General features: G+C 39.4%; 1 protein-coding gene, 2 long non-coding RNA genes and 1 other non-coding gene across 7 annotated transcripts; 1 reads left to right on the forward strand and 3 right to left on the reverse strand.

Annotated features, from left to right (window-relative positions):
- Window positions 1-12346: 12346 nt before the first annotated feature.
- LOC117312058 (U6 spliceosomal RNA) lies at window positions 12347-12453 on the reverse strand. The gene has a single exon (XR_004526226.1). It is a non-coding gene; the product is annotated as a U6 spliceosomal RNA (small nuclear RNA).
- A 15161-nt stretch (window positions 12454-27614) lies between these two features.
- ELL2 (elongation factor for RNA polymerase II 2) lies at window positions 27615-121769 on the reverse strand. The gene is made up of 15 exons (XM_033853046.2): window positions 121489-121769; window positions 102150-102197; window positions 76130-76251; window positions 71005-71168; window positions 63620-63879; window positions 60778-60902; window positions 60528-60615; window positions 58199-58766; window positions 55559-55625; window positions 52069-52240; window positions 50063-50107; window positions 45124-49971; window positions 44812-44947; window positions 33492-33588; window positions 27615-32586 (listed from the first exon to the last, which is right to left on the reverse strand). The coding sequence occupies exons 1-12, from the start codon at window positions 121633-121635 to the stop codon at window positions 49855-49857; spliced, it is 1923 nt and encodes a 640-aa protein (XP_033708937.1). The 5' UTR covers window positions 121636-121769; the 3' UTR covers window positions 27615-32586; window positions 33492-33588; window positions 44812-44947; window positions 45124-49854.
- On the forward strand, window positions 121243-469111 carry LOC109549085 (uncharacterized). 3 transcript variants are annotated; one of them, XR_012330786.1, is made up of 6 exons: window positions 121243-121500; window positions 139113-139177; window positions 184151-184193; window positions 201166-201230; window positions 356023-356109; window positions 467379-469111. It is a non-coding gene; the product is annotated as an uncharacterized lncRNA (long non-coding RNA). The 3 variants fall into 3 exon arrangements; XR_002175265.3 differs by lacking the exons at window positions 121243-121500; window positions 184151-184193 and adding an exon at window positions 121803-121950; XR_012330785.1 differs by lacking the exons at window positions 121243-121500; window positions 184151-184193 and adding an exon at window positions 121963-122214.
- On the reverse strand, window positions 372973-382945 carry LOC141278301 (uncharacterized). 2 transcript variants are annotated; one of them, XR_012330783.1, is made up of 4 exons: window positions 382517-382945; window positions 380341-380480; window positions 375074-375240; window positions 372973-373349 (listed from the first exon to the last, which is right to left on the reverse strand). It is a non-coding gene; the product is annotated as an uncharacterized lncRNA (long non-coding RNA). The 2 variants fall into 2 exon arrangements; XR_012330784.1 differs by lacking the exons at window positions 372973-373349; window positions 375074-375240 and adding an exon at window positions 377031-379618.
- Window positions 469112-532787: the final 63676 nt, after the last annotated feature.

A 532787-nucleotide genomic window follows, 5' to 3' on the forward strand; every position in this document is an offset into this window, starting at 1 on the left:
AATAAAATACCTAGGAATAAACTGACCTAAGGAGGTAAAATACCTGTACTCAGAAAACTATAAGACACTGATGAAAGAAATCAAAGATGACACAAACAGATGGAGAGATATACCATGTTCTTGGATTGGAAGAATCAATATTGTGAAAATGACTATGCTACCCAAAGCAAGCTACAGATTCAATGCAATCCCTATCAATTACCAATGGCATTTTGCACAGAACTAGAAGAAAAAAATCTTAAAATTTGTATGGAGACACAAAAGACCCTGAATAGCCAAAGCAACGTTGAGAAAAAGAAACAACAAACAGAGCTTGAGGAATCAGACTCCCTGACTTCAGACTATACTACAAAGCTACAGTAATCAAGACAATATGGTACTGGCAGAAAAACAGAAATATAGATCAATGGAACAGGATAGAAAGCCCAGAGATAAACCCATGCACCTATGGTCAACTAATCTATGACAAAGGAGGCAACAATATACAATGGAGAAAAGACAGCCTCTTCAATAAGTGGTGTTGGGAAAACTGGACAGCTACATGTAAAAGAATGAAATCAGAACACTCCCTAACACCATACACAAAAATAAACTCAAAATAGATTAGAGACCTAAATGTAAGGCCAGACACTATAAAACTCGTAGAGGAGAATATACAGAGAACACTCTTTGACATAAATCACAGCAAGATCTTTTTTGACCCACCTCCTAGAGTAATGGAAATAAAAACAAAAATAAACAAATGGGACCTGGTGAAACTTAAAAGTTTTTGCACAGCAAAGGAAACTATAAACAAGATGAAAGAACAACCCTCAGAATGAGAGAAAATATTTGCAAACGAATACAAGGAAACAAAACAAAAGGAAATATGCGTTCCACACTTTTTAGCTTATTTTGTAACCCACTTTTCCTTCACATTTTGCTTCAGAGAAACCAAACCAAATAAAATATAATTATAATATCAAGGTCCTTAAAAAGAAAACCCAAAGATTTATTGAGAGGAGAATATAATAGAGTAGCAGGTTGATAATTCCTATGTGGATTTTTCTCTGGTGCAGGTAACTTCCCCTCCCCTCAACAGGAAAAATGCTCAGGGCTTTGTGTTCTGAGTTCCCAGATTCCCTTGTCTTGGATGGGGAAGGGGCCAGTGTCAGCTCTTTTGTGTTTTAGAATGCAAAAATTAGTTTTGAAATGTAAGGAGGAGCTGGAGGGAGTGAGGGTATGGGACTGAGCTTTGAGGGGAGGAAGGGGACGGCCTGGCTCCAATGGTAGAAAGCGGGTGGCGGGTCTTGAGTAGCAGGCACCTGTGTGCCTCTCGCCATCCAGCATCCCAAGCTGTGATACACCCAGTCTGAATCAAGCGAATGAGGCTGTGGACACGTGTCAGTGAGCACTGAGTGTCAGGACTTGGGGGCCTGGCCTGGAGGGGGTGGAGGCCACCAGAGGATCCTGCAGGTGGAGCCAGGGGCTGGACATTGGGCAGCTTGCTGGCTACCATAAGGCACCCAAGGCCCCTGTCCAGTGTTCCTGGATCCTGGAAACTTTAGAACCCTAGAGTTATTTGCCGATCCCAAAGGAGGGGCAGGGCCAGCGTGGCTAGGGCTGAGTTAGATTTCATTAGAGGAATGAAGAAATATGGCAATTTTTATGCTCTAGGGCAGTGGAGTGATTCCCACCACACACAGATTTGTTGGTAGATCATTGATGAAGGGAGTTTCATCCAGTGCTTTAAAGAAGCGGGTAGAATTGAAGTTTGGTGTGTGGAGAAAGAACAACAATGCATGAGCAAGTCCAGCAGAGCCAAAGGTGTGATGGGGGAGGCCTGCAGAGGAGCTCCTGGCAGCAGGTGTTAAAAAGGGACATGGGGACCAGAAATTCCTACAGTTTTCTGTGGGTGTGGCTACAAAAACCTCCCCTGACTCCTCCAGGACACCTACAGTGAAGTTGAAACTTGTTCGGATGCTTTTGGGTGGCTGGCTTCTCCTCCCCCTACTTCCTCTTAGAAATGTTTTAAAGTAACTCTGGGTCACTGTTACAAAAAATCATATGAAGAGACACTTCCTCTTATTCCTGGCCTCAAATTCCTCTCTCCAAATGCAACCACAGTTCCCTGGTTCCTGGTTCCCTGTTTCTTGTTTATGGGGATGGTTGTTTATATATTTTTTCTTAAGCAGTAACATACCTGCTCACTGTTCTGCCTTTGTTTTGGTCACATGACAGTTTATCTAGAGTATTTGGAGCTCCAAAGCATCTTTATAATGCTACTTAGTATCCCATTTTATGAATGGACTCTAATACATTTAACCAGTTTCCTGTGGTTGGAGTTTGGGGTTGGTTCAGTCTAGTAGGACGGCTACAATGACTCTCCTTGTCCTGTGAGTGTATTCTCTCAGAGAACTCAGGGCACTCAGAGGGGAATCCAGAGTCCACCGTGTTGCAGAGACACCCAGAGGGGACTCAGAAACCTGAAGTCAGAGGACCAAGAGAGATTAAATGCCAGCGAATGGGGCTTTCTTGGTGGCGCAGTGGTTAAGAATCCACCTGCCAATGCAGGGGACACGGGTTCGAGCCCTGGTCCGGGAAGATCCCACATGCCGCGGAGCAACTAAGCCCGTGCGCCACAACTACCGAGCCTGCGCTCTAGAGCCTGCGAGCCACGACTACTGAAGCCCGCGTGCCTACAGCCCGTGCTCCGCAACAAGAGAAGCCACTGCAATGAGAAGACCGCGCACCGCAACGAAGAGTAGCCCCCGCTCGCCGCAACTAGAGAAAGCCCACGTGCAGCAATGAAGACCGAACGTGGCCAAAAATAATAAATAAAACAAATAAATTAAAAAAAGAATGCCAGGGAATGTTAATATTGGGAAACTTTGGGGCTTCTCTAGCCTGAGAATTAGAGATTTGAGGGATCCTAAAGAGATCTCAAGGACTGTTCATTCATTTTCTCCCTCCTCTGAATCCCAGGAGTCCCTTGACTAACCTTCCCCAATGTGCCTGCAGTAGGGTCTTGAGAAGGTAGACTCACCTTTACCGTCCCTGCATCACTTACAGGCCCCCCAGAAAATATGATTGAATTGAATCTAATTTTCTTGTGAACAGAAGTATAGCATCTGCTTCACTGTTGATGTTTTCTTCCTCTGAATCTTCCAATGGAGAACTGCAGTCCTTGCAAAGACCTTCCATTTATTTCTGGGGAGCAGCAGAGGGTGTTTCACATGCCCTTAGTAATAAGCCCTTTCAGTGGCTGCTTGACGTCCCTGATAATTTTTACCTTCCTCCTGACTCTGGCTCCATCTCTTTTGGGCCCTGCTGCTGTTTTGCTGGGCTGAGCAGAAAGTTCCATACTTTCGACATCATGCTGACAGCTCTGCGCTGTGAGCCTTGCTTGCACAGATCCTGTAAGTCCCTGACATGCCACCATGCTCCTAACATAGGCAAACGTAGGAATGTTCAAATTTGGGTGTGGTTCCATCTTCCAGGACTGGCTCAATGTTCAAGGATTATGAAACCCAGTACTTCACTCTCTCATGACCTAAAACGCAAACAGAAACTCCCTTGGGAGGAATAACTGGGTGGTTGTGTAGACAGATGCTGAGTCTCCTAGTAGTTGAACATTGAGACCAGCAGTAGGGTGGTGCCACCTTAATGGACTTAATGGATGATGCAACTTAATGGCCCTCGTTCTGACACAGTAACACACCTGGCTATTGTTACTCATCTTTGACAATTCCACCACTTGTGCAAGAAGAAATTGGTTAGGAAGAAAGATTTACATAAAAGAAAGGTGAAAGAGAATTATGCAATCTCCATTTTTGTTTTCTTCTCACCTAGTGGAGTTCTGTGGCAAGCTAGCAGAAACAGCAGGACCTGCTTCAGTTATGTTCTGCCAGAATTTGCCAGCGTGCTGTAAGGACCAGCAGTGGTTCTGATTGGTTGGAGCCCATGCCATCTGAGATGTTAAACATGCCTGGGTGTATTCTGAAAATCATATTCAATATTGCACAATAATTTTATATATGGAAAATTTTAAAAGGGGATTTCTTTTGCAATTCAATCTATAGGAAGCGACGTTTGGCAAATTCTTTGGTTGGTGACATAGGAAAATGCAAAAGATAGAATGGGAGGGGAGAGACCACTGGGGACCAAACCAGAATTTGGGGTAGCGGTAGTAAGAATTTTTCACCTCTCTGATGGGCACATGGATGAAATAAATTTGAGAAACACTCAACTACTAAAAATATAGGTGATAGAGGTGATTCTGGCTATGTACCAGTTGGGGTAATGCATGAAGAAAACCCCTATTATAGCTTCCCCTCTGTATGTTGGCTGGAGAGCATGCGTTGTCAGACATCAAGATTGAAATCACTCAGCCCTGTGGTCATTGGAGGTGCCAATGGCCTTCCTGTGTCTCTCTGGGGTACAGAGTATTCTTCCAGGACACCCTTGTTTGTTCTTGTCATTCTGTGCCTTTGGGCTTCCGTGCTGGGAGAGGACTTTCTGAAGCAGAGGTCCACGGGGGGACAGCGTGTAGAAGTTGAGAGCAGGGTTTCAGGATCAGGAAGACCTACTTCCAGTCCCTCGGCTGCCACTGACTGGCCATGTGAATTAAGGCAAGTGACTTTATCTCTCCAGCCCCAGGTTTCCTCTTTGGTGGACGGTGTTAGATTGGATGGTGTTGGAACCTCTCTCAGAGGAGAGACGAGGATTACATGAGATGCTCTCCTGAAGTGTTCCCCACGGTGCCTGGCCCAGAGTACGAGCTCTGCTGCTAAGTGGCAGCTGGTACTGCTGACCCACAGGGGTGGGAGAGGGATACTGGGAGTTTGATTTCATGCTAGAAAGAGAAGGCAGAAATGTCAGGAAGGCTCAGGGAATCCCTGTTTGGGAACCTGAAAAGGGTGATGACCAGGAATAAAGACCATAAGAAAACTGTAAGACTTCTGAATCTTTGAAGTTTTCCCAGTCCTCAGTATACCTCTAGTTCTAGTGAAGAAGAAAATCTTTTTCCTGGTTTTCAAGAATGTCAAAGGTAGCTGGAAAGACAAGTCTGTCCTCTGTCCTAGGCCAAAGTTGGGAGCAGAGAAACTCTCAGGAAACAGAGTAGACAAAAAAACAAAAAAGGCAGGTATCCTGGGGCCCACAGGAAGGCAGAAAAAGTAGCTGACAACCAGACAAGGCTCAAAATATGGCCCTGGGGGCCCAGCCAGCTGCAAGCCTGCGGTGCTTCCTGACATAGTGGCTCCTGGAAGCCCGTTTACCCAGGAACACTCCCTACCTGTGCTGGGTCTAAGTTTGTGGCTTACTACAAATAAATATTTACTTAATGAACATATAAGTGAATGGGCAAGCTCGCTTAGCCAATAGTTTCTGTTATTTAACTGCTCTCCAGCCCACCAAAGGCATCAGGTGTGCATTATCTGATAAACACAGAGAGCAGCAGAGCCGGGCCGTTGAAGAGACTACACTGCTGTGGTTTCTGCCAGGGCAACATCCCTTCTTCCAGCAAAGAATCTATCTTTTCCTTTTGGGGAATCACCCCTCCCCTATTCTTGATTTGGGTTCCATCCTTTAAGACTCAGTTCTAGCAGGAGGTGACTTCTGGTAAGTTCTTAAATCCCAATGCCAGGGGTGGTCACGTGACACAAGCTAACCAATCAGAACCAAGCCAGTATGTTCAAGGAGGGGCACATGATACAATCCAAGACGATGAGATGCAACTCCTGATACCTGGCACATTAGGACACAGGGGCTCTCTTCCTAGAGGGCTTTAAGTTTGTCTGCTTGCAACTCTTGGAGTTTTGCCTTCCCTCCAGGAGAGCCTGAGTGAGGATGGAGGCCATCAGAATAAAGTGGAGACAAGAGAGGGAGAGAGAAATGCCTGATGACACCATTTGAGCACCTGTCTCTGATTGTGTGGATCCGGCCCTGCACTTTTCCATTGCCGGGGCTGGTAATTTCTCTTTTTTGCTTAAGTTGGTTTGAGATGGGTTTTCTTTCACTGAAATACAGCAGGAAACTGAGGGGGCACCTTCTGTTTTCGCCAGTGGAGTAGAAAAGCAACATCGACCTTTTCCTTTAGACCTGCATTATAGACTTCTCTTAACTTTTTAAGATTTAGTCTCTTCATGCTGACCCTTGGTTTTCCCAACTCATGTCTTGACTCAAGCTCTTGAAGCTAGTCTGAAATTAATTCCACATCTTGTAAAATAAGGGGAAACAGAAGTTGGTGAGAGAGTATTTTACGAGATAGTTTTTTTTTTTTTTTTTGGTCAAACGTTTACCAGTGTGTCCCCTGCCAAGGCTGGTTCAGAGCCAGAGATTTAAGCCCTGGAGGAAGTGCTGCCTTCTTCACGGCATCTTTTTTTTTTTTAATTAATTAATTAATTAATTTTTGGCTGCATCGGGTCTTCGTTGCTGTGTGTGGGCTTTCTCTAGTTGCAGTGAGCGGGAGCTACTCTTCGTTGCGGTGCGCGGGCTTCTCATTGCAGTGGCTTCTCTCATTGCGGAGCACAGGCTCTAGGCACACAGGCTTCAGTAGTTGTGGCTCGTGGACTCTAGAGCACAGGCTCAGTAGTTGTGGTGCACGGGCTTAGTTGCTCCACAGCATGTGGGATCTTCCCGACCCATGTCCCCTGCATTGGCAGGCGGACTCCCAACCACTGCGCCACCAGGGAAGTCCCTCACTGCATCCTGACAAAGAGTAACTAATAGCTTTAAGACAGTAAGTAAAAAGATGGAAAAGAAAAAAAAAAAAAACATCTGGACAATGGAAATGATGATTCAATTACTTTTCAGGTTCTAAGGATGTGGTTTGGGGTTTAGTAGGTATTAAATGTGTTTTGCATCTGAGCCTCCATGTGTGTCTCTGGTAAGAGAAAATGTCTCTTAATTGAACCTGAGAGGCAAATACAAACTGTCTTTAGTTTTACATGGTTTGACAAACGTGCTTTTCTAAACTGTGGGTCAGGTGAGATGTGGTTCTTTCTTGTCTACGTGGACACCCTGTTCTCCCCTCTTCGGCATGTCCAAAATGTTCCCCACTGTGTGTGTGACTTTGGGATGGCCCCCAGTGTGCTTTTTGGACTGGATCAGTGATTCCAACTTAAAGAAAAGAAAAAAGCAGTGGGGGGCTTGGTTTGACATGGCTTGTACAGAAGCCCACCAAACTGGAGCTGCTTGGGCTGAGGTGGGAGTGCGGGGCTGGGAGCCCGCCTTGTTTGGCCTCCTGCGGTGCCTCCCCAAGCCTCTAGGACTCTGAGGGGCCTTGTGGAGTGCCCACATGTTCACCAAGGGCCTAGCCCCCTGCACACATTGCAGCTCTCTCATTCTAAGTGTCCCCTCTGCCATGAAACCTTTCTAGTACCCCGGCCCACACAGATTTCTTCTTTTTCTGCGGCACTTTCACATTTGTGAGTACATCACACACTCTGGCCTATGTTTTTAAACTGACCTCGGTGTGGCGATTTGTCTTCCTTTGAAGCTGACATGTCCATGTCTTTCTTTTGGGAAGTGACTCAAAACTCACTTGGGAAGCCGAATGTAACCGAAAGAACTCCAGGAAATGGGGACACAAGCTTTGTTCACAGACTGTGGAAGTCTGGCCTCATCACACCAGGGCAGAGCACGGCCAGTGCAGACCTAAGGCCCCCACATCGGTCATCCTTCTCCCAGACCTTCTCACCCTAGTGCACACATTGGCCAGGCTGTGGTAGTTGGAAGGTCCTGGAAGATACCTGTGTGAGCTGGGTCGTGGCCTCGCCTTTCAGCATCACTGGGCCAACCAGTGATGACGGCATCCCCAGGAGGAAAAAAAGGCTGGGCCTATCACTAGTACCCCACCTGCCTTAGTCATTTCCTTACCACTGCTTTCCTAAATAGAGGGCTTTACAATCGTCATCCTCACTCTGGGGTTCTGTGTAAACTTCACTGGGCTTACAAAACAAACTTCACGCAATGTGATTTCATTCAACACGGCATTGTCTAACGTGGGGCCTGACCTAGGACTGTGTAGGAAGGTTTTCTGAGGCTCATAGAGACATTGTGGTTGGAGCGTCACCTAGTGGCGGCAAAGAGTAGTGCTGGTCAGGAATGAATATAAGGAATATTTCCAAAGGGTGGATAGTAAGATAAAGAGCATTCAGGGGTCTTTGGTCTCCACAATTTCATTGAAAATATGCTTTAAAGCAAAATTATCCTGAACATAAGTTTTAGTCTTTTAAAAATGATTCCAAAGACAAGTCTGTGTCACCATAATGAATACTAGCTATTGTTATAGAGTTCTCTAAATGTAGGAGATTGGGAAAAATCTATAAGTTTTCCATCCCATTTAAGTTTCTATTTTTTTTAAAATTGGTACATCCACATTCTCTGGGTTTCCCATGCATGTTTTAGCTGTAGGAAGATTTCCCTGAACCTGGAGATTTGGGACCCATGGAATGGGTACCACGCAGTATTACTTCAAAGGGTCTGCATTTGCTCACCCAACCTCACCAAACCTCTCAGCCCCAAGAGTGTCCAGCCTTACGTCTCATCCAGCTGTGGGTCTAGATGTGGTCTATCCAGGTTGCATCTCAGCCCCTGAACGAATTTGGTAAGAATTTCTCTCTCTTTCACTGTCTTTGTTTTGTTTTGTAATTTATTTTTATAATGGGGTTTAGCTGATTTCCAATGCTTTACACCCACTTGATTCACTTACAGAGAGATATCAATAAATACTTTTTAAGATTAAAAAAGAAAGTTGGTACATCCAGAAATAATATACCATGTAACCATTAAAGAGAAATAGGTTTATATATAGAACTGGCTAAGAGATATTAAAAGAAGGATGTAGGATGTAGAAAGTATCAAGAGAATGCTACAATTTATATGAGAAACACATTAGAAAAAATTATGTAAATTTGGTCTGAACAAAACTTTTGTTAGTATAGTGAGAGACTGAATTATTCAGCTCCAAAGAACAAGGGACATTTGCTGCTTCGAGCCACAAGGTGTTCTCAGGTGACTTAGAACCTAACTAGTGCCTGAGGATCAATCCTTGTGATGTGTAGTGGTCCTACAGCGGCACCCCACTAAAACCATTAAGTAAATACTGCTCTTCCAGGGACACACAATATAAGGACTGATCATTTAGTGCTGTAAGCGCCCATGGCGTTTTTAAACTGTCACAGGGAGAAACTGAGACATTAGAAGAGTCTAACTGGCCCAAGGGTAACTCCCTGGGGAGCTAGACTCAGAAGCAGCTCATATCCTCTCCACCACACTGTCCTCAGAAAGCTGTTCAGATCACATCTCATATCCGAATTAGACTACTGAATTGATAATGGGAAATTGTGCCTCAAAGGCCAACAGACAGCCAACTCTGGGGATACCAGCTGGTTTTATGTATGCTTTCAAGTACTTAATTGAGAATTGAAAGAAATCCTGCCCTGAAATGGCCAAGATGGGGTTTTGGCCCTCCAAAACTGAATTTTGTGCACACAGAGAAAGCCAGCAGAAAGCAATTTCTTATCATGTCAGTCAGTCTCCTGGATTCCCTTCCTGCAGGGTCTGCTGGAAGCAAGAGTGGTAAGAATTTTTCTCTTTTCTAAAATTAGATTAGCCAGAGAAAATATTTGCAGAGCTAGCTCCTTGGGCCCTTTGAGTTGGAGTCTTCTAAATTGTTAAAATTTTAGACAGCGCTCATCTTAAAATACTTTACCTATTTTAATTGGTATGCAGAAGCCCCCAAAGGCTTCAAAATTCCAAAATAGCCACATTGAAAGATTTGTTGTAGAAGGCTAATGAAAGATTAATGATATAAAAGGTACCTAAAACAGACAAAGTTTAAGGATGACATAACTCCTGCTTCCCTCTGTCCTCCTTTATTTGAGTACTCATCCTAGTAATCCTCTGTCTGGGTTGCCTTTCTACTCCGAAGAGACTATTAAATGGTTACTTTAGAAATGGGACCACCTGAGGCTGTAGGCGAGAGGCTGTAGGTGAAACTATTCAGATCAAAGGCCAAACTGAGGGCCATAATTAAAGAATTTCTTAAACCCAGGGAGCATCCTCAAAAGTTTTTGTAAATGGATTACCAAGATGAGGGGCCACCAGTCTGACTAAACTCCTAAATTTAGCTGATATTCAGAGCCTGATGATAGAAAAAAAAAAAAATTTTTTTTTGACCTCCTCTGAGCTAAAATGAGGGAAAGAAAAGCATTCCAACGTAGGTGAATTGGTATGTCATTCCTTTGATAACATTAAGGGGGTCACCCAATTCTTTGAGGAATTAAAAACAGCTATCCTTGCTTTACAAATCTAGTCTTTACAGGACTAGAAATGTGAATCGAGAAACAATCCACAGCCTACCAATCCTTTTACCACTCCCCAAACCTCCCCTACTTATTTTAAAAGGCCTTTAAGTATTAAGAAAGGTCAATAGAGTCATCATCATTTAAGTGTAATACTTGTACCTAGGTTTACTAGAAATCAAATAAGATCTTATTACTCCTGTTATTAAAATTTGTCAGCAAGAAATATAACTTGATGAGATGAAACTTTTAAGTAAATTAAATGTCAATGAGATAAGAGTTTTTAGGTGAACTCTTTAGGAATAATTATGTTTTAGGACTCTCTACTTAAAATATTTTCTCTAGATTTTTGGTAACTTGAAACTGCTAAATGAAGTTAAATGATGGGAATTCATTGAATATTCAGATCATTTCCAAATAAGATACTGGAAAATTAATTGCTAAACAAGTCTAAGTTTACCTACTTTTGTCTTATTAGAGAAAAACTGAGATGTTTGGGTTCCTTGGACATGTCTTATACCCCACTGAGGAAAGAAATTAGGTTATAGAAATGTTATAAGTTTGCCAACCAGAATGTGCTGATAAGACAAACAGTTCATAATTGCTTACTTAGTTTTTGCTAGAAACTAAGGTCTTTTAAGGTTAAGAATTCTAATTAAAATATGCAATTAAAACTACTAAAAATTAGTAAGTAAAATATCTTTGTATCCAAGGAAAAAGAAGGTGTAAGGAATGGAAATGTTTTTTTGTTAAGGGGAAAAGAAAGTAATTTTGTCCTAAAGCTGGTTATTTCTAAATGGGGAAGAAAATAAGGGACAAATTAATATGGATATAGAAAGTTGTAGGAGGTTTGTGAGAAATAAAAGAATCTTTAGAAAGGAATACTATGTGTAGTCAGGGCTAAGGTTAGAATAAATTAAAGTAAGTAAATTTTAATGTTAATGTGGTACAAAACCTGACTTTGGTTTTCTCTCTGTTAAGAGGACAAAGTTTTCTTAAAATATTGATCAACTTTTTTTTTGGGGGGGGGAGGATTTTATTTATTAAAATTTTTATTGGAGTATAGTTGATTTACAATGTTGTGTTAGTTTCTGCTATACAGCAAAGTGAATCAGTTGTACATATACATATATCCACTCTTTTTTAGATTCTTTTCCCATATAGGCCATTACAGAGTATTGAGAAGAGTTCCCTGGGCTATACAGTAGGTCCTTATTAGTTATCTGTTTTATATATAGTAGTGTGTATATGTTAAACCCAATCTCCCAATTTATCCCCCCCCTTCCCCCCAGTAACCATAAGTTCTTTAACTGGTAATCTGTTATCATTTTCTTTTGAAATCTTTTATTGTCACTTTGATTAAGTGAATAAGTACTATTCTACAGTGACCCGTGATACTATTTGACCAGGTGTTTTGAAACCTTTTTGATATTTTGACAAAATTTCCAAATATCAAATTCTAATTGACGTTCTTTTGACCTCTAGCTAATTTTGGGATGCTTCAGAGAGGACCCCTGAAGCATCTCAGAGAGAGGAATAATAAACTAATTAGGCTTATTTGCTATGTTAAATTACATAGAGAGCATTGTCAAATGAGTGGCGATAGGGCTTCCCTGGTGGCGCAGTGGTTGAGCGTCCACCTGCCGATGCAAGGGACACGGGTTCGTGCCCCGGTCTGGGAAGATCCCACGTGCTGCAGAGCGGCTAGACCCGTGAGCCATGGCCGCTGAGCCTGCGCGTCCGGAGCCTGTGCTCCACAACGGGAGAGGCCACAACGGTGAGAGGCCCGCGTACCACAAAAATAAAAAAATAATTAAAAAAAAAAAATGAGTGGCGATAAACCTTTTTAGGTAATATTGTATGGGTAAATATTAAAAAGATATTCTAGAAATTATATGGAATTTCTAAAAATCTGATATGTCCTGGTAAAATGTTATCAGTTATAATTCTAGTTATTATCTTTTTTTTAACATCTTTACTGGAGTATAATTGCTTTACAATGTTGTGTTAGTTTCTGCTATATAACAAAGTGAATCAGCTATATGTATACATATATCAAAAATATGGAATGCTTCATGAATTTGCGTGTCATCCTTGCACAGGGGCCATGCTAATCTTCTCTGTATCGTTCCAATTTTAGTATATATGCTGCTGAAGCAAGCACTCTAGTTATTATCTTAAATGTTGTATTCATAGCATTAATCAAGTTTCTTTGTTAATTGCATTGTAATCAGATCTTTAACTGTGCCTTTTAAAGTGTTTTGTCATTTATGGACCATTATTGTTTTATTTTGATGCTTTTGCAAAAAATGCTTCATCTTCAAGAAGAGTCAGAGAAATGACTTTTTGACAAGTACAGGTTTCTGATAACTTTCAGATCATACTGCTGAACTGGGTAAGAAATTAAAGAATTCTAATGGAAAACCTGATAGCTTCACAAAACTGTTAACAGAAGATTAAGATCAAGGATTAGTCACGTAGGACTGAGTGAACTGATGAATATGGTATAATTTTTGGGTTTTGTCTGAAATATTACTGGTTTTAATCTGTGTTTTCCAGATATAAAGAAACCTTTCTCCTCAAGCTAATTATGACTTACAGCAGTTTGGTAAATTATACCTTTGTAAGTAGAATTGAAACATTTATCTTTTCTCTCTACCTGATTCCTCCAGAAATTGGAAACTCTTATGTTCCCAGCAGGCTTGTCATCAGGTGACTAAGAAAGGCTGCCTCCTGGCAGGTGCAGGAATCTCGATATTTTGGGGAACTCAAGAGAGGAATCCACCCAGATCTATAGATATCACAAGCAGAATCTGATGGCAAACCAGATTGGTGTGGTTTTCCTGGACTTGAGAGGCCTTTTAAAAGTTCAGTTTGAGATTTCTTGTAAAAAGTTCCAGCAGAGCCAACTTAAAAGAGCCTGTATGATCAATTACATTTATGTAAATGATCAGGCCAACTTTATTGAAACCAGACTTATTTTGCAAATAAGTCAGTCTTAATTTGGCTATATTTGGTAGAAATTAGGGCAGTTTTAGAGGGGGAGAATTATAGTTCAGTGGACATTAAGTAGTAGTGTTACTGTTTTTGAGGGTTTTTTGCTGTGTGTGTTTATTGCCTAAGACTCACTGCTCAGATGGCTCCTTGTTGCTCTGTTACATTATTATAAAGTTTGTTCCTGAAGCTTAGCACAGTAATTCATCTTTGGATGAAGATCAGATGCCCCATGACCTGCAACCAGGAGATTATGCATTGTCGCAGCTTTTTCAGTATGCCACTCTTTCTCCCTAACTGCAGGATACAGTTCACTTTTAAAGGGGTTAAGGTGACAGCCTTCTAAGGGTCTGAAGATGCAAGGAAAGGGCTAGATGGCAAACAGGTACACTTAATTTCCAATTATAAAATATTCCTGGTGTGAAATTTTAAAGTGATGGAGTTGGTAAGGCGAGGCTATGGTGAGGAATGTGAGGAAAGTTTTCTGGTACAGCAGCACTTGCCTAGGAGAGATAACAACTGAAGATGTGTTTCTTACAGCTGGCTCTGACCAGCTGAAGCTGATAAAGGACCATGAAATTGGAGAGACCCTGGCACACCAGGCCTTCAATGGTCCTAACTGAAGACTCTTCCTAAACAGTAAGCAGTGAGGTTTGGTTTAGCCAACTGTGTTTATTTCTTTTATTGAAGTATAGTTGATTTACAATGTTGTGTTAATTACTGCTGTATGGCAAAGTGATTCAGTTATACATATATATATATATATACATTCTTTTTTATATATATATTCTTTTATATTATGGTTTATCATAGGATATTGAACATAGTTCTCTGTGCTCTACAGTAGGACCTTGTTGTTTATCCATTCTATATATAAAAGCTCACATCTGCTCACCCCAACCTCCCACTCCATCTTGCCCCCAACCCTGTCCCCTTTGGCAACCACCAGTCTGTTCTCTATGTCCGTGATTCTGTTTCTGTTTCATACATAGGTTCATTTGTGTCATATTTTATATAGATTCCACATATAAGTGCTATCATGGTATTTGTCTTTCTCTGTCTGACTTACTTCATTTAGTATGATACTCTCTAGTTGCATCCGTGTTGCTACAAATGGCATTATTTCATTCTCTTTTATGGCTGAGTAATACTCCATTGTATATATGTGCCACATCTTTATCCATTCATCTGTCACTGAACATTTAGGTTGTTTCCATGTCTTTAGCCAACTGTGTTTAGACCTGTGGATCCATTCTGTCCTCTCCAGAGAGATCCAGAGTACTGGAACTCAATCCTTAGTTAGCAATAACCACATGAAACCTGCTTCTGGCTAGCACTTTAAAAACTCTTTTTCCCTCTCAGTGAACTTCTACTTCATCACTAGCTTGTGTTCCTTCATCTAGCAAGTCAGTAGACTTAGCTTTTTCTTTTTACCTATTCATCTATCCATTCCTTCATCCATTGTCCATCCATCTCTTCACTTATTATTTATTAGCTCTGGTGGTCTTTGTTTTATTTGTTGACAGGCATAAATAAATTAGTATATGTAAAGCACTGATAAGTGATAGCTACTATTATCTTCTTCACTCACTGGTATCTTGCGTATATATTATAAGAACATGTCCCTGAAATATTTTAATTCTGTCTCTATTGGAAGCATACATGAATGAGTCATTGAGTTCAGCTGATAGAACATTTCTAACCCAAGTTTGTAAGTGACGGTATGGTGTTCAGGAAAGCCTCATTTGGCATCTAGAAAGATGGCTGGGAAGATTTTAAGCCTCTTCAGTGGGAAAGAGGCTGACACATTCAGGTCTAAGTTCAGGGTCAGACACTGACGTTTGAAAGACTCTTCATTGTGATTCTAACTTATGGACTTTTGAAAATTATAACTGAACTCTTTAAGAAAACAGGGTTAAAAGGTAGTTTGTTGGTATATGAGCATCTGTAAGGCCTGTTTCCAAAGCTCAGCATGTGCCCACACGTGCCCACAGGTACACAGCCTTGGCCTTGCCCTGTAAACTCCCAGCACAGCACACAAGTGTGGGCCCTTGTTACAAAGGAAATGGCTCTATTTCTCAGAGCAAAGAGATATTGAGGACACTTCCCAGTAAGTGGTACAGAACAAGGCCCTGTTGTTTCCTAGACCTGCTGTTCTGTGTAACGGGAAGCTCCGGGTCCTGTCCCTGCCCACCCGGTCCGTTACTGCTGCAGTGGAAGCAGCCAGTCCAGGCTCTCCTGGTGAAGGCCAGCCCAGAGCCGACACCACCCTCCTTTCCTACTTGCCTGGGCTGTTGTGGCACATGTTTGAACTGGCCAATGAGGAAAGGTCGTGGGCAATCTTGAATCAGCTGCGAAGTGCTGCAGAAACTTTAAGCACAGAAATGGACGGCGACCCTGAGGTCAAGACTCTAGATTCCACTGCCCTGCAGTCAGAGCACCTGCTTCTGCAGGTCAGGTCAAAGACCACTGGGGACTGCATGACAAAGATGGTAGTAGGGTCACTCAGATAGAGCCAGCAGTCCAGGCCATCACAAGCTGGGAACCAGCTCTGCTTCACGTGTGAGTTACTCCTCTTCTCATTGTCCTTTTAGTTGAAGTGAATTATTCACTTGGAATCTCTACTTTTGCCAGTTCTCCAACTGGCATGGCTGCGGCTCCTTTCCCCAAACCAACACTGAAGGACCTGTAGAAGCAGGAAGGAAACATGGATTCTAAACATTAGCAACAAACCACCCTCCCGCATTGTGCTTCTCCCTAAGGTTAATGGCTTGAGCTCTCATAGTACTGTCAAGAGAATGTCCTTTCCTCCCCTCGAAGTTCTCCGTCTTGCAATGAGTCCAAGGAACCCCAAAGCCCACTTGGTTCAGTTGATTTCCACTGAGCCCCATCAGTGCTGATCTGGGGCCCTGTGGGTCATGCCAGAAGTTGAACCCAGGCCCTGCTCTGTGCTGCGTGGTTAAGGCTCAGGGATACAAACTGTCCTGCCTGCGGCCCGTGACCGGTCCAGCAGTGGCTGTTAGTGATGCGCGGGTGGGGGAGAAGGTCCTCCTCCCCAGCCTTTTACTGATGTCACAGCTTTTTGTCAACATCTCTTTGGCGTACACACACACATTCACACACACAGCCATTACCCCCAAGGCATCCCCGTAGTTCAGGAAGACTGGCTCTAACCCCGACACACAGGCCCTCCCCGAGAAGGCCCTGTCCTGGAGCCTGGTCCAGTCCAGACTCCATTGTCCCTCACGGGCTTGTCTGCTGGCCTCCTAGGCAGCTGCTCTGACCCACTGATGTGTTCAAATAACAATGAACCTCAGAAGGGAAGGGGTCAGGGGCTCGATCTGTACACCTTCCACATAACCAGATCTGGATGAATGCTGATGGCAGCCTCTGTGACCCCCTCCGCCATGTCCTGTTTCACACTTCTTTACCAGGAGGTAAAGGCCTGGAGACATCTGCTCTGGAACAAAGATCTGTTTCAAGGGCTCACTGAGACATTCAAATGATCATTCCTTTTGTTAATTTTTCTTCACCAAACAATCCATTGCATGCATTGTCATTTTATATGTGTCTGTGGTCATTTTCAGACTTACTTTGTAGGAACAGAACAATTTTTCCAAAGAAAATTTAAAGAGGATCACAGTATTAAAAACACCAAAGTAGTTCTGTTCTGGCTGAAGCAGGGGGGTGACGCTGAGGGCTCTGCGCTCTGCTCTCTCGCCCTCCTGCTTTCCCCCTGCAAACCCCCTGTGCTCTGAGGACACCAGCTGAACAGTATTCACATCAAGCTTAGGATCTAGAATGAGAAACCCTGAGTGTGTGGCCATCAGTCAGGGCTCCTGGCTGTAAGCAGAAAAGGAGTTTATTACAGAAACAGTGAGTAGGTCGCCACCCCCCTGGGAGGGACAGAGGACAGGTTTGCAGGGAGCAGCCCCACATAACAACACCGTGAAGACAGTGCTGTGACTGGGCACAGGGACCACGGTTCACCCCACTGCCACCACTGAGCCTGCACACAGGGCCCTGCTGCTGGAGCTGCAGCCATGGGGCCCCTGGAGGGTCCATCTACCTAGGATGGAGCCTGCAAAGTCCTTGCTTCTTCACTCTTCCAGCTTCTGAGTCATGGTCTGGGGCGAGAGTGTCCCGTTGGAGGACGTTGTACCACGTGCCTGCACTTTAGCTTTGAGGAAGACTGAGAAAGTGGGTATTTGGCATTTTCAGCCTCTATTAATGCGAGATGGATCTATTTTAGGAGGTTGGAAATTCTCCAAAAGGAGAAGGAGGTTCAGATGCTGGGGGAGAAGAGGGATGACAAATGTCCACTGCAGTAGCTCTGGCAAGTTGCTTTACTTCTGAGCATCATTCCTCTAGGAAAGACAATGGCCCTTCTAGGTCATCCATCCATCCATCAGCAAATGTTTCTTGAGAGCTGTTTATTTTTCTATTGTTTCATAACAAAGTACCCCAAAGCTCACTGGCTGAAACAACCATTTTAATATATCTCATGATTTTGTGAGTTGGGAATTTAGGAAGGGCTTAGATTATCTGAGAGATTCTTTGCTCCATGTGGAGTCAATCGGGGTCCTTTGGGACATTCACAGGGTAGCCAGTCAGACCTGGAGCCTTCACAATAGCTTCATCCATTTGTCTGACTCTTTGGGATGGATGGCTGGGAGGCTGGGCTCAGCTGGCCTCATCTCCCTCCCCACGTGGACTCTCTGCATGGACTCCCCAGCAAGAGAGCTGGACTTCTTACGTGAACGCTCAGGGCTCCGAGAGACCAAGTCCTCCTTAAGAACCTGGAGCTGTCATAATGTCACTTACACTGTATTCAATTGGTCAAAGCAGTCTCAGGCTAGCCCAGATTCAAAAGGAGGAGAAATAGACTCTGTTTTTTTTTTAATTTTTATTTTTTTAAAATCTATTTCTTTTTTGCGGTACGTCGGCCTCTTACTGTTGTGGCCTCTCACTGTTATGGCCTCTCCCGTTGCGGAGCACAGGCTCCGGACGCGCAGGCTCAGCGGCCATGGCCCATGGGCCCAGCCGCTCCGCGGCATGTGGGATCTTCCCGGACCGGGGCACGGACCCGTGTCCCCTGCATCGGCAGGCGGACTCTCAACCACTGCGCCACCAGGGAAGCCCTAGACTCTGTCTCTTGATCGGAAGTGTCAAAGAATTTGCAGCCATCTTTAATCCACAATAAGAACCAACTATGGGGCAGGCATATATAGGAGCAGGGCATACAAAAATAAATAAGACGTGGTCCTGCCTTCAAGATGCTCAGTCATAGAAGGTTACATGAAAAGCAAACAAATGAAAGCAGTAAATGAGATCAATGCGAGGATGCATTGTAGATTGCAAAACAACGCTAATATGAAGGATTAGCTCTAAAACCAGGATATAACAAACTCTTCTAATGCTCTCAAATATCAGAAATCATTTATTGACCAGTTTGCCAAGAATCAGGAACTCAGCTAAGAGTTTTCCTGGCATAACTGTCCCCAATTCTCAGGGCAACTCTACTGCTGCAACTTCTACACGGTAGAATCAATGCTTCTTGTTTAATTACACAACATCTTTGGATCTTGCTTTATATCAGCACCCATCACTCTCTGCTCATGGAAGCTATTTAATAGATGCTTCTCAAGATAGCCACACAGGCTACTTAAGAAGAGATTTTCAGTTTACAGTCACCCACCCAGTTATTCCTTGAAGGCTTGGATTTCTCCCTCTCGTAATTATTTTTTTTGTTTTTTTTTTTTTTGTTTTTTTTTTTTGCGTTATGTGGGCCTCTCACTGTCGTGGCCTCTCTCGTTGCGGAGCACAGGCTCCGGACATGCTGGCTCAGCGGCCATGGCTTATGGGCCTAGCCGCTCTGCGGCATGTGGGATCTTCCTGGACCAGGGCACGAACCCGTGTCCCCTGCATCGGCAGGTGGACTCTCAACCACTGCGCCACCAGGGAAGCCCCTCCCTCTCGTAATTATTGCTTTAATCTCCTGAGCCACGCAACAGCAAGTTTTCAGGCTACAAGGCTGAAAGAGTTGAAGACATATCTAATGGTACAAAATTTAATTTCCTACTGTGTAAAGAGAACTAGACAACAGACCACTTTGTGCAAATACAGTTTCTGCCTCAGAGAACACTCAGACAAGATTTTAAAACTGTACATTTACCTGATTGATAAAGTGACATGTAAAGATAGACAAAATTAGATTGTAGGAAATTTGAAAAGTAAAAACACAAAAGAAGTTACTCATAATCTCATCATCCAAAAATAGTACTAGTGGGCTTCCCTGGTGGCGCAGTGGTTACGAATCCGCCTGCCAGTGCAGGGGACACGGGTTCGAGCCCTGGTTCGGGAATATCCCACATGCCACGGAGCAACTAAGCCCGTGCGCCACAACTACTGAGCCTGTGTTCTAGAGCCCGTGAGCCACAACTACTGAAGCCTGCGCTTTAGAGCCCGTGAGCCACAACTACTGAAGCCCGCGTGCCTAGAGCCCGTGCTCCGCAACAAGAGAAGCCACCACAATGAGAAGCCCACGCACCTGAAGGAATAGTAGCCCCCGCTTGCCGCAGCTAGAGAAAAGCTCACACGCAGCAACAAAGACCCAATGCAACCAAAAATAAATAAATAGAATTTATTTAAAAAAAATTCTAAAAAAAATAGTACTGTTAACATTTTGATTGATTTCCTTCTGGGTATTTATTTATTTACTTATTCATTTTCACTTACTGAAAGTAACAAATTTCATTTTTTAAAGGGCAGTTTTAGGTTTACAGAAAAATTGAGCAGATAGTAAAAGTATTTCCCTTCTATCCTCCTTTCCTGTCCTATTCCTAACATTCTGCATTAGTCGGCACAGTTGTTACCATTGATGAAGCAATTTTGAAACACTTATTAACTAAAGTGCATCATTTACACTAGGGTTCACTCCCTGTGCCGTGCGGTTCCATGGGTTTTGACCCATGCATAAGATCGTGCATCCACCGTGACTGAGTCACACCGATTAGTTTCCCCATTTTCTTTTGTATTGTCAGATCCAACCAGAATACACTTTAGCACGCAGCTGTTCTCTGTTTTTCACGTCAGAGCCTAACAAGCCTTCCTTTACCGTATTGCCTTCTGCCTCTGCACGCCGATAAACTCAAACACCATAGGAGGCACCAGCCTACAGGTAACCATTCCCCTGCATTAATACTGTGGACGGGTTCTTCCCTCATCATATGGGATCTCTAAAAATCGGTTCGTGGAAATAGCTTTCCACGATCTAGATAAATTCAAGGAAGAACAAACACAACAACAACAAAAAGGTTTAGGAAGAAACAGCGCTGTGTGGCGTCCCCCAGCACCTCCCAGACAAAAGGCTTCCGTCTGAGGCTCGTGCTGAGCGCCAGTTTCCTCGTGGCTGCCCGGAACCCGGAGCGGGGGATGGGCCTTCCCTGGAAGCCAGGGAAGAGGGGGTTGGCCGGCTCTCCGCTTCCTTGCTTCTCCGGGAGGGACTGCGCCTCAGCACCACTCCCCCTTCATTGCCATCCATCTGCGCCCCTCGGAGCCTTTAGATGTAAACCCGGCACTATTTTCTTTCGCCTTCAGGACTGGTTGGCTTCGTGGGGAGATGAGCAGTGGCGTTGGTGGAAGTGAACTCGGGCCGTGTGGGACGGCTGTAAGGGACATGCCCGTCGGATTACCCGACCAGGTCAAGCTGCTTTCCGGGAAACTTCAAACTGTGGAACGCTGTCCGGAAAGTTTTCACCGGAGGGCGAAAGCCTGGCAAGGTCCCTCTGCCAGCTGGCATGTAAAAGTGTGCGCCAGGGTTAATGAGCATAATAGTACTTTGTTGTGGTGGTGGTGGTGGTGGAAGTGATATAACCCTGACGCTCTGCATCTGAAGACCCCGGAGCCCGTCCGCACGGCCTCCTTCACCGCTCACGTTAGCCCACAGCTCAGCGCCGCGTTCCTACAACGCGGTGGCAAGCGCGGAATCCCTGAAGTCCTCAGAGATGGCGCCGCCGTCCGTGGTTCCTTGCGTCTGTCACGTGTTCCACAGCTGGTATGTGCCAGAACTGGGCGCTGTCTCCGGGACAGCGCTTTCCTCATCCCTCACCCCCGCCCCGCACTTAAGAATGGGCCAGGCCCGCCCCTCACACCCGGGTGCATCCCATCCAGAGATGCCTGTGCAGGCTCCACCCGTGGGGCCCCTCCTGGCACCAAGAGTCCCCCTGAGAGGCCTTGTTTGTTTTCGCCGCCAGAGTCCAGTCTGTCCCCTGACCTCTGACCCAGAACTATTTGTTCCAACCATTCCCAGCCTGTTGCCCTGGCTCAAAACAAAGTGGATGAAAGGTCTTTCCTCAAGCCCTGCTTTCATGCTCAGGGGGTCAGTGAAAATGAGTGGTGTGGTCATGTGGTTGATGAATCATTTTGGCCTTGAAACGAACAGTAAAATACACTCTAGTTCAGGGCCTAGTAGGGCGTTGACAGCTGAGAGGCGGTAGAGTAAACGATAGGAGCACAGTCTTTGGGCCAGAGGGACCTGGGCTTGAGCCCGGCTTTGACTCCTCTGTGTTGTGTAATGTTAGGCAGACCTCTTAACCTCCCTGGGCCTCAGTTTCCTCATCTGTAAAACAGGGCTGATCATAGTGCATCTCTTATACAGCGTTTGTGAGGATCCCATGAAAACAACAACAAACCCCACCAAGGTAAAGCACTTAGCCTGCTGCCTGGCCTAAGTCAGCTCTCAAGACACTGTAGTTCTTTTTATTCAATCGCCAGGAAAATGCCGAAGAATCCACGTGTTGTGTCACTGGTGTCCCTAGCACTGTCAGCAAACACTTCCACGTTGCCAAAGGAGCAGCACCGTTCATCCAACACACCTTTGCTTTGTCTTTCAGGCCTCCTGCTTCCACAGATGCTCACGGGTTTAGGTCATTAACCTCTTAGGCCGGGAAAGTTTTCCTCATGATTGTGACATAAGTGAGTACAGCTCTGAAGAGCCAAAGAGGTTCTGGCAAAGACCTGCACAGGCCATGAGTTTCCTGTGAGTTTCCCACTACCAGCCACTTGGAAGCCGCTGAGGTTTGATTGCAGACTTCTCCTTCCCACAGCTGGCTGCAGTTTACTTTACCTCGGAGTCCGCCCTTGATCTCTTGCACGCTGACAGCCAGTTCTGTCTGGCTGGGGGATTGTGACAGCCTTCGTTTCCATGCGGGCAAAGTCTTTTGAAAAGGGGAAAAGCTCGTTAGTTAGCTGTCATCCTCAAACGTGGTTAAGTTATGAGTAATTCTAGGAGGGCCAGGGAGCTGGCAGCCCATTAGGTTGAGACTTTTATCTCCTTGTACAGAGTAGTGGGAGATTAACTGGGATATTGTATGTAAACGTTTCTGTCAGCTGTGGAGTTGCTTAGAAATCCAGCAAGGAGGGTGACCACGATATCACTTTCCCTACCTCTGGGAGGTCGGTAGAGATACTCCTGGAATATGCAATCTCGCTATACCTCCACACGTGTGCACACACACCACCCGCATTCTGTGGTGAGGAAGGGATGGCATGTGGCCTTAAGGGTTGCTTTGGATAAAGGGTGCATATTTCTGCTAGTGTTTTTTTTTTCTTTTTCCAGTCAGGCCTGGCCGTGGCCGTTGCCTCAAAGCCAATGGCACCGACAGGACTTTTCGGTCTCCTCCATCAACTCCAGTCCGCTGCTCCGTCACTCAGCTTCCAGCAGGTGGCGCTGCTTCCCGCGTGGGCCTGGCCCGCCTGCCTTCGCTCCGAGGAAGCCAAAGAGATGCCGGGAAGTTGGGAAGTGGGTCCTCGCGCAGGTCGAGCTGCCGCCGTGGCAGACGCAAATGATGACACACCGGCTTGACGAGGGCCTTTGTCAGAAACCATGGGGATCTGGCGTTTCCGCACAACGGAAAACAAAGTGCTTCTGCCAGAGTTGACATTTGCTCACCATTGATTCCGGCGCATTTACAGGCAGAATGAGTTTGTGTGAGATTGCAGGACCTTGCCATGAGTCAGATTCACTTTCTGTAAATCAGAATCAACATTACATTTCCCCTCACTTTGGCCCATTACTTGAACTTTTAGGTCACCGTCTGTATTTGTATTAACTGAAGAAATTCGGGTATTTCATAAGAACTTTTTTTTTTTTTAAGGGCAAAACCAGCTTAGGGCAGATTGTAGTTTTGAGATTTTTGTTGCTCTTAGCTCCAAAAATAGGTTGGCTTTGTATATTATTTACATGTTCAGAAGTATGCCATGTACAAATTCAAGTGAAATTTGCAAAATATTTTCTGGCAGGAAGCCCAGGAGGGGTTGTTCGGGGGGACAATGGTGCCTGGACCAGGCATGGGAGCAAGACACGTAGGTGAGGAGACACAGGTGCAGAGCTTGTTTTCAACACCTAGGAGAAAATGTAGACAGCTGGAGTTGATCTGTTCTTAGGGTTATGGCCGAATTTTGATACTGGGGCAAAGAGACAAGATGGAGTTAAAAGTGGAGAGAAACAACAGACCTGGGAGGGTTCGAAAGGGTTTGAGCAGGTGAACAAGAAGGAGCCTGAATAATACCCTGGATTTACATCAGGTGAAGCACCTGAAGAGGTTTAACTTGGGAGGAGCTGGGGGCACGGGAAAGCTTTTCATCGGCAGGAGAGGGCTGGGAACAGCCGCTGGCCTGGACTTGAAGGTACATCAGGGAGCGTCCCTGGGCCTTGCAAAGGTGGTTCCCTTACCCGCCTCTCCAACAGGCTACTCCTGACTCTTCTCTGCCATATTTAGAGGGAGATACATCCCCAAGAAATTCCCTGTATCCTCGTTCCTAGTTTTAGCTAATCGTTCCCCCCAGGATTTTTTTCTATTGATATCCAATCCCCTTATTCACCTTGTGAAACCTCAAATCTCATTGTCTCCTAAAAGTTCTCCTACAGATATCTCTATGCCTGGTTGAATTTTTTGTGCTCTTCTTGGTATATACTATTATTATTATTTTGGGGCCTTTTATGTTTTTACTGAGAAAAAGGATCTTTGGAGACCAGAGAAGGTAGGAAACAGTCTGTGGCCTTTCTTGAGCTCCCTTTTCCTTCCAGACCTCTCGGGCGGGTGGGTGGGTGGGAGGCGGTGGTGTCTCCAGCTGCCCTGCTCACCTCTTGCTTTAGTAGGATTGGGTGGGAGCCGATGGGAGGGATATGAGTACACACACAGAGCACCTTTCAGACACAAGGATATGGACGTCTCAGGTGAGTGAGCAAGCAAAGAAATAACCCCAAATACTTGGAAAACCAAGTCCAGCAGAGTTTAGCTTTACCCAACTAAACTCACCCCCAAGCCCAGCCCTCAGGGCACACAGGAAGAGTGATGCTCCTATGGGTAATATATCTCATGAATGTATGCAACCTTAGGAGCAATTCTTGGCTTGTAACAGGAATTCTACCCTTTTCTTCTTCACTCAGAGAAACATATTGGGCTTGAAGAAAATGAAAGAATTCTCATTCTTTATGAGTGTGTTTGTACATATGTACTTTATGTGAGAGGGGAAAAATGCAGACTGACACTTGGCTAAGTAGTAGATTATGATTGACCCCAATGCATCAGGGCAGCAGAGAACAGTCAGGCCACACACACACACACACACACACACACACACACACACACACACACACGGTGTCTATTCTACATCGTTTTGGAAATGGGGAAACTGAAACTCCTAGAGGGCTCAAATAAACCTCCCGAGACCATGGTATGTCAGAGGTGCAACTATGTCTTCCAATTCATGCCTTTAAACTTTTGTCTCTTATCCTTTGCAAGGTGGCTGGGACGACCAGGCGCTGGCCTAAGTGCCTCATTCCATTCTCAGAGGAGCTGAGGTCAGGTGCCCCCCTACAATTCGAGAAGGCTTGCCGAGCCCACGCCGCATTCCCCAGCGCTCAGGTGAGTGTTCTTTTCTGGGTGATGGCGCCTGATGCATCTGGCATTTGTGAAACGCATAGGCCGAGAGGCTGGTTGGACTCTTGCTCAATATTCTCAGGTTGACAGCATTGATTTTCCGTAATTTGAGAGGAGTGTGGCATGTCAGCCAGGCTTTTATCATGCACCTGTCTTCTCTTCCTGAGGATTGTTTGCATTGTGGAGATTTCCTGGTGATATTTTTAGTGTCCGATTCTCCATGGTTTCTCATTTCCAAGTAACTGTGGCCATGTTTTAGTGACTCGTACAGATGTCCCTGATAGAACTGATGACTGTTGACTGGGAAGCCCAGGGATTGTCCCACAGCTCACGTTATTGGTTTCAGCTGATTTTTCACAAGTTTTCAGATAGCTTACCTTCCAGAATTACAGATTTTCATTAGCTACCGTTCTTCATGCTGAATCAGAAAAAGGATATATTCTGGGGTAAAGCAAAGGTGATGGGTGCAGCGAGTACTGACACAGCATTTTTTCAGTGGTCTCCTCTCCCTGCTGCTGCTTTCATGCCAGCTGTAGTTCCCCAAGCCCTGCATCTTTGGTCAAGACCGCGTGGGGAAATAGCTGAGTCACATGTTTCTGCTTCTCTATAATTACAACTTTTATCACCTCATCTGACATAGAAAGGGTGTTGGTTGGAAATGATATACACATTAGGAATAAGCTCTTTAGAAACAGCAAAAAAAAAAAAAAAAAAAAGAGAGACAAAAACAGAAAAAGAGCTTTCATGGCATTCATAATGTGAAGGGTTTTTTTGAGTCTGGAGCTAAGGTTATGAAGAGACAGAGGAGTCATCATCCCTTCTTACCCCTACAATCATGGGAACAAAAACATCTAGATCCACAACACTATACATTTTCCATTCTCTCAACACATCTTGTAGTGATTTTGTTTCATCTCCTCAGCACATGTGCCTGGCTCACATACCATGGCAGCTACCCTCCCCGTCTCTTCTCCCACCTTCTTTGCTGTCCTCACTGTCACTCGAGACTATTCAAAATCACCTTCACTATGAAATCTTCTTGTCCCCCCAGTAGATACCCCTTTATACTATATTATTTTGCTCTTGAAACTTAAAAAGCAATGTTCTCAGGTCATTCTCCACATCCATCACATCTCCAACAGATTGGAAGTTCTTGCAGAGCGGAGGCAGTGTCTGCTAACTCCTTTTTATTCTTCTTGTGCTTCTTCGTTCCACAGGGTAGTCTTCTGTATGAGGAGCATCTGATCTCAAATCTCTCTCATTTCCAACTTAGACCAAAGTCAAGTGCCCTCCCAGCCAAGCTAAGAACAGAGCCCCCTTTCCAAGTGCACATGTGAACCGTCCGTCCGAATAGCCAGGGCCTGCAAACTAATTAGGTTTCCTCTCCTTCCTCTACCCAAATATGACCTTGCCGATACCATCTCCTATTAGATGACAGATGTGGGTGTTTTTATTGCATGGTTGCTATTTGCCACATGTTTCCTGGACAGGTTTCCAGGTAACCTTAATGGCTGTGCTTCTGGGGAAGGAGGAGGAGAAAATAACTCACCTCTTCAGTAAGTGGTTTTAAAAATATAACAGCATTTACAAGCTTTTAAAGAGCAGCTCTCTCTCTCCTTCCAGCCGCTCAGGCCTTGTTTGCTTTGTGATAGGAGCCCCCCGTAATGCTTGGCAACCTCTGACTAGGACAGGGGGCAGATTGAAAGACCAGAAGATTGATTTTTCTGTGGAGGGCTTTCCATGAGGGGCATGGGAGAGCGATCTCTTGGGGAAGCAGTGGTCAGTGAGGCTTACTTCTTCATTTGCTCTTCATTCGTGTGTGAGGCTGAACACACTCTTTGTCTCAACAAGCGAATCCCAAACCACAGAGGGGAGCAGTCTATCCTGGAGGTCCTGAGACGACCGGGACCTGAAGGGTAAGAGGCTGGGGCTGTCACAGCCTCTCCTCCCATTCGCATTTCCATCCAAAACTTGCAGGGGAAATATCCCCAAATTGCTTGGTGTTCTGCTTTGATGTGGCCACAGTGTGGCCACCCAGGCTTACTTTGGTGCAGCTGGATCCCGTGGATCAAACTAGGCCTGACTGTCCAGTTTTGGAAACCGGGAGGCATTTTCCCCTCTGCCAGAGCTTGGGTTTACCTTCCCCAGAGCACTGAGCAAAAACCTCATGTTTACCAAATCCCAGCCTCATGATTTCTTCCTGTCAGGGCAGGAGGAGAAGAAGTAGGCACGTAATATCAAGTAGACCTTGCAACTTCTGTCCCTTCATTTCTGCCCAGCATAAAGTTACAAGGGAAAGAATAGGTAGAGGTGGGGTGTTGGGGGTCAGGGGATGGATCGGTTGTGTGAAAATGTAATTTTAAAATTCTCACTGCAAATCAAATCATTAGGTCTTCTGCATATAGTTTTATTTTTTCAAAACGATTCTTAAATTAAAATTTTAAATCTACACTATACTTTAAATGCTCTGGACAATGTACTGAGGTTTTTGGTTTGCTTTTTAAGAAATGCTGTTGTGAGTCCTCTGAAAGATGTACATTCTCCACCTGGTTTACTTTTTGTGCAGATTTATACATCAACATATCAAAGCTTTTTAAAAATCAAACACTCACACAATATTTTACAATATCCAATAGTTGCTAAATCAACCCCGAATCTTTTTTTTTTTTTTTTTTTTGCGGTACGCGGGCCTCTCACTGTTGTGGCCTCTCCCGTTGCGGAGCACAGACTCCAGACGCGCAGGCTCAGTGGCCATGGCTCACGGGCCCAGCTGCTCCGCGGCATGTAGGATCTTCCCGGACCGGGGCATGAACCCGTGTCCCCTGCATTGGCAGGCGGACTCTCAATCACTGCGCCCCCAGGGAAGCCCAACCCCGGATCTTCTCTAGATTGTTTTCACCCTTTGGCGTTGCGTCGAGCAGAAAACCACTTAAGAACAGCATCTGCTGCCCATCCGAGTTCACTCTCATGGACATAGAGGTGGTGGGCTTTTCCACCTTGGTGTGCAGACTGGTTTTCAAGGTTTAGGGAGAGCTTGGTTACATAGCACCTCCTAGGTCTTAAAATAAAAAATATCATTTCTCCAAAGAAGGTATACAGATTGCCAACAGACACATGAAAGGATGCTCAACATCACTAATCATTAGAGAAATGCAAATCAAAACTACAGTGAGGTATCACTTCACACTGGTCAGAATGGCCATCATCAAAAAATCTACAAACAATAAATGCTGGAGAGGGTGTGGAGAAAAGGGTACCCTCTTGCACTGTTGGTGGGAATGCAAATTGATACAGCCACTATGGAGAACAGTATGGAGGTTCCTTAAAAAACTAAAAATAGAACTACCATACGACCCAGCAATCCCACTACTGGGTATATACCCTGAGAAAACCATAATTCAAAAAGAGTCATGTACCACAATGTTCACTGCAGCTCTATTTACAATAGCCAGGACATGGAAGCAACCTAAGTGTCCATCGACAGATGAATGGATAAAGAAGATGTGGCACATATATACAATGGAATGTTACTCAGCCATAGAAAGAAATAAAATTGAGTTATTTGTAGTGAGGTGGATGGACCTAGAGTCTGTCATACAGAGTGAAGTAAGTCAGAAAGAGAAAAACAAACACCGTATGTGAACACATATATATGGAATCTAAAAAAAAGTGGTTCTGAAGAACCTAGGGGCAGGACAGGAACAAAGACGCAGACATAAAGAATGGACTTGAGGACACAGGGAGGGGGAAGGGTAAGCTGGGACGAAGTGAGAGAGTGGCATGGACATATATACACTACCAGATGTAAAATAGATAGCTAGTGGGAAGCAGCTGCATAGCACAGGGAGATCAGCTCAGTGCTTTGTGACCACCTAGAGGGGTGGGATAGGGAAGGTGGGATGGTGATGCAAGAGGGAGGGGATATGCAGATATATGTATACGTATAGCTGATTCACTTTGTTATACAGCAGAAACTAATACAACATTGTAAAGCAATTATACTCCAATAAAGATATTAAAAAAAAAGTCAATCTCCATTTCATGTAGTGGGTCTTATGGGACCTAATTAAAATATGCACATAAGTCTTTCAGGAGACATGAGAGGTAAGAGTCATGCACTGTTTTACATATGTGAAGAGATAACCTTGTATATTGTGGTGTTCATCAACTCCATGAAAATAGATCGTGAACCACCACCAAAAATATCATTTGGCTTTGAAGACTGAATGTACTGGGTTTCTACAATTTCCTTAGGTTTTTGGGGTGGAAAGGTGGAACCAGAGGAGGTAAACAGTTCATATTAAGGCAGATTGAGGCTCAGCAAGTCCCAGATTTCCAGCAGGACTGAACTCCCTGAGTCACATCAACTTTGGGTGGAAATTCACTGCGGGGTGGGGGAAGCAAAAACCAATCTGTCAGACATGAGAAAGCAGGGCCTGATGATGGCTATAGGGTCCCTACAAATCAAAAATATTGAGATTCATTCTCCCTCAGCACACATAATTCAAAATAAAGACTACTCCAAGCCACAACATAAGTGTAAAAGAGTCTCCTATGGTAACTACCTGATTGATTAAAATATTTTTAAGCTTTACTTTCTCTCTCTGTTGCTGCACGTCCTTGGTCTGCCTGTTAGCTACCTTAGCACTCCTAGTGAGGTGGGGAAGGTCGGCTATGGGGACGGGCATTTGAGAGGAGGAAGGTGCGAGGCTGGGGACAGCTCGAGAGCAGTGTTCTTGTCCAGTCACAGGGCAAACAGAATAAAGAGACACACCCAGCATGAACTCTAGAGTGGGTGGGTTTCAAAATGTATACAACGGTTCCTTGTAGGTCCCAAGCACTGGGTACTTAGTGTATGATTTACACACATTTTCTGGCTGGAAGGCTGGAGGCAAACAGACAGCTCATTAGGAAAATAACTGAAGAGCTAAATATAATGGAGGAAGGAGGCAGCAGATCCCAGGCAGATGAGCACGGCTCACAGTCCTTCATGGGAGAGCAGAGGCCAGGCCAAACCAATGCATCTGTCCCTCAAAGGTCAGTCATTCTAGGGCTTTGTCAGACTAGGAAGGGAAAGGAATGTTTTCAAAGGGACTTTTGTGGAACACACACAACTCTGGCCCCTGAGATTCAAATCAGGATCTGGAAACCTGTGTAGGCTTGTATGCAAAATGCTTAGAAACCAGCCAGGGCCCACCATCCTTTTTTTTTTTCCCCCTTTTCTCTTTATGAGCATTAAGGTTTCCCTGTAGTTGGGGAAGAGATCACTAAAAAACAAGATACAAATAACCAAAACCTGAAGTTATTCCCTTATTTTTGTATAAAATCAAAGAATGCCACATAATATTTTTTGTTAGATGTTATTCAGAAAACTATATAGGAAATATATTTTAAAAATTCAAGACAGTATTATTTGTATCATAGATCATACTGCTTAGTGGGTAATGCAGTTATAATCATAAACCAAACCTATGAATATATCAGCAATAAACTTGTTAAAAATTGAAATATAACTTAAAGTAGATTCTCAATTGTTTTTGACCTCTAGTTTCTTTTGCTGGATCCTATCTTCCATGTACATTATCATTTCTTTCTTTTGCTTAGAATGGCCCATAATGCTTCTCAGTCCTTTTCCATCTTCAACGAGTACTATAAACATTAGGAACTCTCTCAAGAAAACGTGGGATTTGTGCCTATGTTTACAATTTTGCACCCCCCAGTGTCATTTAGTTTTCAATCAGCACACAGTTCTTGTTTGTCTTATTTACTTGGTTTTCCTAGATCTGCACCCTCAAGGGCTCTGGGCTCTTCAGATTTTGTGTTGTGAGGAGAAGCCCATGCCCCAAGGGTAGAAAGCTTAGCCCCCTTCCCTGGCTGGTGCCCCACTTTTTAGTCTGGGGCCTATGGGTTTTCTGAGATTCAGTTTTTGTAACTGTTTACAGAGTTGTTTTGGACATTGAACAAAATAATGACTATAAAAGCTCTACTCAAATGCAAATTATGTGTTATTATTAGTAAAGTTTTTATTTTATTCCAAGACAGAGGAACAGTGGTAGTCATTCATTTGGTATTTCTTTTATTCCTGTCACTTGTTTTACATGTTTTCCCCATCTATTTCTGTCCACTGTTCTCTTCAAATTTCGTCAGTTTAGAATGCTATTGTCATTATTGAGTCATGACGCTGAGTCAGCCATTGAGAATATGAATCAGCTGAAATTAAGGGAAGAAATATCTCAAGTCCAGTAGGACCTGACTATATGGAGTCAACTTCTGTTGAAGACAAAGAACCGTCTTGCGTTGTAAAATTCTAAGTAAAACTGTAAGTCAGAGTAATAAGCCAGAACTTCTAGGGCAAAGGACTAGGGAACTCAACAGACAATGAATAAAGAGTCAGAGGAATTTACAAATAGCTGCAGAGGGCAGTTTTGAACCTGCAGGCCTAGTACCCTATAATCACCCTTGAAGACAGGAATATTGTAATCTCAGCGAGCTGAATAAAGGAGGCTAACCAGTGAATCAAGCCTATAGTTACGCAATGGCTTGCCTTGCAGTTCTGAAAGCTTGCTGACAATAGGTTCTGTTTCTCTTCACCCTTTCATTGAAATTTCTTGACCCAGGAGGGTTGAACACCTGGTAGAAGCCCATGCCTAAATCAAATTCCGTAAACATTGGTCATTATCGTCCACCATGTTTCAATTGTGATTGATGTATTCATAAATCAACAATTCAAATTTGTCTGTGAAACCCTAGTGCAGAGAGTCTCAATCTTTGGTTTTAAGCCATAGCCCCTTTGGAAGTCTGGTAGGGCCTATGGACCACTTCTTAGAATGATGTTCTTAAAAGTATAAAACAGAATTCATAGGATACTAAGGAAACCAATTATACTGAAGAATAGTTATCAAACATATAAAAAATGAGTGATAAAGTAACATAGATGCTTCTTAATACATGAAATAAGATGTATTGGTGGGTTTAGTAAGTACTGTACCTTCAAAGCAGTGATGAATGTTAATGATATTTCAAGGTATTGACAACAATGGTTGGTGACAAAGTCACAGGTAACTATTATGCTTTGTTGCCTATCTTCATAATTGAAAGAAATACTAAATTTCAGTTACAGGTTAGTGAAAATAAATGAGTGAGTCTTTCTCCCATCCAAATATATAGATCCCCGGAATACCATCTAAGAGCCCCCTGGGTGTCTGTGGACCCAAGGTAAGCACTCCCACCAGGGTGGCTTCTTTGCTTCTGGTCCAAAGGACAGGCACATGGATTATGATGAACAGCATTACTTGTATCTTCTTGGTGTATCTACATATAAACCCAACTTTCACAGCTTCGCTCCAAATGGCATTCTTCTGTTGAATGGCAAGAAATAAAGGTAACATTCATTTGGGAACTAGAGGCAATGTATACTTGTTTTGTGCTTTTGCTAAGGTGACCAGATATCCCCACAACAGCTGGTCAAGGTTTTAGAGTACGTGTCCAAATAAATTTTTAGAGTCATCTTGACTTTATGTGAGGGTTTCCAGGGCCCTTAGGGAAGCCAAGAAGGCTAGTAAAAAAGTGGGCTAACAGCAAGATAAAGGTAAGCTAAGGCCCACATTAAGATGTGACAGAGAACAGGAACAGAAAGAGGCAAGGAATGTTTGGGCTCAGGCGTCAAAATAAGCCCAGGTGGGGCTGTTCTGTACAATTTCAGCCCCAGGTCCCAGGCCTGGGGCAGCTACACGGTGTGGGCCAAACAAGGTGTTTTTACTAATTTCACAGTGAACACTTTTTCAGTCACTCCCCCACATGAGTAGAAACAAAAACAAAACCTACTATTTTAGTTTGGGGGAGCTAGTTTTATTTTAGGGGCTTAAAGGAAGCAAAGAAGGTACTGATGTCCACAATGAAGCAATACTGATATAGAATGTATGCTTCAGGAAGCAAAAGGATTTAACAGATCTTAGAAGTAATATACTGTAACCTTTCAGTGACATAGGTTTTAATTTTGGCATCTTTTTTTTTTAGGAGATGTTGCTACAATGTTTTTCTTTTAGTGTGTACAACTTTTGCAGTAAATTGTATTGGCATCAGCCAAATTACATGTGTACATACATGTACACATGCATGTATTATATGTGTATGTGTCTGTAGATACATATAGTTTTGTTTTTGTATGTCTTATTGGCTAATACCTGGAGAAAGAAGCATCCCTTTTAGAAAATAAAGGATAGTAAATCAAAGGGATGATACCTGTGTGCTCATGTTTACTTACTCATTTGTTCCTGAGTCACACAGTATTTCCAAACAAATGTCTGAGGTTGCGGCACATCCTTTGATAAACGTTGAGTCAAAACTGGATGAGGGAACTGCTATGAATAGAAAAAAGGGAATTCAAGTTGTATGGTAGGTTTAGGAAATGTGGAAATGAGATCATATTCAGAGAACAAAAAATTTACTTCTGAAAATAACTGCGTTTCTGAATACCGTATCCTCTAACTGGGGGACAGTACTCTGGGTGATGGAGGAACTGCCAGTGTCTCTGGGAGATGGACTTGGTTGGCTGAAGGCAGAGGTCTGGGAGCAGCTGCTGCTCTTCTTGAGAAGTGGGAATGCCAAGGGGGCAAGGGGGCAGCTTTCCAGGTTGGCCTCGCGGCTGTCTGTGCCCTTTGTTCAGTGCATGTCTTTCATAGCAGTCTGAGTGTGCCCTGTGGCATTCTCAGACTTCCTTTTGGTTTCTATGTTTCTGAGAAGTGGCGTAGTCTCAGTTTGGTCCCAGCTCAGAAACTCTCCAGCCACGCTAATACCATTCTCTGCATGTGGGTGTGGTGACACTGGCCCTTGGAATTCTCTCATTTTCCATCCCCTTTCACAGAAGGATATGGTTAAAGTCCCAGCCATGGTTCTATCCAGGGATGTGGTCTCAAAATTTAACTATAGGAAAAATATCACCATGAAGTTTCCCTAGAACTCATCTTTGCAGTGTCTTAAATGGAACTGTGAAACATTTGGGGTCCTTTGCTCCCAATAAAAATGTGTTCCCTGCTTTTCTTTCAAGAAGCCATTTCCTTCCTGGAATATTTTTAAAAAACACAGTGCACACTGTTCTGGGAGCTGCAGGAGGATTAAGAATGACCTTTAGCCGAGGAACCAGGCAGCACAACTACAGGAGAGTTTGACCTATTTTCTTTTTTATGTGTATAATATTGCACCTCTATGGAAAACACTGGCGAGGTTCTAAACCAGCCTCAAGCAGATGCTAAATATTCTCAGAGAGATGGCCTTGAATTGGTAGAGAAATTGTCTAAATACACACCAGGGTAAGCCCAGTTCCAATCTGTTACAGGCACGTCCCATTCAAAGGAGGGGTTGGAATTTCTTTTAAAAGGACAGAATATAAGATAAAGTGTACATTATGATAATACCATTTCCTTACACCAGCTATTACTTGACAGTTTGAGGAACACTTTCATGATTGTCTCATTTGATCTTTTTAGAGATAAGGTTAACAGAGCAATGATATAGTTGCGTTATACAATTATATAGCAGATGGAATTAACAAGGGCATAAAAACACTCAGCTTTAAAAAAAAAAATCTTCCTCTGTGTTAAGTAGTTAATATGACAGAACAGATATGGCAATGAAAGGATGAAGTATGATAAACAGAGTTAATTCAGAAAGAAAATAAACATTTATGGAACACTTACTATGAGCCAGGCACTGTGCAGGGACCTTGGCATGCATTATTCCATTTGACTCTGACAACAGTTTGGAAGCATTGAGTATTTTAACAAAGACAAAACTGACGATCAGAGAGGAGTGATTTCACTGAGGGTGTAAAGTAATTGTACAATCTGAGAGGTGAGCCCATGTCTGTATTGTAAAGCCCATTGTCTTGTCATCATAACACCCTACCTCAAGTTCCTTAGGATGAATGTTGCCCACCAGTTCTTCTCTTTCCTTTTAACTTTTATCATCCCTTCAGAGGGTGTGATCATACTCTCCATAGGGCCTTTCATCATCATTATCACCATCATAATGTGACCATTCACTGACCCCATTTAATGCATCTTACTATTGTTGCTTATAGATTTCTCATCTTACCCACATTATACTATATGTTCTTTGAAAGTAGGTCTTGGAGTCTTACTCATTTTTATACCTTAAGCAGCATCTTACATACTGTTTTGCATCTAATATCTACTCAATAAAAATTTTTGAATGAAACTAAGTGAAGCAAAATGCTTGTAATCCAGGGAGCCTATTAACTAAAGAGTTTGAAGAAAAAAATGATGTTCTAGCTAAAGGATGGTAGTGTAAAGTTATATATTCTTTACCTCTTTCCATGAAACCTACAAAAGGGATGAAATTTAAAACGGTGAAATTTTGATAGAAAATGTCCATGTGCAATGAAACTAGGAAATAGCTAAAATCTCAAATCACATTATCTGCCCAAAATAGTGAATCAGGACCGAATCAAGGGAGGGTATAGAAAGCTGAGACACACCTTCTGGGTTCCAATTAGCATTCAGATTTCTCTCAAAGTGAGTGCTATAAGGGGCCCAGGTGCTACTCTTTTACTCAGAGCAAGGACTGAAGGTGTGGTTGGGACACAAGAGAAATGCACCCTCTGGGGGATTGTTCTACATAGTAGAGCAGAGAGGATGGTAGACAGATGGAAGGACGTTATTGAGCAAGACATATTTATTTTTCCCCCAAATAGAATTCCTATTTAGGAGGCAAGGCAGAGAGGAGGAAAAAGTGGTAATGGCAACCAGATTTGCAGTGGTTGATCAGATTCAAACAAGGAACTACAAATAAACAGAAATAACCAAACAAAGATAGAGCCAGAGTCTCTCATGATCCTTACTGACATTGTGCTTGGGTGATCTACTCACTCAAGAGAATATGATGAATATGGCTAAAAACTGAGGAATCAGACCCAATCTGAAACCTGTAGCTGCCCTAGCTTACCCACTGACTCCCCTCCATAACTCCCCTCCTCTCCAAGCCAGGAGAGAAGTGCATTCCCTTCAGAGCAGAGTCTATGTTTTCATGTAGCCTTAGGCATACTAATAACACCAAAAGCAAATTTAAAAAACAAAAAACGAAAAGGAGGCAAGAAACTCAACAATCAGAATGCAGATGAAGATTAATGTTAAAAAGAATTATTCCAGGGCTTCCCTGGTGGCGCAGTGGTTGAGAGTCCGCCTGCCGATGCAGGGGACACGGGTTCGTGCCTCGGTCTGGGAAGATCCCACATGCCGCGCAGCGACTAGGCCCGTGAGCCGTGGTCACTGAGCCTGCGCGTCCGGAGCCTGTGCGCCGCAACGGGAGAGGCTGCAACAGTGAGAGGCCCACGTACCGCAAAAAAAAAAAAAAAAAGAATTCTTCCAGCAAACCAAATCATCTCAGATGCGTATCTATCTCCACTCCCAAAGAAATAAAAGAAAAATACATCTTTTTAAAGACAATTTGAAAATGAAATATAAGAGATCAAAGAAGAATAAGCAAAAGAAGTTAAAGTAAGCTGAGAGTTATGAAAGAAATTGAAGATAATAAAAATATCCTAGAAATGAGAATCACATTAGAACAGATGTTGAAAACGTATTCAGCAAAGCAGAGGTCAGACTAGAGAGAATAAAATAGCATTTGCAGGATGAAGAAAACTCAAATAAATGAAATTAAGTAGAAAGAAGATGACAGTTATTAAAGACAGCCAGCATCCAGTCAGCATATGAGATAATGGTATCCCTGAAGTAGAGAACAGAACAAATGCAGCAGGAAATAAAAACGTCAAAAATAAAATTAAACTCCACTGATAAAAAGTATGATCTGACTCTGCAGATGAAGAGATTTCAGGGGAAAAAACTGATCACAGAATAACACAATGCCATGTACGTCAAGTTACTGAAATTTAAGGACAATGTAAGAATTCCTAGGCATCTACGCAGAAAAAGCAAATTCCCTATAAGGGGGAAAAGAGCAGGCTGACCTCAGATTTCTCAACAGAGGTATTCAGTTAGAGAAAAAAGTGGACAACAAAGTCTAGTCAACCACAAGATGAATCAAAATTAAGTCTGAGGAAAGGGGAAGGCATAGTGTTAAAGGATGAGGTAGAGCCTAGAATTTGTTTACTATAGAGCTAAACCAAATGCACGTAAAATTATGGTTAAAGAACAATGTAACTATTGTAAATCCTAAACATATAAACATATAAAATAAACATACAATATAATATATAATATGATGTAATAGTCCAAAATTTTCAGTAGGGAAATTAACCTTTTTTCTTCTCTCCTCATTCATAGCATCAAAGGATGCTGAATTCAAGAAACAAAATATCCTTGATCACTTTTAGAAACTGATGCACAATATTTAAAATTTTTACATTTGTAAATTATTTCTGAACATCCTGTAAACAGGCTTTGTATTTTGTGTTTTTCTCATGCTTTAAAAGGATTTAGTGAGTGAGGCAAGGTAGGGATTGTCAGCAGGGATAGTGACTAAAATGTTAAACCATTCAGTTGAAAAAACAGCATTTATTTGGCTTTGTTGGTGATGATTTCAGTTTTCCCTTACTAGGAATAATCTGACTCTCAATCAGGAGTGATTAAATTATAAAATTATGATATAAACAGTGGAATACCATGCCGTTGTTAAAAAGAATGAAAGAAGTCAACAGGGGCTCATGTGGAATGTTCAAGCAATGTTGTTAAGTAAAAAAATTAAGTTGCAGACCTATAGTTTGATATCCTATTTGAACAGAAGAAAAAACTGTGCATGCATATGTACCGTTAGTGGCTCCCTCTGGAGCCTAAGGTAGGTGGGTGAGAACAGGGGTCTTCTACTTTTTACTTTATTTACTAGGTACTGTTTGAAATTTTTGCAAGAGTAGATATAATTTTTTTTTAACAAAAGAGAAGTCAAAGGACAAATTTTCATTTTTTCATCGAATGACCGTAACAGTCATGGTCAGTGACTTAGAAAGATAATCTGGTGAAACTGATTTGCTTAGAAGTGTCCTTTAAGATTCTGTTCCCACTCAGGTGGACACTTGGTCCGGCTCTGATGCAGTGCACCCCATCTCTGGGCAGAATACAGACGGAGAGGATGGTTGCAATAGTGGAGGAAGCCTGGGAGCACCATCAGAGATCTGTGGAATGGCCTGAGCTCAAGGGTGGTGTTAGCAGAGAAGAAGGCATTTTCAGAGCAGACTGAGGTATTTACCTCGTTGAAGGAGCCCAGGCAACGAGGAGTAGCTGGCGCAGAGCACAGCTAAGGAAATGGATATCTTACCTTCTGTAAAAAGAGGTTCGTTCACTTCAGTACTCTTAGAGGAAAAACAGTTTCAAGAAGGCAGAACACGAGTGGGCTGTGAGGAGGCCTTACTGGGGCTCCTCTGTCACCAGGTAAATCTTGGGGATCAGCGCCAAGTCTGGGAGGGCAAAGGCACACTGACAGGAAGTGGGGTGCAGTAGGGCAACAAGATTTGTACTCTTGTTCTAGAGCTGATACCACGTCATCCTCTGGCCTGTTCTCGGTGGGATGTCCCACTCCACGCTATAAAGGGTTTAAAGGGAGGATCAATTGCGAACAGCTGAGAAAGTGCTCAGACAAGGCACAAAGCACTGTACATCGTAAAGTGGTCTTTAAGGAGGTGTCCACCTCGCCTCCCTGCTTTACCTCATTTTATTCCCGGAAGCACTTTTTCAGCTTCCCCGTCCTTTGGGCATCTTTCTCTCACCACTCTTGTTTTGGTTTCCTGCTTGCCCACCGAGTCCCTTGTTAGAGCCACACCACACGGATGGTTCCCCTGGCTGCTGACAACAGAGGTGACGGGTTGGCAGTTCTGATAGTACAGATGTTGTTTCTTTCTTCCTCAGAGAACCTGCCTCTAGCTGATAGGGCTCTATCAACGTGGCCAAGGCTCCTTACCAGAGCCCCAAATGCCTCCAGCGCTGGAGGGCACCTGCCAGTCATGGCGCCCCGTGTGCACACTCTGCACCAGCCTCCGGCCTCCGGGGAGACGGTGGGCTCACCGACCCCTGGGAGAGCAGCCACTGTTCCTCCCCAGTCCAGACCTTCCCACGGGAAAACTCACGGACCGCTTTGGGAGCCACTGGCTACTAAACTGAGGTCTATTTTGGAAACTTTCCTCAGAACTTAGTAGCCACATGAAAAGGCCACCAGGAAAGAACCTCAAGTACTCAAATGCATCTGATAGGCAGTAACCTCCAGTGGTTCTCAGGAGGGAACCATGTCAGGGCGTCTCTGGGCCTCATCTCCCCAGAATTGCTTAGCAAGGACAAAGCAGCACCTGAGGGAACAAGTTCAACACCAAAAAAGCCAGACCTTAAATGGCTCTTGTGAATGAGAAGTGATTTGCATAAACATGCATTCAGTGAGTGCTAAAGGCCTTCCTCTGGGGCCTTTCCGACATGTTCTCTCTTCCTGGTATGTTTTCCTCTCTTCTGACTCCTCTCATCCTTCAAGTATTAGTTTCCATGCCAGTTCCCCGGGGAGGCCTTGCCCCATTCCCTCACTGCCCTATGTCCCCTTATTATTTATTCTCAGAGATTTATTTTGCAGCATTTACCACAATTGGAATCAAATAATTTGTGTAATTCGCATTTGTCCTGTTCACTGGTACATTCCCACCACCTAGCACCATGCCTAGTGCACGTAACTATTGGATGAATGCACGAATGCTGTGACTGAGGAACTCAAGAGCATATGTGACAGGGTTTAACACAGGACTCTTTCTGACAGCTTTGGATGGAGTCACAAGACAATAGATGGCATCTACCCCCATAACATAAAGCGAGATGCTGGGCTTGTATAGGTTTCGTTCTCCTTAGCGTCTGGCTCCACAGTGGCGTAAGGGCTTGATGTTGAGCAGTCAGCTCATGTGGGAAATCAGAGGGTTTCTATGGAGCGCTGAGAGTGTGCTTCCCCTCACCACAGGCTAATGAGAGCGGCTTCGTGGAGACCACTTAGATGTTGGCAAGGATGCAGAGAAAAGGGAACCTGGTGCACTGTTGGCAGGAATGCAAATTGGTGCAGCCGCTGTGGAAAACAGTGTGGAAATTCCATAAAAAATTAAAAATAGAAATGCCATATGATCCAGCAATCCCACTTCTGGATGTTTATCCAAAGGAATTGAAATTGAGTTCACAAAGAGACACCTGTACTCCCATGTTCATTGCAACACTATTCACAATCACTGAGATATGGAAACAACCTAAATGTTTACAGACGAATGAATGGGTAGAGACAATGTGGTAAATACATACAGTGGAATATTATTCAGCCTTAAAAAAGAAATCCTTCCATTTGTGAGAACATGAATGGACCTGGAGGACATTATGCTAAATGAAATCAACCAGACAGAGAAAGACAGATACTATGTTTTCTCAATTATGTGTAGAATCTAAAATAGTCAAACTCATAGGAGCAGAGTAGAACGGTGATTACCAGGGCCTGAGGTGGGGGTCAGGTGGAGATGGGGAGGTGATGGTCGAAGGGAACACAGTTTCAGTTATGCAAGAGAAATAAGTTCTGAGATCCACTATACAGCACAGTGCCTATAGCTAACAATACTGTACTGTATACTTAAAATTTGCTAAGAGGATAGATCTTCTGTTAAATATTTTTATCCCGTGCGTGTACACACACACAAATAATGATAATAACGGGGGCAAGAGGAAACTTTGGGAGGTGATGGGTACGTTTGTGGCCTTGCTGCGTTCACGGTATACACTTATCCTCAGACTCATTGAATTGTGCACGTTAAATATGTACAGCTTTTTACATGTAATCATTCTTCTATACAGTCAAAAAGAAAAAGAAAACCTGCTTTGTGACTCTGCAAGCTTAGGGGTCACAGAGGGGGCTGGAAACTGATTTATGTCTGAGAAACCTCCAGTCCTCTACCAGAGTGGAGGATGCATTTGGAGGTCACTACACCTGCATAGGTAGCAGGCCTGAAGTGCTTACTTTTGTTTGCGGCTGGGGTGGGAGGGTGATGAGAGACCAAACACCTCTAGTTGGCATATGCTGGCCTGGTTCTTCAGAAAAGGGCTCTAAGCTGCTAGTTTCCTGCCTGAAGAGGTCGGGGGTGTGCTGTTGGAGATGCCCTGAAAACACCCTGAGAGGCTGGAGAGCTCAGCAGGGTGCTGTCCCAGGCAAGGGGGACGGGCTCTGACAATGCCTAGAAAGCAGCCAAGGGCAGATTTCAGAGGCGCCGTCAAATAGGCCTTTTCCTTCCCCTTATGCCTCCCCCCTGCCCTCTGTTCCTTCAGCCCTGGGAGGTGCCAAGAGGTGGGAGGAGGGGGGAGGGTGGCAAGAAGCACTTGGCTTCCAGCCTAAATCAGGCCGAAGCTGGAAGAAGGGAGAAGATTTAATTTTAAATGCATTTCAGAGTTTTGGCTATTACACCAGACTGGACTTACTAGTTCCTGAAATGAGACCTATGCTAAAAGTGACCACAGGACTTGACCATCTAAGAGTAGCTGTCCTAGAGGAATTGTGAGCCTTGCCAGAGATCTCATCTCTGGGGACAGAGAAACAGCCACGAAAGTGGGTTTGTGAGATTGCCCTACCCAGTCCCTCTAGTTGGATGCAACAATCTCTGTTTCATTCTAATATAACCATGGTGTGTAGATATTATCCCAACCTACCAGTGGTGATGGAAGGAAGATTCAGGAGTTTGGGCAAATTGCCCTGGGTCTCAGGTTGGTAAATCTCAGAACCAGGTCTCAGCCCCGGGGTGTAGGACTCCATGTTCCATTTTTGGCTCTCTACGCTGCAAGGCATTTTCAACTTTACTTCCAGACTTTGCATGTCTTGCTTGTAGGTCCCTGGTTCTGAACTGGCCTTCTCACTATTGATAAGCCAAGTCATCGTTAACCAAAAACAGAGAAGAAATGGTAATACGTGCAGGTTAACAGAAGGGAGGGGCCATAATAGATCATTCAGGTGAGAACAGTGAGTTAAGAGAAGGGAAGTGCAGGTGGGGATGTGATAACTGGCTACCGCAGCAACAAAGGCTTGTCAACAGGGGCCGAGAGGGGAAGGGAGCAGAACGGGGACAGGAGGAGCTTTGCCCACTGTCCCTAGTGCCCCCTCACGCTTGTTCTTAACTGCAGAGTCTGTAGCTCAGGTGGCCATGAGAGCCCTGGAGACCCTCTTGGCACCCCTTTGACAAGGCTGCCTTAAATGAACTCTATTCCTTGGGAGGGGAAGGGAAAGCTTACGGGTGTAAGAGGGAGAGTCATTTTCACAGGAGACTTTTCCCCAAAGCATCGTAACTGAAATGAAGCTTGTCAACCCCCTCTGGTAACTAGATGGCAAGAAGCACTTACAGACAAGGCTCTTTTAAAAACTCTCCCCTATGAAGACACGTGGAAAAGAGAATTAATAGAGAGACTATTAAAAGTTAAGCTTTAGTCTGGAACAAATGCATCAGCACTGTAAGTTACTGGTAGCGGTGATGTTAAGAGAAGCTATAATGTGGTGCTTGAAAAGTTCACAGAGAAAACATTCTGCAGAGCAATCAGGAGCAGAGACTTTGAAATGCTCGAGGTTGTGTTTATCTACCACAGGGACTCAATCACGGTTATGCGAAAATCTAATAGGGTTTTCATTTCTGGCTGGCTGTTTGTTTGTCAGGTATATTGCTATAAAACTCTCCAAGTCGAAATAAAAGATGGAAAGAAATAATTAGAAAATAAACAGCAAAAAAATACATATAGAAAACTTACTAGGTGTCAAGCACCACTCCACATATATGTGATCGCAACAACCGTCTGAGGCAGGTTACTACCCCACTCAGGGTGGGAAGCTGAGGCTGGAGGGCTTTGCAGGCTCGTCCATGCTCTGCAGCCTGACCGTGCTCTGAACGGCTGGTGGTGTGACGCCTCTAGTTTGGCACTTTCCCCCTCCTCCCTGTCTTCGTATCACTTGCCAGCAGTGGCTGCTGGGCTGTTCTCAGCTCCTCCCTAGGAAGAGTGTAAGATCCTGAGGTCTCCTCCTGCTCTGGTGGCTGTCATTTAAACATCTTCATTTCATCATCTACGAAATGAAGACAGTTGTTTGTTCTAGGTGCTGTTGACGGGCCCTGCTAGCTCTATCACTGCAGGAATCCCAAAGTCCTTTGATTATCTTCAAAATGTCAACTGCTTGGAAGGTTATGGAAGTGCTAGGCATTAAAAAAAAGGTCAGGAAAAGCACATGTCAAATTTAAAGGAACATCAGGCTAGAGACGCTTAGACTGCCATCCTCTACCATGTCCCTAAGCAGTGGGGAAATGAAACCAGAACCTATCTGTCAGTTATGATAAACAATAAGTTTTTAAACCATTTCATTTTATGTTCCAAACCATTATAGACCACGTAGATGCTCATATTCCAGAGGTGACTAGAGGTATGAATGCCAGTGCTGGAAAGAGCTGTACCTTTTGAAGGTGTCCAGTTAGTTATTCAGGGCAGAGGGATTCCCAAAGTCAATCTGCCATCAGTAACTCATTCCTTAATCATGACTTCGGGAAGATAAAGTGGCAAGGCACACAAACCTGAATGATACAGCAGTCTTTCGCAGTAATCCAAATCCTCTGGCCACATGAATTTTAAATGACATATATGGATAGCCTGCCTCATTCATTCTTTCAGTAAATTACTATTGAGCACCTTCTCCATGCCAGGCACCAGGCTAGGAGCTGGGGACACACCAGTGAACAGGGCAGTCTCTACTCTCATGGAACTTATTTAATTAATAATACAATTAGTATTTAATTATAATTGTGATAAGTGCCGCAAAGGAGAAGCATAAGATGAAAGAGAACATATACTAGGGTGACCCAAGTTAGTCTGAAAGGTTAGAGAATGCTTCCTGGAGAAAGTGATGTTTAAGGGGGAGATCTTAAGGGTGAGGAGGCCTTAGCTAAGTGAGAGAGGGATGGAGGGTAGAGCCGGTGGTGCAGAAGGACTGCAAGCGCTAAGTAAGGCCTGGGGGTGGGCGGAGCAAGGGTACTGGAAACCCTGAAGGCAGGCCCTTGTGACTGGCATGGAGTGGGAGTGGCAGGAGATGAGACTGCCTATGTGCACCACAGTGAAACTCTGTAAGCCCCCTGGAGTCCACGAAGCATAGAAAGGCAGTCCGTCATTTCTCAAACATGGTGGCCGATAATGTGGGCTCAGGCTTCAGGAAGCACTCTCCCGTATTTCACAGACCAGATAAGGAATTCTTATCATCCTTCTCCAGATGCCCAGATTGTCCCAAGTATCTAATTACAGCAAGACAAACCAGCCTGGCCACCACACTGAATTAAACAGGCAGGAGTTGTAAATAATAACACATCTCCACCATCATACAGCAGAATCATCTGACCCCAACTGGAGAATTAAGCAATCATAAAATATCAGAGCCACCTATTGCCACAGCCAGCCTCCGGCCCCAATCTCAGAAAGGTAAAACGAGTGGGGCAGGTACGTGTAGGTCTACATCAATAAAACCCCAAACGCTCCACCTCGAAGACTTAAGCTTCTCTCAACCTTTGTCCCCTTTGTAATCAATCAAAACAGACTCATCCTCACCTAGAAAAATAGTGCTCCAACAAACTGTCCCTGTTGCATTCAGCAGATTGCTGGTCTTCAGAACTCCCAAGTGCTTTACAAACAATAATTGAGCCTCTTCCATACCCCAGTTAGAAGGCATATTTTCACCCTGTAGCTGAGGAAAGAAGTTGAGTTAAAAGACAAGTACAATGTCAAATGTCCAGTGGGGGAGGGAGGGCTGCTGAAGTAATTGCAACATTGGGAACCTCATTCACTCCTGGGGCTCCTCATAAACCCAACCAGAATCATGGCTGGCACTGAGCATTCTGGGTTTTTAATACTAGCGCTTACTTGAGGCTCGCTTCCTTTCCTCCTCCATTAGTCATTCGGAAAACTTGTAGAGACTGCATGCTAAGGATCCAACTAGAATGTTCTTATGTCTGATTCACACTGGATACCCCTTAGAGCTGGAGTCTTTTACTGAGACAGCCTTTTAATATGAAGAGACAATGATGTGATTCCAAGACTGTAACCCTGCTTCTTCTCTCTACCCGCACTGCGCCGATCTCCTTCCAATAGCCCACTGTTAAGATAGCACACATTTGAAAATAAAGGACACACACGTTTTCTCAAAAAGTATTTTGGCATTCCTTCAAATTTATCATTTCTGACAAAATCAACTCACTGAGAATGATCCATTAGGTATCACTCCAACACCCACATTCTAGTCTCTGTTGAATCAAGAGTCTAGCCCTGTGTGGTGTTACTGGACTTGTCACTTTGTGATGGTTACCCTAACCCTAAATAGGTACCAATATATGAGTGGCAGTATGGAAAAGTGGTTAAGAACAGATACTGGAGTCAGGCTTCCCAGTCTCCACTGTTTACTAGCTGTGTGATGGGCAAGTGTCTTAACTTCTCTAAGCCTCAGTTTACTTGCGTATAAAATGAGGATAGCAGGGTTGTGCTGAGGAGAAATGGGACAATACATACAAAGCGTGTAACCCACAGAAAACCCTCAATAAATGGTAACTGTGATTATTGTTCCCCTAGGAGATACTGCCTTTGGAGGGGATGTCCTCCACTTGTAAAACAGGCAGCAGGGGGTCCTGGAGCAAATACCCTGTGTTCCCACTTCCTAGAGTCACCAACAAGTAATAGCTCTGTCCCAGGAAGATCATTTACATTCGGGCATCAGAGAGAACTTTGTTGTGGCATGTTTTTTTCTAAGACAAAATTAAGAGCCTTGAAATGAGACAAAGGAAAAACGAGTACCAGAATTGCAAAGTTAACATTTTTATTGAACTGAAATTGGTGTAGAACAATAGGGGCCACCACAGCTGCTGAGCTCAGTTAACTGAAAAGTCTCTGTGACATTTTACCTTGCTAACATGGTTTGGGTAGAACAACTGAGAAGCAGCATAGATATATACGTATATATTTTTAACACTTCAAAATATTTTGAAATGAGTCTCATAGCCTTGTTCAGTTGTCAGGTTACAAAGAACATTGATAACATCTTCTGTTGCCTTCATTTAGTCGTGTCAGTTAATATCTTTTCCCAAAAGATTCCTCTCAAAGCTGGCTATAATTTTTCCCCATCTGGTATAGAATAAAAGGATTTAGTAACACTTAGGAAGTAATAAACAGTAAGAACTTTAAAAGTAGTAAAGGCAAAAACCACTCATATGTGACTCAACACTCACACGGCTGGAAAGACAAGGAACTGGCTGAAGAGTTTCAGCCAAGTTCCAGAAACAAAGGACGCACTAGTGGAAGGGGTAAGGCAACCAAGCAGAGTGTCGGAACTGATGGACCATTTGTGTCTAAACCTCATCTCAACACCTTGCTTCAAACATGAAAATATGCATTTGTTTTACAGAATAAGGTGAAATATTTTAAGGGAAAAGAAAACTATTAAGGTTAAAAGATCAATCAGAGATGAAGGAAAATTAATACTGGATTTTTATAATCAATGCATGGAGCTATGATATCAACTGACCACACCAATTACTTTTGTGAGAGCAAGTACTGAACATCTATCACTACTTACAGTTGAAAGTTAACCCCTCTAAAGTATTCCAGGGGAAATAAATAACCAACGAGATAGGAAGTGAAGTCCTCACATAAAACAAAACCACATCTAGTTAATGTTATTTTGGGTTTGTATTAAATCAGCTGCTCGCTCATTCTGGAGTTAATTTATGGTTGTTGGTAAAAATCATCAAGAGTGCTTCAAATTACTTAAGATGAAATGTGATGAGCAAATAATAACACAACTCATTGTCTCATCTTGACAATGCTATTTTACACTTACTACTTCTCTCAAAAAAACCCCCAAAAAACAAAAAACTAAATAAATTCTACCAGAGTAACTGATACTAAGTGGCCACCCATTCCTGCAGCAATTATTGGAGAGAATCTAAAAATCTTGCAGTAGGAGATGAAGAATGATTATAAATATCTTAATAGGCTCACGCCCATCTTTAAAAGAGATGCAGCCTTAGGTAATAGCAGAGGCAGAGATTCACAACTCTCAAATTTGCAACTGATGATAGATACACATTTTGCAAGGATCTGCCCAATGTACACGACAAACATCTAAATTAAGGCTTTTATAGGTAGGTGGTCGAGTCTACGGGTGTGCAATGCTGGATTTTCATGAAGCATCTCCAGCTTCCATTATTACCCAATTTGTAAACCAGAAGATGTGCTGATGTAGATGGGTAGGAGCTCCAAGGGCTAACAATTAGCCAACTGGAAGGTTTGCCTTGTTTGTAAACAAGTTCTAAAATAAGCGTTAGCAGTGAAACAACTGAGAGGGTGCCACAAATGATGTAGAGAGGAAAAGTGAGTTGCACCTGCTGACAGGGAGGGGCTTAAAAACCAAAGCCAATAGCCGAACCTCTTCAGTTCAAGACTCTGAGATTTAGAGACCTAAAGGTTTATTGTTACTTCCAAGCCAATTGTTCTCACACTTTAGCTTGCAAAATCACTTGGAGGATACTTATGAAAATGGGGCTATGTGGGCCCTATCCCCAGAGATTCTAATTTGGGTGATGCAAGTGGTCCAAGCACCTTGCTTTTGAGAACCACCACTCATAGCAAGTAGCAGCACACTATCTTTGATTAAAAGGCCATGATGTCTAAGAAATGACACCGATGAGGTCATTACCTACAGACAAATCCCTCAGGAGACTCTACCATATGATATGAGGACCAAATTTATCCCCAATTAAGTTTCCTTTACTGCTTTTTTTTTTTCCAACGGAAAGTTTGATATCAGTGAACGCTTAGTAATGATTGTACCAATTCTGAGGTAAAAGGAAGAGCACCAGGGATCTCAATGCTAAAAGAAAATCGAATTCCCCAGGAGGTCCATGCTACGTAGAAATCAAATTGCTGTGGTAATGTTAGAGTTATAGTGCACAGGGTCTTGTTTCAGTCTTTGTAAAGTATACTTTTGTATACTTTTACTATATTACCTACTCTTTCCTGTTAATGTTTTAGAAGAACTCCGAAGAGTAAGTTTCATCTACACGCTCTCTCAGGTTTTCTGGACACCAACATTTTCTGGTTTACAGTGATACACAACAAAGTTATTTATTTTTTTATTGTTTTGGATGCTGGAGACAAACATCTTTATTAAAGATACCACCAAAATTTTGGCAAACATTTCAAAACATATTTGTAAACATAATGCTTCCCTTTTAAACTGGCAGCACTTTGAAAAACAATACGATAAGACAACACAACTTGAATCAACATTAGTTCAAAATCCTTATATTTTTGACCACATAACTTATGTTCCCACATGATAAAACAAATGATAGTTTAAATCAACGTCAACAGATAAACTCCATGAAATGAAAGTTTATGCTGTTTGATGAATCACAGTATGTTATGGTTAAATATATCCACTCTTTTTTATATTCCTGGCACCCAGGATGAAAAAAAAAATCTTTAAATATATATTTCATGTAGGTAATAGCTTCTTTGCATATCTCTCTTCAAAAAATACTTTATGGCAGTATATAAATAGGTTACCTACACGTTTAATTTTATAATTTTGCCCCAAACTATAGATCTGTTTCATTTTCATAACATATCAATTTTGCCCAACATTAATAAAGTTGACAAACTGTTGAAATGGAAATGCTTTTGTCTTCCACGATAGAAGTAGCAATTTGATAGGAAAAAAAAACCTACAGTAACACTCATCAGTTGTTTCACCTGAGCGTTTGGCCTACTGAGAGTAGCAGCTTTTTTCCTTCACGCACGCTCACATCCACACCACCTCTGCACACATACAGGTCGAGCACACGCTTTCAGACGCTGGTAGGCCACAATGTGCTTCCCATTGCTCGAATCAAGTGGGAAGCAGTGTAGCTAATGATTAACCACACTAGGTACACAACTAGCAAACACCTTAAGGCAACCATTGCAATGGGGGGTTAATTTGCAGGGCAGATTTACTGTTCTAGATCAAGTCAGACTATATATACACATGTGTATATAGATCTATACACATACACACCTTTCTATTTCTTAACCCTCCAAAACAATGTTTTAAGTTTTTTTGTATTTTGTGCAAATTTCTAAATGTTCTACCATTTAAGGCAAAGAGTTCATATTAAGAAAGGTCAGAAAATAGGCTTATGTTTATCCAAAAGCATTTCACCTTGTACATTACTGTTTTTTTTAAACACACATAACTTTGAAGTGTGGACACTAGATCCCCAATATCTAAAAAAAATCATTTCTAATGACAAACACAGTTTTTTAAGGAAAAAAATTGATTTGAAGTACAGACACTGGATCCCCAATATCTACAAAAAAAATTATTTCTATTGACAAACACAAGTCTTAAGTAGGAAAAAAGGACCAGAAAAAAGCAGCTTCAAAAATGCAAGGAAACAAAGTAAAATGCGGCGGGGGGCGGGGGGGGAAGGTAACTCAAGTTTACTAATACTGAAACTTCCAACAGGCAAAGTTTCATTTTTTAGAATTTGAGAGCAATTCATTTGGAATTTTAAATAAATAAGCTTAAGTTTATTCACATCTTCTGGTCCAAGCAGAGCTCTAGTGCCATGACTCTGCTTGCTGTTGGTCAAATTCACCTATTAGTCTTTTGATGTGAGCCAGCTTGTTATGAAGATACTCGCATCTGTATTTTTCTTCATGGTAATTGGGACTAGACTGTGGATGAAAAAAAGAGTGAGGAGTAAGACTGTGGAATTCATAACACTTCTCAACTAAAGGTCAGAAAACTAACAGTGATAATACCTACCTGTTTTATCTTCTGATATTCTTGTAAGACTTCTTCATGAACACTCTAGAAAATTAATAATTAGAAATCAGAAGGGAACTTTTTTCTTTGCAATGTAAACAGATAACACACAATTGGCAAGGGTGTGGGAAATATTAATGATGGAACTGTAGATTGGTACAGTCTTTAAGGAGGGCAATTTGGCAACTGCCGTTAAAGTGGCAAATGCAAAACTGACTCAGCACTTATACTTTTCTTTCAGATTTAATTGTGAAATGACACATGTACAGGGTTACTCACTGTAGCACTGTTTGTAAAGCAAAAGAAAGTAAACAAAATCTAAATGTCCATTAATCCATACAAAGGAGTACTAAGAGGCCATTAAAAAAGGGGAAAGTGCTTTATGTGCTTAAATAAAAAAATTCTCTAAGATATACATTGTCTAGTGAAAAAAGCAAAGTACAGAACAATGTATAAGTTTGGTATCATTTGTGTATAAGGGAGAAATAGAATATTATATCCTAGGAATTTTTAATGAAATCTGATAAATAATGTATCATACCTTAACTTACTGGAACGTAAGACAATGGTGGATCTTATAAATGATGACATCTTAGATTCAATTACATATGGTATATTTGTGAATTTGCTTGTGTATATATATCTTATAGTCAAACAGACCTCTGAAAGAATACGATGGAAACCAGTAATACTGATTGCCTCTCGGGAGGAAAATTGGGTGGTAGGGGAAGAGAGCTAACCCTTATGTACTACATAACCTGTACTATGGATCTAAGCAGTTTCCAAATGCTAACAGTTATTCTGCACAACTCTATAATCACCTCACTTTATGGATGGGGATTTTGAGAATTTTCAGTCAAGTTAAGTAGCCTGCCCAAGGTCACACAAGTAGAGCTGGGAATCAAATCCAAGCAGTCTGGCTTCGGAGCCTGCTCCCAACCACTAAGCAATTCTCAGAATTACATTTTAGTTTAAATATAATCATGGTATACAGGTAAATAACTATATAGAAAAAAATAAACCCAAAACCATATCACTGACCTCTTGCACTGCCAACCACTCACTCCTCTGGCAAAGTTTTCTATAACTCTAGGCAGCTTGTTTAAAAGATTAAGGCCCACTAATAGAAGACATAATGAATCTCTAGGGCACGGATGCTCCCAGGCTGTTTCCCCATTGTGGGAAAACCCACCCCATTTTCTCATGTAGGTTCCTGTCAGAACAACAGTGGGCTAGGAAGGAGGCACCATTTGCGGCTGTGAAGTGTGACAAAGTTATCTGTCATACACAAGGAGGGAAACATCCAATTATATCAATCCTTTGGCTAAGAACTCTAAGAACAATCAGTAGGCAGGTCAGGCTTCTACTGCTCTTTGTCAGCTGTAGTAATATTACCACTTAATGTAGGCAAGTGAAAAGAGATTAATACCTGTTAACAAATGGCAGTCTCGGGAAGCTGGAAGCACCATGCTTTTCTTCACTTAAACCCCAAGCCTGAGTGGTATTAAGCCCCCTTTATATTCTATGCCAGACTGAGGTTTAAAAAAATTTTTTTAAAAAATTTACTCGAAATAGTAATTTTGGGAAGTAGCACCAGATGTAAGAGCTATAGTCTAAGTTGAGTTGGCAATGCGGTCAAATATTTTGATGCCAAACCTTGCTTTTTGTTTTTCCTATTTTGTTGTCTGTATTTTTCTCAATACACTATATATTATATTACAGTAAGTATGTAAGTATATATTATACATTTTATACATATCATATTGTATGAAAATATCGTTTTTTCACTGGAGGACATATAGGCTCATCATGTTTACTTATTTTCAGGAACTATTTCCAGTATTTATTTTCCTAGCTCATTTTAAATGAAGGCCAGAAGCTGCAGAGAGGCTGGTCTGAGAGAGGACTTGCTCTGAAGGCTAGGAGGGTGGCTCAGGATGGGAAGGGCAGAGAAAGAAAGAAGGTAAAATACAGAAGTCAGTCCATCTAGGAACAAATGTGTTTACCTGATACTCTTTTGAGCCTGGAGAAAGGCGCTTTCGCTGTGCATCCAGTTTGATAAATCTTCTAGCCACCATCTCCATCCTGGCATGCAAGGCCCTATACTCATCGTACTCAGCATTGAAGTCATCCTTGTAATTCTGGCGTTGCTCATAGGAGACAATAGCAATATATTTTCTAATAAAAAAGACAAACGATAAATGGAGAGGAGCTACAGAATAAACATGATGCAGAAGCCTGAGATTTAAACCAAATATTTAGAAACTATATCTATGCGTGTTTCCCTAGACTGAATGCCGCTCTGCCACTGCTTGCTGCCTTGTCACTCCTTCAAAGACCTTCCTGGTAAAATTATCCCACAGGAGAGTTTAAGAACTTCAGTGAAGAAGAATAAATGTGAAAAAAACCATGGTGGAAATGGAATTAAAGTGCAACTAGAAGACAACACTTACACACATGTAGCTTCCTAAACCTTTCTCTACCCCAAATAATTTACTACCATGCTAGCGGCAGAGGCCAACCCATCTGTTACGAGTCACATGGGGACAGAAGGATTGGAGGGGTAATGTGAAACCGGGAGAATGTCACAGTCACTAAGTGCTGAAGTCAAAGCTCTTTGTAGACCTGCTGCTTTGTTTTATCATTTTTTAAAAATGAGAGACCAGAAAAAATAAAAAAGGGGAAAAAAAGGTATATTTCTCTAGTTCTTTTCAAACACTTAATGTCATACTCTGTGTAACAGAAAGCCAGTTTTATAGTATTAGTTTATTTTCTTAATAAAAAGGCCACAAATGTTTTACTTCAGGGTGTGAGTATCTCTCGGGACCTAGTGAATGAAGGCCACCTTCCCAGAGTGTCAGTTTATTCAGTGGTGGTAAGTCAAAACAGCATTTTAATATCAAAGTTAATATTATTTGTTTGTGGCTCTGGGCCTGGGTCTTTTTGTACTCTGTGCTCCTGTCATGGAATGCAAAATTCCCTTCACTTTTTGAGATAAAAATGGAGATTTCAAAGCAATTTCAGGCAGGTGGCAGGAGCTTCAGGGTGCTCCAGTGGGTATACACATACTCTTCATTGTGGAAAACTTTGGGAGTTCAGTCCTCTCCAAAATGGTTTTAGACATTCTTACCAGTTTTATTTAAAATGCAGTAGCACAGATGCCTAGTTGGAAATGTGAGAAAAGTGATGCAGTGAGCAACCTTAATGTCCTCATTAATATTTTTATTCATGCTGAGTTAGACAGTGTGGAGGTTTAATTTTCTAAGTGTAACTGAGACAGTGGTAGTATGCTGATTTAAAGCTGCCCTGCTAGTGTCCTTGCTATAAAAGGAAAACCACCAGCCAAGCAGTGAAACAGGCCTCTCTAGACACGGGCTGTCCTGACTGCAGACCAGAGAGAGCCCGGGGTGGGGGGTGGGGGGGGCGGAGAAAGAGGTTCCTGGGGATAAGCATACATAGCAAAATGGCTAAACTGATCGTGAAACTCAGGTTCAATTTGTTATATAAAATATTTATCCCACTTTCTCAAAATCACACCTGAGGCCATACCCTCCATATTTTATTTAATAATTCTCTCAGGGAAAAGTACCAAACTGGCCAACAGTTGTGTTGCTGTTATAGAAGATTATTTGGTTATACTGGCATTTGAATGAAAAGCATGTCACTATTTTTAATAAAAATTGTTATGGTTCTACAGCTGGCTCTTAATGTAGTGATAGAATAAAATGTTAAATACTTTGGATAATTCACAACCACAAGTAACAGAAGTATTCTTATTATATAAAAATTAGGAATACTGTGGTTAAGTATGAATTATTCAGAGGTTGATCATTAAAGGTTTTATAGTATGTCCTTTTGGTTTTCTTAAGAAACAAGTTTAAGTTCTGTATTTTTAGTGATTTTTCTGAAAATTCATGCTTTCTCATCATTTTAAGAAAATTTGCAATGTTTATATAAGATAGCTTTTGTTAAAATAAATTGCTCTTAAGCAAACAATCACATAGGTTATGTACTTTCATGATTTTAAAAGAGCTAGAAAATGACAAACATACAGAAATGCACTGAGGCAGATGCAGCAACCATCCGTAGATCAGTACGTTAAAAACAAGTTATTAAATAAAGAATTAACTGCTTAAGTTGACAAAACACGGCAACACTGAATCCGTGGGGGGAAGGTTAGAATCATTTTTCAGTCTCCCCACATGATTTTGTCCTATGTAACAAGTATACAGCACTATTACAAAAAAGAGAAATTCAAATTCCGTCATAAGAGAATGAGAGCACAGTACTGCAGCTGTTATTTGAGGGGGCCAACTTTCACAAGACTTTTAAGGAAACGCATTTGGAGAGGTGAATGCCCACGTCAGTGGAGCCAGGCACTGTCCCCCATCCAGCCCTTCCGGGGCCAACGTAGTGGCAGCAGCTTTTCCAAGCTCCCCGACAGAACTCTAAAACCATACACCACCTCAGATGAGAGCGTACTCAGCATGGTTTCTTGGGTTCCTTTTAGTTAAGAGATGATAACCAGCATTACGGTTTCATGCTATATCATTCCCCAATAAGTATAGCTTTCACCACTACTGTTAAGCAAAAGTAACACACTTTTAGTATAAAATGTTCTCTACTCTGGAAATGAACGAAATGAACATTTCATGGGACATGGAGTGCTAAACTTCATAGTTTAACTTTGTCCACCATGAGATGCTACTGATAGAGAAAAAAATGTTCATACAGCCCAGATTCCATTTCCAGTCTACATTTAAGCTATTTGTATATTTGTTCATTTTCAAAGCTATTGGTAGGCAAATCTGTTTGCTCTTTCACTCTCCATTTTTCCAGGCTTTTGCAACTTAATTATTTTCTTCTTACAGAAGCCTCTGAGTCTGTAAAAAAGCTAGAATTATGTGTCCAAGTTATAATTTCTGTGATAACCAGTTACAAAAAAGTCCCCAGCTTAGCACTGAGCAACTTGTTGTCATAACAAGAAAAATACTATAACCGGTATTAAAGTGAAATGATCAAATTTTACTGCTCCTCTTAAAGTTAATTCGATGGCAAAGCTTTATTTAAATAAAAATCCATCTGTCTCTACTTGTGTTAACTGCAGAGGTTTAAGTACTTTATCACTAATAAACTGTCCCTTTGGGGGGCCCAAGTGAATGACTGTGCATTGATAAACTGTTTGACTTTGAAGAGTCAGATCCCTGAAATCTTCCATAATCAAACGCTTGGCCTGGCCCCGGAACAAAGGACAGGCTTCTCTATACTTAAAGACCACCGAGCGGAGCTCACAGCAGGGAAAGGCACAACCTGCTCAAGCCAACACGGGTGGACTGGGGACGAGCAGGCTTAATGGCAGCCTTTCAGTTGCAGGGGTGGCTCCAGGACTCTATTTCTGGAACTTCCTACTTTTCTGATTTGCAAATTATGAGAAAAGAATTTGCAAACTTTCTAAAATTAAATAGTTCTCTCCCATCAGCAGACATCTGAACTTACATCAAATAATCTGGGAGTTCAACTGTTGAAGAAGCTTCCGTGGAGGCAGTGCAATCCTCTTTAACTCCTACAGAGAAAAAAAATTCAAGCGTTCACCAAAGGGTATGGTTACAAAATGCCTATAATTCTAAAATAGATCAGAAACATCTGGAACACTTTTCCTCAAATTCTATTCTTCCATCTCAATAAGCAATAGTGAGCAAGGAATACAATTGAACAAGAACAATAGAGGCCCTATGACCAGCGCCAGCAGAACCGACGCCAGGCATTGAAAGCACCCTGGCTACTGCAGTGTCTGCACAATAAAGGAATTCCATCTTAACCCAAGGTCAATCTTCTATTCTTTCAACAACAGTTGTGGCATCTGCCCAGCAATTCAAAGATTGTGGTGGCAGATGCAGCCAGACAACGGGAGATACAAACTTTACATCAACATCTACTTTTCATAGGATTCAAACAAGGCAGATAAGATAGTGAAGTCAGGTAGCAGACTATTTCGATGGCTGTATTTTTACTGCTATTCTTTTTGTATGAAGACAGTGGAATTGGGCAGGAAGTTTTCCTATCAGTTTAAAGTAATTTAAAATAAGTTATTAGTGAACACCAATTTTTACTCCTCTAATCTCTAACCCTCATAATACTGCACAGATTTGTTTTTAAGAGGACAAAATAAAGTGCCAGTTGCTCAGGACTGCACTGTGATAGTGTATAAAACCCCTCAGTATTCCATTTGTTCGAAGGTACCATTTTCCAGAGGGTATGTTTAGACTTTTTTATGAGGTTAATTTTTTATCATTCAAAGTAGAATTAAATTAATAACTCGAACCCAAACCCTGCCTGCTAGCAAAACATACATGTTCAATATAAAACAAGTGAGAATTTAATAATTTCTTGGTTTAATATTTTAAAGGACAAAGCGCACTAAACAAATTATGCAGACTCTGTGGGCTTATTTTGTGTGCGTGCGTGTGCGTGCGTGCGTGTGTGTGCGTGTGTGTGTGTATTTGATTCAGGCTTAGGTAAAAGCTTGTTTTTACAACAGCCTGAGCCTTAAAGGAAAAGGCATCAAGTGCACATCACCTGGCTTCTCCTTTGCCACAGACACCAGATAAATTGCAGTAGAGCAGAGGATGTAGGTCTGAATCTATCCTCAGTTTGTGATAATCTCGATTGGCTTTGAAAGGTACTACATCCTCAGCGAAGGATTCAGAGACTAGGCCTGCTTCTCTCGGTTTCCAGCTCTGAGAAAACTCGAACTCTGCTATAGTGCTCAACATTCTGGGATCCAGTCTCTGACTCAGGATTACCATCTGATGGTGGGAAGTGTGGAGAGTGGGGCATACCCAGGAATCTGGCTTACTAACTCTGAACATGAAGTTTTAGTATCTCTTTTTCTCTTCCTGATCTGGCAAATTCAAGTACGATAGTGTTTGAGGGAAAAAGCTTACACCTACCTCTTGGGCCACTATATACTACCATTCTGATCTACATATTTCAACAGATATGCTTTGACAAGCAATATCCTCAATCCAGGTCAATAAAGGTACTGCATCATACTATTCCATAATCAAAGCTTCTCTCCTATGGTAAAAATGGTCAGTTAAATCTAAGGATTACAGACTTTCAGTACTGTGGGCAAATTACAGAAAGATAAAATTCCTTAAAGTCTAATCATTAAGGTACTTTTTCTGAAGTTGTATTTTCCTGGGAAATTTTACCTTAGTTATGCTGGGTTTAAAATGGGCAGCAGTCCTAAATGATGGTTTTGAATCTTCTGTATGTTGGTATGCAAGACATTAAGTTCTATATATATAAAATAAGAGAAATCTAATTGTGTCATTAGGTTTTAAAGATCACTACCCTCAGGTAAGCAGTCTTTCTACTGATTAGCTTTTCTTTAGAGGTAAAGCATTATTTTAGGCTTCTTTGGGTCTCTAGATATTTGGCTTTGAAAGCTTCCAAAAGCTTGAAATGGTTAAATTTATTAATAATGGTTGATGTTTGCTAACTAAAACAGTGTTCTCAAAATTGAAAAAAAAAAAAAAAACCCAAGATCGATCAAGCTAATCACCAACAGCCTTGCAGAAGACAAATTGCTTTCACTCTGAATGAAGATGATGTTATGGATCTGCATATATAATTTTACCTCGCCTGTTTTATAAAGAATTTGACATTTCCCCTGTGCTATTATTAATTAAAGCAGGGTTGACCCTGCTTCTTGGTAAAGAAGGACCTGAGTACTTTTATTGCTAATTGTGTGTCTGGTTAAATCAGTTCAAGAATGGCATATAATAGGTCATGTTGAGGTTGCACAATACTGTGACAGCTCTGGAAAAGCACAACAAAGTTCACCTTCTAAAAGGGGGTCTTTGGAGGATGACAGGGTCATTTTCAAATGTCACCATCTTAAGAAACATAGAAACTATGTTTAATAGTTGGCTAAAAAGAGACAGAAAATGACTGCTGTAAAATGTAAGAAAAAAATTTGCTCAAAAGGACAATACTAAGATTAATAACTAAACGGAAGGTCATTTGATAAAAAAGCATTACTAATTATAAGCAGCATAATCTCATACTCAGGATAGTCTGCTCTTCCCATTCATTTAACCCATGTAGTTGGTTTTTACAAATGCAAAATACCTTCATTGGAATCCGGACTGGAGTTGTTCAGCTTGGCAATTTCCTCTTCTCTTTTAAGGTCCTCTTCCTTTTCCTCAATCATCTCAATGTCGTGCTTTTTTATTTGGTCCTTTTCCTTGTGTCTTTTAGACTTCTTCTTGGACTTTTTGTGAGACGAATGGTTTTCTTCCATAAGCTTTGGACATTTTAGTAGAACTGAACCAGGTGGTAAGGTTTCCAGAGAAGTCCTAGAGGTATATTTGTCTTGCTGGTCCTCATAGATACTACCGTTTTGACTAAAACTGTCAACAGGTAGGTCTTGAGTCCCCCGGCCTTCTGGAGTGCTAGGGGAATTGGAGTGAGAATTTACAGTCTGAGGAGGATTGGAGACAGGCAGGTGGGTTGAAGGCAGCGGTGGAGGCGTGGGGATGGCAGCGGCTGCAGGGGGCAGCGGGGGGCCTGCAGCAGATTTTTCACTGGTGGGATTCAAATGACCATTTAATGTTGGCGGCACTCTATTTGTCAGGTGAGATATTCGAGCTTTTTTATTCATTAAAGGATCAATGAAATCTGAATCTAAAAGCCGTTTCTGGGGTGGGGGGGGAACAGGGAAAACAGATGAGCCAGTTTGCACTAAAATTCAATACATGTGTCACTCGTTACTAGAAGAACAACTGAGTAATTTTATTCATACTTAAATTTATAACCAGTTTAAATTCATTACCAGCACTGTGTTAACCATCCTCCAAGCTTAAGCACAAACAATCTACAATAAATTTTCATGTCTAATGTAAAAAAGCAGAATCTGGCAAATATGTTTCTTGAAGTACTTATACTTTCTGATCATACAGCTCCACCCTAAGTTCCTTGAGACACTAGGCCAATTTATGTGGATTATACCACTCAGGAGTATATTAAATAGAGGTGGCCTCCTTCCTCTGCTGGCCACAGCTGACCTAGTTATATTCAGTGAGAGGAAGAAGCAATTTTTAACATTATTGGTTGTCAGAACCAACAAGGGTTAAGTACAGGGCAATAAGCCTACACTTACTTGATCTCTTTGAACGTGCTAACATGCTCCAGTTATACATATTTTGGCTGTCTTAAGATGGCAACAACCAGCACATTCAGAATAATTTCTCTACATATCTCTATCATTGCTGAAATGCCATCCAATTTTTTCTCCCTTAAATATATCTTTTCACTGAATTGGAAGATAAGTCTGAATAACTAGTCCATAAAAATTATATGGAGTTACTATTTCAAAAAATTTCAAAAATCATGCTAATATTAGCCCAATCCAGCAACAACAATAACAGTATTTAAAATAAAAAGGAAAGTCAGATATTTGAAAAGTACAAAGCATACATCCAATGTAATACTGTGGCTAAAACTTCAGCTTGAAAGAAAATAATAGTTAATCATCACATTAATTTATTCTGTGTTGAATTTAGGGCCACTGATCTCACACCTAGTACATAATTAGATCAGAGTATAAGTAGCTTTATAGTAGTTGGCATTTGAGGCTTCTGTAGACAACATACATGCAAGGAAAGAATTGCTTTTATTTTGTTCCTCCTCTGTTCCTCACAACAGGTTTCTAACATTTTCTGACACGTGAACAGCCTTTTGCCCAGGGCACGCTTACTGTTCTCAACACATCTGTCCTGTCTCCCTAAGCCTTGGGAGGGGGGTCCAGAGAAAGGAGCACTCTGTCAACAGCACTGGGGTAGAGCGGTTTGTCTCACTGCCAGTCTCAAAGACCTGAGAGAGTTCAAGGCTGTCTGAGAACCAGGTGGGCTTGACCTCTTATGTCGCCCAGGATCTCCCCATCTTTTTCCAACTGAATCTTTGGGGGGAAACTCTAAGCTGGAATGGAGTCGCACTGGAATATTCTGATTGGGATCTAATCAAAAAGTACTTTAAGAAAACATATGGAAATAGCAGAGTTTTTATTTGCTTATTTTAAAAACATTTTTCCCCAAGAACGTGCTTCAGATAAATTTAAATATCTTCTATTTTCTATATAATCTAAGACTGGATATGGGACTGGATAAGTTAGTGATCAAATGGAAAAGTAGATTATCTTACAACAAAACGTGAACTTCAAGGATTGAAAATCAGAGTAGACATTAAGTACCTTGACTTAATGTAGTGTTATATGGTGAAAAAGAGTTCTGGGCTGGGAGCTGGGACCTGAATTCTAGAGTAAGCTCTGCCGTGAACTTTGGGTAGGGAAGCTGTGCGGCTTTTCTGGGTCTCATTTCTCTCACGTATAAATCAGAAAACCTGAACAAGGTGTCCCCTAAAGTCCATTTCAGGGCTATGATTATATAATTTTATGCAATACCTGAGGAGAAGATGCAGCGTCTCTACTAGAACATATAGGAGATTCTGAACGGCTGGTGCTGGCAGCATTCTGAGATGGATTTAGTTTTCTGGAAAGGACACACATGTTCCAGTTAGGGGGACAATTTTCAAATGTTCATGATAGAAAGCCTACCCTTGCTTCGTTTTTCCCATCTCAATACTAAAATAACAATGACTATAATAATTACTTATTTGCATAATTTTTAAAGGAAAAAAAAATAAGAACGTACCTTGAGAGCACTGACTCTAATGACCGTCTGTCTATTTCATTATATCCAGGCCAATCTCTTTGGAGCTCTTTAAAAACATAATCCTTTAAGGTGTATGAGAGGTCCTTAGGATTCAGATTGGCTACCTGGTACATGGTGTGAAAAGAGAGCATTAGTTCTTTTTGCTATTTCTTAACCTAAAACAGGCAACCTTTTGGATTTATACTGAAAATAACTATATCAAATGGCTCCAAGGGACTGCTAGCTTTGCATATGCCAGATCTCAATAAATGCTTTTTGACTTCATTTGGGGAATTAAATAAAACTTTATATACATAGTTAAATATTTTTTTCCTGGATGGCCACTGCATTTGTTAAATAGTAATCCTACATTATGCAAAAAGTGGAGGAAGATTTTTTCTTTTAATCATTTTTTTTTCTAGTCAAAGGAATCCAAAACAGTTTTCTTAACATCTTCATTATTTATTTCTGGCTATTAATTCCATTACTTTTGAGTTACAAGTCCTTGATCACTTGTATTAAGTAGAAACCAAACAGTGCCCATATGTTGGTTTACAAACTTTCCTATCCAGTAATCAACAGAAATTATCTCCATAAACAGTATCAATTCTGATAATCTTGTCTGTCATCTTCTTGGCTTGCTAAGCTTGCTCGTTATAGCTGCCAGTTCTCCTGAAGAACCACTCTTTCAAAGTCCTTGAAATTCCCCCAAACCAATAAACGGAAACAGAAACGAAAATAACCCCCACATTACTGTTATTATTTGCAAGTGTAATCTTTTCTTATCCCTTAACTACGGTTCTTTGTGTATCCAGGCTCAGGCTCCATTAACAACATGAATGTATGGATTCAGGGGCCGAACCACGAGTCATTTTCAATGCTGGCAGAAAGATATTCTTTTCATTCCCTACTGGAATGGTCTTTTTTAATAACTTCAGTTCTTTCTGTGTCTTCTAAAAGTACTGTAAAATATAATATGATAGTTTATGCTTTTCCCACAGCTCAGCTGAATACTAACATTAATGTTGATATACAGTAGAAAATGATAGGTTTATCTTAAAATTCAAATTTGCAAATAAATTAACATGAGATACAACCAGATTTCTCGAAGTGGAATAAATACAACCAGCTTACGATCTATATTCTGCTAGCTCCTAAGTTATAACTCTAGCTTCAACTGTCCTCTGGACACCAGACTCTTATATATATATAACTACCTACTGAATATCCATCTTCATTTGGATATGTCTAATAGACATCGTCCAAATAGTATGTATGTAAGACAGGATTCCTGATTCCTCTGCGTACTCTTGTTCCTTTTCCATCCCTCCCCATCTCAGTCAATGGCTCAATATCCATTCAGTTGCTCCATTTAGTTGGTCTGGGGCGAAATCCAGGAACTGGCATTTTAAAAAAGTTCTCTAAGGGATTCTAATATGGAGCTAGGATGAGACTATGCTCTAGATTCTATCAAATAAACAATAGTAATGATACTCATATCCCACTTGCTCAGGAATTAAGTATACCTACATTTAAAAATTATTTCTATACACATATTCATGATCACATGACTACTGACATACATCAGTAGCAGCCTCTGGGTGAACTGCCTCTGCCATCATTTTGCCCTCTCATCCTCTAACCTAGGAGGTAATTTACAACCTTTCTGGAGATTCAGTCACCAAATATTTTGACTTATAACCTGAACCTCCCCCCTTCCCCAAATAAAAAACTGAACACACACACACACACCTATACCCTCCTCCTCATTCATTCTTTCATCCTGTCTCTTGAGCTCTTAAAACTGCTATGTGACACATGGGTTTAAATTAAGTGTTTCCAAATAGTGCTCAAATGACTTAATAAGATCCCTGAAATTGCCAAAGATACCTTGGGGATTGGTTAACCCAGAACTGGAGATTATGGTTTTACTCTTTCATGACATTTGGTATCATGTCTTGAATATAAGAGAAAACAGATGAAAAGGACTTAAAAATGTTATTCTTTGAATAATACATGAAAACCTGCAGGTTTATTTTATTTTATTTTTTAATGACAAAATTTAAGAACAACTTTGGAAATGTTACTGCTTTAGAAAAAAATAAAGAAAGCAGACTTCCATTTCTGGTGGACTTGAATACTAATCAACATTTATGACACAAAGTCGTTCTAAAAAATACAGGAAGCTACAGTCTGATGAACTGTTGATTTTAACAAAATTACTTACTTTTATACTTAAGCTTGTGATTATACGGTAACTGATCAGTGCTAATACTTTACATATTCATATCCTTTAATGAAGACAGGTGACTGATTTCAGCATACCCAATGGTTGAAAAAGGCAGAGTATTACAGGCGAAAACAGCATGCAGGGCAAGACACATCCAAAACTATTTAGCAGGTAAAAATAGTCTAGCTTATACCGACCAAAGACTGATAAAAACACATTGTATAATTTCACCTACATAAACCAATAAAAATTATGGCAATAGTTTAGCGGATTCAAGACTAAAAGCAGATAACCAAAACTTCATTTACTTTTTTTTAATGGAATTTCAGGGCAAAGTTTGTTTAACCCAAATGAAGATAATGACTCGAAACTTGATAATTCAGAAGGCTCTAACTTATAAAACCTAGTATAAATGTCTACATTTCAATTAGTTTTTAATTAAATGTTTAAGTCAGGATGATTTAACTTAATATTCATATACCATTGATCAAAACGATCCTGAAATTTCTCTACCTCAGTAATAATGATAACAACAATAACGGCAACAAGCCTTCTTAAATGAACTCCCCAACAAGAAGGTAAGCAGAAGGAACTCTCTCCAGCCGTCCTCACCTGTTGCAGAATTGCTCCGAGGGAGTTCTTGTCTTTCTGATTGACACCGTCTTTCTGCAGTCGAGCTAGCAGCTCAGGTTTCTTATAGGCCTTCAGTGCCAGTAAGTGAATCACCCTGTCCCGATATGGCCGCTGGGAAACACTGCTGCTGCTATGTGTCTTTCGAATGGTATTTGCAGGGTTCATGGGCGTTGATCTTTTCCTCTCAGGCACTGCATCTGAAACAGCTTGAGGTGCTTTCCGAATTTGCACTCTTTTCCCTAAAGTCCAGTAGAAATGACATTGTTACACATTTGCGGGTGATAATATAGTGAGCATCTCAATTTCCACAACTCTGATTTAGGTACCTCTTCATTCTGGAAGGAATAAAGACTTCATATTTCAGTTTTCACTTTAAAAAGATATGCAAACAGAAAGCATTCTGAATAAATGGCCTAAAATGTAGATTCAGAACTTTCTGACAGAAGCACTTATTGGAATAAATATGTATTATAAAACTATTTTGGCCACTTAGCTATACACATGGATAATAATTAGCGACACACACCATAGCAACACACTGGAAATTTTAAGGTTGTAGGCATTTGATGTTAAGTGGAAATAAAGTAATCTCCATACTCACCTGTGCTACTTACAGAACTTAAACCTACATATTGTATGTCATTTCGTTGGCAGATAGGGATACAACGAATATGTGAAATGTGAAAAATACCTGTCTATCTCACTAAGGACACACTGTTGGCTGAGCTCAGTCATTAGCTTAATTTCACAGATTCAGAAGCCACAAAGAGGAGAGTCAGGCATAATTTGGGGTCAACATTCACCAGGGCATTCATGAGTGATATTCCTTTTCAACAGATATAACATACTCTAGGAGTCAAAAAGCAAAAACAAAACCAATCAACCAACCAACCAACCACACAGTCTAAGAGGGCCAGACAAGCAGATCTCTCCTCTGTGGTGCTGAGACTACAAGGTGAGTTAGAGGAATGGAAAGTGCTAAAAGCAGGCATTCACACCATTTCTGCACAGGCCAGTGCCATTCACATAATTAACACACTTTCTGCTCAAACTTAACAATGACAAGTGTTTGGCAAGTGGCTATTTCTAGAAAATACTGTGGGCTGTAGTGACCTGAATACTATATGGATGTGTGAAGCCAACAGTACATGGCTGGTCACTGACAATACCTGGTAACCATTCCTTGCTGAAGAAAGAGAGATTAGAATGAAACTGTATTAGACCCTCGCTTTATGATTTCTGAGGTGAAATCTCATACATCACTACTAAAGCTTCCAACTCTATGCCCATTGGTTAAAGAGGGGGAAGAATTGGTAATGACATACAAGGTGGAACAACTGCATTAGGGACAATACTAGCAATTAGAAACAATGGATAAGTAAAAGCAGTCTCTAAAGCGCTGTTGGCTTGGGTGAAAACAGCTTAATGGGGCAGGAGCTTTACTGAATAGTAGTTCTGTCCATGCTGGGTTCCCAAGGCCTGGCCAGAGGGGCTGTTTGTTTGATACAATCCTACCTAAAGGAGAGAGAAAGGTCTCACTGGCTCTTATATTTCTTTACTATCTGGACGTAACCAATTGTAAATATCAGATCAAAATACTGCACAACAAAGGAACTCAACATTAAAGGGTCACTGCCCAGTGGTAAGAAAAGCTATTAAATTAAGGTACAATTAGAGATTTGGAGATAGATTTAGATCTGTTTTCTGTATTTTTCTTAATTCAGAGATAGTTAGATCAATGTCAGATGTGCAGGGAACTAATATCTACCTTGCACCAATTATGGGATGGGGGAGGGACACCGTGCTAAGAGCTTTACACATATAAAGTCTCATAAAGTAACCTGATGAGGTAGGCCTTGGTCCTATTTCACAGATGAGAAAACTGAGGATTTCAATGGGATAAGCTCAAATAGTAGAGTGCTGACTTAGCATTTGGAAGGTTCTGCGATTAATACCCAAGTTTTCCTACTTGTACTTCTTTGTTGGAAAGGTTTTATGAACAAATGCCTAATGTCTGCCCTTGCTTCATGTTAGGCTGCAAGCTTCCTGTAGGCAGTGCTATGGCTGCTTTGTCTATCAGCAGACCTAGATTTTGATGACTTGCAAAGTGAAATGACCAGCAAAGTGTCAAAGTGAATGACAGCAAGTGAACAAGCAGACAGCAGAGGAGCAGAATCAAGGTGGCCTGTGCTGTATTTTTGCACATTACCAGGCTGCCAGAGCCTGAAGACACAATGAAATTTCTAAAGTGGCAATTGCAAACCTTCCAACCCACCACTTCTCAGTTGCAATAGTGTTAGCAAACAGTACTACTTCCTTGAAATTTCAATAGGAATTTTTGGAAAGAAAGAATAGAGTTAGGTCAGACAAGTTTAGGAAACGCTATCAATTCCACACTCCCCTCCCTCTTGAAACCTGTTTAACTTCTACTTCCCCAAACCAAGCTGACTATGGATCCCTCTCCCACACTCGTCTCTAGGGAGCGGGATGAGCAGAGAATGGTTTTTAACTAAACTCACATACACCATGACTGGTCATTTAGAATGAATTCAGGCCAGCAAGGAAGGCAAATACAAATAAAAACAAAACCAGGACTATCACTGTGTTGCAGGCTGCCCTACCTCTTCTGTAGGTCTCACCAACCTCTGGTCCACAGTCTCAGGAAAGCCCCTAGGTCTCCTGAGTTTACCCCACCCTCCCAAAGTAGACATAGGGCTACCAAATAAGGGAGGTTCACTTTGCCCTTAAAAGGGGTCAAAGTATGATGGCTAACAAGAAATTAGAATCTGGACAGGGATGTGACAGCATTGGAGTCTCACCTGGGGCCTAATGCTAGGCTATCATTGGTCCATGAATCTCCTACCCACAAAACACTCGCTTCACCTTTACCTCATTTTAAACAGCAAGTTGTAGGGTAACCCATTTCTTTCAAATGATGAAAGAAGAATCCAGCCACACTGGGCCACAGAGTTTTGCACAAAGATCACTTGCTCCCTGCCTCCCCATCAATTTGTGCCTATTCAACCAGGAAGGAGTCCTCTGATTTAAGGTAAGAAAGGCTATAAATGAAGAAAACATTAGTACTCTAAGCAGTTACAGAATTGAGATGCTAAAGCAAAAAAAAGAGCAGGAAAATGTGGTTCAAAGTGGGCAGAAGAAAGGTTTTATTTTTATTTTTTACATTTGCCTCAGAAAAGTCCTTTTAATAAAGCCTGTGGGAGAACCTAATTCTCTTCCCAGACCCAACTGCTAATCAATTCCCTGGGCTCCTTATATAAACAGCAGCAGCGGGTGGGACAGAGTTGGGTAATCTGGGACTACATCTGAACCGTTTTGTTTCATAACAAGGAGTCCACTGCTAGCTTCTCCATTTAATATGAGATGGTAAAAGTACTTAGCCCTCCGTCTAATGACTCTGAGTAAACAATCTGAAAGGAAGTTGTTAAAACAGACAATCAGAAAGAGAGCAGGGACGGCAACCGTCTTCTGCAGTTGTTTTTCTGTTCTGTGGAACCTAACTAAAAACCCTGGCAACACTGACCCAAGGTTTTAAAAACACTGGCAGGACCTTGACAGTGGTGTGACTCTGTCATGGTTAAATACATAATCCACTGCAATGAAATCCATCTCCACTACTTAGCATTTGAGATCACTTCTTCAAAAGGTTTACTATCAAAACATATATAAACAAGTCATAGACTGCTAGAACTACAAAGGACCTTAGATGTTATCTAAGTGCAAAACCCCTTATTTATTTTTTATTTTTTTATAAGTTTATTTATTTATTTATTTATGGCTGCGTTGGGGCTTCGTTGTTGCAGGCAGGCTTTCTCTAGTTGTGGTGACCGGGGGCTACTCTTCGTTGTGGTGCCGGCTTCTCATTGCGGTGACTTCTCTTGTTGCGGAGCAAGGACTCTAGGTGCACGGGCTTTAGTAGTTGTGGCGCACGGGCTTAGTTGCTCCGCGGCATGTGGGATCTTCCCGGACCAGGGCTCGAACCTGTATCCCCTGCATTGGCAGGTGGATTCTTAACCACTGTGCCACCGGGGAAGCCCCAAACCCCTTATTTTAATATTTGAGAAAATTAAGGTCTCCAGATGTTAATTGATTTGTCCAAGGTCACTCAAACATGTACTAACATCAAAAATAAGGAGGATGGGGGGAAAAGTTGGGAAAACTGGAAAAAGGATCCTAGAAATCAGGTTGTTTGGGTTATTTTATATACCTAAATAGATATTAGGTATATAAAATAACCAAAATTTACAATTCAATAAATTTCCAGAATTTAGATAGGAGTCAGTGAGCAGACTTAAGATACTGGTAAACTAGAAGTGATAAGTTTCTTTTTTCTTTTTTTTAAACAATGGGGAAGGATTATAACAACACAACAATGCTCATCATTGATATCAATGGCATAACTAGAACTGGAAATATTACTGAAGAAATAATAACAATGTTTTCTAGGTTAAAGCTTCTCCTGTGCTCCTCTCCAGGCAAAACAGGCCTTCCCCCATTCCCCACCCCAAGCCCACTAGAAGGTCACAGAAGCTCACATTCCTGGTTGCCTAGGCAAGCTGACCCCTAAGAGCACAGCCTTCCCTTCCTTAAACTGGGCTTGTGCCCTAATTCAACTATCAGAGGACTGGATGATGCCACCATACCCCCCACAGTGAGACCAACATTATTCCTATTTGTCCTCTACTCGGGCTGACACTATTAAAAGAAACCTTGCTCTGCAAAGGCTTCTAAGCTGGCAGAGGTCAGCTTTTGGTATCATTTTATATGATAATATTCAATTAAGAACTAAAGAGGTATCTCCTGTTGTCTTATGAAAGAAACATAACTTGTTAATGAGGCCAAACTCTTATCATTTGCTATTTGCTGATACCAACAACTTGATATGTAAAATGGAGAGGCAGTCATAACCCAGCTCATGCGGTGATTGTGAGATTTAGATGAATAACTACATGTGAAGTGCTAACCAGTGCCTTGTGCATCGCAAGCACTCAGGAAGTGCTGAGTAATATTAGTATTGAAGGGTGACTGACTAGCGTTTTAAAGAACTAAATGGGTCAGTTTTGAGATACTGAAAAAAGCAGGAGGATACAAACTGCCTGGAAGGAAAGAAACATGGTAAAGGCCTGGCAATGGATACAGTTAGAAGAAAAAGATCAAAACATGCCATAACAAGGAAGAGTAAAAAAATCAAAAAGAAACACCAGAAAAGCCAATCCAGATACTAGTCTTTTGCTCTACTGTATTCAGATTTGATTAGTCTTTTCTTAGGAGTAGTGTGTGCAGTTTGGAATTCTGAGGTGAAGAACTGGAGGCAGTCCAGAGGAGAGCAATAAAAATAATTAAAGGCTTGGGATACAGGCCATATTAAGGAAAGTTAAAAGGAGCTGGGGTTACTTGACCTAGAGAATAAAGGGCTGAGGAGGTTAATGACAAGATTTAAGACCAGAGAAGAACACTGCTGTGATGGTGAGTAGCCCAGGGCACAGAGGACACAGCACAGAGGAGAAGGTTAAACAGAGCACTTGTCTGGCAGAGGTCACTGTGGGGCTCTGCAGGGGGGGAACATATGTGTGCTCTTCTTAAAATGGCATAGATGTAATCTGGTTCAGATTTAAATTTAGATAACCTCAAATTCTATGTGGTCACTCTAAAAAATGTATATAAATTATCTGTAGTGCCTATACGAAACCCTGCAAGTTCCAAAATTCCCATACCATCAGGGCATGTATGGCCTGTGTAATTCTGGGTGTTGAAAAGTCTCTTGTGTAAGCTGGGAATGAACTGTACCGACCCTATCAAAACAAACAAAAACACATGGACATAGGGGACGCCCAAGGATCTTTCAATGGAAAAGTACGGTGATCATTGCTAATTTTCAAGCTTTGGAGTAAATCAAGGTGAAGGTTTTCAGATAGTTATATTGGGAAGAAAAAAGAATCATTTTGATTGCTGGAGTCTTCTATTCCTTTGTCAAACATACCAATTTGTCTTACTGTTTATAAATTTATTGGTAGTATTGGACTTAAAAAACACTCTCAAAGCAACAGGGACGGCAAATTCATAGCGTGCACTTAAATTTAAGAGCAGCAGATCTTGTACATTTTTAAAACAATTTGAGATTTAGCCTATTAAAGTTAATTAAGTTACCTATGAGAATAAAGAAAGAAAGAAAGAAAGGAGGTTGGAAGTTGTTACCTCATTCAGCAGGAAAGAGAAGATGAAAAATCTCACTGCTAGTAAGTTACTGGGCAGAAACTGGGCCCCGTGGGTACAGATACCTGGGGAAGCCATGAATTGTTGTTAAACCAAACTAAATGTATCTAAGCTAAGCACCAAGTCCCAGGAGCACTGGCTCTGTTCCAAAGAAATACTTATTAAAGATACTAGTGGAGCTTCTCAAAGCTGAATGTATTGTAGCTGGGTCAGCAATGGGAAAATACAGAAGTAGAATTATACCAAACCATGGAAAGATGTTGATTAAGGGATCTGGTTATTCAAGAGACTTTTTGTTAGCATTTACATTTTCAAATTAATATCCTTTCATCATTTACTATCCAGTGACTTGTGTTATTAAACTGACCGAGGCCTCATAGAGCTCATCCTCACTCTGCGTGACTCTATTACTGTTAATAGTCACTGTGAATTAACTCTTTAAAACTGTCAGGGTCACTGCTCGTAAAGGAGAGACTCAACTTGCGGGTCTGGTCTTAATTCCCCTCGATTTGATGGATATTTGAGTGAGCTGATGATAAAGGTGATGGGGGTAGGGCAGGTTCTTAATTAATGGAGAGATGAGGATGAGGATCCATAATTGAGATGACATCACAATTGAGGTACCAAAGAGGCATCACCCTAATGCTTTGCTATAAGCACGTTTTAATACTTTTGCAATAAAAACTCCTTGTTGTGCAAAGATCCTTTGAAATTCTGCTAATAGAAAACTCATAAGTTCTACTAATAGATTTTACTATAAAAATAACTCTCCAGAAGTACAAAATAAGAACTATACTGTCCACCACTGAAATTACATCATCCAGTGACAAAGAAAACACAACAGTACCACTATCACAATCTCACATAATAAAGTAACTTGAGCAGATCCCAGGATTGTAAAGTAATAACAAATGGCCAGTAGAGGATCTGGGATTTATGAAAGAAATAAAACTTTTCAATCTCTTCAATTTATCAGCAGTATGAAGAGAATAAATGACTTTTGACCATGTTTTTCAAAGTGTTCTGAAAACTAATTTCTGTGTTTTCATTAAGTAATATTACCAATATTTACCTAGAGTGATCTTGAATGATTCCAATCAATCAGCAAGAAGGAGAAAGGTATCTATACAAACCTACATATGGTCCACCAGGTTTGATAACTTTTGTGCTTCGGTTGCGGGATTCCTCCTCTGCCTGGGTCATTCTTTCTCGTGTCATCTGATACGAGTCATTTGTTGCACACACTGTAATTTTATCTTGTATAAATCCCAGGCAATTGAGCTGGGATGCTCCAGAGCTGTCAGGTAAGATGGTGCCTTGTTAGATATGTCCCACATTTTGCATAATAAAGGCAAGCAGAAATTGTATAATCCTAAAACCAGCAGCTTTAATAATAACTTTGCAATTCAAAATAACTAATATTAGTCATTTTAAAATGTAAAGCTTACTTAAAAATTTTTAAGTTTCTCCTCTTCATTTGATATCACATTTTTTTTTTCCATATTCTGGATAGAATGGGTGAAATGAGATCTCAGAGACCAAATCCATGAAATGTTGAAAAAAAAAAAAAAAAAAAAGAATCAGTACTTGGAATGAAGACCAGAGTCTTGATGGGCACTGTAGTTCTACTGTCATTTTTAAAAGAATTATCTACCACTGATGTGAGAAACGTTAAAAGTTTACTTTTAATGGAACCATAATATGTATGCTTTAGAACTGACTAGATGAAACAGACCCACCATAATAATGCCTTTTATTTTTAATAAGATATTAAGTTTAAGGCTAAAGTACTGCCAAATATCATAGTTTAATTTATTACTATTCACCCAAATACCCTAAAAAATTGTAACTTTATATTTACCATTGTTAAATCTCTATAAGATGATCTTTTGATATAGCAAATACTGAAAAATACTGGACAGGAGATTTTTGCAGAAATATTAAAAAAAGAAACCTTTTATTTACACAATCACGAATATTAACACTGGCCAGGGAGACGGCTCTGTATTCAAAGTATTATGCTAATATTAGGGGATTATGGTAACAGTTATGCTAGTATTTTAAAAAGAAATTATTATGGCCTTAAAACAGACTAGAATGTAGAAGTAATGAAAATGTCACTACAGCTCTGATATTCTATTTCTTAACTTAATTGGAAGTAGCTTTGTTATGATGCTAAGAAATAAGGGTTGATAAAATTTTTGTAAGTTGCTAATAACTGTCTGTACAAATGCTATTTTAAAAAAATCAGTTCGTTCTTCTCATAAATATTTATTGGGCAGAGAGACTGTGTGCCTGGCAATGTGTGAGGTACCTGGGCTGTGACAAGGACTGACAGATGCGGTCCCTCCTTCAAGGAGCTCTCTGTCTAATGGGCGACAAGGATGAGCACACTGGAAATTATGATGCAGTGTGACAAGTGACAGGGAACAGGGAACCCCCAGGAAGGTACTTCACCTGGACTTGTGGGCAAGGCAAAGGCTTCCTAGAGGAAGTGGTGATTGAGCTGATCTAGAGGGATAACTAGACAAGGGGGAAGGACAAAAGTGTTCTAAAGGGATAACCAATGTGTGCAGGCCCAGAGGAACAAGGAGGAGGTTTTCAGCTTGACCAAAGGGAGCTGGCAAGAACAATTAGAGGTGAGGATGAAAAGAGGGTATAAGAAGTGCATCACACAGGGCTTTGGAGGTCATAGTATAAATTTTGGACTTTTCCCCAAGAATAACAGAGACTGAAAATAGTCTTATTTATTCCGTAGAAAAATCAATCTGGATGAAGAACAGATTGGAAGGAAGGGGGCACTGTTGTGAAAGCAGACCAGTTAAGAGGCTACTGAACGATTACAGACAAGAAGCAATGGCTTGAACCAGGGTAGGGCAGTGTGAATGCAGAACAGTAAACAGATTCCAGAGATAGTGAGGAGGCAGCATTGACAGGATTTGGTCAGAGATTAGCCATGGCCAGGGGTCGGGGGTGGGGGTTGGGTGGGTGGTCGTTAAAGACTGTGCCCAAGTTACTAGGTGTGTGGAGCTGCCATGTGAGACACCGGGGTACGGATGGGAGAGAGAAAATGAATTCAGTGTTGGACCTGGTTGGTGACTTTGAAGAAGTAAGGAGCAGTCTCAGGAGGGAATGGACTGTGAATAACACTAATATTTAAAATAATCAATAGGAAGATAAAAAGACCACAGGAGACCAAAGAGGTAGAGGGAAATTAGAAGAGCAGTGTGTCATGGAAGCCATGGGAATAGAATACTTCAAGAATCAGAGAGTGGTCCACAGTGTGAAATGTTGGCAACAAGTCCAGAATAATAAGGAACCAATAAGCATCCCCTGGGTTCATGGGCAAGGAGGTAAAGGCTCTCTTCGAGAAGCATATTTCAGTGGAATGGCGGGGACTGAAGCCAGACTTCGGGTCCAGAAGTGAGTATAAGGGAGGCGGGTTTGGGTTTTTTTTGGGTTTTGTTTTTGTGGTATGCGGGCCTCTCACTGTTGTGGCCTCTCCTGTTGCGGAGCACAGGCTCTGGACGCACAGGCTCAGGGGCCATGGCTCATGGGCCCAGCCGCTCCGTGGCACGTGGGATCTTCCCGGACCGGGGCACGAACCCGTGTCCCCTGCATCGGCAGGTGGACCCTCAACCACTGCGCCACCAGGGAAGCCCAGTTTTTGTTTTTATTGTCTTTTTTAATGAGGCCTACTTGAGCTGAAAATCCAGTGAAAGGAGAGAAAGGAAGGGCTAGGGAGGGAGGATGAGTAGGAAGAAAAGACTGCAGTAGAGAAAAGTCTGCAGTGTGAAGGTCTGGTGGCAGGAAGTTTGAATTTCAACATCTCCCCTTATGATTTACTAAGTAATTTACATAGTGAGAATAAGCTGAACCTATTGCCAATCACAATGAAGATACAGTTTTCACCATCCAAGGTCAAGAAACAGATCTTTACATGAAAACAAAATACAGCTATAAACCCTGTGGGCAAGAAGGTACTCTCCAGAATTCTCCACTCATCCCTTTTGAACTTAGTTACCTTAAAAGTTTAAATACTTTGACATATGTGCATAAATGTTCCTACAGTCCTTCTCTAGCCTAGCTCACTGTTTCCTATACTTGAGTATGCATTATTTACAGAGCTGTATTATGTATTTTCACTAGGCCTGTGAATGGGCAGATTCAAGGAATTTTTGAGTGTGGGATTTCCACCATCTTACATATGAGAAAAGCGAGGCCCAAGGAGATTTAAAAAGAAAGATAAGAAAGGAGACTAGTTGATATATATTTTTTGAACATCTATTTATGGAGCTCAGCCAACACTGTAAGACTGGAAAATGAGTGTAAGAAAGCCCCTGCCCTTAAGGAGCTTGCACAACTGTAGGAGAGACAAGATATATGGAAAATAAAAAATCAAACTGAATAGAAAAGGTGGAGCCAGATTATAAAAAGGTTTTCTTGCCAGGATAAAAACTGGAACTCTGAGTGCTTTTGTTTTTATGATGGCAAATTTCAATTTATATTCATACCACACTTGGATCATACGAATGTATTTATGACAATGTTCTCACAATAATTTTCTTTTCTGTTGGCACATCATGTATAGTTTTATAAAGTGACCTTAAATCTTTCTCCAAACAAGGTAGAAATAAACACACAGGGTATCTGTGATGTAACGGAGAAACCATATTACCTATGATAGGCCTGGTTTTGAAGAGGGAATTAAGTTCCTTAATGAAATTCCTAATGGGACACAGTTCAGTTTGATGTCAAAATGTTCTCACTGTACTAAAATAATTCTCTTAAGACAAGTGTTACAGGTAATGGCACTATTAGAAATCGATGTGCCCTGTGGTATGTAAAGAACACTGAAGTAGGAGTTAGAACTCAGTTCTCATTCAGCCCAGTCACTAACCAACCAGCTATGCAACCTGTGAAGTGAAGGGGTGGAACCACACAATCACCGAGGACCCTTGTACTTGGTGATTCTATGATCTATTACAATGCTGTCCCACAGAAATTTCTGCAATTTAAAATGTTCTGTGTTTGTGCTGTCCACTATGAGAACCACTAGCCATGTGGTTATTTAGCCTATAATATGTAGTTAGTATGAGTGAAGAACTAAATTTTATTTCATTTTTATCAACTGAAATGTAAATAGCCCCATGTGGCCAGTGGCTATCACTGTGGACAGTGCAGAAAAGTCTACAGAGTCTAAAACTCATGCAATTTATACCAAAAAATGTAAGTTTGGGGGAAGGCAATTTTTAGAAAGCAAAATTAACATATACTCAGGGAAAATGGCAGATTAAGATAAAGCAAAAAGTTATTTAGTCGCCTTAAATGGGAGAAGAAATTTAGACCTCTCTCAGTGAAGTGTCTTATTTTGTATCTCTGCCTTCCCTGCTTACTTGGAACACAACTTTCCCTTCCTTTCTCCCACACACAGCAAACACTTAAAGTTTCAAGTACGACACAGAGGAGAGATAGGGATGGATGGCCCTGGGGGCCTTGGGGAACTTTCGGCCAATGTCAGTGTTTCTCGGGAGGTTGGGGGCTCTAAGGCCTTGTCTTTATCCACAGGCAGAACAAACTCCCATGAGGGGCCGTTCTTTAATCAGAAACAACCACAGCAAAGAAGAGTGTAACAAGTAGCTTAGTGTTTACAGAGGACCTAAGTAGATAAGGGTTCCAGTGGGTACCCTGGGCTATGGGTGTGTATTTTTGTCTTCCTCCCTCCTTTTTTCCCCTGAAAATCAGAAATGACTGCTATACTGGGGTTAATTTCTAGTTTCCATTCTGCTGCAGAATAAAGATTTTTAAAAACCTATCTTAAAACAAGCCTTGCACAGCGAAGGAGGAAGGGGATATATAAGACACACGTATATTTTCCTCCTTTATCTATGAGTGTGAGTCCTGAGGATACTATAAACACTCTTATTTATATTCAGTGAATAAAAATTTAAAAACCCCTCAAACTTGTCTTTAATTAAAATAAACAAAATAAACCATGTTTTATAGGTATAAAATCTATACCTTAAAAATTCCTCAAGGGCAAAAATCTTAAAATTTTTGTGATTGTATCCTACAGTGACAAATATAATTTCTAGCACATAGTATGTGCTCAATATTTCTCAAATAAATAAATAAGCCCTACCATTCAAGTCAGTAAATATTTACGGAATGACTACCATGTATTTTATTGTAGAATTAAAAAAGAAAACCCTCAAAGAAAAATCATTTTCCCTTCAGCATACCTTGGAACGCACTTACCTGGAGAAGGTTTGCTGGATGCAGTCAAAGCTGCCTTGAGGGTTGTCTTTACCCACATTTGACAAATAGAAGTTAAAGGTATGCACTTCGTTGGGGGGATCATTTTTAGGGATTTTGACAAGCTAAAAGGGGGACAAAGAGAGAAACACTTCAAATTATAAATTTGCTATAGAATGATCTGATGACTGACTTAACTGTTTTTCAAGCGACATTCATTTTTTACCGAAGCCCTCTTGAGCATCTAAATTTATAGCATTTATATTACCAAATCATTCAAGGAATCTGACAAGCATGCTTTAACTCACCACGTTCTTATTTCCATTTTCTATCCTAAAGTGTCAGTAATCATATCGGCTCAGTAATTAGTTTATAAGAGGAACCCCCTTCTTTTCAAACTAGAAAATGGTTACAGTTCACATGAAGAGTTATTAGTCAACTCGCTAAAAAGCTCTTCCTCTTTTGAGATACACAGGTTCTGCCTTTGGCTACATGACCCGCTGCTAAATAGCTTCTAGATATTTAGATGGTCTCGAGATAGAGTCCATATCCCAATCTTTTGCTGTCTTATTACATACGCATTTCATTTTAATTCTTACTTCTTGGAGCAATATTTTTGAAGAATAACTAGCAGCATAAGGTGACTACTATAATTACATTCACACCAAAACGCAGCTGGGTGCTTCTCCCTGCCCTATGATTCTTGTACTCATCCTCATGTTTACAGAACAAGGTCAGCAGCCTACAGAGATTATTCTGCAGGGCACTCCAAGGCTGAGCCCCAGGCAACACTGTGGAACAGGCAGATGTTTCCTATGCTCTTGCTCAAGGTCTGGTTTCTCTGCTAGATGGGAAGCCCCAGAAGTGAAGGGACAGGGTTGCTCTCGATTACTGAACCCCTGTACTGGGTACATTTTCCTGGCACATAGGAGGAGCTTAATAAACATTTGTGAATAAATGAGCTGGAAACTTCTGTCTTTCAACTGCTCCACTCTTCCCAGCTCCCAAGACCTTTCTTCCCTTGGGTCTACAGGGGCCACCATGGTGTTAGATGATAATTATGAATAGGATGCATTGGAAAGAAAGTAAAATATGACTTCCTGCTCTCCAGCCTCCAAATACATGGTCTTGGCAATTCAGTAGACAAGCAAGGAGGGAGAAAGTGTTTTCTAATTCTCTTTTGTCTCCTCCAAATCTGCCCTTTACATCAATGGAAGATTAAGACTCAGAGCTAACTGGCTGCCAGATATATATACACACACACACACACACACATATATATCACTCATGAATATGCTAGTAAGCATAAGCGTGTATGAACTCTACTTGGCCCTGAGGACATCCTGCAACTCTGATTTGCTCACTCTAAAAAGACTCCTAATGTTTTATCTACAGAAAATAATTTAAAGCCACCAACTCCATCCCACACCCCTCCCCCTAAAAGAGTGAAGAAAGCTAAGAAGGGAGACAATTTGCAGTGTCTGGTACATAGCAGACATGCAAAAAATGTTTGTTGAAGGAATGAACGAACAAGGAGAAGAAAAAAGAAAGAAGTCAAAGGTAAACATCTTTTCAAAGGAGATTCATTCAGAAGACCCATGTAGAGTTCGAGAGCCTAAATTTCACCAAAAATGTTGAATATTAGATAATACTCCATAGATCCTCCATCACTCATGAATTTAAACTATCTTTGACCCCTTTTTAAATTAGTTCTAATTGCTAGAGTAACAAGCTTCTACATTAATTATCCACTCTATAAATTATATCTCTGGGGGGCCCTAAAGTTACTCTTTTATTTCCCCAAATTTCCCCTAGTTCTAAAATGCTGGAACTTTGTGAACAAGTCTTAATTTACTCTGTAAGTATTCATCAGGCTGTCTTATTGGGCATGCAAACTGAACACCTAGTCAGCAAACACACACTGGTGAAATGAAATGGAACGTTTTACTTCTTAATCCTATAGAGAGGGAGCAGAGCAGGAGCCAAAGGAATGCTTGTGTGAGATGCAAGGGAACAGCAAGTCTGTCCACAGGCTGGTGTAACAGCATTCACTGACGTCTGCTTTTGTTTTCCTAATAAAAGCAGGGCTCTGCTGTCAGAGAAGGGATGTGCCCGGTAGCCCAAAGCTTCCTTAAGGTCTAGGACAGGAGGTAGACAGGTAATGTAGGTGTGAACACTTGAATGACATCCCTTCCTCAGCCATGACTGACTTAACTTCCATTCACCTTCCCCCTCAACTGTCCCTGTAGATCTGCAGAACCTGGTTGGGGAGATTTTCCACAGTGGTTGTAGGCTCATCTCCAGGCCAGGCTCTGGCTTCAGTTTAGGCCTAAGGTCTTCCTTCCTGTGCGGCTCAGGTCTGGGAATGCAGGAGCACTTTACGTATCAGAGTATGAAAGACTGTCCGTTTTGGGAGATTCTAAGTTGTATTTTAAAAGAGTAGAAGCATATAGTTTTTTTGTATTTTGCAGGAGTGACTCGAGTCTGTACTCAAATTCTACAAATGTTCGGTATTCTTTCACTGAAAACTTTTAACTTAATTACTGGAGTCCTTAAGCTCAGACATCTACTAAACAGAGCATTTTATTCAGGAAAGTTCTTAACAAACCTTTATAATATTTAAATGTAGATTTTTCCTTTCTTATCATCTAAATTGTGATTCCTCTTAAGTAATATTTATACTTCTAAAGGTGAAAAATTATCTTCCTATACATTTTTTTCATTTTTAAACACACACACACAGAATGTCTTTGTGTAAATTTGGAGGATTTAATAACAAAAATACCTTGTATGAATTAATTACTGTGCACACCACTCAAAGCATTAGGGTCTGGCCTGATGGTGGGCATAGAATACTTTCATATTCTTATTCTTTAAAAGAATCTTGAATAGAAAAAAGCTATAGTCATTTAAAAAATATCATAATGAACAGAACAGGAAAGAATCAGATCATACAGAAACAAAATTAAAAAAAATACACAACCCATGCTATATACCCACTGAAGTGTTTGAAAGTTTGTATCCCACATAGATTAGAACAGCAGTTTTCAACAAGGGGCAGTTTTGCCCCCCGGGGACATGTGGTGTGGGAGGGTGCTACTGGCGTCTACTGGAGGCCAGAGACAGTGCCCAACACTTTACAGTACACAGGACAGTCCCACAACAAAGAGTTACCCAGTCTAAGATGTCAGTAAGGCCCAAGTTAAGAAACTATGGATTAGAGCTAGAGGTAGAAAAGAAGTCAGGGAATTCTGACTTTATTGACTTCTGAAAATTAATGAAGAAGTGGAGGGGGAAATGGTATCTTTAAAGAAATAAAAGTACCCGTTTAAGAAAAAAAGAGGTAATAGCATGGAGAATGACAGCAGGACTTCTCAGAAGTCTCTCCAACCCACTGTCCCACTCTGTGGTGTGTACGTGAGCAGTGAGCAGATAGGGGCAGGAGCAGGCATCAGGGAAAATTATGTTCATCATGGAACCCAAAGGTGAATCTTGATGCATATCATGGTATTTTTCTCCAGCTGAGGAGCTGGGGTGGGGTTGGAGGTTAAGGAATGATGAGAACATGAAGTTCTGAGTTGCCACAACTAAGTTTCTACATCTCCTTTCCTCTGTGGTTTTCAGATCAACAGCAATGCAGATGGTACGGCCTGACCTAATCTCAGGTTTTTCCTGTAAAAGATCTGAGAGCAAGATGTTGCCTAGCAATCTTCATATCTTTAAAATTTCAAAAGCTTAAATTATACGGTCTATAGATTTAGTATATCTAATTTCCTGAAGGAGATGGTATAAATTAGATACAAATTTTATTTGCATTAATATCTGAATATACTCTTCAGAATGAAATGTATGTACAAAAAGTACTCATGTTTATAGCTGGCCTAACAGTTTGGCTCCTTGGGCAAAGCCTTAATGGAAAGAGCAGGTTGTGTATGACAATTAGGGCAGGCAGGAGGGGTGAAGGAGTGGGGGCTTCAGAACTAAACTATGGGGACCTCTGAGTGGACCAAAGCCTGTAGGACTGCTGAGGGTCAGAGCTAAAGTGGGATCAGAGTCCCCACTTCAGAGACTAGACTTTCAGAGGAACTTGTGGATACTTATTGCTCCTCTCTCTAATATACAGGAACCTATTCCACAGCTTGTCTAGATAGTGAAATAGGAGTCAATCGTTTCTTCCAGAATGGTTACGAAGCATTTTCTTATAAACTGGCCTTTGAATATGGAATATGAAGAGAGGGAGTTAAAATGAAATGACTGTTATTGGCGGGCACAGGATCAGCTTCTGGAGACAGGACTAATCACCATGGGAAAAGAAATTCTGAGGTCTGATTTAGAAACAATCGTGGAGGAGCATCCCTTTGTACGATAGGAACTTCTCAATTTTAATTATAATATTTTGAGCTTTTCCTATAAGTCAGTGGGAATACCTTTATATTTAGCAACCCATGGTCTACTGGAAATTCTTTTAGCTAAATATCTTAAGAATGAAATATTATTTTAAAAGTATCAAAGACTATGATTCTAAACAGTTTCCTATTCACAATGAAAAATATAAAAATATACTACCATGTTCTGGGCAACTCGAAATGTAGATTTTAATTTTCATTCCAAATATGAGAGCCTGAAAATCAAAGGCTTAGGACCATAATCCACAACCCTCCTCCCAAACTCCAGTCTGTCTTTGATAAAAAGCTACGAAGACAAAGTTTCAGGAAACTTTCAGACATTTATAATTAACATAAACACTGTATACCAAGATGTGTAAGTCAAAGCTTCTAATTATTCTGAGACACAAGTTCAGGCATGTGGCACTGGGATCCTGCCTGAAAGGTCATTTCAATATCAAGTCACAGACCTCCTATTTACGTAAGGATATAGGACAAAAGTGCAGTGTGCACACTGCTGCAAATTTCTCACAGAGGCATGCTAACATCTGCTTAAAAGCCACTGGTACTTTTACTGCAGAGGTTGCTCCACTGGACTGAGGTACACACTAGATTAAAAATAGAACCATCAAGCAGAGAAAGCTTTCGACAAAATTCAACACCCATTTATGATAAAAACCCTGCAGAAAGTAGGCATAGAGGGAACTTTCCTCAACATAATAAAGGCCATATATGACAAACCCACAGCCAACATCGTCCTCAATGGTGAAAAACTGAAAGCATTTCCACTAAGATCAGGAACAAGACAAGGTTGCCCACTCTCACCACTCTTATTCAACATAGTTTTGGAAGTTTTAGCCACAGCAATCAGAGAAGAAAAGGAATCCAAATCGGAAAAGAAGAAGTAAAGCTGTCACTGTTTGCAGACGACATGATCCTATGCACAGAGAATCCTAAAGATGCTACCAGAAAACTACTAGAGCTAATCAATGAATTTGGTAAAGTAGCAGGATACAAAATTAATGCACAGAAATCTCTGGCATTCCTATACACTAATGATGAAAAATCTGAAAGTGAAATCAAGAAAACACTCCCATTTACCACTGCAACAAAAGAATAAAATATCTAGGAATAAACCTACTGAAGGAGACAAAAGACCTGTATGCAGAAAATTATAAGAAACTGATGAAAGAAATTAAAGATGATACAAATAGATGGAGAGATACACCATGTTCTTGGATTGGAAGAATCAACATTGTGAAAATGACTCTACTACCCAAAGCAATCTACAGATTCAATGCAATCCCTATCAAACTACCACTGGCATTTTTCACAGAACTAGAACAAAAAATTTCACAATTTGTATGGAGACACAAAAGACCCCAAATAGCCAAAGCAATCTTGAGAATGAAAAACGGAGCTGGAGGAATCAGGCTCCCTGACTTCAGACTATACTACAAAGCTACAGTAATCAAGACAGTATGGTACTGGCACAAAAACAGAAAGATAGATCAATGGAACAGGATAGAAAGCCCAGAGATAAACCCACGCACATATGGTCACCTTATCTTTGATAAAGGAGGCAGGAATGTACAGTGGAGAAAGGACAGCCTCTTCAATAAGTGGTGCTGGGAAAACTGGACAGGTACATGTAAAAGTATGAGATTAGATCACGCCCTAACACCATACACAAAAATAAGCTCAAAATGGATTAAAGACCTAAATGTAAGGCCAGAAACTATCAAACTCTTAGAGGAAAACATAGGCAGAACACTCTATGACATAAATCACAGCAAGATCCTTTTTGACCCACCTCCTAGAGAAACGGAAATAAAAACAAAAATAAACAAATGGGACCAAATGAAACTTCAAAGCTTTTGCACAGCAAAGGAATCCATAAACAAGACCAAAAGATAACCCTCAGAATGGGAGAAAATATTTGCAACTGACAAAGGATTAATCTCCAAAATTTACAAGCAGCTCATGCAGCTCAATAACAAAAAAACAAACAACCCAATCCAAAAATGGGCAGAAGACCTAAATAGACATTTCTCCAAAGAAAATATACAGACTGCCAACAAACACATGAAAGAATGCTCAACATCATTAATCATTAGAGAAATGCAAATCAAAACTACAATGAGATATCATCTCACACCGGTCAGAATGGCCATCATCAAAAAATCTAGAAACAACAAATGCTGGAGAGGGTGTGGAGAAAAGGGAACACTCTTGCACTGCTAGTGGGAATGTGAATTGGTACAGCCACTATGGAGAACAGTATGGAGTTTCCTTAAAAAACTAAAAATAGAACTACCATATGACCCAGCAATCCCACTACTGGGCATATACCCTGAGAAAACCATAATTCAAAAAGAGTCATGTACCAAAATGTTCATTGCAGCTCTATTTACAATAGCCAGGAGATGGAAACAACCTAAATGTCCATCATCGGATGAATGGATAAAGAAGATGTGGCACATATATACAATGGAATATTACTCAGCCATAAAAAGAAACGAAATTGAGCTATTTGTAGTGAGGTGGATAGACCTAGAGTCTGTCATACAGAGTGAAGTAAGTCAGAAAGAGGAAGACAAATACCGTATGCTAACACATACATATGGAATTTAAGGAAAAAAAAATGTCATGAGGAACCTAGGGGTAAGACAGGAATAAAGACACAGACCTACTAGAGAATGGACTTGAGGATATGGGGAGGGGGAAGGGTGAGCTGTGACAAAGCGAGAGAGAGGCATGGACATATATACACTACCAAATGTAAGGTAGATAGCTAGTGGGAAGCAGCCGCATAGCACAGGGAGATCAGCTCGGTGCTTTGTGACCGCCTGGAGGGGTAGGATAGAGGGTGGGAGGGAGGGAGGGAGACGCAAGAGGGAAGAGATATGGGAACATATGTATATGTATAACTGATTCATTTTGTTATAAAGCAGAAACTAACACACCATTGTAAAGCAATTATACTCCAATAAAGATGTAAAAAAAATAGGACCATCAAGGTTTTTTTTCCCTCATTTAATATAAACACTTTGTTCTTTTGTGGGTATTACAAATGATTTAAACTTCCATAAGCTTTTATTTGACAGCAATTCTATAAGTTCTAACATCCAGCCTTTTCTACTAAGGTGACTGCAAATGCTCAGTGGATGTTCATGACCCAGCAATACCACAGAGTTTGACATGACAACTCTCGGTCCTTAAAGCAGACCTGCTGGCAGGGCCTTTGAGATCATCTAGCTGAATGTCTTCATTTTACAGATTTGAAACAGAGAGACGTTAAGTGACTTGCTCAAGGTTACGTCTCTATATAAAATTGTAACCCCTGTACTCCTGACCTCCTGACCCTGGCTCCATGTTTGTCTAAAACACTTAGTACCTGCACTACTTACAGATTTTGTTTGTTGTCTTTCTCTTCTGGCTAGAATATAATCCTTAGAAGGACAGAGGCTTTTGTCTGGTTTGTTCCCTGTATTGCCAGCATCTTGAATAGTGTGTGGCATAGTCACTCCATATGTACTTGCTGAATGAGTAAAAATGGTGATTAAAGCCTCAGACAGGACTAGAACTGAAGTGTCTGCTTTTTTTCCACCAATATAAAGCATGTTGAAAAGTTTCCTTATATTAAAAAGGGGTTCTATCCTCAAATAAGTTTGGGAAATGCCAGCTTAAACAAAAGCATTTACTTTGCTGTAGGTTCTTTCATACTGAATAGCGGTTTCCCAATTTTTATGACCTCAAAACCCACTTCTTCCATTCCTATAGTATCTTAGGAGGCCAGCCTGTCTCTTAATATTATTTGACTAAAATATCTATTATTTTACTATAGATAAACTATATATCTTAGTTTGGATACAAAAAGTGCTACAAACACTTAAACATTAGAATTCTCCATTGTTCTCAAATCCTTTCCTGACTTTTAATCTGTAATTTCTGAAAAAAAAAATCCTGTAATTTCTTAATAATCTAGAAAATTCGGCTTAGCTAGAGAAATGTATTGATATTTGCATGCACTGTTCAGGTTCCAGAGTTTAGGGACAGAATAAACCTAGAATCAGAACAGAAAATAGAAATCTCAACCTGAAAGCCACAAGTCCTATTTTTCAAACTAGAGCTGTGGTTATGAGTTTAGGCCTAACATTATGGGTTTAGGGAAGGAAAAAAAACCCTCTCGGATCAGTCCAGATGTAGAAACCAATGCTGTGGTGGAGGTGGGGGACTAGGGAGGGGAGGGGAGGGTATCTTTCACTGGCAATTGATCAAGTTTAAGTATTAGAGAAATCAGTAAGAGATAAATATTCCTATTGACAAGGAATGACAGGGAGTGGAGAAGATCCCACATATATCATAAACATCTGAAATTTCCACATGATAGAGGCTTTACTGAGAGTAGTGCAAAATGCTAAATTTATCTGCACAAAGGGAACTATCGGCAGTTATCCAAAAAATGCAGGCCATGTACCAATTAATATGAATAATTCAGGACAAAATAAGTCCATTTATCTCCTTGCATTCTTCCTCTTTGGCAAGATGTATAGTATTAAGGAAAAAAGTAAAGTAGCATAGCTTTTCCTATTAAGCTTCATGTAGCTCCTTAAATCCAGTAATAGAACTTATTAAAAAATTCTCGATGAAAGGGTACAGTATAGGCCAGTAACGAGACTTCTTGGTTCTGTTACTTCCATAGGATATAGTCTTATCAGAAAACTCATTCCTTTGAACTGCATTCTCATCCAAAATGTATTCTTTTATATTTATGGCTGTTTTGGGGATAACATCATTGATGGCAACATTTCAAAACTAATTTTAATTGGTTACAAGTAAGCAATACCACCTTACAGGAGTAAAGTGCTAATTTTTAAAAGTCAAATACACCCAAGCTGCTATATAACTGAAACTGAAAAAAACTGCCTTGAGTAATTTTTGGCTTTCTTAATATGGTTCTCTTTAATATGAAACCAACCTTCTAAATGTTGGTATATCCAACATATGTCAATGTCATCCAAGGTGACATTGATTGATTAATTTGTTCATTTAATTCATTTATTCCACAAATATTAACTGACTGCCTGCTGTGTCAGGCACTATTCTAGGTTTCTGTGACACATTAATGAATAAAACCACAAAGATCCCTGCCATTGTGGCATATATGTACAGAAATTCAGGAGCGAGATGATGAGGGCTTCGAACAGGAGATGGGGAGAAGTGGAGGAATCGGGATATATTTTGCACACAGACATACTGACTGTGTATGAGGAATGAAAGAAAGAGAGAAATCAAGGATGATACCAAGGCATTTTCCCCTGGAAGAATGGAGTTGTTTGTGTGTGTGCATACACATATACATATATACATGTATGTGTATATATACTCATGTGTGTATGTATGTGTGTGTATATTTATTCTTGGATATGATGATGAGTACCTTAATGTAACTGAATCCATACTAGCTAAGTGCACTAAAATACAATTGACCAATGCTGGTTTCACCAGCTAAAAAGGGGCTTCAAAATGAGTTTTGTTATGACTCATTTTGTAACTTCACAGCCAAAAATTATTTAAAAGGGCCCAGGTGGCTGGGTGTAGTTGGCTGGTAGCTCGGTATTTCCAGGAAAAAGGGGGGGATGACAGTTAGTGGCAGGGGAAAGATGCAAATAGCAGATACTAGAGAACAGGGAAAAGGTATACAGACTATGGAGTGTGAGAGAACAGAAAATTTGTATTTAAAAATGACTGCAAAATTGAGCTAAATGCCAAAGTACCTTTTAGAAGAAAAGTGAGAGAGCCACCAAGAGAATCTGAGAAGTTTGTTAAGATTTCATAGGACACATGTGGTTCCTTCCCAATAGACTTGGGCCTCACTCTCCACCTTGTATTTGATGTCTCCACTTCTTGTCTTGGCTTGCATTAGCTTATCCCTTGTTTAATACTCAGCTCAGGAGCCTTTCCCTTCCCCAGTGAGATGGGTTCCCTTTTCTGTCCCCAAAGCACCTTGGGCTCACTTCTACTGCATGCTAAGTACTTGTTTGTGTCTTCCTCCCCACTAGACTATGAGTTCTTTGGAGGCAAGGACCATGGTCTTACTTTCATACATATCTGGAACATGACAGATACCTAATAAATATTTGTTGGATTAATCTGAAGAAACTTGGGACTTAGATTAAATTCACTCTGAAGTGAATACACCAGGACTACTAAAAAATTAGAGATATAACTGAAGTAGATCAGAGGAAAACCAGGGCTCTGCAGAGCAGGCAAAATAAATAGCAAAATGAAAGGAAGAAAAAAAAAAATCCCAAACAGCATGCACTGTGTGGTACAAACATCAGAATGAAAAAGTTTTTTTACCTCCTTGTGCTACGTTTAGCCCACAAACCTAGGTCAAGTGGTTGCCTGGTTTGTGGAACTTAAATTTATTATATATTATACATTTTTCTTTTTTTAAAAGTATCTTCATCTTTATAAAAATACTCACAGAATACTCTGGCCTTACCAAATTCCATTGAAAATATGATCCAGCGTCTTTAAAACCACTTTGCATTTTAAAGGACTTAGGGAAACCACACTAAATAACTCTAAACTTAGCAATTCTCCTGGTCAAGTAGGAAGCAGAATTTTGTTTAAAAAAATGGTTTGTTTCTCAGAAACAAAGTCCAAACCTGAATTCTGCAAGGAAAAAAAAAAATCTTAAGTATGAATGTCAATTTCCAAATTCATTGCTAATCTCTCCTTGTTCTACTGGAGTCTTGAGAAAAGCTTTCTGTAATATGCCAGGAGGAAGTGCTGGTGAAACATGGGTGGAATAGAAGTCATGTATGGCAGTCAGCAATGACTGTTTAAACCTAGGAAGGAATACTGGTACTTGACAGATGTGAACACTCAAGATTAACATAAATTCGTAAAAGTGGCCCAGGCCTTAGAGTTTGCAAAACACATGGTTTCATTCCAACTCAATCAATGTTGCCATGAAAACTTATAAGTTCAATAACATAAATTGTATTTAAGTCTGAAGAATATTTCCATATAGATTTGGAAATAAATTCAATTCTTAATTTTCTGTTTTCAACATCAACATATTACAAAAAAGTTTTTAAGCTACAGAATGCTTTTTTCAAAGTAAATCTTATGGGGAAACCCACCATGTATTACAAATAGAGTCAGAGCCGCTCTGGTTGAGCGGACTGGGACTGGGACTGCTGAGGCAGCCACTGTGGTAACATCACAGAACCCAGGCTCTGGGGACCAAAGACACAAAACCATGGCTGCATGTTAAGGAAAGAGAAAGAGCAACAAGATGTATGATAGTCAGGGGATATCATTTTATTAATTACATTTTAGTCACATCTTAAATGACAATTACAAAAGAATGTGTATAAATATGAGGTCTTATGTGCCATTTCTTGATGGGAATTAGTGCCAAATATTTGAAGGATACCAAAGATAGGAAATGGTGTCCTTCTGCCTTATTCCCTTTCCTTTGTATTTTATTTTATTTTTTAAAAAAAAAATTATTTGTTTTATTTATTTATTTTTGGCCATGTTAGATCTTCATTGAGGTGCGCGGGCTTCTCATTGCGGTGGCTTCTCTTGTTGTAGAGCACGGGCTGCAGGCACGCAGGCTTCAGTAGTCGTGGCTCATGGGCTCTAGAGAGCAGGCTTGGTAGTTGTGGTGCACGGGCTTAGCTGCTCTGCGGCATGTGGGATCTTCCGGGACCAGGGATTGAACCCGTGTCACCTGCATTGGCAGGCGGATTCTTAAACACTGCACCACCAGAGAAGTCCTCCCTTTCCTTTTTAAAATGCTTTCTTTACAATTGGATCCCTTTGTATTTCCAGTTCTAAGTTGGGTATACCTCAATGGTTTGAGAAGAAAAAAGTGAGAACTTCTCTTTTACACACAGATGACAAGGGAACAGGGCAATCAGACTACATCTAGTATTCTAGATTACAGGCTCTGGAGCAATCCTGCCCAGTTTCCAATGCTGGCTCTGGAATCTACCATCTGTTACCTTGGGCAAACAACTTAACCTCATTAATTCTCAGTTTCCTTATCAGTAAAATGTGGAAAATGATATTATTCACCCTATATGATTGTTGGAGTTTAAAGAGATAACTCATCTAAAGTGCTTGCAAATAATGATGCAAATAATGATGTATTCCTCAGCAAATAATGATGTATTTGATTTTTAAAGTAATTTTAAAATGGTAATGGACTGATAAGCGCCCTGTGGATAATCAAAAAAGTTGATAATATACTTATTCTGAATTCTTGGTATTTACAAAAGTAAGGGGCTAGAAACCTTCAAGGTCAAAACTTACGTGTTAGCTTAAATAAAAGCCAAAGAAGCTATCTGAGAAAACAAACAATCCAAAAGACTAGCAATATTTCTAATTGTTCCAAACTCAACATACACAGAGATAAGGTACAAGAATGAATCAGCCACAACAGGTGTCCATGGAAGGCTGAAAAATTACAGATGCCTGCTGCTACTCTAGAAGGGTAGCAAATACTCCTTGCTTCCCAAGTGCCCTATCCTTTAAAAATATGCTGCCTTCAGTAGCTATAGCACAACAAAGAAACAAAATAGAATTAAGAGTTCTTATGGAGCCATTCACTCTTCATAAATGCAAACAATATTTTAAAGTTTGTGGGGTTTTTTTTTTGTGTGTCAAAGCTATAGATAGTCTTGAAAAATGAATAAAACCTATAGTATTCTAATTTTTATAGATTTCTTTCCAAGCATCTACCCTGAAAATACGTTCCTAAGGTAGGATCCATTTCAATAGAAAATTTATTTCTTTTCAGTTTTCATACATCAAATTCACTTGCTGATTTCCTTCAAGCCTTCAAGAAGTTTAACTGTTTCTGATTTTACATTGATATGCACAGTAGATCAAAAACTAAATTAGAAACTGCAATTCTCATTTCTAAGAGACTTAGTTCTGATGTAAATAAGAGGGCCTGTGAAGTCTCTTAGATCAATTGATTTATTATTGTGAGAAATACAGGACAAAAATGATTCATTTTTAAGGATGGTATGCCTGGGCCATTAGCAAAGCCAGAAAACCCATCCCTTCAAACAGAGAAAGAGACATGTTGGTAAAGAAAGGGTGAAGATATTTTACATATGAACAACTAAGGTAATTACTGTATTTTAATAATTTATATCATAAAACTGTTGATTGATTATCTTCTAGATAGTTATTTGATTCTGCTAGGAGGCAGACAACATGGGTCCCTCTAGAACAATGAAATTATACAAGGTAGCAAAACATTTTATCCTCTTGGCAATAATTCATTGCATTGCCCCTTTAAAAAGATAACCATATCACTAGGTTTCATGAGACATTTGGCTCCTCATGACTCAATCGCCTTAAATATTTTTGAAAAAAGTTATATATATATATATATATATATATATATATATATATGTATGTTACAGATTCTGAAATTGTAAAGTTTAAGACTTTATCCAAAATTAATCCTGGATTCACAATTATCTTATTTTTCAAGTTCTCTCAGGAAGGAACAGAACACTATCTTCCTGAAAAAGTAAAACAAAACACCAAGCATCCCTAGTAGAAAGTTTTCCTTTACAGCCAAATACAAAACGTTTAAACAGCTGTGGAAATATGTCAGCATCATCTTACTGTTCAGTGGAAATGGAACACCTCAAGTTCCTGTCCCTCCTTCCTAATCTGTGAAAACTGACTTTAATGAATTACTAATACAATGAGATTAAGAGAAAACTAAAATGCATTCAGATTAGTATTAAGAAAGAATTTCTTAGTATTGATTAGTAGAATATTACTATATTCATAAATACGGCTATGCCTTACATTCTCACTCTAAAATAAGATATCCCCAATATAACTTACTGAGTGATTACTAGACACTCTCAACTTTTTAAGTTCTATAAAAGATTGCCCTCTTCCTATGGCTGCTTAATTAAGTACCAACCCTCTAACACTGTGAGCCCAATTTAGCTATCTTTAATCATTCTCTATTGCATTCTGAGTTTTATTGCCTGAAGCTCCCTAGGAATCTTATCTTTTTAAATTCAACTGACTACTACTATTCATTCCCATAATCTATTCTTTCTAGACTGGACCCATTCCCAGGACACTTCACAAGACCACTGTTCCAAAATGTCAACTGTTAACTCAGAAAGGAAAGTGGCCTCTTCTCCCATGTTCTTGATAATACCAGGAACTCTGCCTTTACCTTCCTTCCGCTGGGGAGACAGATCACAGAGGGGAGAAAACTTTTTTTCTCCACTGATAGATGACAAAGCAACTCATTAAGTAGTTGACTAGAAAGATATTTAGCTGGTGTCTAGGTACAGATAACTTTGAGACCTGCTTTCTCTTTTTGTCAACCTGTTTTGAAACCTTGAATATTCAGCCTTTCTCCTAGATTCTTGACATATTTAAACTTGGCATCTCAAAACATTTCTTTTATGTTTATAGAACAATTAGGAAATATAGATAAACAAATCTATCTCATTAGTAGGGTAATTAGTAAAGCAATGACATTCTGGTGTATAGCATTTCATTTTCTTTTGCAGATTTCTATTTGTGTTTGTGTATTTATTTTTAAAATTATTATAATGGTATATATAATATCTTATTATTAATTAGGAAGAAGAAATGACAACTGCAAAAGTTTCCAACCTAAATCCATGGACAGTCTTGCCATTTACCACTTATATATTCTCTTATACCCATCAGGAAAGTATTACAGCTCTTTAGACAGAATAACTTGACTACACTTAATATTTGGTATTTTATAATTTTTTGTTGCTACCATAGATGAGATCATTTTTACACTGAAACTCCTAATTGCTAGTGCTTAGGGAGGCCAGTGATTTTTAAAAATTATATATATCACTTATTGGGCACTTTCTGTGTGCCACTTTGCTAACCTCTAAGATAAGACTTTGGCCTAGGTGTTTTGACTTTAGGTTTGAGATACGGCTAAAGAAATGGTTTAACAAACAATAAGAATTTCAAAATCTGCACCCATATACATACCTTCCCACTAGCTACCATACAAGAACTTCCTTTGCTCGTATCTAAAGCCAATCTCTCCTCTGAGCAATTAGACCCCATCTCTCCAACCTACTCGAGGACATTGCTCCAGCAAGTCTTGCTCTTTCTCATATCAACTTTTGCTTTCTACTGGATGACTCCCATCAGTTTATAAATATTCTGCTATTTCTCCCATTTTAAAAGAAACTCCTCTTCACTCCACCCTACCACTATTAAGCCAGTGGTTTTTAAACAGTTATTTCTGAACTGACCACCTTACTGAAGGAAATACTGTAAGTTTTTATAGTTCTTCACTTGGTTTATCTGCACATACTGGCAAATTTGCCCCCACTTATCTATTATCCATAGCTTTTAGTTAATTTTCTTTTTCATTACATTAATGAGCATTCTCCAAACAATATTAAACTACAGAGATGAGAGTGGCCATGTGTATTTTATTGCTAACATTAAAAAGGATATTTCTGGGCTTCCCTGGTGGCACAGTGGTTAAGAATCCACCTGCCAATGCAGGGGACACAGGTTCGATCCCTGGCCCAGGAAGATCCCACGTGCCGCGGAGCAGCTAAGCCCACGTGCCACAACTACTGAGCCTACACTCTAGGGCCCGCGCTCTGCAACAAGAGAAGCCACGACAATGAGAAGTCTGCGCACTGCAAAAAAGAGTAGCCCCCGCTTGCCTCAACTAGAAAAAGCCCATGCGCAGCAACGAAGACCCAACACAGCCAAAAATAAAAACAAACAAACAAACAAGCAAATAAATAAATAAAAGGATATTTATATTTCTGTTGTCTAATTATTAAGTATGCTAACTGGCTATTAGATAAAGATAATTTTCATCATGTTAAGAAAGAATTCTTTCTATTCCCTACTTAACTAAAGTTTTAATCCAGATTTAATATTGAATTTTTATCAAATGCCATTTTGGCATCTATTGAAATATGTTCTGGTTTTTCTCATTTAATCCATGAAGATGACAGATTATAAATATACAAGTATATATATTTATATTATTATATTTAAAGTTAATGATAACGAGCACTTTATGTAACATTTATTTCTTCAAAATCAATATAGCCTGTTATGAAGCTTGACGACATAGTGAACACCTGTGAATTCACTGTCCAACTTAACATTAGCAATAATATATCTACCCATTGCTCCTCTCCTATCTCTTCTACCTGCCTTTCTCTACCAGAGATAACAACTATTCTAATTTTTGTGATTATCATTCCTTTATTGTTTTTAATAATTTTATCACGTGTGTACCCACACAATATATTGTTTGACTTCGCCTGTTGTTAAATTTTATAAAAAACGGTGTCATACCATACATATGTAGTCTTCTACCCAGAGTTTTCACTGCCATATTGCACAGAGCTCTAAGTCACTGCTTTTCACTGTTGTGTACTCTTCCACTAAATCAATATGCCACTGTTTATCTCTATTAGCCTGCTATTGTTCTTAACTAGTGTGAACAAAATTTGGCAAAAAGGGCTTCAAATCTCCTAAATGTTAAGAAGTAAAAAGTATCAACACTCATAAGTATTCACAACTAAACCAGTATTCTTAGAAGTCTTTAAATAGAGCTTTATAACAGAATTCCACTATAAATACACTTTTTTTCTTCTCACTACTGGACTGCCAAGTATAATTAAATACTATAAAATGTCCTTTGGAGCAGTTTCTTGAAACTCCTTTTGTTCCAAATCCCCCAATACCAATGTCTCCTGGACAGCTCCATCTTGATAGAACAAGGTATGGAGTTATTATCTGAACACCTCATGGACATCATGTCCCAAACTAAACACCCCATGAGTTCTGCCTCAGTCTGTTCTTTCATCTATTTTAGATCTTGAATAATGGCCTCACCATCCAACCAAATGCTCATCATAAATATGGTGCCATCCTCAACTCCTCTATTTCCTTTCTCCCCATACAGAAGGAATAACTAAGTTAAGGTAGCTACTGGATAAACACGTTAAAATGCAAATCTGATCACATGACTCCCTGGCTAAAATTTCTAAAATTAAAAAAAAAAAAGATGGTCATCTCCCGTAGTGTTTTTTAAAGCACAGACTGTGACCCATTGGAAGGTTATGACGTTATTTTAGTGGATTGTGATCAGGATTCTTTTAAATTGAAATAGAAAATGTCAGAGTATACTGGCAAAGGATAAATACTGTGCTGTGAAACTTTTATTTTAGCTGTGTGATGTGTACACTGATATCTGTAAAGGGTCCCAATGTAAAATGTTTTTTCTTACTCTGACTTGTTACTAAATGTGTTTGAAAGAATCTACTGTAGTCAGTGGTCCCCTTCAGAAAATGATGAAAATTATGAACCTTCTCCTGAGAAGAGAATGTGTACATACCTACATAAGTGCATATTCTTATCATATTCTTAATTATAGTGAACCTAGCTATTATAATGAAATCTAGGGGGAAAAATTTTAAAAGCCAGACTTCCAGACCTCATCATAGACCCCCAGGGAGACTTTATAGATAAGAAGCACTGATCTCCAAGGTGAAATTCAAGCTCCTTAAGAAGGTGGCAACTTTTGCCACACTTGCTTACCACCTCTCTGAGACCTCCCTGACTGTCCTGCTTCCTCTTGCTAGCTGGGGAGATACTCAACAAATGTTCGTACGAATGTCAGAATAAAATGCCCATTGAACATTTATTATAGGCAGGTAAATCAGTGTAGTGATGAAAACAGGCTCTGGAACTAGATGCCCAGGTTTGTGTGCTGGCTCCTTTACTCACTAATTGTGTGAGCTTTTACAAGTGGTTTAACTTCAGAGCCATAGTTAACACACTAGCAGAACAGGAATATCTGCTTCATGACATCCCTGTGAGGATTAAATGAGAATAATATATATAAAGTGCTTAGTATAGGATTCTTAGCACATAATAAATATTCAATAAATTTTAGTTATACTTATTGAAAAAAGTTGGAATCTATAAGCAAAATAATAGATGACTGTGCATTTCTGGTAAATACAGTACAAAGTATAAGACCAATTAGAGAGATTTGAAAATTCCTAGCCTGATAAGGGCAAATTCATTAGCCTCAAAGCATGTCTATGAGCTTTTTAAGTCTTTTAAGTCAGTAAAACTCTTTTCTTCTAAACTTGTTTTCAAAACAAATTACTTTTGTAAGGTTTTTAGCCTAAAAACAAATTTGAGAACATTTTAATTTCATACTCTTGTTCCTTCCAGTTTTAATCACAAAAATAGTTATAAAAATTTACCTTCCCTATAAATTCTCCAGATTATCTAACATATGGAGTTAAAAAGCAAACCAGTCAAGGGTGGGGTCAGGAAAGAAAACTTTTGAAAAGATTCTAGTTAGATAAAATCTTATTGCAGGATATAGAAACTCTCTAAATACTTCCACTGCATTGCTGTAGTTAAGCTGCCAGCAACTGTATGACTATGTACCATTGCATAATATAAAATGCTGACAAACTATGACACAGTACTAAGATGCTGTTGATAATGAGATATATTCTAATTCCAAAGACGTTAAATGTTAAAAAGAAAACAAGCCTTGGAATCAACAACATATAGTAATTTTGTTGTGTTAAATATTGTTTAAAGTAAGATCTGCGGCTTGGACATATTCTGCTAAATTGTTTTTCCTGCTTTAAATTTTGAATTTTCTTTTTAATAGAGCTCTTATAACCTCTTTAATAAAGCTCTTATAAGGATAAGGCCTTGCACATAGTAAGAAGTCAAAAGATATTTACATACTGCTTGTGGCTCAAATTTAGGGGTGGGTTAGTTATAAGAACCATAAGTGTTATAAAATGGTTAAAGATTATTATTTTCCAAGCTTAAATAAGTGAGTGCTGTTAAGTGACAATGTCTGTAACATAAACAACTGAATTTCACAAGTTTCAGTTTTTGGTGGGAAACAAAAAGGCAAAACCATCAGATTCAGATTTTATTGACAAACAGATGGTGTCAGGAACAAGAGCTGGAATTTCAAGGTCCTATTTACCTTTGTCCAAACACTGTCTACCGTGGTGCTTGGTACAGTGCAAATATTCACAAACACTTGTTGAATGAAGATATTAAGCTTAACTGACCGCTAAGAAGGCAGTTAATGGTATTTGTAGCAAATTCAGATTTCAATCATAGTTCCAATGGCTGCTTTCCAAAGTGACTGCAGTTTGGTGAAGGACAGAGCAGGATGATTTAGTCTTCAACTCCTTTATGATCGTGCTTTGGGACGCTTGTCCTGCTGTGGCCCACACTGGAGCCTGTGTGGTATACACTGAGATAGCTTCCTCAGGCAACACAACCATACAGTCAAAGTCACCCTCCCACCCTCACCATTCTGCACGTCTCCTTTATGTCACTGGTGTCTGTAGTGGTACCTGGCCATGATTTGTGAACTTAGCTCTCTACTCTTTTTTATTTAGAAACCCCACAGGTAATTCTTATCCAGAAAGAAAAGGAGAGCAGAGGTGGGTGGTAACATAAAATAGAGAAGTTGGTCAATAGCTTCAAACTATTATTCAGTTATTGTTTGAGATAATAGGAGTTTCCAGAATGTCAGTCCATACCACTGGCCAAATATGATATTTTACATATATATATATATATGTATACACACACACACACACACACACACACACTGTATATTATACTATATACATAAAAAATTATATAAACTTTGATACATATCAAAGTTAAATATTTCTTTCAAATTGGGTAATTTACCATTGTATTAATACCTTAATAAATTAACATGTGGTTAATGGGTTATAATTCAATGCAAATATGTTATCTACACATGTTAACCACTGTAATATTAAAAGAATTAAAACAGAACTGCCATAAAAGGATTTAATTTTAACACCTTTGTAGTATTAACTACTTTCAGAGCTGAGTGTATAAAGGTAGCTGTTAGTCAGCAACCTTTGAGCAGACTGACTAAACACAACCGTTGGCAAAACCAGTGGACTAGCCAAACCAAAAACAGCAGGGGAAAGCAGAGTGCAGGCATATCATCTAAGAAGGAATGACAGTGCTGGGGATTTATTTTTATCTCTGCTGCTGTTTCAAGCAGATAGTTATCTTTGCTTCCTGAGTATCAAGTAGATTAGAGAAGGGTAGTCTGTGGGAAGTATTTTCAGGTGGGTTGAAATTGGCTACTAATTTCAAATACTGTATAATTTAGTTTTTCAAACCCAATCTTCTCTCCAGCCCCCCAAAAGGAAAATAAATAATTAACAAAATATTTCTGAATGCTTTGCTAAGTTTGGAAGTTAAGAAAAAAAAAAGAAAATCCAACTCTGTTCTTTAGAGTTAATGGCTCTACTGCAAAAATTTTAACACTATTCAAGCCTTTAAAGTTAGCAGTTAAATGCTGATTTCATCTTCAGAAGGTCAGTGTGCCTTTTTGGAAGGCGTACATTTAAAAGCTGCTTGACTGGCTGTTCCTTGCTCATTCTTAGAAAAATGTGTGTTACTCAGTATTTCACAGGAGACATAACATGGTACTTATAGACAATATTTTCTGTCCTCATCTTAAGGTTAATTTCTAAATTACATATGCAAAGCAAACTTCTATTTTTTAAAGCCTCTGAGATTGCTGAGTCTGAAGTGAGCAATTAAATTAGAGAGAATTGTGGAACAACATTCTCATAACAAATACTGAGTTAATACTGAGGTCTGGAATCCTATTTACTGTGACAAAGTTAACATTATTTCTCACTGCCCTGGGACAATCATTCCCTGCATGAGTCGCTGATGCCACAGGCAAGTCCACTCTGCAAGGCTGACACAGGCCAACAGATGTGGCCATTATTTGCTGTTGAAAACTTTGCCATTTCAGATTTTATCTGAATTATAAACATATCACAGATCTACCTTTTTGTGTATGAGTGTGTCCATAAATTTTAACAGACCTTCTGGAATTTTACATACCTATTTCCAGGATATAATATTTTGCATCTACCGAAACCTTTGTTTAAAACCCTGATTCATACCAATCAGAAATACATAAGCCTTGTTTCTGAGAGTCTCCTGTATCTATAGAAGTTCTGAAAGGAGGGTTCTGGATAAGCCCTACATTATTAATTCTTTCCTGAGTATTAGTCTATATATGTTTGTCAGATTCTGAGTTCCCTGAGGGCACAGCCCATGTCTTACCCATCCCTGTATCTTTGCACACAAAGCACTCAGCAAAGTACTTGGCACCAGTAAGGGCTAAAAGAATGTTTGTGCAATAAATAAGAAACAAACAGAACAATAAACCTATTAGCACACTCACTGATTAGGCACCTGTTTATAGTTTATTGAGTAATTATGTTAGTAGATAACTGCATCAGTAACAACTGCCATTACTTGAAAATACTGAGTTAACTTACTTCCAATACTTCTCCTTTTACAGCTGTGTGGTATAGTGGGGAGAATTTTCCCTGGCAGAGTGAAGACCTAGACAGTAGTTACAGCTGAGTCTGCAGCAGCTGTGTGTCTTTAGATAAGAAACTTTCAACAAACATAAAAATAAAGAGTAATTAGTTTTTTGTTTTTTTTTGTTTTTTTTTTTTTTTCGGTACGCGGGCCTCTCACTGTTGTGGCCTCTCCCGTTGTGGAGCACAGCCTCCGGACGCGCAGGCTCAGCGGCCATGGCTCACGGGCCCAGCCGCTCCGCGGCATGTGGGATCTTCCCGGACCAGGGCACGAACCCGTGTCCCCTGCATCGGCAGGCGGACTCTCAACCACTGCGCCACCAGGGAAGCTCAAGAGTAATTAGTTTTTAAAATTTTACTGAAACACACACTTTTGGAAAATTTTCACCTGCCACATTTTCGGTATCCAGTGAAATATGAGACAGAACTACCGTGATTTGGATAAAGCTTGCTCAACAATAAAGATGCAGCTTTTGTAAACCATGTGCATTATACCATTACACCCCTCTGAATGTTATAACTTGAACACCTCAATACTGTAGCCATGTGACTCTTACCAGCTACCTTTTCTATTCAATTAGAATGGTCTATAAAAATGTACAATCCTAGTACACCTTTAGTTATGAGTATCCTAGGTACGGATTAGAACTGCAAGGATAATTGGTTGAGCCATACTCTTAAAAATCAACAAGGTATTTTTGGCTGATGTATTCAGCTCCTGATATTTATCAGTTTTGAAAACACAATTAACTGTTCCTATAGATACTTCCTCATCTTTTCAGAATCCATAAAATGCCTTCAATGACCATTCAATTTCCTGACTATGCTTTTCCAGTAAGGTAAAAGGGTGAGATGAAGTGTGAAAGACAAATTTTCATTTTTTATGCTATAGAAGCTGCTGCCCAACTGTGATGATAAAAATCCAGGTAATCAATGATTCTCAGAATTTTCACTCTTTAAGAGCATATTGCTATACTTTAATGGTCCAGTCTGCATTTTTTTTTAGAAGAAAACTTCAATTTAAGAGAACGTGTTCAGGGCTTCCCTGGTAGTGCAGTGGTTAAGAATCCGCCTGCCAATGCAGGGGACAAGGGTTCGAGCCCTGTCCGGGAAGATCCCACATGCCGCGGAGCAACTAAGCCTATGCGCCACAACTACTGAGCCTGCACTCTAGAGCCCGCGTGCCACAACTACTGAGCCCACGTGCCACAACTACTGAAGCCCGCGCACCCAGAGCCCATGCTCCACAACAAGAGAAGCCACTGCAATGAGAAGCCCGCACACCGCAACGAAGAGTAGGCCCCGCTCGCCGCAACTAGAGAAAGTCCGCACACAGCAACGAAGACCCAACGCAGCCAAAAATAATAAATAAATAAAATAAATGAATTTATAAAAAAAAGAAAAAGAGAACGTGTTCAGGCACAAAAGTAAATATGCTTAAAAGTTGACCAGCCAAGACCCAAATTCTGACCTTCTAAAGACATTATAGAGGGGGGAAAAATCCTATAATTAGTAACAAGGAACAGCATAAACATGCAGTGCTTAGCATCAGGGAAAGAGGAAATAATCTTAACACTAAATGTTCACTTTTGAAATGATATTTTAACAATATTTCAGTTGTATTTCAAATATGTCTATATAGGACACTATCATGATAGTTAATGTATATTTTCAATCACATTTGATGTAAAACCTGTACATTTGTTAGACTTGCCACATTCTTTCTAGAGAAACTTTCAAAGTATCTGAAACACTATATTAAAAGACAACTAAAATTTCTCATTGAGAAAAACTCTTTTGTGGGAAATCTAAATTAAAACCTTCCAATTTAAAGTCCTAAACATTTTCCACGTAGGAAAACTCTGTAAGTATACTTCTTCAGATAGTTTTTAAAGCAATCAGCACCGGCAATGTTAAATTATCGTGGCTCTCAAGAAAAACAGAGGAACACTGTACAGTAGACCCTCACATTTGTGGCTCTGTGTATTCCCTGTGGGCTGTGCCAACCCACTCTCTCCCCAGTAATGACTCTTTGTTTTTACTAAGTCCCAAAGGGCTGGTGAGAGCGCTGCAAAGAGAAGGGGGGGAGGGGTGGATGGAATGCAGCTGCAGGCTCTGAAACAATGCTGAGTCCATATATTTTGTTCCCAGTTAGAATAATAAAAAGGGGACTGTGGTGGGGGGTGAGGGGATGGAGAAGACAGAATGCAGAATAAGCAAGGTAGGGCCAAGTATCCTATAGCTCTCATCCTGCAGCACTCCCTCCTCTCTCTGCATTCATACTCTCCCAACTCCAATAACCATTCATTTGGTTAAAAAGCTTATCTGTTAAAATTCAAACACCCATTAAGATTTACACCTATCAGTCATTTATATCTAAATTACTTTTATCAGTGAACTATATTCAAACAAAGAATAGAGTAGGAAGAGAGAATGGAGCTTGCAAAGATAAACTGGGGAAGCTTGGACACAGAGATAGGAAAGTTTGGGGGAGGTACGTAGGAGATTTCAGAAAGGGAGGTCCAAGGTTTCAAACAGAAACTGCCTGCTTTGTAAAGGTACCTAGGGCCTGGGGGGTAACTGGTATGCTACAGAAAATCATATTCCTTCTAAGACTGCTAAAAGCTACATGTTTCTGCATCAAGAGCTTGGAAGCCTGCACATACTGGTTCCTCATTATTCAGTCTAGCCTACTGCCTCCTAAGAAAATGTCCTTCACTTGCATTTCCCTGGCCTCCACGTCCCAACTGGGAGAATGAAAGAATTAAGGGAAGAGGGAAGAAGCAGACACCAAACAAGGTGTCAGCTGCTAGTGAGGGAAAAGCAGCTCAAACCCCACTCTTCTCCTCTGGGTACTGCCCTCTCTTCCCAGATAACCCTTTACTGAAATGGGTAGCCCTGCTGAGCTGAAGAAGTCAGGCCTGCCTCTGGAACATCCCTTCAGATATTGTTGATGCCATTAAAATTTGTAAGAAAATTCAAGAAGCCTCACGTAAACAACTGACACTAATACCTCAAAAATAGTATCAGCATGCGCTAGAGACTATCTAAAAAGCTATGAAACAAAATTCAGAAGAATGCTTGTTCCATTTAGGATCCCATTCATGAACACTCAGTTACTGGGGAGAGAAAAAAAAGGACTTCATTGTAAAGCTATCATGTAGAAGCAAACCTCTGACATCCACACACAAACATCTCCTTCAAGTTAACATTCCACAAGATTTAGAAGTACTCTTAGTTGGTGTTGAATGATACAATTAATCTCCTGACTCTTGAAATGTTTTCAAGTTATAAAGTTTAGAAAGACTGTATTTATTCACATTGAATTTTTACATTTTGTGACATAAACAAAAATTCACAAGTGTATAGATTTATAATAAATAGGAATATGATCTTCCCCCCTCAGGCTGCCTTTTCTCTAGAGCTCTAAAATCCATTTACAGATATTCCAAATCTCCATACTGTAGACAGTATATAGAGACAAATTCAGAAATGCATATTAATTTAAATGAAGGAATGACTGAGTCTATTTAATTAATATTAAATAGTAATAGTAATAATTATGAAATAATATTGACGCTACTCCTGAAAAGTTTATCATCTATTACAAATACAAAATTCATAGGTGCATTTTATTAGGAGTTATCATTTATTATACTTTTAAATCCAGCAATAAAATAGACAATACTTTGTTTATTCTGTGTACTAGAAAAATTCAATTTTCTATATATACATTTCATTTCCTAGTATTAAAGTCCATAGACAGCAGAAGTTTGTTAATATTAACAACAATCACATAATCATAACTTGCCTGAAATTAATAATTCTTTATGGTTACTTAATTGTGGTAAACAAAATATAATCTCATAATACTATGATGTATGTTACACTTCAATAAAAAGGTTAAAAAATCAATTATCTATGACTTGGAAAAAACTACTCTCAATATCTATACCTGAATTACTTAACTAAATCAAGAAGATAATTCAAGTCTTAAAGGTGTCATAAATTTACATTTAGTTACAAAGTTCACAAAATATGAGTGACATTATATTAAGAGGCACAGGTGAAAACAAATTTTAAGACGTAAATATAATAATGTGTAAGATTAGATTTTCTTGCTAAAACAATAAGAGTACTCACCCCTTGGAGCCCTTGGAACTGAATTGAAGGTCGAAAAGGAATTAAATTCTATTAAAAGAAACATAAGAAACAAACACGTCAACCTTGGTTACTGGGACATGGAACTAAATGATTAAACTCTAAACCTATGCACTTGGTCAGTGCTATAGTCTGTGAAAACCTTTTCATTACATACTTAGGTTTATATATCATCATATTAAGATGCCTTGATAAATGATACTGCACTGCTGACATTTCTCTGAATACACAACCGAAGGTATCTTTTGGCAGTGTAGCTAATCACGTTTTTGAAAATGACTGACATGATTTGGCAAAAAATGATCAGTGTACTAATTCAATTTTACATGAAAAAGTATTATGGCTTAGTTTCTTGATATGTTTTTTAAAAAGGTAGGGGAAAGCAAGAGATAGTCAAAGAAACTTTGCAAAACTCTTAAGAGGACGCTAGAAATATAAAATTAAAATATTTGAGAATGAACTGTGGTTTCCATTTTCTCACATTTTACCAGAGATTAGTTTTTAGTTGAGGGTCAAACAGGTTACCAATCTTCTCACAAGCTTCTCACCAGGAGAATATAATTTCTAGAACAATGTTTTGTTTCATTATGAGCTTTGTCCTGTTCATAATTTTTATATTTTCTCATAGAGCTGTGTATTTAGAACAAAAGCTGAAACTGTAAATATCTACCAGAGTCTCAGGCATGATTTCCTGTACCTAAAGTCACCAGTATGGGACCGGTTCACCACTACTGGAACGCTTTTCCAAACTGCTAACAGAAATTCATGGGGAAATCAGATTTGGGTAACATTTTAATAGTAACACATCAGCCTGTAAACTATTCTTCATACCCTCATATCCAAACCCAATGCACAAAAACAAAAGCAGTGGTTTCTGGTCTCAACTCTACCTTAAAGAAAAATACAGAGGCACCCATATGCCCCTCCCTCAGCCACTGCACATTAACTACTACTTACCAGGTACTTCCCAAAACTTCTCTACAGATTTAAAAGTTTACTAATCAGGATTACAATAAACTGAGAAATAAGGAAAGGATAAGTACTTTATTTTTTTTTTTTTTTTTTTTTTTTAGGATAAGTACTTTAAAAGACAGATCATCTGAATATAAAATCAAGTGGTAGCATTAACCATTCTATTATTATTTATAAAAATGGATAAACATCTTCTTGAAGAAAACATAATAGATACTATTATCATTGTTCTACCACCATAAAAAGATTATTTAACTTTAGACTTATCAGCAGAATCAAAGCACTACTGGGTGACAAAATTTATTTCTTGGTGTGGGAGAAGTAGGTAACAATTTTTCATAGTGATTCATTCTAATTCACAGTGTTTTATGAAAATATAAAATATAGATTAACGCTAACTTGAATTTCCTTAGAGGGAGAAAACCTCACCCAAACCTACCTTCCATAGCTAAACCTCTACCTGAAGTAATGGTAGCTTGCGTGCAGAAGCCCTGGGGAGGCCCGCTTTGTGTGTAAGTAGGTGGCACTACAATTTAGGTTAAGACAGGTGGAGGTTCTAGCTTTCAGAATATTTCAATCAGCCCTGCCTCCTGCTCTCTCTTCAAATCACAAACACTGAACATCTCCTCTGAGGCTGGTTACACTTTCCTCTCTGACTCCTTGCAGGAAGGTTATCTTCAGCTCACCACTGGAATTTGAACTTCTCTATCAAGTTCATCAATTCTTCTTGGCCAAACAAATGCTAACTTTCCTCAATTTTCAAATTGCTCACTTCTTCACTGGATGTCATCTGGAGAAACCACTCCTCCTAGCTCTTTGATCATGCCTTTCACTTTCCTCTTTCTAGATCCAGTCTCCCCTGGAGGCTCACCTTGCCTATTTGGTGATGACTCTGAATCTCTTCCCTATTCCTCAACTTGGCATCTCTCTGCAACTTGCAACTTATCACAGCCTAGGACATTCTGCATTAGAAACTCTCAATGACAGTAAAATTGGCAAACACTAAACCACCTCCGCCCCTCGCCAAACTGGCACCTCTTTCCTACTTTCTGGCAAGGGTGCTTCTATCTTGTTGGTTCTCCAGGCTCACAACCTTAAGTTTAACGCACAGCCTCTTCTCCCTCTCCCCTCACCGCATTCTATTAGGCAATCGCACACTGCTAGAATCACAGAATACCAGGTCCAGAGGTACTCCAGTTGGTGCCCAGCCCCACCCTTAACCACAATGGGCCATGCGTCCCATTAATAACTAAGCTAGGACCAGAATCTAGGACTCAATCTTCCTGTTTTGCCATACTGTTTTTCTTCTACCATCTTGGGCTCCACACACATCTGTTATGGTAGATCCATGGGCACTTGCTCCTTTATGCCAGAGTTCGCATTTTAGTTGGAGAACATTTGAAAACGATTAAATATTGTACTAGGCTAAGTACTGCTGGGAGGTGCAGTAAGGATTCTCACAAAGAAGAAAAGTATGGGTTAGAAGAGATACTAGAAAAGAGAAAAGGCTCATGGAAAAGATGGCTCTTGAGTAGCAATTTTGAAAAGACAAACTCCAGGGAGATGGAGTGTCCTAAGCAAAAAAGCAAGGAGACAGGAATGGGTACTGTGCAGGCAGACGGCAGGTCTTTTCACACGTGAAACATAACATAAAGGATGAGAATTGGACCTGGTGATCCCTGGCTAATCTATCCTTGACCTCAAAATTTGTCTTCAGTTTTAGCTTCTATCCACTACAGAATAAATAGGACAGTAATTTAAATTTCAGACCTCATAATTTCTAAAGGTTCATCACCCTGTGAAATAACCCTATCCTAATCCCTTCCATTACCCCTTTAGGGATGGCCTTTAAGTCTTGTCTTTGACATGATAAACAACTGGAGGCTCTTCTGATTTTTGGAATAAGAAAGTGAGCTGCTGAAAGAATGAAGTGTTTCACGGAAAGCAGCTCTTTCAGTCATGTGTAAGAAAGACAGAGATCAATTGGGGCTAGGGAAAAGGATTAGACACCAGCTCCAGGGAATGTTTTATTTAGGAAAACTCTAGTGATAAAGGCCTAAATTAGTATGGCTTCGTCTGGAGCAAACAGGAGATGGTGGAATGAGCAGACCTTCCCAAGAAAGAATGATAAAATGTGATGAAAGCTTGAATATCAGGTGTACATGCGCACATATGCACTAAAGAAGCAAAGGTGGCTCAGGGCTCTCAATCATCATCTGGGGCCTGTCTGCCCCAGACTCCCTCATATTAAGCTTAGTCTTTACTTTGAAAGCTCCTAGCCTGTTTCAGGTCCCTATCACCAAGCACCTAGACAAAGGCCTTCCTCCCTTCCTTCAATTCCTTCCAAATGGCTACTCATTCAAATAGCTAGCAGAAGCTTTCTCAGATACCACCCTCAGCATGTAACATAGCCTGCAGTGGGTTCTATCAAAGCAAAACAAACTCCTCCACGTAGAAAGCAGACAGTCCAACTATAGGACCAACCAATTTCATCTTCCACTTCCCAACTGTGGCTAAGCAGTGTTAACCTTTTTCAGTCTGTTTGGTTTGTAAACAATTTCCTCTCTATTTCTACCTCCTATTTATCTGTTCTTTCAACCTGGCATACCTTCCCAAACACTATTTTGCCAATCCATACTAATCACTTAACATTCAAGCTTAAGATTAATTTCCTCAGCTAGGCCTTGTTTTAGATAAATCAGAAATCAAAGACTCAATGAGTTTAAGGACCCAATGCAGGTAAATGTGAAAGAGACTGGGTGTAAAGCAACAGGGCCGTGGCGAGTACCTGGGGAATGAATGCCCAGCTGAGAAAGGACTCAAATTTTAAAATGTTAAACCTTTTTCTCACCAAACAAAACACTGCTGCCACCATTTTGCTAACTCTGAACTATGCCCACTTTAGCTACCATTAGCTATTGTTTTTTCCAGATGCCTGTGTCTATCGTACCACTACACGGGGGGTGTATTTCTTTCATAGGTTTTCTTACTCCTAGTTGTTATGATACAAAAGAGTCTAACACATATTTAACTTACAAGTATTTATCTACATTATGATAGAAAAAGTATTATAAAATCACTTTGGCTATGTTCTCTTTATATATGCGGTATACAACTATATGCATTATATACTTTATAGATTACTATTCTGGGTTGTATGGACAAAACAATACCACTATGCTTTACATCAACTTACGGATTCTCAAGAGTAATTTTTTTTTAATATAAATTTATTTATTTAGTTTTGGCTGCATGGGGTCTTTATTGCTGCACACGGGCTTTCTCTAGTTGCGGTGAGCAGGGGCTACTCTTCATTGCAGTGTGCAGGCTTCTCACTGTGGTGGCTTCACTTGTTGCAGAGCACAGGCTCTAGGCATGCGGGCTTCAGTAGTTGTGGCTCGTGGGCTCTATCCAATCTTTTGCTTCATGACCTGAATTTAGAACCTAACCTCCTGATATGCTTAGAGTTCTATCTGTATTGCTTGATTCCTCAACAAAAACGATAACTTGTTTTTGTTTACATAGTTTTGTAATGTACAGAGTATTTTTATATCCACAGTCTCAAGTGAGGCCTCCTAAAACCAGCCGTGGGTGGTAGGAAGACATCATCATCCCCCATTTCAGAGGGAGATAAACGAGTCTCCAACAGGCAAAGTTCATTGCTCAGAATCACCAAGCTAGTGGTTAGCAGAGTTGGACCTCAAATCCAGACTTCGGAATTTCAAATACAGTACCCTTTCCTTATCTTGCCTCTGTAACAGGTTACCTCCTAGGGCTGAACATGAAAAGCACTTAAATGCTCATTCAATTCTTCTGGCATTTTGTTTCCAAAGAAAATGAATTTTATAAAATCATTATAATTTCCAAGGTTCAGCTTCTGATTAAATAAAAACTAAAAAAAACAGTTTTTTTTTTTTTTTCTGTAAGGACCATGTATAGTAAAGGAACATATATAAATATTTGTGTTAACATTTTTCATTAAAAAAACAAAACCCTCATCTATGGAGTAGTTGTGGGTGCTTATCCAAACAGGATAAACTAGGATTACTGTTGCTGAAAAACTTTAAGATATCTAACAACCTACAAGAGAAAAGTACATAAGAGAACCTCAAATCCTTTATTGATTTTAATCCCAGTTTTAGACAAGAAGATGTTAGGTACTATGCTACAGTTCCTGAACGTTTTAAAAAATGCAACAAGAGAGCCAGCTAGAATGCTATACCACTTTTTATGCTTCTGACTACTGTGTCAATGGGAAAGGTACCCGGAATAAGTTCTAAAAGTCAATACCAGGACTTACCTGGTAGTCCAGGGCTATAGAATCCATCTTACAATGCAGAGGACGTGGGTTCGATCCCTGGTCAGGGAACTAAGATCCCACATGCTGAGGGGCAAGTAAGCCCGAGCGCCACAACTACTGACCTCATGCACCTCAACTAGAGCCCTCGCTGCAAACTACAGAGCCCACGTGCCCTGGAGCCTGTGTGCCGCAACTAGAGAAGAGAAAACCCACAGGCCACAACTAGAGAGAAGCCCGAGTGCCACAGTAAAGATCCCGCGTACCGCAACGAAAGATCCTGCATGCCACAACTGAGACCCGACGCAGCCAAAAATATATAAATAATAAATAAATAAATCTTAAAAAAAACTGAACATTTAAAAAATAAATAAAGTCAATACCACTATAAGCAAATGCCTCAAGCATGTTAGTTTTTCACCTAAATGTTTTTTAGTCTAAGTTTAACTGCACAAACATAACCTCAACTCATTGTTTTTTGGGGTTTCTTTTGCGGTACGCGGGCCTCTCACTGTTGTGGCCTCTCCAGACGCGTGGGCTCAGCGGCCATGGCTCACGGGCCCAGCCGCTCCGCGGCATGTGGGATCCTCCCGGACAGGGGCACAAACCCGTGTCCCCTGCATCGGCAGGCAGACTCTCAACCACTGTGCCACCAGGGAAGCCCTGTATATTTTTTAATGCAATCCAGTTTTAAAAGATAATGTAATTACAGGTGGCCAAATATGATATGGCATGTTTTAGAATAATGTTTAACTTACTAAGTACAGTTCCATTACATATGGAAGTTCAATAGGACTTCAACTTTTGATTTTTAGCTTTAATTAAATATTTGCACCAACTGGCTCTTTTGAAAATCAAGTAACTCTAGGGTTTAACTGACTAGTACTTGAGCTATAAATAAGATAGTGATCTAGTATCTTCATCCATCCAAGAAACAATGCAGACTGGAACTGGCTAGGGAAACCATTTTGATAAATGCTTTCAACAAGGTGATGTTTTATAGTCAAAAGAGTCTGTTAAACTCTTGGTTGGTTCACTGATTTTAGATTTCCTTGAATTAACCCTCTGTATTTCTCAGAGAATGTAGGGCATTCTTAAGCTTAGAATAAAAGTGTAGACAATACTAAAATGCTCAAAAGTTTAGTTCTTGACATCTGCCACTATAATAAGCCAATTCTACTGCAATAAAAACTGCTCTATGACCAAAGAAATCTATGTCCACTTATTTCCAGGGACTATGCCTTGTAATATATACGGACTATAAAAGTAATATGTAATTTACTAAGTAATGTTACTAAGTAATTTTAATTGTGCTGAGTAATATTAATTTCTGACACGATTCTTTTAGGGTAGGAGGGAAGAAGCAAAGCTCAGGTTTCTTTGGGGATAAATAAAAGAGAGTTACTTATCCTATAAAAGTTGTTATAACCATCTCTTGATTATTTACATATTGCTTATCCATCCAAATTAAACCTATGGTTACTTTTATTCTATCAACCACTATTGGTTTTGTCAACATACAACCATAAGAAATAGCATTCTGTTCTAGAAAAGAGTGATTTCTCTAAGAAACACATTATAGAGATCTTTCTAAGTTTATTCTCTAAGGTTAGAGATGTACTTGAAATACCTTCAGCTTCCCTTCTGAACCCATAATGGAGCTTTGACTCAACTTAAAGTGAACTCTTTAGTTATTTAAAATTAACCAATAGGTATTTATTAAATACTTCACATTTTATTTGTGTACCTAAGCTGCATTATAAGTCAAGCTAAAGATAGTGCAAAAAAGGGCTTCCCTGGTGTGGCACAGTGGTTAAGAATCCGCCTGCCAATGCAGGAGACATGGGTTCAAGCCCTGGTCCGGGAAGATTCCCACATGCCACAGAGCAACTAAGCCTGTGCACCACAACTACTGAAGGCCGCACGCCTAGAGCCTGTGCTCCTCGACAAGAGAAGCCACCGCCATGAGAAGCCCATGCACCTCAACGAAGAGCAGCCCCCGCTTGCCACAACTAGAGAAAGCCCACATGCAGCAGCGAAGACCCAAGGCAGCCAAAAATAAAATAAATTAATTTAAAAAAAGAATATTTAAAGATAGTGCAAAAAAATTTTCCAAAGTCAAATATAATTTTGGAATTTTGTGTCAAAACCAGAAAACTGTCTATAAATGGTGATGGGTCAGGTGACTGCTTTAAGTGAGATTGTTTTACGAAATGATTATAGCCACCTAGTTACTATTTACTGAGCGCTTAAAATGTGTCAGGCCAGTGTAATCACTTTTACTATCACCTGTGGGAATTCTCAGAACACCCTTGTGGAGTAGATACTATTATTTCCACAGGATTCCACAGGTAAATCCTGTGAAATCACATACGGTTACACAGCTAATAAGTGACCTGGAGCTCAAACCCTGGCCTGTCTCCCTTTAAGAACTAAGCACTCTACACAGCTAGCCTCTCCTGCTCCTCCTTAACAACAGTTATATAAAATGTGAAATATCTGACCGCTACAGAATTAAGAACTGGTAAGAATCAATAGCTCTTTGGGGATCACTTCTTTGGTTTTGCACTACAACTTAAGGAAAATATCAGGCACTTGAATTTCTTTTCACTTATGCAAGTAAATAGTAAAAAGTATTTATGACTTATCCTGGGATACAATTTAAGATAGATCTTTCTTTCCTAAAAGAGGTACTATACCATTTAAAGAACTGTGGTTATAATTCTTTTATTTAAGAAGTCATTTAATTCTGCTCTTTAAAACATCACCTGATAGAGAAACCAAAGACTATCCAATAATTATATTTTAACCACGGTAATAAAAATAAATCTAAGCTGGGAAAGAAGAGGAAGAAAAAAAAAAGATGGAGTATAACCAGACAGTAGCACAGGAAATCAGTTAATCCTGAAATCAAATATACCCAGCTCTTGTCAAAAGCTGGCAATATGTTTAGTATGTTTAGAATGATAGTATGAATGTGAAATTTTGAGGTAATCCAAAGATACCTTAGTAAACGGTATCTCCTTCTTTGCCCCAATCTTTTATTAGATGCTCCCCCACCCCCCGGGGGAGAGAGAGAGAGGGAGTCATTAAGTTTCACAAAATCTAGTATTTTGCTTTGTCAGTCAATCCAACCTTACACATCGCAGAAACTCCTTCTCTGCAGATTTGGAAGAACCAGATTAAAGAGCATTTGGAATAAAGAATAATTTCTTTCTAGCCTTTACAGCATAGAAAAGAATGAAATATAAAGGATATTCTCGAAACAGTAGGGGGAAGTCAAAAATCTAATTTATTTAACACAGTCCTTGTTTTTAAAGATAGTTTCTGGAAAACTGTAGCTATCTGCTGCAGGCCAAATTTTAAAAAAATTATTATTGTCTTAAACGTTACTATTCCATACAACTCTTTAAAGGAATATGGAAGGCAAAAATCCAAACTGAACAACCACCTAAAAAGTTACTTACTGTGAACAAGCCCTTATAACAATATTTGAAGCATAATATCCCATCATTTTTTTCCAAGAGAGCGCTTAATGTGGACTTTATAATTGTGTAATAAGCTTACATGTCAAATCTGATTATAAATACAAATGAAGATTTGTTCTTTGGGATCATGATCTCTAGTAAAGTATAAGGAGAAACAGTAAAATAAACTTGGATTGGAAGATGGGTATTATTTTTAAAATAGTAGAAATTTGTAAAATGAAGCATCTACAACAAAGGGAGCCATTAGAAGGCTTGAAACTTGGAAACTACATGATCACACACACTTAGTGTTTTAAAAAGATAGCTTTGGCTGCTGTGTGGAGAATGGACTATTGGGGGAAGAGTGGAAGCCTGGAGGCTAGATGGAAGTCCATGGCAGTGGTCCTCAAGAGAGATAATGGTGGCTGGGACTGGAGTCGTGGTGATGGATGAAGTTAGATTTCAGATTTTTGAAGACTGACAGAACTTGCTGATGGATCAACTAAGCCAAGAAAAGAGGATATAAAATCAAGGAATACTAGTCAATTACTAGTCAACTGGTGATGAGTACTGCCACTTACTGAAATGGGGAACACTCATGAAGATGTAGGTTTGAAGGGTGAAATCAAGAGTTGTGCTTGGCAAAAGTAAACTCAAAATGGATTAAAGACTTAAATGTAAGGCCAGACACTATAAAACTCTTAGAGGAAAACATAGGCAGAACACTCTATGACATAAATCACAGCAAGATCCTTTTTGAGCCACCTCCTAGAGAAATGGAAATAAAAATAAAAATAAACAAATGGGACCTAATGAAACTTAAAAGCTTTTGCACAGCAAAGGAAAACATAAACAAGATGAAAAGACAACCCTCAGAATGAGAGAAAATATTTGTAAATGAAGCAACTGACAAAGGATTAATCTCCAAAATTTACAAGCAGCTCATGCAGCTCAATATCAAAAAAACAAACAACCTAATCCAAAAATGGGCAGAAGACCTAAATAGACATTTCTCCAAAGAAGATATACAGACTGCCAACAAACACATGAAAGAATGCTCAACATCACTAATCATTTGAGAAATGCAAATCAAAAATACAATGAGGTATCACCTCACACCGGTCAGAATGGTCATCATCAAAAAATCTACAAACAATAAATGCTGGAGAGGGTGTGGAGAAACGGGAACCCTCTTGCATTGTTGGTGGGAATGTAAATTGATACAGCCACTATGGAGATCAGTATGGAGGTTCCTTAAAAAACTAAGAATAGAACTACCATATGAACCAGCAATCCCACTACCAGGCATATACTCTGAGAAAACCATAATTCAAAGAGTCATGTACCACAATGTTCACTGCAGCACTATTTACAATAGCCAGGACATGGAAGCAACCTAAGTGTCCATCGACAGATGAATGCGTAAAGAAGATGTGGTACATATATACAATGGAATATTACTCAGCCATAAAAAGAAACAAAATTGAGCTATTTGTAGTGAGGTGGATGGACCTAGAGACTCTCATACAGAGTGAAGTAAGTCAAAGAGAAAAACAAATACCGTATGCTAACACATATATATGGAATCTAAAAAAAAAAAAAAGGTCTGAAGAACGTAGGGGCAGGACAGGAATAAAGACGTAGATGTAGAAAATGGACTTGAGGACACGGGGAGGGGGAAGGGTAAGCTGGGATGAAGTGAGAGTGGCATGGACATACATACACTACCAAATGTAAAATAGATAGCTAGTGGGAAGCAGCCACATAGCACAGGGAGATCAGCTAGGTGCTCTGTGACCACTTAGAGGGGTGGGGTGGGGGGAGGGTGAGAGGGAGACGCAAGAGGGAGGAGATATGGGGATATTTGTATATGCATAGCTGATTCACTTTGTTATAAAGCAGAAACTAATACACCATTATAAAGCAATTATACTCCAATAAAGATGTTTAAAAAAAAGGAATTGTGTTTGGGTCTGTTAAGTTTAGATAACCTATTAAACTTTGATAAAGAGATCAGGTGTTGAAAATTAGTGCCTGGAAATGGAGGAAGGTCAGAGCTGGAGATAAATATTTGGAGGTCGTTAACATATAGATGACATTTAAATCCACAGGACTAGATGAGCTCACCTAGGGAAGTGAATAGATAAAGAGAAGGGAACTGGGATCTCCAACTTTCAGAGGCCAGTCAAGCAGCGGATAATCAGCAGAGGAGACTGACAAAGAATGGCCAGGGAAGTGGGAGGAAAATCAGGAAAGTGTTTCTAGCAGGAAGGAGTAGTCAACTGGATGGCATGATGCTGAGGTCAGGTAAGACAGGAACAGAGAGATGACCACTAGATTTGACAACAAGGGACCTAGTCAGGTGCAATCTCAGGGATGTGATGGACACAACCCAGCTGGAGTGGGCTGAACAGAGGATGGGAGATGAAAAAGCAGACACTATTTCTCAGACATATCCTCAAACATAATCCTCTCTTTAGGTGTCCCCTTGCACAGAGACTTTATTGTATGTATGTATGTATGTATGTATGTATGTATGTATTATGTCTGCTTGTTTCTACTAAGGTACGAGCACTTTCTGGACCATCCCTGACTTATTCAACTTTATATATACAGTGCCTAGTACTATGCCTGGCACATATCAGAAGATAAACAAACACTGGCTAAATGAATAAATGCATATTTGACAGTTATAGGTATAATTCCTGTTCCTACCTCTTAGTCTTTTATTAAAGAAAAATACATCTCAAGACACTCAACTGAGTTTTTACCACATGGATGTGTTTTCTGGCTATCTGAGGCATCATGGTTTCCAACAATGAAAACCAAAAGCCATGATACTAAGTAAATGTCTTTTAAAAATCTGCTAACATGTAAATTTACAAGTAAGCATATTTAGATCCTAAAGTATCTCAAAGAATCTTATTTGAAAGTTCATGCCTGGCTCCACCCTTGAACAAGCTCACTCTTCATGGGAAAAGTCTTCTAGCTAAGGTTATCTCCATGGACCATGAACCAAGTGCCCATAACTAGTCCATGACAATGTATATGTATAACAGAAGTTTCATGTACTCATGATTATTTTTTGGTTTGTTTTTCACAAACTGTCAAACAAAAAAAAGAGAATCAAAACACCAAAACAGAAATGAAAGTAATCTGGAAGTGAAAACACTGACCCTTGCAAGGCCTTTAGGAATCTTTTAAAAATGATGCTTGAAATGTAAATCCAGGCACATTGTAGAGAGTTACTTAATGTTTCAATAATCACTTGGGACAGAAACCATGGAAAGTATGATCTTCACGTTAAAATCAAATTCAATTTTCATATCATCTGTACTCTACGACAGTCTTAAGTGCAATTTATAGAGAACGTTATTGGATAAGGGAAGCCTATAAAAATCCGAGCAAAATTTGAAAATCCCTGTTCAAAACCAAAATTTCTTCCACCTAATAATTTCAACTTCCCCCAAAACATTACCAATCCCCAAAATTTCCATCCAAATGGAAAAGTTTGAGACATGTAAATAATATAGCATTGTTCTAGTCTAGCCTCAGACCCAAATATACTTCTCAAATATAAAACATCTAATCAAACCTTAGTCACCAAACAACAGACTGAGTGAACGTCCACTAAAATGGTACTTTATCTCCCCCACCCCACCCCACCCTCCCAATAGCTTCTGATTTCCCTTTTTTTTTACTAAGGGTACCCCTCCTAGTGCTGATGGCTAGAAATTTCCATTTAACCCTGTTCCTTTAAAATCTGTTATTGAGTTCTATAGATTCTATTCATCTGTAATGTCTTGTCTCTCACTAGCATCAGTTTAGATCCCACTCATCTCTGACCTGGACCACATACTTCCTCCTAACTTGTCTACTGCCTTCCAGATTCATCTTATACTCATCATGCACACTGAGGCCAGTATAATCCTAAAGCATTAGCTCAAATCACCTTAAATTTCTACTCAGTGTCTCTCCAGTTTTGAGAGAATAAACTCCAACCTGCTCCAGTCTCCCTTTCCTCTTAAATCCAACTATATTTTCTCCAACACTCGAGGTTAAGTGGAACAAGGGTCTTCCTTGCAATTCTCAAAGCCTGCCTTAGCTTTTCTACTGCTGTCCTTTCCTTTCCTGTGCCATTCCTTCTGCTGGAGATGTGATTCCCCCCATCTAGTCTCTGCCTGTTAAAATCCTAAAACCCAAAGATGTTTTTTAGACCAATAACATATAGGATCCCCAACAAGAAAGAAACTTATGCTCCTTGTCTAACAACCTAGTTATTATTGAACTAGTAGCAAATGCTCTGACTACTGAGTTCAATTCAAGGTGCTAATTTGATTCATGGATCTTTACGGAGCATATAGTCTAATTAATAAGATTCTCTCTTTTTATATCCTATATTAAATTGCTAGCCATGAGATTCCAGGTTTGGCCTTTGCTGGCAAAATATTAGTGGAAGCCCTTAAACCAGTTCTTCCTAAAGATTTAACGTGGCTCTAAAGTGCCATAATGCCACAACCAAAATAGTTAGATAGGTAGATAAATTGAAAGGAAGGGAGGGAGGGAAAGAAAAGAAAGCAATTCTCCATAAATCTGACCTGATTTATGCCATGTTTTTCAGCTTCAATTTGGCTGTAGAGACACAGTCATTAATTTACTGTATTCTACTCCAGACCTGCTTTTCTAGATTTTTGCATTAAGTCATGGGAAATGTCCTATGGAGCTGAGGTATGCAGGAGAGTCAAATGTGCTGTGGTTATATACATGCTCTTTTCTTTATTCTAAAACTCAGCTCACCTTACATGAAGAAATGCCCATATCATCACATTTTAGGGACATCTTCTCAAATACTCCAAATACATTTGACTCAAACTGGCAAATAACTGGGCTGAACTCTGGTGCCACGGTCCTGAGCCTCTCTGTAGTCACAGCAAGTTGTTAAAAATGACCCAGCAGTGGTTCTCCTGAAATTCTCATTTTTCTCACTTTGCCGGCTTTATCACAAATTACCTAATAAGCGCTATGTGCACAGCTTCCATAGTTTTTCACAAGTGCAAATGGAGCAAATGGAGAAGTTGGATCTGGTGACTGTCCTTGATAAGCTTTCCTGTAAATCATTCCGAGAATTTTACACCCCTTTCCTTTTAAATTCTTTTGTTGAACATGTTCCAATCCTTCACATATGTTCTTTCTTTCTCCTCTCAGTTCTGGTGCCAAGGTTCCCTGTCTATCTCTTTAGGCAATCTGGCTACTGCTTTTCACTAGGAGGAGCACCCTTCTTTGCACTGAACACCTGATCAGCTGAAAAAACTTTTCAAACACTTATTGCAAAATGGGGCACAAACTTGACTTTCCTTGATAAAAAGCATTTTAATATCAAGTTCAGCCTGAAGATGGGTCTAAGTTAAAGTCAATAAGATTAACTTATTTTAATTAAAACTGGCTATATTTAAAAACTGCAACAAAAGGAATCTGCTAAGGCAAACCTCATTGTTTTACTTAGTAAACATGTCAGCAGCGGTGGCAGCTCTGTGCTGGCAGGTCTGGATGCTTGAGTGGTGCCTTAAGGAGAACAGGGTCTTCTGTATTTGTAAAAGCAGATTATTGAACACACATGTACACACTCAAAATTGTTTGAGGGCAGGCACAAAAACGAAGAGATAGGAAAAAGTAAGGTATGAGTCTTTTTGTGCCTTAAACCACAATGAGTCAAATGCTGATATGTTCACGAGGTAAAAAGAAAGGAAAGGAGAGGATATCTCCTACTCCATGACCTGTGGGATCGGTGATTTTATAAGATCACGGAACACATTAAAGGGAGCTATTGTGAAGAACAGTAACTTTAGAGGTTTACATAAGACTTTATGCTTTGACTGGAAATAACAGTATCTAGTAATACTGAAAGAGACTGAATTCCTCATGCAAAATTAAACGTAAGTATATTTGTACAAATTTTCAAAACACTACCATTTTCCTAGAAGACACTAATCAAAGCAGGGAAATTTAAAGCCAATAATTGGAGTTGGCAAGAGAATGTGTTAACAGAATCCTTCTTAAAGTCATCTCCTTTCTCATCTCCAGGCATAGAGAATGAATGGCCCCTGCTTCCAGATGCATCTATGCAAGACTTTTTATGTAATAGTTGGATAAACATGACAGTATTATTTGAGCCACCACCTTTGAAACTTTGAGTAAACATTAAAAAAAAATCAACAGGCTCAGCAATAAGAGAATCTGAAAACAAAATTTTGATAAGATTTTTGTTACTACCAAATGAGTTACTCAAATGTCAAAATAAAGCCAGCTACAAATTACTGAAGGAATTGCCTAAAATAAATTTTAGAATTTTGAGGTTTAATTTGAAATAGTTTTAGGATACATTTGGGAGAAATATGTAATTACAGTAACATATGCTCATTTAAAATATGTGAGGCTTATATAGATCACAAATTCAGACATCAGTTTAAAATGACTATAAAGTTGTAATATGTGATTTTTATTTAGTAACCTGTAGCTTCATTCAAAATAACCTATCTATAGGAAAAAAAAAGTAGTTTTGCAATATATACTAAATATCTGTGTAAGTATTCTGAGTTCATTCTGCAAACCATGAAAATAACTTTCCAGTTAACACTTTTTTATATATATAATCAACTTGAAACTGTCTCTGTATTCAAACTGAGTGGAAAACAACTTTTAGAAGATATTTACTCCAACTATAACTCCCATTCCTGGAATCACAATGTCTCTATCCCGCACCCCAATCTCTGTTTAAAAGGTTCCCAAGTTAGCTTTCCTCATTTCTTCTCTAAAAATAGAAAACTTGAGTAATGAAGGTCAATTAGGTTTGTTTGTCTTTCAAAACAGTGAGGAATTGTTTCTAATTAAAAGATTCTGTTTCCATGAACTCTAATAAGTTCAGATACTTGCTCAATTATATCTAAAGAACATCTGTATTTAGCCTAAGTCATAGTTTCCTAAAATTCTTAAATTTACCTCCCTGAAGTCTTAGGTCAAGTGGATTAATTTAGGACAGTAAATCCAATGGACAAAATAATCTAGATAAAAATAACTCTCTGATGCTTAATTTAGGAAATTAACCTGTTGAAATTTCTGGCTCTTAGAAAGTCATCAGAAGAGGAGGCATAACAGTCATAACATTGCATGGGCCAAAGCCACTTGGAGGCCACTTGTCAAGCATCAAGCACCTTCCTATCTAAGCACAGGAATGGTAGGAGCAGTTTTATATGAGAAGTTAAAGCCATCCTGCCCCCCTCCGCAGGAGAGAATAGAAACTTCTCCCTGACTAGCCAATGCATTCCAACATTTTTCCAAACGCAGCTACAATTTAAAGTTAGGAGCCCTAATTTGATAAGGGTGGAAAGTGAAAGCGTAAAAGACCAAGTATGTATCCTTCTACTGGAGGAGAAAAGCTCGGCCATATGCCCACTGCTGGCAACTTTACCGTGTTGATGGGGGAGCCGTGGTCTGGCCCTAGTCAGGAGGTGGGACACTGAGGACACATTGTGGGAGACTTGGCTGAACACACCAGAGGATACTGTAGTAAGTTCCAACAGTACCTCATTTCTTTTTCTTCTGTCTCTTCCCACTTTTCAGCTGTCTGAAGTTAACAGTCTCACCCCAAATCCTGCTTTTCCAAGCCCCTTAAGAAGTGTTTCTGTGGCCAAAGTGACAGTGAGGCCTGGGGACAGGAACTGGTTAAGTCAGAAACAAGGCAGAGTCCAACTGCAACGGCCAAGTCAGCTTATTTCTTCCTCCTCTCCCTGCGTAGTACTGCTTCTACTACCAACTTTTAGAAGAAAAGGAATCCACGGATTGTCTCAATCTACCTGGGTCCAACTCAGAAGGGTAGAGGGAGTTGGAAAAGTCTTCTCCCTTTCCCTTCTCTGCCTCTGTACAGATTGACTAGATACATTAATTTGCATGCACAGAGATGGAAACAGATGGTAATGATATTAATAGGCAATAGAAGTAGTCAGGAGCAAGGAAAGCCATTGACTTTGGTACCTTTGACTGTAAAAATAAATAAATATAACTTAAAAAAAATCAAGAACTAAGTGGTGGGTTAGAAGAGGAAGAATTTTTGATCTGCTGTTTCTTAAGACAGTGGTATATATGTGGAGCTTTTAGAATCCAAGCATTCCAACTTTAATCCCAAGCACGTAAACACTAAGGTGCAGGAGGCAGAAATGAAGGGAGAAAAACAAACAGCATTCTCAGTGAGCACTGGGGGCTTCTCTGCCACCTCTCTCTCCCTGGGTACCATCCCTTCCCTGTGCGGGCCTCCTCACCCACCTCTTCCGGGTCAGTGTCTGTCAATCTTGTTGTGATCAGCTGTACAGTATGCCAGTTGTCCCCCCAAGGTGGCTGGTTGACCTACTGTCCCCAGAGATGCCTCTCCCCACCCCTGTGTGTCAGTCTTTATCTGCTCCCTGGGTCTGTTTCTGACTGGAGGTTGGCCTCCTCCTGCTGGCCTCTTCCTCTCCGGTGTTTTTCTCTTTACATACCCTGACCTACCTTCTTCCCACTGTCATTCCTTCCCACACCCTCCTCTTGGAACAGGCAAGCTTATCTCTCCATCTTGCAGGGCTGAGTTTCTCTCCAGTGTCTGCCCCTGTGTCCCTCTGCCTGCCTATCTGGCTTCCCCCAGATGGGCCTCCCACTCCATGCTGGTGCTGGTCTCTTCCCTGCAGATGCACCTGTCTGCGAGTAGCTACTGACACATGCAGTTTTTATTTCTTGTATTTCCTCGCATTCCTATTGCTGTGTGACTTCCCAGTCATACATGAGACCCTCTTTCCCTGAGACTTCATGGTGTGTAGGAAAAGTATCTTTCTCCCTGTGCATGCACTCCTCCCTCCACCCCCGAGTCTGAGTGTTTTTCGCCTATGCTTCTCTGGTGGGTAACTCATATGTCCTGGAATGTACATCCATGTGTCCACTCAATTCTGTGAGTGCCATCCTGAGGGCATGCTCATTTCTGAGTCTCTCCTGCTGTTTACATGTACACTATCATGTGAGCTCATGTACTCCTCAAGCTGTGCACAACTGTGTGCCTCCTCCTGTGTGCATGCTTATGTAGGGGCCCCCTGAAGGTAAGTCTCCCTTGGCCCAGGTTCACACCTCTCCTGCGGTTTTGCCTCCAACTCTGGGCCTTCCTTCCAAGCATTTAAAGGGCCTGGCACTAGTGGGAGCTCAACAGATGTTAATTCCTTTCTCCACTTTTATCTGAATAACTATGAGCGTGTCTGGGTATCCCTCTGGCCCTGCTTTATGAGATCAGTTAATCTGAGCGTGTTTCCTTGACATGGACTTGGTTATTTGTCGGGATACCCTGTGGGTTCTCTGCTCCACGGACGGTCTCTCTTCTCAGAGTGACTGTTACCGGTCCCTCATATGGTATATCCCTCCCCTTATGCGATGCGTCCACTGTCTCCCTCACTCATTCACAGTACTGCATCTCCATAAACGGCTTCCCTAGGCACTCCGGTTGCGGCGTTTCTTCGCTATGCCTCCCACTCTATCCCTCACTTTTTTTTTTTTTTTAAACGTGAAAACGCGTCCCTGGGTTTGTCCTCCAACTGCCGAGTACGTGAGCCTTCGCTGTGCTCGAGTTGTGTGTGTCCATGGATCTCTCTCCGGGACGCGGTGCGGGGTGAGAAACCCGAGTCTGCCCGGGACGCAGTGTATCCCCGCCCCCGCCCCCGCCCCGGACCCTCGATCCAAGTTTCCAAGTCTGTGAATCCGCCTCAGACGCGAGCGACGCGTCTTTCGGGTATGAGGAGCCACGGAGACTCTCTCTCCTCAGTAACCGATATCTCTGCTCCCGGGTGAGCGCTGGCTGTGTGTGGCTCTCGCTACGCGGTGTTGTGTCTCTGGGAACGCGAAGCGCCCGTGTGCCCGAGTCTCTGGAAGTGTAAGGTGTGTCCCCCTCCTCCCTCATACGCGGACTGTCTGTGCCTCAGCCTTTCCGAGTACACGGTGTGCCCCCCGCCCCCATAAGCTCAGCGCCTGTATCCCCAAGTTCTTGCGAGTACAGTGTGTATCCCACCTTCATACGCGGAGCGCCTGTGTCCCGGTCTCTGCTGGTCCGCGGTGGTACCCCCAAAACGCGGACGATTAGTGCCCGCCGGTCCTCTCGGGTTCGTTACCCGGACGCTGCCCTCTGACCCCTCCCCACCCCCCCGACACGCCGTGGGCAGAAGAGCCATCTCACTCGTCTCCCTGTTGCCTTTCTCCCTCACTGGGACAGAAAAGGCTAGAAAACCCGGGCGCCGTCGGAAAGTCCCGCAGCGGCTGCGCAGCCGAGCCAGGGCTGCGGCTGCCTCGGCCCCGCCGCCAGGGGCCGCCCGCCCGCCCGCCTCCCAACGCCCAAGCGCCCAGCTGGCCCGGGACGGCGGCGTCAGCGACCCTGCCCGGCCCTGCCCAGCCCTGCCGCCGCGGGCGCTGACGGCGAGCCCCTGCTCCACCGGCCTCAAGCCAGGTGCCGGTGGCAGGGAGAGGCGCGGCGGGGCGGCGAGGGACGCCCTCTTCCTTCCCGAGCCCGGCCAACTGCCCAGCTCACCTCGTGGCTCTGGTAGGTCTCGAGCGCGCGGATCGCCGTCTCGGTGAGCTTCACATGCAGTACGGTGGTGTTGTCCTGTCCCAGCCTCCCGCACGACAGCCCATAGCGCTGCTCCTCCCGCAGGCCCGCCGCCCCCCCTGCCGCCATCTTAAACTCCCCGGGGTGCCGCCGCCGACGCCGCTCGGGCTCTAGCCTCCACTGCGGCCGCGGCTGCTCGGGCTTCTGCAGCCGCCGCCACAGCTACGGCCATCCCGCTGCTGACGTACTGTCATATACTGCGCGCAGCCAGACCTCGGGCTGCCACCGCCGCCACCCGCCCCACCCTCCGGCCTCGTGCCCCGCCCCGGGCTCGTCTCATTGGCCCCGGTCCCCTCAGAGCCGTCCTCATTGGCCGCCCTCCACTCTCACGGGGGCGGAGCCCAAAGTCGCTGGAGTTTGCTCCCGGGACGGGACGTCCGAGAGGTAAGAGGCTGACGTCGAGGTGACGCGCCAACTTAATCGCACCTGACGTCACGTCTGGTCGTCTTGGCCCACTGGCCGCTATTGGCCAGGCTGGTTTGGGGGATCCCCTGCTAATTGGGTGTCCAGATTGCCTGGTCTGGTTACCTGGGGTCGAAGCCCCGCCCCTTGGGGGTATAGTAGTAGAGAGCCGGAGTGTAGGGGGGAGTCTCTTCCTGCGCTGGTGGTCCTTGGAGAGGAGGATTCCCACCCCGAATGTGAGGCCAAGTAAGGACTTCGTCCCCCGACGGCTGCGTTAGTTTGTGGAGTAGGATGTGTGCGTGTGAGGGAGGTCGCTGTAGGCTGAGTCACTGGAGAGTCTCTCCTCAAAACTCATTGCTATTGCTGTGCGACCGAAATGGGGGAGGGTGCCCTTCTCCGTCATTTCACCCTAAATTTGAAATTAGTGAGTTGGCCCTTGGTTTTAAGAGTTTCTGCTAGATTGTGTGGAGCATCTTATGTACAACACCATGCCTAAAGGTTAAATCCCTTTGGTGTGGTGGGCATAGTACTAAAGAAAACGGAATTTAAAGGTTTTTCCCACGCCATGCCCTGTTGTGATCCCAGAGAAACGGTATTCCGTTCCTTTGGAGTTCGCCATAGGAACAGGGTTGTGCCTTTTTATGGGACTTGGAGCGGCAGTTAGGATTTTCCTTTCAAAGGGCAGTAGAAGAGTGTAAGCGTCCTTGACCTAAATTAAGAGAAACAGCGACATCATTCTCCGGTTCGTTTGGGTTCTGTCCATTTCATTTGACAGGGATGTGGGAAAACCTAGAGTTTAAGCTATTGATGTTAACCGTAGGAGATGGGTGTGTGAGGGGCTGCGGAGGCTGGGCGTACTTTCCGTTCCTCGCGATGCTCCATGTGTAGGCGTGGCTAAAGGAGGAAGCCTAATCAGGAGCCCTCTTCAGGCTGTGTGTGGAGGGACTGACAGGCTTCCCGTCAGAGGGGATGAGTTAACAGGGTGATCAGCACCACCAGATAAAAACAAACCGTTCAAAGGCTTGAAACTGTTGCAAGGCAGTTTTCAAAAATGATTATTATTTTTAAATTTGAGACGATTTTTGTTTCCCTCAGATTGTAAAACCTTGTTGCGTTTTACAGGGATTCCCCAGAAAAATTATAGGCATTTAATCAGTATTTCCCATACTTTTTAATTGGATAGGGCTATGATTTTCCAGAAAGGTCCAAGTGGGATTGTTTTCATGATTCACCCCCTCCCCTTAATAAATCCTCTAGCCTACATGTACACCACCTCTTGATTCAGACCCTCAAGCATTGTATGTGTATAATACAAATTACAGAACGAATTCTCCTTCCACAGAATATGGGTTAAGTGGAAACATCTGTATTAAGTGTTGTTACATCACAGAAGAACATTTTTAAAATTGATTTAATTTCAATCCACTAGATTTGGCTAGCTGTTAAGGCGTGATTAACACTTGTTAATTTAGTTTACTAGTGTTAATTATCTTAAATTCATTGAATAAATTAAGGCAATCACAAAATTTTTTTTAAAGTCTTATACTTGAATTATTCTTTTTTCCTGTTTGCTTTGCTCTTTGATAGGGAAGGACTGACTGACCACATATCTAAAGTTTTAATTATTTCGGGGTGGGGAGGAGAGTTTGACCAGAACAAGTAAAACCTGTATACCATTGCTTTTCTGGTGAAGGTGGGTAAATCCCCGCCCACATGGCATCTTAACTTGGCCTCCTCTTACTCAGAACTTCTGATGACATCCAAGGGGTGGGGGAGGAGCAAGGGTGGTTTTCACTGTAGTTTTTAAATGTCTGACCCACAGCCCCTTAATAGAAATTGATTTTCTTTTCTTAGTTGTGGTAGGAAAATTTTTCTCATGCTGTATTTCAGTGAGTAACCTAATCTTTCAGTGAGTAATACAGTATATTATTGTAGTGAGTTATTGTTTGTATTTTTCCTCTTTTGAGCATTTCGGCTATGGAAGGAAGCAATGAACATGTACAAGACAATAGGGTAGGGGCTTCCCTGGTGGCGCGGTGGTTGGGAGTCTGCCTGCCGATTCAGGGGACACGGGTTCGAGCCCTGGTCTGGGAGGATCCCGCATGCCGCGGAGCAACTGAGCCCGTGAGCCACAACTATTGAGCCTGCGCGTCTGGAGCCTGTGCTCCTCAACAAGACAGGCCGCGATAGTGAAAGGCCCGCGCACTGCGATGAAGAGTGGCCCGCGCTTGCCACAACTAGAGAAAGCCCTCGCACAGAAACAAAGACCCAACACAGCAAAAATAAATAAATTAATAAACTCCTACCTCCAACATCTTAAAAAAAAACAAACAATAGGGTAATCTAGTTGTGTGTCTCTTCATTGCATAGTACACATTATGCCTGCCTGAATCAAATGGGCAAGTTGTGACGCTGACAAGGTTAATTCCTTCTCAGGAGGCTGGTGAAAGTTGCTCTTTGGGAAGTTTGCCACTTTATAGATATTTTCTGTATCATTATTCAGTTTAATTAACAATTATTGATTGCTAAATAAATGTAAAATGCTGTGGAAGATTTAAAACATAAACAGTGTAGTCTCTTATTTAAAGAGATCTTCTGTTTGAATATGGGGAATGAACCAACAAACTCAAAGTGATTAGAGAATTAGTAAGTGCTAATTTGGGTGGTAGTGTTTATGAGCTTAAAACTTCAAAGAAAGGAGAAGTCTGCAGAAGTTTTGTGGTGGTGTGGAACTTGAACAGTTTTTGAGGGTTGAGTAGATAGATTCTAGATAAGTAGAGGTGGTATAGATGGGAAGAGGCCAACTAAAAGTGATCTTAATGATCATTCTAGCTAAACTCATTAATTTTACGAATGAGGAGACTGAGACACTTAATTTAAAAGCAACCTGTCTAGGGGCTTCCCTGGTGGCGCAATGGTTGAGAGTCTGCCTGATGATGAAGAGGACACGGGTTCGTGCCTTGGACCAGGAAGATCCCACATGCCGCGGAGCGGCTAAGCCCGTGAGCCGTGGCCGCTGAGCCTGCGCGTCCGGAACCTGTGCTGCGCAACTGGAGAGGCCACAACGGTGAGAGGCCCGCGTACCGCAAAAAAAAAGCAACCTGCTTAACTCATTACAACCAGGAGAGGCAGGGTCTGAATCAGCTTTTTAAGTGTCATTATAGTCACTATATACGTTGCGTAGCTATTGTTTGGACTTAATAACTGAGAAGAAATCTGTCTTATATGATAATTCAGTGGAAGAAAAAAGTGAAAAGGAAGTAACCTTGTTCAGGACTTGCTCCATCTCTGATGTCTAGTGTGCGGTGCAGACAGAGGTTGTGTGAATATCAAGGCCATCGCTGGTCTTCAAGTGCTGGGCCACCCTTCACTCTGGGTTGCCACGTATTTAATGAGCATTTCTTACTTATCCTTTGGAACTGAGGTCACCAGTTCAGATGACTTCAGGGACCATTAGGTACCCGAAATGAGTGAAGTGGCCAGTTTGCCGCAGGGACTGAAGGTGCTGGACTGTGGTGAGCTGGGGGTGTTTAAAGGGCTCAGTGATTTTCTGGTTTGGCTGATTGTTGCCAGGTGAACCTGCAGGGACCCAGTGTTGTCCGATCTTCTAATTTTTCAAGAAAAGCTGTAAATCGAAGATTTTTACATGGGCTTTCTGAGTTTATTTGTTGGCACCTTACTAAAAATGTCAATAAATGTTCTGTGGACGTTCAAAAAGTCTCTTGGCCTGAGTTAGGCCACAGCTTTCTAGTTTTCAGTCTCTGCTTTAGTGCTTTTCAGTGCTGAAGGCCATTCTGTCTTATACACGTCTTAGTAGTTTTGTGAGTTATTTCTTAAAGCCACTTATAAAATAGTTTCTACTAATGTCTTAATACAAGGCAGTGGCTTCTGTTATGAAAAGAGAACACAGACGTTATGGAGTTACAGCTGAGAAGCAAAAATCTCCTTTCCTTGGACACAGCTGAAGTAGGAGCTTGATGGTTTTAAAGGAACTTCACTAAATGTTCATAGAGAATAAAAGTGAAATACCTACAGAAGGGACATAAATATTTGTTGCCTAAACACAAATTTTAAGCTGAGCAATTGTGTCATGTGTGATTGTTTTTGCTGCATTCCACTCAAGTGTAAGAAATGTCATATTGCATTATTTATCATCATCATCATCATCATTATTGGTAAATGTGGTTCTGAGCCCCCTATCTCTGTGTGGTAGAACAATAAATCTACAGGTGTTACAGAGGTCCCAGAATATATGGGGAAGGCTCTCTGGTCTATGTCCATTGGTGCTGGTATAATCCATTAGAAGCTCAAGAATTTCCCTTTAGGAAGGGTTTAAGATTGGGTGCAATCTGGATGGAAGGAACCAGGGGATGTGAATTAAAACTGGGTTTACATAGCAAACATACTGGTTTTACTTTAGATTGTGTGTTTATATGGCCATTGCGTTGAGGGTGGCGTTGATAGGGATTATGAGAAGGGAGGCTGAAACTTTCCCTAGTCACTACTTAGCACTGAAACATTTATGATGGTGGTCTATGTGATTTCCTGAGAGGTATAGCTCATCTGGGAACTGGGGTACTAGGTCCAACTCTCCTCTCCAGGCATGTCCTTTCCTGGGGAGCTGAAAAGACAGTGGACTTGGGCCGAACCCTTCCTGGGATTGGCAGCCTCTTCCCCTTCCCAATCTTGGGGGAAGCTATCCCAGCTCTAGACTACTCTCTCTGCAGTCTCTTAGTCTCCAAAGTCCTTTCCTCCTCCTAGGACCCTCTGGTTCTTTTAAAAAATTGTAATCTGGGAGTAAGTATCCCCCTGCCCCCAACCCCCTCTCACTTCCTCCCCTCCAGTTCAAATTCCTTCTTTCTGTGGGTGGTGCTGTGTAGAAGGTGGGGTGGGCGGAGTTCTCTCTCATTCTCTCAGCTATATGGAAAATACAGCTCTGGCTTCCTAAGACAGAGATACCCAGTCTTGACTGACACTTTTCTGGGCTTCTCTCCCTCTTTGTTCCTTGCCTTTCCCACTTGAAGAGCAGTCTCTAGGAAGTTGTATGTCTTTTGAAAGCAAAATGACTTTGGTTTAATTCTCCTGCACACCAATAAAACTCTTTCCCTCTGTACCGACTGAGAAAAATGTCCTGTCCACAGAATTGCACAATATAGTGACCAAAATGTCCCTTTCTCCCACATGATAATTGTTTTTGTGGCTTTTCAGCATAGTGCAAAGTGCCCTGAAAGGTGTCAAATAAGCTCTGAGAATGAGAAGCATGGTAAAGAGTGACCTCACAACTCTTAACTGTTTCCATGCTGTTTTGTACTGAAAAGGAGCACATGCATTTCTGAATAAACTGAGGAAGTAGGAAGATTAGATGGGGCAAAATGACTGTTTAGCTTTTCACTTTAAAACATACTAATAGTGGACCAAATGCCATCAACATCTAGAACAATATTGATAATTAATAATAGCTTGAATTCCTGATGGGACTTTGCATTTTAAAAACAATTAAGTTATATTATCTCTTTGAATTTTCTCTGTACTCTTTGAGATAGTCATTGTTTTATACTAATTTTACCTTTAAAGTAACTGAGGCTCTGAGAGGCTGTGATCACCCAATTGGTAAGTGACCGAGCTTAGTCAGAACCTAAAATTTCCTTTTCCAAATCTATCACTTCTGTCTTTGAACATGGCTCTAAGGTCTGAGGAATTACACTGAATGTGTCAGGTTGTCACAGTAAAATTAATAAAAAGGAAATGGTTGGTTCTACTTTGGGGGGCAGCTTGGGGGTTGGTTTTGTTGTTGGTCTTTTTTTTTTAGTTTTTTAATTTAATTTAATTTATTTTTTTATACAGCAGGTTCTTATTAGTTATCTATTTTATATTGTTGTTTGTCTTGAAAGAAGGACTTAAGTTCATTTGAATCACCCCTTCCACACAAACACCAAATATTCTGTTAAATAGTTAGAAGGTAAATAAAATGTTTCATTTAGCTTTGGTTTATTATAGCTAGCATATTGACTTTAGTGAGATTTATGAAAGCTAATTCTATTTTTATGTGTGGCATAGATAATTTGTGATATATTGGAACCCTTGGTATAACAAATGTGTGCACAGGTGCCCATTTAAAATGCTCATCTTGGGAATTCCCTGATGGTCCAGTGGTTAGGACTCTGGGCCTAGGGTGCAGGTTCAGTCCCTGGTTAGGGAACTGAGATCCTGCAAGCTGCATGGCACAGCCAACAAGAAAAAAAAAAAAAAAGAAAATGCTTGTCTTATAATTTTAAATTATAAGGATTTATACTTGTTATATCTTTGCTTTTATTGCATATTGTTCATATCTATGATTTATTTGATAATGAGTCTTTGGTCAAAAGCACAATTCCCAATGATATCACTAGTTCCAAAAGCAAAATACCACTCACTTTATAAAGTAGAAAATATATATATCACACATATGAACACAGAAGCTTTTCTGTTTCTACTTAGAGAATTAGAATTGCATTTGCCCTGATCCCATTTTGTTTTCAGTCAGCAGTTTATTCAAGTATCATATTTATCATCTTTGACCTTTTGATCTGTCATGGCTTTTGCTGTTGCTTTGGATTTTGGAAATTTAAGAACCAACATGATCCTTATAGGTTAGAATATTTACAGAATTCAAAACAGGGCAGTATAGTCTTAACAGGGGATGTAAGATATGAGAATAAGGGATATTAGATGAGAAGCACCATTCAGGCACTAATTCCTAACCAAGGGGGGAAAGTGGCAGGGGGAGGGGGGTGATGAATTGGGAGATTTGGATTGACATGTATACACTAATATGTATAAAATGGATAACTAATAAGAACCTGCTACATAAAAGAATCAATAAAATAAAATTCAAAAAAAAGTGATTATTTGCAAAAAGTATTTAAGAGTAAGAGATTGTTGCTACTGGTAGTAGTCACATATTTACTGAATAAAGTTTCATGGCTGTACATTGACTATTGTCCATCCTGAGTGGATTAAAAACTTCAGTTCAATTGTAGGGAATATTATAAGCCTGGAAAAGGAAAGGAATACATTTTCCTCCAAGGGCTGATATGGTTGCATAGTACTGCCCCCTTCAAATTGTTATAGCAAATTAATTTTAATGGTGACTAATTAACAGAAATGTGCTTATAATCTGTAATCTGGGGACTTCCCTTGTGGTCCAGTGGTTAAGAATCTGTCTTGCAATTCAGGGGATGCTGGTTTGATCCCTGGTCAGGGAACTAAGATCCCACGTGCCGCGGGGCAACTAAGCCCGCATGCCACAGCTACAGAGCCCATGCGCTCTGGAGCCCTCATGCCACAACTACTGAAGCCCGTGTGCATACCAGAACTAGAGAGAAGCCCATGCACTACAACGAAAGATCCACGTGCCACAACTAAGACCCAACGCAGCTAATCAATCAATCAATCTGTAATCTGGTCTTGGAAGCAGGGCCATTAACTGAGAATGAGGAGAGCTGCTCTCTGTTTCTGATTCTGTACCTCTTGATTCTCTATCTTTGCCTTGAATAAATCACTTCTCTTATGTGTAAAATTATTTTAGGTAATTTAAATACTCTGGTTATTTGAATTGTGATAGTTCGCTTCAATATTTCTCAACTGAGGGACTTCCTGGTGGCACAGTGGTTGGGAGTCTGCCTGCCAATGCAGGGGATGCGGGTTCGAGCCCTGGTCCAGGAAGATACCGCATGCCGCGGAGCTACTAAGCCCATGTGCCACAACTACTGAGCCTGCATGCCACAACTACTGAAGCCCGCGTGCTTAGAGCCTTTGCTCTGCAACAAGAGAAGCCATCTCAATGAGAAGCTCGTGCTCCTCAAGGAAGAGTAGCCCCTGCTCACCGCAACTAGAGAAAGCCTGCACGCAGCAACAAAGACCCAACACAGCCAAAAATAAATAAAGAAAAAAAATAATAAAAATCTTAAAAAAAATATTTTTCAACTGATCCAACATAAAAAATATTAAAAGTATAAAGTATGATTTGATTTACCTGCAAGAGTATTAGCCTCATATTGTAATATAAATGTATCAAAATCAATATGTTGTACACCTTAAGCTCACACAATGTTGTATATCATTTATATATCTCAATTTAAAATAAAAGTATTAGTCTCTAACAGGGATAGTCACATTTCTTAAAAACAACAGTCCAGAATGTTAATGATCTATTGTAACTCTGACCCGTGGTAAAAAAAATTGTACTGGCATCAGCAGATTGTATTAAACTTCAATAGTATAGAAAGCCAAGCAGCATGATTTAGCTTTGTCAAATGTTGACATTTCTTGTATTCTGCATAGAGGAAGAGGTCTGTCCTATGTAGATTTTGAATTGATCAGTATCTTTGCTTCATTTTTAGTTTCCTGAATCTTTAAAAAAAAATGTTTCTGTCTTGTGGTTTTAAAATTAACCTGTTTTTTACACACTCACTCTAAGCATATCGGTTTGAATAGATCAATTGAATGTTATTTTTGACTGTTTTCCAAAACAGAGCATGGCATTGGAAATTTACTTTAAAAATAGAAAATTTGAAGCATGTCTTGGTTTGCAATGGCAATTCCAGAAGGTTTGCTGTAAAATATTCAAGTGTTAGCTCAGAATAAACTCTTTAAAATTTATTTTTAATTTACGTACAGTAAAATTTACTTTTGTTTTAGACAAACAGAATAGTTCTATTACTCCCAACAAACTCCCTCATGCTGTTCCTTTGTAGTCAGACCCTTCTCCCCTCCCTCTTAACCCCTGACAACCACTGATCAGTTCTCTATTCCTACAGTTTTGCTTTTTCAGAATGTCACATAAATGGAATCATACAGTATGTAGGCTTTTTGATCTGGCTTCTTCCACTTAGCATAATGCATTTGAGATTCATCCATGTGGATGAATATATCTGTAGTTTCTTTTTATTGCAAAATAGTATTCCATTATGGATGCATCACAGTTTGGTTATCAGTTGAAGGATATTTGCATTCTGTCTAATTTTTGGTGATTCTGAATAAAACTGCTATAAACATTCACAAGTGGTTTTTATGTGAACATGAGTTTTACCCCTTTGGGCAAATACCTAAGAGTGGGATTAACCGCATATAGTAAGTGTGTATTTAACTTTATAATAAACTGCCAAACTATTTTCCAAAGTGGCTATCCCATTTCCTTTTTATTTATTTATTTATTTTGGAGTTTGGGCTTCTCTATGTACTTACCAACACTTTGTGTTGTCAACTTTTTGTTTTTAATTTTAGTCATTCCAGAGGATGCATATTAGTGTCTCATTGTGGTTTTAATTTGAATTTCCCTAACGACTAATGATGTAGGGTACCTTTTCATGTGCTTATTTGCCATTCTTATATCTTCTTTTTTGAAGGATCTTTTCAGATCTTTTGCCAATGTTTAAAATTGGGTTGTTTGTCTTCATATTGTTGAGGTTTGAAAATTCTTTGTGTAATCTGGATATAAGTTCTTTGTCAGGTATGTGATTTGCAAATATTTTCCCCCAGTCTCTGGTTTGTTTTTTAATTCTCTTAAAGTATCTTTTGCAGAGCAAAATGTATCATTTTGCAGAGCAAAAAAGGTTTTTAATTTTGATGAAGTCCAATTTATCAATTTTTTTAAAAGACAATACTCTTAGTGTTAAATCTAAGAACTCTCTGCCTATCTCAAAGCCATGAAAATTTTCCATATGTTTCCCCTAAATGTTTTACGTTTACGTTTAAGTCTGTGGCCCATTTTGAGTTAATTTTTGTAAAAGATGTGAGATAAGTGTCTAGGTTCATTTTCTTTTCCCACATAATAGATTTACACCATTTCTTAAAAAGGTGGTCTTTTCTCCATTGAAATGCCTTTGCACCTATGTCAAGAATCAGTTGGCCATAGCATTGATGTCAGTCTATTTCTGGACTCTTTATTGATCTATGTGTCTATCCTTTTCCCAATACCATACATTGTCATGATTATTGTAGCTTTACAGAATTAACTTTAAACACCTCTGCTATGAAGAAACAAATTCTCTATAGCATTCTAGTCAATTTCCTTTTAAATCTTATTATCTAAGCAAATGGATTATTTCTCAACAATTTCAATGTCTTCTGTCTTCATTCAGTTTATATATTGATTATAAATTCAGCATGGGCTGTAGCCATACTTTTTATATTCCTTCCCTGGATAGAAAAAGACCCCAGTGGACTATGACATTTAACTAGAGCTTTCTCTGCATCACAGTCTAAATGCAAAAATTTGCAAAAGAACCATTTACTAAGCTACTACCTGCAAAACTTCCCTAGATGGGCTTCCCCTCGTCTCACGGGCCCCACCACCACCCAGGCTGAGCTGCCTGGACAGTGACACCCTACCACCCAATTGACAACCAGCTTCCTGTCTGGTGGAGTGGCAGTTGGTGGAAGCCAGCTGTTATGATTCATATCATTTAAGATTTCTGCCTTTTGAGAAGTGACGCTAATAGAGCCATGCTGAATGGTGTCTGATTGGGAGAATTTTCTTTATGAAAGAGGTTTGATTTCTAGTGCCTAAGCAATTGAACTTTTTTTTTTTTGACAGGTACGTTTCAATTTCTAGTTTCTGTGTGAGCTCAGTTAGGTAGATAAATGTTGTTTTCATCAAGTGTTTGTACTTGCTGTATTTCTTCCTGAAAAACAAACGAACACGGAAACTTCTGTAATAAAAGGTTCTTGCGTGTTACCAATTCTTTAATAGTTTTATAAGTTTTCAGGCTTCTGATATTCTCCAAAAGGCAAAGAATTCTCTGCCCACGATAGGATTACACGTTGAATTTGGTGAAATAATTCTCATGTGCCTGAGGGGATAGCTTCATATATCTTGCGGACATGGTCTTTCTCTTAGGCTGCTGAACCCAAAATCCTGGGTTTTTTGGTTTGTTTGAGTTTTTTGTCATTTTGTTAGCTCAGATAGACTTATGAATATTATTTAAAAGCAGAATATTTGTTAGGAGGGCAAAGGATTTTGCCACCATAGGGACAAGTTTTTGTGCCATTCAGTCAGTAAATATACTGAAAAGAACAATATAAGAAAAACTTTTAAATATCATTAAGGGAAAAGTGTACTGGCTTTTATGTGATACCCCAAATTAACATTGTCCTTACATTAGAGCAACAGAGAGAGCATGATGATGAAGGAAAAAGACAGTGATGAAGTTTGGGTCATACCGATCATAGTACCAGTCAAGAGGTGGGGAGGGAGCCTGTTTGCAGCAGACTTGTACAGGATGGGCCAGATTTCTATAGGGATGCTGATGGCATCTTTGCTACCTGCTGAATCATGCCCCTAAATATGAGAAAGTCAAATTGTGACTGGAATTTTTCTAATACTAAGAAGTGCTGATTCCCTATAGCCAATTAAAGTTGTGCTAAAAGTTCAACATTTTATAGCATTTGGTAGTGAGAAGTGATATTTAGCTTTGGTTTAGTGATACCCTAGGGCAGAAGTTCTCAAACTTTGCAGTATATAAGGATCCCCTGGGGAGCTTGTTAAAAATTTAGGTCCCTAGACTCCAGCCCTGAAGGTTTGGATTTAGCAGGTCTGGGGAGTGGCCAAGAATCTGCATTTTAACAACCTCACTCTGTTTGGCACCCTGAGTCATCTCTCAAGAAGTTACAAAATTCTCCTAACAAAAACTGTTGTCACTCAACTTAATTTTTAAAATACTATTTCACTTAGAACAAGTAGGTGTTATGAAACCTAATGATTGATCTTCAGAGTTCCAAAGCGGTTAGCCATACTAGTTTGGATTGCCTAGGTGTGAACTAAGATGTAACATGCAATGAGCAGTATACAGAAGCTTATATTAGATTTCTTTCAATTAGAAGTTATTAGTTACACAACTTCCATTTCCAGGTCATCTGTGCATCCACAGATGGTATTAGATAAGAGAGGTAGACCAGGCATAGCTACCTAGGGAATTTCACAAGGTTCTTAATAATCATTTATTGCCTACTGTGCCCTTAATGATGTTGCTCAGGATCCCATTAAGTTAGCTGTGAATATAGTAATTGGTCCCTGGACAATAGCCAGAGGGTGTTAAATCCTGTGTCTCTACCCTTTCTGGTCATGTTAGAGACAAGATAGAAATTGTTGCATATATTCCTTTCTGGGGACAAGGCTGCCTGTGCTCCAAAGGAGATTTCTTAAAACACAGCAGGAGCCCCTAGAGAGTCTTCCTCTAATTCAGGCAGGCACTTATGACCTACTTTTGAAGGTAATTTGAAAATCCCATCAAACACAAGCAATCAAAATGCAGCTTCTCCACAAGGTATTTTGTAGACCTAGCACTGCATCCTTTCTCTCTGCTCACACCAACAGCTTGAATATATTTTGGTTAGGATTTTCCCCTCCCTTTAACGATAGTTAAGTAAGATGGAGAATTTCTAGTTTCTGGACACAATGCAACCGCACAAATGAATATGATAATGATGTAAATTGGTTCTTCCTGTATGTAACAAAAGGAATCAGATTTGTTGACTTGGTGTTCAAATTCAGACAAAGTTCTGCAGATTGCAGAATGATAACACCCAAGCCAGAGGTTCTTTCTCCTCCTTGGAAGCCCCATGCTTGTGGTTTATGTAGTACCTTCTGAAACTTTTCAAAGCACAACTTTGGTAAGGCAAAAAAGAGATTCATAGGGCTTCCCTGGTGGCGCAGTGGTTGGGAGTCCGCCTGCCGATGCAGGGGACACGGGTTCGTGCCCCGGTCCGGGAGGATCCCACGTGCCTCGGAGCGGCTGGGCCCGTGAGCCATGGCCGCTGGGCCTGCACGTCCGGAGCCTGTGCTCCGCAACGGGAGAGGCCACAGCAGTGAGAGGCCCGCATACCGCAAAAAAAAAAAAAAAAAGAAGAGCGATTCATAGAGTCTTCCAGAGTTGGAAGGTACTTTAAAGAACATCCAATCCTGTCTCTTACCTAATTTTTTTTTTTTTTTTTTTGCGGTACGTGGGCCTCTCACTGCTGTGGCCTCTCCCGTTGCGGAGCACAGGCTCCGGACGTGCAGGCCCAGCGGCCATGGCTCACGGGCCCAGCCGCTCCGCGGCACGTGGGATCCTCCCGGACCGGGGCACGAACCCGTGTCCCCTGCATCGGCAGGCGGACTCCCAACCACTGCGCCACCAGGGAAGCCCTCTTACCTAATTTTTGAATCTCATCTTGCTCTACTTTAACTCTCCCACTTAATTGTCAGCCTCTTAAGGGAGAAGTTTCTATTTTACTCATGCATTGTTATTCAACATGAAATTATATTAATAATCAAGTTTAGCTTCTTGAGAAAGAAGGCTTCATTTTGCACAGTTGGCCTAAATAAATATTTGTGAGCTTCATCACTAAGTTGGCTTGTTTTTCTCATTCCCTGTTTTCCGGTTGCCTGGGTTTGGCTGCCACGTTTCCTCAGTTTAGATCCTTGCCCTGTCACTTACTAGTTGTGGTCCTCGGCAAGTTACTTATCCTCTCTCTGCCTTAGTTTTCTTTTCTCTAAAATTGCACTCAGTAAATGATAGCATTATCCTGATCACCACCAGCCAGACTATGCTGTCCTAATTTTCATTGTTTCAAGGTGTCTTTTACAAAATTTATGTCATCGCCTCTAATCTACTGGTGCTTTTTGCTCTCCCTAAAGTCAGTCTGCATTTTATACATTTATTCATTTCTGACTGTTTCTTCTGAGTATATATATCCTGGGTAAGAATTATATGGCAGCGTTCTAGTCTTTGGGAAGATAGCTTGAAGGGTTGCGAAATTCATAGCATAACTCAGGTTGTGATGCAGCCTGGAATGATCCTAGATCTGTCGCTTACTTCAGTTTACCTCCTTAAACCTCAATTCCTCACAAGTAAAGTGGAGATGATGATAAATTGTACCTATGTTATGAGGTGCAGTATTAAATGATTGTGTAAAAGCATTCAGAATGGTGACTAGTATATAAAATAGATTGCCATGCCTAAGCCCCTCTCTAAGAGTCTGATTTAATTGATCTGGGGTTGGGCTCAGGCATCTGTATATTTAAAAAACTTTAGGGGACTCTAAGGTGCAGTGAGGATTGAGGACCACCAGACTGGATTATTCTCAAAGTCTAGCCTCATTAGCAATGTTACCATCTTAAATGCTTGTGCTTCCTGTCCTTTCATTTTACAGTTTAAGTTCTATCTAAATAATACTGTGGGAAGACAGAAGTTATTTGAAAGCTGTTGAAAGTAGGACAAATTAATAGTTACAATTGTTTAGTTAGTACATACTGAATATACTTTATTATGGTAGTTTCCCCATAATTCTAAGACAGGCAGTTTTTCAATTGAAAATATAATAAAGAGTTTTTAGGCTGCTTTGACTCACTGCCCTACAACATAATATGGAAATCACTGGTTTAAAAAAAACCAAACTTCATGATTCAGTTAACAGAGTCAGGATATGTATGCTCATGTAGAGCAGAGGAGTTAATTAATTGGGTGTTTGGAGTCTGATATGTTGTAATAAATTGGGTTATCAGGTGGTGACTCAATTGGGCTGTTGAATGAATTAGCTCCCCTTGAATGTGGGAAGTTCATATTTAGCTTTATCACTCCTGTTAGTGAACGGATGGCTGTATCCAAAAGATCAAAGTACATTTCTGAAAAAAATACTAACAAGTATTAACAAAATACTAACAAGTAGTTAGTATCAAAGAATAATGAGTATCAGAGGCATTATGGCCCTATCATGTAATGTTGCTAATGCCCTCTATAATACTGACTGCAGACAAATGGGGAAATAGTAAGAGGAAAACTAAAATCACCTGTAGTTCCATATCCTAAAACAACCATTACTAAGAACTTTCTACAAGACGATAAATAATAAATGATGTGTTTTATTTCTGAATATCACTGTTTTATTCATAAATAAATTATGGGGAAGAGTTGAAAAAGGCAAGGATTTAAATTTATTTACGGAAAAAGTGCAGGATTCCAAAAATGCTTCAGAGGAAATTAAATTCACTAGTGATCTTTTAGGGCGTGGCTCAATGAGTAATTAGTTTTCGAATGAATTAAGGAAGAACTAAACATATAGGCATATAAATATAGTCCTAAAACCTTAAGTCCTTTCTTTCTCTCTCTCTTCCCAGACTTATTCCAAAATCCCACTTTTTTTTTCTGTATTCTTCCACTTGGGAATTTTAATTTTTAAAAGTGGAAGAAAATTTACTGCTGCTGATGTCTTCTTTTCTTACAATTAGAAAATATGGAAGCGTGCCTGGGTAGAAGTAGGCATACACAGAAAGAATAGGGAGAGCTGTGCTTACGATTCTTGGTGCTGGCTGATGTTTTCCGTTTTGTAAAGTCTTTTTTAAAGAGAGGGACAAGCACACCTTATGTTGCCAAAGTATTCCTGGAGCCATCTTACAATGAAGGCTGCTTTTGGTACCCATTAGAGTTCACCATTGGGCCCAGGTACTTACCATGCAGGTGCTGAAAGTTCATTTTTTGATTCCCAATCCCTCTGTGGCACTGATTACACAATTTGCCAGGCCTAGTACAAAATGAAAATGTGGAGCCCCTGTTCAAAAAGCAAGAAAAGTAAAATCTAAAGCTTTTTTCTTTCTTCCACAGTCTTTCCAATTTGTAATGTTGTTTTTATTTGCTATTTCATGTTTCACATCTGCAGGCATAGGGACACTTAACCTGGCAAACGCAGATTCTGAAAGAGTCCCATCCTGTGACTAAACACATATACCACCCACCAGCTGCTGGCATCCCCCTTCCACCAGCCATGGGACAGACCCATGTCCTGGAAGGAGGCAGAGAATTCTTGCCAGATATCTCCCTTTCCCCTGGGCTTACTGCCCACAGGAATCCATGGCGGACGGGGGACCGCTGAGGGTAGTGCCACCTCCGTGCTGGAACTTGCTAAATACCTTGATCAGAGGTGGGTAAGAGTCTCTCTTTCACCCACAGTTACATTGTGAACGCCCTGTGGCACTGCCAGTCTGGGACTGGGATGCCTGCCACATGCCTCACCCTGAGATGTCTCAGGGAGCTATGCAGCCCTTCCATCTATGCTCACACCCCTGCTGGGTCTGGAGTTCAGTAGTAATACCTGGGTGAGGACCAGAAGGGTTGAGGTGAGGGTTCTAAAGTGCCAGGGCAGCTGAGAACCCATCTCAGTGAGGCAGGGAAGTGGACTGGTGGGTAAGTTGAGGCTCCAAGCTCCTAGTGCATGGGCTGTGGTCTCATAGGACTTCACTTAAAAAACACAAAGGCAAAAAAAAAAAAAAAAAAAAACACAAAGGCAAAGATAAAATTATTAAGAATTTCAACATAGAGTATTAAATCTCATGGCAGGGAGGAGGGTCTTCTGAGCTGGTACCCTGTGTGACCAAACTGGTTGAACACCAATGAAGCAGGCCTGGACCTCTGGAATAACCTTTCTGACACTGAAATGAAGAAACTTTTTTGAAAGAGTGAGAAATACTTGAATATGACTTTTATTTCTTGTATAGCAGTGCTTCTCAACTTTAATGTACATATGAATCATCTGAGGTTCTTGTTAAAATGCAGATTCTAATTTAGTAGGTCTGGGGTAGGGCCTGAGATTCTGTTTTTCTACCAAGTTCTCAGCTGATGGCCAGAGCTGGTCTTGGAACCACTTTTCCACCCTCTCCACCCCCACCATTAAAACATTTTATTTGAAAATAACTGTAGACTCACAAGAAGTGGGAAAAATAGTTCACAGACTCCTACATACCCTTCACCCAACTCCCAGGGGTGACATCTTGTATGTAATACAATAGGTAATAAGATTGTAATATAATATCAAAACCAGGAAATTGACATTGTATAATAATGTTAACTATACTACAGACTTGATTCCATTTTCATCATTTTATACTTGCAGACATTTGCGTGTGTGTGTGTTTGTGTGTGTGTGTGTTTGTGTGTGTGTGTATGGGATGCAATTTCATTCCATGTATACATCTGTGTACCTACCGCCATAATCAAGATATGGAACTGTTCTCTCACCACAGAGAAACTTCTTCATGCTACCCCTTTAATTCATGCCCCCCAAAGGTGTATATAGTACATTGGAAATTCTCAATAATTCATATAATCATAATGCCTATTCTTTTCTTATAGTGAGAATTGGCTCTAGAATGCAGCAAACCATGAGGTGGCAGTTCCAAGTTCACTGAAGCAGTGAGGTAAGATGAAGCTTAGGGAGCAAAAATAACACTGGTCATTGGAGGGAAATAGAACATTCCTGTCCTGGTACCATCCACTCATCCTGGAGTGCGCCTTGCATGACCAAAGTCAAATGCAAATTTGGGAGAATCATTTTACTTAAAGGGGCCATGATGAAAATAAGAACCAGATCCACCCAGTTGAGCTCCAGGATTTAGTATAGAAATTGATAAATATTAATTGATAATGATGAAGTAAGATGTTTGTCATAATGTTCAGAGGACTTGCTAATTGCCTTATCTGTGTATCAGACAGCCTCCAACTTCCCACAGAAAAGTTGTTACCTAAGAAATACCCTGTAAAAAAGGCAATATGTATCAGAACTTTGGTAAATATGACTCATAATTATCAGCAGTCCCAAGAGACTATGCCTGCTTCTCTTTTCATGTTGGTGGTATAGGCTAGTGGTTAAGCATATTACTCTTATCAGCCGTGTTACCTTGGCCAAGTGACGTAACATCGCATGCCCCAGTTTCCTTATCTGTAAACTGAAGATGATTGATTAGAGGCCCTAACTCAGGGTCGTTGCAAGGATGAAGCACTTAGAACAGTGCCTTACAGAGTATAAATGCTCAGTGTCAATTAATAGTATCATTAATATTAGGACTGGGCCAGCCTTGGGTATCATCTCCCAACAATTGCCCCAAATTTTGCTTCTTTCTGTCAAAACTATTAACATCAGTAAATTTTATATTGAACATATATAGATTTTAAAGGATAGATGTTCTTTTAAATGTAATGCTTCACTGTACAGACTAAGGTTAAGCACATAGGCTCTGGGTTCAAGTCCCAACCCTTACTAATTATAGACTAATTGTACAGCTTGGTCAAGGAAATTCCCTAAGTCATAGTTTCCTTATCTGTAATCGGGGGGGGGGGGTAGTAAACAGTACCTTAAACTTGTTGTAATGATTACATGAAGTAATTCATGTAAAGTTCTTGGTATATAATTAGCACTTTATTGATATTAGCTTTTTAAAATTTTTTTTAAAACTGATTCCTGGTTTTCTTAGTAAGTGTAGATAGCTCACGAAGTTCCAGGGGTACTTGGGAGAAGTGACCTTAAACCAAATATTTCTCCAGCCCAGTGACCAGTCACACCTTGAGGACAGAGGACTTGGAGCACCTAACAAAGTAGATTTCCAGGTGCTGCAGAGACTAATTGCACACCCACCCACCCCCAATATCCATCCTCTTCTTCCTCTTAGTAATTAAACCCTGCCACTTCCAGTGTTAGGAGGGCACGTGGCCAGTAGAGCCAGAAGCCAGCTATTCCCAGCTTGCCTTGTAACTAGCTGTGGCCATATTTTTCTGGGAATGGAATGTGCACAACTTCTGCACTTCCTGACAAATTGCTTGCCCTCTACTTCCTTGCTTTTCCCTTCCCTCTGATGAGAATGTGATAGCCCATGGACATGGTCAGGCACCAGCTTCTACCATACAAGCAAGGCCATGTCCCAAAGATTGGCAGAGTAACAAGACAGCATTAATTTGATTCTCTGGACAGCTTTGTGGAATAGAGCTGCCTTCTCCACATTGACCAGCCTGTGCTGTACTGAACTGTTAAATGAGAAGGACGTAAACTTCTGTCTTGTTGGTACCACTATATTTTGTAGTCTCTTGGTTATAGCAGTTTAGACTGTATCTTAACTAATTTATCAGGCCCATCTCCAAAGATATTGAATGCTGGGAAATGTGCATTTTAATAAGATCCTTCAGTAACTGTGGTGATAGCAATTTAGGACTATACTTTGAAAAACACAACACCAATGTGCTCTAAGCAAAATGTTAAGTTTTGGAAAGCAGTCTAGAATTTAGAAGACAGGATCATCCCTTGTTAAAATTTTATTGTATTGGAACTGAAATTTGTTCAAGAATTCTGAAATAATTAACATGCCGCCTCATTTCATTTTATATTAGCAGTAAGATTACTTTTTGAGTTAAAGTAGTTGATTTGTGAAAATGAATGCCCAACGTGCTATTTATAATGTTATTCATAATGATCAAAAAGAGTGAAAATAATATGGTATTTATCAGGCCATTTGTTCAATTCTATATCATGGAATTAAAAGGATGAGGTAATTCTCTATATATTGACTAAGATTCCCAGGATGTATTAAGCTAAAAATAAAAAAATATTGCAAATAAAAGAAACAAGACACAAAAGAATACATATGGTATGACTTCATTTATTTAAAAATCTGAAAATAGGAAAAGTTATAGTCCTTAATGATGTGTGCTTAGGTGGTAAAATTAAAAAGAAAAACAAGGAATTGATTACCCTAAAAGTCAGGATAGTGGAAGTCTTTGAAATGGAGGGTGGGAGAGGGTAGTGATTAAGAGTCATAAAGAGGGCCTCTAAGAGGCTGGCAATGTTTTGCCTTTTCCATCTGGGTGGTGATTGCAAGGGGGCTCACTTTGTTGTTTTGTATACTTATCTATGTATATACTGATTTCACAATAAGAACCTATTTCATATCTACATTAAGCATACATATATTTTATATATATTCAAGTGTATATTGGGCATACATATGCATATGTGTATGTATATGTATGTGTATTGTTGTGTATTCATAGAAAATTTCACAAAGGAAACACACACGGAAAGAACTATGGGCATTTTTTATTCCCATATTTGGGTAGTGGGACTGTGTGATAGGGAAATTTTTACTTTGTATTTTACAACTTGCTTTTTACCATAATTTGCATTTTCTCCATAATCATGTGTTACTTTGTTTTAAAATTCTCCCTCAAATATTCTATGTGCATATGATCACTCCATTTTTATATGCTTCTGTATTATTGGCATTTTCTTCATAATCATGTGTTACTTTAAAAATACTTTCTCAAAAGTTGCATGTGTACATGTCTGTGTATACATATGTGTATACATATTTATATACGCTTGGAGAGTTCTGGGATGATATTCGTAAAATTCTCTATGTGGTCACCTCTGAGGGGTGCACCTGGGAATAATGCATTAAGAGAGGGGAGAATTTTCACTTTTTACTTTATATACTTCTGAGTTGTTTGAATATTTTCTTTTACAATGAATATGTAGTACTTTTAAATTTATAGCACACACCCAAGGTGGTATATAGTATATTTCAGCATATTTTGTTTTATAGGCAGAATAGACTTGGAGAGATAGAAAGGGTTCTATTTAAAAATGTGTCTGACTTGGCTGGGGGCGGGGTGGGAGTGGTGGAAGGCTTGTCTGTAGGAAAAGATACCATAGAATACAAACTTACACTCTTACCCCAATACATAAATTCCAAAGCCTCTGATAATGGACTACTCTGATGGAATCTTTGAAATTAAACCACCAAGGTAGGAATCCTCAAAACCAAGCACAGGTCTTGGCCTATGGAAGGTAATCAAGTGTTATTTGTTGAATTTATTAATAAACAGTACAATGTTTAAGTGATATTTCACTTGCTAGACTTTCATTGCTTGGTAATGCTATATGCTTTATAATATGTTAGGTTTTTTTTTTTTTTAGTAAGAGGATTGAGAGGTGGAGAACATTATTGATAGGATACAAGTGAGTGATTTAATCTGCTTTTAAAAGCATAGGGTACTTTTCAAATTGTTAATTAACAATGATACTGTATCCTAATTGTTCTGTGAAGCTCAGGGTAAGTGATCTAAAATTCAATAGGAATGACTTAGCCAGACAAGAAAAATTCCCTTGAAGACGAAATGTATTATAGGGAAACAGCACTAGAATTAGTCAAAGCTCTGATACTGAAACTCTATCTGTAGTCTAGGTAGGTTGAATACTTTTTCGTTGATAATTAGATATTGCCAACAAATGATAATCAATAATAATGTTTTGTTGGCAACAGCGGCAATCAAGTAGAGATTCAGAAGTGAGCTTACTCACTGAAATAGAGCTTTTCTCAAATAACGTCCAGCACTGATATAAAACTGTGCTGCTCAAACAGTAGCAATTATCCACGTGTGGCTTCTGAGCACTTGAAATGTAGCTAATCTGAATGGAGATGTCTTTTGTCAAATATACACTAGATTTTGAAGACTAAGTTTGAAAAATAGAATGTAAACTGTTAATATTATTGTTAAAATTTTAATGTTTTAATATTGATTACATGTTGAGATGATAATATTTTGACTGTATTGGGATGAAATTATTAAAATTACCTTCACCTGTTTCTTTTTATTTTTTAAATGTGGTTATTAAAAAAATTAAAATTACTAACTTGGCTCACATTTGTAGCTCATTTGTGTTTCTGTTAGACAGTGCTGGTACAGAAGGTTTGAATTCAGAGTGAACCAAGAGCCAGTGTTTTCACTTTCCTTATTTTCCAGACAAGGAAAAGCATCCCAGGGAGGGAAATGCTTTGCTCAAAGGTGTAAAAATGGTTGGGAAGAAGTGAGGAGTAGAGCCTCCATCTTTCGATTCTCTGTCTCCTGTTTTCTAGCTTATGCAACTGGCCCCTAATAGAAAATCTGAGGCTGGAGAAACAGACTCACTACACACTGGACACAGTGTTCCTTTAACCTTTTATGAGCTAGACAATGATTTTTTTAAAAGTTCTAGGTATTTGGAATAGGATTGAGGGTAGATAGCGGTTATAAGATTTTAACACTTTATCTTACATACTTTTGTGTTATTTTTAAGCCTTGGGCATATATTACTATTAAGAAAGTCGGGGGAAAGGCCTGGAGTGGGGACAGGGAGTGAGGTAGGTGTTAGATTCAAAAGAAACCTTGGCTTATAATTCAAGTCTGGAGATGTTTGAAGTGGCTTTTTTCTACCATTATCTTCTTTCACATCTCTAACATCCTTAGCTAATTCTTTCTGCTCTCTTTGGGGTGTTTTACTTTTTATATTACTAAAGCAAAATCTACTGGGACTAATTTTTGAATCTGCAGCTGTAGCTCAAAAAACCTATGTTTTGTAACTTTTGTAAGCAGCAGGCCACAGTAATGATTGGTGTTTTTGTCTCAAGAGAATTCAAGTCCTGCCTTCTAAAAGGCACTTGCCAACAGACTAGATGTTTCTATTTGAAGGCATTTGCTACAATAATCCTTGAGATTTTTTTGCTCATTGCTTTCAGAGCTGTTAGTTCTAAAGGCAGATTCTTGAACACAATTTCAGTTAGCTTCAGAACATACACAGCCTCCTTATTGGCACAGCTGTGCTGAGTTCCTGAATGAAGAGATGATTTCCATAGTGCATTTTATAGCCACACACCATTCCTAAGGATAATTTAAACCACAAATTATTTTTATTTGTTATTTCTTTATTGTAGGAGAGAGAGGCATACTTGGCTAGTCTGAAAGGTAATGTTTACGGCAGCATTTTCTATTTTTGTGGCGGTTTCCTTTGCATTGTTGACTTTCTTTTCAACCCCCAGAACACAATTTAGTGGTCTCCTAGCCCAAGACTAGGATAAATGCAGGTTTCCAGTGCTTATTAGGAAACTTGGAGTACGTATGAGTATGGTATAAATTCCTCTGTTCCACTTTTGGTCAATATTCTCATTTTCTCTTCTTATTTTATCACTTTCAAGCCTTTACAACCCCTGAAACAAAAAATACAGGCATGCCTAAGAGATTTCACCACAATGAAGAGAATATCACAATAAAGCGAGTCACACGAATTTTTTGGTTTCCCAGTGCATGTAAACGTTGTGTTTACACTATATTGTAGGCTATTAAGTGTGCAATAGCATTAAGTCTAAAAAATCAGGGTACATACCTTAATTTAAAAATACTATATCTCTGGACTTCCCTGGTGGCTCAGTGGTTAAGAATCCGCCTGCCAATGCAGGGGACATGGGTTCGAGCCCTGGTCTGGGAAGATCCCACATGCCGTGGAGCAACTAAGCCCGTGCGCCACAGCTACTGAGCCTGAGCTCTAGAGCCCGCGAGCCATAACTGCTGAGCCTGCGAGCCACAACTACTGAAGCCCATGCGCCTAGAGCCCATGCTCTGCAACAAGAGAAGGCACAGCAACGAGAAGCCCGTGCACTGCAACAAAGAGCAGCCCCCACTTGCTGCAACTAGAGAAAGTCCATGTGCAACAATGAAGACAACACAGCCAAAAATAAATAAATAAATAAATTTATTTTTAAAAATAATAAAAATAAAAATACTGTATTTCTAAAAAAATACTAACCATCATCTGAGCCTTCAGCAAGTTGTAATCTTTTTGCTGGTGGAGGGTCTTACCTTGGTATTGATGCCTGTCTTAAGGTAAGACAGCAATGAAGTTTGCCACATCAATTGACTCTTCCTTTCACAAATGAGTTCTCTATAGATTGCAATGCTATTCAATAGCATTTTACCCACAGTGGAACTTTTTCAAAATTGGAGTCAATCCTCTCAAACCTGCCTCTAATTTATCAACTAAGTTATGTAATATTTTAAATTCTTTGTTGTCATTTCAGCAATTTTCTCAGCATCTTATTCTACCAGGACCTGCTTCTACCACAGAACCTACTTCTACCAGGAGTAGAATCCATCTCAAGAAACTACTTTCTTGGAGAAGCTCCCTGGAGGCCTAGTGGTTAGGATTCAGTGCTTTCACTGTGGAGGCCTGGATTTGACCCCTGGTCAGAGAACCATTCCACATGCTGCACAGAGTGGCCAAAATACCAAAAAAAAAGAGAAACCGCTTTCTTTGCTCATCCATAAGAAGCAACTCCTCATCTGTTCAAGTTTTTTTTTCATGAGACTGCAACAATTCAGTCACATCTTCAGGCTCTAATTCTAATCCTAGTTCTCTTACTATTTTCACCACATCTGCAGTTACTTTCTGCACTGAAGTCTTGAACCCCTCAAAATCATTTATGGAGGTTGGAATCAACTTCTTCCAAACTCCTATTAAGTTGATATTTTGACTTTTCCCATTAATTACTAATGTTCTTAATGGCATCTAGAATGGTGAATCCTTTCCATAAGGTTTTCAGTTTACTTTGCCCGGATTAATCACAGGAATCACTATCTATGGTAACTGTAGCCTTATAAAATGTTCTTAAATAATAAAGACTTGAAAGTCAAACTACTTCTTGATCCATGGGCTGAAGAATGGATGTATTAACAAGCCTGAAGACAACATGAATTTCATAGTACACCTCCATCAGAGTTCTTGGGTGGCCAGATGTCAACGAAGAGTAATATTTTGAAAGGAATCTTTTATTTTCTGAGTAGTAGGCCTCAAAGTGGACATAAAATATTCAATAAACCATGTTGTCAACAAATATACTTTCATCCAGGCTTTGTTGTTCCCTTTATAGAGCACAGGCAGAGTAGATTTAGCATAATTCTTAAGGGCCCTAGGATTTTTAGAATGATAAGTAAACATTGGCTTCAACTTCAAGCCACCAGCTTCTTTGGCCCCTAATAAGAGAGTCCTTTGAAACTCTAAAGCCAGGCATTGACTTTTCCTCTCTGACTGTGAAAGTCCTACAGGACATCTTTTTCCAATAGAAGGGTGTTTCGTCTACATTGAAAATCTGTTGTTTAGTGTAGCCACCATCATTCATGTTCTTAGCTAGATCTTCTGGATAATCTCCTGCAGCTTCTACATCAGCACTTGCTGCTTCACCTTGCACTTTGATGTTATGGAGATGACTTCTTTTTTTAAACCTCATGAACCAACCTCTGCTAGCTTGAAACTTTGCTTCTGCAGCTTCCTCACCTCTTGCAGCCTTCATAGAATTGAAGAGAGTTAGGGCCTTGCTAACTTACGGTTAAGGTTTGGCTTAAGGCAGGGGTCCCCAAGCCCCGGGCCATGGACTGTTACTGGTCCACGGCCTGTTAGAAATGGGCCGCACAGCAGGAGGTGAGCAGTGGGTGAGCAAGCAAAGCTTCATCTGCCGCTCCCCATCACTCGCATTACCGAACCATCACACCCCGCCCCGGCCGCCACCACCCCGCCACCTCCATGCGTGGAAAAATTGTCTTCCACGAAACTGGTCCCGGGTGCCAAAAACGTTGGGGACCGTTGGCTTAAGGGAATGTTGTGGCTGGTTTAACCTATCCAGACTACTAAAGCTGTCTCCATATCAGCAAAAAGGTTGTTTTGCTTTCTTATCATTTGTGTGTTCCTTGGAGTAGCATTTTTAATTTCCTTAAAGAACTTTTCGTTTGCATTCACAACTTGGCTGTTTGGCACAAAAGGCCTAGCTTTCAGCATATCTCAGCTTGCAACATGCCTTCCTCACTAAGCATAATCATTTATAGCCTTTTTTTTTTTTTTTTTTTTTCTTGTGGTACGCGGGCCTCTCACTGTTGTGGCCTCTCCTGTTGTGGAGCACAGGCTCCGGACGCGCAGGCTCAGCGGCCATGGCTCACGGGCTCAGCTGCTCCGCGGCATGTGGGATCCTCCCGGACCAGGGCACGAACCCATGTCCCCTGCATCGGCAGGCGGACTCTCAACCACTGCGCCACCAGGGAAGCCCGAGAAAATTCATTTTTAATTCTGTTCTGGAAAACCCACTACATTTGTTTCTGTCAGGTAAACAGCAGGCCTTCTGGCTTGAACAGAGAAGTGAAGGCAATCCAGGAACCAGCTGTTCTGTGGAGACTTTTTTTCCTGTTCCTATATACCTGTAAATGAATTTACCTAGAAGTAAACAAACAAGTGGGAACAGCTAATCGATTGTTCAAATAAGGATCTCTCTTTCTCTCCCTACCCCATAAGCTCTGAGGCCCACTTAGCATTGAGTCCATTTTTTGAAGTAGAACATTAACTTTTTCCTGCCCTATTTTTAAGTACCACAGGTACTATTAGTGAAGCTGTGTGTGTGAGTGTGTGTGTGTGTGTGTAAATGTGTGAGTGTGTGCATGCATGCATGTGTGTTATGGAAGAAGAAGGGGCAGAGGGGGAAGAAAGAATTAGCACTGGTAAGGGAAGTCACTAAATATCTGTCAGCAGGAAAAGAAAAGCCATAGATAGGATGTGTTTTATGATTTTATTATCAGTAATGTTTATTTCAGGTATTTTGATATATCTTCTATTCTAAAAATTCTTTAGTGTCATTTTGATTTGCCCACAGTGGGTAAGAGCGCAGGCTCTGAAGTCAGACCTCATGAGTTCAAACCATGTTCCAGTATTTCATAGCTGAGTGACCTTAAGTCTCAGTTTCTCCATTTACAAAATTAAGATAAATGTTAGTATCTACACCTCATGGGATTGTTTCAAGGATTAAATGAAAGAATACATGTAAAGTTCTTAGTACAGTGTCTAACACCAGATAGATGCTAAATTAATTTAAAAAAATTATTTAGAGAAAAGAAAGGATATTTTATTTTCAATAAACAAGTGATATGATGCTTTTAACTACAACAAGTTTAAGAGATATATTCCTCACAGGAGTTCTAAATCTGTTTGAAAATGTAATGCTCTTAGCCCTTTGTCATATCTTCTAGAATGAGTAGGCCTCTTTGTTTCTCAAAGAACATTTATAGTTTCTGTGTTACATAAATGTTCTACTTGTTCTACTGTACTTGTTTAGTTAAGCACAGGCCTAGCAGCTGGGGAAGTGTCAAAGTCTGAAGAGCAAATGAATTGTTGATTTGAGCTACTGTCTGTTAAAAATTGCTAATAAAACCAAGCAGTCTTACAAACAAGGAAAGTAGTGGTTCTTGAAGGCAAAGGGACCACAGCCTACCTCTTAAATTCACTTTGTATTTGTTTTGTCTTCCTGCAACGATGTTTTTGTTGGCAAAATTACTTTATTACTTTTTAAAATCTGAAAACATGGCATGTCTTTTGGGTTTTTTATTATTGAGATATTTCACACTCTTTGGTTTCGTTATGCAGTGTGACAGTGTGACATACTTAAAAACTAACTCCTCAGTGAGTGGAAGGTGTTATCACTTAATTTTAGTAAGGAAACTGTATTGGTTCATATAGCTGTTTTCCCAGCTGAAATAACATAGCAGATAGGTGCTGTTTGAATACTGTTAATTGCTGAAAGTTCTTAAACTAGTAAATAGGCCTGATTAGCTGGAATCCAAACAGTAACCCAAAGAGACCAGACAACTTTTGATAAGATAAACACTCTACTAACCTTATACATTCCCTTTGGATTATCTTCCAATGGTATGAAATGTTAAACTAAAATTTAGTTTTTATATTTAGAAAGACTTCAGGAAAAATTGTTTGGGATATTTGAAACCAAGTTAAAAGTTGTTATGTCCAGTGTATGATTTAGTAGATAATTATTAGTAATTCTGGCCCAGTATCATTTAGTTCATGAGAGCTGAACAGTAAAGGTGAACCAGTTCATAACAGAAAGTCCTGATTTATAAGATCACATTGTACCCTGTCATTTCTGTTTGGGCAATTGCAAACAAACAGTAGTAACTCTAACAAGGGAATGATGAGCTTTTAAGAAATAAATATAATATAGGTTCTTTATTAGGCATCTTAAATCTCAAAACTAAAAAGCTTTCTAGGATAAAACTCCACTTTTACTTAGCATTTGAAATAGTCATTGGAAAAACAACTCTAAAATTCCTTCCATTTCCCAGGTTCTAGAGCATTTATATTAAAATTAACCTTGTTTGGGGTGTTTTATTTAATAAATTTTAAATTGTTTTAATTAAATATTGCTCTTGTGAACCATGCCATCCCCTTAACCCTAGAAATGGAGGCTGGGACACAACAAAAATGACCAGAATGTGATATCATATCCAAAGAGTCAGGAGACAATCAGTTTTAGAGTACTACCAACTCACTTTGTGTACTTAGACAAATATTTTTAACTCTCTGTGCCTCCTATTGATAAGGAAATTTTCTTATCTATGAAGTACAGGGGGTCAACTAGTTTTCTAAAGTTTTTTCCAGCTCAGAAATTCAATAATAAGGTAAATTTTTTTTAAATTGAAAAAATTTTTGTTGTTTTCTTGCCTCACTATTAAAAAAAAGCAAATAGGAAGAAGAAGAAGAAAACTACAGTCTCACTATCCACCATTAAAATTATGGCATATTAACTTCTAGTCTTTTGTTCTATGCTTAAAAAAAAATAGAGTTGAACTCATATAGCATATACATATGCTTAATATTATAATACTGAAAGCTTTTCATAAAATCATTTTTATTTAATTAATTTATTTATTTTTGAAGTATAGTTGATCTATAATACTGTATTAATTTCAGGTGTACAGCATAGTGATTCAATATTTTTATAGATTATACTCCATTTAAAGTTATTACAGGTTAAGGGTTATAATTCCTTGTGCTATACAATATATCCTTGTTTCTTATCTATCTTATACATAGTAGTTTGTATCTTTTAATCCCATACCCCTAATTTGCCCCATCCTCTTTCCTCTCCCCACTGGTAACCACTCATTTGTTCTCCATACCTGTTGAGTCTGTTTCTGTTTTGCATATACATTCATTTATTAGTTTTTAGATTCCACATATAAGTGATATAATATCTGTCTTTCTCTTTCTGACTTATTGCACTAAATAAGCATGATATTCTCTAGGTCCATCCACATTGTGGCAAATGGCAGAATTTCATTCTTTTTTATGGCTAATATTCCATTGTATATTTATATACCACATCTCCTTTATCCATTTGTCTGTTGACGGGCACATGGGCTGCTTCTGTATCATGGCTGTTGCAAATAATGCTGCTGTGAACATTGGGGTGCATGTATCTTTTCGAATTAATGTTTTTTTTTTTTTTCTGGATCTATACCCAGGAGTGGAATTGCTGGGTCATATGGTAATTCTATTTTTAGTTTTTAGAACCTCCATACTGTTTTCCATAGTGGCTGCACCAATTTACATTCCCATCAACAGTGTCCAAGTGTCCCCTTTTCTCCACATCCTTTCCAACATTTGTTTTTTGTAGACTTTTCAATGATTGCCATTCTGACAGGTATGAGGTGATATTGTTGTTTTGATTTGCATTTTCTAATAATTAGTAATGTTGAGCATCTTTTTGTGTGCCTATTAGCCATCTGTACATCTTATTTGGAAAAATGTCTATTCAGGTCTTCTGCTCATTTTTTGATTGGGTTGTTTGTTTTTTTCATATTGAGTTGTATGAGTTGTTTATGTATTTTGGATATTAACCCCTTGTCAGTTATATCATTTGCAGATATTTTCTCCCATTCTGTAGGTTGTCTTTTCATTTTGTCAGCAGTTTCTTTTGCTGTGCAAAAGCTTTTAAGTTTAATTAGGTCCCATTTGTTTATTTTTGCTTTTATTTCTTTTGCCTTAGAAGACAGATCCAAAAAAATATTGCTATGATTTATGTCAAAGAGTGTTCTGCTCATGTTCTCTTCTAGGAGTTTCATGGTTTCAGGTCTTACGTTTAGGTGTTTAATCCATTTTGAGTTTATTTTTGTACATGCTGTGAGGAAATGTTCTAATCTCATTGTTTTACATGTAGCTGTCCAGTTTTCCTAGCACACTTGTTGAAGAGACTATCTTTTCTCCATTGTATATTTTTGCCTCCTTTGTTGTAGAATAATTGCATAAACATCATTATTAAATGGCTGTGTGAATATAATTATTTCTTTTCCTATTGGACATTTAAGTAGTATCATTTTTTTTACATTATAAAAAACTGTTTTAGCGAAAATATTTGTATAAGGGTCACTTACGTCTGACTCTATTTAACATTGTTTTCATTGGATGGAGTGTCAGAAGTGGAATTACTAGGTCAAAGATAATAATTTTAATGCTTTTTGTGTTCCAAAAGAGTTAACCAGACTGTATTCCCATTAAAAATATATTACTCTACAGAGTTATGCCCATTCTACCACAGTGTAGGCAGCATTGAATAATTTTACCAAGATTTTAATATTATTCTCCCATGTTTGATCTTTTAGGATTTGAAATTTCAACCAAGTATAAAGCCATCAATTTCATATAGTCAAATTCATTTGCCTCAGAGAAAAAGTCTGTTTCATGATCACAAACTATCTATTGATTGTTGGTGAACTTTAAGATTGCAGGTTGGGTCAGCACAGATTGTGATTATGACTCTATTATAAGGGTATTTTAAGGATAATAATATAAATTTGTCTGTCCACTTTTCCCTGTCTACCTTTAAAAAGTATTTGAGGCAATGTTGGGCTCTGTTTTCAGTAATGGCTGAGTTAGAGCTTACTGAACTGACCTTATTCTGGTTAACAACGGTAGACTCTAGAACATGTGAGTAATAATAATAATAATGTAGCTACTTGAAGGCACAGGGCAATGAACGGAAGTGGACAGATCCTGGTAAGAAATACATTCTTAGAGGAGGTGAGAGAAATTAAAGAAGACCTAAATAAGTAAAGAGATAAACCATGTCCACGGGTTGGAGAACTCCACGTCGTTAAGATGGTAACTCTCCCCAAATTGGCATGTGGAGTCATTGCAATCTGAATCAAAATCAAAGCAGGTGAGCTTCTCTGGTGGCACAGTGGTTAAGAATCCACCTGCCAATGCAGGGGATACAGGTTTGAGCCCTGCCGGGAAGATCCCACATGCTACGGAGCAACTAAGCCCGTGCACCACAACTACTGAGCCTGTGCTCCAGAGCCCGCAAGCCACAACTCCTGAAGCCCGGGCACCTAGAGCCCATGCTCTGCAGCAAGAGAAGCTACCACAATGAGAAGCCCATGCACTGCAACGAAGAGTAGCTCCTGCTCACCACAACTAGAGAAAGCCCGCGCACAGCAACAAAGACCCAACGCAGCCAAAAATAAATAAATAAAATAAATAAATAAATAAATAAAAAATAATCAAAGCAGACTTTTAAAAAGGAAATTGACTTCAAGGTTAACATCATTAGTGATGCCATGTGGATAGTAGGTCTCCCCTGATATTATGTGATGAGAAGTACACTTAACCTCTGTGGCATTTTTTTGAAAACCCATAACCCCAGTCTAACCATGAGAAAATCATTAGATAAACCAAATTGGGGGACTTTTTTTTTTTTTTTTTTTTTTGCAGTACGTGGGCCTCTCACTGTTGTGGCCTCTCCCGTTGCGGAGAACAGGCTCTGGACGCACAGGCTCAGTGGCCATGGCTCACGGGCCCAGCCGCTCCGCGGATCTTCCCGGACCGGGGCACGAACCCATGTCCCCTGCATCGGCAGGGGGACTCTCAACCACTGTGCCACCAGGGAAGCCCTGGGGGACATTTTACAGAATACCTGACCAGTACTCCTCAAGACCATTAAGATCACGTGTGAAAAACAAGGAAAGTCTGAGAAAAAGAGAGAGGGGAAATGTGATGACTGAAAGCAATGTGGTATTCTAGATTGGATCCTGGAACAGAAAGAGGATATTCATAGAAAAATCAGTGAAATCGAAATAAAGAGTTTAGTTTAGTTAATAGCAATGTACCAATGTTGGTTTCTTAGCTTTGACAGATGTACCACAGTAATGTAAGATGGTAACATCTGGAAACAGAAGCTGGGTGAGAGATATATGGGAGCTCTCCATACTACCTTTGCAACTTTTCTGCAAATCTAAAATAAAAAGTTTATTAAAGAAAAAAAGAAATTGACAAGCTTGTTTTAAGATGCATGGAAAGGCAAAGGACCTAGATTAGCCAAAACTTTTTTAAAAAAGAAGAATGAGGTATTTAGACTACATAATTTCATGATTTATTATAAAGCTACAATAATCAAGACTGTGTGGTATTGGCATAAGGATAGACATACGGAAATGAAACAGAACAGAGAGCTCAGTAATAGATCTCCATTATAAGATCAAATGAGTTTTGAATAATGTGCCAAGGTAGTCCAATGGGGAAAAGGATAATCTTTTTAACAAATGGTGCTAGAACAATTGAATATCTGTCTGGAAAAAAGGAATTTTGATTCTTACATTAACCTTACACAGGAATTAACTTGACATGAATTGTAAGCCTAAATGTAAGAGCTAAAGCTATAAAACCTCTAAAAAAATAGTAGAAAATCTTTGTGACATTGGGTTAGGCCAGTGGTTCTCAACCAGGGGCAACTTGTCCTTCAAGGGACATTTGGCAATGTCTGGAGACATTTTTGATTGTCACAATTAGGATGGGGAGCATGCTATTGGTATTTAATGAGTAGAGGCCAGACATGCTGATAAATGTCCTATGACGCACAGGACAACCACACAACAAAGAATTATCTGGTCCAAAATGTCAATAGTACAGAGGTTGAAAAAGCTTGGGTTAATCAGAGTTCTCAAATAGATCACAAGAAATCAGAATCATAAAAGGAAGCAATTGACTTTATGAAAATTTAAAACTTTTGTTCCATGAATGATGCAGTTAAGAAAATGAAAAGGCATCACAGACTGGTAGGAGGTATTTGCAAAACATATATCTGACAAAATGCTTGAATTCAGAATATATAAAAAAAACTCTTATAACCAATAATAAGAAAAAAAAAACAACCTAATACAAATAGGCAAAGGATTTGAACAGATACTTCAAAAAAGAATATAAGAATATGACCAATAAGCACATGTAAAGATACTCAGCATCACTAGTCATCAGGGAAAAGCAAATTACTACACATTTGATAGAATGACTAAAATTAAAAAGCCTGTCAATATCAGGTGTTGATAAAGATGTGGAGTAATTGGAACTCTCATACGTCGCTCGTGGGATTGCAAAGTGGCTCAGCTACTTTGGAAAACAATTTGACATTGCCTTATACAATAAGCATTTATTTACCATAGGACCCAGCAGTCCTACTTCCTAGGTATTTACCCATGAGAAATGAAAACATATGTCCATACAAAAACTGTGAGAGTATGTGACTGTTTATAACCCCAGTACTCATAATAGTCTCAAATGAAACAATCCAATTGTCCATCAACTGGTTAATGGATAAACAAGTTGTAGTATAACCATACTATGAAATTCTATTTGGTAATTAAAAATGGAATGGAATATTGATACAAAATAACATGGATGGGGCCTCCCTGGTGGCGCAGTGGTTGAGAGTCCGCCTGCTGATGCAGGGGACCCGGATTTGTGCCCCGGTCCGGGAAGATCCCACATGCCGCGGAGCGGCTGGGCCTGTGAGCCATGGCCGCTGGGCCTGCGCTTCCAGAGCCTGTGCTCCGCAATGGGAGAGGCCACAACAGTGAGAGACCCGTGTACCACAAAAAATAATAATAATAATAATAACATGGATGTATTTCAAAAATCTTAAGCTAAGTGAAAGAAGTCACAAAATTATATTCTGTATGATCCCACTCATATGAAATTCTAGAAGAGGTAAAACTGTAGTGACGGAAAGTAGATCAGTGGTTGCCTGAGGCTGGTTGTCAAGGGAAGGGATCAACTGCAGAGACGAAATTTTTTGGGGTGCTGGAAACGAGACATGCTGGGACCTGGGACCCTTTGCTGCAGAGCTTGCACCTGGACAAACGTCTCCTCCAGCAACAATATATAAAGAAACTATAAGGGACTAAAAATAACTGCATGCATGTGCAGTTGGGGCAAATTATGGACAACAAGATACAAAAAGCCCCCACAAATCCAACTGCCACTTCTGAAGAGCTGGCAGCAAAAACAGGGTGTCAGGAGCAAAAGTAGGGTGCTGTGCCTGCCCCCTGCACTCAACACCAGCAAAGGAGTGGGCAAACCTAAGCCAGCCCTTCTGGCCTGACCCCTGGACATACCCCTATCCTCACCCCATATAAGGAACCAGCTTGCACCCGCCATGGGGAGCGAGCAAAGGAACGTGTTACTTGCTTTCACTACCCTCTGCTACAGCAGGGGCCCCAGTAAAGCCTTGCCTGAGTTTCTTGTCTCGCCTCTTATCAATTTCTGTTGATTGGGAAAGGCCAAGAACCCTGATCGGTATCAGAAATGTTCTATAACTTGATTGTGGTAATAATCTACAATTGATTATATGCAATTGTGAAAACTTATCAAACTGTACATTTAAAGGGAGTGAATTTTATGTTAAATTTAACCAATAGAAATATAAACTGAAAAAAATAACTTGAGACTTTGAAATTAATAACACGCTAGTAAGAGAATATGAACCAAATAATAAAGGAAAAAATTAATTATACCAAAAAAACCCCCAAAACAGCTAAAGGTAATTATTGCAATTGAGCATTAAATTTAGCTTCAAGGTTCCTGGTAGATAATAAAAAAATGAAAACTGCATGTTCTATATACCTTTCATTATGTCATAAATGGAAGAGTATTTGCCTGTCAGAAGACTACACATTTTTACAATCGGGAGAGTAATTTTATGTGAGAATCTTCACATAAGAACGTTAAGTACCACACTGGGCAATATTTTCTAAAGGACTTTAAAAAGTTAGAAATATTCTTCATACGGTTGATTCTTATAATGACCATGAAGAAACCTTTTTTTTTTCTGGAAACAAAAGTAAAGTACAGAGCTTCCCATTGTTCAACCCCTTGGAACAGCTTTTTGGATGTCAGTAACCTGAGCAAGACAATTGATATGAGCTCAAGAACAAAGGAGGTGTGGTTTAAGCGCATGGAGAAGGAGTGAGGTATGATCTAAAAATGAAGCTTGTAGGTGTCGACAATTTTATAAGAATAGAACACCCACCCCAGTGGAACTCATCCCACCCCACATAGGGTTTTATATGCTTAAATGTTTAGACAAGCATGGTGTTGAATTCCTAAATTTTATATCACAAGCAGAAAAGACAAGTTCCATTGTTAAGCATCAATAGTTACCTGATGCTTCTATAGAACTTTAATATGAATCATGTACAATGTTTTAATTTGAGCTGGTCTGCAGCCTGATAAGGCTGCCAAGTTATCTTCAAGGTATAACCTCAGATAATTACATTAGTTGACCTATTGAATTATTTAGTATTTTCCACCTGAGTGATGCTAAAATTTGTAGGTGGAAAATGAATATTTGGGTCTTGGCATACATGACACTGGATTATTAATTTCTGAAGCAATTGATCAACAGATTCAGTTACTTCTTGTGGTCTTAGGTCGTTAGCAAAGGGGAGGATTTTTGCATTCCCATTTACTGTGCCAGTTCAGATTGCTTAGGTATTATTAAAGGAGAGGGGACTTTGGAAATAGTTATATTAAGTCTTTTTGGGGGTTAGACTATCTGCTGTGAAGTGCTCATCCCTTCCTATTCCAAACACTTCTGCAATTGATTGAATGTTTATGCCTCTCCAAAATTCATACATTGAAATCCTAATCCCCAAGGTGAAAGTATTGGGAGATGAGGCTTTTGGGAGGTGATTAGTTCATGAGGGCAGAGCCCTCTTGAATGGGATTAGTGCCTTTATGAAGGAGACCACAGAGAGATCCCTTAGCTGTGTGAGGATGCAGGGAAAAAGACAGTCTATGAAACAAGAAGTGGGCCCTCACTAGACACCAAATCTGCTGGGGCCTTCATATTGGGCTTAGCATCCAGAAATGTGAGAAGTAGTATGTCTGTTGTTAGTAAATCACCCAGTTTATGGTATTTTTGTTATAGCAACTGGAACAGATTAAGACAACCTCCTACATTCTATGCAAGACTCAGATCTGGGCAATAAGAGTACTGCTTACCCCTGGCCACAGTACGAAGCAGTATAGCAGAGTGGCTAAAACCCTAGATTCTGGAGTTAGACTCTGTGGTAGACATATGACATTCATAGCAGCTCAAAATCTCTTGACCATCCACTCCATGTTTTGATATCTCCCTCCATTGTGAATTTCACCTTCCCAAGGTCGCATAAAAACAAAATTAAAAAGGTACATTTCCCATTCTCCCCTGTAGCTAGTGTCTAGATATGTGGCTTGAATGATACCAGTTTGCTGCATCAAGGAAGACCTTGACTCAAAAGTGAGCTAAGGGAGGAAACAGCCTGGTCACAAGGCATCATTCTACTGGTTCCAGAGTGGATGGCAGAAGCCAAGTCTTTTTAGGATCAGCAGTGGCAACAACAACTTGATTCATCCAGTTCTTGAGTGTGATGCTTAGAGAATCCTGACTAAGACAAAGGTTCACAAGTGGTTGACCCAGCTTAAAGTTCTAGCCGTAAGACCCAACTCAAGTATTTCCTCTATGATACTTTTCCTGGTTCTGGTGGATCAATTTCATCCTCCTTTGTGTCCTCCTTTAATAGTGATCATTATTTTCATGATATCAATAATTTTATAGTGGTTTCTTTAGAGATTGTTTATTCTAGAAGCTTATATGTAAAAATTATCATGACTGAAAATATTATACAAGAGTACTCTGGCACATAATTACCAATGAACCTAATGGAGACATCCGTTATTCTACTGTGTTACGTTTGTTTGTGATGTGGGTCTCTCTAGGAGCACAGCAATGATTCTTATTTTGTGATAAGTACCTTGTTATTATGGCACATGTCTGATTGTTATTACTATTGAGTTCTACAGTTCTGTATATAAAGTACTGCATTTCATTAAAAATTAGGCTTTCAAAAAAAAAAAAAGATTACCTGTAGAGCTTGTTAAAATGTGTATTCCTGGGCTCTACTCACAAAGATTCTGATTCATTTCGCCTGAGAGGGGTCCAGGAATCTTCCTTTTAAAACTCTTCAGGTTATTCCGATGCAATCGGTCCACTGGCCATACTTTTATAAACACTGAACTATACTTGAAATCCTTACACATCTTTCATCCTTATATATCTCATTCGTCAATGTTAGCCCAGTGTCTGGTATATTGTGCGTATTCTGCATTTGCTTAATAACTGAATTTGTTCATTGCATGATAAATAGTAAAGGACAGAAATATTGAAAACAGTGACACTTTACCTGTTTTGTTCAAAATCTAAGAATTCTTTGTAACCAAAGAAGCAAATTAAGTAATATTTTTCCATACAGTGATTCAGCAGCTTCTCTAAGGGTCAAACTTCTGGTTCATTGAGTTTCCCACTAAAGCCAGGATTCATTTTCTGTAAATGGTCAAACATAAGATACTACATACTGATTTTTGATTCACATTTATCAGGGGAAAGCGTACCCTTCTGACATGTTTATCACTTAAGAAGGTGTCTTTTTCCAGAGCTTTAGTGCTTGTGTTCTGGCAGGACTTCCCCTTCTCTTGCTCTTCTAGCCCTCCCCTCTGTGGCACCTTTTTTAGGAGACAGGAGCTTAAATTTGAGAAAAACAGCATTTGTGAAATAGTACCTTCTAAGACACAACTATGTACTGAGGATGTGGAGATAACAATCACAGGGCTCAAATGAAAGCTCAGTTATTTGCTCTTTGTCTGCCTGAGTTTGAGTAGTTAGGCATGATAACAGAGCCAACAGCAGGTGAACATGGTTGGGCAAGAAAAGAGGAAGATCAGGAACAAAGATCTGTAGCTCACAGCACTCAGAAGAGAGGTACTCAGCCACTGGCCCTGGTCAAGGAGGTCTTGCACTGCTCATTTCCAGGTGTGGGAGTTCTGACTGTCAGGCAATGTCTCGTTTGGATGACACCTCTTGCAGAAAGACTTTCTCAGTTTTCTCCCATCCACATCCAGTAGGATCTTGCCATCCTCAGAACCACTATTTCATAGTTGTTTATGCGAATCCTATCTTTTCTGTCCAACTGTCAGCATTCTGGGGGCCAGAGACCTGTACTGAATAGAGAGGCTCTATAAAAATGTGGCTGAGCCATTGTCAAAGGACACATGTTTCCCTGTGAATGGAAGGACTGGGGCAAGTGTGCTAAAATATACTAAGGGATTTTGAGGGAGTTTTGTTGGGGGGGGTGGGGAAGGGTAAGAATCTTAAAGATAAGGAGAGTAGAGAGCTTCTAGTAATTGGTGGTATATCCGTATAATGGAATACTGAATGACAGTGAAGGGAACAATCTTTTCAAGGGATATAAGTGGAGCAGTGATCCATTCACTTGTCTTTTTCAAAAACAACATAGAGATATATATTTTACATGTCATAAAGTTCATCCATTTCAAGTGTATAATTCAATGATTACTAGTAACTTTACCAAATGGGGCAACCATCATTATAAATCAGTTTTTGAACATTTTCATCCTCCCAGCAAGATCCCTTATACCCATTTGCAATTATCTCCATTCCCATTCTCTGGCCCAGGCAACTACTAATCTCTTTTATGTCTATAAATTTGCCTTTTCTGGATGCTTCATATAAATAGAATCATACAATATGTGGTCTCTTGTATCTGGCTTCTTTTTCTCTGCCTACTGTTTTTGAGTTCATCTGTGATGTAGCTTGTCTTGATAGTTCCTTCCTTTATCTTGTTGAATGGGATTCCGTTATATGGATATACCACATTTAGTATATCTAGTCACCTGTTTATTGGGAACATTTCTATGTCAGGCTTGGTGGAGACATATGTTTTTATTTCTCTTGTGTAGGTATCTAGGAGTAGAATTGCTGGTTCTTTTGGTAGTCTTATGTTTAGCTTTGAGAAACTGCTAAACTGTTTTTTTTTTTTTTTTTGCGGTACGCGGGCCTCTCACTGCTGTGGCCTCTCCCGCTGCGGAGCACAGGCTCCGGATGCGCAGGCTCAGCGGCCATGGCTCATGGGCCCAGACGCTCCGCGGCATGTGGGATCCTCCCGGACCGGGGCACGAACCCGTGTCCCCTGCATCGGCAGGCGGACTCTCAACCACTGCGCCACCAGGGAAGCCCCTAAACTGTTTTTTATATTTTATATTCCCAGTAACAATGTATGAGGGGGTCCCATTTCTATACACCTCACCAACAATTGTTACTGTCTGCCTTATTTATTATAACCATCCCAGTGGGTGTGAATGATATCTCATACTTGTTTTAATTTGCATTCCCCAATGACTAAAGATGTTGAACATCTTTTCAAATCTTTATTAGCCATTATCTGTTTGCATATCTTCTTTAGTGAAATATCAGCTCTTATATTTTGCCTTTTTGTTTTTGTTTTTGCGGTACGCGGGCCTCTCACTGTTGTGGCCTCTCCCGTTGCGGAGCACAGGCTCCAGACGCGCAGGCTCAGCGGCCATGGCTCACGGGCCTAGCCGCTCCGCGGCATGTGGGATCTTCCTGAACTGGGGCACGAACCCGTGTCCCCTGCATCGGCAGGCGGACTCTCAACCACTGCGCCACCAGGGAAGCCCCTATTTTGCCCATTTTTAAGGAAGTCATTTGTCTTTTTATTATTGAGTTGTAGGAGTTCTTTATATATTTTGGATGTAAATCTTTCATCAGATCTGTGTTTGCAAGTATTTTCTCAGTCTGTAGCTTGTCTTTTTATTTTCTTCATGATGTCTTTTGTAGTGCAAAAGTTTTAAAGTTGGTTGAGGTACAATTTATCAATTTTTTTGTGTTTTTGTTGTCTATCTAAAAAAAAAAATCTTTGCCTAATTTAATACCTTAGAGATTTTCTTCTATTTAGCACTTATATTTAAGTCTAAGATTCATTTGAATTAATTTTCATGTATGGTGTGAGGTGAGTGTCTAAGTTCATCATCTTGCATGTGAATATCCTCACTTGTTTTATAAACTGACATCTACTGAGTGCGTGGCTTTGAGGTAGGCACTGGTGATACAAAAATGAATGATATAATTTCCAACTTTAAGTACAGTCTAGAGAGGTATATGTACATAACCAAGGAGCATAAAACAGAGGGACACACCAACTCAAGATCTGGTGACTTAAAGAAGAATGACTCTGAGGTAAAATCAAGCGGGTGGCTTCAGGGAAAATGACCTGTACATATTAGTCTAGTCTAGTTTAATGGTTTCAGCTTGTTTGGTGTCTGAACACACTAGTTTGTCACCATCTGTTTTAAGGCATATCTCTAAAATTTTATAATTATTAAGAATTCACGGGCTTCCCTGGTGGCGCAGTGGTTGAGAGACCACCTGCCGATGCAGGGGACACGGGTTCGTGCCCCAGTCCGGGAAGACCCCACATGACACGGAGCGGCTGGGCCCGTGAGCCATGGCCGCTGGGCATGCACGTCCAGAGCCTGTGCTCCGCAACGGAAGAGGCCATAACAGTGAGAGGCCTGCGTACCGCAAAAAAACAAAAAACAACAACAAAAAAAGAATTCACGGGCTTCCCTGGTGGTGCAGTGGTTGAGAGACCTCCTGCCAATGCAGGGGACACGGGTTCGTGCCCCGGTCCGGGAAGATCCCACATGCCGCAGAGCGGCTGGGCCAGTGAGCCATGGCTGCTGAGCCTGCGCGTCCGGAGCCTGTGCTCCACAACGGAAGAGGCCACAGCAGTGAGAGGCCCGCGTACCACAGAAAAAAAAAAAAAAAGAATTCACATAATGATGTTTGCTAGTGATCATTAAAATAAAAACAAAACACTTGATATGCTTAGAGTGGGGACTATAGTGATATTTTAGAACTGACCATGTACCAGGCTATGCCCTGAGAACATGTCTCCCAGGTACATATTAAAAAATGGCTGAAAACTCTTGTTTAGTGGATGAAAATTAGGGATCAAAAAAACTTAGTCCTGAGATTCCCATTAATGGCTTTGTGTTCTTGGAACATTACTTAACATCTCGGACCATCAATTTTTCTTCCATTATAATGTGGCAGCTCATTTCTAATGTCTTTTCCTTGGGATGCTCTATTTGCTCGTTCAGTCAACAGTTTTTGAGTACTCACTCTGAGCCAGGCACTGTTAGGCACTATCAAGCAAAGGTAAGACAAAGATGCCAGATAGAGAGGGATGTGAAAACAAATCATTAAAAGATTATGTTGCACATTTTATGCTAGTTCTATGATTCCCTGGGTCTGGAAGTGCATTCTTTTGACTGGGGAGTTAGCTGAGGAGAATGAAGCAAGAGGGAAGATGACCCAAGTATCAGGTTACAGAGCGTGCTCTGCAGGAAAGAATTCACACGTCAGACGTGTGACAGGAATTCCTGCCTATACAGTTGCAATCAAACTTTGGACAATGAGATTTTTTTTTTTCACATTGTGGGAAAAAGATATGTTTATTTCCCTAAGAAAAGTAAAAGAGAAAGATATATAACACTTGGGACTATATAAGGAACTTAGCAGATATTGGGTATCCAGTTCTCTTTATTGCACTGAAAATTATAAAGGCTATTTTTTATGTATCAGGTTTTCCCAAAGAGCAAACCTACAGTATAAGACATTTTGTTAAGAAGTATGTTTTTAATATATTGCAGGAACATGAATCTGCTAGAAATCAACTTCATGCCCCCATTCCCAAGACTTGCCTTTCAGATTCTGAGTCACATTCTCTAATACATTTTCTGAACTTCCTTTTATAACTACAGCACCTTCAGACTTGAACCTAAATAACCTAATAATCTTTCGTGTAATGTACAAGACACTGAGCCTATGACTTTTGAAGCTTTTCAGACCAGGGGAGTCTGTGCTCCTTTGTCTTAAGTTCCCCTCTGATTCTCCCCTCTTTACCTCCACAAACTTCATTTACTCTTCTTGTCAATAGACAGTCTGGGGCTGCTTATATGCGAGTAGTGGAACTGTTTGCAAAGTTATAAGAAAATTAAGCTAACATTCCATTCCATTCATTTAACTCTATAATCTTTATTTGGTAGGAGCAAGTGTTGTTCAAGTGTACTTATATATACCTTAATTATACATTGTGTTTTGAAAAGGCCTTGCTTTGGTCTATTAGGATGCTTTGTTACAAGTGACAGAAATCCAACTCAAGTGAACTCAAGCAAAAAAGAGAATTTATTGGCTCTTTTAACCAGAAAGTCCAGGTGTGGAACTGAATTTAGCACAGCTCTATCTAGAGACTCAACAGAATTCCTGGCTCTCTTGCCCTCTGTCTCTCAATTCAGCATTCCTCAGGGTATTGGCATCATTCTCAGACAGATTCTGTGTGTGTGGTAGTTAAAGATGGCCACTGGCACCTCTAGACTTATCTGGCCTTTATAAGTCGAGATCAGAGAGAGAGAGATCCCATATACTGGATTTCATCAGGATACCCTGTTGGTCCTGTGTTAGTCATATGCTCACCCTTTGCACTAACCTCCGTGAACAACAGAAGAGGGTATAAAGATTTGCTAGCCTAGGAACTGTCCCAGCTCATGAAGCCAGAGCTGAGTGAGGCCCTCTGATTGACAGTCTCCAGATCCACATGGGGTGAAAGAGGAGCAAGTGCCTAGTGGATGCTGGGCAGACACAAACAACAGATGTCCACTGCATTTGGTAAGGTGTTATTAAACACTTCTAAGTGAAAGGAGCACTGGCTTTCATTTGCCACAAAAATGCAGAGCTGCTATTAATAATATTGTTGCATTTATTTATCTTTGTAACCATCTCAAATATTCTAGGGATCTATTTAACTCAGTCTCTTTTAATCTTTCTTATGGTAATATAATACCTTTTCACTGAATTAACATTCAGTGTCAACTCTTAATATCAATTTTTTAATTTTATCAAGTTTTTGTAAATATTCTCATTGTGATTGCTTGCATAGACTGTGTTTATTTCACAATAAAAATCACAAGTGTCCTAGTTAAGAGAGATCATTTAAGAAGTGGTTCCTCTTTGATAAGTTAAATGTTGTTGATGGTGTTTGTTTACCTAGAATTTAAAAAATTTTCCTGAATGGAATTTGTCTCAAATTCTTGCTTAAGACTAGAAAACAGTTTTTAAGTGACCACCGTTATAAGCTTCAAGTAAACCACATTTCCCTTGTATAGGACATTTTCAATTCTCAGACCTTGACCCTGATAAACTTTCTGATGGGGGAAAATTTTAAAACACATATGAAGGAGAGAATTACATTCAGGCGTTTTAAATAGCAAGTCCAAATACAGTAATCTTTTTTTTTTTTTCTTACTCATAAATTAGGACAGCTCCAGCTTTTAAAATAGAGTGAGAAGAAGGGGTGGCATACATACAGAACAAACCAACATTTAAATATAGCACATTAGAATTCTTTGCATATCAAAGACAAGTAATAAAATGTAAGTTGCTTTCGGCTTTAGAAAACATGTTCGATGTTGGCTGGTTATACCACGTTGCTATCCTCTAGAACTTGGCATGGGCCCTCTGTCACAGGAAGAAAGAAAAGGTGAAATCATTACAAAAAGGCCCTGCTGTATTGTTATCATTAAATCTCTTTGGACTATGTCCAGTGTAGATACATTATATACAGAATTCCTATGCATGTGGTTAATTTTAGCAGGATTATATCTTGTTCCCTCAATCTACTGGCCATAAATTAGAAGCATTATGTGATAGAGTGACTTGTTCTTAGGAAATACATACTGAAATATTTAGTGGTAAAGGGCACGATGTCTCCAACTTGTTCTCAAATTGTTTACAACAATAAAAACATGATGTTCTACTATCTAAATGTTTAATAATTTATTTAATCAGTCCTATGTGGGTAATTACATGTGAAGGCAGATGAGAAAACTGGATAACTTCAACTCAGGTGACTGGGTTTTCTTCCAGTAGCTTTATTATTTGGCTTGAAGTGCTATACATTCCAAAATTTTAGACCCTATTCCAAAGACAATATACATGCTATTAGAGTTATAATTGAGTTGACTATATACTTAAAATATTACCTCAAATGACTTCTGATAAAATGTGGGAATGGTGTCATTAATAGATGAGAGATTTCAACACCATTTTAGAAGATAGCAGAGAATAAGATGCTAGAACCTGAGTCTTCCGTTTGAAAAGGCCCACTGAGTGCCTAGAATAGTGAATGAAAAGAGACCCTTATAAAGCAAGTCTTCATAAAATTTTAGCACCCTATGATTAAAGAGAAAATGCTGGAAGACCAGGTCATTTGTCATAGGTAATAGAATGGCATAGTACATCTTAGTAGAAATTTTGGAAGGTAGATGACAATGAAGCAATGCCACTAGAATTCTGAGAAAAATTGGTTTTCACCCTAGAATTTTATATTCAGCTGAGCAATCAATTGTAAAGGTAAAGACAATTTTAGATAAGTGAAGTTTTAAAAAATTAACCTCCCTTGAGCCTTTTCTTAGGAAGTGACTGGAAGGTCAATCCCAACAAAATGAGGGCACAACCCAAGAAAGATAAAGTCCCAAGGCCCAAGAAACGCGGGATCCAACACAGGAGATTGGTGAAGGAAGTCTCAGCTTTGCATCAAACCTAGAGAGCCACCAGTTGCAGACTGGAGCAAGAGGGTAGGACTTCCCTAATGGAAGTAGGGAACAAATGAAATGGATGGATTATCTGATAACACTAGACTGCTCAGAAAATAATGCTGATAGGTCTGTGATAAATCTGCTGAAGCACTTGGAAAAAATTGTCAAAATTTCTAGTATTGATGAACTAAGGAATTTCAGTATAAATAGGTTACTTAGAAGCACAAAGGTTAAATAACTAGAGAAATAGCTATACAGATGAAAATAGGTATTCATGGGGAAGAATAGAGCAGGGTCTGATGAATTTGATTATCAGCTTTTTAGTACCCTGTGATTATATTATCAAGTATATCAGTTATATTGATTAAAAATCAAGTGGAAATAAAAACAGTTCAAACTGAAATAAACCATTGAAAGATGTTAGGGGAAACTGGGTGTGGGGTATATAGGAACTCTGTCTTCACAATTTTCCTGTAAATCTCAATCTGTTCTGAAAGATAAAGTCTCAAAAAATTTAATTGGAGAAACAAGAAAGATGAAACAAAGAAAAGAGTACAATATAATATGCAGTATATCACATATTAAATATAGTATAAAATTAATGAACATCCAGATATACAGAAAATAAAATTAATTTTATGATTGATTTTCAGAACAATTAAGATAAAATATTGCATTATTGTTAATAAATATTTTTTATACATCTATGTCTTCTATTTTGAATCATTCAATATTACCAGTTTATTCTTCTTCATGGAAACATATATTTTAAATAATGAATGACTCCATGTTTAAGATTAAGTGACTAACATTTTTTTTTCATCAGTGGATTACTGTAGTTTTGGATTATGACTATTTAAGTTCACTTCTTCTCTCCCGTTTAATCATCCTAAATCACTAAGAGTAGATCACCTTGGAAGCTGTGTAGGATGAGTTGGGGGTGGGGTGGTCAGTGGGCGTATGTGGCTAGGACACATCTTCAAATATTACGCTATCTGTTGTTGAGCGTTTAGCTCCCCTGTTCTTTTCCATGTGTTTGGCTAAATGGTAGGCTGAAATCATAGGAATTATGTGACTTATCTGCTGATCTACTGGTACAGTGGGGCTTAGAAATCAAGATTCTGATGCCAGGAGCAGGAGTGCAACTGTCCCAGGGCACCAAAGATATGTGCTGTTTACTGTTGCTGTCATCAGAACAGGCACTAAACTTGCAGGCATAAACCCCAGCACAGTAAGATTGACTTTGAAGCAAAACCATGGTGAGCTTACAGTGCCTACATTGGGCTCGCTAGCAAGTTTTAAGGCAGGTGTACTTATTTCCTTACTACTTTCTATACTTTTAAAATCACTTTTTATATTTTGAGAACTAGATATTGCAGGAAACTCCTCTCAAACCTTGTTTTCTCTCTGTAGATCCAGCAAATGAAAATGACAGTCCTGCAATAGCTAAATATCTAAGCTTTAAAAATGTTTTAAAAGCCCTAATTGGCATAATAACCTGCAATTTTCTTCTCTATTTGGCATTACCCATTTTATATCTTGCACTTCCAGTTTCCCTCAATCACATAATTATCAGATATTCTTGTGGATTGTAAAAGATGGTTTTAATGTCATATTCTTTAATTAATTGACCAGTTTGCTTCCATTTTCTGTAATCTCTTGTTGCTTGGGCTTCCTGCCTATGGGACATAGTTTAATTTGTAGTATCCTTTGAGGCCTTTTTCCTTGATTTATTGACTTCTATACTAGTTCCTGATCCAAGTGAGAAATCTTAGAAGTGCTACAGGGAATGTTTTTCTCACTGTATGTGCAGATTAAGCTTCCTTAAGAGTAATACCATTTCTGGGTGCAAGACTGAATTGACCATCTGTTCTGTTGATTTTTAGTGTGTGAATAATTGTTAAATAAACTTCATTCTCTTGGTCATTCCCTTGACTTTTGAACTTGTTTGCAGCTGTTTTGCTGGTTGTTATATACTGAATGTGTGTGTTCCCTCAAAATTTTTGTGTTGAAGCCATACCCCACAATGTGATAGTATTTGGAGGTGGGGCCTGTGGGCAATATTTAGGTTTAGATGAAGTCAAAAGGGTAGTGCCCCCATGACGGAATTAATGCCCTTATAAGAAAAGACACAAGAGCTCTCTCACTAGCACATATGGAGGAAAGACCATGTGGACACACAATGAGAAGGCAGCTGTCTACAAGCCAGGACTGCCCTCACCAAGAACTGAATCTGCTGACACCTTGATCTTGGGCTTCCTAGCCTCTAAAACTGTGAAATAAATGTTTGTTGTTTAAGCCACAGATCAGTCTATGGTATTTTGTTATAGCAGCCCAGCTGTCTAAGACACAGGCCTTCTCCACCTTCTACAGTTTGGGGATTCAATATGAATAGACTAAGGAAATTAAACCTTAGGCAGTTATTGAACATGTGGAGGTGATATTCTCCTACTTCCTTTAGACCTAACACTCATTCATTCATTTTTCCTGGGACCATACTCTAAAACCAAATATAAAAATAAATTATTTTTAGAGATAATATCTTTATGTTTGTAAGTATCTTATTTATCCTTTCATTTGGCCATGTTGAGTATTTTTTTTGTCAACAACCTAAATGACAGCTGTAGTGTAAGTATCTCATTTTTCCTTTCTCTGGTGTCCATTCCCCTACAACCTGGTTACAACGTTTTGTTTTCTTTGGGAAATTACCTTTCCCTATTCTCACTCCCCAGTCCATGTGGTTGGATGGAGGCTTACCTCATTCATGGCTCCAGACATGAGTATGTTATTCAGATTATTCAGACCAGGACATTCAGAGAAATACATTCTCCTAACTCCACTGATTGGTTCTGAAAAGGACATGTGACTTATTTCAGACAGGCCAATGGGAGATAGGTCCAAGTCTTTTGCTGAAATCACTAGGACAGAGGCTCTAGCCATAAAGAGGAAAGCAATGCTGAGAGGTGGAGGGAGGGAGAGCACTCAGGTGATATTTGATTACTTGGATACAGTTGTATCTGAATCCACACCAGATTTTTTGGTCATGTGAGCCAATAAATATCCTCTTTGGCTTAGGTCAGTTTTAATTGGATCTTTATTAATTATAACTGAAAGAGTGCTAAGTAGCATGATTACTAAATTCACAGACAGTAAGAGGCATGAAGAGATGATAGAGAATCTGTTAGATGACAGACTCAAAATCCAGAAAGATCTTGGCTAAAAAGAAGAGTAACAACTAATAAAACAAAGTGTAATAGTGATAAATGTAAAGTCCCATACTTGCTTCAAATCATCAGCTGGGCGAAATGAGGCTGGCATGGATAAATCGTTACCCATATGAAAAAAATTTATTGGCTTTAGTGAACTGTCGGGTCAATCACAGTTATTAATGTGATGAATCTGCTAGGAATATGTTACAGTCTGTTCCATCAACCTATTTGCCTGTCCTTGTGCCCATGCCACACTGTACCATACTGTCTTGATTACTATAGCTATATTGTGAGTATGAAAAATCAGGTGTAACTCGGTCAACTTTGTTCTTCTAAATTGTTGGCTATTTATATCCTTTGCATTTTAATATAAATGAAATATTTTGAGTTTCCTCAAATCAAGATGAATTATATAAGAATTGCATAAGTTTTCAAGCTGGTGGGCCTAGTGAATTATAAATTGTTTTTAATGCCATTTGACACTTTAGCTGGTTAAAAAAAAAATACCTGTTATCTTTTAAGAGTCCTATGGGAAAATAAGTATTGAAATATGCCAGGTCTTTATATTTATCTCTATAAACCTATAATGCATAGTGTATTTATGGAGTAACACATAAGATACAGCTAACAGTATTTTGCTCTGGTGCAGGGAGAGGATGGAATCAGTGTCTGGTAGAGAAGGCTTACTTTTTTGTGTACCCTTAAAATCTTTTAATTTAAAAAATGTAATAAAAAATTTCAAAATAAATATGTAATATGCGTTATTATTCATGTATGTTTGAGATCTGTCTCTAAATCAGAATTCCTTTGTATGCATGAAATCTGTTTATATTTGTGACTGTGGGTGCTGTTTGTAGTTAATGTCACAGTAGTTCGCCCTCTTTATTCTGCTTTATTCCGTCGGTCAGCCAATCACCTGGACTTTAATCAATTGATCTCTTATATTATGCTTTTTTTTTTTTTTTTTTTTTGCGGTACGCGGGTCTCTCACCACTGTGGCCTCTCCCGTTGCGGAGCACAGACTCCAGACGTGCAGGTTCAGCGGCTATGGCTAACGGGCTTAGTTGCTCCACGGCATGTGGGATCTTCCCGGACCGGGGCAGAAACCCGAGTCCCCTGCATCGGCAGGCGGACTCTCAACCACTGCGCCACCAGGGAAGCTCTATTATGCATCTTTGATGTACCTCCTAAGCTTTTTATGACTGCTCTTTATTCCAAATAAATAATTATGCTTTAGGGTTTACAGCTCTTTTTAAGTGCTTCCTGTTGTTGCTCAGCTTATCTTACAGTTTCTTGTGTACCCTAACTTTATTTAATTTATCCTGGCCTCAGTTGCCTCATCTGTGAAAGTTGTTGGGTAAAGTGTGGTCCAAAGTCCCTTCTAGTCCTGTGAGTTCCTAAGTCTGTCTTCCATTTCATTTCATTCCATTCCATTTATGACCCAGATAGATGGGGATGACACAAATCTTCAAGACAAAATGTGACTGACTTTCACAGAGTGTTCAAGCTTCAGCAAAGTTATGTCACTCTTTGCTACTCCTTAGGCCTATGATTCACAGTTCTAGTTTTAGGATGTCCATAGTTATCAGCAGGTGTGATATATTGCATCATTGGCCCCTCCTTGCATCCACAGTGTTGTCATGACTTTGTTGTGGGCAAACTGTACTTCCTCAACACTTGACTTACTTTGGCTCATGACATATGGGCAGAAGTTGTGCCATTTTTCAGCCTAGGACTTAAGAGGCTTTACATACTTCCAGCAGTTATCTTGTGCTTCTGTTTCTGCTGGTTCAAGGAGAATGAGACTTACGGGGAGCAGACTTACAGATCCAAGTGAGAATCAGGGCTATCCTGGGCACTGAAGCCTGAAGCAGAGCCTCTCAGTTGAGCTTAGTTTGGATCAGCTGACTCCCAGCCGACCTGTAGATCTTCAAGAATAAATGATGATTATGTCTTGGCGTGGTCTGTGACAGCACTTTTGTGACAACAAACTGATACAACAGGCACCATTGACTTACTTCTCCCAAAATGTATTTTTAAAATAGGAAGCATACCCACATAATTCAAAAGTAAAAATATAAAAAAGTGTACAGTGAAATGTTTGCTCCAAGCCCTGTTCTCCACTCACCTAGGTCCCATCAATGTCCTGTCACCACAAATTGCCCATTTTTTTTTTGTTTCTTTTATATCCTTCTAGAGTTTCTTTATGTAAATACAAAGAGACATGAATTTTATAATCTTGGCCCCCATCCTCACCCATTTACACTGTTTTATGCTTTGCTTTTTTCATTTAATATATCTTGGGTATATTTACATACCAGTATATAGAAAGCTTCCTTATTCCTTTTTACAGCTGCATTGGACAGACATACCTTGGACATATTGTAGGTTTGGTTCCAGACCACTACAATAAAGCGAACATTGCAATAAAGCAAATGACATGAATTTTTTGGTTCTCCAGTGCGTATAAAATTTGTTTACACTATACTGTAGTCTATTAAGTGTGCAATGGCGTTATGTCTAAAGAAACAAGGTACATACCTTGATTTAAAAATACTGTATTGCTAAAAAGTGCTAACCATCATCAGAGCCTTTAGTCTGTTATAATCTTTTTGCTGGTAGAGGGTCTTGCCGGGATGTTGATGGCTGCTGACTGATTGGGGTGCTGGTTGCTGAAGGTTGGGGTGGCTGTGGCAGTTTCTTAAGACAACAGTGAAGTTTGCCCCATTGATTGTCGCTCTGTTTCATGAGCAATTTCTCTGTAGCATACAATGCTGTTTTATAGCATTTTACCCACAGTAGAACTTTTTCAAAATTGGAGTCAATCCTCCAACAGATTGTGTGAGTTTCTTTGCCTTTAAGTGACTTTTATTTGCTTTTGAGATCTTTTGTAACTTTGGTTAAGGAATAAGTATTGTCTCATAGTGACCTGTGATCTTATTTGACCAAGTGTTTTAAAACTTTTTGACAGACTTCCCAAATATCAAATTTTAATTCAGTTTCTTTTGATTTTCAGCTAACTTTGGGGTACTTTAGAGGTCCCCTGAGGTATCTTAAAGAGAAATACTTAGCTAAGATTATTTGGTATGTTAAATTAAATGTAATCATTCATAATTTTGGTTATTGTAACCAAGTTTCTTTATCGGTTACACTGTAATCAGATGTTTAACCATGCCTTTTAAGTCTTTTGTCATTTATAGATATTTTTGTACTCTGATGCTGTTACAAAAAGTGCTTCATCATCAGAGATTCATAGAAAGGCTATGGAAACAACTACAACAGTTCCACACCAAGATGATGGCTATGCGAGGATTCCAACCCATACTGACTTAAAACAAGGAGCTGCCCTGCCCTTAGGGCCCCTAGATCAGGCATCCAGAGATTTTTACTCCCTGACAGGCAGGGTGGACACCCCTACTCAGCCTTGAAACAGTTACAGAAGACAGACCATCGCCCTTCTGCTTCTCATAAGAATATGGGAGTAAAATCTCTGAGGGGGGTATGAAACAGGAGGGAAGGAGGCAGGGAACAACCTTTGAAAGAATGACATAGCCCAAGGACATGACAAACTAATTAGAATCAAATGGGTCCAAGATGGTGGACAAGTCGACCTCCACTAGACCTTGAGCCTCAGTATACGCTCACATCAGTAAGCTAAATGACACTCCCACAGGCACCATGACAGTTCCAAGACTGACCATAACGATCAAAAAGTGGGTGGTGGCCCAATTCTTGGAAATCCCCACCCCTTCCTAAAGTAACTGGAATAGTCCTCCCACTCATTAGCCTATGAAATTACCCACTCCTATAAAAACTGACAACCCCATACCCTGGTGCCTTTCTCACCTTCTGAGATGGCTCACACACTGTCTGTGGAGTGTGTTTCTCCCAATGCCGCTCTTGCCTTCTGAGATGGCCCACAGTCTGTCTGTGGAGCATGTTTCTCTCTAAATAAACCCACTTCTTACCTAAAAAAAAAATTGGAGTTAATCCTCTCAAACCCTGCCACTGCTTTATCAACTAAGTTTATGTAATATTCTAAATCTTTTGTTATCATTTCAACAATTTTCACAGTATCTTCTTCTACCAGGAGTAGACTCCATCTCAAGAGACCACTTTCTTTGCTCATCCATAAGAAGCAACTCCTCATTTGTTCAAGTTTTTTCATGACATTGCAGCAATTCAGTAACACCATCAGGCTGTACTTCTAATCCTAGTTCTCTGTTTTCACCACATCTGTAGTTACTTCCTCTACTGAAGACTTGAACCCCTCAAAATCATTCATGGAGATTGGAATCAACCTCTTCCAAACTCTTGTTAATGTTGATATTTTGACTTATCCCATGAATCAGTATCTATGATAACTGTAGCCTTATAAAATGTTCTTCAATAATAAGACTTGAAAGTCAAAACTACTTCTTGATCCATGGGCTGCAGAATGGATGTTGTATTAGCAGGCATGAAAACAACATGAATTTTGTTGTACATCTCCAACAGAGTTCTTGGGTGACCAGATGTCAATGAGCAGTAATGTTTTGAAAGGAATCTTTTTTTCTGAGTAGTAGGTCTCAACAGTGGGCATAAACTATTCAGTAAAGCATGTTGTCAACACATGTGCTTTCATCCAGACTTTGTTATTCCATTTATAGAGCACAGGTAGAGCAGATTTAGCATAATTCCTAAGGGCCCTAGGATCTTTGGAAGGGTCAGTTAACATTGGCTTCAACTTCAAGTCACCAGCTTCTTTGTCCCCTAATAAGAGAGTCCTTTGAAACTCTAAAGCCAGGCATTGACTTTTCCTCTCTGACTATGAAAGTCCTATAGGACATCTTTTTCCAATAGAAGGGTGTTTCGTCTACATTGAATATCTGTTGTTTAGTGTAGCCACCATCATTCATGTTCTTAGCTAGATCTTCTGGATAATCTCCTGCAGCTTCTATATCAGCACTTGATGCTTCACCTTGCACTTTGATGTTATGGAGATGACTTCTTTTTTTAAACCTCATGAACCAACCTCTGCTAGCTTGAAACTTTGCTTCCGCAGCTTCCTCACCTCTTGCAGCCTTCACAGAATTGAAGACAGGGACTTGCTCTGGATTAGGGTTTGGCTTAAGGGAATGTTGTGGCTGTTTTGATCTTCTATCCAGACTACTAAAGCTGTCCTCACATCAGCAATAAGGCTGTTTTGCTCTCTTATTATGTGTGTGTTCACTGAAGTAGCACTTGTCATTTCCTTCAAGACCTTTTCCTTTGCATTCACAACTTGGCTCTTTGGCGCAAGAGGCCTAGCTTTTAGCATATCTCAGTTTTCAGCATGCTTTCTTCACTGAGCTTAATCATTTCTAGCTTTTGATTTAAAGTGAGCCTCTGGTGTGACTTTCTTTCACTTGAACACTTAGAGGCCATTGTGTTCTTAACTGGTCTAATTTCAATATCATTGTGTCTCAGGGAATAAGGAGGCCATAGGAGAGTGAGACCTGCTGGTCAGTGGAGCAATCAGAACACACACATTTATCCATTAAGTTTGCTGTCTTATGTGGGTGTGGTTTGTGGCACCCCAAAGCAATTATAGTAGTAACATCAAAGATCACTGATCATAGATCACCATAAATAATAAAATAATAACTTAAAAGTTTGGAATATTGAGGGAATTACCAAAGTGTGACATTGAGACAGGAAGTGAGCAAATGCCGTTGGAAAAATGGTGCCAATAGACTTGCTCTACGGCAGGGTTGCCACAAACCTACAATTTGTAAAAAATGCAATACCCATGAAGCACAGTAAAAAAGAGGTGTGCCTTATACATAGGAGGGATAAACAAGGTCCTACTGTATAGCACAGGGAGCTATATTCAATATCCTGTGATAAACTATAATGGGAAAAAAATATATATATGTACAACTGAGTCAATTTGCTGTACAGCAGAAATTAAATGCAATGTTGTAAATCAACTATACTTCAATAAAATTTTAAAAAAAGGTGGGAGGGTGCCTGTATACCATAATAAAGAGAATCCAGTCCCCTACTGATGGTCATTTGGTTTGTTTTCTATCTTTTACTGCAATGCAAGTATATCTGTATGATAAATTCTCAGAAAAAGAAGATGTATGTAAATGGAATTTTGATAGTTACTGCCAATTGTCCTTCATAAGGGAACAAATAAATTTTAATTTGGAAGAGATATTGTAAATATCTAACAGCCTTTTTCTTTAATCTGGAGGAAGAGTGTAATATTTCACACAGGAAGCCATCCCATTGACCTTCCAGGAGGACATGAGATGATCTTTTCAGAGAACTGACATCAAATACCAGAAAGTTCTCAGCACTTTACAGGTATCAGCTTTTTAAATCCTCACAACATCCTATGAAGGAGGTACTGTTACTACCCTCATCTTAAAGATGAGGAGATTTATGTGGAAGGAAGCTGAGTGACCTGCGTGAGTTCACTCAGCTAGAAAGCAATAAAGCTAGGATTCTAACTTATGTGGACTTACTCTAGGGTAAGACAGCTAAGCCATAACTTCTGTAAAATTGCTTTTAAAATAAAGGCATAATTAAGCTAATATTACGATAATAGCCTAAAATATTTTTTCTCACATGTCCTGTTTTGATAATATCTTTCAAAATGTAATCCAGGGACTTCCCTGGAGGTCCAGTGGCTAAGACACCACACTCCCAGTGCAGGAGGCCAGGGTTTGATCCCTGATTGGGGAACTAGATCCCGCATACATGCTGCAACTAAGAGTTTGCGTGCCACAGCTAAGAAGTCCGCATGCCGCAACTAGAAGATCCGCATGCTGCAACGAAGATCCTGAGTGCTGCAACTAAGCCCTGGTGCAGACAAAATAAATAAATAAATAGTTAATTAATTTAAAAAAAAAAGTAATCCGTAGGATTCCCTGGTGGCACAGTGGTTGAGAGTCCACCTGCCGATGCAGGGGACACGGGTTTGTGCCCCAGTCCGGGAAGATCCCACATGCTGCAGAGCGGCTAGGCCCGTGAGCCATGGCTGCTGAGCCTGCGCGTCCGGAGCCTGTGCTCCACAACGGGAGAGGCCACAACAGTGAGAGGCCTGCGTACCGCAAAAAAAAAAAAAAAAAAAAAGTAATCCGTAAATTTTGTGTGTGTGTGTGTGTGTGTGCATGTGTGCATGTGTGCATTTGGATGTTATTTGACTGTACCTATAGGACTGTGGGAAAATTCCACTTATAAAACTGAAGGTACGTTAGAAACCATTATAAAATGGCCTCATTTTTAAAAGTCCGTGATTCTAATTATTGGTTGAACTTTTAGAAACTGTGTTTTCTAAAACATGTTTTGGAAAATGAGTATAAGTTTCTACAATTTGCTAAGTGGCTAATTTGCCTTTGGCACAGTTAAAAAAAATCACCTCCTATATATTCATTTAACATTCATATCACTTCTGTGAATTGTAGGTGTTAATATACTGATTTCACAAATGAGAAAATTGAAACTCAGAGACAGGGGTTGATTCGCCCAGATAGTGAGGATGATAATGATGATGGGTGAGTTTTCTGAGTATTTACTATATGCCACGCACATTGCTAGACCTACTTTATATGGACCTATTTAATCTTCACAACAATTCTGTGAGTAGTTACTCTTTTTTTTTTTAATAGATTTATTTATTAATTTATTTATTTTTGGCTGCGTTGGGTCTTCGTTGCTGCCCGCGGGCTTTCTCTAGTTGCAGCCAGCGGGGGCTGCTCTTCGTTGTGGTGCGCGGGCTTCTCATTGCGGTGGCCTCTCTTGTTGCGGAGCACGGGCTCTAGGTGCGCGAGCTCTAGGTGCGCGGGCTTCAGTAGCGGTGGCGCGTGTGCTCTAGAGCGCAGGCTAACTAGTTGTGGCACACAGGCTTAGTTGCTCCGCGGCATATGGCATCTTCCTAGACCAGGGCTCGAACCTGTGTCCCCTGCTTTGGCAGGCGGAGTCTTAACCACTGTGCCACCAGGGAAACCCTGAGTAATTACTCTTAACTCTCCTTATTTTACAAATGATAAGATAAGGATTTAAAGAAATTTAGAAGCTTTCTCAAGGCCGTGTAGCTAGGAAGTGGTAATTAGGCACTTAATCCAGGTTTGTTTTGATGGTCAGTTTAATGTATCAATTTAGCTAGGCTATGGTCCTCACAGTAATACTCATTCAAACACCAGTCTAGGTGTTGCTATGAAGGTATTCTGTAGAGGTGATTAAAGTCCATAATCACGTGACTTAAGGTAAGGGAGACCTAGAGAGTCTGTGAGGGTCTGACTTAACCAGGTGAAAGGTCATAAGAGCAGAGCTGAAGCTTTCCTGAACCAGACATTCTGCCTGTGGACTGGAGCTTCAGCTGCCTGAGAGTCTAGACTGCCCTTCCTGATGGTTTGCCCTGTGGACTTGAGCCTTGCCTAGCCAGTCCTCAAATCTTTGCAATAAATCTGTTAATATAAATCTCCTACTGCATCTGTTTCTCTGACTGAAACCTGACTGATCCATTTGTCTAAACCCAAAGCTCAAGCACTAACCAGAATGCTATACTCATTCTTTGTATATGGCAGGTTAGGAATTTGAACCTGAGTCCAGAGCACGCTAGCTTTTATATTTTGTACCCTCAAGCTTGATAAGCATTTTGAAGGCAGACACCAGATTTTACTTATCTCCTCTTTCCTATATGTGTATCATGCACATAAGACCCACAGCTCTGTTGTCAAAATGATTTCTGTCACACCTGCACACAGCCATTTGTCATGTCTTCTTGCTTTTGTCCTGTCTCAAATTTGGAGGCCATCATTATTTTTCCTTTTCTAACTTTTCTTTTACTTCTTTTTAAATTTCTCTTTAATTTCTCTTAAACTTCTCTTTTAATTCTTAACTTACAAGCTTTTAGGAACTTAGAACTTTAGTCAATATTGCTGCACCCTGTCTTATCAATTATTAGGGAGTGTCCTTGGTAATGCAAAACCTTAATGGGATCAAGAGGTGATATTCTCTGAGAGTTGGGTGGTGATTTGATTTAGCTGTTTTAACTGTGCTACAGTTCTTCCAGGGCTGGACCTCTGACAAATATTTTTTGTTTTAATAAATTTATTTATTTATTTATTTATGGCTGCATTGGGTCTTTGTCGCTGTGTGCTGGCTTTCTCTAGTTGCAACGAGTGGGGGCTACTCTTTGTTGCAATGTGTGGGCTTCTCATTGAGGTGGCTTCTCTTGTTGCAGAGCATGGGCTCTAGGTGCGCGGGCTCAGTAGTTGTGGCGCACGGCCTTAGTTGCTCCACAGCATGTGGGATCTTCCCGGACTAGGACTTGAACCCGTGTCCCCTGCATTGGCAGGCGGATTCTTAACCACTGTGCCATGAGGGAAGTCCCTCTGACAAATATTGATAAGCAAAATTCAAAACTTTTAAATTCCCTAATGAGTATGGTTGGAATGGGAGGAATATGTTCCTTACTGTAGATAAGCACTAATTCCAAGGTCAAAATGTTATCAAATAGCAGATCCTAAGGGTTGATTAAGGGATAGGTCCCAAAAGACAACACTCTTTTGTTTTTCTTTTTCTCTATTTGTATTTTGTCTCTTAAGTAAGATCCTTCTTTAACATTTTCTCATCTCCTGTCAATTAGGCTCAAAGTAAATCCTTTGCTGAGAGAGTAAGAGGTCCTCCTCAGAACTTTTTATAACTTAACTGATCCATTTTCAGTGGTAATAAATTCCTTAACTTTTATGTACTGTGGTCACATTTTTTCATAGTTCTTAAAGATATTGCTGATATTAAAAATAATTTGTAGTTATGTAACACTTCATGTTATTATTATGAGTCAATAAATCTTTTCTTTGGGGCACCAGAAAAAAGATCTGTGTGCTTGTTGCTATTGTAAATACTAAGAAAACACGATATAAAAATAGTAGGTCCCCTCTTAGCATTTACTTCAGTCATAATAGAATTAGACTAGAGCTTAAATTTTTGACTCTGGTTAGAGATTAAGGCACTAATTTTATTTGTTTACATGGATCACAGACTATGTAAGCTGAGCCACAAAATGTGGAATGTGTCTCACTTTCCTAAGTTTACAAAAATTTATGTTAAATTTTATTTAGGCTACATTTATTTTATATAGTAAGTAAAACCACATACATGTTTCGAAAAGTCCTGAAGTCAGTATAAAAGCCAAGTTAATTATTTAAGTTTACTCCAAGTAATTTAGTTGCTGGTACTGTGTAGCCTTCCTTACTTTGCCCTGTGGAAAACGTAGGTATCTATGCACTTAGTCCCCTTGCCAATCTTTCTTTTCTTCTGCAAGAAATTTGTAAAGAATATTTCCCTACGTTGGAGTCATGCAGAAGATATGTAAACATCCAACACACTTCTGCAAATCGGTAAAGTATAAACTTGGGCATGTTCATCTTCTCCCAATAGAGGCTACCAAGGGAAAAGTGCAGAAAAACTATTTTGAAATCTAAACCAGTAAGATCCAATGCAACTATCAAAAGACAAAGAAGGAATCAAACCTCATTTGCTTACTTTCAAGCACAAATTACTTGATAAGGAAGCTTGTTTAGATTAAGTAAGCATAAACATGCTCCAGGGAGGTCAGTGATTATTATTGTTGATCACGCAAGGTTATAGAATGCTTCATTATACTAAAGCCAGTTTCTTTTCCTAAAGGAGTTCCATTTGTGTTATCCCTAGACAATGCAAAAGGAGCATTTCACCCCCAGAAAGTAAATAAAAATGATTATTCTGCATTTTTTCCATTGGCATTAAAATGTAACTGCTAACTGCATGACTTGTACTAAGGGCAAGGCTGCCTTGAAACTATAATTTCTCCAATGTGATAGCATTTAAGCAAGACCTGGTAAAGAAAACTTTTGCAAAGAGAGAATGGAACTCTCTAAAGGATGTGACTGACTTCTCCTACTCACTCTCCTTGGTAGGTACACAAAACTTAAGAGACCTCTCATTTTTTTAGGATGCCTGAGTTTGAATCCTGCTCCCCAACTTTCTAGTTATGTGTTTGTGCCTAACAGTCACTAGGACTATTCACTAATATTCAGGTCTCCTCCTTTGGGCACAAGGTAGGTTTGTATTTTTCTTCTTTGAAATAGGTCATGGGGCTTCCCTCCTGGTGCAGTGGTTAAGAATCTGCCTGCCAGTGCAAGGGACATGGGTTCGAGCCCTGGTCGGGGAAGATCCCACCTGCTGCTGAGCAATTAAGCCCATGCGCCACAACTTCTGAGCCTGCACTCTAGAGCCCGCGAGCCACAACTACTGAGCCCGTGTGCCACAACTACTGAAGCCCGCTCGCCTAGAGGCTGTGCTCCGCAACAAGAGAAGCCACTGCAATGAGAAGCCCGCGCTCCACAACGCCCCCACTCGTCGCAACTAGAGAAAGCCCACACGCAGCAACGAAGACCCAACCCAGCCAAAAATAAAATAAAATAAAACAAAAAGAAATAGGTCATGGCCACATGACTTGTAGGGAGGAGTCAGGGCATAAGTCGCCATCTTTCTCTTCTCCCTGCATGGCAACTAGCTTTTGTTTCAGACAGCAGATGCTCCATCATTCTACAAAGAGCAGAACCCTTGCCACGTCACATGGATAGATAGCATGAATGAAAAATAAAACTGGGGCTTCCCTGGTGGCGCAGTGGTTGAGAGTCCGCCTGCTGTTGCAGGGGACACGGGTTCATGTCCCGGTCCGGGAAGCTCCCACATGCCGCGGAGCGGCTAAGCCCGTGAGCCATGGCCGCTGAGCCTGCGCGTCCGGAGCCTATGCTCTGCAACAGGAGAGGCCACAGCAGTGAGAGGCCCGCGTACCGAAAAAAAAAAAAAAAGAAAGAAAGAAATAACATAGTTTCTGACCCTTATTATCTATCCAGTATGTGTGATTATTGTGAATTATAAGGGCATGTGATTTCTGAAAAACAATAAAAGGCAATACTTTTATACATATAGGGCATTTGTTTTCTCATTGGCACCTCTTTGTCCTTTCTATAGAACAGCCGTTGGACTTTGCTCGTGGGGAGCAAAGCAAATGTGACTGTGGAGGTTCTATTTTGCTTCAGCCAGTCTAGAGTGCTTAGATGTTAGGAATTTGAATCATGAGTGACAGAATGACTGAAACAATTGGAATAGAATTGTTGTAGCAGCAAAATCCTGAAGAGGAAAAGAAAAGTCTGTTTAGACCTCCAGAACTGCCTGATTCCTGATCTTTCCATGGTTTCTGGGGGTATATCACACCTTCCAGAAGTTCATTTTCTACTTTAGTCCATTTCTGTTGCTTATAACCAAAAAAGTTTTGTGTTTTATGTTTCACAGTGATGACTAAGGCTAAACACACATTTTGTATGTTATTTAGTTTTAAAATATATTGAACAAGAAGATATATTTTCTCAGAATAGAACTTTAATGATTTTGGGTACAGACAATTTCTAAATTGGGAGGATATCTACCATTTATTGAGCATATACTATTTGCCAAGTACCATGTTAAATGCTTTATGTATGTAATGGGTATGTGTGAATAGTTACTTGTTTTTTTGTTGTTTTTTTTTTTTTTTTTTTTTTTTTTTTGCGGTACGCGGGCCTCTCACACTTGTCGCCTCTCCCGTTGCGGAGCACAGGCTCCGGGTGCGCAGGCTCAGTGGCCATGGCTCATGGGCCTAGCTGCTCCGCGGCATGTGGGATCCTCCCGGACCGGGGCATGAACCCGTGTCCCCTGCATCGGCAGGCGGACTCTCAACCACTGCGCCACCAGGGAAGCCCTAGTTACTTGTTTTTAAATATATACGTATAAAGATTTATTTGTCATTACAATGATTCGGCGAGTAAGATATTACTATCCTTATTTTTACATTTGAAGAAGCTGAAGCCTAGACTAGTTAATTTGGCAGTCTCACAACTGGAAAGTGGTGGAGCTAGGATTTATATCAGGTCTGGTTGCCTTAACGACATGATAAGTTGCCTCCCATATCAGAAATAATATGTTTTTTTTTTGGACTCAATTATAAGCCAATACCTGCTCAGAAATTAGGTATATATTCTCTCTCTTTTTAAAATGGCTCTGAAAGCAAAGAAGACTAAATGCCAATAAAAATAAGAGCAGATTTACAACACATCTCAAAAGTAAAATGGTTGTAAATAGATCAGTCCTCTAGTCTTGTATGTTACTACATTTGTTTCACATTTATTTTCAAAAGAGAGATATTTAATTCAGTTACCCTAGATGATTCTAAGATTAGTCAGAACTTTATACTTTAAAATGTATTTAAATTTTAATTAAATTAGAATTTCATATCCTATTTTGTAGGATCTGGTATTTTTTCCTGTTTCTTTATAAATGATTGCAAATTTAGAATGTTCATAATGCAGTATAGAGCAGGGAAGCAAGTGAGATTGTTCAACTAAGAATCATTAGTAACTTCAGTATCATGGAATGAATGCAGAGAATTTTATCAGTATAACTGTGTACTTTCTGAAGTTCCTAAACATTTTATGATGGAAGATTAGCTGACATGACAGTTTTTCATACAAAACAATAATTAAAAAAAATCATAGCTGCCTCCCTCTATTTAGGGTTCTAGAAGCATGCCACAAGAAACCAGCTTTGTGCATAAAAAATCCTATCTTTCAGTTGTTTAAAGCTAGTATTATTTACAAGATCCCTGTTGATCAGTATTTTCCACTTTCACAATTCAGTTAGTTTTTGAAGTTTGTGCAAAAATTTCCAGGAAATGGCTTTTCATATTAAAAGAATGACTGATTTTCAATTAACTTGAATGATCTAATTAAATATAGTTAGATCAAATACATCTATACCCAAACACTATTAAAATGAAATATTTAGATGCCAAAATATATGTCATACTGTCAAGAATTATGGGTTTTTATAACAAAAATAACTGATTTGTATTGTAAACATCTGCCAAAAAATTGAGGCAGAATTGTGAGACCTTGCCTGTAGTGCAAATACAATAACATATTTAAAACAAGGCAAACAAAGGTATAGGAAAGGCATCTAATGCAGTAGTACCTCACATATACATAGTCAAACATGGGGGAAAGCTTTGTTCTAGTTTCCTCCAGGAATCCTCCCGAGTATTAAGCATAGTTTTTAGAACTGTAGTTCTCCAACATGAATAGTCTTGTCTGTTCATGACTCCTTCTCTTAATTCACAATATACAATCCAATAAGAAAGGAGCAAGAATGGAATAAGGTTCTGTACCAGTCAGGGTTTAATTAATTAATTGGAATTATGAGATTGTGGGGACTGATAAGCCTGAATCTGTAGGGCAGACAAGCAGGGCAGCTGGAAACACAGTCAGGAGTTGATGTTTCAGTCTTGAGACAGAATTCTTTCTTCCACCGGAAACTTCAGTTTTTGCTCTTAAGGCTTTCTAACTGATTGATGAGGCCCACTCACATTATTGAGGATAATCTCCTTTACTTAAAATCAACTGATTGTAGATATTAACCACATCTACAAAAATACTTTCACAGCAACACCTAGATTAGTGTTTGATTAGATAACTTTGTACTATAGCATAGCCGAGTTGACACACAGACCAACCATCACCAAGTCTCTATGTGGCAATAGTGATGGTGGAAGGAAGTCTCTGGAAAATTTTCAGATATAGCCCAACCTGTTCAAGGGTAGCTGGGGGAAGGAGGTAGAACAGGTATCATCTCTTGCCCTTTCTTCCCTCCAGGCATCTCCCACACTACTTCCCATGTGATTGTGCAGCCATGGTGGTAAGTAGAGGGGAGGATGTGCTCTAGATAAAGTAGGAAATGATGGTTTAATCATTTGTGTGAAACATGGGTTAAAGGGTCAGTATCTAGATGATTTTATGATGGCTCTTGACAAATAACTCTTGTGGGGTCAGGGTGAAGGGCATTATGTTTTGGTGAAAATGATGTTCTTGGTTTCACTTTGCTGATGAGAGTCTTAACTTTTTACTTTGAAATACTACTTGTGGAAGCTGTTTGGGCCTCCCCTCTCACCTTGGCCCAGTAACAAATTAATACTATCAGACTATAGCTAGGCTCAAGACTAGTGGGGGGATTTGAGGTTTCCAAATCTCTCTTGCTTTCAGAACCTCTGAAATATGTTTTCTTCTTATGGCTGCTTTATGCTAAAAACCTATGAACTGGGACACAGAAAACAGGAACAGTAATGGAAAGTTTGGGTCCTGGATAAGCATAAAATTATTCACTATTTAAAAGTCTTGAAGGTATAATCCAAAATATGGGTCATGGAAATTTTTAAGGACATAGCAATGTTATGAGACAATCTTACAATCCTATTTTGTATAACAGGCCAGTTAAATAATAAAGGGTAGGAATAAAAAATAAGACTTAAGCAACATGATAAGGAGAAGAAATTTTGTTTCCAACTTTACCTTAGAAACTGGATATTTGATAAAAATCTCTTGGAAATTACTTTCCTGTCTCCCCCTAATAAAACTGACCAATGAGAAAATGCAATATATAACCCACTAATGAAATCGTTACAAAATAAACACAGACTTTCCTTTATTTCAGAGTAATTTTAGCCAAGAAATGAAATAGCTAACGAAAGCCACAGAGTTATTATCATCCACTGGAGGCAAAGTATTTACTAAAACCATAATCCCTAAAGTTAACACTAACTGAAAATACTGCAGAAAGATTGTCCGGTATTTGCCTCGTGATTTTTTAGCAATCTATACCTCTAGTATATCATCAAAGTTTATTTTATTATTTTAAAGGAAAGGATTTCAATTTACTACTCATATTATATCAGGACCAGCACTTAACAAGTTCAGTCATTTCTTTATTTACCCATGGTTAAAAAGTAACTGAGAAACAACTAATCCAAAGGAGGGGGGAAAAGGAAAGAAAAGCATACTTACATGATGCTTTTGTAAAGGCAAAAAGTTAAAACATTCCAGCACTTGAAAATGACTGAAACATTTTAATAATCTTTCACTTCCCAGTTGAGGCCAGGTGGGAAGCAATATGGCAGTGCTATTTGGAGCTCCTGGGTATTGGACAAGGCTTCAGTAGGACTCCTTCCTTGACTCTTCTCAACCACTAAGAAAAGTGCTTTGTTTGCTCTAAAGGGAAGGTAGAATCTCAGCAGAAACATCTGCTGTTTTACAGCAGATAAAACTACTGATGTATGTCTCTTATAGCTAGAAGCAAGATAATAGACAGTTATTAGGACCTCTATTTCCATTGTATTGCCGGATAAAAACAGATGAGCTAAGCTCCCTACATCTAACATATTACCTTGATTTCAAAAAAAAGATTAATGCTATTTTGTGTGAAGTGACGACCTCAAAGCAATTTTGGCCTTGTTTTCGTATGAGTAGAAAAAAATGTAGATCTTTTTCCCTCCCCTGTTTCTAAGGCCACAGAATTAGGGTGTGCAATACACGCTTTCTCAGAACTTGATGGTACACTTTTTTTGCCAGAATAATTCCAAATGGAGGTCAGGCCTTCTGGCATGAGAGTTTTTTTTTTTTTTTTTTTTTTTTGCGGTACGCGGGCCTCTCCCTGTTGTGGCCTCTCCCGCCGCGGAGCATAGGCTCCAGACGCGCAGGCTCAGCGGCCATGGCTCAGGGGCCCAGCCGCTCCGCGGCACGTGGGATCCTCCCGGACCGGGGCACGAACCCGTGTCCCCTGCATCGGCAGGTGGACTCTCAACCACTGCGCCACCAGGGAAGCCCTGGCATGAGATTTTTTTGCTAATTTATTTTTTAACACATTAACAAATTTTGCTCCTGAGTCTCACTTAGTAAAGCTTCTGATTGAGCCAATGAACCAGAGCTTGATCATTTGAGTTTGAGTGTAGTCTGATGCTTTCCCATGTTTCTCTCAACTGACTAATTTTAATAAAATCCTTCTCTACCTTTCAGTCACTTTGGGTAGAAAGTTCAGCTGTTTGAGACAACCTAGCCAGTCCCCCCAGGCCACATGGACACTCAATAACTCATGAGAATGAGGTACCCCTTTTGACTATGTCCATCTTGATTTGCCATTTCCATTATGCCATTGCTTAAAATAGATGAAGACTCAAATGGGAAAAAAAAAAAATCTAGTGAAGAACTTTCACTGCTGATTCAATTCAACAACAGTTATTTTGTGGATTGTGATGTCAGTGTCCAATTATTATAGTCCAGTTTTACTTTCTTTTTTTTTTTTTTTTAAGTACAAGGAAAATTGTGTAAAGAGTCAGGGACCAAATATCCTACAGACATGTATAGGAAAGCAGAAGAGGCAGGGATCTAAATTAAAGTTTGGTCTGTGTCCACTAAATATTGGGAGTAGTGAGAAAATGGAGAGAGACACTTTACCATCATTCATTTGTTTGTCTAGTTTTTCAAGTTCTCAGCAGAACCAGGATGAAAGTCATTCTATAATAAACAAATGATTTCATGGTAATGAAGTTAAAATTTGCAAAAAAGGAGTCAAGAAACTTTCCAGAAATATTTGTTTGTGTTTCCCTGGCTGCTTGGTGTCCAGGTAAAACTGAATGCTGAGGATAAATCCTGAACTACCTAAAGAAATATGATCATGTTAGAAAATGTATTTCCTAGTTCCCATGTCAGTCAGTGTTCAAAATATTTGATTTGGGGAAAATATACCTATTGCTAAAATTGGCCATGCTCTGTGGCCAAACTTCAGGTTTTGCTAAGCAAGTGAAAATATTCCTAAGAGTGTTGTAATGCACTTTGCCCACCACACAGCCAGTCTTTTTAATACAGTATTTTTCACAGCTTTGGGGAGAGTTCACTGGAGCACAGGTGTTCAGGGGTAAACACATGATGTGAAATCATGTCGGGAGGCCAATTGGAGTTTACAGTTTTTTCCAACATAAAAAAACAAGGAGATTTGAATTAGTTAGGTGTGGGAAAGCTTACACAAGAAGATATTATTAAGCTGAGATCTAAAAGACAAATAGATTTTGTTTTTAGCCACATGATTGACTAACGTCTAAAGGCAAGAAATAAAACAGAATGTAAGATGCAGCTAAATGGCTCCCAATTAATTAAATCTTCAGTGTCTTCTACGTGTACAACATGGGCTAAGCTCTGGGGATGTAATGGTGTGCCAAAACACACTCAGACACGGTCCTTGTGTCAGTTCTCTCTATGGAGCGAGACAAATGCTAACCAAATTACAGAAATAAATATAAAATCCTCTCTCTGTTACATAGAACAAGATGCTAGGGAAACATATCCAAAGGGGATTTGAACTAATTGGGGCTGCCAAGGAAGGCTTTTTCGTGGAAGTTACAATTGAGCTGCGATCTAAAGGAGTCAAATATCTGAGGAGAGGAGAGCACAGTGTTTCAGGTGAGGGAACATCATGTACAAAAGTTTGATAGCCCATCCTTACTAGAGGGACTTCTGCTCTTCTCACAAAGAATGTTGTACAACTTGTGAGAGTCTGAAGAACTTTTTCAGTTCAAATTCTAAATAAATCATGGAATGGCTGAAAGAGTAAATTAATTAGTCAGGGCCTTAAACTGGGCTGGGAGTAGGGGCTGTGATTTTGATGTGCACTGAGGCAGTGGCCTAAGAAAGGAAGAGAGGAAATGTAGAAAGATGAGCTCAGTACCATACTTAGAACTGGGAAAAAGAGGCTCTGGGCCCTGTGCTTCAGAGGACCCTCAAATCACAAATGTATACAACACATAAACAATAAATTATTAAGTGCCAGTAGGCACTTCTGGCACTAAACATTCATGCTTGTGCCTAACACTCATTAGCAGTTGCATTCAAATGCTATGAAGTATTATGGGTTATGCTACCCTCACCATAACAAAAGGAGAAAGTTTCAACCATCCAGGGAGGATTTGAAGAGCAGAACACTTAAATAAGAGAACAGATAGATTAATTAACTTGTCAAATCCTTCTCATAGCATGAATACAATGGGTGCTTGCATTATGAAGTTTCATTTCCCACTAGTGCTGAGTATCCATTTTCTTGCTTTTCTCCACATAAAGCAATTCATGGTTCTGGACTTACTCCAGATATTCTTAGTATTTGAAATTATTGCATATGATGGCTGAGGAATATTTTGCAATACTAAACAATCATATAGCTCTTAAATTTGTAAGCATCTGTGTCTAGATGTAATATACTTAAAGTGTGATACCAGTTCTTAACATTGACAACTAGATGGATGTTGAATGCTAGAAATGCAAATAGTTTTATTTTTATAAAAATGTTTAATAAGATTAATTAAATTTTAAAATAAAAATTCCAGCATTATTTAATTTCACTTTATAATTTGATATTCATTATAGTTTATATTTTACCTTGTAATTTTCATAATTTTGTATATTTTAGAAGAAAAATAGCTGTTAACACGTGAAAAGTTTTCATTTTTCTGAATTTTAAATTTACTTTACATTTTTGATTAAAATATATCCAAATTTTATACCCTTTATACGATAACATTTTACTTTTAAATCTTTTAGATCATTGAAAGTGAGGACAGGTGAAGAATAGGGAATTGTGATAGAAATAAAGGATTCAAGAATAGAGATTAGAAAAGAAAAAAAGCTAGAAAGAAAAAAGAAATAGAAAATTTTCAAAGAAGAGTTCTACTTAATTAAAATAAAAATATAGAAACAATGGAAGTGAGCAGACTTCTGTTGAGCATGACCCTTATAGAAATTTGTAAACAAGAGATTACAAGTTCTTTTTTAATTAGGATTTAACTACTGATCAAAACAATGCAAATTAACAAGAACATTATTCTCATCAAACCTACAATGTAAGTAGGTCAGATAAAATAGTTCTTTCAACTTTATATTCTGCATTAATTGAAGATTTAGTTACTAATTAAAACAATGAGAATGAAAAAGAATCAATTTTATATCACTTTCATAACCCAGAAACAACAAAAGTAACTCTAGCCTACCCTGTAGACGCTAGAGAAACAAATGGTCTTGAAATCAGCAAATACAGGAAGAAATCCTCCAGAGCATTTGACTAGATGATGTTCTTGGAAATGGTGACGCCATGTCGTTCTGACAGTTTGAGAACATTGCTAGTAAAACACATTCAGTTTCAAATTAATGATTACGATTTTCTATTACATGAACATGGCAGAATTTTTATATTTCATTTTATTCCAAACTTCTTTCAAATAGAAGGAAGTTGTAGAAACTGGTTTTTAGAGTCTCTATTTAGAAACTATTTTGTTATCACCGTTAACATATTTCACAACTAATCTTTATGATAGACTTCAGCCAATGAACGTATTTGTGATAATAAACTTAAATTCTCAATTAAAATACCATGAAATGACCTTTGCACACAGAAAAGTACAGATGTAATTACTAGAACTGAAAAAGTAATCAAACAACCAGCAAACAACCAATAATATTCCACAAATAAAAGTAAATGTCAAACTAGTACATGAGCATAATCTTCTTTAAAGAATAATTGTGTATCTAATATTCAGGCAAGTTTAATGATGCCTTTCATGGAAGAACAGCAAAATATTTATAGAACATAATGGCAAGTGTTGGATATGTAGAAATGATTTTGAAATTTGATGAAAGAATGACCAAAAACTTAAGATGGGTAAAATATAATGAAGCAAATGATAGTTCTCTAGTAAGGGGAATTAAAAATGAAATTATTAATTTAAGAGATAATAAAATGAGATAAAAAGTCATCTCCCAAATTTTAAAAAGGAAAAATTATTCAGTTCAACTTGGTTGTACCAGGATCTAAAGTATTACTACATAAATAACCTTTATTTACATATATGTTGAGTGACCAGGAGAAGAAAGCAAGGAAGTTTAAACTAATGAATATTTCATTGGTTTCAAACCTGTTGTAAAAAGTACGGCTTTTTACTTGTAGGGAGAATTGAAAAAACAACTTCAATATTAGGCTCTAATTTAAAACATTGTTGAGAGCAAAACTATGATACTGGTAGTAACATGGCTGATAAGAACAGAAGTGATTTTGGTGAAAAATCCAGAAGGATTCTTTATGCCATTTACAGTACATGGTTTGAATTTGTTACTAAGAGACATGGTCTCAATACTGTTGATATTGTTGAAATTCTTTGGAACAGTTTAAACATTATATACAATATTTTCAGGGTCTGTCCAAAGGTGGAACATCTTGAGAAAAACAGAATTTGCCCTAATAGGTACTCATGGATAAACACTGGGAGTGCTGATCAAATGCTGCTAAAGCAGTTAGATTTAAACAAGATTCAAAATGTACTAGGACAGTCAAGTGAAATAACTGAAAACTTCTCAAATAGTGAATTGTGATTTTTGGCAGAAAATGAAATTAATTTTGAGTAGGTCTATCCACATATTTATTTGCTATTTTAATAATATTAGCAAAAGTTTAAAGAAAAAAAAATCTAAATTTGGCTACTTACTTTTAAAAGGATTGAAAAAACTTAAAATTTAAAGAAGTGGTTTTTATAAATAGAAAGAAACTACATGTACAATATGCAGCAAATGTGACAATCCAAAAAAAATTATAAAATTAAAATGAAGAAATAAAAATGTTCACATGACTCCGAAGAAGATTCACATACCAAAAAAAAAAAAAAAAATCCCCAAACTAACTTCTATAAAGGCTATTTTCTGACCATTAGAGACCAAAGAAAGATTTAAACAAATTGAAGAACAATGCTATTTTTAATTTTTTATAATATTCCAGAATTGAAAACTATGAAAGCAGAAGAATTAAGAATTATTATATGAATCTACATCTTGTCTTAAGAGATCCTGAAAAATCACAATGTGATAGCAACCTATATGATGAAATTAAAATACTTTGTAATTTTTTTTGAGATGATAATTTATCATATGCAAACCCATTACAGTGTTTGAGCATGATATGTGAAATAAATGGTCACTTCTGAACTGAACGTTGCTTTAAAAATTTTACTGACAATTCCATTTGCCACTATCTCAGCACAGCTAAGGTTTTTCCAAAGGGAATTAATAAAAACTATGTAATAATTTCAACCCATGAAAGTCATTTATTTGGCATTTCCTCTCAGAACTCAAATTATGTGAGAATCTTTTTTTTTTTTTTTTTTTTGGTTTTGCCACGGCTTGCGGGATCTTAGTTCCCCAACCAGGGATTGAACCAGGGCCCTTGGCAGTGAAAGCATGAAGTCTTAACCACTGGACTGCCAGGGAATTCCCTGAAAATCTTGATTTAACAACATAATTAATAATTTTGGTGAGCCAAAGGCAAGAAAAATGTATTTTATAGAATAAATATATAATATTTTATTAATTATAGATATCTTTATTACTCATCCAACTATCACTTAGACAGGTGCAATAATTACATTTAGTAGTGCTTGTTATTTTGCTGATTTTCAGTCATATAAAACCCATAGCTTTGCACATACTTAAAATTTTTTTGTTGTTATAAGATAGTCAAGATGGGAAGATAAGACATATTTTAGATAACAATTTTGTTATCGTGATCCGTAACTTTTAAATATGGCCCTCCATTTGTGTTCTTGCTCCATTCCTACAGATGTTAGAGATAGGCCTGGGTAAACTGCTTCTCTCATATGCCTGAGATTTACTGGATAGAGGGCAATGGACCTGCCTGTTAGACAGTAACCTGGAGGCCCATGCTGGGTCAGGCTCATTTAGGTTAATGATTGGTAGGATGGGATTGCGGACAGTTTGGCTTTAGGTCATAGGTATATACAACAAACAACAGTATTTGCAGTCCCTTGAAAGATTTAGAGCAGGATGGAAAGAGCTTAAGAATACCAGATACCTGGGGATGAGGATAAGGGGGAAGAGGTTATTTTTAAGTGGTTCTCTTCACCACCTCTTTTCCCCTTCATCCTCCACCCCCATTCTGTGACTTGCCATATGAAAGACAAGTGCCCAAGAGCTAGATAATATTACCCAGGTTTAGCCCTACTGTTTACAGAAACCACTTTTGTACTTATCTAGCCTGTCCAAGTTCTCTCGTTTAGAAATTGTGAGTTAGAGTATTAACCTATTATACCATATTGCTTTGATAGGTAGTGGATAAAAATAATTACAAAATATACTTGGCAAAAATAAATGTATCATGGTAATATTTGGTATCCCCATAATACAGTGAAAATTTATCATGTCATTATGACCTGTTTGCTATATTTCACTTAGGTATTAATTCCTTTCTTGGAAACATTTTTATGTGGATGATCAAGAAGTTATTGCAGATTTAAATGAAATTTCTTTAGACCTAATTATAGCTTTCTTTTCCCAGATCATGACCAAAAAAAAAAAAAGAAAGAAAGAAAAAGAAAAAAAAAAAAACACCTTGGACAGAGGAAAATTCAGTTCCATTTATTTTCTCTCTCCAGGTCTTCTGATGGTAATTAACAGATGGTCCTTGTTTTCTAGTTGATAAACCAGTGAGCAAACATGTACTACGTCTTTAGCCTGCAGACATAGTTTGTCATCAGAAGCTGTATGCCAGAGTCTGGCACAGCACTGAGCTGCATTTACAAAACCACTTCTCCCTCCCACTTGGTAGGTTATTTTATTTTTCAGTCATACTGGTTCAAACATCAAATTCATGCAGATATTTACCCTCACTATTTAGCTGAAGTGACCTTGCCCTGCGGTTTTTGTTCTATTTTCAGTACCAGTCCTTGATAAAGCAAAATAAAAGGTTAACAGTGTTTGGAAAGTATAACAAAAATATTTTTAAAATAGTTCATTTATTTATTTATTTAGAGACAAAAATCTTGCTTTTTTTTCCCCCCTCAAGTGGCTATGGAATATATCAATATAACAGAGGCAAATATCTACTGTGTTTTGTTTTTCAATCTATGTAATAGAAACCTGTACTAGTTATATATTGACGTATAAGAGGTTACTACAACAGTTGGTGGCTTAAAACAATAAACATGTTATTATCTTACAGTTTCTGTGAGTCAGAATCTGGGAGCAGATTAGCTGGGGGGCTCTGACTCACGGTGTCTCATGAAGCTGCAATTAAGAGGTCAGCTGGCATAAAAAGAAATGAAATTGAGTTATTTGTAGTGAGGTGGATGGGCCTAGAGTCTGTCATACACAGTGAAGTAAGTCAGAAAGAGAAAAACAAATACTGTATGCTAACACATATATATGGAATCTAAGAAAAAATAAAATAATAAAAAAAAGGTCATGAAGAACCTAGGGGTAAGACGGGAATAAAGACACAGACCTACTAGAGCATGGACTTGAGGATATGGGGAGGGGGAAGGGTAAGCTGTGAGAAAGTGAGAGAGCTGCATGGACATATATACACTACCAAATGTAAAATAGATAGCTAGTGGGGAGCAGCCGCATAGCACAGGGAGATCAGCTCGGTGCTTTGTGAGCACCTAGAGGGGTGGGATAGGGAGGGTGGGAAGGAGGGAGACGGAAGAGGGAAGAGACATGGGAACATATGTATATGTATAACTGATTCACTTTGTTATAAAGCAGAAACTAGCACACCATTGTAAAGCAATTATACTCCAATAAAGTTGTTAAAAAAAAAAAAAGAGAGAGAGATCAGCTGGGACTGCAGTCATCTGAAGGCCTGACTGGTACTGAAGGAACTGATTCCAAGATGGCTCATTCCCATGACTGCTGGCAGTTCCTCACCATGTGGGCCTCTCCATGAGACTGCTCAAGTATCCTCACCTCATGGGAGCTAGATTCTCCCAGAGTGAGTGACCTAACCTTTGAAGTCACATATCATTGTGTCTGCTGTATTTTATTGGTCATACAGACCAATCCTGATAGAATGTGGGAGGAGGAATACCAGAGCATGAATACCAAAAGGCAGGGTCCCTAGGGGCCACTGGGAGCCAACTTGGAGACTGGCGACCCCAAAGAGAATTGTGCTATGAGTACCAGCAACTAGGGTTGAAGCCAAAATATATCCAGGAGAGGTTGTGTCATTTAAGTTTTTCTTGAACATTCCTTAATCTTTGAGATATGTATTGGTTACCATTTGAGGCAATGTTAAGAAAGTTTTGGACGTGGGAGCCAGAAATGTCAGTTCAAATTCTAGTTCTTTACTCTACCTTTGGAAGAGGTTTGATCTAAAACCAACTGTCTTAGTTTGTTTTTCTTTAAAATGAAGGAAGTATTACACATCTGTCTATGCTTAGTAGATTGTATGCAAGATAAAAGCCTTAGTTTTAAGCATAGCACCAGGCATACAAGAGCTAAACAAATACCAATTTCCTTTCTCCTTCCCCTCAAGATACTCTAAAGCAAAATTTCCTAAGCATTCCTATGAAGTACCACTTTTTATCTTGCCATCCTTCTAAAACCCCTGGATCTGTTGCTTCTGGCTGACAGTGGCCTTCAGTGTGCCAAACAAGTATTAACTTTTTATGTTAGCACAGTGAAAAACTGTGAGAAGCTCTTCTCTAAACGATTTCTTTAAAATAGCCATTAGAAAAGACATCTAATAAGGTACTCAGGATCTAATTATAATGACTAGTCCCTAAGAGAACTGTTTCAACACAGGCATGAGTACGTATTTAGCATCTTAAAATATTCTTCCCTAGAAGCAAAGATTCAGAACCTTGATAAGAATATCCAAGGGATAGGGCTGGGAATCCAAATTTTTAACAAGACTCCTAAAATTCTTGAGTCTGGGAAACACTACATCTGGTGAATTCACCTCTGGAAAGTGTGTTGTGGGGAGTTGGCATAGAGGGGTTGGGCACTTAGAGAAAAGGGAGGGAAGTGTTGAGATTTTATCACTTAGGAATTCTGACATTGTCACTGATTTAGCATTTTCAGGTCTGTGTGTGTGTGTGTGTGTTTGTGTGTGTGTTTTTGTGTGTGTGTGCGTGTTAGGTGGGAAGTGGGGCAGCTAACAATCTGTGGATGTTGTATTTGTAATTCATTCATTGTAACTCACATGTAGGAGGATGAGCTTCCTATGTTTAAGAAATCTTATTATGTAGTGGCCTCCCCACTCCTGCTCAGCTACTCTGATGCGACAAATTGGGCAAAACAAGTCTCTTCTCCCACTCTGCCTTTGGTAGTATTACTCTAGCTATAACTCAAATGCCTACCATGTCTGGACATGAAAGCAGTGAATGAAATTGACTAGTTTAGGGTGATAGAGAAAAAGATCTCCAAGTCTAAATTCAGTGAAAAAAGGATGATAAAAACATCATGTATAATATTCTACCTTTGTGTAAAAAAGGGGAAATTAAGATTATCTATGCATATTTTCTTACCATTGCCCTAAAGAAACTCTAGAAGAATACACAAGAAACTAATAAAAGAGATTACCTTGAGAGAATCTGGGGGCAGGTGGGTAGATAAGACACAAAGGTGGGAGTGAGACCTTTAACTATATACCAGGGGTCCCCAACCCTGGGCCATGGACTGGTACCAGTCTGTGGCCTGTTAGGAACTGGGCCACACAGCAGAAGGTGAGTGGTGGGCGGGTGAGCAAAACTTCATCTGTATTTACAGCTGCTCCCCATCGCTTGCATTACCGCCTGAGCTCCACCTCCTGTCAGATCAGCAGCGGCATTAGATTCTCATAGGTGCATGAACCCTACTGTGAACTGCGCATGCGAGGGATCTAGGTTGCGTGCTCCTTATGAGAATCTAATGCCTGATGATCTGAGGTGGAGCTAAGGTGGTGATACTATCGCTGGGGAGTGGCTGCAAATACAAATTATCATTAGCAGAGAGGTTTGACTGCACAGAGACCATAATAAATCAGTTGCTTGCAGACTCATATCAAAACCCTATCAGTGAGTGGCAAGTGCACTCACCGATAAGCTGCATCTTATGGAGTAGACTGGACATAAGCAACACACTTCAGGTGTCACTGTCTCCTATCACCCCCAGATGAGACCATCTAGCTGCAGGAAAACAAGCTCAGGGCTCCCACTGATTCTGCATTATGGTGAGTTGTATAATTATTTCATTATATATTACAGTGTAATAATAATGGAAATAAAGTGCACAATAAATGTAATGCACTTGAATCATCCCGAACCATCCCCCCCACCCCCACTCCAGGTTCATGGAAAAAGTGTCTTCCACGAAACTGGTCCCTGATGCCAAAAAGGTTGGGGACCGCTGCTATATACCATTTTTAACCAAATGAATTTACTACCTTTTTAATGGGACAAAATATAACAATATGTAGACAAACCAGACAAGAAGGTGGACTGAATTTGGCCCATGAACTGCCATTTGAGACATCTCTGTTAAACAAATCCCTAAACTTCAATTATTGAAGTCTGAACCTTTGATTTATTCATTCAGTTCACATTTATTAAATGCCTCCTAAGGCCCAGGCTTCATGTTCAGGGCTCTGTCTCTGGTCTCAGGGAAGCTTCTTTCTCTAGACTCCAGTGGCCCTTCTTGGTGAATATTTATTTATTTATTTATTTATTTATTTATTTATTTATTTATGGCTGCGTTGGGTCTTTGTTGCTGTGTGCAGGCTTTCTCTAGTTTCATCGAGCGGGGGCTACTGTTCATTGCTGTGTGCAGGCTTCTCATTGCAGTGACTTCTCTTGTTGCAGAGCACGGGCTCTAGGCGTACGGGCTTCAGTAGTTGTGGCATGTGGGCTCAGTAGTTGTGTCTCACAGACTCAGTAGTTGTGGCTCACGGGCTCTAGAGCACAGGCTCAGTAGTTGTGGCACACGGGTCCAATTGCTCCGTGGCATGTGGTATCTTCCCAGCCCAGGGATCGAACCCGTGTCCCCTACACTGGCAGGCGGATTCTTAACCACTGCACCACCAGGGAAGTCCCCTTTCTTGGTGAATATTTTAAAAGAAATATATTTTTATTGTTTTGGCAACTTAAACTAATTAATATGTGTTTCCAAGTTGAATCTCCTGTGCATAGGTAAGACTTGTTTGCAGATTAGCAATATGTATTTGTAGACACACAGTTAATATTTAAGACGAGAAATACTTTGATCTTAACTATTTTGAAATAAAGTCTTCTTAGCCTTGTTTATTCTATTAATTTGTTAGGCAAATACTTGGTTCATTATCTCAAGATAAACTTAAACCCAAGCCAAGTCAAATTATTTCAAATTTAGATATAATGAATACATAGTAATGAAGCTTAAATATATTTGCAAATAAAATGAGAGCAAACTGTTCTCAATGAGAGACAGAAAATATCAATAAAGAGAGGAGGGGAACCAGGAATAAAATAGAAATCCAATCTATCTTCCCTTGAAGAAAAAAAGAAAAAGATGCGACAGCCTCCTTGTATCTGGTAATCTAATCTCGACACTTGTCTCTTCTGGAAGTGTAATTTTGGCTTCTTTCCTCACTGTGTACCCATCTCTTCCACTGTCCCCCGACCTTAACTCCTGGAAATGTATAGTTCATGTAGAAAAGCAACATGTTCTGCCCTCTGGTAGAATGCCCCTGTAAGGGTGCCAGTAGAACTTAGATTGTCTCAAATGTAGAAATATATTTCCCACAATGACACTGGGAAACCTTTCAGGTTTCTGGATTCTTAAAGATTCTGCCACCTGAAAATTCTATTCCAAAATCTACTTTGCTGTGACTAATTGTTAGGCAGGCAACAGAGTTATTCAAGACTAATATTACTGTTTTTGAACTGAGATTACTATTTTGAGAAAGCCTAACTATCTCTGTGGAACAATGTTTCTGATCAAAATGTTACCTCAAGAGCCCCAGAAAGTAAATAACTTTATTTGAGAAGAAAAAGATCCATTAACATTTTTGTCACATATGTCTGGTTAAATGATTTCTTCTGGGTGATAAAACAAGAAAATCATCACCATATGCTGCTTAATAAAACTTGTTCTAGTTTGAGAGTTAATACCACAGCTGATAGATTTTTGCATCTGTTTAAGTAATCTTTTACTACAGTCACCAAATTTAGTGACTTAAAATAGCAATTCATTGATATCGCAGACGGTTCTGTAGGTTGACTGGGCTCTGCTGAGCTTGGAATACTTGCTTGGAGCCTCTCATGTGGTTGCAGTTGGATGGTGGCTGAGCTAGAGTAATCTGAAGCCTTGAGTGGTTTGGACATCTAAGATGGCTTCTTGACTCACATATTTGGCTCCTGGGCTAGTATGGCTGGAAGAGCTAGAAGGTGGTCTCTCTCTCTTTCTATTAACACATGACCTCTTCACATGGCTAGCTTGGGATTCCTCATAGTAATACAATCTCAGAGTAGTTAGAATTTTTACATGGTGGCTGTTTCTCCTAGAGTAAAGTTTCAAGGGAGTCTTGCAGAAGCTGCAAGGCTTTTGGTAACCCAGCTTTGGAAGCATCACTGAATGAAACTGAATTTGTTTCATTCAGTTAGTAGAAAGCTAGTCATACACAGGTGCCAACCTATGTAACTCCCGACAGCAAAAGCAGGAACAATTTGAGCAATAAAATAAATACATAATATTGGATTATCAACCAAAGTACAATATAAGATAGGGATCCATTGGGTCCATACTGATATAAATGAATGATTAAAAAAATAAATAAATAAGTAAATGTGGGAGAAAAGACATCTCCCTTGAAGTGGCACTCCAAATAATTTATGTATGTAGATATTCCACCCTCAAAAAGGGGAAGCATGAATCCCCGCTCCTTGTGTGGGCTGCTCCTATTGACTTCCTTCCAAACAGCACAGAATAGAACAGGGGAAAGAAAGAGTATCTCAGCCTTATGATCAAGGTCAGTATCAACAGTGATAAATCATGTTGACAATATGTATCCTTGATATGTTGTGATAAAAATGACACTTTACTCCTGTAATCTTCCTTCCAAAAACCTATAACCCCAGTCTAATTATGAGAAAAACATCAGACAAGTTCCAATAGAAGGACATCCTACAAAATACTTGATCTGTATCCCTCAAAACTGTTAAGGTCATCAAAAACAAATTCTGAAAAACTGTCACAACCAAGAGGAAACAAAGGAGACAATGACAAGAAAATGTAATGTGGTATATTGGATGCAGTCCTGGAACAGAAAATGACATTAGGCAGAAGCTAAGGAAATCTGAATAAATTAATATGGACTTTAGTTAATAATACTGTATTAATAAGTTTTCATTAATTGTAACAAATATACCATGAAAATATAAGATGTTAATAATAGGAGAAATTCGGTGAGGGGCAATGTGAGAAATGTGTGTACTATGACCTTATTTTTTCTATAGATCTAAAACTTTTCTTAAAAATAAGGGTCTATTAAAAAAAAAAAAATCTAGTCAAAGGGCCCAGATTTGAAGGGAGGGGACTACAAAAGGTGTGAAAAACAGGAGGTGTGGTTCATTGGAGGACCATCTGCAATAGCATTCATTTCACTGATTTTCTTCTGAGGACCGACCTCTCTGCCCCTATTCCCAGTTCATATGGCTGAAGCCTCACCCTTTGGTCCTAGAGGTAGAGCCACGACTCTGGCCTAAGGCAATCAGTGAGTTTCCCTGTCCTCACCAAAATCTCCTTACTTGTAACCAAAAGTAAGGGAATTGCATCTCCTTTGCCACAGGATAGTTTCAGTGGGCAGTGACTTAAGCCAGGGCAGTCAGAGTAATACTAGGACTGTTAGAAAAGTCGCTCTGGCTTTTAACTTGAATATATGTGAGGTGGGAGAGCTGCTGCCTCTTATCTTGCCATCAGAAAGGGAGTACTTGGAGGTGACAGGAACCACCAACTAGAGTCTGAGAAAGAAGCCAACAGAATGGGGGTAGCTGATAGGGATAGAATGAAAAGATGGAAAAAATGAGCTGTGGGACATTTTGGAGCCCAGAATCCATCCCTACTTAGAGGAGTTCTGCCTCTGGAGATTTCCCAGTCACATAAGTCAATAGTCTCTTTTTAAGTCAATAGTCTCTTTTTGGCTTAGGTCAGTTTGATTTGGGACTTTTTTGGTCCATTACAAGAGAAAAAGTTCCTAGGTGATATAATGAAACAATAATTGTCCTCCAGTTTATTTCTATGTTAAATATGATCAGAATATTATTTGAGTCCTACTTTTCCTTGAGGCTGCTCTGTTTATTCTCAAATAATTCATTATTTATCTAAAGATAAATCTGGCAAAGAGTAAATTGGTAAATATGTTTAAAACATTCAGAACGATTGCATAGCACACAGGAAGTGCCCAATAAATGTTAGATATTATAATTATTGTTTTAGCTTACTTTAAACGGCTAAAACTTTATTACGGCATCTCTCATCTGGTGTTAAATATGCATGTAGTTATCACAGTAAAAAATTAGATGAATCGTATAGCAAAGTGGCTAAAAGCATGTGTTTTATAAATTCATGGGGCTGGGTTCAAATTCCAGCCCTGCTCCTTACTTATGGGAGCTCCTTACTTACTTATGTTCAAAGTCAACTATGTTCTAAAATTATAAATGAAAAAGTTGCACATGCTGAACAGTAAGTTGAAAGAGATACTGTTTGCTAGGTGATCAGTGTCATAAAATTAAACTCATGGTGAATAAAGGGCATCAAACTGAAATTATATAAAACAAAGTAAAGGGGCTGAGATATGGTGTTATATGAATCTACTTTAAATACAAAATAACTTTTAAAGAACAAGCCAATGCTAATATTTTAATTGTTGTAATGGGACCATTTGGGTTGCAAGTAAGAAAATCCAATTAAAATAATTTTCTCATCTAGCAAGTCTGGAAGTAGCCTGGCTCCTGGCTTAGTGCTGTAATGATTGACTCAGTTTTTTTTCATCTTTCATCCAGCTCCCTCCCTGGTCACAAGATGGCTGCAGCAGTTCCAGCTATCACAATCTCACACCAATGTCCAGGTAAGAAAAGAGAACATCTTCCTTGTGTTTCTGTAGAAAAACTAAGTAAGAAACCTTTGCAGAAGAAGCCTGTTTCCCACTGTTCCATCCTGCACAGACTTCTCTTCAAGTCTCATTGGCCAGAAGAGGGTCACAAGGGAAATAAAAGTACCGGATTTGTTTGGATGACCTAAGAGTCACCTCTGAGGGCTGGGGCTGGAGCACTTGTCTATGTAAATGAGCACAGTTAGTTGTCAGGATGGAAGAAGAGGGGAATGGTTGCTGGGCAGGCAGACAAAAGCCTGCTACACTGACAAGCACCATTCCAAATAATCAGAAAAAGAATTCAATTGATGGAAGCATAATACTAAATATTATGCAGTAGTTAGAGGGAATAAGTGTACAGCAACATATATAGACCATAAAAGCTTAGTATTCAGTGAAAAAAGTGGGAAAGAGAATAAAATCTATTGTATAATATTTATGTTGCTTAAAAATACATGAACACTGGAACTTTGACCTCGTGCTATAAGGAGTGTAAGCTGGTAAAACCATTTGGGAAAACTTTTGGGCAGGATCTACTAGAGCTAAACAAAAGCATGCCTTATTTCCCAGTAAACTCATCTTCTAGGTATATACACATGAATGCCTATGTGCGCCAGACATGTCTGAGAATATTCGTAGCAACACCATTCATAACAGTCCAAAACTGGAAACCAGCCACCCAAGTGTCCATCAACTAGAGAATGGGTAAATAAATGATAGTATAGTTCCACATTAGAAGACTGTAATGGAATCCAGTGTTCACTGGAATACTATACAGTCATGAGAATGAATAAATGACTGCTCCATGCTACAACTAATGAAAGAAGTCTGTTACAATAGAGTACTAACTATATGATTCTATTTATATAAATTTAAAAAATGGGCAAAATTAATCTATAATGATAGGAGTCAAGATAGTAGTTTCCTTTTGGGAGAGGTTAGAGTTATTAGGCTGGGCTTCTGGTGAGCTGGTAATGTTTTATTTCTTAACAGGTGTGGTAGTTTCATGGGTTTATTTGTGAAAATTCACTGAGCTGTATATGTACCATGTTCATTTCTCTATATGCATGTTATACCTAAAATTTTTTCTTTAAAAAACTATGCACATGCAAAATAGCATTTATTTAATGAGTAAATGGGAATACAAAGAAAACTGAGTCCCTGCCTTCATGGAGCTTAATTCTAATAATAAAAATAAATGTAAAATAGTAATAGCAGGTAATACTTAAATAGTGTAGATTGTGTCGCAGATCAAATTGTAACCATATGAAGTAAATACTATCAGCATCCGCATTTTAGAGCAGAGGAAATTAAGGCATAGGACTGCCTGCTGTGCACTCTACCACATAATAAGTGGTAGAGTGAGAATGCAAGCCTAGTAACTCTATCTCTAGGGTCTGCCTTTTAACCAGGATGCCCTATTGCCTCTCATGCTACTGAAGGAGAAAGACAAAAAGCAAAGATAGGTACAAAAAGTATCTCAGGTGGCAATAACTACAACTGAGTAAAACCAAGGTACAGAGGCAGAAAGTGATAAGGGGGATTACTCTTTAAAATAGGACGATTAGGGAAAGTTCTCTCCCTCCGCCTTTTTAAAAACAAAGCGACATTTGGACAAACACATGAAGGAAGTGAGTGAGCCATGTGGACTGATCAATAAGTGTGTCAGGCAGAAGAAACAGCAAGGACAAAGGCCCTGAGGTGTGCATGTTAAGTTCAAGAAATAGCTAGGAGGCCAGAGTGGCTAAAGTAGAATGAGATGTGGGAGAATGGGAGGAGACAAAGTCAGAGTTAGTGGGCACCAGATCATGGATAGCCTTGTAGGCCTGTGTTTGTACTTTATAAAGATACGTATATATATCCAATGACTTAGATAGTAAACATATTAGAGTGAGTGCTTCCCATAGGGAGAGGAATGGTTGAGGGAATCATGACTAAAAGAATTAAATACAAGGGAGGGACATAGCACCAACCTATTAGGCCAGAGTGTCATGAGTATTATTAACTCAGTTCTACACCTGAGTTGTGGGGCAGAGGTGGGAACAGCTCTGGTGTAGCCTTTAACCAGAGAGGACTCTATACTCCATCTCCACATCACTATAAATTATCCAAAAATTAAAATGATTGCATCAAATCTCCATTTCAGAGAAGAAAGATATGCCCTAAGAATGTTAGGACTTCTCTGTTTCTGATGATTCGTTCCCATGCAAGTGGCAGGATTTGTAATGGATGGCACTGCCTTTGGCCTGCCGTGTGGCAAAAGACCTCTTTTCGTTTTGGCAAAGCATCTTACCAAAAGATTAATAAGACATAGTTCCTATAAAAACATATTAGCATCAGTCTTTTAAAAACTGTATGATTTAATGGTTTAATTTTTTGCTAGAAATGTCAGGACTATGACAAACTACATGAATTGATGCTTAAAACATTGTGATTTCTTTAAAAACAAACATCCTGCATGCACATCAGTAAACCCCAAGAAGCATCGAGCCTCCTTATTTGTATTTAAACCTAAATAGGTTTCTTTTGTCCAGAAAAAATTTTATACTTCATTGGTAATAGGAAAGATCTTGCTTTAGGTTAGAGAGATTTTTATTTTGTTCAGGCTAATTATTGCAAATTTTGCCTCCTTCTTTATTTTTGGGATCTCAAAACCCAGAAAAGTATCTTTTAAAAAAGGACAATTGTCCTGTAACTATTCAAGTGAAATAATATTTAAAAGCATTGTGTCCTGGGAGTTCAGAAGTTGTACTTTTGACTTCATTAAGGACTTTCAAGGAAAAGAGAGTAGAAAGAGAACCATTTTCTGTGATTTGACTCGCAAATGAGCTTCTAGGTTCCAGATCTATATTAAAATGCAATTGTAAAAGGGGTGGGCACTCTGCACATTAATTTATAATGTGTCTATTAATCAGTTCACTATTTATTGAATGTCTCCTGAATGTCAAACACTGTGCTAAGTACCTGGGATATATTGATGAGGGAAAACAGACACAGTCCTGCCTTCATAGTGCTACAGGCTAGCAGGGCAGTGGACATCAGTAAAGTCATTACACAAGCACATATAAAACTGCAAGTGTGATGAGCACTGTGGAGAAGAGGCTCATGATGCAATGAAAGCCTGTATGGAGGACTTTGGACTAGACAGGTTGGTTAGGGAAGGCTGCTCTGGAGATATGATGGTTACATTCTGATATGAAGGAAGAAGGTAGGAATTAACTTGGAGAAGGAGGAAAGACAGAGAGTGAAAAACAGAGGGAAAAGCCAAGTGATTAGAGGGAACACAGATCTGAAAGAAAGTCAGTTCTGGAATTCTCAATTAGAGAAAGGAAGAATATAGATGAAGGTTATATTCATTTATTCATTTAATTAAAACGTATTGAATGCCTACTGTATGCCAAATCTTGTTCTAGAGGCTGGAAATATTAAACAGCATTGGCTTTGTTGTATAAGTAAAGACATTAAAAAGTTTAATCATGCAGGGATTAAAGGGTGGGGTGGTGATATGATCATATTTTTGCTTTGCAAAATTAACTCCAAAATGGAGAATGGATGAGAAGAGGCCAGAGTGTATTTTGTGGACCAGCTAAGAAGCTAACCAGGTGCTCCGGCTGAGACACAAGGGTAGCTTGCATGAGGAAAGTGATGCTGGAGATAACCAGCATCACCGGGTGTGGACAGTTTCGAAAGATGGTTTAGGAAGCAAAATAGGACATTGTGATAGGTTGAGGGGGCAAGGAGAGAAATGTCAAGGATGTGTCTGAGGGTTCTAGCTTATATAGCTAGATGGGTTGCATAAAATAATGGCAATAATAATTAACATTACTAACCGCTTTGACCTGAGTTTTGGGGTGGTAAGGGGCTATGAGTGGAAATTACTGAAGTGTAGTCTTTAGTCAAAGTAGAGTCCTTCCTCCAACTCACCATAAGTGACCAACAATGATTGCCTCAAATCTCCACTTTTTTTTGGGGGGGACAGAGTAAACATGTCCTAAGTATGTTAGAATTTCACTGGTTTTGATGATCCATGTGAACAGCAGAGTCTTTTATAAGCTGCACTGCTTTGTCCACGCAGTGATGCCAAGAGTCCTTTTCTCTTTAGACACAGCATCTTCTGAAAAGAACAGTAAGACATAGTTCCCAAAAAGCAAAGTAAGTATCCAATGGAGGGGGTATAGCAAGGAGTGGAGAAGAACGCACCCCAGATGCTCAGCTGGGAGCCACGTCAGATCAAAGCCCAGAACATGGAGATGCAGTCTGTGAGGCTGGAGCATAGGGTGGGACGTGTGGCCTGGCGGGAGATGAGGCAGAGGTGCAGGCCGAGGTTGCATGCCAGAGGACCCTCTGCACTTTGCTGAGGTTTAACTTTACCCGAAGGGCAGTGGGGAGACGTTGAAAAGGTTAGGAAAATGTCAGGAATAAGATTAGATTTGCATTTTAGAAAGATGACTTTATAATAATTTAAGCTATCCTTATTTTATGAACTTTTTCTGAATGTGTATTATTTTCACAATAAAAATGATTTTTAAAAAAGGAAAGCCTATTTTGTCTGATAGATTGGGTTAGACTCGGCATGTGAGACAAAATATAGGGAAACCAGTTAGAAAGCTATTGCAACAGGAGGTTGCTAAAATGGAGGAGAGGATGCGAACTTTGCAGCCAGGAAGACTTAAATTTGGATAGACCCTGGCTGTACCACTTCTTGACTGAGTGAACTTGGGCATCTGGTTTTCTTTTCTGGATGTCAGTTTTTTTCATCTGTAAAAATATGGGTAACAGTACCTCCGTACCTATTTTCTGTTGTGAGGATTATGTATGAGAAGTTCTCAGCATACAGTACTCTCAGTAAACGTAGTTCTTATTAATGTTAATGATGAAAAGAGTCTGAATTAAGGCAGAAACAATGGGAATGAAGAAGGGGAGAGTAGATGGTAATGATGTTAAGGAGGTTGATTATATAAGCTTCAGGGACTGACTGAATGAACGTGGAGGAGCTGCCATCAGACTTCTCAGGGATCCCACTTGGGTGGAATTAGGCAGATGGTGCTCGCATTCACTTAGAAAGAGAAATCAGGAGGGTTGGGTTGTTGGTTTGGGGGGTGGGTAGGTTGGGAATGAGGGGGATTATGTCAGTGTGAGACTTGTTACACTTGAGATGCCCCGAGGACAGCTGGCTGTATGGGTCTATAGCTCTGTGAGGAGTGGCGGCTTCAGAATGGATATTAGGGAGGTAGAACTTTCTAATGAACATATGCTCAGAGTAATGAGTAGAAGGCCAACGTTAGGGCCATAGGGAACATGAGCATTTTAAGAGGACGGCAACAGAACAGGAGGCAAGAAAAGGGGAATGAGAAAAGGAAACAATAGTCATATATGTTAAGAGGAGAAGCAAGAATTATAAGCCAAGAGATAAGAAAATTTCAGGAGGAAGGGAGTGGTTAATACCGTCAACTGCCACAAAGAGGTCAGCTAAGGTTTTCATGGAAAGAAAAAAAGCATTTGATTTAGCACCTGGGAGTGAGTGAGTGTGTGTGTGTGTGTGTGTGTGTGTGTGTGTGAGTGTGTGTGTGTGTGTGTGTGTGTGTGTGTGTGTGTGTGTGTGTGTGAGGGTGGTGTTACAGTCTTGCCAGAGCCCCTTGAGTGGAGCGGTAGGGTTGGAATCCAGATTGCAGTCTGTGCAAGAGTGGACAGGAGGTATGAAGTGGACCTGGGCTGGAATTGTCCTCTGTTCTTTTTGCGAGGGGAAAGGGAAAAATAGGGATGGTGGAGTTTTGTTTGTTGGTTTTAAGAATGAACTCTTGGGTGTGTGGGGAAGTAGCGAAACTAGAGAGAGAAAGAATAAGGGTGATTCTGCACTATGTGGGAGGGGTAGAATTTGCCAGCACAGGTGAAGGAATTAGCCAGAAACCAGGAAAGGGAGGTCACTTCCTTTGGAATGAGAGGAAAGCTGGCACAGATGGATACGGATAAAAATAGGTAAAAGCGTGGGCTGGAGAGGTGTGAGATGTTGAGGAAGTTCACACTGATGATCTCAGTAGTCTTTGGGAAGAGAGTGGCGCTGGCCACAGGGCAAAAAGGTTAGGAAGGCTTGATTTTACTTAGCTGTTTGGGGGGCCAGGAACAGTTAGTTGCTCACAAATGGGCTCCAGAAGGGACTGTTGAGTAGCATTCCAGTTCCTGCTGGGGTTGAAGGTAGCTTGCAGGCTGGATGTCCTCCACCAGTGTTCCCCGTTGCAGCCACGCAGGACTGAGGAAGGGGCTATCAGAAGTGACAGGGCTGAGGGGCTATGGAAGGGCAGGGCTGAGTGTGTGCAGGAGCTGACGGGGAGGCAAGGTGGACGGTTGTTCCTTGATCCAGAGAATGTAGGCCATGGTAGAGAGCAGGACTGGTGAGTGTGTGTTTAGGAATTTGAGGCCATGGTTTTAGCAAAACACATACCCTAACACTTAACCCCTGTAATCTGAACAGAGAGGTGCAGGGTGAGGCCTGTGGTTATCTACATGGCTATTTTTAGTTTGATGGTCCCTAGTTGGTGGTCCCTCTTGTTTTCACTTTCCTGGGTGGAGGCAGCAACTTGAAAAAAACCTAATTAGGGACTTCCCTGGTGGTCCAGTGGTTGGGACTCTGTGCTTGCACTGCAGGGGACGTGGGTTCAGTCCCTGGTTGGGGAACTAGGATCCCGCATGCTGCGTGGCATGGCCAAAAAATAAAAAATTAAATAAAAACCTAATTAAAAAGAAATGATTTCTGTAATTTGAGGTCTTTGGACAATGGGAACACCAAAAAAGATCGTAAAATACTGATGAGACCAAAGCAGTATTTATACAGGCATTACAAACAACTTGGGCACTATTCTAAATTAAGTTAAAAAAAAAATATAGACAAGACAATGCATAGGTTATTCTTTCTTCTTTTCCTAAATTGCTTTAAATCTTGTATGTCATATCTTAGTGAGAGGAAATAAAATGGGGTATATGTAGCTACTGTTACTAGATTTTTTATTCAGGCTAGTGTTTGTGTGTGTGTGTGCGTGCGTGTGTTTACCAGTCAAGGAGCCCCTCTGTGCATTTTTTGGCATTTGATGTCAAGTATTAGTGCTAAACAAGAATATCTGTTGGCGTTAATAACAGTAGCTAAAATTCTCTTTGCAGTTGACTGCAAAGATGGGAATAAAGTATTGAAATCAAACTGTTTAGGAATTTGTCTTTCAAATTAAAATATCTTTAAAATTCTGGCAGGTGGGCAAAGTAAGCAGCCAGCCTGGGGTTGGAGGTAACAGAATAGTTCTGGAAGGGACCAGTTATACCAATAAATGTTTGCTGCCAAGTGCTGCCTTTTAAAAGGAGTGTTGCCCCTTTTATGGGTTCCCTCTCTTGAACCAGTCTGGTTGGGGGAGGGAGTGGGGAGAAAAATTAAACCTGTTAGGGGAGCCCATCAGTGATTCTTATAGGCGATAGGGTTAGTGTGATGGCAAACAGGTTTCCTGCCAGAAGTCGACCTGGTGCTATAAAAATGTCAGGAAGAGTGTGCACAAAATGGAAACACAAAAATGCCAACTATAGGAGAATAGATAAATATATTGTAGTTAATTCTCACAATGTAATATTTACTTGCAATGAATGAAAGTACAAATATCCATGACACTTGGATGAATCTGTCACAAAATGTTAGTGAAAAAAGAAAATCCCAGGAAACTATATATAGTACAATACCATTTTTGTAACATTGAAAAACGAGCTAAGGAATAATAAACACAAGGTTCAGGATAGTGGTTGGTTACCCCTGAAGCGGTGAGGGTGGAGGGCACACAGAGGACGTCATGGGGAGAGCATATAAATAGATATTAGTTATTGTTAATATCATTGTTTAGGTTCAATGGGGTATTCATGAGTGTTTATATATCATTTAAAATAAAGTAAATAAAATGAGCCATGAATCGATTGATTGAGATAGTGCATCAGAAACCAAAGAAATGTGTATTTCTAGCAGCATGACATTGTGGGCAGCAAATATTAGCATAACATGGGCCCTGTTGACAAGCCCGGCCCTTCTCACTTGGTGAACAAGGCTGAAGAACCTCTTCCCACAGGGCTTTACCTTCTAGTACAAAGATGGACTACAAAGAAAGAATTTGACAAAGTCATAAATTCCGTGAAAGAAAAACAAAACCAAAAACATAATAATATCTCTTTGTGTAGTCATGTGCAGGTATGTCTCTAGGATAGATGTCCAGAAACAGATTAGTTAGATGGAAGGTATGTACATTTAAATTTTTGATAGATACTGTCAAATTGCTCTCCAAAAAAAGTTTGTACTAATTTACATTTCCACAACCTTCTTTTTCCACATTCTTGCCAACACTGGTGATTATCAAATCTTTTGGCTTAGCTAACTGGCAAAATATGACATCCCATTTTTGCTTCAACCAACCAATTTTTAGATGAGCTTTTGGCATGAGGTTCATTAGTGAATTGAAGACTCTGCATATTTCTTTTCCATTATTGGCCAAAGAATGGCTGTAGTTGTATTTGCCTAAAAGTTCTTTGGGAGGGGCTTCCCTGGTGGCACAGTGGTTAAGAATCTGCCTGCCAACACAGGAGACATGGGTTCGAGCCCTGGTCTGGGAGGATCCCCCATGCCGCAGAGCAAATAAGCCCATGCGCCACAACTACCGAGCCTGCGCTCTAGAGCCCGTGAGCCACAACTACTGAGCCTGTGTGCCACAACTACTGAAGCCCGCTTACCTGGAGCCCATGCTCAGCAACAAGAGAAGCCCGTGCACCACAACGAAGAGTAGCCCCCACTCAGCACAACTAGGGAAAGCCTGCGTGCAGCAACAAAGACTCAACGTAACCAAAAATAAAAAGAAATACATTTAAAAAAAGAAAAATTCTTTGGGAAGAGTTGTGCCCTGTGTTTAGATCTATTAGTTTATAATCCATTTGGTCAGAAGTAGTGTTTACCTAAAACCCTTGGAGGGATGGAAGGGGAGGGAAGGGAGATTTATTCAGTGCTTTTATGTAGCAAGTAGTGGGCTAGGTGCTTTCACGTGTTCTCTCATTTAGTTTCTTCTTCGTGGCAGGCCCTTTGAGGAAGTTTGGAGACTCATAGAATTGAAGACTTGCCTTAGGCATGGAGTTAGGCAGTGATTCAGCCAGCTCTCACTTTGTTTAACATAATCCCCCACCACCCCGCTTAAGCCTAACAGAAGATAGCACCATTTGAAGGATTTAGTCTTTTAATGGTTCTATTCCAGTTGTTTCCAACCTTGGCTGTACATTGAAATCTCCTGGGGAACCTGAAAAAAATACTCATACCTATGTCCTACTCCCAAATATTCTGATGTAATTCATCTGAGGTGTTTTAAAAAAAAACTCCCAGTGGATTCTACTGTTCAGCTAAGGTTGAGAACCACTGGTCTAATTCAGCTCCAGACTTCTTTTTAGACTTGTGATCTAATTGATCTCCAGATTTCTTTTTAGACTTGTATTCAGTACCTGTAATGCAATTTTGTGACGCTCTTTTGCCACCTTATCTCCTAAAAGTTTTTCAACTTATTATTTTTGGTTTATTTTGAGACTTTTGGAAAAAATCCATAATAGGCTTTGGAATAATTGCAGATATCCTGGTGTGCGATGGGTAGAAAACTGCATTACTAAATTGAGGTCAGGAATTGCTGAGCTAATTATTTCTCAGGTCTTTATTTTGCAGTTTTTAAAATCAGTAAACCAACTGCAACATGACATAAGCAGTCTTCGTCTTGAAGAAGAGTATCAGCAGAATATTAGTATCACTTACGACTTTTCACAAATACATTTTCATCTGTTATTGAAGATGAAATAGTACAGAACAGGGAACTCAAAAAAGGAAATATGTCAGCTGCAATAAATGAAATCTTATTCAAATGTTATTCAGTTTTCCTGGGAATGTTTACCCACTGCCCTATAAAAGTAAAATACCTACTGATTGTCTATCACATATATGATGAGCTTAGTCAGTAAAATCATTTCCCCCACCTGTGATATCAAGATGCCTTCCCCCCTGCAGTACAGCTTTAGAAAAACTAGACACAATTATTTTGGCAGCTCAGATGGGGATCATCATGCCTCCTATCTATTCAGTTGTTGTGGTTTATTTTTTTATTTTATTTTATTATTATTATTTTTTTTTGCGGTACGCGGGCCTCTCACTGTTGTGGCCTCTCCCGCTGCGGAGCACAGGCTCCGGAAGCGCAGGCTCAGTGGCCATGGCTCATGGGCCTAGTCGCTCCGCGGCATGTGGGATCTGCCCGGACCGGGGCACAAACCTGTGTCCTCTGCATCGGCAGGCGGACTCCCAACCACTGTGCCACCAGGGAAGCCCTGTGGTTTATTTTTAATGTACATTGATCTTTCATATTGCATTTCTTGGTGGTGTGGGCAACAGTTATAGGAGACCTGTGTGGTGATTTTTAGCACAGACCTTGTTTTTTCCTTTCCAAAGCACTTATTATTGTTGTTGCTATTAATATTTTAACTTGTAGGTTTTTTCAAACCAGTTTAATGTAACTTCTGAATATGGAATCCTATTCGATTTCTGTGTGTCCTGTGAATATTTTGCTTCTCCTTCCAGTCTTCTTTTCTATAAGTCTCATTCATCATGGTCTCACTCATCCTGATATCAGCTTTGCAAAGGCCACACACCAGGAAAGGGATCCAGCATGATAGTATAGGAAAAGCCAGACTTGGTGGACTTTACTTGTAGTGCAACTTTACTTGTAGTGCTTTCTTATAGAATTTTGAGTTATTCTATGTCACAATTTCCTAAATCTATAAAATGGAGATAACAGTTCCCGAGGACTAAACAACAGACTGTATGTGAATGCGCTTTGAAGTGTATAAAGTGTGGTATATTCAGTACTATTTATTTTTAACTAGTCCATTTTCCATCTAATATCTGCAAAGTTGGTAAAATAAACCAAAAACCATCTTGAAGCTGCTCTCTGGTGTGTGATGAGTGTGTGAGATCGGAATTTAAAGACCTCCTGTGAATCAGGGCAAATCATTTCATCTCAGCTTTGGTTTCTATCTTTAAGATGAGAATAATAGATAGATGCCAACTCAGATGGTGGATGGATTAAATACTATCAACAATATGAAAGTACTTTGTAAAGGGCAAAGCACCTCACAAACATTAGCTAATTCCTCATTTAAACTTGGGTGCATGACCCATCCTTCAAGTCACGCATCTTTTTCCTCAGCTCCAAGGCCCAGAAACTCAGTGCTACCTCCAGAATTCCCACACCCTCTCCCACTTTGCTGCTCCTTCACTAGGTCCTCCCATCTGGACACTTCCACCTTCTGACCTTCTTTCACCTTCTTTACTCCCACCCCTCTCCCAGATTATACTGACATTTTCTTTCCCTGGGTTTTATTTTCTTCATTATGAAATTACACTTCTATTAATATAGATTAAGATTACACTTACTTTTAATGCTGCTTGTGACTAGCATTTAAGATGACTAATCTGTTGATTATCCGAAAATAAATGTTACTAAGTTGTGTTGTTCTTTCAGAGAGTATAGTGTATTTTAGCAGTGACCAGAGTACCAGAACCCACGGTAATAGCAAATGTAAATATTTCAGATCTGTGTTAGGTTTGAGGTACATGTTTAAGGAGGGATGTGCCTTTTGTTACCATCCAAGGTATGCCTTCTAGTCAGCTCCTCACTCTGCTATCTAGAATGCTGCTCCTAGATGGAAAGAAAATAAAATACATTTTTTACCTTTTTCGGCAGTGCCGCATGGCTTGTGGGATCTTAGTTCCCCAACCAGAGATCGAACCCAGGCCCTAGGCAGTGAAAGCGTGGAGTCCTAACCACTGGACCACCAGGGAATTCCCTTTTTTGGATTCAGATGAAAAGTTATTTAATAATACCTTGATTATATTTTAAATAATTTTAATAATGTCATATAATATATATTTTAATTCTTTTGTTGAACTTTGATTCAAATATAAGATGATAAGCTTTTAAAATATTATACAGATCTCCTGAAACACATGTGTAACATAACATACCTGTTCCTTAAAAAAATCCCAGTCAGTTCTGTTCCTATCTTAATAGTATTCTACAATGTTTTCTACCAAAAAAAAAAAGAAAAGTTTCCCAATGTCCTCTCTTTTTATTAAAAAAAGCATCATTTTTAAGTGGATATTCTTTTTCACACAGAGTCCCTAAAGTCAGCTGACTTCCCCTAGTCATGTATACCTAATGTAGAGCAGTTGATTTTTGAAACTTTTCTGTGAACTCACAGGAAAAAATAAAAATGATTGAAAAGCCAAACCAAACAAACATCTCTGATTATTCTAGAGATTTTTCTTCCTGGGAGTTCTTTATCTTTTGCACTTTTGCGGGTGTTTTACTAAGTCATAGATTTTAACAACAAACAGATCTTCTAGGACTACTTTGTGTAGCCAGAAAAAAAGAAGTTGCTTCTGGATAACTAATAACTTTTAAGTCATTCGTAATAAAAACAATACTCCTTCCCTTGGGCTATGAGACTTCTTGGGCTGAAAGAGATTGAGGCATTACTTAGCGCCAACTCCTGTATTTATTCCCAAATGGGGAACTGGGCCCCAAGGAGGTGACAATTTACTTGAGTTCACACAATGACTAGTTTTATTGGGGAGTTCTTAAGAAAGAGTATGGATAGGCATATCTAGATAAGAGATAAAAAAACATCTGAGTTATATTGGTTTGTTAGTGAGCTGTTAGCCATTTCATCTTTCAGATGTTATTTATCCGTGATTCTGTTCCCTTGGCAAAGGGAATAATAGAAGCAGGATTCCTGCCCTCTTGCTGAGCTTGGAAGAGTTGTGTGTGTGTGTGTGTGTGTGTGTGTGTGTGTGTGTGTGTGAGGAGGAGTAAAGGAAAATTAGCCTCTTTTTTTTTGAAATTTACTTCTTCTCTGGCCTGGTATGGTCATAGTTCTTAACCCCTGACCTTAGAAAAATAAGATTTTAAAGTGTATGTTTTGGTGTGGGGTAGGGGGGCTCCCAGCATCCCTGAGGGGAGCCTTGACTTGGATACTTTCAGGGCAGGGCCAATCACTGCTGGCTCTGGTGTTGAACGGTTCTAATTGCTTGAAAATTTTTCATTATATTGAGTTGAAATCTGTTCCCTGTAATTTATACCCACAAATCCTAGTCCTTCTTTCTGGAAAAACCCAGACCCAATATATTCAATCGACTGCCTTCCTCCTCATGGAGGCCTCTTCTTTCTGGAATAACCACTCCCATACCCTTCAGCTTTTCTCCATAGGGCATTATTTTCAGACCTCTGATTGCTATTCTTAGGACTCAGTCTGGTTTTGAACTGTGTCTTTTAAAATGTGAGGTTGAGAACTGAGTATCTCTCCAGATGTGGTTGTCCATTATGGAACATACAGCAGAACCATAACATCTGCTAGCAACTACATTTCTATTAATAGAGACTAAATACATTTGCTTTCTTGGTAGTTGCCGTTATACTCTTGACACATGTTAAGCTTGGGAGCAACTAACTCCCCTGCATATTTTCTTTGTGAAATGTTATCCTATCAGGTCTCCTCTCGTCTATGTTTGTGCAATTAAATATTTTGATCTGACATTTATCTATGTTAGATGTTATATTATGGTTTCATTGTGTCAAGAGCATCTAAATTCTTGACCTTGTCCTTGATTTATTATAAATCATTTGTGTACTTTCCTTGTAGTAAAAGAATAGTCTTAAGCATTTTGAAGGATGGGGAGCATTACTTTTCTTAGAAATATCTAGCAAAAAATGCATTGTTACTTGACCTTATCCTAGGTCTCATTAAAAAAATAAAGGTGTGTATGTGTATTGTAGGGTTTATACTACATAGTGGATGCTGTGGTGTACTACCTAGATCTCCCCTTCAGAACCAAGTCACTAATTCCCCTAGTAACTGGGAAAGTTGGAAGCTGAGGGCCCTGAGCTAAATCCCTCTCTGGGAATTGCCCTCAGGCCAAGGTTTATCTCATGCAAATCGTACCACCTTCCCAGAGGCAGCCTACATACAATGACTGGTCAGGCAGGGGACTAAAGCTCAGTCTCTTTGCTTTGAGGAAGGGCCATCCCAGCTCCAGAGATTCACAGTGTGACAGCTGAATCCTTTGTTGCGACTGCACTGAAGTTCAACTCTTCTCTCTGTCCACAGCTACGCCCCCAAAGGCGTGGATCCAAGGATCTTCCTCAATGAACTTTCTGCACTCAAATTTCCTTCAGAATCTGTTTCCCAGGGAAACAGACCTAAGAGATTTGGTAACAGAAGTGCTCTGAGGAAGCTGCTGTAAAGTGGGATTTTGGACCTTGGTTAGTGCAGATGGCTGGCAATGGTGTGTAGAAAGAGAAGTAGCCTGAAGTAAGAATATTTATAAACTCATAGACTGCGGAAAATGGTTTATCTGGTTAGCTAGGGGACTGGAAGGAGAAAGATTAGAAGATAGGGGATGAGGAGGTCTGGAGAGGAGCATATAGATGGACACATGGGAGTGGGCATAGTGTGAAGATATTTATATCACATGTTAATCTCCACCAGAGAGCATCCATAGTGGAAGGGCAACTAAACAACCAAGTAGACCAAATTGTTACCAGCCTGGGTCCTTGGACTCTTTAATCAACAGAAATTGCTAAGAGGCCAGATGAGAAATTCAGGCAAGGCTTTATTGGGACTCATGCTCTAGCATGAGGGAGTGAGAACAAGAAACAGGTTCCGTTGCTTGCACCTCCTTGGTGGCGCTGTGTGCAGGGATCATGCGCAGAACCCTGCTCTTGCTCTTGGCACCTCAGAAGTGGCAGTTGGGTTTTGGCCTTTTCTTACCTTATTGCTCATAATTTGCCCCAACTGCACATGCATGCAGTTATTTTTAGTCTCTTATAGTTTCTTTGTATTCTGTTGCTCAAGGAGACGTTTGTCCAGGTGCAAGTGCTCCAGTAAAGGGTCCCAGGTCCCAGGCCTCAGCCAGTCTCAAAATGACTTAGCTGATGTTAGCCAGTCTCTGTCTTTGGTCATCTCAATGCTGACATAACAGGAACATAAGTGGAATAGCCATGATGGCTGTGATGGAGGCTAAACATGGGCCCAACAGCATGAGCTCTCCTTTACAACGTTCATTTAGTTACTGCAGCTACTGAATGGCCAAATTTCAGCAATAGATACTGTCTTAGTTCAGGATGTTTTAACAAAGTGCCATGGACTTGGTCACTTATAAACAACAGAAATTTATTTCTCACAGTTCTGGAGGTTGGAGGTCTGAGATCAGGATGTCAGCATAGTCAGGTTCTGGTGAGGGCCCTCTCCCAGGTTGCAGACTGCCAGCTTCTCATTGTATCCTTACATGGTGGGGAGCAGAGAAGGGAAGCAAGTGCTCTTGTGGATCTTATGTGGGCACTAATCCCATTCATGAGGGCTCCACTCTCATGACCTCATCTAATCCTAATTACCTCTCAAAGGTACCTAGTATCATCAAACCTTCTAATATCATCACGTGGGTGGGGGTAGGGTTTCAACATATGAATACTGGGGGGACAAAAGCATTCAATGTATAAGAGACCAATGCTGAGTCCCCTGTATGGCACCATCCCTCAAGAATACCTACCAGTAATTGGTGACAGCTTAATTACATTGAACTCTTTTCACCCTGGAATCAGCATAGGTTCTGGGTGTGGGTTTGCCTCACCTTCCTGCAGGACATCAATGAACACCACTATCCTGGAGCTAGAGAGTGTTTGGTCCACCAGCAGAGGATTTGCATGACACTGTATTAAACCAAGGTACCCTATCTACAGCAAAGGATGTGTGGAAGTGGATACATGATTGTAGGATTCTCTAACCTTATTAAATACCACACCATCAAGAAGCTGCTTGCTTAGTAGAGTGATAGAATGACCTTGTGAAAGCACTATTGAGGTGCCAGCTTAGAGATGATAACCTTTAAAGATGGGGTGTAAGTGCAGTATGTCCCCTCAGTCAACCATCGTTATATAGTTCCATGTGTCTAAGAGGCAGAATACATGGACCCAGGGACCAACAGTTGGAAGTAGGAACAGCCTCATGTACCACCTGTCTCAGTGGCACACTCAGTGGGGAATTTGGGTTTCCTGTCCGCACAACTCTGGGATTTATGGGTTTAGAGGTCCTGTTTCCCAGAAGAGGAGCACTTCCATCAAAGAACAGTATTACATCCTGTTAAGCTTTAAGCTATGCTGAAACTCCATCACTTCAGATTCCTCAGGCCAAGAGACCAGCAGTTATGAAAAAGGAGTCGACCTCCTGGCAGGAGTAATTGACCCTGCTGCTACATTAGTAAGGTCTGGAAAAATCTCTTTGGCCCTTAGGTGATCCACTGGGGGATTTTTAAGTACTTGTTGCCCAATTTAAAAGTCAATGGAGGGCTTCCCTGGTGGCGTGGTGGTTGAGAGTCTGCCTGCCGATGCAGGGGATGCGGCTGGGCCCGTGAGCCATGACCACTAAGCCTGTGCGTCCAGAGCCTGTGCTCCGCAACGGGAGAGGCCACAACAGTGAGAGGCCCACGTACTGGAAAAAAAAAAAATAGTCAATGGAAAAATATATCAGTCATGGCCTGAGAAAGCCATGATGACTAGAAACTCAGTCCCTTCAGGGATGAGGTCTGAGTCACCCCATAAATTAAACAACCTACACCAGAAGAGCTGCTAGTTGAGGGTAAGAAGAATCTAGAATGGGTAATAGAGGAGGGATACAATGACAGCCTCAAGACCAGCTGCAGTGAGTTTGTCCCACTAACCTCTTTCAGCATCCTCAGAAAAAGAGACCAATCAGAATCTTGGAGGATTTTCCCTAGAGCATATCATATGAAGCCAGTGGATACAAGTGGCACAAGTACTGGGCTGTAGTGGATGTGGGGCACTGCTGAGATTCTTCTCTTCAAAACTGAGGCACTCAGTTGCTGGACTGTTGAGGGCTGATAGTTCTCAGCTGAATCCCTGTCTGGACATTACTTTCAGCTGAAGGGAGCCACCTCGATATTATGCCTCTCCCTGGGAAATGGCCTGTGTTGAATGACTCGTCACTGTGGGGTTATAAAACTCAGTCCCTTGACTCAAGTGGTACAACTCAGAAGGACCATCCCAGCTCCAGAGAACCCTGTGGGATTAGCTGAGTCCTTTGTTACAACTGCAATATAGTTCAACTCCTCCCTATGCCCATTCCTATTTCCTTTACTCCTCTGTAATTGTTGATCCTGAGTGCATTTCTCAAGAACTCTCCTGCATAGCAACAGCCATCTCAGAGTCCATTTCCCAGGGAACACAAGTCATACCATGTCTTATTCGGGTAGATCAGCAAAGATCAGAGACTCTATATGAAGTACACACAACTGTACTGCAATATACAATCCTGATGTGTGGTCTTATTTAGTTGGGGGCTGCAGTAGGTACTTTACATGCCTTACTTTATTTACTCCTTTTAGCAACCCTGGGAGGTGGCTACATGTCATTCCCAAGTTACAGATGAGAAACTGAAGCACAGAGAAGTGAGATATGTTGCTAATTTCATACAAGTAGTTAGCACTGAAGTTGGAATTGGAGGTTCATCATTCTGCCTTCTACTATACTATGCTGTTCGAAAGGCTTTTGGAACACAAGATGGTAGGTGTTTGCTGGAGGCTCCCAATACATCTGAACTGAGTATGTGAGACTGTGTGTAAGGGGCTCCCAAGCAGTACATGATCCTTTCATAAGTTTACCTGTAAGAAAGCTAGTCTACTGGTCATTGTGGTTTATCCTCTGATGGAGAGAGGGGAGTAATTTAACTTGTTAACTTCTTTGGGATGGATTAGCTGTTAAAGAATTTTAAGTGACATAGATTTGTGTGTCCTATTGACCATGAGAATGAGAAAGAAAATGGTAGCAGAGGGACAATAGTTTCTTCTGCTTTGACTCTAGTATTTCTTAATGCTATCGACCAGGTGGTAATTGGAAGCCAGGCTTGGTGTCCTTGCCTCTTGTTGCCATGGACAATAGTGCATGTTGAATAGAGATTATGTCAGGGAGTGGAGAAAGATACAGACCCTCATAAGCCCAGGGAGAGTCTTAAGCTTGTATCTAAGTTTCTTTACTCAAAGCTAATTTCGGTTATATCATGTTGTAAATAAAGTTGGCATTAGAGTACTGCAGACAGCTGTTGAGAGATGGGCAGAAGTATGTAATTGCGGCTCTCATAAAGATTTCAGTCTTGTACTTTCAGTAAATAGATGACAATTAAATTGAAAAACTTTAACCTTCACTAATTACAGAATGTGCTTCAAACCCTGACCATGGCGGTAGTTATTGTGGTGAAGTCTCCCGGTTCTGTCTATAGTTTATAGCATTTGTGAAACTTCTCTTCATTTTGCCTGATTTTCACCAGGATATTTCTCGTCTGTGGTTTGTGTTATGTTGCCTACAGGGGAAAAAAGTCACCTGCTTAACTATTTAAATAGTCTTAGGTCTATAGTTTCCTGAAATAACCCAGTCTAACTTTCTCAGGAAGGTGTGATATTCCCTTTTCTGGGAATTGCTTTTTGCTTCTGATTCTTGCCCTCAGTGACATCTATGCCGGTATCTTATTTCCATGCTAAGTGAGATAAAGTTAAAGCATAAAAATTAGCAAAAGACATCACCAAAAAATAGCCAGGCAAGGTGTCCCCTTTGCTCAACTCCCTTTATCCTCTTTGCACTGACCTCACATGTTGGTAATGGCTATATATTGGGATATATTTCTGACTTAAATTTTTTAAAGGCTAGTAATTGTCTTCTGGTACTTGTTATTCCTGTTGTCAATATTTCTTAGATATGATATTCTTCTAAAAATATTTTTTAAAAAATCCCTAATGAGTGATTTCAAAAGGCGGGGGTTGGATGTGAGGGGTAGTACACTTTTTCTTGGTGTAAACCAGGAACACAGGTAATTTATTTTTTCTTTTCCATCACTGTTTCTTGGAACTTTGAAAGCACATCAGTGAATCAAATCAGCTTCCCCAAACATCAGTGGATTGAGCATAGCTGAGAGTTATTGCTTCCAATTTTAATTGTAATTTAAAAAAACTTCAATGCTATGAAGGAAAAAAATTATTGAGAGGAGGAGCAGAAGAGAGTCTTCTGAGCTGGAAATGACATATACCATGATCCTGAGTGGTGGTTACATTCATTGAGGGGTATGCGTAAGACTTGGGCTCTACATTGTATATATGTTACACCACAATAAAGCAAACTAATATTTTCTAGTTTTGAAGCATCTTTCATTTGAAAGCATTTAGAACATGAGATAAAGTAAGGGAAAGAAATTTTTAAAGTGTAAAGTGTAAATTTTAGTTCCATCTATGGAAGTAAAAGATGTCATGATCTAGAAATATAACTAGCATATTTGGTATACGAAGTGGATTGCCCTCTACCCTCTAGCCCTGGATTTTTAAACTTTCTATTGATGTATAGTTGATTTCCAGTGTTGTGTTAGGTTCAGATATATAGCAAAGTACATATATAGTGTGTGTGTGTGTATATATATATATAATATGAATGTGTGTGTGTGTATGTGTGTGTGTATACACACACACTTCAGTCCCTTGGCCTGGTGCCAGAGAGGGAGTTCTCTTTGTGCCAGATGATTCTTACCTCTGTCCCTGCTGTGGGACTCAAAGGTTTAATTCTAGGGCAATTAACCTGCAGATCTTTCTCCAAGTCTTTGACCTTACTACAATGTAATGAAATAGCACCTATTGTCCCTGGGATGGTCATGGACAAAATTTCCAACCGTTGGAGGGGAATCCACTGGAGTCAGGGGTTGTATTAAGGATATCTATTATAGAGATAGAACACGTCATAAGGGTGTAATGAGGACGAGAACAGGTTGGAACACTTACATTCCTGTCAACACTTGGCTAAGCGTTTGTGGCAGAAAACTGCTAGTGCTGGCAGATTAATGAAGAGAGAAGAAGGAAAACTGCTCTGTGAGTTCCACACTAGATTCATCATTAAAACAGGTTTGAATGTCACTTGGACACTGTGGAGTTGTAGTCTACCCTTTCAGTGTGAATCCCGAGAACAGGGAGAGCCTGAACAATAGGGCCTGAGAGCCGGCAAATTCTTGTCTTTCCTCCTCTCATCTACCTCTTCTTCAGCAGCTAGCTCAAGTTTCATATCTCTCACCACTTCAGCCCATATTGGTCTCCCCATTCTTGTTTTGCTTACGATCTGTTTCTTTCACATGGCACTCTATAATTTTTGACCTTATTTCTTCAGTGGTTCATATGAATGGCATATTTCTTCAACTTTCTTGGAGGGAAAACATCACCTTCATTTTGTATCCACTTTAGGGAATAGCACATTGCTTTAGAGGTATTAGTTAATCAAAATATCTGTGGAATGAACAAATAGTGTAATCAAGGCTTCTATAATATTAGGTACTCAATCTTTTGTTTAAAGTTAATGCTGTGTAAAAATGAGTGCATAACGATATTATTTTGAATCTCAAGTAATCTCGTTCTTAAGGTTACATTCTTTATTTACTTTTAATTTTCCTTTTGCAATTCAATCTGACAAGAGAGGCCATTTGTGTACGTGTAGGAAACCCTTTGCTCAGTTTAGGCTTCCAGTAAATACAGGTTTTAAATAATGCAACATGGACATGGCTCATTATAGTCTCTAAATAATTACCAGGACCTTCAGTAAGGGAAATACTTTGCTGATGGATCATTAGAGACCCATTTGTGGTAGACTTTTAAGCCATTAATAATCATAGAGATTGTCTTAATTGCTTTTGGAGTGAAGAAATACATTCCAATTCATCTGTTTTGCTACCCTGGATTTTCTTAAATTGGCTTGCTTTAAAATGGGCATACTTGGGCTTAAAAAAGCTCCAGAGACCTTCCATCCATCTACAAATACAAAAATAGCAATCATGACTGTCACCCCCCTTTTCCCCTGTCAGTTATGGGGACTATTTAAGCTTCTTTCTTTTTCATGCTCTAGAAGTAATGTGAGCTTGAGATTCGACTCCCTTTAATCTGAAATTCTGACTGAGCTCCAAACCACTTAGCAGCCTGCCATTTTTCAATGGGAGGGGAAAACAGCGATATAATTTACTGTCCACATTTTATAGTTTCCCCTTTAAAAAAACCTGCTTACACAGTTCCTGTATTTGCAGAGACTAGAGAGTGAGATGGCTTTTAAACGCAGTCCTGGCTGTGCAATGCTGGGAAACTCAAAGGAGCTGACAGGCCATCTAGCTGGTGCAAGGTGCTGAGAGATAAGGGGCTCTGGGAATAACATTGTCAGGGAAAGTGTGAAGGAAGATGTAGGCATCACAACAGGTTTGATGAGCCAAAAGGGGAAGCACTGTACGAAAGGACAGAGGTTCATGGCTGGCCTCCGCCACTGAACTTTAGGTGTAGCCTAGATAAGAATCATGTCATTGTTTTAGTCAGGCAGCAGCATTTACTGGGCACTGACTCACTGTTGGGGACTTTCTTTACTGTTACCCTATCTGAACCCTGGTCTCTTAGAGATTCAGCCAAAAGAATCTTTGGCCTCACATACTGCTTTTATTACTGAACAGGCAGTGTCTGCCCTGGGCCTTGCCTAGGAAAACTGGAGAAGAGGTGGGATTCGTGAGGCCTCACCCTCAGGATGGTATTCCGCCCACCGGGACTTTCCCCACTCTCCTTGTCCCCGTGCTCAATTGCCTCACATTCTTCAGCAGTTTTCATTTTCTCTTATTCACTTCATCTGTTCACTTCCAGCTCACCCATTCATGGAGCAGTTACTGAACACTTACCATGGGAGGACACACATTGGAGAAATACTGTATTCACCAGGGTTCTCAGACAAACAGAATTAATAGGATATCCTATATATGATATAGCACTTATATATATAGATATAGGTAGATTATTTATGTATGTATGTACGTATGTATGTATCTATGTATGTATCTATACAGTTAACCCTTGAACAACACGGGGGGGGGGGTAGAAGCACAGACCCCTGCACAGTCGAAAATTCATGTATAACTTTACAGTTGGCTCTTTATATCCAAGGTCCCACATCTAAACGACTACAGATAGTGTAGTACTGTAGTATGGATTTATTGAAAAAACTCCACATATAAATGGACCTGCACAGTTCAAACCTGTTCAGGGTCTCTCCCTCTCTCTCTCTCACACACACACTCACAGATTGATCAGTCTATCTTTCCATCTATCTATCTGGCCATAATCTATTTAGATTTATTTTAAGAAATTGGATTATGGAGAATGGCAGGTCCAAAATATGCAGGGTAGGCTGACAGGTTGGAGACACAGAGAAGAGCTGATGTTGCAGCTCAAGTCTGAGGCAGTCTGGAGGCTGCCTTCCCTCTTCATTGGGGGAGGTCAGTCTTTTTTCTATCAACATTTTCAACTTATTGGATGAGACTCATCTAAATTATGGAAAGTAATTTGCCTTTCTCAAAATTTACTGATTTAAATAATAATCTCATCTAAAAAATACTTTCACAGCAACATATAGATTAGTGTTTGACCAAAAATCTGTGTACCGTGGCCTAGCCAAGTTGACACAAAATTAACCGTTATGGGTACTATGCATATTATAAGGGAAAGTACTATAGGCCCTTGTCCTCAATAAATACATGTTTAATTAGAGAGATGCTCATATAAATAAGTAAATAACTATAAATCAAGTCATGAGCCTTGTGATGAGTTCTTTATCAGCTATCAACAAAGAGCTTTGGGAATCCAGAGGAAAGAATGATCAATTCTGACTGGGGGTAGTGAGAACGGCTTTGTAAAAGGGGTGCAATTTGTGGTGGATATTGAAAGCTAGGTAGGCTTTTGCTAAATGAAAAAAGGTAGGGATTGGGGGAGGGGAAACAGTCTAGGTCCAGTAGAAACAGAATTTGTTCATGAGTTCATGTATTTTCTAAAATTTTCAACCCTCTGAATGGGATTCGTGCTCTTTTAAAAGAGATCCATAGAGCTCTTTCAGCCTTTGGCCCATGTGAGGATATAACAAGAAGCCTGCAACCCAGAAGAGGGCCCTCGCCCAACCATGCTGGCATCTTGATCTCAGAGTTCTAGCCACCAGAACTATGAGAAATAAATTTCTGTTGTTTATAAGCTGCCCAGTCTGTGGTATGTTTTTAAATAGCTGCCTGATAGACTAATTCAATGATTTAAACAAATGACTCCAAAGGAGTGGGGTTGGTGCTATAATGGAGGTATCTTTAAGGTACAGATGATGGAGTGATGAGTTCCATAGGAGATGTGAGCAAAGGTATATATATTGCAAGGTGTGCTGAAGCAAGGGGGCCTGGAGTCTAGGTAGCTGATGAAGCCAGAACCAAGACAGAGGCAATGGGAATAGGAAGGAGGGACTTAACATTAGATTAACACTCTGTAAGTCTAGGAGATAAAGCTTAGTCACTGATTTTGGGAAAGTGGAGCAACTTAGGTGTCAGGACTCTTAGTTGCATGCAAAGGAATACCCTCAGCTAACTGAAGTAGAAAAAGAATTATGGAAAGATATTTCCTAGGTCACAGGATTTCCAAGAGATCCAAAGAGTCAGGATTGGGGGCCATGCAGCCAGGAACCATACTCACACCACACCATGGGGTTCCTATAGTGAAGAGTCCACTGTTGGCACCACTGGGCACTGTGTATCACACCACAGGTAAACTCTGATGCTGGGCATGGGATACCAGAACCTCCACGACTGCTTGCTCCAAACTGCATACCTCTACCTTCAACCTCATGAATGTGATACTGTACAGCTCTGGTTTCCTCACTGGGTCAAAAGCTTGTATCCCGGCTGCAAGGGAGGCAGGGAAAGGGACATTCTGCTTTTTCTACCTTTGGGGGTTTGAGGAATTTCTCAGATTTGGAATGGATGATCACAAGATGCTGGTGGCAACAAACATGGCTACTCCAGGTGGAGAAGGAGAGGAAGGACTCAAAACTGACTCCAGGGTTTCTCATTTAGCAAATGGGTGATTAGAGATACTGTGACTAAGGTCAGGAAACTGGAAGGAAGAATAGATTTCTGGGGCTAAAAAATTTAGTTTGTTCTCAAATACATGGAATTTAAGATATCCATAGCACATCAGTGTGATGACAGTTATACAATAGGCAGTTAGTAATTTGGATCCCAGGTTCAAGATCGTAGGTAGAGCTAGAGATGTATATTTGGGAACCAATATACAGATGTGGGAATGGATAAGGTTGATCGGGAGGTACATAACCCTGGTGAATGTTGCCTCTGAAGGGCAGATAGAAGAGAAGGAAGACCCACTCAAGGATTTTGAGAGGTAGAGTGAGAATCTAAAGACAGAAAATTAAAGGGTCATAGAACTCAAAGATGCAAAGGAAGGAGATGGTGATCAAGAGAGTGAAATGCTGCAGAGAAATGAGTAGAGTGAGGGCTAAGGGCCACTGGGTCTCACAGATAGGAATTCATTGGTGGTGTGTAGAAGTTCTTTTGCCTCAGGCCAAGATCATGACCCATTTAAGGGTGGACAGTCACATACCCTATACCTCTCCTTAGCCCCTATCCAATATACAGCTTTCGTCCCTTTGTCCCCACCCGGTCCTCAACTGTGCTTCTCTTAAGCCTCCCAGTGTCCCTTTTCAAGACCAGCTTACCGTACATTTCCTAATAACAAACCCTCCCTCAAACTAGTATCCCATTTTAATCTCAGTCCCCAGCTGTGCCTTTCCCAGCCTCACTGTTCTATCAGCTCCCACTTTCTTCTCCTTTGCTGTCTCCATCCCCTCTCTGTTCTCTTTGGTGTTTCTTTAATTGCAGGGTCACTCATCTAGCACCCCATATCAGTCCCTAGGCCTGAACTGGTTCCCCAACTCCTTATTCCTGGAATATTTCCCATCTGCCAATCGAACTCCCATTTACCCCAGATTTGCCAGTACTTCATGCACCAGAACCCTCACCTACACCCACCATTTTCCTGGCACTGGGGTGGGTCTCAGTCTTTGGAGTCTTTGCTGGCCAGCCTTTGCCCTACTTTTCTCGCCTATCTCTCTCATTTCTAGTCCCTTCTCTCACTTTGGATGCTCTTTTTTCTCTCTGGACAACGTACTTTTGCACCTGCCCTTTTTACTGATCTGCTAATTTTAGAAAAAAGTATGTCTAAAGAAATTCTTTACCTTTCAGAGGCAAATACTAAAGTATTTATTGATGCAATGGTAGGATGACTGGGATTTGATTCAAAATATTTGGGACGCGGGTTGGTATAAATGGAGAAATGACTGGTTATGGATTGATAATTGTTGAAGCTCATGAGTACATAGGGGCTCCTTATGTTATTCTCTATTTCTGTATATGTTTAAGTTTTCCATAAAAAAGTATTAATGAAAAAAGTTTAAATGTATATAAGTAAATAAAATGAACTGATATAAAGAACACTATTAAGTAATACTAGTATAGATATGGCAAAAATATGATATGGCAAAAATTATGAAGGTGATATTTGAATGCCTAAAGTGGAGAAAACACCAAGATAATAGAGAAGGAGCTTAGAATGAGTGGGGCTATAGAGCGTTAGAGGAAAGAAGTCTCAGCAATTCCAACGTTTGGGCTTGACCCTCTTGGTGAAGGAGTCCATATGCTCTCCAGGGAATAAGGGAGTGGGGAGTAGGTAGGGCTTGAGTGAAGAATTTTGAGACAGCCTTTGTGGGGAAGGGGAAGGAAGCCAGCTAGAGATAAGCTGCAGCTGAGTTTGGAGAATGTGCATCTGCAAAAGGGCTGCTCACCAGTATCTTAGCAATGTAAAGTCTTCTAAGTGACTCTAGGGACCCTCACAGGTGCTTCAGGTTTTCTGCAAAACAAGAGAAGTCTTTTCTGTAAATCAGTGAAGATGTAAACTGCCTGTAAAACCTATTTGTCTAGAAAATCTGTTTTACATACTTGGTTTCAGGGAAGATATTTATTGAAAAGAGTTCCAGTGCTAAAGTGCTGAACTTAATAAGCTTTATCTCTGGCATAGCTGTTTACTTTCTGGTGTGTTACACACTTGTTGCTACTTTTATTGTAGATGTTAGTAGGATACACTGTAGGATGATGGATATTGAGTCCATCTGAAAGGGAAGGGAATTTTTTTTTTACAATTTTTAATTTATTTTTGGGGGGGAAGTTTATCCTGCTTTATTTAATTTTAGTTTTTATTTTTAATTAATTTTTATTGGAGTATAGTTGCTTTACCGTGTTGTGTTAGCTTCTTGCTGTACAGCAAAGTGACTCGGTTATATGTATACATATATCCACTCTTTTAAGGGAAGAGAGTTTTGAAAGTGGCTGTTCCTCTTTGGAGTGGCTCCTAGGGGTTTATTTGCCCTCTCTTTGGTTTTCAACCTATACACACATACACACACACACATTCAGTTTTGCATATAATTTCAAGGGTTCAAAGACCAGAAATCTCAGTTAAAATCCCATATCCGAGCCACTTGGCAGGAGACTCTAATGGGGAACATGTCCATTTGTGTTTAGCAAACAGAAGGCTCATTTTTGGCTCTTAGAAATGATGAGCAGTATTGTCACTGAGATTGTTTATTCTCCAGGCCTCTAATGTCAAAACTTGACCTTCTTACCTTAGAGGATTTAAGTCTGACTCAAAGTCTGTTATCCCTTTGATGTTGGCTAATATACAGAACACTTGTAGCAGTACAACATGTCCACATAGCACAAGTTGTATTTTATTTTGTATTTTAAAAGTAACCTATGTGTGCACGGACATACACAGTGACTCAGTAGCTGTCTTGCCATATTTAAGAGAGAGAAGGGAGGGATCTAACATTTACTGAGGATTTAGGACACATTAGTTGCTCTGTGAATAACTTATTTAGTCAACACATTATTGCCATTAGACAAATATTACTTTTCCTATTCGAACGATGCAAAACCTGAGGTTCAGAAAGTCTAATAAATTTGCCTAAAATGACCAGTTAATGAGTGGCTGAGCCAGCATTGAAACCCAAGTTTCTTCTAAGTCTTTGCTTAACAGAGAACACTGGATATTTGTTGCTTTTTGGCTACTTGTGTTCATTTCTCTCTTTTCTGGAGAATTAGTCCCCCTGTTCCTACCCCCCTCCCCCCACCCTATTCTGTGATGTGGCCTTAAAACTATTAATCAAGTTACCCTGCCTCAGGACTCAAGCTAGGATAATCACATTCTCTTTGATTTGTTTGAATCTTGCATGGAGAGACTCAAAGATTGAAAAGTTTGTTGGAACTAATTCCTTCTAGTATTAACACCATGAATGAATTAACGTTGACTCCTGCTACCTACCCACCATGAGCTACCCTGTTGGTTCTCTAGATTTCTTTTTGATTCTGTGAGCTATTCAACATCCTTTAAGAAACTCGTTTCTTTGTAGGTTATATAGTTCTCTGAGCTGAATTGTGCTCTCTAAATTCATATGTTGATGCCCTGACCTCCAATGTGATCGTGTTTGGAGATGGGGCCTTTGGGAGATAATTAGGTTTCGAGGAAGTCATAAAGGTGAGGCCCTCATGATGAGATTAGTGTCTTCATAAGAAGAGACACCTGAGAGCATGCTTCCTTTCTCTCTCTGCCATGTGAGGACACAGTGAGAAGGTGACTGTCTGCAGGCCAGGAAGAGAGCCCTCATCTGGGAACTGAATTGGCCAGCACTTTGATCTTGGATTTCCCAGACTCCAGACTGTGAGAAATAAATTCCTGTTGTTTAAGCCACCCAGTCAATGGTATTTCATTGTGGCAGCCCAAGCAGACTAATATGGATATTTTCTATTGCTTGCTACCAAAGAATTGACTACTATACAAAATGGCTAGTGAGAAGACATATTTTAGCTTTTAGTACCTTGGTTCTGAGATGGAGGAGAAAGAAAGACAGAGGTCACACCAGCAAATTTAGTGACTTACTATCATTTCTAGGAGGAAAAGTTTCGTGAATAAGGAGGGAGCTGAAACTGTTTCATAGTGTGGGATTTGCGAATTATTTATGGATTACGCTTATTCTTACTCTCACTGTATCTTGTTTGCATATTCTTTAATTCTGACTTGCTCATGATTTAGCCCTATACGGTGATAAACCAATGCAGATTTAGAAAATAAATTGGCCCAGGATAACTTTTCCTTCAGGCTGCAGAACTGGTGAAATGAAAGCTAATCCCTAAAAAGTGATCTGCCAGGAAGAAAAACTGCACTGAAATGGGCACCTAAATTTCTCCTTCCTACTTGTTTGCTTTGGTCTTAAAGAACGTAAGAAATTCTTCCGGCAGGAATTTCTTCACTGGCTCCCAGTCAACTCTTCCTAACATAGGTTCATCTTTTATTTTTAGAGTTTTGTTTGGATCTATATGTCTTTTAGCTCTGAGTAGTGCCTTCCATGAGATAATTCAATTCTGAGAAATCAAACCAGGTGAAGATGTAATGTAAGATTTTCCCCACCTCTACTGTACTTTTTGTCTGCTTTTAAAGATGTATTCTTTCCCTCCAGGATTTTTTGGCACCATCTATATTTTTTCCTCTTAGTTACAGAACATTTTGGGTTTGATGGTATCCTAGCAATTGTGCAGTCCACCCTTCTTATCTTACAGAAGAGGAAATAGAGGTCTGAAGAAGTATCTGGCTTGTCAATAATTATATAGTTAGTGATTGACTAGGGACTTGAACACAATTTTTCAGATTTCCAGTTTCGCATGCATTCTACTTCCACGAGAGGCCAACTAATTGACCAAGTCAAGAGAATAAAAGCAATTCCCATTCAACGCAAACTGAAGAAAAGATATGGAAAAGAAGAAGAAATAGAGTTTTCAAAGTATTGAGTTTCACCAGGCAAAAGGGGAAGATTTTGAGCCATGTGGAGGAAAGAGGCAGAGAGGTATTGCTTTTTGGATGGATTGCTTTTAAGCCCACTGCCAGATTTCTTTATTCTCTGGGCAAGTGCCTGCATGTTTATTTCATGGGTTAAGTGATCCCTTCAAGGTGAATGAAACACCGTCTCATTTCCATGTGAACAAAAATTTTAAAAAGAACCTTTTCTCTTTTGGGAGTTTGTCACATTAAATCTGCTTGTTTTGAGTATCTATGTTGAAAACAGGCTAAGGGGGACTGGAACTTCATCTTATTTCTCTAATTGGCTTCTTGCCTTAACTGTCTTGCAAGAAGTGATGATGTCTGGGCGCCCTTTTCCTTCCCCGGCTCAGCACTGAATATCCACTGTCCGCTGGGTAGCTTGTCTCTTTTTGGGCAACCACGCCCTAGGTCAGGTTGGTTTGTTTTCAGTATAGGCCCAGCTGTTCAAGGATTACTTTTTCAGAGTTGGAAACCACCAATTTGAACCCTGAGGCAAAAGGCTGAGAATAAAAATGTAAAGAAAAATGTCAAAGAACTTTTTGTCAAATTGTCGCCTTTCTATTTGGAACTGATTCTATCTTCAGTATCCCTGCTCTAGACATATTGCTCTAAAGAACATATGATGAAAAGTCATAAATATTAAGTGAAAACACACATCCTTCTCCTTTCTTCTAGGCAACAAAAGCAAATATTAAAAAGGAGTAGAATGACTGAAATTTATAATCTTCCTTCTGAATAAAGAGGTATTTCATGATAACACGAGGGGCTTGGGTTCTGGGCCTGGGCTCTCAAGTCCCTCATTGTGTAAATAAAAGACAATGATCAAAGCAAACATTTTGGTGAGGAAAACAACTTCGGAGCCATCCTTACCATAATGGGTTGCTGAAGTTGAGTAATTAGTAGCTACAGAATTTAGAGCAGGGTTTTAGGAAGTCAGTCTCTGTAGTTGAAAGCATATGCCATGTCATGAGAATTTGCTGTACCATAAGAATATTCAATGAATTCTTTAAAACAAAGAAAATGGAAAGAGATAAATATCAAGTTCAATAATTGAAGCTTGTTGTATTTTGGAAAGTTGGCTATTTTTCCCTTTGTATTTAGATTACACTTAGACAAACCTTTGAATCATAAATCCCTGTGATTTTTAATAAAGGTCAACAACAATATAAACACACATTTAAAAGCAATTCATAATCACATTTCCCCATTCAATGATACATATTTTTGCATAATAGTCTCTATAGTTCTTTTCATAGGCCTATGTGTTTTATGATATTTATAACCACACTGTTTTATATTATGCTTTTTTCTTTTTTTTGCGTTACGCGGGTCTCTCACTGCTGTGGCCTCTCCCGTTGCGGAGCACAGGCTCCGGACGCGCAGGCTCAGCGGCCATGGCTCACGGGCCCAGCCGCTCCGGCGGCATATGGGATCTTCCCGGACCAGGGCACGAACCCGTGTCCCCTGCATCGGCAGGCGGACTCTCAACCACTGCGCCACCAGGGAAACCCTATTATGCTTTTTTTAATGTAACATTCTGTCTCTCAACATTAAAATTTCCGATTTTTTATCATATTAACAATTGCTATTTTAAATGATTGCATAATATTTCATATTATCTATCTTAATTTGCTGACTTCTACTATTGGCCCCTTAGATAGCTTATATTTTAGAAATATAGATGTGTATTATAGATAACATTGCATTGAGCATCTTCATGTTTGTAGGTATTTATTTTATTAGTATTGAATTCCTTTCTCCTAACTAAATTACCCTAAATGGTATAAATGTTTTGCTAGTTGTATTTATTTGGATGTGCATTGTCTATGACAGTTCAACAACTTATTTTTTCCTGTTTAATAGACTCTCTGAGGAATAGTACACTTTGATCTCTGGACACTTGATTGTCTATTCTAAAGTGACCTTCAACACAGATGTAGAGAACGGACTTGAGGACACGGGGAGGGGGAAGGGTAAGCTGGGATGAAGTGAGAGAGTGGCATGGACATATATACACTGCCAAATGTAAAATAGATAGCTAGTGGGAAGCAGCCGCATAACACAGGGAGATCAGCTCCGTGCTTTGTGACCACCTAGAGGGGTGGTATAGGAGGGTGGGAGGGAGGCTCAAGAGGGAGGGCATATATGTATACATATAGCTGATTCACTTTATTATACAGCAGAAACTAACACAACATTGTAAAGGAATTACACTCCAATAAAGATGTTAAAAAAATTAAAAAAAAATAAAACAGTGATCTTCAGGCCAGAAACATAGAACAGTTTCTTCTTATGTGAGATTTGCCTGAAACCATTGTGCTACATTTTAGCTGAAATAACTATTTGTACCATGAGGAAACTATTCCACTTTCTCACTGTGTCCTCAGAGAGAGAGAGAGAGAGAGAGAGAGAGACCTCTCCGGTGGGTGGCTCTTATTATACAGGCATTAATCCCATCACATCGCTCCACCCTTATGACCTCATCTAAACCTAATTACCTCCCACAGGCTCCATTTCCAAATATTACCACATCGGAGGTTAGGACTTCAATACATGAATTTTGGGGGGACACAAGCATTCAGTCCATAACAAGAAGGGGAGAAGTCCCCTTCTCCCTCAGGGCACTGCAACCTCTACCCAAGCACATATCCTCTTAAGTAAGGGGGATTTGATGGGTATTAAAAACAGAGCTGAAATTTCATGAACACTTGATTGAGCTTGTAAAAATCTAGTCAGTAGATATGCAACAAAATGAAATAAACAAACAAGAAAACAGTGTGGAAAGAAAGAAGTTGGAGCATCTTACATGAGGGCCAGTCTCTAAGCATGATTTGTGGGTATTGATGGTGGCATGTGGTTTTTTAAGAGTCCATTTGGAAGGGTATTTTTATGTCGTGTAAATCATGCATTCTGAAGTTTGAGTCTCTGTCATGACGATAGAGATGGAACATCATAATGCAGCGATCTTAGCAGCACTAGGAATTACGTCGTTGGTGACTTCTCTCCTCCCCCTCCCCTTCTCTCCCTTCCCTTCCCTTCCCTTCATTCCCTACCCACAACCCTTGCCCTAAGCTCCCACATACCAACTGGCATCAGGCTAGTTACACATCTGGTTATTTCTTTATTTTTCTTTTGTGAGTCAGAAATGAATCAATATCCTGGCAAGGAGTTAAGAGCGCTGGTCTTTTCAAAGAGCTGTTTTGTAGGTAAATACAAACATGATAATTTGAGTGTTTAAAAACTTAAGCTTGAATAGTTATTTTAGGATTAAAAAAATTCCATTATTGATAATTTTAAAAATGCAATTAGTTTATAGAATCTGAATAAATCTTATTTGCACATGGTAAAAATGCAAGCATTACAAAAGGTGTGTGGTGAAAAACAAATTTCCTTCCCATCCTACAATCCCAGTTCCTTTGTCTCTCTTTTTCTCAGAGGCAACCACTACTAATTTCTTGGTAGTGCCCTATGGAAACACTCCCTATATAATCAAACTTAAATATTATTTATATAGTCCCCCGTAAAAAAATCCAAATAGAAAATACTATATATACCTTGTTTTTATTCTTATTTTTTACTTTTAACTTATGTCTTGTTTCTTGGAAATTGGTCCATATCAGCACATACAGCTTTATCCCATTCTTTTTTCTGGCCATATGATGAAGACATGCTGTAATTTATTAAATTAGCTCCCTACTAATAGGTATTTAGGTTATTTCTAGTCTTTTAAAAAACAAACCCTACTGCAATGAAAAGGCTTGTATACGTGTACTTGTGCATTTGTGCAAGTATATTTATAATATATTTGCATGCTGAATAATAGCATGAAGAGAAATGTGGTATTGTAGTGGTTAAAAGCATGGATATTAGAGTTTTGCTATCCACTACCTGCCTACCACTTACTAGCCTAGGGACAAGTTCCTTAACTTTCTTTACCTCAGTTTCCTCATCTGTAACATTAGTATAAATATTGGTATAAATAATAGTACATGCTTTGGAGATATAAATATGAAGGGTGCTAATATAAGTATAGCACTCTGACATAAGCATATAATATGTTCTTTATAAATTATCTTATTGTGATAATTTTCTAGAATCCAGGACGTTATCTTTTAGAAGCATCAATACTATTATTGGAGAATAACTTTTTTTCCCAACCCTGATAAAGGAGAACTCACTGCCAAGCTTGTTATAAGTATTGACATAACTGTTGCTTAATTTTGGTTCGAAGGAGATGGTTGGGAAGGTAAATTGAGAATAAGAGTTCCTGCTGTAGGTGGGAGGTTGAATTTAGTCTCATTTTTTTTTTTTTTTACATCTTTATTGGAGTATAATTGCTTTACAATGGTGTGTTACTTTCTGCTTTATAACAAAGTGAATCAGTTATACATATACACATGTTCCCATATCTCTTCCCTCTTGAGTCTCTCTCCTTCCACCCTCCCTATCCCACCCCTCCAGGCGGTCACAAAGCCGATGAAAGATTAGAGTGATCTAATCTCATACTTTCATATGTACCTGTCCAGTTTTCCCAGCACCACTTATTGAAGAGGCTGTCCTTTCTCCACTGTACATTCCTGCCTCCTTTATCAAAGATAAGGTGACCATATGTGCGTGGGTTTATCTCTGGGCTTTCTATCCTGTTCCATTGATCTATCTTTCTGTTTTTGTGCCAGTACCATACTGTCTTGATTACTGTAGCTTTGTAGTATAGTCCGAAGTCAGGGAGCCTGATTCCTCCAACTCCTTTTTTCGTTCTCAAGATTGCTTTGGCTATTCAGGGTCTTTTGTGTTTCCATACAAATTGTGAAATTTTTTGCTCTAGTTCTGTGAAACATGCCAGTGGTAGTTTGATAGGGATGCACTGAATCTGTAGATTGCTTTGGGTAGTAGAGTCATTTTCACAAGGTTGATTCTTCCAATCCAAGAACATGGTGTATCTCTCCATCTATTTTTATCATCTTTAATGTCTTTCATCAGTGTCTTATAATTTTCTGCATACAGGTCTTTTGTCTCCTTCAGTAGGTTTATTCCTAGATATTTTATTCTTTTTGTTGCAGTGGTAAATGGGGGTGTTTTCTTGATTTCACTTTCAGATTTTTCATCATTAGTGTATAGGAATGCCAGAGATTTCTGTGCATTAATTTTGTATCCTGCTACTTTACCAAATTGATTGATTAGCTCTAGTAGTTTTCTGGTAGCATCTTTAGTATTCTCTATGTAGAGTATCATGTCATCTGCAAACAGTGACAGCTTTACTTCTTCTCTTCCGATTTGGATTCCTTTTCTTTCCTTTTCTTCTCTGATTGGTGTGGCTAAAACTTCCAAAACTATGTTGAATAAGAGTGGTGAGAGTGGGCAACCTTGTCTTGTTCCTGATCTTAGTGGAAATGCTTTCAGTTTTTCACCATTGAGGATGACGTTGGCTGTGGGTTTGCCATATATGGCCTTTATTATGTTGAGGAAAGTTCCCTCTATGCCTACTTTCTGCAGGGTTTTTATCATAAATGGGTGTTGAATTTTGTTGAAAGCTTTCTCTGCATCTATTGAGATGATCATATGGTTTTTCTCCTTCAATTTATTAATATGGTTTATCATGCTGATTGATTTGTGTATATTGAAGAATCCTTGCATTCCTGGAATAAACCCCACTTGATCATGGTGTATGATCCTTTTAATGTGCTGTTGGATTCTGTTTGCTAGTGTTTTGTTGAGGATTTTTGCATCTATGTTCATCAGTGATATTGGCCTGTAGTTTTCTTTCTTTGTGACATCCTTGTCTGGTTTTGGTATCAAGGTGATGGTAGACCTCGTAGAATGAGTTTGGGAGTGTTCCTCCCTCTGCTATATTTTGGAACAGTTTGAGAAGGATAGGTGTTAGCTCTTCTCTAAATGTTTGATAGAATTTGCCTGTGAAGCCATCTGGTCCTGGGCTTTTGTTTGTTGGAAGATTTTTAATCACAGTTTCAATTTCAGTGCTTGTGATTGGTCTGTTCATATTTTCTATTTCTTCCTGATTCAGTCTTGGCAGGTTGTGCCTTTCTAAGAATTTGTCCATTTCTTCCAGGTTGTCCATTTTATTGGCATAGAGTTGCTTGTAGTAATCTCTCATGATCTTTTTTATTTCTGCAGTGTCAATTTTTACTTCTCCTTTTTCATTTCCAATTCTATTGATTTGAGTCTTCTCCCTTTTTTTCTTGATGAGTCTGGCTAATGGTTTACCAATTTTGTTTATTTTCTCAAAGAACCAGCTTTTAGTTTTATTGGTCTTTGTTTCCTTTCCTTCATTTCTTTTTCATTTATTTCTGATCTGATCTTTATGATTTCTTTCCTTCTGCTGACTTTGGGGGTTTTTTGTTCTTATTTCTCTAATTGCTTTAGGTGCAAGGTTAGGTTGTTTATTCGAGATGTTTCCTGTTTCTTAAGGTAGGATTGTATTGCTATAAACTTCCCTCTTAGAACTGCTTTTGCTGCAGCCCATAGGCTTTGGGTCATCGTGTCTCCATTGTCATTTGTTTCTCGGTATTTTTTTATTGCCTCTTTGATTTCTTTAGTGATCACTTCGTTATTAAGTAGTGTATTGTTGAGCCTCCATGTGTTTGTATTTTTTACAGATCTTTTCCTGTAATTGATATCTAGTCTCATAGCGCTGTGGTCGGAAAAGATACTTGATACAATTTCAATTTTCTTAAATTTACCAAGGCTTCATTTGGGACCCAAGATATGATCTATTCTGGAGAATGTTCCATGAGCACTTGAGAAAAATGTGTATTCTGTTGTTTTTGGATGGATTTCCTATAAATATCAAATAAGTCCATCTTGTTTAATGTATCATTTAAAGCTTGTGTCTCCTTATTTATTTTCATTTTGCATGATCTGTCCATTGATGAAAGTGGGGTGTTTAAGTCCCCTACTATGAATGTGTTACTGTCGATTTCCCCTTTTATGGCTGTTAATATTTGCCTTATGTATTGAGGTGCTCCTATGTTGGGTGCATAAATATTTACAATTGTTATATCTTCTTCTTGGATCGATCCCTTGATCATTATGTAGTGTCTTTCTTTGTCTCTTCTAACAGTCTTTATTTTAAAGTCTATTTTGTCTGATATGAGAATTGCTACTCCAGCTTTCTTTTGGTTTCCATTTGCATGGAATATCTTTTTCTATTACCTTACTTTCAGTCTGTATGTGTCTCTAGGTCTGAAGTGGGTCTCTTGTAGACAGCATATATATGGGTGTTGTTTTTGTATCCATTCAGCCAATCTGTGTCTTTTGGTGGGAGCATTTATTCAATTTACATTTAAGGTAATTATTGATATGTATGTTCCTATTCCCATTTTCTTGTTTTGGGTTTGTTATTGTAGGTCTTTTCCTTCTCTTGTGTTTCTTGCCTAGAGAAGTTCCTTTAGCATTTGTTGTAAAGCTGGTTTGGTGGTTTTGAACTCTGTCAGCTTTTGCTTGTCTGTAAAGGTTTTAATTTCTCCATCAAATCTGAATGAGATCCTTGCTGGGTAGAGTAATCTTGGTTGCAGGTTTTCCTCTTTCATCACTTTAAATATGTCCTGCCAGTCCCTTCTGGCTTGCAGAGTTTCTGCTGAAAGATCAGCTGTTAACCTTATGGGGATTCCCTTGTGTGTTATTTGTTGTTTTTCCGTTGCTGCTTTTAATATGTTTTCTTTGTATTTAATTTTTGACAGTTTGATTAATACGTGTCTTGGTGTGTTTCTCCTTGGATTTATCCTGTATGGGACTCTCTGTGCTTCCTGGACTTGATTAACTATTTCCTTTCCCATATTAGGGAAATGTTCAACTTTAATCTCTTCAAATATTTTCTCAGTCCCTTTCTTTTTCTCTTCTTCTTCTGGAACCCCTATAATTCGAATGTTGGTGCATTTAATGTTGTCCCAGAGGTCTCTGAGACTGTCCTCAGTTCTTTTCATTCTCTTGTCTTTATTCTGCTCTGCAGTAGTTATTTCCACTATTTTATCTTCCAGGTCACTTATCCGTTCTTCTGCCTCAGTTATGCTGCTATTGATCCCATCTAGAGTATTTTTAATTTCATTTATTGTGTTGTTCATCGTTGTTTGTTTCATCTTTAGTTCTTCTAGGTCCTTGTTAAATGTTTCTTGCATTTTGTCTATCCTTTTCCAAGATTTTGTATCTTCTTTACCATCATTATTCTGAATTCTTTTTCAGGTAGACTATTTCCTCTCATTTGTTAGGTCTGGTGGGTTTTTATCTTGCTCCTTCATCTGCTGTGTGTTTTTCTGTCTTCTCATTTTGCTTATCTTACTGTGTTTGGGGTCTCCTTTCTGCAGGCCGCAGGTTCGTAGTTCGTGTTGTTTTTGGTGTCTGTCCCCAATGGCTAAGGTTGGTTTAGTGGGTTGTGTAGGCTTTCTGGTGGAGGGGACCAGTGCCTGTGTTGTGGTGGATGAGGCTGGATCTTGTCTCTCTAGTGGGCAGGTTCACGTCTGGTGGTGTGCTTTGGGGTGTCTGTGGCCTTATTATGATTTTAGGCAGCCTCTCTGCTAATGGTTGGTTTTGTGTTCCTGTCTTGCTAGTTGTTTGGCATAGGGTGTCTAGCACTGTAGCTTGCTGGTCGTTGAGTGAAGCTGGGCGCTGGTGTTGAGATAGAGATCTCTGGGAGATTTTTGCCGTTTGATATTATGAGGAGCTGGGAGGTCTCTTGTTGACCAGTGTCCTGAAGTTGGCTCTCCTACCTTCGAGGCAGAGCCCTGACTCCTGGCTGCAGCACCAAGAGCCTTTCATCCACACGGCTCAGAATAAAAGGGAGAAAAAGTAGAAAGAAAGAATTAGTAGAAGTAGAAAGAAAGAAAGAAAGGAGGGAGGGAGGGAGGAAGGAAGCAAGGAAGGAGGGAAGTAAAAAAAGAAAGAAAGAAAGAAGTTAAAGTAAAATAAAATAAAGTAAGATAAAATATAGTAAAGTTATTAAAATAAAAAATAATTATTAAGAAAAAACAAAACAGACAAACAAACAAAAATCGGACCGATAGAACCCTAGGACAAATGGTGGAAGCAAAGCTATGCAGACAAAATCTCACACAGAAGCATACACATACAGACTCACAAAAAGAGAAAAAGGGGAAAAAATCATAAATTTTGCTCTCAAAGTCCACCTCCTCAATTTGGGATGATTCGTTGTCTATTCAGGTATTCCACAGATGCAGGGTACATCAAGTTGATTGTGGAGCTTTAATCCGCTGCTTCTGAGGCTGCCTGGAGAGATTTCCCTTTCTCTTCTTTGTTCTCACAGCTCCTGGGGCTCAGCTTTGGATTTGGCCCCGCCTCTGCGTGTAGGTCGCTGGAGGGCGTCTGTTCTTCCCTCAGACAGGACGAGGTTAAAGGAGCAGCTGCTTCGGGGACTCTGTGTCACTCAGGCCGGGGCAGAGGGAGGGGCATGGAGTGTGGGGCGGGCCTGCGGCGGTAGAGGCCGGCGGGACGTTGCAGCAGCCTGAGGCGCGCTGTGCGTTCTCCCGGGGAAGTTGTCCCTGGATCCCGGGACCCTGGCAGTGGCGGGCTGCACAGGCTCCGCGGTAGTGGGGTGTGGATAGTGACCTGTGCTCGCACAGAGGCTTCTTGGTGGCGGCAGCAGCAGCCTTAGCGTTTTATGCCCGTCTCTGGGGTCCGCGCTTTTAGCCGTGGCTCGCGCCCGTCTCTGGAGCTCCTTTAAGCAGCGCTCTTAATCCCCTCTCCTCGAGCACCAGGAAACAAAGAGGGAATAAAAAGCCTCCTGCCTCTTCGGCAGGTCCAGACTTCTCAACGGACTCCCTCCCGGCTAGCCGTGGTGCACTAACCCCCGGCAGACTGTGTTCACGCCGCCAACCCCATCCTGTCCCTGGGATTTGACCTCAGAAGCCCGAGCCTCAGCTCCCAGCCCCCGCCCGTCCCGGCGGGTGGGCAGACAAGCCTCTCGGCCTGGTGAGTGCCGGTCGGCACCGATCCTCTGTGCGGGAACCTCCCCTCTTTGCCCTCCGCACCCCTGTTGCTGTGCTCTCCTCTGCGGCTCCGAAGCTTACCCCCTCCGCCACCTGCAGTCTGCGCCCGCAAAGGGGCTTCTAGTGTGTGGAAACCTTTCCTCCTTCACAGCTCCCTCCCACTGGTGCAGGTCCTGTCCCTATTCTTTGTCTCTGTTTATTCTGTTTTCTTTGCCCTACCCAGGTACGTGGGGGAGTTTCTTGCCTTTTGGGAGGTCTGAGGTCTTCTGCCAGCGTTCAGTGGGTGTTCTGTAGGAGTTGTTCCACGTGTAGATGTATTTCTGGTGTATCTGTGGGGAGGAAGGTGATCTCCGCATCTTACTCTTCCGCCATCTTCCCCTCATCCCTTAGTCTCATTTGTTTTTGAACATTGGATTAAAAGTCATCATTTTGGGCCTCAATGTTCTTGTCAGTTGTATGCAAGGATTAGATTAGATGATTCCTAAAGTAACTTCCAGCTCAAACAATTTTGTCTGTGCTTATTCCATTCTCAAAATGAGATATGATTTATATGGCAAAGGCAATTGTGAGAGATAAAATTAAATCCTGACTCATGTAACAGTGTCACTTTGCACATGTTGTTCCCTCTATGCGGAATGACCTTCCCCCCTCGTCTGACTGTGTAGCTGAGCCCTGACTCATCCACATAGACTTAGCTCTGGCTGCGCTTTCAAGGTGAAGCCTTTCCTGGTTACCCCAGCTCAGTTAGGATCTCTCTCCCTTTGAACTATTTTGGCCCCTGTGTTATGTGGTGGGATAAGAGTTTTAAACTATTACCCGATAGCTTTTATTTGTCACCCCAGACTCAGCTTTGATATTTCATCTTTGATGCATGAAGGAGGATGAAATGACACAGTCTTTTCTTGGATTTTAACATTCAAAAGTCTGGCCCCTTCAGGGAGTGAGAAGGTACATGTACATAGATAAACCAATCACCACAAGAAGACATGCTGAGCAAGTAAAGCTCCCATGCTCCAGAATAAGAGAGAAAGCTCTCTGGACTGGAGGAAGCAAGGGGTTTATAGACACTGTGGGCCTCTGACAAAGGTGCAAGGCTCTTTGCCTGGTCCTCTTGGTCCTTTACCTGAGCTCAGCACAGGAGTAAGGAGAGTGGCAGAGATCCCCCAGAGATGTGCAGAATCTGAGCCCAGAGGGAACCCATGTTTCCTTTCCTGGATAGAGCTCAGCAAGGTGGGAAGAACCCAGAGTGGACATGGCGGCACAGAGTACCCAGGTACACAGGACTGAGGGAGCTCGCAGAGGTTCCATAGAGTGTGGCGTGGCGTGGGAGCAGAGGCTGACATCCTGTGCTCTGAGAGGAGCATGCAGGTGGTGAAGGACTGAGGATGGCCCTGCTACATTTCCTGGGACCCAGTGTGGTATGGGAAACACCAAATTGTCCCATGTACTGTAAAGGGGCAAGGGAGTTAAAGAGGTTTGGGCCCCAAGGTACTTTAGATAGAGAACATGGACAGAATCAGCAGTGTCCTACATGGACCAACTCCTGAAGACCAGTTGGAGGACAGCTCAGTAAATACCTGGACCTGATGTTCACACCCTCCCAACCCATCCCTGAGAAATGGCAGAATCCCAATTTGACTGAGATTCAGTTTCTGTAACCTGGAGAAACAGGAACTCCATGGTAGAAATTTTTTGTTAGAATTTTAAAATATTTAATAAATATTCCTAGGACTTCAAATTCTTCCCTATTGCATCATAAATGTTCGATTCCTTATCTGCTTCTCTGGATCAGAAGCCCTTTGAGGGAAGACACTAAGTCTTTATTTTCTATTTTATTTTTTCCTCTTCTTTTCAAGTGCTAACACAGAGAAGGCCTGTAGTAAGCTTTTTGAATGAGTAAATGGACATTTATTGGATGGCTGTTCTGTTCCACAACCTATCCTGGGTGCCTTCAGAGCCCTGTGACCTAGACATTATTATCTCCATGTTGCAGTTGAGAACACTGAGACACAGGAAGTGATGTAACCATCCCTGGGCAGTCAGAGGCAGATCTATCATTCACACTCTAGGCCCTCTGACACCAGACTGCCTTCCTAGGTAAAAATGATTCTTTTCTCTTATTGTCTGAATATAACTATGGAATTAGGATGAAAATTAGTTTTTAACTTATTGTAGTAAAATTTCACATATTTCTTGATTACTTTTAAAATAAAGAGCAGAGTGTTTGACTTTCTTATTGATTACAATAAGACAAAGATTTTTGTCTTTGACATTTGACTTTCTTATTGATTACAAATTAGAAAAAAGTAACTATCACAGTATGACCATGATACTACAAGCATAATAAATGTATAGATAAAGCTTAATATTCTTGCTAACACTGCTTTATTTATAAAAGAAATATATGTTTTTTTGTAGATGATATGTAAAATCAAAAAAGTATAAGAAGAATTCACTTATAATTTCACTTCCTACAGATACCCACTATTAACCTTCAGTTATATTTCACCCTGATTTAAGAAAATTAGAAAATTTATACTGACACTTTGTTTATATGTCATTATGTCAAGAGTGTTCTGCATAGCACAGGGTGTTTAATGTTCGTGGAACCTACTCTATTTAGACTGCAGTAATCAGTGGGACAAGTTATTGGAGTTAGGGCTTCACAGGTAAATTGAGATACTCACTATGCAAATTCTTGTCTTAGATACTCTTCTAGAAAGCTTTTAAAATTTCACGAAAAGTGACTATATATATAATCCAATAAGACTATCATGACTACAATAAGGTTTAATTGCAATTTGAAATACCAAGAAGATGGTAAAAATCACCTACAGCATGGTTTATAAATGGTTTAACAATCTGCTGGAGAGAGGAGGGGCCTCATGTCCCGGAGGGATTTGACCACTAGACCTCAGTGTACCATCCATGCCCGTGGGCAGATCTGTCACTTCCTCTGTTTTCCTGAACCAAAGAGAGAGGTTAGAAAGTCAGTCATGGGGCACAAGAGTGATTGTGTAGCAACTCCCTACCACCCCAGAGGTGGTGAAACGGGCGGCTACAACAAGGAGGAAAGTTTAGTACTAGATTTACATTCCAAACTTTTTAGAAAATTAACATGTCTGTTTCAGGCCAATTAAAGAAGAAAGGTACCTTCCACCCAAGGTATTAGAATTTTCTCAATGTGAATGGAAACTGCTGTAGAATTGTTTTGGCTTGTTTCCATGGAGTTTAAGAAAGAAGGAGGCCTGGAGGGCAGGCTAAATTGACTTGATGTTTTTAGGTTTTTGACATGTGGAGACTAATCTTATTTCCATGTCAATGTACCCTGTCAGCTGCTGCAGATTAAAATATGATTAGCCTTTCCCTTTAATTGGCCGTGTAATAAACTCATCATCCCCAAACCATGGCTCGGTGGTTCAGAGCACAGACTCAGAGCCAGACTGCCTGCATTCAAATCCTAATTTTGATCTTTATGGGCTTTGAGACTTGGGGCAATCTACTAAAGATCCTTATGCCTCATTTTCCTATTTGTTCTTATCTCATGAGGGTTGTTGGTAAGGATTAAATGAGCTAAAACGTGTGAAGCACTTTGAATAATGCCTGGTACAGAGTCAGAACTATAAATGTGTTAAATAAGAAGTCATATAATTAGGCTCCCCATTTGTGATTGCTGGTGAACCAGCGGTGAAACAACTAACTGGGAGTGTGCTAATGACATATGGCTGACTTGGAAATCTCATAATAATGAAACAGTGCCTATGTTTTTGTGGCCAAGTGGGTGGGTGGTTAAGCAGGACACTGGCAAGTTAGGGCTGAGGACTTCAGGGGTCTTCAAGCCCCCTGGGTTGCTTCACTGAACATGGTATACTGGGGCTGCCCTGGGGAGTGGATAGGAAAACTGGGTTACTTTAGGAACAGGATGCATATTTGAAAGGAGGATTTGGATTTCTCAGATTACTTACCTGGACTGTGGGTGAGGTAAACTGAATCTGGGGATAGATTGGAGAGATCCAGGGTTATTCCTTCTTGCTAGATTTTTGGATAAATCAGATAGAATTTTAATCTTCAATTCACTGTTTCTGTCAGTTACCATTGTTGGCTGGTATCACAGAAGTCACTGCTGGCCGCTTGAATCAGAGAAGTAATTTATTGGAAGCAGGGACGCTCAAACAAGCAAAAGGAAAGTCAGGGCAAGAGGCTTAGAAGGGCCAGGAATTATGGCCCCTGGGAGTCTGGAAAGCAGGGACTGCTGCTCTCGTCCCTTGTTCATATTCCAGAGAGGGGAATCTGATAAGCTTTGCTTGTGCCAGGTACCCAACCCTTAGCTAGAGGGCAGGGCATGTAAATTTGCAATCATACTTGCCTGTATTTGATGGAGCAGTTCCTCCAAAGCAAAATCAGGATGCTATTACCGGAAGAAGGAAGAAAGGAAGCAGAGTGGACAAAAACAGCAGATGTCTACCACACTACTCTGTATTGCTTCAAGAAACCGATGAGGAAGACAAAAGGCATAAGGAAATAAGGAGACACTGAACACTTTGATTTTTAATCTTTCTCCCCTATTCCAGCTGCCTTCTTCTCTGACCTTGAAGCTAGATTCCAAAGCCTGGACTTACACCAGAAGAAATCCTCAGATTTTGATGGAATTATCTCCTGATCCTACCATAGTCCAATTTAAAGAAAACAGCTTAAAGCACTGTATAGATTTTTATCAAAATGGTGATAGTTGTTTTTCCATTAGATACTTACTGGGTGTCTACTGTCTATCAAAAAAAAAGGCAAATAGCCCTGTCTCCTGCCTTTCAGAAATTTATAGTCAGGGAAGCAAGGCAGACAAATAAATTACATGATTACAATGTAGTGTGGAGAATAGAATAATAGAGAAACAAAAAACATGCAGCTAAATCTGCCTAGGGGCTTCAGTGGAGGTGGTATATGAACTAAGTCTTGAACACGGAATGAGCATTTATAATTTTAAATTGAGGCATTTAATATGAAAACAAAATTGTGATCCCAAATTATAAACATTATTCACATGGCTGTCAGTGGCACCAATTTCATCTACTGGCAGGATAAATACTGTTCTTTTGGTCTTCTAAGGTTAAGAAGTGAGCTCATCAGAAGAAAGTCAAAGACTGAGCAACAAATATGCAAGTTTTAAACAAAGCCACATTCCTAATAAGTGTAGTTTCATGAACTTAACTAGATGTAAGATGTGCCAGACCCCTCCAGGGCTTCTGGAACCCTTCAGAGCAGTCACTTATTGACTGGGCAGCTTGAAGTTCAGAGCCTGTCCTGGATCAGGCAGGGGTCTTGGGTCAGCTACTGACTTTTTATTGCAGAAGCTACTTATGCATTTAACATTCATATCTTGGCTAGAACTCATCTATAGTATGCTTTTGTGTTAGTAATGTGTCTGGATTTCAACCTTATGTAGAAACTGAAATGAGAGTCAGGAATATAGTAATAAAAAAGAACTCAAAAATCTCATCACAAAATAGGATGATAAAGCCTCACGAACTAGCAGATTATTCTTTTTTTTCTTTTATATTCTTTTCCATTACGGTTTATTGCAGGACATCGAGTACAGTTCTCTTTGCTATACAGTAGCACCTTGTTGTTTATCCATTCTCTATACTATAGGTCACATCTGCTGACCCCAACCTCTCCCTCCCTCCCCCAACCCCCTCCCCCTTGGCAACCACAAGTCTGTTCTCTATGTCCGTGAGTCTGTTTCTGTTTCATTTGTATTAGATTCCACATGTAAGTGATATCATATGGTGTTTGTCTTTCTCTTTCTGACCTCACTTAGTATGATAATTTCTAGTTCCATCCATGTTGCTGCAAATGACATTATTTCATTCCTTTTTTGTGGCTGAGGAGTATTACACTGTACCTATGTACCACATCTTCTTTATCCATTCATCTGTGGATGGACATTTAGGTTGTTTCCATGTCTTAGCTATTGTGAATAGTGCCAGCAGATTATTCTTACTTAGTAAAACTATTGTCAGAATGTCTTATAATGGGAGTGTGTTTTCCTGTGCCAAGTGAATATTCCCAAAGTGTTAGAAAATGTGTTTTCTCTTAGATTGACATGCATGCTTTACCCTGTTGCATGGCATGTGCCTCTGTAAACAACCTCAGATCACTTTTTAGACCAAGGTGGGAAAACAGAGGAAATGAATGAAGGAAGGAATAAATAAGTTCCAAAAAATAAAGTCTATTAAAAATTGCATTAATTATCTAATTTGAATTAATGAAAACTGTCCAGAGTCCTATAAAATGGTTCCTTTAGCCCCATTAGTTTGCCACAGATAAACTGGGAGTTAGAAGGCCTGAGTTTTTGTCTTGGCTCTGCACCTACCTACCTGTATGAGTCTAGGTAAAACAGTAGGAGGACCCTGATGGATGAATTGACCTCTGAGGAAATTTCTACAAGAGATGGTTAGCCCTACCCTTTTGCAATCTCTTCAAGTCACTCATCAATTTACCCCAAGAGTTATCACTACTTAAATCAACCAAATTCGTATAATTTGTGAGGTTTAGTGCAGACATATTTGATTGAGGTCTACTTTTCATTTTAGTAAACATTCCTACTATCTGTTTTGATTAAAACCTCTCTGAAACAGAATTTAATTTAAAGGACATGCAGGCAAAAATAGCACCTCTAAAGGCTGTTTGTTGGTGGGCAGGGATAGATTCTAGGTGACCTGTGGATTTCCTGTTTGTAGGAACGTAGAACGACTTGCTAAGTAGTTACATGCTTAGCTTTCATATGACTACTATAATCGATAGTTTTCGCTAAGTGTTGGTGGGCAGAAATCCTTAAGCATAACATTTTGATAGATTCAATTTAGGTATTGAATTGCTTTATTATCAGAGGTTCACTTACATTTTCCCAGAGTCATCTCAAGGTATATAACATAGGAGAGCTAAGAGTGTATGTGCATTTAAAAAAACAAAACAAAACATATTCCACCTAAAACTTGGAAGACCAGTCTTCTTAGGTAAAATTTGAACTTCAACTTAATTATTTCTTTTTTTCAGGATTCTACATTTTCTTCATCTTTCTGTTTTTCTTAGATGCTTGTTCATTCTTGCTCATGGAAACTTTCTCTATACCAGAGGTACATAATAGAGAAAAGGCTCAGCAGAATGGAGGACGAGAGATAATCATAGAAACCCATGTTGAGCTAAATGATACCTGGAATGCAATTTGAAGATGGATGTTCCAAATTATTTTTTTTCTGTCTAGTTGACAGAATAATAAGGGAATCAATCAATCAAACTCAATCAATGAGGACGGAGTGAAGCTCATCTGAGTGGTGATGGATGATACTTGAAAGTGAATTAGTGACTGATTTGGAGAGATTTCAGAGGAGTAGAGCCAACAATGGCAAATCAGGTTAACTTGTATGTATTGCTGACAGGATGCGGGCTGGGCAACAGCAAATTCTATCCAGCAGCCTCCAACTGCCTGTGAAGCTGACCTAGAGATTACTTCATATCCGATGGACTGAAACAGGTCCATCTGAAATAGTTTTCTTCAGCCTTGAAATTTCTATAATAATATGTATCAAGCCTAGAAACCTACATTTAAGTATCTGCATACATCTGCACTGGGCAAACAACTCCCAACAATGCCTCCATGACAGTATGCTGTTAGTTGCTAATTGGGAAAAAGCACAAGTAATAGTTAGAAGGCATTCTGTTGCTTGCTGGGGGGCTCCTTCCCTAGATGGTTAAAATATTCAGCTCTATTGGACAACCACCTGGTTTAAAAATCTTTGGCAGGTGGTGTTAGCAGTACATATTTACTTGTTCGTGTAATATCTGTGCAAAAGCTCAAATCAAGACAAGCTACAAATGGTCGTTTATATGACCACTCTTGAGACCTCATCACCTCCTCTAGAGATAAAGTTCCTCCCATGTCAGTTTACCCTCAATACTCATCTAAGCCGCTGCCCTTCCTCTCTGTCCTCTCCAGGCCATGGTGCCAGCAGGATCTGTTCCCCAGGTGTTGACAATCAACACTTCAGCAAGGTGATTGCCAAGTAGCAGAGAAACATTTTGTAATGCATCCTGAAAGGACATCAAACCCAGACTTTTAGCAGATTCAAATAAGTAAAATTAAGACAAAGGGAAAGTGTGTGGCTCATTCTCTCAGCCTTTGAAGCCCAGGATTCCTGCCCGGATCCTATAGTTTTGATTGGATTGCACCATTGGATGGAGATATTAGTGTTGCAAATCCATTAGGGGTTTATTCACTCTAGAAAATTTTTATATTGGAAAATAAACTATAGGGTTTTTACTATATTTATCCATTTCCCCCACATTTCAGTAGTTAGGAAGCTGTTTAATACTCGCCAGCCTCTCTTTAGTCTTATGTTTCTGGTGTATTGTCCCTCCCTCGTGCTCTTTTCCCCCAAGAAACAGGGGCAAAGAGTAGATTTTGAATGCTCCTGCTTGTGGCAGGCATCCTCTTCCTGGCTCACAGCTCACCCTGGCCTTTTTAGGCAGCAGGCTGGTGGGGTTACTGGGATACCCAGAGGTGATGTGTGTGGCTCTGACAGTACCCTGGTGGATTGAGCCGATTTGTCACAGCCAATTGCTTATTTTCAGGGATTTTCCTACTTTGCCAGCGTCATCTAGGTAAGGACCAGATGCTTTTAGTTAACATCTTTTGCAGTTTAAGGGGCTCGAAAAATCTTCTTTTATTCCGGGAATCTAATGCCCAGGCCTGAACAAATAGGTTTCCCCTATTCACTTGGAAGGCAGTATGTGATTTTCAAAGGAGCAAATGAACATATGGGTGCTTTTCTTTTCAGCACAGAATGGAACACTGTTTTGGAGACAGTGGGGGAGCAGACATGAGTATGTATTTTAAAGACTGTAAATTGGTGCACACTGTTTTGGAGGCGATTTGATTCTATCTACCAAGATTTAAAATGCAGATACTCTTGACTGAGGAATTTTGCCTCTTACCATGTATCCCCAAAGTATAGCAGCATATGTGTTCAAGGGCGAATATATATTTATACAGCATTGTTTACAATAGCAAGAGATTGGAAGCAATCTAAATGTCCGTTTAATAGGGGCCTAGTTAAATTATCGCACATACATACAATAGATTCTTTTAACAATTGTTAAACAATTGTTAAAAGAATGAGGCAGGTCTATATGTACTAATATGGAAAATTTCCAAGATATACTAGGTATATAAGAAGGGATGGACAATGCTGCCATTAATGTAAAAAAGAAAGGGGGGGCGTATGTACACGTGTGTATGTTTGTGTATGTGTAACCTATCTTGATTTATTATCAGCAGTTGACTCTGATGAAGGAAGCGGGGAGCTGAGAGAGAACTGAGAGGGAAAGAGTATTACTTTTCACTCTATGCCTTTTTGTTTTGTTTTGTTTTCATAAGGTTTTTAATCAAAAGATCACAAATTCTTTTGTGGATGATTAAGTCTTATACTCCAACTGTGAAGCAAGGGAAGAATAAAAGACGAATATATCATATAACCTGAAAAAAATCTCAAAAAGAAAATATAAAAAGGGAAATGCAATCTTTTTTTTTTGCTGCTCTGACACTCTTCCCTGTTATTTTTTTTCACACACACACACTGTATTTTATTTTCACAAGAGATAAATAAACTGACACCAAGCATTGTAAATGGATGACCACAACAAAAGCAACAATGATTGCAATTACCAAACACGAAACACACTCATACTATGTCATAATATTGACATTCAGTCCAGGAATCCTCCACTGTAACAGCTCCTTTACTTTGCAGTGAAAATTGATTTGTATAATTTTTGCCTCTGAGTCCTTGTGGGATTTTATTTTTTTTATTCAAACAGAAAGTCATAAAAATTATAATCATCCTCATCAGTTCACTCAGTTGTATGCCTTTTTATAAAGCTTAAAAGGTTTTCCTTGTGCATGTAATTCCTATTCAAATAAATAGGTAATTAAACAAACCAACAATAAAGATGTTAATTTTTCATCTTTTCTTTAGGATTTCTTCTCACTGCTCGCTTTCCACAGAAAGGATCCTCTTCCTGGTCATTGGTGTCAGTTAGACCTTTAGGTCTGGCCCCAGTGACTAGTTGTGTGATACTCAGCAAATGATTTAGTGTTGTCCAGAGCCTCACCACTGTTTTTCTCCTCTAAAAATGATTAAAAATATCTCAAGACCTGTGAGGCTTAAATAAGACAAGTTTCCTCGCATAATGCCTAGGAGGCGATCCTTAATGTGGCCTTGAGAAAAGGAGGTAATGCTGGTGGGATAGGTATTTCTAGCACCTTACTGCAGCCAAAAATCTTTCCTTTGCCCTTGTTCGAAGGCAAGTCTTCTCCTCATAGGACACTGAAGGTTTTATGTCTTACTAGGTTAAAACTAACAGAAAAAGATGAGAAGATGCCATAAAGTAAAGAAGCAAAACCTCTTCTACACTGGTGTTATGATTCGAAACAGGTCTCCCATGAGGGCCTCAGGCTGGCATTAGAGCAGGCGGGGCTGTGGTCCCACCGAGCTTGAAGCATCCTCCCAGGGCCCCCGAAGCTTTACAGTTCTTTGTGGCTGTGGCCCTTAGGCTCCTCTTGGGTCCTCTGAGTTTGGCAGCTGCTCAGTCAGCCCAGGAGGACCAAACAGCCACCGAACTATTCAGAGTCTTTTTCCCCCAGTCTCCTGGGGTCTTAACTTTCAGGAAGAGGGTTTTTTTCCCCCTCATTCTATTTATTTTTAGTTTTCAAACATGTTTAAAATATTGTTTCTGTCTTGGTGGGAAGAAGAGGGTACTTTTTGAATAAACTCCTCTCTGGGGGAATTGCTGTGGCAATGGAGGGTGTGTGTGTGTGTGTGTGTGTGTGTGTGTGTGTGTCTGTCTGTGTGTGTGTGTTTCTTTTCGGAGCTCAGCAGAGAATCTGAAGCAGCTGAAGTGTTTTATGTTGGTCCCACTGTGGCCATAGTCTAGTTGCAGTATACCACATCCTGGGTAGTTTTACACACACCAACTTCAGATTCTGCTGAAGCCAGAGGCCATGGCCTTGAATCCACAGAAGAGGACCTAGTTCTTTTGAGCTCTGGTGAGATGCCCGATACCCATCCATTTATTCCAGCTTTTGGAATGTACTCTGGTTGCAGTTTCACAGGTGCATCTTCATGAGTATGGATATGTCCGTGAGTAGCAGAGACCACAGTACTTTGCACCTGTCTCCATTCCCACTCTGCACATTGCATCAGGGTGTAGTGTAGGACTGGGCTGGAGGATGCTGGCTCTGGAGGAAGACTGACCTGGGTTTGAAAGCCAGACTTGCTACTTTCTAGCTGGGTAGCCTTGGCGCCTTAGTTTGTTTTGGCTGTTCTAACAGAATACCATAAACTGGGGAGCTTATAAACAGCAGAAATTTATTTCTTACAATTCTGAAGGCTGAGAAGTCCAAGATCAAGGCGTCGGCAGATTCACTGTCCGGTGAGGATCTACTTCCTCACAGATTGTTTCTTCTTGCCTATAACCTCATATGGCAGAGGAAGAAGCGAGGGATTTCTCTGTGATCTTTGTATAAGGACATTAATCTGATTCTAACCACAGGCCCTGCCTCCTAATACCGTCATAACAAGGGTTAGATTTTCAACATATCAATTTGTGGGGGGACAGAAACATTCAGATCATAGCACTTGGGTAAGTTATGGACTCTCCCAAAGTCTTAGTTTCTTCATCTGTGATACAGGGATAATAATGGTACCTGTCTCGTGGGGCTGGTGTGCTCAGCACAGTGCCTGGCACACAGCGAGCCCTCAGTCAGGTACAGCGCTAGCTCAGACCCTGGCTGTCTTTCCACTCGATGATGAGTTCTTGCGGGGCAGACACTGTGTCTTTCCCTTTATTACATTCCAAGTGCCCAGCACATTACCTAAGCACTTGATGAATAAATAAAGGAAAAATGAATGAATGGATGAGATCCCCAAAGCAGAATCACAATATGACTGATTTTGTGACACACTTACCATTCTTACTTAACTGGTCTCCTGGGAAGAACTCCTTTTAACTTCATTTCCTTCTTGACTACTCCCCTCTCCTTGGAAAACTCTCCTGCTTCTATGTATTGTTCTATAAATTATTTTCCACAGGTGCCTTATTATAGTTTGTTTTGTTTTTTTTAGTCTTAAAGAAACCCTCTCATTCTCAAGACCAAAAGAAAAGAAAAGGGAAGAAAAAAAGATATCAGATTTATAGCAGATTTCGTTAGTATTTCTTTTTCCTTAAAATATACATTTGACTAGAAAATAGGAGAAATACTTGCTTTTCAGGATTTGTATAAAATTCCCTTAGGTCTACTCTGTGGCATTCAATATGTATCCTTAGACTCTTTCCTCTCCAAACTTGGGTTGGGCATCTTTTAAGTTTTCACGTAGCTTCCTGATGTAGCTTCCTGATACCCAAATTCAAGATCGCCATTACTGAGTTGGTTCAAACTATGCATTTTGACTTTCAAAAAGTGAAAACTGACCAGTTAACTGTTTTCTATTTGACCTAAATTTTTTTTTATGACACACTACCTATAAATGGGAATAATTTGATATGACCTTCCCCCTCAAATATTGCGATTATAAGGAGAAGGCACTGGAGTTTTTCTATTTCCTGGAGAGAAACCTCTTTACTTCTGCCTTTCAGACATGGCCAAACTGGGTTTTGATACCCTGTGGGCAGCTTTATAATCATAGAAGGAAAGAGCTGGCAGAGAACATAGAGGTCACCCAGTCCAACCCCTTCATTTTACAGAGACACTGTGTGGCTTAACCAGGGTCACAGAGCTAGTGACTGGGTGGTGCCTAGAAGCTGGATCTCTTAAATCATTGTTCAGTGATTTTTCTAATTCATGCAATGCCTTTTCTCCTACACTCAGGATTTAGAGGCTTTAGTGATTCACATTCTGATATTGTTATTCTTAAGTTAAATAATTTGAGGATTGACGGCAGAAGATTGATTTCATTGAGGAAATTCCACAAGCAGTGATGAGGGAGTGCCAAATTATTAAAATGAGAGAAAGCAAAAATGAGGGATCAAACAAAATGTGTTTGGGATCATATTTGATAGGAAGACCAGCATTTCGTGACCTAATTTATTACCTAGTTATGGAGATGAGTCTAGTGCACATGAAATGAGTGGTGAACAATATACAGATGTTTTGTGAAGTGACAGATTATATGGTACAGAGAAAATGTTTATTGAGTAGTGCAGGAGTGAGAGAAGGCTTCATGGACGATGTGAAACTAAATCCAGGCCCTGAAGAATGAGAAGGGTTAGGATATGCAGTTGGAGAAGCAGGGCATTTTATACAAGAGCAAGCAGCATATGTGTAGTAGTGGAAGGCACTAGGAAGCAGTGTGGGTGTGAGTCTTGAGCGTTCATGGGAGATTTGTGGGTAAGCCTGTCTGACTGGAAAATAAGGACAGGTTGGTAGGGTGGAGTCCGATTAAAAAGGACTGAAAGTCAGGAGAGGTCAGACTTGTAGACCTCAGGAAGCTCACCTTGAATTTTGTGCTAAAGTGTGACTATAGAGACCTGTTTGAGATGGTCACTTGGGCAGTGTGGTTTGGAGACTCTGAATGGCTAGTTACCAGGCACTTGAGTATACAGGCAGGAGATGGTAAAGATGTCAGAGGCAAGTGGAGATGAAAAAGAAGAAGAAAATATGTAGACTTTCAAAGGAATAATTACTGGGGTAACTGGTTAGATTTGGTAGGTCAAGAGAAGAAATTGTTCAAAGTTGTATCCAAGGGTTTTAACCTGCGTCACCAAGCTCAGAAAAGTTTGTCTGTGTCCCTGAAATTCTTTTCCTGCCAAGACTAGAGTTTGAGCTGATTGCTCTAATAGAACTTATTCCTGTTGGCCAATCTTTCTCTCCCCACATCTCTTTTCTTCTTGTTTCAGGTTACAGAACTGTTGTATTAAAGACGTGTCTCATTTCCCTTAAGGAATAATAATCTTTGTAAAAAGGTTCTTGGTTCCTTGCACCTGCCTTCTGATTATTGTTGACTTTGCCACTTAGTTATCTCATGGTTAAATATAGAGAGAGATCCCTGGAGCCCATTAATCTCTGCAGGTGAGAATGTATTTAATCTACGGGAGAAAACAACATTACTTACCTGGAATGTTTGTTCTCTGACTAATAATTTAGTCACATTGATCCACCCTTTATGCCCAATGAGTTCCCATTTGTATCGGAGGGGGGACATTAGAAATGGTTTAATTCACATATATAACTAAGGAGTCAGTTGAGGGACCTTGGTTATACTCACTAGGAGACTGATGAAGTTAAAAAAATATATAGTGCACAGAGGCCTGCAGATCTTGTATAACAGAGTGACTTTTTTTTCTGGTCCAAGAGACACCTCATTCTGTCACTGCCATATCTCCTTCATCCTGAGAGACTGAAAAGAAGATACACTAGAAGAGGGCTGTGCTGCAAGTTTTCCTAATGCCAGCAAATGTTTATGTAGTATAAATATTTATTATTATTATTTAATCCTCACAGTAATCTTGTGATTACTTGTAAATATAATTATCATTTTCATTTTACAGATAATGATACTGAGAAAGGCTGAGAGAGGTAAAATGAGATGGGTGTTAAACCGGCTCTCTGACTTGAAATCCTGAATTTTTCTCACTCTACTGTGAAGAGCGTGGGCAAGAAGTCAGGCTCGCAGAAGCTGCCAACTTGTTTAGATGTTTATTTTTCAATTATGTGACACTGGTTCTTTATGGGCTGTTTGGACTCGTCTATTACAACAAGTAATTCAGAGGGTTGTATATTTCCTTCCACTGGCCATTAGTCCCTGTGAACTAATTATGTTAGGAGTCATCCTTACAGCTCTCTAAACTACCCAGCAAACCCAAATTCTTGTTTTGCTTCTTATTAGGTCCTGCTTGACTTGGGAAAAAAATGGCTGTTCCATTTCTTTCACCGTATTTATCTGTGTGGAATGGTAACTTCTACCTGCTCTTGGGAGTTTGGCTCAAAGCCAAGGTGTTTGGGCACAGAAAGGGTGAATTGGCTTGTTTAGGCTTTATCTTGTGTCAGCCATTTTCACAGGGACAGCATTTTGAGAAAAATGTCACAACATGGCTGAAAGAAATGCTGGTTTGCAAACATACTTCTTGTGGTTTCTATGATTTTACTCATTTTTTTACCCCATTAGGCTTTCTTGATAAGCTTGTCTTTTGGACATGTGTTACTCTAAAATAGAGTTACATAAAAGGTGGCATGTTCTCTGCTTAAACATGTGGCAAATCATCAACATCACTCCTTTTAAATTCCAAGAAAATATTCTAGGCACCAAGGAAAAATTAGCTCGGATTTCTTCCTCATGTGATATAATCATTGCATTCCTTGACTGGAGGAGACCTTGAGAAGGCCAGCTTATACTTTCTACCTTGCCCTTATCTTCTTGACGTGGATCCATTAAAAACATCCTTGGGAAAAAAATCGCATTGTATTAAATCCCTCAAGAGAGTCCAACTTCTTTTTATTATTAATTCTACTTTTAGCATTTAGACTGTGTTTAAATAACAGAAAAATGCAGATGATGACAAAGCTGACCAACTTTGTAGCCATCTTCCTGTTTGTTTTGGCCCCTACACAGCCAGTTGAATTGATTATGTAAACATCAGCTATTCATATGGAAGAAGACTTAGAGTATGTGGCACTCAGGTCACAAAGAAAGACCTAACCTTAGTATCAGTAAATTCATCTTTTACCTTACCTCAATTTCTGGGATGTTATTCGAGTAAATCTCCTCTGAAGCTGCCCTAAATGGAGATGGGAGTACCTTCCTGCCAACTACTGTGTAAGAAACGTCCATATATACTGAAAGATAAGATAAAGAAACGTTGGATTCTTAGAGTAAATCATCAGAGACCTCTTTGCTGCTCAAGTCATCCTAGGGACTGAAGTTGCTCATTAAATGAAATTGCTTATAAACAATTTAGCACAAAGCCCAACAGTTTTAAGGATTTGGCAAAAATTAGCTATTCTTCTTATTTAAAGAAACCAGAGCTTAAAATGAGCCCTCCACACAGAGGAGGACAAAGGAAGGTGATAGAACAAGTCGAAGGTGTTGGGAGCAGAACCAAGCCATTGTCCTAATGAATCCCTCTGAACAACTGTCATAACTTTAGGGAAGAGGCATTCTCACTCACTACCCAAACACGCCTCTGCAGTACTGTGGTGTTGCTTCCATTTCATTTAACCACGTAGTAATCTGTTCCCTATTTATCCAGTTGACCTTGTCATTCTCAAATCCTCTTGTTTGAAGACCCTGGCTTTAAGACCCTATTCCATTACCATCTGCAGCAGAAGTATCTGAAGCTAGATGGCCCCTATCACCTGAGTGAAGGGCTGTTCCTGCTTGGGTCAAGCAGATCCCTAAAGTACCTGATCAGATAACATTAGGTGAGAACCCCACACCAGTGCTCTGAGCAGGCCAGTACCATAGACCCCCATCAGAGTTGGCAAAAGGACGCCGCTCCTGGGGAATATTCCCATCAGTGGACTCCTGTTGGCAGTGTTTTGCATGTGTTCGTGCAGATGAGTCACACAGATCACCAAAATTATCCAGCACACTTAAGAAAACCACAATTTCCTGTGCCCTACCACCTGATATTCTGATCCTTTAAGTTTGAGATAGGACCCAGGGAAAAATTTTAGAAGCTTCTTAAATGAATCTAGGAGCCTTTGATCTAAGTAACTGAGCTTTTCCAAAGGAGTGATTTATCCTGAATGAATGGGGAAGCTCTCTGAGCTTTAACAGTTACTCACCTATCTACAAATGTAATATTTTTACAGAGCTTTGGAGGGCTCTGATTTAATTCCATTATTAGCCCTTATTGAATTAGTTGTACCTCCTACAAAGTTCATGACAACACCAAGGTCTTTATTGGGATTTCAAGGTAGGACAGGCTCTTTTAGGTCACCTTCAGTTTCTGAGACATGGGCTGGTGGACTGAGAGGCAGCAGTGTCTGGTCAGCCCATCTTCCCAAGCCCCCCACTGCAGGATCAGCTTCTTCTTTGCCCAGTCTTGCCCAGGTTTGGAAGTAGATTGATGGCCTTAGTCTATGTTCTTCTGGGCCTGGCATGTGTTCTACCACATGCAGGTTGTATCTGGTGTGCCAGATGTGAGTGCTGTGAGACCTCTCTGTTGGAGCCTGTCCCTCCCCTAACATGCTGGCTTCTGCCTCAGTTTACCAGCCTAATTTTCCAGTTCTTCGCTGGGTCTGCAGCCTGCCTTGAGTGTTGGCCCACTGGCCCAGCCCTCTAACTTACTGCCTGGATCTTGCCTCTTCTCTCCTGTGGCCAGCTCTCTGGATTCCCTACCGACTAATCCTATAGCGCATGGAGTGAAGTGTCCTGTGGGACTAACAGTACATCTCTAGACTTAAGCTGTCTGCGTTAGAAGTTGACTTGAGCACCTTCTAGCTGGGTGAGCTTGGGCAAGTGACCTAACCATTTAGTTTTTCCACCTTACTTTCTTCATCTTTCCTCCCTTAGTCTCCTTATCTGTAAAATGGAGAAATAATAGTATCTACCTCACAGAACTGTAAGAATTAAATAAGACAACACATGTAAATTCTTAAAAAGTGCTTAAGTGTAAGCCGCTCTCATGTTATTATTGGCTTACTCGGAGTCATGAAACCATTGCCTGCTTGATTACAAATTTTGTCTGCTATATGAAGTTGAGTTCACCACATCCTTTGGACATTGTCCATCGTGCTGCCCAGCACATGAGTTCCCAGCTGTTTATCCTCCACCATCCCCCAGTAATGTCAGCTGTGTTTCCTGGGACCCTGCAATTATCTTGCCCAACAAGCCTCATTTATAACAATTCATTCTCTTCAGTTCTCTTGCTTTTTTCCTGACTGAATTGACCAATTTCCTTCAGATTCATAGGTTTTAATTTCTAGTCACTCAATCATCTTTCTGCCTCCACTTTAAACCTTTTCCAAATTCTTTACTCATTTAATTGCTTCATCCAAATGCAGTTTAAAAATGTTACAAACTAGGCTGAGGACAGTGGAAAGATTATCTTGGGGTTTCTACATACTTTCCCTGATTCTCTATTCAGGAGCATGCTAACATGATGAACCTCAGAATACAGATGCTTATGTGCTGTCACTCATAACCAAGCATTTTCTGTGTTTTGTTGCATTATTCTACAAAAATAAGTAAGATCTCCTCAAGAAACTGCCCATCTGTTGTGGGAGGCTTAGTGGTAGGCTGCCTTCTTCTTTTTTTAAATTAAAAAAGTTTTTGCAGTGGTGAGGATAAGGAAATAATGATGAGATGAGAAAGAGCATTGCTATTTATTCAGGAACTATTTAACTAGTGACATTTTGTGCCAGGCTTTGGTCTAGGTGCTTAGGAGAATATGAATGAATAAAACAGACAAAGATCCATGTCATGGAAATTCTCTATCAAAAGTGGACACAAAATCAATAGTTGTTTTTTAATCAAAAGTATTTTTGCTAAAATTTGGAGGGTAGAAATATTTTAAGATGTGTTAAAGTTTAAACAGATCATCAAGGATTGGGAATTATGACATTTTATAACATGCTTGGCAAAATCCAGATGCTAGTGATATTTGAATTAGTAAACAATAAATATAAATAGTAAATGTAATTACCTTGATATTTTTTACATTTTCAAAAACTAAACTGAATAATGAAAAGTATATAATTTTAGGGCTTCCCTGGTGGCGCAGTGGTTGGGAGTCCGCCTGCCGATGCAGGGGACAGGGGTTCGTGCCCCGGTCCGGGAAGATCCCACAAGCCGCGGAGCGGCTGGGCCCGTGAGCCATGGCCGCTGAGCCTGCGCGTCCGGAGCCTGTGCTCCGCAACGGGAGAGGCCACAACAGTGAGAGGCCCGCGTATCGTAAAAAAAAAAAAGTATATAATTTTATTCTGGTGATCTGGAATCTTGTAGAAATGTTGATGAGGCTACGAGGCTCTAAGGTAAATTGTATGTAGTAAAATTTACAAATACTGTTTGACAGTGATCAGCCATCGTCTACGAGGGGCTGGCAATCTTTTGGATTAAAAAAAGTCAGATGTTCATTTATTATGATTTTCTGAGTAGTAGCAGAGGTGGCGTTCCTGTCTAAGAAGAGTTAGCGGTGATGGCGGCAAGAGTAGTGGGAGCGCAGGTGTGAGAGTGGTTTAAAGATCATTTTCTTCTCACGTCTATGTTGTTAGGTTGTCTGGTGGATGTAGGGGTTATTTCAGGACATTCAGGGGCAGCAAAACGGACAGAGGATACAGAAAAGAGAGAATAGTTCATTCCAGCCTTTAAAAATACAAATCACTTGGTGAAGAGTCATATCTTAATTCTTTTTAAACTAACATGCTAATATTATAGGAAAGAAAACCACATGAAACCGTGTTTTGAAATGGTTCTGATATTTTAGTATATTTAAATTTATGTGTTAAAATATTAAATAGAAAAAACTAAAGCACAGCTATTAAAAGAAATAGAGTGGAAATTTAGAAATTCAGAGCAAATTCAACAAACTGTTATTGAAAATCCAGCCTGTATTCAGCATTTTGCCAAGACCCTGTGAATACAAAAATTGGCTAAGACACATCTCTAATTCTCAGAGAACTCACAGTATGGTAAAGGGTGAGGGTGACACACACACACCACCAAATAAATACTATTCAGTGTTGCAGATGGTCTGTCAGGCTAGATTTCCCCAAATTGCAGTGTGGTGGAGAATGGGCTGATTCTGGGTGTTATATTATCAGGTTTTCTCTCTCTTTTTACTTTTTTTTCTTTAATCTTATGGCTTAATTGTATGTGTGGCTCTTTGTGCAAGTCATCTCAAATTCTTTTGAGAAGTAGGAAATATTCTTTAACAGTCAATCAATAAAGATAATCCTTTGATAAAATAAAATTTGAACACACAAGTCATGTTGGTTTTACTCTAGCTGAGGCACAATGAATCTGGCCAGAATTGGGAAGAGAGGGCAACTGTGAAGAAGGAGGATTCTCCAGGTGGAAAGGCTAGTGAAATTATAGTTCTGGGGGATTATAGGAGAGGGAAAATGGGGTCTGCCTAGGTAATTAGTAACGAGATGTTTAAAAAGTTTGATCCCATTTCTGATCCCAGGGAGCAGGTTGAGAAGGTAAGATTTCACTCAGTAGCTCCAAAGCACAATCAGATGAGTATAGCCTAAATGTTTCCAATTCTGAAAATCAAGACAGGGAGAAAATTTGAGCGTGAGAAGTAACACTGCATTAAACAGGTAGTGACAGGAGTCAAAGAGTCATGTGATGGAAGGCACCAACTTATTTGTATGAGTTTGCATTTCTTTAAATCTTATTTTATGTAGTTTTAAAACTATTTTATATTGTTTACAATAAGCAATGCTAATGAGTATCTTCCTATTTATATTGTTAGTTTAGTAAAACTTCTTTTATACAAAAAGAAAAACTGACTCAATTGTGTGCTAAATATTCTGAGAAACTTATCTGGGGAAAGCCAGCTGGAATACATGACATAATCCAGACTCTATTGTGTCCCCTAGTGGCAACAACACAAATTGCAGGCATAGTGATCCTGCCCAGGAAGAATTAACCAGCCTTGCAGATCCAAACCTACTGAGTGACAGTAAATGGCAAATTATGGCAGGGATTGATTGGAAACCACTTTAGATCAAGAATGGAGCATACTATATTGTCATTACTTATTCCTATATTTCCCACTGTGTGATAAATTTTGTAAGAGCAGGAACTGTATTTGACTTATTTAAAGTTACATCTCTAGAGCCTATCAGTATATGATGCATAGTTGGTATTTGAGAAAAGTTAAATAAATGAGACACTGGGGTGAGGAGTAAGGAGAGAAGCAGAAAAAGAGAAATAGGAGGACCTCAGAATTGAACTGTATTTATTTCCCAAATTTGCCTAGAATCCTCTTTGGCTTTTCCCATGAGCCCAGATGTTTAACTCCATCTAGAAGGGCTTATTAAGTACTAAAAAGAGTCTTAATTTTAGTTTTCAAAGTATTGATTTGTCTCTCTATTGACAGCATGTTTCATAACAACGTTAGTAATTTGATTGGTAGTTTCTTTGTAGTCTTAGAACTAAGAATTCAGGGCAAAGATGTGAGATTTCAGACCAAAATATATTTTCCATCACCTAAAATACACCAAATAGAGTAAGACTATTGTCTCCAGAGAATTCTCAGCATGCAGGCCTGTCCATTTTATAGAGAGCAGGTAATGAAGTGCTTTTGTGAAAGTGCCTATTTAACTCATCTGAATTAAGTGGGAACAACAAACAGAAGAGTTTTAACCACAGAGATAAAGTAACCATCTGAGCTGCAAAGCCAAGAATGAGTCCAAGTTAATGGGCACATATTAGGAAAGGCTTAGGAGAGCCCATTAGAAGAGGCACTGCAAAAATACAAAATGGGGTCTTAAAAAGGATCTTCTGCGTATGAATTAAGGATTAGTGTTTTGAAAATATGATAGCACATAGAAAAATAGCATTAGGAACTGAAAAAGCCATTTTCTAATGCAGCCATTCTCACCCAGAGTGCAAAAGATGCCTTTCAGCTGGAGTGGCTTTTGCCATTGCCTAGTTCCAGGGAGCTGCAGCACTGGCAGGCAGCTTCACATGGCTCCTTCCCTGCAGGAATGCCAACAAGGAGAGGCTTCCAGACCCTGTCTGCACAGGAGACCAGAAAGCTCAGGTTCCTTAAGGTCTAAATAAGGAGATTCATTCTAAGATTCCTCCTTAGTCAATCCTTGATGACTCCAGAGATGGTAGCCCTGTTGGTTTCATTATGTTATTTAAAGGAACATATTAAAAATATTAATAGGACCCCATGACTAACTATATGTATTGTAACACAGGATAAGGTTGGTTTTACACACCTTTTGTCTATTTTATATACTACTAGCCAGACTCCTTAGGTCCTCCTAGAATTTCAGTGAACAATTCTAGCCATCGAAGAAACATTTTTTATAAAAGTACTAGTTTTCAGTGACTAGCATATAAAAATAAAAACAGTTTGACCATCACCTCTCGGCAAAGGTACAACATTTTTAGACGGTAAATAAACAGAAGGTTGTTTTAAGGTGCAGTAAACCTGAGCAAGGAAAAGTAGTCTGGAGATGAATGTAAGAGCAGGAGGGAGGGTAGAAAGGGAGAAGAAATCTGGGTGGTAATTCTACAATCCTGTGACTCCACTGTGGTATGTGTTCCAGTGACGTCTGCAACAACTGGCGAAATCTCAGGGCCCCTTGTCCCCTCAACTGACTGAACTGTTAAAAGGATTCCCAGGTGATTTGTACACCCACTGAAGTTTGAGAGCTTGGCTCCAGTGGTTCTGAGAGGCTGGGTTCTGAGTAGTAAATCTACAGTTGCTAGGGCTTCTCAAACTTTGGTATGCATGAGAAACACCTGGGGAAATTGTTAAAAAGGCAAGTTCAGGGCCCAGATCAAACAGGTTGTGATTCCGTAGGTTTGTGTGGTGCTTAGCAAAGCTGTCTTTCTAACACATTTCCCAGGGGTTTTGGCACAGATGGTCATTGGAGCACTCTAAGAAATCTCTGCCACTGATATGAAGATCTGACAAAGGAAGACTATGCTTACTAAATCTATTGAAGCAGTAGGCCCTTGAAAACTTCCTGTCTGGAAATAGTAATGGAATTCCTTGTCTGAGACATGATAACTGGTTGTACGACCCCAAGCGCTCAGCTTCCTAGCTTTATCTGTGTTCTTTATCCGTGTCACATTGAGCTCTTTGCTCTTTGCTTCTAAAAGTCTGTGTGCTTCAACACCTTAGTCTTTGCTGTGCTCTTTGCACAGGTTTCAGAGTCTGAAAGGCTGTGTTTGGATTTTAGCTTAAGGCATGTGCTAATTTGTTGACCTTGGGCAAGTGATCACAGTCTCTGACACTCAGGTTCCTCATGTGTAAAATGGGTACTGTAGTACCTGTATTATTGGAGTTATTCAACAATTACAAGAGAAATGGCCTGTGTAAAATTTACAGCACAGTGCGTAGCATTTAGCAGACCTCAGTGTTTGATCACAACTACTGTTTGTGTTACTTTTTTTTTTTTTTTTGAGTCTGGAGAGCTCCCTTTTTTCTTCCAAAACTTGCTTGTAGCATTTCTTCAAGAGCTCCCTTTACTTCCACCTTGAATTACTCACGAATCCACATTCTCATAGTACTTAAACATTTCTCTCTTTGTGTTCCTTTTTGTCATGTGTTATTAGTTTGTTCTCTGTCTTTTCACTGAACTGTGAGCTCAACAAGACAGGCAGACAACAACGAAAACAAACTCTGTCTTACCCCTCTGTAGTTTTAGCACCTTGCACATAGTAATATTTAAGGCAAGGTGTTTGTTTATGTGCTACACACTGTTCTAAGCACTTTTAATGGATGAACTCATTTAATCCTCAGAACAAGCCTATGATGTAGATGCTGCTATTATCTCCATTTTGTGAATGAGAAACTGAAACACAGGGGGCTTAAGTAACTTGTCCAAGGTCACACTGCTAAGCGGTAGACCTGTAATTTGAACCTGGGCAGTCTGGTTCCAGAATTCAAAATTTAGCGGATCCTAAATGAATGCTTGTTGAACTGCATTACACTGTGAATACATCAACTTTAGGTGAGGGCTTTCCTCTTCAGAAAATGGTGTTCTGAAGATGAAAAAGGAGCAGGTCAAATCGTTGCTCAGTTTTCTGATGTATCTTATTAACTTGAAACAATATCAAAACAAATCATAGATATAAAACGGTTACTGGGTTCCTTCTGAAAGGAAACTTCAAATCTGTTATGAATGTGATGGTAAGTATTCAGATTATTTCAAAGAGCAAGATTTTGTCTAGCAGCAGGAATAAATAAAGACTTCCTGACATTGAGGTTTCTTTTTTTAGCTTTATTGAAATATAACTTACATATAATAAACTTGCTCATTTAAGTGTACAGTTTGATGAATTTTGGCAATTATATGTAGCTGCAAAACCTCCACACAATCAAGATACAGAAAAATTCCATCACCCTAGAAAGGACCCTTGTGCCCCTTTGTAGTTGATCCTTTCCTCTGACTCTTGGGTCCAGGCAACCATGGATCTACTTTCCGTCACTATAGTTTTACCTCTTCCAGAATGTCATATAAATGGGATCAAATAATATGGTAGTCTGTTGTATCTGGATAGTTTTGCTTAGCCTAAAGCTTTTGAGATTTATCTGTGTTTTTATTTTCATCAGTAGTTTTTCTTTCTTATGGATATGTAGTGTTTCATATTATAGATATACCATGATTTATTTTTCCATTCACTGGTTGATGAACATTTGTGTTGTTTCCAGTTTTTGGTTATGATGAATAATGCTGCTGTGAACATTCATGTGTGGAAATATGCTTTCACTTCTCTTGGGTAAACATGTAGGAGTGGGTGTGCTGGGTCATATGATAAATCTATGTTTAACTTTATAACATACTGCCATACTGTTTTCCAAGTGGCTATACTCTTTTGTATCCCCCCAGCAATGTACTACAGTTCTGGCTGATTCTGTCTTTGACAATATTTGATATTGTCAGTCTCATTAACTTTAGCTATTCTAGTGGCTGTTTAGTGGTAGCCCATTGTGGTTTTAATTTGCATTTTCTTGATGACTAATGATGTTGAACATGTTTTCTTGGCCTGTTTTCTATTTGAATATCTTCTTCTGTAATTGTCTATTCAAATCTTTTGTTCATTTAAAAAATTGGATTATCTTTTTCTTATTGATTTATATTTATGTTCTGTAAAGAAAATATACTCAATATAACCTTTTGTCAAATGCCTGGTTTGCAAATATCTTCTCACAATCCGTGGCTTGCATTTTCACTTTCCTAATTGTGTCTTTTGAAGAGCAAACATTTACAATTTTGATTAATTTCATTTTATCCATTTTTTTTCTATTTTGCACTAGTTGTGTCTTGTTTAAAAAATCTTTTCATGGGCTTCCCTGGTGGTGCAGTGGTTGAGAGTCCACCTGCCGATGCAGGGGACACGGGTTCGTGCCCCGGTCCGGGAAGATCCCACATGCTGTGGAGCAGCTGGGCCCGTGAGCCATGGCCGCTGAGCCTGCACGTCCGGAGCCTGTGCTCTGCAACGGGAGAGGCCACAACAGTGAGAGGCCCGTGTACCACAAAAAAAAAAAAAAAAAAATCTCTTCCTAACTCAGTGACACAAGGATTTTCTTCTAGAAGTCTAATAGTTTTTACATTTAGGTCTACCATCATTTCAAATTAATTTTGAGTTTGACATAGAGATTGAAATCCTTTCAATAGAAATGCTTTCACTAGAGTCTCCTCTTCTTGCTGATATGCCAAATAGCTCATTCTGTAACCATGTCAGGTTAAGATGGCCAGGTAGAAACTAGTATAAGAGAACGTGTGGGTGTGAGACTCAGGGAAACCTTTTAAAGCTGGTAGCTGTTCAATTTTCAAGTCCCACAATACATGGTATTGTTTGAATTAGGCCTGTGACTTTTTGTGTGGTGTGTAGAAAAAACGAGAGGGAAATATCTCACAGTAGATATGGTGTTCAAGTAATTTTTTGAAATCTTTAAACTTTGGGTGGATAGATACGTTTGAATCAAAGTTAACTAGCTAGAATAAGGTTGACTGTACTTATGACTCCAAGTTTTGTTGAATTTTCTAAGTATTAGGCCAAGTGATATTGTTTTGCTTGGTTTTTCCTTTTTCTCCCATTTCCAGGAAGCACAAAGTTCTTATTTGAAGAGAGCACTTTTCTTCTTGCTGCAAACCTGTTTGAAACAGGGAAGGACCAGTCTCAGGAAAACTTTTCAGCCTGATGTCTTTTTTCCTAGCCTGCCTTTTGCCCATAACCACTCCCATACACTCTGTTCCCAAGACAGTCTGAAGTTTCAAAATGCCAACAAAAAATTCTCTGTGTTTAGGTTGTTTTGGATTGTTAATTATTGGTGGCAATGGGTGAGTGTTCAGCACCTTGGAACTTTTGCAAAAGAAACTTAATAAGGATATGTCTGCTGTAGTTGGAAAAGTATTTGATGAACAGCTGACCTTTCAAATGTTTACATGAGTTGAATCTCTGAACTGGTAATGTTAGGAAGGTCCAAGTTCTAATTCAGACTCAGACACTGAATCCCTTTGTAGAGAAAGCTTTTAAATATCTTCAGTTTTCTCATTTGTTTTTTTTAAAAAAAAGGCTGACTTCGCTCATCCGTTAATTGGTTAATGTTTGTGAATGTTTTGAGAGGATGAAAAGCACTTTCTCAGAGCAGTGCCCTATCGTTCCCTCTCATGATTGTGGTTTGTCATCCACCTGAAGTAAGTGGGTAAGTCATGTACCAAGTTTGCATTGTAGAAAGGAAATGATTCTACAGATCCTTAACCACGGGATGAAAAAATACGTTTCTTTCACGTGGAGTTGGTGAATAAAGCTTCCACTGTTCTGAGGGAAAAATGCCAAAGGAAGCCTGCTTGTGTGGATTAGTTCACTTATGAATACTTTTAAAAATATTTACATAAATCTCTACTGACTAACCAGTTCTCTGAGCACATTCCATAAAAATTTCTTTTCAAGCAATTTCTTTTAGAAATTCGTACATATTTTTTTTTCTTTTTTTTCTTTTTTTTTGCGGTACGCGGGCCTCTCACTGTTGTGGCCTCTCTCGTTGCGGAGCACAGGCTCCAGACGTGCAGGCTCAGCGGCCATGGCACGAACCCGTGTCCCCTGCATCGGCAGGCAGACTCTCAACCACTGCGCCACCAGGGAAACCCCATACATATATATTTTTTGTTCCTTGTGTCTTGCACGAGGGCTGGTGTTCACGGTGCTCGATGGACTTAAAGAAGCCATTCCATGCAGCTATAAGAACTGGGGAGATGGGCTGAGGAAGAAAGCTGGAGTTGAGAAATTCAGAAGGACCTCCTTTCTATTGTGGCTTTTCCCCCCTGAGGTCCTATTTCAGCATTTTTTTTTCTTAGATTCAGTTGCTTCATTGCTCGAGTTCCTCTTTCAGATGACCTGTGTTCCTCCTACTCGCCCCAGTCAACATGGCTGTCTTCCCCTAAAGCTATTCCACAATGCTTCCTCTGTGGTTCTGGACATTATCCAGGGAGCAGCAAGTCAGGGTACTTCCAAATTTCCACTGAACATATCACTTTGAGATTCTTCTAAAAGCATTGATCATTTTGGTTGCAGCTGGAGTATGAAGGGAATTCTTAGGGAATCCATGTCTTTACCATAGTAGTCATCTGGCTGCCATGAAGGGAAGAAAGGATTGTGTTGTTATTTTTGGAAACAGGAAAAAGAAATCCGGGCATCTGCTCATCTCTGTTGAGGTCTGACCACAGGTTGAAGGAATGGAGAATAGAGGTCACATTTAGGTTTTTATTTGACCTATAGGGTGTTCAAAAACTGAAAAGCAAAAGAGAACAAAAAAAACAAACAAAAACAGAAACCTCAAAAACCCAAACTGAAATTCCCAGCATTTAAAAATCTAGAGATTTCAAATAAAAATCTGAAACCTCAGCTTCTTTTGAAAAATCGGAAAGACTGGTATCTCTGGATCTGCGTTCTGACATGGCAATGTTGACTAGATTGAAGCATCGGCTGCCCCTTTGAGATGTCTAAAGCTTCGTATTACCAACTTGTCCCCTGAAGATATGATCTGTAAGGTTTTACATATTCAGATTAAAGGTCCAAATATATTACTTGAAATCATTCTTTTCACTCTCTCTAGATAGTTCTTTTCCTCTGAACAGGAAATAGACATGAGAAAGTATGTTAAGAGAATGTATGACTAGCATGTTTTCGCATGTCTGTTTCCTATTCAAAGAGCAGGAGTTACCTAGAAAGAGTGAAAAAAATGATTTAAAATGATATATTTAGACCTTTATTCAGCTGTTTATAGTCAGCAATTCACAAGGTTATCCCATAATTCAAATTCAAGTATACTGATTTAAATATACATCCTTTGATTCTTCTGAGGGGGAGGTATACATGTGTTATGTATTATTTGTCTTAAAAAATTAAATTTGTTTTCAAAATTGTTTATCTAGACATTTAGGGCCTTTTAAGCAAAAACCTTTGTGTGACCACTTGACAGCTAAATAAACTAATCTCCGCTGTAGTCTGTTGAGTACCAGGATTATATTTATAACTGGAAAGAGTGAAACAGCAATTGGACACCATTAATACCTTTTTACTGAAAAGTATGTGCCAATTTATGAGACCACTTTTATTCTGAACTATCTTTTGTCTTTAATTCTGCTTTTATCCATCAGACATAAATTGCCTCCCAGACTAGGCTTCCTGGTGTTCATTCTTCCTTCCTAATAGTATCCTGATTTCCTTTCGGACTGTTGTCTCTTTCCCATATAATGCAGTCTTGGGAGTCTGGGTCTGATGGTGGTCAATCATCTTCGACCCCCCACTACAGAAGCCCTTGGTTCTTTGTCTCCACTGCTGGATATGTGTCAAGAAATGGGCATGTGACTGAAGCTTGGAAAGCTGAAGTCGCCTGGTTATTTGAATCTCGAGAGGAGCGGTACAAAGTCAAAAGCAACAGTTAAAGCTCACGCACTCCGGGGGTATCGCTCTGATGGTCAGGTAGTTCCTAGCCTTGTTCCTGTCCAGTTCCCAAGTCTGCTTGTCCACGCTCCATGTCAATTTCAGGAGATTCCCCAATATTTTGTTTAATTTTCTGTTCATTCTTTCTTTTTTTGGTTGAGTGGTTTTCTCTTGCATATAATTGGGGAGCTCTAACTGATGTATCCTGTCTCGCCATTTCCCCTGCTACTGCCCTAGTCCATTCCCCACCATCTCTTGCCTGGAATACCGAAAAACCCTCCTCACCAATTAAAGCAGATGTATGTATCTCCTTTATATGTATCTGCTAAAACATTTATAAGTCAAATCAAGTCACTCCTCTACTCAAAACCTTCCAATGGTTGCCCAGTTCACTCTGAGTTAAGGCCAAAATGCTTAATGGAATACAAGCTTCACAAGGGCATATAATGTTCACTTCTGTATCTCCACTACATAGAATAATCCTTAGCACATTAATCTGTTGAATAAATGATATGCCCCTTGGGGGAGCAATCATGTTTTATTTGACTTGAATCCTTAGTATGCAGCACAGTGCATGGCACAGAATGGGCACATAGTAAATATTGTTTTTTGTTGTTGAGCCTAGCTGCTTTAGCTGTTAAAAAGGACAGAGTCATCAGGATCTAATCCTTTCATGGTTTCACTCTTGTTGATAAGTGGTTTGTAAAAATCATAGGGACTAACTCCACCTAGTATTCAGCTTATATTCATTTTGGTGAAAAACAAAACAAAACAAAAAAATGGCAACCTGATCAGGATGGAACTTGCTTAAAGAAAGGCTCAGATTCGTTTTAGCAAGTTTACATAGTCTGCATTTTGGAGGTGAAGTTCTGAGGTTGAATCAGGCCAGGAAATACAGTTGATCATCCTACGGCAAATTTCATTTGCGAGTTCAATGGAAGTGTAAGTGGAATGGGATCATGTTATTAGTTCTCTTAGAGGCACAGATTTCCAAGATAGGAAAATGAGTGTGTGCTTGCCTGGTTAGGCAAACATGGGCTGTCAATGCAGTGTTCCCAGGGATACTCCTTGGAGGGAAAAAAAGGACTTAAGAAGGGACTGTTCTAAGATGTTTGATCCCTCCATTCTCTTCTCCACACTCCCCACTCCCCAGCACACACCAGTTAAACCAGATGGTTTTAGTATTGTGACAAAAAGATAAATATAATTTGAATCTAAATTTAGTCCATTCTTTCAGTCAGAATATTTCTTTTCTTCCTTTTGCAATTAAGCATTCTAATTTTCTTTTCCCACTGCAGAATTGTGTCTTTTTAGGTTGGCAGGGCTTCAAACGGTATTAATCATAATTTCTAAGTATTTAAGCTATTTCAGCGATTGAAGAGAACTTCTATGATTATAGGATACTGTTGAGTAATGGGTCCTTTAAAAATCTCATTGGTCAGTTTCAATTTAGTTAGGAAAAAATCACAAAAGCAAAAATATAAGTTTTGAGAAACTGCCCTTTTTAGCTTCAGACAAACACTAGGTTGTATTTTTCTTGTCAGAATTAGAGGAAAGGTTTTGCTGCAAACTTGGGAGAATACTGCTTAATAACTTCCTTGTAACATGATGAGAACTTTTCCTTCCTGAATTTCAGCAATTTTGAAATGCTGAGACGCTTTCATTTTTCCTTTATAATTCGACTCTGGAACCCAGAGTTCTTCCTTGGATTGTGAATTCCCAAACCCCAAGAGCATTTTGAATTTCTAAATTTCTTTTTTAAAAAAATAATAAAATGGTACTGGCAATATTTCGGTTAGATAAATCGCAGTTAAGGTCAAATCCACCTTGTTTGAAACCTGCTATTCAAATCAAAACCACCTGGGGCCAGGGGTGGTTCTGTTCTACCCACGTATCTGAGGAAATAAGAATGGAGCCTCCTTAATGGGGGGTAGAGAGCTGACTCTCAGACTTCATCTCCACATACCAATTGAAGAAATGAGATCACTATACAAACCTTGAAGCAAGAGCTTACTGGATTTTTTTGGGGGGGGTGGGCGGGAGGGGAGCATTTTGTTTTTTGTTTTAGTCAAGCTTGCACACTTATAGAAGTGGAATTTGTTATGTGGGTTTTTAATGGATATTCAGATGGCAGCATCAGTTTTCCATTTTAATTTTGTGTCTACTTCAATAAATGTTCTTGTACATGTGAGGTCAAATAAAGTAACTATCCAGATGGTGTTATCATTTTCATTATTTATAAGATAATGTCCATTTGTTGTCAGTGGTACAGTTGTACGTTCTAGATGGCAGGGGCCGTTCTTATTAATTTTTTCATCCTCAGAGCCTAGCACAATGCCCAGCACATAGTAAGTGCTCTATACCTGCTTAATGTGAATTAACTGAGCTAATGGAGTGGTTTGTTACTATAATCTAGCTTTTTGACCTATAGAAATGACATCTGTTATCTTGTTGATATATTCTATTCTCCTTATTACGCCATTTAGAAGTTGTTAGGATACATATATTAGGCTTATAATAATAGATCCTTGAATTTAAATAACTTTATAAGAAACACTCATATTCATTATTTTAGCATGTTCTTACCACATCTCTATGAAGTCAGGAGGCAGAGAAGCCTACAAGTTAAGAGATTGTTCATCATTCTTTATTCTGACCCTTAGGCCCATTCTCTATTTTTTTATTAACTGTATGGTGGGCATAATGAACACATTATTAATTTCTAATAAAAGAATTTCCTCCTAAAGGCTTGCTGGTTTATACTGTTAAAATAACGATGGGGAATTCAGAAATCAAACTTCTGACACCTTTACATTGTTGGCATGAGTTTAAGGTTTTATTTTAAGTAGCTATTTCCAAATTGAAGTTCAGCATGATGGAAAAACCAACTCTGGGCTATCTTGAGGATTGTTTACTTGGTGGATTAGTTAGACAGTTGTTGGTTTATTCCAAGTTTGCGTTCTCACTGGGGATCCCTGAAGGTTGATATGTGCTCACAGATTACAAAATAGTTTTAATAGCAAATTCAACATAATGGAAATAGCTTCTGCCTTATTCGGCTAATGCACCTATTTAACTCCCCAATGGGGAGAATTGAGAGATGATTTTGTGAGTTCTTATACATTAAAAATCTTATTTAAGGTTTTCAAACATTAAAAAATGACCTGTCTTTTCTTAAAATTGTTTGCTTATTTTCCCCCCTGTGCTTTGCCTATTTCACGGTCTTCTTTATTCTCTTCTCTTCAGAGTACGAACGCTTGTGGTTCTATTCAGCTGCCTCCTCTTTCCTTGAATAATTTTTCTAGTTGGTTCTTTCAATAAGACAGGCAATATTTATTTGGTTGGTTGGTTGATTTCTCAGAATTTTAGATCTGGAAAAGTACTAAGTTTCTCCCCAAAATGTAATCATCCTGATCATCAAGGTTGTCCTTATGTGTGCTCAGACCAAACTCTCCCCATTTCCTAAAAGTTTTTGTTAAGATAGAGCTAATTAGTGCCATCAAAATTTTTATTCTTTTTCCTTTTTAATACCCTTTAATTTTAAATATCTTAAAATGTATACCCAACTACATGGTTGACTCAGATTTAACTGTAAGTCATTATAACTTTCAATGCCTGGTACCTTTATAGGAGGAGTGTCGTACATGGTTATTTGCTTTTGTTTTGTTTTTGTTTGTATTTGCGGTATGCGGGCCTCTCGCTGTTGTGGCCTCTCCCGTTGCGGAGCACAGGCTCCAGACGCACAGGCTCAGCGGCCATGGCTCACGGGCCCAGCCGCTCCGCGGCATGTGGGATCTTCCCGGACCAGGGCACGAACTCGTGTACCCTGCATCGGCAGGCGGACTCTCAATCACTGCGCTACCAGGGAAGCCCCATGGTTATTTGCTTAATGAGCAAATTGATCGTAGTTCATACCTGTATTTCTTTTTTAAAAAAATTTATTTATTTATTTTTGGCTGCATTGGGTCTTTGTTGCTGCGCGTGGGCTTTCTCTAGTTGCGGTGAGCTGGGGCTACTCTTTGTTGTGGTGCACGGGGCTTCTCGTTGCAGTGGCTTCTCTTGTTGCGGAGCACAGGCTCTAGGCATGCGTACTTCAGTAGTTGTGGCACGCAGGCTCAGTAGTTGTGGCACACGGGCTTAGTTGCTCCAAGGCATGTGAGATCTTCCTGTACCAGGGCTCAAACCCGTGTCCCCTGCATTGGCAGGAGGATTGTTAACCACTGCGCCACCAGGGAAGTCCCATATCTATATTTCTTAATTGCAACAATAAACACTTTCAACATTGATCTCATATAAATGTTAGGTAAGTTATAAGATTGGTAAGAAAACAATGCAAATTGTTTCACAGAACTGAGGGTTACAGCAGCTATTAATGTGTAATAATCTGTACTGAAGATGTCAGTAAAGTTATCTCAATCTCATTTTATTTTATGTCCTATCACCTTGTTTACCCTGTCCTTTGATGTTTGAATAGGACATCAATTCACTTTGATGACTAGTCTTACATAGTTATTGTCTTTTCCCCCTTGATTAAATTTTTAAAAGACTGTCCCTATTCTTAGAATAAAATGTCACAGTGGGGGCAAAGATGTGACAGTTTATGTGCATTGCAACTGTCCATATCTTACCAAATCAGGCTCTGATTCTATGCAGATTATTCTGAGCCTGTTATTTAACTAAGAGGATTTTGCAGCCTTTAAGAGTAAAGCAATCTATTCTCCAAAGTTGATGATAGGCTTTTGCTCAGCATTTTACATGGTATCTAAAGTGCCCTTAAATTTAAAGAGTGAACTTCTGGGTTGCTAGCCCAGTGATTAAGAACTTTATAAATGTCATATTTTATGGATAGATATGAATAATCGTAGTTTCTTATTTACAGTGACCTCAATGATTTCCCTCAGTGGTGGGGCAGGCATCTAAAGGTTATCTCTTTAAAGTTCAAAGCTAATTTAGATGGTGAGATACTGGATCACTTGTGTGAGTCGAGTTTTCATCTGATGTGGAGCTTTCTGAGAGAGTTTTGGTATTAGAATGCCTACCTTTGACTCCTCGCTCTGCCATTTGCAAGCTGTGTGGAAGTGCTAGCAAAAGATTTGACTTTTGTATCTGTTTCCTTACTGGCAAAAAGGTAATAATAATAGTACTTCCCTCATAAAGTTGTTATGAGCTTGTCATTAGCTTAAAGTGCTCAGTTAGCACTCAATAAAGTTCAGATATTATTCTTATTCTCTTTCTATGAGGTATCTCTTCTTTTCTTTTTTCTTTGGCATTGGCGTGACTTTGGCCAGGAATTACCTGACCTTGAGGACTAACTATTTCAATATCTACTCCTGAGGATTCCCCCTTTCTTCCCCTTCTCCTCTTTCCTCCTTTCCATACTGGCAGTGATATGGAATACAATTTTCCTAATTCGTTTCCCCTTCCTTTCTCAGAGTTTTGATATTACTTCCTAAGAGAAAACAGTTTAACAACCATGATGAAGTGATAAAGCTCAAATTCTACAGAGTTCTTACAGTAATGTCTCTGGTATGATACTTGCCTCCCTTACAGAAATATCTCCATTCATTTAAGCTATTTAATGACAAAAGTACCTGCTTTCTCCTTTCTCCATGAATACCCTCTTCCAGAAAGATCAGTACAGAGGGTGGTGGGCTTGTTTGATGAGGTGATATCCACTATAGATTTCTGCTTTATGTAGGAATAGTACCTTGGGGGAATTCTTTGCAAACCCAGCACAAAGTCTATTATATTATTAATTTCTCAAATTCAAAAAGTGCTTTTTGTTTCTTGGTATGGGATTTCTGATTTTATAAAAAAAATATGTCACTGCAGTTTGGTGGGTAGTCTGTATTGAGAAAGTCTGTGAAATTTATCTTTTGTAAGGATACTGTTGAAGATGTTTTTCATTCTTTTTTGTCCTCTTTTGAAAGACTCTTGGAAAAAATTCCTGGCTTGTTTTAGTGTCAACTAATTATTGATTTATTTGTTCTATCTTAGGAATCATACTGTATAAAACCGATGAAGCTCATCTTTTCTGACATTTTGCCTTTTTAAAATTAACCTCATCTTTTTTACTCTTTCTTTTTGTGTTTAAATTTTGATTTAGTGACTGTATTTTAAATATCTTTGTAAGCTACCTTAAAGGTTTCCTGAAACCAAGCTACTGTATATAAGCTGTCATGTTTGTAGGACTTCAAATTATGGTGTTCTAAACATCCTTCGTTTCCTCACAATTACAGTTATCATTTGTTCATCTCTGTGTGCCACAAACTGTGCAAAACACTTTGTAAATTGTCTCTTTTAATCCCTATAACAGCGTTATGCAGAGGCTTTTTCTCCCCCTTTTTATAGGTGAGAAAACTAAAGTGTAGAGAGGTTAGGGTCAAAGCATTAGTAAATTAGGAAGCCAGATTTTGAACTCAGCTGGACCCAAGCTTGAATCCTAGTCTTTACTGTTTTTAATTACTTGAAAAAAGTGAGTTGGTCTTCCATGTTTTGAAGGCTTACTGATTTATAGCTTTTGTATGCTAGGATAATAAATACATTGGCTATCCAAAATCTTCCCTGGCAATGACATTTGAACAATTCAATGTCCTGGGCCTTTAAAATATGTTGAATAATTTAGCATTATTATCAAATGTCAAATTACAGATTAAAGAGGGCATAATAGACATTTTTACTTGCAATCACCTCCAAGATAATTTTACCTGAGTGTATTTAAAATTGGTAGAGGGTGGTCACAGGAGATCATTAGATGCATTACTGCAAATTATGTTTTTTTTGTGAAATTGTGAATTCAATAGTTGGTCATGTGAAGCCAACTTCCATTGTTGTTGATTTTAAAAGTGAATTGTAAATGTATCTGATAATTGTAAAAGTATCTGAAAATGAGCTAATATACTTGAGTGTTGGCACTTGCTGTTCCTGAAAACTGGAGTGATTTATCTCAGCCACACCCCCTGGTCTTACTGATGAATTGCAAAGCAGAGAAAGAAAGGGCAACCTGCTTTCTTCACCCTTGATTGAGAAGTCCAAAGATCTGTTTTCTTTATTTCTGAGTACCCTTTATGGTCTTGCTACAGAATATTAAGTGACAAGAAGAAGGTGTTTTTTTCCCTGTTTTCTTCTCAATTCCTTCAATTTATTTTTCTCCTTTTCCCTAACAGTTTTGGAATTTAAAAAGCTTGTTTGGCATCTTCTGCTGCCAGTGTTAACACCGGCAATTGGTGCAGTTCACAATTGTGCATTAAATATGAATCTCATTTTTACATCACTTGCTTAAAGTTGACTTGTGATACACCTTTACTGGTAACGATAGATGTGTGTTATGAATTATTGCATGTTAAGTCCATGCACTTAAACTATATGGAGGTAAGCAATTACACTTTTATTTAAGAAGTATTCATGTGTCTCTACAACTTAATTTTTTGTCCTGTCTTTGTCAGCTTCGCGAAAGGCCATGATGAGTTTTTATGTGCTTGAGTCAGGTCATTTCCGTTCTGGGAAAGAGACACTGAGCAATTAGAATAAATGATTTTGAGGCCTTTTTAGAATTTTAAAAATTAACTTCTGACATAAATCTTTCTCATCTGGGTAACTTCTCAGCCTTGAGAGTTTTTGTGGCATGCCTTGTTATCTTTGTGTGATTAGAACATTGTTTGTAGGATATGTGAGTATGTAGGAGTTTATTTCAAACGTTTTGGGGCCCCCCGAGGAGTACAGAGAAGCATAATATTTTCTAAGTTTTTCTGGTCTCTTTTTTTGAATGGGGGCATTTGTTTTGGTTTCAGCTGCACTGTATTTGATTTTAGTCTGCCTGATGTTTCCTCCACCCAGGCCTCTGCACATTCTGTTTTCCTTAGAGCACTCACCTTCAGTGAGTCTAACTTTCCTCTTTGAATCCTTAGTTCTCTAGAGACTTTCTGGCTTCTGGTTTATTTTTTATTGTTGTTTTACGGTCTGTGCCTTTACCAAATTAGATCTTTCCCCCGAACTGACCTTACTTTTTAAAATAGAAGGTGAAAATGATACTGTCCTGCAAACTTTCTTAACTTCAGCTGAAGTTTGTGTGAGAGAACTAAGCTCTACTGAAATTGATTTGAGTGGTCGTTTTTTCAAGTCTCCTAAGAGTGGTACTTAAGTAAGTACCCTTCTGGATGCATTGGAGAGGAATTCATTCATTTCATCCAATGGATGCCTTTGGGCATTAGGATTTAATTCCCTTGCAGAACCTCAATATAGAAGGACAGTAGGACTTGCTTTGAATGTGCATCAAACAAAGGAAGGGGCAGGATGACTGACACTCACTCAGTGGCTACGTTGCCTTGGGGTAATGTGTGGGGACCTTTAACGGATTATTTCATTTAATATTAGAGTTTGCTTGAAAATCTGTGAAAACAATTAGGACCACTGATAGTGCTTCCGTTAGACCTTTCCTGATTTTTTTTTTTAAGGCTTATAGGAGACCCAGGCTAAGTTGAGTACGTTTGATTCCTCTTGCAGCAGACATGATAAAACAAAGACCCCAAGACCTTGAACTGCCTGATGGTAGGAATTATGTCCATTTGTACTCTTCTCTATCCTTAGCACCTAGAGTTTCTGGCCTATTACAGGTGTACAATAAAAAATTTTCAATAAAGTAAAACGTAATCTAGACCAGATATACTGTACACATTTATTCTTAATCTCCTCCAAGATAGTTTTACATGCTTTTATTTTAAATTTGTAGAGATTTTAAACAGGTTATGAGTCTGGTTATGGTCTCCCTGAGCCCTCAGATCTTCATTAAAGTGAGTGAAGATTCAGAGAATGCTGAATGTGTGTGGATTTTTTTTGTGTACTTGTGGGTGAGACAGGTAACTATGAGCAGAAACACGTATTTTTCACGAGAAATCTGTTGCAAGAAGCTGGGATGTCCTGGTTCTCAGTTCTCTGGCTGATGCTGCACCAGATGAGACAAAGCAGAGATTATAACAGGAGATGCTTCCCATCAGGAGCTGTCATGAATCACTGCTTTTATTGGGAAGAAATTGTTCGCAGTAATATGAAGACCTTGATACAAGAGTGACCATCCCTGGCACGGGAATACATGAAATAAAAATCTTGGTACCATTTCTAGACCCATTTGAAAATAATTAGGTTTAGGATGATATCAGAGGGGCTTCCCTGGTGGCACAATGGTTACGAATCTGCCTGCCAATGCAGGGACATGGGTTTGAGCCCTGGTCTGGGAAGATCCCACATGCCTTGGAGCAACTAAGCCCGTGCACCACAACTACTGAGGCTATGCTCTAGAGCCCACGTGCCACAACTACTGAAGCCCGCATGCCTAGAGCCTATGCTCTGCAACAATTGCCACTGCAATGAGAAGCCCTGCAACATCACCACTGCAATGAGAAGCCCGCGCATCTCAACGAGGAGTAGCCCCCGCTCACCGCAGCTAGAGAAAGCCCGTGTGCAGCAACGAAGACCTAACTCAGCCAAAAATAAAAAAATAGAATGACATTAGAGACATTTTTCTACATTATATATACTAAGAACAATCTGACTTCAGTGACAGGGACTTCAGTGAAAACATGAAATCGTTTAGAAAATATAACAAGGCTTTGACCAGTGTAAACATTTAAACAATTTCAAAAGCTATGAAGCTGTCTCTAAAAAGTGTTAATTGTTAATCAAGTATTGTCTTGATTACCTTTGTTTTTTCCCCAGAGTGTGGTATTGTATTCCTTACAATTAACTGGGCTTTGTTGAGATCAGTATGCCAATCTTGTGACATTACATATAGTGCCATTAGTTTTGCTATGGACAAATGTACCAAATAAGGAAACAAACATCTATTTCCAAAATGAAAGGAGGAAAAATAAAATGGTTGAAGGATTGATAGGGTGAATGGAGGTAGGAGATGAGGACACAAGAGGCAGAAGCACAGGATAATGATGAAATCCTAAGCCCTTGAGAAACAAAGAAATCTTGGGGAGATCTAGTTCTCCCCAGGCCATAGAACTGAGGGTTCAAGGATGTCCTATCTAGATCTCAAGAATTAGGGAATCTTCGCTGATGTCTGGGTAGCATTAGTCAGCATCTTGAGTTTTCTCCCAATATTGTACCAACTTCTCCCCCACTCCCCACCCAAACCCCCACCGTACATCCCATCACTTACACCAAAATCCAGGAGTCATTTTTGACTCTGCTTTTTCCTCACCTCCAACAACCAATCTATCAGCAATTCTGAGGTTCTATTTCCAAAATAAATGTTGAACCTATTTATTCATTTCTGATTCCAATGCCAATCCTGGTCCTAGGACACCATAATCTCCTTCCTGGACAACTGCAAGAGAATACTGGTCTCCATTCTAACCACCCTTTTCCCACTCTTGCTGTCTATGCTCCTTCCTTCCACAGCAGAGGGATATACGAAAACTAAGTAAAATCAAGGTTCTTCTTTGTTAAAAATCCATCAGTAGGGCTTCCCTGGTGGCGCAGTGGTTGAGAGTCTGCCTGCCGTTGCAGGGGACACGGGTTCGTGCCCTGGTCCGGGAAGATCCCACATGCCACGGAGCAGCTGGGCCTGTGAGCCATGGCGGCTGAGCTTGGGCGTCTGGAGCCTGTGCTCCACAACGGGAGAGCCCACAACAGTGAGAGGCCCGTGTACCGCAAAAAAAAAAAAAAAAAAAAAAAAAAAAAAAAAAAAAAAAAAAAAAATTCCATCAGTAGGTCCCCTTAAACCTGGGGATAGATTGCAAACCCCTGCACTGCTGGGGGGAAGCTGATCCCTAGCCCTGTGCCACCCACTCTCAACAGGCTCCAGCCACACTGCCTGACTGTGTTTTGGGTCCCAAGGTTTCTCCTATTTTAGTCCTTTTGTTCTTGCTGCCTCCTGGACACATCTTTCTCTTTTTCATCCTGTCCGTACTTTCTCATCCTTCCATGTTGGTTCAAACATCCCTACTTGGGGAGGTCTTCCCTTTCCATTCTACTGAAAATTGTCCCGATTTACCACATTGCTTTATTTCTTTCACAGCACTTGTTAAGATCTATGACTTGTTTATGTTCTATTTCTCTTTCTACCAGAGGCAGGAACCTGTGGCTTTTTCACTGCTGTATTCCCATTGCACTCCATAAATATTGGCTGAGTAAAAGAATTCTTTATTCAGGGGCTTCCCTGGTGGCGCAGTGGTTGAGAGTCCGCCTGCCGATGCAGGGGACACGGGTTCGTGCCCCGGTCCGGGAGGATCCCACGTGCCGCGGAGCGGCTGGGCCCGTGAGCCATGGCCGCTGGGCCTGTGCGTCCGGAGCCTGTGCTCCACAACGGGAGAGGCCACAACAGTGAGAGGCCCACGTACAGCAAAAAAAAAAAAAAAAAAAAAAAAAAAAAAAAAAAAAAAAGAATTCTTTATTCAGATGTTCTCTCTCCTTATGGCTCAGAGTTACCTCAAGCCTTGATATCTTGTATTTTACTTTCATACAGCTCTTCTCTGTTCCCCTCACCAAACAAAGCTCCTACAAATCTACTCATGCAAATAAGTCTCCAGGGGGGCAGGGAGCAATCTCTCTGGTTGCCATAAGGACCCAGCCATGGCTGAGTCCCAGTAAGGGGCACAGATTGGGCTGCAACTGGGACTCTCTTTTTTTAAAATTTATTGAAGTATAGTTAATTTACAATGTTGTGTTAATTTCTACTGTACAGCAAAGTGATTCAGTTACATATATATACATATATATATGAATATATATATATTCTTTTTCATATTCTTTTCCATTATGGTTTATCACAGGATATTGAATATAGTTCCCTGTGCTATAAAGTAGGACCTTGTTGTTTATCCATTCTATATGTAATACTTTGCATCTGCTAATCCCAAACTCCTAGTCGATCCCTCCCCTCCCTCCCACCCCCGCTTGGCAACCACAAGTCGGTTCTCTGTGTCTGTGAGTCTGTTTCTGTTTCATAGATAAGTTCATTTGTGTCATATTTTAGATTCCACATATAAGTGATGTCATATAGTATTGTCTTTCTCTTTTTTTTTATTGAAGTATAGTTGATTTACAATATCGTGTTAGTTTCAGAGGTACAGCACAGTGATTCAGTTATACATATACATACATATATATGTATATATATTCTTCAAATTCTCTTCCCTTATAAGTTATTACAAAATACTGAGTATAGTTCCCCATGCTATACAGTAGGTCTTTGTTGGTTGTCTATTTCATACATAGTAGTATGTATCTGTTAATCCCCAACCTCCTAATTTATCCCTCCCCACCCCCCTTTCTCCTTTGGTAACAGTAAGTTTGTTTTCTATGTTTGCGAGTCTCTTTCTGTTTTGGAAATAAATTCATTTGTATTTTTTTTTCCACATAAAAGCAATATCATTTGATATTTGTCTTTCTCTGTCTGGCTTACTTCATTTAGTACGATAATCTCTGGGTCCATCCATGTTGCTGCAAATAGCATAATTTCATTTTTTATTATGGCTGAATAAAATTCCATTGTGTGTGCATATGCATATATATACATCTTTATCCATTCATTTGTCGATGGACACTTAGGTTGCTTCCATGTCTTGGCTATTGTAAATAGCGCTGCAATGAAAATTGTGGTACATATATCTTTTTGAATTATAGTTTTGTCCAGATATATGCCCAGGAGTGAGATTGCTGCGTCATGTGGCAACTCTATTTTTTTAATTTTTGGAGGACTCTCCATATTGTTTTCCATAGGGGCTGCACCAATTTACATCCCCACCAACAGTGTAGGAGGGATCCCTTTTCTCCACATCCTCACCAGCATTTATTATGTCTTGTCTTTTTGGTAATAGCATTCTAAAAGGTGTGAGGTGATATCTCATTGTGGTTTTGATGTGCATTTCCCTGAGAATTAGTGATGTTGAGCACCATTTCATGTACCTGTTAGCCATTTCTAATGTCTTCTTTGGAAAAATGTCTGTTCAGGTCCTTTGACCATTTTTAATTGGGTTATTGGGTTATTGAGTTATTGGGTTTTGTTGCTCTTGAGTTACGTAATTTCCATGTATATTTTGGATATAAACCATTATTGGATATATGGTTTACAAATATTTTTTCCCATTCTGTAGGTTGCCTTTTAATTTGGTTGATGGTTCCCTTTGTTTTGCAGGAGGTTTTTAATTTGATGTAGTCTCCCTTGTTTACTTTTGCTTTTGTTGTCTTTGCTTGTGGTATCAAATCTAAAAAATCACTGCCAAGACCAAAGTCAAGGAGCTTATCCTCTACGTTTTCTTCCAGGAGTTTTATGATTTCAGGTATTATGTTTAAGTATTTAAACCAATTTGAGTTGATTTTGCTGGCTGGTATAAAATAGGGGTCCAGTTTCATTCTTTTGCATGTGACTATCCAGTTTTCCCAACACTATTTATTAAAGAGACTATCCATTCCCCCATTGTATATTCTTGGCTCCTTGTTGTAAACTAATTGACAATATAGGCATGGGTTTATTTCTGGGCTCTCTATTCTGTTGCATGTATTTATGTATCTGTTTCTGTGCTAATAGCATAGTATTTTGATTACTATAGCTTTATAATATAGTTTGAAGTCAGGATGTGTGATGTCTCCAACTTTGTTTTTCTTTCTCAGGATTGCTTTAGCTGTTAGGAGTCTTTTGAAGTTCTATACAAATTTTAGGATTTTTTTTCTATTTCTGTGAAAAATGCCATTGGAATTTTCATAGAGATTGCATTGAATCTGCAGATTGCTTTGGGTACTAGGGACATTTTAACAATATTCATTCTTCCATGAGCACAGAATATCTTTTCATTTATTTGTGTCTTCTTCAATTTCTTTCATCAACGTCTTATAGTTTTCAGTGTACAGGTCTTTCACCTCCTTCATTAAATTTATTTCTAGGTATTTTAGTTTTTGGAAGCAACTGTAAATGAGATTTTCTTAATTTCTCGTTCTGATAGTTCATTATTAATGTATAGAAATGCAACGGATTTTTGTATATTGATTTTGTATTTTGCAAATTTACTGAATTTGTTTATTAGTTTTAAAAGCTTTTGGGTGGAGTCTTTATGGTTTTCCATATATAATATCATGCTACCTGCAAGTGGAGACATAGTTTTATGTCTTTCTCTCTGATTTGGATGCCCTCTTTCTTCTTCTTCTTGCCTAATTTCTCTGACTAGGATTTCCAAAACTATGTTGAATAAAAGTGGTGAGAGTAGGCATTCTTTTCTTGTTCCTGATCCTAGAGGAAAAGCTTTCAACTTTTCACTCTTGAGCATGATGTTAGCTGTGGGCTTGTTATATATGGCCTTTATTATGTTGAGGTACATTCCCTCTATACCCAGTTTGTTGAGAGGTTTTTTGTTTTTTTTGTAGAAAGTTTATTACTAGAGGATTAATACTTTATATTCTTGTTATTTTTATTTTTAACATCTTTAATGGAGTATAATTGCTTTACATTGTTGTGTTAGTTGCTGCTGTATAACAAAGTGAATCATATATACATACACATATATTCCCGTATGCCCTCCCTCTTGTGTCTCCCTCCCACCCCTCTAGGTGGTCACAAAGCACCGAGCTGATCTCCCTGCGCTATGTGGCTGCTTCCCAATAACTACCTATTTTACATCTCATAGTGTATATATGTCCATGCCACTCTCTCACTTCGTGCCAGCTTACCCTTCCCACTCCCTGTGTCCTCAAGTCCATTCTCTATGTCTGCATCTTTATTCCTGTCTTGCCACTAGGTTCTTCAGAACCTTTTCTCTTTTTTTCCTCTTTAGATTCCATATATATGCGTTAGCATACGGTATTTGTTTTTCTCTTTCTGACTTACTTCACTCTGTATGACAGACTCTAGGTCCATCCATCTCACTATAAATAACTCAATTTCATTTCTTTCTATGGCTGAGTAATATTCCATTGTATATATATGTGCCACATCTTCTTTATCCATTCATCTGTTGATGGACACTTAGGTTGCTTCCATATCCTGGCTATTGTAAATAGTGCTGCAGTGAACATTGTGGTACATGACTCGTTAAATTATGGTTTTCTCAGAGTATATGCCTGGTAGTGGGATTGCTGGTTCATATGGTAGTTCTATTCTTAGTTTTTTAAGGAACCTCCATACTGATCTCCATAGTGGCTGTATCAATTTACATTCCCACCAACAATGCAAGAGGGTTCCCTTTTCTCCACACCCTCTCCAGCATTTATTGTTTGTAGATTTTTTGATGATGGCCATTCTGACTGGTGTGAGGTGATACCTCATTGTACTTTTGATTTGCATTTCTCTAATGATTAGTGATGTTGAGCATCCTTTCATGTGTTTGTTGGTGATCTGTATATCTTCTTTGGAGAAATGTCTATTTAGGTCTTCTGCCCATTTTGGATTGGGTTGCTTGTTTTTTTGATATTGAGCTGCATGAGCTGCTTGTAAATTTTGGAGATTAATCCTTTGTCAGTTGCTTCATTTGAAAAAATTTTCTCCCATCCTGAGGGTTGTCTTTTCATTTTGTTTATGGTTTCCTTTGCTGTGTAAAAGCTTTTAAGTTTCATTACGTCCCATTTTCTTATTTTTGTTTTGACTTCCATTTCTCTAGGAGGTGGGTCAAAAAGGATCCAGCTGTGATTTATATCATAGAGTGTCTTGCCTATATTTTCCTCTAAGAGTTTTATAGTGTCTGAACTTACATTTAGGTCTTTAATCCATTTTGAGTTTATTTTTGTGTATGGTGTTAGGGAGTGTTCCTTTAGTTTGTTTTCTTTTTGAGTTTTTGAATTTTATTTCATTTATTTTTTATACAGCAGGTTCTTATTAGTTATCCATTTTATACATATTAGTGTATATATGTCAATCCCAATTTCCCAATTCATCACACACCCCCAACCTCCCCCACAACTTTCCCCACTTTGTGTCCATACATTTGTTCTCTACATCTGTGTCTCTATATCTGCCCTGCAAACTGGTTCATCTGTACCATTTTTCTACGTCCCACATATAAGCGTTAATATACGATATTTGTTTTTCTCTTTCTGACTTACTTCACTCTGTATGACAGTCTCTAGATCCAGCCACGTCTCTACAAATGACCCAATTTGGTTCCTTTTTATGGCTGAGTAATATTCTATTGTATATATATACCACATCTTCTTTATACATTCGTCTGATGATGAGGGAGTGTTCTAATTTCATTCTTTTACATGCAGCTGTCCAGTTTTCCCAACACCACTTATTGAAGAGGCTGTCTTTTCTCCATTGTATATTCTTGCCTCCTTTATCAAACATAAGGTGACCATATGTGTGTGGGTTTATCTCTGGGCTTTCTATCCTGTTCCATTGATCTATATTTCTGTTTTTGTGCCAGTACCATACTGTCTTGATTACTGTAACTTTGTAGTATAGTCTGAAGTCTGGGAACCTGATTCCTCCAGCTCCATTTTTCTTTCTCAAGACTGCTTTGGCTATTCGGGGTCTTATGTGTTTCCATACAAATTCTGAAATTTTTTGTTCAGGTTCTGTGAAAAATGCCATTGGCAGTGGGAAAGGGATTGCATTGAATCTGTAGATTCCTTTGGGTAGTATAGTCATTTTCACAATGTTGATTCTTCCAATCCAAGAACATGGTATATCTCTCCATCTGTTTGTATCATTTTTAATTTCTTTCATCAGTGTCTTATAGTTTTCTGCATACAGGTCTTTTTTCTGCTTAGGTGGGTTTATTCCTAGGTATTTTATTCTTTTTGTTGCAATGGTAAATGGGACTGTTTCCTTAATTTCTCTTTCAGATATTTCATCATTAGTGTATAAGATTGCAAGAGGTTTCTGGGCATTAATTTTGTCTCCTGCTACTTTACTAAATTCATTGATTAGCTCTAGTAGTTTTCTGGTAGCATCTTCAGGATTCTCTATTTATAGTATCATATCATCTGCAAACAGTGACAGTTTTACTTCTTCTTTTCCAATTTGGATTCCTTTCTTCTCTGACTGCTGTGGCTAAAACTTCCAAAACTATGTTGAATAATGTGGTGAGAGTGGGCAACCTTGTCTTATTCCTGATCTTAGAGGAAATGGTTTCAGTTTTTCACCATTGAGAACGATGTTGGTTGTGGGTTTGTCATGTATGGCCTTTATTATGTTGAGGTAAGTTCCCTCTATGCCTACTTTTGGGAGAGTTTTTTTTAAATCATAAATAGGTGTTAAATTTTGTCAAAAGCTTTTTCTGCATCTATTGAGATTATCAAATGGTTTTTATTATTCAATTTGTTAATATGGTGTATCACCTTTGCGTATATTGAAGAATCCTTGCATTTCTGGGATAAACACAACTTGATCGTGGTGTATGATCCTTTTAACAAGCTGCTGGATTATGTTTGCTAGTATTTTGTTGAGGAGTTTTGCATCTTTGTTCATCAGTGATTTTAGCCTGTAGTTTGCCTTCTTTATAACATCGTTTTGGTATCACAGAGATGGTGGCCTCATAGAATGAGTTTGGGAGTGTTCCTCCCTCTGCTATATTTCGGAAGAGTTTGAGAAGGATAAGTGTTAGCTCTTCTCTAAATGTTTGATAGAATTTGTCTGTGAATCCATCTGGTCCTGGGCTTTTATTTGTTGGAAGATTTTAAATTACTGTTTCAATTTCAGTGCTTGTGAGTGGTCTGTTTGTATTTTTCTATTTCTTCCTGGTTCAGTCTTGGAAGGTTGTGCATTTCTAAGAATTTGTCCATTTCTTCCAGGTTGTCCATTTTATTGGCCTAGAGTTGCTTATACTAATCTCTCATTATCCTTTGTATTTCTGCAGTGTCAGTTGTTACTTCTCCTTTTTCATTTCTAATTCTGTTGATTTGAGTCTTCTGCGTTTTTGTCTTGATGAGTCTGGATAATGGTTTATCAATTTTGTTTATCTTCTCAAAGAACCACCTTTTAGTTTTATTGAACTTTGCTATCATTTCCTTCATTTCTTTTTTTTTTTTTTTTTTTTGCAGTACACGGGCCTCTCACTGTTGTGGCCCCTCCCATTGTGGAGCACAGGCTCTGGACGCACAGGCTCAGCAGCCATGGCTCACGTGCCTAGCGGCTCCGCGGCATGTGGGATCTTCCCGGACCGGGGCACGAACCCGTGTCCCCTGCATTGGCAGGGGGACTCTCAACCACTGTGCCACCAGGGAAGCCCCTCCTTCATTTCTTTTTCATTTATTTCTGATCTGATCTTTATGATTTCTTTCCTTCTGCTAACTTTGTTTTTTTTGTTGTTGTTGTTCTTCTCCCTCTAATTGCTGTAGGTGTAAGGTTAGGCTGTTTATTTGAGATTTTTCTTGTTTCTTGAGTTAGGATTTTATTGCTATAAACTTCCCTTTCAGAACTGCTGTTGCTGCATCCCATAGGTTTTGGGCCTCGTGTTTTCATTCTCATTTGTTTCTAGGTATTTTTTGATTTCCTCTTTGATTTCTTCAGTGATCTCTTAGTTATTTAGTAGTGTATTGTTTAGCCTCCATGTGTTTGTATTTTTTACAGTTTTTTCCTGTAATAGATATCTAGTCTCATAGTGTTGTGGTCTGAAAAGATACTTGATAGGATTTCAATTTTCTTAAATTTACCAAGGCTTGATTTGTGACCCAAGATATGATCTGTCCTGGAGAATGTTCCATGAGCACTTGAGAAGAAAGTGTATTCTCTTGTTTTTGGATGGAATATCCTATTAATATCAATTAAGTCCATCTTGTTTAATGTACCATTTAAAGCTTGTGTTTCCTTATTTAGTTTCATTTTGGATCATCTTCCATTGGTGAAAGTGGGGTGTTAAAGCCCCCTACAATGATTGTGCCCCTGTTGATTTCCCCTTTTATGGCTGTTAGCATTTGCCTTCTGAATTGAGGTACTCCTATGTTGGGTGCATAAATATTTACAATTGTTATATCTTCTTCTTGGATTGGTCCCTTGATCATTATGTAGTGTCCTTCTTTGTCTCTTGTAATAGTCTTTATTTTAAAGTCTTTTTTGTCTGATATGAGAATTGCTACTCCACCTTTCTTTTGATTTCCATTTGCATAGAATATCTTTTTCCATCCCCTTACTTTCAGTCTGTATGTGTCCCTAGGTCTGAAGTGGGTCTCTTGTTGACAGCATATATATGGGTCTTGTGGTTGTATCCATTTATCCAGTTTATGTCTTTTGGTTGGAGCATTTAATCCAGTTACATTGAAGGTAATTATTGATATGTATGTTCCTATTACCATTTGCTTAATTGTTTTGGGTTTTTCATTATAGGTCTTTTCTTTCTCTTGTGTTTCCTGCCTAGAGAAGTTCCTTTAGCATTTGTTGTAAAGCTGGTTTGGTGGTGCTGAATTCTCTTAGCTTTTGCTTATCTGTACAGGTTTTAATTTCTCCATCAAATCTGAATGAGATCCTTGCTGGGTAGAATAATCTTAGTTGTAGGTTTTTCCCTTTCATCACTTTAAATATGTCCTGCCAGTCCCTTCTGGCTTGCAGAGTTTCTGCTGAAAGATCAGCTGTTAACCTTATGGGGATTCCCTTGTATGTTATTTGTGGCTTTTCCCTTGCTGCTATTAATATTTTTTCTTTGTATTTAATTTTTGATTGTTTGGTTAATATGTGTGTTCCCATGTTTCTCCTTGGATTTATCCTGTATGGGACTCTCTGTGCTTCCTGGACTTGATTAACTATTTCGTTTCCCATGTTAGGGAAGTTTTCAACTATAATCTCTTCAAATATTTTCTCAGTCCCTTCCTTTTTCTCTTCTTCTTCTGGAACCCCTATAATTCGAATGTTGGTGCATTTAATGTTGTCCCAGAGATCTCTGAGACTGTCCTCAATTCTCTTCATTCTTTTTTCTTTATTTTGCTCTGCGATAGTTATTTCCCCTATTGTATCTTCCAGGTCACCTATCCATTCTTCTGCCTCAGTTATTCTGCTATTGATTCCTTCTAGAGAAATTTTAATTTCATTTATTGTGTTGTTTATCATTGTTTTTTGCTCTTTAGTTCTTCTAGGTCCTTGTTACACGTTTCTTGTATTTTCTCCATTCCATTTCCAAGATTTTGGATCATCTTTACTATCATTATTCTGAATTATTTTTCAGGTAGACTGCCTATTTCCTCTTTGTTTATTTGGTCTGGTGGGTTTTTGCTCCTTCATCTACTGTGTGTTTCTCTGTCTTCTTGTTTTGCTTAACTTACTGTGTTTGGGGTCTCCTTTTCGCAGGCTGCAGGTTCATAGTTCCCGTTGTTTTTGGTGTCTCCCCGCAGTGGGTAAGGTTGGTTCAGTGGCTTTTGTAGGCTTCCTGGTGGAGGTGACTGGTGCCTGTGTTCTGGTGGATGAGTCTGGATATTGTATTTTTGGTGGGCAAGACTGCGTCCGGTGGTGCATTTTGGGGTATCGGTGAACTTATTATGATTTTAGGCAGCCTCCCTGCTAATGGGTGGGGTTGTGTTCCTGTCTTGCTAGTTGTTTGGCATGGGGTGTCTAGCACTGGAGCTTGCTGGTCATTTAGTGGAGCTGGGTCTTAGTGTTGAGACACAGATCTCTGGGAGATCTCTTTCCGATTGATATTATGTGGGGCCAGGAGGTCTCTGGTGGTCCAGTGTCCTGAACTTGGCTCTCCCACCTCCGAGGCACAGAACTGACTCCTGGCTGGAGCACCAATACCCTGTCAGTCACACAGTTCAGAAAAAAGGGAGAAAAAAAAGATAGGAAGAAAAAAATAATAAAATAAATAATATTATTAAAATAAAAACTTAAAAATTATTACTAAAATTAAAAAAGAGAGCAACCAAACCAATAAACAAATCCACCAATGATAACAACTGCTAAAAACTAAACTAAGATAAACATATAAATCAGAAACTAGTCAGTTGCATATAGCAAACCCTAAGTCTACAGTTGGTCCCAAAGTCTACCACCTCAATTTTGGGATGGTTCATTGTGTATTAAGGTATTCCAGAGGTGCAGGGTACATCAAGTTGATTGTGGAGATTTAGTCCGCTGCTCCTGAGGCTGCTGGGAGAGATTTCCCTTTCTCTTCTTTGTTCGCACAGCTCCTGGGTTTCAGCTTTGGATTTGGTCCTGCCTCTGCATGTAGGTCGCCCTCTGCTGTCTCTTCTTCACCCAGATAGGAGAGGTTTAAAGGAGCAGCTGATTAGGGGGCTCTGGCTCACTGAGGCCAGTGGGAGGGAGGGGTACGGAATGCGGAGTGAGCCTGCAGCAGCAGTGGCCATCACGGCATTGCAACAGCCTGAGGAGCGCCTTGTGTTCTCATGGGGAAGTTGTCCCTGGATCATGGGACCCTGGCAGTGGCGGGCCGCACAGGATCTTGGGAGGGGAGGTGTGGATAGTGATTTGTGCTTGCACACAGGCTTCTTGGTGGCGGCAGCAGCAGCCTTAGCGACTCATGCCTGTCTCTGTGGTCTGTGCTGATAGTCGCGGCTCTTGCCCATCTCTGGAGCTCATTTAGGCGGTGCTCAGAATGCCCTCTCCTCGTGCACCCTGAAACAATGGTCTCTTGACTCTTCAGCAGTTCCAGACTTCTTCCCAGATTCCCTCCCAGTTAGCTGTGGCACACTAGCCCCCTTCGGGCTGTTTTCATGAAGCCAACCCCAGTCCTCTCCCTGGGGTCTGACCTCCGACACCTGAGCGTCAGCTCCCAGCCCTCACCCACCCTGGCGGGTGAGCAGAGAAGCCTCTCAGGCTGGTGAGTGCTGGTCGGCACCAATCTTCTGTGTGGGAATCTCTCCGCTTTGCCCTCTTCACCCCTCTTGCTGTGCTCTCCTCCCTGGCTCCGAAGCTTCCCCACCCCACCCCCTGCCCATCCCCCATCTCTTCCAGTGAAGGGGCTTCCTAGCATGTGGAAACTTTTCCTCCTTCACAGCTCACTCCCAGAGGTGCAGGTCCTGTCCCTATTCTTTTGTCTCTGTTTTTTCTTTTTTCTTTTGCCCTACCCATGTACGTGGGGAGTTTCTTGTCTTTTGGGAAGTCTGAGGTGTTTTACCAGCATTCAGTAGGTGTTCTGTAGGAGTTGTTCCACGTGTAGATGTATTTCTGATGTATTTGTGGGGAGGAAGTTGATCTCCACGTCTTACTCCTCTGCCATCTTGAAAGTCCTCTCCCCTGTTGAGAGGTTTTATCATGAAAGGTTGTCGAATTTTGTTAGATGCTTTTCCTGCCTATTGAGATGATCATGTGATTTTCATTCTTCATTTTGTTAATGTGGTTTATCACATTGATTAATTTTGGATTTCAGAACATCTTTGCATCCCTGAAATAAATGCCAGTTTATCATGGTGTATGATTCATTTAATATATTGTTGAATTAGGTTTGCTAATATTTTTTGCCTCTGTCTTGATCATCAGGGATATTGGCCTATAATTGTCTTTTCTTATAGTATCCTTGTCTGACTGGTATCTGGGTAATGCTAACCTTGTAAAATGAGTTTGGAAATATTCCTTTCTCTTTTATTTTTTAGAAGAGTTTGAGAAGGATTGGTAGTTCTTGAAATGTTTGGTAAAATTCACTAGTGAAGCCACCTTGTCTTGGAGTTTTCTTTGTTGGAGGTTTTCAATGACTGATTCAATCTCTTTAATAGTAATTGGTCTCTTCACATTTTTTATTTCTTCATAATTCATTCTTAGTAGATTGTATGTTTGTAGGAATTTATCCATTTCTTCTAGGTTGTACAATTTGTTGGCATATAATTGTTCATAGTTCACGCGCCTTTATATTTCTGTGGTATCAGTTTTAATAGTTCCTCTTTCATTGCTGATTTTGTTTATTGAGCTCTATTTTTTTGTGGCAAGTCTAGCTAAAGGTTTATCTATTTTGCTTATCTTAAAAAAATTAAGCATCACATAAGTTTTGATATGTTGTGTTTACATTTTCATTTTTCCCAAGATTTTTAAAAATCTCTCTTTTAATTTTTTCTTTGACCCATTGGTTATTCAGTAGCATGGTTTTTAATCTCCACATATTTGTGAATTTTCTAGTTTTCTTCTTCTGATTGATTTCATACCAGTGTTGTCAGAAAAGATACTTCATATGATTTCTTTTTGACTGGAGAATTTAGTCCATTTACATTTAAAGTATTATTTGTAGTTATGAACTTTAAAAAAAATAATTTATTTATTTTTGGCTGCATTGGGTCCTTTGTTGCTGCACATGGACTTTCTATAGTTGTGGCGAGCGGGGGCTACTCTTCGTTGTGGTGCATGGGCTTCTCATTGAGGTGGCTTCTCTTGTTGCAGAGCATGGGCTCTAGGCTCGTGGGCTTCAGTAGTTGTGGCATGTGGGCTCAGTAGTTGTGGCTCACAGGCTCTAGAGTACAGGCTCAGTGGCACAGGGGCTTAGTTGCTCCACGGCATGTGGGATCTTCCCGGACCAGGGCTCGAACCCATATCCTCTGCATTGGCAGGTGGATTCTTAACCACTGTGCCACCAGGGAAGTCCCCACAGCTTGTTCTTTTCTACCCTCTCTTCTCTTTGCTGAAGCAAATGCCTTAGGTATAAATAAGGCTTTTTAAACATTTTATGTTCATTTGTGAGATTTTGGAGTTAAGATATACAGGTATCGTTACTAAAGAAACATTGTAATTTTCTGCCTCTGGGGCCTGGCTCTTGCCTGTCAACTTCTTCATATTTCAAATGCTCTAATCTGAAATACACTGATATTCCTATTTGGTATGTAGACTGGTCTTTACCCTGCTCCTTGTAACATGTTGTCTTTGGTCCACTTGTCTAGAAAACTTAATATATAAGTCCAGTGGGTATGCTTCAAGCTTGCTCATTAAACTCACATTCTGGGGGTTTACTATGATGGGGACATGTTTTTCTTCTATTTGGAGGAAGAGTGCTAACCAAGTTGCCTATAAAACTGTAGTACTTCTATTCTTTTAGTCTACAAAATCTCTAGAAGTTCTTCCTTTTAATGTTCATAGTCTTCAAATTTAAGATTAGCAATTTTTCTATTGAAGACTTTCATTATTCTCTTTAATTACTTTATTTCTAATGAATTACCACTATCCCTCTCTCCTTCCCTCTTCTCCTTCCTTCAAAACACATTCATTGACACTGCTTTGTGTCAAACAGTGTACAATTATAATTATAGCCAAATGTTTAATAATTAGATTGAGTAGCTCCAGTTGCCATCTTTCATCCATGTTGCTGAATGAAGCTTTGACTGTGTTGAGTACAGAGGAAATGGAGCCATTCTCCAGTATTCTGCTAGCTTTTCTCTTTTCTGGCTGCTGCTGCTGCTTTTTTTTTTCCTAGTTTTACTCAGTTGGGTTTGTGTTTATTCGTTATACCCTGTGACTCTTGCTGACTGGACTTCTCGTTTCAGATATCACCCATGACTGTTGATGTCACCTGAATCAAATTTATTGTTTTTGGTTTTCTTATGTATGATTTCCTACTTACACACACTGGACATCATTTTATTTTCGAAAATGCTTTTTCTCTGAATTGTCATCGCCAGTTAGAACCCTTTTCAACTTCTAGGAAGCTAACAATTGCACCCCAATGGAGGGAAATAGATTTATTGGGCTCCTTTCTCTCATAGGTCACTGATAAAAATAAACAACTTGGTACTTTTTCTCCTGATGCAGAAAGTAGGTTACCGTGGGCCCACAGAAAATAGCTTCTCATTTTACTGTGTTACAGTGTTGCTTCTAGACAGTGATCATGTGAGATGTTGCTGCAGTTCTGATATTCATTTTTTTCTATGTATTCCCTAGTTAAATGTAACATGTGACAATCATGCTTCATGTTTTATTTTATTTTATTTTAGAATATGTGTATATGAAGAGTAACAAGAGATTAAAGCTCTGTCTGGCTCTTTTGTGGTAACATGTTATCAGCCAGGTGTGTAGTCTTCCAAAAATATTTAAACATAAAGGCATATTCAGAGGGTTTTTAAAAATAGTTTCACACCATACATACTATTCTGTAGTTCTCTTTTACCACTTAAAATTACATGATAGCATCTCTCCAGGTTAATAGATATGGACTGTACTCTTTTTATATAGCTGCATAATATTCTGTAATATGGATATACTATAATTTATAGCCATTACCCTATTGATAGACATTAAGATTGTTTCTAATTTTTTGCCACTAAAAATACTGTATAACAACATTACAGTGTTACACTGATAATCCTAATGCATATATATGTTTTCATTCTGGTGCTTTTACTTCTGTAGGATAGATTCCCCAAGGCACAGTTGCTAAGTCAAGGTGTATATGTGTTTCTTACTGCAATAGATATTGCCACATTACTTTGCAAAATGTTGTAGCAATTCATGCTTCCATCAGCACTGTAGGTGAGTGTCCATTTTTCTGCATCTTTCTCAACACTGGATATTTTTACTCTTTTAAACATAGGCCAAAAGCTAATGGTTAAGAAACAGTATCATGTTTTATTTTCTGTTTCCCTTTGTCCACTGATAAGGTCAATGTATTTTTTTTGGTTTGTTTGTTTAAGTGTTATGGCCATTTGGATTTCCTCTCCTGTGAGTATCCTGTGCATAACCTTTGCTCATTCTTATTTTGAGTTGTTTGTTTTCTTCTTTTCAGTTTGTAGTTCTTTATATTTTAGAACCAGTAATCTTATATTTGTAATTTTTTTTAAATAAACTTTTAATTTTAGAACAGTTTTAGATTTACAGAACAATTGTGAAGATAGTCCAGAGAGTTCCTGTATTACCCTCATCCTCCCTGCCCCTAGTTTCTCCTATTATTAACATCTTACCTTAGTTTGGCACATTTGCCACAATTAATGAACCCATAGAATACCTTATTATTAAGTAAAGCTCATACTTTATTCAAATATCTTTAGTCATTTTCCCTAATACCCTTTTTCTGTTCCAGGATACCATCAAGGAGACCACATTACTTTAAATTGTCATGTCTCTTTAGGTTCCTCTGTGCTGTGAAAGTTTCTCAGAATTTCCTAGTTTTTGATAACCTTGTCAATTTTAAAGAGTACTGTTTAGGTATTTGTTGAATGCCCCTCAGTTGAGATTTGTCTGTTTTCTCATGATTAGACTGAGATTATGGGTATTTGGAAGGAAGATCACAAAGGTAAAATGCCATTGACATTGAATCACATCAAGGGTACATTCCATCAACATGAGTTATCATTGTTGTTGATCACCTTAATCACTTGGCTGAGATAGTGTTTGTTGTGTTTCTTCATCATCAAGTTTCTCTTCCCTGGCCACCACCCTTTCTATACTAACTGCACTTTGGAGAGAAGTAACTATGTGCAGCTCAAACATATAAGGAGTGGGGAGTTATGATCCACCTCCTTTGAGAGTGCAGTATTTATGTAAATTATTTGTAATTCTTCTGCAAGGGAGATTTGTATCTTTCCCCCACTTATTTATTTATTAATGCTTCCATCGTTGTTTTGTTTGTTAGTTTTAGCAAGAGTACTTCCGTACATGTTCTACTAGATACTCCAGGCTCATCTTGTATATTTCCTGCCCCAGTCCTCGAATCAGCCACTTCTCCAAGGGACTGTGGTTCCTTTAGTAGACAATATTAGAAAACAACATCTGGCCCTACCTAAGATATTGCTACAAATTCAGCTGACAGGGCAAGGAAATGTATGTGTATACATTTCTATACAAATGAATACATTTTTCTATATGTAACTATCTGTATCTATATTACAATAAACATAAGTTCATACTGATGTCTCCAACTTTAATCTATTACCACATGGATCATTCTAGTCTCCTCCTCTCATTTATTTGTAACCTCCACTCCAACAATGAGAAACCTAGCCCCCCCCAATGACTATTCATTTTCTTAATTGTACCATTGTGTATAAATTGTTAACCTATACTTACACCCAAGGGAGATGACTTTATCAGCAAGAGTTCAGTAATTTAGTCATGTTTTTTGGCCTTTAGTCTTATAGATTCTACTCATTTCCATTTCTTTAAGTCAGCACCTTTTGCCTCTATTCCTTTCCGTGAGGCAGTTTCAGACACTTGTAATGCAGTTAGAGTGTTTTGTCACATTCTGCATTCCTTTCTGAGATTGCCTGACCTACTAAATTGTGTTTTTAAAATTTGTATACATTAAGGTTCATTCTTTGTGCTGTAAAAGGCTATGGATTTTGGCAAATTTATAGTGTCATTTATCCACCATTACTATAACATACAGAATAGATTCAATGCCCCCAAAATATCCCTGGTAACTCACTTATTCAACTCTTTCTCCTTCCATAACCACTGATCTTTTTACCATTTCACTAGTTTTGCATTTCCTGGAATGTGATATAATTGGAATCAGAAAGTAATTAGCCCTTTCACATTGATTTCTTTCACTTAGCAATATATATTTAAGATTGACATGTCTTTTAATATTTTTCTAGATTATACCTTTTTAAAATCACTGAAAAATTCCATCATATTATATTTTACTTATCCACTCACTTATTAGAGAATTTCTTGGTTGCTTCCAGTTTTTGGTGATTATGAATACAGCTGCTATAAACATTCATGTGCAGGTTTTTGTGTGGACATAAGATTTCAGTTAGGTAAATACCTAAGGAGAGTAATTATTGAATCATATGATAAAAGTAGCTTTAGCCTTGTAAGAAGCTGCCAAAGTGTCTTCCAAAGTAGCCATAACCACCAGCAAGAGTGAGAGTTCCTGTTGATTTGCATCCTAGTCCCCAGCTGGTATTGTCAGTTTTGGGGATTTAAAAAAATTTTTTTTTACAGGGGCTTTATTCATAACTGCCCAAATATGGAAACACCTGAGATGTTAGTAGGTGAAAAGATCCTATATGGGGTACATCCAGGCAAGGGAATGTTATTCAGTGAAAAAAAGAAATGAGCTATGAAGCCCTAAGGAGACATGCGAGGAAAGGTAACTGCTTATTATTAACTGAAAGAAGCCATCTGAAAAGGTTACACATTACATGATTCCAACTATACAGGATATTCTGGAGAAGACAGAACTATGGAAACAGTAAAAAGATCAGTGGGTTGACAGCGGTTAAGGTGGAGAGAGGGAAGAACCCAGGTGTTTCTCATCCCAGGACTCCCGGAGTCCTGGTAGAACTCCCAAGATCCTGCAAGATCTGGCTTCCTCTGAGAAGAGTGGTCGAGCGCCTCCGGTCTTGATTCCACCATTTTCCAAGCCGCCTGTGATTGCTCAGCACAAGTTTTTTTTGCATTTTAACCACTCTAATAGGTATGAAGATGTATCTCATTTATGTTTTAACTTGCAATTCCCTAACGACAAATGATGTTGAGCATCTTTTCATATATTTATTTGCCATCTTTGGTAATATGTCTCTTCAGATCTTTTGCCCATATTTTAGTTGGGCTGTTTGTTTTCCTATTGATTTTTAAGGGTTCTTTCTATATTTTGGATATAAATCCTTTATCACAGGGGTCCCCAACCCTGGGTCCGTGACCTGTTAGGAACTGGGCCGCACAGCAGGAGGTGAGTGGTGGGCCAACGAGCAAAGCTTCATCCGCCGCTCCCCATCGCTAGCATCACTGCCTGAACCATCCCCCCCTCCCCCATCCGTGGAAAAATTGTCTTCCACGAAACCAGTCCCTGGTGCCAAAAATGTTGGGGACTGCTGCTTTATCAGATATATATTTTGCAAATATTTTCTCCCAGTCTGTAGCTTGTCTTTTCATACTCTTAACAATGTCTTTCCAGAGCAGAGTTTTTCATTTTAATAAAGTCCAACTTAGCCATTTCTTCTTTCATGAGTTGTGCTTTTGGTGTCATGAACAAAATTCACCACTAAATCTAAGAACACAAGTATTCTCTTATGCTTTCTTCTAAAAGTTTTATAGTTTTGAATTTTACATTTAGGTCTGTGATCTCTTTTGAGTTTAATATTGCGAAAAGTGTAAGGTCTATATCTAGGGTGTTTTATAATTTTTTTTTGCATATGAACATCTATATCATCATTTGTTAAAAGAATATCCTTTTTAAATTAAATTGTCTTTGCTTCTTTATCAAAGATTAGATGATTATATTTGTGTGGACCTATTTCTGCATTCTCTATTCTGTCCATTGTCTATTATTTTTCCAATACCACATTGTCTTGATTATTGTGGCTTTATAGTAAAGCTTGAAATTGGGCAGAGTGAGTCCTCCAACTTTGTTATTCTTCTTTAGTATTGTGTTGGCAATTCTAGATCTTTTTTGTCTTTTCATATATACTTTTGAATCAGTTTTTTGATATCTGTGAAATAGCTTGCTTGGTGTTTGGTTGGGACTGCATTAAAGTCACAGACTAAATTGGGAAGAATTGACATCTTAACAGTGAAGTGTGTTTCAATACAGGAACACAGTATTTCTCCATTTACTTAGATTTTAAAAAATTTCTTTCATCAGAGTTTTGTAGTTTTCCATATACAGATTTTTTTTTTTTTTTTTTTTTTTCGGTACACGGGCCTCTCACTGCTGTGGCCTCTCCCGTTGCGGAGCACAGGCTCCGGACGCGCAGGCTCAGCGGCCACGGCTCCCGGGCCCAGCCGCTCCACGGCACATGGGATCCTCCCAGACCGGGGCTCGAACCCATATCCCCTGCATCGGCAGGCGGACTCTCAACTACTGCGTCACCAGGGAAGCCCCACATACAGATTTTGTACATATACATAAGAATCTTATTTCTTGGTGCCATTATAAATGATACTGATTGTTTTTTAAATTTCAAATTCCAGTTGTTCATTGCTGCTGTATAGGAAAGCAACTGATTTTTGTATATTATCCTGATGTCCTGTGACCTTGCTGTACTCACTCATTATATGAGTTCCAGGAGCTTTTTGTTGTTGTTGCTGTTGATTTTTTAAAAATTTGTCTACATAGTCAATCATGTTATATGCAAATAAATAGTTTCATTTCCAATTTTTCTTTTTGTTTGTTTAAAATTTTCTCTTCTTGTCTTATTTCACTAACTGGGACTTCTGGTATGATAATGAATAGGAGTGGTGAGAGGGGTATCCTTGTTCTGGATCTAAGGGAGAAAACAACCAGTTTCTTCCCAGTAAATATGATGTTAGTTGTCAGTCTTTAGTAGATGTTCTTTATTAATGTTAAGAAAGTTCTATTCTATTCCTAGTTTGCTGTTTATTGAAGATTTTGCAAATATTATCCCCATTCTATAATTTGTCTTTATATTTTATTCTATCTTTTGTTATATACACATTTTACACTTGCTTCCCAAGATTATCATATATAAGCACTCAGATAAACTTTGACCTTCTTTGTATCCTTCCGTTCTTCCTTTATTTTTCTCTCCAGTGCCTAAGACTTCTTAGTGGTCAAGCATATGGGCTTAGGAATCAGATTCTTCTGGGTTCAATTCCTAGATTTCCCTTTACTACTTGTCTGACCTTGGAAAAATTCTTTTACCTCTCTGAGCCTTAATTTTCTCCCCTGTAAAAGTTGGTATATTATACCTTTCTCAAAGCGTCTTTGTAACATATTTGTAAGTACTCAATAAGTGGCTGCTTTTATGGAGAAAGTTAATGTATTTTTTAATTCTGGAAAACATTAAGATTATATTATCCAGTTGTGTGACATTTCTAAGGAAAGAAAGTGACTAGAATATAGTTTCACTTATGCAACTGTTTTCATCTGTGAACAGAGAAATATCTTGGTCAAATTCTAGATCCATCCATGTTATATCACTGTTATAAGTAAGTAATCTTCTTCTAATTAGTAGCCTTGACAGGGACGATAGAAGTGATACTAAATTTTTGTTGCAGGGAAACTTGATGCGGACAGTCTTTCACAGATGTGTGTAAAATGTTGTGGCTATAACCTGGAAAGTTGGTTGTTTAAATGCTTTACAGAAATTATAAATCAATGCAAAGAATGTTATTAATGAGTTACTAATACACAAAAGAAAATCCTTGGTGTACTATTACTTCATTATGGACATTCAAGTGGGATTTGTATTACTTGCACACACAGTTGGGCATGGGGAAGAAGTTGGTGACTGCTGTATTTCTTTGTCACAGTACTTATTTTGTATTTCTCAGATTGACGTCACAAATTGGGAACAACTTGTCTAGAAATAGCTAAGGTTCTACTAGGAAGAGGGTTTAATTGGGAATGTGCTCTTGGAATTTCTGAATTTGAAGAAGTACGATTGTCGAAGGCATACCAAGTATTTGGAAAACAATACTTGCCAACTGTGTAAAACCAACATGAATCCTGGGCTAGAAATTAAGCCGTTTGGGTGCTAGGGGCCCATTATTTCCCTTGCTTCAAATTGCTTAACCTTTCTTGGTTTCTCCAGATATAAAACAGTAATCATACTTTCCATTATTTAGCTCACAGAATGTTATAAGAACAGAACAGAAATAAGATTCTTCATTTGTTTTCCATTACTTATAGGCTGAAATCCAAATTCCTTAGCAATATCATAGTGGCTAAAAAGACAGGTTTTGGAGTCAGATAGATATTTTGAGCCCAGATTTTTACCTCCACACACAGCCATGTTCTTGGACCGTTTACTTGACCTTTCCAAGCTTCAGTTTCCTCATCTATAAAGTAAAGATAATAATTTTTTCCTCATAAGGGTTGGTGTGAGAATTAAATTGGGTAATGCATGTACAAGGCAAGCACAGGGTTTGGTACATTTTATGTGTTCAGTAAATGGTAGCCACTGGTATTCACATCACTGTGTCATATAAGGCATTTGCTAGGTGGTCTTTCCAACCTCATCCACCATCATTGACTCCCTAAATTCACTCCTTGTTTATGCTGAGTACACTTCTCTATTACAACACACCCTACTTACCTCCTGACTTTTCTCTATCATTACACTGTGTCTCTTTGATGTCAGAAATGTTAGCCTATTTGTGGTTGGATCCTCATTAGTTAACAGGAGATTGTAGCCAGTTAACTCAAGAAAATTGTGTAGAACTAAGCTAATATAGGGATAATCATAAATATATAAGAATTGGTCAGATAAATGTTATATTCTGTGCATTAACGATAAAGTGAATAAAAATCCCTGTGTATATGAGACATCTTAAACCAGTGGTCAGTGGGCCAAACTAGGTATATGGAGCTGTTTTATCTGGTCTTTGATGTTAAAATAAATCAGAGGAATTGACAACAAAAGTTTGCATTTCTGGCTTCTCTTGAAAAGGTTGGAGACCTAGAAACTGAACCTCCATTGCTTCATAGAAATGGTTGGGGTTCTCCAGTTAGCCTCACTCTCCACTCAGGTGATAAGCAGTAGAGACACTTTGCAACAGAGACTCTTTGTGTGACTACCAGCAGAAAGTTCATATTTTCCTTCAGAAAAGGAGCTTTGCTTCATGCAAAATAGGGAAGAATACTGCTCTTTATTTATTCCCAGGTAGGTAGGACATAACTGATCTACCTGAAGAAGCAACAGCAGCCACGTACACCGCATCCCAGTTTGCCTAACCAAATATTCTTTAAAATGTTTGATCTTGGTAAAGCCCATATTTCTATTGCTATTTATAGTTTTGGTACTGAAAATCCTATTCAAAATTGCTCTTGTTGTTTGTTCTGTGCTCTTCTGAGAAGCCCTACAGTTTGTAAAGATGAATTTGAGTTATTTATAGAGATGGATTGTGTTAGATGAGCCCTGTTTTCCTAAAGCCCTATGACAGAGGTAGGTGGTGACAGGGTCCAGAGGCCCCTGTGCACTCATGTTAGGAGACTGTGTAGAAGAGTGTTTTGCATGGGTATCAGGCCAGTTTACAAGTTGAGCTTTTTAGAGGTTATTCATTCAAATTTTGATCACTTCAGTAATTCAATTAAATGTCATCTCTTGTGGCTGCAAGTACATCCCATAAATTCCCATGCTTAGGAGTATACCCACAAAGAACAAAGGGAAATGACTTAGCAGTAATCTAGTTAATTTGGTCAATGTAAGCACCCCAATTGGCTCTATCATATTCTGTTTTGAAACTTGAACTGTGCACCCTTATTTTTGTTTGTTTACACTGACTAAATTGAGCATAAAATTACCAGATCACTTTACTCCACGTTTTACAGATACAGCATAAAAGACAGATTAAGCAAAGAGATAGTATTTTTCTCTGAGCAGAGTGTGGGAATTTGAGTTCTTATCAGACTTTGAAACCTGTGAATGTTAAATTATACTTGGTTGGCACTTCCTGCTTTTACATGTCATTGAATTTATTTTCTTCTTCTGAAGCCCAAAGCAAACTTTCAGCTGTATATCCTTCAATGCACTGATGTGAGAAGAGATGAGGTAGAGTTGCAGCTGGGAAAATATTTAAAAATTTAATCAAGAAAATGTTGTATTATTCAGCTCAAGTTCAGGAACAAACATGACTTGTGTAATATTTGGCAACCTCTCATTCCTCTCTCAAAATGAGGCACATCCAAAACACCTTCATGAGGCACGTACTAATTGGCTCTTGCTGCTTGCTAGTTATTGTGTTATTACCTAATCTTATCCATTCAGAGACCCAAAAGGAGACCCATTTACAAGAGACAGTATGATTCAATGGATTAAGTACAAACCCTGAAATTTAATACTCTGGTGCTGCTGACTTACTTGCCAGACTCTTGGGAATATGGGTCAACATTACAATATCTGAGTTTCCATAAGGAACATAATGGTTCTCTTTCCCCACCTCCAACATAAAGATATTATAATGACTTAAAGGTAAATTGCTGTAAAAGAAAATAATACAATGCAATGAATGTGATAAGAAATAATGAGATGGGTATATAGACAATATGTTTATAAGAGGATATAATAACAGAGTAACTCAATTTTCATCACCAAATGACTCAACCATGTGCATGATCTTTCTTATTAAGCAGTAACTGCACAAGCACTCTTTACTTCTTGTCTGACCAGTGAAATGGGCTTGATGGGTTAACTTAAACATCACTGAGATGTAGATACTGTCCCACAAGTATGCACTTTTAATATCTGGCTAAAAATCTCCTTCTATGAGAGGCCTTTTCCAAGTAATCTCCCCAGTCTAGTCCCTGACCCAGTTGAATTTGCTCTCTTGTAGGTAATACCACTTAACTTTTCTTACGGAAGCTGTGGCCCAGAATTGCATCTTTCAGTTTTGTTGTGGGCCTGCTCCTAAAGAGAGTGCCTCGAGTGTGGGACCCAACTTCTTCATCCTTGTATCCCCTAGGGCAGGTAGAGTGTCTGGTCTCTAGGTGCCTGCTCAATGCATGATTATTGAACGTATGAATCTATCCATCAACAGTAGTGCTTTGGAGAGACGGGCGCGAGCCGCGGCTAAAAGCGCGGACCCCAGAGACGGGCGGGAGACGCTAAGGCTGCTGCTGCCGCCACCAAAGGGCCTGTGTGCGAGCACAGGTCACTCTCCACACCCCTCTTCCACGGAGCCTGTGCAGCCCGCCACTGCCAGGTTCCCGGGATCCAGGGACAACTTCCCCGGGAGAACGCACAGCGGGCCTCAGGCTAGTGCAACGTCACGCCGGCCTCTGCCGCCGCAGGCTCGCCCGGCACTCCGTGCCCCTCCCTCCCCCCACCCCCCGGCCTGAGTGCGCCAGAGCCCCCCGAATCAGCGGCTCCTTTAACCCCGTCCTGTCTGAGCAGAAAACAGACGCCCTCCAGCGACCTACACGCAGAGGCAGGGCCAAATCCAAAGCTGAGCCCCTGTGAGCTGAGAGAACAAAGAAGAGAAAGGGAAATCTCTCCCAGCAGCCTCAGAAGCAGCGAATTAAAGCTCCACAATCAACTTGATGTACCTGCATCTGTGGAATACATGAATAGACAACACATCATCCCAAACTGAGGAGGTGGACTTTAGGAGCAAGATCTATGATTTTTTTCCCTTTTCCTCTTTTTGTGAATGTGTATGTGTATGCTTCTGTGTGAGATCTTGTCTGTATAGTCTTGCTTCCACCATTTGTCCTAGGGTTCTATCCGTCCATGTTTTTTAAAAAAATTTTTTTTCTTAAGAATTAATTTTAATAACTTTATTATACTTTACCTTCATTCTTTCTATCTTTCTTTCTTTCTTTCCTTCCTTCCTTCCCTCCTTTAGACAACGAATCATCCCAAATTGAGGAGGTGGTCTCTGAGAGCAAGATTTATGATTTTTCCCCCTTTACCTCTTTTTGTGAGGGTGTATGTGTATGCTTCTGTGTAAGATTTTGTCTGTATAGCTTTGCTTCCAACATTTGTCCTAAAGTTCTATCCGTCCCTTTTTTTCTAAATAAGTATTTTTTAATTCAATAACTTTATTATACTTTATTTTATTTTTACTGTATCTTCTTTCTTTGTCTTTTTTCCTTCTTTCCCTCCTTCCTTCCTCCCTCCCTTCCTCCCTCCCTCCCTCCTTTCTTTCCTTCTTGCCTTCTTTCCTTCTTTCTTTCTTTCTTTCTTTCTTTCTTTCTCTTTCTTTCTTTCTTTCTTTCTTTCTTTTTCTTTCTTTCTTTCTTTCTTTCTTTCTTTCTTTCTTTCTTTCTTTCTTTCTTTCTTTCTTTCTTTCTTTCTTTCTTTCTTCCTTCCTCCCCTCCTTTCCTTCTTTCTTTCCTCATACTTCTACTAATTCTCTCTACTTTTTCTCCCTTTTATTCTGAGCCGTGTGGGTAAAAGGCTCTTGGTGCTCCAGCCAGGAGTCAGGGCTCTGCCTCTGAGGTAGGAGAGCCAACTTCAGCACACTGGTCAACAAGAGACCTCCCAGCTCCACATAATATCAAACGGCGAAAATCTCCCAGAGACCTCCATCTCAACACCAGCACCCAGCTTCACTCAACGACCAGCAAGCTACAGTGCTGGACAACCTATGCCAAACAACTAGCAAGACAGGAACACAACCCCACCCATTAGCAGAGAGGCTGCCTAAAATCATAATAAGGCCACAGACACCCCAAAACACACCACCAGACGTGAACCTGCCCACTAGAGAGACAAGATCCAGCCTCATCCACCACAACACAGGCACTAGTCCCCTCCACCAGGAAGCCTACACAACCCATTGAACCAACCTTAGCCACTGGAGACAGACATCAAAAACAGCGGGAACTATGAACCTGCAGCCTGCAAAAAGGAGACCCCAAACACAGTAAGATAAGCAAAATGAGAAGACAGAAAAACACACAGCAGATAAATAGGAGCAAGATAAAAATGCACCAGACCTAACAAATGAAGAGGAAATAGGCAGTCTACCTGAAAAAGAATTCAGAATAATGATAGTAAAGATGATACAAACTCTTGGAAATAGAATAGACAAAATGCAAGAAACATTTAACAAGGACCTAGAAGAACTAAAGATGAAACAAACAACGATGAACAACACAATAAATGAAATTAAAAGTACTCTAGATGGGATCAATAGCAGAATAACTGAGGCAGAAGAATGGATAAGTGACCTGGAAGATAAAATAGTGGAAATAACTACTGCAGAGCAGAATAAAGACAAAAGAATGAAAAGAACTGAGGACAGTCTCAGAGACCTCTGGGACAATATTAAATGCACCAACATTCGAATTATAGGGGTTCCAGAAGAAGAAGAGAAAAAGAAAGGGACTGAGAAAATATTTGAAGAGATTATAGTTGAAAACTTCCCTAATATGGGAAAGGAAATAGTTAATCAAGTCCAGGAAGCACAGAGAGTCCCATACAGGATAAATCCAAGGAGAAATACGCCAAGACACATATTAATCAAACTGTCAAAAATTAAATGCAAAGAAAACATATTAAAAGCAGCAACGGAAAAACAACAAATAACACACAAGGGAATCCCCATAAGGTTAACAGCTGATCTCTCAGCAGAAACCCTACAAGCCAGAAGGGAGTGGCAGGACATACTGAAAGTGATGAAGGAGAAAAACCTGCAACCAAGACTACTCTACCCAGCAAGGATCTCATTCAGATTTGATGGAGAAATTAAAACCTTTACAGACAAGCAAAAGCTGAGAGAGTTCAGCACCACCAAACCAGCTTTATAACAAATGCTAAAGGAACTTCTCTAGACAAGAAACACAAGATAAGGAAAAAATCTATAATAATGAACCCAAAACAATTTAGAAAATGGGAATAGGAACATACATATTGATAATTACCTTAAATGTAAATGGACTAAATGCTCCAACCAAAAGACACAGATTGGCTGAATGGATACAAAAACAAGACCCTTATATATGCTGTCTAAAAGAGACCCACTTCAGACCTAGAGACACATACAGACTGAAAGTAAGGTAATGGAAAAAGATATTCCAAGCAAATGGAAACCAAAAGAAAGCTGGAGTAGCAATTCTCATATCAGACAAAATAGACTTTAAAATAAGGACTATTAGAAGAGACAAAGAAGGACACTACATAATGATCAAGGGATCGATCCAAGAAGAAGATACAACAATTGTAAATATTTATGCACCCAACACAGGAGCACCTCAATACATAAGGCAAATACTAACAGCCATAAAAGGGGAAATCGACAGTAACACATTCATAGTAGGGAACTTTAACACCCCACTTTCATCAATGCAAAATGAAAATAAATAAGGAGACACAAGCTTTAAATGATACATTAAACAAGATGGACTTAATTGATATTTATAGGACACTCCATCCAAAAACAACAGAATACACATTTTTCTCAAGTGCTCATGGAACATTCTCCAGGATAGATCATATCTTGGGTCACAAATCAAGCCTTGGTAAATTTAAGAAAATTGAAATTGTATCAAGTATCTTTTCTGACCACAATGCCATGAGACTAGATATCAATTACAGGAAAAGATCTGTAAAAAATACAAACACATGGAGGCTAAACAATACACTAATTAATAATGAAGTGATCACTGAAGAAATCAAAGAGGAAATAAGAAAATATAAAAACAAACGACAATGGAGATACAACAACCCAAAACCTATGGGATGCAGCAAAAGCTGTTCTAAGGGGGAAGTTTATAGCAATACAAGCCCACCTTAAGAAGCAGGAAACATCTTGAATAAACAACCTAAACTTGCACCTAAAGCAATTAGAGAAAGAAGAACAAAAAATCCCCAAAGCTAGCAGAAGGAAAGAAATCCTAAAAATCAGATCAGAAATAAATGAAAAAGAAATGAAAGAAACAATAGCAAAGATCAATAAAACTAAAAGCTGGTTCTTTGAGAAGATAAACAAAATAGATAAACCACTAGCCAGACTCATTAAGAAAAAAAGGGAGAAGACTCAAATCGATAGAATTAGAAATGAAAAAAGAGAAGTAACAACTGACACTGCAGAAATAAAAAAGATCATGAGAGATTACTACAAGCAACTCTATGCCAATAAAATGGACAACCTGGAAGAAATGGACAAATTCTTAGAAATGCACAACTTGCCAAGACTGAATCAGGAAGAAATAGAATATATGAACAGACCAATTACAAGCACTGAAATTGAAACTGTGATTAAAAATCTTCCAACAAACAAAAGCCCAGGAGCAGATGGCTTCACAGGCGAATTCTATCAAACATTTAGAGAAGCGCTAACACCTATCCTTCTCAAACTGTTCCAAAATAGAGCAGAGGGAGGAACACTCCCAAATTCCTTCTACGAGGCCACCATCAACTTGATACCAAAACCAGACAAGGATGTCACAAAGAAAGAAAAATACAGGCCAATATCACTGATGAACATAGATGCAAAAATCCTCAACAAAATACTAGCAAACAGAATCCAACAGCACATTAAAAGGATCATACACCATGATCAAATGGGGTTTATTCCAGGAATGCAAGGATTCTTCAATATACACAAATCTATCAATGTGATAAACCATATTAACAAACTGAAGGAGAAAAACCATATGATCATCTCAATAGATGCAGAGAAAGTTTTTGACAAAATTCAACACCCATTTATGATAAAAACCCTGCAGAAAGTAGGCATAGAGGGAACTTTCCTCAACATAATAAAGGCCATATATGGCAAACCCACAGCCAACGTCATCCTCAATGGTGAAAAACTGAAAGCATTTCCACTAAGATCAGGAACAAGACAAGGATGCCCACTCTCACCACTCTTATTCAACATAGTTTTGGAAGTTTTAGCCACACCAATCAGAGAAGAAAAGGAAATAAAAGGAATCCAAATCGGAAGAGAAGAAGTAAAGCTGTCACTGTTTGCAGATGACATGATACTCTACATAGAGAATCCTAAAGATGCTACCAGAAAACTACTAGAGCTAATCAATGAATTTGGTAAAGTAGCAGGATACAAAATTAATGCACAGACATCTCTGGCATTCCTATACACTAATGATGAAAAATCTGAAAGTGAAATCAAGAAAACACTCCCATTTACCACTGCAACAAAAAGAATAAAATATCTAGGAATAAACCTACCTAAGGAGACAAAAGACCTGTATGCAGAAAATTATAAGACACTGATGAAAGAAATTAAAGATGATACAAATAGATGGAGAGATATACCATGTTCTTGGAGTGGAAGAATCAACATTGTGAAAATGACTAAACTACCCAAAGGAATCTACAGATTCAATGCAATCCCTTTCCCACTGCCAATGGCATTTTTCACAGAACTTGAACAAAATATTTCACAATTTGTATGGAAACACAAAAGACCCCGAATAGCCAAAGCAATCTTGAGAACGAAAAAAGGAGCTGGAGGAATCAGGCTCCCTGACTTCAGACTATACTACAAAGCTACAGTAATCAAGACAGTATGGTACTGGCACAGAAACAGAAATATAGATCAATGGAACAGGATAGAAAGCCCAGAGATAAACCCATGTACATATGGTCACCTTATCTTTGATAAAGGAGGCAAGAATATACAATGGAGAAAAGAGAGCCTGTTCAATAAGTGGTGCTGGAAAAACTGGACAGGTACATGTAAAAGAATGAAATTAGAACACTCCCTAACACCATACAGAAAAATAAACTCAAAATGGATAAAAGACCTAAATGTCAGGCCAGACACTATCAAACTCTTAGAGGAAAACATAGGCAGAACACTCTATGACATAAATCACAGCAAGATCCTTTCTGACCCACCTCCTAGAGTAATGGAAATAAAAACAAAAATAAACAAATGGGACCTAATGAAACTTCAAAGCTTTTGCACAGCAAAGGAAACCCTAACCAAGACCAAAAGACAACCCTCAGAACGGGAGAAAATATTTGCAAATGAAGCAACTGACAAAGGATTAATCTCCAAAATTTACAAGCAGCTCATGCAGCTCAATATCAAAAAAACAAGCAACCCAATCCAAAATGGGCAGAAGACCTAAATAGACATTTCTCCAAAGAAGATATACAGACTGCCAACAAACACATGAAAGAATGCTCAACATCATTAATCATTAGAGAAATGCAAATCAAAACTACAATGAGGTATCATCTCACACCAGTCAGAATGGCCATCATCAAAAAATCTAGAAACAATAAATGCTGGAGAGGGTGTGGAGAAAAGGGAACACTCTTGCACTGCTGGTGGGAATGTGAATTGGTTCAGCCACTATGGAGAACAGTATGGATGTTCCTTAAAAAACTACAAATAGAACTACAGTATGACCCAGCAATCCCACTACTGGGCATATACCCTGAGAAAACCAAAATTCAAAAAGAGTAATGTACCAAAATGTTCATTGCAGCTCTATTTACAATAGCCCAGAGGTGGAAACAACCTAAGTGGCCATCATCGGATGAATGGATAAAGAAGATGTGGCACATATATACAATGGAATATTACTCAGCCATAAAAAGAAACGAAATCGAGCTATTTGTAATGAGGTGGATAGACCTAGAGTCTGTCATACAGAGTGAAGTAAGTCAGAAAGAAAAAGACGAATACCATATGCTAACACATATATATGGAATTTAAGAAAAAAAAATGTCATGAAGAACCTAGGGGTAAGAGAGGAATAAAGACGCAGACCTACTGGAGAACGGACTTGAGGATATGGGGAGGGGGAAGGGTGAGCTGTGACAAAGCGAGAGAGAGGCATGGACATATATACACTACCAAATGTAAGGTAGATAGCTAGTGGGAAGCAGCTGCATAGCACAGGGAGATCAGCTCGGTGCTTTTTGACCGCCTGGAGGGGTGGGATAGGGAGGGTGGGAGGGAGGGAGACGCAAGAGGGAAGACATATGGGAACATATGTTTATGTATGACTGATTCACTTTGTTATAAAGCAGAAACTAACACACCATTGTAAAGCAATTATACCCCAATAAAGATGTTAAAAAAAACAAAACAAAACAGTAGTGCTTTGGTAACCATTTACTCTAACAAGGTTAAGTTACTTCAACTCAATAGACCTCAGACTTTTCTATCAGTAAAATGAAGATTTGGACTAGCTAGTAAAAAAGTTTCCTTACAACTCCAAAATTTGACTCTATGATTTTATGTATTGTAAAACATGGCAAATATACATAACTTAAAAAGTTTGTGATGTGGGAAATCAGAAAGATTTTGAGTTTGACTTATTGAAGTATTATTGTTTGATTTTAATTTATTGATGTATTTGTGCTCATTTGTATTTCAGAAAGTATTACAAAATAATTAGGTGATCAAACATTTGGGGGGTTGTTTGTTTATAAACATATACTTGGTAGAATGGCCATTGAAAATTATAATAAAAAATGAACACTGACTTAAATAATATACTTACAGAAAATTAAATAGTGAAAAGAAATTAAAACAATAAAACATAATTTAGTATCTTAATGGCCAGCAAACATCAACCATGACTGTTAACATATGACTATTGTCCTAAGTGAAAATTTGTCACTTTTAGTAGAAATCGTAATGTTTGAAAGTTTTATCGTCAAGAGTTTGGGTATATTAAACATTCCAGGTAGAGAGAGGCTCTGGACATATGGAATTGACTTTGACTTAAATCCAGGTGACCCCTCTTATGACATGACTACTGATTACCTTTTCTTATAGATGTGAGGGAATGGTTAGGAGGGAGTGTGAGACCTGCCCTTTCTTTAGGTCCTTTTAAGGTGCTGAAAGTCTTGTTTCTCCTCTGCCCACGCCTGACTTGCCTGGGAGAGCACAAAGCTGCAGGGCCTGTTCAGCTGCGGCTATTTACGTGTGCTGACCAAGGTTTATATGCCAGTCGCTTTCATATCAGAACTCTCTAGTTGAGAAAGCATCTTTGAAAAATTCAGTGATGCCTGTTCCAAGAAGGATTTTTATTTGAAATTCTTGCTTATTACGCCTTCCTCTTCATTTTGGTCTCTTTTTCTTCTTCCTTCACCATGATTCTCCATTCATTTATTCACTCACAAACACATACGGGACACTTCCTGTATACCAAACACTTTGTTGGGTCATGAGGATAGAGAGCTAAAGATATGCTTCTCACCATCTAAGAGCTTATTGCCCAGTATGATTTTTTTGGGTGCAAAGTCTTTGCAAGATTGGTCCTTTGCTGTTTATAACCACTGGGCATATACTTATACTTTGAATGCTTAGCTTCTTTTTTTCTTTTAATTCTTTTTGATGTGGACCATTTTTAAAGTTTTATTGAACTTGTTACAATATTGCTTCTGTTTTATGTTTTGGTTTTTTGGCTGCAAGGCATGTGGGATCTTAGTTCCCTGACCAGGGATTGAACCTGCACCCCCTGCATTGGAAGGTGAAGTCTTAACCCCTGGACCACCAGGGAAGTCCCTGAATGCTTAGCTTTTGATTCTTAGCTTTAAATAATTGATTCCTAAATTATGTTAAGTATCTGTGAAAGTCAATCAGCCAAAGCTGTCTTTAACCATCAGTTAAAAAGATATGACCAGGCTTCCCTGGTGGTGCAGTGGTTGAGAGTCCGCCTGCCGATGCAGGAGACACGGGTTCGTGCCCTGGTCCGGGAAGATCCCACATGCCGTGGAGCAGCTGGGCCCGTGAGCCATGGCCGCTGAGCCTGCGCGTCTGGAGCCTGTGCTCCGCAACGGGAGAGGCCACAACAGTGAGAGGCCCGCATACCGCAAAAAAAAAAAAAAAAAAGATATGACCACTTAATATTAGTTTTCTTTCATTTTGCAAATGTCTCTTTTTCAATGAGAATTTCAAAACCAGGATAATGCTTTTGCAGCTTTAAGCTTTCTGATAACCAGCTTCTAATCTTATTGGTCACTAAATTTGAGGGTGGATGTGGAAAGAAAATTTTTATTTAGGTTATAAGGTCTGGATCCTCTCTTAAACTTTACTGAAATCCTCTGATGAAGCTATAAACTTCCTGCTTCCATTTTCTTTTCTTTCTCCTTAACAGTTATGGATATAGGAGACAAAGACTTAGATCTCCGTTTGAAATTTATGGGATAGTTAGTAGAGAAATTATGGCAAGCTTTCAGAGTTGAGGATGGAGAAGTTACTTAAGGCTATTATTGTAGCTAAGCTGAAGGAGAGGGAAATAATAGGAAAAGGCCATTCTAATGAGCCACAGCAGTCAATTTGTTTGAGCCAAAGACAATGACTGTTTTGATTCTTTATTGCTTCATAACTCTCCTCTTCCCCAAAACTTGGTGGCTTAAAACAGTAACCGTTAATTATATCTCCTAATTCTTTGGGCTGACTGGGTTCAGCTGAGTGATTCTTCTGGTTCACATGAAGTTATCTGGGGCTGCAGCTACTTTGGAACTCAACTGGGCCAGAGCACCCAAGATGGCGTACTTAGGTAGCAGTGATGCTGGCCATCAGCTGGTAGCTCAGCTAGGGCTGTCAGCTGGGGGCCTTGATTCTTCTTGAGACCTCCTAAGCATCTCCTTATGGCTGCTTAGGCTTCTGTGTAGCGTGGTGGTTGCATTTCAAGAGGCAGGAAGTGGAGGCTGCCAGTCCTTGTAAAGTCTGGCCCGAAAGTGGCATAGCTTCCCTTCCCTTATATTCTACTGGTCAAAGCAGTCACAGGCCCAACTTATATTCAAGGGGGTAAAGAAATAGACTTCACTTCTCATGGGAGGCAGTGACAAAGAAATCACAGTTAACTTTAATCAACTGTAGTAAATCTCTGTGTAACTAACCAATATAAAAGCTAGTGTTTGAAAAAAAGAGAGCAGTATAAAAAAGACTGGGTATCTCCTGAATGCATGTGATATAAAGAGGGAAATTAGCTGCTCCTGATCACGTTCAGTTGGGTTTAAGAAATGGTTACCTTAGACCAGGGGTCCTCAACCCCTGGGCTGCACCAGCAGGAGGTGAGCCGTGGGCGAGCCAGCAAAGCTTCATCCGAGACTCCCTATCGCTCCCAATCACTTGCATTACCGCCTGAACCATTCCTCCCCCCACCACTCCATCCCTGGAAAAATTGCCTTCCACGAAACTGGTCCCTGGTGTCAAAAGACTGGGGACCGCTGCCGTAGATCATTCATTCTCAAACTTGAGTGTTCAGAATTTCTAGGAGGGCATGTTGAAACACATATTGCTGGACCCAACCCCTAGAGTTTCTGATTAAGCAGCCTGGGTTGGGGCCTGGGAATTTGAATGTCTAACTAACGCTCAGATGATGCTGATACTACTGGTCTTAGGAACCACAGTTGGAGAACCACTGTTTTAGACTGTGCAGGGCCAGAAAAAGTGAGAAAAAAAAAGAGAAACGAAGGAAATATATTCTTTTCCTCTAATGGTATTTTTAAAAGTCAGTAGTATAAATTTAAGTTTCAGGCCACCATGAACATGTTAACATGGGGCCTTTATGTTTGTCATGGTCATTAATCCTAGTGCTGCAACATCAACCCCTGAAATCTCATTAGTTTAACACAGCAAAGGCTATTCTTACTTATGTAAAGTCCAGTGTGAGTCAGTAACTTTCCTCTGTTTGGCACTACAGCATCTGGAACATGTGGCCCTCAGTATTGCTGAGGCAGGGAAGAGGGAAGAGAGATGAACAAGGCATACCAGTTCTGAAATGCCTCAGCCTGGAAGTGAAACAGGTTAACTTCTCTGAGGGTCCTTTGGCCAGAACTAGTCACATGACCTCAACCTAAACGCAAAAGAAGCTGGGAGATGTTGGGAGCATGTGGATAATTAGCAAGCCCTGACTATCTCTGCTAAAGCACCCAACTAACTTTAATGTCCCATATTCTGTGATTAGGCAGGGCTGGAAGTAGAAAGAGTCCCACGGGCCCTCAAAACCATATGTACACCTCTTCTTACAATTCTTCAAACATTACTGTTATGACTTTAAAATATTTATTCTCGTCTATGAGTAATTTATGGCTTTATTCCTAATTTTCTGTGTGACATTAAACAGAATGCCTAATGACATCACTATCTCAAAAGGAAAATCTGTTGCAAACCCTCTTTTTCTCCTATTACAAATAACTTGGTAAGTCTTTGTTCCAGGCCATTTTAGTTGTTCTGTTAAAGAGTGATGAACACCATCTCTTTTTCTTTGCTGATTTTGCCAAGCACATAATTCTTTAGGTAATTACTGAAGTGATTACTTATGCTTCAGGAGTCTCGACAGCTTGTGCTGACTGGCATCAGGGCATTATCAGGACTTTAAAACCACCTTGTGGGTGTTTTTGAAAACAAAGGAATGTTTTAACCATATTATCTAATACTGTTAGCCAAGTATTAGGTAATACAGTACAGAATATTGTCAGTGAGAAACAAAGCTCAGGTTTGGTTTAATTTCTTCATCAGCTTCCCTTTTACTGCTGTTGCCTACGTTTGTCTGGAATTCTTTTCTTATGGTGCCTCCACAAAAATTTATACAGTAAATCGCCTACATACGAACCTTTAAGTTTTGAACTTTTAAAGATGCAAACCTATGTTCGAATGTCCAGTCGTGAAAGTTAGTTCACATGTCTGGTGTACATTGTCACGTGCGTGCATCCTCTACAAGTGGTTGTGCTTTTGTGTACTTTACTGTACAGTACTGTACAGAGTACAGTATCTTTATTTCAAGCTAGATCTGCAGGAGGATGACTTCATTGAACTCCTTGCTGTGCAACACAAGGAACTTAATGAAGAGCTGATGGAATTGGAGGCCCAGAGAAAGGACGAAGAGAGACAAGAGGAAGAAGAAGTAACTGAAGAACCGAAGAGATTCACAGCACAGGAAAGGTGATTTTCGTCATTTGAGGAGGCGCTATTAGTTTTTGAGGCACAGGACCCGAACGTAGAACGGTACACGAAGGTTGCAGCAGCCATTCAGAATGCAATCCAGTGTTACCATGTCATCTATGATGAGAAAAAAAGAGCTACTACCCAGACATCACTGGATCATTTTTTCAAGAGGGTAGATAGAATTGAATCCAGCAAGGAACCATAACCTGTGCCATCAGCGTCAGGCGTGAGTGAAATTGCAGCTTGCCCTCCATCTCCTATTGCTGGTGATCCTTCAGCTCTACCATCTCCCACCTCCCCTCCCTCCTCCAGTCAGTAACTCTTCTTGCCTGTTCACTCGATGCCAGCCACTGTATGCCAGCTGTTGTACTGTACTTTTAAGGTACTGTACTGTAAGATTTAAAATGTTTTCTTTATTTTTGTGTTTGTTTGTTTTTTATGTATTATTTGTGGGAAAAGTATTATAAACCTATTACAGTACAGTACTATATAGCCAATTGTATTAGTTGGGTAACTAGGCTAATTTTGTTGGACTTACAAACAAATTGGACTTACGAACTCACCCTCAGAACGGAACTCGTTTTTATGTAGAGCACTTGCTGTACTGGTGAGCGGGACTCCAGCCACATAGAGACTGGTCATGGGAAAGCAGTTCCTATTGTACTCTGCTGGTGGGAAGACTTTATTTGGCAGATAAACATGCTTAGGAAATGCTACACACACAGTCTCAGTAGCTTTGAGGCAAATTTCCATTTCAGTTTTGTCTCTTAAATTCTGCAGACTTAATTAACACCTTTGATGTGTTCAAACAATATGATGATGAGATGTTTCCTGTAGAAACATGCTTGACTCCTAGCAGTCACCTGTTTGGTAAACTGAAACACTGTATGTCATGATTTTTAGAAAACATCCAAGTTGTGTGCCTCGATGCCTTAGTTATATGGTCTCAGTTTATACTTAGAAACTTTATAGGATTTTCCCCCCACAATTATTTAGTAGCTACCAGACAGACAGCTTCTTTAAATTAATAAGTGACAGATCAACATAACTCCACTGAGCAGGTGAAGAAACTGAGACAATTTCGTGGCTAGCCCAAAGCATCTTGGTGAGTCAGGGGCAGATTTAGGATTAACCTTAGTTCATATGCCCAGACCAGAGCACCTTGCATAACTCTGAAGTTAAATTTCTGGAGGCAAGGACACTCTCTTTTTTAAATATTTACTAGAACAGTAGGATGATGTATAGTTAAAGAAATCGGTGACTCTTTAAATCAAGTTATGTGATTCATCTCAGAAGTGTGGCTGTAATTGCCTACCCGGATGGGTGAAGAAAGACTTGAGAATACACAAAAGGCTGCCTAATGTAGTGGAAAGAGCAAGGCACTACCGCTGGAAGAAGCATGTTCCAGTGAGAGCTGTGTGACCTTGGTCATGTCACTTAACTTCCCAAGAGCCTTAGTGTCTCCGCTTGTAATATGTGAGGCATCAGCGTAGATGTTCCCTAAGGTCTAAATTTCTATTGCAGATTTTTGAAACTGTTATGTTTGTGTTAGGAAGCATCCTCCGTAGGTGAATCTTAATCCAACCAAAATTTCCATTATTTTAAAGAGTTATTTCTAAGTGCAATTGCTATGAGAGACAGTTTCCTTGGCTCTCACTTGGCATCTGGAATCTTCTCTCTGTCATCAGCTCTGCTGAAGAGCACAGAAGGGAATCGGAGAATGAAGCTTGGCTGTGAAGAGGCTGAGTGCACAGAGCAAGCACAAACTTGTAAGGCCAGGCTCTCCTTACAGCCCTGCTTTCCATTTTCCCCAGAGCTGGAGGCTGAACTCTAAACCACCTCCTGCTACCCACACACCTTACTGATGGATAGAAGAAATCTTGGCGTGGGGAGAGTGTTTGCCGGGTTATTTTGGTAGCAGCTCTTGTATTCACCCTCACCCCCATGTACTTGGTTGGTTTGCCATGGAAAGAGTCTGGGGGAATTTGCTTTTTCAAGCTTTTCCTCTTCTCCCACGCTTGTGCCAAGTGAGAAGAAAAATGGGGCATCAGCCTCATGGAAATACAATGGTGCCTCCCTATTTCTCCACCTGCCCCTGTGGAAGGGAGCTTGATGACCCTCATCAAGGGCACAGCATGGGGGTTGGAGTCCCTTTGAAGGGGTATTCTCTAAAGAGGCTTATTTCTGAATATCACTCACCCAGAGGCCAGTTTCACATCCTGCAAAAAATCTCTGAGAGAATGTGTCAGCAGAACCAGCATTGCATGTCTAGACAAAGAATTGATATTAGCATCATCAGCCAGCATCCAATCTGTTAACTCTTGTGTAAGCATTTGCTATCTGTGCCCCAGGCATTTTTTGGCTTAAAGTGAAAACTGTAGCTCTAAGATTTAGACTTAGGTCTCTCAGGAGGTTCTTTCAAGGGAAGGAATCACAAGGTACCTTATTTCAAGATCAGATATTTTAGTGATTAGTATGAAAGTCTCCTCTTTTTTTCCTTCCTCAGTAAAATGGTGGCTGTGTCGTCACCACCTTCACTGTATTATATATTCATTATTTTAAAAAAATATTTATTAAGCAACCTCTCGAAACCTATGCAGGGCATTCTGCTAGGTTCCGCTGATACATTGATGAATAAATCAGCTAAGGTCCCTGCCCCTCTGGAGTTTATAGCTTAATGAGGAGACCACAAACAAGAGTAACAGGATATTTCTGTCTCAGTTTCGACTGAGGCACCAGAGAACAAAGCAGTAGGTGTTGAGTTCCTTGGCTTTCTAAATCGAGGTGCTAGACTACCTCTGCAGGATTTGCAGAAAGGGTGCCTCAGAACTGGTTCTGCCAGCCTGACCCATCATCCACCTCCAGGACATTGATGAGAAGGCTTAGTGTTCTTGGAGGTTTAAGTGCTGGTAGGGAGAGTTTGTTTGAGGAGAGTTGTCACTGTGCTGAGTGGTTGTCCTCACCTTGGGGAGGGGCTATGTGTCCCCTCGCTCAAACCTCTTTGGGAGGAGGCTTCTAGGGAACCACTCAGAGAGAGCACTGTCCTGTGTTGCCTGGAGTTTGGGAACTTGGGGACTAACATCTGAGGCATCTCAAGGCAAAGGCCAGAGTGGAGGAGGGTAGGACATGGTGGTGGGGGTCGCAGCAGAGAAAAGGTGGCTGCATTGGGAATGCCAGCACTTTGGGAGTTGACTGGGCAAGAATTGACTCTGAGGAAAGAACAGATTGGGTCATCTTGAAAGTAACTTGACAAGAAGGACATATGGAGGGGTGAGGTGACTTTGGAAAAAAAGCTGGGCTTTTAGAATGGGGCAGCTGAGTGGGAATGAGGGGGAACTTCTTAAGGGGCCAACCAGAAAGGGCTTTGCCCAGTAAAGCTGCTGTGGATAAGACATCTGCCATGATGGGAGTCACTGAAACCCCATAAAGAATGGGCTTGGGAAGCTTGGTTGTCTGCTAAGTGCAGAGGCACCAAGCCCAGATTACAGCCATATCTGACAAGTTAGATCTATTTTCCCCTATTCTAATCCATCCCCTGCCCCCACCTGGAAGGGCCTGAATCCACAGCTAGCAAGATGGGAGGAGGTGGGATGAGGAGAAGTTTGCCCCATTGGACAATCTTCCAAGCCTGAAGCAGATCTGAGCTGGCAGAGGGGAGAAATAGCAGGTTAACTTAGGTTTGCAGTTTTGATATTAAAATCACCCGAGAAAAGGGACTATTTGCTTATGATCAGGAAATGGCTAGGATAGCTATGGGACAAGTGGGAAATTTTCATCTAACGACAGCGAAGGACGTATGAAGGGAGCAGATTTGAAGTAGCAGGAGTAGGAGAGGATAAATCGCTTTTAGCTCGTGCCATACTGATCCTGGTTCTTTTATTAACCGGGTAACACTAGTGAATGAATGAAATATAGAATTATAAAACTGTGTTCTTAAAGGATAATGGGGAGCAGTGGTGGTGGTCTGGAGCCCACTTAGAGAGCTCGACAAGGGTGACCTCTCAGGAAACAATAATTAATGAATGAGAAGGAGCCAGCTGTGCTGTGTTTGGTGAGAGTTGGGGGAAGGCGGTCCCTGCAGGGTCCAGGCAGAGGAACAACATTTGTAAAGTTTATGTGGAGTCATGTGATCAGTACCCAGTAAACGTTCGAGTGGCTTCAACCAAGGATATGTTGGTTCTTTGTACAGGGCACTGAGTTAAATGCCAGGACTACAAACAGGACAAATGCCTCCTTCCCCGAGGTTTAAGGCTTAATTGATCAACACATTAAAACAAACAAACAAACAAAATGAAACAAAACAAAAACAAAAAAACAAAACAAAACAAAAAAACTTTGATGAAAGGTTAAGATCTAAAGGCTATGAAGAGCGAAGAAGCTCTTGTCCTCTGCTCTCAAGCTCCTGATGACCCCAGGTAACGTTCTCCCTTTTGGAGAATTGCCGTGACAAGCAGACTCTTTTAGTGTGCTGTTGACCTTTTATGGAGTGCAGGGGCAGCTGGACAAAGAAACATAGAGCTCCCCGACAGTTCCAGGAGGGAGGGAAAACCTCTGAACTTGTCCTAGGGCTCTGTTTATGTGTAAGACTTAGAAAAGACTACTTGCTGTAAGCATGCCGTCCAACATAATAGAGGTACGATGTCAACAACTCTGTCAGTTGGGGCAGATATAACTCCTCGCATTGACACAATGATTGGAAAATTGGCTCGCCTTAGCTGGCGTAAGTTTGTTCACTCAGGAAATGAAAAGAACAGAAAGCTGAACTGGTGACCTGGTCACGGCCTGGGGAGAGTCTTTTTGGGAATGTGGACTCATCCATTTAAAGCTCAGATCCTGGGCAGATAGTGACCTCAGCGAGTGTCTGTGTGGGTGGCACTTTCGCAGCCTCGCTGGGGTTCTAGGTGGCACTCAGTCTCCACCAGGAAATGGAGCATCTCAGGGCAGGGAGCGGTGTACCAAGGCCTGTGGGGCTCTCAGGAGACAAGGACTAGACAACCCCTGCTTTCAAGGAACACCCTGGTTGGGAGATAGAACTGCCGTTGCCAACGTATCTGGCAGGCACATGTGCAGAGCCAACTCAGGGAGGTGAAGAAAGAGGTGAAATATGCTTTCTGGGAATACCAAGAAAAGGCAGTGCAATCTCAACGACCAGAGTTTTCCATGTCTCTAGCTTTTAATTTTGTCTGTTCACTTTCCCAATAACACATGCTCAACAGAGAAGCTAGCAAGTGCAGACAGTGTAAGAAATCAGCATTGTTCATTTTTAAAGAATGTTTTGTAAATAGAGAAGACACTACTGAATTTTGGAGGAGAGAGTTTGTGCTATGTCTTTCCTCTTTTCCCTTTGGTGGGGAGAAGAAATTTGTCCCATTAGAACCTGTGTCCCTTAGAGAGGAACCAATCTCTAAACAGGCTGCCTGGTTCTCAGAAAGTTCTCAATAAATATATTTAAAAATCTAAGTTGGGGGATTTAGGGATCTAAGAGTTTCCATTTTTTTAAAAAAAAATTTGAATTCGAGTGCTTTGTAACTAGTCTGTCTTGCCAGTATTATGTAAGGATATCAGACCCTAAACATGCTCTTTGATACTCTTTAACTTAAAAACACAGTGAGTTTCAAAAATCAGTTTTCAAGTTGATATTGTGGTCCTTGGGTGTACTTTTTCCTTGGCAACACACAGTAGCAGAAAGAGCACAAGCATTTGAGTCAAGCAAACATGCATTTGAACACCAGCCTTACAACCTGTAGATCTGGAGTCTGGGACCCCGCTCTAGATTTCCACTTTGGAGGGTCCTCTCTGATCCTGTGACAGTTGCAGCCCTCCTCATAGAGAGAGAAGTCTGAGGGGCTGAGAACACATGCCCACCTGAACCCTCTGTCCCTGTGCTTTCAAGACCTGAATTCCCTGCCCAGACAACTGAGAACACACTTCCAGGGACTGCTGGGGCCTGGGATAGGCTGGCTGGGCTGTCCACCCTTTGCAGGATGGGGCCTGACCGGGATGGGTGTGGGGTGAGAGGCAAGGAGCATGGGGCAGTGGGCTGGGGAACTTCCATTTGTCCTCTATATTGAGTACTGCAAGTGTCACACTGCTTGCAAGCCACTTGACCATTCTGAAGGTCATTTTTCTCCTTTGAAAATGTGTATAAGAATTCCTATCTTACAGATATTAAGGATCCAATCAAATTATTATATAAACATAATTGTATGGAATATAGTAAATGACAAGTCCTTATCACTGCTACCAATCATGGCAGGAGTTTCAGGCTAAACTCAAAATGTCTGCTAAATCCATCACACAACTGAAATGCACTACTAATTATATTATTAGCACTAACAGTATTTCAGGTATATGGTTTCTTATCTAAAACCTTTGGGGCCAGATGTTTTCAGAATTCAGAATTTTGAGGATTTTAGAAATATGTGCATAAACCATGTATCACATTGTCCCTGGAATAGTTGAGGCAGGGCCATGTTATCAAATACATTAATATTTTTATAGCAAAACCTGTTGAATGAATATGTATGGTAAGTAAAGACTATACATGATAGTATAGACCCTCTCAGGATTTTTATCATCCAGTCCTAGCTCCCCTGTGGTCTCTATATGCCGTCTGAAACTTGCTTCTCCCCAGGGTTAATATTCAAAGTGTCTGACAATCTGTGCCCTGGAGCTGCAGCTGGGTCTTACTGTGCCAGGCACTACCTCTTTAGGTACAGAGGGTCCAATAGGAGGGGACTCACCAAACGATGTTTGAAGGGATGTGGAAATGGTTGAGAGCAGCTGCAATTTATCAACCTGAAGAGGAGTCTTGATATTTTAACATTCAGGAAAAGTAAATGGCCTCATATCAGCTTAGGTTATTTTTTTAAAATAACTTTTAAAATTTTAGAACAGTTTCATATTTATAGAAGGATTGTAAAGATAGTACGGAGACTTTTCCATATGGTTTTCATCTTACCTTAGTATGGTACATTTGTCACAATTAATAAACCAATATTGATACATTATTATGAACTGAAGTCCATACTTTATTCAAATGTCCCTAATTTTTACCTGCTTTCCTTTTCTGCTCCTGGATTCCATCCAGGACACTCCACTTCATTTATAGTTGTTATGACTCCATAAGCTCTTATTGGCTGTGACAGTTTCTCAAACTTTTCTTGTTTTCCATTACCTTGATAGTTTGAGGAGTACTGGTCAGATATTTTGTAGAATATCCTTCAACTGGGATTTGTCTGACAGTTTTCTCATGATTAGACTGGGGTTATGGGTTTTGGGGAGGAAAACCACACAAGTGCCATTCTCACCACATCTGAAGGGTACATACTATCAATATGACTTATCACCGTTGATGTTGACCTTGATCACCTGGCTGTGGTAGTGTTTGTCAGGTTTCCCCACTGTAAAGTTACTCTTTCTTCTCGCCTTTTCATTTTGAACTTGTTGGAAGTCACTCTGTACAACCCATGCTTAAGGAGTGAGGAAGTATGCCCCCCTCCTAGAGGGGGGAGTGTCTGTAATTGTTTGGAATTCGTCTGTGGAGGTTGGTCTCCTCTTTCCATAAATCAGATCTCGCTGCCAAATGGGTTAAGAAATCTTTTTTTTTTTCTTTAAAAATGTTTGTATTGTGGATAAGGGATTATGGACCAGAACCAGCGTTATACCTAAATTTTAAAAGTGCTTGCACTCACTGTACCCCCTGGTGATAGAAGAGACTGAGTTGGTGGTTCCTTATAGGAAGAAAGAATGAAGGGGACTAGTAGGAAGGGATAATGGTGGCCTGTTTCTGAGAGCCGTGGATGGTCCCCTCCCATCACACGTGGCTTGGCTGTACATTCCTAAACAAGAAGTACATTTCGTTGTTTCCATACCTTCGTAACAAATTTATCCTGAAGGGAAATACTGGGAGATATGGTGATGACCAAGTTAAGAGTGTAAGTTTTTAAAAATAGACAAACTTTCCCTTTCGTGTGTTTGTCAGACCTTTTAAAACACGCATTTTCATAGAAACTCTTAAATTGGGATTATTCAGGACTAGGAGAGGTGTGTATAGAAAGAAATGTAAATTTTTCTCGCCCTGGGCATGCAGAGTCACCTCCCACAGTCACCAGGGATCCGCTCCTCCCTCCTACATTCCCTCCTCCCTCTGAGATGCCCTGTACCTGCCTCCAGGCAGCAACATGTCCCAGGCTGAGTCCTCTTTCTCCTCAACTCTTCTCACCCTCCTCCCCTCCCAGCTGGGTGAGACCCTCTCAGGATTTTTATCATCCAGTCCTAGCTCCCCTGTGGTCTCTATATGCCATCTGAAACTTGCTTCTCCCCAGGGTTAATATTCAAAGTGTCTGACAATCTATGCCCTGGAGCTGCAGCTGGGTCTTACTGTGCCAGGCACTACCTCTTTAGGTACAGAGGGTCCAATAGGAGGGGACTCACCAAACGATGTTTGAAGGGATGTGGAAATGGTTGAGAGCAGCTGCAATTTATCAACCTGAAGAGGTGTCTTGATATTTTAACATTCAGGAAAGGTAAATATTATTAAATATATTTTGTATCATATTGGTCATAGGAGCCTTCCAGAATTAAGCTCTAGCCTCCACTTACTGATTACTAACAGAATGTGTACATACCCTCAGGGTTGACTTTCTAGGTTTTGGAGTTGCTCACTGACCCAAGAAGGCATCCATTTTAATTAGGGCTGTGGTGTGACCTAATATTGATATGTTACTGTTCAAACTCACCCCTAAAACCTAATACCCAATGTCATAATGATCTTAGAGCAAACTCACAAGATGGTATGAGCCCCAGGCAGCACCAGAATTGTTTAAAATGGGCTGACAGGAATGTAGCTGTAGTGAAGTTTTTCCTATTTCAGTCTTCAAAGGAGCACAGGTCAGGAAATTTCTCTTCTATTGATTTCATTTGATCTCTCTCCAACCTATGACATCATTGCTTACAATTACATGCATCTCTTTAGTATACTATGGGTGATCCTATCTCTTCCACCTAATTTAGAGGAATAATGTGGAGGTCTTGAAAATGGTATGAACTTCTGAGGGAAAAAATGGTATATGTAGGGATTATGGGAACATGTATATGCATATGACTGATTCGCTTTGTTGTGCAACAGAAACTAACACAGTATTGTGAAGCAATTACACTCCAGTAAAGATCTATTAAAAAAGAAAAATAAATAAAAGAAAGTTATATGTAATTTAGATGATGAATAATCTTCAAACAACTCCCTGAATTTGAGCTCCAATTAGAGAGAAATAATTAGACATGTTGGCATTGAAGAAATAAAATATTTCAAACCACTCTCTGATCTTGGCCATGTCTCTTTCAAAGTCCAAAAATTAAACATAATGATGGACTAGATAAGTAAGTTTATTATTCACCATCTGGTTATGCCACTTGATGAACTGACTGGAGTTTCTCAGAGACCTTCTTTTCAAAGGCTCCCCTGGGTTAACAATTCCCTCAAGCCTGTTTTTTGTGGTGTCTTTAAACCACATGTCACTGGATTCAATTGCCTATAGCAAAGACCTCTCAACTTTCTTGTCAAACTCTTTTATCCATAAAAATTATTTGACTTCTTAAGTCTTATAATACACTTTATACATTTACTACCAAAATAATACATTATGTATGTCGTAAAACTGTTTGCATAGCTCATTTGGAAATTTCTTGTGTACTGCCTTGTGAAAACCTTGTATCTTGAATTGTTTTTTAAATAGTTAATTGTGATTTACATTTTCATTGATTTATGTTTCCTTTTTGTCTCTGATTAGATTTATAAAACTAAGGTCAAGAGTTAAAAAAGAAAAATATTCTCTACAACAGAACCTTTCGCTTAACTGGAGTCTTGTCGGGTTTTGCCCCGTTTGTGTGTTCAGCAGCAAGCCACTTAACTTGCATGAGCGCTGATTATCTCATCTGTAAAGGAAGGGCTTGGACTAGATGATTTCTAACATCCCTCCAGCTTTATAATTTGGATGATAGGATTTGATTTGGCAAATCTCCCAGAGAGATGTTCTCTGGGTTTGAGAAGGCTGTCCTAATTTGACCATGGATGTTATGAATTTAGAAAAAAACTCTTTTAGAGAACTCCCCAAAGACAGATGCCCTAGAGGCTTGGTGTCCTAAACCATCTTCCTGCTGCACGGCTCAGACAGTAGGTTGAGGGGTGCCACTGTGGAATGCCACACCACAGCATCAGAGCGGCAGGAGGCTGCTTGCACATGTGAATCATGAAACTGTCAGCAACAGCATTATTCATAAAGAGAACTTCAGTTGAGAGCTGAGTTCAATAATTTTCAGCCCAATATGCCAGCACTTGGCCTTCTCACATTTTTTGGTTGCATTATGTTAAAAATCCTGATTTTATTTTCTAATCCTTTGTGTGTGAGCTGTGGTGTTTAGAGAAATAGATGCATAAAAAATACATATCAAAATGCCATATCCTATAAACATAGCTTACGCTGATTATTTTAAATGTTTTCTTTACTCAAGCAGGTGGATTTAGGACATAACAGTAATAATAAACACTCATCTAAAGAACAGATTTTGATCAAGGAAGTCTCCCATTGGTTATATATATATATAATCTTTACTCTGTTGGTTTTCCCAGGGCAAAAATTGCACAAAAGAAACAGACCACAGCTCTTGCAATATAATACCAGTAAAACAAAACAAACAAAAGAAAAAGCACACAAAAAACCAAACAAGCCCCAACCCCCCAGAAAAGCAAACAGAACCTCAAGACAAAAACTGGCCTAACAATGCAAACTAAAACTTAAGATCCTACCACACCTAGGCAGCCATCCATATCCAGTCTGTATCCTGGAAAGACTTATAACTAAGCAAAGAGAGGAGAGACCATGAAAAGAATCGTCATGGATTTTTAATTTATAAGCACAGACTGATCCCAGGGAAGACTTACAGCAAATTTTATTCCCATGCCTCTTGCTGTTTTTTTTATCATACAATCTGTGTCTGTCGGCAACAGCCTTTGATTGCTTCTTTAGCCAACCTGAAATGCTAGGAGGATCCTTGTTTAACCAGTTTTTTTGTTTTGTTTTGTTTTGTTTTTTGCGGTACACGGGCCTCTCACTGCTGTGGCCTCTCCCGTTGCGGAGCACAGGCTCCGGACGCGCAGGCCCAGCGGCCACGGCTCACGAACCCAGCTGCTCCACGGCACGAACCCGCGTCCCCTGCATCGGCAGGCGGACTCTCAACTACTGCGCCACCAGGGAAGCCCAACCAGTTTTTAATAACTATGTCTCTATGCCACCCTCACCATCATTTAATTTGTTTTCAGGACCAGAGATCTTTACTCACATTATATTTAAGGATCTGTTATAATATTATCAAGGGGGGTTAGAAGTAATTATATAGGAAATGAAAAATCAAGAATCTTATATTTCTGTCCCAGGCAAGGACCATAAATTAGTTGTGCCACAGCAGTCCTCTTTTCCATGGGATTATCTTTATGATAACACTGATGATAACACATTTGACATTTTGTGTAAAAGATGCTTTATATTTGTCATATAGAAAATATGAATGTGCAGTCAGCATTGGCATCTAAGCAGATGTAGATACTGTGGTTAAACACAGGAGGAGATTTCCTATGAAAAGTGGACAAATGTGTATTACATGAAAGTGATTGTCAGCACTACTTTAAGTAGATACTGCTGCCCTTAGTGAGAAGAATGTAGAATAAATGTCAGTTGTTTTTATTTCATGCCTAGATTTTGTGTGTTAAAAGTCAGGTTAGAGCTTCCCTGGTGGCGCAGTGGTTGAGCGTCCTCCTGCCGATGCAGGGGACACGGGTTCGTGCCCCGGTCCGGGAGGATCCCACGTGCTGTGGAGCGGCTGGGCCCGTGAGCCGTGGCCGCTGAGCCTGCGCGTCCAGAGCCTGTGCTCCGCAGCAGGAGAGGCCGCAACAGTGAGAGACCCGCGTGCTGAAAAAAAAAAAAAAGAGTCAGGTTAGTTCTCTGATTATATGATTTAAATGCTTGGATTGATTCAGTCTCATTAATAATTTTGCATTTTGTGACCTCAGTTGTTCAAGCCAGCTGTTTTGCTCACCAGGGATGCCCAAAGTGGGGAGAAAGGCAAAGTCTGTGAGTCAACTGAAGTCTGCTATAGACTTTCCTTTAGATTTAAAAAGAAAAAATTTAAATCATGATATTCCATGTGGAAAATATACTCTACTGTCTTTTTTTTTTTTTAATGCCAGGGAAATCCCCACAGCACGTTCAAGGCTAAATAAGCAGGGAGGTTGCAGACCATGCTTATACTTTATAGGCTGGGTATTTGGGAGACTCTCTGAGTCAGCGCCCTTTCTTCTGTGCCTTCTGCCCTCCCTGCCTAGGAAGGCCAGTGTGGGTAGGGCTAGCCTTAACTGTGGGGACAGTCAGTAGGTGGCTGTCTTAAAAATGCTATTTTCCCCCCTGTTAACTTGTCCTTTTCAGATATCTATCTATCTACCTATGATGTATATATATGTAATTTACTCACTTGATAAAATGTATTGAGTACATTTATGTACAAGGTATGTAGAAGACAGAAGATAGAAAAACAAGTTTCAGTGAGTCCTTTAGCTTACAGAGATGTGTAGAAAATGAGACATAGTCACCTGTAATAAAATATAACGTAGGAAGTGTCAAGTGCCATAAAAGGGAAAGAGCTGAAGTACTCTTTCCTTTGGGTTAAATGAACATATACTCTGGGTGCAGCCTCACTTTGGCTCCAGTCTGGATAATTGGTCTGGTTAGCCCACCATCTCGCAGAATCTGAAACAAGAGAACCCACGAGGAGTAAGATTTGCTGGACGAGGCATTGCAAAATCAGATCAGGAAGATGGTTGGCTGATTGTTAACAATCCGTCTGTAAATCTTTACTGAGTCTCCACTTTGGGCTGGGCCATGGGGATATGGAAGAGAACAAGCCAGATGTGGTCTCTGCCCTCCAACAGTCTGGAAGTTGTTTTAGTGAAGAGCATGATCAAGCAGAAATCAGGAGAGTGTGCAGAGAGAATAAACTGGAAAAAAAAAAAAAGTAGCTTTACCTGGTTATAGTTATGCTATGCGTTAGCCAAGAATGTGAGTAAATGTCATGAGTCTAGATCTAATATTTCCCTTTTTTCTCTTTGCATTGAATCTGTCTGTGAATTAGGCAGAAGTACCAGGAACTGTAGTGGAAAATAGATTCTGGAATGGTCCAGAGCCTGGCTGAGGGAAGAGGAGGGAGAATTGGTGGGCAGCCTTGGTGGTGCAGTGGAACATGAAGAATGGGAATTCTGGGAAGAGATGTATACATGGCTCTGTATTGGAGATGCTGCCATTTATGGTTATATTTATAAATATTTTGATTCTGAGAAGATTAGAAGTGGCTGAAGAGAAAGGGAGAGCTCTGAGGGGTGTCTGGCAAGTGGGTGATAGGAGAGGAGAAAGCAACAGTGGAATCTGACAACTCAGCAAATTCCTCAATCTTTTTTTCCCCATTAGCTAAGGAGATAGTGTCTTTGAGTTGGTGATAAGAGAAGACAAATGGAATGGAGAAGGAGGATAGAGCAGAAACCTGAGCCACAGTTGGGCTGAGTGCTCTTCTCTGGGGAGGATATATGTATGGAGAGGTGCAGAGATTGACTAAGGACAGATTTTAAACCAAGAAAGTCTATGTGAAAATGTGTTAAGTACTTTAAAGAGTTAAATAATGTAAGAATCAATTGTATTCATTGTTTTCATTTATGTCTCCAGTCTGCCCTCTCTCCTCTCTTCCTGTTTTCTTCCCTTCCTTTCTTTGCTTTTTTTTCCCCTTTTTTAAGTACTAATTAGGACATATAATTTCTTTTTTCCCTGGTGAATAACTTCCCATCTACCTAGTGGTGTGCTGATAAACAAAAAAAAAGCATATTTATGTACATACATTTATTATAAACTTTTTTATATGAAGGATGTATAGCACACAATTTATAAATAACAAAATATACAATACTCTTTATTGTAAATTTCTTATAGCCAATTGATTCTCACAGACTGCTTTTATTGATTTTTGCTGAACTCCTATATTCTTAGCCAACCTGTGGTTGGCTGATGAAAGAGCATAGTTCTGACATGAATGTTGGTTACGTTTTCATTAAAGTTAATAAGTAAAATACAGGTAGATCAATGATGACAACTGTCAGAACTTCACTTGTTTGTCAGTGGTGTGATGACTTCTTTGCTGAACTAGCTAATAATTTTTGAATACTGGAAGAATAATTTCTGAAGGGTTTGTTTGTTTTTATTTTGTTTTATTCATAAGGTGATAACTACAAATAGGACACACTTTTGAGTTTAATCTGCATTATTAACATTTTCTCACTTTCATTATTCATTATTAACATTTTCATCACTTTCTTAAATGTCAGCAATTAACAAAACAATAAATCAAGCCCCGACTGGTAGCTTTTGCCAATTTCCATGGTGTTAATACTTCCAGCATAGTGTCAACTGAACATGCAGTTGGCTAGTAATGGGCAGCAGCATACCATAACACATGGACCATTTCCTCCAATTCAGATACAATAGAGGTAAATCAGAATAGATAACAGAATAGATAACAGTAAATGTAGTAAATTAATTAGGAAATGATGAATTTTGAGTATTTATGACTTTTTTTAATACATTTTTGAGAATTTATTAACTTAATTTTTAATATAATGAATTTAGTTGTAAGTTTCTATAATTTAATTTTTAATAATGGCAGCATTTAACAAATAACTGAAAAATTCCTGAAACTGTTACAGTCAGCTCTCTTGGGCCAGAATGAGCTACTATTTTCATTATTATATTATAGTTTAGGAATCTAGGTCTCAGAGAAGTAAAATTTTTTTTAAGTCACATACCTACTAGGAGATTCATCTTTTTTTTTTTAAACATCTTTATTGGAGTATAATTGCTTTACATTATTGTGTTAGTTGCTGCTGTATAACAAAGTGAATCAGCTATACATACACATATATCCCCATATCCCCTCCCTCTTGCGTAGGCGATTCATCTTGAACCCAGATTTTTTACTCCAAATCTCATGAAGACAGTCACTCCAGAGAATCTGGATAAAGGGCACCCCATCAAATACAACACAGAGAAAGTCATGAAGAGAGACTTCGAGATCCCCAGGAGCCTCTTTGCGCTACCTAACCTTACCAGTTTGCTCTGGGCGTTTGGTTCTATTCCACCAAAGAAATTCCAGTTCTGATTCTTTCTGGACCATACACTACTAGGTCAAGTTATTGCTATGAAGGATATCTTCCAATTTGCATAGTCTGTTAAACAATCAATTTACAGGTATTTGTCGAGTAGCTGTGAACAAGGTCCTGTGCTGGGTGCTGCAGTCATTCACCCCCTCCGTACACTTCTGACAGGTCACACTTCCTCTTGTTTATGAGGGGAAAAAGAGCCAAGTCGGAATCATCTGTGTGGCAAGTCTACTATTCATTGGATTATAAAGCTTTAATGTTTGGACGTAGGTTATAGTTTTAGTTTGGCAGGTTTCCCTCTCTAGTTAGAGTTAATAGTTTAATATTGGAACACTTTTTTGGGGGGGGGGGGCTCTAATTTGTTTAAGAATTTTTAGAGGAAATACAATTTCTCTCTCTCTCCCTCTCCCCCTCCCTCCCTCTTTCTCTCTCTTTGTACAGCTTCTGACTCATGATTTGTATTCTTGTTAATCTTTTCTTTTCTAACCAAGAAGAATGAGTAAAATTGTGGTTCCTTATTTTGCCATAGAATTAATGGGATCTGACCATATACAATCCCTGTAATTCATCCCCCAAATGGGATGTGTGGTATTCTAACATTTCACCAAAATATATATTTAAATTTTTTTGGCTTTTAATGAGTTAAAAAACTTTCCCCCTCAATCAATTATTTTCTATTAATTTCAAATTTATCTAGGCAAACTGATATTAATAGTTTACTATCAAGTCAATAGGAAGATAACACATTTTGACTGGATTTTTCAATGTATGTGAAAAAATACTTAGCCTCAGATGTATCTTTGTATGTATCAAACCAGAAGAAAATCAGCATAAGCTTTTTAACTTTATAAGACATAGACTTTCCTTACTTTTATTATTGCTCTAACAGTAATACTCAGAAAATGTAGTATAAACTAACTATGAAATAGTACACTTGAGTAAATGAAGTCAGTACAATACACAACAGTGGTTTTCCACTGGTCAGGACTCAGTTGATGAGAAGAGCCCATTGGTACATATGAATTTTTTGTGATGTGCAAGGGGTTTCCATTTCTTTTTTCTGGGCAGCCAGTGCCAGTGAAGCCATCTTACTGACTAAGATGGAAATTGCTTTAATTCTGAGGTTCCTTGTTGCACATTTATGTAAAAAAATTATTGAGCATCTACTGAATGCCAAGCAATCATCTAGGTTCTGGGGATGTGAAGCACTGAAGTAGACATACAAGGTCCCTGCTCTTATGGAGACTATTATCTAGAGGGGGTGAAGTAAAAATAAACTAGTTAACATAGAAATGATTAAGACACTCTCAAAGAAAGAGACATTTAATGAAGATGGCAAGCAGGGCAATGAGATAGAAAGTGATTGAGGTAACTTTACCCAGGGGTGGTCAGTGATGTCCTCTCTGAGGCGGTGACGTTGTTGCTGAGACTTGAATGACAGTAGGCAACTTTCTGTGGAGCAATCTGTTAGCATTTCATGCAGCTGCTGTTCTTATTTATGTTGTAATGGTTAGACTGGAGTGATACTTCCACTCAGTAAGAGCAGTAAGTTCAGAGATGTGTTAGTTTTCTCACACTTTTGTGACTTTCTTCTGCTATGTCCTGATTAATTAAAAAAATTTTAAGCCAGTACGAAGAGTACATAGTTCATTTCCCTACGAGCTCCTATTTGAAGCCAAACTACTGATGGATAGTTTCACGAATACCATTATGCCTCTGGTTAGGTCACTACTGTGTAGCAATGATAGTCCAAGTGGGTAAGTGCTATCATAGTGGAAATCACAGGGTGCTATGAGCCTGTTTAGCTCCATTTTGGAGACCAGGTTAAATTTTTTGAAATAAGAGACTTCTAAACTGGTATCTGAAGGACAAAGAGGAGTTTCCTAGACGAAGGAGCAGGGGAGCAAGAGGGAAAAGTCTTCCATGCAGAGGAACATGTGCAACAGCCTCCAGGGAGAGAGAATATGGTACCTTCAGGAAACCACAAATAATCTGAATTTGGCTGAAGTGTATAGCACAAGAGGAAAAGTGGTGTGAGAGAGGACACTAGCAGGAGTCAATTACAGAGGGGCTGGTGAGCCTTGTTAAGAAAGTAAGACTTTAGAGAGACCTTCAAGATGGTGGAGGAGTAAGACGCGGAGATCACCTTCCTCCCCACAGATACACCAGAAATACTTCTACACGTGGAACAACTCCTACAGAACACCTACTGAACGCTGGCAGAAGACCTCAGACCTCCCAAAAGGCAAGAAACTCCCCACATACCTGGGTAGGGCAAAAGAAAAAAGAAAAACCAGAGACAAAAGAATAGGGAAGGGACCTGCACCTCTGGGAGGGAGCTGTGAAGGAGGAAAAGTTTCCACACACTAGGAAGCCCCTTCACTGGCAGAGACAGGGGGTGGCGGAGGGAAGCTTCGGCACCACGGAGGAGAGCACAGCAACAGGGGTGCAGAGAGCAAAGTGGAGAGATTCCCACACAGAGGATCAGTGCCGACCAGCACTCACCAGCCTGAGAGGCTTGTCTGCTCACCCACCGGGATGGGTGGGGGCTGGGAGCTGAGGCTCAGGCTACGGAGGTCAGATCCCAGGGAGAGGACTGGGGTTGGCTGTGTGAACACAGCCTGAAGGGAGCTAGTGCGCCACAGCTACCTGGGAGGGAGTCCAGGAAAAAGTCTGGAGCTGCCTAAGAGGCAAGAGACCATTGTTTCGGGGTGCGTGAGGAAAGGGGATTCAGAGCACTGCCTAAACGAGCTCCAGAGATGGGCGTGAGTTGCAGCTATCAGCGTGGGCACCAGACATGGGCATGAAATGCTAGGGCTGCTGCTGCAGCCACCAGGCAGCCTGTGTGCAAGCACAAGTCACTGTCCACACCTCCCCTCCTGGGAGCTGTGCAGCCTGCCACTGCCAGGGTCCCATGGTCCAGGGACAACTTCCCTGGGAGAACGCACGGCACGCCTCAGGCTGGTGCAACGTCACGCTGGCGTCTCCCGCTGCAGGCTTGCCCCACATTCCGTACCCCTCCCTGCCCCCAGCCTGAGTGAGCCAGAGCCCCTTAATCAGCTGCTCCTTTAACCCCGTCCTGTCTGGGTGGGGAACAGATGCTCGCAGGTGACCTACACGCAGAGGCGGGGCAAAATCCAAAGCTGAACCCCAGGAGCTGTGCAAACAAAGAAGGGAAAGGGAAATCTCTCCCAGCAGCCTCGGGAGCATCAGATTACATCTTCACATTCAACTTGATGTACTACGCATCTCTGGAATACCTGAATAGACAACGAATCACAACAAAATTGAGGTGGTGGACTTTGGGAGAAACTCTAGACTTGGGGTTTGCTTTCTGCATCTAATTTGTTTCTGGTTTTATGTTTATCTTACTTTAGTATTTAGAGTTTATTATCATTGGTAGATTTGTTTATTGATTTGGTTGTTCTCTTCCTTTTTTTAATATATGTATATTTTTTTCCTTTTTCTCTTTTTGTGTGTATGTGTGTGCTTCTTTGTGTGATTTTGTCTGTATAGCTTTGCTTTTACCATTTGTCCTAGGCTTCTGTCTGTCCTTTTTTTTTTTAGTATAGTTTTTAGCACTTGTTATCATTGGTGGATTTGTTTTTTGGTTTGCTTGCTCTCTTCTTTCATTCTTCCTTTTTTTTTCTTTTTTTATTACTTTTTAATTTTTTTATTTTTAATAATTAAACTTTTTTTATTTTAATAACTTTATTTTCCCTTATTTTTTCTTTCTTTCTTTCATGTTTTTTCCCTTTTCTTCTGAGCTGTGTGGCTGACAGGGTCTTGGTGCTCTGGCTGGGTGTCAAGCCCGTGCCTCTGAGGTTACAGAGCTGAGTTCAGGACACTGGTCCACCAGAGACCTCCCAGCTCCACATAATATCAAACGGCAAAAATCTCCCAGAGATCTCCATCTCAACGCTAAGACCCAGCTCCACTCAACGACCAGCAAGCTACAGTGCTGGACACCCTACGCCAAACAACTAGCAAGACAGAAACACACCCCCACCCATTAGCAGAGAGGCTGTCTAAAATCATAATAAGGTCACAGACACCCCAAAACACACCACCAGACGTGGTCCTGCCCACCAGAAAGACAATATCCAGCCTTATCCACCAGAACACAGGCACCAGTCCCCTCCACCAGGAAGGCTACACAAGCCACTGAACCAACCTTACCCACTGGGGGCAGACACCAAAAAAAACAGGAACTATGAACCTGCAGCCTGCAAAAAGGAGACCCCAAACACAGTAAGTTAAGCAAAATGAGAAGACAGAGAAACGCACAGCAGATGAAGGAGCAAGGTAAAAACCCACCAGACCAAACAAATGAAGAGGAAATAGGCAGTCTACCTGAAAAAGAATTCAGAGTAATGATAGTAAAGATGAACCAAAATCTTGGAAACAGAATGGAGAAAATACAAGAAATGTTTAACAAGGAGCTAGAAGAAATAAAGAACAAACAAACAGTGATGAAAAACACAATAAGTGAAATTAAAAAGTTTCTACAAGGAATCAATAGCAGAATAACTGAGGCAGAAGAACGGAGAAGTGACCTGGAAGATAAAATAGTGGAAATAACTACTGCAGAGCAGAAAAAAGAAAAAAGAATGAAAAGAATTGAGGACAGTCTCAGACACCTCTGGGACAATATTAAATGAACCAATATCCGAATTGGTTATCCTGTAGCATTACAACAATTACAACAAATTGTATTACAACAAATGCTACAGGAACTTCTCTAGGCAGGAAACACAAGAGAAGGAAAAGACCTACAATAACAAACCCAAAATAATTAAGAAAATAGTAATAGGAATATACATATCGATAACTACCTTCAATGTAAATGGATTAAATGCTCCAACCAAAAGACATAGATTGGCTGAATGGATACAAAAACAAGACCCATATGTATGCTGTCTACAAGAGACCCACTTCAGACCTAGGGACACATACAGACTGAAAGTGAGGGGATAGAATAAGATATTCCATACAAATGGAAATCAAAAGAAAGTTGGAGTAGCAATTCTCATATCAGACAAAATAGACTTTAAAATAAAGACTATTACAAGAGACAAAGAAGGACACTACATAATGATCAAGGGACCAATCCAAGAAGAAGATATAACAATTGTAAATATTTATGCACCCAACATAGGAGCACCTCAATACATAAGGCAAATGCTAACAGCCATAAAAGGGGAAATCAACAGTGGCACAATCATTGTAGGGGGCTTTAACACCCCACTTTCACCAATGGAAGATGATCCAAAATGAAACTAAATAAGGAAACACAAGCTTTAAATGGTACATTAAACAAGATGGACTTAATTGATATTAATAGGATATTCCATCCAAAAACAAGAGAATACACTTTCTTCTCAAGTGCTCATGGAACATTCTCCAGGACAGATCATATCTTGGGTCACAAATCAAGCCTTGGTAAATTTAAGAAAATTGAAATCATATCAAGTATATTTTCTGACCAAAACACTGTGAGACTAGATATTAATTACAGGAAAAAATCTGTAAAAAATACAAAAACATGGAGGCTAAACAATACACTACTAAATAACCAAGAGAACTGGGCTTCCCTGGTGGCTCAGTGATTGAGAGTCTGCCTGCCAATGCAGGGGACACGGGTTTGTGCCCCGGTCCAGGAAGATCCCACATGCCGTGGAGCAACTGGGCCCGTGAGCCATGGCCGCTGAGCCTGTGCGTCTGGAGCCTGTGCTCTGCAACGGGAGAGGCCACAACAGTGAGAGGCCCACATACCGAAAAAAATAAATAATAAATAAATAAATAAATAGCCAAGAGATTGCTGAGGAAATCAAAAAATACCTAGAAACAAATGAGAATGAAAACATGGCGGTCCCAAACCTATGGGATGCAGCAAATGCAGTTCTAAGAGGGAAGTTTATAGCAATATGATCCTATCTCAATAAACAAGAAACATCTCAAATAAACAACCTAACTTTACACCTAAAGCAATTAGAGAAAGAAGAACAAGAAAACCCCAAAGTTAGCAGAAGGAAAGAAATCATAAAGATCAGATCAGAAATAAATGAAAAGAAATGAAGGAAATGATAGCAATGATCAATGAAACTAAAAGCTGGTTCTTTGAGAAGATAAAATTGATAAACATTATACAAACATCAAGAAAATAAGGGAGAAGACTTAAATGAATAGAATTAGAAATGAAAAAGGAGAAGTAACAACTGACACTGCAGAAATACAAAGGATCATGAGAGATTACTACAAGCAACTGTATGCCAATAAAATGGACAACCTGGTTGAAATGGACAATTCTTAGAAAAGCACAACCCTCTGACACTGAACCAGGAAGAACTAGAAAATATAAGCAGTCCAATCACAAGCACTGGAATTGAGACTGTGATTAAAAATCTTCCAACAGGGCTTCCCTGGTGGCGCAGTGGTTAAGAATCTGCCTGCCGTTGCAGGGGACGCCAGTTCGTGCACCGGTCCGGGAAGATCCCACATACCGCGGAGCGGCTGGGCCCGTGAGCCATGGCCGCTGAGCCTGTGCATCTGGAGCCTGTGCTCCACAACGAAAGAGGCCACAACAGTGAGAGGCCTGCGTACTGCAAAAAAAAAAAAAAAAAAAAAAATTCACCAGCCTTCACAGGTGAATTCTATCAAACATTTAGAGAAGAGCTAACACCTATCCTTCTCAAACTGTTCCAAAATAGAGCAGAGGGAGGAACACTCCCATCCTCATTCTACGAGGCCACCATCACCCTGATACCAAAACCAGACAAAGATGTCACAAAGAAAGAAAGCTACAGGCCAGTATCACTGATGAACATAGGTGCAAAAATCCTCAACAAAATACTAGGAAATAGAATCCAGCAGCACATTAAAAGGATCATATACCATGATCAAATGGGATTTATCCCAGGAATGCAAGGATTCTTCAATATATGCAAATCAATCAATGTGATAAACCATATTAACAAATTGAAGGAGAAAATCATATGATCATCGCAATAGATGCAGAAAAAGCTTTAGACAAAATTCAACACCCATTTGTGATAAAAACCCTCCAGAAAATAGGCATAGAGGGAACTTACCTCAACATAATAAAGGCCATATATGACAAACCAACAGCCAACATCATTCTCAGTGGTGTTGAAACCACTGAAACCATTTCCTCTAAGATCTGGAACAAGACAAGGTTGCCCACTCTCACCAGTGTTAGTCAACATAGTTTTGGAAGTTTTAGCCACAGCAGTCAGAGAAGAAAAAGAAATAAAAGGAATCCAAATTGGAAAAGAAGTAAAGCTGTCACTATTTGCAGATGACATGATAGTATACATAGAGAATCCTAACGATGTTACCAAAAAGCTACTAGAGCTAATCAATAAATTTGGTAAAGTAGCAGGATACAAAATTAATGCCCAGAAATCTCTTGCATTCCTATACACTAATGATGAAAAATCTGAAATAGAACTTAAGGGAACACTCCCATTTACCATTGCAACAAAAAGACTAAAATACCTAGGAATAAACCTACCTAAGAAGACAAAAGACCTGTATACAGAAAACTGTAAGACACTGATGAAAGAAATTAAAGATGATACAAACAGATGGAGAGATATACCATGTTCTTGGATTGGAAGAATCAACACTGTGAAAATGACTATAGCACCCAAAGCAATCTATAGATTCAGTGCAGTCCCTTTCCCACTACCAATGGCATTTTTCACAGAACCTAAACAAAAAATTTCAGAATTTGTATGGAAACACACAGGACCCCGAATAGCCAAAGCAATCTTGAGAAAGAAAAATGGAGCTGTAGGAATCAGGCTCCCTGACTTCAGACTATACTACAAAGCTACAATAATCAAGACAGTATGGTACAGGCACAAAAACAGAAATATAGATCAATGGAACAGGATAGAAAGCCCAGAGATTAACCCATGCACATATGGTCACCTTATCTTTGATAAAGGAGGCAAGAATATACAATGGAGAAAAGACAGCCTCTTCAATAAGTGGTGCTGGGAAAACTGGACAGCTACATGTAAAAGAATGAAATTAGAACACTCCCTAACACCATACACAAAAATAAACTCAAAATGGATTAAAGACCTAAATGTAAGGCCAGACACTATCAAACTCTTAGAGGAAAACATAGGCAGAACACTCTATGACATAAATCACAGCAAGATCCTTTTTGACCCACTTCCTAGAGAAACAGAAAACAAAAAATAAACAAATGGGACCTAATGAAACTTCAAAGCTTTTGCGCAGCAAAGGAAACAAGACTAAAAGACAACCCTCAGAATGGGAGAACATATCTGCAAATGAAACAAATGACAAAGGATTAATCTCGAGAATTTACAAGCAGCTCATGCAGCTCAATATCAAAAAAACAAACAATCCAATCCAAAAATGGGCAGAAAATCTGAACAGACATTTCTCCAAAGAAGATGTACAGACTGCCAACAAACACATGAAACGATGGTCAACATCACTAATGATTAGAGAAATGTAAATCAAAACTACAATGAGATATCACCTCACGCTAGTCAGAATGGCCATCATCAAGAAACCTACAAACAATAAATGCTGGAGAGGGTGTGGAGGAAAGGGAACCCTCTTGCACTGTTGGCGGGAAAGTAAATTGATCCAGCCACTATGGAGAACACTATGGAGGTTCCTTAAAAAACTAAAAATAGAGCTACCATACGGCCCAGCAATCCTACTGGGCATATACCCTGAGAAAACTATAATTCAAAGAGTCATGTACCACAATGTTCATTGCATCTCTATGTACAATAGCCAGGACATGGAAGCAATCTAAGTGTCCATTGACAGATGAATGGATAAAGAAGATGTGGCGCATACATACAATGGAATATTACTCAGCCATAAAAAGAAACGAAATTGAGTTATTTGTAGTGAGGTGGATGGCCCTAGAGTCTGTCATACAGAGTGAAGTAAGTCAGAAAGAGAAAAACAAATACCATATGCTAACGCATATATATGGAATCTAAAGAGAAAAAAAAAAAGGTTCTGATGAACCTAGGGGCAGGACAGGAATAAAGATGCAAACATAGAGAATAGACTTGAGGACACAGGGAGGGGGAAGGGTAAGCTGGGACAAAGTGAGACAGTGGCATGGACATATATACACTACCAAATGTAAAATAGATAGCTAGTGGGAAGCAGCTGCATAGCACAGGGAGATCAGCTGGGTGCTTTGTGACCACGTAGAGGGGTGGGGTAGGGAGGGTGGGAGGGAGACGCAAGAGGGAGGAGATATGTGGATATATGTATATGTATAGCTGATTCACTTTGTTATAAAGCAGTAACTAACACACCATTGTCAAGCAATTATACTCCAATAAAGATGTTAAAAAAAAAAAAGAAAGTAAGACTTTAGATGAAGAAAAGGACAATGTTCATTCAACACATTTTTATGAAGTGCCTCCTATGCACCATGCATTGTTCTAGCACTGGGAATACATCAGTGAACAGACAGAAGTCTCTGCCCTCATTCAGTCTATATTCTAGTGGTGGGGAAAGGTTGATAATAAACACAAAACATTCTCTTTTTTTAAAAAAAGTTTTTATTGGAGTATAATTGCTTTACAATGGTGTGTTAGTTTCTGCTTTATAACAAAGTGAATCAATTATACATATACATATATCCCCATATCTCTTCCCTCTTGCGTCTACCTCCCTCCCACCCTGCCTATCTTCTAGCTGGTCACAAAGCACCGAGCTGATCTCCCTGTGCTATGTGACTGCTTCCCACTAGCTATCTATTTTACATTTGGTAGTGTATATATGTCCATATATACACTACCACTCTCTCACTTTGTCCCAGCTTACCCTTCCCCCTCCCCGTGTCTTCAAGTCCATTCTCTAGTAGGTCGGCGTCTTTATTCCTGTCTTGCCCCTAGGTTTTTCATGATACAAAACATTCTTAATCAAGTAAGGTGCCAAGGTTTGGAGGATTTTTGAGCTTGATGCAATATGGAAACAATTTTTCAGCTGGGAACACTCAAGAGATTGTAGGTTAACACCATAGAATGTATATATTGTTGACAATGGCACTTGAGATTTTGACACACTTTTCACTTTTCTGAGTGAAGCTAAACTACCATTTCAAAGACACAAGAACCCTTTCTGATCAGGATTGCTCCAAAAGCCTGAATCTCTTGAATTCTCAATAGTAAGTATTAATTAAACAGAAAGAGATTGGTGGATAAACTGGTAGCAAGAGTACTACTGATATCTTAAAGTTAATTGGAACTCACTGAAATTGTATTATTTTGCAGAGATTCTGTAGTAATGTTCCTTTAAGCTTAGGGCTGCAGTGTCCAAACTTCTATGCTATAGAGCTTTTCAAAACTTGTACTAAATTTGGAGGAATATGCTATTATAATATGTACCAATTCAAGGGAACTTCTCATTATCCAGGGTATTTGCTCTATAGTAATTAAGAGTTGGTCACATATGTAAGTTGAATTTAAGAAGTGAAGTTTTGTGGTTAAACAAATTTTTGCTTATTATTATTATTATGGAGACAGTGAAATTACATTTAGTTAAAAAAAAAACAAAACTGCACTTAACCAACAGGGTAGGTTCCAATGAAGCACCAAGGGTTTGCTCTAAAGATAAGTTCCAAATTGGCATCAACTTCCTGTTTTTGGAGAGAAGAAAGGAATCCAATTTTAAGCCCTGTCTCTTTAAAAGAAAATGCGAGGTGGTGAACTACGTGGCGCTTTTGATTATATGTTGAAACTGCACTAAATCCCTGAAATCCAAAAGAATATTGCACTCTGGTCCTTTGTGCAGAATGCTCACATGAGTGCTCACAGGAACCAATCCAGAAGCAAATTGCTGCTGATAGTAACTGACAGCATGAATGACTGCACTCTCAGAGACTCTGCCAGCATCAACCCATATGATCTCACTTTTGCTCATATGGCAAGCCGAATTTGTGCATGTGCTAGAACCAGCCGCTCAAGTTCAGGGAACAGCAAGGTTTCTCAGCTGTCGTTTGAAAACAGCCAGCACCTTCGTAGTGAACCACCATGGCATCTCATCAGCTCACCCTTATAAAACTGGGAAAGATTTTTCCTTTGCTGATTTTTTGACCCTAATCATGTAGAATCCCTTAGAAAAAGGGGAAACCGACTCGTCTGTTTGTCATATGAAAAGCAGACGAGTCAGTGAATGCGGAGGACAACATCAATTTTTCTTCCACAAGAGAAATTGCCTCTGGGTCTACCCCCTGCTATGGTCCATTTGTAGACATTCTGCTGCTGGTAATTGCTGTGCTGATTCGTAACAACCTTCAGAAATCCTTCTCTAATTTGGAATGGAAGAAGAACTATACTCTTCATTAGTAATGCTCAGTTGAACTAAAATATATATTATGGTAAATTCTCTAAAAATGAATTTGTGTATACCAGCACAACCAAGATCACTAAAATATAAATCAAATATAAGAGGAGCTCATCCCATATATATATGGCTGTAAAAAAAACAGGAACTAGAAACATTTTTCCAAAGGATGAAATCATAGACCCAATATCCACAACCCAAGATCAGTCTTCAGATTTCTTCTCTTATTTCGGTTCATTACAAAACTCACCTAAATAGTACCGAAATTATAGGGAGGGGGGGAAACTCTTATGGTTTAGCCTTTGCCCATCATTAGCAATATAATCTACTGTTTCTGGGAAAACATGGACCTTCTGAGGTCTTGAACTCTGTTCTTGGCAGGTAAGAAGCCTTCCAGGTCATCTTTAAAGGCGTATTTATTTTTAATTCTTAAGTCTACACATGTTTTCTGTTAATAAGTTGGAATCTTAAACAAGATTGTTATTCACTCTATTTATTTACCTTAGAAAGTACTCAGTTCTTCTGAAACAATGGTCCCTTTGAAAATGGGTGCTATTAAAATAGGGGGAAAATAGCCTTTCTTTTTTCAGTCCATGTTTTTGGTCTCTCTAGAAGGGGTGATGAACGTCAGGCCTTGCAGGATATTTCTAACAAGTTAGCACGGTTCTAATGAGAGACAGGAAAAATGGGAGAGCCTTGTTTGTCATGGACTAGTTGAGGGCACCCTGAAGGGGAAGTTTTGGGATTGAATGATCCATTCTGTCTGGGGAAAGTCAGAGGTAGAAGACAGACAAGCCCAGCAATGGTAATACAAAGTAATACAACAGGGTAGTGAGCACTTACCTCTCAACGTGGATGTTCCACAGGCCTCTCCTGTTCAGCAGATTCAGAACTCAACCAATCATCTATTTTGTGTGTGTGTGTGTGTGTGTGTGTGTGTGTGTGTGTGTGTGTGTGTGGTACGTGGGCCTCTCACTGCCGTGGCCTCTGCCGTTGCGGAGCACAGGCCCCGGACGCGCAGGCTCAGCGGCCATGGCTCACGGGCCCAGCCGCTCCACGGCATGTGGGATCTTCGCGGACCGGGGCACGAACTCGTGTCCCCTGCATTGGCAGGTGGACTCTCAACCACTGCGCCACCAGGGAAGCCCAACCAATCATCTCTTGCTCCTCCTCCTGAATTCCTGATCTCAGTGAGTCTCACTGTCTACTCCTGCAAGAAGGCAGAGAAACTTGACTCCTTTCTGTCCCTTGTGCACCACGGCCCAGCCATGACTAAGTCCTATTACTTCTCATTCATTTATCTCTCTCAGATTCTCAAATTCTCTTCCATGTTCTTTTTTGTTGTTCTTCAGTAAAATTTTGCAGTTTTATTTATATTGTTCCTGTCCATTTCTTTTTTTTTTGAATTTTATTTTATTTATTTTTTATACAGCAGGTTCTTATTTAGTTATCCATTTTATACATATCAGTGTATATATGTCAATCCATGTTCTTGATTCCCATACTAAGTAACCATGTCATTTTCTTTACAAATTGGTCTCTCAACTGCCCTAATCTCGCTCTCTCTAATCCGATCTCCACACTTTCTAAAAGATACATCTGATCATCTCATTCTTCTGCTTAAAATGATCCCCACTGCCTTCTAGAAAAAAGTAAAATCTAAACTCCCTTGAATGACATATTTACCTCTCAATCATCATTCTTTCTCTCCACCCTTGCTTCATCATATATAGTTTCTGTCTTGAATGCCCTCCCCTCATCCTTTCTTCTCTTGGAAAATTCCTACTCGTCTTTCAAATTTTGATTCAGCTGTTATCTCCTCCAGAACACCTTTCCCTGACCCTCTTCCTGGCCCCCATCACAAAATGTTCCCACTGTACCTCTTTTGATGACTGTGCATCACGCATCTTGAGGGCAGGTGGACCGTTTTTATGGTACTTACTCAGCATCTAGCATAGAGCCTGGCAAATTGCAGGTGAATGAATGCAAGGAGTAATCAGAGAAAGTCACAGAGAAGGTGGAGTTGAACTGACTCACTTTTTTTTCATTTTCCTTTTGTTTACTGTAGGCAATGTATAATATTAGGATTTGGTTTACCATAAACAAGGTACATATATTTGAAAAGTAATGTTTTTAATGAAAATTTTTAATTAAAACTTTTAAGATTAAGGTTAAGTCTAGTAAGAACAGTTGGCAATTTTGATATCATTTCAATGACTAATTCCTATTCAAAATTAATTTCTACAGAGTTCCACATAATGTATTCACAAGACTCATCAATGTTTGTTGATTAAAGTCATGAACTGACTCACACTTGAGGGAGAAATAAGACAATGTAGAGAAGAGTGTTTGAGGCAGATGGAATAACATGTACAAGAGCATGAGAGAGCTTGCCATGCGTAGAGAAACTACAAATGGTTTAGAACTGCTAGAGAATAAGAGGTGAGATACAGAATTCTGTGGCATGAGCCATATTCACAGTTATGACACATTTGTTATAATCTGTGACCAGCTTCTCTCAAGGGTTGGAAAGGCTTCCTGCTTTTCTTGAGGCTCTACGTATAGTTAAAAATGAAGAAGTGTATAGATCCCTACTTTTCTTTTTCTTTTTTACATCCTTAATGTACTTGTTTTCTCTTCTTGCCATCAGATAAAGAATGCATTGGTGTCTCTGAGAATATTCACAACAGGAAACATGCTTACATTTATAAAATGATCCAGCTGTTATTTCTTCATTCCCTGATAGAATCTCTTAAAGTCTTCATCTGGGGTGAAATATTCCAGATTACTTTTAGTCCCTGATTCATTTTCATTAGAAAAGTTCAGAATTTATACATCAGGATTTTTCTTCCTCTGGAGCCAGTGCAAAAACTTTTCTTCAAATGAAAATTTGGGCAAATCCTGATGAGTTTCCAGATTCTGTGTATCAGGACCTGCTTTTGTCCTTTGCCTCCTTCCTGGGGCTGCTGTTACCTCCTGAGGTGGACTTAGGGCACAGGGCAACAAATGGACTTGAGGAGCCACAGTTAACCTCCCAAGAGGGTTAGCAAGACTTGCAAGCCACTGTTTGCTGTTTTTTCTCATTTCTCTCTATCACGTAACTGTGACTCAGGTCTTTGTTTCTCAGAAGGAGAAAAGTGAGGTGCAGACAGCTGGAGCATCACTGGTGACTCAGTGGTAGAAGACGATTTAGGAAGAATACAGCTTCCCTAACTTTTGATTCTGTATATTTATTTTTCTCAATATTTTGTTTGTGGTTATTTCTTTATTAGGGAAGTGGGAGAAATATCATTTAATACTTTAAATGACTATATACAAGAAACTGAAAAAAGGGCCAAACTCTCAATATTTCATTTATAGTTAGTTGCATAAATACACAGACATTAAAATAGACAATTTAGAGGTTGTAACATTCTTTTTTTGTTATATAAACATACCAAGGGAGATTAGAAGTGGCAGTTTCATCTGTTGTTTTTTTAAACAATTGGAAAACCTCAGTGACACCAGTTTTCAATACAGAACATTTTTCTCATTTCTATAACATAAGTGAGGAAGATAACAAGAGCTGTGTTAACTTCTTATTTATATGCATAACATTTAAATAAAGTCCTTGTGATTAAAAAAATGCCTTTTATATTTAGTATCCATCTTTAACTTCCTCGGTGAGGTTCTTAATATTGTAAAACTTTGCGTTTCTCTCTTTGTTTTCTCTTCTCTTCCACAATTTATGCCCTGGCAAATAGCCCTCTGGGTTAGACGTTCCCTTCACATTTCCTAGGGTGTTTCCTAGTTAGCCTGCTAGTGGTCTTTAGGGCACTAATGAGAAGGCATCTGGTGATTTAAACTGGAGACTCTTGGCCAGTCAAGAAGTCCTCACTTGTGCTTGGGAGTAGGGTCTGAAGCAAAGCATGGGCTTCACCTCTACAGCCCTCCTCTGGGTTGGGATAAGGAAAGGAAAGCAGTATTCTACTTCTGCACAGACTCTGGTTATCACCTAGGATTTAATTATGGGTGGGTCTAAAGAAAGACCTTTAATCATGGAGTCCTGTCTGGAAAGGGATGGATTGCTTTTAAATCAAGGGTAGGCAAAAGTTTGAACTCTTCCAAATATTAGTGTTATAGATCAGATTTTTACCATGTAAATATTGGATATAATGTGTGACATACAAAGGTTGATGGACAGTTTTAATACAATATAGTATTAATTCATTTATTTATTCAACTAATATTTATTTAGTATATTCTATAAACCAGATTCTGTGATAGATGCTGATAGTCATAGGCAAACACAACACAGTCTCTGCTCTAATACAGTCTATTTTTAAAGTACAATGCCTTTAGATATAAATATAAGTAAATATTAAGAAAGTACCTATTTAAAAAATATTTCCTCTTTTTGCTTTGATAAAACAAAAATTGTATGTAAGTGGATGATTAGCTAATTACCGTTTCCCTGGCTACTTATAATAAAATAAGTATGTGTATAATAAGTATGTGAATAAAAATGTGTACTTTTAATAATTATTTAATAATTTAAATAATTTAAAAATTAATTAAAATAGTTTGAAAAGAAATATTTTGTATTTTGGTAGCCAGTATGTATACATTTTGTCCAAGTAGAAAAACATCTCAAGAAAAATAGATCCCTTAAAAGCTATTTGGAATTTATTTCAGAAACACATAATTCTACATCTATTGCCAATAACTTAATTAAGCATTACTTTCAATTTCTTTATTATCTTTGATTTTTTTCCTGTCCTTTCATTTTTTTTTCAGCATAGTATCCAGAAGAAAGAGCTTCTGGACCTGCACTTGAGAACTTGGTTTAAGTCCAGGCTTTGCTCCTTGTGGTTGCATAACCTTGGGAAGTCACATTTACGCTATCTTGGCCTAGTTTCTTCATCTATAAAATGATAGGATTATATTGAATAATATTCAAAGTCCTTTCCAACTTTAACATTCTCTGGTTCTTTAATCTTTTGGACTTGGGGGCAGAATGTAGACACATGGACATGAACACATGTTGAGATATGGTATTAAAAATAGAAACTACCTAGAATTTCGGATGTAGTTGGAGTTATGAATGAATTCTGTTTTGCTTATACCACAACACAGACTTCTCTCTGCTAGATTTATAGTTTACCAATTCGTATTTTCCAAGGAAAATGCATATATATGTGAATAAGCGAGGCATTTGAAATGAATGTAGCATTTAATCACAGAAATTCAGAGTCACCCCAAACTGGAGATACCAACATTATCCATGTCCAGGGCAGGTACAGCTCAGATAATATTGCTCTCAGATTACATCCCAAGTCACAGGATAGTGCATCAGAGCACTATCCTGCAGGCATCCTGTTGATGCAAGGCCCCAGGATCCCACCTCACTTCTGACATCTTCTCACTTAGTCTTTTTTTTTTAATTTACTTTTAGCTGCGTTGGGTCTTCGTTGCTGTGCACAGGCTTTCTCTAGTTGCGGCGAGCGGAGACTACTCTTCGTTGTGGTGCGTGGGCTTCTCATTGCAGTGACTTCTCTTGTTGTGGAGCATGGGCTCTAGGCGCGTGGGCTTCAGTAGTTGTGGCACGTGGGCTCAGTAGTTGTGGCTCGTGGGCTCTAGAGCGCAAGCTCAGTAGTTGTGGTGCACGGGCTTAGTTGCTCTGCAGCATGTGGTATCTTCCCAGACCAGGGCTCAAACCCATGTCCCCTGCATTGGCAGGCGGATTCTTAACCACTGTGCCACCAGGGAAGCCCTTCTCACTTAGTCTTTCCTGATCCCTTCCTAAGTTGGAAACGCTTTCTTCCTTCTTTATGCTCCAATTCGCTTGCATTCAGTCTTGTGTTAAAATTAGCTGCATACAATTCTCTCTTGCTCAGTGGTTCTTAAGCTCCCTGAGAGAACATATCTGTCTTGTTTACTGTGTATTTCCCATGGTGCCTTGCACAAAGTAGGCACTCAATTGTTTTTGTTGAATAGATCAACTCAGCTGAGAGACTACTGAAGTTAAAAACAACTACAAAAGTGTTGTGTTTTATCTCCTTTTAAGTTCCAATGCAAGGTTAGAGCTTGATAGAGGTTCTGAGCTTGATAGTGGCAGAATGGCGTCTGGTGAAGAACCCCATGTCTACTAAGGTATGGGAATCTTGGCAGCTCAGTCAAGATGAAAACAGATTCTTGCCTGGGGTTTTGGAAGGAGACTCTAAATGCCTTTGTAGTTACCCAAGGGATGACACTCACCTTTGGTTAGCCCAGTCACTGATCCACTCTCCCATCCGGGGCTATCTACATTCTCCCATAGAGCCTGACTGTGGGTCATACTAATATTTCCTCACATGATTCATTACTTGCTGACTAGATAGGCCTAAGCCTTTATGTTGCACAAAAAAAGTACTAGCCTGAATAAAGAATGAGACACTAAGTAAAAAAATCATCTAGTATAGAAATATTTAGTAGCAAAATATACTGTTCTTCGTCCTTTTTGCAAATCACATTCTTCTCAGTTAAAATCACTTTTATTTTTTCAATAGTTTCTTCCATAAATATAATAATATATTTATACTGTTATTTCTTGATTAAATCAACTTTAATTATTGATGTTTTCCTGCTCTGAATATTGTGGATTTAACTTATTGAAACATTACTCAACTTTTCTTCCATTCTTTCTCCCAATGTTTGTTATTATATTATTAATTTTAGGTTTTCTGTTGTTATTTTTTTCATGTCTGCAATAATAGTATGTTTTATTTCTTGTTCCTTCAACTTTAGGTGTACTTCTTGAATCAATACTAAATAAGATAGTGATAATATTCAGTGGCCTTTTCAATGTGGTGGCTGTATCTTTCTACATTTTCTTCATTGAAAAAAAAAATACTGACTTTTCTGTATTTTCTCTGTTCTGTTTCTGGAACCCCAATTGGTTGAACATTGAACTTTGTGGATTGATACTTTGTGACTCTTATCTTCTTTGTCATCTGTTTCATCTTTTAATTTTTCCATCCTATGTTCTAATATTTTTAATCTTTCTGCCCGTTTATGAATTTTTGATTTTTGCATTAAAAAAAGTTTAAGAGCTAGTTCTTACTGTGATCTATCCCATTTTTGTAGATTCTTTTCTTGTTTTTAAGGTTACAATATCATTTAAAAACTCATGAGGAGTCTAATTAGAATTTAAGAAAAAGATTTCTTATGTTCCTTGCATTTCTACTATATTCTCCTGGGTCTGTGGCTCTGAGTTTATCTGGATCTTTGTCTTTAATGCTGTTAGTCTTCCTCATATGTCTGGTAGCCCTTGATCATCTGTTCCTATTTTAGGCTAAATGTTTAGTTTGATTATTCCAGGTTGGGGTGCAAGTTTCCTTGACCGCTGCTCTATAGGTCTGTTTGTTTCCCCAGGATGACTCTTCCCTGAATTGAAGGCTCTTTGTATGTAGGTAGGGCTTATTATCTGCAGGATTTACGTAAGGGTGGGTGGGTGAGAGATTGAGAAACCAGAGCTCACACTAGTACCCTATACTTTTCCCAGGCAGCTTACTCAATTCCTTTAGGTGCCTGTGCTGTTTTTCTCTCATAGGAGTGAACACTGGGTTGCCTTTTATTTTACATGCAGAGGTCCTGGGTGTGTTAGATGTATAAGCGTGTGTGTGTGTGTTTGTGTGTGTGAACTAGTACAGCTATTTTATTGAAGGACTTTTGATAACCCCCCTCTTTTCACTGTCCACCACTGTATCTGTTCACCCAGAGCTGGCAGTCTCTCCAAAGTTCTATTGGAAATTAGGCTCCACCCTTTGCTGTGGCCCTTTCTGCTGTGCTGTGCTGTAGCCTCCTGTGCTCCATTTCATGTAGCCATAGAATTCTATCTGCTTTCTGTCCCTAGGAGTTTACTGATTCATCTCTCTTGTTCTCTTTGCTGTGAAGACTTCATTCTCTTGTGAATTTCTTTATTATCTTTTTCATGGCCTCAGGAAAAAGGTAAGACAACCTGAGTTGTCAGCCCACTATCTTGAACTGGAACTCCTTTCCCATACTCTTGCTGTAGGTGCTGGTTCCCAGTTTGATGTGTACTTTAGCAAGCTTTTAAGGGAATTATTTTAGAGAAGAATACTATCCTCTAAGATTGTAAGAAATTATAACTTCTATATCCAGCAGAAGCAGAAAACTACCATACCTGAGGAACTTTAACTATATGATCCAATAATAACAGGCACATAGAGCTACTTATGTACCAGGGCCTGTTCTGAGTACTTTATATATATTAACTCATTCAATTCTTACAATAACAGTATAGGGAAAGTACTATAATTGTCCCCATTTTACAGATGAGGAAACTGAGGCACAGAAAGGTTAAGTAACTTTTCCAGGGTCACACAACTTATGAGTAAAAAAGCCAAGATTCAGATTTCATCTCCTGAGACTGAGCTCTTAACTTTTATGCTATATTGCCTCTCCTAATCATGTCATTAAAAAAAATAAACCATGAGGATAGAATAAAGGTGGAGTATCAAATAATAGCTGATGAAATATTGTCTTTAAAAAATAAAACATTTTCAAGAAGAGTCAAAATAGTGGATGTAATTCCATGGTGATGAGGAATACTGAATTATGGAATTCTGGCTACACAATTAAAAGTACTGTCAATGGAAAGAAATGGGGAGGCATGAAGAAAAGCTGGCATATTGCACTGTAAACTGTCTGATAAGGCTGGAAGATATCTGCATAAATTGTGGATAGGAGACTCTATAACTAAGAAGAATACAAAGGAATAGGACAAGAATTTCAAGACAGTCAAGGCCAAGGATTAGCTGAGTCTCACCAAAACCACTAGAGACAGCAGCAGCAATTTTTAGAGCTATTTTCAGAACAATATATAGATGAAAATTATAGGTCCACTGCTTGAGAATGAGGGTATCATGTTAAAAGAAAACACTGTACTTCCGCTTTTCTTCTGTCTATACCAAGAAGAATGTCCTTTAATCTGGCAACATTGAAAGATCATTGCATTAAGAGGTCACTGACATCCAAGATAAGAGATGCTTAATGATAACTTAAATATTTTAGATGAATTCAAATTCCAGGCCCAGAAAAATTACATTTTAGGCAATAAACAATTTTACTGATATGATCATAGTACTATCATATTGTTTGAGAAATTTTGGAGAACAGGGAAAAGAATTCAAAAGATTGTAGAAAGGTACATGAGATCCCAATTTTCAAAAAGGGGGAGATGATGGCTTATGTTGTGTGTTTTAAATATTTACTCCCCTTTCCTGAAAGCACCTTTCATTTGGGCCCTTTTGTACAGGAAGGTTATACTTCCAACCCCATCCATGTCAGGCTTGCCATGTGTCTTGCTATGGCCAGTGGAACGTGAGAAGCAACACTAGCCACTTTGAAGCAAAATCTTTAAGAAACTCCGTGTTTTCTGCCGTCATTGTTAAAACGTTGTCAATTATTTGAATGACCGTATAGATGTTATATTTCTCAAGTTTACATAACATCAGACCATTACATAAGATAATTTCTGGAAAAGAGATTCCATATGTTGGATGGCAAAATTAGAATTTAAAATGATATAATCTGTTGAAAAGATACAGAAACAAAGGTGATAGAATTTATAACTTGAAGTTATAAATAACTTCATATATAAGTATAACTTGAATAAATGTGTAACTTGAAATTGTATTTGTAAACATCAGTTGTATTGAATGAAGGAGACCTGCTTGTTGAAATTCAGGTAAAACCAAATAGTATGGATTGGTCCAAACCTCAAGTAACATCAGTTTGCTGGTGCCTCTATAAAAGTGAAGGTGATCTGAAGCTATATTAATAGAATGTTTAGTATCCAGATTATTAAGGGGGTTATTATGTATTAGTATTATGTCCAGTTATGGGTATTACCCTTTAATAGGAATGTTGATAGAACCCAAGAGTGTTGAGGTCAGTTTCCTGGGTAGAATTGGGCAGGTAGAGCAAGTATGTCTAAACCTAAAGCAGAGAACACCTGGCTTGATAAGAGAAAGGCTAGAAGAGGAGGAAAGGATACCAACTGCAGATGTGTCCATATCTAAGGGAGGAAGCTGGCTAAACATTTATATATCACAATCTGCCTGGCTGCTTTAATATACTTGATCAGACTCCTGCTTTCCTAATCAACCCCACTCCCTGGTGATTTTAAACTATAAATACCTGGAAGAGAGTCACTGAATAAATGCATATCATGAAAGTGCTTTCTAATCCTGGACGAACATCAGGATCATTTGGGGAGCTTTTAAAAATGCAGATACCAAGACTCACCTCAGACCTACCGAACCATAATTTCTGATGTTTGGCCCTGGGAACCTGTATTTTCATAAAACTCCGTTGATTCTAATGATCTAATGATTTGTGAGCCACTGTGTCTTGTAAAGTGGTAGGTGTTCCAGAGGAAAGGGTTGGAGTAGAGAACATCGGTGTATCAGCACGGGAGGCAAGTCTAGGTCAGTTGTTCCCAGATTTTGGTCTTCAGGGACCAGTACAACTCTTAAAGAAATAGGACTCATCAATATAAGATGGCTGACTTTCTAGCATAACAAACCAACCAACCAAGCAAACTATCTATTATCCTTATAGTTTCATTTAAAACAAAAATTTCAAAAGGACCTGGGCAGATCACGATACAGGAAGAAAGTACTACAGTCTTTTAGATTGAATGAACTTAGCCATTTTTCTCCTTTCAGCATAGACTGGTGACATTTCCTTCACCTTGTAGTGTCATTTGGTATGTCAGCATTTGAGAAGCAACAGTGTAGGATATGTACGGTTCCATATGATCTCTGGCAACATGCTGCTCCACTGCTAGGCAGGGTCAAATGGCGCATAGCTGGGTTAGGGACTCTACTTCTGACAGTGGTGGAGGGGAAGGCTCTGAAAAGAGAATATGGATGGTGCAGTAGGGTGCAGGCATACTTTGGATGATATAGGGTCTGTGAGCAGTTGTTTGGGAAACCAGCTCTCTAGCTGTAGAAGAAAAACTTGTGGGTACCTGAAAGCTACATTAAAATGCATGAAGGGCTTTCATATATAATAACCCTTGTTATGCCAGAGGGCAGAGCTAGACTTACGGGAGGAAGCCACTGCAGACCCATTTCAGTTTAAAGTAAAAACAGTTTTCTGATAATCAGACCTTTCCAATAGATGTTAACAAACTACACGGAGATGGGATTATCCCCTCCGGAAGAGCTCAAAACACACCTGAGCAACAATTTGTTAGGAATATGATAAATTAGGAGTTTGGGATTAACATATACATACTACTATATATAAAATAGGTAAACAGCAAATTCCTATTGTTTAGCATAGGGAACTATACTCAATATCTTGTAATAACCTATAATGGAAAAGAATCTGAAAAAGAATATATATAACTGAATAAGTTTGCTGTACACTTGAAACTAATACAGCATTGTAAATTAACTATACTTCAAGTAAAAAAAAAAAAGAAATGTGGAAAAAGTGTTCTGGACTAAGTTGGAAATTGGATTAAAATCACTGTTTTCGGGCCTTAATAACACCTGGAAAGCCTTTTAAACAAATACAGATTCCTGGACCTCTGCTTAGATGCATAGAAACAGAAACTCTCTGAATGGGACTAAGGAATCTGTATGTTTAATAGGTACCCCAGGAGACTGTAAGTTAAATTGCCTGCTGCTGTGGAAAACAATTAGATGAAGTGAACTCCAACATCTGAGCATCTGTGACGAAAGATTCTATAAAATTCGTAAAGAGAACTTTTTTTTATGGCATTAACATTTGAATATTCACTTAGTATCAAATGTTTTATTATTGGTTATTTAAAAGTTACATCTGAAACATCAACACAAAACGAAAGCACTGAACTGTTTTTAAAATATGGTTTGCTTTGAGCTTGAAAGAGGAATTAGTTTCACGTGAGGAAAAGGAGTTATGGACCTAATTATGAAATATGGATATGTAAAAATGCCAGAGATAACATGTTTGTGCCAAAATTTTTAATTTACCAGATTAGTGATTCATTCTTTCCAATCTCTAATGGCATATTGGTTTAAAATGTTTATTTCTGTGGAAGAAGACTTTAATTGGGACTTTTGTTATTTTGAAATAATTTTTCATTTTTGTGAATGTTTCATTTTGTTATAGCTTGAGTCACTGTCTTAGTAATAGCATTATCAAGGCAGAATGGAAGAGCGGCCCAAAGGTCCTCTAACTAGTTTTTAGAGTCTGTAGTCTGATCTGGACTGTTGTCTCTAATGAGACTCTATCCCAATCTTCTCTGTATAGATGATCTAAAAGGCTTTCAACTGTTGACAAGAGGCTAGGCCTTGAATTACAGGCATAAGAAACAATTGAATATATAAACAATCAATCAATTGAATCAATTAAATAAATCAATCAATTGAATATATAAACATTGCTCAAAACTTTTTGAACCCCTGAGAAAATTTTTTCTAATATCCTTTGAGCCATTCAGTGCCTTAGAAATATATTCTCATAAACACATTTTCCTTCTCTTCTTTTAGCATTTAGGCTCTATTTGAATATTATTCATTTACATATTCAACAGAAACCTAGTGGGAGCTAACTTTATGCCAGGCACAAACAAGGCTAGATATTGGATAAATAAGTTCCCTGCTGTCATGAAGCTATGTTCTGATAAAGGGAAAGACATAATAAACTTGCAGGTAAATGTATACGAATTTCAGCTAGTGACAAGTGCTGTAAGGAAAATTTAATGGATCAGAGAACTGTTGGGGGACTCTTCTTTAGATGGGGTAGTTTGGAAGAGGAGGTGCTATTTGAGCCAAGACCTGAGCAGTTGTGAGAGAAGAGCTTCAGGGAGAGACAATAGCCAGTGAAAAGGCCCTGAGGTCAGAATAAGCTGAGGAATTGCAGGTCAGTGTAGTACCATTGTAATGAAAACTTGGGAGGGGGGGAAAGGAGGTTAAAAAAAAAAAAAAGGCAAGGCCAGATAATGCAGAATCTCACACGCCCATGATAGGAATTTGAATTTATTCTAAGTGTGATAAGTTCTGATTAGGCAGTGATATACTTTTGTATTTTACAAAGATAACTCAGACTGTGTAGAGATCACCACAGTCAGTTAAGAGTGGAATGAGGAAGACCAGCTAGAAGGCTGCTGCTTTAGTTCAGTTTAGAGATGATGACTGCTTGTTAGAATAAAGCTATTGACTGAGGGAATGTACGTGAAAATCATGTATATGCCCCTTTCAACAGACATTCTCAATCAAGAAGGTCACATATGTGACTCTTACAAGAATCATGCGATTCTTGAATTTGTATTCAGCCTTAATGTTCACATGTCCAGCAAATGTCATTAGTTTCATTTCTCCCTGCTCTTAGCTTACTACCGCCTTCAGTTGAGAATCACTAGGGTAGATGATTGAGCAGGACAGCTTGGTCTTTATCAGGCCAAATGTACCTCCCAGTTAAAATCTAGAGACCAATGCTCACTTATTTCTGCTATTTCCCTTTTTCTTCCCACAGGCTTCTTTTTCCCAGTTTCTACCTCTTAATTTTCTGTCTTCAGAGGAACACAGGCTCCCAACTTCTCCCCTCCTCATCTGTCTACTCTAAAAGACACACAGATCTTAATTTGTATGCTGTTGTTTTGAGGGATTTATTTTTTGTATATAGAGGAATACAGAGATGAATATAAATAAAAATGTAGAAAACTCCTCAATTTATTCCACCAAAGGAAGGGAGGGTGAACAAGCTACCCTTTCTTTTCATTAGATCATAAGTACAGGGGAGGGGGTAAGACACATTTTCAAACTTTTTTTTTTCGGTACGCGGGCCTCTCACTGTTGTGGCCTCTCCCATTGCGGAGCACAGGCTCCAGACGCGCAGGCTCAGCGGCCATGGCTCACGGGCCCAGCCGCTCCGTGGCGTGTGGGATCTTCGCGGACCGGAGCACGAATCCGTGTCCCCTGCATCGGCAGGCAGACTCTCAACCACTGCACCGCCAGGGAAGCCCTCAAACTTTTTTTAAAAGGGGAAGTAATATGGGACTTCCCTGGTGGCGCAGTGGTTAAGAATCCGCCTGCCAGTGCAGAGAACATGGGTTCGAGCCCTGGTCCGGGAAGATCCCACATGCCACAGAGCAACTAAGCCCGCGTGCCACAACTACTGAGCTTGCGCTCTAGAGCCCATGAACCACAATTACTGAGCCCATGTGCCACAACTACTGAAGCCCACGCACCTAGAGCCCATGCTCTGCAACAAGAGAAGCCATCACAATGAGAAGCCTGTGCACTGCAACGAAGAGTAGCCCTCAGTCGCCACAACTAGAGAAAGCCTGCACGCAGCAACGAAGACCCAACGCAGCCAAAAAATAAATAAATAAAATTATAAAAATTAAAAAAAAAGGGAAGTAATATGTTTACATGTTACATTTATTGAGTGATTGTTATGTGCCAAGCATTGTTGTCCAGGGTTTTACTGTACTGATTCTCTTATTGTCATCCCTCTTCATAGATGAGGAAACTGAGGTACGTAGCTATTAAGTAATTGGCTCAAGGTCCCATAGAGAGTGAGGGGCCAACCCGGGATTTAAAGCCAGCTTTTTCTCTTCTCTAGGCTATGCTGCCTCTCCAGGTGAGAGGACTTGGGAATCTGTAGAGAAAGGAGCCTTTGCAGGTGTGGTGCTGAAGAACCATTCACCAGGTATGTGCCCTGCCTTCCTGACTCCCAATGTGGCCCTAACTCCTCCTTCAGACTTTCTGTGCTTAATCCACCTTTTACCTCTGGGCCTTGCTTTCAGAGCCCCACTTTACCTGAATCTACCCTTCACTTAGGTCTTTACTGATAAGTATCTTTTTAAGTATGTGTTTGCCAAAATTAAAAGAAATATTCCCCGTTTCCCTATCACTGAATTTCTGACTTGCTTTACCAGCAACTGTCTGCTTCTCTGTGGGTGCTCTCCTTATGTCTGAAGCAGGGACCAGGAGATCAGAACTCCCTAAGCTACAGGGACACAAAGCTTTCCTCTCTGTGGTTTGTCCACTTGGGTGTTGAGACATTCATTTTTCAGCTTGTCACTCTCACAGGTATACTCTTGGTCACAGCAGGCTCCAGGAGATTACTTGTCTCGCTACTGAATTTTCTTTATATGTTTTTTTTTTAAGTATGTCTGAAATTATAGTCTTGAGCTTTCCTTTTTCATACACAAACTAATCATTATGAAACCCAATAATGATCCCTGAGGGAAAAACCACATGGAGTGAAAGGGCTCAGACGTGGAGTGAGGGTGTTGGACAACAGACATCATTCCGGGACCCGTGGACACAATTCTTTCCGGGGGGTCGGTGCATTGCATTTTTATGACTTGAAGCTATTTTTCAGCATATTACACCATAGTTTCTGTGAAGCACAACTGTGTGTTGTAATGTCCATTTTCATGCTCCATATCATTCTTGAGCCTGAAATTGCAAAGTTTGAACATCATGTATTATTGATCTATGTTTTTGACTTAAACACAGGAGAGGGTAAAGCTTAAAGGACCAGAAAATTCAGAAACACTCCATGAGATAAAGGGACTGATTTTCCGTAATCTCTTTGACAAAAATGCTCTAACATTTTATTCTTATGGGTGATGTGACTACAAGATGGTTAACTTGATTATTTGCTTTTGAATGTAAGAAAGGAGTCTGAAGGAGAAGTTCCTTTAAATTTGAGATTTAAATATAATTTCTCTTCCAAATAATAGAAGATGGGTATACCCCAGCATTTTACTTTTGAGAGAGAAAGATTTTGGCATTCAGTTTTAAAGGTAGAGCAGTCCTGTTCTTGGGCCAAAATCAGAGTAAGGAATGTTCTGGAATCTTTGCCTCTCAGAAAAGGGGGAAAAATATCACTTTTTACCTTCTAGCAAAATCTGTTCTTAAGAAAGACTCAAGTACTTGTTTACACTAAAGTGAAAATGACTGAACACCGCTTAAAACACCAACTCTCTCTCCCAAAGGAAGTTGTAGTTTCACAAGGATAAAATCTTCAGGTGAAAGAGTGAAATCCTCTCAATTATCGATTTATGTATTTGTTTGTCTGTTTGCTTCTTTCTTAAAGTTTACTTTGTACTTTGTTCCAAAAGGGAGATTTAAGGCCATGCCTCATGAGATAAAAAAAAATTAAAAATAAATGAGAACATTAGGATGACTCTAATATTGGGGATTTGGGATTTTAGGAAAACATGGAAAGAACTCTTTATTTTGTTGTTGTTATTGTTAGAAATTCTTATTTTCTCTTGAAATCTTACTGGCGCAGGGGTTGGGTGGAGTCATCAACTCCCTTATAGCAGACCAGCTTTTCAGCACATGGGAGATAATTTTTGGTGAAAAGTTAGTGTTTTTTAATCTCTCAGCTTGCTTGGGACATTTAGTACAGTTTACTATTCTAGGGTTAGTTCTTTGATAGCCTTCTCGTTGGTTATTTATTAACCTCCCTTTAAAGTACAACTTAATCGTTCAAGAAAGGTACAAAGTTCAGTTAATGTTTCTATTGTTTCTAATTATGATAACACATAAGACCACTGTATAACTAGAAATGGCTCCTAAAAGATAAAATTCATATATGAAACAATTAGCCTGTGGGGCACTGGCTCAGTATTAGCATTATACAGGGGAATCCTGCAGTAACAGGAAAATGCTGCCACATCAATGGAATGTTTATATATCATCTGTGTTTCAAATAGTCTATGTGCTTCAATCCTAACTTCCACCACCTCCTCCTGCCCCTGTTGCTTTCCTTATAAGGACAGAATGTCAAAGGAGATCAAATGAATACTCCCCTAGGGAATCCAGAAAGAAGAAAGCAGTAGATCTCCTGCTTTCTAGAGATATGTCTGTTTTGCAATTCATCGAGGATGATGATTGCTTTGGATTCAGAATTCAAACTGAATACAGGGGTTCAGTTTTTGTCCCCATTTGTAGTAGTGGAAAAAGGAGCCCTAGGAGACTTGAGTAAGTTTAGGTTCTGCATTTACCAAGCAGAAAGAGATTGTGGTTCTCTTACCTGTCCTCCTAGAACCTAGAACACTGCCTACGTATGTATGTGTTCAGTGAACACTTGTAAGGTGAACGTACAATGAAGTCTTCCTTCTGAGAGCTCGTTTCTAAGCGTCAACGTAATAGGACCTCTGAGGTACTTTTCAGGTACAGGAAATCCTTCAATTCCTACCCTGTTGATTGACTGAAGATGAACCAGCTCCTGCTCACTATACTGTGTTGGTCAAGGGTGCTTAGCCCTGGAATCAAGTTGGTTAGATTCAACTGGTACCTTCACCATTTGCTAGCTGTGTAAATGTGGGGAGGTTGCAGAGCTATTCTGGGGCTGAATTTCCTCAACTATGAAAGGGGTGGTTAGGAGAAGGAACTGATGTATGAAGTGCACAGTACTAGATGCCCTTTGCCTGATGAATATTGGCCAGCAGCCACAGTAGAGTAGCCCTAACCCTGGGAAAGCTCAAATCCTATGTGCTAAAAGGAAGACTCTTTTTGGCTAGAAATAATAGGAACTTCCAGGAGTTAAAGACAGATTCACAGCTGCCTGTGGCTTTTCAAGTTACGTAATAATTAAAAGATCATTGTAAATGACTGCTTTCCAGAAAGAAGTAGGTAGCTATCAAAAGGTTTTGAATCGGGAATAAATATTGGTGGATTTCTTTCTTCAAAGAGATTTTTAGAATTATTTCCAATAAAATAAAGAAAGTTTATGGATCTAAAAAATAAAAATAATGTTTAAAAGCCTTAAAGATGAGATTTTGCTTGGAAGTTATTTTTCTTTAACGAACATGCCATTCATTCAACAAATATTTATTAAGCAGCTACTATATCTAAAGCACTGTATTAGGTGCTAGTGAGAAAAAGTTAAAAAAGGTATGGTGCCTGTTCTTAATGAATTTAGAGAGTCTAAATATTTAGATAAGCAATGCCTTCAAAATCATTATCCTGAGATCCTATGCATTTATTCCAATATTGCTGCTATTGCTTTCAACACCTTCAAACAACTTTTGGGCAAGTGCCTTCAGAGTCAATGCCCAAGCCCCACAAAAACAGCAGTGGCCTCTTTACTTTTTGGAAGGACCAATATTCAGCTGACATTAAAATACCCCAAATCTCCTTTATTGGTTTGTTAATGTCACAGCTCAGAAACCCCCAAGTGCCCACTCATCCCCACTGCTACAGTTTCCCCTACTGGACCCTCTAGAAGGACTCACAATCCTGCTACTAAAGAGTTAATACTTGGATCTTGGGCAAAGCCCTCTAGTACCTTGCTTCAGTGACGTCTATTCTGATTGATCTGTGTCCTTCCATACCTATTGCTGAATATTTAAAATATCACCCCTAATTTAGAGTGTCACACTGCATTACCCCTAATCCTTTTGTCACATCCAATATTTTTCTACCCAGGGCACCCAGGACCCCATCTCCTGCTCTAGATTAGTTTTAGCTATTGATGAAGATCGAATCTAACTTTAAAGGGCAACACTTGGCTATCTTTAAAGACATTTCTTTTTAAAATAAAGGAACAGAGTAAAGGCAAGTCCAAAAGAAAGGTCCTAAGATTGTTCTAAACAAAGGCAAACATCATCAAGGTTTGTCTGGAGGGTCCCAAGGTGACTGCTCAGAGGGGATGACATTCATTTCCTATGTAAATTCTGATGCTTTTATGAACAAAAAGAATAATATCAGGCCAATTCCTTTATCGTCACATCTTGCATATTAGATGAATGTCTGCTTTTAGAGAAGTTGTGTTTAAAAGTCATAAAACCTCACTTAGGAGCATTATTAGAACCTAGCATATTTCTTCCAGCTAACAAAATGTTAGCATAAAGGGATATGATAGGCATTTTGGAATTCCTAATACCCAGGTATAAAAATAAAATAACAGTGAATATTTTTTCCAGTGACAATATGATTCAGAATCATTCAAAATTGTTTAGTGTGGCACAATCCTAGGGGAGAGAAAAGTTTTTGTTTCAGGGAATGTGAATTCAGAAACATGTATTGTGATAAAATATGCTTATTTTTAAGAGGAGAATTTGTATGAGGGGATCTGAATTTATTTTTACTTTGTTAAAAGACACTTACAAAGCAAAAATCCCAATTGGCAAAACAAAATAAAACAAAAGACTTTGTGAAGATAAAATTATTTAATGATTGGTGGGACATGATTTTGAAAGGAATGAATATCTGATACTTGTGCCAACGACAATTTACTTTAGGTCCCATAGCCTAGAAAGTTGATAAGTGGTGCTTAATTAAAAGTTCTGCTGATTTAGCTGCTAAATCATTGTATGAAAATCAGTAGATTTTTTTTTCCATAGTGACAGCGGATTTTATAGATAACATTAATTCATTCTCTATCATTTGACCATTGAACTGAGGTTTATTTGTTGAATGAATGTACAAAGAACTGATCAGAGGTAAGAATAATACATCTTTTTGGATATTTTCTTAGGACTTTATTTAAAGATAATAATTTTAAAATATTTCTTGAAAAAATAATTACAAATGGATAGAAACTTTTTACAAATGAGATAAGATTACCTGCAGTTCCTACCAACTGTAAGTAACCACCATTAGGATTTTTGTGTGTCTTGATACACATTTTCTGTACATGTGTATTGTAGGTATGTATACATGTATATGTATATGTGATTTACAAAAATGACCATATGCACACCTTTTTCTTTTACATAATATATTGTGATATCTATCCATGTAAGCCATTAAAGTGTTCTAGAGAATTTTTAGTGACTGCATAATATTCTAGTTTATATATATATATCATAATTTATTTCACTAATCTGTTATTGGGTGTTTAGGTTGCTTTTAATCTTTTAGCTATTACGTTGTAGAGACTTTTGGCCATTCCAAGAAGTTAAAATCATTTTTGTGCTATTATTGCCTTGGACAGTTTAGTTAAGCCTGTGAATCCCCTCTCAGAATAATTTTTTTTTGCATAAAATATAGGGTTACAGAAGAAACCAATTATATTGAAAGTGTTATCAAAATATTTTTTGAAATTTGTGATATATGTGCCTCCTTATAAACATATGAAATAACAAGATCTAATGGCACATCTAATAACAATAATTTTAACTAGTGATAAACATAAATGAGTTTTGAGATACCTAAAGCAATTAGAATAATAGTAGCTGCTGTGTTCCATTTACTTCATTGTGATTTGTTGCTTACCTTAGTAATATAAGGAAATGCTCAATTTCAGTTAAAGGTTAATAATAATAAAGATGTGAGGGACTTCCCTGGTGGTCCAGTGATATAGAATCAGCCTTCCAGTGCAGGGGACATGGGTTTGATCCCTGGTTGCGGAACTAAGATCACACATGGGGAGGGGCAACTAAGCCTGTGCGCCACAACTACTTAGCTCACGCGCCTCAATGAGAGAGCTCGTGTGCCACAAACTACAGAGCCCATGCTCTCTGGAGCCTGAGTGCCACAACTAGAGAGAAAAACCAGCACACCACAGCTAGAGAGAAGCCTGCGAGCTGCAACCACAGATCCCGCATGCGTCAGTGAAGATCCCACGTGCGTGCCGCAACTAAGACGATGCAGCCAAAAAACAAGAAAGAAAAAAAAATTTTTTTAATTAAAAAAAAAGAAAGATGTGAAATGTGTTCCTTCCAGACTCATAGATAGCTTGAATTTTATCCATTAACCTTCATAGCCACAAACCTCAGATTAAGAACTTTACTGAACATTATCAGATTAACTTGAAAGCATTGAAACTAGTAATAAGGGAGTTTTGTATGTTCCCCAAAGATTAGCAATATGAACTTAAAATAACAAAATGGTACTAAACTTGGTGAAACCAATGGAGGTTGAGAATCATAATCTGTAACACAAATAGACCAGGATGATGAGTAATGGTGGAAGAAACCTAGGAGGAGTTGCGGGAAGCTAATTATGAGTAGGGTTTCAAAGGAATGGAAGAGCAGAGAAAAACCCTGCTATTTAAGGCTTCTAATGAAAAGACAACGTGTTATTGAAAAGGGGAGAGTGAACTTTTAGCTTAGTGAAACCAAATGTCCTAGCCTCAACAACCAATGACTACAAAATATTATCTTATTTCCTCTAACTACATAAGTGATATGAACTCCAGTCTCACAGACCAACCCGATCGCCTGAAATCGGCCCCTCCCGCAAACTTTGCACTGACTTTTCCTCCTGTCCCAAGGGTGCTGTCTTGAGGATGTGCAGGATGGGGCAGGTCTTCGTGTTTTTCCATTTGGGCTTTCTGCAAAGACACTACACATTGCCTCTGTTGTCAGTCACCCTCATGAGGTTGACGTGAAGATGTTTTTACTATCTCTCTGACTTGGTGTTGGCGGTGGGGAGAGTCCCCTCTGTGCCCTTAGCTTCTCAGTTCCAAGCAAAAACCAGTTCTTCTCCTAATTCCACAAGCAGAGACAAGGCTGCAAGTTCCCACAAAACTTCACCCAACCTGGGATGTGGACCAGATCATGTTGGGAAGTACTACATAGAATAACCTACATCCAGGACAAAGCCTGTAGGACCAGCCGTGCCTCAGGGCAGCTAAAGGGATTTCTCACTCTCTAGCTCAGTTTGGGAGTGTTTAAGTACTCCCAAGAGGCCCCTAGAGAGGAGAGAATTTTTCTTTTCTCCAGTGCCAGTCCTACTCCCCATAGTTTCTACACTTCGAGTCCAGACCCCTCCTGGGATTGACAGTGAAAACACCATATGAGGAAGATCCCAGCTATAACCACAGAGGTTGGCCTATAATTTATTAGTTCAGCATCTATATATTCTGGGTTATTTAGTACTAAATAACATCATGAGTAGGAATTCCAAAGTCCAGTCTGTTTCTTTTTTCAGTTTCTCCTCTAGCATTCAGTGACATTCATATCTGCATATATATATATATATTTTTTTTTGAATTATTTATTTATTTTTAGCTACATTGGGTCTTTGTTGCTGTGCGTGGGCTTTTTCTAGTTGCAGTGAGCGGGGACTACTCTTTGCTGCGGTGCATGGGCTTCTCATTGCAGTGGCTTCTCTTGTTGTGGAGCACAGGCTCTAGGCACACAGGCTTCAGTAGTTGTGGCATGGGGGCTCAGTAGTTGTGGCTCGCAGGCTCTAGAGCACAGGCTCAGTAGTTGTGGCACACGGGGCTTAGTTGCTCCGTGGCATATGGGATCTTCCTAGACCAGGGCTCAAACCCATGTCCCCTGCATTGGCAGGCAGATTCTTAACCACTGCACCACCAGGGAAGTCCCTGCATATACTTTTTATGTCTTTAACTTAAGTCTTCTGCAAACAACTGCTATGACAAGGACAAACACACCTTCATGTCTTTTACCCATTTTCTAATTGCATGGTTTGTTTTTTTTACTGTTTGGTTTTAAGAGTTCTTTATACATCCTATATAGTAGGCCTTTGTTGCATATGTAGTTTGAAGATATTTTCTTCTAGTCTGTCTTTTTATGGTCTTTTGCAGAGAAAAAGTTTTCCTTTTGGTGAAAGGACAGTTTATTGATTTTCCCTGTTATGGGCTGTCCTTTTGGTGTCAAGTCTAAGAACTCTTTGCTTAGATCTCAATCCCAAAGATTTTCTCCTGTTTTTTCCTACTAGTTGGAAGGTAACATAGTTTTACATTTTACATTTAAGGCCATGATCCTTTTTGGGTTAATTTTTGTATAAGTCATTTAGGTTGAGGTTCCTACTTACTTATTTTCTTTCTTTCTTCCTCCCTCCCTGCCTCCCTCCCTCCCTTCCTTCCTTTCTTCCTTCCTTCTTCAGTTGCTCCAGCACCGTTCATTGAAAAGGCTATTCTTCCTCCATTAAACCACTTTTGCACCTTTGTCAAAAGTCAGTCAGGTATATTTGTATGGGTGTATTTCTAGGTTTTTGATTCTGTTCCATTGATCTATATGTCTTTCCCTCCACCAGTACCCCACAATTTTGATTACTGTAGCTACACAATAAATCTTAAAATTGGGTAGACTGATTTCTCCTCCATTATTCTTCTTAAAATTTTTTTAAAAACTATTCTAATTCCTTTGCCCTTCCACATAAATTTTAGGAAGAATAATCTTGCCTACATCTACAAAAATTCTGGCTAGGATTTTGATAGGAATTGGATTAAACCTATGTATTAATTTAAGGAGAATTAACATCTTTACTTTGTTGAGTCTTCCAGTCCAGAGACATGATATGTCTTTACATTATTTAAATCTTTTTTGATTTCTTTCATTAGCATTTTGTAGTATTCAGCATACAAATCCTGTACAAATTTTGTTAGGTTTACACCTAAGTATTTTCAGGTTTTTTTGATTGATTGTAATTGGTATTTTTAATTTTGATGTTCATTACTAGTATATAGTAGTGGAATTGATTTTTGTATATTTATTTTGTATTCTGTACCCTTGCTGAACTGACATAGTATTACTAGAAGTTTTGTTGTAGATTCCTTGGGATTTTTCTATGTAGACAATCATGTCATCTGCAAATAGATCTGTTTTTTTCTTTCTGATCAGTTTGCCTTTTATTTCCTTTTCTTGCTTTATTGCAACATCTAGAACTTCCAGTAGTATGTTGAATAAGAATGCAGGTGTCTTTGTCTTGTTTCTGATCTTTGGGGGAAAGCATTTAGTCTTTCATTATTAACTATATTAGCTTTATCAAGTTGAGGAAGTTTCCCTCTATTTCTAGTTTTCTGAAAGTTTTTATCATGAATGAGTGTGGAATTTTGTCAAATGCTTTTTCTTATCCAGTGATATAATCATGGATTATAGGCAATATTTTAAGTCAAAATTTAGCTCCTGGAAACTTTGTAGAATACTTTATGGTGTTATTTTCTTATATACTCAAATAGGGAAGGCCTAATATCCCATGAAATAAAAGAGAATTTTAGATCTTGGAATTTTCATTTGCCTTCTATGAATTGCAAAATAAACAGATTTATGAAGAGGGGATGATTAAGCTATTAAATAAATATATATTAGGTACCTACTGTGTCCCAGACACAGTTCTAGTCAATAAAGAAGACAGACAAGGTTTCTGAAATCTTGGAGTTCATATTCTGGGGAAGGTAGTGAGGAGGAATGAAAATAAAGTGATAAAAATCAAGAAAAACCCCAGGTTGTATTAGGCATTTTGATGAGAATAAAATGGGGTTATGTGTTACAGAGACACAGGGAGAATGTTTTATATTTGGTGTTAGAAGATGCTGTTAAACTGAGAAGCCCAGGAAATTATATCCATAGTCCAAGAAAAAGTCTTGTGCTTACATTGCTCTAGTTTGCTCTGTCCTCCTCTGACCTCCTTCTGGCCAAATCCTTAAAGCCACAGCACAGTCCCTCATTCTTGGTAAATCCTTCTGGGATATTCCTGCCAGGAGGAAGAAAGTGCACCTGATGTAACAGCCACTGTATGTACTAGACTGGAGGATGATCTGATTGGCCCAGTGCAAGAAGGGTTGGAGAGTAGAAGAAACCACAAGCAGAAAGGCCAGATGAGGAAATTAAGCTAAATATATACTATCTCAAGTATATTCCCAGAAGTTACTGTTAAAATTAAATCCTTGCTCACAACGAAATATTGTACAGCAAAGGTTCTCAAACTTTTTGGTCTGAGGACATTTATGCCCTTAAATATTACTGAGGACTCTATAGAGCTTTTGGTTATATAGATTATAGATATTCATATTTACCATATTATTATACAAAACTGAAAAAATTTTTAAATACTTATATGTATTCATTAAAAATAATACTAAACTCATTGCATGCTAACACAAATAACATATTTTTGTTAAAAAAAAAACTCTTTATTTTCCCCAAACAAAAAATTAGTGAGAATAGAGGCCTCGTTTTACATTTTGCAATCTCTTTAACAATTGGTTATGAGAAAATAGCTGATTTATCATCTCTACTTCTCCAGTGATCTATTGGTATATGTTTTATTTAAAGAAATCCCAGTCTCACGTAGGTAATTTCATTGTTTCTTTTAGATAAATGTGGATATTCTTCTTTGATACTACATTAAAACTTGACAAGTGGTAGTTTCTTAAATGTTAGTTGTAACGTGGATTCTGAAACCATATCAGCAAACTTTTCATATTCTGTTACAATAAAATCCATTGGTCTTACATGAACTTTGAGTGGATCTTTTACCCAGGCATGACTTTGTATTGTGCATTGGTTATTTGAAAAATATTGGTATACTTAGTTATGCAGATCCTCCACATGTTTGTATATTTCCTCATATAGTGTTTTTTAAAAAATCACATATAGTAAAGTCGTTAGATATTGGGAAGCTGTCAAGTTTATGGTGACAGATATGTTTTCCAAAATTCTAATTTTGGTTTGAAAGCTCAAGTTTTGTCATTGTCATCAAAGACTGCCTGTCATTTTCCTTGAAGTTACAGGCTCACTTCATTTATTTTTAAGAAAATGTTTGCCAAATGCCCAGTTCTCAATAACCATAGTTTTACTGTCATTCTTTCAAGTAAAAATAGTGTTCTTTAATAAAAGTGACTAGTTTAGTTTGCAACTCAAACAAATTTCTTTACCCCATGAGTTCTTTTCATCCATTGTACTTTGGGATGCAGTAGAGGTCCTTTATGCATACTTTAAATTATATCACACAGAATATTAAAAGAAGTACTCAAGGGTTGAGAGTGACCATGTCCCTGGGATGCCTTTTTTGAGGAATCTCCTCAGGGAAAGGTCTGCTCAGTTTATTCCTGAAAGAGTGGAGCTAAGCATCACAGTATATACTCTGCCAGACCATTAATGACCCACTTTTAAGGATTGTTTACCCACAGCTCCTTGCCAAGCAGTATGTAGTTAGGAAAGGAAGAGAGCGAGACAGAGAGACAGACAGATTATATGTAATTAATATGAATTAATTATGTTAAGGGCCCTCTTTCTGAGAAAGAGGAGTAGAGGGGAAACTAATATTTATTGTGGATCTACTGTATTTCAGGCACTCTATAGGCACTTTACACATGTTCTTTCATTTAATCCTCAGAATAAACCATGAGGTAAGTGTTATACCTATTTTATAGATGAGGAAACTGAGCCCTGTAAGGATACTAAATAATTAATCCAAGGTCATGCACCTAGTAAGTGACATTACGTAGGACACGCCAAAGTTGTTGGCATGACTGACAAAAATTGATATCGCTGAAATCCTTCTCTCTCACTAAATCCACTGAAGACCCTGCTCTCTCTCTTCCTAGGAGACTGTCAGTGTCTATTACAAAGGTTCTAAAGTCACTTTCTTTTGGGGCCTCTGGCTGGCCCTATTTGTTGCCTAATGAACAATTCTCTCTCCCCTTTCTACCTTGCTGTCTCTCATAGCAGAGGCTGAAAATACTAAATACTGGTTTTCCCTTCCTCCTTTGTTGTTAATGGCGTGGACCTGTGACTCAGTCCTGGCTAATCGAACCTGAGGAGAAGTTTGCTTGGAGACTTTTGAGGAGGGTTTGCCTCCTTAGCACAAATATATGTAAGAGGAGTCTCTACTGTTCCTATCTTCCTGCTTTGGACATTGATTTGTGAAGACGTGATGCTTGGAACTGTGGTAGCCATCTTGTGACTAAAAAATTTCCTCATGCTTTTTTTTTTTTTTTTTTTGGCTGTGCTATGCGGCTTGCAGGATCTTAGTTCCCTGACCAGTGATTGAACCCAGGCCCTTGGCAGTGAAAGCCCGGAATCCTAACCACTGGACTGCCAGGGAATTCCCTCCTTATGCTTTTTATTCTCACATGGTAAAAGACACCATCAGGCACACTGGAACATACTATAATTAATCTCTTTTATTGAGCTGTGAAGTACAGGCTATGTAAATAAAATGACCATGGTAAAAATATAAATTTTTTATGCAAACATTTTTGAGGAGAAAGGGACTTTTGAGATTATCTTGATTATCCACTCTTCATTTTACAGAAAAAAGAAACCCAGAGCAATTAAAGGTTGTTCCCGAAGTTATAGAGCTAGATAGAGCAATTAAAGGCTGTTCCTGGAGTTATAGAGCTGGCTAGAAGACTATATCCAATGTTAGTTCCATAAGACATTCCTTGATGAATAAGACATCACTCATATGTAGCTACATCATTGAAACTATTTGTGACTAGTAAGTGACCATCTGAAATGATTCAACTTGTTTGGTTCATTTTTGTTTCTAAATAGCTCTGAACTTTGTTGGCTATTTAATGATATTATCTGACATTCTTTTCTACTGAGAGTCTTCCTTGAGTTTAATAAGTTATTTGAAATAAAAGTACCATGATTTCAGTTATTCTGCAGAAGAGAAATCCAGCACATTTTCTGTGATGCCCTTACCCAGTATCATTTATCAGAGATAGAAGAGTTGTATCACTTCCCAGTGCCATTATATATAAATTGTATGCTTCACTAAAGGAGATTATAGTTAATTTCATTCACAGCATATATTTTCAGTGCTAAATTAAGCAGTATTAGGTCATTATGAATGACCTGAAGGTCTCTTTGTCTTCTCTAGTCTCTTATGGGTTGATGTGTGTCCCCCAAGAGGATATGTTGAAGTATTAACCTCTGATGCCTGTGAATATGACCTTATTTGGAAATAGGATCTTTGCAGATGTAATCAAGTTAAGATGAGGTCATACTTGATTAGGGTGTACCCCAAATCCAATGACTGATGTCCTTATGAGGAAACAGAGATTTGGACACAGGACGCAGAGACACAGAGGAGACACAAAAGGACCCCACGTGAAGGTGGAGGCAGAGATTGTAGTAATGTGTCTATGTGCCAAGGAACCCCAAGGATTGCTGGCGATCACCAGAAGCTAGGAAGAGCAAGGAAGGATTCTTCCCTGGAGTTTTCAGAGAGTGCATTGCCCTGAGGATACTTTAATTTTGGACTTTAAACTTCTACCCTCCAGAACTGTGAGAAAATAAATTTCTGTTGTTTTAAGCCACCAAATTTGTGGTGATTTGTTATGACAACTACAGAATACTAGTTCACCTTCTCAGATGACACATGATGGCAAGTGGTTGTCAAACCTCCCCTCAGGGTTCAAGTAGATTGAAGAAGAAAGCATTTGTTATCCTGGCTTCCACACAAGTAGTAGAATTCACTTGGAGGTGGCCAGCTTGGGTCACATGCCCACCCCTGAATCAGTTGGTATGTCTAGGCTATTAGGTGTTCTGATTGGCCAGATCTGAGTCATGCACTCAGCTCCCTGTGTTCAAGGGTGAAGGCCCACTCACCCACATGGACTGAGAGTTGGTGCAGTCTGGTGTCCCAAAGGAAGTTTGCCAGCTGGCCCCAAACCAACAAGTATCTACCCTGTGACCCTTATCAAGTTCCTTCATGTCATGATGCTATCCTCTTCTCAGTCCTAGTGCTTTGCTTTACAGGTCACTTAATTAAAGTACTACACTATGGTTTGTTTTGTATTTATCTGGTTTCTCTTCTTTTTAGGAAGAAAAATTCCTAGAGGTTAGTGGCGTGTTTTATTTTTAGTTGGTAGCCCAAATTGTGCATAATATTTTCTTGTTGGTGTTGTTGAATTTAATATTAGAAGGATACATAACAGTAAATTTAGTGTTATAGTGCTAAATATCTCACTGTAATAGCAAAATTAGCCAGAAATTCATCTAGAATACATTCAGATTCATTCAGTGCAACATAACCTCAATTCTATAATATTTTATTGCTTATGTATTCAACCCACAGTACACATTTTCTTTCTTTTACTTCCTCCATCAAATTATCTTCTTATTTATGTACCACACTCCAAGTTTTTTCAATGATGTAAACATAATCAATGTTTTATTTCATTATTATAGCAAAACCTACAACGTCCAATATATAATTGTTTCCTTAAAATATATTTCATATATATGAAATTTTTATTTGTCAAGAAATTCATGTTGATCAGCAGTTAGGGCTTTGGGGAAATCACTAGATCAAGAGTTGTAAGAGCAGCTTTGAAGACTGAAGGAGCAGATATACCTGCTCTTATGAAAAGATGTGTCATTTGCTTGCTCTTTTCAGATTTCATTCGACCAGTGCTTCTGTAACTTCTCCTATTCTTTGTGCTATGAAATTTATCATTTTTGAACAATAATAACTAAGCAGCGTTGTATCTTCATGGTCCCTGTTGCTCTGTTTTTGACCTCTAATGTCTGTGTTATAGGTGCCTCAAGAAACAGAAATTTATGTTTCTACACTTCTGAGGCAATTATATCTGTGCTATCTAGCATTTAAAGGACAACAAACTGTGTCCTCAGTGATAAGGGAAGGTTGTTAGAAAACTTTTCTTCTCCTTAGGCATGTGAACTTGACATTTATCTAAACTGTTGGCTGATAATTGGGGAATGCATTTTTATAAGGGATCCTTCAGATCTGAAAAGTAGACCAACACCAGATGAATCACAAATAACTTAAAAAAGAATTTAAAAAGTTAGTAGTAACCCAGTGAAGAAATGAAAAAATCAAGCATCAGATCTATTTGAATTATATTCTCATCCATTTTAAGACAGAATGTAAAAGGTGAATTGTCTTTCACACATTCAAGTAATCAATATCAGTAATTGTCTTATTTTTAAAATAATTATTTAAAAGAAAATAAGAAAAAATATTTTCACACATTGGTTGATCTTTATCTGTTTTGCACTCTTTAATTTTAACCCAATTAAAAAAAAGATTCATAATTGTCTATTTATATGCTTATCCAGAAGTAATGCTTCTGGAATAGGTAAGAGAAAGAAAACCAAATTAGAAACTATTACATATCACCATAATAAAGAGGAATAATTCAGTACAATTTCCTGATATTTGAGATTATTTAATTGTTGAAATATTTTTATAAAATTCATTCTTAATTTCATGGATACATGAACAAATAATTAGATAAACGCACTTAAAGTGTGAAGTGCCCAGTACTAAGGTTAGTAATCATGTGAGCTTTATTTTTTCCTAACTGAACTAGAGTCAGATTTCCTATAAGCTTGTGTATTCATATCTCTTGAGGAGCAGGCGTAAATAAGGGAGAAAATGCTCTCCTTAAAGAGGGCTCTGCTCTAACTGCCCTAGTACTGCAGGAGTCTGGGGGAGGGGGAGGGGAAGGAGAATGCAGCACAGCTGCTTACCTTACATGTTGAAGGCATGGAGCCAACTCTTCCAGCTTTGATATTACATCAGGCTCTAAACTTAAAATCATATCATATACAAGGGATGAAAATAAAATTACTCCACTTATGAACATGAATGTGGAGGCAATTGTACCACCTCTCTGTCATTTGCCAACAATGGTGTTTAACAAATTTATTGACTTAGCTTCTCTTCTTTTTTCTTCCTTTCTCCTTTCCTTCTTTCCTCCCTTACTCACTTTCTCTCTGCCTTGTTTGGTTAAAAAATAGATTTATGGAAGTTTACAATAATATCTATACACTAGCACTTATTACATGTAAGGCAGTGTATAATATGGGAGGATATAGGGATGTAACAAATTGAGCAACTTACACTTTAAAACACATAAGGAGCATACTAGATAGTAAAGGGTTAAGTGGGAGTCCAAAAATAAAGGGTGGAGGAAGCTCATTCATTCTTCTGTAGAAGAGGGGAGAATACTGAGTTTACTTGGAAAGCAGTGAAAGTAAATCTATAGATATGTTGGAAATTTTCTGAAAAGATTTTACTTATGAGTTATGGCTACCTCCTTACAATGTATATGTAGATACCTTTTTTTCTCTCTCAGGTGATTTTTTAGAGGCCTGTTGTAATTTTTAAATATTTGTAGATCTAACAGAAAGAGTAATAAAGTAAGACAAATTATTACTTAAAGATAGGTAAATATTACTGATGGGAAGTAAGTTGGCTAAATCAGGAACATTATACTTGGACAGAGCTGTTCTATAACATGAACCTATTCAGCGAAAAAAAACAATTTAGTTTACTCTCCCTCATCCTCCCCTCTCCTCTTCCCCTTTCTATGTTTTTGAATGTCTACAGCTCTTCAGTTTCTAAACTACTTACCTTAGCATCCCTCTGCGGAAGATAAATGTGGCGTAATGTGGCATTAACTATAGTTATTTCCTGACCAACCTCTATTTTTACCTGTCCTCACCTTGCACTTCTCAGACAGGGAGAAAATTAAAAAATAGCATGAGCATGGGCATTTCTGAACCTACAGAAATTCTTACCAAAAGGCCTTGACTGCCCATTGGCTGTAGCAACTGGGAAGTAAGGATGAGTAGGAGTCATCACTTGCCTTTATGCAAACTGGAAATCTTTCTTTAGTGTCCCTTTATCAACCTGGCGAGTGATCCAAAGGTGAAGAGTATGATGTTATAACCTCTGGGACAAGAGCAATAGGGACTCTTTAAACATAGCCAGGCTTCTGGGTAATGACGATTGGAGGGGAAAAAAAAGTCAAATTTATTTTAGAGTATAAGAATCTGTTTTATTGCAGAAAGTAAGTAGTATTTTCAACTTTTCCAGCTTCTTGTTGTCTAGATTTAACTCTATTTTCCCCCCTCTCGATTCTGCCCAACAGCCATCTTGGCAACTATTCCGTGGAATCATTTCCTGTCATGACATTTTTAGAAACCAAAATAACAGCATTTACAATGTAACAGCTAAATATTCCTATAGGGTATCTGGGTAAAACAAGCATTTTACACGGTAGTTTTGAGCACACCATTGGGTATGTATTCAGACGGAACCTCATCTGGGTGTCCACAGTTTCTAGCTAACCAATAGGCTGGTTGCGGCATTGTTTGCCGTCACTTTAGAATCATACCTGGCGTACACAACTGGCGATATTCTAGCTTCCAAGCTTTTCTCATGTAGCGCCTTGTTTTAATTTCAGCACGAACATTTATTCAGTGTTGGGGTGCTTTTAATAATAAGGGGCAGCTGTGTAATTTTCTGTAAAGAATGAAGCAGAGGTACATTGTAATATTTCATGGGCATATGAGATACCATAAATGGAATTTCAGTTGGACAAATTCAATACGTTTTGAATTCTTTGGATTTTTTTTAAAGAAAAAGATTACTCGTGTTTTTTTCCAATGGAATTATTTACTCAACCTTTTACATCATCAATTTTCCATTTTAAATTTAGTGCAGCGTAAACTCAGAGAGGTGCTGGGAAAAATATCTAAAGTATCTGCAGACAGTCGGTGTTCTTAAACCACGATGGCAAGACCTCAAAAATAGATGCAGCCCCATCAAAGTTAAATTGAATGACTCAGTGTCTGGACCACTCAGAAGGGTTTTTTCTATTTAGGAGAGGGGAGAAACTGTTCACTTTAGAACTTCAGAATCATGGATGGCAGAAGTTTGTTTTGTTTTGTTTTTAGATGGGGGAAAAGTGCCATCACAGGAAATTTGTATAAAAACCAAAGCCTCTTAAAAATATATAAAGTCAGATCACTTTTTTTTCATTCATTAATCTAGAACTATGCCTGAGAGATCAGTTTACCCAACTCCCACATTTTTTAGACAGAGCCATGAGGCTCCCTTCCACCTTGTCTGTCACCTTCTACAGAGGCTGGATAAGCCAGATACAGACTTTCCCAGACTCTCTTGTATATAGGGGTGGCCATGTGACCAAGCTTTGGCCAACAATATCAAAGGGATAATCCTGCTGGATTACTTCAGGGAAAAAATCTTTTCATTGTTAAAAAGAGAAAGTAGTTAGATAAAAGATAAAAATCTTTTTCAACCTCCCTAAATTCATGTTTTTGAATGGGAGTGTGATACTTGGAGCTTGGCAGCCATCTTGGGACTATGAGATGCCAGGACTAGGGATGGAGAGACAATAGAGCAGGAGGATGGAAAGAGCTTGGATCTTTGATGACTGTAGCCAGCTACTGCACCAAATCTGGAACATCTTATCTCTGGATTTTCTCCTGTGTGAGACAATTAAATGTCTTTATTTCTTAAGCCACTTTTAGTCAGTTTTTCTGTTACTCATATCTCTGCACATTCTACTTAATACACCCGGAGAAATTAATCTGCTCAAGTTCATAAGAGAACATAGTAGCATAGTCTTGATTGGAATTCAGGCCCTCTAATTTCTTGTTTCATAGTTTTTCCTCACTTCTACCCTGTTCCATTACCAGATTATTCTCTGCATGAATAAATATCTTATTGTCTTGATTAAACCTGTTTTTAAGTGTGGTTCTCCAGTAATTTTTATTTGTCCTGTAGATTAGTGTCTGCATGTGCAATCCATTTAGCCAAAGCAACTCCCATAAAGTTTATAATCCATCTCTGCACAGAAAGGCTTGACAAAGTAAGTTCCAGATTATTGGATAATTCATTTACATATTGAAAGCCTTGATTTGAGAAGATGTAACTATTCTGAGTCACAGTAATACTCAGAGAATTTAATGTGTCAACATGCTTACAAAGTTGATTGTATTTCAGAACCTCAAATTTCTATCCTGGAGAGTATTTTAAGGAGCAAGTAGATAACATTATATCAAAATGGAAAAATATGAGCAAATGTTTTATGAAAAATTTAAAAGTAAGAATAAAATATGTAGGTAACAGTATCTCAAAATACAGGGAATTTTATTAGAAATTATCTGAAAATAGAGCTTTGTTCCTGGATCTATTCTTTTTGTGTAATAAAAAAAACTTACCTGATTGGTTTACTGTCTCTTTAAAACAACAATTTTGTGGCACCACAGAATTCTAGGGTTGAAGCGACTAAAGAAATTCAGGTTATCCATTACCCAGCTTTAAGAGAGGACCCATCAAAACATTCCACTCAGGTGAGAATGGATTCTCTTCCAAATGTTCTCTGTTTCTGTACAGAGGAGAGAATGATCCTGTGTTATGATTATATATCAAATCATGTGTTGAGTACTTCTAGATTATTACATGAAGGATGCCAAATACAAAGGACGCTTTGCTCTTTTCTCTGTCAGGTCCTTAGAAAACATTTTGTTTTCCACCAGGCTGGCGAATGACCTTTCACATGTTACCATTGTGTTGAGATTGAGTTTGTTTTCCATGAATGATGCCTTCTAAAATGCCTTCATGGCATAGTGACTTAGCTCAGAAAGTGTCCATTGGAAAAAGAGACATGATTTCCATAGCAGTAGCAGTAGCATAAAGATAATGAAGCTTGAGGAAGCAGTACTATAGTTGCTTTAAAGAACACATTTTTTTTTAATTAGAGGTTCCTAAATCTCTTGAATGTATAGTAAAATATATCAAATAGTTCACAGTAAACATTATTTGCTTTGTATTCTGTTTTAAAGGGAAGGAATAACGTTTCAACACAGTGTGCCCTGTTTTTCACTCATATGATCCATTCATTGAATTAAGAGACATTTCTTCACATAATGTAGGAAATGTGAAGGGGAATCTAGATTAAAAATGCCCATGATATTCATTTCTTTGATGAAGTTATTCTGATGGGCCATCAGTAAATTCTTTTACCCTCACCTATGTTCCTTCTCTTATAAAGTAATAGTGTCTTTCTGGTCCTTCTTCCCATCCGGACATGGAAAACAGTTGATCAATGACTCTTGGTATTTGGCTGTTGGACCTAAGAGGTAGCATCTATGGAGTGCCAGGGATGGTTACAAAGCAAATACTTTCTTATGTTTAGATATAGCTCTTAACCAGCTAGAGAAAGATAAACCTCCCATTCTCACAGTGACAAATGAATGATCAAGCCTGTATGGTACCAAGTCTGAACTTCGTTGTATAGCCCGGAAATGACTCCATTCCCTCTAGCTGATGTCCTGCAGTATGAGGGCAAGAGTTAGGGTTCCTGACTTCTCCCTTATGATTGGCAGCTGTCAGAGCTGCCTTTGGAATGTCCCCCAGAGTTGCCTTGGCCAGAGGGACAGATTTGTCCTCTGACTTCTCACCAATCCAGGTTCCCTACCTACTCCTTAAGTCCTTTTAGGTCCACCATGACTCTGCAGTTCTCTCTCTTTTTTTTTTTTTTTTTTTTTTTTGTGGTACGCGGGCCTCTCACTATTGTGGCCTCACCCGTTGCGGAGCACAGGCTCCGGACGCGCAGGCTCAGCGGCCATGGCTCACGGGCCCAGCCGCTCCGCAGCATGTGGGATCTTCCCGGACCGGGGCACGAACCCGTGTCCCCTCCATTGGCAGGCGGACTCTCAACCACTGCGCCACCAGGGAAGCCCTGCCGTTCTCTCTTTACTGGTATTTTTTCTCTTTCAGTTTATCTGTAGTTGGAGTTAATGCCCAGGCACTCTCCCATAATCCTAATAATTAATATATGTAAAATTAAGTAATTGAAATATTTTCCCTTGATAGCTCTCTGATTATACCTCTTTAAATTTCACTTCCAAGTCATTCATATCTATAAAAATCATCATGGTAATAAAAATGGTGGAAGAAAACACAGAAGTAAATCTTCATAATCTTGGGCTAGGCAACGATTTCTTAAATACAACAGCAAAAACACAAGCACTAAAAGAGAAGGTTGTTAACTTGGATTTCATCAAAATTAAAACCTGTTTTACTTTAAGGGACACCATCAGGAAGATGAAAAGACAGCCTATGGACTGGGAGAAAATATTTGCAAATCACATATTTGAACATATATCCAGACTCTCACAACTCCATAATAAAATGACAATACAATTTTTATTTATTTATTTTTTGCGGTACGCGGGCCTCTCACTGCTGTGACCTCTCCCATTGCGGAGCACAGGCTCCAGATGCGCAGTCTCAGCGGCCATGGCTCACGGGCCTAGCCGCTCCGTGGCATGTGAGGTCTTTCTGGACCGGGGCACGAACCCGTGTCCCCTGCATCGGCAGGCGGACTCTCAACCACTGCGCCATCAGGGAAGCCCAACAGTACAATTTTTAAATGGGAAAAGTATAAGAATATATATATACCAACAATATACCAACAAGCATATGAAGATGCTCAACATCATTAGCCATTAGGGAAATGCAAATCACAACCACAATGAAATATTACCTCACATTCACTAGCATAGCTCTAATAAAAAATACAGACAATAGAAAGTGCTGTCAAGGTTGTGGAGAAATTGGAACCCTCATACACTGCTGGTGGGAATGTAAAATGGTACAGCCACTCTGGAAGACAGTTTGGCAGCTCCTCAAAATGTTAAAACACAGAGTTACTGTATGACGCAGAAATTCTACTACTAGGTATATACCTACGAGAATTGAAAAGAAGTCTAAACAATAACTTGTACATGAATGCTCATAACAGTATTATTCATAATAGCCAGAAGGTGAAAACATTCTAAATGTCCATCAACAGATGAATGGACAGACAAAATAATGTGTATCCATACAATGGAATATTATTTGGCCATAAAAAGGAATGAAGTACTGATATATGCTACAACATGGGTGAACCTCAAAAACATTCCAAGTGAAAGAAGCCAGTCACAAGAGACTACATATTGTATGATACCATTTATATGAAGAACACAGAATAAGCAAATCTATAGTGACAGAAAGTAGATTAATGGTTGACCAGGGTTTGTGGGAAAGGGAGGGAAAAGGATGAGAAGTGACTGTGGGTATGTGGTTTCTTTCTGGAACAATGAAAATGTTTTAAAATTATAGTAATGGTTTCACAATTCTGTAAATATGCTAAATACCATTGAATTGTATACTTAAACACATTTAAGCAGGTGAATTTTATGGTATAAATTATATCCCAATAAAACTGTTAAAAATAGTTATGGTATAATAACATGAAACAATGACATTAAGTAATACTTTATGATTTATTATTTTCCTTGTGGAACAAAATTATTAGGTTATAAATAACAACATTAAAAAAAAATAAAGGCAAAAACACGCATATTGAATTTTGGCAGTGCCTAGGTGTTTAGATGCTATTCAGTAGAGCACTGCATGTCAGAACAGAGGAGATTACCAGACGGTTATTTAAAAGGATCTGGTGCAGTGTGCCAATCTCAGTTACAGGTGGGTACTTAACCTATTTTTACTAATCAGGATTGGATGGGGTAGAGGTGAGATGCCAATAGGGCCATTGTGCTTTAAAAAAATTATGGTATGTGTTGGTGGTAAAGGGATTAAAAAATCATAGATTTGGTATAGACCACAACCATGGGTGCATACTTTATCTAGAGAAGTGTTTCTCTGTAAACCAGGGTCAATTCTCATCAGTATTTTGAGGAGAGAGTACTTATTAAAAAATGAAATTTTATCAATCCCACCCTAGACCAATGAATATCTTTGCAGGGTAGGGTGATAAAAGATTGAAGGAATTTTAATAATGTTGCTAGGTGATTCTTTTTTTCTCTCCATCTTTATTGAGTTATAATGGACAAATAAAAATTGTATATATTTAAAGAGCACGACCTGGACTTGACATTTTGATATACATCTACATTGTGAAATAGTTGCCTCAACAAGCTAATTAACATATCCATCACCTCACATAGTTAACCAGGTAATTCTTTAAAAAAAAAAAATTATTTATTTATTTGGCTGAGCCGGGTCTTAGTTGCCGCACATGTGATCTTTGTTGCGGCATGCAGGATCTTCAGCTGTGGCATGTGAACTCTTAGTTGCAGCAAGTGGGATCTAGTTTCCTGACTAGGGATTGAACCTGGGCCTGCTCTATTGGGAGCGAGGAGTCTTAGCCACTGGACCACCAGGGAAGTCCCTAACTAGGTAATTCTTATGCAACTAAGTTTGAGAACACTGATACAAAGCAGAAAGGCCAAATTTATTTAAAAATTTAATGCCATTCCAATAGAAATTCCTACAGGGCTTTTTCTAAAAATGCACAAAAGAGCACAGCAATTCTACTTTAAAGTACAGTCATATATTTTAGTGAAACACTTGCATATGTGTACACAGGTATTCTTTACAGCATTGCTGGGTGTAGTAAAAATTGAGAAACAACTGAACTGTCCACTAGTCAGGGAACGGATAAGTTAACTGTAGATTATTGCTATTTGACAGTTAAAATGAATACTTGTATCAGTATGCATATATCAATATGAATAGACTTGTAAAACAAAATATTCTATGTAAAAAGTAAATTACTAAAAGATATGTGCATACGATATAGATTAAATGAAACTTAAAAACCAAATAATACTATACATTAATTCCGGCATACACATGTGGTAAAATTATGCGGTCTTGCATTGGAATTGATTCCCCCGAACTTCAGGACAGCTCTGGAGAAAGAAGAGAGAGAAGGCTTGGGGTGGGATTAGTGCTTTAGCTGTATCTGGAATACTTTATTAAAAGAGTAAATAAACGTGAAGCCAAGACAAACTAATGTTAACATCTGTTAGGCCTGGGTAGCAAATAATTAACTTCTGTTATATTTGAAATTCAAAAACCAAAATCAATAAACAAAAATTAATTTGTGGAATTTTCAATACTGATCAGCTCTTTTAAATGAGCTGACACAAAGCCCTATACTTAGTTTAAATCCTCCCATCAATATTTGCCATACCTGAAAGCTGGACAGATGGTAAATATAATATAATTTCTCCTTAACAGATGGGTGAACTGGAAGGTTTAATTACTTTCTCCTAGTTACATAGTAAGTAGCTCTGGAAATAAAATATTTTGGTCAATAACTTGGGGGTTTGGCCACCACATAGGATGTCAGAACACAATGCTAAACCTTTATAGTTTCTACTATGAGACAACATAACATATTCACATATATGTTCTGTTACATATATAAAACAGAAAATCTATATCTTCATGTATAATCAGACACTATAGAACAGGAAAATATTCTTAAAATTTTGGGTTTTCTTATGACCGCTGCTGTAAATGAGCTTTTCCATTCTGACATATTCCAAATACATGATAACTTATTAATCATTTTTTAAATGGCTTTTCACATTAACAAAAAAAGCCAAGAGTAAATCAGGTCTCTTACCAGAGCATTTGATTTTCCTACTCCAAAAATGGGTATTCAGGGCAAAGAGCATCTGGCTTATATTCAGAAGACATAAATTTTCTTCTCAAGTCTTCCACTGGCCACTGTGGTCGACATCAATTCTTTGAACCTTCCAGGGTCTGTAAAAGATTATGCGAGAAAGATATATCAGGTTAAGAGAACAGCATTAATTTTAAAATACGTTGCTTGTTTGGAATATGATAAAGAGATTGCTGGGGCTGGAAAGATATGTTTATGGAAGGCCATAGTAGGAGATGAGACCGGGGAAGCTTTGGGTCTTACTATGCAGCAGCTGTAGACTTTTTGAGGAATGGTGCAGTATTCTCTTCATTATGCTTTGCTTGGGAATATTGTCATTCAGTAATTGCAAGCAGTATATGAAGAAACCATGCAATATCAAGTCAACCAAATAGAGATTTATTTTGCTCACAAAGCAAGGAATCAGGAGGTGGACAGGCCAAAGCAGGTGCAACCTCTCCATATAGTTATCAAGGACTTGGGTTCCTTGTAGCTTCCTGTTTCACCAGCCTTAGCTTGAGGCTTTTGTCCTTATTCTTTCAGGATAGCTGTTTCACCTCTAGGCAGGAAGAAAAGGGAAACTCGAAAGGCAAAAGTTCATTCCAACTAAACAGTAGCACAATAGCTTTGATGGAGGTGCCATCTAGTAGACTTCTGTGTACACTTATGAACTCTTTATGATAATTAAGGTACCAGATATTTCTAGTGGGTGAATGAGGACTTTGTCAGCTGAATAAATTAAAGTTCATTTAGCAAGGGAAAACTAGCTACTCAAGAGGCAACTAGCAGCATCTGCCACAATTTCTTGATTCCTAAACTCTCCTCAGGGTGCCCTTCCAAGTGGTTTTCCCAGTTCAACTTGGTGGACCCCAGGAGAGCTTGGAGGGAGAGAGCCAGGGCAAAAGCTTGCTTTGGGATAGCTTCTGGCCTGTCTGCCTTGGCTGGCAGTATGACACAGAGGCGAGTGTGGTTTTGAGAGTCAGACTAGGGTTCAAATCCCAGCTCCTTCCACTAACACATTGCGTGGCTTTGAACGATTTAGTCCAATGAATATTTATTAAATACCAGCTATGTGCCAGGCACTCTGCCATTCCTTGGGCATATGGCAGTAAAAAGGGCAGACACTGTCCATCCCTTCACAGAGCATACTTTCTGGTGGTGACTGAGCCTTTTCTATAAACAGGAGTTGTGGTAGGGATAAATTTAGTTCTTATAGCATGTAAATGCTAGTTAAATGGTAATTGTTCAGAAGCTGTCCTAGATTTGGTTTCATTCTACTGAAACTAGTACTTACATTTGGGAGCTTGGATCTCTCCACTAGAAGTTCTGCTTGCTTTTGGATTAATCCCAGGAGTCCTGGGCTTTTTTTGGAGCTAATTAAGGCCAACTATCTTCTCTCTCCCTCCACAGTGACCCTAAACCTCATTGGGTTAAGAGCACATGACCTAGTTTCTTCCCTCTGGGGGAAGAAAGTTCTCAAATATCTTCTTGGAATCTCAGAAATTCCCTGCCTCTGAAAATCCTTCTATTTTGAAGTTGCTCAGGGACTGGAGCATAATTCTCCACTCCTCCTTGCTCCGTGGGTAACTCTGGTTTCCTTTTCTAAGAGCAGGAACCTGAGAATGATCCTAGCACTCCAGAGACATTAGGATGCCTGGGATGCTGGAATTGATCCTAGATTATGGGACTTTGATTCTAGACCACGTGATTCCTGATTTCTCCCAATGGTCTAAGGAAATCCTGGGAAGATCAACAGTGCTAATTCTCCTTGTCATTTATTTTGCCTTTGATTACATCCAAAACATATTGGAATATTATAATGATTACCTCTTACTAAGTAACTACTATGAGCTAGGTACTTTTTCTGTATTATCTCATTCAATAACCTTGTGATTATTCCCAGTTTACAGAAAGGAAACTGAGTCTGCAGAGATGACTTGCACTCTGTCCAAGGTCACTTGACTCACAGTGGGTGGAGTTGGGATTCACACCCAACTCTGACTTCACACCCCTATACTGTGGTTGTTTTTGGAATTAGCTATTCTTGTGAAATATTTATCACAGCCGTCTTTGGACACAGTTTTGTGGAAATCCCAAATACCATAATGGTCAGCTCTATTTCCCTTTTAAAACTCACAATTCGGGGCTTCCCTGGTGGCGCAGTGGTTGAGAGTCCACCTGCCGATGCAGGGGACGCGGGTTCGTGCCCCGGTCCGGGAGGATCCCACATGCTGCAGAGCGGCTGGGCCTGTGAGCCATGGCCGCTGGGCCTGCACGTCCGGAGCCTGTGCTCCGCAACGGGAGAGGCCACGGCAGTGAGAGGCCCGCGTACCAAAAAAAAAAAAAAAAAACCTCACAATTCAGTGATATGTCCAGGAAAAGTGGCTGCTGTTGCCAAGCTCCTGTCTTCTCTGCCTTGAGCCTGGCTCTTTGCTTGCCAGCCTGGCTCAGTGGGCAGTTGCCAGTTCTGAGAGCTTGGTGCACACTGTGTCCTGATGGAGACCAGAGCCGGGCTCAGTACGCAGTTGCTTCTCTAGGACTGCCTTCCGCAGGGACTCTGGAAGTCCTTCCCCTTTCTCAGTCCAGAATTAGTTGTGTCTGAAATGTGCTTGGATGAGTACTTCCAGTGCATACCTCTGAACTGTTAAGTGAGCTGAGGGATTAGGAATGGAGGAAAGGCAAAACAAAACATTCTATGAATGTCTAAAAAGTGTGTCAGAGGCATTTCTGCTAAACTCTCTGATACTCCATTCCTAGCCCTGTGGTGCTTTCTACCAAATATTGCACGTTTTGGACATATTTATTCTAAAAATTATTTGCTTACCTGAAATTCAAATTTAATTGGGTGGCCTGTATTTTATCTCCAATGAACATTGTGTTTATTATGCTCGTGACTGACTGGACCTGGGTTCTTCTTCTCTGACTGTGTTACATTCCTCCCCATATGTGATGATGCAAACATGTCCAAACCCTGTCTTTGAAGAACCAGCTCAAATGCTGCCTCTTTCCTGATTCCCCATCCTTCCAATCAGAAGTCATATCTTCTTCCTCTGAATCCTATAGCTTGCCTCTAGTTTTATTTGTGTGTTTGAAATATAGTTGTGTAAGCATTTCTCAAAGTGAAGCTGAGACCTAGACCCTTCTGGTGAGTGACGTTAGATGACAGACCTGTCCCCTTCTATCGATTCGGATTCATTGATATTCAACAGAAACTAAAACTGTTTGAGGTCTGTCCTCAGTGGGAGTTCATATATCTGCATCTGAGGTGGCCCTTAAGAGGCTTGTCCTGCAGGGAGAGAGAACAGCCCCGAGGGGAGGGGTCTGGAATGGTGGGCCGCCTAAGAACCTTCTTAGTGGGGTTGGTATCCTTGGTTTGTCTCTGCTAGAATTTTACATATATGAATCTTTCTTCAAGTGTGTGTTTAAGATTTTTTTTTTTTGGTATATCTGTTTTCTAATTTTGCCTAATGTGGGAATTAGGGATAAATTAGTTTCTTAAAATGTTGTCTAGAACTTTTATATTCTTTTCTTGCCTGTGGAAGCGATCACAAATAGTTTGAAAATCATCAATTCCTTGGACATTTTCTATAATTTGTATACAAAAACTAAAGGGGCCTGGAACCATATTCTGGAGATAATCTTTAACAAAATTTTAAATTCTTTTCATAATCATTGATCTATTCAGATTGTCTATATTTTCTTGATTGAATTTTGGAAGTTGGAATTTTTTTTTCTATAAGTATATCATTTTTATTCACACTTTACTTTTCATGAAATTGTATGTACATATTTTTAGCAACGGGAAAAAAACTCCTCTATACCTGTTGATTTGTCTCCTTGCTCATTCTTAATTTTTCCTAAAGATTATTTTTATCCAAAGGATTTTCTCATGGATTTGTTTTTAATTGTCTTTTTCCATTTTTTAATTTATTAAAGTATATTTTTACCTTTAATTACTTCTTTTTGTTCTTTAGGTTTACTCTACCTTCTAATTTATTGAAATTGTATGCTTAGTTCTTTCATTTTCATTATTTCTTGATTTAATAATGAAAGCTTATATATTGATAAGTATAACCAAAAACAGTTTAAACCATCTCCCATAATTAAAAAAAATTAACTACAGTGTTATTTTCTCAAATGATGTTGAGCAAGGTAAAAACAAGAAAAAAAAGGTCTATAATCCGAATACCAAGTTTAACAAATTTTACCCTTTTGGGGCATATCCTTTTGGATTGTTCTCTTTCCTTTTCTCTCTGTACATATATTTTTTAAAATGGCATCATGCTGTATGCAATTTTACATTTCTATAATTTTTAGATAATATTTTAATGATATAAAATTAAAATCTATTTAATCATTGTTAATAGTTGCATAGTTTTCCACAGTTTGGATATACTGTAATTTATTTAAACTTCCACCACTGATGAATATTAAAGTTACTTCCTCTTTCCTATGTTAATATTTTCTTTGTTTAATAAGGGCTGAGAAAGTAATAAGGTAGGAACCAATAAAAATACTGCATTGGAAATGATTGTACATACCACTTTGTGCTGCAACCTTATTATTTCTAATTTTATTTTCTTCAGTGTCAACATAGATTAAAGTTATAATATTGCATCTTTTGGTCTCCTTACCTCCCCCTTTTCTTTTTGCTGCCTTTTATCCAAGTAAATTTCCATCTAATTTGCAATCTAAACCCCATTTCACCTTTTATAGGTCATGTATTCTTAATTTTATTGGGGACATGAAGCACATGTTTTCTAACATTTACTTATATTTCCTATATAGTAGGTAATTTTTAAATTTTGATTTTTTAAAAGTCTTGAATGTTGTCTTCAATTTATTATGCCACAGAATATTTTTATAACCCCATCTCAGTATCGTTTCTCTCTGTTTCTCATTTTTGTGTAAGCCGTGGGATACCAAGTGCCCACAAACTGGTAGGTTAGACTCCATCTTTCTTAAGCTTGATATTAGTTCTTTTGTTGGTTAACAGATTCCTCTCCTGCAGACTGCAAAGAGAAGGAAGGGAGATGGACACCTGGGTAGTCCAGTAGAGAAATGTTGATTGTGCAGTGTTTTCTCTCCATATTTGGTGAAGGTGCTGTGCAGGTGTCAGATTTCTGGGTCCAGCTTTCTTGACTGCCTGTTTCTTAGCCACCTTGCCTCTTGCTTTATATAAGCTGCAGCGTGCCCAGCTGCAATCTTACTACTTGGTATGGCCTCTTTAATAATTTGGGGGCTTCAAGAAATTCCTTTCAAATGCCAGTGATTTGCCTCGGCAAATTGAAACACAAATTGAAGGAGTGTGTTTGCTCTCTGCTGTCTTAGAATGTTCAGCCATCAGATCTTGTCCTTATAAATAAGTGACTATGTGCTGGAGAATTTCAGAGTTATTCCTTGACTGGTCTTATTTGCTTTTTATCTGATCTACTCTATATATAGCTGAAACTCCTATAAGTTTCTGCTTTGTGGATGGTTATCGCCATGGTTTCTAATTTGAAGGTGACTTTCTCTCATCTTTTATAACCCTTTGAACATTTCAGTGGAAATCTGAGAATAGGGGGTGTGAGGCATTTATGCTTTGATTCATATATCCAGTTCTTTTAACATTATCCTGTTGACTTGAATGTAACAGACATTCAAAGAAGAGCTAATGACTAAACAAAGAATGAACATCATCTTGAGCTTAAAGGGTACTAATTGTCATATGACTTTTGTATTATTCTTCATATGTTGAAAACTTTGAGGTTTCTTTATATTTCTAGATACTTCAAATGGTAGTAATGGCAATCAAGTTCTGATTAGAAAAAAAAATGGGACTACTCTTGAAATAAGTTTAACTATTTTTTCCTTCACTTGTAAAATAACTTTTGACTTTGTTCCTTCAAAGTGCAGTCTCTGTGTTAGGTACAATGGATATAAGGATGACTATATGCTTCCTACCCTCCTGCAGGAAACTCACATATAGTTTACTGGCAGCAACTGCTTTTTTTCCCTTTTCCAGGTCAAACATTAGAATTGTTTTTTGAAAATGGAAGTACTCAGGATAATAGAATGTCTTTTTCTCTCTGGCAATGGGGGTCTTGTTTATTTGAGTAACTCAGTGAAGGAATTATTTTACCAGGGGCTTACAAGAGATTGGGCGAACGTTTATCCCACTAATCCTGGGGTAATGGAGAGAGAATTTCCTCCTCTCTTCTATGGTTCGTAGACTCAGTGAAGTCAGGAAAGTTAAACTTGACTGAATTTACAATTTCTTTTAAGTATTTTGTTGTTAAATATGTAGGTTTTTCGTTCGATTAGTCACTGGAATCTATGCAATCATATATTCATTTTAAGTGTTACTATATTTCTATCCACATATATAATAGAAGACATAGATAACTTCCACTTCTGGAAGATAGGCATTTTATTTTTGAACTTTCTACATGCTAGTCAGTGCATATCACTAATAGAAAATATTTTGCCAACTAGGAATAGAGACATGGATCCTTCAGAGCCAGGCATGTGGGTTTTATCAAATGTAGTAGACGTTTGTGGATTTTGTCTGCCTAGCCTCATTTAACCTTTCTTTTGCTAAAATTACCCTGGCTTTTCGCTATGCCATCTCAGCTTGGTGGGGCTATCAAATGAGGTACCTCCTTACCCAATGCATGGGAACATGACTCAAGCTATACAGATGGGACTTTGTTTTTTTTCCTGAGAATTAATGTCTCATAAAACCGTTGTGAGGATTAAGTGAGTTAATGCATACAAGGTACTTAGAAGCATTAATGGCACAGGGTAAACAGTATACAAGTGTGAATTTTATTATTAAGCAGAATGACAGAAGATTAAAAAGTGATTAGAGCTGGAATATTCTGCCTGGCTGCCCTAAGACACACTCGTAGTTCCTCTACCTTGATCTCCAGAGTGAACTAGTTCTGTCATTTTCTCCAAGGCCAGATTATAAAGCATTTCCTCCAATTCTATGAGCTACCCTGTATCCTTCTGATAAATTCATTTTGTCTCAACTTTCTCTCCTTGCGATCCAAGAATCTTGATGGATAAAGAGAAACTCTTAGTGAAGCTCCAAACATTGGAATTAAGTAATATTCTAAAATTTAAAAAATTATTTATATTTACTTTGGAGTGTGTTTTCTTATTCCTTCTGAATATGGTGCTCTATTCTGGGAAATTATGTCAAGCAAAATAATAAAATAATAGTAGGATTATCTGGCATAGAAAAAGCTGAGACACGCAAAATGATGGAAATAAATGTGCTCATAGTAGTATTAACTTTTAAAGAAAACTCACCATCATGACCATTAAAATTATATATACCAGATACGGCTTAAGAGATTTACAGATATTATTTCTAATCTTTATAGCAAGTCTGCAAATAGTATTAACCTCGTTTTATAGTTGGGAAACCTGAATGTTTGAGGCTTGTCCATCAGTTAGCAGCTAACGAGAATTCTAACCCAGTTCTACTCACTACAAAGCCTGTAGTCTCTCCTACATTGACACACTTTAGTTTTCTTAAATTGTGAAAATCTGTTTCTATGTTTGGATGTTAAGTTGAAAATTTTAAATGGTGTTTATTCATTCTTTCATCAAATATTTATTGAGTGACTATGTGGGTGAGGTCTCCATGAACGTATATAAATATAGCCTCAGAGGATATGTTTTAGGAAACGGGGATGGCAAAGTGTAGAAGAAGGAACTTTGTAGTTATTTAGATTAAATGTAAAATATGTCTACTAGTCAAGGGAAAGGATGATAGCTGTTTTTAATTTTTGTTTAGATAATCCACTCAAAATTTATTTCCGTTGACTCCAGAAAAATTTTATTTTTCCTCTTCCCCTAATCTCAATCTATTCTACTCATCTAACATACATTCATATAGTGGTGTATTTAGAAACCTTTCTAAGTTCTAGAGAATTTTAGGTCACTTAATTTTAGGGCATTTCTATGCAGTAATAATGTAAAGGGTGTTACTTGATGAAGAGAGCCGGAAACTTCTAGAAACTGGATAGAGTCCCAAATATACCAATCCTGCTGTTACAGTCTTAGACACACCTGTATAGGGCCAGAGATGAATAGTTACCATCTTAGCCTCCAAGGAGCTAGAATCTAATGATTGTGCAGAAACTTTCATAGCATCTATACACAAATCAGGCAACCACTTTATTCTTACCTTTTCTAGCACTCATAATGGGGGTCTTGCAGAAAAGTGCAGAATACTGTAAATTTTAACCTTTTTCTTCCCTTCAGTCTCACACTACATACTATACCTCTTTAGCAATAGAAGGGAAGAGGTTAAATAAGCTGCCCTCATTGACAGTGGAGTTTACTTAGTTTGTGCAGAAGATATTTTCTGTGTGCTCAGAGATATCAATGTTTGCTTTCCATGTAATGGAAAAAAACCCATAAAGGTAATGAATAGATACTCCTGCAGCTGAAATGCCAAAGAAGCATAACCAGGCTTTGGTTCTACTCATGCTGGAAGGTTTTGTATATTCAAATTCATTACTAATGATTCATTTTATTTTAAAGACTTGGTCTACATGAGATTGTATATGAAAAATCTATGCAGTTGGACTGTAATATTTCTGTGAAAATTTAAATTGGTAAAAGAAGATAAAAGAAATTCATAAAAGAATGAAGCTAGATAGAGAGTACAAATGCCTGAATAAATGATTCAGGGCAAAACAGACTAAGCAGTACCTAAGTGTGAGCTTTTATTATTATTAAACAGAGTGGCAGAAGGTTAGAAAGTGGTTATAGTTGGAACATTCTGACCACCCATGTCAGCTTCCTGAAGAAACTTAAAAACAAACAAACAAAAAACAACACTGTATTTTTCTTGTAACTGCTTTTGATACAGTAGAATATATGGTCTCCTTTTAATTTCTTTTCAGCCACTTTTTATTGGTGGTGAAGGGTAGAGATCAATTATCTTATAATAAAAAATCAAGTTATGGCTAGTTTTATGTCTCTCATTCTGTCCTATTCTCTTGCAGCTCCTTAGGGTGCTAGCTTGGAGTCTCACTGGGCTCCCATGGGAGAATGTGGGCTCTGTGTGCTCACAGTGAGAGCCAGGCTGTACAGGAGTGTATCCCAGAAGCAGCACCAGCTGCCCGTTGGATTAGAGATCCCTCAGGTGGAAGTGGTAGAACTGAGAAGCCCAGGCACTCAGAGCACCTCCCCAAACCACAGCCTCCCAGGTCAGCGATTCCAAACTTGGCTGAGGTTTAAAAGATGCAGACTCCAGAGATCCAGCCAAACATTCCACACTGGCATATCCAAGAGCGGATCCTGGAAATCTGCCTTCTTAACAAGTAACCTGAAGATCGGCTAGGATTCCCCACTACCATTCTAAGTGCCTTGTGAGGAAGGAGCAACCCTCCCTGTTTGCTCCACCTGCACGATTGTTGCCATGTATGACACAAGAATGGCCACCAATGTGCTGTGGAAGAGTGAGGCCTGTCTTCAGGGCAAGCTTCTCAGTGCATCCACCTCTTTTAAGACTCCATCCACCTCTCTCAAATTGACAGTTTTGCTGCACCATAATCTGAATTTGACATTTTCATCCACTTTCCTATTTTCTGGCTTGGCTTTGCCCTGGCCATTTATTAGGTGGCTGGTAACCATGTACCTTAAAGATAAATATTGGTGTTTAATAATTTCAGTAATTAGTGGAGGTTCCAGAAAATGGAAGTGCAACTTTACCTATTGAAGTGCCAAAACTTAAAAAAAAAAAGCGTTAAAACTCCTCTGCTTTCATAAAAGTATTGAACCTTTGTATGTTTCTTGATGATTCAGAATTGTCATGAAAATATGATTTATTTTACTGTGCTGTGCAATATACTAAGGAAGTCACTGAGGTAGATAGACCATTGTCTCCTGCATTTTTGTCTTAGGTTGTTGTTACTGGTTTTGGTTTGCCTGTGTGCTGTCATTAGCTCTGCCTTTTCCTTGAAGGCCAGCTGTATCTGTACCGCTGTCAGTGTTTTGCCCGGGCAGTACACAGCCCTTCATTTTTCTGTTTCTAATATTTGCAGGCTGTAGTACCACATAGCCAAACTGCTGAGAGCTGGGTCTTAATTAGAATGAGCTGGATTCTGGGCAGATGTCTGGCAATCTTTCCTGGGAATAACTATCCAGCTCTGGGAGAGGAATGTCGTGACATGTATTTAGCTGCTCAAGAGGTTTTGTTTACTTGTTTGCTTTGTTTACTGTGCATGGTTGTGTCTCAGAGGACTCTGAATTGTTGGAGTGGTTAGTTCTGAATAGCTGAGGAACTATTGTCTATAGACACTATTATTGTCTATAGTGTAAAACTTGGAACGAGTTCCTGTTTCACATGCTCAGACTAGAAAGAAGCGATGTCCAGTTGGAATGCGGAGCAAACACAGTCAGAGCATTGATTTTTCTTTCCCTCTCAGGATAGCACCCATGCTGGTCCTGGACTGCAGCAGGAAGGAGACCTGACTTCTCTCCTTCCTATTATTTTGCCCCCAGAAAAATTGCTTGGCAACTCTCACAACCACACAAACGCTTGTGTGCTTGGTATCTTAGGAAAATGCAACTCTTTTTAACCTGCTGATAATCACAGCAAAGAAAAGCATCTGTGGGGTTATCTTATGGGAGCAAAGGACTAATGTGCAGTCTCCAAAGGAAACTGCCACTGCCCTCGCTGCTCTCCTGAGCAAGGTGACTGGTGCCACAAAGCGGCCATGTGAGAGACACACTGCTTTGGTACAAGAGGAAGGATGTTCCTGACTTACGGGCTCAGTCACAGTAGCTCTCTTGGTGGTGACAGGTGGGGCCACTGCTTATAGGAGACATATTTACCAAAGCGAGTAATTGATGCATATACCTTTGAGGTCAGTGAGAAGGGCTTCCTTCTGGCTTTCTGCTCTTTGCCATTAACACCGTAAATCCACCTGCCCAAAATGATAGCCATCACCAAGCATTCTTGACTTCTTTATTTTTTTTATCTCTGTGAATCTTACTTCCTCTCTTTCTCTCTCTTTCTTCCTGTGTCTCTCTCCTTTGCTCCTTCTTCCTTTTGGTCCTAATCCCAAAGTATATATTTTTTTAACTACATGATCACTCAGTGCACATTGGCTGAGTGTAAAGAGTAGGAAAATTGTTTTAATGACCATCGAGCTTTCAGTGTCCATAGTCAGGATGATACAGGCTGCACCAAATGGGATGGTATCCATGGTGAGGGGGGCAGAATGCGCCAGGCTTTTGTGTCAAAGGGAGATGAAACACATGTCATATGTCTGGACATATTGTTTCAAAGTTCTGATCCTGAGTTTATCTTTACTGATCAGCTTGCAAGGCAGAATCAGAATATATCAGAACAAGTGGCAAAATGGGATAGAGCTTCAAAAAGACTTAAAAATAAAACCAGAGAAAAATGGGTTAGAATAAAATTAATTAATAATTAAATTAATGTTTTTGTTTAGTTGTAATGTCAGTGACTATTTTTTTTAAAAATAATTAAGCAGTTCATTTCAGCTTTTAAGGGACAAATTTTAAATCCTAACCATGACTCACAATGAAATAATGTGCCAACTTGTACACGTTCGTATTCTTGTATTCACAATGTTGTAAGAGAAAAGTTTAGAACCTTTGCAAAGGAGGTGTTTTGTTTTTCAAATATTGAGTTAATTTCACATATTGACTTTTAAATTTTGTTGTCAGATTTGTTGTGAAAAATTATTGCATTTTTACACGTTTGAGGTTTTCTAACCTGTGAGCTTCCATTCAGTTATTGGTGGGAGAAGATTCAGATTCCTGTTGGGGCTTTTTTGCTTTATAGAGGTAATTGCAGCTGTTTGTGGAGAAAGGCTGACCTCATAACCCCTCACCAATTTATCCAGGGACTAAATATTGTCCTTTGTCGCCTAGCTTCCATATGCCTTTTTAATGTGTATTATTTAAGATTTGTTTTTCACAAGGTGATACTTAGAGACAAGGATAAGATGACATTGAACGTAAAAGAAGAAAGTATTGGTAAAGAAATATTCAAAATACACAGAACATTTGCCTTCATAATTTATAGTTTGATTTTATGATACCTGTGATTCACTTTCAATTCTATTATGATCCTTAGATGTATATGCCTTTTTGAAGCCGGATATAGAGTAAACATGGAGAGTATAGACTGAAGGGATTCTGGAGTCTGATTGCTGAGTTCCATTCCGGCATCACCCTTAGTTATGTGATCTTGAAACATTATTTAAACTCTCTGTGCCTTATTTTTCTCCTTTAAAAATGGAAATAATAAAACTGTTTTCCTCATCGGATTGTTGTGAAATTATAGATCATGAATTTAAAGCACATAGCTCAGTTCCTTACATGTAGTTAAGATGCAACACACGTCTGTAACTACTGCTTAGGTTGTTCTGGCGAAAAATTAATTTCTTTTCAAATTCTGACAAAATAAAGACACTTCCCAAATTAACTGAAAAGGTAGTTGTCCTTGAAAGAGGCCTACAAGTGGCATAAAATTGAGGTGGATTGAACACAATAAACAAAGGAAAGCAATAAAATCTACTTCACAGGCACTCAATAAATATTTGTTGTATAAGAGAGGATTGGTAACTAGGTATTAGGAACGCATAGATTCATAGACTCTTTGGGTTGGGTGTGGACGTGTAAGTAAATATCATCCTTTCCAACTGCCTCATTCAGTGTTTTCTTCTCCTCTACTGTTTCTCACAGAATAGACATTCATCCCAATACTTGAACCCTTCCACTTATGGCAACCCATCCATGAGGAGCCAGATCTTATTACTAGAAAGATCCCTTAGGTTGGGCTGAAGTCTACTTCTCTTGCTCTCACTCATCCTTCCTGATTTGGCTTCTGAGGCTCTTCATATGTCAGTGACTCACAAGTCTGATTATACATATTTTCTATGTTCTCCATTTCCTTCATTTCCCAGATGAAAATCCCCAGTTCCTTCAACCTTTCTCAAATGACATGATTTCAGGTCCTCTTATGTTATGATTGATAAACTTTGAAACTGGACTTGCTTCAGTTAGAAATTGTATTTTGCTGCAAATCAACAGGGACCACCAAACTAGAGGCTTAAAACAGGAAGGGGTTTATTTTTCTCTCACATAGAAAAGATCCTGCAGTAGACAGCTCAGAGGCAGCATAGTGACTCAGCAAATTCATCAGGGACCCAGGACCTTCTAGGTTTCTTCTCTGCCTGAAGGTGTAATTCTCATCCTCACGCTCTGGAGGTGACCAGTGTAGCTCCAGCCACCAGTGTTCCCATTCCAGGCAGGAAAAATGGGAAGAGCCAAAATCAGCAGGATGCAAACCTCCTGAGTCTACCTCCCCTTTCAAGGAGCTCTTTTGGACACATTAACAGCAACTTCTATTTCTTATTGGCCAGATTGTGTCACATGCTCAACTCTAATGTAAGAGAGGCAAGGAAATGTAGTTTTAAAGCAAGGTTTTATTACCACCCTGAATAAAAGCAGGGTTCTTTCAGTTAAAAAAAAAAAAAAAAAAGAGTAGACTAGATATAAGTAATGGGTAATCTGTATCAGGATGTCCTCTTAAAATATCCTCTTCTGAAATATGGCTCCCCTACTTCAACAACAGTCTAGATGTGGGATGACCCTGAAGAGTAGGATGAGACTGTGTCTGTCTCTGGAAACCCCACTTCTAGAATATGGTACTGATTAATGAAAGATCAGAGAAAACGTACAGAGCAGTCCTTACTTGGTCAGATCTTTGTTTATCCAACTCATTTGAGCTTAGAGCCAATAATCTGAATGTTTTCTAAGGCTTCCTACCTGTTGAAAGTTGAATGCCTGCTCTTTTCTGGACTGTTTTCCGCTCTGCACTATAACCAATGTACAAATATAGTAGGCCCATAAACCAGCTTCCAGTTGTGCTAATTTCTTCATAAGGACAAGACTTACTAAAAAGCCTATGAATAAATGGCATAATTATAAAGTTATTTTAGAAAGATGTAAGTCACTTAATAAAGTTCTTTACGGCATGTGTATTAATGCCAATAATATTTTAAGAAATTACTCCAGAGTACAGTCTTGTTGGGATGGATGGCACCTAGAAAATTCACCTAACCACGCTGTTGTTAACTTCTTTCTGTCCAAGAATCCCAGATTCACTGGAAGCGGGTAGGGAGGGAGAAGCATAGTAGTAACCTCTGGGAAAAACTCTAAGTAAAACCAAAGAAAATGCATACTTACTATATAAGGAGTCCTGGAAGCTTGTACCTGGTCTCTGAAAGTGAAAGGAGATGAGGTAAGAAGATGGATTGGTATATCACAGACACCAGCCAGTATACACATTCTCTAGTAGCTCAGACCAGACCTAGCTAGCTCAACTATGGTTCATAGGCAGATGGTTGTGGTGGTAATAGTTAAGGACCTTCTTCTTGCCTAAGTCTAATGAATACAAATAATGTGATGAGTAACTGACTTTATTACAAAAAAACCTGGAAAAATTGCCTCAGTTTATTCTCTGGGCTCGTTAGACAGGGAATGGTTTCAGCACCAAGAATGCTGGCATTTAACTTCACTTATGAGGCCAACTTTAAGAGTATACCCTTTTTCATGTTGTTTTCTACTTCTTCATTTTTGTGTTGGAAATAGATAGGAGTGGAATGTAAGACTACAATCCAAGAATAGGTGGATGAATGCAAATTGTGTCTGGTTTCCCCGTACTCTTACTTGATTCTGGTAGAATTTTATCTGACAGTCACTGAAGGCTTCTCTTCAGCAGTTTTTTCATTAGCCCCTAGGAAAAAGTGGCAAAAATATGGTTAAATATATGGTTACTGATTTCATAAAGGCAATGGTAGCTTTTGGGGTAGAGGGAAACAAGCCCAAGAATGCAGTTTGCTTTTACCTAATAATCATTAGCCTGTGTTCTCTGTGAGTTCCAATTACTATCATATATTTTTACATTCATAAAATATATGAGAAACTATTTCTGCCCTCATAAAGCTTATGATTAAGTGGCTACTGATAGCTTACCTTTGTATTGTATTTTGGAGTTTTTCAAGTGCACAAGCATTGTAACAAAATCCTTTAAGAAAATCTCAAGGGAAGTCGGGTGGGTAGTAAGAAATAGTCCCATTTTAAAACTGAAGAAATTGAGACTCACAGAAGTTAAGTAATCCATCTGGATTGCACAGAAGGTTAATAGCAGAGAGTGTTAATTGTTAATTCTTCTAAGTTTCACATTTTAATGTAAAGAGTTATTTATATGTGAAATTTTACTATAAGAACCTTAGGTGAAGTTGGATGTCTGTTTTTAATCTCTTTCGGTAATAATAATGTTCTGACGTAGATTCCTGAAATATAGGTATTTCATCCAGGTTGATTCATATATTGCAGATCTGAACTATTGATAAGATGTCATGAAAAGAAATAGCAGTTGAATTTGTTGGTTGTTGAATCTATTTTGTAGTCAAAATTCTAGTGCTCTCAGAATGACTGGAGTCTACTTACCAGTTAAGGTTTGACTCATCATATGACAGCTGTGGTAGACTTGAAAAAGACATACAGGCAATTAGGAAGTGTGTATTTCAAAGCAGTGAATCACATTTGAAGGATTACTTAAGAAAATGGGATCATGTCTCCTGTATCCTAAAGAAGTCAAATAACATGTTTTTTTCTTTTTAAATAACAAAAAATAGAGACTTTTTCCCCCTTTAACCTTCTTTCCACACAACTTTCATTTCTTATTTCAAATTAGATTTTGTGGTGGTTACTACCTCTCTTAACATAGCCTACTATGAGAGGGTTTAATCTTTCCAGGATGAAAACCACAGAAAATACGGACATGGTCAGCAAATGTCATTATTGCTTTTTACAGGCAGCAGAGAGTATCTGAACCAGTGAGTCTCAAGCCTGGCACATACCAGGGCCACCTGGGGAGCTCGTAAAATTTGCTGCTGCCTGGACCCTAGTTTACCCAGAGCCACAGAATCTCTAGCGGTGCGGCCCAAGCATTAGCATTATTTTAAAATATTCGTAGCTAATTCTAATTGTGCAGCCAGGGTTGAGAATAGCTAGAAACTCCCACTTCTGTTGGAAAGGAAAGAAATTAAATCAAGGTAACTGATACAAAAGAGTGAACAGCTTGTAGTGTCATCTGAATTTCTGAAATCAGTATCTAATGGATATTCTGTTCAGTGTGACAAAGTGTAATGAAAACATTCAGGTAAGGGGAGAAAATATTTCAAGCAGGAGGATCTTCTGTACTTCTTAAATGTCCCCACTTAGATGGCTATCCCATCTTAGCTTAGACAACTGCTTTGCTTGTGTGGCCCTGGCTTTGAATTAGATTCCTAAAATCAAATGTGTTAAAACACTTATCTGATGCCCAGATTTGAGTCGATTTTTCTGAAAACTTAAATTTATAGGAATGTAAATATGTTTGATTGCCCAGAGCCTTGTTGTATATATCTATCTTTGTCCCTTTATCCTTACAGCTCTACCTGTACAGGGAATGTAAAATGGACACCCTGAAACAATCAGTGGCATATTAGAGCATTTGAAGCCTCATTTGCTTTTTTTTAAAGGTATTTTGGCTAATATAGAAGGGTGTGGGTATCAAATTATCAAAATATTTCTCAGGTTTTCTAGTCACCTAAAGTGTATTCACCTATTTATTACATTTTTCTGTGCATTAACCTTAACATTTATACATTCAGATTAGAATGCCTAGACTCTTCTTTTATGGGCAGGTGGTAATGCCTATTATATTTGTCAAATTCTTCAGTATAAGGGTGTGGGCAGTGGGGTAAGAGAGAGGAGAATTTACATCCTTTTACTGGTAAAGCTGTGTGAACTTCGGCAAATCAGTAACCTCTCCAAGCCTCAGTTTCTTTGTCTGTAAAATGGGAATGATAAAAGTTCCTGTCTCTTAAACTTGTCATGGAGTTTAAAAAAGCTAATGCATGTAAAGCACACGGCACTGTGCCTAGTACATAAGAGTTAAAAATTATGATCATTATTGCTTTTATTGTTATTCAATTCTTTGAAAAAAAAGGTTGAGGGAAAATGAATAATCACTTTGGATTAAGGATTTTTCAGTGGAAAAATTTGCATTTATCCCTTCTGCAAGTATTTGAAATGTAATCATTTGAATGTCTGAAACCTAAAATCAAGAGCTATGACAGCGTATTTCATTTCAAAGGAATGCTGTAAAATCTCATCTATTTTGGTATATGATTTATCAAAGTCACTTTGCCTGCCTCTAACATTTTATGGGAGTGGCTAGGAAATATGCACCCATTAGAAAGGAGAGAAGTGCAGTTTGCTTCTGGCAAGTCACAGGAATTCCTTGGGATTGGGGTGGAGTGGGGTGAGGTGGGATGTGATCCAATCAGGAAAGTGCTGCTAGAAACTCTAATTCTTTTATGTATTTTTTTAAACATAGCTTCCAATTCTTATTTGAATATTAATAGATTGACTTATCTCAGAACTAATTTAGGGTGAGAGACAAAACCTTGGGAACAGAATGTAAAGATAGTCGTGATCTTCCAGTCACTTTACAGAAATGTCTATTTGCTGACCCCCTCCTGGTCACCTTCTCCAGAGCACAAAACTACTACGTATTTTTCTCCTCTTTCAGTATGTCTTAAGTGATATTATTTAGGTGACTTTATGTTACCTCTCATTTCAGAAACAAAATACAAACAGACACAATAAAGGGCTTAATCTAAAGATTAAAGCAATTCGCAAAGAGCGGGAATGGAAACTAAATTCCCCACATTTTTTCCCTTGGCTTTGAATTTTCTTTCCCTTGGGGTAGCTTTTATTTCTCTCTTTTCACTGATACTAACAGCTTATTACAACTCGTGTCTGTCTGTACTGTGTTCCCCTCTTATTAATCTCTCCTTCCATGTCTATACTTTGAATAGCAGTTTCCAAATTTGAGAATCATTACTTCCTTAGCTCTTGAGGGTGAAAGCCAGCATGTATCCATGTATACATTTGTGGTTGGAATCTTACCCAGTTATTCTGTTAGTTACAAAAGTAAGCATTGATTGATGTGTGATAGGAGAAGAGTGTCTAATTTCAGGAATATTTTATTTTGGGAGCAGGTGAGGTTTTTGTTCAATGAATTCTCCATGAAAGCACTAATATTTATCTCTACAGACTATGATTTTTCTATTCCTGTGACCATTGGAGTCCGTTCTCACACTTTCTCTTCTATATTAGGCACGTTTGAGACTTCCCTGGTAGTCCAGGGGTTAAGACTCCATGCTTCCACCATAGGGGGTGCAGGTTCAAACCCTGCCCGGAGAAGTTCCACATGCTGCCCCGTGCGGTGTGGCCAAAAAAAAAAAAAGAAGTGTATATTAGGCATGTTTGCTCATTGCTAAACCTTTTCAGTTATTCATGATCCTAATTAGAATTTCTAGATGAATTAAAATGCATTTCCTTTTAGATGATGTTTCAGACATAGTAATTATTCTACCAGGAGCTTAATGAGTCATGCTCTGGGGCAAAGTGGGGATTGGCAGGAGGAAGGAGGGAGGTGAAGAAAAGTAAAAAAACGCAGGCATGTATCAGGAAAAACTCCAGCCAGGGTTGATGGGCTGAGCTTTATTGATGCTGCTTTATGATATGTGTCAAAATAAATGCAGGAAACAGCTTTTGCTTCAAAATTTAGAACGTTGTGGTAACTGATATTTAAGTGAAGGAATGTTACAGTTGAAAGAGCTGACCTAAAACTCTTTCCAAAACTATCAATTTTATTTATTAAACTTACTGAAGAAAAGTGACAAGAAAAGGCATAGATCATTTATTTATTTGACAAGGTACTCAGAGTTCTTTTTCTTAGTAGAGCAGCAATTAAGATGGGTTTTATTATGCTCAGCATGTGTGTTTGCCCAGTTTGAAATTGTTTACATATTTACTGGCAAGGCACTAATGAAAATAAATCAGCCCAAAGGACTTTTATCTCCCTGTCTGTGGAACACTGTGAAAGGTGCATTTTTAATGGATGATGACCACAGTTGTTTTTAAAGGATTCCTGAATGAAGTCATGAAGTCTTAAGAATTTTGGAACCCAAAGTTTTGACTCATGTTACAATTTGAGTAACTGCTTTATACAAAAGGGCCTGGTCTAATTTTTAGCCTGTGCTTCATTCTTGCAAGTTGGAGGCTCATTTGCTGAGGATAATATTTATAAGTCCCATAATTAAGGAAATTCTTTAGTTAGACGTACTTGTGAGAAAAGAGATACATCTAGGTCACTTTAGGGCACCATTTCTCAAATCAGCTGTCCTGTGCTACACGTTGGCAGTTATGTGTGCTTCGAAATAGACTGCTAAATAGGATTAAACTCTTTTTTTTTGGAGCAAGGTTTCTAAGAGATTTTAAAATGCAGTGGACATTGCAACTAATCAGGAAAGGACATGGCATTCAGCATTTCCCAGACTATTATCAAGCAGTATCTATTCTCATCTCTTAGAACTCTAAAGTTTCTCAGAACATAGGGGAAAGCTGCCAGGAGTGATTGGGTTCTTCAAAAGTACACAGCTGGCAGTCAACCCCTCTGGGCCCCCATACATTGGGCCTAAAGTACACTGGCGTGCCTGATTCAAGAGCAGGGCTTGTGACCCTCTTCTCTGTGCTACTTGTATTTGTACTTCCTGAGAGGGAGGAATGAAGTCTATTGGCCACTATCCAATATGGGGCACTCCTGTTGATCTGTCTTTAACCATGGTGCCCCAGAGTACTCTGGCCTCAGCAGGAATTCCTGGACCAGTTAGCTGTGGCCAAGCTAGTAATATGAAATGGCCCAAACCACAGAATTTTGGTGCTGTTTTTCCTTAGATGGAGGCTATGTCAGGTCGTTAAAATTTAAGGGCTGTTCTGTTTAGGTGGCATTCATCTTCAGGTAAGATAGTTATTCATTCATTCAGCAGTATTAGATACCTATTATGTATTGAGCACCACGTTGGGCTATGGGGATACAAATGTGAGTAAGATACCTCCTGGTCCTCAAGCAACTTACGGGTCATTTAAACAGTTCACATAATGGTTGTTCTTGCTTGCTTCATAAGATATTATTTGGATATAAAATCAGTCACTTCATTTTTTTTAATATATATATATATATATTTTGGCTGCATTGGGCCTTTGTTGTGGTGCGCGGGCTTCTCATTGCGGTGGCTTCTCTTGTTGTGGAGCATGGGCTCTAGGCGTGCAGGCTTCAGCAGTTGCAGCATGTGGGCTCAGTAGTTGCAGCACGCGGGCCTAGAGCATGCGGGCTTCAGTAGTTGCAGCGCGTGGGCTCAGTAGTTGTGGCTCGCGGGCTCGTGGGCTCTAGAGCGCAGGCTCAGTAGTTGTGGTGCACAGGCTCAGTTGCTCCGTGGCATGTGGGATCTTCCTGGACCAGGGATCGAAACTATGTCCCCTGCATTGGCAGGAAGATTCTTAACCACTGCGCCACCAGAGAAGTCCCAGTCGCTTCATTTTTGAAAGTCAGTATGGGTGATTAAAATATGTATACATAACATCCTGGTTATTTTCCTGTTACTATTTGATCTTATGAGTCTAAATGTTCTGTAGTATTCCCCCACAGAAACCAGTACCAGGTAGTGCTAGCACAGGCGTGGGGTACCAGGAATGCACTGCTTGTTGGGTGTTTAATTGCTAACAAGGCAGATTATGACTTCTTTCTCATGCTTCTTTCCTGGCCCAGTTAGCTATGGCCAAGCTAGTAACATGAAATGGCCTAAACCACAGGCAAAGTACAAATCTGCATGATGCCATCTTTTTTTCCCTTGTGCATTCTCAGGACAGGCAGCTCACATGGCACCTGACCGATCGTAGGGCAGGAAAAGAACACGGCAGCAGCATCTGCAGCACTGCCAGAAGGAACACTTCTGTGGCAGTTGTATGGATCTTTGCTGCCTGTGGGCTACTCATCCCTGTGCTTCAGTGCAGGCCTTGATGAAGAAGAGAAGTCCAGGGCAAGAGAAAAATTAATTTGTTCTCTTATCTGAGTTTAGAAGGATTCTGGACTCATGGCTTCCTAGGCTTCAAGTTCAACACTGCAGTGTAGAGGGAGCCCTACACTGCTGGGTTCTGATTAAATATGTTGTAAATTATATGCAGTAACGTCAACAGGTTAAATATCTATTTGGGTTAAAAAAAAAAGGAAAGATTTCCACCCAGGAAGTTTAGATATATCTATTTGAGTATACTTCACAGTTAAAGAAAGTTGGGATATCTTGGGATAGAAAGGATACAAGGCAAAATTACTGAATTTACTTTTGACATTGACACCAGTTGCTAAAAAGATTGTTTTGGATTACTTTTCATTCATAGACAGAGACAGTGAATGGGGAAAGATACTGTTCCTGGGCCTTCTCCTCAGAACCCCATCACTCATCCTTCTTTTGATTAATATTGTGCAAAGCAACAATCTCATGCATTGTTCTTTATGGGTTCATTAGGTAAATGCTGACCCCAGAACTAAGTGTTAGCACTGCTTTTCCTTTGGTCAGGTCTTTGTGCATGTGTTCTTCACAGTTTTTTTTCGCTGTTGTGGCCTCTCCCGTTGCGGAGCACAGGCTCCGGATGCGCAGGCTCAGCGGCCATGGCTCACGGGCCCAGCCGCTCCGCGGCCATGTGGGATCTTCCCGGACCAGGGCACGAACCTGTGTCCCCTGCATCGGCAGGCGGACTCTCAACCACTGTGCCACCAGGGAAGCCTCCATCTTCACAGTTTTCTGAGAGCTTACTCACCGTGTGGCAGGCACTATGCAAGGCACCTGGGGAAATAAAACAGTGCACAAGACACACTCCCTGCCATCACTGACAGGGACAAAAGTAAACATAATACAAAACATGGAATGTGTGTGGTACACTCCATACAAGGTGGTGTAAAGGAAGTTGTAACAGCTCTGTAGAATATGATCATGACTAGGCAGATTCTGGCCGCTGTTGGATTGGTGTGGACCAGTTTGTGAATAAGCTGCATAAGGACCCCAGGCAACCAAATGGCAACCTCATTTTGGGTAAACACGGACCTCATGTTATTGTATTCTTTCAGAACTGCACTTTGCAACTTCTGAGCACTCTTGAAACAACAGGCTGTGACACCATAGCTTTTGTTCCTTTTGGACAAGTTCACCTTCTGGGAACATAAATGGGTACTTGGTATATTGTAGGTTATCACCAGCCTCCAGCATGGTCTACAGTCTTGTCTGGTGCTCAGTGTTTCAGGAGCAGGTCTAAGATATGCCTTTCTTTAAGACAAATTGTTCTCTGATTTATGATAATAAATATTTTAATTTTTTTTTTAATTTTTTTTTTTTTTTTTTGCGGTTCGCGGGCCTCTCACTGGTGTGGCCTCTCCCGTTGCGGAGCACAGGCTCCGGACGCGCAGGCTCAGCGGCCATGGCTCATGGGCCCAGCCGCTCCGCGGCATGTGGGATCTTCCCAGACTGGGGCACGAACCTGCATCCCCTGCATTGACAGGCGGACTCTCAACCACTGCGCCACCAGGGAAGCCCAATATTTTAATATTTTAATGAAGGAGTTTTCTAACTTTTATTACATATTACCTCTTTTAAAAGATCATATTCACTTACCATAAATCATTGATTTTAAAGCACATATTTTTTCGTATTTTAACATTTTTGAAATCAGGATGTGTTTTACGATCAGTGGCCTGCCATCATTTAGTTACCAGTATTCCTCCTTATCCCTTAAAAAAATCTTAAAGACACGTGATTCAACTGGGGGAGCATTGGAGGCCCTCCACCCCTGCCCATGTTTTTGGTACCTGATACACTAAAGGAATTCAGGGATTCATGCCCCTTTGGTCTTACAGTTGTGAGAAAACCAGGGCACCTTATCTTACATCTGGACATATTATTGTGTCCCCTCCTTTGTGAGAGAGGGAACAATGGTATAGATAGATACGGGATAAAATTGGTTCATGAATTTATACTGTTTCATAATGACTTCATCTAACACTCAGGGAATGCTACAAAGTATATATTCTTCCACTGTGCACTATACCCATGGACATATTTGAAGAATATAACAGGTGTGAAAGATACTCCTATATGATAAGCTAAATGACTATGAGAGGTGTAATAATACAGTATATGAATAATACCAAATGACAGGGTCAGTTACTCAGTATAAGTCCTGAGCTGGAAGAGGTTACTTTGGGTTGGGAAAAGTTAATGGAAGGTATGAGAGGTAAACTGGCTTTTGAAAACAATAAAAGATTTGGATAAGAAGAAATGGAGATGAGGGAAAATATGTTCTCTTCCCTAAAATTTTTTAAACATCTATCTCCATTAGAGGAATTCAAAGTGAATGTGTAGTTTTAGGCTCTTTTTTTTTTTTTAACATCTTTATTGGAATATAATTGCTTTACAATAGTGTGTTAGTTTCTGCTTTATAACAAAGTGAATCAGCTATCATATATGTATATCCCCATATCTCCTCCCTCTTGCGTCTCCCTCCCACCCTCCCTATCCCTGAACATGCACTTGAAAATACAGCATACATTTATGACATTGGCTGTTTTACTAAGAACCAATTAGAATATATCTACTTTTCTGGGAATTCTGAATATTTTTCACTAACTTGGGGTGGCAGAGGAAGACAACAAAGCACTGACTCATCTTTGAGATAGTGCAGAAAGGATTAGCTGGGAAGACTTAACTCCAGAGACGTTTCAAGGGGACTGGCTATCTTAGACCTGAGTGTGAAGTGAGTATAACCCATGACTCACAGAGAACTCTTGACATGGGTAAAATGACTAAGCCATTTTCATTTGAAACAAGCTGGACTAGGCCACACTTGGATTATTTAGCAGGAAATTATGAGGTCTTCTAAATAAACAAGCCACAGTTTGCCAAATAGTCTCAGCTTCCCTTGTGGTTATGCCACTTACCTTTCCAGTCATCACAGTGAGCCCCTTCTTCCTGAGCTTGGACTATGAAATGCTGTGCTACCTGCAGGACTTAGCTGAGGGCTCATTTTTATTCTTAAATGGGCCAGATTTCCCCTTTCCCTTTTCTTTTTTTTTAAAAAATAGTTTACTGTTTTTTATTTATTAATTTATATTTATTTATTTATTTATTTATTTATGGCTGCTTTGGGTCTTCGTTGCTGTGTGCGGGCTTTTCTCTAGTTGCGGCGAGCAGGGGCTACTCTTCGTTGTGGTGTGCAGGCTTCTTGCTGTGGTGGCTTCTCTTGTTGCAGAGCACAGGCTCTAGGCGCCCGGGCTTCAGTAGCTGCAGCACGCAGGCTCAGTAGTTGTGACTTGTGGGCTCTAGAGCGCAGGCTCAGTAGTTGTGGCGCATGGGCTTAGTTGCTCCGCGGCATGTGGGATCTTCCCGGACCAGGGTTTGAACCCTTGTCCTCTGCATTGGCAGGCAGATTCTTAACCACTGCGCCACTAGGGAAGTCCCCCCTTTCCCTTTTCACTTATTTCCTTCCTTGCTTCTTCTAACACTTTAAAGCTCAGTTTGAGTGCTCCAGGACAGTTTATCAATAAAGTTTGAGGTTATGTCTTTATATTTGCAGTATAAATCTAAACTTTAAAAACAAGTGATGAAGACCCACTCTTCTATCATGAACACCAGATCATGTTGCTTATTTAACATTTTTCTTTCTATTTTCTGCTTATCTTTGGTTCTAATAATTAAAAGCCCTATGCAACACATTTAAAAATTCTTCCATTTTAACAATTTTTCTCCCAGACTTGGGGCATCAGATTCCCCTTCTATACATCTGTTCCATTCTTTCTATCTGCTGGAGGAGTGGTTATCCACCATGTTGCACCCTAGATACTTTTGTAAAATACTGCTGCCCAGGCCCTATCCAGAGAGATTTTAATTTATTGGTCTGAAGTAGGGTTCAGAATCAGAATATTTTTAAATTGAGATCTAGTTGATATATAATATTATGTTAGTTTCAGATGTATAACATAATGGTTTGATATTTGTATATATTGTGAAATGTTCACCACAGTAAGTCTAGTTAACATCCACCATCACACAGTTACATATTTTTTTGTGTATGATGAGATCGTTTAAGATTTACTCTTAGCAGCTTTTAAATATACAATATATCATTATTAACTGTAGTCACCATGCTGTGCGTTACATCTCCATGACTTATTTATTTTACAACTGGAAGTTTGTATCTTTTGACCACCTTACCCTTTTTGCCCAACCTTCACCCTCTGCCTCTGTCAACTACCAATCTACTCTCCCTATCTATGAGGTTTTGGGGTTTTCGTTATTGTTTCTTTTGTTTGTTTGTTTGTTTTTCTTAACTCCTCAGGCAATTGTAGAGCCAGGTTTGAGAAACATTGTATTAGTGTTGAAACCTGGTCAAAACCAGTGAAAATCTCTAAATCAGAGGGCAAGGCCTGTCCAGCTTAATGAATCACAAGGCAGAATATCTCCGGCAGCTACTGGAACAAAGAACTGCTGTGGATATCCAGAAATTCTTGGGCCCCAGTGCTGAATTATCCCTAGATTCAGGATTTTGACTCCTTTGTCTGTTTCTTCCCTCTAGCTTCAGAGTGGTACATCCAGTCACCCTGGGGCAGCTAGTACATACAGTACCTTTATGAAGCTAGATGGTGTCTTCATTGTTTCAGATACCTTGCTGTTTTCTGGGAAATTGTTGGAATAAATGTACAAATGTATGATAACCTTGTAACTGGTACCCCATGGAGTTGTGCAGTGCACAGCCTGCACAACCATACCCTGTGACCCATCATGTTCTTGTTTTTCCTGTTTAAACAAGTCATGACCTGAACTAGTGACCTGGGGACTATAGGCCCCAGATGACAATCGTTGGCAGGCTGGTGTAGGCACAGCAACTAAGATAAAAGGCAACTTTAAAGTCTGAGATGATGGGTTAAGATATTCTCAGGAGGCTCCCTGCCTCATGGCTCTGTCATGTTGCTTAATTTAGCCCAGGTTGCTAGGGAAATGAATTCAAAATTGACCAAGGCAGTGTCTAGAAGTACTGTGTGAATAATAAATTAAATTCATGGCAAATATACCCTTTGCTTGACAACCTTGGATGGATTTATTTGCTTACGCAGGGCTAAAGACTAACATAACCTGCCCAGTCTTGACAAAATCGCTGAGTAAGTCGTGCTTATTTTCAGATTCTTCAGCATCTTCTTTTTTTACTTTTATCTTTTTTTTTAGCATGCTGATACTTTTAGTTTAGTTTAATTTATTTTTTATTCAATTTATTTAAACTGAAAAGACAAAACAAAACAAAAACTGTTCACCCATTTCTCCCACTCCCCACTGCCCCGCATCTGGCAACTACGGATCTGGTCTCTGTATCTATTAGCGTGGTTACTTATTTATTTTTTAGATTCCACATATAAGAGAGATCATATGGTATTTTTCTTTCTATAACATCTTTTTTGTCCCTTCTGCCTGGAAGTGAACACCTAGAAAAGGCAGCTATGTTACACGTGGAATATTCTGATAGAAGGGTTTAGCCCTGCACCTCACTGTCTGGCCAGTGGGTTCCATGGATGGTTCCTGTCTTCATTGCAGTTGCACTTAAGCAGGCCTGATGGTGTAGTTGTGCTGTCTACAGGAACTTTCTGCAATGATGGAATGGTCTATAATCTGTGCTATCCAATAAGATATGTTCGTGTATATGTATGTATGTGTGTGTGTATCACTAACTGTATGTGGCTATGTACAGAGCACTTGAAGTGTGGCTAGGGAAACTGAGGGATTGAACTTCTAATTTTAAATACGTTTAATCAATTTCATTTAAAATTTAAATAGCTGCAGGTGGCTAGTGGCTGCCATACTGGACAGTGCAGGTCTCAGAGAGGGGTCTTATCTAGAGTGGGAGGAAACTCATATTTGTTGTGTACCTTCCCATCGTCAGGGACTTTTGTTTTGATGATCTGATTTAATCTCATGAAACCTCACAGGGTAGATATTATTCTCTCCATCTTATAGAATGAAAAGAACTGAAGCTCAGAGAATCAATCGCCCATATTATATGACTGATAAATGATCAAATCAGCATTCAAACCTTGGTCACTTTGGTTCCAAAGCCTGTGCTTGAAGTTTTCTTGGGGAGGTGGTCTTCACTGTGAAGAGTTAGAAACGAAATTTCGAATGAAAGCATTAACGATAACCGCCAAAACACTGCCATCAAACGTCACCAAATGATAAGAAGAGAATTGCCCAGAGAGGAGAAGGGAGTGTGTGCTGGTGCTGGGCAGAAGCAACACCTAGTGGACGGGGGTGGGGGGAGGGGTGGCAGGAAGAGGAGGGACTAAAGCCACTGTGCCAGTGACAACAGGTTTCCCTCAGTGTGGCCTCCTCAGCGTGTCATAGACAGAGTCATGTGCTCTGTCCTTACTATTTCCTTTCTCCGTCAGATTAAAATTGGGCTTTAGTACTCTAAATAGAACCATCAGAAGCTCGCTTATTAGTCGTTGCTGAGGACTGAGTACAGGTACATCTGGGAGTTGCCAGCTTCTTCTCCTCAAAGCCCACAAACCCTGCCAAGGGCAGGACCTCTGTTGAATGGCTTCTCGCCTCACCTCCCACTTCCTCTCTTCCTTTATTTCTTAAGATGCTCAGAGTCCGTATTTATTGTCCTGTGTTCTGCTTTATTCATGGCTATTCCCCACATCTAGTGAATATGCAATCACCCTCGAGGCCGTGGTTCTCAGCCCTGGCTACATCAGAATTAACAGTTGCACTTTAAAAAATCCAGCTGCCAGATATCTGCCCAAACCAACCGAGTCTGAATTTCTGGGAGTGGGGTCCCACCATCAGTATGTTTTACCAGTTTTCCAAGTGTGTAGGAAGGGCTGAGAAGCACAGTCCTTGCTGATGAGCCATCTGGGTGCTTCCCAGAGTTCTATTGTTCCCAGATATTTCGAACCCAGGGCACTAGGTAGATGAGGGTTGTGGGTGGAAAAAGGGTGAGTGTTGCAGGTGATAAGAAACAGGCAGTTTGAAAATGACTCAGGGGACCTGAAGAGAAGTGGCAGGGGCCCCTCAGGGGGCTTTTTTCACAAGCCATTGTGGATCATGGGTGGAGAACAGGAATCCCTGATGGAAGAGGGAGCATCAGGGTGAACTATCAATAGTGACATTTCTTCCATTTGATGCCATTTGTTGAGAACCTTTTGTACCAGCCCCTGCTGTAGCAGCACAAAGGTAGATAAGAAGGGTGTCTCCCATGGAAAGAGTTGCAGGGTCTGGAATCAACAAAAAGAAGAGAAAAATTAGGGAGAAAACCTCATTTGACCAAGTAGGAGTAACCTGCTTTTAACTGTTTGTGTATGTTTGCCATTTATTACCCAGCACAATTAGCTCTCAGACACATCATTAAATGTGTGTCAGGTTCTCTTAGGTTGTAAGTTGTATTCAGCTGCAGCAGTACCCTCTATTTATATCTTCTTAGCCTTCATGTGGTCTGTTTGTGCACACTTTAAACAAATTGAAAGGAACCTGAGTGCCATGTCCACCTGCAACTTCTCCTAAAAGGATTATGTGTGAAGTAAATGTCTATAATAGTTTTTGGAAATGCATTATATAAGTCCACGCATCTTCTTTCACACCCCCTTGCCAACCCATTCCCTCTACCACATCACAACTAACAAGTTTCCATTTCTAACCATAGCCTAAATCAAAGTATTTTCTGTGCTTTGATGGGGCCATAAATGGGAGAATTAAAGGAAAATTTCCCTGTTGGTCTCAAGGTTCTGTGTTCGGGGGAGCAGCACAAGGTCCTCTTCTGCCCTGGAGGCTACATCAAGTATGTCTCCATGGCTTTGTGCCTGCTTGCCACGTGCTTCAGCATCAGCATTCACTTGAAAAACTATCTTCATTTATCGTGAGTGTAGTGCTCAGGGTGGGGACCTCACGCAGGAGAAGGGGGGAGCTTGAGGACGACAAGCATTCCTATCCTCTGGGCACTTGACTTCCTCTTTGTACCCTCATGGATAACACAAACAAGGCATCAATTAGTTTCATCTGTCTTTGTATTTTATATAAATGGAATCATACAGTGTGCACACTTTTGTGTCTGGCTTCTTTCATGTAACACTATGCTTGTGAGATTCATTCTTGCTGTTGTGTGTAGTTGTAGATCGTTTACCTTCACAGCGATAGAGTTTTCTACTGTGTGAATATTTATCCATTCAAATCCATTTATCCATTCAACTGTTGATGGATATTTGCGATAGTTTTCAGTTTGAGGTTGTTACAATTGCTGCTATGAACAATCTGGTACAAGTAATCCAGTGAATGTATATACGAATTTCTGTTGGGAATATACCTAAAATTGGACTTGTCATGTGATAGGGAATGTGTGCATTCAGTTTAAATAGATACTGCCAAACAGATTTCCAAAGCAGTTGTACTAATTCTCCTGTCCACCAGCAGTGTATGAGAGCCCTGGTACCTCGACTTGGCCTTTTCTATCTTTTCATTTTCGGCATCCTGGTGTGTGTGTGTAGGATCACACTGTGATTTTAATTTGCAATTTCTTGGTGACTATTGAAGTTGAGCGTCTGTCGTGTTTATTGGCCATCTATAAGTAATTTCTGCTGCTTGTTTTATTATGGTTATTTTAATAACTTATAGACAAGTTTCTTATCCTACTTTTTCACTAGGAGTTTTCATAACTTCTTTTTTTACTGCTACAACATCATGGAGAAATCAAATTCCCTTTTCTTAGGCTAATACAGTCATTTTCTTAAATTGTTCAGTTACCTGGTCATTAAAGGAACAACTGTTGTCTCTCAAAGCAAAGAGGAGGATTTCACTGAAATCAAATGATTTAATGTATAATAAATGTGAACAGATTGAGGGAAAATGATGCAGTCATTTTGGAATGTATGACTGATATATCTTTAGATATTTTGTATCAGTTATATCTTCCTCAAAAGACAGTCAGCCTTAGTGCCGAAAGCACAAGCTAGAGAAGACCTTATTGTGACGGAGTTTGTTTTCTGAATGAGAATACCGTTCTAGAGTTGACATGCCATGGATAAAATTTGATTTAAATCAAATGAGCTATTGTTTAAGAGTCCTTTCCTGTTACTGGAATTCAAGGCTGCCAAGCTGTTCTGTGAAGTGCAGTGATGGAACTTCAGAGAAGGCGTCCACAGTTAGGTGAGTTGGATAAACTCATTAAACTAACAGATTCGAGCACTGGGGGCTTTGCTCAAGACCCCATGGGCGGTGTGACAACCAAGAATAGAAAAGCTGGAGGAAAGCAGGAGTCACAGAAATATCATAAGCAATATTATCTGATCCTATCTTCATTTTTCTCTTCTAAGCAAATACACAAGGGATTTATTGCCTGTCAGTGAGTGACAACAGTATATAAAAAGGACTGGTTCTCCTTGTTGGAGAAAAATATTTTAGTTGGTCATATATTGCTGACTGAACCATCTTATCCTTTAAAGCATCAATAGAATTTAAACTGATCCTAAATCTTTCCAAATTGCTTGTTGAGATATTTTTCTACACAGAGAATATTCTTAAGAAAATGTTTAAATCAAGGACAGTTTTCTCATAACTTTAATTTCTTTGACCTCTGCTCCATGGATCAAGAGTACACACAGTGCAGATCTCTCTCTTCACCTGTCAGTTCTTGCTCACGCGTGTGCTGGGTTGGCCTTAGCAGTAAATGGATCAGTGCTGTACTGACAGGGCCCTGAGGCTTGACCATCTAACATCTCATCCCTGTGCCTGTCGTTCTATAACTGCTATATTCCTTTGAGTTTTGAAGGCTTCGGGGTTTCGGAATGAACTTTTAAAAATACATGTAAACTTGGTAGAGGACCCACTTGAAATTTTTCTCATTTGACATCTTAGCAAGGATTTACTAAAATAGATCCTGCACAGGAAAGAGGGGGAGATGGGAGGGAAGTTATGAGAGAAGAAATGAGTTCGAGACCCAATTTTACAGTCCAATCTTGATTCTGTCCAAAAAATTTACCAAAATTAACACTCCTGAAAGTTATACATACATTTACTTCTTATCCCAGGAGCATCACAAATTTGAGGGTACAATGTATTTTGGAACAGATATCAAGAAATGTGATCAAATACATTTTCTGCCATTATGAAATTTGCCCTGAGGTCAAACATTGATTTTTTTATATGTCTCCATTTTCAGCCATTTCCTCCTAGAGATGATGGGTGTGACAACAGAGAGGAAGGGAGACAATTAATTATTTCTCTTTGTTACTGGCCTTTGCCTCTAAAATTTCTTCTGGACCATCAAACTAGCACATTCCCTCTGCCTCTAAACAGCTCATGTTTAAAAAATATTTTGAGAGAATTCTTCCACTTTTTTCCATTCTGTCATGAAAATCCCTGGTTATACGTTCTAGAGAAACTTGATACAAGTAATAAACAGGAAAAAAATAGTTCACTGAAAGGACCACCTTATAGAGCTCTCCTTGAGCTCCAGATCGGCTCTCTGACACCCCCTTTTCTCCTTCCTTTTGGAAATGCCTGAATTGTACCTTCATGGGTGGTAAACTCTTTGTGCTTCAAGGAGGGAGAGATGAAGATCTGCCTGACTTTGCTGAAGTTAGTCAATTACCACTTTGGGATGGTAGCAGATGTTACTGCCTGGAAGATACATTGACCTTTGATTTGAAAGAAATCAGGGCTGTCAAGTTTCAGATAATTGTGTCTTAGATAATTCACAGCTCATCTGGGGCCCTTGGCTCTTTTATTGACAGTAAGCCATATTTTTACCTATCCTCAGATATACAAAGTCTATTCATCGACTCAAGGAGTCACTAATTTCCTTTAAATTTTCATTAAAAGCAGAGACATTACTAAAGAGCTTGTATTAGTCACACTTTGATCCAGCTTCAGTTAGACATTTGAGGCAAGAATGGGCAACGAAACAAATGATGTCAAAAAAGAGAGGCTAGTACAGCTATTGGATACTCCACTCTTCATGTCCAACAAATATGGGAAAATGTGAAGGACCTGTTGGAATGGCATCTGGTCGGCCAGTGTGACAGCTGCAGAGGGAATGGATATTATATTATTGAAGATAGTTTGTGTAAGCTCTCATGTTTGCCCTGTCTCATCCTCCCTTCCCTGTCCTCACTTCTACTATGACATTCTTTGCTTTCCTTCCTTCCAGGGAAACGGTACATCTGCTTAAGACATAGAGTTTCTTTTGAAGGACACAATAATTCAAAAGCTATTTGTGTTCAGATATTACTTACCTATTTTAAATAGCCCAGCCATGATGAAATACTAGCATAGCAGAATCTAAAATAGTTTGGCCCAGCTTATTAAGTTGTTATGATGCACATTACAGCTCATTTGTGGTAATTAATTAGTGGAGAGAGGATAAAGCCTCAGCCTTGATTGTTTCTATCTAACAAATGTTTTGGAGGAGAGTTCATTTATTAAGAAGAGCACAACTGAAAAGAGTACATATGCAAAAAGCTCCTTTTGTTCTCCCTTCTCTTTACATTCTTTTCCAAGGCTATTATTTAAAATAAATTTTTTAAAGCTCTAAATAGAAACATGCACTGTGTTCCTTTGCCAGTGGTCTTTTTGACTAAACTGACATTTCCTAAGTCACCATGTTTGCATGCAATGTTTTCTTCTCCTAGTGGTTCCTGGCAGATCTTTGTGCTTTTAACCCTTTCAAATCCTTAGAGTATTTAGGGGATAGAGTTGGAGAAATGATGCAACACAATTTTCTCCCTCTCCTTGTCAAGCCTCCAGAGTAGGATGAGATGACTAAGTATAGTTTTTTGGGGTTTTTTTTGCGGTACGCGGGCCTCTCACTGATGTGGCCTCTCCCGTTGTGGCCTCTCCCGTTGCGGAGCACAGGCTCCGGACGCGCAGGCTCAGCGGCCATGGCTCACGGGCCCAGCCGCTCCGTGGCATATGGGTTCTTCCCGGACCAGGGCACGAACCCGTGTCCCCTCCACCGGCAGGCGGACTCCCAACCACTGCGCCACCAGGGAAACCCCTAAGTGTAGTTTTGTAGAGTCAAAATAGCAATGTAAAACCCATACTAAAGATATACAGTATGTTGATATTGGTTTGCCAAACTAGCATCACTATTTTTTATGCATATCCATTTTTTACACGTCAACATGCAAGCAGTAATAATTCTTCAATTATTTAGCTCTTAATAGTTTTCAAAGTAGCCATATTTTATATATATATAAAATTTTATTTTGTCATCTTCCTAACACTGAAGCAGGCTGGGAAAAATGCTATAACCTTCCATTTACAAATAAGGGAACTGAGATGAAAAGATGCTAAGGCAGCAGTCCCCAAACTTTTTGGCATCAGGGAACCAGGGACCGGTTTTGTGGAAGACAGGTTTTCCACAGACGGGGCAAGGGGGAGGGTTCAGGCAGTGATGCGAGCGAGCAATGGGGAGCAGCAGATGAAGCTTCACTCGCTCGCCCACCGCTCACCTCTTGCTGAGCGGCCCTGTTCCTAACAGGCCGAGGTCCCAGGATGAGGGCCTGGGGCCCCCTGTGCTAAGGGATTTGGCTGAAAGCATACAACTGCCTTTAGAGGAAATCAGAGACAGGCCTGGCCTTCTGATGCTCAGCTGGTGCATATTCCTCTGTATAAATGTTACTAGAATTTTAAACACACAGAAAATAAATATTTCAGATACCCACATATCCACCTCCCTAGATTTAACAAACATTAGCCTTCCATTTATTTGCTTCACGTCATTTTTGTTGGGGCGTTTGTAACCAAGCATTGCCAGTGCATCTGATACTATCCTTTCCCCATCTCTTTTTCATCCCCCCTGCCCTCCCTTGAGAGTTACCATTATCCTGAATTTGTTGGGAAGCATTCTCATGAAAGTTTTGAGACTTTTACTCTATATGTACATGTCTGTGAACATGTATGATATTGCTATGTTTTAAATTTTCACATATGTGGAATCATATGTACCATTTTGCAAGTTCAGTTCGGTCCTGTCTCTTCAGTAATGTTTCTAAAATTTATCCATGTAGATCTAGTTCATTCATTTCAAGAGCTGCATATTATTCCACTGTATGAATAAGCCACTGTCTATTCATCTATTCCTTATTTATGGACATTTAGGTTATTGTCCATTTTTTCCCTATTTCAAACAGTGCAGGAAAGAACATCTTTGTGCAGTTCTCCTTGGCCACAGGTGCAGTAATTTCTCTGGGCCTGAAGGATATACCTGGGCATTTAATTAAAATGCTATGTACATTTTCAGCTTTTCTAGGTATTATCATATTGTTTTCCAGAGTAGTTGTACCAATTCGTTCTCTCACAACCAACATGTAAACTCTTTTTTCACAATCTCTCCAACAATTGGTGTTACAAGTTTTTATGTTATTCCTCCCCCCACCCCATACTATTGGTGTATAATGATTTCTCCTTGTTTTTATTTAATTCTGATAAGTCTGCTTACCTTTTCTGATATTTATTGATCATTGAGATATCTTCTATAATTAACTGATTATATTATTTTCTTCTTTTGTTTTTTCTGTTAAACTTTTTTGCATTTTTCTTATTATTTATAGGAATTCCATATATATTCTGGATACTTTAGCAATTATATACTTTGCAAATATCTTCTCCCAATATGTCTCTTGTCTCAACTTTGCTTATGGTGACTTTTATTACTATAGAAGATTTTGATTCTAATGTGCAATATGATTTATCAGTATTTTCCCTTATATTTTGTAGTATTCTGACTTTTAAGATCTGATATCATAAAGATACTCACCTATATTATTTTTCTAAAGGATTAAATCTTTGCATTTTACACACAGGTTTTACATTCATTTTGAACTTATTTTTGTGGATGGTGAGTGAGAGAGATCTATTTTTTTAAAATATAAATTTATTTATTTATTTATTTTTGGCTGTGTTGGGTCTTCGTTGCTGCTCACGGGCTTTCTCTAGTTGCGGCGAGTGGGGGCTACTCTACGTTGTGGTGTGCGGGCTTCTCATTGCGGGGGCTTCTCTTGTTGCGGAGCACGGGCTCTAGGCACACGGGCTTCAGTAGTTGTGGTGCGCGGACTCAGTAGTTGTGGCTCACAGACTCTAGAGCGCAGGCTCAGCAGTTGTGGCACATGGACTTAGCTGCTTCGCGGCATTTGGGATCTTTCCAGACTAGGGATCGAGCCCATGTCCCCTGCATCGGCAGGCAGATTCTTAACCTCTGCACCACCAGGGAAGTTCTAGAGAGATCTACTTTTATCTCTTCCTTGTGGATAACCAGTTGTCCCAATGCCTTTTACAGAATATTCCATATTTAAGCTTTTGATTTTTAAGAATTTAGCTTTTATTTTCTATCAAATTTGTATATGTACAAAATATAGATATTCAAGAATTCTATAGTCTTTTTAAAAAATGAAAAATGGAAGTGCTCTGCTATTACATCTCTTACCATTTCCCCCACCCCAGATACAAACATTATTTTACTCTTTTGATCTTTATAAACTTAAGAAAAACCTTTTTTCTCTTAATAATATGCTTGTGTTACCAATATTTAATTTTTCATTTTGGGGCATTATTCTTTAACTTTAAATTTTGGAAGATGAGGATTCTTTCCTGTTTCTACTCTTCTAAAATAGTATTATTGTAATTGTATTATTTCAGATTTAAATTATTTTCATATGTAAACTATTTACAAATGAATTGTGTACTACAAGAATTACTTTTCCTTTCCTGCATAATTTTAGTATGTTTTTCCTAGATTTAGTGTCTTATTTTATTCTTATTTTTTCCTATGTTCTTATAATTATACTCAACGTTTCTCTAATTTATATAAATCTCCTCTCATGTTTAAATACTTCCATTTTCTGACAACATCATCTTAAAATTTTTTATTGAGATACAATTCACAAGTTACATTATATTAGTTTCAGATGTATAATGTAATGATTTTGATATTTGTATATATTACTAAATGGTCACCATGATAAGTCTATTTAACATCCATTGACACACATAGCTAAAATTTTTTTCTTGTGTGGTGATGGAATATTTATTAAACCAACATTGCAGTAATCTATTTTCGGAGAATAGAAACAGGAAAGAACCCTCATCTTCCAAAGTTTGAAGTTAAAGAATAATGCCCCAAAGTAAAAAAAATTAAGAACTGGTAACACAAGCATATTATTAAGAGATAAAAGGTTTGTTTGCTTGTTTGTTTTTTAAAGTTTATAAAGAGTGAAAGAGTATTTGGAAGAAGCTGATGTGTGTTTGGTATCTTCTTCCTGCCTGGGAGAGGTGGGCAGGAGGCACTCAGAAGGCCGTAATGAGGAGAAAAGTCAGTAAGTGGGAGGGCTGACGATTTGGAAGACCAAGGATACATGAGTTTTCTGTGAGCCAAGTGAAGGTAGCCAGGCTTGCATTGTCTTCAAACAAACTCCCCCAGGAGCTTCCTCCTAGGCAAGGAGACCCCAGAGGTAAGAGAGTGTGGGTGCACTTTTGGGGTCAAGACCTGGGAGAGTACATTAGAGATCAATTGGAAAGTGCATTGTTGCAATGTGGAGGTTCTAAGGTAGGCGGCTGTCTCTCAAAAGGCTCTCAAATTTACTTTTGAGTTCCCGCCACCCAGAGGACACTTACAGCCAGATTTCAACAGCACCATGGAGGGTCCAACAGAGATGTTCTCAGTCATAACAAGTTTGCCATACAATGAAGCACTTTGTAAACACTCCTGAAGGAAGTACTCTAATAAGAAAAGGCTAATTCTAGGATATGCAGCCAAAGATATAAGAAATAAGGATGACTAAATATATGTACTAAAGTTCATTTGTCCAAAAACTTATCAGGGGCCAAAGGGAAAAAAACAAAACAACAAGAAACCTTCTTAACATTCTAGAACTAAAATGCTAGATAATATTAGGATGGAGAAGAGAGAAATAGAGACTAAAGGGATGTAAATGTGTCTTAACATTATAGCCTCAATATCTATAGAGCATCATGATTAAGTAATGTTTATTTTTTTCTCCACCAGAAGTATAAGGATGTTTCTATATCAGAAAATGTCGGTGAATTATTTGTAGTATTAAAAATAAAAATCATGTATTCACTTCAAGAGATGCAGGAAAATTATTTGATAATAGCAACCAGTAAGTGGAGTGAGTGGGACAGTGGTGAACAGGGAATGTCATAAGAAAATACCCACTTCCCCTTCTCTGTAGGGTGATGACCTTCCTATAGGCAACTCTTGAGTGGAGGGTGGAGAATCATAACTTTAAATGAAAATAGAGATGTTTTGTTTTGTCTTAGATTGAGTTTCCTAGAAGCAGAAGCTGAGTGTAGAATTCAGGGGCAAACAACTTTTTGAGGGATTCTCTTCAGAAAAAGCCAGTAAGTTTAAGGATAAGGAAGGTGGAGAAGCAGAGCAACGATGTGATTTCAGGTAAAGTCTAGCCTTGGTCTGATTTATGAGGGAGAGGTCTGCAGCATATCCTGCACGGCAGAACTGTCCCTCCTGGAACCAGGAGCTCCTTTGAGAGTTCTCCTGAGAGAATTCTCTGGGAGCCATTCATAGACACAGCAGCTGAGAGGCAGGCCTGCAAGCCCATTAAATGTGATGGAACAGGGTGGGGGGAACACCTAGCTTCTGCCACCTGGTTTATTTCTTGGGCTGGAAATTCTAGTTTCTGAATTGCAATCATATTTTACAGCTTAAGGTGATCATAGGATTATTTTCTGTATCCTAAGTGTGCTCAGAAAAGGCATGAGATTGTTCATGTTTCCATCCAGGGGCAGAGGAAGATGTCTCCTGACTCAAAAGGACAGCAGAATACAGAAAACAGAAACAAAATGGCTTTTTATGATAATGCCTCATGAGTCCTACATGTTCCATATGCCACATGTGTGTATACACACACATGCATACGTTTACATATTTTATCACATTTCATACCATACATACATGTATGTACACATGTGTATGAATACATACATACATACATATATATTTCATCTACTATCTCTTATAGCTCATAAAAAAATAATGTTATATTCTTTCAATGATCTTAAAAAGCAGCCACTGTTAACATCCTTATTGTACAAACATTAAAATCTATATGGCCATTACTGCTATAGCAAGAGTATAGATGATACTTACATTTTCTTGTCAGCGTTCTACTTCTTTGAAATAAAGAAAGTTGAAAAGAGGGCATTTCTTTTTCTGCCAAAGATCTGGAAACACTTTGTCCCTGGAGTAGACTTCCAGCCAAATGAGGATCTCCATAGGAATGAAAGAAATCACACTCTCTGCTCCAGGATCCTGTGTTTGCCAGGTCACATTGCTTTACTTTGGATTTCTACCATCTAAGCGAGGGTCAGTCCAAGGATCTGAGACCCACCGTGGTGCAGCAGATTGCTGCGCATCGCCAGGGAAATGTGTCCTCTTGCATCTTTGCCAGGTAAGAATCTGAAGATGAGACGTTTGCATCCCTGGCGCCTCACATTTTGTGCCAAACCAGGACTGCACTGCGAGAAGTCTCCTTGCCAATTTTCCTTTATTAAAAAGATACTCCTTTCCATGCCCAAGAATAACATGGAAAAGGATAACCATTTAACTATGTTTGACCATGGTCCTGAGGAATTCAGCAGGATCTCGCAGAGTTCCAAACTATACATTTTTCAATTCACAAGCAAAGGATGAATGATACATCAACAGCACCATAATAGAAAATGTGTAATTCTCTAGAAGGCTTAACAGTGTCACCGGAGTGCCAAGCGTCCATGTTATGAAGGTTGTCATACACCATGGCTATAAACATAGTGTGCTAGCATTACATTTTGAGCAATAATAGAATATGCTTCTTTGAAAGTTGTGAACGCTGAGCTGCCATTAAGGATTTGGCATTTCATTTTGCTGTATGGAAAGCCATTTAGCATGTGGTTTGACACCCAGCATTTGGGAGTTCGTCCAAGTTCAGTTGTCCTAGACAGTTAACATCTTCTTCTTGTAGAGTTTAGATAGCCCCACTAGCATTCAGGATTTCCAGCCACACACTGTATTATTTTAAAGCACATCTTTTAGTGCCAGACAACGGGCAAATGCTAGTGAAGTTCCAGGTAGAGGCATGTTTATTTGTTTTCTGTGGTTCAGAAACCATTTCCTTTTGCTTGAATAAGACACTGTCTAAAAGCAATTTCCTTTCTCTTTCCATGGCTCCGTGAAATGGTAAATTATTAAAATGATCAGGGCTACTGGTATGATAGCGAATGAGAGGTGATCTCGCATTGGAGGAGGTACTGAGCATAGGGAAAGTTTGAAAAAAGGAACATAAATCCCTTCTATGGGACTCAAGGTTGGGTTTTTTTTTTTTGTCATTAGTAGTTCCTCTGTCCTCCCCTGATCTACACACACACTCCTTGGTTCCACTACTGCATTATAAAGATGATGCATCTCAGGATGAAGTTCTGTCTTTTAGCCCATGTCACTGCTCGGGAGAGGTCATGAATATGAAGAAAACAATGAACTAGAATTCACAAACAAAACTGAATGAAGTTGCTGAAAAGAAAACTTTGTAGCTGGATCTCTGTGTACAGAGAGACCCAGTACATCCATACTGGACGGCTAGTCAGAAAAATCTAGATTATGGCCCCTGCTCTGACACCCATGTAAATTTTGGCAAGACCTGTAACCACACTAAGCCTCAGTTTTCACTTTCATGAAATGGTGAAACTAGTTACCTGCTTTGCCAACTCCAAAGAATTATTGTTAAGTGTCAAGTGAGGTAATGTATGTGAAAAAACATCATGAACTGCAAAGTACTTTCCTAATGTAAAATACCAGTAGGACAAAATGTATGTTAAAACTAGAGTTCAGATTGTTTTTTTTTAACTTTTTGTCCCTTCCTATTTAGTCACACTGCCACTAGGTCCCAGTCATCTCAATTCCTACTCAGGGCTGGTCTCCTGCCTCCAATCCCATCCTTCAAAATCCTTTCATTCCCTCCTGTGCTATGAAGCTAGGTGAATCTTCCTAAATTACCATTTTCCAGGGAAATATCTTAACTCTTGCAAGCCAGTCAAGTCCCACATAATATTTTAAAGTGATAAAAACGAGATGCCACTTTCAAGGAATAATGTAAATGGTAATGTAATGTAGATATCAGTTTAGATCTCTCTGTCCCTTAGGAATCTGGAGATCTAAATAAATTGATTCCTACTCCTAATTCCATAACCCATCACTGGTCAAAATAATGTCATGCACATTACTGACATTATGTATACTTCCTCAAGATTGCTAGATTCATCTGAACTTTTTTCCTCCAAATGACAGAAATTACAATTTTTTTTTTTTTTTTTTTTGCCGTATGCGGGCCTCTCACTGTTGTGGCCTCTCCCATTGCGGAGGACAGGCTCCGGACACGCAGGCTCAGTAGCCATGGCTCACGGGCCTAGCCACTCTGTGGCATGTGGGATCTTCCCGGACCAGGGCACGAACCCGTGTCCCCTGCATCGGCAGGTGGACTCTCAACTACTGCGCCACCAGGGAAGCCCTCAACTTACAATATTTTAAGCAAAAAAGTAAATAGGTTTGCTTAAAAAACTGGAAAGTGGAAAGGTGGTATGGCTTGAGGCATGGCCAGCTTCAGTGACTTGAGTTATATCAATAGAATTCTGTCTTTTTCTTTTTGCTCTGCTTTCCCCTGTGTTGTCTTCACTCTTAGGCAGTTTCTCTTCATGTGGTAGACATACTGATTAAGCAGTCTGAATTAACTAAGATTCATTAGCCATTAATTATTGCTGCAAGTAACAGAAAAGAAAATAAAAATGGCTTAAATAAGATAGTCTATTTCTCTCTCACATGTGGGTCTGCATTTGAACAGTTCAGGGCTGGTAAGACAGCTATGTCCCATGAAATCTTCAGGTACCGATTCTCAAGGCTTTCTGAACTGCCATCCCTGGAGCAGGGGTATTGTTCATGGTCCAAGACGGAGGTCCTATCATAATATCCATACTCCAAGCAGCAGGATGCAAGAAGGGGAAAAATAATGATGAAGGATACAAAGCAACTGTCTCTTAAGAAAGATTTCTGAAAGCTCTCACATGACATTTTCACTTATGTACCATGTGTTGACATGGTCATAAGTAGCTCCAAGGGAAGCTGGAAAATGTAGGCTTTATTCTATAAGACCATTTGCCTAGCTGAATCTTTATTATTGTGGAAAAAGGAGAAAAAAGATATTGGAGAACAAGTAACAGTTTTTGCCACAGGTTTTTAACCAAACACACATTATATTAGCTTTGTAAACTTCATGTAAACTTCATGGAAAGAGAATATCTTCTCAGGTATGTTTGGTAAAAAAACTCCTGGAAAGTCTTTGATAGACCCACCTTGAGTCACATGTTCATTGTTCAACCAATCACTGTCACTGGTGGGCATGACTGATGAGACCAAGTCATGTGCTCAGCCCTGTGGTGGGGATGGGGGATGGGAGCCAGACCAGCCACATAAGACCACATGGGATGGGCTCCTCCAGGATAAAAGCTATGTATGAAGATTCTGATAGTTAATTTTACATGTCAACCTGACTGGGATAAGGGATGCCCAGACAACTGCTAAAACATTATTTCTGGTTGTGTTTGTGAGGGTGTCTCCAGAAGAGACTAGCATTTGAATTGGTAGACTGAATAAAGAAGATTGCCCTCACTAATGCAGTGGACATCATCCAATCCATTGAGGGCCTGAATAGAACAAAAAGTAGAGGAAGGGCAAATTTGTCCTTTCTGCTTGAGCTGAGACATCCACCTTTTCCTGCTCTTGGAGAAGCATTCCTGGTTTGTAGGCCTTTGGACTCAGACTGAATTACACCACCAGCATTCCTAGTTCTCCAGTTTGCAGATGGCAGATTGTGGAACTGTTCAACCTTCATAATCATATGAGCCAATTCCTATAACAAATCTCCTCATATATATATATATATATATATATATATATATATATATATATATATATATATATATATATATATATAATCTCCTATTGGTTCTGTTTCTTTGGAGAATCTTGCCTAGTACAGGGAGGATGTCTAATATCAGAAAAGAGGAAGGGATGCTGGGTGATATGAAGAACAGATGTTCACCATGGCTTCTCTGTCTCCAGTTTCAGCACAAGAATATTTTATTTTATTCTTTGTCAGCTGAGAAGCAAAACCCATTTTCTTCACTGAGTGAAAAAAATCTCCCCCACTGTAATTTCTGTACAGAGTAGTCAGAGTAACATTTTACCATATATGTCTAAATACGAAAAAAGCCTGAATATTAAGCTACACTTCTATTTCCCCAAAGAAATACAAATGTTGTATGAATGTAAACTTTTGGAGTTGTGCAGTGCATAACATGAACAACCTTATGAGGCATCCCTAGGTGCTATCATTGGAAATTTTACCCCAAGTGTCAGTCAGCCACTGGTGTAACACTAGGAAGAGTTTTTCTTTTTTTTTTAATTTAATTTAATTTATTTATTTTTATACAACAGGATCTTATTAGTTATCTATTTTATACATATTAGTTATCTATTATATACATATTAGTGTATATATGTCAATTCCAATCTCCCAATTCATCCTACCACCACCAACAACCCCCCCCCACCCGCTTTCCCCCCTTGGTGTCAATACATTTGTTCTCTACATCTGTGTCTCTATTTCTGCCTTGCAAACCAGTTCATCTGTACCATTTTTCTAGATTCCACATATATGGGTTAATATACGATATTTGTTTTGCTCTTTCTGACTTACTTCACTCTGTATGACTGTCTCTAGGTCCATCCATGTCTCTACAAATGACCCAATTTCATTCCTTTTTATGGTGGAGTAATATCGCATTATATATATGTACCACATATTCTTTATTGATTCGTGTGTCGATGGGCACTTAGGTTGCTTCCATGACCTGGCTATTGTAAATAGTGCTGCAATGAACATTGAGGTGCATGTGTCTTTTTGAATTACAGTTTTCTCTAGGTATATGCCCAGTTGAGGGATTGCTGGGTCATATGGTAATTCTGTTTTTAGTTTTTCAGGAACCTCCATACTGTTCTTCATAGTGGCTGTATCAATTTCCATTCCCACCAACAGTGAAAGAGGGTTCCCTTTTCTCCACACCCTCTCCATCATTTGTTGTTTGTAGATTTTCTGATAATGCCCATTCTAACCAGTGTGACGTGATACCTCATTGGACTTCTGATTTGCATTTCTCTAATAATTAGTGATGTTGAGCATCTTTTCGTGTGCCTCTTGGCCATGTGTATGTCTTCTTTGGAGAAATGTCTATTTAAGTCTTCTGCCCAATTTTTTATTGGGTTGTTTGTTTTTTTAATATTGAGCTGCATGAGCTGTTTATATATTTTGGAGATGAGTCCTTTGTCCGTTGATTCATTTGCAAATATTTTCTCCCATTCTGAGGGTTATCTTTTCATCTTGTTTATGGTTTTCTTAGCTGTGCAAAAGCTTTTAAGTTTCATTAGGTCCCATTTGTTTATTTTTGTTTTTATTTCCATTACTCTAGGAAGTGGGTCAAAAAAAATCTTGCTGTGATTTATGTCAAAGGGTGTTCTTCCTATGTTTTCCTCTAAGAGTTCTATAGTGTCCATTCTTACATTTAGGACTTTAATCCATTTTGAGTTTATTTCTGTGTGTGGTGTTAGGGAGTGTTCTAATTTCATTCTTTTACATGTAGCTGTCCAGTTTTCCCAGCACCACTTATTGAAGAGACTGTCTTTTCTCCATTGTATATCCTTGCCTCCTTTGTCATAGATTAGTTGACCGTAGGTGCGTGGGTTTATCTATGGGCTTTCTATCCTGTTCCATTGATCTATATTTCTGTTTTTCTGCCAGTACCATACTGTCTTGATTACTGTAGCTTTGTAGTATAGTCTGAAGTCAGGGTGTCTGATTCCTCCTGCTCCGTTTCTTTCCCTCAAGATTACTTTGGCTATTTGGGGTCCTTTGTGTTTCCGTACAAATTTTAAGATCTTTTGTTCTAGCTCTGTAAAAAATACCATCGGTAATTTGATAGAGATTGCATTGAATCTATAGATTGCTTTGGGTAGAACAATCACTTTCACAATATTGACTCTTCCAATCCAAGAACATGGTATATCTTTCCATCTGTTTGTGTCATTTTGATTTCTTTCATCAGTGTCTTATAGTTTTCTGAGTACAGGTCTTTTACCTCCTTAGGTAGGTTTATTCCTAGGTATTTTATTATTTTTGTTGCAATGGTGAATGGGATTGTTTCCTTAATTTCTCTTTCTGATCTTTTGTTGTTAGTGTATAGGAATGCAAGAGATTTCTGTGCATTAATTTTGTATCCTGCAACTTTACTAAATTCATTGATTAGCTCTAGTATTTTTCTGGTGGCATCTTTAGGATTCTCTATGTATAGTATCATGTCATCTGCAAACAATGAAAATTTCACTTCTTTTCCAATTTGTATTCCTTTTATTTCGTTTTCTTCTCTGGTTGCCATGGCTAGGACTTCCAAAACTATGTTGAATATTATGGCGAGAGTAGACATTCTTGTCTTGTTCCTGATCTTAGAGGAAATGCTTTCAGTTTTTCACCATTGAGAATGATGTTGGCTGTTGTTTTGTCATATATGGCCTCTATTATGTTGAGGTAGGTTCCCTCTTTGCCCACTTTCTGGAGAGTTTTTATCATTAATGGGTGTTGAATTTTGTCAAAAGCTTTCTCTGCATCTATTGTGATGATCATATGGTTTTTATTTTTCAATTTGTTAATATGGTGTATCACATTGATTTGCATATATTGAAGAATCCTTGCATCCCTGGGATAAATCCCACTTGATCATGGTGTATGATCCTTTTAATGTGTTGTTGGATTCTGTTTGCTAGTATTCTGTTGAGGATTTTTGAATGTATATTCATCTGTGATATTGTTCTACAATTTTCTTTTTTGTGGTATCTTTGTCTGGTTTTGGTATCAGGGTGATGGTGGCCTCATAGAATGAGTTTGGGAGTGTTCCTTCCTCTGCAATTTTTTGGAAGAGTTTGAGAAGGATAGTTGTTAGCTCTTCTCTAAATATTCACCTGTGAAGCCATCTGGTCCTGGACTTTTCTTTGTTGGAAGATTTTTAATCACAGTTTCAATCTCATTACTTGCGATTGGTCTGTTCATATTTTCTATCTCTTCCTGGTTCAGTCTTGAAAGGTTATACCTTTCTATGAATTGTCCATTTTTTCCAGGTTGTCCATTTTATTGGCATATAGTTGCTTGTAATAGTCTCTTATGATGCTTTGTATTTCTGCAGTGTCCATTGTAACTTCTCCCTTTTCATTTCTAATTTTAATGATTTGAGTCCTCTCCCTCTTTTTCTTGATGAGTCTGGCTAAAGGTTTATCAATTTTGTTTATCTTCTCAATGAACCAGCTTTTAGTTTTATTGATCTTTGCTATTGTTTTCTTTGTTTCTATTTCATTTATTTCTGCTCTGATCTTTATGATTTCTTTCCTTCTACTAACTTTGGGTTTTGTTTGTTCTTCTTTCTCTAGTTCCTGTAGGTGTAAAGTTAAATTGTTTATTTGAGGTTTTTCTTGCTTCTTGAGGTAGGATTGTATTGCTATAAACTTTCCCCTTAGAACTTCTTTTGCTGCATCCCATAGGTTTTTTTTTTTTTTTTTTTTTTTTTTTGCAGTACGCGGGCCTCTCACTGTTGTGGCCTCTCCCGTTGCGGAGCACAGGCTCCAGACGTGCAGGCTCAGCGGCCATGGCTCACGGACCCAGCCGCTCCGCAGCATGTGGGATCTTCCCGGACCTGGGCACGAACCCGTGTCCCCTGCAACGGCATGCGGTCTCTCAACCACTGCGCCACCAGGGAAGCCCCATCCCATAGGTTTTTGATCATTGTGTTTTCGTTGTCATTTGTCTCTAGGTATTTTTTGATTTCCTCTTTGATTTCTTCAGTGATCTCTTGGTTATTTAGTAACATATTGTTTAGCCCCATGTGTTTGGGGTTTTTTTCCTGTAATTGATTTCTAATATCATAGCGTTGTGGTCAGAAAAGATGCTTGATATGATTTCAGTTTTCTTAAATTTACCAAGGCTTGATTTGTGACCCAAGATGTGATCTCTCCTGGAGAATGTTCCATGTGCACTTGAGAAGAAAATGTAATCTGCTGTTTTCAGATAGAATGTCCTATAAATATCAATTAAATCTGTCTGGTCTACTGTGTCATTTAAAGCTTGTGTTTCCATATTAATTTTCTGTTTGGATGATCTGTCTATTTGTGTAAGTGAGGTGTTAAAGTCCCCCATTATTATTGTGTTACTGTCGATTTCTTCTTTTATAGCTGTTAGCAGTTGCCTTATGTATTGAGGTGCTCCTATGTTGGATGCATATATATTTACAACTGTTATATCTTCTTCTTAGATTAATCCCTTGATCATTATGTAGTGTCCTTCCTTGTCTCTTATAACATTCTTTTTTTTAAAGTCTATTTTATCTGATATGAGTATTTCTACTCCAGCTTTCTTTTGATTTCCATTTGCATGGAATATCTTTTTCCATCACCTTACTTTCAGTCTGTACGCAGCCCTAGGTCTGAAGTGGGTCTCTTGTAGACAGCATATATATGGGTCTTGTTTTTGTATCCCTTCAGCGAGTCTGTGTCTTTTGATTGGAGCATTTAATCCATTCATATTTAAGATAATTATCGATATGTATGTTCCTATTACCGTTTTTTTGTATTGTTCTGGGTTTGTTTCTGTAGGTCCTTTTCTTCTCCTGTGTTTCCCACATAAAGAAGTTCCTTTAGCATTTGTTTTTGAGCTGGTTTGTTGGTGCTGAATTCTCTTCGCTTTTGCTTGTCTGTAAAGCTTTTGATTTCTCCATCAAATCTGAATGAGATCCTTGCAGGGTGGAGTAATCTTGGCTGTAGATTCTTCACTTTCATCACTTTAAATATATTGTGCAACTCTCTTCTGGCTTGTAGAGTTTCTGCTGAGAAATCAGCTGTTAACCTTATGGGAGTTCCCTTCTATTTTATTTGTCATTTTTCCCTTGTTGCTTTTAATAATTTTTCTTTGTCTTTAATTTTTGTCAATTTGATTACTACGTGTCTCGGTGTGTTTCTCCTTGGGTTTATCCTGCCTGGGACTCTCTGTGCTTCCTGGACTTGGGTGGCGATTTCCTTTCCCATGTTAGGGAAGTTTTTGACTATAATCTTTTCAAATATTTTCTTGGGTCCTTTCTCTCTCTCTTCTTCTGGGACCCCTATAATGTGAAAGTTGGTGCATTTAATATTGTCCCAGAGGTCTCTTAGGCTGTCTTCATTTCTTTTCATTCTTTTTTCTTTATTCTGTTCCATGGCAGTGAATTCCAACATTCTGTCTTCCAGGTCAGTTTTCTGTTCTTCTGCCTCAGTTATTCTGCTATTGATTCATTCCAGTGTATATTTCATTTCAGTTATTGTATTGCTCATCTCTGTTCATTTGTTCTTTAATTCTTCTAGGTCTTTGTTAAACATTTCTTGTGTTTTCTCAATCTTTGCCTCCATTCTTTTTCCGAGGTCCTGGATCATGTTCACTATCATTATTCTGAATTCTTTTTCTGGAAGGTTGCCTATGTCCACTTCATTTAGTTGTTTTCCTGGGGTTTTATCTTGTTCCTTCATCTGATACATAGTCCTCTGCCTTTTCATTTTGTCTGTCTTTCTGTGAATGTGATTTTCATCCCACAGGCTGCACGACTGTAGTTCTTTTTGCTTCTGCTGTCTGCCCTCTGGTGGATGAGGCTATCTAAGAGGCTTGTGCAAGCTTCCTGATGGGAGCGACTGGTTGTGGGTAGAGGTGGGTGTTGCTCTGGTGGGCAGAGCTCAGTAAAACTTTAATCTGCTTGTCTGCTAATGGGTGGGGCTGAGTTCCCTCCTTGCTGGTTGTTTAGCTTGAGGCGACCCAGCACTGGAGCCTACCCAGCTCTTTGGTGGGGCTAATGGTTGACTCTGGGAGGGCCCACGCCAAGGAGTACTTCCCAGAACTTCTGCTGCCAGTGTCCTTGTCCCCATGGTGAGCCACAGCTGCCCCCCGCCTCTGCAGCAGACCCTCCAACACTAGCAGGTAGGTTTGGTTCAGTCTCTTTTGAGGTTACTGCTCCTTCCCCCTGGGTCCTGATGCACACACTATTTTGTGCCCTCCAAGAGTGGAGTCTCTGTTTCCTCCAGACCTGTTGGAGTCCTGCAGTCAAATCCTGCTAGCCTTCAAAGTATGATTCTCTGGGAATTCCTCCTCCCATTGCCAGACCCCAGGTTGGAAAGCTTGACATGGGACTCAGAACCTTCACTCCAGTGGATGGACTTCTGTCGTATAATTGTCCCCCAGTTTGTGAGTCACCCACCCAGCACTTATGGGATCTGATTTTATTGTGATTGTGCCCCTCCTACCATCTCACTGCGGCTTCTCCTTTGTCTTTGGATGTGGGGTATCTTTTTTGGTGAGTTCCAGTGTCTTCCTTTCGATGATTGTTCAGCAGTTAGTTGCAATTCCGATGCTCTCGCAAGAGGGAGTGAGAGTTTTTATTTCCTATGATTCCTGTAGGTAAATAATCATAATCACTGCAACCTAACCATATGTTGTATTTTTAAAAATTCTTTTTAGATAGCCACTTTTTATTCCTAAGTGAAACCCAACACTTGTCATTGTGAGGTTATCATAACCTTAGGAATATTTCCTAAGTCTGCTATTTTAAAAATTGCCAAGTTTATCAGGTTAGTGTTTTTCAACCTTGGCTGCTGCACCTTAGATCACCTGAGTGATCTTAAGGAAAAAAACTGATTCCAACGTCTCATTGTCAATTAATCAATCAGACAATCTGAGAAGTGGGGCTTGATCTCCCTCTTTTTTTTTTTTTAATATGAGTTTCTTCAGATTGACCTTTGCAAGCAACTAAAATTAACATTGATTGAGATCTATGTTGGCTAATTGGTTTTTCATAAAAAAAATTGTCAAAAATAGAGTATGAGAGATTTCATAAAGACTCAAATATAGAGTGGGGTTTTTTTTGCCTTATATACAGGCACATACAGACTTACCTTTTCTCAGTTATCTCAGTCATCTGAAAATGCAGAAACTGTGCATCTTCCTAGTCATGGATACTTGGACTCGCTCCCAAGAGGGATCCAAACTCCCTGTCCTTCCCACCTCCCTGGCATTTTAACTGGCAGGACTTACTCTGCTGTTTGAACCCTGTGGTTCATCTTTGCTGGTGAACAATCTTAACATCATTTTCATCTTGTCTAGACTTAAGCTTATACTCTTTAACAATTTAAAGAAATATCCTGAGCTCAGCCTTGTCCTAGGTTGCTCTGTTGAAGCTGCCATATGTCTTAAATGTGCAGAGGCCCATCAGAACCTAGAATTTGGCCTTATACCAAGCAAGTGTATCTTGCTTGTACAGTGTCATAAATCCACCAGTGAACCTGTGCTAATTTAACTTAATTCCTTTCTCAAATGGCTTTACAAAATGTTAGTAACTGACGGTCAGTTGCAGAATTTATTTTCATGGTCTGATCAGCATTTTCAATGATGGAAACCTGATTACCAAAACGCCTGGGTCCCCCACGCATTCTCTTCAGCCATCGTTTAGAAGGTGCCATTTTGACTCTAATGAGATGTCATGCACCAGTTTAGAGGCAGAATTTGCACTGGCTGTTGGGAGGGACATGGAAGTCGTGAAGGGTCACTTTCTGCAGCTGCTCACTACTACCTCTAAAAGGCATGAATTTAGTGTTTCACTAAGAAGAAGAGGAAAAAAGATCAGGGGATGGAAATAAAAGAAAGCACAGTATCATTACAAAAATGTTTTCATGTAGCTGATGAAGAAGAGAGGAAAGATAAAGTTGATCCACCCATTACCACCAGGGACTGTGTCCTCCTGGAATGACTATTGGCTGAATCATTACCTTCTTTCTCATTCTAATCCTTAATTGAAACCTGGGGGATTTTCAGACACCCCAAACCTTTCATGGTTGTTGGGGTATTAATAATCAGGTCTCCAGTTGCCCACGTAGTACTCCTACGCAACCCCCCTGCATCTAACCAGTATGGGGTGAAGCTTTTGCTGAGTTCCCCTGTCAAAGGTGCTGGTACCTCTGTTCTGGGGCTCCCAAGGGCTGCTTCTGAGGACCCAAGTCTTTCGTGGGGGCAGCATGGTGGAGTGGAAATAGCCTGGGCTTGGGAGCCTGATAGATCTGCAGCTTCCTTGTTGTGAGTGGATAAATGGAAAATGCCTAGCATTGTGTAAAAAGGGCTCAACAAGTGATATTTGTAGGCCATGCTAATTATATAGGATAGAAGAGAAGATACCAGGAGAGAAATTATAAACACAAAGTAGGTGATGAGGCAGCAAACACCTTAGCAAGGCAATTTAATTTAGGAAAGTGATTAAAGACAAAAGAAAGCTGAGACAGCTTGATAGCTGTAGTTTTAGAGAAGGATATGAACTTACTTATTTGCTTCTCTTGCATCAGTCTTCATAAAAAGTGAAAATGGACTGATTCTGATGGCATTAATTCTTTGACTACCCATAGTCTTGTCCCTTTGCACAGGTCAACAAAGTAATACTAGAAGGGACTTGGAAATAGGAATTAGATCTTTCTAATCATAGCTCTGATCCTAGTTAACTGTTTATACTGTCACAAATAATTTGGTGTTTTGAGGTCTCAATTTTTTCATCTGTAAGAGGGTGACAAACCCCCTGCCTTTTTCCCAGGGGGTTTCAAGGCTCAACTGAAATAGTACTTACCCACTTATTTACCTCATTTAGTCATTTAACAAATATCTATTGTCTACTATGCACCAAGCACTGTTCTTGGTGCTGGGGATATAGGAGTGAACAATGCAGACTAAGTCCCTGCTTTTATGGGTCTTACATTTCAGCAGTAGGGGAAAGAGAGTAAAGAAATAACAGATAAATGTATAATATGTCAGGTACTGATAAGTGCTATAAAGAAAATAGGTAGCATGGGGGCTAGAATTATTGAAAACTCTTTATCAACTGTAAAGAAGTATAAAAATTTAAGATTTTACCCTAATTTCAGGCTCGATTGATTAATAAGATTAAGCTCAAGGTCTTTGGCACTAGAGAGTATATTTTATTCTTTCAAACAAGGGGGAATTCCCATTATTGTTCATTACCAGATTAGCCTTTTTAAAAAGGACCCATTTCCCCACCTTTTCCTAAGTCCTCACATTGATGTGAGCCTTTTTGGAAAGAGCTCATCCACTTTAAAATAGAGGGGAATTTAAGTCAGCATCAGAAATATCTAGGATTTGAGTGTTTCCTGAATCCTAATTCCAGTCTTCCTCTTTCTGTTTCTTTGGAAAGTTCTTCTTTCTTTTTCTTTTTTTCTTCTTCTTCTTTTTTTTTTTTTTTTTTTTTTTGCCTTAATTCCCATTCTGGAAAATAGGAGAGATCTTTTTTTATGGATTATTCAGTGCTTTGTTTTGTTCTTAGGCCTATGAAGTCATGTTATCTTTATAGAAGCTATGTATTAAATATTAATCTTCAATAGTGGTTATACTCAGTTCATTTTAAGTAATTTCCTGATGAATGTTAAAAGCACACTTCTTAAACATTTGTGAACGTGCCTGTAAATGGAAGACATGTCTCTGAATAGAGGGAATAGCAAATCACTCTCTTCTTCCACTGGGGTGGACACAATTGAATTACAAAGTGAGGCTGAGAAGCCAGTTGCAGATTTTATTTTAACACAAACAGAGCACTCTTACCTACTCAAGGCTGAGTACTGCCAACTCTAACTAGGAGAATTGCTTCCATATAATACAAGTTGCCCTTGGGCATTAAGCTGGCAGTTCTGCAAAATCAAAGTAGTAGAATTCAAATTAATTTAGATATTCATTCCATTAAGCTGGGCTTCTTTAAAATGGAACTCCCTATGTTAATATTCAGTAGTAACAGTTCATTATCTCTTGTTCTAAGATGCTTTAAATACTCTTTAGAGAGTCTCTAGTTGTCACAGGAGGTTGACCAACAGAAATATTTCCCAAGCCTTTTTAACAGTGACAAGATATTACCTTTCTCTCAAAGGGCAAGGAGGGTCAATGGATGGATGCTGTGAATAACTCCTATAGAGGAATCTTCCTTCACTTGTTCTCTGGACTCAAAGAACAAATATTTAAAGAATCAATAGAGAGAAAAAAAAAAAAAAGAATCAATAGAGTATTTTATAAAAGAATGAGCCCCTAAAGTTATGGACAGGATATGGACTGTGTTGTGACTTTGAAAATGCCATGCTTTGCCCCAGTAACCAATATCATTAGCTTTAAATTGTCCTCAAAGCTTAAATCCAGGGATTTTTCCCAAGTTTGTTTCCCTGAAAATTTTTGATTTGTCTAAAGTGGGAAAGTCTCTTGCATTTTTATTTTAATAAACTGCTAAGAAGGCTAGAAATTAAGACAGCATTGAGATCATAAAACCCAAAATCTAACTTAAGAGTCTCAGCATGAGGGTGGATATTTTTTACAACAACAGTTCATTATTACTTCCCTGTCTTCAAGCTATTCTGTTTGTTTTTTTGTTTGTTTGTCTTACTAAAGGGAACTAAAGATCTTATTTCTTTGCAGTTTGTTAGAAGAAAATAAAGTTTTGCATGATACAAACACCAGAATAAACAGTGATTTAATTAGATATTTAAGTATTTGCTAAAACATTATCTATTTCTCTCTCAAGTCCTACTTAAAAAATCAATTACTTCCTTTGAAAAATAGATTTTTTTTAATGTTTGTATGTGCCATAATTTCCAGTATGAAACTCAGCTTTTTAAAAGTAAAAATCATAGTCAAATTCCATTTTTGGAATTTGTCCATTCCACTTTTTCTTTCTTATTTTTTCTACCTTTCCTCTCAGTTCCTATAGTACTCAACAGGCTGTGTATCTGTGCACCTGAGGGAAAAGACAAACATCTTTTTGGAATAAAACTGTGTGATACAATTTGCTGGCAGAAGTGGGAGGAATTCTCTCAGGCACACTATTTTTGACTCCCACCATCTTGACCAGAGCTTCTCTCTATCCATACTCCAATCTCATAATTTGAAAAGAAAAAGAAAACATTATTCCAGCTCATTCTGGCTTGAAATAGGCCTTTGAGAGGAATTTACAAAGAGTCATTTCCATGACAATATCAAAGCCCTTGATTTCTATTCCCTGTTATAAAGAGGAAAATCTCTCGTTCAAGTGACCCTTCAGATCTGTATTTATCCAAGGTGTGAGATCAATGTGAAATGAACCCATAAAGGGGTTGGGAAAAACCAATGAGCAGGCCCTGCGATTCTTTCCTGGGATGTTAAGGGGCTCCATGTAACCTCAGCTGTATTTGCATTAGTCCTTTGTTCAATATAAGAATTATAGAAAGCACTTTAGGTAAGGAAATTGAAACTTTATCTACTTCTATTCTAGATTCTTTTGAAAGCCCAGACACATCTGATAAAATAAAAACACATTTGTATAGACAGGGGCACTTTTCTAAGAAATTAAAAAAATTCAAATAACTGGGGAATTTGATAGATTAGTATTTAAAGAACAGTCATATCTGTTCTCTTTTAAAGTCATTCTACTTCTGCATTGTTTTATAATCTTAAAATATTTTAAAAAATATTTTCTGTAGTGCTAGAAACAGAAAACCTTTTTTTTATGGTGGGTTTTTGAGTAGTAATTCTGCTTTTGGTACTTTTTTCAAAACACTGAAGATAGTAAAATGAAAAATAAATATGCTGAACTTAAAAAAATTTCTCTTTTTAAAAAGCTGTTTTGAGTTTCAGATGGGATTTCAGTCTTTTTCCTATTTTGTGGGAAAGATTTTGGCTTTTAAATTGCACAGCAAATCTAACCATCAAGGGCAAGAAAATCTTGGACGCACATTGAACTAATGCTGTAAATTCTCTTATATGTCTTCAAATACTTTGGAGAAATCTACAGGAGACGAGGAACTGTTTTTGGTTTTGTTTTCCCTCTACCCCTTTTGGGAAGTAAAAAGTACTATTGAACACAGAGTTTCATAATAATGACATAATTATTTTTGTTTTCTCACCAATGCCAGCATGCTACTGGTAAGGTACAATGATACTGAAAAGAAGTCATCTGAGAACTGAATTCTAACCACTTAAAAAATATCTCGTGCAGCCACCAAACGCTCCCCCCACCACCCTGTTACCTCTGGTTTGTAAAAAGCTATTTCAAAAATTTCTGAGCAGTGATACAGCTTCACAGAGTGGATTGATAAAATAGTAATTATATAATCATAACTAGATTAATATTAAATCCAAAGTCAATGTAATAAAAAAATAAACTTCTGCATTGTTTTATAACCTTAAAATATTTTTTTTGTGTATGTGAACTATCTCATTTTCCAAAAAACTGGGAAACTTTGGGCATATGACTATGTTACAAGGGCAAGTAAAGTACTGTATGTTCTTGGAGTCCATGAGGCAAAATTCTTTGGCTGATTCCATTTGCATGGCTTGTGAAGAGCTGAATTCCTGTGCCTCAGTTTCTCTATTAAAAACATGGATCTAAAGAAAAACAAACATGGTTAAAGAAACCATTGGCTAATTAATAAGCACAAATGTTCAAAGGTCTCAAAGTTGAGTTTTCCTTCTGAATTTGCAACTAGATGGGAATGAGGAAATATGGGAGATAAGGAATACATTATAAAATGAAGGCCTGTGAAGTTTTCTTTTAGGTGAGCTGGTTAATGAGCAGACATTTTCCCCTACATGTGGTCTGAGCAATTTTGCAGTCAGTACCTGGGACTGCAAAGCCCATGTGTGGTAAGGAATTTTTCATTTCAAATGTCATGTTCCATCTTGCTGCTGCCATGCCACATTGCTTAACTTTGGAAAATATCTTAATCTTAGAGTATGTTGGGAATAGTGGGTACTTGTTAGGCTTGATAATGATTTTTGTCCCCTTCTATGTTGTACATATGATATTTTTATGATGTTTCTATTGTAAATATTTTCCTCAATGTATTTGAAATTTGCTTTGTATTCAAAAAAGGAGACCACTTTACTGGAGACAATGTGCTTAGTGGGGTGAAAACAGGTTTTGGAGTCAGGAATTCCGATGTGGATTTACTAAATATCCTTGGATAAGTTATTTAAACTTTCTGACTCTCAGATTTCTCATCTGAAAATTGGAAGTAATAATACACAATTCTCAGTTTTGTTGGGAGACAAATGAGATGAAAAAACATGCCTAGTGTGGTGCTTGGCATACAAATGATTTATTTAATTATTGCTGTTTTTAATAGAGGCAAAACTCTATACTTTCATTAAAAGCCTTCTTTGAAGATTTTTTGAAAAACTGAGTTGACTAAATGGAGTGACCCAAATGGATTAAGTTACCCAGTTTTTTTTTTTTTTAATGTAGATAGCATTAGTGATATTTTTGTCTTTCAAGCATTGGTTTCATTTTTATCAGAATATTTGGACAGTGGATATTTTAGACATGTGTGAAAGAAATATAACCAACATTTTTTTCTGCATCTTAATTTTAGCTTATGCCTTCATTGGGCTGTTTGAGCTTCTGCCCACCTTTCCAGGGTTACATACAGGTTTGGGGGCTTATACAATACCAGAGCACAGGGATGGGAGTGGGCAAATTCTCTCTTAGTCATTGGTACACAAAAGTCACTGCTGCTGGGAATAATTGGACAAAGATCAGGAAAAACTCCATTCTCCTTGCCAGGTCCTAAGTTAGCTGGCTATTTTCATAAAGCAATGAGTGAAAGGTTCAGTATTTTAAGAAACAGACATTAATCTGAAGAGTTTTTATAGCAATGCCCCTTTTATTTTCCATTCAAAATAAAATTAAATAAAAATCGGATATTATCCATGCTCATTTCTCAATGTTTTACTCATGAAGTTTCATTTTTATTTCTTTGGTCTAAGCAACAAAGATGAAGCTTCCCATATCCACTTGATGCCTTGTCTTTGGAAAACAGACAAAAAAACGTTTATTCAGAGTCAAGTTCAAAGGGCACAACTTACTCACTGCTTCCTTTTGAAAGTGAGGTGAACTGCCTTCCTTTTTAATATCTGAGATGATTGACAGGGATGACATTTAATTAGAATGTTTTCTTTCTCATTTGAGGCAAGCATCTTTTATTGTCTAGTGGAAATATTATAAAGTAGCAAGCTGTGGTAGCCAGCCTCCAAGATGGTGCCTAATAAGAGCCAACGTGAACTTGCTAGTCATGTGAGTGAGCTGTCTTGGAAGTAGATCTTCCAGACTCAGTCAGGCTATCAGATGAGCATAGTCTCAATTGACGTTTTGACTCATGAGAGAGCCTGAGCCAAAAATGACACAGTTGAGTCACTCCCAAATTCTTGACCAACAGAAACTGTATGAGATAATAAATAGTCATTACAATTTAAGCCATTAAGTTTTGGAGTAATTTGTTATGCAGCAATAGATAACTAACACACAAGTATATAAAAGTTCTTATGAATATATACAAAGACTTTATTGATAATCCCTTACTTTTTTCCCCTCCCTTTGTAAATTATACACATTATCTTTTGGAAATGAATGGCTCAAGTTGTGTGGTCCTGCACTCTTCAAACGGTAGTCCACACTTGTCAAGTTCATTTTTTTCCCCCAGAAGAGAGCACATGTCAAATGACTAAGAGTTTTAGTCAGCTGAGCAAGACAGTCCAACATTATCCTGTCTTTGTCCAGAGGCCTCTCTCAGTTCCTTCAAGTACCACTCTTGGTGGAAGTGGGTAAGTGGAACTCAGGAAAATTTTTGCTGTTTCTGTGCCAATTTGGGGGTGGGGTGGGGAATAAGTATGGGAGATTCTGAACTGTCTATATTCTCATCTACTTAGGTCCACCAGAGTTACGCCTTCTTTCCAGGAGTCATGCCATAGTGTCATCTTTTAGAACCTTCCAAAATCTCTACTATTATCATCAACTAGGGGACTCATTTCTATTTTATCTATGTGTGTGCATGTGTGTATGTGTGGGGGGTGACTGGAGGCGATAGATGTAGCATCTTCCTGTTTCTTCCAAATATTTTATCTCTACCCCAGATATTTTTATTTAAATTTTTAAGCATTTGAAAACCAAAGTCAGAAAGACTCTTAGATTTTTCTGCTTTTTGCCTTTTTTCACTCCTCCTCTTTGTTTGAATGAAGTGAAGGGAAGAAGGGAACACTGGGAGAAAAAAAAAGGAGCATATTAATATTTCAAAAATATTATCCCAACACATTTGCAGCAATTAAAACAGGGGTTTCAAGTTTCATCTGGATATTACCCTAAAATTATATGTTAATAAAAGTTATCTGAAGGTGGGAATAGACATTGAGAATGAAATTTAAGGAAAGCTTAGAGACTTCTGTGGGTTCTAGGTGTTTTGGAAAACTTGAAACATCTATTCTTAGGACCCCTCAAATAAAGTTTTTACAATAGTATAATTTAGATACATTTTAATATCACAATAACTATTGAATTCCTTTAAACATTCCACAACTTTAGGTAAGCTAGTTCTCAGTGCTATTTGTTGAGTACGCAGGCTAGTGATCTTACTTATAAGTATCATGTAGAGAGCTGCTAAAATGCTCAGGTTCCACCCCAGTGATTCTGATTAAGACCAAATTGGCTCCATTTCATTTAAGGGTGTTGTCATTTTTATTGCTCAAGGTACTCATTCACCTTTTGACTAATAGGTTAATGTTCTCGCAAGATGATTATGTTGAGTTTAGCATTAATAATAAAGGCAGTGAAAATGATGATTATTAACTGGGAGAATTTTGTCTTTTAGTAGTTTATACAGCAGTAAACAATTTACAGAGTACTGTGAGAGATCAACACAGAGGAAGTGGAGCCAAAAGGTGGGAGACACGCACAGGATTCTGATGACACCAGCTATTTACCTGAAGCCAGTATACTCCTGGACTATTCAATTATATGAAACAGTAAATTTGACTTTTTTTGACTAAGCCAGTTTGAGTCGGGTTGTCTGACATTTTAAACTGTCTCAACGGATACATTTCTCCACAAATGGTTGTTGAATTAACGCTTGAATGAAAGATTCAAGTGCGCATGGGGGGAGGGGAGCAAACAGTAGCCAACTCCTCCTGTTTTTTTTCTTTGTCTGGGAGACATCTCTGTCATGCTACACAATTCCAGTGGCCACTGGTCACATAGACTATATAGGCATACTACCTCGTCTTATTGCTCTTTGCTTTATTGAGCTTCACAGATATTATGTTTCTTACAAATTGAAGGTTTGTGGCAACCCTGCATTGTCAGATGATGGTTAGCATTTTTTTTTAGCAATAACGTATTTTTTAAATTAAGGTGTGTATGTTTTTTAAAAGATATAATGCTATTGCACACTTAATAGACTACAGTATAGTGTAAACATAACTTTTGTATGTACTGGGACACCCAAAAAAATTCATGTGACTCGCTTTATGGCAATATTCACTTTATAGCAGTGGTCTGGAACCAAACCCACAATATCTCCAAGGTATGCCTGTTATATGGATGGTGGGCATAAAGGTAGCCTTGAGGGAAGGTGATTGTGGGATAAGAGAGAGAATCTGTGGTTCTTAGTTCTTGAATATGTAGACCCTGGAGTCCCATTTCCCAAAAGTGGGAAGGCCCAGTTATTTAGACTCCCATGTGTTATGGATCTATTACTCTTCAGTGGTTACATTCAGTTGTTTCTTCTTCCAGAAAACTCCAGAAGCATTTAATTTGGCTATGCTGAAATAGTATTTAGAATATGTGTATTTCTTAAGCCTAGGCATCATTCCCATACATTTTATGCATAATTTAAGTAAATGTCAGATTATTTTTATTGTAAGTTTCATTCTGTTAAAATACCCATTTTCCTGAGTCAATTCATAGTGACTCAGGCTTCATACTGTACTGTTCTGTAAAATGTTCGACAGGCTACAACTTAAAAAATTGGGAAATTCTTGCTCTATGTCCATGCATTGACTTGGGTTAAGTCTTTCCTACTGTTTTTGGTGGGGGGCATTGTTTTGTTTTGTTTCATTTCTGTATCCAGCTTTGTGTACTTACTCACTGAGTGGTTTGAAGAGACACAGGGAAGAAAGCTGGGAGAAGAAAACTGGCCTCTTGTTGCAGTTTTTAAATTTAATAGTATTCTCCCTCAACACAGCTTACCTCAGAAGTTGTCTCCTGGAATTCTGTGAACCCTATTGCTTTTAGTTTTTAAGTGACTGCTTTTGTTTGGCTGGCATAGGTCCAGTTGAACCAGTTCTCATCATAGTGCCCAGGACATTGAGAAAAATATGATTTCTCTTTCCCTGTTTACAGAGAACGAGCACATATTGCTCTGCACAAAAGGAAATTGCCAGTCTCTGAAAATTTCCCTTTGCCGTATCTAGTGGAGTAATGTAGGCAAGCAGTTTTTGTGGGGTCTAAAAATACTTCATTTTGTAACACTTTTGCAAGTGGCCAAATGTAAGCAATATGTTCTATACATTTTACAGTTAAAAACCTAAGTCATCAGCCAAGATCATTAGCTTTTTATTGAACATTTCTAGTCACCAAGCTTCAGAAGGGTAATCCTACTCTACTTGGTAGAGGAAGGTACACAGTTCTGTGTAGTGGCCAGCATAGGTACCTTCTCTGCTGAACTTCTCCCGCATTGAAATGCTCCATCTCCTTAACATTTCCTTAAGTTTTCAAAAAAAGGACAGCCCGGCATAAAATATTTTTCTGCTCATGACATCTTGCCAAAGGCTGCTGGAAGCATGAGCATCTCCAGAGGAAACTTCGTCAGTTAATAGGGAAACATTCGCCAACGTTACATTTTTCTATTTGTAGAACATTCACTACAAAGGGAAAAAATACTTCCCTGTGTCTGTTTCTATGGTGAATACTGACGCAAGCAAATTATAGATAGAAATTTCAAATAAGAGACTCAAACGCATAATGGATATAACTTTCTTTTTAGGAAGAAAAAGAATTGTCATCTTGAATAGCCACATTTAACATAATAGTGCTTTTTAAATCTCTCTTTTGAATTGAATGCCCCTCATGGAGATGTAGTAAAAATGAACTACTGCTTTTGTGTGTAAACAGGATAAGCTGATTTTGGAAGGAGCATACTGGACTTTGGTCTATGTCACAATACTTAGGGACCGATGGAAGTGTAGTACCATGCAACATTTGGAATCAATGGGCTCACTGGGGACTTTGTGCCCTTGGTGTGACCCAGTTCATTCGTATGAGACTTGATAATGACACTGACAACAGTAAGGAAAATTATCTTCTCGTTAATTTGGAGACAAGACATCTAGTTCCCAAAGTGAAACAGGAACACTATAGAAGCCCAGAAGAAATTTGGAACAAGTAATAAGGGGTTAGTCCCGTATTGCCCCGCAGAATCAGGATGCATCAAATATTTACTACCGTAAAGATTCATCTCTAAATCTTAGGCTTGGAAACCGAAATACGCTAATATCAAGATAGAGGTTAATTCAGCTAAGGGTTATTACTTCCAGACAATAAAACTAGGGATTTTATTTTGTAATTGCTCCTACTTGACAAACATAATGGGAATTAAGAAAAAAAAAAGCATTAATGAAATCAGAACAACAGAAAAAGTCCTATAAGTAACATCACATAAAGCAGATGTTTGTTTTAAAATATTAAAAGTGAAAAAATATACAAAAATATGTGCAATAAGATATCCAATTTTGTATATAATAAGGCATATCATGAATACACATACACAGTAAAATTATGGAAAGGCTTTAAGTGTTAACAGTTGCTATGTCTGAATAATGGTATTATGGAGAATTTTAAACCTCTTTTTTTCCATTGGAGTATAATTGCTTTACAGTGTTGTGTTAGTTTCTGCTGTACAATGAAGTGAATCAGCTATATATGTCCATATATCCCCTCTCTCTTTGACCTCCCTCCACCCTCCCGCATCTCCCCCATTCCACCCATCTAGGTCATCACAAAGCACCGAGCTGAGCTTCCTGTGCTTTATAGCAGGTTCCCACTAGCTATCTAGTTTACACATGGTAGTGTATATATGTCAATCCTAGTCCCCCAATTTGTCCCAACCTCCCATTCCCACTGCTATGTCCACATGTCCGTTTTCTATGTCTGTGTCTCTATTCCTGCCCTGGAAATAGGTTCACCTGTAACATTTTTCTAGATTCCACGTATATGTGTTAATATATATTTGTTTTTCTCTTTCTGACTTACTTCACTCTGTATGACAGACTCTAGGTCTATCCACATCTCTACAAATGACCCAATTTCGTTCCTTTTTATGGTTGAATAATATTCCATTGTATAAATGTACCACATTTTCTTTATCCATTCATCTGTCGTTGGACATTTAGGTTGTTTCCATGTCCTGGCTATTGTAAATAGTGCTGCAATGAACATTGGGGTACATGTGTCCTTTTGAATTATGGCTTTCTCAGGGTATATGCCCAGTAGTGGGATTGCTGGGTCATATGGTAGTTCTATTTTTAGATTTTAAGGAACCGCCATACTGTTCTCCACAGTGGCTGTATCAATTTACATTGCCACCAACAGTGCAAGAGGGTACCCTTTTCTCCACACCCTCTCCAGCATTTATTATTTGTAGATTTTTTGATGATGGCCATTCTGACCAGTGTGAGATGATACCTCATTGTGGTGTTCATTTGCATTTCTCTAATGATTAGTGGTGTTGAGCATCTTTTCATGTGCCTCTTGGCCATCAGTATGTCTCCTTCTTTGGAGAAATGTCTATTTAGGTCTTCTGCCTATTTTTTGATTCGGTTGTTTGTTTTTTTGATATTGAGCTCCATGAGCTGTTTGTGTATTTTGGAGGTTAATCCTTTGTCCATTGCTTCATTTGCAAATATTTTCTCCCATCCTGAGGGCTGTCTTTTCGTCTTGTTTCTGGTTTCCTTTGCTGTGCAAAAGGTTTTAAGTTTAACTAGGTCCCATTTGTTTATTTTTGTTTTTATTTCCATTTCTCTAGGAGATGGGTCAAAAAAGATCTTGCTGTGGTTTATATCAACTTGTTTTTCCTATTTTTTCCTCTAAAAGTTTTATAGTGTCCAGTCTTACATTTAGGTCTTTAATCCATGTTGAGTTTATTTTTGTGTATGGTGTTAGGGAGTCTTCTAATTTCATTCTTTTACATGTAGCTGTCCAGTTTTCCCAGCACTACTTATTGAAGAAACTGTCTTTTCTCTATTGTATATTCTTGCCTTCTTTGTCATAGATTAGTTGACCACAAGTATGTGGGCTTATTTCTGGGCTTGAACTATATTTGAACTACATTTCTGTTTTTGTGCCAGTACCATACTGTAGCTTTGTAGTATAGTCAGAAGTCAGGGAGTGTGATTCCTCAGCTCCGTTTCTTTCCCTCAAGATTGCTTTAGCTCTTTAGGGTCTTTTGTGTTTCCATACAAATTTTAAGATTTTTTTGTTCTAGTTCTGTAAAAAATGCCATTGGTAATTTGATAGGGATTGCACTGAATCTGTAGATTGCTTTGGGTAGAATAGTCATTTTCACAACATTGATTCTTCCAACCCAAGAACATGGTATATCTCTCCATCTGTTTGTGACATCCTTGATTTCTTTCATCAGTGTCTTATAGTTTTCTGTATGCAGGTCTTTTGTCTCCCTAGGTAGGTTTATTCCTATGTATTTTATTCTTTTTATTGCAGTGGTGAATAAGATTGTTTCCTTAATTTTTCTTTCTGATCTTTCATTGTTAGTGTATAGGAATGCAAGAGATTTCTGTTGCATTAATTTTATATCCTGCAACTTTATCAAATTCATTGATTAGCTCTAGTAGTTTGCTGGTGGCATCTTTAGGATTTTCTATGTGTAGTATCATGTCATCTGCAAACAGTGACAGTTTTACTTCTTCTTTTCCAATTTGGATTCCTTTTATTTCTTTTTCTTCTCTGATTGCCATGCCTATGACTTCCAAACTATGTTGAATAAGTGTGGCAAGAGTGGATATCCTTGTCATCTTCCTGATCTTAGTGGAAATTCTTTCAGTTTTTCACCATTGAGAATGATGTTTGCTGTGGTTTTGTCATATATGACCTTTATTACGTTGAGGTAGGTTCCTTCTATGTCCACTTTCTGGAGAGTTTTTATCATAAATGAGTGTTGAATTTTGTCAAAATCTTCTGCATCTATTGTGATAATCATATGGGGTTTATTTTTCAATTTGTTAATATGGTGTATCATATTGATTGATTTGCTTATATTGAAGAATCCTTGCATTCCTTTGTTAAATCCCAGTTGATCATGGTGTATGATCCTTGTAATGTGTTGTTGGATTCTGTTTGCTAGTATTTTGTTGGAGATTTTTTCTTCTATGTTCATCAGTGATATTGGTCTGTAATTTTCTATTTTTATGATATCTTTGTCTGGTTTTGGTATCAGGGTGATGATGGCCTCGTAGAACGAATTTGGGAGTGTTCCTCCCTCTGCAATTTTTTGGAAGAGTTTAAGAAGGATTGGTATTAGCTCTTCTCTAAATGTTTGACAGAATTTACCTGTGAAGCCATCTGATCCTGGACTTTTGTTTCTTGGAAGATTTTTAATTACAGTTTCAATTTCATTACTTGTGATTGGTCTGTTTATATTTTCTAATTCTTCCTGGTTCAGTCTTGGAAAATTGTACCTTTCCAAGGATTTGTCCATTTCTTCCAGGTCGTTCCTTTTATTGGCATATAGTTGCTTGTAGTAGTCTCTTATGATCCTTTGTATTTCTTTGGTGTCAGTTGTAATTTCTCCTTTTTCATTTCTAATTTTATTGATTTGCATCCTCACCCTTTTTTTCTTGATTAGTCTGGCTAAAGGTTTATCAATTTTTTTATGGTTCGATCAATTTTTTATGGGTTTTTATTATATACAAAACCCCATGGTGAATAACTTAAATATATTGATAATATTTCTGCACAAGATGCCTTTATGAAATGTTTACAGATGAAGAAATTGAGAACAAAATGAGTTAAGCAATGAACTAAGTTCATACAATGTGTGATCATGTTAAAATTGGTAAATAGGTTGTCTAAATATAGATTCTAAGACCTTAAAAATCATAGTTGGGAGAGCACTTGCATTCCTAGAGATTTTGTTAATATTTGTTTATATCTGTATCTATCTATATTTGTATCTATATCATAATCACTCTCTTCAACTGCTAAATATTTTCAGGTAATATAGAATATACTTCAACCTGGGTGGTTAATAGACCAGAGCTCTTCTGTTAGCCAACCTTTTTTTTTTTTTTCCCACACACACACACTGTATTTTATTTTTACAAGAGATAAACTGACACCAAGCATTGTAAATGGATGACCACAACAAAAGCAACAGTGATTGCAATTACCAAACACGAAACACACTCATACTATGTCATAATATTGACATTCAGTCCAGTAATCCTCCACGGTAACAGCTCCTTTACTTTGCAGTGAAAATTGATTTGTATATTTTTTGCCTCTGAGTCCTTGTGGGATTTTTTTTTTTATTCAAACAGAAAGTCACAAAAATTATAATCATCCTCATCAGTTCACTCAGTCCCATGTAATTAATTTTTTTTTCATCTTGATCTTTTGTTGGCACTTTTATGAATTCATCAGTTTTCCATTAGAGTTCTGAAAATGCTTATTCATTCAGTTCAGCAGTATTGTCAGGTTTATCAATTTTGCTTATCTTCTCAAAGAACCAACTTTTAGTTTTATTGATCTTTGCTATGTTTTCTTCATTTCTATTTCATTTATTTCTGCTCCGATCTTTATGATTTCTTTCCTTCTACCGACTTTAGGTTTTCTTTGTTCTTTCTCTAGTTGCTTTAGGCGTAAGATTAGATTGTTTATTTGAGATTTTTCTTGTTTCTTGAGGTGAGATTGAATTTTTATAAACTTCCCTCTTAGAACTGCTTTTGCTATGTCCCATAGGTTTTGGGTCATCATGTTTTCACTGTCATTAGTATCTATGTATTTTTTTATTCCCTCTGATTTCTTTGGTGATCTCTTGGGTATTTAGCAGTATACTGTTTAGCCTCCATGTGTTTGTGTTTTCTACAGTTTTTTTCCTGTAATTGATTTCTAATCTCATAGCATTGTGGTCAGAAAAGATGCTTGATATGATTTCAATTTTATTAAATTTTCTGAGGCTTGATTCATGACCCAAGATGTGATCTATCCTGGAGAATGTTCCATGTGCAGGTGAGAAGAAAATGTATTTTGCCTCTTTCAGAGGAATGTCCTATAAATATCAGTTAAATCTATCTGGTTTATTGTGTCATTTAAAGTTTGTGTTTCCTTATTTATTTTCTGTCTGGTTGATCTGTCCATTGGTGTAAGTAGTGTGTTAAGGTCCCCCACTATTACTGTGTTACTGTCTATTTCCCCTTTTATGGCTGTTAGCATTTGCCTTATGTATTGAGGTGCTCCTATGTTGGGTGCATAAATAGTTGTAATTGTTAAATCTTCTTCTTGGATTGGTCCCTTGATCGTTACATAGTGTCCTTCCTTATCTCTTGTAACAGTCTTTATTTTAAAGTCTATGTTATCTGATATAAGTATTGCTACTCCAGCTTTCTTTTGATTTCCATTTGCATGGAATATCTTTCTGCATCCCCCCACTTTCAGTCTGTATGTGTCCCTAGGTCTGAAGTGGGTCTCTTGTAGACAGCATATATATGGGTCTTGTTTTTGTGTCCATTCAGTGAGCCTGTGTCTTTTGGTTGGAGCATTTAATCTATTTTCATTTAAGGTAATTATCGATATGTATGTTCCTATTACCATTTTCTGAATTGTTTTGGGTTTGTTTTTGTTGGTCTTTTTCTTCTCTGGTGCTTCCCACCTAGAGATGTTCCTTCAGCATTTGTTGTAAAACTGGTTTGGTGGTGCTGAATTCTCTTAGCTTTTGCTTGTCTGTAAAACTTTTGATTTCTCCATCGAATATGAATGAGATCCTTGCTGGGTAGAGTAATCTTGGTTGTAGGTTTTTCCTTTTCATCACTTCAAATATATCTTGCCACTCCCTTCTGACCTGCAGAATTTCTGCTGAAAAATCAGCTGCTAACCCTGTGGGGATTTCCTTGTATGTTATTTTTTGGTTTTCCCCGCTTCTTTAATATTTATTCTTTGAATTTAATTTTTGTTAGTTTGATTAATATGTGTCTTGGTGTGTTTCTCCTAGGGTTTATCCTGTATGGGACTCTCTGCACTTCCTGGACTTGGGTGGCTATTTCCTTTCCCATGTTAGGGAAGTTTTTGACTATAATTTGTTTGAATATTTTCTCAGACCCTTTCTTTTTACTCTTCTTCTTCTGGGAACCCTATAATTTAATGTTGGTGCATTTAGTGTTGTCCCAGAGGTCTCTGAGATTGTCTTGAATTCTTTTCATTCTTTTTCTTTATTTTACTTCTTGGAAGTTATTTCCACCATTCTATCTTCCAGTTCACTCATTAATTCTTCTGCCTCAGTTATTCTGCTATTGATTCCTTCTAGTGTATTTTTCATTTCAGTTATTGTGTTGTTTATCTCTGTTTGTTTGTTCTTTAGTTCTTCTACATCTTTGTTAAACATTTCTTGTATTTTCTTGATCCGTACCTCCAATGTATTTCCAAGATTTTGTGTCATCTTTACTAACATTACTCTGAATTCTTCTTCAGGTAAGTTGCCTATTTCCTCTTTATTTATTTGGTCTTGTAGGTTTTTACCTTGCTCCTTCATCTGTAACATTTTTTTTTATTATCTCATTTTTTTTTTGATGGGTGGGACTGTGTTCCTGTCTTACTGGTTATTTGGCCTGAGGCTTCCAGCATTGGAGTTTGCAGGCAGTTGGGTAGAGCTGGGTCTTGTTGCCGAGATAAGGACCTCCAGGAGACCTCGCTCTGATTAATGTTCACTGGAGTCTGAGGTTCTCTGTTAGTCCATCGGTTCAGACTCAGTGCTCCCACCACAGGAACTCAGGCCCAACCCCCGGCCCGTGAACCAAGATCCTGCAACTCGTGTGGTGCGGTTTTAAAAAAAAAAAAAAAAAGGAGCAGAACAATAACAAAGAATAAAAAATAAAATTAGAAAACTAACAGACATATTAGAAAAAATAAAAATATAAATGAAACAACAACCAGATGGTAAAACAGAACCACAATAGCAAAAAGGAAAATAAAAGGTCCAGAAAAGGCCTTGGCTGTGGCAGGGCGGAGCTTAGGTTAGGGGCAGGGCTTAGGTTGGGGGTCTGGGTCTAGGCTCAGGACCCATGCAGCAGGAAAAGGCCCTGGGGGTGGGGCTTAAGTGGGGGCGGGTTGTAGGCTGGGGCGGGGCTTATGCTCAAGACCCAGGGTCGGGAAAAGGCCCTGGGGTGTGGGGAGCAGGGCTTAGGCTCAGTGTGGCTGGAGGGAGCCCCAGAGTGCCTCTAGCCTCAGGATGCAGAGGATCAGACCTGGGACCTCAGCAGGCTCACTGGGGCCCGAGTGGGCGGGGGCAATGCTAGCCGCTTTTCCCCCCACCCCCATCCTCCAATCCCCAAGGGTCCCTCCCCATTCGCCTCTACTCTTCCTACCCCCCATCCCTCCCATGCCCCCAGGACCCATGCAGCCAGAGGGGCCTCAGAGGGTGAAGGACCAGGCCTGGGACCCCAGCAGGCTCTCCAGGACCCGAGTGGGCAGGGGAAACGCTAGCCACGTTCCCCTCCAATCCTCTGAACCCCCGAGGGCCTCTCCCCATCCCCGTTGATCTCCTCACGGTGAATGGGCCTCTTCAGGCATGGGAACCCCTCCCCACCCCCAGCTGCCCCTCAGGGGCACTGGTCCCATCCCGCCTCCACTTCTCCTCCCTTGCTCCCCCGACATCCTACCCAGTCGCTTGGGGGTTCCTCCCTTCCCCTTGGGTGTTGAGGTCCCCCACCAGCATCTGGTAGGTGCCCTAGTTGTGAGGAGATGCAAACTCCCAGTCCTCCTACTCCACCATCTTGGGTCCACCCCCCAACCTCTTCTTTGTATATTACTATATTTTTCAAATTTACTGCCATGAACAGTTGTTACTTTTATAATTAGAGGGAAAATAAATGCCAAAAAATAGCTAAAGTTTTATACAAAATTTCTAAATAATATTTTTTACTTAAGAGGAGCTATATTGTTTCAAGGGTATAACTACCCAACATAGAAAACTCTAGTTGGATTACAGATTCTACATTACACTATTTCCTTCTATAGCGTTTGCTACATTTTCTGGTTTGGGTAGATCCTCTTTTATTGCTCCACACCAAAGTTTTTCCACTAGAGGCAATACAATATCTTTGCTTTTGCTGGTACCTTCCACTCTTCTCTCTGAAAATTGATGTCTTTAAGTTCCTTTAAAATGTGTCCAAAAACCATCTCCCTTCAGGAGGTCTTTTCTGATTCAACATATCCCAGTTTGATTGCAATGTTTTCTTTTTTTTTTTCTTTTTTTTCGGTACGCGGGCCTCTCACTGTTGTGGCCTCTCCCATTACGGAGCACAGGCTCTGGACGCACAGGCTCAGTGGCCATGGCTCACGGGCCCAGCTGCTCCGCGGCATGTGGGATCTTCCCGGACCGGGGCATGAACCCGTGTCCCCTGCATCAGCAGGCAGACTCTCAACCACTGCGCCACCAGGGAAGCCCTTGATTGCTTTTTAATGTAACTCTTTGGCTCTTGTGTATTTAATTTTTAAGGTAACTTTATGGTTGTTGTTATAAATCTTTGCAAATGATTTTCTATTGAAGCATCCTTCTGTATCTAGAGGATAAATTCTCAGAGTACAGTGGCTAGGACGTTGTGATTTTTGTTTCCTGTAAAACAACTGGAAGAGTGAATTTATACTAATTAAGTGGCTGAAAATATATAGTAACAGGTGAACTGAGAATCCTGTGAGAAAAACTGAGCAAAGGCTTCTGGGTAAACTTCTGAACTCTTGGCTGCTGGTTGAATCAAGTCTGTCCTGAGAATGTCTTTTCAGCTGTGTTGATTACATCTAAACTATTGCAATATTGTGGGTTTGGAGGAAAAGGTATATTGGGTATACACTCCTCATTTTTCATCATAGACTGACTGATTTTCAGAGACAGGAACCTAGAAAGTTGGTCCAACTTCAGATTTCATAATGGCTTGCTGACCACCTTCTTAGACCCTAATTAATAATTTTCTATTGCTCCTCTACATTAGATAGTGTTTGGTAATTGAATATTGTGTTATTTTGAATTATTTTTATGTCTTCCCGTTTCAGCTGTAAATTCAGAGTCATAGGGTTAGAGGATATTTTCAGTGTGAACAATTACCTATATTCTCTTAGAAAGTCTTTATAATGTATAGATTGGAAGTTCGTTCTTTTCTGCTAATATTTAGGAAGCTTTCTTTTTTAGTAGATCCTTTACTCACTGAAATGTGGCATTTGACAAAGTGTCAATATCAGCTAGAAAATTTTCAGCAGGGAGCTAATATGATGCTGGGTGCTTGTCCTTTCCAGGAATGTTAGTTTTGAATGGGAAATTCAGAGAACAACTGCTTTATACAAAAGAATAATCTGAGGGGAAATTTTGGGGGTTAGGGAAGGAAGTTACCTAATAGATAGTTTTTTGCTTCTACCCTGAGTAAGGTTTTTCTCCACATCCAACCAGATGTACTTATGCTTGTATCTCATGGGTTTGCTGCTGCTGTGGCATTCTACTGGTGGTGAGGAACGTGGCAGAATAACACCCACATTTGCCTCATCCAACCTAGATGTTTGATGTGAAACATGGTTCTTGGGGTGGCAGCAGCTACATAAGCTGGTGGCATATTCCTTATACTCTCTTCATGTCCTGCTGTTAACTAAGCAGGAAGATAACCTGAAACAGTGGGAATTAGAAAGTTGTCCTTTGCTTGTGACAGAAGAGCCAAAGATGAAGTAGGCTCAAGTAGTCTGAAATAACTTCCTTGTTTTTGTTTTGTTCTGTCTTCCCTTTTTCTTCGGTAGTGATATGGCCATGCCTGCCTTCCAAGTTTTCAAAATCCTTCTAGACACAGAAAAACGTTTCTTCTCAGTTTTCAAACAGAAAGCTTATGAGCAAGTTAGAAATTACTGGAGCTCAACTCCTATGGTCCTTTCTGTAGTGAGTGTGCTTGTGCCCTCAGAGAACAGAGATGTAGAGGCATCTGACTCATATACATCTAACTCCAGCCGGACTCTAGTCTGACCACAAAATACAGATGTTATGTTGCCATGTGGCATCTGCTGGATAGGCAGTAGAAATCTTGCTACACTTTAAGCATATGTTTGCTGGCTGACCCTAGGCCCACTGGAATTTTCTTACAACTCTTCTTAGATATTTTTGGAAACCAAGATTCTCTGTATCAGTGACATAAAATCTGCAGGTGACATTTGCAGGGAAAGGATGGAAACAATCCACAGTATAGGGGCCTGGACTCAAATATTGCCTTTCTCCTCTTCTGGTTCTAAATCTAGTCCTTTCAGTTGCTGCTTAGTGAGAACTGCTTGTTATCTAAGTAATGCAGACCTTTCTTGCCAGGCAACTCAATAAACTCATCTTTGTTTCAAATTGATATTTGGCAGTTTTTGTTTCTCATTGTCTAACATGGGATAAGTGTAATTGGTCAATTAGATGAAAGAGACAGGGTTATGAATGCATGAGGATGTGTGACTTTAATTCCAATCATTAAAGTAACTGTACCTACTTCTGTGGACTGTTGTGACATCCACATAAGTTAGTACAAGTAAGTGCTTAGGACAGGGCCTGACCCATGGTAAAGTTTAGCTGTTATTATTAATCCTATAAATTGGGAATATTAACATCATTTTCTAGTGTCTGAGGACAAATCCAAACTGCACCTGATAAATATATAGATTTCTGGAAACCACTGGCTATGAAATGAATGACGAGAGTCTTTAATCTGTAAATAAACTTTTAGGACTTTAAAAATGGAAATTAAACAAAAGTTGTAATGCCAAATTCTTGAATAAGGGGTCCAGATATTAGCTACTTTAAGTAGTTTCAGTCGGGGGGAATATTCATGAAAAATACAAAGCTCTCAGGGCCTTAAGTTATGTGCATGCATGTCAAAGATTAAAGGCAGAACAGAGGAATTCTCTATTTATAGGAAGGCCTATTAATTTGTTAACTGATTCAGTACCTGGGATCAAAATCAACAAGGCACCAAAAGAGAAGGCAGCGTAAAAAGACTGAAATATTCCAGTAAATTCACTTTAAAGTGGTGGCTTCCAGTAGCTAGTTGAAATGATTGGGAGAGCAAATCACAGTGTTGAGAGACATCAAAATGTTCTCCTCTTTGGTAAATTTGTGCTCCACGCCTGCCTGGCTTCTATGCTTCTGTTGGCTGTGACCCTCTTTCCTGCTCCGCTACATACCGCCTACTGCTCAGTTGGAGCACGCGCAACTCATAAGGGCCGTACTACCAGAATCACTGGGTGGAAGACACTGATAAAAAGTAATATTTATGACCAGCAGTTCACAAATACACTAATAGCAGCACAAGTCAACATTTTGCTAAAATAAGATTCTGCTTTATAACTTCAATGTTACATGGATTTTAAGCTTAATTTTCTCCCTGCCTCTCATTTGATGAGTATGTGGTTGTAAACTTAGTGCCAGATGTCTCCCGACATGCCTCAGATGTTACTGCAGAAAATTAGTCTAAAGGTTACTCCTTTGTTGTATTTCTCAAGACAAATTTTTTTTTCTGCTCCTTTGATGAACATTTTATTGACTTAGATTAGCTATTCATAACAGAAGCACTGCCTAGTCTACTGGAGGAACACCTTGGGAATTTTACATCCCAATACCAGGAATAACAAAAAAAGGAAGATAAGAAACCCAGTTTTGAAGGGAAAGGCTGGCTGCCCTGGTGAATTCGTTTTGGTTTTGTGCTGTGAGACTTGTTTGGGTCAAAGTTCTTACTAAGAAAGCAAAAGGACTGGTGCAGAGAAAAAGTAGTAAAATAATTCTTTCCATATTTCCCCTCTGTGGTATTCAGAACTACTTCATAAAATGAAGACATGCTTAAATACATGACTTACTTGGCTACCATTGTGTGAATACCCACAAGTAGTCTCTTTTTTACTACTTTAATCTCTATAAGCTATAGGTTCAATTGGAGTTCCTCATCTTAACCATAAAACACAGAAAATGATTTAAGTGACTATATCCTCAGTCCCCTCAAAGATGCATAGGAGAGAAATTTGTTCATTACAAACTGTGGGTGCCATCGCCAGCAGGGCTAAATTCTCTCAAAACTGGCTAAAAATCACTGATAGACATTCAGGTCTACTGTCATAGGACACATGTTATGGTCAACAAAAGGCTAAGGGTCAAAAGCCTTCAGAGCTGGGAATAGTCAAACCAATAGTCAAACAAAAATGCAAGATAATGCCTCCCTCAACTCTCAAGGTTTTTTTTGCTGTTGTTTTAGACAGCAAAATCAAGATATAGGACGATTCCTCATAACCCTTTGTAATTAATTCGCTTCCCTCACCTCTAGCTACCAGCAACCGTGGATCTGAGTTTTTGCCTAGTTTTTTCCTTTTCCATAATACCATATAAACGGAATCATTCAGTATGTAGTTTCTTGAGTCTGACTTTTTTCTCTTAGCATAATGTTCTTGAGACTCATCCATGTTGTTGCATTTACCTGTAGTTCTTTTTTTAAATAGCTGTGTGGATATAACATAATTTATCTATTCACTAGTTGATGGACATTTTGGGTTGTTTTAGCTTTTAGCATTTATGAATAAAGTTGCTGTGAATATTCATACGCAGGTTTTTGTGTGGACACAGGTTTTCATGTCTCTAGGATAAATACCTGTAAGTTTAACTTTGTAAGAACCTGCCAAAATTTTTCCAAAGTAGAATTCCGACTGGCAATCTTTAAGTGTTCTAGCTGCTTTGCATCCTCATCAGCATTTGCTATTGTCATATATATTTTTTTAACTTGAGCCAATGTAATAGGTGTGTAGTGGTATCTCACTGTGTCTTTCAAGTTTTCATAGTTAAGTTTATATGATCAGTTTTGAATTGCACATCAAGTAATCTAAGGCATGTCAGACATCAGAAAGACAGATTCTATTAGCCTGGGACGATGGCTCTTTAGCATGTTCTCCTACCGATGTGGCACCACTGGGCTATCACTAATCATAAATTATAACTATGCAATACCTAAGCCTACACAGATTCAGCAAGCCCAGAATCTTTGCTTCCTAGCCAGTTAGGATCCTTCTATCATAGGATTTATAACAGAATCACTAGAAGCTTTTTGCTCCTTTTTGTTTTTTTTCTTCACACAGTGTGTCAGGGAAATGCCTACCAGGGGAATATTTCTGCTCATCATCTCCAAAATGGAAAAGTAGCCAATTATTTTCTGCAGCCCTCCAAGCTAGCCTCACATAGAAAATTGGCTCTTGCCACAGTGAGAAGGGAATAAAAGTTTCTGGAGCTACAGCAGCAATTCACTTTTCATTTTTGCAGAAGTTGGGCGTCTTTCCTCTTGTCTTTATTGTGATTATTTGTTGGGCCCTGTGATCACTTGCTGTTGCTTGTCTTCCTCCTGCTGATACTAAGTTTTGACTTGGATAGGGGCCCTCCCTCATCCTTCCTATGTAGTCGTGGTATGAGTGAGATGGAGTGAGTGGAGCTCTGGTCCTTTTCTTCCAGCTTTGACTAGACCAGAATGTTCTCTGTTACACAAACATGGCGGGTCCTTCATGACTTTATGACTCCCCCCACCCCACCCCCACTCCCCACTGCTTTTGCTCTCCTCCTCTGCCTGCAAAATTCCTACTTGTCCTTCAAGATCAGATCAAATGTCACCTCTTCTATGATGCCAGATTCCCTGAGTCCTGTTAGTCACATCCATTGAACTTTGCGCTTGTTTTGTTTGAAGACTTATCACATTGCCTTGTGATTATCTGTCAACATTTCTGTATCTCTCCTAGACTCTGAACTCCTCTCAGGCAAGAACCACGTGTTAATTATTGTTGGCTTAACATATAATACACACTCAATAAATATTTTTTGACTGACTCTAAATTTGCAGGGCCGCTTTTTTAAATGCAGAGATTTTCTTCAGCTTAGAAAAGGAATGATAGAAGCATCTGCTAAACAGAAATTTTTGTTGAGTAAAAGCAAATATATAGTTTGGCAAAGTGGTAGTTGTAAGATTTGATTGATCTCTGATAGAACTGGATTCCTCTCACCCTCACCCAATCAATGTAGTTATAAACCTTATATAATGGGAAAGAAAAATAAAAGAATTCTATGATTCTAATCTCCATCATTATACTATGATATGTATATAAGTAATTGCTTTAGTCATGTCAGCAAAATGTTAGGCCTTGGGACTGAACAAATAATTGTTTAGTATGAGTATATCCCATGCAGTGTTTGGGACATACTTATACTAAAAAAACGTTTCGTGTTTACCTGAAATTTAAATTTAATTTGGTGTCCTAAATACTGTCTACCAACCCTAGCCAACATGAAGCCTCTTTACTTCACACAGTAGAATGAATGGTAGGGAATAAATGCTCTTGGAAGTTAGTCCTGAAATATACAATGGACAATGCTATTATTCTCCCAGATTTGCCAGTAAAGGCAACTTAGTTGGATGACCATCTTAGCTAGCATTTGATGCAAGATCAGGAAGAGAACTGAGATCAGAAAGCAGTGAAGTCACTGACCCTGTGGCCATTTGGGTCATGGAAAGGTCTGTAACTACAGTAAATTAAAGAACACCACATATTCCGTGCTACTTTTCTCATTGGGAGGAGAAGTCTATTCCCTTCTGTTTGAAGGTGGGCAGCTCTGTAACTGCTTTGACCAATAGAATAATAGCAGAAGTAACACTGTTCCAGTTTCTGAGCTTAGGCCCTAATTGCCTCTCAGTTTCCACTTCCTGTCTCTTAGAATCCTCTTTTTGGGAGCTGTGAGTTCTTTATACAGGAAGTCCATCTTCTCTGACACTGCCATGCTAGAGAGGCTTTGGGCGGAAACTTTTGTTGACAGATCCTGCTAAGCTCACCCTTCCTGCCATCCCCGTCAAGTCACATGAGAGTGAGCTGTTGTGGACCCTCCAGACCCTGAAAGTTGAATCTCACCAACCCCTTCAATGGCACATGGAACTAAAGAACCACCCAGCTGATCCCTGCCTGAATTTCTGACCCATGACATCTGGAGATATGATACAATGGTATCGTTTTAAGTTGCCACATTTTAGAAGGTTTTATAAACCAGCAATAGATAACAAGAACAGTGAATACAAATAGTAAGTTCCTTGACCCGGGGGTGACTTAGTCAAGAAAGGAGTGCCTTTTGTCATTGAGCATTCAAATCTCTCCATTTGCTTGTTTGGTTGTTTCTCAAGGAAACATTTGCTTGGAGTAGAATCTTACCTAGAAAATTACACGTAATAAAGCTCAAAGCTGAGTCATAGTTAGGAGTCCAAAGTGACATCTTCTCTGTCCTTCTCTTGTCCCCAACTCCCCAGAGGTCCAGAGATATTCTGCAGTCCCACTGAGAAGGATTACAAAATATGCCTGAGACCTAACCTGAGGGGCAGGTTAACCACAAGAAATGTGCAAACCTGGAACTAGATGCAGAGAAGAGCGATGTAGGGGAGCAGAACTGTCAGTATGAAATAAAACCATGTATCAATGTGCGGGGGGTAGCAATATGTCCAGCTGAAATTACCAACAGCAGCACTTTCTGTCTTGAGGAAACTTTCTGCAGGTAGAGGAGAAGGCTGAGAAAATGCAGAGGGAGTCTGAGAACTCCCCACAGGGAGTGTAATGGGAATCCCAAAGGTGAATTATGCAAGAAGGGAGCTGATGCTCTGACCCAAGCCACCCAGGGCCAGAAAACTTTACTAATTCCTTAGTGAGGAGAGATGAAATAAGACCACACCTGGGTTACATATACTGTAATCAGTGATATTTGTCTAACTTAATCAGTGATTTGTCACGTAAAACTGTTTCTAGTTTTACTTAGGTTCTTTTTAAATAAGGTTGTTTTTTTTCTGAAATATTACACATAAGATCTCTGTTTAGATATTGTTGAATGGGAAGTACCCAAACTTGGGTGGTTTCAGAAGATTATCTAGTTATGTTCTTGGTACCTAGGGAGGAACTAAGTTTGAGTCAACAGGCTCCTGAAAAACAGATGCTAGTAAGAAAACAGATGCCTAAGGGAGAGACTTGCCCAGGTTGGGCATTGCCGGGTAACATTTTCACACATGTAGCTGTTCAGAAAACCCCTGGTTTATTTTAAATGAGGCACACTGCCTTAGAAAGATGCCGTCCTATTTTAGAATTAAAGTCTAGCATACTTAATTCTGTATATACTTGAAAAATAATTTGATTTAATGAATATGTATGATGATTATATTAATTCTTTAGTTATATTACATGAACCCTCTTCCAAGCAAGTGCAAATGCTTTTAAACAAGCCACTTCTAAAAACCATCACATCGCATTGCTCCGTTGCATGCAGCAGCAGTCAGAGAAGCTCTGACTTGGCACGTTACTGTATTAACTTAATAGGCGGAGTGAATTCTTAGGTCATCTGAGGTGGGCCCCTTGGAGGGCCTTACAAGAGTTTTATTAGGGAACAAAGAGCACATATAAAGGCTTGCTAGTATTTCTACCCTGGTTTCATTCATAATATACATTTACAGCCTCCAGAGCTAATGCTTCCTTCAGAACCAATAATGCTGTATGTTGGAAATCAGTTCAGCAATCACTCAAATTTATCCTGAATGTATAATGCTGACCGTATAACAACAGAAAAATAGTCATGAAGTGCTCTCATGGCATGGTCAGTTATTATAACAATAGCTCAGTGGCTTGACGTTTTCAGCAGTAAAACATCCAGGCATCTGAACTGCAAAAAAAAAAAAAAAAAAAAATCACAGCAATTTTTAGTCATAGCAGCAAAAACTTATCTGTAACTGTAAGATGATTTTTTTTTGCCTGTTAACCTTCCTGCCAAAGCGATTGCTCCCCGGCTGGCTTGTTTGACGTTGAAGTGAACAATTTTGGGACATCTAGCAAGTCATTGTGTCTTTGAAACTCTCCAGGGCAGGAGTGGGCAATTATTTTGACTTAAAGCACAACTTAGTATGTTTGGCTGAACTCAAAGAACCCCTTGTGGGGAATGAGCCCTTCTTTGCTGATGTCGGAACACACATATCAGAGCTAACAGCATTAATAACTCTATGTGTTTACAGGAACCGTGTTTCTGGACTGATTGACTCTGTTCCTCCTACTACTACCGGTATTGTCTGTAGAGGGCCGTACTCTTCTTGTACCTCAGCCCTTCATCAAGACACTTGGCTCTGTTCACAGTGAGAGGGGACTGCTTGCTGTGTTGTAGACATCTTTTCACTTTCATCGCCTGTTCTCTCACATGTGCCATGATACCCAAGGGCCACAGGGTGAAGTGGAAAGACGCTAGACCTAGAGTCAAGAGGCCCTGATTTCATATCCTCGCATGATAGATGACTGACATATCATTCAACACTTTGTTTCTTGGTGTCTTCACTGAGCGACAGTGAAATGATTACGAGCCCCTACTCTGTAATCAGATTGCCACGGTTACTCTGTGCTTCGGTTGCTTCCTATGGAAAATGATGGTAGCAGTAGCTAACACTATAGTGCTTACGTTGTGCTAGGCCATTTCCTAAGTGCTTTACATGTATATTAACTCATTTAATTCTCATGACAACTCTATGAGGTAGAGTATGATACGACTATTCTTATTTTTCAAGTAAGGAAGTTGAGGCACAAGGAAATAAAGTGATTTGTCTAAGCTTGTACAGCTGGTATGAGTCAATGTTGGGATTTAAAGCCAGGTAATGAGGCTCCAGAGCCACTGGAGCCCCACTACCTGCCCTGGAGGTTGTTATGGGGATCAAAGTTTGGCTAGTCTATCTATGAAATAGGCATAATAAGATCACACCTACTGTCTTCACAGGGTGTTCTTTTATCACAGTCACAATAGATGTGACAGCAAAGTGAGAGGAGCTTAAAGTGCTTTAAAAAAAAATAGCACAGCGTGACCTTCCCTGCAGTGTTATTAGTAAACAGCTGTCACTTTTGGGTTCCAGAGCTTGCCAGATGATATTATGTGATAGAAAGGTGAATCATTGCATCAGTATTAAGTCACTCAAGAAAGTAAATGCCAGGTGCTCCAAAGTGCAAATATCTGGTATAAGAATCGGATGACTGAAGCCAGGAAAAGGCCAGATGAAGTTTCCCTTAACATGCAGTGAAAAGCGTGTGGCCAGCCTGATGGATTTTAATCTGTGATAAAAATGAGGAGCCTCCTCAGGTATGAAGAGGTGTCAACACCTTTTTCTCTACTAGACATGTCAGAGGTATTTTTGGGCTTACCCTGCGAAAGAGTTTCTGGAGCCTCCAGATGTCCATGTCCCGGTGAAGCAGGAAGTTTCAGCCTGTACCGCTCCTCCCGAGCAAACCACAGCCTCCAAGAAGCTGAGGCCGAGGATCTCTCATTAAAGGGCATGGTCGGGGCTTCCCTGATGGCGCAGTGGTTGAGAGTCCGCCTGCCAATGCAGGGGACACGGGTTCGTGCCCCGGTCTGGGAAGATCCCACATGCGGCGGAGCGGCTGGGCCCGTGAGCCATGGCCGCTGGGCCTGCGCATCCGGAGCCTGTGCTCCGCAACGGGAGAGGCCACAACAGTGAGAGGCCCGCGTACCGAAAAAAAAAAAAAAAAAAAAAAAAAAGGGCATGGTCAGTTTTGAGAAGGCTTTTGTCTCATCACCTGACCCCCTGAGCTTGGGGCTCCCAGATTAAATCAGACTTGAAGGAAGAAAAAATCAAATTTACATCAAAACCAAACCAAACCTGAATGTAGGCTAAATTCAAGATAGAGGAAGAACCACAAGCGTTTCGTTTGCTGCTCCCATCACTTGCTGCATGTTTCTCCTAGTTATGCAATTGGACAGTCCCCTGCCCCCCAAAAGCCTCTATTTAAACTAATCTTATAGGATTGCACAATGGCTCAGGTGGCCATACTTCTTTTGAACACTTTCTCTTTAAGTCTAAGGGAATCCTGAAAGTTGGTTTTTGCTGTGTAAGATTTAATACGGGGAGTGGCAAACTGGCATCCCGCAGGCTGAATCTGACCTTCCCTTTCCCCCGCCCAGGGAAGTTTGGTATTTTGAAAGAACCGAATTAGTCATCACCAGGATTTAAAAGGCAGATGAGTTCAGTAAAAATCTAGATTTATGACCTTGGAGGAATTGGAAGACTTGGTGGCAGTAGGCCCTCATCCCTACATGGCCACAACGAACTAAAGGTGAGAGGTCACAACCTGCTTCTCCAGGTTACCTCCCAGCCTCCCAGCTCAGCTACCTGACCCTCCGTTGTATACACAGAGCCCCACCTCAGCATTAGTGCGTTTGGGGCCAGATAATTCTCTGTGCTGGGGGCTGTGTATCATCAGATGTTTAACTGCAGTCCCACCCTCTACCCACTAGATGCCAGTGGCGTCCCCCATCCCTCACCCTTACGGCCCACCTCACCCCAGTGGAGACAACCAAAAATGTCCCCAGACATTGTCAAATGTTTCCTCGAGCAGGGGGTGCCAGGGGCTTCAGTTGATAACAGACCATTACATTAGCATCTGTAAACTAATGAAATAATATTGTAAATTCTTACACATTAGCATTTTTCCTTTCTTGTGCTCAAAGTGTCACACTGGGGAGTAATTGGCAAAGACCGCCTAGGCCTTGTGATTGTTTTGAAATTCCTGATTAGGCTGGAACATTCTTCCCTTCCAAATGAGATTTCTTATAATCTCAGTCCAAGATTATTGGACCATAAATTGACACTAGAAGGAATTTTAAAGATCACAATGTCTTCGCTTTACAGTAAGAATAGTGAGTCCCAAGGAGGAGAATTGCCCAGGTCACACAACTGGTTAATGGCTTGAACTAGAACCTAGATCTAAATTCCTAGCTTACTATTTTCTGCACAACATCAAACACTTGAGCCATAAAGAAAAATCTAAGCATGATATACAAATGTCCCAATGACTATATTTAACCCAATTGTGGCTGCTCTTCTAGTTGATTTCAAGTCAATTATAATTATTTCTGCATACTGCCGTGATATGATATCTCACCTCTCCAAATAAACTGCCAAAATTTCATTTTCTTAGCTTGGGGACCTGAAAGAATGGGCTCCCTTTGGAGTGCAGGCCCCTTAAGGGGGAGTCAGAGGGGAGCTTTCTGCCCTACTTTATTTGGGTGTCTGCTCTTGGAATTTATATCACCACTCAAAGCATGCCCCAGTGCTCTGCTCGGAAAGCGAGGGTGCAAGTAGGACTTTGGGGTTGAGAATTGTGATTCTTCAGTGGCATTTGGGGAGGCCCCTTGTGGACCCTGAGAGTGCTACAGAGGTGGGCAGGCTGTGTGATGAGTCTGGGAGAGGAGGCAGCCTTGCAGGTGGTACCAGAAACTCCCGTGGTCATTTGCAGGGACATAAGCAGTCAGCTTTATGCACCACAGCCTGCCCCTCCTCCCTCTCAGCCCTAGCCCCAGCCCTTCTCTGCACACACATGCTTTGCAAGGTGCCTGGTGCCACGTAATTCATTTCCCCTAAGAAAACTGGCCTTGGTATTCATCCTTACCAAGTTCTACTGGTGCCCCGGTGCTTTCGGGAAAGAGCAAAGGTGCCATTGGAGACCCTTGGGAAGGGTCTGGCATTGAGACGTTTCATTCCTTCCCATCTGCCCAAATGTGCAGCGGCCTCCAGCATGGGTGGGAGCAAGGGGAGGGCAATGCTTTTGGTTCACAGCAGGCAGGGACTTTGAAAAATTCTTCACTGTTTGGCTCCTTCATTTGTCTCAGTGGCTTTCTTCCATGCTGCTGCTTCTGATATCTTTACATCCTACTTCTAAAAACCTTCATGTTGCCTCAAACTATCAAGAGTCACAAATTTTGTAGAAAGTGTCACTCTGCCCAGCTCACTAGTACATGGATGACATCCGACACCACTAGTTGACTTCCTTCCTCACCTTTAGTTGTGCTCCTTCCTCACCTTTAGTTGTGCTCCCCAAGCACGGTGGGTTTCCAAGGAGCAAGGAGCTCTCAGCTTCCTTCTGCCATTATGTTTCCCATGTGTTGTTTTGTTTTGGGTGTATGCATGCTGGTGTCAGGACTCTGACCAGCCACTCCCTTCCACCTTTTGCTTTTTGGTCTGAGGAAAATTTGACTTTTACAGTTAATGGTTCTCCTCCGGCTCCCTGCACTGACCCTTCCTTGGACCCAGTCCAAGTTGAATAAGCAAACTTCAGCTCAGAAACTTCCAAGGATGTTCAGGAATTGGAGGATTTTGGAAAAGTGGGAGGAATACTGATGTCCAGAGAGGCAGGCAGCTGTCTGTTTTCTCGCTCCCTCTGCATGCATGAGATGTTTTATACCTATCTTCAAACAAGTGTTCACTTAACCAAGGAGTATCTGATTAGCAAAGACTTTCAAGTGGAATAAGTTCCTGGATTGTTAAGCTTTGGTTTCCAGAGAGCCTTGTCACTGAGGGGATTGAACTTTGAGCTGAATGCTTTATGTTGTTTCTTATAACAAGGGGTGTTTTGTTGATAGTTGTAGCTAGACCTCATACAACAGTAAATAATCTGCTTACAAGTATCAGGAGCTGCAAAGAGAAATAAACCATAGTCCCACACTTCATTTCTCATTTTTGTTTGCAGACACATGACAAGAAGATGGGACTATTCCTTTTACATTTTTCTTCTCGATTTTTTTCTTTTTTCTTTAACATCTGGGTCTTCATTGCCTCTTGGTGCCTGTTTAACACCCACAGCCAACAATTACCAATCCTGGTTCTAGCCTGAGTGTTCATTATTTTAGCTTTTTCTGGTTGTCATTGTTAAGGAACTACTTACAATTCCAATTTCAGAGCTGCAAGGAACTGTAGAGGTCATAGAGTTCAATCATTCCCTTTGACCTGTGAAGAAATTGAGGCCTTAACGTGAAGTGCTTTGTTTCAGTTTATACAGCTGACCTCTAGCAGAGATGGGAGTAGAACCAGACCCTCACTCTAGACCAGGTGCTATTTTCATGTAGGGTATGGTTCCCCCTTTCCTTTTGCTTTTTTCTGGCACCCTTTCTTTGGGCTCTCTAGAACATAAAATTATCAGATATAAAATTATAAGCCATAAAGTTCCAAGAAGCCCTGTTTAATCTGAGTTTTATTGTTTAGCAGACGGCAGCAGATACTAACCCTGGCTGCCTCAGACGATAGCCCATATCTTATTGATGGAAATTTTCTAATTCAGTTCCTAGGATCCTCATCCTTTCCAGCTGGTTATTAATTATCAGGCAATATCCTCTTGAGCTGTCTCTACTTCTTAATTACCTTATTAATTGTATTCACATAAATTGATCTCTCTGACATTCTAAGTGTGACTCACTGAGGAAATAAGTCTAATAGTCACAAGAGACTCCGACAAACTCACAACCTTAACTTATTATTTCTATTATGCAGACTGATATCACTAGAAGCCAGAAGAGACTGCTTTGCTGAACAGGCCTTTATCCTAATCATAATTAGAATGTCCTTTAACAATTCTCCCTTGCACACCTTTCTTGCTTACTCAGATACACATGAGACTTACCAGTTCATTTCCACCCTGCCTGCACTCTTTAATCTTTAACATAGAAGGAATTTCCTCCCTCATATTACCTTGTGGTAATCCTTTATTTGCAATTCAAGGCAATTATAGGAGAGTAAACATGAATATATTTTAGTTCTTGGGTTTTTACTGTAACACTGCACCCTAAGGGCCTGATGCCCAATTCAACATTTAAAAACAATTTTTAAGTCAAGTTTTTATATACAAAGATAGTTTCTTAAGTGTGTGCTATTAGAGGACTCATTTTTTTCCTTCCTGATATGGTACACTACTATTAACCCCACATTTTTGCCCAGGTGCCACTTAACTTTTATGAAAGGACAAGAGTAAACAGGTCTTTATGTAAAAGTTGGTCCTTGTTCCATACAATCCTTTGGGTATTTGTGTTAGAAATGGTTGATTGGCAGGAGTTAGAACTGAAGACTAGAATCTCTATGAAAAAAATATATGAAAAGGAGTTAGAGAATTCCTATGCATGTTTATTTGCATTGGGGGGAAAGCCATCTCCAAACTCTTAGAAAGAAGGGAATAATATAAATTCTAAATGCCAGTATTTTTCATGGTGAGAAAAATGAGTCACCTGGATGCCACCAATGGGCAGATTTTATTTTGGCCAGGGATTCAAGGATCCAATTTGATGATTTACGTGACTGAGTCTCTTCATGTGTCTGCGTCTCTTCATGTGTCTGCGCACCCTCAGAACATTCACCAGAGGTTCTACAGATACCACTATCTCAAACTACTCCCTACTGAACCCCTCATATTTTCACTGCCTTGCCCATTCACTCATCCAACCCAAACCCGGAACTTGGATGTCCTCTTCTTGATTCTTCCCCTCTCCCGATCACCTGCCAAACCCCTTCTTCCAATCAGTTATTTAGTTCAGTTCTGTTGATTTGGCTTCCTTATTACTTCTCCTCCGTGACTGGTTCCTTCTAGTGCTACTGCCCCAGCTCAGCTCCTTGTCCTCTCTTTCCCAATCTATTGCAATAATCTCTCTTCTAACTTCAGTGGCACCTCATCTCCCATTGGATGACTTACTTACAAGGCTTTCCATGACCAGCCTCACTAGTCTTCTATCTCTACTGCCTTTTCTCTCATCCAACACTTCAGCCATGTTGAACTAGTCACATGTCCCCAAACCTCCTATGTGATTTTATATCCCATCCCTTTAAATGTTCTCTTCCTCTTTTCTTGGAGTGCCATTCTCACAAAATTTTATCTGTCAAACTCCTACTTATACTTTAAGACCCAGTCCAAGCATCTTTTTCTGGAAAGCCAGACTGGGACCCCAAACAAATTTGGTCATTCTTTTCTTTGTGCCCCCTCTTTAATTTGTACATACTTATTAGCTGTATTGCAATCGTTTGTGTGCCTGTATTTCCTTTTAGAATGTAAGTTCCTCAGAGGCAGGAAGTATGCCTTTTCTTTTCTTTTTTCATCTTCAACTTCTAGTGCATTATGTAGCACACAGTAGATTCCCAGTGAATATAACTTGACTGAATGAAAGAGTCTATGATCTCTTGAGATTCCTTCAAGTTCCACTCATATTATTCATGATTTTATACTTATTTTTGGTTTCAACATTGATTCAAATGCTAGGGGCCAATTTGTTGCCCAACTGTTGTTGTTTTTTTTTTTTTTTTGCTTGCTTGCTTACAAGGCTGCTCTTTCTCTGGAACAGTTGAGGATGGGGTGGAGGAGAAGCAGTCATCTTGTGCAATGAAAATGGTAGAGTGTATCCTCTGTTGCAATGTACCCTCTGTATAATGGGCAATGGGATGGCTTTGGAATAAAACTGACCTCAGTTTAAATTTCAGTTTTGCCCCTTATTCCATGTGTGACTTTGGACAAGGTTAATTGACTTCTCTGAGCTTCAAATTTGTGATCTGTAAGATGATAATGATAATAACAACTGCTTTCCAAATTTGTTTTGAAGGTGAAATGAGGTAATATGTGTATAGCACTTATAATAGTCCTTGGCATGTAATAAATTCTCAATAAATGACATTTGTCATCATTATCATCACCTTTATTGTAAAGTCTCTATAGAACATAGGCAGGGGGAAGTGTGGTACTTCCTTCTGGTTGCCAAGGGACTCCTTCCTCAAAGATAAGTGCACTACCAGGATCTTCATCAAAACCATAGAGTACAGAGATAGTTGAGAAACAGTTAGTTCTAAGAATGGTAGCTGACTAGTGCCATTCTTTGCATAGGGGAGATGTTAGTTAATTCATTATGTACAAAGGGTACCTTTAGGTGTTAATCCTCTCCCTTTGATAAAGGCATGTGATGCCCACACACTGGCCTAAACTCGGTGGGATATTGGGCTGGGAATGTATTTTTAGAATCAGTAATGAAGTTTTCAAGACACTCAAGAATATCTTGGGTTAGCCAAAATAAAAGATAAAGTCTTCTTTATATACACTCTTTTAACTGTTTTGTGCCTGTAATGTAGAGGAAACAATTTTGTAGTAAAAAAAATCATTGGACTAGAAGTTGAAAGACCAATTCAATGATATACTCTGGGAATAACTTAGGGTGGTTACTTACATAGGCACTGAGAGCTTCCATATCTCTATAGTGAGGTTAAGACCCATCCTGTTGATCTCACCAATTCTTGAGAGTTTGAAATCACATCATGTATTTGAAAGTGTTTTATAATTTATAATAAGTGATATACAAATCCTAGTTATTTTGATGATCATTCTGCTTTACTGCCAGCCTGCTTCCTTCACCAGATGATACTAATCGGCCCAGATGTCTAACAGCAATACAGCTGGTTCAAAAATGAGGAAATGAGTGGCTTTAGTTAAAATTGCCCAACTTTTGTCTCTTCTTTTTCTGTCTTCTGTTCTTGTGCTGTGGGGTTTCCCTTGGTCTTTTCATTGACTATTGAAGATTTATTCCCGTGATCCCAATTACTATTTCTAACCGCTCTTCTGAAAAATGTTAAAAGCTCAAAGCATCTGTCAGCTCTACCAAGCTACCAGACCACAGGGAATACCCCAGAAGGCCCAGCTGATTCTTCTAAATGTGCTGAATGGAGTTATCTTTTCATTTGTTTTTGCAGGTTGGAAACATGATTGAATTTAGCTATTATTTCCTTTTTTGGATGTGAGCTAGCTGCTTTACAAAACTGAGTATTTACTACTAACCCATTGCTGGGACAAAAGTTACATCACCTCCAACAGTGTTTCAAACCCTCTGACTTAAGACTAAAGTTAGGTCTTAGCTACTCCTAGAAAATATCTGGCCCTTTATTTCAGCCAAACTGTTCTATACTCACTAACTTCCAAACATGCCATTTCCTGCTTCTTTATTTTTGTTTGTCTTGGCTCTCCACTTGGTACCCCCTACATTTCCTCTCCCACCATGGAAAAGTGAAACTAAACAAGAAGCCATCAATTAAAGCTCTGCCTCATCAATGTTTCTTGACTCCTCCAGCTCCCATTTGTATTTCTCTTTCCCCCATACTATTCATTGGTCCTAGTATACATTTTAGAAATTGTTGCTAAAAGTCCTATCTATATCCATTTGGTAACTTTTAAAATAATTTTATGGGGCTTCCCTGGTGGCACAGTGGTTGAGAGTCCGCCTGCCGATGCAGGGGACACGGGTTCGTGCCCCGGTCTGGGAAGATCCCACGTGCCGCGGAGCGGCTGGGCCCGTGAGCCATGGCCACTGAACCTGTGCGTCCGGAGCCTGTGCTCCGCAACGGGAGAGGCCACAACAGTGAGACACCCGCTTACGGCAAAATAATAATAATAATAATAATTTTATAAGTTCTTTTTCTCCAACCTGCATGGCAAGAGTCGTTATCTTAAATTTTCTTTCTTGGTACAGAATTCTAGCTGGACTTGTAATTATTATACAGGTTTATTATCATTACTACTTACCATATACTATTATTATTATTAATATCTGTAGATTCACTGATAATAACTGAGGATCTAGTGGAGACTATATATATGCATATGCATATGCATATACATATACATATGTGGGGCTGCAACTGGCTTCACTACTGCATTAGGGAGAGAAATGCTCAGAAAACAATGTTACAATGTGTGTGTGTTTAAATTGGTGAAGGTTGTGAATTTAAAAATTGTGTGCATGTCAGCATATTATCTGTTTCAATATTTTGACTCAACCACAAAGCTCACTCTTTAATATTAGAGAGTTCAACTTATTATGGAACTGAAGCTGTCCCTTTCTGGATCCCTCAGGAAAAAGCTGAACAAACAGATGGACCTTCCTCGGAATGTCAACCAACAAGAGCCCTGCTCCTGCTGACAGAGGTTGTAAATTTTACTGACGACCTCTCTAGAATGTCATCTCCAATGCCCAGTTTCCCTGGGAAGCTGCAGCTAGAAATAACAAAGCCAAAGTCTATCTTTGTTGCCTTTCTTTAGGAGGTCCAATAACCCGTAACACTAGCACCATAAGTTGAGCACTACTCTTCATGCTCCTAAAATTTTCTCCTCCTAACATAGTTTCAGTGGTTACTGTCATGATCTAACCATTTCAGCTACATTAATCTACACAAAGCTTCTGCACAGCAATGAAAACCATCAACAAAATGAAAAGGCAACCTACAGAATGGAAGAAAATATTTGCAAATTATATATCTGATAAGGAGTTAATATCTAAAATATATACATAAGATGTGTAAATATACAAAGAACTCATATAACTCAGTAACAACAACAACAAAAAAACCCCAACACTCCAATTAAAAAAAACTTATAGATATAAGTGGGCAGAAAAACTGAACAGTTTTTCAAAAAAGACATACAAGTGATTAGCAGGTAAATGAAAAGGTGGTCAACATCACTAATCATTAGGAAAATAAAAATCAAGACTACAGTGAGATATTACCTCACACCTGTTAGAATGGCTATTATAAAAAAGAGAAGAGGGCTTCCCTGGTGGCGCAGTGGTTGAGTCCGCCTGCCGATGCAGGGGACACGGGTTTGTGCCCTGGTCCGGGAAGATCCCACATGCTGCGGAGTGGCTGGGCCCATAAGCCATGGCCGCTGAGCCTGTGCATCCGGAGCCTGTGCTCCGCAATGGGAGAAGCCACAACAGTGAGAGGCCCGCGTACAGCAAAAAAATAAATAAATAAAAATAAGAAATAAAAATAAAAAGACGAGATGACAAGTGTTGGTAAGAATGTGGAGAAAAGAGAATCTTTGTGCACTGTTGGTGGCAATGTAAACTGCTGCATCCACTATGGAAAACAGTATGGAGGTTCCTCAAAAAATTAAAAATGATCCAGTAATTCCACTTCTGGGTGTTTATCTGAAGAAAATGAAAGCACTGTCTTGAAAAGATATCTGCATCTCTGTGTTCATGGCAGCACTATTTACAATAGCCAAGACATGGAAACAGCCTAAGTTGCCATCAAGGGATGAATGGATAAAGAAGATGTGGTGTATATGTACAATGGAATATTATTCAGCCATAAAAAGCGGAAAATCCTGCCATTTGCAAGAGCAATGAATGGACCTTGAGGACATTATGCTAAGTGAAATAAATCAGAGAAAGACAAATACTGTATGATCTCACTTATATGCAGAATCTAAAACATCAGACTTATAGATACAGCAAGTAGATCGATTGTTGCCAGAGGCAGGGAGAGGCGGTTGAGGGAAGTGGATGAAGGTGGTCAAAAGGTACAAACTTCCAGCTGTAAGATGAAGAAGTTCTGGAGACATAGTGTTCAACATGGTGACTGTACTTAACAGCAATGTGTTGTATATTTGAAAGTTGCTAAGAGAGTATATCTTAAAAGTTATCATCACAAGAAAAAATTATAACTATGTAAGGTGATGGATGTTTTTATTGTGGTAATCATTTCATAATATATATGTATGTAAACTCATTATGTTGTATGCCTTAAACTTATACAATGCTATGTGTCAGTTATATCTCAATAAAACTGGGGAAAAAAGAGGTAGCCAATGATTTAAATTTGTTGTTTGAAAAATGATCTTTTATTTTTTTTAATTTTAAATTTTAATTTTTTCATCTCGAATTATTTTATTTTCTTGCTGTTAGTAAAATATCAGTTCATGGTACATTAATTGAGCACCTACTAAATGCAAGATGTTTCATTGAAAGAACATTAGATTTGAAGTCAAAGACAAAACCCTTAAAGCTGCCACATTAATTTTGTTTTCTTGAGAAAATCTATTCATATTGTTTGTTTCCTCATGTATATAATGTACATAGTTTTAATTCTTAACCCTGTTATCAACGTCATTGAAAATAATGTGTATCAACACACTAGTAAAACATAAGTTGTTAGTTATGTTGCTAGCTCATTCAAGGTAAATTCAAATTACAAGCATGGCATACTGGGACCTCTATTATCTAATACTAAAAAATGTTTTAAACACCATCATTACCCAAATTCCCGTCTCTATCTGTTACTCTAGTTATAACAAAATGCTTTCAGTAGCTTCAATATACTTACATTTTGTTTTATTTTTTTCTTCTTTTTATTCTAATTAATTTTTTTATTGGAGTATAGTTGATTTACAATGCTGTGTTAGTTTCTGCTGTATAGCAAAGTGAGTCAGTTATACATACACATATATCCACTCTTTTTTATACTCTATTCCCATATAGGTCATCATCACAGAGTATTGAATAGAGTTCCCTGTGATATTCAGTAGGTTCTTATTAGGGAAAATGATCTTTTAAATTGGTAAATTCTCTAAGAAAAACTGGGAACTTTGAGTTGCAGAATAATTTTAAAAAATTTTATAAAGCTAATCAAATCAGAGTTTCCCTTGGGTTTGACCTTCCTTAGTCTCACACCCCTGGATGAGATCCACTAGAGAGGAACTACTAGTCTTGATCCTTGTGAGAGGCTGAGCAGCCCAGCTGAATGCTTCTTCCATCCATTTCCTAAACTCATAGGAAACTTTAAACTTTAACATTTAAACTCTAGTAGCTGTCCAACTTCCTTGGCATAAAATAGCCTTATGCCATTCAATTAATATTGAAAAGTATTAATTCTAGAAAAATTAATAATATAAGAAGATTAGAAATAACCTAAATATACAGCAGTTGGGAATTGGTTAAATTATGGTATATCCAGACTGTTGAATACCGTGATTATATGCACAAAAGATTATTTTTTTAAAAATAGAACAATTTCAGAGATGATGGTGATAATTCAGAAGGCTTTCTTTGTTAGCAAATAACTCCTGAGGTGTTAGCTATTCCCCACTCATGGAAGAATTTCTCCCTTCCTTTAAGATTAATCCCAAGAAATCCTGCAAGTGTTTATAATCCAACAACCTGTGCTTTGTACACAATAGGCTCTGCAAGGAGATTTGTTAAATTGAATACCGTGAGACATGTTAACTCTGTTTCTGGGTTGGCTTAAGAGATATCTTGGAATTTGAACATTTCTTTCTTTTTAAAACATTGTTACGATCATTAAGGATGGACCAACTTGATTTCACAGTGAATTAACCATCTCTTGTCTTTTTCTCCAAAGTCTTAATTATTTCTGCCAGTGAAGGATGAGTCAGGAACACCTTGTTAATGCCAAATTGGCTAGAATATCCTGCTTTGGAGGTATTCTGTATACTAGGTTGAATCATATGACATTGCCAGTATTTGACCAGCTTTTATTTTCAAAGATAGTAGTTTATATGGTTTAACCTAAGACATCTTTTCTCCCTATGTCTGGTAAGAGATAGCCTAGCCTTCAGAGGTGGACACAAACGAGACACTTCTGCTGGCCTCCTCCCTGTCTCATCTCTGTGCCAACAAGGAAGTGGAGGGGAGGGATAATGCCAGATTGTCTCTCCACTTAGCTTATTAAGTACAGGGTGAATGTGGTGGTGTCTCCAAGGGGCTTCACTTTTTAGACAAATGTGCCAGTTTGGGGTTTTTAATTACTATATCTTTTTGATAGCTCATTATTTTATTATTTCTTCTTCTCACCTCTGTCCTCCCCAATTCCCATTCAGATTATTGGCCTCTGTATTTTTAGAAAGTGATCTAAAGTATGTTTGTAAGAAGCCTCTAGCCATCAGCATATGGCTTCAGTCATTCTGAAGCTTCGTTTGATAGTGTCATGAAGGATTTTCCTTTCAGTCAAAGCTAATGGAAATAATACATGATAGGAATTGTGCAAATCTAGTTTCTGAATGTCCAAAAATTCTTTTATGAATTAATGACGTAAAACGTAGTACACTTTGTATTCTGCACACAGAATTCCCTTCTTTCGAGGAGATAGCCCATTATTTATGGGTATGTGGACCCTGGAGTGACTTTGGCAAAAGGTGAACAACCCATAGGTGCTCAGCATTGGTAGCAGCATAAGGAAAACAATAACTTCTGTGCCTGTCTTCTGTCACTCTGATCCATGCCTGTTTACTGCTTCCTCTGATTCTCTGCCTATTGCAGTAATAAAATACAAGATCAGGAAGTGACCATAAAAGTCATCTAGGACAATGGTTGTTAACAACCGTTTTTATCCAGATAAAAATTATGGATTCTTTACCCAGAAAAGTGAAATTATATATTCACTCCAATGTTGCGCTTACATAATCTATGAACTCCAGGCTAAGAATCCATGACTTAGGAGTCCTACCACTATATTTACATGCCGGAAAACTGAGCACCAGGTAGATGCAGTGACTTTCCCCAGAATAGAAGACTTTCAGACATAAATCGGAGAGAGACTCGAACTCAGTCCTACTTTCTCCACTTCTCGTTCCCTTCTCTTTCTTTGTCAGGTTATATGTCTAATTCTCCTTCCCTTCCTTACACGCAGAACCTCATAAAAGCAAACTGTAGTAGGAGGTAGGAAAATTTGACAGAAGGGGGGTTTTGTGGGATCTCCCACTTCTAAACCAGGAAGATACAGGCAGAGACTACACCAAAAGCATTAATGAACTTGGTCAATTTGTTGAAAAAATTTCAGTTCTTTTAGCCAAAGTATCAAATCATTCATGTTTTTATTTTTCAACTGGATCAATCAACTTGTGCTCTATTGTTGCTTATTCTCCTTATTTCTATATATTCACCAGCACTAAAATGGTTCTAACTCTTCTAGCTTTTATTTATCTTCTTCTGAAAGAAACTAGCTGAAACAAAGGTCAGAGTTTAAGGAAATTACTTCATTGACAACATTCAATATTTACTACATTTCAACTTTATTCTGGCCCTGAACCAAGTTACTATCTCCACCTGGTGGGTATGTTGACAGAAGTGTCACTGATTTGGAAGGCTTTTCAATGCAGAGGTTACTATGGATTAAATCCTCATCTAACTGGTTTTGCTCTTACATCCTTAAATGATGAAAAGATGACAAGGAAGGATGGGGGTATAACCATTCATGAGCCAACGTTTGTCTTATGTCACATGTGAAAATTAATGTGACCTTCCTATTTGGCATTCAACATATCATTGGAAGAAGATGGAACAGTTACTCCTCATACTTTGCTATTTCTTTTGAAGGAGGCCTTTGTTTGGAACCAGAAGCCCTTCATGGCTCTCCTATCACTGGCTCTGTAAATGATTTGGGATAATGGAGGCCCCAGAGTCCCCCTTCTGTAATATGGGAAAATAAAATGTTCCTATCAGGAAAGTTGAAACAAGAGATCAATGAAGAGCCCCCCACAAACAAACAAATCAAAACAAAAACAAACCTCCAGGGTATCCACACAGAGTAGGAGAATTCATGCCATAATAATATGCTGCTTCAAACCTTGCATTTCTCTGTCACTCTTACAGAGAGACACAGCTGACTGCAGCTAATGTTGCTTCTTGTTTGGGAAGATCCTGGGCAGTGTTTCCCAGATTTGGGGCTGTTGTATAACACCTTCATAATTTTTGTCAGGATAATTTTCTCTAAGTTGACTCAGACCTTTTTTTTTTTTGAGTAAATTTTTCCCTCATAAACAGAAAATTTAGTATTGCTTATTATAACTAATGGGTGACTGTAAGGATAGACATATGACTATTAAAGTAAAAATCACTGTGTACCCTTAAAATCATTTTGCACACAGAGCATGCTTGCTCTCCCTTGAGATACCCTGGTCTTGGAGATCCTAGAAACTGAGGTGTAGGTCCCAGCTTCGGGATGGAGCAATGGCAGGGAACTCTAGGGATGACAGTGCTGGAGTGGTTTTATTTCCAGCTGCAAATCAGGGAGAGGGTAATAAAAACAAACCTGTCTGGCTCACACAGCAACCTGACATAGTCTTTGCTGGCCCTGCCCAGCCTTTCTCCCTCCCCACCTAGCTTGGTCTCCAGGCTTGGGCCCCATCCGTGCCTCGGGCTTCAGCCGAGCCGCGTGGTTTGCTTTTGGCCACCAGCACTCACAGTGTAGGTTTCTGCTTTGGTCCTTGTTGTTTGGCCTTTCTCTCCTGCAGGACATGGGGCTTGGGGTTATAATTTTATAGGGAAAGCCCTAGTCTTTTTATAGCTTCTCTCCTTGCCATTCCTTGACTCCATTAATATCCCATCAGCGAAGTGCAGAGTGCTGCTCTCCCCTCATCCTTTCTCAGCGTGGAGCGTGACCCAGTTAACTTGAGGCAGGAGTGCAGGGCTCCTCTGCCTCTGTCAGCACTTCCGGGACTCAGCGTGTGCCTGAGTTAGAGTGACCTGGACAGTGTGTTCTTGGTAGGGATGTTAACACAGGGCGGCTTTTTCTGTTCGCTGCACAGTCAGTTGAGGAGCTGTGTGTTTGGAAAAGGAGCTTGGAAAAAGAAAAACCAGAATGAGCAGGCTTTTCCTGTTGATTTATACTCCCTAGGTGTGTGGGCAAGCCCCAGCGCTGCGCAGAGGCCTCAGTGCCCTTCTGTGTGAGGGAGGGAGGTGAAAGGAACGGGAACCTGAGGGCCTTCTCGGCGCGGTGATGCTGCAGTCCCCTCCCTACCTTCCTGCGCAGCAGGCATCTGAGACCAGCAGTGGCTGGTGCTGGCCAGGGTGGCCTCCTGCTGTCAGGTGAGGCCAGAAACTAGGCCCAAAGCTGAGGTGCCTTTGTCCTGCTGCTGGAGGGCAGCCGTGGGAAGGAAGCTGGACAGCCCAAGCTGCTGTCACCTTTCGTGGTGAGACCTGACGTCAGGACAGCCTCCGTGTGGTGGAACAGTGGTGGGTGAGAGGGTGCACACAGCACAGTGGTCACCCGAGGTGGGTGCTGGAAAGGGCAGCTGCTCTAACTGAGGACAGGATGAATGAGAGTAAATAGGCTGAAGCACTGCAATGCTGTGTGGCCTTAGATACAACCCTTAGCCTCTCTGAGTTCTGTTTATTCTCATCTGTAAAATATATGTATGCAAGAGATGTAGCAGAGCCTCGACTAGAGAGTTGAGCAGGTGTCTTTCAATATCAACATTCTTTGATTCCACAAGTCTAAAGACTCCTATATTTTAAAAATGATTTTATGTGTCTCAGACCCCAATTCAACATCCATTCCATATTCTCCTCACTTTTAGCATACTTTCTATCTGTTTTGTCAAGAAAATAGTGGTGTATTGGGGATGAAGTTTCTCTATGATACTCAGGTGCAAGAATTGTCATATTACACTTTTTTAAAAATTCAAGTTCAAAATTCTCCCCCAAGAGTGGCGACTCTCAGTAGCAGTCGTGATTGGAGCTCCTGCCCTCTAGCAGCTGTCAGGCATCCCTGGAGGACTGCTCAGCCCAGAAAATTTGGGGAGAGATCTTCCTTTTCCAGCCTATCATGGTCCCTGCTTACTGTTTATTATCTGGGCCGGAATGGTCCACTGTAAGGCTGGAGGTTCCGTTCCCCAAGCCCACTCACCTCGCTCCACCCGTGCCCAACTCAGGCAAGGTGGCCAGGTTCTCATGACTGGGGAATTCAGGACACCTCACAGCTATATGCCATCTCTTCAGAGAGCCTGCCATCTTAAAGGAACGGCTTTAAGGAACTACCTAGCTTTCAGCCCTATACACAACTTGCTACCCCTGGCCCCTTTCTCCAATCCAGGGAAGTCACCTCCAGGGTCTCCCACTTACCTTCTTCAACTTCAGTACCAGCTCTATCTTCTCTTACCTCAGGTATGAATCCAGTCATACGGTAGGCAGTTTAATGACCATTTGGGGAATCCCAATTAAAGAGACACTTTAAAGAAAAGGCTGGGAGGGAGTTGCCATTCTCGTATCCCAGAAAGTTGCTTTCAGCCCCAGAAGCATAACGGTCACTCCAGTGCTTCGAGGCAGGACCTGGAAACGCAGCACAAAGGCTGACTTGTTCATTCGCTAGAGACTACTAAAATAATAAGAGCAGTATCAAAAGTGATATCTCAATAGATTTTCCTGCTACGGAAGCAGCCGAGCATGAATTCTCTCAATCTCTGCATCCTCCACACCCAGAAACTGAGCTGCACTCACACCCCTCGTGATCTTTCTCTAGTTTCATAAGATGTGATGCCCCCTTTCATTCTGGGCCCACTCAGTTAGACTTGCCAAGATGAGGCTCCAAAGCCATCCTCCCTCTTGAAACTTCATCTTTTCCTCTTGCAGGTGTGTGTTGCCTTCAGACTATAAGCTTATTAGTTTCCCTCCCATTCATTAAAAAAGAAATCTGTCTTTGGCCTCATATTCCCCGGAAAATGTCCCATGTCCTCTTCTCTCTTATCCAAACTTCTTAAAAGAGTAACCTGTACTCAATGTGACCACCCGGTATACCATTCGTTCACTCTGCGCCCCCTGCAATCTGGCTGTGCTCTTGTTAAGGTCACCAGTATCCTGATTACAAAATCTAATGGATGTTTTCCAATCTTTGTTTTGCTATACATTTCTGGGGCGTTTGGCAATGTGGACCACGTGCACTCCTGCCCCCCCAAAGTAATAGTACATTTCCCAGTTTGTCTCATTCATTTCTATTCCTTCTTAACCGTGGGCTCCTCCCTCTCTACCCACCACTCACATACTCGTGTTCTCCAGGTGTCTGTTTTCAGCTCACTGCTTCTCATTATAGATACTCTTCTTGGGTGAATTTATCTACTCTCAGGAGTTCAACTACCACCTGTATGCTAATGACTCTCTAATTCGATCTCCTACTCAGATTTCTTCCCTAAGCTTCCGACTCACCAATTCCATTACCTGCTAGGTACCTTCGCTTGGATATTCATCAGATATTTCAGATTTGAGTCCTCAAAAACTAAGTAGCACTTCCCTCCAGACTCAGTCTCTCTCTGTTTGTGGTGTCACCTTCTCTTTACCCAGTGATCAAAGTTATAAAATAACAGCCTTGACTTTTCTGTCTTCCTCACCCTCTTCATCCAACTGATCATTACATTCTGATGGTTTCCCCTCCCATGGATTCCTCAAATCCATCCTCTTCCCTCCCATCACTGCTGCCATTGTCAAAAGCATCTTCTCTTCCTGGACTGACAGAGCCTCTAACTGGTCTCCTGGTTTCCAGACTTGCTCCCTTCAGTTGAGCTCTTTCCAGAGCTACCCGAATGATCCACATAAAACACAAAACTGACCCTGTCCCTCTCCGCTAAGCCATTCCATGGCTTCCTGGAATCTACATGAGCAAGTTCAGCTTCCTTTCCTGGCATGCATGGCCCTCTGTGGCTGTCTCTTGCCTAATTCTCAGTCCTTGGCTCCTACCATTTGGATTCCAGCAACACTCAACTGGCAGTAGTTCCTTGTACACATTTCATTCTCCCTCTGTTCCTTGTTTCTGCTTTAAAATTAAATGTCGTACTTTAGACTGTCAGGTTGGCATTATAAGGGAAGTTTCAAGTTCATTTGCTATTAAATATTAGAGCCTCTGTGCTTAGGGGCGGAGGAAAGAAGAGAAAAGGCTCATAGCTACAACCTCATTTCAGCCCCTTTCTCCCCCCACACAGACAAAAAGGGTACTGGGCTTGAGATATTTGTGTGTCCTGCTTAATTTAAAGCTGTTAATAAGTATGTCAAACATGTTCGGTTTTCACTCCAGGCTGTTCTTCCAAACCCGCGAAACTGTTTGTTACGAAGAGTGCGCTGCCCTCTAGAGGTGGCTTTCAGGGACAGAGCATATCACATCCGCACTTTTAAAGCATTCTGCAGTTTCTCATGAGAAACAAATTTCATAGCAAGACCTTTACTGTTACTGCTATTCGTCCAAAATGTGCTTTCCCAGGTATGATTCTGATTCACAAAATTTTTATTTATTTCCATAATAGTGTTTGGGGAGAAATCACATGATGTACCTCAAAGTGCACTTGATTTGGAGCTAGAGGACTCAAGTTCTGGTTCAAGTTGTTCCACTAATGTCTGCGAACTTAGATCTCTCATCTGTTAATCAAGGGGTGCAAGACCCCATTCAGAAAACTGTGAGTCATCTGAAAGTATATTTTGGCAATAAAACTGGAAACAGAAACATCAGTAAATACTTATTATATATATTTATATAATTATATTTATATATTATATTATATATTATATATATATAATATAATATATATAATATATTATTATTATATACTAAGTATACGCAAGACACTAGGCTAAGAGCTGTTTTGCAGAGGTTTTGTGTTTACATTTGATCTTTAGAAAGTTAAATGAAAAATATTTGAAAAAAAAATTGGAAAACATTCAGGGTTTCAATTTAAATGAATGAGTTTAACCCTGATCCCATTAAAACCTGAAAGTGAAACTGAGCTAAAACAAATGTAAAACTTACCCTGAGGTTTCCAAGAGTCTATTACAGTATGAAAGCAGAAGTGAGTCATACAGACACACACACACACACACACACACACACACACACATACACACACACACACACAGTTTAATTTGCCAATAAGCTGGTGTAAACCTCCTTTAGCCTGATTTCCCCTCCTCTATTTTCAACCAAGAGAAGAAAAACGAAGTCTTTCATTTAATGATTTGAGCCAACTATGATCGCTACATACTGTGTAATGATGACTGATGATAGGTAAAATTATATTTATTATCTTACAATGGCAATTGACTCCTGAGAATTTCTTTGAATGCTAGAGAAAGGGAAAAATGATTAACACACCATTTATGTTCATAGTCAGATTGGGAGGAAGAGGCCACAAAGCCCAGAACACAGTAGCTGGGAGACAAGAAGTCTGTGTTCCTATGAGTCCACTTATGCTTGGAGGAGTCTGGGGGCACCAGGTGAATCTTCTGTAATGCAGGGAGCCACATCTGTATACTATGCTTATAATGCTGCTCCCGTGCTGTGTCATGTTAACACTCCCTTTGGCATCTGCCTACTTGAATGAAAGATGCTACCAAGGTCAAAGCTGGCCTGCTGTGATAGGAGACCAGCAGCCCAAGTGGATGGAATCTTTTCCTCAGTTACATGTCTAGATGTCTTTGGACCTGATTTCTCACATCAAGCTCATAACTTTACCTCTATTTATCAGTTTTACTGTCTGTAATTTGTCAAAGTCCTGTGGACATTATCAGAGAAATGTACCTAAGAGAGTATCCCAAACATTTTGAACGCATACAAGACATTATTACTTAAAATTATCTCTTAAGATTCCATAGCTAAGGAACCCTTTAAAAATCTTTTGGGGGCCTTGGCCTAATCTATTCAGAATTCCTTGCTGGAGGTACAGCTGGGAAGTAAGTCTTGAAAGGAGAAATGAAGAGAGTGAACAGACTTTACTAACAGTGTCCATAGTTTTATTCCTGAAAGTTGTGGCATAACTGTTTGCTAGACCACAATCATTAAGAAATTCTCAGCATCATCTTTCACGTGTCAGACTGAAAACACCAAAACAAACAAACAAAAACCGAAAAACAAGGACCGAATTTTATCCTCCTCTCATATTTCAAATGCATTTCAAAGTTCAGTTACAAATATTGTTAAGGTAAGAATCTTCACTTGCTGTTACATAGTTCTCGGATTTATGACAATCACTGTATGCAATTGTCTCTGCCCTTGTCATGCTTTACTTTACTTATCAGTCTCCTCTTCCCTTTCTTCTTTCTTCATAATCCTGATTTATCCTATTAAGAGAACTCTAAATTTGATGGGGTGTAGTCATAGTATAGGTAACTCACAAGACCTAACAGTATATTGAGATAATGAAAAGTACTGAACGCTGAGTCTGGAGGAGGAAAAGTGGTTCATATCGCTTCTTCCTCAAAGCAAGCTGCTCTGAGCTTCAGTCTAAAGAGAATGAATTTTCAATACGTAGGAACGTGATTTGGTGGATGGTCTTGCTGCTCTCCTGAGGGAGATCCTGTTGCTCTTCCTGGAAGGAGGGTGTGTGGTGAGCAGCGGATGCCCTGCCCGGAGGCCATGGTAATTGGAAATGTAGCAGAACATCCTGTTCCTGGGAGAACTTCTGCTTGGTTGTTTGTGCTCTAGAGACTTGGCTCCTGGCGTTCTTGCGCAGACCTTTGGACCCTGGCAAGGCCGCTTGTGTTTCTGTCTTGGTGTGTGTACTAGCCTGGCTCTGGTTTTGCGTGGGATGTGGCTGTGGAAGCTGCTCGGCCTGCCCGGCACGCGCTTGCCCACGGGCCCTCTGCTAAGTTTCCGAAGCAGCAGTAGCACATGCACTTCACTGGGAAATGAAAACTATTACTTGAGCAAGAAAGTGACAAAGCATCTTTCCTAATTCTTGCCTAAAGAGCGAGGGGCCAGCTTCTGGCTTTAATGGTGATTTTTTAAGTTTTTGACTATTGCCAGATACCAATGCTAAATACTTTTAGCTGTACGACTTGATTTGAATAGTACATACCAGAAGAGCACAATCAGAGGCTCTTGATGACATAGTACCAAGTGAGGATAATAGCATATGATCCCAAGAAAATCATTCAAACAGCTTGGTGGCTTGGTATTTGTATCTGTAACATGGAACCAAAAGGTAAAAGCAGTATGAATAACAAAACCTTCCTCACTGGGGTTTTGGGAAGGATACCAGGTAGTCCTCACGAAGTATTTTAAGTCTCCCGGAAGGAGGGCCCATTTTAAATTCAAGGTATTACTATCACTAATTCTTGGTCATGACATTGTACACTATAAAAGGGAAATGAAAGAGTGGATGAGTTAAGTGATGAGCCTAAAACCACACAGTGAGCTGGGGAAAACCCCCAAAAAGAGAGCTGTAGATTTGTTTCATCAAGAAACACAGCTGGGCTCCCCTGGTGGCGCAGTGGTTGCGAGTCTGCCTGCCGATGCAGGGGACACGGGTTTGTGCCCCGATCCGGGAGGATGCCACATGCCGCAGAGCGGCTGGGCCCGTGAGCCATGGCCGCTGAGCCTGTGCGTCCGGAGCCTGTGCTCCGCAGCGGGAGAGGCCACGACAGTGAAAGGCCCGCGTACCACAAAAAAAAAAAAAAAAAAAAAAAGAAACACAGCTATATCTGGGCAAAGCCCCAGAGTTTAAAGTGACAAGGACACTTGACATAGACCCTGAATTCACAGGCATGTAGACAAATAATACAGTTACACTGGTACAATACACGTGGAGTCACAGCAGTCCTTGTCTTTGGAGGGGAGGGGAGGTGGGTCCTGCTCAGGACGAGACTCTTCTGTGATTGATTTGCAGGTGCAGGGAGCAGGTGACCTCTGGGAACTCCCCGCAGGTTTCTGATGGTGACTGGCTGGGGAGGCTGCAGGTGGAAAGGGACAAAAATGCCTTGAGCTCTGCGCGGTGGGATCCTACCTTCATGCCCCAGACACTTTAACTGTTGCCCGAACTCATGGCCCGTCAACCAGGAAAGCATCACAGAAAGATGTTATGGCAATCAGTTGTGAAATGGAAAAATCGACTGGGCAAGACTTTGTGAGCAGTCAGTATGAAGAGAAGAAAGGAAATTCAGCCAAGCAATGTCTTTGCTGTTTGCCTCAAGGTTATATTTTGTAACACATAATGGCAACAGTTAAACAAGGACACAATATTATCTAATTTGTGCTGTTGTCTTCCCTGCATCTGGAACATTTTCTGCAGGAGCCGCCTTTGTCTCTGGCATCCTCTGGCAAACAGTTCCCTTTCAGCTCAGGTCTTTTTGCAGAAGGAGCTTGATGTTGCAAGCAGCGGGCTCCTTCTGCCCTCAACTCTCCGTGGTGGTTAACATGTCTTTCCTTTTTTTCCAAGTTGCACTAGTCTGGTTCAATTTTTATTTCTGCTAATTTTTAATGAGTTAGTAACTCAGTGGTCCTGGCTCTGAATTTCTCAAATGTGGGTTGTTGGTAAGGATTCAATCAGCTTGTTGGCTCCTAATAGGTTCTGAAATCCAGTAACATTCGTGGCGTGTGTATTTACCCGGGTGGCTATCGAATCGCAGAAGGAGAAATGGTCAAAGAGTAGAATCCAGTCAAAGCCTCTTTGGTTGCCAAGAGAGTTTTCATTGCGTAAGCTCTGCCCTCATTGAAGCATTCACCCTTCAAAGGAGGATGTTACTATCTCCTTTTCTTATCACTTACTTTATTTTACAAGAAACTTCCACATCTTCCAAACCAATAAGCATGTCAGATTTGGTCCAAGCTCTACAAAGTAAATGCTGTGAAGATTTTCTAATTAGAAATTAACTTACATTACAGCTATAACTCTATATGCTGAACCTTATTCAGAATGATAATGGAAATTAACTGAGTAGCCAGTCATTTATATCTAAAAGCTACCATCACCACATATGCTGAAAGAAGCATTAGTGAGTATACTTGAGATGTATTTACATGGAAAAAAATTAAAATAGTATAGTAGAGAAATTCTGACTCTAGGATTAATAAAACCATATTTTGTTAAACCCAAATGCCTAACCGATTATATGCAAAAGGATAATTTATGCACAGCATGTAAATAATCATGATTCTCAGTGGGAATTATTTGCATTTCAATTGTCACTAGTAATGAAGAGCTGTGTCTTATTTGTCCCCTTGTCATTGGAAAGAATACTTTACCATAAATTTAATTCAAGTTTTTATCATAAAACTATTACCCTAAAAAATCTTGGTCACAATCTCCTTTTGTAGAATGTCTTTCTTTTTGTCTCTGTTTTGTTTCATTTGTTTTTGTTGTTTTTGTTGATTTTAAATCAACTGTTATAACTGATTGAGTAAGGTTCAAGGTGGTGTATGTATATGCTCTTCTGAAAGCCAGCCTGAAGGTTGAATTAGGGATAACAACTTCTGCTTTGACGAGAGGAGCTGAATTTGGGTTCTCATTTGTGTAGGTGCCAGGGTAACAACCCACAGTCTTCCCGAATGTAGTGGTTCTCATTTACATACCATATCCTCAAACTACCTCTACTATAACTTTCTTAATGTTTTTCTTTAAAATGATGCATCTTTCACTTAAATAAACTTTCTTTAAATGGAACTTCTGGATAATGACTTCAGATGAAAAACCAGAATTCCCTGCCACAATAGATGGCAACCATGAAAGGAAATAATGGTGAAAACAAGAAAATATTATTGGATTCCAGCTAGAAACTAGAGTCTGCCAAGGCACTGAACCTAAGGATTTCTCTCTGTTGGTTTCTCTCCTTTTTTTGTAAAGAGTTAAAGACACTAAATGGAGACTTTCTCTCGACATAGTGAGGAGTGTAGGAAAACTGAAAAGGGAAGAAATTTCTCACAATGTGATTGAGTGGTGTTACTACCTTCCCCCAACCCCAAATCACCTTCACCTTAGAAAACAATACTTCGGTAAAACCAATCAAACCCCATAAGTTTAACAGCTGAGTGGTGGTGGTGGTGGTGGTGGTGGTGTACAGCTCTCCAAGTGAGACCAAGCTGAACCTCCGGCTCTTGTTCTCCAAACGACTTCTTCCTCTTGGGGATTCTAACTGTTGCTGCTACCACTACGATGGCCTCCAGGTGAGTCCTCCTGGACATTCTAGCTTAAGTAGGAACACAGCCTTCCTTCCTTCCTTCCTTCCTTCCCCTGAGGACACCTGAGAAAAGACTGGACATTTACATAAGACTTTATAAAGAAATGGGATAACAGAAAGGAAATAAAGAGAATAACTTAATTTGCCTTTTTATCTTTCTCCTGAGGCAGTGGTTCTCAAATTTTAGCTTGCATGGAAGTCACCTGGAGGGCTTGTTAAAATACTGCATGCTGGGCCCACCCCCAGGTCTTCTGATTCAGCAGGCCTGTGTTGGGACGTGAGAAGCTACACCTGGAACGAACGCGCAGGGGAGGCTGAGGCTGCTCGTCTGGGAATCTCACTTGGAGAGCCACTACCCAGAGGAGACACGTTAAGGCCCAGCATCTCCAGCCTGCCAGCCTTTAAGCCAGGCCCAAGTCTGAGGTATGTGGGGACATTCCTTAAGGGCTGAATCCTAATTCTAAAATGGAGAGGCAGCTAATCTTATAAATAAGATTGAATTCAATTCTCTCTCTCAAGCTAGAATAGATCAGCTCTTCCCTCATAGCGGCTCGCACGTCTCCCTCTCACAGAGGTCTCGCGGCCATAGTTCCTCAGTCCTAAGGTGCGTATTTCCCACATTTTTACATCTCTGAAATTGGCATGTGTTTCACAGGCATTGTTAGTCATGCTGCAAGTCGGGTCATAGTTGTTCAAGTTGTCATTTCTGCGTTTCTGGTACTGCATGAGTGGATTTCATTGCCATTTAAAATGTTTTTAAAATTATGATACTGTGAGCAATAAAACAAGAAGTTATTGTGTATGAAGAAAAGTGTGGGAACAGGGCAACGGGGCTTACAGTTGGTATTGAAGCAAATATTTTGTCACTAGAAGAACGATAACAATTCTGTATTTTTAAAAAGAGCTATGATATTATAGTTTTATCTTAAAATACTAACATTTATAACACAACCATTTAAAGGATGGTGAAAATGTTACTCTCACCTTAAAAATAAGGCATACATAGATTTTAAAAATTCCTTTAGGGAAATACAGAAGCAAAAAAAATGTGAAGACCTCAGCTCTAGACGGCAGTTCTCCAAATGGGCCTCACAGTACTGGCACCTGGCCAGAATGAATTCTTTAACTATCCATGGCAAAATGAGAAAGTAAGGACAATATATTCATTTTTTTAAAAAAATGAAGCTAAATGTTTTCGTTTAAAGTTCTGTTCTATAGTCTGAATTAGGTCCTTTCTACAGTTTTGGAGTAGAGGGAGTTAAAACATTTTTTAGTTTCAAAATAATGATGTTAATACATTACAGGCTTTTTTCCCCTTTTCCACATTTCCTTTTAAAGCAACAGCTGGGCTTTACGGGGCCTATACAAAGAGGCTACATACATAGATAAAGCTGAGTTTCATTTTGCTACCGAGATACACACAAAAGTATGGCCATAACTTGGAAAGCATTGCAGTTGAAAGAGAAGAAATTGCCAAGTTCTGCCTTTGTCAGGATGGTAACTTTAAGACAGACCCACATTTTAGGTGGATTGGGAGACCATCCAAGGACAATATTAAAGGATGGTACAGCAAGCCTTAAAGCAATAAAGAAGATTCACATAGGCAGTTTCTGTTGGTGAGGCAATTGTATTGGAGGGAAGGGGGTGTTGGGAGGGGGAGGGAATAGAGGGTTATTCTTGTATAGCCTGGCATATAGTTAGTACTAAAATGTGTTGAATATATGAACAAATGTAGCATTTGAAAATTTCTCCCAGTAGGAATTTTTTCTCATTAGCTAATAGTTAGCTCTTTTTTTGAGTATTAATCTCATTACTCCTTCAAGGCCAAACAAGATTATCAATCAAATGGTGCGAGAAGGAAATCACGTATTAACTACGAAAGAAAGCAGTGGCTCATATGCCATGAAGAGAATTCAGATTAGAATGAATGAGAGTCAGGTAGCAGACAGAGTTAATATTCTAACAATTGGACTATGACCTAATGAGAAATTAAACACACTATCCTCTTCCTTTATGTCCTCATTTATTTTTGTTGGGGTTTGGGGGGATGTGCTGCCTTAATTTGCTTTCGATGACTGTATTCTTCCTGGGAGGAATGGAATAAGTGACTAATACCTGAAAAGTGGATGGCAGGTACGTTGAAGTGAGAGGCAGAGCAGACACACATTTTCTGTGTCAAGCACAATTTCCCAGGCTGAATTATATTTGAGATTTGAGATTTGTTTGTATCGGTTCTTTCATTATCACTTAACACAAACAGCTGAAAAACCAGATCAAGTGGTTAAGTGTGGAATCACATGATGTAATGTCTCCTAGACACAAGGGGTCAGCATTTCAACACAGATGACTGGGTTGAGGGCTTGCCTTCAGTTCTGCTGCTCTGCTCGGGTTTGATATGTTTATGCGTGTGAGGCTGGATAGGGAAATGAAATTCAATTTGTATTTTGCACATCACTTTCTTTTCCAGTTTAGAATTTTGATGGCTCCCTTTTAAACTTAATCCATCTGCTATTGCCGTGGGAAATATCTAACAGCGAATCTTCCCAGTCTCACTGGCCCCCGTGGTTTCAGCAAGCTTCAGTGACCTCTTGATTTATATTGCTTTCCCTTTCCCTAAAAGAGATTCGTAAACTGAAAAGTCCTTAATCTATGCTTGCTTAATGAATGTCTTGGGTGATTTCCTAGACTGCACTATTTTATTGTTGCCAATTTGTCAGGAAAAAGGGCTATGGGATGAATGAGACTGTATGTTGATTCTGGGTTTATTTGGGGCTTTTGACTTAGAATTGGGTTTCATGATCATTACTCTTTTCTTTCTAAATTGAAGTATAGCTGATTTACAATGTTGTGTTAGTTTCAGGTGTATAGCAAAATGATTCAGTTATGTGTGTGTGTGTGTGTGTGTATTATATATATATAATTTATTCTTTTTCAGATTCTTTTCCATTATAAGTTATTGCAAGATATTGAATATAGTTCCCTCGGCTATACAGTAGATCCTTGTTGATTATCTATTTTATATATAGTAGTGTGCAGCTGTTAATCTCAAACTCCTAATTTATCCCCTCCCCCTTACCCTTCAGTAACCGTAAGTTTGTTTCCTATTTCTGTAAGTCTATTTCTGTTTTGTAAATAAATTCATTTGTATTATTTTTTTTAGATTCACGTATAAGTGATATCATATGATATTTGTCTTTCTCTGTCTGATTTACTTCACTTAGTATGATAATCTCTAGGTCCATCCATGTTGCTGCAAATGGCACTACTGCATTCTCTCTATGGCTGAGTAATATTCCATTTTATATATATACCACATCTTCTTTATCCATTCATCAGTCAGTGGACACTTAGGTTGCTTCCATGTCTTGGCTGTTATAAATAGTGCTGCTATGAACATTGGAGTGCATGTATCTTTTCAAGTTAGAGTTTTCATCTTTTCCACATATATGTCCAGGAATGGGATTGCTGGATGATATGGTAACTCTATTTTGAGTTTTTAAAGGAACTTCCAGACTGTTCTCCACAGTGAATGAACCAATTTACATTCCCACCGATGGTGTAGGAGGGTTCCCTTTCCTCCACACCCTCTCCAGCATTTATTATTTCTAGACTTTTTGATGATGGCCATTCTGACCAGTGTGAAGTGATACCTTACTGTAGTTTTGACTTGCATTTCTCTAATAATTAGCAATGTTGAGCATCTTTTCATGTGCCTATTAGCCATTTGCATGTCTTCTTTGGAGAAATGTCTATTTAGGTCTTCTGCCCATTTTTAAAAAACGTTTTATTTTATATTGTAGTATAGTAGATTAACAATGTTGTGATAATTTCAGGTGCACAGCAAAGCGACTTAGTCATACACATACACGTATCCATTCTCCCCCCAGGCTCCCCTCCCATCCAGGCTGCCACATAACATTGAGCAGAATTCCCTGTGCTATACAGTAGGTCGTTCTTGGTTATGCATTTTAAATATCTGCCCATTTTTTTTTGACTGGGTTGTTTGTTTTTTTGATATTGAGCTGTGTGAGCTGTTTGTATATTTTGGAAATTAATCCCTTGTTGGTCGCATCATTTGCAAATATTTTCTCCCATTCAGTAGATTGTCTTTCATTTTGAGTATGGTTTCCTTTGCTGTGCAAAAGCTTTTAAGTTTAATTAGGTCCCATTTGTTTAATTTTGTATTTATTTCCATTACTCTGGGAGATGGATTCAAAAAAATATTGCTGTGATTTATGCCAAAGAGTGTTCTGCCTGTGTTTTCCTCTAGGAGTTTTATAGTATCCAGTCTTACATTTAGGTCTTTGATCCATTTTGAGTTTATTTTTGTATATGGTGTTAGAGAATGTTCTAATTTCTTTCTTTTACATGCAGTTGTCCAGTTTTCCCAGCACCACTTATTGAAAAGACTATCTTTTCTCCATTGTATATTCTTGCTTTCTTTGTCATAGATTAATTGACCACAAGTGCATGTGTTTATTTCTGGGCTTTCTATCCTGTTCCATTGGTCTGTGTATCTGTTTTTGTGCCAGTACCATATTGTTTTGATTACTGTATGGTAATCAAATCAAGCTTTGTAATATAGTCTGAAGTCAGGGAGTGTGATACCTCCAGCTCTGTTCTTTCTCAAGATTGTTTGGCTATTTGGGGTCTTTTGTGTTCACATACAAATTTTTAAATTATTTGTTCTAGTTCTGTGAAAAATGCCATTGGTAATTTGATAGGCATTGCATTGACTCTATAGATTGCCTTGGGTAGTATGGTCATTTTAACACTATTGATTCTTTTAGTCCAAGAACACGGTATATCTTTCCATCTGTTTGTGTCATCTTCAATTTCTTTCATCAGTGTCCTGTAGTTTTCAGAGTACGGGTTTTTGTCTCCTTAGGTAGGTCTATTCCTAGGATGATCATTGTTCTTTGATCTGCCCTTTCACTGCCATTCCTGACTCAGTGCAAGAGCATGCTGCAGTATGTCTTGGGACATGCTATACTTTCCCCATAGTTAAAAAATTACATACAGTAAAATTCACTCCTTTTGGTGAACATTTCTGTGAGTTTTAACAAATGAATAGAGTTGTCTAAAACCACCACAACGAGGTAAAATTCTATCACCCCAAAATGTTCCTTTATGCTTCATCGTTGTAGTCAACCTCTCTGTCCATCTGGACCCTTGGCAACTACTGCTCTGTTTACTCTGTCATCATAGTTTTGCCTTTTCCAGACATTATATAAATGCAATTACATGGTATGTAAGCTTTGAGTCTGTATTCTTTCACTTAATGAATTTGAGATGCATTTGAGATTTATCCATGTTGCATGTACCAGTAATTTGTTGTTTTGTTGTTATCATTGCTGGCTAGTCTGTTTATCAGTTTACCAGTTGAAGGACATTTGGGTTGTTTCTGGTTTTGGGTGATTGTGAATAAAACAATCATAAACAGTTACATACAGATTTTTCTGTGAATATAAGTTCTCGTTTCTCTTGGGTAGAGGGATAAGTTAAAATATCCTTTATTTTCAAAATGATAAGGTTAATGCATAACAGACTTTCTTTTTTTAAAAAAATTGTTTTTCTTTTCCACACTTCCTTTTAAAGTAACAGCCATGTGATCTACAGGGCCTGCACAAGGAGGCTCCCCACGAGTTGATGAAGCTGAGTTTCATTTTGCTGCTGATACACGTGGAAGTATGGCCTATAACTTGCTAAGCATTGCAGCTGAAGGTATCTAGGAGTGAAGATGATGGGTCAAGGACACTCTATATTTGCAATTGCTTAACGATCCTCTTCAAAACGCTCCAAACTCTCATGAGAGTTGAATACATGTACAGAGTCTAGATTCCTGCACTCAGAGAATGTTCATGCATTTATAGAGTTTAAACTGAAACAATAATATATTTAAGCCAGAAGAGATCTTATGTGACATTTAGACATTGTTTTATAAACAAGCAGTTGAGGCCTAGAGAAAGGAAGGGGTTTACTTAAGGCCATTTAGCTAACCAGCCACACGTGGGTCTCTGGTCTTCTGATATTGTTTCAATTCAGATTTCTTACCATTTGGTAAATAATTATATTGACTCCCAAACAGAAGTAACAAAAATTATTAATTAACAGTATAAGCTTTTATAATGCTTTTAATTTATTAAAAGTATTTTTACATTTGCCATAACCTGTCCCTCCCGAGACTCTCCCATCTCAGTTACCAGCACCACCATCCAGCCAGTTACTCAAGCAAGAAACTTGGTTATTTTTGATGTTCTGAGCTTAGAAAATTCCGTGTCACAGAGCGGACATTCAGTAAATATTTGCTGAGCGAAAGAGTACTTGGACAGATATATGCATTTGAAATGTCTAAAATCTGATGTAATTCACACTGCTTTTGTATCATAGGTCGTAAAGGCTTTCACGTGAACAATGAATCTCAAACATTTGGCACGTAAAGCACTGGATGCCTTTTGGTGTGCTTTCTAATTTTTAAGGTGATTTGAAATAACTGACCATATTTTATAATGCAATAAGATTATATTTTTATCATTCATTTTGCCCATTTCTTCCCTTTTTTCATGAACTATTTATAAGGTTGTTATTATGTACTAGACCCTGTGCTAGCACTGGTGATAAAGATATGAACAAGAGAATTATCTTCTCTGCCCTCAGGGTGTTTACAGTTTGGCAGGAAAGGCAGACAGAACAAATAATGAGAAATGTCCCTTTTCATGTGAGTGTGATGTATTATGGGAGTGTGTAGCAGGTGCGCTCAACTCAGTCTGAGAATGAGAACAAAATGGAATCAGTAAAGCCTACTGAGGGAGGTGACATCAGAGGGGATCTAAGAGTAGGGTAGCAATGAGCAGGTGAAGAGCGAGGGGGTGCATGTTGCAGGCAGAGGGAACAGTGTGTGGAAGGAAGGAAGAGACATTGCACATTAAAGACAAACAACAACTGCCCCAAACCTAGAAGAAGGCCTGTGGGGTTGGATCAGGATGAGTGATGGGAAGAGTGATGTGACTGTATGTGCATGGATTTATCTATGGGCTTTCTATCCTGTTCCATTGATCTACATTTCTGTTTTTGTGCCAGTACCATACTGTCTTGATTACTGTAGCTTTGTACTATAGTCTGAAGTCAGGGAGCCTGATTCCTCCAGCTCCGTTTTTCGTTCTCAAGATTGCTTTTGCTATTCGGGGTCTTGTGTGTTTCCGTACAAATTGTGAAATTTTTTGTTCTAGTTCTGTGACAAATGCCAGTGGTAGTTTGATAGGGATTGCATGGAATCTGTAGATTGCTTTGGGTAGTAGAGTCATTTTCACAATGTTGATTCTTCCACTCCAAGAACATGGTATATCTCTCCATCTATTTGTATCATCTTTAATTTCTTTCATCAGTGTCTTATAATTTTCTGCATACAGGTCTTTTGTCTCCTTAGGTAGGTTTATTCATAGATATTTTATTCTTTTTGTTGCAATGGTAAATGGGAGTGTTTTCTTGATTTCACTTTCAGATTTTTCATCATTAGTGTATAGGAATGACAGAGATGTCTGTGCATTAATTTTGTATCCTGCTACTTTTCCAAATTCATTGATTAGCTCTAGTAGTTTTCTGGTAGCATCTTTAAGATTCTCTATGTAGAGTATCATGTCATCTGCAAACAGTGACAGCTTTACTTCTTCTTTTCCGATTTGGATTCCTTTTATTTCCTTTTCTTCTCTGATTGCTGTGGCTAAAACTTCCAAAACTATGTTGAATAAGAGTGGTGAGAGTGGGCAACCTTGTCTTGTTCCTGATCTTAGTGGAAATGCTTTCAGTTTTTCACCATTGAGGACGATGTTGGCTGTGCGTTTGTCATATATGGCTTTTATTATGTTGAAGAAAGTTCCCTCTATGCTTGCTTTCTGCAGTGTTTATATCATAAATGGTTGTTGAATTTTGTCGAAAGCTTTCTCTGCATCTATTGAGATGATCATATGGTTTTTCTCCTTCAATTTGTTAATATGGTGTATCACGTTGATTGATTTGCATATATTGAAGAATCCTTGCATTCCTGGAATAAACCCCACTTGATCATGGTGTATGATCCTTTTAATGTGCTGTTGGATTCTGTTTGCTAGTATTTTGTTGAGGAGTTTTGCATCTATGTTCATCAGTGATATTGGCCTGTAGTTTTATTTCTTTGTGACATCTTTTTCAGGTTTTGGTGTCAGGGTGATGGTGGCCTCGTAGAATGAGTTTGGGAGTGTTCCTCCCTCTGCTATATTTTGGAAGAGTTTGAGAAGGATAGGTGTTAGCTCTTCTCTAAATGTTTGATAGAATTCGCCTGGGAAGCCATCTGGTCCTGGGCTTTTGTTTGTTGGAAGATTTTTAATCACAGTTTCAATTTCAGTGCTTGTGATTGGTCTGTGCATATTTTCTATTTCTTCCTGATTCAGTCTTGGCAGGTTGTGCATTTCTAAGAATTTGTCCATTTCTTCTAGGTTGTCCATTTTATTGGCATAGAGTTGCTTGTAGTAATCTCTCATGATCTTTTGTATTTCTGCAGTGTCCGTTGTTACTTCTCCTTTTCATTTCTAAATCTATTGATTTGAGTCTTCTCCCTTTTTTTCTTGATGAGTCTGGCTAATGGTTTATCAATTTCGTTTATCTTCTCAAAGAACAAACTTTTAGTTTTATTGATGTTTGCTGTTGTTTCCTTCATTTCTTTTTCATTTATTTCTGATCTGATTTTTAGGATTTCTTTGCTTCTGCTAACTTTGGGGGTTTTTTGTTCTTCTTTCTCTAATTGCTTTAGGTGTAAGGTTAGGTTGTTTATTCGAGATGTTTCCTGTTTCTTAAGGTGGGATTGTATTGCTATAAACTTCCCTCTTAGAACTGCTTTTGCTGCATCCCATAGGTTTTGGGTCATCGTGTCTCCATTGTCATTTGTTTCTAGGTATTTTTTGATTTCTTCAGTGATCACTTCATTATTAAGTAGTGTATTGTTTAGCCTCCATGTGTTTGTATTTTTTACAGATCTTTTCCTGTAATTGATATCTAGTCTCATAGCGTTGTGGTTGGAGAAGATACTTGATATAATTTCAATTTTCTTAAATTTACCAAGGCTTGATTTGTGACCCAAGATATGATCTATCCTGGAGAATGTTCCATGAGCACTTGAGAAAAATGTGTATTCTGTTGTTTTTGGATGGACTGTCCTATAAATATCAATTAAGTCCATCTTCTTTAATGTATCATTTAAAGCTTGTGTTTCCCTATTTATTTTCATTTTGGATGATCTGACCATTGGTGAAAGTGGGGTGTTAAAGTTCCCTACTATGAAAGTGTTACTGTCGATTTCCCCTTTTATGGCTGTTAGTATTTGCCTTATGTATTGAGGTGCTCCTATGTTGGGTGCATAGAAATTTACAATTGTTATATCTTCTTCTTGGATCGATCCCTTGATCCTTATGTAATGTCCTTCTTTGTCTCTTCTAATAGTCTTTATTTTAAAGTCTATTTTGTCTGATAATGAGAAATGCTACTACAGCTTTCTTTTGGTTTCCATTTGCATGGAATATCTTTTTCCATTACCTTACTTTCAGTCTGTATGTATCTCTAGGTCTGAAGTGGGTCTCTTGTAGACAGCATATATATGCGTCTTATTTTTGTATCCATCCAGCCAATCTGTGTCTTTTGGTGGGAGTGTTTAGTCCATTTACATTTAAGGTAATTATCTATATGTATGTTCCTATTTCATTTTCTTAATTGTTTTGGGTTCATTATTGTAGGTCTTTTCCTTCTCTTGTGTTTCTTGCCTAGAGAAGTTCCTTTAGCATTTGCTGTAAAGCTGGTTTGGTGGTGCTGAACTCCCTCAGGTTTTGCTTTTCTGTAAATATTTTAATTTCTCCATCAAATCTGAATGAGATCCTTGTTGGGTAGAGTAATCTTGGTTGCAGGTTTTTCTCCTTCATCACTTTAAATATGTCCTGCCAGTCCCTTCTGGCTTGCAGAGTTTCTGCTGAAAGATCAGCTGTTAACCTTATGGGGATTCCTTTGTGTGTTATTTGTTGTTTTTCCCTTGCTGCTTTTAATATGTTTTCTTTGTATTTAATTTTTGACAGTTTGATTAATATGTGTCTTGGCATGTTTCTCCTTGAATTTATCCTGTATGGGACTCTCTGTGCTTCCTGGACTTGATTAACTATTTCCTTTCCCATATTAGGGAAGTTTTCAACTATAATCTCTTCAAATATTTTCTCAGTCCCTTTCTTTTTCTCTTCTTCTGGAACCCGTATAATTTGAATGTTGGTGCATTTAATGTTGTCCCAGAGGTCTCTGAGACTGTCCTCAGTTCTTTTCATTCTTTTTTCTTTATTCTGCTCTGCAGTAGTTATTTCCACTATTTTATCTTCCAGGTCACTTATCCGTTCTTCTGCCTCAGTTATTCTGCTATTGATTCCATCTAGAGTTTTTTAAATTTCATTTATTGTGTTGTTCATCGTTGCTTGTTTCCTCTTTAGTTCTTCTAAGTCCTTGTTAAATGTTTCTTGCATTTTGTTTATTCTATTTCCAAGATATTGGATCATCTTTACTATCATTATTCTGAATTCTTTTTCAGGTAGACTGCCTATTTCCTCTTCATTTGTTAGGTCTGGTGGGTTTTTATCTTGCTCCTTCATCTGCCGTATGATTTTCTGTCTTCTCATTTTGCTTATCTTACTGCGTTTGGGGTCTCCTTTTTGCAGGCTGCAGGTTCATAGTTCCCGTTGTTTTTGGTGTCTGTCCCCAGTGGCTAAAGTTGGTTCAGTGGGTTGTGTAGGCTTCCTGGTGGAGGGGACTAGTGCCTGTGTTCTGGTGGATGAGGCTGGATCTTGTGTTTCTGGTGGGCAGGTCCACGTCTGGTGGTGTGTTTTGGGGTGTCTGTGGACCGATTATGATTTTAGGGAGCCTCTCTGCTGATGGGTGGGGTTGTGTTCCTGTCTTGCTAGTTGTTTGGCATAGGGTGTCCAGCACTGTAACTTGCTGGTCGTTGAGTGAAGCTGGGTGCTGGTGTTGAGATGGAGGTCTCTGGGAGATTTTCGCCGTTTGATATTATGTGGAGCTGGGAGGTCTCTTGTGGACCAGTGACCTGAAGTTGGCTCTCCCACCTCAGAGGCACAGCGCTGACTCCAGGCTGCAACACCAAGAGGCTTTCATCCACACAGCTCAGAATAAAAGGAAGGAAGGAAGGAAGGAAGGAAAAGAAAGAAAGAAAGAAGGAAAGAAGGAACGAAGGAGGGAAGGAAGGAAAGAAAGAAGATAAAATAAAATAAAGTAAGATAAAATAAAGTTATTAAAGTAAAAAAATAATTATTAAGAAAAAAAATTTTTTTAAGAAAAACAAAAAACAAAAACGGACAGATAGAACCCTAGGACAAATGGTGGAAGCAAAGCTATTCAGACAAAATCTCACACAGAAGCATACACATACACACTCAATAAAAGAGGAAAAGGGGAAAAAAATCATAAATCTTGCTCTCAAAGTCCACCTCTTAATTTGGAATGATTCGTGGTCTATTCATATATTCCACAGATGCAGGGTACATCAAGTTGATTGTGGAGCTTTAATCCCTGCTTCTGAGGCTGCTGGGAGAGATTGCCCTTTCTCTTCTTTGTTCTCACAGCTCCCAGGGCTCAGCTTTGGGTTTGGCCCTGCCTCTGCGTGTAGGTCGCCTGAGGGCATCTGTTCTTCACTCAGACAGGACGGGGTTAAAGGAGCAGCTGCTTCGGGGACTCTGGTTCACTCAGGCCGGGGGAGGGAGGGGTACGGAGTGCGGGGCGAGCCTGCGGCAGCAGAGGCCAGCGTGACGTTGCACCAGCCTGAGGCCAGCCGTGCGTTCTCCCGGAGAAGTTGTCCCTGGATCCCAGGACCCTGGCAGTGGCGGGCTGCACAGGCTCCCCGGAAAGAGGGGTGTGGATAGTGACCTGTGCTCGCACACAGGCTTCTTGGTGGCGGCAGCAGCAGCCTTAGCGTCTCATGCCCGTCTCTGGGGTCCGTGCTGTTAGCTGCGGCTTGCGCCCGTCTCTGGAGCTCCTTTAAGCAGGGCTCTTAATCCCCTGTCCTCGCACACCAGGAAACAAAGAGGGAAGAAAAAGTCTCTTGCCTCTTCGGCAGGTCCAGACTTTTGCCCGGACTCCCTCCCGGCTAGCCGTGGTGCACTAACCCCCTGCAGGCTGTGTTCACGCCGCCAAGCCCAGTCCTCTCCCGGCGCTCTGACCCAAGCCGGAGCCTCAGCTCCCAGCCTCGCCCGCCCCAGCGGTTGAGCAGACAAGCCTCTCGGCCTGGTGAGTGCTGGTCTGCCCTGATCATCTGTGTGGGAATCTCTCCGCTTTGTTCTCTGCACCCCTGTTGCTGTGGTCTCCTCCGCGGCTCCGAAGCTTCCCCCTCCGCCACCCGCAGTCTCCGCCCGCAAAGGGGCTTGCTAGTGTGTGGAAACCTTTCCTCCTTCACAGCTCCCTCCCACTGGTGCAGGTCCCGTCCCTATCCTTTTGTCTCTGTTTATTTTTTCTTTTGCCCTACCCAGGTACGTGGGGGGGTTTCTTGCCTTTTGGAAGTCTGAGGTCTTCTGCCAGCATTCAGTGGGTGTTCTGTAGGAGTTGTTCCACATGCAGATGTTTTTCTGGTGTATCCGTGGGGAGGAAGATGGTCTCCGCATCTTGCTCTTCTGCCATCTTCCCCTCCAAGCGAAGCTCAGGTTCTTGATGTCTCATCGCAGAAAGAATTCAGTGAGAGACCAAGTGATAAGTAAGAAGTGGATTTATTTAGAAAGAAACACACTCCACAGGCAGAGTGTGGGCCATCTCAGAAGGCGAGAGCAACCTATTTTCACTTTTAAAATAAGACTTTGGCTTCTGTGGAGAGGTTGATTAGAGAAGGTAAGAATGAACACACAGGTGGAGACCAGTAAGGCAACTGTAGTCAACCTGTTACTGCATCACAAATCTCTCTAAATTTTAGCAACCTGCAGCAAGCACTATCTCATAGTTCATGGGTCAGGATCCCAGTGCAGCTTGCCTGGTGTCACTGATTCAGGACTCACAAGGCTACCATCTGGGTGTCAGCCAGAGCTGCTGTCATGTTTGACGCTCACGGGAGGAAGGAGCCACATCCACGCTCACTCACACGGCTGTTGGCCGGAACCAGTACCTCAGAGACCATTGGGCTGGGAACTTAGTTGTCATAGTTGTGGCTGGAGGCTTCCCTCAGTTCAGTGTCATCTGGGTCTCTCCACAGGGCAGCTCTCACTCGCAGCAGCTGGATTCCTTCAGAAGCAGCAAGTGAGAGAATGAGAACAAAATGAAAGCCAGAGTCTTTTTGTCACCCTCTCAGCCATGGCAACCCATCATGTTTGCTGTATCCTATTTAGAGGTGAAAGGAGAGAGGATCACACCACACTGTGAATACCAGAACGTGGGGGGGGTGGTCACTGGGAATCATTTGCCACCGTGTAGCTCTTGCAATGGTCCAACTCAAAAATGCAGTTTGAACTTGGGTGGTAGCAGGAGGGTCAGAGAGAAGTGCTGGTATTCTTCCTCTTGCCAAACACGAGTAATATTTAGAAGACAGAATTGGAAAAACTTGATAGTTGCTTGGATATGGTGGATAAAGGAATGAGAGATTTTAAAGAAGACTGCAGATTTCGGGCTTGAACACCTGAGTACATACCAGCACTATTTGCTTATAGTGATATCCTGCAGGAAGGGAGAGATGATAAGTTCAGTCCTGGATATAGTAGGTTTCAGGTGACTCTGCAGTATCTAATTTGACATAAGCAGATAGGTAGTTATATATTGAAACTTGGAGCTCATAAGAAAGTTATGGGTCATATGATAGAGTTTGTATTTGTCACCATAGGGATGGTAATCAAAGCCTCTCTTAGGTCTGGTTCCCTAGAAGCTCAAATTTCCCAAGTGACAAGTGGTCACTGGGAATGAGGTGAGTAGACTCTAATTCTACCCTGGCTCCTGGATTCATCCATTCTATGTATTGGAGACAGAAGAGCACATAATGACCATTGGCATAAGGTATATGTTATATCCTGAAAGCAACACCCCAACCTCACTGGGTGTCATCTCCAAACTGTAACCTTAGTTGTCCCTCGAAGAGGCTGTTCCAGTCTCTATCAGGACAGTAATGTCTGGGTTATGCAGTATGCGAGAGACCAGCCTCAGTCTACTTTTAGTTTGTACCAACATACCAATCTGACCCAGCTATGAACCAGACCTAGGTCTTTTCCTCCTCCGTCATTGGATGGGTTCTCAGGTATTATATAACAGAACCATTTTAACATGCCCACATCCTGGGGCCTTTGGATCTTCTTCTTGGAACTCTAATGAGGCTGTCCTGGCATCTTCACCTCATTTAACGTGAATCACACATTTCTCACACCAAATGTGTGGTTTTTTCTTCCCGCACCAACCAATTTTCCAACTTCCTGGACACCAATTAGGTGTCCTACGATTCAATTATAACACTATCTGGAGTTAGCTTAGACCCCACAGGTTAAGAGCTTAGACCCCACAGGTTAAGAGCTCAGTCCCAAAAGGCTGCCCTCCCTCACAACTTCAGACATTAATCACAAGTCCATGTTGTCACCTGTGTTCTGACTGACCAGCTATAAATCAAAGGTTTCTGTGACCCCTCTTGAGGTTTGACAATTTGCTAGAACTGCTCACAGGACTCAGGAAAACAATTTATTTACTATATAACCAGTTCGTTATAAAAGGATACAACTCAGGAACAGGCAGATGCAAGAAATGTACAAGGTAATGTGTGGGGAAAGGGAGTGGAGCTTCCATGTCCTCTCCAGGGGCACCACCCTCTTAGTACCTCCATGTGTTCACCAACTCAGAAGTTCTCTGAGCCCCATAGGATTTTTATGGAGGCTTCATTACATAGGCATGATTGAGCAAAGCCTTCGTCATTCGTGATTAACTCAAACTCCAGGCATGATCCTCTCCCTGGAGGTCAGGGGGTAGGGCTGGAAGTTTCAACCCTCTAATCACCGCCCAGCAGCCATCCTCCAGGGGTCACCTCATTAGCATAAACACAGGTATAGTTGAAGGGGGCTTATCATGAATAACAAAAGAGGCTCCTCTTATCACTGCCACTCAAGAAATTTCAAGGGTTTTAGGAGTGCTGTGCTAGGAACCAGAGCCAAGAGCAAAATATTTGTTATTATGTCACAATATCACAGATGGGGATGAAGTAAACTGTGGATATACAACCCACACTTGATTGCCAACTGACTAAACTGATCTGTGAAATTATACTAGAAAGGTCATGATTCCTGAACTTATGTTTTTTTCACTACTCCCACTTCAACTAAATCCTCCTCCATAGGCACCCAAATATCTTTCTGGGCCATGTAGAATCTGTGTTAAAAAGAACAGCACGTTTCCTGACATCCACAACATTAGGGAGGAAGGGTGAAAAACAATTGCATAATTACTGTTGCACAATCGCATTTGGAACTGATCCTTCCAGCCTGAAATTGGTTCTTGGTCTCCCCTGGTGACATTGCAGACCTTCATTATAAGTGGAGAAACTTGGTAACCATGTCACACATTTCCCTGTGGTCTGAAACATTTAATGAGATGATGACCTGTATTTATCTACAAAATTTGACACCATTAGCTGTTAGCCAAACATACAGAGTGGAGGTTGAGACCATGACTTGTAATCTCAGAATTTAGATGTTTCTCTAAAAAACATCTGGGCAAAATGAACAAATTTCCTCTATTACTAGGGATTTTGATATTAGAGCAGATGCATTGTAACTCGGTAGCGGAGTGTGTATAATAGGCTGCATAACTGTTTACTAATATTCAGTGCCCCATTTTCAAAAATTTTACACTTATCTCACCCTTTGAAATTAGGTTTGGTTATATGACTTGCTTTGGTCAAAGAAATGTTATGTCAGTGACACATATATCCTTTCCTGGTGGAAGTTTAAGAACCGGTGCATTTTTGTAGTGCTGCCTTTCTCCTCTGCCTTGGCAACCGGCAGTTATAGCCAGTGGTTCCTTCTCTGGCTGGATCACTGGGTAAGGACAAAGTGATGTGGAGCAGAGCCCCCAGCTAGCATAGAAGGGAAATGTATTATGAGTAAGAAATAAACCTTTGTAACTTTAAGCCACTGAGATTTGGAGTTGTTTGTTACCACAACATAATCAACCTAACTTGACTGATAAAGAGTGTATATTTCTACTGCACACCTCTATTATATTATCTGGAGTCATTTTTATAAGAAAGAAACATTGGGGGGAAAAGGTAGTGTGGGTGTAACAAGAAAAAATTGGTAGAAAATAGTCTTTAAACTGTCACTACAAATTGGTGAAAATAACCTACTTGTTCTTTCATGTTTAACTATATACTGCTGTAAAAATGATCAAATATTTTGTTTTAAGTGCTTAGGGGTAGGGAAGGAGGTGGAGGAGTTGGGACTTCAAAATACTAAATGTACAAAGTAATGGAAAGTTCTCCAGATTTTCTAAAAGGATCAAAGAAAAGTGAACTAATAGAAATACCTCTAACTACAGAGACAAAAAAAACCCTGTTGGCTGGGTGTTTTTCTAACTCCTCATCTAGGATTAGCCTGTGGGTGTTACCCCACTCTGCTGATCACATTTTAGAAGATCAATCCAATGCTTGGAATATTGGAGAAATCTATCGGATCTGCCTACCACCCATGAGGTAGGCAAAGTATGACGGCCAAAAACTAGTTAGAACTAAAGAAAAGTCCCCAGAGAGCCTTTCTCCAAGTTGCTGAAGACTTTATCAGGTTGATATATGTTTTCTTGGTTCGAAAGGATTTCTTTATGTCTCTTAGAGTGTTCCTCAGATTGAAATGTGAATTGAAAAGTCTGATGAGATACATTTATGTATTGCAATATGATTACCACCATAGCATTATGGTACATAATTATATCACATAGCATTATAGCATATCATTATATAGCATTATTAATAGCATTATATCACATAATTATTTCTTTTTTTGTGGTGAGAATTAAGATCTAATCTCTTAGTAACTCTGAAGTTTATAGTATGGTATTATTGACTACAATCATATATGAATGTATCAAATCAAAATGTTGTACATGTCAGTTATATCCCCCCAAAAAGTTTGATGAGATGATAAAATCAGGGCCTGACTTTAGTGTTCTTTGAAGAAAGTAAGCACGAGTTGCTTCATCTGACTTGAATGTATCGACAGTTATCTTTAATTGCTTTGCAGGGTATGTATGTGTGTGGAGGGAGCTCCAAGAAATTAGACATAATGTAATTGACCAGTCAGCTGTTTTCAAGGGTTTCCAGCGGTTACTTGAGAAATGTGGCATCAGTGCAATAAGGAGACCAGGTTTTAGATTCTTCTCCAAGCAGGACATATCTGCTTCCACAAACAGGGTTTATAGCATCCCTTTAAACACAATACCTGGAATAGAATGAATTCTGCCTAAAAGAACCAAAGTGTAAGTAAAAAATGCTTAGGTTTACTGGACATGTATGCAGTCTTACTTGGCCATGATATACATTTGCTGACAATGCTATAGAGAAGGAAACACTTGCAAATATCAATTGATTAAAAAAAAACAACTTCTCTTTGAGTAAGTGCATAAACAAAACCTACGGCTTAGTTTACTGCTATCTATAAAAGCAAGCACAAAATTTCCATACTGTTTAAAGCGAGGAGGTAGGAAAATGAAGAAACAAACCCAAATTTTATGTTCAGTGTAGCTAGAACAGAGCTCCAGAGCTCCAGATTTACGTAGTCTGCCTGCTAGCCACGTCCACTTAAGTGTCTAACGGGCATCCAAACTTCTGTGTCTCGGCTGCACTCTTGACATCTCCCTCCTTTAACCTGCTTTCCCTGCAATCTTTCCCATCTCAGGAAATTGAAACTTCATTTCTCCAGCTGCTCAGGCCAAAAACTTTGGAGTTACGTTTGACTCTCCTCTTTCTTTCACACTCAATGCATCGGTAGATTTGGTCTGCTTTATTTTAAATATATATCCTGAATCTGACTACTTATCACCATCTCCCTTGTTCTCAATCTAGTCCAAACCATCACCAGTTCCCTTCTGGACTAAGCAAGAGCCCCTACTCATCTCCTTGTTCCCAGTCTTGTCCTCTCAGAGACACTTCTCACCAAAGCAGCCAACAGGAATTTTTTTAACATTTATTTTTTAAAATAACGTATACATATACATAATTTAAAGAGTCAAATAATTTCAAAAGTTTGTTACTTAAACAGCAGTCCCTTACCTCCCCCCTCCCCCCTTTTACTGCTTCCCAGAGGCAACCACGTTGAACTCCTTTATCTGATTCTTTTGATATTGACCACATTTCATTCAGTCACCAGTGCCTGTGATTATATGATGCTACAAAAGCTGCCAGTTACACCACGGTACGCCATGGGTTGAGACGTATCATGATTATGGACATGCTGAAATGTGAAAAAATGTCTCAGAATTGAAGAAATATGGTACTTTCATTTCTTTGAATAATATGGCTTTATATATGTGTATATATATATTCTTGATTCTTGGGTTTAGCCATTAAACATTGACCTCCCGCTATGGAAGATGAAGCTCCATTATGCTTTTATATCCTCTCCCCTACTGTCATACCCCTCATCCACATATAATGTAATATGATTGTATTAATATCCAACATCTTCGCAGTATGACTATATAAACATAGTCACAGCTGGACCATATAATCTTTAATTATCTTGTCTCTTTCTTTCCCATTCCTTTCTGTTTTCCCCTGGAATTATTGTCTTTTAAAAAATTTGCTTACATTTCTATACAATTATTCTCAAATTCACTCTCCTGTGTATAAATCTCAGAAACTTTCAGTTCTTTGTCCCAGAGTCTTCTGAGCCCTCTAGCCAGGAGTGTGACGGCAGAGCCTGCTGCAGAGCTGTGAGCTTGGCATTTCTTTTCACCATCACCCTGGGATTCTTGTTCCCTCTCTCAACAAACCCTTGTTCCTTGGATCCCGCATAGTCTTTCTTGGTTTGCTCCTTTGTATAGAGTGTCTATTATATTACTTTCCTGAGAAAGTTTCAAAGTAATGTTTTGAAACCTTGCATGTCTAAAAATAATTTTATTCTACCCCTGCATTTAATTGCCTGGGTATGAAACTTCAAGCTGGAAAGAATTTCTCCCAGTATTTAGAAAGTGTTGCTCCATTTTTTCCCCTGTAATCCTGTATTGCTGTTATGTGAACCCTGTCTTCTCCCCTTTTTTGAAAGTGCTCCTTTCTTTGTGACCAGGGTCCTGAAACTTCACAGTGGTTTGTCAGTAACTCCTTGAATCATGAGGGGATTCAAGGATATTCAAGGGGATGATTTCATCCCCTCCTCCCCAATATTCTCTTCTCTGTATTTTAAAACTTTCATTATTTGGATATTGACCTTGTGGATCATTGTCTTTTTACCTACATATTTTTTTCTATTTTTGATCTTTCATCTTTGTTTACATTCCTCTATTTTCTATATTTTTTAGTTATTTTCTGGGAGGTTTTCATTCAATCCTCTCACTGTTTTTTCCTTTATTTCCAGTATATATTTTTTGTTTCTTAGAATTATTTTATTCTCCAGATTTGTCTTTAAACAGTTAAGAATCCATTTCCTCTCTTCTCAGTCTGAACACATCAACATTTTTTGAACTTTTCTTCTTATGAAGTTTTTGTTTCTTCTAAGTTATTATTTTGGTTGGTTGGCTTTGTCTTCTGACCTTAAGATGAGTAGCTATCCTCAAACATCTGTCAGTCCTGGATGCCTGTTCAAATTTAAGTATTAGACACCAAAAAGCTCTTTTGGAAGCTGTGTGGCTGGGTTTCACTCCAACATTGGTGAAATGTTGAGCCATTTTGTTAACAAGCACCCAATATTAGTATCTTCAGATATTTTCTTTTGGGATAATCATATTCCTCAGAGAACAGTCTCCATTAATCGCCTTTCTGATGTCTAATCACCTCCCTGCCAGAGAACTGGAACCAAGTAAGGGAAGACAGCTGAGAGTCTCAACATTCAGTAGGTAAACTTCACTCAATCTCCCTCTTTTCAATATGTACGCCTGCTCTCAAGTGATTCTCTGTCTCTTTATCCTGCTCTATTTTCCTTCTTAGTGCCCTTCACTGCATGACCCATTATATATTCATCTGTTTGTTTATTCTGTCTTCTCCAATTAGAATGTAAGGTCAGTGAAAACAGGGCTTTATCTCTTTTTTGTTCACTGCTGTATCCCCAATATCTGACAACAATGTGTTGCACGTAGGATGTGCTTAATAAAAATTTATGTAATGGGATAAGTTAAATCATATGAAATTTCTGCTATTCAACTATATGCAAATTCATATAGTTCAAGCTAAATAAAAGAGCATCCTAGTGGCTAAGGATTAATAGCTTTTTCTTAGTGATAGGGAAGTGATTATAGGAGGTATTGAATATCTTTTATAGTTTATTGTATGAAAGTAATCTAATAAATAGTGAGTGAGGAAACTCAAGCCCAGAGAAGTTAAATGACTTGCTCAGGATAAGACTATGTTAGGCAGTAGTAGAACCAGGACCAAAATCTTATATGTACCAGGCACTATTAGAGGCTCTGGGGATGAACCAGTAACTGAAGTAGACATGGCCTCTGCTGGGGATTTCTGGAAGTGAGAGAGAGAAAAGCCAAGCAAACAAGTATAATAGGGCATTGAATGGAATTGTTCTTATTATCTTGCAAATTCAGCCAAAGGCCCCAAACATAGGCAATATGAACCCTCATAAACTAAAGAGAGCAATGTGGAGCTGTCAAATACCCCTCCAGGGCCAGACTGGTCCTTCAAATCTCACCCTGACAACTGTACCCAGCCTGTTCACTCAGAATACGGAAGTTCATAGAGAAAGGGGCACTGATTCACAGTAAAGGGTAGTCTTAGGAATTGAGAGCTCTGTGGCTTTATCTGCGCTGCCTCTGTATTCAGACTGGGGATATGGTAAAGAGACTGGATTGTAAGTGTCCAGCCTGAATGCTTCTACTACTTGGTGCAACTATGATTCCAGAGAGATTTAATGTGAAATTATGAGAGTATGTAAATATTAAATGTTCAAGCAAAATGACAAAAGAAATCACATATCATTCCTATTTCTCCCAGAGAAGATCAACGAGAAAGCTTGAGGCTCTGAGTTACAGATTCCCCTGTTCATGATGTAAATCAAATTGGAGGGCTCTCTAACCACATAGGCCTAAAAGAAGCAAAGTTGATATCCATCATACACTCACTCACACTTCCAGTTCTTGGTATCCATCTTCATGTTGAAAGGAAATGAGAAACACTCATTGAGCAGATGGCAGTCTACATCAGGGCCCATGAAGTACACCTGTGTCTCGCAGGCCACAGCTACAGTGGAAACAGCTGTTGACCTGGACGCATGTGTTAGTTTTCCATTAGCTCACTGTGTTCACCAGGCCATCTGTAGTTCAGAGCTAAGTAAATGGAGTCATTTTTTCATGGTTGGCTCATTTCCATAGGTTGTTATGTAGAAAAACTGATAAAACATGATTGCTTCAAAGGGGGAAAAAAAAAAACCCCCGCTCAGAGTTTCTGGCAAAGTTTCCAGGAAGGTCATCATTAACAAGGCTATTCAATAAACTCTTACCCCCAGGTCATCATTAACAAGGCTATTCAATAAACTCTTACTGCCTGTAGGTACTTTACTAATCCTATGGTAGCCTGTGGTGGACGGGAAGTCTACTTGGATTGCTGTCAAATGTAGTGTGGGGCAGAGGCTTAGCATATCCACATTTATGTTATTTTTCAATGGCACATTTCCTCCTCTCTCTCCCTTTTCCCTTCCTTCCTTCAGGAACATTTTTGCCAGTGATATTGCGATGAAGTGTTTTATAAGGTGAATGAGCTCTCAAGGTGTGAAATAGCACTTTTCTTCACTTATATTACAGCAGGAATCTCTGTTTCTTTCACCTGTTGAAATACACTTTCCAGGAAGGAAGGAACCATTCTGAGTATTGGGTCCTCATTACCTACCATATCATCTAGCACATATTAGGTGCTCAATAATACCCATTGGCTGCAAGTATGAATAAATTGTATACATATACTGGGAGGAATTTTGGTCATGAGCCTAGATGGTCAATCTGTATTAGTCTTTAAATAGCACACTAGAGATATAGGCTGAAAATAGAATAAAAAATGAAGACAAGCAGGAAAACTCCCTAAACACAGCAGTATTTATAATTAATATAGAGGTAAATGGCACTTTATAATCTAATACTGAGGCAGTATACCTGGCTGCCTTTATTATCACTGATAGAAGTTCCCTAGCTCACTTTCTGATTTTTTCTTCTAATAAATTGCCCTTGATTAAAATTTTCTTTAATAAATAAAAAATTCACATTTATTAATTATAGATACTGTGCAGAGATGTTTTATCGATGTTTTCGCCTGCAAATTACAGGAAGCAGAGACCATCACTATTTTGGAGATGAAGAAATTGAAGGCTCTGAGAGTTTAATTTTCCCACAAGTAGTAAATAGAATGGCTAAGACTTGAACACAGGTTTACTTGACTGCTACATCACACTGTCTGTTAAACATCAGATGGCTCCTTCAGTGCTCCCTGGATATACCTCATCCCCTTGAATTCTATTTAGGATAGAATTTCCTGAGAGCTTTGTTCTTCAATGCTTCAGTTTTTTCTTTTGCCCATAAATTTGATGACACTGAAGTTGCACCCATGACCTTTAGAATACGACTAGACCTGGGGCAGCATCGGCTCTTATAGCCAATGAACACTGTGGTAGCTGCCCTCAGAAGCCATGAGAACCTGCAGGAGGAGGACTTGGGGAAGATGAACCCCACTTGCTCAAGAACACAGCTGAATACTCCTAGAGAGACCAGAACTTACCAGGGAGTGCAACATTGGCCACAGATGTGGATATCATGGACTTGGATAGAAGATGAACAAGTCAGATGCCAAGGTGAAGGGTAACTGGGAGGTCCTATTTCCGGATTTAAATGTCCTTGTCCCTACTAAAGCAACAAACCCTGCTGGGGCTTCCTCCACACCTTCTGGGCTGAAATCTTCCAGATTTCTGCCTTTCCTCAGGATACACCTTGGGAACCACTCTCTTATTTCTTTTATCTTCTGTGATCTTTCTTCCTTGTTTTATGGATAGCCTCAGCCTGAGACCCCATCAGTGCACTCTGAAGAGAGCACCTTCATCATCATCTTAGAAAATTAGCTTGTAGATGCCTTTTTCATCAATTTATACTCAACCCGATGAAGCAGTTTCCCTGACTTCCTGACAATCTGTGTCTCTGCCCAGCGTTTGGAACAGGAGTGGAGCCACTCCCGACACTTCCTGTAAGCTCACAATTACTGTCTGTTCCTTATATCACTGAAACCTCACTTTCAGCCCATCCTTCTCTTTATTCTTCATGGTCAGGCCCCCAAGCTGAACTGCAGCAGTTCTTTTCTCAGTGGCTTTGGCGTTTCATTTGGAATTTATTTAGTGCAGTGTCCAGGCACATCTAGGAAAGGAAGTTGTTTGCTAATTAGGACGTACAACCCTCTCTCTTTTGATCTGATCCTCCATTTTCTTTGCTTTCTTCCTTATGAGAGAATCTTTAGCATCTGCTTGAATGCAGACACGCATATCTTTCCGCTGTAATACTTTCTCTCCATTTGACAGGCAGGATTGTCTTACAAGGAAAAGCTGAACACTCTGACAGCTGATTACGTTACATGCCTTTTAAAATTTTGCTCCTTAAAGAGCATTGGATGACAGTGATGATGACCTATGAAAAGCAGTTAAGGCTTCAAGATCATTTCTACCTGTGAGCTGGGAATGAGATGGCAGGGAGCACCAAGGGACTCTTTATGATGGATAATAGCTTCTTTGGGTAAGGCACAAGGTAGGACATGAAATACCGTATCTTAGCTTCTGTAACAATGAGTTGTTTTTTTCTACTAAAATAGGTAAACAAATGCAATAGAATTCTCGAATGCTGGTAGATCAACTTAATCGTCTCTGTTTTTGCCAAAATATTCCACAGAGTGTAGCCATTTTTCTTTTTCAGGAACACCAGGCTTTCCTCTCTCACTAAGGTGTAGGACTTTCAGAAAATTGCTTAATATCCTAGAAGATTTGCAGCCCTGTAGAAATTTTCATAGGGAATGAAAGCGGCTACTCCCTTGAAGCCGGTCTCGTGAATAACTTCACATCTAAGGGTGGAATTGTAATGCTCAGAGGCGCAGGATGAGCAGTTTTATTATCGGTGAGGCTCGTTTTGCTGGGTATGGAGCATGTAATTTCCTGTTGATAGAATCTGAGTTGTTGGAGCAATGGAAAGTCTTGTTGTTCTTTGAGTCACCGGCAGAAGTGCCTTGACAGAGTATTGTCCTATTGGATTGGTAGGAAGAAGCCTGATTGAGAAATCTCAGTCTACCAGGATTCTAAAAATCTTTGGCCTTGCATGCTATCTTCTTAAACTGGCTGTTTTTGCTGAAGAGAGTTGATATTTTGCCTCTTCTGAGTGTGGGCAGTAGCATTTGCTGTTCCATTTAGCATATGAAGTTTATATAAAATGTGTAAAAACATTAAGATGGGGCACTTTATGTAGAGAACCTCTTCTGTGCCACTCAAAACTGGATAATTGCCAGCTATTCAAATATACTTGGTGGAGAAAAGATGAGTTTCCATGGCACCAAAGCAATGTCTGCCTGAACCATATGTTTTCCAATCCAAATACAAGGTTTTTTTAAAAAAAACTCAGAACGTTCTCCCTCTTTATCAGATTTTTGCTATCATGACAAGCAAGAAAACAGCAGGAAATACTTAGGACCTTATAACACAGATCCATTTCCAGAAAACAAGCCAGTCCTTTAGAAAAGGACATTCCAGAAAAAAATCCCTTATATGTCCATGTTAAGTATTTAATCTATTCTGAAACTTTTGACATAGAAAAGGTGTAATAGAAAGCGCTGTGGACTGAAATAATTTGATTTCCATTCTCTAGGCTCGGGATGAGGGAGGAGGGAATGCTACACAACGAGAACACCATCCCAAGCCTTCTTTGTGGCTCAGCAAAGTATCAACTTCAATCTGAATCATGCATGTGCCCGTGGGTACAGTAAGCACCTATGGCTGCTTAACATCTTTTGAAAACACTCTCTTATGTCTTGATCATGTTCCCATTTTGAGTCCTGCCTTGTTGAGATATGATGCAAAAGACTGCCCCAGAATCCCTCGCTGCTTAAGGTACAAAAGCACATGACCTAGATTTTCCCATTTGGGTGCACCTGTGCAAGAGATGGATGAGGAAGTGAACAATGCTAGGATGTGGTCCCACACAGACCTGGCCAGCGTGGTGGCAGAGGGGTTCTTGTTCTTCTGGGTTTGCAGTGGTGGCACATCTGGCACCCAGTCCCAGGTACTCTCAGTGCCAAGCAGTGGGCAGTGGCAGCTGTGGTGTTGTCACTAGGGTGTTTCCCCACAGGTGGTTGGGTGTTGTTCTTGGGCACTTTATTACTCACTAGTCAGCAGTGCAAGTCTAATTCTCTGACTCTGCTTGAGATTCTGGAAACAAAACATGGCAACAGAGAAGTAGTTTAACTTCAGCAGAAATAGATAAGAAGGGCTTTGGAAATGGAAGATTCAGAGTGTCCACAGAATAAAAGAATCTGATAGATTTTGAAGGCCCTCACATTGAATGTTCTTTTTTTGATTAAATATGAGATTTTTCCCTTTAACTTTCCCCATAGCTGTACAAGGAACGACACTAGGGAAAAATTCTTGAGTATATTCAAGGGCTTGTAAAATAGTATGAAGGAAATAAAAATTGTCCCAAATCATCATTTGGGATAAGTTATTATTAGCTTTTTTTCACTCCAGGTTTATTGAGATATAATTAACATACGACATTGTGTAAGTTTAAGGTACACAGTGTGATGATTTGATATGTGTATGAATTGTGAAATGATTCCCACAATAAGGTTAGTTAACACATCCATCACTTCACATAATTATTTTTGTGTGTGTGTGTGTTTATGTACAGTGAGAACTTTTAAGATCTACTGTCTTAGCAACTTTCAAGTATAAAAATACAGTATTGCTAACTGTAGTCACCATGTTGTACATTAGATCCTCAGAACTTATTCATCTTATAACTGGAAGTTTGTACCTTTTGACCACTTTTATCCACCACCACCCCCCGCCAGCCCCCCGCCTCTATCTAACTTATTTCACTTAGCATAGTGTCCTCAAAGTTCATTCATATTGTCACAAATGGCAGGATTTCCTTCTTTCTATGGGTGAATAATATGCCATTGTTTATCCATCTATCTCACCTTTTCTCTATTTGCCAAGGGACACTTAGGTTATTCCTATGCCTTGGTTATTGTAAATAATGCTGCAGTGAACGTGAGGGTACGTATATCTCTTTGAGATAGTGTTTTCATTTCCTTCACATATATACCCAGCAGTAGACTTACCAGATTATATGATAGCTCTATTTTTATTTTTTTTTTAGGAACCTCCATGCTGTTTTCCATAGTGGCTGCACCAATTCACATTCCCACCAACAATGCACAAGGGTTTTCTTTTCTCCACATCCTCACCAGCACTTGTTATTGCTTATCTTTCTGATAATAGCCATTGCTGTTCTAATAGGAATGAGGTGATATCTAACAGTGGCATTGACTTGCATTTCCCTGATGATTAGTGATGTCCAGTACCTTATCATGGACCTGTTGACCATTTGTGTATCTTCTTTGGAAAAATATCTATTCAGTTCATTTGTCCAATTCTTAACTGGATTATTTGGTTGGTTTTTTGTTTTGTTTTTGCTACTGAGTTGTGTGAATTTCTTATATATTGGGTTGGCCAAAACGTTCGTTTGGGTTTTTCCATAAACATTTTACTGAAAAAACCCAAACGAACTTTTTGGCCAATCCAATATTTTGGATATGAACCTCTTATCAGATATAGGATTTGTAAATATTTTCTCCCTTTCCATAGGTTGCCTTTTCATTTTGTTGATCATTCTTTTGCTGTGCAGAAGCTTTTAGTTTGACATAGTCCCACTGGATTTTTTCTTTTGTTGCTCATGCTTTTGGTGTCATATCGAAAAGTTCATTGGCAAGACCAATGTCAAGGAGATTTTTCCCTATGTTTTCTTGGGAGTTTTATAGTTTCAAGTCTTACATTTAAGTCTTTAATCCATTTTGATTTCATTTTTGTGAGTGGTGTAATATAGGAGACCAGTTTCATTCTGTTGCATGTGAACATTCCTTTTCCAGCATCATTTATTGAAGACACAACCTTTTCCCCATAGAGTATTCTTGGTCCCCTTGTCAAATATTAGTTGACTGTATATGTGTGGGTTTATTTCTGAGCTCTCGATTCTGTTCTGTTGGTCTATGTAAATGATTTGATGCCAGTACCATTACTGTTTTGATAGATCTTTCTATCTATTAATGTGATGTTTCATATTTATTGATTTGCAATGTTTAACCACCTCAATAATATTGAGTGTAAACTGGACTTGATTCCCCCCAAAAAATTATTTATTTATTTATTTATTTATTTATTTATTTATGACTGTGTTGGGTCTTCGTTTCTGTGCGAGGGCTTTCTCTAGTTGCGGCAAGCGGGGGCCACCCTTCATCGCGGTGTGTGGGCCTCTCACTATCGCGGCCTCTCTTGTTGCAGAGCACAGGCTCCAGACACACAGGCTCAGTAGTTGTGGCTCAGGGGCCTAGTTGCTCTGTGGCATGTGGGATCTTCCCAGACCATGGCTCAAACCCATGTCCCCTGCATTGGCAGGCAGATTCTCAACCACTGCGCCACCAGGGAAGCCCCCTCAAAAAAATTTTAAATGCTACCCTAATAAATTAGTTTTGAGGAATTTTGCATTTCAATATCATGAGGCTATACCAAGCAAGTTAATATATTCAGCAATAGATTAGGATGACCTCCCAATGTGAATGTAAATGTGGGAATAATGATCAATAACAGTCACATAAATAAGAGAAGTCAGAAAGAAAAACAGTTTAAAAAGCCTCTTTGACACTTTGTTCACATGCACCGAAGACTACTGAACTTGGTTACTGGCACAAGATGGTGAACGCAGCTCTTGGTCTCCTAGGGAAGCTGTTTGCTTTGCCATGTCACATACACAATTTTTTGATCTCAGATACTATTCTTCTGTCTGGTTTCCTTGTGTTTAATACTTCTGACATTTGGCTTGTTTCTCTACCTTATATTATGTCGTTTCATTGGGGGTACTTTGAAATCAGTATAAGGAATAATCAGCAGACTACAATTCTGTCTTAAGTGCATTTCCTTATCAAAATACATAGAATTATATGGCATTCTTAGGATTTAGTGCTTCTACTGATGACATATAATGTAGAGCTGAGTAAAACTATACAGCCTGAGATAGTTAAGTCTATTATTACCTGATATAGAACATAAAAACAGAAGAGGGAAAGCAGCTGGATGAAAACAGCCAGAGAAAGAAAAGAAAGGTGTTTTCCTGCTGTCAGTATTTCTTTCTGAGCTTTGAATTTATCTCATTTCCTCTCTCCTTGGGACTCCGTATTTTCAGCTAGTTTGATATAACTTAAGCGTACTGTCAGTACAGTGAAGTCACCTGTGCTCAAATGCATCTTCACCACTTATTAGCTATGTGACCTTGATCAAGTGACTTCAGCTGTCTGTGCTCTAATTCCCTTTCTATGTAATGGGTATAATAATAAGTGAACCTACATCATTGAATGAAGATTAAGTGAAACAATTCATGTACCATGTTCAGCATCCTGCTGCCACCAAGTGAGTCCTCCATGGTTATCAGCCATGACTATTCCGCCCTACTTTTACTCATTGGCACTTTTATCTCAACTGTACTTTAAATGAGTAGGAAAAATAAAGAACTATATTAGATACTTCAACAAGTACATATTAAACTATTATATACCAGACATTGTGCTAGAGTTGGGGATACAAAATTAATACAAACAGTGTCTAGAAGGACAGATACTTTGTCCATGTAGCACATTACTCTATTTCTAGCCTCTATCAAAGTGTCTGACATATAGTAGATGTTTTAGAAGTATGTGCTGAAAAGCAAATAATCAACCTATGAGGTAAGTATAATTACTCTCACCGTTTTACGGATGAAGAAACTAAAACTTAGGAAGATCCATTTATTCTGTGTCCATTCAGATCCATTTATTCATTTATTCAATAACTCAATTTCGCTTCTTTTTATGGCTGTGTAATATTCCGTTGTATATATGTGCCACATCTTCTTTATCGAATCATCTGTCAATGGACACTTAGGTTGCTTCCATGTCCCAGCTATTGTAAATAGAGCTGCAATGAACATTTTGGTACATGACTCTTTTTGAATTATGGTTTTCTCAGGGTATATGCCCAGTAGTGGGATTGCCGGGTCACACTGTAGTTCTATTTGTAGATTTCTAAGGACCCTCCATACTGTTCTCCACAGTGGCTGTATCAATTTACATTCCCACCAACAGTGCAAGAGGGTTCCCTTTTCTGCACACCCTCTCCAGCATTTATTGTTTCTAGATTTTTTGATGATGGCCATTCTGACTGGTGTGAGATGATATCTCATTGTAGTTTTGATTTGCATTTCTCTAATGATTAGTGATGTTGAGCATTCTTTCATGTGTTTGTTGGCAGTCTGTATATCTTCTTTGGAGAAATGTCTATTTAGATCTTCTGCCCATTTTTGCATTGGGTTGTTTGTTTTTTTGATATTGAGTTGCATGAGCTGTTTCTAAATTTCGCAGGTGAATCCTTTGTCATTTGCTTCATTTGCAAATATTTTCTCCCATTCTGAGGGTTGTCTTTTCATCTTGTTTATGGTTTCCTTTGCTGTGCAAAAGCTTTGAAGTTTCATTAGGTCCCATTTGTTTATTTTTGTTTTTATTTCCATTTCCCTAGGAGGTGGGTCAAAAAGGATCTTGCTGTGATTTATGTCAAAGAGTGTTCTGCCTATGTTTTCCTCTAAGAATTTGATAGTGTCTGGCCTTACATTTAGGTCTTTAACCCATTTTGAGTTTATTTTTGTGTATGGTGTTAGGGAGTGTTCTAATTTCATTCTTTTACATGTAGCTGTCCAGTTTTTCCAGCACCACTTATTGAAGAGGCTGCATTTCTCCATTGTATATTCTTGCCTCCTTTATCAAAGATAAGGTGACCATATGTGCGTGGGTTTATCTCTGGGCTTTCTATCTTGTTCTATTGATCTATATTTCTGTTTTTGTGCCAGTACCATACTGTCTTGATTACTGTAGCTTTGTAGTATAGTCTGAAGTCAGGGAGCCTGATTCCTCCAGCTCCGTTTTTCTTTCTCAAGATTGCTTTGGCTATTCGGGCTCTTTTGTGTTTCCATACAGACTGTGAAAATTTTTGTTCTAGTTCTGTGAAAAATGCCATTGGTAGTTTGATAGGGACTGCATTGAATCTGTCTATTGCTTTGGGTAGTATAGTCATTTTCACAATGTTGATTCTTCCAATCCACAAACATGGTATATCTCTCCACCTGTTTGTATTATCTTTAATATCTTTCGTCAGTGTTTTATAGTTTTCTGTATACAGGTATTTTGTCTACTTAGGTAGGTTTATTCCTAGGTATTTTATTCTTTTGGTTGCAATGGTAAATGGAAGTGTTTCCTTGATTTCTCTTTCAGATTTTTAATCCTTAATGTATAGGAATGTAAGAGATGTCTGTGTATTAATTTTATATCCTGCTACTTTACCAAATTCATTGATTAGCTCTAGTAGTTTTCTGGTAGCATCTTTAGGATTCTCTATATAGAGTATCATGCCATCTGCAAACAGTGACATCTTTACTTCTTCTTTTCTGATTTGGATTCCTTTTATTTCTTTTTCTTCTCTGATTGCTATGGCTAAAACTTCCAAAACTATGTTGAATAATAGTGGTGAGAGTGGGCAGCCTAGTCTTGCTTCTGATCTTAGTGGAAATGGTTTCAGTTTTTCACCTTTGAGAATGATGTTGGCTCTGAGTTTGTCATATATGGCCTTTATTATGTTGAGGTAAGTTCCCTCTGTGCCTACTTTCTGGAGGGTTTTTATCATAAATGGGTGTTGAATTTTGTCGAAAGCTTTTTCTGCATCTATTGAGATGATCATATGGTTTTTCTCCTTCACTTTGTTAATATGATTTATCACATTGATTTGCATATATTGAAGAATCCTTGAATTCCTGGGATAAACCCCACTTGATCATGGTGTATGATCCTTTTAATGTCCTTTTGGATTCTGTTTGCTAGCATTATGTTGAGGATTTTTGCATGTATGTTCATCAGTGATATTGGCCTGTAGTTTTCTTTCTTTGTGACATCTTTGCCAGGTTTTGGTATCGGGGTGATGGCAGCCTCATAGAATGAGTTTGGGAGTGTTCTTCCCTCTGCTATATTTTGGAACAGTTTGAGAAGGATAGGTGTAAGCTTTTCTCTAAATGTTTGATAGAATTTGCCTGTGAAGCCCTCTGGTCCTGGGCTTTTGTTTGTTGGAAGATTTTTAATCACAGTTTCAATTTCACTGCTTGTGATTGGTCTGTTTATATTTTCTATTTCTTCCTGGTTCAGTCTCTGAACATTGTGCTTTTCTAAGAATTTGTCCATTTCTTCCTGGTTATCCATTTTATTGGCATAGAGTTGCTTTAGTAGTCTCTCATGATCCTTTGTATTTCTGCAGTGTCAGTTGTTACTTCTCCTTTTTCATTTCTAATTCTATTGATTTGAGTCTTCTCCCTTTTTTTCTTGATGAGTCTGGCTAATGGTTTATCAATTTTGTTTATCTTCTTAAAGAACCAACTTTTAGTTTTATTCATGTTTGCTATTGTTTCCTTCATTTCTTTTTCCTTTATTTCTGGTCTGATCTTTATGATTTCTTTCCTTCTGCTAACATTGGGCGTTTTTTTTTGTTGTTGTTCTTTCTCTAATTGCTTTAGGTGTAAGGTTAGGTTGTTTATTTGAGATGTTTCCTGTTTCTTGAGGTAGGATTTTATTGCTATAAACTTCCCTCTTAGAACTGCTTTTGCTGCATCCCATAGGTTTTGGGTCATCGCGTTTTCATTGTCATTTGTTAATAGGTACTTTTTGATTTCCTCTTGATTTCTTCAGTGATCTCTTGGTTATTTAGCAGTGTATTGTTTAGCCTCCATGTGTTTGTATTTTTTACAGATCTTTTCCTGTAATTGATACCTAGTCTCATAGCATTGTGGTCAGAAAAGATACTTGATATGATTTCAGTTTTCTTAATTTTACCAAGGCTTGATTTGTGAGCCAAGATATGATCTATCCTGGAGAATGTTCTATGTGCACTTCAGAAGAAAGTGTATTCTGTTGTTTTTGGATGGAATGTCCTATAAATATCAATTAAGTCTGTTTTGTTTAATGTATCATTTAAAGCTTGTGTTTCCTTATTTAGTTTCATTTTGGATGATTTGTCCATTGGTGAAAGTGGGGTGTTAAAGTCCCCTACTATGATTGTGTTACTGTCAACTTCCCCTTTTATGGCTGTTGGCATTTTCCTTATGTATTGAGGTCCTCTTATGTTGGGTGCATAAGTATTTGCAATTGTTATATCTTCTTCTATTGGTCCCTTGATCATTATGTAGTGTCCTTCTTTGTCTCTTATAATAGTCTTTATTTAAAAGTCTATTTTGTCTGATATGAGAATTGCTACTCCAGCTTTCTTTTGGTTTCCATTTGCATGGAATATCTTTTTCCATTACCTTACTTTCAGTGTGTATGTGTCCCCAGGTCTGAAGTGGGTCACTTGTAGACTGCATATATACGGATCTTGTTTTTGTATCCATTCAGCCAGTCTGTGTCTTTTGGTTGGAGCATTTAATCCATTTCCATTTAAGGTAGTTATCCATATCTACATTCCTATTACCATTTTCTTAATTGTTTTGGGTTTGTTATTGTAGGTCTTTTCCTTCTCTTGTGTTTCCTGCCTAGAGAAGTTCCTTTAGCATTTGTTTTAAAGTTGGTTTGGTGGTGCTGAATTCTCTTAGGTTTTGCCTGTCTGTAAACTTTTAATTTCTCTTTCGAATGTGAATGAGATCCTTGCTGTGTAGACTAATCTTGGTTGCAGGTTTTTCCCTTCATCACTTTAAATATGTCTTGCCAGTCCCTTCTGGCTTGCAGAGTTTCTGCTGAAAGATCAACTGTTAGCCTTATGGGGATTCCCTTGTATGTTATTTTTTGGTTTTCCCTTGTTGCTTTAAAATTTTTTTTTTGTATTTAATATTTGATAGTTTGATTAGTATGTGTCTTGATGTGTTTCTCCTTGGATTTATCCTGTATTGGACTCTCTGCACTTCCTGGACTTGACTGACATTTTAGTTCCCATATTAGGGAAGTTTTCAACTATAATCTCTTCAAATATTTTCTCAGTCCCTTTCTTCTTCTCTTCTTTTTTTGTGACCCCTATAATTTGAATGTTGGTGTGTTTAATGTTGTCCCAGAGGTCTCTGAGACTGTCCTCAGTTCTTTTCATTCTTTTTTCTTTATTCTAATCTTCAGTAATTATTTCCACTATTTTATCTTCCGGGTCACTTATCCGTTTTTCTGCCTTAGTTATTCTACTATTGATTCCTTCTAGAAAAATTTTAATTTTATATATTGCATTGTTTATCATTGTTTGTTTGCTTTTTAGTTCTTCTAGATCCTTGTTAAACATTCTTTGTATTTTCTCCATTCTATTTCCAAGATTTTGGATCATTTTTACTGTCATTACTGTGAAGTCTTTTTCAGGTAGACTGCCTGTTTCCTCTTCATTTGTTTGTTGGGTTTTTACCTTGCTCTTTCATGTGCTGTGTGTCTCTCTGTCCTCTCATTTTGCTTAACTTACTCTGTTTGGCACACTTTTCTCAGGCTGCATGTTCATATTTCCTCTTGTTTTGGGTGTCTGCCCCTAGTGGCTAAGGTTTGTTCAGTGGGCTGTGTAGACTTCCTGGTGGAGGGAACTGGTGCCTGTGTTCTGGTGGATGAGGCTGGATCTTGTGTTTCTGGTGGGCAGCACCACGTCAGCTTGTATGTTTTGGGGTGTCCCCTTCTTTTGATTTTAGGCAGCCTCTCTGCTAATGGGTGGGGTTGTGTTCCTGTCTTGCTAGTTGTTTGGCATAGGGTGTCCAGCACTGTAACTTGCTGGTCGTTGAGTGGAGCTGGGTCTTAGCGTTGGGATGGAGATCTCTGGGAGAGCTTTCGCCATTTGATATCATGTGGATCCAGGAGGTCTTTGGTGGACCAATGTCCTGAACTCAGCTCTCCCACCTCAGAGGCTCAGGCCTGACACCCAGCCGGAGCACCAAGACCCCAACAGCCACACGGATTTTGGGAGGTCTGAGGTGTTTTGCCAGTGTTTAGTATGTGTTCTGTAGGAGTTGTTCCACTTGTAGATGTATTTCTGATGTATTTGTGGGGAGGAAGGTGATCTCCACTTCTAACCCCTCCACCATCTTGAAGGTCTCTACAACAGTCCATTTCTCTGTGTTTTGTACCCTGAAGTTTCCTCCTTCTGTAGTTCAGGAACTTTCTGGTTCAGTCAGTTGACTGATCATAAGGTGCCCAAGGGAGGACTTTACAAAGCCCCTGTTCTTAAAAGCCTGGCTGGAGTCTCCAAGGTGTCCTGTGTTTTCCTTGACATTTGAAGCCACCAATTTCAGAAACAGGGCACATTTCTCAGTATAATTGCTTTACAACGGTGTGTTAGTTTCTGCTTTATAACAAATTGAATCAACTATGTATATACCTATATCCCCATATCTTAAGGAAGGAATTTTTAAATTAATCTCTGAAGGGCAAATAGAAAAGAATTAACTAGAAAATAAATTGAGAAAGAGCATTTCTGGCAGAATAGTGCATAGTCATGACTAACTCGGGGCATTGCAGTAAAAGAAAGAAGGCCAGTGTGCTACACTCAGAGAGCAAGTAAGGCAGTAAGTTGCATGAAGCTACAGAAACAGGTTAGGGCCAGATTTTTCAGAGCTTCAGAACCAGGTTAAGCATTTTGGTCTTATCCTAAATCCAGTAGGATTTAAAGAAGAGAGTGATGTGGTAAGATATACAATTCAGAAAAATCACAGTCTGAAAGGACAAGAGGGAGAACTCTGTTGAAAGAAGATGGCAGTGTGGACCAGGATAGTGGGTAGGAGATGGAGAAAAGTGGGTAGATTTGAAAGATACCTGTGGTATAGACTTCATAGACTTGTTAACTTAGATCAGGGAGATGAGCAGGAGGCCAGTCCAGATTTTATGGGACCTGAAGCTTATGAAACTGCGGAGTTCCTCCAGAAATTGATTTCCTGTATAAAGGAAGGTCCAAAGATGGCTGGCAGAGGCCCGGAGACATTGCATGCAGAACACAATGAGATCTGGATGAGGAAGAGGAGGGGCTTCCTTTCCTGCATCTCTCTTTATTGAGGGGCAACACTTTCCCCAGAATCCTTCACAGCATTTCTCTCAAGTGTAGGAGGTTGGATAGAAAAATAGACGATCCCTTCCAATTCTGAGACTCTCTGATTGTGGTGGGCAGAAAACAATTTAGGCAAGTGCATTATCATCTGTGAGCCAAGAAGGCAATGCACACCCATGCTCTAGTAACAAAATACAGTTATTGTCCAACAAGATACTGTTGAAATAATAATTTATGCTTGGACAACAGAGGTAAACTGAGCTGTACTCAGCAAATTGGGAAAATGGCCACTCTATCTATTATGGACATGAGTGACTGGGTAGGTTCCCTCTTTTTTCTCACATCTCACTTGTCTCCCCTCATGAAGATGAGTTCCAGCTCTCCCCAGGGATCACTGTGGGTGGGCTCTGACTCCTCTCCTCATTGATAACAGTTGGCACACGTTTTCTGTCAGCTGACGGGTGCTGTAGCACTTTGTACTGAGGCAAGGAGAAGGCATGAGCTGTACGGTCTCAGAAAGAATCAGGCATGTGGTGATTGTAAGCCTTACCTCTGATAGAACCCAGAATCATGCTAGGAAAGTATTAACTGGAGGTAGTTTTCTGGCAGATCATATCTCCCCAAGTGAGCTGAGAGAACACTGGCCCTGGAAGACGGTCCAGGAAAAAAGGATTCTGTCTGGAGAAGTACATCTGCCTCTTGAAGAGTTAGAATGCACAGCATTGTATTGAGAGGACTTCTGAGAACTCCTACAATAAGGGAATACAAAACACTCAGTTTTTCATTCACTGTTTCACAACTGTACATGACCAGGGAATCCCTTTTTAACACACACACACACACACACACACACACACACACACACACACACACACACACGCCACTGATTAATATGCTGAAGAATACACTTTCAGGGAAAAAAGATACATCAGCATCAAGGCAGGAAGGGCAAATAAAATGGCCCAACATAGTAGAAAACTCCTAGAGATCATGCCCAGACTAATAACATCCATTTTCAATATGTTTTGGCAGCCCTTGGGCTGGACTACACATAAATTCATGTGGAGTTGATTCTTGATCCAAAGAATGCGTGAGTTATTGGATTGGACTGTTGCTCTCTTAAGAGAAGAGCTTTGGTTCATTTCAAGATAGGTCATAGAGTGATTACTGATAAAGACAACTGCCTCTCCCAGTTTTAAATTTATTGAGATTTGAAAATTTGAAGTAAAGAAGCAGTATAAAATCTATCTAGTTGTTTCTGGAAGCATAAAATTGTCTATTGAGGCATCAGTTTGAAAGTTGGAAGTACAACCGAAAAGTCAAACAGGATGGCATAGTGAAAAGATGGGGTCAGATAGACCAGTTTTAAAATTTTGGCTTAGCTGTGTGACCTTGGGTCAGTGACTTAACCTCTCTGAATCTCAGTTTCAATAACTATGAAAACATTTCCCTTGTAGCATAATGCAAGCATTAGAAATAGTACATCCATTCTCGTGAATTATTATCTCATCATTGTGAAAATATAGAACCTATGTGCTTATCATGTAGTAAATGTTCACTTAAAGCTATTTCTATTAATTCTAATAGAAAAGAACTAAGACACATACTATTCATTTGATTCCCATACTATAAATATTTTCTCAAATCTATGTCACCTTTTTGTCTTTTTGCTAATATAAGGCATAGCCTGGGATGTGGAATTACTGCCAGGTTAAAATCTCAATTCTACTACTTGTTATCTATGTGACCTTGAACAAACCACAGTACCTCTCTCTGCTTCAATTCTCTAATCTACAAAATAAGGACACTCATATTATCTATCTCCTATTTCGTTTACAATTTTTGTGAGAATTCAACTAAACAATGCACCGTGCTGCAGATACAGTTAAGGATTCACTGTTTTCAATTGTTGTTAGTATCAACAATTCTCAATGCTTTAAAAAATGTTTGCATTTCAAAACTCTGACTCATTGCACACAGAAAAAGTGATTGGACATAAGACAAAATGTAGCAAATGGTTTCTTTATTTCTTCATCTCCTTTCTCTTCACATGTCACCTGTGGCTTTCCTTGGCCTTGGGTAACTGCTGTCTGAGTCTTAACTGTCACTTTGACACGGACTTCTCATTGCAGTCCAATCTTCATTGTCTACAATTAAATGCTTTCCAATATTGCCTTAGGAGAAGAAGGTTCCCATTGCAATGACAATTTCCAAGGCAACATCACCTTGGCCAGTAATAATTTACAGTATTTCCATCTTTTTTTTTACACCTTTATTTGAGTATAATTGCTTTATAATAGTGTGTTAGTTTCTGCTTTATAACAAAGTGAATCAGTTATACATATGTTCCCATATCTCTTCCCTCTTGCGTCTCCCTCCCTCCCACCCTCCTTATCCCACCCCTCTAGGTGGTCACAAAGCACCAAGCTGATCTCCCTGTGCTATGCAGCTGCTTCCCACTAGCTATCTATTTTACGTTTGGTAGTGTATATATGTCCATGCCACTCTATCACTTTGTCACAGCTTCCCCTTCCCCCTCCCCATATCCTCAAGTCCATTCTCTAGTAGGTCTGTGTCTTTATTCCCATCTTATCCCTAGGCTCTTCATGACATTTTTTATTTCTTAGATTCAATATATATGTGTTAGCATACGGCATTTGTCTTTCTCTTTCTGACTTACTTCACTCTCTATGACAGACTCTAGGTCGATTCACCTCACTGCAAATAACTCAATTTCGTTTCTTTTTTTTTTTTTTTCCTTTTTTTCCTTTTTTTTTTTGCAGTACGCGAACCTCTCACTGTTGTGGCCTCTCCCGTTGCGGAGCACAGGCTCCAGACGGGCAACCTCAGTGGCCATGGCTCACGGGCCCAGCCGCTCCGTGGCATGTGGGATCTTCCCGGACCAGGGCACGAACCCGTGTCCCCTGCATCGGCAGGTGGACTCTCAACCACTGCGCCACCAGGGAAGCCCTCGTTTCTTTTTATGGCTGAGTAATATTCCATTGTATATATGTGCCACTTCTTCTTTATCCATTCATCTGATGATGGACACTTAGGTTGCTTCCATCTCCTGGCTATTGTAAATAGAGCTGCAGTGAACATTTTGGTACATGAGTCTTTTTGAATTATGATTTTCTCAGGGTATATGCCCAGTAGTGGGATTGTTGGGTCATATGGTAGTTCTATTTGTAGTTTTTTAAGGAACTTCCATACTGTTCTCCATAGTGGCTGTACCAATTCACATTCCCACCAGCAGTGCAAGAGTGTTCCCTTTTCTCCACACCCTGTCCAGAATTTATTGTTTCTAGATTTTTTGATGATGGCCATTCTGACTGGTGTGAGATGATGTCTCATTGTAGTTTTGATTTGCATTTCTCTAATGATTAGTGATGTTGAGCATTCTTTCATGTGTTTGTTGGCAATCTGTATATCTTCTTCAGAGAAATGTCTATTTAGATCTTCTGCCCATTTTTGCATTGGGTTGTTTGTTTTTTTGTTATTGAGCTGCATGAGCTGCTTGTAAATTTTAGATATTAATCCTTTGTCCATTGCTTCATTTGCAAATATTTTCTCCCATCCTGAGGGTTGTCTTTTGGTCTTGTTTATGGTTTCCTTTGCTGTGCAAAAGCTTTGAAGTTTCATTAGGTCCCATTTGTTTATTTTTGTTTTTATTTCTATTTCTCTAGGAGGTGGGTCAAAAAGGATCCTGCGGTGATTTATGTCAAAGAGTGTTCTGCCTATGTTTTCCTCTAAGAGTTTGATAGTGTCTGGCCTTACATTTAGGTCTTTAATCCATTTTGAGCTTATTTTTGTGTATGGTGTTAGGGAGTGATCTAATCTCATAGTTTTACATGTACCTGTCCAGTTTTCCCAGCACCACTTATTGAAGAGACTGTCCTTTCTCCACTGTACATTCCTGCCTCCTTTATCAAAGATAAGGTGACCATATGTGTGTGGGTTTTTCTCTGGTTTTTCTATCCTGTTCCATTGATCTACATTTCTGTTTTTGTGCCAGTACCATACTGTCTTGATTACTGTAGCTTTGTAGTATAGTCTGAAGTCAGGGAGCCTGATTCCTCCAGCTCCATTTTTCGTTCTCAAGATTGCTTTGGCTATTCGGGCTCTTTTGTGTTTCCATACAAATTGTGAAATTCTTTGTTCTAGTTCTGTGACAAATGCCAGTGGTAGTTTGATAGGGATTGCATTGAATCTGTAGATTGCTTTGCGTTGTAGAGTCATTTTCACAATGTTGATTCTTCCACTCCAAGAACATGGTATGTCTCTCCATCTGTTTGTATCATCTTTAATTTCTTTCATCAGTGTCTTATAATTTTCTACATACAGGTCTTTTGTCTCCTTAGGTAGGTTTATTCATAGATATTTTATTCTTTTTGTTGCAATTGTAAATGGGAGTGTTTTCTTAATTTCACTTTCAGATTTTTCATCTTTAATGTATAGGAATGACAGAGATGTCTGTGCATTAATTTTGTATCCTACTACTTTTCCAAATTCATTGATTAGCTCTAGTAGTTTTCTGGTAGCATCTTTAGGATTCTCTATGTATACTATCATGTCATCTGCAAACAGTGACAGCTTTACTTCTACTTTTCTGATTTGGATTCCTTTTATTTCCATTTCTTCTCTGATTGCTGTGGCTAAAACTTCCAAAACTATGTTGAATAAGAGTGGTGAGAGTGGGCAACCTTGTCTTGTTCCTGATCTTAGTGGAAATGCTTTCAGTTTTTCACCATTGAGGATGATGTTGGCTGTGGGTTTGTCATATATGGCTTTTATTATGTTGAGGTAAGTTCCCTCTATGCCTACTTTCTAGAGAGTTTTTATCATAAATGGGTTTTGAATTTTGTCGAAAGCTTTCTCTGATTCTATTGAGATGATCATATGGTTTTTCTCCTTCAATTTGTTAATATGGTGTATCACGTTGATTGATTTGCATATATTGAAGAATCCTTGAATTCCTGGGATAAACCCCACTTGATCATGGTGTATGATCCTTTTAATGTGCTGTTGGATTCTGTTTGCTAGTATTTTGTTGAGGTTTTTGCATCTATATTCATCAGTGATATTGGATTATAGTTTTCTTTCTTTGTGATATCCTTGTCTGGTTTTTGGTATCAGGGTGATGGTGGCCTCGTAGAATGAGTTTGCAAGTGTTCCACCCTCTGCTATATTTTGGAAGAGTTTGAGAAGGATAGGTGTTAGCTCTTCTCTAAATGTTTGATAGAATTCGCCTGTGATACCATCTGGTCCTGGGCTTTTGCTAGTTTGAAGATTTTTAATCACAGTTTCAATTTCAGTGCTTGTGATTGGTCTGTGCATATTTTCTATTTCTTCCTGATTCAGTCTTGGCAGGTTGTGCATTTCTAAGAATTTGTCCATTTCTTCTAGGTTGTCCATTTTATTGGCATAGAGTTGCTTGTAGTAATCTCTCATGATCTTTTGTATTTCTGCGCTGTCAGTTGTTACTTCTCCTTTTTCATTTCTACTTCTATTGATTTGAGTCTTCTCCCTTTTTTTCTTGATGAGTTTGGTTAATGGTTTATCAATTTTGTTCATCTTCCAAAGAACCAGCTTTTAGTTTTATTGATCTTTGCTATCGTTGCCTTCATTTCTTTTTCATTTATTTCTGATCTGATTTTTAGGATTTCTTTGCTTCTGCTAACTTTGGGGGTTTTTTGTTCTTCTTTCTCTAATTGCTTTAAGTGCAAGCTTAGGTTTCTTAAGGTAGGATTTTATTGCTATAAACTTCCCTCTTAGAACTGCTTTTGCTGCATTCCATAGGTTTTGGGTCATCGTGTCTCCACTGTCATTTGTTTCTAGGTACTTTTTGATTTCCTCTTGGATTTCTCCAGTGATCACTTCATTATTAAGTAGTGTATTGTTCATCCTCCATGTGTTTGTATTTTTTACAGATCTGTTCCATTAATTGATATCTAGTCTCATAGCATTGTGGTTGGAAAAGATACTTATTACAATTTCAATTTTCTCTAATTTTACCAAGGCTTGATTTGTGAGCCAAGATATGATCTATCCTGGAGAATGTTCCATGAGCACTTGAGAAAAATGTGTATTCTGTTGTTGTTGGATGGAATGTCCTATAATATCAATAAAGTCCATCTTGTTTAATATATCATTTAAAGCTTGTGTTTCCTTATTTATTTTCATTTTAGATGATCTATCCATTGGTAAAATTGGGGTCTTAAAGTCCCCTACTATGAATGTGTTACTGTCGATTTCCCCTTTTTTGGCTGTTAGTATTTGCCTTATGTATTGAGGTGCTCCTATGTTGGGTGCATAAATATTTACAATTGTTATATCTTCTTCTTGGATCGATCCCTTGATCATTATGTAGAGTCCTTTTCTTGTAATACTCTTTATTTTAGTCTATGTTGTCTTATATGAGAATTGCTACTCCAGCTTTCTTTTGGTTTCCATTTGCATGGAATATCTTTTCCATCCCCTCACTTTCAGTCTGTATGTGTCCCTAGGTCTGAAGTGGGTCTCTTGTAGACAGCATATATATGGGCCTTGTTTTTGTATCCATTCAGCCAGTCTGTGTCTTTTTGTGGGAGCATTGAGTCCATTTACATTTAAGGTAATTATCGATTTGTATGTTACTATTCCCATTTTCTTAATTGTTTTGGGTTCGTTATTGTAGGTCTTTTCCTTCTCTTGTGTTTCTTGCCTAGAGACGTCCCTTTAGCATTTGTTGTAAAGCTGGTTTGGTGGTGCTGAACTCTCTCAGCATTTGCTTGTTTGTAAAGTTTTTAATTTCTCCATCAAATCTGAATGAGATCCTTGCTGGGTAGAGTAATCTTGGTTGCAGGTTTTTCTCCTTCATCACTTTAAATATATCATGCCAATCCCTTCTGGTTTACAGAGTTTCAACTGAAGGATCAGCTGCTAACCTTATGGGGATTCCCTTGTGTGTTATTTGTTGTCTTTCCCTTGCTGCTTTTAATATGTTTTCTTTGTATTTAATTTTTGACAGTTTTATTAATATGTGTCTTGGTGTGTTTCTCCTTGGATTTATCCTGTATGGGACTCTCTGTGCTTCCTGGACTTGATTAACTATTTCCTTTCCCATATTAGGGAAGTTTTTAACTATAATCTCTTCAAATAGTTTCTCAGTCTCTTTCTTTTTCTCTTCCCCTTCTGGGACCCCTATAATTCGAATGTCGGTGTGTTTAATGTTGTCCCAGATGTCTCTGAGACTGTCCTCAGTTCTTTTCATTCTTTTGTCTTTACTCTGCTCTGCAGTAGTTATTTCCACTGTTTTATCTTCCAGGTCACTTATCCGTTCTTCTGCCTCAGTTATTCTGCTATTGATCCCTTCTAGAGTATTTTTAATTTCATTTATTGTGTTGTTCATCATTGCTTGTTTCTTCTTTAGTTCTTCTAGGTCCTTGTTAAATGTTTCTTGCATTTTCTCTATTCTATTTCCAAGATTTTGGATCATCTTTACTATCATTATTCTGAATTCTTTTTCAGGTAGACTGCCTATTTCCTCTTCATTTGTTAGGTCTGGTGGGTTTTTAATCTTGCTCGTTCATCTGCTGTGTGTTTTTGTGTCTTCTCATTTTGCTTATCTTACTGTGTTTGGGGTCTCATTTTTTCAGGCTGCAGGTTCGTAGTTCCCATTGTTTTTGGTGTCTGTCCCCAGTGGCTAAAGTTGGTTCAGTAGGTTGTGTAGGCTTCCTGGTGGAGGGGACCAGTGCCTGTGTTCTGGTGGATGAGGCTGGATCTTGTCTTTCTGGTGGGCAGGTCCACATCTGGTGGTGTGTTTTGGCATGTCTGTGGACTTATTATGATTTTAGGCAACCTCTCTGCTAATGGGTAGTGTTGTGTTCCTGTCTTGCTAGTTGTTTGGCATAGGGTGTCCAGCACTGTAGCTTACTGGTCGTTGAGTGGAGTTGGGTGTTCGTGTTGAGATGTAGGTCTCTGGGATATTTTTGCCGTTTGATATTTCATAGAGCTGGGAGGTCTCTTGTGGACCAGTGTCCTGAAGTTGGCTCTCCCACATCAGAGGCACAGCACTGACTCCTGGCTGCAGTACCAAGAGCCTTTCATCCACACGGCTCAGAATAAAAGGGAGAAAAAGTAGAAAGAAAAAAGAAAGAGGATAAAATAAAATAAAGTAAGGTAAAATAAAATAAAGTTATTAAAATAATTTTTAAGAAAAAAAGTTTTTTAAGTAAAAAAAAAAAATCGGATGGACAAAACCCTAGGACAAATGGTGAAAGCAAAGCTATACAGACAAAATCTCATACAGAAGCATACACATACATACTCAAAAAGAGGAAAAGGGGAAAAAGTCATAAATCTTGCTCTCAAAGTCCACCTCTTCAATTTGGGATGATTCATTGTCTATTCAGGTATTCCACAGGTTCAGGGTACATCAAGTTGATTGTGGAGCTTTAATCCTTGCTTCTGAGGCTGCTGGGAGAGATTGCCCTTTCTCTTCTTTGTTCTCACAGCTCCCTGAGTTTAGCTTTGGATTTGGACCTGCCTCAGCATGTAGGTCGCCTGAGGGCGTCTGTTCTTCGCTCAGACAGGACGGGGTTAAAGGAGCAGCTGATTAGGGGACTCTGGCTCACTGAGGCCGAGGGGAGAGAGGGGTGCGGATGGGGGGCAGGCCTGCAGAGGCAGAGCCCGGCGTGCCGTTGCACCAGCCTGAGGCGTGCCGTGTGTTCTCCCGGGGAAGTTGTCCCTGGATCCCAGGACCCTGGCAGTGGCGGGCTGCACAGGCTCCCGGGAGGGGAGGTGTGTATAGTGACCTGTGCTCGCACACAGGCTTCTTGGTGGCGGCAGCAGCAGCCTTAGCGTCTCACGCCCGTCTCTGGGGTCTGCCCTGTTAGCCGCGGCTCCTGCCCGTCTCAGGAGCTCCTTTAAGCAGGGCTCTTAATCCCCTGTCCTCGCACACCAGGAAACAAAGAGGGAAGAAAAAGTCTCTTGCCTCTTCGGCAGGTCCAGACTTTTGCCCGGACTCCCTCCCGGCTAGCCGTGGTGCACTAACCCCCTGCAGGCTGTGTTCACGCCACCAACCCCAGTCCTCTCCTGGCGCTCTGACCGAAGCCTGAGACTCAGCTCCCAGCCCCGCCCGCCCGGCGGGTGAGCAGACAAGCCTCTCGGGCTGGTGAGTGCTGGTCGGCACCGATCCTCTGTGTTGGAATCTCTCTGCTTTGCCCTCTGCATGCCTGTTGCTGTGCTCTCCTCCGTGACTCCGAAGCTTTCTCCCTCTGCCACCCGCAGTCTCTGCCCGCGAAGGGGCTTCTTAGTGTGTGGAAACCTTTCCTCCTTCACAGCTCCCTCCCACTGGTGCAGGTCCCGTCCCTATCCTTTCTTCTCTGTTTATTCTTTTTTCTTTTGCCCTACCCAGGTACGTGAGGGAGTTTCTTGCCTTTTGGGAGGTCTGAGGTCTTCTGCCAGTGTTCAGTGGGTGTTCTGTAGGAGTTGTTCCACGTGTAGGTGTATTTCTGATGTATCTGTGGGGAGGAAGGTGATCTCTGCGTCTTACTCTTCCACCATCTTCCCCCTCTAGCCTATCTTCTTGATTGATTCTAATTTTTTCTCCTTTCTTGAATTTGTAGGTAAGAGCTGCATATTGAAATCTATTTGGCTTTAATGTCCATTTTGTTTTCACAGCACCATAGTAATAATAAGAGTAACAGTCTCACTAATTATAAAAACTAAAATTTATTGAATATTTATTAGGTCAAGAACCATACTGAATTATTTATCTCCATTATCTTATTTAATTCTAACAGTGAACCTATGAGCAGTAGACTTCATTGTCATACATGAAGAAACAAGACCCAGAGAGGTGAAGTAACCTTCTCAAGGGCACACAGCTGGGACATTGTAGAGCCAGAATTCAAATTCACTTGTGGCTGACTCAAGAACCTATACCTTTAGCTGTTGCTGTTGCATTTTCAGACTTTTCTTGCCCTTTAATAATGATGATGCCAGTAATAACTCTAAAGGATTTAAGGCAGAAGCAGATATAGAGGCTACTCTCCTCACATCAAAGCAGCATCTAGATTTATAAACCATCTGCTGTTAGGGCTACTAGGGCCAGGGATAAAGGAACTGACGATGGAAGGGAATAGTCATGACAGCCCTGCAGGAGCAGACCTGAGAATGTTTCCCCCTACCTTCTCCTATGAAGAAGACCCTTTTTGAGACTGTGGCCCCTTCCCCAGGTAAATATTCAGTGAAAATACCTACAATATGGGCTTCTATGGAGGTGGAGGGTATGTGGGTGTGGATGAGAGTGAATGTCCTTTATGGAGTTCCAGGCAAGTTGTCTGGAAGGAGCACATATCATAGAGGTCCCGTATAGAAAGTGATTTTTGCCTCCCTTGCACATGCCCTGAGAATGGTGGACACATAATGACCATAGTCACCTCTTTGCCCATACACTGATGATAGATTAGTGCTTACCTAATATCTATATGTAGCAATATACAGGCAACACAAATTGTACAGATGTACAAATTGCAAGACAAAACCCAAGTGAGCAAAAGTTACTTCATTTTTTTTTTGTAACAGAACTTTGTTTATGTTGAAAGTTGCGTTTCTAATAAGTGGTGTCAACTTGATCTCAGCCAATCAAGTTTTCTTCCCTTATGCTGGGGTTGCTTCTGAGAGCGGCTGGTGGACCATGAAGGCATTGAATGGGGCAGGGACGGGGGAGAGAGGGGAGCATAGGTGTCTGCTCTGAGCTACCTTCTACCAATGCCATTGTCAGCTGAAACGTCCATTCTAGTCTTTGGGAAGTCTTGTGCTGATCAATGTTACTCCATGCTCTTTGAGAGTTATGTGAGAGTCATTTTTGCTCTTGGCTATTACCTCCTAAATGACTACCTGTATGCAGTTGTTTATTATCTGAGGCTCTGCTTCCAGGTGGGACTAAGCTTGGGCAGGGTTTTTGTTTATCTATTGGATCAGCATTAAGAGGTGCATGGTTTAATACTGGCTCTTTTTTTGTACTCTAGGCTCAAGAAGGCACAATTTGAAAGGGATGGTATTGGTAGTGGAATGAACAAATGGAACTTTTATTAGTTTTGTTGATATAGTAAGGCTGTGTAATCAACTACCTGAAGACTCAGTTGCTTACAACCAGCATTTATTCTCAATTCAACTTGCCAAGGTGACGAGTTCAGTTTATTTAGGCTGCACTCATCTGGACAGCTCTGGTTCATGCTGTGAGATGGCTGGGGTTTGTTCCAGAATGTGGATCTGCTCCATATATATCTGTTCCGGAAACAGGCTGAAGGGGCAATAGCTCCCAGGAACATACTCTTCTCATAGCACGGAACCACCGAAAAGTAAGCGCCAAGCCAAACCGCGAGCAGATTTAGGGCCCTTATTTGCACCACGTTCACTAATATTTCGTTGACCAAAGCAGATCAAGCTTAGCATCCGTAGGCCAGGAAAGTACACTCTGTCCACTGGGGCAGAAGGAGTAGAGTGAATAATCATCATCATCGTGTGTGTTAGTGCTACATAGCCTTGTAAAATTATGAGGCAGTTAGGAAAACATTGCTCTTCCTGCTTATGGGTTTAAATTTATATTTAAGAATTAATGTCTGTCCTTGAGTCATGTGTGTGTATTTGTGTTTGTACTCACAACCTGCACATGGTTAGTCCAATAGTTACCAAATGGGCATTCAAAAGAAAACAGAGATATATCTTCAACCCTCCTGGTGGGAAGACTTTGAAGGTGGCTGGATATGGAGGACAAAAGCCAGTTGAACAATCCTCTGGAATTCTTGAAAAATTATTTTAGTTTTACTGAGTATTTATAACTTAGGGGGAAGGAATGGGGTTTGGGGGAAAACCAACACTCCCCCTCCCACCTCCCAGTAGGAAGAGGTCAGATTCTGCAATGGTGGATGGAAATTCCTGGAATGAAGGTTTGAAGCAGGAGAGAAAAATGGGCCTGAGAATAGGAGATCAGAGTTAGGAATTGGGGGCTTCTAATGAGGGGCCCTCTGGGAGGGAGTTAATGCTTAGTTGCTGTAATCTGGCCTATAAACAATGTCATGATTAGTGAACTGTTGCAAATGACTTCTCTCACATGCAGTCCCTGTAGTTCGGGTTTTTTGTTTTCTGTTTTTCCCTCAACACTTTAGTTAACGCTCAATCATACAACTCACACAGTGAAAGACGGGGCTATAAAGGAAAATGAAATATACCTATTTATGCAGATTCTTAAATTACCTTCAAGAAAGCCCATTTAGGGACTTCCCTGGTGGTCTAGTGGTTGAGACTCTATGCTTCCACTGCAGGGGGCTTGGGTTCAATCCCTGGTCGGGGAACTAAGATCCCACATGCCCTGTGGTGAAGCCAAAAAATAAAGAAGAATAATTAATAAAAAAGGAAAGAAAGCCCATTTAACTTCTTAATGTAAACCTTCACCTTTTCCTTTTTACGGTTCATTTGGGAAATATAATAAGAGAAGGAGGTCCTGTTTTTGTTGGAAACATAAGCTTTTTTTTTTTGACTTTGTGAGAAACCATTTATTCTTTTGATTTATAAGCATATTGTACATATTCTAGTTAATACATCAAGTATATAATGTGGGAGTTCCTTTAAAAATGCTAAGACCATACATGTTAAACTCAGCTACACATTGTATTAGGCTACTAGACAAATGTCATTTTTAATACCACAACACATATATATTATACTTTTTGTTTTCACTGACAGAGGAACATGCCTTTCAAAAATATTTTATTGGATGAAACTCTCTTATTCTCAGGAAAATTTTGGTTTTTGATATAATTTATTATGCCTTTTAAAATTCTGTTTGATAAAAGCATTTGGTAAAGCATTATAAATACCTGTAAAGAAAATATAGTTTAAAATTCTGAGGGAAATATTATATAAGTTTCCTTTTCTACATTTTCACAAAAATCCACACAGGCACTAAGAAAGACTGACAAAAATATTTTATGTCTGAACAGTATGTTCCAGGTTGGAAACATTCAAACATGACTTTATTTAAACATTAAAGCTTCTCTTGATTGAACCTTTGGCTACAATCCAATGGTTGGTTGGGGTTTTAACCAGGAAAAGATACTGTCAGAAGAATGAAAAAGAAAGCTTCATACAATTAGCACTAGGTTAGGAATGGGGATAGGATGAGTTTTCATTTTTTACTGTTTATTGGCCTCTCTGGGCCTTAGCTTTATTTTTTTAGTTGAAAATTGATCTAACAACTCTCTGGTACTTTTCAGCTTTATTTAATACTTTTTGTTGTGCAGAAATTTTCAAAATTCTATCTAACACTATGTATCAAACACGTGATACTTCCAAGGACAGAGTGATACTGCAGTTCTTTCAGGAGAACATCCTACATGCATCATGGGTATTGCTCTGGAAATACCCTCATTCTGCACAAATTCAAATGGTAGAATTGGGGGTGAAAGTTTGTCTTACCAAACACACTTTAAAGCAAGCGACAGACTCTAGGGTTCTTTTCCTGATCTAGTTCAATGTAGTTCTCTTCCTGGTCCAGTGCATGTGTGGCCTTATGAAGTTCAGACTTTATAGAAGAATTGCAAATAGCAAACTCAGTGGGAGAATGCCAGTATTGTAGGTGACTGGAACCTTTGTGAGCATATAGGGAGTGGGAAGTGAGGGGATTGGCAGTTAATGAATTAGTATAAATGAGCATCTGGGTAAGGTGAGATTAAACACGTAAGTCAAACAGGATTTCAGAGCTACTTTCAGGGGTCTCAAATACCATTTTTTTTTGGCCTATAAATTAGATCATGACAGATTCTTATAATTATTGATTATCATACTTCTTTCCTAATGCATTTACATTGCATTAGTATCATTAAAGAATGATATTTCTTTCCTAATGCATTTACACTTTGTACATGTTCATTAGTGCAGGAAAGGGTAAAATCAAATGCCTATTGAATGCTGACCTGTAAGGTGCCCGTGATAAGCAGCACGGAACAGGGTATCATGGGGGCATGTGTTCAAGTCTAGCTGGGCAGCTGCTACTCAGCTCCAGCCAACTGTTGCGATGAGGGAAGATGGGTCTGAGAATTAGGTTTTATGTGAAATCTCATATTTTCAATAATCACTCACATATTTAAAACATTTAACAGGCCAAACAAACTCTAGCCTTTGGGCTGCCAGCTTGTGTCCTCTGAGTTGAAGCTTGGAAACAGTTTGGTGAGAATTTGGATACTATCATCTATAAGACTGGAGAAGGGCCTTTAGTGTCAAGGAATAAACACTTAGTCTCAAAGATCCAGAAAAATC

The sequence above is a fragment of the Tursiops truncatus genome, chromosome 3, assembly GCF_011762595.2.
Source record: "Tursiops truncatus isolate mTurTru1 chromosome 3, mTurTru1.mat.Y, whole genome shotgun sequence".
NCBI classification, from domain to species: domain Eukaryota; kingdom Metazoa; phylum Chordata; class Mammalia; order Artiodactyla; family Delphinidae; genus Tursiops; species Tursiops truncatus.

Excerpts from the sequence above, each read along its gene's own strand:
- ELL2 (XM_033853046.2), bottom strand. The coding sequence starts at position 121,635 with ATGGCGGCAGGGGGGGCGGCGGGCCTGCGGGAGGAGCAGCGCTATGGG. Across the intron at positions 55,626-58,198 it reads CAGTCCGGATTCCAATGAAG|GAGTTAAAGAGGATTGCACT; the intron begins GTATTTTGCATT and ends TTTTCTCTGTAG. Across the intron at positions 49,972-50,062 it reads AATATCAGAAGATAAAACAG|TCTAGTCCCAATTACCATGA; the intron begins GTAGGTATTATC and ends TTTCATCCACAG.